General features: G+C 43.3%; 1 protein-coding gene across 3 annotated transcripts; it reads left to right on the top strand.

The window, feature by feature from the left end:
* The first annotated feature begins 29268 nt into the window (after window positions 1-29268).
* Window positions 29269-446590, top strand: PPP2R2B (protein phosphatase 2 regulatory subunit Bbeta). Of its 3 annotated transcripts, XM_060240555.1 has the most exons (10): window positions 29269-29370; window positions 29513-29590; window positions 311675-311772; window positions 326532-326697; window positions 331628-331740; window positions 401551-401728; window positions 418433-418597; window positions 441727-441896; window positions 442978-443069; window positions 445669-446590. In XM_060240555.1, exons 1-10 carry the CDS (start codon window positions 29361-29363, stop codon window positions 445946-445948), a joined length of 1350 nt encoding a protein of 449 aa, XP_060096538.1. In that variant the 5' UTR covers window positions 29269-29360; the 3' UTR covers window positions 445949-446590. The 3 variants fall into 3 exon arrangements, with proteins under 3 accessions (XP_060096538.1, XP_060096539.1, XP_060096540.1); XM_060240556.1 differs by lacking the exons at window positions 29269-29370; window positions 29513-29590 and adding an exon at window positions 41108-41352; XM_060240557.1 differs by lacking the exons at window positions 29269-29370; window positions 29513-29590 and adding an exon at window positions 173434-173574.
* The last annotated feature ends 46144 nt before the right edge of the window (window positions 446591-492734 follow it).

Raw genomic sequence — 492734 nt, 5'->3', positions numbered from 1 at the left:
CGGACTTCACACAACTTATAAAAGAAAAAAGAGCAAGGGGATTTTTTTTTTTTTGAGAAGGGGGCATACAAAATCTGCAAAAACCTTGCACAAACACGCCATCTCAAGATGAGCCAGCAAACAATTCTGAGATGTTCAGTAACGCATAGTTAAGTGTCCTATACGGGATCTACAACATAACAAAAACAGATAGCAAAACAGTTCTTTTTAATTACATACCTATCCATGTTTATTTCAGCTGCTAACACAGGCACCTCTGTTTATTTAAATATTAGGGTCACGCTCCCACCAAAGGGAAAATTAAGAACATACATACTTTTGAAATTAACATGATCTAGAAGTACTTATATTGTAATAGATATACATAAAATACACTTTCATCTTCTTAGATCTGCTTTCTGCTTCTAAATTTGTTAATACTTTATGGATTTACTATTTGGCATCACACAGTTCATCTATATAAGAGTCATCAGGGATATGATATTTGACTGTGGAAGCAATGCATGGTTCCCTGTACAATCTTGCATGGTAGGTACAATTCAAATCACGAGGCACCATTCATGCATCCAACCAGCCAGCCATCTCTTCCTAAACATCCTGGCCTGCAAGTTACTTGAGTAATGGGTGAATCACAGTTCTGCAAAGGAGAGCAAAGGTTGCACGTGTGCAGAATGTGGCTATGGGCTTCACACTATATGCAAAGATCAGCACATGGCAGTGAACATGTTAAAGATCCAGTCAGGGAGGAAAAGGGAGAAAAGCTGAACTGGCAGAGACTGACAAAGAAAGAGATCTTGGGGTCGTGGTAGATAACTCACTGAAAATGTCAAGACAGTGTGCGATTGCAATAAAAAAGGCCAACACAATGCTGGGAATTATTAGGAAGGGAATTGAAAACAAATCAGCCAGTATCATAATGCCCCTGAATAAATCAATGGTACAGTCTCATTTGGAGAACTGTGTACAATTCTGGTCACCGCACCTCAAAAAAGATATTATAGCATTGGAAAAAGTGCAGAAGAGAGCAACTAGAATGATTCAAGGGTTGGAACACTTCCCCTATGAAGAAAGGTTAAAACGCTTGGGGCTCTTTAGCTTGGAGAAACGTCGACTGCGGGATGACATGATAGAGGTTTACAAGATTATGCATGGGATAGAGAAGATGGAGAAAGAAGTCCTTTTCTCCCTTTCTCACAATACAAGAACTCGTGGGCATTCAATGAAATTGCTGAGCAGTCGGGTTAGAACGGATAAAAGGAAGTACTTCTTCACCCAAAGGGTGATTAACATGTGGAATTCACTGCCAGAGGAGGTAGTGGTGGCTACAAGCATAGACAGCTTCAAGAGGGGAAAGAATAAGCACATGGAGTAGAGGTCCATCAGTGGCTATTAGCCACAGAGTGTTGTTGCAACTCTCTGTCTGGGACAAATGATGCTCTGTATTCTTGGTGCTTGAGGGGGGGGAGGGCACAGTGGAAGGGCTTCTAGCCTCACTTGTGGACCTCCTGACGGCACTTTTTTTTTTTTTTTTTGTGGCCACTGTGTGACACAGAGTGTTGGACTGGATGGGCCATTGGCCTGATCCAACATGGCTTCTCTTAGGTTCTTATGATGAGGGCTCCACACATCGGTTTTGCAAGTAGTTAAGAACCATACTCAAAAGTTTTATACAATTATATCTTTATACATTAGATACCTTACAATATTAAAAATATGCAAAAATGGAATATTTGAGGAACTTCTTAACAGTATTTCAGCAAACAAAATCATCCTCAGAGCAAATAAAATAAAATGCACGGATGCAGGTAAAAAAGCATGAAAACATGGAGGTGCACTTTTCTTATATCATGCAAAGTGACCAACTAGTTACTGATCCTAAAGTACCTTGATACACTTTCAGGTCATCTAAAAGCTTACAGTGTAAGTAACAGTGGAAAAGGAAGGCTCTTTCCCGAGCACCCATGAATATCAGAACAAAACTCATGGATTATCCAATTAAAATTCTAAACAATTTTTGGAAACAGGCCAGATTAAGAGAGAATGGCAGCCTCAAGATCACTCTGAGAGGAGTGTGTCCCTCTTAACTGTGGACACGAGCAGCCACTCATTAGCACTTATTAGCCACTCATGAGAGCCAGTTTGGTGTAGTGGTTAAGTGCGTGGACTCTTATCCGGGAGAACCGGGTTTGATTCCCCACTCCTCCACTTGCACCTGCTGGCATGGCCTTGGGTCAGCCATAGCTCTGGCAGAGGTTGTCCTTGAAAGGGCAGCTGCTGTGAGAGCTCTCTCAGCCCCACCCACCTCACAGGGTGTCTGTTGTGGGGGAGGAAGGGAAAGGAGATTGTGAGCCGCTCTGAGTCTCTGATTCAGAGAGAAGGGCGGGGTATAAATCTGCAATTCTTCTTCTTCATTCGCCCAGACGCATTCTTGTACTGCCCACTGGCCACGTTAAGATTACAGCAGCTATATTCTGCTCATGCTGAGAATGTGAAGCGCTCCACTGCGGGGTGGCGGGGAGAGCATTAGAGGGAACATTGCCTCTACAGATAAGCAGGGATCTGAGCCAAAGTCTGTGTTCAGTCCTCAACCTACATTAGGTATTATGCTATCCTATAGAAGCACAATATTCACTTCTGGTTGGTTTCATATATTTGGAAACAGCGGCAAGGTCAAAGCAGAATCGAAAACAAGAGTGACTTTAATCGCTGCTCCGTCTCCTAACCTGACCAATTGTCAAAATCCTCTTCTCTTCAGTTTTACCGTATTTATTCAGCGAGCCAGGGACGGAGTAAGTCATATTTTTTTTGTAGACTCCGGGAGAGGGCTGCTTTTAAGAAGTAACTCCCGGCTTCTTCTCAAAAAAGAAGTCGAAGAGACACTTAAACAAGCCAATCAAGCCTTCTAAAGGATTACCTGCTTTAAAAAAAAAAGGCATAACGACACTCCAGGTGACTCACGAGCCTCACAGTCTTCCATCTTCTCCCTGCTTGTCAGAGCTTCGCCCGGGTCCCCAGTCGCAATCCCCAATCACCGTCACCTGTTTATTTCTAACCCGCGTACCTTCGTCTCTTGCATCCCCAACCGGCATTTGCAAGCAGAGAAACGCCACGAAAAGGAACTGCAGCAGCGCCATTCCGAGACGATAACGCCACCTGCCGGCCAAGCCTAAGCCCTGTTTCCCGTCAACTACGAACTGAGTTTGCGCCAGAGCTCAACTGCGCTCTCTCGCTCTCGCACGCGCGCCTTCGAGGCAGGAACGGAATCTACGCGAGGTCCTTCCCGTCTGCAAGGAGAGTCGACGTTGCTTCTTACGGCTGCCTGATTGGAAGTTTCTCTCTCTCTCTCTCTTTTTTTTTTCTACTTTTGCTGGCTTTCGGAAAGTCAGCAGTTTTCTTTTTGAGGCTACAAAATTCCAAAGAGCCGTTTATGTAGCTGTGATATTTTGATGATTATGTGGAGTAAAGAACTGCCCCCCCCCCTTTAATGCTCACAAAATAGGTACCTTAAATCGAGAGTATGAGAATTTTAACTCACGGGCTTTCAAATGCTAGTCCAGAGTACTGGCCCTTCTTAGGTTCTTAGTTTTGGTTGATGTTGTCTGTGTGTTTTAAGTGCAAAAATTAAGATGCCACCAAAGTTCTTTTTTTCTGCAGTAGACTTAACACTTGAACAACCCTTACCCTTCTGGTTCATAATTTATAACCCCTCAAATTATAGTTTCTGTCTTTCTTACATTGAGACTGCTTACAATATGCAGATAAGAATGAGCACTGGTGCAACAATAAAACTACACCAGCATGTGTGTAGACCACACACGTTTTGACAAGTGTATGCTTTGGAACCCCTTATGAATCACAGCTTCCCAATCATAGCTTCCCTTACAGAACAAACACATGTTTAGTCCTTTCCTTTCATGTAATATTTTAAGTCTGTTTTATGGATATTTTGAAGGTGATACATGGTTGCTTTATGGCTCTAGCTTGTTTTTAATGGTTCATTTTGTTTTTATATTTATAATTTATGATTTTTTAAAAAATAACAAACTTGCAAACCACTTTGAGCAGGTCTCTAAAGACATTGTATATAAACTCCCTAAAGAAAAAAGCATTTACACTAGTCCGTCCCCCCCCCCCCCGCAGTGTGCATCTTTTTAGGGGAAATCGTTATGTTTGAAAGTAGCATTCAACTGATTCTTCTATAACAGATATGTATTAAAAGGCCAGTCAGGGCCGGTGCGTAGGAGTAGACCAAGTAGGTGGCCACCTCGGGAGCCACTTGGCCTAGGGAAGCCACGAGACGCCCCCTCTCCCCACACCCCGCTGCCGTCCTGACTTTGCAGAGGCTTCCCGAGGCTCCGGCAGCCTCCGCAAAGTCAAGAACGGGGGCAGCGCCAGTGCTCTAAGTGCACCTGCTGCCTTTGCAAAATCTGGCCAGGGGGAGCGCTTTGTGGAGGCTTCTCAAGACTCGGGAAGCCTTCACAAAATCTGGTGGGGGAGCACTTTGCGGAGGCTTCCCGAGACTCTGGAAGCCTTCAGAAAGTCTGGCGGGGGGGAGAAACACTTTGTGGAGGCTTCCTGAGACTTGGGAAGCCTTTGGAAAGTCTGGCTGGGGGGAGCGCTTTGAAGAGGCTTCCCGAGGCTGGAAAGCCTTCGCAAAATCTTGCGGGGGGGGAGCACTTTGTGGAGGCTTTCTGAGGCTCGGGTGGCCTCCGCAAAGTCGGAGGGGGGTCAGGATCACCAGTCTGACCAGTGACGTCCCCCCTTACCCCCTAGCTGCAAGTCTGACCAATGACGCTGTCAAGCATGCATATTTCAGTAACATAATGGTTCCTTCGATAGGGAACAGGTCATCCATCGTTTACTGCTCCCCCTTCTTTTACAACCTTTGGGCAAGTAATACATCCATATTACCTGGAAGCCCAATCAGGTAACCAGGGCCATGTCCACTCATTGGTCAGATATGGGTATCCAATCAGGTGCCCCTAATAAACTGGCCATTGGCTACTGCACAAGTCCAGCCCTTATGGTCATTGCAGAGCCTCCCCTTTCTCTGAGGTCATGTACCAGCTGACCACCTGTCATCCACCCCTGCACCTCCTACCCCCTAAGTGCTCACGGTAGTCCTTATAACTTCTGACCCAACTCTCCACACGTGTGCATCTGGCAGTACCCCATACCCCATTCTTAAGATATGCCCCCAATTCCTGATCAGTTGAGGGTCCATCCCCCATCTCTTTTTTGTTGCCATTGGAGCCTTCCTTGAAGACTATGATAGGTAATTATTACCCTGTTTGTCAATCCGTTTATGTACCCCTGTCTATTTCTATCTTATTTTCATTAAGACTGTATGTGTGCTGTATGACCTTATACTCTTGTATGTTTGTCTTTATTTCATAATAAATCTTATTATATTATATTATATTATATTATATTATATTATATTATATTATATTATATTATATTATATTATATTATATTATATTATATTATATTATATTATATTATATTATATTGTCTCGTTATTGGGCAAGTTCCAAAGCAGACACCTTCTGTATAAACAGGTTTCTCATCTCGCTAAAAGGCAGATTGCCCTCCACTCTAAATTCCCCAAATCCTATTTTTAGGGCAGTTTGCTTAACAGATTATCTCATCCAAGTCCTCTGCCTGGCGACTTCCGGGGGAGGAAAATGCCAAGCTGAGCTGCTTCTCATAACGGGAGCAGGCTGGAACTTCTGTTCGGGGTAGTGGAAGGCAAATTAATGCCTACTGCCTACTTTTCTCAGTTAGAGATTAGTTTAAGATATGCACAGAAAACTTTGAGGAGATTTACCTTGACTAAAAGGGAGTCCGGGGGTGCTCCTTTGAGGGGTCTCCGGAGAAGAGTTGCATTTTCATCATCTGCAGAAGTTCTCAGAGTCATTTATTTGACATAAGCTCGACAGAATCCTAACCTTCTTGGACACTGCTAAACATCTAAAACTACACAAGACCGGTGTGGATCTGGATAATTGGCAGAAAAGGTACAGATTACTATCTTTCATTCCGGGACTATTTACAGTTAAGCAGAATAAATTCAGAAGGTGGGAAATGGAAATCTAGAAAGCTTGGAAGAAGAAGGGAGGAAGAGGTGAAATTTGGACTCTGTAAATTTAAAGGATAGTGCTAAAAAGTGGGAAGGAATGTATTGTTTGGTCTACTTGCGGTTTTGAAAAAAGAGCACCATCATCACAGACCTGCAGCATATACAATCAACACAGGAAGTACGTCAAGTCTCTTTACTAGTGAAAACGAGATCTGGTGGCAAGGAAAGCAGGAAGTAGCAGATGAAAAGCCTAATCTAGGACTATAATACCATAGGGAAAAGCCTAATCTAGGACTATAATACCATAGGGAAACATCGGCAGCCATTGCAAGGAGGTTAAAATTAAAATATTTTTTTAAGTGTTCAGGACATTATAAATTGTTGGATGATATTGAGATGATGATAAGAAGATAAATACTATTGAACATATTGTTTATAATTGGCCTTAGAAGCCTTTAAAAGAAAAAAGAAATTTTTTTTAGAGAGAAGGAAAAAGTCGTTACCGCCATTTTGAAGGATTTAAAAACTTAAAAAATTAATATTAATAAATTAATATCTCGGTCTGGGGACTTTAATGGAACAATTAAGAATATACTAGATAGGTCTGGGGGGGGAAGCTCTGAGGACGGCAAAATTAAGCTTGTTGTAAAAAGCAAGCTCTAATCTTTTGAACTTGATAGTCAAATTTGAAATTGGTGAGATCAAAATTTTCGGTGTTTTTAAATGTCAGAACACAAGCAAACCCGTGCAAGGGCTACTTCATTGGAGAAAATGCAGGATCAATTAGAGGCAATGGAGGCCAGAATGATGAGAGGCATGAAAGAGATGATAACTGCATCTAAAAAAGAAATCATAGAAGAGATAAAAAAAAATTAAAGATCTCAGAAATGAGACAGAGGAAACATCTAAGAAAGTGCAGGAGGTAGATGGGAAAATGAAAGTACATGACTCCATCTTGTTGAAAATACAAGAAAAAGTGACAATCCATGACTGCAAATTGATGGAGACTCAGATACGTCTGAGAGGAGTACCTGAAAAGGAAGATGGTGACTTGAAAGAATATATAATAAAAATAATTGCAGAATTTTTAGAGGAAGATCCTGAAGAGACTAAAAATATGTATGATTATATGTCTAGAGTGAACTCACTCTATGCCAAAAAAATAATTTACCAAGAGATGTTGTCATAAGATATATGACAAAAGAAATGGTGGGAAAGATCATGAACAAAAACTTTGAAAAGACATTGATAGTGGAAGGCAGCAGAGTAAGAATTATGAAGGAGTTGCCAAGGCAAGTGATAAATGATAGAAGAACATATAAAAAAACTGACAGAAAAATTACGGGACAATGAAATGAGGTATAGATGGATAATACCTGAAGGTTTGAGCTTTGAACTTCAGGGGAAAAGAACCACAATTACAAACGCACAGGAACTGCGTAGATTTTATGAAGAACATAAAGAATTTGCACCATGATGGATTACAAATTATTGTCTTGGAACGTAAACAGACTAAATTCACCACAAAAAAGAAGGGCAATGTTTCATTGGATTAAAAAACAAAATTGTAATATAGTTTGTTTACAAGAAGTGCACATTAAACAAAAGGATTACAAATTTTTATGGAATAAACAATTGGGTCTAGAATTTTATTCATTGGCTGAACAGAAGAAAAGGGGAGTGATTTTTTATATTAAACAAGAATTGGAGCCGAAATTAGTGTTTAAAGATAAAGATGGAAGATTTGTAGCAGTAGAAATAATATTAAATGCAAAAAACCCGTTATTGGGACTGTATGCACCAAATGGTGCAAGGGATGCTTTTTAAAAAGACATTATACAACAATTTGATGAATTGACATGACCAAGTTTTGATAATGGGGGACTTTAATGGAACAATTAAGAATATACTGGATAGGTCTGGGGGGGGGGGGAATAATAATAAAGAAAGAAAATTGCCAAAGTCTTTTTTTGAATTGGTCAAACAAGATAATTTTGAGGATATATGGAGGAAATTTAATCCTGAAGTGCGGGACTACACCTTTTTCTTCAGCAAGACATAAAACTTTTTCCAGAATTGACATGTTGTGGGGCACTAAAGACCTAAGTCTTATAACAAAGAAAATAGAGATTTTACCTAAAATTGGGGCTGACCATAGCCCAATAATGTGGATTACAAAATTGTCTAAAAAGTTGAGAAGATGGAGATTAAATGAAGATTTACTACAGAATAAAGAAATAGTGACATCCCTAGAAAATAAAACTAAAGCTTTCTTTCAAATGAATGACAAAAAGGATATAGAATTTCAGATGGTCTGGGATGCCTACAAAGCAGTAATGAGAGGAATATTGATTACTTTGAATAATAAGATAAGAGAGCAAAAGAAAAACAGTTGTTGGACATTCAAAATGAAATAAAGAAAAAAGAAGGGGAGTTGAGAAAAAGGCCAGGGGAAAAGAAAATTATAAGGGAAATTACAATACTGCAAACACAAATGAGACATTTGTTAAATAAAGAATTGGAATAGAATCTGAAAAGATTGCAGAAGAAATCTTTTGAGGGTGCAAACAAACCTGGAAAATATTTGGCTTGGCAACTGAAGAAAAAGAGAGAAAATAAAATTATTAATAAAATTGTGTTAGATGGAAAAGAGGTGGTTAGCCAAGAGGAAATAAAGAGAATTTTTAAGTATTATGCCAAGTTGTTTAAAGGTGTTAAAATAAATAAAGAAAAGATGGATGAGTATTTACAAAAGATAAAAATAGAACCCTTAACAGAAAATATGCAAAAAGTTTTGAATGATCCAATTGAAAAAAAAGAAATTGAAGCAGCAATTAACGCAATGAAAAATGGAAAGGCACCTGGGCCAGATGGATATACAGCTAAATACTTTAAATCCTTTAAAGAGGAGTTAATACCGAAATTGCAGAAGTTGATGAACATGATAAGAATAAAAGGGAAAATACCAAATACATGGAAGGAAGCTGTTATTTCATTGTTTCCAAAGGAAGATAGAGATGTCACGAATGTAAAAAATTACAGACCAATTTCGCTATTAAATAATGACTATAAAATATATACAAGAATCTTGGCAGAATGGCTTAAACAACATTTGATAAATTTTATAAAGGAAGATCAAGCGGGGTTTCTTCCCAAAAGGCAAATAAGAGACAATATTAGAACTACTGTAAATATTGTAGAATATTATGAAAGACATCCAGAAAAGGAAGTAGCATTATTCTTTGCGGATGCAGAGAAAGCATTTGACAATTTAAACTGGGATTTTATGTTTGCAATAATGGAGAAAATGGAGTTGGGAGAAAGCTTTATAAGAATGATAAAAGCAATATATACTGAATAATGTGCAAGGCAGATCTTACAGAAGATATGATAATTAGTAAAGGTACAAGGCAAGGCTGTCCGCTTTCCCCATTGTTGTTTATAATGACTCTTGAAATATTATTGATGCAGATTCAAGAAGATAAATAGAAGGATTAAAAATAAAAGGATTTACTTACAAATACAGAGCATTTGCAGATGATATAATGTTTATAAATGAAAATCCCATACAAGTTACACCTTTGTTGTTAGCTAAAATACAAGAATATGGGGAGTTAGCGGGACTTTGTATTAACAAAGAAAAATCAAAATGTTTATGTAAAAATATGCAAACAAACAAGCAACAGGCCTTGCAGAGACTGACGGGCTGTGAAGTTACCTCCAAGGTAAAATATTTGAGTGTGGAGATAACAATGAAGAATACTGATTTGTTCAAAAATAACTATGAGAAGCTATGGCGTAAAATGGGTGAAGATATGTTAAAATGGAATAAACTTAATTTGTCATTGCTGGGTAGAATACCTGCAATTAAAATGAATATTCTACCAAGAATAATGTATTTGTTTCAAACTATTCCTATTGTGAAAGATAGTAAACAATTTGATAAATGGCGAAGAAAAATTTCAGAATTTCTGTGGGCTCAGAAGAAACCAAGGATCAAAATGAAAATTTTGACAGATGCAAAAGAGAGAGGTGGATTTCAATTACCGAATATAAAATTATATCAAGAAGCAGTTTGTTTAGTGTGGATAAAAGAATGGATAATGCTGTTAAATAAAAAACTCTTAGCGCTGGAAGGTCACGGAAATAAATTTGGCTGCCACGAGTATTTGTATTATGGAAAAAATAAGATGGACAGTTTATTCTCTCACCATTATATAAGAAATAATTTGTTAAATACATGGATGCAATATAAGAAATATGGAGATCTCTATGGATAGTGCCAGCTGACGTAATAAAAATAACGGCTGAGATAGGTGAAGAAAAGTGGTTGTCATATAATCAATTATTAAAAATACAAAGTGGCAAAACAGAATTGAAAACTGCTGAAGAGCTGAATAATAAATATGATTGGTTTCAAATGCAACAACTAAAGAGTTTGGTGGATAATGATATCAAAACTGAAGGAATAAGAAAAGAACAAACAGAAATGGGAAAAGTTCTGCTTGGAGACAATGAAAAATTAATTTCAAAAATATATAAATTACTTTTAAAATGGTCTACGGAGGATGAAGTAGTGAAATCTCAAATGATTAAATGGGCAATTAATGTAAATGAAATACAGATGGAAACTTGGGAATACTTGTGGAAGAATTCTATAAAGCTCTTGACGTGTCATAGTATTAAAGAGAATTGTTTTAAAATGATGTATAGATGGTATATGACTCCTAAAAAATTGGCAAAGATGAACAATAAGATGCCAGATAGATGTTGGAAATGCAAAAAACATGAAGGTTCTTTCTACCATATGTGGTGGACTTGTGAAAGAGCAAAAATTATTGGCAGATGATTCAACAAGAAATTTCTAAGATCTTGGGATATGAATTTAAGAAAGTTGCAGAGACTTTTCTGTTGGGATTACAAATGGGAAAATTTCCAAAAGAAGACAGAACTATAATTTGGTACTTGCTTTCAGCTGCTAGAACATTATATGCGTAGTTGTGGAAGCAAGAAAAAATACCAGAGAAATGGGATTGGATTGTAAAAGTTATGATGTGGAGTGAAATGGACAAATTAGCAAGAATTTTAAGAGACTATGATTTAGAAGTTTTTAAGATGGAGTGGAAAAAGTTCAGAAGATATGTAGAAAAAGAGTGGAAAATAAAAGGACATTGGACAATTTTTAATAATGATTAAGTCTTTAAAAAGGAGAATATTAATTTTTGTTTTTATTAGTTAAGGGTACCTTTAAATATTAGTATTTTAAGTAAATAACACCGGCGGGGGTCAAGTAACAGGGGGAGGGGTGGGTAGAAAGTAATATATGGGATAGATTAAAGAAGTTATTAATGCTGCAAGAAATATAATTTGTTACCATATGTTACCAAATAAAATTGTTTTAAATAATACCAAGTCCTCTGCCTGGCTTGGTTGTCTATAAAGACACCCACAATAATATCACTGTTTTTCTTTTATTTTTACCCAAAGACTCTCAGCTGAGCTGCCATGTTCAGATTCACATATTTCCTCACAAGTATATACCTCCTTCACATATACTGCTATGCCTCTGCCCTTTCTCATTTGCCTGTCCCTTTTAAATATATTGTACCCCTGAATCCTAATATTCCAGTTGTGAGCGTCATCCCACCAAGTTTCAGTAAGGCCTATTATGTCATAGTCTCCTTTCCATATTAGGACTTCCAGTTCCTCCTGTTTGTTTCCCATACTCTGTGCATTAGTGTAGAGACATCGGAATCCATGTTTTACACATCCCGAAGGTTTAGTTTCTGTACAAACCTGCAGGTTCACATTACCTAGCATATGCACCACTCTTTGCAAATCTTTAATGTTCATATCCCCAGTTTCTGGCATCATACAAGACTTTGAATTATTGTCTTGCTCCCCCATACAATTTTGTTTAAAGCCTTCCTTATTAGGTTAGCAAGACTGTTACCAAACACCCTTTTCCCTACCACCGTAAGGTGCAAACCATCTCCCGATAGAAGACCACCATCTCGAAAGCATAAGCCATGGTCCAGAAATCCGAATCTTTCCTGACGACACCATCGATGTAGCCAGTCGTTTGTTTGAAGTATTCTTCTTTCTCATCCTAAGCCCCGGCCTTCAACAGGAAGAACCGATGAGAACACAACCTGTGCGCCCAGCTCCTTCACCTTCTGACCCAGAGCCTTTTCTAATACCTTCGGGGCTATGACGTGCAGTATCATTCGTTCCCACGTGGATCAGCAAGAAAGGATAGTAGTCTGTGGGCTTGATAAGTCTTCCAATCCTTTCTGTCACATGCTGGATGCGTGCACCAGGTAGACAGCAGACCTCTCAGGATGACAAGTCCGGTTGACACACTTTAGGATCCACCCCTCTGAGCAAGGAGTCTCCAATCACCACCACCTTCCTCTTCCTATATTGGGGAGCAGAAGCTCCAGGCTTCTTATCCACAGGATTCTGAGAAACTTTCTTCAAGCTTCGTGGAGGCTGGGGAAATAGCACTTGTTCCAGTGGTTCAGAATTAGTTACTGTGGGGAGATCCTGGAACCTATTGCTGAGCAACAGAGGCTCAGAACATCTCCTGATTTAATTTCTCCTTCGGGTTACATTTTTCCAGGATCCCTCCTCCTTTGTTGAGTTCTCTTCTAATTACTGAGATACCACTTCCTCTCCCTCCTCTTGTCCTTTCAAGAGCGCCTCATGCGTTCTGTCAAGAAAATCTTCACTTTCCTTTATACACTGCAGTGTGGACAATCATACCTCCAGTCCCCGTATCTTCTCCTCCAGCAGGTGTAATTGCTGCTACTCTCAGGTAGAAATACAAACATCCCACAGTCATTACACGTCACTGCCTCTGCTCCCTCACCAGCCATGCTGCTGCAATCCATTTCAAAACTTTCTGTATCTTGACTTCTCTTTAAATTCCACTATCAGCTACCACTTGAAACTACTTCTGAGTAAGTACCCACCTTTCTACAGAACCCCCAGGCTAATAGCTACAGGCCAAGAGCCCTTTGGCAAGGAGGAGCCTTGCAAATTAAAGGCTCAAGCCCCCATCCACCTCTGACTCAACAGCCAGAGCAACAGCAGAGGGTGGGTCCAGCAATTACCCCCAGGCAAACAAGCTCTCCTCACTCAGCAACACCTTACCAGCAGCTTTGTTCTAGCTCTAGAAAGCACCTTCTTCTACTGCAGCTGAGCCACTTCTGCCTCTGGCAAGGAAGAGCCTTGCAAATTAAAGGCTTAAGCCCCCACCCATCTCTGATTCAACAGCCAGAGCAACAGCAGAAGGTGAGTCCAGCAATTATCCCCAGGCAAACAAGCTCTCCTCACTTAACAACACCTACACAAAAGACCTCACTTAACAACACCTACATCAAAGCAATCAGAAACCCTTCTCCAGCAGGCACCAAGCACTCACACAGTTCCCTCCCGCAGCAACCCTAGGTAATGCTCCCCAGCAGTTTTAGAAAAACAAATCACACTCACTCACCTTACCAGCAGCTCTGTTCTAGCTCTAGAAAGCTCTAGAAATACATGTACTGGATATGGAAAAGCCAATTCTGATGATGTAGTTGGGACTGGGAGTGGAGCAGCAGAAGGATTTTCACAAGATTCCCGTGCTCCAAGTTCACTTGATAAACAATGTTTCCATTAGTTCAGTCCTTAAGGTAGCTTCGTAGAACATGTATACCAGGGATGTCAAACATGCAGCCTGGGGGCCAAGTCAGGCCCCCGGAGGGCTCCTATCAGGCCCCCAAGCAACTGGCTCTTGTCTGCTTCCTTCTTCCTCTCTCTTGCTTCCTTCTGCATCTCAGCTTGCTTTGCAAGGCTTGCTCAGTTGCACAGGAGCTAAAGAGCAAAACCTCAATTTTCTGCATTGGTTGAGGCTCCTAGAACATAAGAGAAGCCATGTTGGATCAGGCAAATGGCCCATCCAGTCCAACATCCAGGCCAAAAAAATTATATATATATATACATTATATAGATCTTAGATCAATTCTGCAGGGCCTGCAAGACCATCCTCTTTAGGCAGGCCTTCTTAGAATGCTGACAGAGGATGACTGAACGGAGGATCCAATAAAGTGATTCTTTAATGATTCTTGCCACCACTTAAATATGTAATAGCGCCCGGAACACCTCTGCTGCTAAGCTATAGATTATATATGTTATAGATTATATATGTTGGATTAGTTCTTAAAATGTATTAACTATGTATATTATTAACTATGTATAATTTTAATGTTGTTTTATAATTTTAATGTGTTTTAATCACTGTATTTATATTATGTCTTATTGAATGTTGTTAGCCGCCCTGAGCCTGCCCAGGCGGGGAGGGCGGGATACAAATAAAATTTAATAATATATATATATATATACACACACACACACACACACACACACACTGTGGCTAATAGCCACTGATGGACCTCTGCTCCATATTTTTATCTAACCCCCTCTTGAAGCTGGCTATGCTTGTAGCCGCCATCACCTCCTGTGGCAGTAAATTCCACATGTTAATCAACCTTTGGGTGAAGAAGTACTTCCTTTTATCCGTTTTAACCCGACTGCTCAGCAATTTCATCGAATGCCCACGAGTTCTTGTATTGTGAGAAAGGGAGAAAAGTACTTCTTTCTTTACTTTCTCCATCACATGCATAATCTTGTAAACCTCTATGTCACCCCACAGTCGACGTTTCTCCAAGCTAAAGAGCCCCAAGCGTTTAAAACTTTCTTCATAGGGAAAGTGTTCCAAACCTTTAATCGTTTTAGTTGCCCTTTTCTGCACTTTTTCCAATGTTATAATATCCTTTTTGAGGTGCGGTAACCAGAATTGTACACAGTATTCCAAATGAGACCGCACCATTGATTTATACAGGGGCATTATTGATACTGGCTGATTTGTTTTCAATTCCCTTCCTAATAATTCCCAGCATGGCGTTGGCCTTTTTTATTGCAATTGCACACTGTCTTGACATTTTCAGTGAGTTATCTACCACAACCCCAAGATCTCTCTCTTGGTCAGTCTCTGCCAGTTCACACCCCATCAACTTGTATTTGTAGCTGGGATTTTTGGCCCCAATGTGCATTACTTTGCATTTGACCACATTGAACCTCATCTGCCATATTGACGCCCACTCACCCAGCCTCAACAGATCCCTTTGGAGTGCCTCACAATCCTCTCTGGTTCTCACCACCCTGAACAATTTAGTGTCATCTGCAAACTTGGCCACTTCACTGCTTACTCCCAACTCCAAATCATTTATGAACAAGTTAAAGAGCATGGGACCCAGTACTGAGCCCTGCGGCACCCCACTGCTTACCGTCCTCCACTGTGAAGACTGCCCATTTATACTCACTCTCTGCTTCCTATTAATTAGCCAGTTTTTGATCCACAAGAGGACCTGTCCTCCCCCCTCGTGGTCCCCTGGGGAAGGAGGGAAAGAGCCAGAGCTTCTTTTGCCCAGTTCCCTGGATCCCATGGGAGGTATACAAAGAAAGAACCTATAAGACCAGCAAGTGCTAATGTTTTAAGAATGCTTTATATTAAGTTTTTTTTAAAAAAAAAATTAGTCATGTTTGTTTGTGTTAAAAAGTTTATATCTTTGCTACCTAATCTTAAATAGGTACACACATGGCCTGGCCTGGTCCGACATGGCCAGCTCAATAAGGTCTCTTTTATGTCAACCCCTGACCTATACCATTTAACTACTTTGTCAATCACCATCAGAGTGTTAAGAATCCATGACAGATTAAAGTTTAGGATAATACAGCAGACAGTCTGGATCCCACTTAGGCCATTCTGAAACCATTTAGGACTCCAAAGTATGAAGGGTGCAAATTAAACCCTCAGTTTATTTGATTCACTGGATGCAGGAGCTTCTTCATTCTAGACAGAAATAAGCTCTAGAATTAAGCACCCTGCCTGATGGTGCCACCCTAAATCAAATTACACCTTTTAAAGTCTATTAATTTAATAATAGGAATGTATTAACAGAATATTTACTGACTATCTGGAAAATGACACCATGGTAGACAAAATTAATCCTACCTTCACACAGTACTGACAAGTGAGAAAGGTGGACTATAAATAATGTAAATAAAAGTAAACTATTATTGCATCAATGGCAAGACAAGGCTAGATTCCCCCACCTTGGAATTTTTCATTACTATGTTCCCCCCCCCTCACTTCTTTTATACCCTACTTTTTTCTCCCCAGTGAAGACCCAAAGCAGTGGTGATAGTTCTCCTGTCCTCCATTTTATCTTCATAACAAAATGATGAGGTAGGTTAGACCAAGAGTTCATGACTGGCCGAAGGTACTCCAGCAAGCTTCCATGACAGAGTTGGGATTCATATTTGGGTTTCCCAGATCCTAATTCAACACTCTAACCACTATACAGCACTTGCACATTCATAAATTTGCTTTGTACTACAGAATATTAAAAACAGATATCTAACTTACCCCCTGGATTTTATATACAACCTTCAGTCAAAAGAAAAGGTGTATAAATATTTTAATAAATATATTATTGAAAATAAATAAAATACTCAGGTACTATTTGCATAGTAGGCTTAACTGGGTACTCACTCAAAGCTGAATCCCTTTAACACAAAGTGATTGAATATATAGCAGTTATTGGGGTTCATTTTGTAGGAAAATAGGTGGTGGACCTCATCCAGGGATTGTTATGCAGCTGCACCTACTATTCAGTGGACAAGGTGGGAAGGAGGAGGTGAAACTATCAGGTTCAGGAGCTGTGCTCCTGTGAGCTCCCGCTGAATCCAAGGCGTGGCAGTTACAATAGTGCCTCTGACCTAACGAAGTAAGAGAGACCTGCCTTATAATTTGAAGGCCTGAGATACAGAGTCTATCATAAATCCCCATTCATATTTCAAATGAAGCACTCTTGTCTACAGTAGGATTTCCCTATCTGAGAACTACATGTATCGTCACTCATAACTCCCATGGGTAGCCTCTTATACAGCATTATCCTCAGGAACTGTGTCAGAAATAAAGTAATGCTCCTTATTATAAGGGATAGATTACCAGAATTTGAGATGTGAATTAATAATTAGCTGAGCAATATAATACTTTGGTTTGAATTTCTGGCCCATTCAGCATTCTGTGTATAAGTTGGTCAGTTAATTTGAAGTATAATGACTCCGTTAAATGACATTGGAATGAAATTTAGTATGCATGTTCGAGATCCATATCTGTGTTTCAAGTCCAAATACTAAGTTGAATCATGCACCCCTTTGAGAGATGGTGGTGTAGTGGTGTAGTGGTTAAGAGTGGCAGACTGTAATCTGGAGAACCAGGTTTGATTCCTCACTCCTCCATGCGAAGCCAGCTGAGTGAGTTTGGGCCCGCCACAGTTCTCAAGAAACTCTCTCCACCCCACCTATATCACAGGGTGTCTTCTGTGGAGAGGGGATGCGAAGGCAACTGTAAGCTGCTCCGAGACTTCTGGTAGTGAAGAGAAGAAGAAGATATTGGATTTATATCCCGCCCTCCACTCCGAAGAGTCTCAGAGCGGCTCACAATCTCCTTTACCTTCCTCCCCCACAACAGACACCCTGTGAGGTGGGTGGGGCTGGAGAGGGCTCTCCCAGCAGCTGCCCTTTCAAGGACAACCTCTGCCAGAGCTATGGCTGACCCAAGGCCATGCCAGCAGGTGCAAGTGGAGGAGTGGGGAATCAAACCCGGTTCTCCCAGATAAGAGTCCGCACACTTAACCACTACACCAAACTGGCATGTTATAAAACCATCTCTTCTACTTCTCTTCTTCTTTCAAAGGGGAGAGGAAAATGTGATGCACTTGAATACTGTACCATTAGAATGAAAGATTATAAGATGACGTTACATTTTAGGAAAGAACTATGTTTGACTCCCCATATTTGTCTTAAAGAGGGACAGGAGTGAACAACCCTTTTCAAATATTGTGCTTCACTAGTATTTTTCTGTAGACATTCTGGAAGATTTGGTCAATGTGATCCTCAGATCATTTAATTGTACTTAACACTGATTAGATCTATTGGTGACAAAAAGAAATAGGTCAGTTTTTATGCTAATATGCCAACTGGAAAGGCTTGAGCATAGCAGCCAGTTTTTATAATTTATGTAAGAAATCTTCAAAATAACAGGAGGATGATTTCATCCCTTACTGTGAGTCAGCCAACTGTGTGCTGAAAGGCAGAGTCTGTTCAATAGTAAACATCAGCTCTAAATAACATTTGTATCAAGTTCTTGTTCAGCTCTTCACATTTACATGTCCAATTCTTTTCAAATAAGTAGGTGGCATGAGTAACATAAAAGAGAACTGATCAAAATTTTAATTAATAACAAATGTCGCTATTATGGTGCTAATTATCAAGTTCAGTAGATTAATCAGCTAAGGCTTTAATTGATTAATAGATGGGGATCAGTTTTAATCATATAGATCAAACTTGAACTTTTTGATAGGGACCTGAATGAAGCAAAAGTTCTGATATTTTTGAGACTGAACTCCAAAATGATAAAGCACTGCTCCCTGCAAATTATTCCAGATTAAAATCATGGCCAGATTATACATCTGCCCCTTATCTGTCGAATATAATTTATGCGAGACATAGATGGGCCTTCTCAAGGGCCCGTCTTGATGTTTTTCCATCTGCAGTATTAGATGGTAGGTTCTCCCATCTACTGATGCAGAAACAATGTTGTATTTGTTCAGAAAAAGTTGCTGAAACGGTCTCACATATCCTTCTCCACAAGAGGAAAGATTGTGTCTAATTACCCCACTTTTATCTAAATTCAAACCCTTGGAGTTAATATAAATTTTAGAATTGAGGTATTTCAGAAATTTTTATTGGAAAATACACAGAGCTCAATAACTCAGGCAGTAGCAAAATTTTGCCACATTGTAATTTGTAAGAGGAAATATCTCGAAGAGCCTTGATTTCATGGACTGTACTCTTATGAGTTGTCTTGTTCTGGTCTTTGACTGAAATAAATATTGATTAATTGATTGATTGATTGATTGAATGCTTCAACTGTGAGAAAAGTGTGCATTATTTTGTTTTTAGGTTGTTTTGCATTATGCATGACAGCTAGGGGATCAAAATAATAGAAATAGCCTCTCTTTCATATAAAGGGGGTTTGCACTTCATATTATTTTAAACTTCATTCATTAGCTCAAGAGATACTGAAGTTTGCTAATATGTGGGGAGGCTACAATGATGTATACTGCCCTAAACTCCTTTGGAGGAGAAAGACATGGGGGTTTGTGCTGTGTATTTGCATTTATTAGTTATAAAAAGGGGTTGTGACATAAGGTAGTGTCAATATTTTCTATGCGGAAGATTCCAGGTTCACTTCCCGACATTTTATTTATTTCTCAATATTCAAATTCCACCTTTCCTCATGTTTCAAGGTGATTTATCCATCACAACTAAAGTATTATTATTTTAAAACAATAGATTGAAATACTGTCTTTCTCACAAAGGATGGCTGCACTTTATTCCACATTAGAAATCATGGCAAATAAAATGGCTATCAATTGGCTCCTGAAGATTTCTAATGATGGTGTTCTATCAGGCTCTGGATGACACCAAGTGAAAGAACAGCCAGTAAGTGGCAGCCTGAAGACTGTAGTACAGGGGTGTTGAACTCATTTGTTATGAATGCTGGAACTGACATAAATGTCACTTTGTTGGACCAGGTCATGCGTGACATAAAATGTAACATAAGGCACCAGAGATATAAACTTTATAAAGGTGATTTCAGATGCCAAATGGCAATAGCAGGTAAATGACAATAACAGGTTTGATTGGATTAGGTATAGTATGCAGAGGGGTAATAGGAGTGGAGATACCAGCACTGGTAATGAGACAGGAAACCTAGGTCTCAACTTGGTCCAGGAGGATTCAATCCAGGAGGATGCAAAGGATAAATGGGTATAAGTCTGTCTCTGTTTCAAGTACCTAAATATTTCCTTATTGTAAAGAGATTAAGGATGCTTTGTTGTCAGGGCTTTTTTTGTAGCAGGAACTCCTTTGCATATTAGGCTACACATCCCTGATGTAGCCAATCTTCCTGGAGCTTACAGTAGGCCCTGTACTAAGAGCCCTGTAAACTCTTGGAGGATTGGCTACATCAGGGATGTGTGGCCTAATATGCAAATGAGTTCCTGCTACAAAAAGCCCTGTTTGTCGTTATGTATGGCTATTGTAATTATTGTGATTGCTTTATTTTTAATATATGTTGTTATTTTTTGTTATAGTTGGAAAATAAAAAAAATTAAGTATTTAAAAAATAATAATAATGGGGAAACATTTAATCTCCCAGGACATTCAATTGCTGATGTGAGAGTAGTTGTTTTCTTACAAAGGAATTTCAAGGGGAGATTAGAAATAGAGAGACTGCTGAATTGCAATTGACAATGCATCCTCGAGGACTAAATTGAGACCTAGGTTTCCTGTCTCATTACGCCTGCTATTGTCATTTTGGCATCTGAAATCATTCCACTCTTCAAGGACCAATGGGCTCACATTCTAGCTTTATCTGAAGAATTGATCAGTGAATCACAAAAGCTCAAGCCCTGCCACAAATTTTGTTAGATACTACTGGACTCTTGCTCCTTTCCACTAATGATTGCAAGCTCTGCTACTGGTTTCTCCCCTCCCCACTTTCTTAATCTGTTTTAAACTGGAGGGGGGCATCTCTCCAAGTGAAATAATGTGTTGGTTTCTGCCTGGGCAAAATCAGTGCTAGTGCATCAGTGCTAGAAAGGCAGCCAGGGAGGGAGATGTGTTGAAATGGAACATATGGAACCATAAATGTAGTTTTAAATACTTACCATCTACTTACAGTCATTAAACTATGGAATCCAATCCAAGTGTTCTAATTCCTAATCAGGGTCTTTTTGAAAGAAAATTAAATCCCAGATAGGCACTGAGAAATCTAATCTTTTTAAAACACCCTTTTTTGGAATAAGCCAAAATAATTTTACCCCAATGTGCCCCTTCCCTCTGACCAGGGCGCTCAAAGCCATGGCTGGTTGGTTACAACTAAACCGGCTGAAGCTCAGTCTAGCTAAGATGGAGGTCCTGTACCTGAGTCGAGGGGGGCCACGACTGGACATTCGACTCCCCACCCTGGATGGGGCACCTCTTGTGCCAGTCCAGAAGGTGAGGAGTCTGGGTGTGATGTTGGACCCCATTCTTTTCTATGGAGGCCCAGATCACCGCAGTTGCGCGATCTGCCTTTTACCATCTTTGGCAGGCCAAACAGCTAGCACTCTATCTGCCCCCCCCCCCAGGACTTAGCTACAGTGATCCATGCAACGGTCACTTCTAGGCTGGACTACTGTAACTTGCTCTACACAGGCTTGCCCCTGGGACTGATCCAGAAACTTCAGCTGGTGCAGAATGCGGCAGCATGATTGTTGACTGAACTGCCTGTATGGGCAGGCAGTCGACAAATGCTGTACAATTTGCACTGGCTACCAATTGAAGAAGAAGAAGAAGATATTGGATTTATATCCCGCCCTCCACTCCGAAGAGTCTCAGAGCGGCTCACAATCTCCTTTACCTTCCTCCCCCACAACAGACACCCTGTGAGGTGGGTGGGGCTGGAGAGGGCTCTCACAGCAGCTGCCCTTTCAAGGACAACCTCTGCCAGAGCTATGGCTGACCCAAGGCCATGCCAGCAGGTGCAAGTGGAGGAGTGGGGAATCAAACCCGGTTCTCCCAGATAAGAGTCCGCACACTTAACCACTACACCAAACTGGCTCTCCGGATTCATTTCAAGGTACTAGTATTGACATTTAAAGCCTCATGCAGCCTGGGACCAACGTACCTGCAGGACTGCCTCTCCCCATATGAGCCCCGGAGATAGTTACGATCAGCAAATCAATATCTCCTGACCATCCCTGGCCCAAAGGAAGTCCGGCTTGCCTCGGCCAGGGCTTTTTCGGCCCTGGCCCTGACCTGGTGGAATCAGCTCCCTATGGAGATTCGGGCCCTATTGGATCTGCTGCCATTCCGTAGGGCCTGCAAAACGGAGCTGTTCCGCTGGGCCTTTGGCTGAGGCAGGCAGGCATCCTTATCTTACTGCTGACATCAACTAGCAGACCTCCCTACTTGGACTGCTAGATATCAGGCCAACAGCTGCAGCATCCATGACACCTAGCATATCTGTACTGTAACCTATAATATGCACTGTACCATTCATGTTGTATCATCTGATTGTTCACTGTTTTATGGTTTTATGATTTTACTGTTGGATTTTACTGTTTTATTGTGCTTGTGATCTGCCCTGAGCCCATTATGGGGAAAGGTGGACTATAAATCAACTAACTAAATAACAACAACAAGAACAACACACCTAAATATGTGTGTGTGAGAGAGAGAAAGAGAGAGAGACTCAAAGAAAACAGCAGAGCACACCGATCTTAACATAAATTGTGCTTGGCAGAAGAATCCATCCATCCATCCCTCCCTCGGAAGAAGAATGAAAGCTTATACCTGAAATGAAACGTTCTGTTCTTAAAGGACCCATGGGAGGAGTCGGGCTTTGCTCTTGTTCTAGCACTGGCTTTTGCTTTCCCTCCCCCTCCCTTCTTCCCAAAGGAGGAGAGCTCAGCCAATGAAGGGAAAGAAGGCATGACTTGGTTCTCTCCTGCATGATGCAGGAACCAGGAAGAGGAAGACGGAGCTGGGCAAAAGCCAGCTGAGATGTAATTGCAGCAGGCAGCCCCAGAGAAGTAAGAAAGAAGGAGCCAGTTGCCTCAGGGGCCAGATAGAAACCCAGCAGGGGATGAATACATCCCGTGGGCTGCATGTTTGACACGACTGCTAGGAACAAGGGGATGTATGTGAGGATGGCCCTTTAGATATGTGGGTCCTTGGCCATGAAGTCATGACTTTAAAAGTCATGACCAACCTTTTGAATTGGACCCAGAAAGAAGACGAGTAGATTTTTATGTCCCACCTCTCTCTGCAGGATTATCTACTTTGATTGGCAGTTGCTTCTCAGGATCTAACTTAGAAAAAATACTTCCTAACACCTGCTACATGCTATTCTCTCATCTGTGTTCTTCAATATGTGTATGAGGCTGCTGAATGAGATTGTCTAAAGCAGGGGTATCGAACTCTTTAGTTATGAAGGCCGAATCTGACATAAATGAGACCTTGTCAGGCTGAGCCATGTCAGGTTGGGCTGGGCCATGTGTGTACCTGTTTATGACTTGGTAGCAAAAATATAAGACCTTTTTTTTAGCAAATATATAAACAGATTGAATTTATTAATATACAAAATTCTGCATTCTACAATTTACATTCAAATAGCATAAAATAGCCAAGCAACAATCTTATTACAGATAAATAAACAAAAGGCTAAAAGATATGGCACTGGAAGATGAGTCCCTCAGGTTGGAAGGTGCCCAATATGCTACTGGAGAAGAGCGGAGGGCAAGTACAAGTAACCACAGAAAGAGTGAAGTGGCTGGGCCAAAACCGAAAGGATGCTCAGCTTTGGATGTGTCTGATGGTGAAAGAACAGTCTGATGCTGCAAAGAACAAGAAGAAGATGAAGAAGATATTGGATTTATATCCCACCCTCCACTACGAAGAGTCTCAGAGCGGCTCACAATCTCCTCTACCTTCCTCCCCCACAACAAACACCCTGTGAGGTGGGTGGGGCTGGAGAGGGCTCTCACAGCAGCTGCCCTTTCAAGGACAACCTCTGCCAGAGCAATGGCTGACCCAAGGCCATTCCAGCAGGTGCAAGTGGAGGAGTGGGGAATCAAACCCGGTTCTCCCAGATAAGAGTCTGCCCACTTAACCACTACACCAAACTGGCTTTTGAGCTGTGGTGCTGGAGAAGAATCTTGAGAGTCCCTTGGACTGCAAGAAGATCAAATCAGTCAGTCCTAAGGGAAATCAACCCTGACTGTTCCCTGGTAGGTCAGATGCTGAAGCTGAAGCTCAAATACTTTGGCCACCAAATGAGAAGGGAGCACTCACTGGAGAAGATCCTGATGCTGGGAAAGACAGAAGGCAAAAGAAGAAGGGGACGGCAAAAGATGAGATGGCTGTACAGCGTTACTGATGTAACTAACACGAATTTGAGCAGACTTCAGAGAATGGTAGAAGACAAGAGGGCCTGGCGTGACTTGGTCCATGGGGTTGCAAAGAGTCGGACTCTACTGTGGAACTGAACAAACCACTAATATTTCAGATAAAATGATATATTTTAAAAGGTTCATGACTGCAAATTTATATAAACTTTATAAAAGACACAGAAAAACACAAAGATTTTTTTTAAAATCTTAAAACATTAGCATTCAATCTTAAAGCTGTTTTCTTTGTTTTTCTTGCATGGGATCCATGGAACTGGGCAAAGAAAGCTCTGGCTCTTTCCTTCCTTCTCCAGGGAACCAGGAAGGGGAGGAGCCTCAGCCAATACAAGGAAGAGAGGCTTGGCTCAGTAGCTCTGCTGTGCGATTGAGAGAGCCTGGCAAAGCAAGCTCTCCCTCCCCCCCTTCTTCCCCAATGGAGGAGCCTCAGTCAATGGAGAAAGTGGAGGTTTTGCTCTGTAGCTCTTGTGCGATTGAGCAAGCCTGACAAAGTGAGCTGTGATGCAGAGGAAAGTAAGAGAGAGGGAGAAGGAAGCAGATGACAGCCAGTTGCTCGGGGGTTTGAAAGGAGCCCTCGGGGGGGGGGGTCTGATTTGGCCCCTGGGCCGCATGTTTGACACCCCTGGTCTAAAGCTTTGGAGTTGGGTATTGTCAATATGAAGATAACACTCCGCTCTATATTTCATTATCCAAGTCTACAGATGTCCCCATTTTAGCTCTGAACCAGAGCTCTGAAGCTATGGTCAGCTGGCTAAATCAGAACAAGATGAAGTTGTCTCTAGAGGGAAAAAAGGGGCTCTCTCTGAACCTATATAGCTTCATATGATCAGATAATTTCTGTATTCCTTGAATGTATATATAAACTGCTAAGTATCAAAGTCCTGTAGACTCACAGAAGGACTGAACACTACAGACTACACTGGCATCATTTTTTTCTGTTGTCATGGCAAGCATTCTAATGACACTTAATTGCAGGCATGTATTGGCACTGGGCTTAATAGTGAATTTTACTATGGTAAGAGGCAGTCGAAAGACCTTGTTGTGAACAGACATGGTCAGTTTTTCAATCGATTGGTTGATAAGTTGGGTCTTTCGATAGTAAACGGTAACTCTGAAGGTGATAAATTTGGCGAATTTACTTATTTTAGTTGTATGGGGGCCAGTGTGATTGACTATTTATTAATTTCTCCATCTCTTTGGAATAAATTGGTTCACTTCGAAGTTGGATCGCTCCCGGAGAGTGACCACCAACCTCTCCTATTTTTCTTTTTGTCTCGAGACCCAATATGTCCCCCCAGGGTAGTCTCCTGAAATTGAGATTATGACCACTATACGCTTGAGGTGGTCAGAGGTACTCCAAAACGAATTACAGCAAATGCTTGATAGCGACCCACTTCTGGAAATCAAAAGGAAAATTTTGGCTGAAGAAGATGGGAAGGCTATCTTGTCACTTAACTGAGTTTTTAAAACCTTACCTGGTAAAGAAAGGCAAACCATTAATTGGAAGTCAGCATATTAATAACAAATGGTGTGATAGAGAGTGTACTGATATGAAAAAACAGCTTAGGCATGCCATCAGAACCTATAAACAAAAGGAGGTAATTTTTTTACCTAAATCTTTTTTCGAGCTTCGTAGTAGTTATAAGTCTCTAATTAGGAAGAAAAAAACAAAGTCAATAAGAGAATCTTGGCAAGAACTTGCCCTGGCTCTGAACCAGAGAGACACGTCAAAGTTTTGGAGAATTCTAGCAGCTTTAGAAGGGAGGGCTCGGTGCGACTCAGATTCTTATATTTCCAAGCAACAATGGGAGCATTACTTTGTAAATCTGTTTAATGACCAGCTCGAGGATAACACAATAACAAATTGTGTATCCCCCTCCCTGACAACTGGTTTGCCTAAGTGGCCACCTGTAACTTTGTGTGAAATTAAATATCTCCTCTATGAGGAGTAATAAAGCCCCAGGTGAAAATTTCATCTCGCCAGACATGTTTAGGGTTTTTCAATCTTGGTGGGTGCCCGTACTAGCCACTCTCTTTACTACTATTGACAAGACTGGAAGATTTCCTAGGGAATGGTCCTCCTCTACTGTGGTCCCAATCTATAAGAAGGATGATTGTTCCAACCCTGCAAATTATAGGCTAATAAGCTTGTTAGATGTTGCTGGAAAATTGTATGCTAGACATCTTTTATCCAAATTGGAATCATGGGTCTTTGACAAAGATTTGTTAGCGCCATATCAAGCAGGATTCAGACAGGGTCATTCCACCCTGGACCATTGTATATTACTACAACACCTGGTTAACAAATACACAACTCGCCCTTTTAAAAAATTGTTTGTGGCATTTGTTGACCTTAAAGCGGCGTTTGATTCGATCTCGAGAACCTGCCTATGGGCAAAGCTAAGCAAATTGCGCATTGACCCAAGGCTCCTTGCAAGGATAATAGGCCTGTATTCCAATACAAGCCTGAGGATCTGATTTTGCCCGTACGGCCAATTGTCCAGCCCAATTAAAACAACAAAAGGTGTTCGCCAAGGGTGTATTTTGGCTCCCCTTCTTTTTAATTTATATTTGAATGACATAGTAGATTTCTTGGCAGGTCCCCACTTTTTTCCAGTTAAAGTTGGTGAGAAATTCATTTCTACTCTGCTATATGCAGATAACACCCTCTTAATTTCTCATACCCAAATTGGTCTAAGGAGATTATTGGGTCGCTTTAGCCAGTATTGCAAGGATATCCTATTACACGTAAATTATGATAAAACCAAGATTATGGTCTTTGCTCAAAGACCTAAATACTATAATTGGAAGATGGATGGGATACCATTTGAACAGGTTCCCTCTTTTAAATACCTAGGTGTCCTGTTCGACCACTCAGACTCTTTGGCCCCTCATATTGATTCTGCTAGCCATAATATTGAAAAGGCGATGATGGGACTACTGAGATTTTATAGAAGAAGAGGTGGATGCCTGGTTCGCCCAACTGTTGAGATATATCAAAGGAAATTATTACTGCAGCTGCTATATGGAGCGCCAGTGTGGGCCCCTGGTAATCTCCACCCTCTTGAAGTTTCCCAGAATAAATTTACGCGCAGGCTTCTTGCGGTTCCCCCTTCAACACCTTTGCCAATGCCTAGACTGGAGCTATCTCTACCTCAGATAACTATTTTAGTTTATAAAATAACTATCAACTTTTGGCTGAAGATTATTTTTCATATGGCATCGGAACTGTTAACCTTGGCATATGGGGAAATGAAGGATAGGTCTTGGCGCAGCTTTGTTCTGAATATAGTGGCCAAGCTTGGGTTTTCAGTTGATTTTTTGGGTTCTCCTGGGTTTGACACGGCTAAATCCTTGGTCAAACAAAGATTGGTAGATCAATCTATTCAAGCTGACATGGGAACTATAGGTGAATTGAAAACAACTGTGATTTATAATCACTTATCTTTATCGTATCCGATATTTTCTTCATATTTTGTTACTTTAGCGAATCCCAAGCTTCGAAAGCATTTACGAGGGCTCGCTTTGATTTATTACCTTTATTGGCCTATGAAGGTCGCTTTAGGCAGATTCCTTACCGGAAAAGAGTTTGTATTTGTGACCAAACTTTTATTGAGGACCTTCCTCATGCCATGTTTTATTGCCCTGATTTTAATTCTGAACGGAATAGGTTTCTGGGTCCTATTCTGTTGTCTCTTCTTGGGAAGTCAAATCAGGAAAACTAGTTTTTTTTACTATCTGATAGAGATAAATACACTACTTTTCAAGTTGCAAGGTTTGCGGCTGTCGTTATGGAAAAGAAAATGAAGATTACGCCTCATTGATTGCTCTCTATTATCACTCTCAGTTCCTTTCTAGTGTAGTCCTGGTTAAATTTTGTTGATGTTTTAAAATTTTAAATTTAGATTGTAAAGATTCTAAAAGTTTAGAATGTATAGATTTTTAGGCTTTAAAATTTTATTGATATTTTATTCTAGATATTTTTAGGATTGTATGACTTCTTATCGTAGTATGGAATAGGGTACTGGATGTTGCTTTGTGTTTTCTCTTTGTTCCCTTTTATTTTATTGTTGTATTTAGTTGGTTGCTGTGGCAATATTTTGCTAATGAAATAAAGATATTGTGTATTAATTGCAGGCATACTCATATATTTGACATTTCCCTTGACCAGGACTTGAATTCATCAGGAGCTCACAGGAGTGCAGCTCCTGAACCTTTCTGAGGGTTCCCCCCCTCCTCCCTCCCTCTTTTGTCCATTGAATAGTAGCTGCAGCTACATAACAATCCGTGGATTAAGAGAGCAGGCAGTCAACTAGCCACCAGGAGCTTTGCCATGCCCCCAGCAGCCTCATTAACCCCTGAAGAAGCCCACAACATCCTTTCTCCGCTTATGTGATTTTGGGCAGCAGGCAGCTTGCTGACCGTTTGACTGTGGGGGGGAGCAGCCAAAGAGAGCCCCAGGGGAGCGAGGCCTGCTTGGACTGGCTGGATCTCTAGCCAGCCCAAGCAGGCCTCGCTCACCTGGGGCTCTCCTTTCTTGTGTTGGGTTACTTTTGGCTGGTGGGGGGCAGCATACGCTAATAAGTTATGCTAATGAGCTCCGTCACCTATTTTTCTACAAAGCAACCCCTGCCCTTGACCATCTCTTTAGTGAAAAAAATACATAGGTACTTGAAAAACGTTATAAAATAGGGGCGGGAGCTATGCTTATAATCTACATTTTGATAGGAAGTGAAACAAAGGAAGGAGGAAAGGGAGTAGTAAAAACCACTAATGCTAGATTTAGATTGGTCCTCTAAAACTGTCATTTGGTTTAATTTTACAAAGACAGTGCAGCTGTTAATTGAGCACAGAAGAATGTAATATTTGTTGCACTTTTTTTTTACAAACTCTGATAAAGATGGGACAGAAATGATGTGTGTGTGTTGTTAGTATTCCGATGAAGAGAAGCTGTGATAAAGAATCTGACTGCAGGCCTTCTGATTCTGTGATGCTGCTGCTGCCAATGATGTATTGGGAGCTGACTCCAATTGCACCACTTTCAAAATAGCCTCAGATGGCACACAGAGAACAGACAGAGAAGCAATTCACAATGAAGGCATAATGTTTCCTCTTTCCCAGGAGGTTAGGATATCACTTTGCATTGCAGAATGTTTCCAGGTGAGTACACGTTTTTTTCCATTGAAATTAGAAACAGTGATTGTACATGCAAATACACATTTGTTAGTTTTGTAAAAATGACAAATCCTGAACATTCTGTTCATTTTATTCTTTCATTCTTTTGAAACATGCATTTCCACAGGATTTGGGAACCTCATACAAGATGTATTATGGTGCTTCAGTCAAGTAAAAGGAGCTATTGACACAGGGATCACAGAAGGTGAGGTTACTGTTCCTTTTGCCCTTGAAATCAAAGAGAACTAGTCCTGTAGCAGTTGCCTAGCCAATGATGGCTTTGTTCCTTTCTTCACATGTTGTTAAGTTATGCTGCAAATAAGTTGTCAGGGCTGAGTTTCCTCTTTCACGTGTATCTTAAGGAGGCCACTCAATTGGCTTACTTCTAAAATCTGAGCACTGTGAACCTTTCTGCATTCACAGCTTTTGCACACAATGATGGCTCAAGATATCAGTCGTTTGGAAGAAATCTTCACCTGTTTTTATTGGAAATAATTGTCTTGTTTCTCCATGACAACCAGCTCAATGTATTTGTTATACTGCATACATGATATTGCATTTCTTGTCAAAAAGTCTGAAAGGAGAGCCACAAGAAATTATTCAAGTGTCTGGCATAGCAGAATTCAATAATAAATATTTGTTTCTAATGGATCTGGGGCCTTTCTGCAGGTTACACGATGTTTTATTTATCTAAGTGATATTTCTGATTATTGCAGCTGAATATTGATGACTGTAGATAGCACCTGCTTTTACTGAATCATCTCTACCTTGTAATCTACTTTCCATACTGTTTCTAGTATAGCTTTTCTTAGATAGTTAATTGTTCATATTGTTTACATTCTCAAATTCCATAATAGTTCTACTGCGTTGTTCAATGGCTGTTTGCACTATTTATATCCTGTAATCTGCCCTAAATCTCAGTGAGAAAAGTGGACCATAAAGTAAATAAATACATTTGTCATCTGCTCAGGACTAGATACAACAGGGTTTTCTTCATCCCTAACTGATGTCAGACCACAGGCAAATAGAAACAAACAGAAAGCTATGGTTATTTATTGGCACTCATGTGATCCTAGTAATTAAGGGAAGCTAGAACTGAAACTTGTCATATTAGCTCTAGGAAACTGGCAAATACAAAGTCAGTTATTAGCAGGCCTCATTTTGGGAAGGAGCTCACAGGAGCAGAGCTCCAGAACCACTATTGAACTCTTTCTTTCTCCCCCCCCCCCAAAAAAGAAAAATACTTGCTTCTGGGCTCCACTGTTCAAACCCCCTATGAATTTTTTTTTCTGAATTCCAAGATTTGACAAACTTTCTGATATTTTTCCCCACCAAAAAAATGAACCCCCCCCCCAAAAAAAATATAAAGCAAACAGATGGAAATCGTTATCATGCCACTGTGGCCACATAGGAGAAAGTAATTGAAAAAGTATGATGGGAATAAGGTTTTATGATGACAATTCTCATTCAAAAAGCATTTTAAGGTAGATGTTGAGCTGATATAATTTAGTACATTTTCTGGCGATGTCTGGGGTGTGTGGCACATGCAAATAAGTTATGTAAATGAGTTGTGCTAATGAGCATCAGGACCTCTTTTTCTACAAAATGACCCCTGGTTATTAGTGATATGATACCAGTGTGTAGGAAGTCTAGGAAGCCAGTCCTGATGGATCACTGTGCTTCTTATCTCATGTAGCTTCAGAAAAGTAGTGCTCATCCCGCTCGACCTCTTGAAACTGACAAAGATAAGTGATGCTTCCTTTTATTTTTTGCAACTGAAAACAAGCTGTACAAATGAACTTCTACCCTCCTGAGCTGGTAGTGGCTGTAAAGATTAATCACCTAATCTTCTGAACACCCGGTCAGTAAGAACAGTAGAGAAGTGTCCATGCAGAGTTTTATTCTTTCAGAACTTCCTGAAGGACTTTCCAGTGGGACTCTGCTTTCCACCACGGGAAGCAGGACTGCAATTGTATGTAGTAGGGCCATAACTGGCTTCAATCTTCCTGAAGTATATGGAAGGGATACCTCCTTTCATCTTTTGGAGGACCAAAAAGAGTTATGAACTTCAGATCAGAGCTGTGAGTGAGAAAAGAGAGCAAAAACTCGAGTACTGCTAGGTTGCTAAAGTTTGAGGGAAACCAACTCTAATGGAACAATAGGTTCTCCTGGCAAACTACTAATATTAATGTTTAATTTTTTTGTTGTATTTTTATCCCACCCATCCCCCAGAATGGGGCTCGGTATGGCTAAAATTTACGGCAAATGGATATTGGCTTTATGACATAGTTGTTCAATTGGACAAAAAAATATGTTTAATTACTATGAAGAGTGTGAGGTATTACATTTTAGTGTATTGGGAAACCTGGGCTGAGGTCCATAGCCCTATTACACTCTTCTCTAGTGTTGTTTTAAGTGTCACACTGTTCCATTCTGGTTCATTCTTTGTTATCAGGGGTTCCAGGAGAGAGCAACTTCCACACTGAAATGACTATAAGTTGCAGGTCTCATTTGAGTCAATTCTACAGTCATTCTGCTGGCAGCAGTTCTCTGTCAACCTCTCACTAATCCAGAGATCACATCTTGAGCTGGGAAGCCTTCTCATTGAGCAAGCCATTGCATTTCTGATGTTAATTATTATCCCTCACTTCCAGGGCTAGCTCCAAGGTCAGCGGACATCTGTCAGTAGGTAATGCATCCCTATTGAATAGTCTGGAATTTGTCTGCAGAGTTATTGGAATATTGTATTAGAAAGCTAATAATAGAAGGCAGTGTTGGAAGACTACTTCTACAAAACCTAAAATGTATTAAACACATAATTAAAGCCTTTGAGACCTACAATCTAGAATTTTAATTATTTTAAAGTATCATCAAGATAAGAATTTCCCCATCTAATTGCATGTAATGCCATGGGAGAGAGTTTTGTTCTCCATGTATTATTCCTTTTAAGATCACAATGGGGTTCAGAGATATAGTTCAATCTATTACCACAAGTACTCAGTAGTTATTACACATTAAAATGGTATTGACAGCTTGTTTAATTACATTCTTCGTGTAAAATAGTTTTCAAAAAAATGAGGAACAATAAATATGACAAACTGGCAATGTTCATGTTGTAATGACTTCTCTATAGCATGAGCACATTGAATGTATGATGCAAACATCTGTAATTGTGTAACATATAACTGACGGCTGGGAATCTAGTCTTTCAAATCTTGGATAGCTATCTAAGGATCATTGGATTTGGCTGAGAGCCCAATTTTATTGGCTTCTTTTTTATTGCAGTCGCTAATTGCTTTCACAGCTTGCATCCTGCAGCCTGCATAGAAAGCGAAGTGCTATTACTTAATGCAAACTAACATTCAACCTAAATATTTAAAGGAGCAAACTACAATGAGATTGCAAGCATTATTGTGAGTATGGTTTAAAGGAATAATTGGTTTACACCCAAGGAAAACTGATCTATGCATTATCTTTAACAGAAGAAGAGAATCTTGCGGGTTTATATAGATTTATTAGATTTTTAAGCAATGCATAGGGGAGCCAATTTAATCAATGAACAAAATTCAGCATGAAACAAAGTCCCCTACATATTTCAGTTCTCAGACATAATTTCTAGATTTCTTCTATCCCACAGTATGCCACCAAATCAGTCTTTACCACATAAAACCTATTTCAGCAAATATCCTGAGGGCTAATAATAATGTGTTATGGTATACTCACAACAAAATTCCTTTTGTCTGTTCCACTTTTATGCACAACCATTGGACCTTCTTCATCTTCGTCTCTCCATCCTGCATTGTCCCATTTTAAGCACTTTCCAAAGCTTCTTTCAGGACCTCTACTGCTGCCATGAGTCATGCCACTTTAGACCAAGGGTGTCAAACTCATTTGTTTTGAGGGCCAGAACTGACATAAGTGAGACCTTGTTGGGCTGGACTATATGTGTCATAAAATGTAATGCCCTTTGGACCATCAGTTGCTAGGCTTCACATTCATTATCCCTTTCTTCTCAGGACTAGAGGTATTCTCACAGGACAGATTGTGGTTGGTTTGTGCCCAAATCTGATCCACCATACAGACATATTGGTTTTGGAAATCCTCTCTGTTTTTATTACTTGCAATGGAATGCCAGAAATAACATCTTGATTAAAATACACAAACACTCTTTTATTTAAATCTGAGTTTATTCCAAGTAACTATTTTTAGGACTGCACCAGATGGTTGTGGATTCCAGGTCAAACCTGGTCACACTACCCCAACCTATCCTACAGATTTATACTAAGTTAATAGTCATTCTCCCTAGGATCATCATCATCATCACATTTTATTTATATCCCGCCCTCCCCCGCCGAGGCAGGCTCAGGGCGGCTAACAACAGGAATTCAATACATACATTGTGTTATAACTAACAGCATAAACCTACAATTAATTAAAAACTATTAAAATTCTAAAAACAATAAAATTAACATTAATATATTAGTGCTATTATACAGATGGTGAGTTTACTTAGCAGTTTTAGTTAGTGAAGGATCCCCTAGGAGCTGTACTTTTGTTGATGGTAGGGCTTTTTTAAAATAAAAAAAAAAGCAGGAACGCACAGGAACACAGTTTTGGATGGCTTGGTGTCAGGGGGTGTGGCCTAATATGCAAATGAGTTCCTGCTGGGCTTTTCCAATAAAATAGCCCTGTGTGAAACAATGGTGACATCAGGGAGTGTTGCCTAATATGCAAATGAGTTCCTGCTGGGCTTTTTCTACCAAAGAAAAGCCCTGGAGACTAGTAATACAATGCTAATAGAATTCTCAGCATCCTCATCAAACTATAATTCCTCTGGATTGTTTGGGTAAATTTAGCCATAGTAGTTAAACTGATGAAGCCAATATAAATTTGAAATGTTAGATATGGCCCTGAGATTGTCTGAGTAGAAACTGTTCTTATCTTAGAATTTTTGCCTTTCTTTTAGCACTGAAGAAGGGTCAGACAAAAACCAAATGAGGGCAGTGGTAATTGAAAACAACCTTTGGGTGGAGTTGCATACAGAAGGTCCAAATTTCAAGTAGGTGATGTGCAATACCTCAGCATAGTAGGTGATCTGCAATACCTCAGTATAGACCTTGAAGACTTGCTGCCAGTCAGAGTAGACTCAATATCAGTCACAGCAGACACAGTAACAGCTGTGTGTGATCATTTACTGGGACGCTGCAGCTTTAAAAACAAGCTGTTACAAGTAATTTGAGTGCTTCAAACACTCACATTTTTGTTTATTTTTTCTGTCACTATTTCCACTCCCACACTTTTTTTCAAAGCTATATTTCAAAGCAATTTTCTCCCAACAATGGCATAAATAATGTCTTACAGAGGCCATTTTAGTCTTTTCTGTTGATCAAAAATCATAGGTAATTTCAAAGCTGACAATGCTAAACAAATGAGATTCAAGCAGTGAAAATTTCTCTGAACTCATACCACACATTTAGTTGTGAGGAAGGCTGGAGGCAATATTGTGAGTAGTTTCACCGCACAGTGAGTTAAAAGAAATTGAATGCCATCATTCTGTATAATTTCTTATCCAGGTTTATATAAAACATTTCAGACACTCTGTGTGAAGCACCATTCAAGGAACATTAATACTTGTTTTACTGTAGTGTGGTTCTTTTAATCACTTTTGTGCATGTACCTGCTAACCATAATGTGTAGTTACAGGCCTGCGACCATTTCTGATTGTATTTATTTTATTTTATTTATTTATTTATTTGTAATTTATATCCCGCCCTTCCCACCAAGTGGCTCAGGGCAGCTTACAACATATAAAATCTAACATAAGAGTATAAAATTAAGCATAAAAATTTAAGCAATTCACAATTTACATAGTTAAAAACTAAACATTTCGCACAGTTATATACTTAAAACATTAGAAACATACAGCGATCTTACAAACTACACTCAGTTTCAGGTTTCAGTGCCGGTTAGTTGTGAGCCAGCCAGAAGAGGGCTGTCTTACAGGCCCTGTGGAATTGAGCAAGGTCCCGCAGGGCCCTTACCTCTTCCGGCAGCTGGTTCCACCAGGAAGGGGCCATTACAGAAAAGACCCTATCCCTTGTAGATTTCAAACGGGCTTCCTTTGGCCCGGGGACAACAAGGAGATTTTGAGTTCCCGATCTCAGTACTCTCTGAGTTGTACTCATAGTTGTATGAGGACAACTAAAAAAAAATTAAACAACCTCCTGAATAATTAACTATGAATAATTATTATTTTTAAAAAAAGTTTTTCCTGAAGTACACATTGTTACAGAATATCATAGGAGAATCAGTGTTCTCTAAATATCCAGTCTCTTAAACAGAGAGGGGATTAGTTCTAAAATCAAACTCTATATTGTGTGAATCAAAGTAATTACATATAAAATTACCAAAAAAACATTACTTCATCTGACTCAGAATCCAAACAAAAGGATGCCTATGCTAGAGAACAAGTTATACTTTTTTAAGAGTGTCGTTCTCATCCATTTCATTTGCATATGGCTTATTCCTCCAGATTTGGAGTACATTGTGGATTTTGTTATAGTGGATCACACATTTTGCTATGTTCAACTGATACCTGCAATGAGGGCTTTTTTGGTAGAAAAAGCCCAGCAGGAACTCACTCAGGCCACACCCCCTGATATCACCATCGTTTCACACAGGGCTTTTTGTAGAAAAAGCCCAGCAGGAACTCATCTGCATATTAGGCCACAGCGCCTGACACGAAGCCAGCTGGAACTATGTTCCTGTGTGATCCTGCTTAAAAAAAAAAGAAGGCCCTGCCTGCAATCTATATTTAAGGTTATGTACCATTGACTTCTCAAGGAATGAAATTCACAAATTATTTACTTGAAACACAACAGGAAGCACACTATTCATAACAATAAGGCTACAATCTTAAAAATACTTGGGAGGTAAATTCCATTTTGAGGCTTTGATAAAATAACATGGTTAGGATTAGAATTTAGAGCATCACTGCTCTGCTTTATGGCAAAAATTAGTGTAATACCTGTTCTTTCAATACACTCTATTGTTTTTTTCCCCAGGAAGATGGTACAGAAGCTTGGTTCACCCCCCCCCCCCATACTCTAGTGTCCTGAGGTGACATGTGTTATGCTGTTTCCTTGCCATTCTTATCATTTCCTACTTATTTTCACTGCCACCAAAGGCTCTTGCCTGAGAATTCTTAGTTGGAACAAAAGCACATGATGGATTAGTTATATTTGGTAGACTAAAAGAAACATCAGTGTGTGTGTGGAGGGGTGGCTTTGAGGTAAATGGAAACCTCTAAATAAAACAGATTTTATTTAGAAGTAAAATAGCATAACAGATTCTGTGCAGTTTATAAGTATAATGATTTTAGATAGGTACATAATTGTAATGGTTTCTGATAAGAACAACTTTCCTTCTTTTGAGTCCCTTAAATAAATACAGTTAACAAAGGCTTATTTTTATCATGTGGCACAAAGGCTAATAACTTCCACATGGACTTCTTTTCTTCACTTAGGCGTATAACTGTCAACCGGTTTTTGGAGGAAAGCCTCCTTCTTCCAGATTCCAATGACTAGGCAGAGACGTTGTTCAGAGAAACAGTTTTAATTTTCACTTTTGCAAAAGTGGAGAGGGAGATCAAGTTGGATGGCTGTCTCCCTCTGGCTAATTCATGGTCAAACCTGAGCATATATAGATCACCGACGTAATAGGCCCTCCCTTCCCCTGTGGCAAACAGCCAATCAGAGGGTACAGTCTAGCTCCTCCCGTCCGCTGGCTCAGGTTATGACCATATCAAATACAAACATCCTACAACCATATAAGGTAAACATCCTACAGCATCATCTTCCCTTTGTTTTATTTCATTAAATTCAAAGTTCTAAACCTAATATAACTCTGCAACTAATACCTGCCCTAATGGCCTATTTGTTAAAATCATACTGATTTGGCTTACTAAGATTCTAAAAATGCTTTTTGCTCAATATTTCTTAAACCTAAGCCATAAAGAATAGAAAGCAATTAGAACAGATCTTTAGCTTTCATTTCTACGTTGCTATGAAACTTTAAGAGGAAACGCCTTGCCGCAAGCCACACTGACAAAAACCGGAAATTGCCAGCAGAGAGATAGGTACACAGTTTTAATAGGTCAGAGGAGTGATACTTGGCGTCTCTGCTAGTTATTCATTTATCCTTTTGCTTCTGCTAAATATTGATCTTGCCTTTGTTATCTAGCAAGCCTTAAAGCAAACGAGAAGCATTTATATTTACCTTAGATTATATAGGGCTAAGATCTATAAAGGAGCAGCAAGCAACATATGTTAGCAAGCTATTAATAAATTTGCAAGAGGAAACGCTTGCCCACAAGTCACAGGAAACTAGCCTAGGCCAGATGCTCTGTGTTTGCGGTCTTGTTTTATAGGCTAGGCGTTATGCTTGTGGTTTTGTTTTATATTCAATCTTCAAATGTCAGGAAAAAGGTGGGGGCTTCTCTCACACTCCAATCCACAGCACACTAAATCTCTTCATTCAGTCCACTTACTGTGTCCTTCCCTCACGCACACTAAACAAACGCTCTCTCCAAACTAGTCAAATCTACCTGTTAAGGCACAGCTACCTACCATCCAATCATAATAAACTTCAATCATCCATTCAGGTTCCCTCTTTCTTACTCTACAAGCCTACATTTTAACCCACAGCAACATACATATGGAACCTCACATTAGAACAAAGAAATAAAACACAAGTTATTTACATAGCAAAAAGACTGCAACTTATTCCTTAGAATGGAGGCAGGGGATAACAAGTTCTGTTTCTCAGCTTTGGGGTCCTATCTACATTATATACTGGAGTTTTTTTGAACAGGAAAGCACAGGAATGCAGTTGCAGCTGCTTTGGTGTCAGGGGGTGTGGCCTAATAAGCAAAAGAGTTCCTGCTGGGCTTTTTTGACAAAAAAAACCCTGTGCAAAACAATGGTGATATCAGGGGTGTGCCACAACCTGCTGGACTTTTTCTATTTAAAAAGCCCTGAGAAATAAAAATACTGTCCTTACAAGGCTATATTAGAGGTTACTGTAATACAGTATATGAAGCATGCTGAGCAGTACAGAGGGGCTATATAAACGCTAAATATTATTTCTACTCTTATAGTGCAAATACTACTAATGTACATTAGCGCTGGCCCAACAGTGTGTGGTGCTCCATCACACCCCCCCTGGTGATGCACAGCAAGGCAAGGCAGGGCAGCCCCCCCTTCCCTTCCCCACATGTTCACAGCACACTGTGTCAGGGCCCTGCAGGCCCAACGTGGTGTGCATCTTATCTTTAGAAGGATGGCGCTGAAGTGAAAGCTTCTCCCCCCTCATTTCTGGAGCTGGAAGGAAGGGGGAGCCAAGCCTTCCTCAGCATTGTTCTTCTAAAGATAAGATGCACATGGCATCGGGGCTGGCAGGGCCCTGGTGCGGCGCACTGTGATCGCGGCGGTGAAGGGAAGGGAGGGGTGGAGCGGCAAAGGGAAAGGACAGGCAAGGAAAGGTGGTGGTGGTGGCCGGCAGAGGAGGCAGGCAAACTAGGTGCTTGCCTGGGGCATCAGGAGGGGGAGAGCCCAATTTGGCACCCCCACCCTCCCAGCACCCTAGGCAACCACCTAGTTTGCCTAGTGGGCGAGCCAGCCCTGTGTACAATATGACCCTAAGACTACTTGTCTAGGAATAAGCCCTTTTGAAAAGGCCTGGGTAGGATTCTAAGTAAACTTGCTTGGAAAGGAACTCTTACTCTGATAAGCATGGTTTCATCATTGTAAGTCCATTGAAGTGTGTATGTCTGCTTAGGATGGCTCTGTAGAAGTGATTCAGTGACTACTTCTCATTACGTGGCAGGGAAGATTTAACCCAGAGGTCTTCAAACAGAGGCTGTGCCCCAACTTTTGTGTTCTGGTTGCCAACCTCCAGCTTAGGCTGGGTGTAGAATGACCCTACGGCAGTGTTTGCAAGTCTGTGGGTCAGGATGCAAAAGTGAGTTGCAAAGGCTCTGAAAGATCCTCGCACGCCGGTCATCCCTAACACTGGCTCCTGCCCTTTCCATCCTTCTCTTTCTTTCTGCCTCACCAGCGTCTTAGGTTCTCATGTCTTTGTGAAGAGGGGAAAACACCTTCAGACAATTAATAACATCATGGTAGTAGCTAAAAGGTAAGGAGCCCCATGGCGCGAAGTGGTAAAGCTGCAGTACTGCAGTCTGAGCTCTCTGCTCCTGACCTGAGTTCAATCCCAGTAGAAGCTGGGTTCAGGTAGCCAGCTCAAGGTTGACTCAGCCTTCCATCCTTCCAAGGTTGGTGAAATGAGTACCCAGCTTGCTGGGGTGAAAGCGTAGATGACTGGGGAAGGCAATGGCAAACCACCCCTTTAAAAGTCTGCCATGAAAACGTTGTGATGCGACGTCACACCAGAGTCGGAAATGACTGGTGCTTGCACAGGGGACTACCTTTACCTTTTTTTAGTAACTAAAGGGGGGGGAGCTGGAGGGTATGTAGGAGAAGATCAGCATGCCATGGAAAAAACAGGGGACAGAAAGAGACATTGCATTGCAGGGTGCTCTTTTGCCACTGCTCCTTCAGCAGCCCAACCTCTTGGCCAGCCCCTCACTGTACCTTACCTGATGTGTGAGGTGTAATTCATCACTAATCTCTTCATTGCCGTCTTCAGCTGCAATCACACAAATTGTATAGTGCACTTTCAGTCCGCTTTCCAACTGGAATTTACTCTGTGAATTGGCAAATATCCAGCTGGGAAGTGCATTGAAAGTGAATGGAAAGTGCATTATTTAGTGTGTGTGATTGCAGCCATGGTATATCTTCAACCTCCCCCCACCCCCACTTGCCTCCTCAAACCGCTCTAAGTCCCAGCTCTGATTCATAGCGAGGGCAGTTGCAACCTTTGTGTGATGCTTCTTGGTTTCTTACAAACATCTGATTTGGACATTGTAGGAAACGGTCTAGATTGGTGCCAAGGTCATCATTTGTCAAAAAAAAACCCCCAGCCAGCACTGGATTAAATTTGGACATGTGGGTCACCATCCTAAAAGCGAAGCACTGTCCTATGGGTATGACATCCTTAATTAGCGCCTTTCTCCACACTCTGCCTTTCCTCCCTTCCAATCCCTAGGAGGTTCTCATTCTGAGCGGGCAGCCCTATGGCAAGAGGGGGACGTTCTATTGCCAGCAAACTAAAGCGATTAAAAACCAATGCTAGAGTACTTTTGAAATTTCAGCGTTGGTGCGTATGTCTATATCTTTATAGGTAAAAAAAAAACCTGCACAAAGAAAAGGTAACCGAAAACAACCTGCTCGCCACCTTCCAAAGCTAACGCGTTTGCAGAGTTTTCCCGTTTCTGTCCCAGTGACGCGAAGGGAAAACGCCCTTTGCCTTTGCATTCCTCGGGTCTTTTGCCTCCTTTGGGACGCAGCTCCGCGATCCCGCATAGTTCGACCGTTGTACCCAAAGAGGACGCAACGGCGAGGTGACCGCACAGGTTCCCTGCCGCCTGGCTCCCTATGTGTGTGTTTCTTCTGTGTGTTTACAGGCGGGAGGGACTTAGTCAGCAAATCCTGTTCTGATGAGCTTCAGCCAATGAGGAGCCTCGCCCTGCTTGCTCGGGGGCTTCAGAGTTGGGAGCTGGATGCATGCAGAAATGTGAGGCGGTTCTCGCTGGCGCCGATGGCAAAAAATGGGGTCCGGCGACAGAGGTGACTTAGTGCTCCCAGCTCTGCAGCTCCTGGAGGGATTCTGGGATGCATCCACCATGTAGCCTGCTTTGCAAGCCCGGGGGGGCTCCTCATGGCTAGACGAGACTGTTTATCCTTTATTTGTTAATTTTGGGTTGGAAGATGAAATGCTTTTCTCGCTACCTGCCTTACCTCTTCAGACCTCCGAACACCATCCTGTCTTCCAGCTGCCACACCGAAGGTACAGATCAAAGAGGAGAGGGGCAGGAGGATGGGTGGTACACAAGGTACAGTCCAGAGCAGAGAGGAGGGGAAAGTGGGAGGAGAACGTGGCTAACCCCCCGCCCCGCTTTCCCCTCCCAGTCTCTGCTGACGTTGCCATTTGCCGCCAGTGCATGACCGTGGTGGTGGCAAAACCTTGTCTCGTGACTTCGGAAATCAGTGTGGCCTTGTGGAGAGTCAGTCATTTATCAAGATGAATGCTGCAAAAATCTGATAGGAGCAGAAAGGTCTTGGGAATACTTCAAGGAGCTAGGCTGTTTCTATAAAGTCGTGCAATTCTATTACTTTTTTAAAAAAATCAGCATGTGGGGGGTGGGTGAAGTGACTAGAACTAATGTAAAGATATGCCCCACAGCCAGCGCACTTCATTTCATTCATATATAGGCATGGATACATTACATTTTTTTTAAAGTAAGCTCCTGATTGTTTTCACTGTTTCAGTTATTTATATGGGTCATTTATACATCAGATCCTAGAATACTGAGCTGGCAGAATGCAATGCACTACATAAATTTGGAGGATGGATGCTGCCTGCCAGTTTGGTGTAGTGAGAGCCAGTTTGGTGTAGTGGTTAAGTGTGTGGACTCTTATCTGGGAGAACCGGGTTTGATTCCCCACTCCTCCACTTGCACCTGCTGGAATGGCCTTGGGTCAGCCATAGCCCTGGCAGAGGTTGTCCTTGAAAGGGCAGCTGCTGTAAGAGCTCTCTTAGCCCCACCCACCTCACAGGGTGTCTGTTGTGGGGGAGGAAGGTAAAGGAGATTGTGAGCCGCTCTGAGACTCTTCGGAGTGGAGGGCGGGATATAAATCCAATATCTTCTTCTATCTTCATCTTCTTCTGCCTCTGATATTTCTTCACACAAAACTCCCTGCAAATAGAAAAGCAGCATAGCAAGGGAAACACTTTTTTACACCTTTCTCTTTGTTTGAGGTGCTCATTTTCTATTTTCACAAAGCTCTTAACAGAGAGAAACATCCCAAAATGTGAGCCTTAGTGATCCTACAGTCCTGCCATGCACACAGTCCACTCTTATCACTTCAGTAGGCTGCCACCTAACTTCCACCTGCATATATAAACCAGGCCTCAGGGGGGGGGGGGTGTCACAAATCTGGGAGGAGGGGGATGCTGCATATCCAGTACTATATGCACTATATTTTAGTAAGTTTAGTAAGTTTAGTAACTTGATGGGAGGTAGGACATGCAAAACTATGTGATCAAGATTTTAGGGACTTTTTTCTTTCTTGGGGAAACTTTTCTACCTGTAATTTTTGTAGTGTGATGCATTGTATAAGAGAAATGTCAGGTGTTTTTTTTTTTATAAATTACACAGGGATTACATTCAGGAAATAGTATTCCTCTTGTGTGCAATAAAGATGGGCAGGTCATCCACCCCAAATATGTTTTTGACATCATTGTTGAAGATGCTTGTAAGAAAAATCAAAGGGCCAAACCCTGACAATTATGGTGTGTGCATTTATACCAGTATGTTGCTCTAATGCCTAAGTTTTGTTTATTCTGTGTAACGTGCTGGAATTCATCCCTATGGAAACTTCAAACAAGTGCTTAAGCATTTCTGTGATTCATGCTGTCAAAACCTATTTGCATCTTTAATGTAAGGCAAAAGCGAAGCACATTGTCTAATGTGTCTTTCATGCTAGTTGAATGTTAAAGCAGTTGTAGGAATACTAGAAGCACAGTTTGAGGTTAGGTTGTCTTGATCTGCATCTTTCAAACTTGCAACCACTTTTGAGCAATTTATGATTAGAAAAAGGGAGTAAGTGGTAAGCAGTGAAATTCCTTTGTCTCCTTATCACTCCCTCTCCATACTAAAGCTAGGTTACTGGGCCTGCTGGTATTGTTCTTATCCCGTGATCCCTGATGCGATGCGTGCCAATTTGTTGCATGGCACCAACTTGCTGCCCTGTTTCCTGATCGTTTCCACACTCTTTTCAAGTTCCCTTCTCTTTTGTTTACCCCCTTCACATTCCCTCCTTCCAGTCTTTTTTCATCTTTTACATTCTTCCCTTCCCTTTCTCTGTTTTCTTTCTGTCTTGAGTATCACTGTCCTTTGCCTTTACCCATGCACCTCCACTGAATGGTGTAAAGCGAAGTTTAGATAAAAACAAGCAATGACTGGATGCACATTCATTTTTGTGTAATACAGCTAAACATTCAGATGAAAAATAAATAAATAAATAACCTTTGGGTTAGATTCTGCTAGCTTTTCTGCTCAGTGTTGGCCAATTCCTCTGCTTACCGGAGAGCCGGTTTGGTGTAGTGGTTAAGTGTGCGGACTCTTATCTGGGAGAACTGGGTTTGATTCCCCACTCCTCCACTTGCACCTGCTAGCATGGCCTTGGGTCAGCCATAGCTCTGGCAGAGGTTGTCCTTGAAAGGGCAGCTGCTGTGAGAGCCCTCCCCAGCCCCACCCACCTCACAGGGTGTCTGTTGTGGGGGAGGAAGGTAAAGGAGATTGTGAGCCACTCTGAGACTCTTCGGAGTGGAGGGCGGGATATAAATCCAATATCTTCATCTTCTTCTTCTGCTTATTACAGCCCCCATTCTACATGGCTTTTGTCTGTGCAGATCCCATGGTCCCAGACATAGCCCTTTTGGTGGTCATAGGGGATGTTTTCCTCCCTTATTCAGCAGTGGGAAAACAGGCTGGATCCAAGCCCTCATACGTCCACTGAGACTTGCTGAGGGGCACTACAATAAAATCATTGCTGAAAGTACTAGGTGCACAATAAAAATTTTAAGTGTCATAGAATTTGTATATATATCCGGGCTCAACAAATCCTATGAACAAAGTTGCTATGACACTTAAAGTTTTTATTGTGCACCTAGTACTTTCAGCAATGATTTTATTGTAGTGTCTCTCAGCAAGTCTCAGTATACACACCAGTTTGGTGTAATGGTTAAGTGAGCAGACTCTTATCTGGGAGAACCGGGTTTGATTCCCCACTCCTCCACTTGCACCCGCTAGCATGGCCTTGGGTCAGCCATAGCCCTGGCAGAGGTTGTCCTTGAAAGGGCAGCTGATGTGAGAGCCCTCTCCAGCCCCACCCACCTCACAGGGTGTCTGTTGTGGGGGAGGAAGGTAAAGGAGATTGTGAGCCGTCTGAGATTCGAGGGCGGGATATAAATCCAATATCTTCTTATTCTTCTACACACACACACACAGCTATTCCAAATGTGGGTCTAGGGCACTGAGTGTTATTGAGCTTATTTGTCGTGAACTTTTTGGAAGCAAATGGCTCCTTAGTAAATCAAAAACACAGAGGAAATTTTCTCCATAGAGGAATGGGAGTCCTTGGATGTTAAGGTGATTGCTGTAGCTCAAGCACATAAGGATTCTTTGTTGATTTGTTGGATCCTTAACAATGTTAGAGGAAGAAAAATCCAGAAATGCACACATTCTATAGAGAAAGATTTCAAGCCTATGTATTAGGTAATGTGAACCATAAGAACCTAGGGGAATTTGGGAAAAAGAACTTAGCCATCAGAAGGTTTTGGTAATAAGAAAAAGAATTCTTTATCTAATGATTTAATCTGAGCCACTCAGTCTGTATTAATGCACTTAGTTACTATAAGCAAAGTGATACTAGACTAAATAATGAAGTGATATGTTTGGCTTTGATGGAAATAGTCAGCAATCAATCCCTGTAGGCCTAATTAAAGGCACATAATAATGATTCTCTTCTCCTAACCATGGCATGAGTCAACCAGCTGAAAAATGTTATACTTCAGAAAGTGATTCCACTCAGACTTTCGTTCGTCTCACATTCATGCAGATAGGAAAACATGGTATTCTATTTACAGTATTTATCTTAATTCCATATCAATGATCCCTGGTTGAATGGCCATTACTGTCTTTCTTGGTGCCCGTTTCCTCCCCAGAGCAAAGAGCCAACCCCGACTTTTCACCACCTTACTGAAGTTCCCAGGATAAGACATTTAGATTTGTAAGGAGCACTCATTTGGAAACAGCTGCTTCCATCATGGAAGGATGTTTTGCTTGATATTTCCCAACATGTTGTGATAGCCCCGCCTCATGGCAGCCATTTTGTGGCAGCACTCACTAGTCTTTTGGGGCTCCTTGTTCTTTTTTTGTGTAGCCATAGTACGCACTTCTCTGTCCTTCAGAGTATTTTATCTACACAGAATCTGTAGTCTGTTACAAACATCTCAAAAAACAAAACCACATTACTTCATTTACACTTGTATTTTATTCCATTCTCTATTTTGAAATTATTTCTAGGGGCATAGTCCACTGAGAATCTTTGTATAAAAATTATGCATACTCTTGAATAAAGTCTATTCATTTCTGTGGCATTTGTACTGGATATGAGTATCCCATATGTCCACATTTCCAATTTCAAGAATTCATCAAATAGAAAGAGAATACCTAGCATTTATTTACAGCTTCCAGAGAGAATGTGCCCACATCTGTCATAGGTATTATCTTCTGTCCATCTTAGCCAATAATCATGTGTGTGGGGGGGAAATCCCATTATTTATTTATATTCTTGTACTACACATTTCCTAAAAATTACTGGGTGACTTACAATAAAAACCTCAAACACCTCAGTGTATAAGCGCACAGCTTACAACCATGCATATCCCATAATGCATCCCTTTTTAAAAAACTGAAGACAATTCAAAGGTGCAAGGGTAAAAAGAAACCAAAATGGTTCACAGGAGTTAATGCTTTCCCTAAAGTAAACCTACTGAACACAGTAGGACTTATTTATGAGTAAACAACATTGGGATCGACAGGGCTTTTTTTTGTAGAAAAAGCCCATCAGGAACTTATTTGCATATTAGGCCACACACCCTGACACCAAGCAAGCTGGAACTGTCCTCCTGTGTGTTCCTGCTCAAAAAAAGCCTTGGGGATTGAGTTGTCAGATGTTTTGCTATACTCCCCGATGATCATGACTGTGTTATGGCCAAAAGCTACCTATGTGGCACAAAAAGCCTTGTGGGCCAGTATAAGGATGGGTACAGCATTTCCTACCTTGTGTCCCTCTGCCTTCTTGGATGTCCATGCTGTCCTTGACCATACTTCTCTCCAGAGGTAATTGTAGAAGAACTCAACTATCTTAAGGAGGTGCTGCCCTGTCCTTAACAGTCATGATGAAGCAGAGCTTTCTGAAGAGAGCTGATTATGACTGGGAAGGGGAGGAAGAGGGGACAAGAACAGCTGCAGTAAGTAGCCAGGCTCTGAGACGAAGACTTCCTATTACAAACCAAACCAAACCTCAGCCCCTTTGGTTGGCTATTCCTGCCAGATTCTCTTTAAGCAAATAAAGAGTTAACAGCAGCATTCAGTAAGAATGATGAACAGGCAGAGTTAAGCATATTCAGATCCCATGTGTTTAATTCTCCCATTGAAGTTCATACAGTTTTAAAAGTGCTTATCTTTGCTGGATCATGCCCATTAATGATATCAAATTGCATTTTACATGCAGGATTTTTTTAAAAAAAATCAATAGCAGTAATTTTATTTTGTTTTTCTATAGGCTGTCTTGACAAAACAGCAAATATCAATCAGTTTTGTTTAGGAGTTAGAAAAATGTTCTGTTTACTTCTATCGAATAAAAGTAATACACGGCTGATCTCACCAGGGTTAAGAAGCTCATTTGCCCAGAATAGGACCAAAATCCTAGCTAAGCACCTTTAACTACACTGCTATGTTCATTCACCTGATAGTAAGTCCCACTGATATCAATGGAAACTATTTCTCAATCAATTGTATCTATTTTTATGTATTAACTTTACTTATAGCCAGCCTTTACAGTCAAGAATGAAACAGAACTAGGATCACAAAAAATAGAAACAATGTCAAAAAAGTATCAGATGTGATATGTCACAAACAATGAAAAAATGGAATTACAAAGCAGTGCTTCAAGAACAAGATAATAAATGCAGTAGACTACAGTCCAGGGGCTTTATAAAGCACCTTCCATTCCATTATTCTACAGCCTTATTCCTTTAATATAAATGCCCTCCTGAACTATTCTATTTTACAGTTTGCAGAATGACAAGTGTAAGAATTCGTGAGTTTGGCTTTACACATTATTTCACTGGGGAAGCTCAGGAGATCAACATGTGATCAACTCATATTTTAAATCAGTGGCAGGTTTGGTCCCCAAATCTGGGCAATTAGACATATCACAATTACTAGCATTTGTTATAATTGTTGAGAGCCAATGCATCCAATTTGAACTTTGAAAGCATAGTAATAGCACAATAGTGCTGATTTTAGCATCAAGAAATAGTTGAAAGAAACAGGGCCAAAAACTTATGAAGTTTACCTTTGTGATAGATCAGGTTGCCCATTTGTGTCTTTAAGAATTGTATATTTGTAGAATCTTGGCATGTGTGTTCTGAGGTTGGATAATCAGCTGAAATTCTCCTCTTCCAACACAAATAGTAAAACTACAAGAGTCCTGTTCTGTATTGGTTCTAGAAACTATGATGATAGATGACCCTTTGCTTCTATTTGAGTTAAATTGTTTTTTCTCCAGTTAAATGTACAATTCTTATCATATTCTGTTTTGGCTTTCCCCTACCCATTCCCAGTAGGCCACCAATTTTGGTTTTAAAAGGTTATGTTTTCCACTTCACAGAATCCTGCTTCCCCACCTCCTATTCCATCAACTTTGGGACAAAACATATAGCCTCCAGAAAGATGTTAATTGGGAGTGGGAGCCTAGTAAAAATAATAGTGCAGTCCCAAGCACAGTTATACCCTTCTAAGCCCAATGACTTTAATTGATTTAAAAGGTTGTAACTCTGTTTAGGATTGGACTTTAAGCCACTTTTCTTCACTCAGACATGTGTATAGCTGTCTGGCTTGAAGTAAATTGGTTCAGCCATCCATTAGAATGTAGAAGATCATAAGGGGAATTTTGGTATGTTGCCAAGGTTTGTATACTATTCTGTGCTATACTTGAGCATCATGCAAGCTTAATGATATAGATACAGCAATCCCTCTGCCCTTCCTTCAGACTGATTACAGAATACATTGAAGGCTGATAATTCCAAAGTTTATTATAAATAGATGTTTCATATTGTATATCTGTTTTTAATATAGCAATGTGCTTCTTTCAGCTGTCAGCCTTTCCTATACATTATCTGGCACTGAAATCTTTTTCCTCCTAGTACATTGGCTTTGAACATCTATGTTTGGACTAATGTGCTGTATGAGGGACTGCCATTGAAGATGACCAGAAGCTTCAATAGATACAAAATGTAGCAGTCTGGTTAGTGTTTGATATTGGCTGCTTGGAATATAATACCCATACTTCAGTATCTGTATTCGTAACTTTTTGGTTCTGGGCACATTTCAAGCATTTTCCAGCTTAGGAACATCTTATCTAATGGACTGTCTCCCATTACATCCCCATGTTCCAGCTCCATTCCTTGGATGATTGCCGCCTTACTATATCCTTTACCTGGCATTCTGTGTCAGCTCATGCAAGAACATTCTCAGTAATAAGTGTAGTACTTTGAAATGGCACACCTGTACAGCTGTGGAGGGCATCACAATTGGGTATTTTTCATAGGGCATACAAGACATTTATTTTAAAGAGCATTGTTGGAAGTCAAATGAAAAGTTGATTTTGTTGGCAGAGGGTGTAGAAGATAGTATATAATAATGGCTGCTTGGTAACTGTAGAATGAAATGTTATTTTGTTATTTTTTGTTATTTTTTGAGTGTGCGGGAAATTTGGTCTGCTAGAATCATGGATGGAAATGTTTCCTAATGATGATGTATATTCTTTTTACTCTGCCGTGCATGGAACTTACTCAAGATTAGATGGAATCTTAGTCTCTCAAGAAATGAGGAATTGGGTAAAAGATATGGAGATCGGGATGATTAAGATTACTGATCATGCCCCTGTTTCAGCCTTTTTGCAAATAGGTCATTGTAATAGATCGTATAATTGGAAGTTTAATCCATGGTTAGTGGCAGATGAAGAAAGTAAGTGTAACATTAAAAATGCAATGGAAAAATATTTTGAAGAGAATAGGAAATCAGATACTTCATTAACAATAGTATGGGAAGCAATGAAAGCCACTATTAGAGGTGTGTGTATACAGAATTTGGTGAGATTGAAGAAGGGTAAAGATAGGAAAATTAAAGAAGTAGAAGAAGAAGTTAGAGTATTGGAGGAGAAATTTAGGAAATCTAAGAAGAAGGAGGATAAAGAACAAGTAATTAGGAAAAGGGAAGAGTTGAATGTATTGGATGTTAATAGGACTACGTTAAAATTATGGTATAACAGACAGAAGTATTATGAGTTTGAAGGGAAAGGAGGAAGAATTTTAGCAAATAAAATTAAGAATTTTCAGGTTAGGAAAAATATTAAGGCAATCAGGAACGATATAGGGTTTTTGGAAACTGAACCTAAAATGATACTAGAGAATTTTATAGAATTCTATAACAAATTGTATGCAAACAAAGGGATTAAAAAGGAAGATATAGAAAAATTCTGTGAGGGGTTGGAATTTTTAGAATTAAGTGAAGATAGTAGGAAAGAATTAGATAAGGATATAACGGAGGAAGAAGTTAAGATGGCTATAGATTCTATGAATATGCAATCTGCACCCGGACTGGATGGTTTTAATGCGGTATTTTATAAGCATTTTAAGGATGTATTGGTGCCTCATGTGACTGAATTGTTTCAAGGAATTTTGGATGGATCTCCTACACCGCCTACATGGTTGGAGTCGAGATTGGTGTTAATTCCGAAACCTGGGAAAGATCAGACTTTAAGGGATTCATATAGGCCAATTTCAATCACCAATATGGATTATCGAATATTTGCAAAGGTTATGGCAATGAGACTCAAAAAATGTATTGCACAATTGATAGGGAAAGAGCAATTTGGGTTTATGCCTCAAAAATATTTAGTAGAGGCAGTTAGGAAGGTGATGGGTATGGTTTATTTAGCTAAAAATAAGGATTTGCCGCTTACGCTTTTGGCGTTGGATATTTATAAGGCCTTTGATTCTGTGGATTGGACATACATGAAGACTATATTTCAAAAGTATAGGTTTGGGGAGAAATTTCAAAATATGATTGAGGCAATATATTCTAAATCTAAGGCGTTGATAGGAGTTGGTGGTTCAGTAGAGGGATATGTTCAGGTATTGAGTGGTACGAAGCAGGGATGCCCTTTATCCCCTATGTTATTTATTTTAGCATTGGAACCGTTAGTGAATAAATTAAAAAAGGATAAAAGAATTATAGGCTTTGAAGTTCCAGGGAAAGGGAAAATAGATGGGAATCTCTTAACAATGTATGCAGATGACATGATGGTGACAATTAAGGATGTGGAGCCCGCAGTGGCACCTTTAAAAAAGATACTACAGGAATTTGAGGAAGTGTCAGGGTTAAAAGTGAATTTTTCAAAATCTTCAATGATGTGTGTTAATGTAAAACCAGGGTTACAATTAGCAGCTTCAAAAATTTTGGGTATTCCCATAGCAAATAAAATGGTGAAATATTTAGGGGTTAATATTCCTAGGAATATTAAAAAAATATTTGAGTATAATTATAAAAAAATCTGGAGTGGAATTCAAGTTAAAATGAGAGACTGGAGGAAGAGGAAGGAGTCAATTAGTACAAGGAATGCCATGGTTAAAATGTTTCTAGTTCCTAGGTTGACTTATTTATTTTATGTATTGCCTTGGCATATACCAGAATACGTACTGAAGAGATGGCAAGGAGATATAGATAGATTTGTTTTTGCATCAAAGAAACCAAGGACAGCCAATAGGTATAGATATTATGGTATTAAAGATGGGGGATGGGGGATTCCCAATATAATTTACTATTATGATGCATATCAATTAAGGCACTTAATGATTTGGTTGGAGGGAGAGTTAGGAGAAGAGCTGAACGGGATAGAAAAGGAAAATTTAGAGGTAGTAGGAGGAAAGGAAAGTTTATTTGATAGAACGAAAAGGAGGAAGAAGATAGGTGATAAATTATCAACCTTTATAGGGCCCAGTAGGGTATGGGAGAAGTGGAAGAAAGAACTCGCTCCGGAGATATCATCTATTATTAAAATGTGGTACTATGATAAATTTGCTCCATTAAGGGGATCACTGTCAAAGGAAGTAGGAGATAAACTGAAGAGGATTACGATTCAAGAATTGAAAGAGGTTTGGGGTACTGATGGGGTGAAGAAAGAGGAGTATAATATTTTGAATAATATTAATTGGTTGTTAAAAAGTCAAATCTCCTCATTGCTGAAGGAGGAAGAACTTAAAAATATTGGTAAAAGAATTAATACTCCCTTTGAAAAATTGGTGAAAGAGTATAGAGAAGATAAGTCAAAAATAGTTTCAAAATTGTATAAGATTTTATTAGGTACAGGGAAATCTCCGAGAGAATTTTTGAAGGAACATTGGGAAACAGATATTGGAGATAAAATTTTAGATGAAGATTGGGAGAGGATGTTTAGATTACCTCCCTTTGTTACAACATCTAGGTTAGTGCAGGAGCAGGGATTGAAGATGATACAGAAATGGTATTATACACCCATTAAGATGTATTATATTTCTAAATCAGGGAGTAAAAATTGTTGGAGGAAATGTGGAGAAATTGGAACTTTCAGTCACATGTGGTGGGATTGTCCCTTAGTGAAAAAATTCTGGATGCAGGTTGGCATAGAGATGACAAAGATTATGGGATGGAAAATAAGTATATCCAAAGCAATGGCAATTATTAATTTGGATGGTGTGGGATTAAGATCAAAAGAGGATAGTAAATGGATTAATTTGATGTTAGTAGCAGCAAGACAAGTGATAGCAAGGAATTGGAAAGAAGCTGAGGAATTGACAATTAATCACTGGAGGGATAGAATGAATAATATAATTATTTTGGAGTATTTAACGATGAAGATACGAAGAATGAACGGATTAAAGGTTAGGGAACAGGAGGAGGGGTGGTTTAGGAAGATGGTGAGATATTTGGAAAAGTTTAAACAATTTAAGACGATTGGTTGGTTAATAAGATAATGAATGGATAAGATGTTTAAATAGAGTGACGGAGTTGTATTTGGACGAAATGTTAATAGTTATAAATTTATGGAATATTATAATGTATCTATGGCCTGGGACTCTCACAGAAGTGGATTGGTGGTGGAATACATAACAATAAAAATTTTTATAAAAAAAAGAAAAAAAAAAGAATGAAATGTTATTTTAATTTTGCAACCTGATATTGCTATTTAATAATGGGATTCCAAGAAGACTAAGAAGGGTATAAATGAAGTTAACGGGCTTAAAGGGGTGTGACTCTGCTTAAGACTGAATTACAAGGTATCCTGTGTGTTTGGAGAAAGGCAGGTGCAAATATAAAAATAAATATATAGACAAAGAACAGAGTTTCTATCGGAGGCCTGTCAGAAAAGTGATATATAAATATCTTCCAAGGGTAATTTATTGAATGGGTGAGACATTGTGAGTTGGTAAGTGGGTTGGACTTGGAAAGAAAGATGCCAATGTTCAAATAATTGCTCATTATGAAGCTCATTGGATGACTTAGGGCTTATCATTGTCTTTTAGTCTAACTTGCATGGAACAATAAGGGTAAAATAATATTTCTGTCAGTACCTTGAAGCAAGGGCCAGATATAGATCTAATAAGCAACTGGTTGCTAGCTAACTAGAAGAACAATCCAGCCACAGTTAAGCCATTTAAATTCTGTTGATTTCAGTAAGAAAGTTAAACATGTGCTTATGCCTTCCACTGTAACCAGTACTGCTTAGAAATGTTTAACTGTGACTAGATTGTGCCCTATTCTGACTAATATTTTGCTCTTCAGTTTCAATCTTATTTTTACCTAGGGCTAGCCCAAGGGGTTTCAGCATCCTAAGCCAACTAGTAGCTAGGTGACCCACTCCATCTCCATGGCTTGGGATGAGCTGACCTTGGGTTCTTTGTGTTCCAAATCACTGCACTGAAGGTGCCATGGTCCCAGCCTACCCAGGCACACACTAACTTGAGTGGCTGCATCACTATAGTGACCATGGTTCAAGCTAGGTGGATACATACAGATTTGAGTGTGCCCCAAGCCATCATGCTGAAGTTGCTGCTACAGCAGCCTCAACCAGGTGGGTGTGCCTAGACTTGGGTTTGCCTCAGGCCCCAGCAGCAAAACAGCTGCACCCCAAGCTAGGCTCACTAAGATGCTGAGCTAATGCACCACAGCCAGGTGAAAGAGAAGGAGCCACCGATTGCCTGCAAGTTAAGCTGGTGGGAAGCCCAGCAATGGCAGAGCTTGAGGCTGCTTGCTCTCCCTCTCTTGTATATGAAGGTGGGGGGAAGTGCTGGAACTGGGGGTGCTGCTCAGGGTTGCATCTTGCCACCCCTGACAGTCACCTAGTTATGCTGACTGGGTGTGCTAGCCCTGATCTTACCACTTTGTTTTGGTTATCTGCATTACTTGTTCTTGCCACTGATGGATAGAGCAAATCTTTATATAAAAAAGAAGAGAAGGACTAGGAAATAATTAATATCCTTCCTATATATATATATAATAAAAGTCCTGCGGTATCGGCACTTTCCGGTTGTCCCGTTGGCTGTGGGGTGCACTCCATCAACCACTGGCTTATCAAACATCAGTCAAGCGCACTTGAGTTGTATTGGCTGACTCCACTCTCCCCCACCCACTGCCAGCCTGGCAATGTTCAAACAAACTGCCAAAATGTCTGTCTCATCTCACAAAAGCCAAAATTCTTCTCTCACCTCATGAAAATGAAGACATCTGCTCCACTTCTTCATGTCATGTCCATAGAAGTTCCAGCACTTCCCCCACCTTCATATACAAGAGAGGGAGAGCAAGCAGCCTCAAGCTCTGCCATTGCTGGGCTTCCCACCAGCTTGACTTGCAGGCAGTTGGTGGCTCCTTCTCTTTCACGTCTGCTGGAGGGCGCTCTCCTGACACTTCCTGCAATGTCTGGCAGGGTCTGGGAGTCACCACCACTGCTCTCCCCAGCCTCCCAAGGCTGAAGAAAGACCCTGGGAGGCTGCGGAAGAGCGCCAGATGTACCAGCAGCAGCTCCTGGGCCCTTGCAAGGGTCTGTGGAGGCCATGGCAAGGACACAGCGGTGACTCCACAGTAGGTAACAGTGGGCAGGAAGTGGTGGAGGCTGGGCAGTGGATGTCAGGCAAGCAAAGATCAGAGGTTCATGCCACGGGAGGATGGGAGGAATGCTGGGTTGGGGGGAACACCTACCATGGGGTGGGTGGAAAGACAGCAAGGTGGGGGGAAATGGCAAGGGTAGGGGGTTGACAGATTGTCAAGGCTGGGATGGGGTTGGAGAACAGATAGGGCTGGGGGAATACTGGATAGGGGTGGAGGGTTACTGGACAGGGCAAGAATACAGCGCTGGCCACATGACTCGGGCAAGGCTTGCACATTCCTCGACCTTGGCGTCTTTCTAGAGTCCTTTGTATTTATTATCATAACAGACCTGATTCCTAGTTTACAATTAATTGTACATCTGTCCATACATAAGAATGATTACTTTATGCCAGTACTTATATATTCATATCAACAGCCTATCTCAAGACATCTGTATGAACAAAATTTAGCTATATGAATATTCAATCTTAAAATAGGTTGTGGATATACTCATGCCAAACAGCTGCTCAGCTAAATTGATTAGTTTGTTCTGTGATGTTCCACCAGTACTAAATGCCATAATAAACCTCATGATATACATTTTATTGTTTCAGTCTATAAGGCACTGGATTCTTTCCATCACTTCGGTATGTCCAGTGAAACATTCAGAATATTGCAATATACCTCTAAAATCCTTCTGTCACTAAATGTGTCCAAATAAAGAGCTGTGGAGAATCCTGAGGCCTAGGATGAGAGACAGCAAAGAAGTATGAACAGTATTATAGGATAGTTACAAAACTATATGTAGTATCAAATCATTGTTCAAAGTGCCTGGATGAAATGGTATAGCATGAAATCAATGAGCCCAGCAAAAGAAAGTTAAAAACAAAACAAACAGAAGCCCAGCAGAGTAGAAGCTCTGTCAAATAGTATAAAACTAGGGAGAAAAGAAGATGGAAAGACAAGCTGGCATCCACTGAAGCAGGAAGAGATTCCTGTGGTGTCTTCTTATATCTCCCAGATCAATCAGGTTGGAAGCAAAGATCATAATCTAGTCAGGAGCCAAGAAAAGAAGAGATGGCTTTGTGCTTTGGGGCAGGAGAGAAGCAACTGGGAATCGCTGCTAGGCTACTTGTCGTTGGAATCCTCCTATAAAAGATATTAGTTGTACAGACTTACATCAAGGTGGATAACTGTGTAATACTATAAGGCCCTTAGGACAGTGTTTCTTTCCTCAAGCAGTATCTTAATCCAATACCACTGAGTATTTTCCAGCACAAACTACTTTTAAGTACCACTGACTTTCCAAGAGAAAGATTTAAACACTTGCCTGTCTGATCGAAATAACTGGGCCATAAAACAGCTTAACTTTAGATATTGTGCCCAGTGGTATTATTAATCTGAGGCAGTGCTATCTTGTTCTTGGGAAATAAATGGCAAAAATAATTCAGAATTATTGCATGTTTTGGTTTGGTTATTCTTGTAACTGTTAGCCTCTAGGGTCTGTTTCAATTTTCATTAAACTATCCTTGAAGTAAAGCTTCCAAGAACAATTGTCTAAAGTTTCTTGGCATTATTATTAATAAAATAAAGCTCTCAGGATTGTTAAAATAAGGCTCTCAGGTTTGTAGCTCAAATCTTTTTAATGATTAAGGCAGAAAATCATATAGAAAACTGCTGAATTGGGTTTGTGTGTGTGTGTGTGTGTGTGTGTGTTCGTGTGTGAGCGTTCTTCTCAATAGAGTGGTCTTCTTAATCAGATCCTTGATATCTGAGGAAGATATAAAACGTATGTAAAGAAAAAAAGATGTGTTGTAAATGGAAGAGCAAAATGGACATCCAATATAAAGCACAGATTTGTGGTGCTGTTAAGTGGAGTCCAAATGAATACAACATAAGAGGAAGGAGAGGACAAAGGGGAGAGCCTGCTAGCTGGTTAGCAGCAGCTGAATAATAATAACTAGCCGATTTTGTTCTCATGTTGTAAGAGGCTTGGGTGTGCCCAGAGGCAACAGCCAAAGAGCTCCTGTTTATTGGGTCTTAGCCTAATGGTCACAGCCTCACACTGGTAGGAGTCATGATAGAAAGAAACAATGATCCTGGATTATCTGGGATTGCATTTGGAGCCACAGAACCATGAGCAGGAAAAGGCAGGGGCTTTCCATTCTGGCTCTGTGGCAAGGCAAGGGAGCTGCAGAGGTTGGAACCTACCTGCAGCCCAGCCATGCCATTTGGAGCCCAGGTTGACTGGGAAGTGGGTCAAGGCTTTAGGTGCACCTGGAAACCTGATGCTTCACTCGGTTCTCCCCCCCCCCAATAAAAGCAGCTGCAACCAGGGCTGCCTTTGCCAGTTGGATCTGGCTTCCCCACCCATCACCCTCTGTTAGCTTTATGCTTTGGGTGTGTGTGTTGTTTTGTTCTTTTTTATTGTTGCATCACTTGTCACAACTTCTGTAGGTGGTTGGGCATCAGGCTGGACCCATTTTGGGGGGGAGGTCAAGCCTGTGTGTCTGCTAAGTTTGTCTAAGAGACAACATTAAGGGGTGGGGCTGGTGAGTGATATGCCCAGCTTCGGAGTTGTCACCTGACTGTAACCCTCAGATGGCAAAGGGATCTCATGTGGGATCCTAGAGGTTGCCATTTCATGGTGCTTTCCTCATGGGGGGGACTGGTTGGTGGCATTGGCCAGCAGCTGGGTTGACCGAAACTGGATCTGTGCCAAAACTTTTTTGATTGTTGTTTTCTCCAGTTGAGGTGTCTGTGTCATTATCCCCCCTTTGTCCTTGCTCCCTCCTCATCCCCAGAACTACAAAAAGAATTGTTCTGTATGCAGAAGCCTCCCTTTCCTCTCCTCTCCTCCCCTTCTTTTTTTGGGGGGGGCGGGAGGTATTGTGAGCTGCTTTGGGTCCCTCTGGGGAGAAAAGAAGGATGCAAATGAATAAATAAGAACAGAATAGGCCTTTGTGAGAAGAGGGGAAGGGCTGCAACACGAGAATCTTCCTCCGCTCCTCTGACCTCTGTTCTCCAGTGCTCCTAGCAGATCAGCTACAACATCCTTGAACTGCATCTGCTTCTTTAAATAACCAGTGGGATGCCATGCCCCTATGGGCATTTCCACCCCACCCATGTACTTTTGAAGTATTGGGGATTGGAGGAAAACCCTCATTGGCCGAGAACCTGCCCCCATCCACATGGCATTATGCCAGATGTGTTTCCCTGCACCTGCCTCTTACTTCAGAGGGACGGTGGCTCAGTGGTAGAGCATCTGCTTGGGAAGCAGAAGGTCCCAGGTTCAATCCCTGGCATCTCCCAAAAAAGGGTCCAGGCAAATAGGTGTGAAAAACCTCAGCTTGAGACCCTGGAGAGCCACTGCCAGTCTGAGAAGACAATACTGACTTTGATGGACCAAAGGTCTGATTCAGTATAAGGCAGCTTCATATATATGTTCTTCATATGTTCTTACAGCCCTGCCCCCACCAGAGGCACTGGAGTAGCTGGTTGCACAGTCAACTAGCAGTGTAGTGACTCCAAACAACAATGAAGGGATTTTTGTTCTGTCGCACAGTCGCACACTCTTTGTGACCCCATGAACTATGTCACGCCAGGCCCTGATTTCTTACACCATCCTCCAAAATCTGCTCAAATTTGTGTTAGTTACATCAGTAACGCTGTCCAGCCATCTCATCTTTTGCCATCCTCTTCTTTTTCTTTCTGTCTTCCCCCGCATCAGGATCTTCTCCAGTGAGTTCTCCCTTCTCATTTGGTGGCCAAAGTATTTGAGCTTTGGCTTCAGCATCTGACCTTCCAGGGAACAGTCACGGTTAATTTCCCTTAGGACTGACTGATTTGATCTTCTTGCAGTCCAAGGGACTCTCGAGATTCTTCTCCAGCACCACATCTCAAAAGCATCTATTCTTCTGCGCTTGGCCTTCCTTATAGTCCGACTATCACAACCATACATTACTACTGGGAATACCATCACTTTGACTATACGGACTTTTGTTGGCAGGATGATATCTCTACTTTTTATTATACTGCCTAGCTTCACCATAGCTGTCCTCCCAAGGAGCAAACGTCTTTTAATTTCATGGCTACAGTCACCATCTGCAGTGATCTTGGATCCCAGAAATGTGAAGTCTGTCACTACTTCCATGTCTTCCCCTTCTATTTGCCAAGGAGTGATGGGGCCGGATGCTATGATCTTAGTTTGTTTGATATTGAGTTTCAAGCCTACTTTTGTACTCTCCTCTTTCACCCTCATCAAGAGGTTCTTTAGGTCCTCTTCAGTTTCTGCCATTAGAGTGGTGTCATCTGCATATTTGAGGTTGTTGATGTTTTCCCCGGCAATCTTAATTCCAGTTTGTGCTTCATCCAGGCCAGTATTCCGCATGATGTACTTTGCATATAAATTAAATAAGCAGGGTGACAATATAAATCCTTCTTGAACTCCTTTTCCTATTCTAAACCAATCAGTTGTTCCATATCCCGTTCTGACAGTTGCTTCTTGACCCTTATACAGGTTCTCAGGAGACATCTGCGGTGGGCTGGTACTCCGATCTCGACTTGCCACAGTTTGTTGTGATCCACACAATCAAAGGCTTCAGCATAGTCAATGAAGCAGAAATAGACGTCTTCTCATGCTTTCTCCATAATCCAGTGAATGTTGGCAATCTGATGACGATGATGATATTGGATTTATATCCCACCCTCCACTTCGAATCTCAGAGTGGCTCACAATCTCCTTTATCTTTCTCCCCCACAAGAGACACCCTGCGAGGTGGGTGGGGCTGAGAGGACATTCACAGCAGCTGCCCTTTCAAGGACAGCTTCTGCCAGAGCTATGGCTGACCTAAGGCCATTCCAGCAGGTGCTCTTGTTCCTCTACCTCTCTAAATCTATAGTTCCCCTACCTCTCCGAAACCCAGCTTGAACTTCTGGTAATTTCCGATCTACATATTGCTAAAGCCTAGCTTGTAGGATCTTTAACATGAACTTGCTGGCATATGAAATGCATGCAATGGTGCGATAGTTTGAACATTCCTTGGCATTACCCTTCTTTGGGATTGGAATATAAACTGACCTTTTTCAATCCTGCGGACACTATTGTGTTTTCCGAATTTGCTGACATAATTTGTGCATCACTTTAACAGCATTGTCCTTTAGGACTTTGAACAGCTTAACTGGGATACCATTATCTCTGTTCTCTTTGTTGTTAGTAATGCTTTCTAACGCCCATTTGACTTTAGGATGTTTGGTTCAAGGTCAGTGATTTCACTGTCATAATTGTCAAGGACATTGAGATCCTTTTTGTATAATTTTTCTGTGTATTCTTGCCACCTCTTCCTAATCTCATCTGCTTCTGTTAGGTCCCTACCGTCTTTGCATGAAATATTCCCTTGATTTCTCCAATTTTTTGAAGAGATCTCTTGTCCTTCCCATTCTATTATTTTCCTCTATTGCTTTGCATTGTTCCTTCAGGAAGGCCTCCTTGACTCTCCTTGCTGTTCTGTGGAAATCTGCATTCAGTTGGGTGAATCTTTCCTTTTCACCTTGGCCTTTTGCTTTCCTTCTTTCCTCAGCTATTTGTAAAGCCTCATCAGACAGCTACTTTGCTTTCTTGCATTTCCTTTTCTTTGGGATGGTGCTGATTGCTGCCTTCTGTACAATGTCATGAACCTCCGTCCATAGTTCTTCAGGCACTCCATCAACTCTAGTTCCTTAAACCTATTCTTCACCTCCACTGTATATTCATAAGGGATGTGATCATGGTCAAGCCTGAATGGCCTAATGGCTTTTCTTCAGTTTAAGCCTGAATTTTGCAATGAGTAGCTCATGATCTGAGCTGCAGTCAGCTCCAGGTCTTGTTTTTGCTGACTGTAAGGAGCTTCTCCATCTTTGACTGCAGAGTATATAACCAATCTGATTTCTGTGTAGCCCATCAGGTGATGTCCATGTGTAGAATTGTAGGTTGCTGGAAGAGGGTGTTTGCTATGACCAGCTTGTTCTCTTGACAGAATTCTATTAGCCTGCATTTTGTTTCCAAGGCCAAACTTGTCAATTGTTCCGGTTACCTTTTGACTTCCTACTTTGGCATTCCAGTCCCCTATGATGAGGAGGACATCTTTTTTTTGGTGTTAATTCTTGAAGGTGTTGTATATCTTCATAGAACTGGTCCACTTCAGCTTCTTCTGCATCAGTAGTTGGGGCATAGTCTTGGATTACTGTGATATTGAATGGTTTGCCTTGAATACGGACCATGATCATTCTGTCATTTTTGAGGTTGTATCCATTACTGCCTTCCTCACTCTCTTGTTAGCTATAAAGGCCACACCATTTCTTCTACGGGACTCTTGCCCACAGTAATTGATGTAGTGATCCTCTGAGTTAAATTCGCCCATTCCTGTCCATTTTAGTTCACTGATTCCCAAGATGTCGATGTTCAGTCTTGCCATCTCTTGTTTGACCACATCCAGCTTACCTTGATTTATAGATCTTACATTCCACATTCCAATGCAGTATTGTTCTTTGCAGCATCTGACTTTTCTTTCACCATCAGACACATTCACAGCTGAGCATCCTTTCGGCTTTGACCCAGCTGCTTCACTCTTTCTGTGGTTACTTGTACTTGCCCTCCGCTCTTCCCCAGTAGTATACTGGGCACCTTCCGACATTAGGGGTTCATCTTCCAATGCCATATCTTTTAGCCTTTTGTTACTGTCCATGGGCTTTTCTTGGCAAGAATACTGGAGTGGGTTGCTAGTCATAAAAAAGTTTAAGGAGATAATTAAGTAGGCTTGCCAGCCCCCAGATCCCAGTGGGGGATTCCCTGGTTTTGCATCTGTGCAGTCACACACGCCCACCCAGCCTTCCCCGCTGCTGGCCTCTTGTACTTGTTGCTTAACCTTGTATAGTGTCACTGCCGGCGGCGGCTGGAAGAAACTGAGTGGAATGGGCGCTCTCCCCCCGCTCCAGGCATGCGCGGTCGCTGCCTGCTCCCCAGAGCGGGAGGAAAGCGCGCCAAAAGACGTTATAGACGAGCTATTGGAGCTCCGAGGTATGGATCCGTTGCCTGCGGCAAGACCCATGTGTGTGACTGCACAGATGACCACTCGAAGATCATCAGTTACAGGTAAGCAACCTGTTTTTTTGCAGACTCCTTCAGCTGGTGGAAACCCTGTCCCAATAGCCACCATGTGCCCTTAAATCTGTGTAGGCTTAAAAGAGGCCTGCAAATGGCCTGTGTTTTGGACTCTATGTGTGACATTAAATCTGAGCAAGAGGAAAGCTGAATTGGTGGGGCAAGTAGGCGGAGCCACATGTGTCTTTTAGGTGAATGTGTGAAGCACCGAAAGAAAGAGAAGCGAGCAGAGTCCCTCTGTTTGTTTGGAAGAAAACTCCACCCCCTAGGTTGCTCTTAGGGTTGCCAAGTCTAACTCAGAAAATATCTGGGGACTTTGGGGATGGGGCCAAGAGACTTTCACATTGCCATAAATAAGTAAAAATACAGTAGTGCAGTTCCCCTGATTAGTCTTTATTTCCTCATCCCCAAGCAGCTGCACATCCCCTGTACTCTCTCTCTCTCTCAGAGAGAGATGCCAAAATGAACAGTTTGTAATCCCATACTTGTGTGGTCTCACTGGGGCAATTTACTCACAAGATTCTGAAGTTCCAAGTTCTTCAGACTAACACAGGAAACCAAAGGTTCTAGTTTACCCTTTATTATGCAAACAACCTCTGAAAAGACTGAAACAAACAGAGGGTCTGAGCTGCTTTCACAGATACTGGGAGCAGCCATGTTTTTCTTCTGGCTAACCCCGCCCCCATTCAGCCTGGCTCCTACATATTTAAAGGCACATCCAAAAAGTAAGCCTTTCCAAGCATCTTAAGTCTTTCGAAGTGGAAAGGCACATGGTGGCTATGAGGGTGGGGCTTTCCCCCATCAGCCAGCTAACTGGGGGCAGGAAGGAGCCTGCAAAACTGGGAGATTCCCCACTGGGACCAGGGGACTGGGAAGCCTAGTTGCTCTGCTTTTGTTTTCCTGTTAGTCTGATGAAGTTGGTTGAAAAACAGCAGATGGTTACATTCAGCAACTCCCATGAGTTAATTGCCCCAGTGAGATCACAAAAGTGTGTGTGTGCTGTGTTTATTTTGGCTACTTTGTGAGAGTGTGTGTTCACTTTCATTTAGTGGAAGTGCAGGTGCTGGGGATGAGGAAATGAAGACTGTGTGCAGGGGAACTGCAGTGCTGTATTTTTATTTATTTATTTTAGGGAATGGGAAAGTCTCCTGGCTCCACCCTAAAGTCTCTTGGCTCCACCCCCAAAATATTTTCTGAGTTGGACCTGGCAACCCTAGAATTAAGAGAGACTAATGGAGACTTGAAAAGCAAAACAAACAAACAAGAAATGCCACACTAACAGACCTGGGGACTGGCAAGCCTACTAAAAACATTTAAGACAAACAATAAGCATTTCTTCAAATATATATGTAGTACAGAAACCATCCAGAGATGCAGGTTGGCCTTTGGATGGTTGGTAAAGTCACTGTCCCATACTTTAATGAAATGATTTCATAAAATTTGCGGTAAATAATAATGCATTCATCCAGTGTATACCAGAAGTGTCTAGGCCCCTGAGGCGAACCTATGGCACACATGCCGGAGGTGGCACTCAGAGCCCTATCTCTGGGCACATGCGCCGTTGCCTGTTTTTGCCTCTCCAGCTATCCATGCCGCCTGTTTTCGCTTCCCCTGCTCCCCCGTCGCCCGTTTTCGCCTCTCTCACTTTTCCTGCCACCCGTTTTCACCTCTCTCACTCTCCTTGCCATCCGTTTTTGCTTCCCTTGCTCCCCTGCTACCCGTTTTCACCTCTCGCTCTCCCTGCCACCCGTTTTTGCCTTTCTCACTCTCCCTGCCACCCGTTTTCGCTTCCCCTGCTCCCCTACCACTCATTTTCGCCTCTTTTGCTCTCCCCACCACCCATTTTCACCGCTCTCGCTTTCCCTGCCACCCATTTTTGCCTCTCTCGCTTTCCCTGTCACCCGTTTTTGCCTCTCTCATTCTCCCTGCCACCTGTTTTCACCTCTCTCGCTCTCCCTGCCATCTGTTTTCGCCTCTTTTGCTCTTCCTGCCACCCGTTTTAGCCTCTCTCGCTTTCCCTGCCACTCGTTTTCACCTCTCTCACTCTCCCTGCCACCCATTTTCGTCTCTCTCACTCTCCCTGCCACTCGTTTTTGCCTCTCTTGCTTTCCCTGCCATCCGTTTTTGCCTCACCCGCTCTCCCGCCACCCCTTTTCGCTTCTCCTGCTCTCCCACCACCCCTTTTCGCCTCCCCTGCTTTCACCGCCACCTGTTTTCGCCTCTCCCCTTTTTCTAAACTAAAACCTCAGTATTCAGGTTAAATTGCCGTGTTGGCACTTTGCAATAAATAAGTGGGTTTTGGGTTGCAGTTTGGGCACTCGGTCTCTAAAAGGTTCACCGTCACTGTTCTAGGCCATTCAGTAAGTCTTTCAAAAGAAAGAATGGAAACCATGTGCCAATTGGATACTGGGAGAAAACAGACATGAGGAGAGAGTGGCAGGGGTTATATGGTCTCAGAAGTCACACTTCCAGTACTTAATTCCTTGCTGGCATGGATGATGTCTGCATCTGTCCCAAGGGCAGAAGCTACCCACCTCCTTGGTGTGGTGAGGGGGGGGGGGGCAACTTCCTTGAAACTTCTAAGCTTTGGTTAAGAATCGTGTGATTTATTTCCTACTAACATTTCACTTTTTTTTTGCCTCCCTAAAGCTTCATATTAATGCTCTGTAGTAAACCTTTCTAACTTTTTTCTGAAAAAAATTAATTTTGTATATGCAGAATTCTGAAATTAGCATTCATTTTAATATCTAGTTGGAAGCTCTGTTCCAGTTATAACCGCTACCTATGAAGGATGCCTTTGGGCCTTGTGTCTGTTGTCCTTGTCTTCTCTGTCCTTTCTCCTTCAGATTCACTCAGATTTAATTTTTTTACTTTTATTTTGAGCTTCTGTGCTTCTTGTATTTTCAAACAACCTTCTTGGATCTCTTTGTAATCAGCTATACATCTCATTTCAAACTTCAGTTGAAAACTTCTTGTTCCTTTTCTGTCTTATAACCGCTTTTCCTCCCTGCCTCCCCCCCTGTACTATTGATTAGCAATTATCCAGGAAGTAGTTTTAGAGTGGTTTGATATCACATGAGAGATGAAGTGCAAAACTGCACCATATTATTATTTTCTGGTCAGGCTTTTCTATAGTATTGATATACTTTAAAAGAGCTGTGGCAGACATCAGGAAGCGTGCTCAGAATACAAAAGACTATATAAAACCAACAAATGGTCTAGCAGAACCTTGAGATCTAGCAGATTTATTGCTATGTATGCTTTTGTGTAATACAATCCAGTTCATCAGATACATAAAAGAATTAATCTTAGCTGGCAGATATAATAGATGGCGTTGGGTACAGAAGAAAAAAAGAGCTGTAAGTATGCTTCTGATGCACCTGTAATTACAGATATTATTACCTTTAATTTATATCCCGCCCTCTTCGCAAGCGGACTCAGGGTGGCTAACAATCAGTTCAAACTTCAAACAGTAAATACAATTAAACAGTCCAAAACTTCAAAGTAAATACAATTAAAACATTTTATGGTGCTGTTAAGCAACAACCTAGGCGGGATTGTCTTTTACTAACAGTGAGCCCATAGTGATTCCAATTTCTCAGTAGTGTAGGGTGGCAGACCTCTCCTGGTTTAGGTGCCAAAGGCCTGTCAAAATAACTCAGTTTTGCAGGTCCTGCGGAATTGAGAGAGGTCTCTCAGTGCCCTTATGGCCTCCAGGAGTGCATTCCACATTTCAGGTACTGCCACTGAGAAGGCCCTGGACCATGTAGAGCACAGCCTAGCCTCCCTTGGTCTGGGAACGGACAAGAGATTTGCGTCCCTGAACGCAGTGCTCTCTGGGGAACATGTGAAGAAAGGTAGTCCCGAAGATAGACAGGCCCCCGATCATATAGGGCAGGGGTGGCCAACGGTAGTTCTCCAGATGTTTCTTGCCTACAACTCCCATCAGCCCCAGCCAGCATGGCCAATGGCTGGGGCTGATGGGAGTTGTAGGCAAAAAACATCTGAAGAGCTACCATTGGCCACCCCTGATATAGAGCTTTAAAGGTCAATACCAACACCTTGAAATGGGCTCAGAACACAATAGGTAGCCAATGCAGTTCTTTCAGCACTGACTGAATGTGCTCCCATCGAGAGAGCCCCATTAACAGCCGCACTGCTGCATTCTGCACTAGCTGCAGATTCTGAGTCAGGGTCAAGGGTAGCCCCATGTAGAGAGCATCTATTCTTGAGGTGAGCGTGGTATGGATCACCATTGATAGGTTGTCGTGTTCCAGAAAAGGGGCCTACTGCTGAGCCTGCCGGAGATGGAAAAAGGCAGATTTGGCAGTGACTGCAACTTGAGCCTCCGTTGTCAAAGAGGACTCAAGAAGCACTCTCAAACTCTTGACCTTAGGAGCCGGTTTCAGTGGCACCCCATCAGGAACTGGTAAATGGATTTCCCTTCCTGGGCCACCTCAACCCAGATAGAGAACCTTCGTCTTCATTGGACTCAGCCTGAGCCAAGAGGCTTGGAGAGCCAGGTCTAGATTATCCAGGATACAGTCAGACTGGTCACCCATCATTAGATAGAGCTGGGTGTCATCTGCATATTGGTGACATCCCAGCCCATACCTCCTGACAATCTGGGCAAGGGGGCGCATATAGATGTTAAATAACATCGGGGATAGAACCGCACCCTGTGGGACACCACATATAAGTGGGTGCCTTTGGGATGATTCTTTCCCTATGACCACCCTTTGTCCCTGACTTGGAAAAGAGGCCATTCATTGCAAGGCTGATCCCTGGATCCCTGCGTTGGCGAGGCGGCTAGACAGTAGCTGATGATACAGTAACTGTATCAAATGTGGATGACGGATCTAATAGCAACAGCACCGCTGAGCCGCCCTGATCCAGATGTCGCCCTCTATTGGACCCTCTATCAGTAAGAGCAGTTGTGACAAAGGGGCAAGTGGTAAGCCAGGGGCAGATGAAGCCTACAGCTTTCCATCTCTAGATCTGTCCCGTGGTTTTGATCAGGGGAACAACAGTACACTCTCACTTTCAAGGAACCCTTAGAACCTAGTGTCTTTGCCTATGGCAAGTCCATGGAGAAATTTATTCTCCTAGTGTTTTCTAATTTATTTGACTCTGTGCCTTCTTTGATATGGAAAACAATGCCAATCCCCCCCCCCCCCGCCCAACATGTCCCTTGCTGTCCTGTATATCCAGGAATAACAGGGTCTTTTTGCTTTTCTCCATTCCACTGGATTTCTGAAACCTTCCTTCCTTTAATTTTCAGACATCCTATGATCACATGCCCTTTTTTTCATATTTATTTATTTATTTTACACTATATTAAGACATACAACATATAACACCCAGTGTCACTTTTCTCCACACCTCGTGCATTTCGCCATTCGTAGACCTTTAGTTGTCCTTCTCATATCCTAAATGCTATTAACAAAAACTGACCACACTCGCTCGAATTTCGCCCCCTGTCCTTGTCGTACACAAAATACTTTTTCATGACATGCCAGTTGTAACATTTCATCTTTCCATTGTAACAGAGAGCCAGAAAAAGGACCTTTCCATTGTCTTAAAATGATTCTTTTAGCTGTTATCATTGCCCGACATAACAACATTTTCTGTTCCCTTGTTAACCCCCACAGTGCCGGAACATAATTTAAAATATATAATGTCAAAGGAAACCGACACTGTAGGTTCAACACACGTTTAACATATCGAGTAATCTGATACCAAAATTCTGATAATACTGGGCATTCATATAACATGTGTTTTATGTCTGCCTCTAAGTTATTACAGCGCCAGCATCTCGAATTCGGTTTCATACCACGTTTATAAAGCCGCATCGGCGTCCAATAAGTTCTAAAAATAATCTTTTGATGTATTAATATTAATCTTAGTTCAAATGCCGTTTTCTTTACATTTTGACAAATCGCTTTCCATTGCTGTGGCAATAAGGCGCTATTCAGCTCCACATTCCATTTATGTCTTAATTCAACCAGCTCATGTACATTTTTTATTAACAGCCTATTATAAATCTTTTTCCGACCATCCTGTTCATGTATTTTATCAATTACTGCCTGTAGTATCTCTGGACACTCTGGAGCAGCCAGTGCATCTGGTCCATATTGCATGATCACATGACCTTGAGCTATGACTAAAAGAATAATACATTATTTACTACAGGAAAATACATTAGAAATTTGGCAACCAAGTAGATTATGTTTGGCTCACTGTCTAACATCAGATAGGGCCGGGGGGTCAAACTTATGGCCCATGGGCCAGAAGTGGCTCATCCAAGGCTGTAATCCATCCCACAGCAATTTTCTCCCCCACCTGGCCTCACCCTTTGAATCTCTGAGGCTGCAGAAGTTCCCAGCTCCCTCACTTTGTCTTTGCCTCTTGCTTCAGCAGGAAGCTCATCTGGCTTGTGTGACAGACAGCAAGCAGAGGCGTGCTTATAAACAGTGCTGTTTGGAAGAGAGTGAGTTGGCTGACCTGATTGACAGCTCATGGAACTTGGTCTGATTGAAGAACTGCAGCTAACTGTAGAGAGGGGTGTGACAGTTGGGCAGCTGAGTGGAATTGAAGAATTCTCCAAGAGTAGAATTGGAGAAGAGAGTGGTGGCTTGTGAGACTCTCTAGTATGAGAAGAGTCTAAAAAATGGAGTCTGTTTCAGAGCCAGTGTGGTGTGGCTTTGGAAAAAAGTGAGGCTCTGGAGGAGATTGCTTCAATAGTTTAAACAGTGTCTCTGTGTAAAACCAAGACACACAACTTGAGAAGGGGATTGCTTCTCCAGTTAGAAGCTTAATATCCAGTGTGAAGAGACTATCTGGATTTGGCAAATGGTTTGAAAGGCCCCAAACATGCCTAAAGCCCAGGTTATTTATCTTAAAGAGACGATAATAACTATCTTGCCGGAGAAAAGGGTCTAGTAGTAAAACACTAAAACAAAAAGGGATAAAGTTGAGTAAATTGTCAGGTCTGTGTGACAAACAAATAATGGGAAAGTTAAGGAAACAAAGAACCAGTAATTTCTAAGAAAAAGCATTGTAACATCTGTAATACCTTCAGTGAAAGCAAAACAGTCTGAAAATGTCTCTTGTGCCTTCAGCATCGTAAGATGCACTTCTGTAATTATCTTTATCTTTCTGTTTATCAATTCCAACTCCCAAACACTATGTACATATTGATTCCCTTTCCCTACCAGTTTGTTCAAATAAATCAAAATGCTGTTTAAGTGTGCCTAGAATGCTATTTAGTCAGTCCTAAGGGAAAGCAAAGTGGCTGTCTGATGAGGCTTTACAAATAGTTGAGGAAAGACGGAAAGCAAAAGGCAAAGGTGAAAAGGAAAAATTCACCCAACTGAATGCAGATTTTCAGAAAACAGCAAGGAGAGATGAGGAGGCCTTTCTGAAGAAACAATGCAAAGCAATAGAGGAAGATGATAGAATGGGGAGGACAAGAGATCTCTTCAAGAAAATTGGAGAAATCAAGGGAACGTTTCGTGCAAAGATGGCCATGATAAAGGACAAAAATGGGAGGGACCTAACAGAAGCAGAACAGATCAGGAAGAGGTGGCAAGAATACACAGAAGAATTATACAAGAAGGATCTCAATGTCCTTGACAACCATCACGGTGAAATCGCTGACCTTGACCCAGACATCCTGGAGTGTGAAGACAAATGGGCCTTAGAAAGCATTACTAACAACAAAGCAAGCGAAGATGATGGTATCCCAGTTGAACTATTCAAAGTCCTAAAAGATGATGCTGTTAAAGTGATGCACACATTATGTCAACAAATTTGGAAAATGCAACAGTGACAACAGGATTTGAAAAGGTCAGTTTGTACTCCAATCCAAAAGAAGGGTAATGCCAAAGAATGTTCAAACTATCACACCATTGCACTCATTTCACATGTCAGCAAGTTCATGTTAAAGATCCTACAAGCTAGGCTTCAGCAGTATGTAGATCGGGAACTACCAGAAGTTCAAGCTGGGTATCGGGGAGGTAGAAGAACTAGAGATCAAATTGCCAACATTTGCTGGATTATGAAGAAAGCACAGGAGTATCAGAAAAACGTCTATTTCTGTTTCATTGACTACTCTAAAGCCTTTGATTGTGTGGATCACAACAAACTATGGCAAGTCTTTAAAGAGATGGGAGTACCAGACCACTTCACATGTCTCCTGAGAAACCTGTATAAGGGTCAAGAAGCAACTGTCAGAACGGGATATGGTACAACTGATTGGTTTAGAATAGGAAAGGGAGTTCTGCTTTCTGGCATTACATTTTATGACCTGCATGGCTTAGCCCCACAAAGTCCCATTTATGTCAGACCCAGCCCTTGTAACAAATGAGTTTGACACTGCTTAATTAGGAAATATTATCCACTTGGAGTTTATTAAATGGTGATTGTGTTAAAAGCTGTGAGATCCAGCAGTTCCTAAAAGCAGTAAGAAAACCATGACTTTCCAATATATTGTGAGACAGTTTTGCCACGATCACAAGGATAAAGAAGATTTGAATATGAAATACAGTGAATTTTCACCTGTAATACTTCAGATGGGATGGCATTAAGGTGAGCTAAAGCAAATGCCTTAACATGGTGGGGGTTGTTAGGTGTCTCATGTATAATAGCAGAGTCCATTAGGTAAGATACCAAAGAACTGACTCGAGTCGACTCTGCAAGAGTGAATCACTGTACTGTTGTAATCCAGCTCTGTAAGATAATGCTGGACAAGTAAAAGGGCCTTAGCCTTACTTAGCAAAAAGATGTCTGCAGTTTAAGCCCCAGCTACCATAATCAAGCATCTACTGTTGCCTCAAAATCCCTTTTCCAAAGCCTGATCTGCCAGCCTTTCAGTCTTGTTCCCACTTTGGATGCTAGGCTCCGTAAAGGGACTGTTTCCCCTCTCAAGATGTGCTTATTTGATTGACAAATACAGAGACTGGTCTTCACTTCTGACAGCAGTCTCTCACCAGAGTCTCTAAGATTTAAAACCCCACTTCATGGGCTTTGCATTAGACTCTGACTTGTGAAGCAGTCCACCAATGAAATTCTATCAGTTGTCACTCAATGGGCCTGAGCATGTACGTATTGTTGCTGTTTGTCACACAAGGCAATAAGTCAAAACTACCAAGGCAATAAGCCAAAACTCTGAATTCCACACCAACAAGGGAAGAGATAGTAGGGGTTCTGTTGAGCCTGGATTGCCACCTGGAAGCAACACAAGGGAAATGTCTGTTCTTGACCCACATAGAGTTGTCTTGAATGTTTATATTGGATATTTATCCTTTGTCTTGAATATTTATCCATTTAAAGGCCGCATCATAAACTGTATGAATAAACAGCAGATTAAAAAACATCTAGCTGCTGTATTAAATCAAAGGATTGAAAACACAGATCTAAAATATTATGAAAAACTGACAGTACAAGGTCCTCAAAAGGAGCCAAATGCCCAGGTTACTAGTTTGAACTGGCAGATAGTAATGATTGTGCCACCAAAAGAAGGTCTATTGCAGAGACCTTGGTCTGTTACCCATTGGGACAAAGCATAGGGCACTCAAGTTTGCGTGAAGCTGCGAGTTTGCGTTCCCCCAGTTTGCGTTCCCCAGCGAGCACTGAGATCGGGAACTCAAAACCTCCCGGTTGTCCCCGGGCCAAAGGAAGCCCGTTTGAAAGCTACAAGGGACAGGGCCTTCTCCGTAATGGCTCCATCTTGGTGGAACCAGCTGCCGGAAGAGGTAAGGGCCCTGCGGGACCTTACCCAATTCCGCAGGGCCTGTAAGACAGCCCTCTTCCGGCTGGCCCACAGCTAACCGGCATCGAACATCGAACACTGAACACCGAAATACTGAATCTGAAATCGAACTTGAGTCGAGTGTAGCTTTAAGACCGCTGTATGATTTTAATGTTTATGTATATAATAATTGTTTAGATTTTTAACTATAAATTATGAAATGTTAATTTTAATGCTTAATTTTATATTTTATGTTAGTTTTACATGTTGTAAGCCGCCCTGAGCCACCTGGTGGGAAGGGCGGGATATAAATCTCAGATAAATAAATAAATAAATAAAGTGGAAACGTTAACTAGAAATATAGTCCAGTCATCAAAAGTTAAACCAGAAAGATACTTGAAAGTTTTAGGGAAAGTGAAGCAACTTTCAGGGAAACACTGTATCATCATGGCAGCTCAGTTGAGAGGGTCTCTGGGTAAAAATAAAAGGAGTAAGAAATAACAGTGAAATTATTGTGGGGGTCTGCTGTAGACCACCAAGTCAGTCAGAGGACTTGGATGAGATACTCCTACAACAGATTGCAAAGTTTTCCAAGAGAAGGGATACAGTGATCATGGGAGATTTCAATTACCCAGACATCTGTTGGAAGTCCAACTCTGCTAAAAATGAAAAGTCAAATAGATTCCTGACTTTTCTTGCTGACAGCTTCCTTTTCCAGAAAGTGAAGAAGGAAACAAGGGGATCTGCTATCTTGGATGTGATTCTCACCAACAAGGAAGAATTGATTGAAGAAGTGGAAATAGTGGGCACCCTGGGCAGTAGTGACCATGTGATTTTGGAATTTACAGTCTTAGGGAAGGGGAAAGCTATACGCAGTCAGACTTATAGGTTGGGCTTCAGAAAGGGAAACTTCGATAAACTTAGAACTATGCTGGGCAAAATCCCATGGTCAGATATACTTAGGAAGAAGGGGGTTCAGGAGGGGTGGGAGTTTCTTAAAAGTGAAATACTGAAAGCACAATCACAGCTGATTCCTATGAGAAGAAAAAATGGAAAAAGCCTAAAGAAGCCGAGTTGGCTCTATAAACAGCTCTCTAAAGACTTGAGAAATAAAAAAGACTCCTTTAGGAATTGGAAAGATGGCCTTATAACCAAGGATGAATATAAACAAATCACTAGTGCTTGTAGAGAAGAAGTTAGGAAAGCTAAAGCTAAGTATGAGCTTAGGCTGGCCAAAGATGCTAAAAACAACAAAAAAAGGGTTCTTTTCTTATGTTCAGAGTAAGAAAAAGAGCAAGGACAATGTAGGCCCATTGCGAGGGCAAGAAAGTGAAATTGTAACAGGTAATGAAGAGAGGGCAGAACTGCTCAATTCCTACTTTTCCTCAGTCTTCTCTTCTGAGGGGAGTGGTGCTCAACATGGCAAAAACAGAACGTATAAGGAGGGTATGACGTTCCAACCTAGGATCAGCATAGGAGTAGTACATAAACACCTAGTTTCTTTAAATGAAACTAAGTCCTCAGGGCCAGATGAACTGCATCCAAGGGTTCTAAAAGAGCTTGCGGATATAATTTCTGAGCCTCTGCCTATTATTTTTGAGAATTCTTGGAGAACAGGAGAAGTGCCGGAAGATTGGAGGTGGGCGAATGTTGTCCCCATCTTCAAGAAGGGGGGAAAAGACAATCTGGGTAACTACCGACCCATCAGCTTGACGTCTATACCTGGAAAAGTTTTAGAACAGATCATCAAACAGTCGGTCCTGGAACATTTAGAAAGAATGGATGTGATTACTAAGAGTCAGCATGGGTTTCTCAAGAACAAGTCATGTCAAACTAACCTGATCTCTTTTTTTGAGAAAGTGACTACCTTGCTGGATCAGGGGAATGCTGTAGACATCATTTATCTTGATTTCAGTAAGGCTTTTGATACGGTTCCACATACTATCCTTGTTGACAAGTTGGTAAAATGTGGTTTTGAACTTGTTACCATTAGGTGGATCTGTAACTGGGTGTAACAGATCACACCCAAAGAGTGCTTCTGAATGGTTCCTCATCCTCTTGGAGAGGAGTGACAAATGGATCTCAAGGATCTGTCCTTGGACCTGTTTTGTTCAACATCTTTATAAACGATTTGGATGAAGGAATAGTAGGAATTCTTATTAAATTTGCTGATACTGAATTGGGAGGGGTTGCAAATACAGTAGAAGACAAAAACAGGATACAGGATGACCTTGACAGGCTGGAAAACTGGACTAAAGCCAATAAAATGAACTTTAACAGGGATAAATGGAAAGTTCTGCATTTAGGTAAGAAAAATCCAATGCATGGTTTATAGGATGAGGGAGACTTGCCTTAGCAGTAGTATGTGCGAAAAGGATCTCAGGGTCTTAGTGGATCATACGCTGAACATGAGTCAACAGTGTGATGCGGTGGCTAAAAAGGCAAATTCAATTTTGGGCTGTATCAACAGAAGCATAGTGTCCAGATCACGTGATGTGATGGCATTGCTTTACTCTGCTCTGGTAAGACCTCACCTGGAGTATTGTGTTCAGTTTTGGGCATCACATTTTAAGAAGGATGTAGACAAGCTGGAACAGGTCCAGAGGAAGGCGACGAAGATGGTGAGGGGTCCAGAAACCAAGTCCTATGAGGAAAGATTGAAAGAGCTGGGGATGTTTAGCCTGGAGAGAAGGCGGCTGAGAGGTGATATGATCACCATCTTCAAGTACTTGAAGGGCTGTCATATAGAGGATGGTGTGGAATTGTTTTCTGTGGCCCCAGAATGTAGGACCAGAACCAATGGGTTGAAATTAAATCAAAAGAGTTTCTGGCTCAACATTAGAAAGAACTTCCTGACAGTTAGAACAATTCCTCAGTGGAACAGGCTTCCTTGGGAGGTGGTGGGCTCTCCTTCCTTGGAGGTTTTTAAACAGAGGCTAGATGGCCATCTGACAGCAATGAAGATCCTGTGAATTTAGGGGGAGGTGTTTGTGAGTTTCCTGCATTGTGCAGGGGGTTGGACTAGATGACCCTGGAGGTCCCTTCCAACTCTATGATTCTATGGTTCTATCTGTAGCCAGTCACCACAAAGTATTTTGTGTGCAGTTTTAAATGTAAAGTCCCATTGATTCCTACTCTTCTCTTCCTGTCATTTAATCCATGAGAGAACCCATCCTCTTATCTCATGACTGCTAAGATGACTCAGGAGTCTTTGGTGAAGTACCATGTCAAAAACCTTTTGAAAATCCAGATATATAATGTCTACCAGGTCACCATTGTCTATATGCTTGTTCACTTTCTTAAAGAACTTCCAAAGGTTGGTGAGGCAGGACTTCCTGTTGCAGAAGCTATGCTGATTTCCCTCCAACAGGTTTTGTCCCTCTAGGTGTCTAACAATTCTGTCTTTAATTACAATATCTCACTTTATCTCACCTTCTCCTGTATGGGCTTGGTCAGGTACTGAAATAATAGCAGAAACATTTTCTCTATAGGCCTGACTCACCTAATGTATAACCAGCGATCATGAGAGCTAGGAATTTTTTAGCATCAGCGCTGCAGTTATGGTATTACCTCTTTGGGGAAGGTGGTAGCACCTTCTCTTGTGGATTTTTTGTAATCTGCTGGCGATGATCCTATTTCTGAGATTCTTTAGAAGATAAATAATTTTGGATACCACTGGTATTGGAACTGTGAACATGTTGCTTTGGAACACTGCATATAAAGCTGCTTAAGGCTGTCTGAGGGTGGGACTAAATTATTTTCTGAACAGAAAGTTTTGTTGCTAGGCTGCCGTAACTTTATTGTGGTTTTATACTTTAAAAATATTCAACTGAGGATCCATTCTAAAATGGCCATAAATGTTTTTAGATAAGCATATAATAAGATTAGCCAAGGGCAGTTTTCCTGTCTTCATATGCAATTTCCTATGATTGGCATCAAGGAGTCAGCAGCTTGGGCAAAGCTGAGGTCCAGAAAGTGCCCACCAAGTCAAGCATGCTGCTGCTGTTAGATGGCATGTGGTGTCTGGGATGGTCTGAGGAAAGTGAGAGAGGTGATAGTTCCTATCTGTCTGGGTGCCTAGCATGAATTAAATGTTTGCAGTCCTCCGGAGTGCTCCCTTGTGGGAACACAAGGAGAGAGAGCCAGATGAATTTCTGAGATGAACTTGAGATGAACTCCATCACTTCACATGTCCTACTCTCCTTTTTCTCTTACTAGTATGGGTGGTGGCGATACTTTTGCCCAAGGTCCTATCTAATCCTGGAACTAGTCTCAAAGTTTCCTCACAAATATTAAAGATATATCTCCGTGTTGATAAAAATTGAGATTCTTTGTCCAATGCTGCCAAGAGAAACTGTGGATGCAGTGGGTACCTGACCCGTTCTGTGCATGCAGAATAGAGCACGATTTTGCGGGAAGTTTTACTACTTCTTCAGCCAATAGTCTTGCCCTCAGTTGCTTTTCATTTTTCTTTTTAAACTATTGCTCTTGTAAATTGGTTTCATCTCAAAACAGCAGTTATTAAAATATTTATGGCTGTTTCATTCCTGTACTAAGCAGAAAACACTAGAGGGCAGATTAATAAATGGACTGAAGTCAACTGAATGTATATCTGTGTTAGAGAAACATAAAGCATTCTTTTAAGGGGTTTTAACACTCAGAGGCATTGGCACCTCACACTCATTTCTCTTATACTGAACTATAGATTTCATGTGAAAACAGGCAATTGACTGTTATCCAAAGTGCATTTGAGGGCTGCTTTGTCCAGAACATAGTGTACAGCTTTGAATTCTTCTGAGGCCTTGTACAATTGAGACAGAAAACACAGTGCAGTTCTAAATTTAGCTATACACTTCTAAACCTATTGACTTAGGTGAATTTAGAAGAATGTAGTTCTGTTTAGAATTGCATTGTTAATCTCATTTACTAAATGAGGGAGGCATTGGACAGAGAGGACTAAGCATGACTTTTAGTACATCAACAAAACCTATAGATGTAAACAAATATGTACTTAGGATTGCCAGGTCCAACTCGGGAAATATCTGGGGACTTTGGGGGTGAAGCCAGGAGTAGGATTGTGATGGGCACGATTGAACTCCAAAGGGAGTTCTTGCGATCACATTTAAATGAACTGCAAAACAAACCACCATTTTCCCATTCCCCAATATCCCATGGAAGGCTGCTGGATGGCACTCCCTCAGCAAAGCCTATCTCATAGGGTTGCTGTGAAAATAAAATGGGCAGAAAAACAATGCAGATTTTGGTCCCCAATTGGGAGAAAGACCGGGTATGAGATTTGTTATAAATCTAATGTTGCCTATAGTTCAGACCAATGTTCCCTCTAAACTGTGGAATATTGTGAGCAAAACAATTCTACTTCATGAGCTACAGGCATAAAAGTTGTGAGCAAGTGATTTAGCTACCTGATAAATTAGTTTGCTCTAGGGCCATTTTTCCTGAGCTGGGACAAAAATGTGTGAGTCAGAGGCTAAAACACTGTGAGCTAGTTCATACTAACTCAACTTAGAGGGAACACTGGTTCACACACACACACACACACACACACACACACAAAGGGATGACAGACAGCTATTGTTGTTGCTTCATCAACTATTGCTGCAACCCTTTTGGCAGTTGTAAGAACTGATAATTCAGTATTCAAACTGCTGTTAAATATTGTGAGCACAGTGGTCAGGGCCAATCGCCTTGTGTCTATAGAAGCCATTATAATTGTGTAAAAGAAGCAAGAGCAGTTTTCTTCCCTCTTTCCAGACAAGCTGAGCCTGCCAAAAATGACCTCCACATCTGCTCCGTTTGCAGAGCCTGAGCCTCTCAATATTACTCTCTAAAGCCATGTGTCTAACTTTGTAATTTTATATTTGCACACACCTATATATGTCTACCAATGTAGGGCACACTTCTTACATCTAACAAAGTGGGCTCACCAAAACTTCATGCCACAGTAATTATTAAGTGAATATATCAGTAAGAAATCTATTTCAGTTTGAATGAGATGTACTGGGACCATGGGATGGATTTTGCTGACATTAATAAGATTGTGTAATTTGTCAAATAGTAGCTTTAACAAAGCTACTTTCACTGCCATCATGTTTGGTTTTCCTTTCTAAAAGAAATGGAGGTAATACACTTTTATTGGCCCCTTGAGACTTTTGAAATATTCTGCTTAATATTCTGCTGCCTGCCCTTTCCTGCTCTCTCCCGCCTATGATCCCTGCTTTCTTGCCCAGATCTACTCCATGTTCAACAATTCACAGACCTTCTTGAAATGTTACGCTTTTAGAGAATGACTGGCAGGGACCAGTAAGGAACTTGCAGGGAAGAAGCATTGCTTCCCCCCACACCCTTTCTTCCTCCCCTCTCCATCATCTCTTCTCTAATCCCCCCTCTTCCTTTCTCCCACCACCTCTTCTTTCACACTCATCTTCCTTCCTTCCTTCCTTCCTTCCTTCCTTCCTTCCTTCCTTCCTTCCTTCCTTCCTTCCTTCCTTCCTTCCTTCCTTCCTTCCTTCCTCTCAATGGAGCTCAGGCATCCCGATGGTGCTGCTGTTGCACTGTTTTGGTACTTTGTTATAGTGCTATAACGCTCTTAGCCCATTGTTCAAAAAAAAAGTGGAGATTGTGCGCCAGCAGGCAAAAAATGCGCAGAAACGGCTAGTGCTCCCATAAGCAAGATAAAAGCGGAACAGTGTGAAATGGCTCACTTCAGACACAGAACCCTACCGGAAAGAAAATCATATGTTTGAAACTCCCATCCCTGTCCTGAATTACTCCCGGGTAGCACAATACCAATTCCCTTCCGGTTTCCTTTGGTAAGTATGAAAAGCCGCACAATCAACAGGGAATGGTCCAACAAATGACTAAGGCCTATAGAGGAGGATATGAAGGTAAAAGGTAAAGGTAGTCCCCTGTGCAAGCACCAGTCGTTTTCGACTTTGAGGTGACATTGCTTTCACAACGTTTTCACAGCAGACTTTTTACAGGGTGGTTTGCCATTGCCTTCCCCAATCATCTACACTTTCTCCCCAGCAAGCTGGGTACTTGTTTTACTGACCTCGGAAGAATGGACGGCTGAGTCAACCTGGAGCCAGCTACCTGAACCAGCTTCCGCTGGGATCGAACTCAGGTCGTGAGCAGAGGGCTCCGACTGCAGCTTTACTGCTCTGCGCCACAGGGCTCTATATAGAGGAGGATATAGTTCTATTTATTAAAGAGTCTGAGAAAAGTATATAATCCAACCTGCTATAAGAGTTGTTCTTGGGGGGAAAGTAAGTAAAAAAAAAATTCTGAGTCACGAAGATGCCTCCATATATCACAAAAGTGTTGAAAATACCTAGAACTGCGTAGCTATTGGAAGACCAGTGGGTATTAAAGTATGTGTGTTTGGAGTTGGAGTGATTAGCTAGTAAGTCAGCTACAAAATTAAAATAGTCTCCTAGCACGATTGGCCCTTCCCTAAAGTTTTGGAGTTTGATAAAAGTTGCTTTTAAAAAGGCAATTTGGCCTGTGTTAGGAGAGTAGATAGAAGCTAGGGTAACCAAGGCACCATTAAGAAAGCCTTTAAAAAAAGATGTAGCAGCCATCTGAGTATATAATTGTACCATTTTAGAGACCAATATAGCTACTTCTTGGGACTTTGATGAACCTGGGGCTTTGGGCTGCCAGCTTCCAGGTGGGGCCTGGAGATCTCCTGCTTTTACAACTGATCTCCAGTGGCAGAGATCAGCTCCCCTGGAGAAAATGGCTGCTTTGAAGGGAGGTCTCTACATAACTATACCTTGCTGAGCCCCACCCCCCTCCCCAAACGCCACCCCTCTCCCAGATCCACCCCAAAGTCTTCAGGTATTTTCCAACACAGACCTGGCAACCCTATTTGGGCTGTATATTGGAGTGGAAAGCAACTGGAAGGAAAAAATGGTTTGGCCCTTTTTTTGATGTGTTTTCTGAAGAAATATTATGTCGGTGTTTTAAGAACAGTGATATTTGTTTAGCCTTTTGTTGTGATCTGAGGCTAAGTGCGGCCTAGGGGGCAGGGAGAAATCTGCCTAGGAGTAGATACAGGGGCCTACATCTCCTAGGATCCCTGCTGTCTGTCTAATTGGGTGAAGAAGTTTCAGAGGGAAAACTAGCCCAAGAGGGGTGGGACCTGGGAGTAGGGTTGCCAAGTCCAATTCAAGAAATATCTGGGGACTTTGGGGGTGGAGCCTGGAGACATTAGGGGTGGAGCCAAGATCAAGGCTGTGAAAAGCATAATTGAACTCCAAAGGGAGTTCTGGCCATCACATTTAAAGGGACTGCACGCCTTTTCAATGCCTTCCTTCCATAGGAAATCATGAAGGATAGGGGCACCTTCTTTTGGGGCTCATAGAATTGGACCTCCTGGTCCAATCTTTTTGAAATTTGGATTGTATTTTGGGGAGAGGCACTAGATGCTATACTGAAAATTAGGTGCCTCTACCCCTAAAAACAGCCCCCCCAGAGCCCCAGATACCCACGGATCAATTCTCCATGATTTTCTATGGGAATAAATCTCCATAGGGAATAACAGAATTCCCAGCAGACATTTCCCTTCCCTCCCCTCGCTTTCTGACGACCCTGAAGCGGGGGGAGGGCCTCCAAACCGGGGGATCCCCTGCCCCCACCTGGGGATTGGCAACCCTACCTGGGAGGAAAGTATAAAAGGCCAAGACACAGGGTGGGTCCTCTTTGCAAAAGGCTTCAGGGAGAAAGCAAGGTTGGGGGGGGGGGTGGAAAAAGGGAGGGTGGGGCAATGGCCAGGAAAAGGAACTGCAGGCAGTTTTACTATGAACCAACTGCAGAAATGTTTGTATAATTTTTCATGCAGTCCCCCCCCCCTCCTGGAAAGGAAGTAGAATGGTGTACTTTAAAAGATACTATGCCATCTTTGCCACTTCTGTGAGCAAATATCAGTGTTATGCAAAAAACCACACAAAAAACGCTGCCAGTCTGGATACCCCCTTAGGGCCGATTTAGCCTGATTAAGAATTCCAAGAGAGAACACAACTCTTTTGTGAAATCATTAAAGCCCTGGCATTTTATGAAGTCTTCTCATTTGACTGCAGCACAGGGGGACTTACTTTGGTGGATATTATTGTCTATAAATTAAGGGACATTGACAGACGAATAAAAATTGCTGGAACAGAGCCAGATTTGAAATTTGAGTTTAAGCTATTTGGAGCATTCTCTTTTAGAACAAGAATGCAAGAGCTTCAGTGTGGGAATGTGTCAAACAGATCGAGGGGGTTTGGGCTATGCCCCCTCAGATCTAGGAGGGGAGGGGAGGGGAGGAAAAATAACAGAAAATAGCTTATAATTTGCAAACTTTTGCCTTAAGGGTTGTTATGGTCTGGTGGGCTTTAAATGGTTACCAGTCTGAAAAACACTAAATAAAATTGTACAAAAATATAAATGGCTTTATTTACAAAAGGGTAAGGGAGGCTTCAGCAGTATGTAGATCAGGAACTACCAGAAGTTCAAGCTGGGTTTCGAAGAGGTAGAGGTACTAGAGATCAAATTGCCAACATTCACTGGATTATGGAGAAAGCACGGGAGTATCAGAAAAACATCTATTTCTGTTTCATTGACTACGCTAAAGCCTTTGATTGTGTGGATCACAACAAACTGTGGCAAGTCCTTAAAGAGATGAGAGTACCAGCTCAACTCACATGTCTCCTGAGAAACCTGTATAAGGGTCAAGAAGCAACTGTCAGAACAGGATATGGAACAACTGATTGGTTTAGAATAGGAAAAGGAGTTCAACAAGGATGTACATTGTCACCCTGCTTATTTAATTTATATGCAGAGTACATCATGCGGAATGCCTGCCTGGATGAAGCACAAGCCGGAATTATTATTGCCGGGGGGAAACATCAACAACCTGAGATATGCAGATGACATCACTCTAATGGCAGAAAGTGAGAAGGACCTAAAAAACCTCTTGTTGAGGGTGAAAGAGGAGAGCACAAAAGTAGGCTTGAAACTCAACATCAAAAAAACCTAAGATCATGGCATCTGGCCCCATCACACCTTGGCAAATAGAAGACATGGAAGTAGTGACAGACCTCACATTTCTGGGATCCAAGATCACTGCAGATGGTGACAGTAGCCATGAAATTAAAAGACGTTTGCTCCTTGGGAGGACAGCTATGGAGAACCTGGACAGTATAATAAAAAGTAGAGACATCATTCTGCCAACCAAAGTCCGTATAGTCAAAGCAATGGTATTCCCAGTAGTAATGTAAGGAAGGCCGAGTGCAGAAGAATAGATGCTTTTGAGCTGTGGTGCTGTAGAAGAAACTTGAGAGTCCCTTGGACTGCAAGAAGATCAAATCAGTCAGTCCTAAGGGAAATCAACACAGACTGTTCCTTGGAAGGTCAGATGCTGATGCTGAAGCTCAAATACTTTGGTCACCAAATGAGAAGGGAGCACTCACTGGAGAAGATCCTGATGCTGGGAAAGACAGAATGCAAAAGAAGAAGGGGACGGCAAAAGATGAGATGGCTGGACAGCGTTACTGATGTAACAAACACAAATTTGCGCAGACTTCAGAGGATGCTGGAAGACAGGAGGGCCTGGCGTGACTTTGTCCATGGGGTCGGGTTGCAAAGAGTCAGACTCGACTGTGCGACTGAACAACAACAACAACAACAAGGGAAAACAGAAAAGGACATAAAATGAATATAGGATATAACAGTGTACACAGAAGAAAAACACTCAAAACAAAAGACTACAGGCAGCTAGCCAACTAGCTCCTATAGTTAACTGTGCAGTATCTTCTGGCTGCTTACCTTGAGTCTTTACTCACTTGACGCTCCTTGGTTAGGCACCGCAACACAGTCAGACATAGCTCTCTCTTGGTGTGGCTTCTGACAAGATTATATTCTAGTTGTTCTCATTAACAGGCTTAATTCGTTGGCCCATCCCAAACAGGATCTAATTAGAGCTGTCAGATGACTCACATCTAGATGACTTGCTGTCAAAATTAAGATCTAGGTGATCTACTGTCAGTTCAATACTATACAGGTGAGATTAATCAACCTTGTATCTAATTGGTTTAATTGCCGTCTGGCACAGCACACTTAAAGGTACAAATCTTTATACTACTTAGACATAATGATCCTAATGGATACAAACACTTATGCATTGTGCATGGGAAGTTCATTTCTTGACAGAATGTAATAACTGAAAGCAGATAACCGGACTGAAAAAGTCTTGCGAGTTTCTTTGTAAATGTGATTTCCTTGGTGAACCTGGAGAACAAGTACCAGCTTCAGTTGATGAAGTTGCTCTGCAGAATAGTGGTTTGACTCCCACCTTCTCTGGTTACCCTATAATGTTGCGGATTAGAAGTGACGTGGACAGCCCTCAAATACAAGCCTCTATTTATTCACTCCATATTAAATAAAGGCTTGGCAACAAATTATTTTCAGCTGCACTTCCAATACCATATAAAGTTAAACCACATAATATGATCTGTTTCATACACTGTTCTTTTAAAAGCATATGCACAATACTTTACAGATTAATATTTGCAGTACAGATTTTGGCATTTCGGCATACTCTTATACTCAGGTATGACTTCAACATCAGTCATATGTTGTCATCATTATATCCAATAGTTTCATGCCAAATGTCAATCAAGAAAACAGCATAGCCAGGCAGCCAGTAGACAAGATATCTAGTATCTCTGCACATGCAGTTGAGCTCCTTAGATGTGCATGAAAATGTGACTGTAAAGATAGATAGATAGATGAATTTATTGTCATTGTTCTCAACAAAAAGAGAGCAACGAAATGAGGTGCTCTTCCACAAACATACCAACACATCAAACACACATATTCATAAACCATTTAAATACATCTAAAACCATTAAACCATTTAAACCATTAAAACCATTTAAATACATCTAAAACGGATAAACATTCATAAAACCATTTAAACCATTTAAACCATTAAATACATCTAAAACAGATAATCCTTCATAACCCTGCATTTAACCTAAGCACAGCACTTGGATAGAAACTGTCCTTAAATCTGTTTGTCCTAGCCTTCAACACTCTATATCGTCTACCTGACGGTAAGATCTCAAAAAGCAAATGGCCCAGATGTGTATGGTCCCTTAGGATCATTTGTATCTTCCTTTTACATGCCATATTATACAGATCCACCAATGAGGGGAGAGAACATCCACAAATCTTCTGTGCTCTTACCATCACTCTTTGGAGCACCCTTCTCTCTGCTTCCGTGCAGCTCCCAAACCACACGCAGAGGCAATAAGATAAAATGCTCTCAATGGAACTACGATAAAAGGCAACCAGCAGACTCCCTGACAGTTGTAGTGATCTTAAGAGTCTTAAGTAGTATAGTCGTTGCTGGGCCTTTTTCTCTAGAGCTAAAGTATTTGCCCCCCATGTTAGATCCTGTTAAATTAACCAAAAGAGGGGGGGAGGACAAAAAAACAGCTCAAGGATTATTAAATACGCTTACGGGATAGGTGGATTGACCTGCTCAAGCTTGAGAGTTTATGGAATCCTGGATGGAGAGATTTATGTGTAAAATTTCCAAATAATTTAACCCCCCCCACACACCAAGGTTACATGTTTTAGGCCCAAAGTGTAACCTTGTAATATCATGTAACTGAGTGCAGCAAAGACAAAGCTGAAGTTTCTAGATATTCATGGCATCCCCTAAATATGCAGAAAAATATTAGTTTTATCATTTTAAAAAAAAGCCTTCCAAAAGTTTGACAAGGACCAGGCGTGTTTATTGTCCTCAGAACATTTTGAGTGTGTATGTCTGGTATCTAGGAATTTTCTCTTATTAGTAACGAAGGGGGAGTTAAGATACACAAAGAACTAGCTAGCTATGAGATCATAAGTGAATCTAGAGTTCCATCTTTCTCTAAAACTCTGGTGATACTGTCTGCAATCATAAGGACGCTTTCCTGGAAATAAACCCCATTGAACAACATAGGACTCTGGAAAACACCTGCTTCCTAAATGAAAAAAAGCAGTTATTACATGATCTGGAGAAAAATGTGTTGTACTGAGACTTACAACACAATCCTAAGGTCACTTTCCTGGGAGTAAGCCCTAATGAATAGATAGGGTTGCCAGGTCTAACTCTGGGGATTTTGGGGGTGGAGCCGGGAGACTTTCCCATTACCTATAAATAAATAAATAAATAAAATACAGCAGTGCAGTTCCCCTGAATACAGTTTTCATTTCCTCCTCTATTTTGCATTCAAATGGTTCCACAGCAGCTGCACTTCCACTAAAATGAAAGTGAACTTGCACACACTCACAAAGCAGCCAAAATAAACAGTTTGTATGCCCGCACTTTTGTGATCCCCCTGGGGCAAGGGTATAGATAGCTTTACTCACCAGATTTGTTGAATGTAACAGTATTCTGTATTTCAACTAATTTATGGAGAGAGAGGTCTAGGGCAGGGGTGTCAAACTCATTTGTTATGAGGGCTGGATCTGACATAAATGAGACTTTGTCGGGCCAGGCCATGTTGGACTGGGCCATATGTGTACCTGTTTAAGATTAGGTAGCAGAGATATAAACTTTATAAAGGACACAGACAAACACAGTTTGGTGTAGTGGTTGAGTGCGCAGACTCTTATCTGGGAGAACTGGATTTGATTCCCCACTTCTCCGCTTGCAGCTGCTGGAATGGCCTTGGGTTAGCCATAGCTATCGCAGGAGTTGTCCTTGAAAGGGAAGCTGCTGTGAGAGCCCTCTCAGCCCCACCCACCTCACAGGGTGTCTGTTGTGGGGGGAGAAGATATAGGCGATTGTAAGCCGCTCTGAGTCTCTGATTCAGAGAGAAGGGCGGGGTATAAATCTGCAGTTTTCTTCTTCAATTATAGATTTTTTTTTAAAGCAAACTTAAATAAAATATGCTTAAAACATTAGCATTGTTGGTCTTAAAGGTTCTTTCTTTTATTTCTCCCATAGGTTCCAGGGAACTGGGCAAAGGAGCTCTGGCTCTTCCTTCCCCAAGGGACCAGGAGAGGGAGGAGCCTCAGCCAATAGAAGGAAGAGAGGCTTGGCTCAGTAGCTTGGCTGTGCAATTGAGAGAGCCTGGCAAAGCAAGCTCTGCCTCCCCCCTTCCTCCCCAAGAGCAAGAGCCTCAGCCAATGGAGAAAATAGAGGTTTTGTTCTGTAGCTCCTGTGCGCTTGAGCAAGCCTTGCAAAGCAAGCTGTGATGCAGAAAGAAGCAAGAGAGAGGGAGAAGGAAGCAGATGACAGCCAATTGCTCAGGGGCCTGATAGGAGCTCTCTAGGGGCCTGGTTCGGCCCCAGGGCTGCATGTTTGACACCCCTGGTAGGGGATGGAGTTTTCTTCTATCCCATAGTCAGACTCTAGTTAACTCTTTACTATCCCTTTTACTACACAGCTCCTGAAAAGAATGCAAAATGAACAGAGGGACTGGGCTCTCTAACTTTCTCTCTCTCACACACGCACATGGCTCTTCCTGCTCGCCCCCCCCCCCCCCCGGCAGCTTCAGTCTTGCTGAGATTTAAAGGCACACACATATACCTTCCAAAACAGAAGCAGTTGCAAACTTCTGAACCTGCCTGAGATCTAAAGACACATTGTGGCTATTGGAGTGGGGCTTCTCCCCACCAGCCAGCTGGTTGGCAGTGAGGAGGAGCTTACAAAACTGGGGGTTCCCCTGCCTAGACCTGGGGACTGGCAAGCCTATGAATAGACCATAGTAGAATCCAGAGTAGACCTGCTAAGATTGCTCTCTGCAAATGTGTAGCTGAAGCGTTTCATGGCATGGGACTAAATAACATCACCTAACAAATAAAATCCCATCAGTCCTCTATTAAATGGACAGGACATTCTTTTTCTCCAAGCACTTGGTAACCATAGTTGCCTGGTGTCCTTAGATACTTACTTGCATAATGTAGCAGCTACTGATGATCAGATCAAGAACCTTCTGGAAGCAAAGAGGGATTCTTTTCATTCCTTCTCTGGATATCTTCTTGAGAAACTTGAGTACGTTAGAGCACTTCCTCTTATTCCACCTTTACAAAGTACCCCTTTCAGTACAACTGCATAGACACCATTTTTCCGCAGTGTAGCCCCATGCCAAGAGAGCCATGTTGGCAAAGCCAATTACATTGGTCTTTCACCAACTTTAGAATAAGATTATTTTTTTTTGAAAGCACGTAAGGTCTTTAAATTATTGCTGACCTTTGTGTATTCAGCTTTGGAGGGGAAAAAAATCAAAATGGAGACTGGTGTCATAAAAATGCTTCATGTTTTTAGCATGGCGTTCCATAGAGGAAGTATTATTTGATCACATTTGTTCGGAAGTATTTTCTAAGTCCATCCACAAGGTGGTAGTGTTCATTAACATTCAAGAATCATTCTAGCCAGTCCTGGCCATGGTACATGTGCCTCGATGGTTCTTTGTTAGCAACATTCTGCCAAAAGGGGAGAATTCTACATATTTTTATAGCAAAAATCAGCTAGTACCTTTCATTTTCCTATTTAATGCAGAATAGCAACTTTCAACCAAGAGAGATTTTTTTTTTAAAGAAAATCTATTGTTCCTGAAGTGAATTAACCAATTTGTAAACATGACGCTTCCTGCATCTTCATCTTTAAAACATTAGCCCGTGGGGCAAATGATTAGCATTCTCCCTTGACATTGGCACCAATACCTTTGCTGATTTGGCTCAGCCAGTAAATGCCTTGGCTGCTGCAAGAAGTTCATTTTCATAGCTGCACACTGCTAGAAAGGACTGGCACCACTGAGGGAAGCCAGGAGTACAGAGAGAACATTAGTGTGCATATAACACATTGGCAGCTCATGGAATAAGACAAACAAACCGGGCTACCGTAAGCATGAGAATTGGTCTAGAGAAGCTGCTGCAGCAAGCCATGTATGTCCCCCTGCTGTGAAAATGTTTTCAGAAAAGTGCTCTGAACAGAAACATTACGATGGCTTGTCAATATTGCTCTTTCAGGGAAAATAACAGCATTCATGCATTTTGTATAAGGGAGGCAGATCAAACTGACGATCAAAGTCATTTTATTATGTATAAGCTCTCCTCCTGTGTTGTTTTTAATGTCAGAAGCTTAGGCATTTCAGAATGAAATCATTTGCCCACAGTTATGATCTATGCTTATGCCGCCAAAGAAATGATCAAGCCTTTTAAGGGCGTATACTGTCCATTTCTAGCCCATCCACCTGAATTAAGTGTGGACTTTTTTAGTGACTTAAGCCAAGGGCCTTAAAACAAGATTCTGTGGGAAAGTTGTGAAAATAAAGAGTCACCTTAGTTCTTATTTGCAGAAGAAGAGGAGGAGGAGGAGACTGGATTTATACCCCGCCCTTTACTACCCAAAGGAGTCTCCATGCAATTTACAATCTCCTTTACCTTCCCCCGTTTGGTGTAGTGGTTAAGTGTGCGGACTCTTATCTGGGAGAACCGGATTTGATTCCCCACTCCTCCACTTGCACCTGCTGGAATGGCCTTGGGTCAGCCATAGCTCTGGCAGAGGTTGTCCTTGAAAGGGCAGCTGCTGTGAGAGCCCTCTCCAGCCCCACCCACCTCACAGGGTGTCTGTTGTGGGGGAGGGGGGTAAAGGAGATTGTGAGCCCCTCTGAGACTCTTTGGAGTGGAGGGCGGGATATAAATCCAATATCTTCATCTACCTCACAGGGTGTCTGTTGTGGGGGAGGGGGGTAAAGGAGATTGTGAACTGCTCTGAGACTCTTCAGAGTGGAGGGCAGGATATAAATCCAACATCTTCATCTACCTCACAGGGTGTCTGTTGTGGGGGAGGGAGATAAAGGAGATTGTGAGCCGCTCTGAGACTCTTCGGAGTGGAGGGCGGGATATAAATCCAATGTCTTCTTCTTCTTCCCTCTCCACAACAGACACCCTGTGAGGTAGATGGATTTGAAAGAGGTCTCACAGAAACTGCTCTTGAGAAGGACAGCTCTGCAAGAACTTGTGACTGACTCAAGGTCTAGTCAGCAGGTGCATGTGGAGGAGGGGGAATCAAACCCGGTTTTCCCAGATAAGACTCCACACATTTAACCAATGCACCACACTGGCTACACCTGTTGACATTCCATAGTTGTCACATGACATCTTAATCATCTCTCCATTTCAGATAAGGTTGACAGCCTCCGGTGGTAGCTGGAGACCTTCTGAGATTACAGCTGATCTCCTGGAGTCAGAGACCCTCCCCTCTTCAAACCCCTCCCTCCCCAGGCTCCACCCCCCAAACTGCCAGGTATTTCCCAACCCCAAACTGGCAACCTTGGTTTCAGAGGGTAGCCATGTTGATCTAGAGTAGAAGAGCTAGATGTGAGTGGCACCTTAGAGACCAACAAGATTTATGGAGGATAAGCTTTCAAGAGTTAACGCTCCATTCATGACACACACAGAGAGCTTTGACTCTTGAAAGCTCAAACCCCGGAAGCCTTGTTGGCCTCTAAAGTGATACTGGACTCAATTCTAGATCATCTCTCTATGTATGTTGAAAATAATTTCTATGTTTGTTAAAAGGATGTAATCTGAATTGTTCCTGACAGTTCTGTATTGGCACTCTAGGTTCATTCACTTTAAAGAGTCATCATGTATGTGATAAATTCCCCAATTTAGTGGCAGTCTACAAAATGATGATGCACTGAAGGCTGGAGTAGTCCCAGTACGCACTGCTGAGTGTTCTCAGCAATACACAGCCAGTCATTTGCAGTGGAAACATATGCCTCGTCAGCATTCCATTTGGCCTATTGCAAGAGCTTAGCTAAACATAAAAAGATTCCTTCCTAAAGCTCAGCAACATAATGCTTTTTTAAAAAAAGATGCTAGGTCTTTTTATATATGACTTTCCTTGGGTGTAGATCATGGTGAAGCTCTTACTTATGGCTAAAAGAGATGCGGGAGGCACATGTTTGAAAGATCCCTGTCATGTGCACAGTTACCAGCATGTCTAGCATCTGTCCACCGCTCCTATAGTCCTTGGCAGCAGGAGCATTGGTTTGCAGCTGCTCCATACGCTGGGAGAGTAAATATCTTGTTGTCCCTGCTTGCAGTGTCACAATGCATAAGGACTTTTCTGGAGCTCAAATGCAGGGCAAGTAAAGGCTAAATCCACCCCTAATCTCAATTTGATTTTTGTGCTTTGGACTGATGGCTTGCCACCCAAGATAGATGTCTGTGCTTCTGTGAGGTTTGCATGCTAAAAGAAAGAATTTCTGGCACAGCTGGAAGACAATCCACTGGATTCCTCCATGTGTTTCTAGACTGAAAACTTCTGCCAAAGACTTAAGTAGCTGCAGTTCAACAGCACAAAGACGCATCACTAGGCCATAAAATTTCAAAGCTCTCTCGAAATGGGGTTGTTCCTTTTTCATTCTTTTCCTTTGTACTCTTTCCTTGTACTGTGTCCTACTATGAGTGCAACAACAGGGTATCTTTATCTCAGCATCTGTTTATCCTGTGTGTACAACACTGTTGCCCACCAATTATGACACCCCTCCAATAAGGAAAATGGCTAAAGTCTGATCACAATATTTTGTGGGAATTATTGTAAGATTTCTTTGCTAGGCCTGGCTCATGGTGGTTGGAATAAATTTGTACTATGTATAGAAAAGGGGCTTGAAATATTAAATTTACTATGTTTTTCCATCTTAGGTGATCTATTTTAAGTTATTTCCATGTTGCGTGTCTTAGAAGAATGTTCTCACCCGCTTTGAGGTTTAGGAAAAGAGTGGAATTGAAAGCCAAATAAACAAACGATAAAATTAAACACAGTTTTTTGCGATTATCAGCGAAAGTGCAATGATGTAAGCTGTGTAATGCGGCACAAGCACTGCAATGAGCTGGACAGAAAAAGGTACCTATGAATGTCATCACAAATGTGTCATTGGAGTCTGAAATCAAACCCTATAGTTGGCAGTGTTCCCTGCCCTTTGGGATGAAAATCATTCTGCATTGGATGTAGAGTTGTGCACTTTAGCTTCTATCCAGCAGAGGGCTGGAGATCCATTGTACTGCTAGCAAACAGTTAAAGTGCTTATTATTTTCTATTTTCATGGAATCGTTAATTTGTGCACCGCTGGGTACGTAGAACAATGCATAAATATGATTAATCAAACAAATTTGGTCATTTTCCCAATGCTACTTGGTTTGCCACCGGCCACCGAAATAGAGGGGCACCAAAGAAGAGGTACAAGGACTCCTTGAAGAAATCCCTTGGCACCTGTCACATCAACCATCACCAGTGGTCTGACCTAGCCTCAGATCGCAAAGCATGGAGGCATACCATCCACCAGGCTGTCTCTTCCTTTGAGAACGCACGCATAGCTGGTCTTGAGGACAAAAGGAGATTGAGGAAGAATCGCATTGCTACAGCACCAACCCCAAATCAGACTTTTCCCTGCAGCCACTGTGGCCGGATCTGCCTGTCCCGCATTGGTCTTGTCAGCCACCAGCGAGCCTGCAGCAGACGTGGACTACTGCACCCTTCTTAAATCTTCGTTCGCGAAGTCAAGCCGAGAGAGAGAGAGAGAGACTTGGTTTGCCTAAGTCTACCTCTGGAGGAAGAAAGCTTCATGTCTCTGTTAAAAAGGTAGTCCTCTGTGCAAGCACCAGTCATTTCCGACTCTGGGGTGACATCACATCACGACATTTTCAAGGCAGACTGTTTACGGGGTGGTTAGCCATTGCCTTCCCCCCAGCAAGCTGGGTACTCATTTTACTGACCTTGGAAGGATGGAAGGCTGAGTCAACCTTGAGCCAGCTACCTGAACCCAGCTTCCACCAGGATTGAACTGAGGTTGTGAGCAGAGAGTTTGGACTGCAGTACTGCAGCTTTACCACTGTGCACCACAGGGCTCCTTCATGTCTCTGTTACCAGGCCCTTGAGTTACAATAGGGATATAATAGGTCGTAATAGGTGATTGTGTCGTAATAGGTGATTTTAACTACCTGCAGATTGATTGGGCCAATATGTGTTCAGGTCGAGAGAAAGAGACTGAGTTTCTAGATGCTCTCCATGACTGTGCTATGGAGCAGATGGTCACAGTACCTACCAGGGGTGGGGCGATCCTGGATTTGGTCCTAAGTAATGACCAAGACTTGGTGAGACATGTAAAAGCGATCGCATCACTTGGGAGCAGTGACCATAATGTTATTGATTTCACCATTTGTATAAATAGGGAATTGCCCCAAAAGACCAGCACAACCACGTTTAACTTTAAAAGGGGTAAATTCTCTGAGATGAGGAGGCATGTGAAGAGGAAAGTAAAAGGAAAGGTAAATACAGTCAAAACCCTTGGGGAAGCTTGGAGGCTATTTAAAACTACAATCCTAGAAGCTCAGATAAAATATATACCACAAGTTAGGAAAGGCATAAACAGGTATAAGAAAAGGCCTGCATGATTAACAAACAAAGTAATGGAAGCTGTAAAAGGTAAGAAGGACTTCTTTAAGCGGTGGAAAGCTAGTCCAAGTGAGATTTATAAAAGGAAACACAGGCTGTGGCAAATCAAATGCAAGACTGTGATCAGGCAGGCAAAAAAGGACTATGGGGAGCATATTGCAAAAAACATAAAGACCAACAATAAAAACTTCTTCAAATATATTAGAAGCAGGAAATCAGCCAGGGAGGCAGTGGGGCCCTTGGATGACCAAGGGGTAAAAAGATTACTGAAGGAGGATAGGGAAATGCCTGAGAAGCTGAATGCATTTTTTGCCTCAGTCTTCACTGTGGAAGATGAGAAGTGTTTGCCCGCTCCAGAACCACTAATTTTGGAAGGGGTGTTGAAAGACCTGAGTCAAATTGAGGTGACAAGAGAGGAGGTCCTACAACTGATTGACGAATTAAAAACTAATAAGTCACCAGGTCCGGATGGCATACATCCAAGAGTTCTGAAAGAACTCAAAGTTGAACTTGTGGATCTCCTGACAAAAACATGTAATCTTTCATTGAAATCTGCCTCCATTCCTGAGGACTGGAAGGTAGCAAATGTCACCCCCATCTTTAAAAAGAGTTCCAGAGGAGATCTGGGAAATTACAGACCAGTCAGTCTGACTTTAATACCGGGAAAGTTGGTAGAAAGCATTATCAAGGACAGAATGAGTAGGCACATAGATGAACACAAGTTATTGAGGAATACTCAGCATGGGTTCTGTAAGGGAAGATCTTGCCTCACTAACCTGTTACAGTTCTTTGAGGAGGTGAACAAACATGTGGCCAAAGGGGACGCAATAGATGTTGTTTTCCTTGACTTCCAGAAAGCTTTTGATAAAGTTCCTCATCAAAGGCTCCTTAGTAAGCTCGAGAGTCATGGAGTAAAAGGACAGGTCCTCTTGTGGATCAAAAACTGGCTAATTAATAGGAAGCAGAGAGTGAGTATAAATGGACAGTCTTCACAGTGGAGGATGGTAAGCAGTGGGGTGCCGCAGGGCTCAGTACTGGGTCCCATGCTCTTTAACTTGTTCATAAACGATTTAGAGTTGGGAGTGAGCAGTGAAGTTGCCAAGTTTGCAGATGACACTAAATTGTTCAGGGTGGTGAGAACCAGAGAGGATTGTGAGACACTCCAAAGGGATCTGTTGAGGCTGGGTGAGAGGGTGTCAATGTGGCAGATGAGGTTCAATGTGACCAAGTGCAAAGTAATGCACATTGGGGCCAAGAATCCCAGCTACAAATACAAGTTGATGGGTTGTGAACTGGCAGAGACTGATCAAGAGAGAGATCCTGGGGTCGTGGTGGATAACTCACTGAAAATGTCAAGACAGTGTGCGATTGCAATAAAAAAGGCCAACACCATGCTGGGAATTGTTAGGAAGGGAATTGAAAACAAATCAGCCAGTATTATAATGCCCCTATATAAGTCGATGGTGCAGTCTCATTTGGAATACTGTGTACAATTCTGATCACCACACCTCAAAAAGAATATTATAGCATTGGAAAAAGTCCAGAAAAGGGCAACTAGAATGATTAAAGGTTTGGAACACTTTCCCTATGAAGAAAGTTTAAAAAGCTTGGGGCTCTTTAGCTTGGAGAAACGTCGACTGCGGAGCGACATGATAGAGGTTTACAAGATTATGCATGGGATGGAGAAAGTAGAAAAAGAAGTACTTTTCTCCCTTTCTCACAATACAAGAACTCATGGGCATTCAATGAAATTGCTGAGCAATCAGGTTAAAATGGATAAAAGGAAGTACTTCTTCACCCAAAGGGTGATTAACATGTGGAATTCACTGCCACAGGAGGTGGTGGCGGCTACAAGCATAGCCAGCTTTAAGAGGGGATTGGATAAAAATATGGAGCAGAGGTCCATCGGTGGCTATTAGCCACAGTATATGTATATATATATATATATATATATATATATATATATATATATATATATATATATATATATATATATATATATATATATATATATGTGTGTGTGTGTGTGTGTGTGTGTGTGTGTGTGTGTGTGTGTGTATGTATGCATGTATGTATGTGTGTGTGTGTGTGTGTGTGTGTATGTATGTGTGTGTGTGTATATATATATATATATATATATATATATATATATATATATATATATATATATATACACACACACACACACACACACACACACATATTGGCCACTGTGTGACACAGAGTGTTGGACTGGATGGGCCATTGGCCTGATCCAACATGGCTTCTCTTATGTCAGGATTTTAAAACTTTGTATTATCCCTAAACATCCCAGAAATTATTATTTGAACATACTGGTATAACTAGAGTTTTCAGATTTTTCTCAACTGGCACCTAGGATATCTGGAAAAGCTAATGACATCAGCTTGACAAAAAAAAATCTCTCAATTCAGACAGCTCAAGACAGTTCATGTAGAAAAAAAGTAAGGAAAACGTTTAGAGAGTCTAAGGCAATAGCTTTTGACCTGCTCAGAGCTGGAGCCCATACCTCATGGGAGGACCCACAAAACTGCAAGCATGCAACAGGAAGTCAAGTCCCATGTAATCCAGAGCCACATGATAGGTAGACAGAAACCAGAATTATGACTGCACCAATGCCAAGCCCCAAAGTGGTGGGCAGCAGGATTGTGAGCAGTGAAAATGGAGCACTAGGAGGTATATAGGAAGAAGTCAGCAGTCAGAGCCATGAAGAAATCTGCATCACTGTGTTACTTTGCCTTGCTTGTCTTGCTGTTCCTCTCAGCTTTTGAGAAAAGAGGGGCAGGTGGCATAGTGCTCTTGTTCTGTGTGCTCACACACTTTGGCTTTCCAGAAATCAGTAAAATAAAATGTGGTGGCTCTGTTGGAGCTTGTGCCACAGCCGGTGAGACTTTGTGTTCCACCAGATTAAAAAGTCTTTCCAAGCTTTTGATAAACAGTTTATAAGTGCATATGAGTGTATATATATGTATTTAGATAGAGCTACATATCAAATCTCATTTGGAAAGCATTGTTTTCTGACTCCATTGTATATCATTCTTTAGAGAGTAGTATGGGAGTATAGTATGAAAAAACATGGGGGGGATGAGGGAAGCAAGGACCATAAGGGGACATTTTACTCTTCATTTCATTATGAATACAAATTCTGAGACCAACCATTCCCTAATAAACTGAGAAAAGTTTATTTCTTCTGGTCTGAAAGGCTTGCTAAGAATTTGAAATGTTGAGCATTCTCCCTTCCTCTTGTCCCTTGTGAAAGTGCCCTTAAAGCGCAGTCCTGTACAGAGAGTTGTTCCAGATAGGGTTGCCAATCCCCAGGTGGGGGCAGGGGATCCCCCGATTTGGAGGGTCCCCCCCGCTTCAGGGTCGTCAGAAAGCGGGGGGAGGGGAGGGAAATGTCTGCTGGGAACTCTGTTATTCCCTATGGAGATTTATTCCCATAGAAAATCATGGAGAATTGATCCGCGGGTACCTGGAGGTCTGGGGAGGCTGTTTTTTGGGGTAGAGGCACCAAATTTTCAGTATAGCATCTAATGCCTCTCCCCAAAATATCCCCCAAGTTTCAGAACGATTGGACTGGGGGGTCCAATTCTATGAGCCCCAAAAGAAGGTGCCCCTATCCTTCATTATTTCCTATGGAAGGAAGGAATTGAAAAGGTGTGCCGTCCCTTTAAATGTGATGGCCAGAACTCCCTTTGGAGTTCAATTATGCTTGTCACAGCCTTGATCTTGGCTCCACCCCAATGTCTCCTGGCTCCACCCCCAACATCTCCTGGCTCCACCCCCAAAGTCCTCAGATATTTCTTAAATTGGACTTGGCAACCCTGGTTCCAGACTAGGCCTACTGAAACTCTGCAGATACCACAGAAATCTTTAGTAAAAGGCAAAACGTTTATGTGATCTGAAGAGAAACTCTGCATAGGAGTTGCACAATTAATTTTTTTTTCATCCTTCCCCTCCATTATCTCTATTTTTTAGGTTCATTCCCCCCCTGCATAGAACATGAAAAAAGGATACATGTGACAATGGAAGAGGTGCTTATAGACCAGGCCCTGCACCATCCAATTGTTTATGCACAAAAGCATGAGCTCTCTTTAAAGTTTCCAGCTGTAACATTGACTATTTGATATGCGTCTAACACATGGCTCTCTCCCCTGCATTTTAAATGATTTTCTAATTTGGATTAGAAAAAAAGAAACAGATTGCCATAGGCTAATCTAGCTAGATTTGGGGAGCAAATGTATTATCAGCTTTATAAAATCCATGGCAGATTTATTCATAATGAGCAATTCTATTCAAATGCAAGTTCATGTCCTGGAAATAAATTTTTCAGTTTACGGACTCAGCATGTTTTTTTCTCCCCAACAAGGCTCTTCAAAAGATTTTTTTTTAAAATACTGACCAATGTTTGCATAGTACATAGTCTGAAAAATTACTTATCATTTACATTAGCGGCTCCCTAGTGACCGCTGCCCGTATTGCCTGTAATTTCGGTGCCGCATAGATTTCTCACTGTGGTTGTTTACCTCCTCCACATGTTTCCAGAGTTTACTGCTCAGTTACATCCAGAGCTGATATTGATTTCTCCTCTAATCTGTGAAATGGGAAGTCTGTGCTGCTGAAGATAGCTGTGTCCCCTTCCTAGCATTGCCCTGGTTCTTGTGTTTATAGCAGTGATATTTGGTTTATTTACTACATTTTAAAAAGGAAAAGGAAGACTAATTACATTGATATATATGAGTTAATATTTGTTCTGGTATGTGCTTCCCTGATTTAGAAAGTTTAATCTGAGATCAAAGTGATAGAGAGAACATCAGGACATAACCAAATTGACATGGAATCTTCCCAATCATCATAGTCATAGAAGAAAATTTTTCTAATAGATGATCAAAATTAGTTCTACTGTTGATTATTAGTAGGTTGGAAAGGGCTTTCTTAATTCTGTATAAGGAATGGGAAGGAGGAAACTGGGTTTGAAGGACAGGACAGTCACCTGACTCCAGCATGAAGAAACTGCCTTCCTTTGCTAGGACCACCAAGAGTCGCAGCTCCTGGAACATAAAAGAGGAAAAAGAGAAGGGAAGAGGGAACGAAAGGTAGTTTCCTTTGATAAGCAAGGAAGGAAGGAGCTACATACAGATTAAGGTGAGCAAGCAGAAAAGTAAGACAGTGAACCAGATGCCTGCTGTATTGTAAGGTTTTCTGGGTGGGCTGGTGTTCATTATAGGTATATGTCTACATAAATATTTTATATTTATAAATATGAAAAATAAGTTCTTGCATTTTATGTTGGAGGGACATTCCTTTATGTTTGGGCCTGGAAATATGAAATACATTTAGAAGTGGCTTCCAAAAAGGTTGAGAGCTGCCAAGATTAACAGAAGGTAGGTTGAGTGTGGTTTGCCATTGAAAGAGTTGTTGGCTCCCATCAACTCATGAGCTCCCAGTTTTCCAGAATATTTTACATTGAGCAGTGGAATGAATAAAATGACTAGACAGAAAAGTGGATGGGGCTCCAGAACTTTTAGGACTCTGTAGAAGAGGTAATGTAAGAAGATGCAATTGCTAGGGAGTGGATCTAGGAGAGGGTGGGGTTTGGGGAGGGGAGGGACCTCAGCATAGTTCTATGGATAGAGTTCACCCTTCAAAGCAGCTATTTGCTCCAGGGGAGCTGATCTCTGCCAGGCTTCACCTGGATGCTAGTAACCCCAGAGCTCCACAGAATGGTATGAAACAACAATAGTGCTACCATAGAAAATAATGAAATCTATTTATAATGTAATAAATTACTAACAGTAATTTCCTATACTGGTAAACATCAAATTACATTCAGAGGTTAAATATCATTCACAATATTAAAGTGCGAATTCATACACAATCGTTTCAAGAAGGTACAAGCTAAAAAAATTCAGCCATTCTTATCACAGTTCATACTTCGTCTCCATGAAAGATTTCCAGAAGTTCCAATTCATCAAAAACTACCCCGATCCTGCGGGCTGTCTTAAAATGCTAGTGTAGGTCTTGTTGAGAAATTTGAGATTATGCTGCTGGGGGTACAAAATAATTCCCTTCTCACGCTATCAATAAACACCAAGTACAGCTTTTTAAAAGTCCATGACAAATAGCTTCTGTAGTCCTGTGCTATGCTGAAACAAAATGTCTCTTTAAACGGAAAAGTTTTTTAGATGATGCCATGCGCGTAATAAGGGGAAATCCTTTGCAAATTTAATTCTATATATTTTCTCAAACATTGTTTTCAACTTCTAAAGTCTTCAGCCATTCTATTGCAGACTGAAGTGTGGATCAGTGCTATGCCTCTGACAGAAATGCCAGCCTGTGATACCATTTCTTACAAGCCCTTTATCAAAGAGGCATTCCACACATATCGCCATTCAACGGACCATCCCATACAAGCACCATCCATGGAGAATCTCTGCACATATTGGGTGCATCGCAAGGAATTGCACTTTCCTGCTATATGTGACCGTCAGGCTCCTGGTTCATGTCAGTGAAATGGAATTCTGTAGAAGGCTTTTGTCACGCAGGAGTGGGAAATGTTGCACCTGCTGAAATCCCCTCTTCTACACCGCTATTAAACATACAGGAACCCTGTCCTTTTTTTTTGGACAATAAGAAACTGAAGCTTGGGTTCACTATGGAGGAATCATAGATCTGCTTAACCGGGGATGGCCAAACTTGCTTCACATAAGAACCACAAAGAATAAACATCAGATGTTTGAGAGCTGCAAGACATGAATGTCAGATGTTTGAGAACCTCAAGAGGGAAGGAAGGTGGAAAGAAAGCAAATAGATGGGAGGGGGGAGAGGTGGAAAGAAGGCAACTTTAAATGCATTCTCCAAGCTGCCAGTCAATGGGGTGGTGGGGGTTCCGAGAGCCACAGAATATGTGTGGAAAAGCCACGTGTGGCTCCCGAGCCACAGTTTGGCCACCCCTGTGCTTAACTGTGTGCTTATATATGTCATTGATCTGCAAGCCTGTCAGTTCAGTGCCACCTTCAATAGATATTTTAAACCATGCTGGATAGATATTTGCCAGTACAGGAGTCCAGAAATGCAACATTCCAATTACAGAAAGAATCCTAAATATGTAATTTTTTACACACGCCACATGCAGGACCATAAACAGTTAATAAAATAAACAACCCCACTCTCTGCTCTGAAAAAGCTGCCTGTGATGGAAGTTCACAGGGTGCCTTACAAACAGGGGCTGATCAATATATCTGAGATGGAGCTAATCCAAGGAAGAATTGTAAGCAACCTTTGTTGCTATTTTTAGCCTGGAAGGTGAAGAGTTCTTTTTCCATGACAAAATGCATGTGGAATGAATAGGAAGTTTGAATGTCATTTATCCAATGAATTATTTTCAAAGTTGCTGATCAAAACAACAAAGGTATACTTTAAGACACTTTTTTTAAAAAAAAAAATCAGCCCATGAACTCATTGCATATATGATTTCATCCCCCCCACAGGATGGCAAACAGATTTTCCCACATGGCAGTTACCTCCCTGTTAAAGGCTACATGCTAAGGAGTCTACTCTTGAATGCCTACTTCTCCCTCTGACGTCATTAGAAGCTCATTATCTTTCAGTGTTTGATCTGAAATTCCTCCAGGGCATCCTGCAGCAAACCTATGAGTTTCCTACTAAGGAATAATGGGGAGAGTATATGAAATAATGCCTTAGAAAGTGCAAACCGAGAACAGTAGGGCAAAACATTGACTAATTTAGCACGTGTGAGTACCTCACAATGGTTTGATGATTTGATGCAATATCCTTCGTTTTCTGAAAATTTTAGAGCCTGGTATGCGAAATATTATGCTTGAATGCCTGTCCTAATGACAGCAGCTGCGCCCTAAGCCTAATGCAAGGGACTACCCTACAACTTGGCTACTAAGTTCTATAGGCATCAAATGGGTAACATCTAAACCTTGCAGTGGAATTGGGGCAGTGCAAGAGCTCTTTGAAGTATATCTTCGGCAAGAGAATCTTGTAGGAGAAAAGCAAAGGGTGGTATGGGGCAACCTGCTGAGCGGCACACTTTATTGCTCCTCTGAGCAACCTGCGTACCCCACCATCTGCTCTCTTAGTGCTGGCAGCAGCGCAGGCAACATATGTGCCAGCAGGAGGAGGTGGAAAGGGAATAGGAGGGAACTAAATATGGCAAAGACCCTGTTCCCTTGGGGGACACAGTGAGTGAGTCAGTGTATTAACCAGACATGTCTCCTAGCACTCTCCAGGGTGCGATGGAAACAGAGCCTTTCTGTCAACTGTAATGCAAGGCATCCCTTTGCATACAGAGATTTGTAATATCCTAAGTTCCACCCCCCCCCTTCCCCAGATCTACACTCTGTCTTGTAAGTGAGAACATCCTATGGTTATTTATGTTAAATAGTTGTTGGAGATTGTCCATCAGATAGCTGATGCAGAACAAGTTTACTGTCATATTGCTACAATAGGTTCATGCTTGATTTGTGTTAGTTTGAACTCAGCTCTAAGACGGAAGTTAATTTAATTTATACCACTTTTCCAACCCGTGGAGACGGCATTCGAAACGACAGTATAAATTATATTGTTGCTTATCAAGATGGGTTCAGATGGCCAGTTGTTCTGCTAGGCAGTGGTTTGTTTTTGTAATCACCTAAGATCCTTATGGAACTGGAAGAAGATGATGTTGATATTGGACTTATATCCTGCCCTCCACTCCAAATCTCAGAGTGGCTCACAATCTCCTTTATCTTTCTCTCCCACAACAGACACCCTGTGAGGTGGGTGGGGCTGAGAGGACTCTCACAGCAGCTGCCCTTTCAAGGACAACCTCTGCCAGAGCTATGGCTGACCCAAGGCCATTCCAGTAGGTGTAAGTGGAGGAGTGTGGAATCAAACCCAGTTTTCCCAAATAAGAGTCCACACACTTAACCACTACACCAAACTGGACCATCAGAGGGGTTCTGCAGATATTTACATTGAGGGTTGTGATGCTTTCTAGAGGTTGAAACACCTTTGTCACACAACTATAAGACCTTTGAACAGAAACATTCAGGTATCAGAGTAGGTAGCTATCTTTGGGTGCGATCACACTGGAGATTAGGTGCATCATTATCCCAGCTCTGAAATAGCCAGTTCTCTTTTATCCATTCAGACAGCTGGGAAATGCACCCTACGTACGATTTAGACGTTTGTTACCTGGAAGTTCCCAGGAGCTATTTAATCTGGTCCCAGCCCATCTTGAGACAAGGTAGATATAGGTGGGACTCAAGAGGCAGATGTGCTTGTGTGATTGAGCACATTGAATCCGGATGCAAGGCGTAGCTAGGTTGGGCCAAATCTCTTGTGTGATTGCACCCTTTCTGTTCCCTATGTAGCTTGCCATTTGCTCTGAAAACCTCCTGAAGGGTTTGGGTAGCCTTGAGACAAAAGTACTAGTACTAGTACATTATACATAATATATTAGTACAGACTATTGCAGCAATGAGCAGGAGTCTGGTGAAATTGCTTTCTTTCCCCTTTTGTACCAGTGACTCATGGAAATGGAAGGAGAAAGAAACAGTATTACCTGAATTTCTCTTGTTGTTTTCTTCCTTTAGTAGTTTGCATCCACACTTTTTGTCACTGTAGTCCCCTGTCCATGCAAATGGGCCTTATCATATACTAGTCTGATTACTTTGGCCCTAGTGTTCTATCTAGTTATATTGTCACCTGCTTCATATCTTTCAGCTCTCTTGAAGCTCAAGGGGTTGGATAGCTATAGGACAAAGGAAGAGTACCCCATGGAGTGACTTTGTCTAGGTTCTAGCTCAGCTTGTTGTTCTTGGACTTAACCAAAACTTTCACAGATTGAGGATCCACAAAAACTCCCAGAGTATTTTGAAAACCGATTGAATCTGTAAGTCTGTAATAGCAGACCTTTTGAAATAATTCACTAGCCCCTATAGAAGTGAAGGGCCACAGTCAGCCATTCCTTCCATGGATAATGATCTATCTATGGCAAGGCTCTCAGTTCTACTCCTTAGCAAAATCACCGGAGAACTTCTCAGTGTAGAAAACTGAATCTAGTGTTTGCCCTTTCTAAGGTGAGGGGTGAGGTGAGGGCCCTGCGGGACCTTGTTCAGTTCCGCAGGGCCTGTAAGATGACCCTCTTCTGGCTAGCTTACACCTAGCTAAGATGAGAACTCAATGTAGCTTGCCAGACTTCTGTTTTATATATATTTGGATTGTTTATTAGTTTTTAAGGTTTTATCTGTTTTAAATGTTTAACTGTTTACATATTTAAATATTGTTCAATTTTTATGTTCGACTAATTGTTGGAAGCCGCCCTGAGCCACTTGTGGGAAGGGCGGGATATAAATCCTAAATAAATAAATAAATGTGTTGGAGCTGATATAAACCAGGATAATCTGATGGTTGCCATGGTGGTCATGATGTCCTGAGCACAGCCTAACAAGGCAACTTCCATCTTTTGTGAAATTATAAGTAAGTGATATATGGATAATGGAAAAAGGGAATATATACAGACTTAATGAATGATAAGTGATGAGGAAAAGAACTTCCAAGGGTAGTAAAATTCCAGAATGATTAATGACCTCAGTCTGTGACATATTTTAAAATATGGTATATTAGTAGACACAGTGTAAGTTATATCATAGGCGATCACAATGAGCTGGATCCTGAAATACAGATGGATCTGGGATCATTATTTCTGCCCCCCCCTGTTGGAGCAAGAATCTACATAAACCCAGTCTGACAGCTACAGTATGACAGCTGGTGATCTAGCTGCCAGGCTAGGTCACAGTGACCTGATCAGCAGACCGGCTTGAGCCGGCAGAAGCCAAGTGATGCAATCTGCTGAGTCAGCACGGCCAGGATTGGCTGCTTGGACTATATATGATCTGTGTGTGCATCACACAGGTCTCTCCCTGTGAGATGGTGGTTAGGCGAAGCACTTTGTCCGTGGAGGTGATATTGTATAGACTGCACAAGAGAGCACTTGTCGTGTATATATGTTAATACACCTTTTGGCACTAGTTGCACGTGTCTGCCTGATTTTCTTTCCTGAAGCCCTGTGTCGGCTAAGTCATCTCCCTCACTCTGCTACTCCCGCTCCGACAGGGTTATGGGCCCAGGGCGGTTCCGCTGCGCGGAGGAGAGAGTTGAGAGTTGAGCTGACTGTGAGTTTGGAAAGAGCCGGAGGCGAGGAACGCCGGTGAAGGACACAGAAGCACCACCGTTCTCTGTTTGAGAGCCAGAGGGACGTCGGCAGCCAGCTGTGAGGAGGAGTCGGCACGATGGCTCAGCAACAGCTTGGAGTAGCCGTTGAGAAGCTCACCTCAGCCAACTACGCGGTGTGGAGCCTGAGAATGCAACACTACCTCAAGCGTGAAGGGCAATGGCTGTTCGTGAGTAACCCCCCTGCTGACCTATCTCCTGCCGAGACTGTGTTATCGGATAAGGCACTGGCCAACATAGTGCTATCTATAGGAGATGACCAGCTGGTTTATGTGCGAGGGAAGGACACTCCCAAGGCTGCCTGGGACGCGTTGAGTGCGGTGCATGTTAGCACCACTGCTGGTTCCCTCATGGCCTTGACAAGGAGGATGTTCCGCACCGTTATGCCGGCTGGAGGGTGTGTGAAAGATCACATCAAACGGCTAACGGACTGTTTCGTTGAGCTGGAGGCAAGAGGCAAGACTGTAGCTCCAGACGACAGAGTGTACATTTTGCTGTCGTCGTTGCCACCTGAGTACACTCCCCTGATAACTTCTCTGGAGACGGTGGACGTAGCGACCCTGACCATGGAATACGTCTGTGCCCACCTGCTTGACTTCCAAGAGAGAATTGCGGCCGTGAGCTGTCCGGGGGTGTCGGCCGGGCAGCGTGCTGTTATCGGTGTGTCCGGGAAGACAGCCAAGAATGAGCCAGCTTTTGCTGCTGGCAGGCGTCCGAAGGTGGAGGAAGTGGAGCCGACTGCGTTTGCAGTCCGTCGCTGCTATGGATGCGGGTCGTCGCAGCACCTGCTCCGAGCTTGCCCTGAGAGGGAGAAGAGGCGGGGGCGTGTGCGGCGAGAGCGGAGGACCGCCAGCCCGTGTGAGGAAGCAACCCGGCTGGTCACGTCTGCAGTAGAGAGCACAGGGTCTGCTTGGATTTTAGACTCCGGGGCAACGAGCCATCTCTGCTGCGAGAAGGAGTTGTTGAAAAACATTGACAGTCCTGAGCATAAGTATGTGAGATTGGCTGATGGGACCACTGCCAATTCTGTTTGCTCAGGCAATGTGGAATTTCCTGCACTGAAATGTATGTTGCAAAATGTGTTGTATGTACCCTCACTGCAGTCTAACCTGTTGAGTGTTAGCACACTGTTTGACCAGGGATACCAGGTGAGATTTGAGAAAACCTGCTGCAAAATCCTGGGAGGTGGGGGAAAGTTGCTTGTGACAGGAAAGAGGGAAGGTAAACTGTATGTGGTCCAGAGTGATTGTGCCCAGGTGGCTCAGGTGTCGAATGAGCCTGTGCACAATAATTGTATACATTTGCTCCATAGGAGACTTGGGCACTGCGGATTTAGGGCGTTAAAGAAAACCCTGGAGCTTGTGCCTAGTTTGAAAGTAAATCCTTGCAAATGTTACTTGGATTGCCAGGTCTGCAAGAAGACCAAAAGCAAGGCGTGTGCTGTTGCTAAAGAAAGCTCAAGGGAAAGCACACAAGCCCTGGAACTAGTCCATTTAGACGTTATTGGCCCATTGCCAAAGAGTCTGTCGGGGAGGAGATACTGCTTGGTGGCCACCGACGACCACACGAGGTACGCGTGGGTTTTCACCATGGTGCATAAGTCTGAGGTGTATAAGACATTCACCAAGTGGGTCAAAGCAGTGGAGAGACAATTAGGGGTTAATCTCCTGGCTGTACAAACCGACAGAGGGGGGGAATTCTTATCTAACCAGATGAAACGTTGGCTGGAGAACAAGGGCATCGCCCACCGTCTGACGAACCCGGCAACGCCCCGAGAAAATGGGCATGGGGCTGTATTGCAGAATGTGATGTATTGCATGTTAGAGGATGCACAACTGCCAATGACCTATTGGGCAGAAACCATACATGCAGCTGTTTTTTTGCAAAATAGGGTTTGGTGTAATACTGTGAAAAATGTGCCTTACAGGTTACTGTTGAACAAGACCCCAGATTTGAGTTCTTTAAAAGTCTTTGGGTCACGGGCTCGGGTTGGCATCCACTCCACGAGTAGCGGGGAGGGGGATGTCCGGGCAGAGAGCCTAATTTTTCTGGGCTACAAGCCAAGGGCCAGGTGTTATCGTTTCTGCAATAGCAAAAGCAAGATAACACTTAGTAAGAGTGCCCAGTTCAATGAAGAAAGCAGCTGGCCAAGGTTGCACTCCTTGCAGAAACAATTTGTCCTGCTGCCAAGTAGCGATAACGATGTTGGAGCGCAGCCCAGAACTCCAGCCCAGGAGGTGGCACCCAGTGGGGCTGGAGAAGGTGAGCCGAATGCTGGCACAGAGCCTGACGAGCAGAGTCAGGAGGCAGAGCCTCAAATGCAGGAACTGGAGGTAAAGTGTGAGAGTCAGGAGGTTCAACACCCAATTACAGGGGCAGAGCAACCAGCCCAGGAGGTGGGAACAGAGCAACCCGAAGAAGACAAAGCTGGTCCAAGCACAGGGCCACGGGTGTCTGCCAGGTCCACCAAAGGCCAACGTCCCGCTAGGTACAAGTGTCCCTATGTCACTCTGACTGTCAATCCAGACCCACCCGGATTTGAGGAAATGTTAAAAGAAAAGGCTAAGAAATGGAAAGCCTGGGTGGCAGAGTGCGAGGCAAGGGAGAAGGAGGCTGAAGCCAAGCGTCTGAAAGAGCTGGCTGAACAGGAACACGATGATGTGTTTTACAATCATGATGAGTTCCTGAACGAATTCCGGAAAGGGTTCCGAGCTACGTAAATATGAACTGTAATGTTGCTGGTGGACATGTATGTAAACTGTGTAAAGTGTTTTGGTGTACTGGGTTTAAATAGATTAGGAGGTGTGTTGGAGCAAGAATCTACATAAACCCAGTCTGACAGCTACAGTATGACAGCTGGTGATCTAGCTGCCAGGCTAGGTCACAGTGACCTGATCAGCAGACCGGCTTGAGCCGGCAGAAGCCAAGTGATGCAATCTGCTGAGTCAGCACGGCCAGGATTGGCTGCTTGGACTATATATGATCTGTGTGTGCATCACACAGGTCTCTCCCTGTGAGATGGTGGTTAGGCGAAGCACTTTGTCCGTGGAGGTGATATTGTATAGACTGCACAAGAGAGCACTTGTCGTGTATATATGTTAATACACCTTTTGGCACTAGTTGCACGTGTCTGCCTGATTTTCTTTCCTGAAGCCCTGTGTCGGCTAAGTCATCTCCCTCACTCTGCTACTCCCGCTCCGACACCCCCCCCCCTAAACAATTCCTTCCAGTCTCACAAAATTAATTCCTGGGGTTGCAGCATCCTCATGGACTAATAGCCACACAGCTCAGAATGTTTCATTGAGGGTGGGGAATTGGGCAAAAATCACCCTTCTCTCTTTTGCAAGCATCAGCTCTGCTGATGTAAGAGGAAGGAGGACAATTTCATCACCTTCCCTCTCTACAGTGCGGCCTCTCAGGGTGTCTGTTGTGGGGGAGGGAGATAAAGGAAGAAGAAGATATTGGATTTATATCCCGCCCTCCACTCCGAAGAGTCTCAGAGCGGCTCACAATCTCCTTTCCCTTCCTCCCCCACAACAGACACCCTGTGAGGTAGATGAAGATATTGGATTTATATCCCACCCTCCACTCCAAAGAGTCTCAGAGCGGCTCACAATCTCCTTTACCTTCCTCCCCCACAACAGACACCCTGTGAGGTGGGTGGGGCTGGAGAGGGCTCTCACAGCAGCTGCCCTTTCAAGGACAACCTCTGCCAGAGCTATGCCTGACCCAAGGCCATGCTAGCAGGTGCAAGTGGAGGAGTGGGGAATCAAACCCGGTTCTCCCAGATAAGAGTCCGCACACTTAACCACCACACCAAACTGATGTGAGGGGGAGATTGTGAACCGCTCTGAGACTCTTGAGTGGAGGGCGGAATATAAATACAATGTCTTCTTCTTCTTCTTGGTAATCCTCACAACAGCCCTGCATTATTTCCCCATATTAGAGATCAGAGGCTGGTTGAAAGTGTGGCTCGCCTAATGCTGCCTACCCAGTGTGGGGCTGAGATGTAATTTGAATTAACTGGCCACCTTCTAACTTACAGCTCATTCTTTTAGCTGCTGTACTACTCCTGTTGCTTGAGGGGTCATTATTTAGGACCCAAGTTACTACTAAAACATTTCTACCTAAATCCAAATACACCCATATCCTTGTTAGTTATTATAACTTGTCTGTCTTTTTTACTTGCTTGTTTTCTAATGCAGGTATTCAGGACATAAATTCAAAGAGGAAATGTGCAGTTTCAATCAACTGAAACAAAAGAAGCGAGGTATCATAATCTTGCTTGTCAGCCCTTAGAGGAAAAGGCATAAAAGAATGCTTATTACTATCACATGTTTTATTGAGAATCTGATTAATTCAAATGGCACAACACAATCTTAATAGTATTTTCTAATTTATATACTTTTTTTGTTGTTTACTTTTGACCATCAGCTAGGAAGTTCCCACTTGATTCCCTCCTCCCTTTAAAAATTGAACTCTTTTCTTTTCTCTACCTCCTCCCCCCAGCCTAGGGACATCATCACCATGGTTACCTGGGTACCTGTCTGGAAGAGGATGTGCAATAGCAATTTAGCTATTGAAACATCTTGTCATTTTGTCTTTAAGTAGAAATTTGTCAATACTACCATGGGTTTAAAAGAATGGCTGTCTAAGCAATGTTTATACTACACTGCAATATACTCTTATCAAGAGTTGTAAAAACTGGAATGAGTTTGAATTATTGGTGGTCATCGATTAACTGGCAGAGAGATGTGAAAATGCAGTTAAGAGAAAGTGGATTTGAGATTAAGTTAACATTATGACTAATGCCATAGACCAGAGGTGGCCAACGGTAGCTCTCCAGATGTTTTTTGCCTACAACTCCCATCAGCCCCAGCCATTGGCCATGCTGGCTGGGGCTGATGGGAGTTGTAGGCAAAAAAAACATCTGGAGAGCTATTGTTGGCCACCCCTGCCATAGACAATATATAAGGAACCAAAGTGGTCATTTAATAGCCTTTTGTTATTTTTTTTGCCCTTTTTAAGAGTTCAACTTTCTTTTTTTAAGTCCTTCTTTTAAACATTATGCTATCTTTCAGGAAAGGGAAACAAAAGATTTTAATGTGCCCTAAGGAGAAACAATTTGTATTTTCTTATATAATCAAAAAAATTGCAGGCAAATGTTGGAAATTTTGTGTGTGCAAAATCTTCCACATTTTCTTTATAACATATGTTTTATTTTGCTGTTTTTACTAAAAGGTTTAAGAAATCTGTCATCGTAACCCATAACTCATTTTTTGATATAGACAGATATCTAATTTGTCTTGTGTGCTAGGCTGTAGATGTTCCAGAGTAATGGGAAATGAAAATAACATAAAAAGGTAGCAAAATGATGTGAGGGGGAAAATTAATATCTAGTATATTCTAAAAGAACTTGCATAAACGCCTGCTAGTATTAACCATTGAAAGAGATGAGAATGTGGTTTGAAGGCACAGTGCAGCCATAACTAAGGATTTATATATCTTAGAGATATATAAGAGTTGGAGAATTAAACATACATCCCACTGAGATCAATGAGATGAATGTGTTTAAATCCTTGGCCCTGGCTATGGCAAAGAGATGACATTGGTTATTCTGGTGGGCATGAATTGGAAAACCCTGCCTGGCCAGATTACAGCCAGGAGTTCATGCATCAGCCTGGCAGCCATTCTCCAACTATTAGGAATGGGCAGGCCTGACAGGACTCCAGAGTAAGGGGGGAAGGGTGCTGATGAAAGCAGTGTGGCCTGGGAAGGCCAGGAAGCCATACCTTCTTTCCTTTTTTCTTTAAAAAAATTAAGGGATGTGGGGGTTGTAGGAGCCCGCTCCCTGAAACCCTCAAAGAACCCCAAATTCTGGGAGATAAATTTTCATTACTCCTGAAATTCTGGCAGTGTTTGTTTTTATTCAAATATATCCTAGCCAAGCTGAAATTGCTGATTTGAGGTATATTTTCATCTTGAATATGTCTGGATGTTGCTGCTGGGCTGGCTAGCAATCACCATGATTGCTTAACTCACAAAGTACTTCTGCACATATGATATGCATTAGAGGATGGCTGTCACAACCCGCCTGAGCAAAACTGATTTTTCTGAAATAACCTCCAAAGCGTGCCACACAATTGGCTTTGGTTTGGGCTGAAACAACTGTTAACCATATCCCATTTCACTTAAGATTATTCAGTGACCCTTTGTAGAAATGTCCATAGCTTTAGAATATTTAACTATGCTGACTACCACACACATTACACATGTATAGAACAAATTACTTCTCACCTTTGCAGTCCTCCCTTCTCTTTTCTTTTGAATCTCAGGCATCACAAAGTATTCAGGGAAGTCGCTTTGTTTGAAAAATTCTAGCATTATGTGTTGCTGAAGTCTCTTATTAAATATAACTCTAACAGCAGTTGAAAGAAAAATTAAGTTCCCTCCACAAAAAGATCAGAGTTATACCAATGAGGCTAAAGGTAGTGTGTGATCAAACATAGCTTTGTTCATTTTCACCATTCCTTTCTGAGGCAAAAGGGTGTCAATCTTTATTTTCCCTTGAGAATACCACTTTGCACTCCTTATGAAGTCAGTAAATTATTCTCACAAATGCTAGCTTGTATGTATCATATTCATAGATAGGCATACGCACAAAGCTTTTGTCAGTTTTTTGTATTACTTTTCTTCTCACATCTTTTGGAAATGTTATGTGCCAAGAAGCATACCATTATGGTTCTGTTTTCAGTTCATTTAGACAAATATTTCACTTGCAAACTGCAGCTGGCATATCTTGTATGTAATGAAAATTTGTAAGGTCCCTTCCCCCAACATTTCAGGGAGATTAGAGGAAACTACACATGGAACACACCATTTTCACCAGTAACATCATGACTGGTGTGAGAGCTGTTTCCCACCTTCAGACTAGATACCTGTGTTGTGTGGAAAGGGAATAGTCAACCTTCCCCCATTCTAAACTATATATGGAAAGGAGAGGAACTAAACATGGAGCAGAAATTGAATCCTCCACACAAACAGCACTACATAAAACATAGAACAATTACGGGTTGAAATTGAATTTCTGGGTCACATACGTCTTGAGCATTTGGGGTGCCTGCATACTTTACTTTGGCATGGGATATGGTATTATTACTTGATTTGAAATCTTGTCCAGGGTGGGGATAGTTCCACCCCCATATCTACCAGAGGTGACAGGCAGAAGGCCTGCTGAAGCAACCCACCCAGCAGCAGCCTGTGGACATTAGAATTCAGTATCATCCCTGCCATCCAATGTGGCAGGACACTCCAGTCTGTCCTAGACCTGAACAAGAGGCCAGCTGGGTCTGATCAAGAGATCAGAAACATGCCCAACCCAGCAGGGCCAGGTGAAGGACAGCCATCACTTGGGATGGCCTTGTGCCTTAATGTAATAGCTTTCGTTGGCTGTGTGGAGGGCAGGGCAGCAGTTTAAGATGGGGGAGCTTAGCTCTAGTCATACCAGATTGGCAACAGTTCCCATCCATCAACCCTGAATGGTAGGGCAACCCTCAGGGAGGCGGGGCAGAGAGAAGGAATATGCATACCTCAGGGAGGTATCATGAGGCCCAAGGACTCAGGACTGGGAGGATATACATCCTAGATCTCCTGTAGCTAACTGGCTACAGGAAGGCAACTGGAACAAAAGAAGGAAGACATAACCCTTTCCCCTTCCACAAAAAGGCCTGTCAAGGCCCACACGAGGAGGTTGTGGTGTATGTGTTGGCCCCACATAACCCCAGCAAAATGGCAGACTCTTGTAGTTATCATGATCTTAAACAGTGCAGGGAAAGAAACAAGAACAGCATGAGGGAAGCGAATGAAGAAGACCAGAAAGCTAGAGACGTCAAGGAAAATTATTTCACTGTTGTTGCTTTTAACCATGGAGCTTACTTGAACTGCAGCATCATCCATCACTAACCTCAGTTCCTCCCATTTTCTCTGACCACAGTGGCAGACAATAATTATCTCACTTCCTCTATATGGAGTTAGCCGGTATTCATGTCCATTTCAGATCTGAGCACTTGGGCACATGTGAGAATATCCACGGCATAATGATTCAGCACAAGAGCTGTTTGTGAGAACTGGTTTGTCCATTTGAGCCTGTTAACAAGGCTGCTGCCAGTTGTGAAATTGTAAGGGGAAAAAACACCGTGATATATTAACGAAAACACTAATCACAATTTATATCAATTTAATCAAATTTAAATAGAGTGATAATCAACACATATATCACAAAACTTAATTTACATAGGGTAAGACGTACTTGTAACAATAAATCCAATACAACAGAGCACACATGAAATCTTGAATGAAAATTACTTCCAATGAAGTGCAAAGTGCAAAAAAGTGCTTGTATATTGAAACAATTTTGTAGATGGATATCAAAAGTTCATTGTATAATTCTTTCTCACAGAAGACTCCACCAAAACCGCCTCTGATGGAGCCCAGTGCTGGCTGATGGTTTGCCACGCCATTTCAAAATGTCTTTGTCAAAGAGGGGGTGTCTGAAATTCTTCTAAAACTTTCAACATGGAAATATACAGAAGCTTATACAAGCACCAACCGAAACCTTCACATGGCGTATTACCATATTGTGAAATTGTGGCTGCCACAACCATGCAAAGGTTATGGTTGTACATTTTCTCAGGACAAAGCTAAGCACAGTGGAAGGAACCATGTGCATACACATGTCCTTGTAATTACAGCTAAAGTAGGTGTGTGTGAGCAAAGGAAGCTGAATAATGCTCCTCATTTTTTAAAAATTTACTCTATATTTAGCAGTTCTTTCTCACTGAGACTCAGGGTGGATTGCACAATATAAAACAATTGCACTCAGATAGCATAAGACATTCAGCAAACAATGAAGTAGGGCTAGAATTATGAAACAGAAACCAATGCAAAAAAAATCCCCTTTATAAGGCATAAGATGCAGACATACCAATGCAGAAATGAAATCACAAAAGCAAAAGATAAAGCAATAAGGGAGGGCTGTCAAACTCATTTGTTAGGAGGGCCAGACCTGACACAAATGGGACGTTGTGGGGCCGGGCCATGTGTGTCATAAAATGTAATAGGAGGCAGCAGAGATATAAACTTTATAAATGATACAGACAAACACAATTAAAGATATTATGTTTTAACTTAAAGTACAAACATGGTTAAAACTCTTGCAATATTTTGTTTAAAATGGAAAGGAGGGGAATAGTGGGATTTGGCAATGCAATTTCTAAAATAAAACATCAAGAAAAAGCACAAGGATCACAGTAGAAACTAAAAATATGAAATGCTCTGAGTCAAGGAAAAAATGGTATTGCAAGCCCCATTAGTTTATCTATAGTGGGCAAATTGTATGCCAAACATTTAGAACTCCAATTAACTGAGGGGGTTTACTCAGGTTGGCAATGGCTCTCCAGTGTAATATCCTTCTTTAGCTGTGGGTTCCTGGGTTATTGTACTCTCCCAGGTTATTGTACCCTTTGTTTGCAAAGAAGTATGAACTTCAGCTGGCTATAGGAACGCTGAAAAGTGAAACTGATTTCCACTCCATTGAAACACATTGCAGCACCGACAAAGTTGCAAGGAAAACATGAAATGGATTTTCCATTAAGGTCTCTGGGTCCTATCTATCTGGGCACAGAGACCTTAATGGAAAACCCATTCCATGTTTTCCTTGCAACTTTGCTTCCTGCTGCAGCCAGCAAAGACAAGGCAGAAAGAGCAGGGAACTTTGGCAGCCTTGGAGCTTCAAAGAGTGAAGACAACTTGTTTGCTTCAGAAAAAGTAATAAAAATATAAATGGGGGGGGAGACATTTAGATGTGCAGAAAGCATCAGCAAAGGCCCTGGTGTGCAGGCAGTCTGCACAGTCTGCTCTTTTGAAACATAGTCTGCTCTCAAAGATTTCAGGTTTTCACGGCTGGTAACATCATTAGGGTTTGTAGAATCTTTCGGTACTGGAGAAAGTTTTCCTTCCAGACGTTTCGTTCTCAGCTGCGGAGAACGAAACGTCTGGAAGGAAAACTTTCTCCATTAGAACACGGCACTTGAGCCCGAAAGATTCTACAAACCCTAATAGTCTGCTCTTTTAATTGGGAAATCTTTATTTGCTACAAGTTATTAAACTAGAACACAAGATAAGATAACAACTGTGTCTATCAGCTATGTAGATCTAAGGAAAACTATAACAACAAACTTAACCATACAGTAGTTACGACCACAACATGCCACGGATGTTCATGGAGCAAATACAAAGCAGTCCCCCCCCCCCTTCTCCATGTAGGGGAATCCATTTCCTAGCATTTGGCCAAAGAATAAATTTAAATGACATATATCGAAGTTAGTGGGAGTTTCAAAAAATGAACACGGGACTGAACCATCGTCTCTTCAGTTCATATCTATCAGACTGATTTAATATCTAGAACAGGTATTCTTCTAGACACACGTGTACTCTAAACCCACCCGAGACAGTTTGTGTAGTTTTGAACTGTATCATTATATATCAAAATGATTGCTTAAAACAGCAATAATGTGTATTTTACAAAAAGAATAAGAAGAATACAGAAAGAAAAACAGAGAATAAGAGATAATTATATAAAAACTTTACATTTTAACAAGCAGATTCTCACCATTATTATAAGATACAATTGTTTCAAGCAGACTGCCTGCACATCGGGGCCTTCGCTCATGCTTTCTGCACATCGAAAATTTCTCCCCCCCCCCATTTATATTTTTATTACTTTTTTGAAGCAAACAAGTTAATATCAATATTGATGTGTGTATACAATGAATTAAATTTATGATAACAAGTTAAGAAACAAGCACCAGCACTGACATACATATCATAGAAATCTTGGATGGGTTTTAAGCTATATAGTTGTGACCGGACACTCTGATCATTTTCATTTCAAGGAGAGAAGTCAACATGAACACAAAATTAAAAATTGAGGCAATAATACCTGTTATAATATACGGTTTGTCAAAATAACCTGCGACGTTATAAACAAATATGACTAAGGTAATGATATGCATGTCTAACTGCTTAATATGGACTATACATACTATAAAAATAGAATTTCTTCATTAGGTGATTTATATTGTGGCTGGCACCCTTAGCTCTATGCCTATCAGACCATTGCTGTTAGATTTTTCTTTTGAAAAATTATGCATTTAAAATTAGAGGCTTTGGCAGTCAAATGAAATGAAAATTTTAAAAAAATGTTCTTTGCAATGAAATGTGGGGGATGGTAAACCATGGATCTAGGATTCAGACAAACTCTATGGTTTTACGGAGTCCCAGAGAGTTGTATCAACATGCAATCTGTTGCTAAAAGGACATATCACTGGTACAAGGTTAGCTGTGTGAGCTCTGTTCAGTTTAAATCCATCATTTTATCCATTGGGAATGTCTCCTCTCCAAGCTATGTCTGCTTAGAATAGCTGCTTCTCCACAATTCCCTAAATAACGGCTGTATGCAAAGCAGGCTTTCCCCAAACAATCTGAAGCAGGGCTACCCCAAAAGCATTGGCAGTCCCCTCTTTTTCCCCCATAGGAAACATCTGACATTCGTTGTTGGGGTGGATCAGGAGGTCAGTTGCCCCCATAGGAATCATCTAGTATTCATTTGTGGGTGTGGGGTGTGTAAAACATTACATTTGTTACATTTACATTTGTCTGCTGATGTAGTTAACCCCTGTTTTTAATAAGACCTTGTCTACACATCTGTCCATTGACCTCTGGGACCTGACCTTTTAGGACAGTTTGCAGGTCAAAATAGTATTTGTTTCACAGCAATAATGTAAACTGAAAAGCTCTACCATTTTTTTTTAAAAGCTGTGTTCCAAAGCCCTTGGAAGAAATCACTTTCCCAGACATGGGTCTATGAGAACTCCTTTTGCATGGAGGTGAGGTGGTTTAGGCTTTTGGCAGCCAAAAGAAATGAAAATTTTTAAAAACGTTCTTTGCAGTGAAATGTGAGGGGAAACTAGTTATTTAAAAAACATGAAGCAAACAGACACATCTCTGCACACCTGAAATGCTGTTAGGTGATTCATATTGTGCCTCAGTGGAAGAACTAGTCCTTTTTCTCAGTAGGGTGGGCAAAATAGTGGACCTTCCATCTGTGAAGGACAAAAAAAAAATTGAAAGTTAGACTCTCCAGTCTGGAGACTGGCAACCTCCCTGAGTGCAGGCAGAGAACAAGAGGCTGTCTTCTTAATCATCTGAGAACAGGGCACTGAAGATGCTAGAAAAATAGGATTTAATGTGGGAAAAGGGTGAATAAGAAATTGTAGGTACTTGCAATTAATAATTCATGGGGCAGTGTTATTAGAATGGGTGGCAGAACTAGTCTTGCACGATGATGAACATCACTTTCCCCTGTGAAACATAGTTTCTTCCCCAAAGCACCAGGCCTCAGATTCAGCGGGAGCTCACAGGAGCGCAGCTCCTGAACCTTTCTGAGAGTTCCACCTCCTCCTTCCCACCTTGTCCATTGCATAGTAGGTGCAGCTGCATAACAATCCTGGATGAGCTCCACCACCTATTTTTCTACAAAATGACCCTGCAAAGCACCACTTTTGCAGATGCACAAGACATTAGGGATGCCAACCTTCAGGTGGGGGGGATCTCCTAGAATTACATCATGTCTGTTTTTGAAAAACTCTCCCATTGCAAACACAAACCAGTGCAAAATAGCAACCATTTTACACACACAACAGTCTCTCTCAACAAATAACTGTGGGAATGGCAAACCAAGGATCTAGGATTCAGGCAAAACTCTACGGCTTTACGGAGCCCCAGAGAGTTGTATCAACATGCAACCTGTTGTTAAAGGGACATGTTACTGGTATAAGGTTAGCTGTGTGAGCACTGTTCCGTTTAAGTCCATCATTTTATCTGTCAGGTATGTTTCCTCTCCAAAGTATGTCTGCTTAGAATAGTTTCTTCTCCTCAATTCTCTAAATAATGACTGTGTTGCAAAGCAGGCTTTCCCCAAACAATCTGAAGCTGGGCTACCCCAAAAGCATTGGCTGCCCCCCCCTTTCCCATAATAAACATCTGGCATTCATTGGTGGGGTGGATCAGGAGGTCAGTTGCCACATCAGGGCAATTGCCTCAGTTCTCATAGGAAACATCTGGTATTCATTTGTGTGTGTGTGTGAGCGTGGCAGCTGTCGCTTTGGTATGCGGCTTGATGATTATAAGGTACCCCTTGATGCTGCTGATGTTCTGTGACAAAACAACATTGATGTTCCTCAATAGGCAATGATAGGAGATAATTTCCCTGACAATTATGTTTAAGGTCTTGAGAACTCACCATAGTTGGAGGCCTTGCAGTCTACTTTAGTGTGTGTGTGTGTGTGTGTGTGTGAGAGAGAGAGAGAGAGAGCAATTTGAGTTGGAAATACAGAAAGAGGCAGAACCAAAAAGCTAGGTGTTGGCTTAAGCACCTGGGGTGAGGGTATCACCAGCTTGGTGCAGTGGTTAAGTGTGCAGACTCTTATCTGGGAGAACCGGGTTTGATTCCCCACTCCTCCACTTGCACCTGCTGGAATGGCCTTGGGTCAGCCATAGCTCTGGCAGAGGTTGTCCTTGAAAGGGCAGCTGCTGTGAGAATCCTCTCAGCCCCACCCACCTCACGGGGTGTTTGTTGTGGGGGAGGAAGGTAAAGGAGATTGTAAGCCACTCTGTGATTCGGGGTGGAAGGCGGAATATAAATCCAATATCTTCTTCTTCTTTAGGAACTGACAAGCAGAGGTCGCTCATTTCCCCCTTCTGCCCTAGTTTCTCTTTCCCTTCCCTGAAAGCACCATAGCTTCAACTTTTCACTGCTTCTTTCTCTTCTTCCCACCTAACAGCCAGCCTACCTTTATCTGTTCACTCCATCTTCAGTTTTCTCTGCCCCAACAGCCTCTACCTTGGAAAATTGTAGTCCTATTATGTGGTGTTGACTGCTGGTCAGGCCCACTTGAATGGTAGGAAATCCACAAAAATTGGCAGGGGACACCTCACGAACCCCTGTATCCTCTTCCTCATACTATTTCCTCTTTCTCTCCTCCTGGCAACCCCCATATCCTCTCCTCTTTCCCTACCTCATTCTCTCCTTCTCAGTCATTCACCAACCTTTTTTTCCCATCTTCAGCTATATTTATTATTTATTTACTTCATTTATACCCCACCTTTCTCTACAATGGGGGCCAAAGAGGCTTATATAATTTCTCCTTTTTATCTTCACAACAAACCTGTGAGGTAGATTATGCTGAAAGTATGTGACTGGTCCAAGGTCACCTAGTGAGCGTCCATGGAAGACTGGTGATCTGAACCTGGGTCTTCCAGACTCTAATCTGAAGCTCTAACCACTACACCACACTAGCTTTCACAGGGTAGCTTCTGTTGGACAGTAGCAAACAGCCAGCCCTAGTTCTGTCATGCAGTTTTAGGGTTGCCAGTCGCCAGTTGGGGACAGGGGATCCCCTGGTTTTGAGGTTCCCCTGGTTTTGAGGGATCCCCTGGTTTTGAGGTTCCTGCTTCAGGGTTATCAGAAAGTGGAGGGGGGATTGAATGTCCACTGGGCACTTCATTATACCACATGGATACTGGTCCTCATAAGGTATGATGGAGAATCAATCTGTGAGTATCTGGGGCTCTTGAGGGGGCTGGTTTTTTTTAGGTAGAGGCACCCAATTTTCAGCATAGCATCTGGTGCTTCTCCTAAAAAAAAACCCTCCCAAGTTCAAAAGGCTTGGACCAGGGGGTCCAATTCTATGAACTCCATAAGAAAGTGCCCCCATCCTCCATTTTTTCCAATTAAGGTAAGGCATTTAAAAGGTGTGCTGTCCCTTTAAATGTGATGGTCAGAACTCCCTTTGGAGTTCAATCATGCTTGACACAATCATGTTCCCGGTTTATTTATTTATTTATCTGGGATTTATATCCCGCCCTTCCCACCGAGTGGCTCAGGGCGGCTTACAACATATATAAAACTAACATAAAAGTATAAAATTACACTTTAAATTAACATTTCACAATATATAATTAAAATCAAACATTTGTTATAACTATACATCCACCCCAAAGTCTCCTGGCTACACCCCCAAAGTTACCAGATGTTTCTTAAGTCAGACCTGACAATCCTATGCAGTTTCGTAGTAAGTTGCCTGGTGGTTTTGCCAGGCTTGGCTCCAATGAATCATCTTTCAGTGGCTAAAAGAGACATGGAAAGTGCCCTGCCCCCTGCCTTTTACAGACAGAAACCAAGGCTGGAATGCTGGCAAAACTGTTGTGATTGCCTAGCAACAGCCACTGAGGACATCCATTTCTGAAAGCTACATGTGCTCCTTTTATCATTTTGGTGGGGGTTTTTTCAACCTCCCCCCCCAAAAAAAAAACAGGGGCATTTTTCAAGTTTGCAAAAAGATCTGTCTTGTCAATTCATGGCTCCAGTCTTTATATTTGAATATTGCCAGAACTGGTTGAGAATTAGATATATTGATATGGGGCAGCAATCTCTGCTGCCTGTAGAAATGCCTCTGCTTCCATCTGTGCTCTGCTGTGTACTTGTAAATGAAACATATATTACAAAGACACCATACATCTCAAATGCTGTTTCATTCAGAGGAAAAGAAATCTAGGAACATTGCCTCTGTAACTTTCTACTGCTCAGGGAAGTGGGGAATAGGCAACGGTGTCACATTTTAGCCACTGAACTTTATCTCATAATTTTACTTTTTTAACAATTGTGATGTAGTATAGTATTTATTATTTTGCTCTTTTTAAAATGTTTTATTTCTGTGACTGTAACAACGTTACAAACCAGTTTGCCTATCTTACCTCTCACAGCTGGCAACACCAGCTTCATTTATAGCTTGGTGATATATTTTTGGCTTCAAACTTCTAACTTTATCTCCATGCTTTATTGTTTGTTTGTTTAAAATATTTATACCTTTCTTCAGTGCTTTGGCATCCATAAACATGTTAGCCAAAGTGATACTTGGCAATGTAAACCCCTCCCCATTTCCAAGCAATAACAATTATCAAAGAAACTCAAACAGAATGGAAAGCCCCTGAAAGCAGATCAGCCTTATATCTTCTGAATTGAACTCAGAAACAAACAGGCAACTGGTGTAACTCTTTTAAAACAGGTCTCTCACAAAGTGTGCATCACAAGGAACAGAATAGCCTCTTTATTCAGTCATTTTGACATCCTTCTACAGAGAGTGAGTACTCTATATCTGTTGCATATTGTAACTCTGTATGCAAGAGGATCTGAGAGGCAAAGGGTTAAGAGGATTTTCTCATTCAGCTACATTTGGCAGTTGCCCCCCCCCCAAATACCCAGTTAGATGTTGAGCCTCTTTGGCCCTTGATTGCCTTAGTTTCATCATATATATATATATGATGAAACTATATATATATATATATATATATATATATATATATATATATATATATATATATATATAGGAACTCTTTTTTTTTTCTCTCTTACCTGGGTTTAAAGCTTTAGCAAGTTAACTTTCTGTTCACAAAACGTTAAATGTGCCTATGTGAAGATGTATTTTTGTAATTAAAATTTCTTACTCTTCTTACCACTGGAATCAGATCACTTTTGTAATCTTTTTGAGCAGCAGTTCCCCTTAACCAGGAAACATGGAGAGTGGGGATACTGCATAAAGCTTCTGTTCTTCCAAGGCAAATATGTGTGTGTGTGTGTCTTTTTCAAAGCAGGAATGCACAGGAACGCAGTTCCGGTGGGCTTGGTATCAGGGGGTGTGTCGTAATATGCAAATGAGTTCCTGCTGGGCTTTTTCTACAAAAAAAGCCCTGTATACACACACACACACAAATTTAAACAAATAATATTACCTCCTCTGCTCTACCAACAAACTGTGCTTCTAATATACCCTCTATATTACAGACACATTCATATTGCCTAGTCTACAGGAGGCCGCCAACCATTTTGAGCCTGCAGGCACAACTGGAATTATGACACGACCTAGTAAGCACAGCAATAGAATTGCTACCACAAAATGGCAGTCACAGGAACATCTCTGTTGCTGCCTCTGAATGCTGCTTACTCTGAGGCTTTGCAATTGAAATTGAAAGGAAGAACGGACATCAGGGGAGGGGCGGTGGCTCAGTGGTAGAGCATCTGCTTGGGAAGCAGAAGGTCCCAGGTTCAATTCCTGGCATCTCCAAAAAAGGGTCCAGGCAAATAGGTGTGAAAAACCTCAGCTTGAGACCCTGGAGAGCCGCTGCCAGTCTGAGAAGACAATACTGACTTTGATGGACCCAGGGTCTGATTCAGTATAAGGCAGCTTCATATGTCCAACACCCCCTCCACCCCTACTTCCCCACATTGCAATTCTTCTCCCCCCCTCCCAGCTGGGTAAGCAAAGATGAAGATCTGGCCAGTGTAAGTTAAGGCAACAGGCAAGAGAAGGGAGCCAGTAGCCTTTGTAGATGGGCCTGTAGTTGGACAGCCCACCCACCCCAGCGCTGCCCCACAGACTAACTTGGCAGACCAGCACCAGCAGCCGGGTCACATGGCTGGTCTGGTGCAGGCTCAGTGAGGTCACCACTACCCAGCTGAGCCAGCCAAGTCAGCCCATGGGGCAGCCGATTGCTGGCTGTGGGCTCACTGCTGGGCAGACTCACTGCCCCACCAGTGAATCATAGGTAGGATTTCTGTGTGCTGCTGTTGGAGGCATGGTGGAAGCAAGGTCAGTAAAATTATGCCAGCCCTTTCATGGGTAGTATGCAGCGTGGCACAGCACAAATTAAATGAAAAAACCCTCAGAAAATAATAAAAATACCAGGCACAGAACATGTTGGGTGTGGCATGCTCCACTGCAGCTATGGGCCCGCAGTGAGAGGATCTACACAGTGTTACTGAACTTAAGCACTGGCAATCATTTGCTGAATATAACATCAGTTGTCCCTGTGGCGGACCGGTCCTGTGTCTGCTAGCTGGCCCCGGCCCTGCCCAGCCCAGCCCTTCCTGGTATACTGACCTGAAAGGGCTGTTCCACTCTGCTGCCTCAGGGTATTCGCTGCCACCACTGTCCCTGTCCGGGACTAGTTGGGCGGGACAGCCTCCCAACCTCCCTCTGGACTCACTAGGAACCCTGCTCAGAGCTTCCCATGGAACTTTGGGGCTCCCCTGGGGAGCTGGAAACCAGCTGTTTTGCCACTTCTCTCCACCCTAGGGATTCTCCAACCCACTCCTAGCGTTCCAAGCAGTTGGGGGAACTATGTGGCACAGAGGGACTCAAGATTATAACAAAATATTTATTTACATTATATAACTATTTACAGGTGAAAAGTGAACAGAAGAAACGAATCATAGTAGGAAAAAAACGCTCCTTCTCTCCCTGTTCTAATACTTGCCCTGACTGGATGTCATGCAGGCCAGGCACCTCACTTAGATTGTTGCAAGCCTGACCATACCTTCCTGAGTCTGTCTGAACTCCCAAGACTGAACTCGACTGATTGACTGCCAACTTTAACTGTCTGCTTCCAGCCCAAAATCTCCTATATAAAATGCAGTTCCCACCCAGGAACTGGTCTACCTCTTGCAGCATTCTGGGTGACAGGCCTCCTCGAGGACTTCCTGTCTCTCAGAGGCTCTCCCCAGAATTGCTGGTTCCAAAAAGGAGGGGAGGGGAGAGGAGAGGGGGAAGAGACTAGGCCGAAGCCTGGCTCCAGTTTGACAGACTCCTCCAGCCAACTCGCAGACAAACACGGGCCCAAAATGGTGTTTCTCCACAGTCCCAATCCTTAGTCACACAGTAGCAGGCTGGACATTCAGAGCAGCCATTCCATGCATGTAGTTGTGCAGGACAGTCGATTTTGGGGCAGGAGTACCATGAATGTCTATGCATGGTAAAGCCATCTGTCATCTACAAAAATAAAAACAAATCTACAGAATATAGATTCAACCATTATATGGCCAATGCAGTCCCTGTCACCTGCTAAACCAAAGCTTTTTCTGCATTTAGAAGCAGGCAGGCAAGACTTAGGATTGCCAATCCCCAGGTGGAAGCAGGGGATCCCCCGGTTTGGAGGCCCTCCCCCCACTTTAGGGTCATCAGAAAGCGGGGGAGGGAAATGTCTGCTGGACACTCCATTTTGCCCTATGGAGACTTATTCCCATAGAAAATAATGGAGAATTGATCTGTGGATATCTGGGGCTCTGTGGGGGTGCTGTCTTTTGAGGTAGAGGCACCAAATTTTCAGTATAGCATCCAGTGCCTCTCCCCAAAATATCCTCCAGGTTTCAAAAAGATTGGACCAGGGGTCCAATTCTATGAGCCCCCCAAAAAGGTGCCCCTATCCTTCATTATTTCCTATAGAAGGAAGGCATTTAAAAGGTGTGCGGTTTCTTTAAATGTGATAGCCAGAACTCCCTTTGGAGTTCAGTGATGTTTGTCACACCCTTGGTCCTGGCTCCACCACCCAAAGTCTCCTTACTCCACCCCCAAAGTCTCCTGGCCCCACCCCCTAAGTCCCCAGATATTTCTTGAATTGGACTTGGCAACCCTAGCAAGACTGCATGGCTGATTGGGCCAGAAACAGAGGCTCAGGCTTCCCCTTCCAACACACAGGTTGCCACTGCCAGCTTTACACAATGGGGGAGGGGAAGAAGCAGAGTCTAGCTATGCTACAATTCCCCCCCCCCACCCTCCCACCCCAAAAACAGGCTTAGCAGTGGACATTGCTAAAGGTAAATACCAGTTCCTCACATAGTGTGGTTCAATGTATGGTAACACAAATCCCTTGGAGCAACTCATTCTCTTACCATCAGTTCACCAACTTTGCAGTGGGAGTAACTGAGAATAAATAAAATGTTATAAGTCATCATGCAATCATCCACAGACATCAACCAGAGCAAAATTAATGACTCTCCGTAACAAGCATGCAATAATATTTTACAACATTCTTAAATAGTTACCATAAAAACATCCAAAAATGCATTACTGCTAAACTATAGGGAATAATATATTCACAGAGATACTGTAAGGACTAAATAGATATCACAGGAGTGCATTATAAATGAGAATACCAAACTACTGTAATTCAGAAAAGCAGCCTATTTTCCCCTTCCACCACATCATATGCTCTTCCTCCAAGCTCAGGATAGTATGTATGGATTGCTCTATGTTATCATTACGATGGTGGCAAAAGAGTAACTTGACCAAGGACAGCCAGTGAACATCCTAGCCAACCAGGGATCTCAATTCACTGCATCAACAACCACATAAAGATGTCCCAATAGGATAGATTGACAATATGCAAAGAGCTTTTGGACTTCAACAAACTATGCAGAGGAAAGTATGCTGTTAGATACAACAGTGCTGTAAAAAATATTGACTCAATTAATGCTTAAGATGTTTATGTAGAGGATGCTGGTTTTCTGCTTGTTAGAGCTGCTTGGTGCACTACAGAAAGCATATAATCCTTGCTAATCAAGAGAACAAAACATGGAATATTTCCAGTGGATCAAACAACGCTTTTATGTCTTCTAGAGGGGAGAGTGCAGACCCATGTCACAAATACCCTTGCATCAGAGTTGTAATTAGCTTAACTACTTATATAGTAAATAGGATTTACTATTTGCAAAGCGCAGAGCCATATGCTGTTGTGCTGATGTATCTGAATGACTGGGACATAGTTTCCTTAACAGCTTATCTTTTGCTTTCAAATTGCCCTTTCTAAGCACTTCCACAAATGAGGCTTTTTTGCTTTCTCCATTTATTTGCCAGCCTCCTTGATAGCATGAAATGAGGGAAACAGAATAAATTGCTTTATGCTTTCTTTTACCTTAGATCTGGAATGTTTCCCTGCTATTTTACCATCACATCCCCAACCCAGTTTCTTTTAGAATAATGGTGTTTAATAAGTGCATTGTGAGACAAATGTGGTGCGGTTTACATTATACAAATTCTGGCTTCTTTGTCTTAAGTGCATACAATCTAATGTGATATAGAACTGTGATACCTCAGCCAAAAGGATGGAAGGTACTGAGGTGTCCTTGAGGCACAACAGGAGAATACTGCTGAGATGTAAAATTAACTGGGCACAAAATAGAAAGCATCTTTTAAAGATTTTCTTAGATTTTTAAGGTATATTTTTAACCCGCGAAGAAAAAAGTCCACTGTTTTTCAAGAATCAGTTTACTTATCTTGGCGTTTACTAACTGATTTCGCTGCAAGTTTCATTTGGATCAATGAAAAGCAATTTCTTCGGTAGGGATGTGTGCTCGTTTTAAAAAGAATGGGGGAAAGGAACCAGAAAGTGCTATTTGTTACATTCAATGTAGTAGCAAAACTGAATGGACATACCAGTGAGGTATTCCTTCCCCTGGTGACTGGCTGTTTGGAGAGATCAGTATAACACAGACAGTAGTCATCAAAGTCAAACAGACTTGCAATAGAAGCCAATTGTGCTAATAGGTCTTTCTTTTCGTGGTGTTTCCAGTCAAGGATGACTCAATGGCTTGGGGTAGGAGGAACCTTGCTGCCTCTCTTTTGGGGGCTCTCAAATGCTAGTCTCCACTCAATCCATTCTGTTACTGTCTGCCTTTATGCTAAATGCTAAGCCTCTTCACCCTTCGCCCTCCTGCCTCTCTTTCCAGTGTACCAGATTCTTGCACCAGATGCTGCATAGCTTTGGTGACTTTCTGAAGATGGCTAAATCCTTACCTCTGCACCCCATGTTGCCTTTTTTGGGCAACACTGTCCTGCAATGTTGTTTCCCTTTTGGCTTTGTCCTGTCTGACTTTTCCCACTCTGCCTATGAAACTGAGACTTTTCATTCTGTCTCTCTGAAACGGGGCAAATGCTGAAGGCTTAATACAAACAAAGAGGAAATTATTATGGTTTCCAAGCTTTGGGGCCCTGGAGTGGGGGCTGTGCTCTTGATGGAACAGGATTGTCCATGCCAGACTTGGTTAAGAGGCTGGGTGTGATTTTAGACCAAGCTCTTTGACTGGAGGAACAGGTCGAAGGATTAGCAAAAAAGAGCATTCTGACAGTTACATCCAGTTCAGAGACTGACCCTCTTCTTGAACCCAGACAATCTGGCCTTGTTGAGCAATGCAACAGTAACCTTAAGACGGACTACTGTAATATAAACTAATGAAGACAATTCAGTAAAAACAACTAGTGCGAAATGCAGCTGACCATCCATGTAATGGTTGGAGCTGTTCATTTGGTGCCTTTTCGAAAACTTTGCACTGATGTATTTCCAGTTCAATTCAAGACGCTGGCCATTACCTGTAAATACATTTATGCAAGACCACTTCTCCTAGGGTTGCCAGGTCCCCCCCCCAAAAAAAAACTGGTGAGGGGCAGGGGGTAGGGTTGCCAGATTCAGGTTGGGAAACCCCTGGAGATTTGAGGGTGAAGGAAGGAGGGACAGGGACTTCAGTGGGGTACTACTTCATAGAGCCTATCTTCCAAAGCGTCCATTTTCCCCAGAGGAACTGATCTCTGTAGTCTGGAGAGGATCTGTAATTCTAGCAGATATTCAGGTCCCACCTGGAAGGTGGCACCCCTACAACAGCAACTCATGCATGTAGCAATTATATTTCTCAGTTCAATACCTTTTTGGTCATTCTCTCCCACAGGGTTGTTAGATGGCCACTGCTATATCAAAAACATTTTCAGTAGTCATTCTTACTTTGTGGGACCCAAATAAATAAAATAAAATTCGAAATTGTTGAGATTCCACTAACTGTGTAAAACAATGATTCAGGAGGGCCTTTGGTAATGTCATCTACACGTTACTAAAATCCTATGAAGTTTACATATTTGTTAGCATTTTAATTGAAGTTTTATTAGATGCTTTATAGTATTTTATTGTTATGGCAACTCATCTTGACATCTGTTTCAAATGGGAGGGAAGGAAGGAAGGAAGGAAGGAAGGAAGAAAGAAAGAAAGAAAGAAAGAAAGAAAGAAAGAAAGAAAGAAAGAAAGAAAGAAAGAAAGAAAGAAAGAAAGAAAGAGAGTGCTAGGTAGGTGTCCAAAAAGTTCAAAAACACATAGGCTAGTAACAGCAGGAACTATGTAGTATTAGGCAGGGAAGAAGACACACAAGGGAAGGTTAAGGGTTATGAAGGGAAAAGGGAGTGTAGAATTTTTAGGTAGAGAATCCAGCCCTTGACAAGACTACTGTACTTTTACAAAATGATAAAAGAGGAATTCCATGACTAATGACTTCTTCATAGGATTGCCAAATCTGAGTTGGGAAATTCTTGGAGATTCGGTGGTGCAGCCTGGTGAGGGTGAGGTTTGGGGGCTGAGGGGGCCTCATGGATTATAATGCCATAGAGTTCACCCTCCAATGCACCCACTTTCTACAGGGGGAATGGCCTCTGTTGTCTGGAGACCAATTGTAATTCTGGTAAATCTCCAAGCCAAACCTAGAGGTTGGCAACCCTATGTCTGCAGCCATTTCAATATTGTGACCCAGGAAACTGAAAGTGACAGCAAAGGCTGGGTGTGTGGGAAAGAGCTGAATTTCATATATTGATCTGAAATGAAGTAAATTCATTGGCTGCAGGCTTATAGTCTTGATGTGAGGGGAAATTCAGTTACAACATGAGAGGCAGATGCCTAAGGCTATTTTTTTTTCTTTCCACTATATTTTCCTTCTTGTTTCTTCCTTCACTCGCTTTGTTTTGCCACAAATCCATACACATTAAACAATAGAATCATAATTCTCTGTGACGGGCCAGCCATATTTCTAAGACAGTTAAACACTTCAGCTGAAATTAGAGTGCCAGATTTTCATCCTTTAAAAAAGAAAATCTGAAGCAAAATATGACATTTGGGGGTTCTATTTTATTTGTTATACTTTGTTACTTTACACCCATTCAAATGCAGTGTTGTTGTTTTTGTAAATATTGCTACTTGCTAGCTATGTCATCTAACCAATCAGTTATCATACAGCCAGACTGATAGTATCCCAGTGTCACGCAGCTAACTAGGTCTGAGTCAATAATAATATCATAAGCCCATTCAGAATGAGTACAGGAAAGAACATGTGTCCTTTAAGGACACAACTGGGTGACTCTTTCTGTGCTGTGGTAATTTTGTTGGCCATCATCACAACTGAGCATGGCAAGAGTGGAAGCATTACCCCATTGCTTTGGCACCATGGGCATGTATTTCATTTCTTGTCAAGGTGAGCTGTAACATTAGACCATTAAACAACACCCTGCCCTTTCACAGTAAGTGAACACTTCAAACCCATTTCTGAATTGTCCCAAATACTGGCAATATAGGGGCTGCTTTTCATTGGAGGGGAAAGCTTTAATGTGTACACACACACAAACCCATACACTGGTTTGGCTCAGCTCAAGTCTAACCATACAATCTTATGCAGAATTTTTTCCCATCCAAGCCCACAGAAATCAGTGGGCTTAGAATGGAGTAGGTCTGCACAGCTGTGCATTGTAAATATAATCGGAAATGCGGAAAGGGGACAGAATTTATTCCAACAAACTGTTTTTCTTCCCCCAAAAAAATGTCATAGAAACATTTGGGTTGCCAACTCTAGGTTGCAAAATTCCTAGAGATGTGGAGAGTGGAGCCTGGAGAAGGCAAAGTTTTAAGAGAGAAGGGACCTCAGCAGAGCATAATGCTATCGAGTTCATCCTGTGAAGCTCCCATTTTCTCCAGGGGGACTAATCTCTGAAGTCTTGAGCAGTTGTGATTCTGGAAGATCTCCAGGCCAAACCTAGAGGTTGTAGGGTTGCCAATCCCCAGGTGGGGGCAGGGGATCCCCCGGTTTGGAGGTCCTCCCCCCGCTTCAGGGTCGTCAGAAAGGAAGGGGGAGGGGAGGGAAATGTCTGCTGGGAACTCTGTTATTCTCTATGGAGATTTATTCCCATAGAAAATCATGGAGAATTGATCTGCGGGTATCTGGGGCTCTGGGGGGGGGGCTGTTTTTTGGGGTAGAGGCACCAAATTTTCAGTATAGCATCTAGTGCCTCTCCCCAAAATACCCACCAAGTTTCAAAAAGATTGTACCAGGGGGTCCAATTCTGTGAGCCCCCAAAGAAGGTGCCCCTATCCTTCATTATTTCCTATGGAAGGAAGGAATTGAAAAGGTGTGCCGTCCCTTTAAATGTGATGGCCAGAACTCCCTTTGGAGTTCAATTATGCTTCTCACAGCCTTGATCTTGGTTCCACCCTTAATGTCTCCTGGCTCCACCCCCAAAGTCCCCAGATATTTCTTGAATTGGACTTGGCAACCCTAAGAGGTTGGCAATCCTAATACATGCTTCAACCGACAGTTCACCTCAGGCCTTCTTTTCCCTGGCTTCTGCAAAGATCCTTTGTCCTGTTGGAATCCATTGTCATCAGTATAATGACACCTAACAAGCTCTCTCTCTCTCTGGAGATGCAGTAGAGGTCTTGAGCCATTACCTGACTATTGTGGTTAAGTAGCTAACAGCAAACAAATGAAAAGTGAATCCTGGCAAGACATTAGTAATGCTGGCTGAGACCTTGAGGGACATTGTACTTCCCATTTTTGATGGAGTTCAGCTGACCCTTGCCAACTTGGTTAAGAGCCCAGAGGTTATATTACACTCAGCACTGCTGCTGTAGAAGCAAATTAATACAGCTGCAAAAAGCAACTTCCTCCAACTCTGTCAAGTCTGGAAGATGGCCCCCTGCTTTGACTCAGTTGATCTAGCTACCTGGATCCATGCCAAGGTAACTTTTGAGACTAGACTACTGTAATGCACTCTACATGGGTCTGCCCCTTGAAGTCATCTTGAAGACTCCAGTTGGTACAGAATTCCATGGCTCTGAAGCTAGGCAGAGCATTAGGATGGTAGTCTGGGGTGGGGGTAGGGAAATTGTGGGGAGCCATCAGTGCAACAATATAGGCTAACAATGACAAGAGAGACAGGGAGAATTTACATCAGGCTTCTGTGTGCACCCAGACATGGGTTGACCAAATCCTTATTCAAGCTGACTGCACACTAATTATCACATGTCATTCTTCTGGGATGCTGTCAATACCTAATAAGGCTGCAAATTTGAACACAGCTCATCATGTACTGGCAAGTGACAGCAGTCAACCATCATGGGTGGCTAAAGTAAGGATGTTCTCAATCTACAATCCAACACAATTCCTTTCGATGAAACAAAGACCTCTGGTGAATTCAGATAACTAGCAGTTTCTAATACTGGATGCTGCATTACATTTAAATATAACATTCTGGATTCCCCCTCCCCCTCAAGCGTTTACAGGACTTTTCTAAAATCTAATGCACAAACCTAATATTTGTATGTCAACCATATCTGTGTTCAGTCATATCATTTGGAAAAAAACAAATGTTGAAAAGTGTTAATTAATAAAAGATATCACGTCTTATTAATGTTCATATCGTAATTACTAAAATCACAAATCCATCTGTTATGTAGTCAGCAAACAAGACAAATGACTATGTTCTGTTAAACCGATTATCCAATGCCTCGGGGAAGAAAATCTAATAGCCCCAGCTAAATCAAGAATCAAGCAACAACCCTTTTTACTACACGAGCTCTATGCCCAGATACACACAGAGACATAGATCCACATATAGATCCTGACACTCACACGCTACCATTGTCTATTAATTTGACATGTAAACATCAAGGCCAAGGAAGCTAAATTTAAATGCAAATTACCTTTTTCGACACTATTCTGGCCAACATATTTTTTTCTTCCCTTCAAAAGCACTATAACATTACAAAACACATACTCAGATAACTGCTGTACTGTTAAACTTCATTAAATTCCATTTCCTTTGTCCGGATGGCAATCTGGTGTGTTTAATCCAATTTGAGAAACGACATTAGCATCAACTTGGTAATGATCTGAGCAGCTTCCCCATTTTCCAAGAATACACATTCTCACATTTGAAATGTTCGATTTCTGAAGGTGCTTGCAGTGCATAGTTGACACAAAATCAAATTGTAATGTCACTTGCTGCAACATGTATGCCCATAGAATACACAACTGCCATAATTGTTAATTTGATCCAGATTACTGTGCATGCTGATTCAATTAAAAATGTATTTATACTGTAGCCTCTTATACACTTATTTTTAAGGGAAATTAAAACTAGCATAGAGACTGACATGAAAGATGAAATTGTATTTTTCAGTAATATGGCAAACTGTGGAATACTCTGTGTTATATACAGTGTGGGGTGGTGTAGAGTAGTGGTTAGTGTGTCACCCTAGGATCTGGGAGAACCAGGTTCAAATTTCCACTGTGCCTTGGAAGCTCATTGGGTGACGTTGGGCCATCATACTCTCAGTCTAAACTACGTCAATGTTGCTGTTGTAAGGATAAAATGGAGGAGATAACAATGTTGTAATCTGTTTTGGATTATCACTGGAGAGAAAAGAAGGGTGTACATTTTTTGAAAATGCACAAATGATCCATGAGAACATTTACAAGTATGCTTAAAAGGAGAGGGTTGGTGGCTTGGAACCCCATTATTTCTAGAGATTCTGAAGGGAAGGAAAGAAAACAATAGGTTTTGTCTTCCTGAGAGAATAAACATATATTCAAGAATATGACAGAAATAAAAGCTGAAATTGGGTAACATAAAAGATTATTCTGCTTACCTCCCTGCCACAGAAGGGTAAGATTTAGATTTAGGTAGAGAGGGTTTATTACTTTTATTATTCTTCATTTTGTTCTGTAGCTGCTGAGACATTTACTTGCTCAAATTTATGTATTTTGTAGCCTATTACCTTAATGATATGCAAAATTGGTGTCATTGTGGTCATTCTGCACTCATATCAATAGACTAACTTGACCCAAGCATATCAAGGAATGGGTCCAGGAATAGCCTGGCATTGTTGAGTAGAATCTTTAAAGAGATTAAAAGAGATCATTTAGTTTCCATAGGAGCTAGACCTGAATCTCTCTACATGCCTCTCAAGTGACAAGTGATAACATTAAATCTTATTTGGGTTGAGGGAGTGGTGGAATAAAATTTAAGAGGAGAATCTAACATTGAGGTCTAATAACTCAGAACCCATGCCAACTCAGTTAATTTCCCCTTGGTAGAATAGAGGTACCTGTAATGGCCGTTTTGCCACACCATGTCATTTGAAAGACTGTATTTAAAAAGTTGAGTCAAAAAAGGTATGGTCAATAGTTTAATGGGCTTGGATCCTCATCACTCAGTGCAATCCTAAAGTTACACCCTTCTATGTCCATTGAAATCATTTGCATGGTTCAGTTTATCCGACATGAGAAAAGGAATGATAATGTTTCTATGTTATAGTAGATATTTTCTCCTCTAATAGGCCTTAATAGCTTGGGAGACAAGGGCATGAGCGTGTGTGTGTATGTGTGCATGTGTTTTAGGGCTGCTAGCTCTGGGTTGGAAAGTACCAGGAGATTTTGGGAATGGAGCCTGGAATGAATGGAGTTTGGGGAAGGGAGGGACCTCAGAAGGGTATAATGCCATAGAGTCTATCCTCTAAAACAGTAATTTTCTCCAGGGGAACTGATCTTTGTCATCTGCAGATCAGTTGTAACAGTGGGAGATCTCCAGGTACCCAGGGCTGGCGCATGAGAGTCGGCGAACTAGGCAATGTGGATAGGTAGAAGATGGGAAACTGTTCCGCACAGAACGGGTAGAAGATGGAAAACTGCCACCCTGTTATTACCTGTGACCTGAGCCTCCAACAAAAGGGAGGCATCAGTGATTACACACAGACTCTTGATGGAAGGGAAAGGTACTAGTTGTACTCTGTCAAGAGTTGCAAGCTGAATCCCCCAACTTGGACCCCTCTCACTGCCTAGCCACAGGACCTCCATCTTTGATGGATTCACCTTTAAGCAACTCTGCTTTAACTATCCCACTACAGCCTCCAGACAACTGGCCAGATCTTCTGGGATAGTATCCGGCTGACCATTGATGACACACTAGCTCAAATCTCCTGACTAACTGAACAAGAGGGTGCATGTAGATATTAAACAACATTGGGAAGAGGATCACCCCCTGAGGGACTACACTCCAATGAGTGCCGCAGTGAGACCCTCTCCCCTAGCGCCAGCCTCTGTCCCTGCCCTTGGAGAAATGAACACAGACTGTTCCACGTCATCCAGTGGTGGTGGGTCAACAGATCATGCTGCTGAGAGATCTAACAACAACAGCAGCACAGACCTGCCTCATCTGTAAGGACAACCAGCGGTGTCTCTGTCCCATGATCAAGATGGAAGCCGAACTGGAATGGGTCCAAGGCCGATGTGTCTTCCAGGAAATCTTGCAGTTGTTCTGCCACCACCCACTCAACAACTTTACCCAGAAACAGAATGTTTGAAACTGGGCAGTAGTTAGCTACATCAAAAGGACCTAGCAATGGTTTTTAACAGCCGCCTCGCCACTGCCTCCTTCAGCATTTTGGATAAAGGTAGAAATTTAAATGCAGGCAACACAGAAACTTACACGAGACTTTGCTGACCTGCGTTGCCTGCCTTCTCACAGATGATGACTCTGCAAGCACAAAAAAGAGCTATACAGAGGTGTCAAAGTCAAATATCACTGTCGGGCTACGCCATGTGTGCCATAAAATGTAACGCCTGGTATGGGAGATATAAACTTTATAAAGGACACAGGCAAACTCAATTAATTATATTATTTTTACTCAAAATACAAACATGCTTAAAACGTTAACATTCTCACAGTATTTCCTTAAAGTAGCTCCGTTATGCCCACCCTCCCACCCTCATTAGCACTGGGACAGTATAAAGGGACGTCATGCACAGTTTCTGTCATCTGGCAAGTTGTTATTATCCAGGGATGGATAATAACCGTGGATGCGACAGTTCCAGCCCATGGGCTGTATGTTTAACACTTCTGACTATCCGTTTTCTTCTCCCACGTTCTAGCCTGATTAAGTATAAAATCCTCTACCTTCTCTAGGGAGTCAATCTTGTATCTTACACCACCATATGTAAACAACACCCCTTCCGGGATCATCCATCTGTAAATTATCCCTCGGTCTTGCAGCATACCCACTAAATTAGTATAGTTTCTCCTCTTATGCCTTATTATCCACGGGATCTCTCTCATAGCTCTAATTTTTGTACCTTTAATCGTGAGAGATTGATCTCTTAACTCACGCCACACACGTTCTTTCATACACCTACGAACAAACTTTATGTGAACCTCTCTTGGTAAATCGTTCTTTTTCGCGTATTGGGTACCAACTCTATGTATAAAATCAATCTCTTTTATTATATCCTCCTTCTCTATTTTTATGACTTCAGTCAATGCCTCAGCTACTATATCCAAAAGATTCTCCAATTTCTCCTCTGGGATATTTAGTAACCTAATAATATAGTCCGCTTGGACCATCTCTAACTTAGCTAGCTTAATCTCATGTTCTTCCTGTTTTATCTCTAGTTCTTCTATTCTGTCCTCTGTTTTACTAAACTTCTCTTCTATTGACTTTGTAATATTTTTTATCTCATTAATGTCTTCCTTAGTATCTCTATAATTCGCCTCTAAAATCTCAAATTTTTTTGTTAGAGCTTCTGTCTGCTTGCTTAGTTCTATTTGAACTTGTTTCAAGGCCTCTAAGAAAGTCTGTTGGGTCTCTTTAATCTGTTGGATCTCTTTAAGAGAGTCTTGAGCTATGGAATCTGCCACCGTTTTGGGTTGACCCGGGGAACCTTTAAACTTAGCCTGTTGCGACATTTTATCTCAGCCAACCTCTGTTCTCCCACTAATAACCAGTAACTAACTAACAGTGGTGTACAGCTTAGAAAATTACCAATTAACAGATATCTTAAAGGTAATCAATAATTAGCACACAAGCAAAGTGATTCAAACAAAAGTCCACCTTTCTTCTTTTCTCCACCACTTCCAATTACACAGTCTTGGTCTCCTTTGACCTCCTTAAATCACCTCTTAAATAAAGTCCAGCCAAAGTTTCCTACAGCCGCTGATTAGCAGGGCGTCACCCTCCACTTTTTCTTCTCCGTGATTTATCTTGTCAGCCTTGTTAGTCCCGACCGCCAGGCACGATAGTAAATCACCATCAACACTGTCACTAGAGCGCTTATCCGTCCGTGAAGAGAAGAATATACAAAGTTTTGTTAAGCCTCTTTGTTCTATCCGTCCTACCGCTCCTGGGAGTGGTCGGTCCTGCGTTCTCACCTCCAAAGGGAACAGAAACAAACGTATCCGCCTTCCTTTTTTTTTTTCCCTTTCCAAGTCTGAGGAACCGCAAATAAACAGCAACTTCTCCACTATCCTGGTTTGAAAGTATACAGCTGAGCCTTCAGCATTTCATTGTGCAGCAAATCGCCTTGCCGCGGCTTCTCCTCCTCTTTCCGGAGGTCGGAGCTAAGTCGCCATTAGGCGCGCTTGGCTTCAAGACAGGGAGGAGAGAAACGTCTTCGAGACAAAACTCCTCCAGACGCTTCCCCTAGCCCCCTCAGTGTACTGGCCCCCCCAACAGGGGTCTGTACGGACAGAACGTCCCTCTGCGAAGCCAAGTTCGGCTCGTCTCTTCGGAGCTCCTCCGAGACGCGACCGCCTCGCTCTGCCAAACCCGGAAGCAACGGATAGAAGGATCTCTAAAGGAAATTGGAGTCCAGGAAGGCAATCAGACCCAGTTGAGGTTCCAGATTATCGTTCACAAGAAGAAAAGACTGAAACTGAAACTGATCAAGCGCAAGAGCGAGGACAGAGAGAGACAAGAGCTCAAAAGAAAAAGAAGAATTTTTAAGGAAGATTAAGATATTGTTTAGATTCCTAAATGATGAATAGTTTAAAGATTTTGTCTCAGAATGTAAATGGTCTGAACTCGCCTCAAAAAAGGAAACGTGTTTTTCAGCAATTAAAGAAATTAAATTTGGATATTATATGCTTGCAGGAGACTCACTTAAGAAAACGGGATGAGGCATATCTTTTTAATAAGAAGCTAGGTAATATGTTTGTGACCTCAGAATTGGAGAAAAAAAAAAGGGGTTTGGTGACCTATGTTAATGAGCGACTGCAAGCCAAATTGATTTTTCAAACAGAGGATGCAAGGATGCAAGGTATAGAGATAATTATGGAAAAAGTAAAATTTTTGTTAGTTAATATTTACGCACCTAATGTTAAACAGACCCAATTTTATAGAGATTTATATACAAAGATCAGTGCATACAACTATGATGAGATTTGTCTATTTGGAGACTTTAATGCGGTCACTTGTCCCATGCAAGATAGAAATTCTATAAATCATAAAAAAGGTAGGAAAAAACTAGGTAGTAATACACTACCAGATAATTTTTTCAGGATGGTAGATGAGTTTACCCTGGTAGACCCCTGGCGAGTCATGTATCCAAACAAAAGTGATTTTACATTTTTTTCAGGCAGACATAATTCCTGGTCGCGTATCGATATGATCTGGGTGACAGCTGGAATAATTAAGATACTGGAAGATGCAGAAATACTACCATGCACAATAGCGGACCATAATCCGATTATGATATCTATAAAAGATGTTAAGAAAAGACCAGGATGGAGGTTTAATATAAAGCTTTTAGATGACAAACAGTTTGTGAAATTTATTAAGGAGGAGATGAAGGTTTTTTTTCAGATTAATTCGCAGAGAGAGACTTCCCACAGATTACTGTGGGAGACTAGTAAAGCGTATATGAGAGGGTTAGCAATAAGCTTTAACACTTTTAAAAAACGAGAAGAGAATAAAACTTTAACAAACTTAACTGAATTGCTTAGGCAGAAAGAGAGTTGCCTAAAAGAGAAACCTTCGGTTCAACAAATTAAAGCTGAAATGAAGTTAGTGCAACATAAGATACATTTAATATTCTTGGATGAGATGAAAAAGAAGATTCAATATACCAGATCTCAATTTTTTGAAAATGCAAATAAGCCAGGTAAATGGCTGTCATACAAGATAAGAAAAGAAAAAGAAAAGAAAATAATAAGGGTCTTGAAAGATAAAGATGGTAGTCAGAAAGCAGCAGCAGAAGATAAGAAAAAAATAATATGGGATTTCTATTCTCAATTATATAGTAAAGAGGAGGTAAATTCCGACAAGATAGAAGCTTATTTCAAAGAGAAAAAAATGATACAGAAATTAACGGAAGAACAAAGGACTAGCTTAGCTAGTCCAATTACAATTGGTGAAATTGAAGAAGTATGGGCTAGATTAAAAAAGAACAAGGCAGCGGAACCGGACGGGCTGCCAGCCGAATATTACATATGTTTTAAAGAAGATATTATAATCCAATACAAAAATCTGATTGAGGAGATTTGGGAAACCCAGCTAATTCCGGAGTCTTGGAAAAGGGCAAATGTATCACTCATTCCCAAAACATCAAAAGATCTAGAGGATATTAAGAACTACCGCCCGATCTCTCTATTAAACATAGACTACAAGATTTATACGTCTATTTTAGCGAACAGACTTAAAAAAATTCTGGCAAATATAATTCATTCTGATCAGGCCGGATTCCTCCCGAAAAGATATATGCGAACAAACATCAGGATTATATCTAATATATTAGAATATTACGACTTACATAGAGAAAAACAAATGATTCTTTTGTTTATCGATGCCGAGAAGGCTTTCGATAATGTTAATTGGGATTTTATGATCAGAGCATTAGGGGAGATGAGTTTTGGTGAGATTTTTATTAAGAGCATACAAGCCTTGTATACAGAACAAGTTGCTAGATTTATCATTAATGGAGACTTAACAGAAGAGGTAAAGATACATAAAGGTACAAGACAAGGATGCCCACTCTCTCCGCTGCTCTTTATTTTACTATTGGAAATCTTAAATAACTTAATCAGGGCTAACAGCAAAATTAAAGGACTGGAAATTAAGAAAGAGTCGTATAAGATCTTAGCATATGCCGATGACTTGGTATTGATATCACAAAATAACAGAGAGTCCGTGGTTGAGATTTTAAAAGAATTAGAAGACTATGGTCAAGTCGCGGGTCTAAGAATAAATAAACAAAAATCTAAGATGCTTAACAAAAATATCTCTCCTCAAGAGGTGAGAGAGCTTGAAAGATTAACCGGATTCAGTAATGAAACAAAAATAAAATATTTGGGGATAACTTTCTCCAATAAGTGTAGCAATTTATACGATAACAATTATGTACCGCTGTTAAAGGAAATTGATTTTTCTTTAAAAAAATGGGCGAACATGAAATTATCTTTTATGGGAAGGATAGCGCTAATTAAGATGATGGTTCTTCCTAAAGTCATGTTTCTGTTTCAGATGATTAGTTTTGGGATAAGGAAACCCTTCTTTACTAAAATAGACCAATTAGTAAGAGCCTTTATTTGGCAAGGTAACCGACCTAGGATAAAATGGAAAATTTTAAAAGACAAAAAAGATATGGGCGGATTGGGACTCCCAGATTGGGAAACATACTATGTTGCGTGCGTCACACTCTGGCTAAAAGAATGGATTCGGTTGGAGAATACGCGCATACTAGCCTTAGAAGGCTCAGATTTACAAGCGGGATGGCATGCTAACCTATGGTATGTGCAAAAAGGGCAGAAATATTTTAAAAATCATTTGATTCGCAAAACCATTTATGAAGTTTGGTTAAAAATTAGAAGATTGATCTATGCTAAGACACCAAGATGGATATCCCCTGAAGAGGCGTCAATTCTGCCTCAACTGTATAACTTCAAAAAGATAATTAGGTATCAGGATATTTTGGATGATAAAGATAATTTAAGAGAAAAAGAAGACCTAGATTCCAGGGGGATAAGCATGGATTGGTGGACCAGAAATCAAGTAATAACTAAATATAATTCAGACAAGGCGAAAGGATTTACAAAAGCAAATTTTGATTTTGACAAACTGTTATTAAGAGAAGAGGAGAAAATAATTAAGAAAGTTTATAATTATATTCTGCAAATCAAATTAGAAGACGAAGTGGTTAAAAACTCTATGGTGAAATGGGCGCAAAATTTACAACGTAATATTAGTCTAGAACAATGGTCCAATTTTTGGAAAAAGAACTATAAAGTGATAAAGCCAATTAATTATAGGGAAAATTTTTTTAAACTATTTCACAGATGGTACCTCACCCCGGTACAGATAGCTAAATTTAATAATGCAATGTCACCTGTATGTTGGAAGTGCAAAGTAGATATTGGTTCATTTTATCATATGTGGTGGAACTGCAAAGTGGCTAAAACTTTCTGGAAAAAGATACACTGTATGATAAAGGAAATTTTAACTAGAGATTTTGTTTTTGAACCAGAAGTGATGTTATTATCATTTATTAAGAATACAGTTCCACAAGAAGATGAACATATGGTGATCTATATTATAACTGCGGCAAGGATAGTGTATGCTAAATATTGGCGTCAGGAGAGGGGTCCGAACCTGAGTGAAGTTATCGAAAAAGTCTTGGATGCCGCCGAGATGGATGTACTTTCAAATATGCTAAAAGGAGAGTCTAAAGATGACGCTGTCAGAAACTGGGGCAAGTTTTATGAATGGTATCAGAAAAAAGAAAGTATTTCTATCACTGGCAAAACTGAAAAAACTGAAAAAATTTAAAAATAATGATTATTTAAAAATTATCTAAAAATGATTTGTTGTACCTATAATTTGTTTTCAATTTTAGAGAGCAGATAAAAAGTTATGTATTTGTAATGTTTTGTAATGACTCAAAGTTAAATATTTTTTGTTAAGATAGAAGCCGTTGACTTCCTCCTCAAGGAAGCTTAATCAACTTTACTTATGTTAGCAACGTGTATATATTATGTGACTGTAAGTTGAGGAAGTGGGTGTATTATCGATATTGATACAAAGAAAATAAAAAACTATTATGCCAAAAAAAAAAACACTTCTGACTATAATAGCTTGACTATAATGGGCTATTAAGTAAGTAAGATATAAATATATACATTCAGGGTTATTTGGTGAACTCATAAGCATGATTAAACACAAAATAGAACTGTAAATTCTAGAAATAAATATATATGAAGAAAGCTTACAGAACACAACCAGAAGCTGTCTTTGGATTTGCATGGATCTTGCCCAAGGCGGAGCCCTTAGAAAGATTCTTTTCCCTAACTAACACTGTGTCAAAAAGAGGCTAAGGACTTGTGTTTATTTAGAGTTGATCTTTGCCCTCATTTTTAAAAGCCTAGTATTTGCTTTTATTGCTTTGAATAGAAATAAAGTATTTCTTCCTCCGTGCCTCATCCTTTCCTTCCAGCTGTGCCCGGGATCTGCTGTGAACAAATCAAACATAAAGATCATATCCATCTCACAAGTTCCCACTGTGTTCCCATGACCTTCATGGATGTTTTACAGAAACATTCCCCCTAAGCATTGCTAAGCAAACAGAGAACTATATGAAATTCATGTACTTCCAGTGAGGGGAATTTGTACATACGGACAGTCAAGGGACCGAAACCTGGAGCACAAGGATGGACAGGGGACAGTACTGACAAAGGCTAATCCAACTCTAAAGGAACAAATTGTATCAGTTAATAATAAAAGCCCAACTACAGTGGCAATTCTGAGGATTTTCATTCGTTGGATGTAGCCTGCACAGGATTGGCTAACACTGTCTCTGCTGTACCAATGGCTGATTCTGCTCTCCCCCACCCACCACTGGCCACATCAGACAAGAACCCCAGCAGAAGGCCACTGACCTTCAAGGGAGACAGTTGTCTGCTGACAGGGAGCTTACTGATCAGTCCTGCTTCTCCTCAGGGCCTGTTGTAGGAAGTCCGGGGGGGGGGGGGGAGTGAATGCCTTCACTTGGGTGGGTGGGATGACAGCAAGGTGGGGGGCACTCACCCAGAGGACTTTAGTTATATCTTTCCAGGTTGGTCGGAAGTTCCAAAGGTATAACTACTCCCTCAGAGGCCTTTCCTCCTGGGGAACCACTGTTGCCAATCTCCAGGTGAAGGCTGTAGAAGCTGACTCAGTGATTTCAAACCAGCCTAACTTGCCTCATGGGGTTGTTGTTGTTTAGATCAAAGGGGGGAGAGGAGAGGAGAATGCTGTAAGCTGATGTAATGGCTGACAACTCCTCCCTATTTAACAGTCTGTCAGAAAGGTCTCACTATGGGCCTTTGAGGCAGAACTCAATGGGGCCACTCTGACTACGGCTGCCAGTTCCAAGTTGGTGAGAAATTCCTGGAGATTCTGTGGTGGAGTTTGAGGAAGGCATAGGAGTTAGGGCTTCAGAGTGGGGTCTGCCAGACCCTGTGGAACCTGACTGAGTTATTTTAGACCAGTCATAGACTTCCAGCCTAACCCACCTCACAGGGTTGTGAGAGGAGAATGATGCAAGTTGCTTTGTTTCCATCCCCCACTGTGGAGAAAGACAGCTTATGTAGAGGCTGCAGGGAGGGGGAAGGAGATGGAAAGCTGAAGTCAGAGGGACAGATAAAGGGAAGAAGATAGGGTTGCCAACTCCAGGTTAGAAAATTCATGAATATTTAAGGGGTGGGGCCTATAGAGGATGGGGCTATGGAGGGGTGGGACTTCAGACAGGTAAAATGCAATTTCCTCCTAGGGAACCACTGGAGATCACTCCGATTTGCAAATGCTCTCTAGATAGCAGAGGTGGAGGAAAGTTAATGTCTTCACTTGGGTGGGTAGGAAGATAGCAAGGGTGGCAGGCACTCGCCTAAAGCCTCCTTCTAGAGCCCATTGTATTTTTTCTTCACAACAGGCCTTACTCATAGTATACTCTAACTGCCCATCAACTGCAACGCCTGGAACAAAGCACATGAAACATCAATGGATCTATGCAGTGATCTGTGAACAAATTAAATTTCCTCTTGTAATACTGTAAGCTAGGCTCTACTATTGCCCTTTAAAAAAAATCACATATATTTTGTGCCTGTCAAATACTTTAACAGTGCAATACTGAGAGGGAGACCAAAAGTGCTAAGGGAGCCAACTAGCCATTATGCCACTGTATCCCTGAGATACACTGGTGTAACCTCAAGATTACAATACATTCAATTAAACAAAACACACACACACTTTTTGTGACTATCATATTCTTTATCTCTCACACTTGAAGGGCAATGGTATGTCTTCTATTTTAAGAGATAAGAAATAATTTTTAAAAATAGTAAAGGGAACATTCCTATTTCTTAATCAGTGGAATTGTTTATCCATCATTCCACTGCTTTAGCACATGATTAAAATATTATATCCTGGAGAAGTACCTAAACTGTTAATTACCTAAAACAGTCACATCAATTAATCTGTTTCCCATGGAGCAAACCAATTTTGATTATTAGGCAAGTGGTAAAATGCACCTTGATCAATTTTTCATCAGGGTTACTGCTTTCAGATTTCTCTTACACTGTAGCAGAATTCAGACACAAATTGAATTCAACTGCAAACAACCTAAATTCAACCTTCCTTTTTGCATGTATTCATAGCCACTTTGTTTTGATCTACAACATCCTCTTCAGGCATGTTAAGAAACCAGATCAAAGAGAAATAAAGATAGTACATGGGATGTGCTCAGTGTGTGCGCACACACACAAGCATGCACAGATCAGAAATGCAGTCTAGATTAACTGTTTCAGATTTCCATAGAATTCCAAGCATTTTCCTTAGTTCAGTGTTACTTGGCATGTGTGTGTGCACACCATAAGCATGCACACCCATACACAATCTGAGCCATTGCATTGTTTAAAGCTTTGTCATTTAGTATGGATGACTGCTGCTTACATATTAGAAAAAAACTTTAATTTTTAACATGATTAACAGTGCAGTTCTAAGAGTTATACTCTTTTAAATCCATTGAAGTCACTAGACTTAGATGAGTTTAACTGCTTAGGACTGGTTTGCAAAATAAGTATGAAATGAATTGTGTGTGAACTGCAGTAATTAAATTTTAAACATAGGTAGAGAGGGTTAATAAACTAATCCTGTATTAATTGATTAAAAGCTTGTGCTAACAGGGAAATAATGTCTTCCATTTGCATTTGAGTGAATGTATGTGTGGAGTTGGGTATAACATTAGTTGACTGATTTTTTTTTTTAGCAAAGGATAACCATAAAACAGTGTGGGCCTACACAACAAGTGAATTTATTTGTATTTGTATTATACTAGGGATAAGGCCCATTGTGAAGAAAAATACAATGGGATCCTGAAAGGAGTTCTGGGTGAGTGCTGTCTTCCCACTCACCCAAGTGAAGGCATTCACTCCCCCCCCCCACACACACACACACCTCAAGGGAACTGATCTCTGCCATCTGGAGAGCAGTTGTAATTCTGAGTGATCTCCAGCCCTCACCTGGAGATTGGCAACACTGGTTCTCCAGGAGGAAATGGTTTGTTTGAACAGTGCAGTGCATGGCATTGTACCTACCTGAGGTCCCACCCCACCTCAAACCCCTCCCAAAGCTCCAACCCTTAAATTTCCAGGAATTTCCTAACCTGGAGTTGGCAAACCTATCTCTTTCCCTTTATCTGCGTCTCTGACTTCAGCTTTCCATCACATCCCCCTTTCCTGAAGCCTCTACATAGGAAAAGGATGGTCTTTCTCCAAAGTGGGGGGGGGGGGACCAAGCAGCTTACATCATTCTCTTCTCCCCCTCTTTGATCTGCACAACAACCCTGTGAGGTAGGTTAAGCTAAAGTCTGTGAGTGGTAAAAAAAAATCACCCAGTCAGCTTCCACAGCAAGAACCTAGGTCTGGCAGACCCTGCTTTAAAGCCCTAACTCTTATGTCCTTTGCAAACTCCACCACAGAATCTCCAGGGATTTCTCACCAAACTGGAACTGGCAGCCCTAGTCAGGAGTGACCCCAATGAGTTCTCCCTCAGAGACCTTTAGTGATACCTTTCAGAACAATGCACTCTCTCTGACAACATTGGCATCGATCTCTCTTTGTGTCCCGCTTTCCCTCCCTATACATCTCTCTCTGTATCTGGTCTACTGTGTGAGTCCCCTGTCCCTTGGTATTTCCTTCCCAGAGGAGGATAGGAAGGAGTCCTCAGCCAATCAAGGGATTTCTCAGCCAATTGAGAGAAAGCCTTCCCTCCTCCTCCCTCAGCCAATTGTGGGAAGGTTTTCTCTATGGTTCTTTTCCTCTTTCTCTGACAGCTTAGCCAATGGAAGAGTAGGGAGAGGCAGCAACTGCCAGAATCAAGGTTGGTTGCCTTTTACTGACAGAATCAGCTTGGCTAGCTAGCAACAGTCACTTGGGTGGGAGAGAGGAGCAGAGTCAACCAATGAGTTCTCCCTTAAAGGCCAAAATAGGACTTGAAAGGATCTCCCCTCATCAGCTTCTACTGAGAGAACCAAGCTCGGTTGCTTTTTACTGAGAGAAGCAAGGTTAGTTGCTTAACAGCAGCCACTGCCTAGCAGTTTCCCCAGAGGGCCAATCCTCATCAGTCCTGGGATCATGCAACCAAAAGCAGTTGATTGATGGTTTGACAGGCCACAGTCCCAACCAGTCCCAACCAATTAGAGAGTTCTGATTTGCCAAGACAAAAGGGGAATTATATATAAAAGATACACACCCAGCCATTCCTGTCTAAAGTAGTGGACTGAGCTCTTTTTTAAAACAAAAATATAGTTCATATTAAAAGAAAGTTAAATATTGCCCAATAGACCACCATATTCTGGGGTTCAGGATACTAGATTACTATGGGGACTAGAATTTAGCAGATTGTCTAGCAGAATTTGTAATGTGGTAAGGAAGCATTGGCACATTGTAAGTGATATTGGAGGTTGTGAAATGCCACCACAAATAGGATTGCGTCGCACTTATTCCATTAGGGATAAATTGGTAAGATCTAGAGAACACCAATTGGTCAATCATACTCTTAAAGGGCACTTTTCTTGTAGAAGGTGTGCAATTTGTCATTTATCTATGAACGTCATAGATAAATCATTACTCTACATGTGCTACCCGCTGTGTTGTGTATTTGATCATCTGTGGGTGTGGCCTAAGGTATGTTGGCGGCACTACTCGAGCCCTTAGAGTACGTATTCTGGAACACAGGAGCAGACTTAGGAACCATGTGATTGAAGCTCCTATGGTCAGCCATTTTATGCAAAAGAATCATGACTGTGATGATTTTTGTTTTTTCACCTTATACAAATATGAACAAACAGATAGAAATGAAGACATGCACAAGATCCTGCTGCAAAAAAGAGGCATACTGGATACACCAGTTGAATTTCATTTCTCCATATGGACTGAATATGACCAATGATTTGACATGCTTTTTATGAATGGTCTTCTTTATAATATTATGAGTGCTGTGCATAATTTGCCTGTGTGATAACATATTTTTGTATAAATTATGGGATTTGACATTCTTTGTAGGGAATATTTTGTATGTTGTATCTGCTGTGATATAGTTTGTGGTGTTTGTGTCTTTTAGCATGTTGCATTAGAAATATGTTAATTTACCTTTAAGAGGTTTGTGTAATGGCAGCTGTAAATGAGATGTTTGCCTTTTTAAACATGATAGTTGCACCATTAGGGTGCGCAAGAAGCCACATACTGAGCTGTAGCCGATGTGAAATTGCTGCTGGAGACACTCTGTGTCCCTCTTTTTTGAAAATTGTGTAAAGAATCTATATAATTGAATCAATATGTAAGTATGATATATTTTTTCACTGGAAGAGGGCTGGTGGTGTCTGAATGTCCTTCTGATATTTTTGTATAATATTTTCTTTTGTTAGTGGTCCCAGGTCTGATGAAGACTATAAAGAAACAAGTTCTTAATCGATTGGCTTGTCACCACACTACTTTGGGACTTGAATATACATATTTTGGACATTTGGACTGATTTCTATATACTTCTTAGTAAATTGGTCACTAGCTTGCATTTTTTGTTGTGTTATCCATTATAGTCACCTCTCTCGAATTGTATTCTTAAACTCCAGGTGGTAGCTGGAGATCTGGTATTACATCTGATCTGCAGGCTACAAAGATCAGTTCCCACAGAGAAAATGGCTGCTTTGGAGGTTGGACTTTATTACATCATACTTTGCTCCCCAAACCCTGCCTTCCAAGGCTCCCCACATACACAAAAAAAAATCTCCAGAAATTTCTCAATTCAGAGGTATAAGCAAGAGCACTCCAGAAATCTCCAGAAATTTCTCAATTCAGAGGTATAAGCAACAGCATTCTGTGGAATACAGCACTTTCTGCCAGCCAGGACAGACGTTTCAGAGCAGGACTGGAAGAAAAATGCAGTAAGAACTGGAACTCAGGAGGATAAAGCAACAGATACTCTGTTCTACTGTTTATTGTATGCATTATTTAGCCATTACTGCAGGGGTGTCAAATGTCTGACCCATGGGCCAGAACCAGCCCACCACTCTTTTTCCCATAGGAAACATCTGGCATTCATTGGTGGGGTGGATCAGGAGGTCAGTTGCCCCATCAGGGCAATTGCCTCAGTCCTCATAGGAAGCATCTGGTATTCATTTGCGTGTGTGTGTGTGTGTGGGCGTGGCAGCTGTCACTTTGGTATGCGGCTTGATGATTATAAGGTACCCCTTGATGCTGCTAACATTGCTCCTACTGGGTAAATTTTGGCCAAGCTTAGACCTGGAAATAAAAATTGAATGAACTTTGACAGATCAAAAACAATATCTACTGAATATTTATTTTAACACCCTTTATAGTGCATCAATAGTTGCAGCAAATGCAAAGCATGGTTGATGGCTAAGGATAACGATGGCCGTAGAAGAAGCCATTTGCTGCCACACATACATATAGAAATAGATGAGTACAGATTAAGAGCAGCACAAACACAATGGCCACAGAACCAAGATCAGTCTAACAGAAGTCTGAAATAAGCTCTCAGAGACTATGAATCCACTGAGTAGTGGGTAGTAGTGAGTCCATAAAGGTGTTCATTAACTGGGTACTGTTTATCATAAGCAACTTGTGGCTGTGTGACTGTGAAGTTGTTCTATTTATCATACGACCTTTGGGAGGTAGAAAATCTGTACCTACTTTACATTCAATGAACTGATTCTTTTCTTGTGCTGTTTGAAGGTCCTGACCCTCATTCTTCTTCTCATCCATGAAGGAGGGGTGTTGCAGTTCTCTGCTTTTGTGTGACTTGACTCCCTAATTTTGCTAACCTCGTGCCTGACATTATGAGATGCTGAATAATTCTTGAGCACTTGCTGAAGATCAGTAGTCATGCTATTGGCTCCTGTTACCAGGGGATTTCAGCTCTCCAAGTTTCCTCTCTTTTGTTCATTGGACTCTGTAAAACCAGAGGTGAATCAAAAACCACATTCCTAGTGTGCTTTCTCAGAAACAGAAATGAAAGAGGTCTGAAAAGAACTGTGAAAAGCTCATAACTTCTGTTATTAAATAAATGGATTTGTATGTACTAGTCTTTAGCAATACTTAGAATGTTCAGATAATCTTAGAATAACAGTCATGATACATAGATATTAAAATTAGACACACATTTGACTCCTATATTACCTTTCCCTTTAATAATAATAATAATAAACTTTTATTTATACCCCGCCCTCCCTGCCTAGGCAGGCTCAGGGCAGCTAACAAGACATGGTAAAACCATTATACAGATAAACAATAGATAATATAATTAATAATTTAAACAATAAAACCAATAAAACAGTATGACATTAAAATACAATCGAATGGCATATAAGATGGCTTCGTATTACTGATCTTATCAGGAGTTCTGTCTTAAAAAGCTAGCTGGAAGAGGGCAGTTTTGCAGGCCCTACGGAACTGGTTAAGATCCCGCAGGGCCCGCACCTCTTCTGGCAATTGATTCCACCATTGGGGGGCCTTTGTAGAGAACGCCTGTTCTCTGGTAGCTTTTAATTTAGTTTCTTTTGGCCCAGGGATTTCAAGAAGATTTTTTGAGCTTGATTGCAGTGCTCTCTGGGGAACATATGGAGAGAGGCGGTCCCTAAGGTAGGCAGGTCCTCGACCATATAGGGCTTTAAAGGTAATGACCAGCACCTTGTAACGAACCCAGTAAACAATTGGCACCAGTGCAATTCCCGCAGCCCAGACTGCACATGTTCCCACCGAGGCAGTCCCAGTAGCAGCCTGGCTGCTGCATTTCGCACTAGCTGCAGTTTCCGGGTTCGGTACAGGGGCAGCCCCATGTAGAGGGCATTACAGTAGTCCAACCTCGAGGTGACTGTTGCGTGGATCACTGTTGCCAGGTCGCCGCGCTCCAGGAAGGGGGCCAGCTGCCTCGCCCGTCTAAGATGAAAAAAGGCAGACTTGGCAGTAGCTGCTATCTGGGCCTCCATTGTCAAGGGAGGCTCCAGTAGAACTCCCAAGCTCTTAACTCTGCGCACTGCTACCAGTTGCGCCCCGTCAAAAACTGGGAGAGAGACCCCATTCCGTAAACCACCGCGACCCAGGCAAAGGACCTCTGTCTTCGCTGGATTCTGTCAGAACTTGTAACTTTACTGCTGCTTTGTTATTATGTAGCCAGTGTAATTGATGTAATGTGATATACTCTCGCTATGAAGGTAGGGAGTCTGGGACTGAACCAGACCGACTCCATATTGTAACCTCGTTGTAACCTTAAGTGCCTGGATAGTAGTTAACCTTGCCCCACTGGTATCCAAAATATTTGGGGCTGTAGGTTGAGTTATGTTGTATCTCTGTGCATTCTCACACTGACACCCTTTGAAGCCGAACCGTGTGGCCTTCAGAGTAAGGAGGCAACATCTTTGCTGATAGCAAGGGTGGGAAGACAGCTGTGTCTGTAATGGTGTGAATTAGGGCTTTGTGACTTGTTTGCTTTAGTGTATAAAACTGTGCCAGTGCTGGCTTTCGCCATCACTGTTATCTTGTACCTTTCAGTGCTTAGTTCTCTTCAATAAAATCCTAGCTTTGAAACCAAGTATGGGATCTCATTGATGTTCTGAAGTTCTGACATTATAACAGTGATGGCGAAAGCTTTTTCAGCAGATGGACGGGGGTCCCATGAGGGGGGAGCCATGCACTCTTGAGACGCAGGCGGTTCCCGTAGGGACCGAGGAGCACTGGGGGATTGAAACCTTTGTAATTGCCCCCTCTTGCTCTTTTGATGTGGTGGTGGGCTCGGCCTGGCTCGCCCGCCACCAACCGGACATAAGGTGGGAGGAACAGATCGTCCGATTCCCCGACTGGAGGTGCGAACACCACCACTGGCGCCCCGAATGGGGGCCGCACCCTCCTCCCCGGAACGAGCGAGCTTGCCTCACACTCGAGGAAGTCGCTTCGATCCCTAAGGAATACCGGGACTTAAAACTAGCGTTTAGTGAAAAGGAGGCGGATGAGCTACCGCCCCACCGCCCCACGGACTGTGCGATCGAACTGATCCCAGGGCAACAGCTACCCAAAGCAAAACTGTATTCCATGGGTTGGGCGGAAAAAGCTGAACTCCGAAAGTTTTTGGACAAAAACCTAAAGCGTGGGTTCATACGACCGGCTACGGCCCCCCACGCTGCCCCCGTCCTCTTCAGAAAGAAGAAGGACGGGTCGCTTAGACTTTGCACAGATTTTCGTGCGATAAACGGGATTTCTATGTCCAACGCCTACCCGATCCCGTTGATAAAGGACCTATTGAACACCGTAGCCAAAGGAAAAATATTCACAAAACTCGACCTCCGAGACGCGTACTTCCGCGTCCGCATCAAGGAGGGAGACGAGTGGAAGACCGCTTTCAACACCCCTTTAGGACAATTCGAGTACTTGGTTATGCCCTTCGGACTGCAAGGGGCCCCCGGGGTATTCATGAACTTTATCAACGAGGTGTTGCGGGAATTCCTATTCAAGGGGGTGGTGGTGTACCTTGATGACATCATTATCTATTCGCAAGATCTAAAGTCCCATGTACCTCTGGTCAGAAAAGTGTTGAGCACCCTCTGTAAACACAAGTTGTATGCCAAATTGTCTAAATGTGAATTTCATAAGACCGAACTTGACTATCTGGGTTTCCGGGTGTCCGGGGAGGGACTGGCAATGGACCCCGCAAAAGTTCAAGCGGTACTGGACTGGGAACCCCCTCGAACCCGCAAACAACTTCAAAGTTTTATCGGGTTCGCAAATTTTTACCGCGACTTCATCAAAGGGTTCGCCACAATCATGCTACCCCTCACCGAACTCCTAAAAACCAAAGGGAAGGGTGCAGACGCAAAAAAGCCGGGCGCACGCCTAACGTGGACGCCCGACTGCCAAAAGGCTTTCACGGAGTTAAAACGCCTCTTCACCTCAGAACCCGTGTTAGCACACCCCGATGAATTAAAACCCTTCGTGGTTCAATGCGACGCCTCCGACGCCGCTGTTGGAGCCATATTAATGCAAAAAGGGGAAAACGGGGTGCTACGGCCATGTGCCTACATTTCGAGGAAGTTTTCAAACGAGCAAAGAAACTGGTCGGTTTGGGACAAGGAAGCTTTTGCAGTCATGTTTGCCCTTAAGACTTGGCGTTCTTGGCTGGAGGGAGCTAGGGTCCCTTTTGAAATCTGGACTGACCACAAAAACCTCGAAGCGCTGACCGGGCGCCGCAAAATGACTGCCAAACAAATCCGCTGGGCTGGCTTTTTCGCCAAATTTGACTTCGTGCTTAAGCACATCCCTGGTACAAAGAATTTCTTAGCGGACGCTCTCTCCCGCTTGCCACAGCACGAAAGTCTCCGGGAGGAGGTGGTAGACTCGCTCATTTCACCCTCCGCCATTGCCGGGGGGGTCACCACCCGCTCCGGGAAAAAGACCAGCCCCCCGGACGCAGACCTTCTGTCCCGATTGCTTGCTGAATCCGCTCAGGAAGCGGACCGCCCACCTAACCTCCGTAAAAGCGAGGACGGTCTCTGGTTGCACAATGAAAAAATCTATGTGCCCGGTCCCCTCCGCAAAGAGGTCTTAGAACGTTGCCACTCAAGTCGCCTGGCGGGCCACTTCGGCTACATCAAAACACTCAATCTGCTCACCCGCCAGTTTTGGTGGCCAAAGATTAAGAAAGACGTCTCAGAGTTCGTCTCTTCATGCCCCACCTGCCTCATGGCAAAACGAAGGGGGGGCAAACCTCCCGGCCACCTAGTACCCCTACCAACAGCCAACCGGCCTTGGTCGGTAGTGTCCATGGATTTCATAGTAGAACTCCCGCCCTCGCAAGGCAAAACAGTCATTTTGGTTGTAGTCGACACTTTTTCGAAACAGGCCCACTTCATCCCCTGTAAGCAACTCCCTACTGCTAAGAAACTTGCCCAACTCTTCTTTACCCACATTGTACGGCTACACTCGTTCCCGGACAAGGTCATTAGCGACCGCGGAACGCAGTTCGTTGCCAACTTCTGGCGGGAGTTCTGCAAACTCGCTGGCATCGAGCAAGGGCTCAGCTCAGCATACCATCCCCAGTCGGACGGACAGACGGAGAGGATTAATGGCCTTCTGGAACAATACCTCCGCTGTTTTATTAACTTCCAACAGTCCAACTGGGTGGACCTCCTCCCCTTCGCTGAGTATGGCTACAACAACAGCCTCCACAGCTCTACCAAAACCTCCCCTTTCCAAATCATAAATGGCTACGAGGGCAAGCCGTTTCCCACTCTCCCCCTCCCTGCCACCCCCTCAGAACCAACTTCATGCCAACAATGGTGGGAGGGCCTTCGGGAGGGCTGGAAGGGGATTCAGGAAAATCTGGAGGAAGCGAAGAAGGCTTACAAAAAACAGTTCGACAAAAAACACGCCCCCGAGTGGGAACTGAGGGTGGGGGACACCGTTTTCTTGTCAACAAAAAACCTTCCCCTTCCTCAACCCTGCCGCAAGCTAGCATTGAAGTTCCTCGGGCCCTTTAAGATCAAACGAGTCATAAACAAAGTGACTGCCGAACTCGAGCTGCCCAAATCTCTAAGCAAAATCCATCCTGTTTTTCATTGCAGCCTTCTCCGGAAAGACCCTGGTGCTACGTCCTTCCATCCCAGGGCCCCACCGCCCCCTCCGACGACAGTGAGGGGTCAGAGTCACCATGAAGTCCAAGAAATCCTGGACTCCAAAGTCAAAAGGGGGAAGCTGTATTACTTAATCAGATGGAAACACTTCCCCCCGAGCTGTGACGAGTGGGTCGACTCTCAGAATGTAGCTGCTCCGCAATTGCTGAAAAAATTTCACCTGCTGTACCCACACAAGCCCAAGGCAGCTCCCCGGGGGAGGGGCGCTTAGGGGGGGCAGTATGTCAGAACTTGTAACTTTACTGCTGCTTTGTTATTATGTAGCCAGTGTAATTGATGTAATGTGATATACTCTCGCTATGAAGGTAGGGAGTCTGGGACTGAACCAGACCGACTCCATATTGTAACCTCGTTGTAACCTTAAGTGCCTGGATAGTAGTTAACCTTGCCCCACTGGTATCCAAAATATTTGGGGCTGTAGGTTGAGTTATGTTGTATCTCTGTGCATTCTCACACTGACACCCTTTGAAGCCGAACCGTGTGGCCTTCAGAGTAAGGAGGCAACATCTTTGCTGATAGCAAGGGTGGGAAGACAGCTGTGTCTGTAATGGTGTGAATTAGGGCTTTGTGACTTGTTTGCTTTAGTGTATAAAACTGTGCCAGTGCTGGCTTTCGCCATCACTGTTATCTTGTACCTTTCAGTGCTTAGTTCTCTTCAATAAAATCCTAGCTTTGAAACCAAGTATGGGATCTCATTGATGTTCTGAAGTTCTGACAGATTCAGTTTCAGCCCACTCAGCTTAATCCAAATATCGATTTGAACCAGCCATTTGGTTTAATAGAACTTGCAATGGGAAAATCCTTTTATGTCTGGATTAAGGCTAGGATTCCCAGTATCTGTTCCCATCTTCCTACCTATCATATCTGGAAGTGTCAAGACTACTTCATGCATGAAATGAGTGGTGTGAGAGCCACAGAAATGTAGCTGTATCCTATACCATTTCAGTATAATATATGAAGAAAATCAATCATATAGACTTGCTGACTGACATGGAAATTTCTTCAGCCAGTATTACAGGTTCCCAGGGTGGGATGATGCTGTAATTGTGTCATTTGGACAACCCACTTGGTGACTTTTCTTCAAATATTTGTAGAGATGTTGCTGCAGTTCTTCCAGAACATTCAAATAACATGAATCTGCCACCTTTAATCTTTGCCCTGTTACCACCTTATCCATTTGTCAAACAAAGGTAGCATTTCTCTACTATTTTTCAAGGATTTGTGAGATAGGCCACAATCTTAATACATAATATAGACATAAATTACATTTGAATATATTCCCAATTAAATAGCTGTCTTTATGCTACTCTGGCTTCTAGTCCATATTGTGCAAAACATATTGTATTATAATCTCCCCCAAGGCTTGTAAAACATTAAAAGAAAGCACTCTGGCTTGTTCCATTTCCATTGTCATCCTTCAGAAAAAAAAAATCAGACACAGAAGTTCTAAAGTTTATGTAGTGGTAGAGCCTGCAAAAAAAATTAATAGGTAGTGTGAAAATGTGGGCATTCAAGCAAACATGCTTAAATATTTTAATAAAAATGACAAGGACTTGTATCTAGTAAAAGGTTTCTGAGCATGAAAATATTTCCACCCGTATTCTCCCCTCCCCTCCCACTGCCACCTGAAATGCTCCCTGAAATGTTGCTGCTAGGGACAGGGCACCCTCCAGAAACAGTCTTTCAGGGGCATTTTGGACTACAGTAGCAGGAGGAGCCAAGGAAGTCACATCCTGTAGGCAGAAGTCCTTCTGTCGTTGTCAATTTAGAAGAGCTAATAGCTATAATACTGTCAACTGCTGGTTTTATAAAAACCCACAGAAGCCCTTCAGTGTGTGTGCATGTGGAGGCAAATAGCACCTGTTAAGGAGAGGGCAAGGAAAATGGTGCAAATTGGGGCAGGACCTGCGAAAAGATGCACCTTCAAATCCATGTATTTTAAACGCACGCCTTGGCTGTCATCTTTTCAAAAAGGCTGTACCAAACCAGATTTGGGAAAGATCACAGCAAATCAGGGAAGAACACAGAAAATGGATGACTAAGAGATGACATTGTGTGGAAGCTCCAAAAGGAACCCACTCTGTTTTCAATGCCAAACCATAGCAAAATTTCTATGTGGAAGCAGCACCTGACATTGTAATACCGATAAGATTTAAGGGTGGAGATAAAATCACTGGATGAGATTGTTGCACATTTAATAGCAAGCAGAGCATTGTATTTAATCCCACTATACCTAGCAACCATCAAAAATAGAACTACAGTAATCTTAGGAAATAGTCTTTATGTGACTGGGAAGTACATGAGAAGAATAATATTCAAAGATACCCATGCTCAGTCAGTGCTCTCCACTAATGAACGTTCTAACATGATGTTTATCCATCTTAACCAAGCAGCCTTAGTAGCCAATCCAGTTAACCAGTTGCATAATCCACATGTCATGCTACCATTTACATTCCTGCAGTGCATGTGATGCTCTTGTGACTCTTGATTTATACAAAGATTGGGAATATAAACTAGGGTGATTAACAGGTGCACTTTATGATTCAGTTGAAAATATTCTAGCTCTTCTTGAGTAGAGGTCTTTCCCATCCTCAACCACATCTTTGGAGCTACAGTTTCATTTGAAAAATAAAAGTCAATATTGGTTTAAAATGATTGCATTGCTTTATGAAATAATAATTGGTGCAATGAATGTCAGAAATTCTAATTAATTTACATATGTATTAGAGTCCAATGGCATGAAAGAATTTACTTTGATTTTTTACACATTCAAATATTTATTTCTGTTGTGATTTCATATATCCATGGTTAATATCTTTCCTTTGATACCACCTGCTCACCACCAAATGTCATAAGTCTTAAAAGTTATGTGAAGCCTAATGGCATTCAAACTAACATTTGGAATTCTGGAATGAGAATAGACAATTAGGTGAAATTACTCTGATCTGCAGGATATATCTTACATGATATTAGATTGAAGTATAAAAAAACTGACTGAAGCCCCAGGATATGATTATCTACAAGCCACTTCAGCTGGTATATTTGCACTTAACTTGATTTATGGTTCATGCTCCCATGAACTGCTGCACTGAGATAGCTGAGCAGATCGTTGGCATTAGAGATCTAACTCCCATGATAGAACACAGCTTGGCTCTGTTGGGAATGGGATCAGATGTTAGCTGTTGTGTTACACTCACATTACAACTGGTTGTATTTCTGTGGCCAAAGCTTACTGATTGAATTTGAGCTTCACATTTTATGGATGTTACTGGTGTTAATATGGTTTAAGTGGTTAGCATATTGTCAGTGTTCAGCAATGTTCATTTCTATAATACAGTAAATTCCTTTTTTGTATTTTTTTTTTTTTGTGTGTGTGTCTGCACCTTGAAGTCATGGCAACCTCTGGTGACTGATCCCTACTGGGGGCCCGGAGGATATTCAGAGAGGTGGCTGAACGAAGCCTGCCCCTATCCTCCTGACTGCTGATATTTCAAGGATGACTAAGTACTTGCCAGAGTACCTGTTATGTCTTGAAACGAAGCTAATGTACCGCATGGCGATTGCTACAGAGGCGACCAGGGAAAACCCACTGGTCCCTGGATGTAGCTCGCTAGATGCCCCGCCCATCAACATCTGTGGTGGGAAGTTTAACTGGCCAGGATTGGACTGGTCAGGCTGGGGGCAGTTCCGGGGAATGTATATAAGTGGGACCCAGCCCGCGTATTCTCTCTCTTGTAATGTACCACCGAATAAAGCAGGTTGCTTTCAAACCGTCTTGACACTCAGTACATTACAGTACCCATTCAAGTACTTGCCAGAGTTGACCCTGCTTAGCTTCTGAGACCTGACATGATCAGGCTTGGCTGCGCTATCCAGGTCAGGGCTACAGTCAATGCATTATAAAAGCAAATATAATGGCTCCCTTTTTCCAGCTTGGACCCAATAATTCCCTTCCTACTAACAGCTTACTGGGAGTGCTCATTTTTGTACCCTTTAAAAATCAGGCACATGGAAACCCAATTCTGATTGGGACCAAAGTATGAGAGGAGGGTTTTGTTTAAGCCTGTCCTGAAATGCCCTGGGAGCTCTCTACCTGCCCCATTGGGGCAACATACAGGTACTGATGTAAGTCTTATTCTGCTGGAGGACATCTTTTTCCAGTAGGCAAAGACTTAGCAGAAAGCAATCATTGGATCCAGCCTGACAGAAAGAAGTCATTGGATTCAACCCTGTAGTAGTATATAGTAATTCATTAATATCCAAGAACTTCATATTGTTCAGATTGCAATTCATAAGTGCAGCTGATGGGCAAGTTTACTGGTGGTGGGTAACACAGAAATACTGCAAATGACCTATTTAGGGGGAAGTTAATTCAAAGTGTGTGAATATCCAAATGAGCCATGCTGTGTGCTCCGCTCGGCCCCCTCTGGACCTGGAGGGGGCTGGGTGTGGCATGTGGCTATTTGCTCAGCTCAGAGGTGTTTGGAGCAGTTCTAAATGCCTCTGAACTGAGCAAATGCACTGCGCAGCCAACCCAGCCCCTTCTGGGTCCAGAGGGGGCTGACTGGGGTACACAGCATGACTTGTTGGCTTGGTTCGGAGGCATTCAGACGCCTATGAGCCGAATAAATGTGCCACATTCCCTGCACAACCCCCTCCAGATCTGGAGGCTGAGTGGGGCACATGGCACAGCTTCCCCGCCCAGCCCTCCTGGGCTGAGCAGGGGCGGTGCATGCCCCTTGCCTGGGGCACCAGAAACCCCAGCAATGGTGCTGGTGCCAGCTCTTCATTCTGATCTCCCCTTCCCCAGAACTTACTCTTGTGAAGGAGAGGACTATTGGCTTGCAACCACAGCAGAAGTGGTCATTGTTAGAGACTGGCTATTCCATCTGGTTGATTGATTTCATGGTTAAAGGTATTCATTAGCATTAGGAATTGGAGAAATTGAGCCCCTAGTGGTTTCCAGATCAAAACTTACACTTGAGGAGGAGTGCAGCTTGTCAACAGGAAAGACTTAGACTGGTGTTTCCCAATGGCTGGGTCGAGACCCGGCACCGGGCCATGCAAGCCTCAATATCGGATCGCAGGGCCTCCCATCCCCTGGCTGTCCCCCCCCGCATCACCCCCTTGCATCTCCATCCCGCAGCGTTGCACCCCCCGTGCCTCCTTCTCCCTCCCTTCCCCACCTCAGGTCAATTTCAGGCTGTGTAAAGCCCCCCCCCGACCACCTGATCAGAGGGGAAAATGACACTGAGTGCTAATTCAGCATAGGGGCAGGCCAGCGGCAACTCGAACAGACCGCCTCTGGAAAGGGCACATGGTTGCTCCCTCCCCTGCACTTCCTTCCCATCAGGTGATCGGCGGGGGGGGGTGCTTTACACAGCCTGAAATTGACCAGCGGTGGGGAAAGGAGGGAGGAGGAGGCGCTTGAACGGCAAGAGTCAGCAGTTTTAAAGGTGAATTGCTCCCATCCCCTTTCTTTCCATTTCTTTCTTTCTTTCTTTCTCTTTCTTTCTTCCTTTTGTCCCTCCTTTCTTTCACTCCTTCCCTCTCTTTTCCTTCCCGTCCTGTCCCTCACCCAGCCCTCTCCCCCGCTTCAGAGAGAGAGAAGGGAAAAAAGACCAGCCACTGCCCACAGCCCAGCCAGCTCCCTCTGAACCTTAATTGTTGCTTGGGAGCCTCTGGAGCAGTGGGCAGCAGAGAAGGGGCTGAGTGGGGTTCCCCCTGCCAACACAGCTGTGAGTGGAGTCTCACCGGCCCACTGCAGTCCCAGCAGGATGGCTGATGGAGGCTTCTTCTCCCTGCAAACAATCCCGCCCCCTCTTCTCCACACTTTGCTTTGCTTCCCCTCCCCCCTGGCCAAATAGTGAAGCAGAGAGGGGCCAGGAATCACAGCACTGTGCTTTCGCACCGGCTCTTTGCTCCTCAGGGCTTGCTGCCTTCTCTTCCTCCTCACCTCATTTGCTGGGATGAGGAAAGGAATTTGTAACGCCCTCCCTCCCTTCCTTGCCATTGCTAATCTGAGTAGATCAGGTGGTGTGGGGGGAGAAGCTTAAAATGCCCTGGCATTTCATGTTTTCCCAGGATGCCATTTCGCGTTTTCCTTTCTTTCTTTCTTTCTCACTTTCTTTCTCTCTGTCAGTCCGTCTTTCCCCCCGTCTTCCTATCTCTCTCTCTCTCTCTTTTTTTTTTTCTGTCAGTCTTTCCCCCTGTCTTCTTTCTTCCTTCCTTGCCAATCTGAGTAGACCGGGGTGGGGAAGGGGGGGGGGGGAGAGAAGCTTGAAATGCCCTGTCATTTCATGTTTTCCCAGCACTGCCATTTCATTTCATTTCATTTCATTTCTTCTTTCTTTCTTTCTTTCTTTCTTTCTTTCTTTCTTTCTTTCTTTCTTTCTTTCTTTCTTTCTTTCTTTCTTTCTTTCTTTCTTTCTTTCTTTCTTTCTTTCTTTTCTCCTGACTCCTTCCTTTCTTCCCATTGCTAATCTGAATAGACCTGGGCGGGGGGGAGCTTGAAATGCCCTGCCATTTTATGTTTTCCCAGGCTGAGAGCATTTTATATTTTTAGTTTTCTGCGGTGTGATCCTTTTGCTTTTTCTTGATGTTCTATTTTTAAAATTACATTGCAAAATCCTACTATTCTACTTTTCCTAAACAAAATATTGCAAGAGTTTTAGGCTTGTTTGTACATAATTTCCCGGCTCCACCCACAAAGTCTCCTGGTTCTACCCCCAAATTTTAATGGGCCATGAAGGAGAAGTGTAAAAATAACGGGGCCACTGGGGAAAAAAGTTTGTGAAACCCTGACTTAGACAATGAAGAGCATCCATTGCTTGATGAATACTCCTGACAGCATGAGTGTTCAAGTTGAAAAGGATCACTGTGAGCCAACAAACTACAAATTTTAGCACAACCGCTATATTATTGTGGTTATTGTTTTTTTTTTATTCCTTTCTTTTTCTGTACAACATATATGTTTCTTCTTGATCTCATATTATCCTTATAACATGCGCTTACAGGGATTTCCTTTCTTAAATATGGCCTTTGTCAAGTAGAGTTTCCATTCTGTCCTATGGAAATGGAAGCAGAACTGGTTTTGGGTCTCAGATCTGCTGTGGGTTTGGCAGGTTAAAACACACTGGGCAACAGATGCCATCTCAGCAACTGGCAGAGACGGTGGCTCAGTGATAGAGCATCTGCTTGGGAAGCAGAAGGTCCCAGGTTCAATCCCCGGCATCTCCAAAAAAGGGTCCAGGCAAATAGGTGTGAAGAACCTCAGCTTGAGACCCTGGAGAGCCGCTGCCAGTCTGAGAAGACAATACTGACTTTGATGGACCAAGGGTCTGATTCAGTATAAGGCAGCTTCATATGTCATATGTCATATGTCATATGGCACGTGTTTTCTCAAGTGGTTAACTCCAAGATGAAGTCATTGTTTTGTTTAAAGGGGGGAGGTAAAGTGAAAGTTTCTCCTTGGCTCCCATGCTGTTTTAGCCTAATGAGGAGAGAAAATTAGAAGCATTTCCCCCTCAATTTTAGCTGCTGAGATCTGTTCCAGCCTTGCAATTCCGTATCATTCAAGGTTGATTTTTCTAGTAGAAGATTATTTTATGAACCTTACTGCACAATCCTGTGTAGAGTTACTCTTGTCTAAGGTCACTAAAATCAGTAAGCTTATACTGTAACAACACTGCATATCACTGCAATGATGGACTAGAAATATGCCCTCTCAAACTTAAGCTTGTATTTGGATATTAAGAGAATATTATTTAACTGCCTGTGGTAACTCCTGCAGGTTGAAAGAGGCCTTCACAATGCAGGCAATGGAAACGTTGTTGCATGGAGTAAATTAACAGCCTGAAATGAAAGAGAAGTTGTGTATGAAATGGATAAGCTGATAGAGGTAATGAAAGGCAAAAGTGAATTAGTGTACTTCATCCTCTGTGTTTTGCTGGAAAAGGATAAAGCTGGAAGGGGAGGATTTGCAAGTACTGAACTGAAGTATAATAATAATTTTTATTGCACTCTTTTACTTGCTCTCAAGGAAATGTGAAGGGTGATTAAAGCTATTCTAATGGAAGCAAAAACCACTGGAGTGAAAAGTGCCTCCACTTGTCAAGAGATGCCAAAGAATGAGACATGGTGGACACCTGGAGGGGTTGGAGAACAATGGCAGGCTGCATGCTGACCTTTAGTGAATTTTAATCTGTAAATTCATTTGTGCTTAGGTCTACTAATGCTTTTAGTTATTGCAAAGGCTTGTTTCTTGATTTTAGAGTGCTGAGAATAAATGAACTTTACGAATCAGCACTATGCATGTTGCATAATAAACAGGGTGTTTATGGCTACATCCAAATAATGTAACTTAACACAAAGCCTGTTGTATTCAATAGAAGTTATTTCTTTTGAACTAAAATATCAGCAGATATTTTGTTCTGGAAAACAGGGAAGTAATATGAAATTTATAGATATCCAAATATATATAACACTAACCTACAACAGCAGTTTTTCTAGGCAAAGGTGTAAAACCTTTTCCTAGATAAACTGCTCTGCTAAACTAGTATTATATATATTTGGGTAGCTAAAAATTCTGTATTGCTTCCAATTTTGCAAAAATCCCTTAATCTATGCAGTTATTTGAAGACTCAGAGACAGTTATTTGAGGACACAGAAACCTGAAAACCAAAATATACTGGTTCTTGTAATACACGGGGTAGTTCTTCTGACAGAGTGCAAAATCAAATGTTATTAAGTTAACCTGTAATACATGGGGTAGTTCTTCTGACAGAGTGCAAAATCAAATGTTATTAAGTTAACCTGGCACAATTAACTTCAGTACAATTATGAAACAGAATAGTTTCTTAAATTGGATGATATCCAATATGAAAGCTGCTTCATATATTTGGCTGGTTTTCAGTAGAGGTCTAACATGAATTTGTGGCATGTGAAATTTCTGTCTCAGGGTTTATGAGGTGGAACACCTCCAGAAGGATACTTATGACTTGTCATGCCAGTAATGTTCGTATTATAAAATCTCTGATTGTGAGATGACATGATAACCTAATAAATCCCTCAAACATATCTGCATTATTAAGCTGAGGTGAATTGGATACAATTTTACACAACAGTGTGCTCATCCACAGTTAAAGGAAAGAAATGAAATTTTTCCCATAAGTAGTATATGACAGGTTGCATATTTTGATTGGTAATTAATTGGTATTTAATACTATTTCAAATAAATCTATAGTGGCATAAGTAGAAGGCATAAATGTATGCTCAAAAAGAATAATTTATTCTGAACAAGGTATTAATTCAAGATTCGTGAAAGTTTTATAGAATCTGTTTCACTTTTCTTGTTAGATGACAGGGTAATTCCATGGAGTTCACTGTCTAAAACAACTGTTTTCTCCAGAGGAAATGATCTATGTCACCTGAAGATTAGTTGTAATTCCAGATGATCACCAGGCCACATCTGGATGTTGACAGCCCTACGAATATGAAATGTTTGAAATTATATTATAGCTGTAAAAGATTAGGAACTTGTTTATAGTAGTGGAAAACATGGCATGTAGATTTAGGCTACAACTTTTAAAATTCACTTTCCTTTCCCCCTACACTCACCTTCCCTTGTGTTTTTAGTTGCTAAACTTGAAACAAGGGGGTCTGAGTCCCTTGATCAATGTGAGCCAATTTAGGAGATAATTGTGTAATATAAATACAGCAAATATTAATATATCCTCAAAGCTCTATCCGTGACAATCAGAATCTGATGAGAGTTCTCCAAGTTCAGGCTTGACTATTCATCTTTTAAGATATTACTGTTGTGAATCCTTTCATGATCAGGGCTAAGGAAAATGGAAAGGAGCATAAAACTAATTCCAGACATTCCTGGAGGTCTTTACTTATTTTCCTATTCTGGCTTAATGGGAACAAGAGTAATCTATATTTTTAAAGCATGTGGTTATACATCTGGTTTTTAGTACCTGGAATAAATGCTTATAAACTAGTTGGAATATCTAATTCTCAATATGGTCCTATTGTAAATGCTAAAATCTGGAGACTGGGCCCATGGACAGACGAGATATATGTTTCTACAAAACTTTTTAAAAGCCCTGGGTTTGCAGAAACATCTGAAATCTTTTTTTAAAAATGAAGCTCTTGTGGATTTCCCACCACACAGCTGGGCACTGCACAACTTAACTGGAAAGCTAAAGATGGGGACAGATAAAGGTAGATTGCCTGGTGTTTGGGGAGGAGAAAAGGAGGCAGGGAAAGATGAGGATATGGGGGCTACTAGGAGAAGGAAAGAGGAAATCGCATGGAGAAAGTAATACAAAGGGAATTGAAGTGCTTCTTATGAATCATTGCTCCCCACAATGCAACTGGCAGCTGGCACAGTGCAGGGACAGGATGCTAAGGGAAGAGAAGGTGGGAAATCTGAAGGGGTGGGAGATAAATGTAGGTACGGCTGGGGGGGTAGGAAGGAAAGAAGGAGGCAGGAAAAATGAAGATGCTTGGTGGGATTCAGAGAAGGAAAAGAGGAAATAGTGATGGAGGAAAAATGAGATTCCCCCCACAAGTTCTTACAGATCCCTCACTTATAAAGTCCTAATTTGTGAGTTTCAAGTCTCTAGCTAATTCCAAGAATGGTTTAAGGTATTATTTTAGTTCCTTGATTGAAAGGGAGAAGGCATTCATATGAAATAAACTTAACTAGCTTAGGCCAGAAAACACAACTTTACTTCATTGAGCAGGGTTTGTAAAACGTATTTTGAACATAGAAAGAAATACATCAGTCAAAGAAATTAAAAATACATAATTGTTTTTTGGCTTTTCCTAGATGAAATAATAGATAAGGAATTTTTTTTAAAAAAAAAATTCTTTGCAGCCAGCCCACAACAATAAGAAATTAGTGATACTTTATTTCCATGAAGTTTTCCACTTTCTCTCTGCACACTCACAGATATCCACAGAATTGTTGGCCAGATTGCTCTTGAATGAGGTATGGGGGAATTTATAAGGTGGGCAAAGATGGCAAATGTGTGGGGTCAGTAACCTACAGGAGGCAGTCTACCCAGGAACCCTTCTAAATAATGAGATTGATGGTAAACTGAAAGGGTTTTATTAGAAAAATAGTTCAGGCATATAAGAATAACAACTCAGCAATCATACGGTCCTAGGAAAATCTGCAGGAAAATTGGATAGGGAAATAAATATGGGAATAATGCAGACAAGGGAAATACTGTACCGATCTCAAAGAATCCAGAAGCACAGGCCAATAGCGATGATGATGATGGAAGGGGGAGCAAGAAACAACCAGCATATCTTGCAAATAGGCCCAATACTGATCAGGTATTTGGGGGTGACTCAAGCAGCAAAGGTGGGGGTACCGCAAGAGACACACTGGACTGCCAAAAACCAGCCCTCTTATAGCCAAATTCATGTCCTAAAGCGCTTACAGGTGACATCTGACATCACCTCAGACCTGCTCCCAAGGAAATTGACAAAAGGATTAATGGGCATTGATGGTTTTACCTACTGCAAACCATCTCTAAAACAAAGAAATATGAGTGGTGAATTTAGCACCAAATTGCTAACTATTGTGACATCAGACCTAACACAAGGGGGAAGGTCTATGTGGCTGGATTAAGTCCTTGACAGTAATAATCTTTCTGGGTGTTTTCATTGTGTCAGATGCTTGCCTAGATGGTCGGCAGAAACAGTCTTTTATTAGGTGTTAAGACATGACAGCAAGCCTATTGTTGACCATTGGCTTCTTCATTTACATCTCCATAGTATGACTGGAGTAGGTGAGGCTCTCATCTTGCCTTTATGGCATTTGGCAGGATCAAGAGTTGTTTTAGGACAGCACAGGAACATGGCTTCTATGAGTGCTGCTTTTTGACGCTATCTTCAGGTGACAGGAATGCAGTCGCAGTCTGCAGGGCTAGGCAGCTCTTTAGGGAAGCACTATCTGAAGTCCTTCTTGGCAGAAGAAGCTCAAACAGTCACAACAATATTAGGAGCAGGCAAGGAACTGCCTGGAGCCTGGCTCGAAAGCACTGCTGCATGGTTCACACAAGATAAATGTCCATACTGGGCCGGCATGAGTACCCAATACTTAAAGTCCAACAAGACTGAATGTCCAATAAGGCAGGATGCATATGAGCTTAATGATAAAAGTCCATAATGGCTAAGAATCTCTGTGGGTCTGATACCAGGGCCAGGGTAAACATAGTCCATTAATGGTGGGAGAGGGGGGTCCAGGGCTAACAGAATGTCCATAGCATATATTGGATATGAAGAATAGGTTTTTATACCCTACTTTTTTCTATCTTATAGACTCAGTCTCAAAGTGGTTTACAATCATCTTCCTTTCCTCTCCTCACAACAGGCGCTTTGTGAGATAGGTGGGGCTGAGAGAGTTCGGAGAGAACAGTGACTGGCCCAAGGTCACCCAGCAGGCTTCATGTGAGGGAGTGGGGAATCATACCCGGTTCTTCAGATTAGAAGCCATTGCTCTTAACTGCAACGTCATGTCTGTTTTTCTGGACAACTTATATACGTGAATGGCTCTTTGGGTTTCACGTTCTCATGAAAAAAGAGTTGCGCATGTTGATATGCATTATACAAACACACTCATAGCAAAAGTTTGGCTGTATTCTAACAGGAACCTTAATTGGGCAATTAGGTTTCGGTCACAGTGTATTCTAGGAAGATAACTAATAGACTGGACAAGTACAGGCTTGTAGTAGCAAGTAAAATAACAGAGTTGTTTTGAGTGAAGTTATTACGCAGTAAGAAACAGCTCAACCTGCATTAGAGTTATTATAGTTGAGCTGTCTCTTACTGCCTAATAACTTAACCCTGCAAATTATAATTTTTAGGTGCAACCGCTGATGTTTATAAAAGCTGTCCCAGAAGCCCCAGTGTTGGGCCAAATCAGGACGGATATTCATTTCCTTATGTTATTGTGGACACATGTCAGAGTTTTTGCCCCCCAAAGTTGGAATGAAGAGTCAGACACAATAAATTGGATGAAATTTAGGGCCACTGTATTGAATTTTACTCAAAAATTGGCAAGGGCTAAACAGCACAAGTGGCCTAGTCAGGGCCAGGGGTCTCAACAGACATCTCCCCTACCATTTAACGGGTAAGCGACCAATCCCCTGGCCAGAGCTGCACACCACAGCTCCAACCAGGCCAGCTCAGCAAGCAGGTAAAACCTGGAAAGTCCCCCCATGAGCCGGGCAAGTCAATGAGACGACCTTCCAGGTAAGCCCCAAAGGATGGTCTGCATTCTCCCACCCCGGGCTGGCAAGCCCAAAGGTTGATCCTGACAGAACCCTAACCCCACAAAGGGGGGATGCTTTTTGCCCCTCCCCAGCTGCATAAGTTCATTAACCACAAAACCTGCCATAGCAAAGTGACCAACCTATTTAACAGCACCTCCCTATAGCCAAATCCCCAATCCACTGACCAGTTATGTAGGGTAGGCAAAAAAAACACCCCAACGTTTCAGCCAATCAGCTGGGGATCAAAAAATTCCTACCAGGCCCCTCAGCAAAGGAGGCAACCAGCAAATGCCTACATACCAATCAGGGTGGGAGGGAGGGCCGATCGTGCAATGAAGACTGGCACAGGCAAGGAGACCACGCTGCTGTCGCAGCCAGCTCCACCCCCAAGCCTGCGCCCAGTGGGCTGTCAATCTTCCTCCTTCTTCACCAATGGGTGGCAAATGTGTCCCTCCGACCTCACAGCGAGGCTGCAGGCCGGTTGGGACAAAATCTTCAGACTGAGAGAAGAAAAAGCTTCCTCCCAAAGGTTTAAGATTACCAAAAGTTCGTATTTGGTAAATTGCCATTTTCCAGTCCATGTACTCATGGCAAAGTAAATATTTTTGTCACACTTACTAAATGATGGTATGACTTTTTTTGTCCTATGCTGAAACTTCCTGTAAATAAAAAGACTATATGAAGCAGTCCAGTATATTATAGCTCATTCAACTTAGCCATATGCATTCAGGATAGATGTCAATAAGGTAAGGTGAGTGGAGACAAAATAATATAGTGATAATTGTTAGAAAACAATTATCACTATATTATTTTGTCTCCACTCTCCTTACTTTATTGACCTCTGCTGAAATATGCTCAATTCAGAATTTACGCAAATGATTATATTAGGGGTTTAGATACATACAAAGTCTTTGGGGTTTGTTTTGGCTGGCAATAATAGTCCAGATGCCCAACCATAGATGTTACTTTTCCAGCATGGGCATCTGGTTTCTTGGCACACACAAACACACTTGGCATGCTTAGAAGCAGGGACACTTAGTAGACTGGCTATCCACTTAGTAACCATTAAAAGGAAATGAATACTGCATTATGTTGGCCTTATGCCTCTTATTTACTATGAGTACATTCTGTATAAAGGACTGAGATATGCATGAGGTCACAGGGAATAAATAACCTTCAGTGATTTAGCAAGAATGCCTCTAAAGATGGCATACAATTTTTAAAAAATCCTTTTGACCAGGGGTCTTCAATGTGGGTATGGTACCTGCTGATACCTTTCCTGGTGTTTGTAGAAAGTGGGAATCTTACCCACCAGTCTTCTGATTGGCCAATGAAGAGAGGATTGGCTGTGCAGATTTTTAAAAATGTTGCTTTGGCAGCAGCTGCCACCGTAGCACAAGGATCTTCAACTTGTGACTGGAGGTAAGCTGCAGCGGCCATTTTGTTACAATCATTCTGTGGCTGCACCCACCGTATGGTGTAATAATTCCAAATGTGCCCAGAGGCTCAAAAAGGTTGGAGAGCCCTGCTTTAGGTGATAAACCATTCACACTGATGAGTCCTATCCAGTTTCACAGGCAGGTGCAGTAAGTGGAATATTATAGGGACTTGCCTTTAACTTCCATCATTTTTTTAAAAAAAAATTCTGGCACACTGAACATATGAAGCTGCCTTATACTGAATCAGACCCTGGGTCCATCAAAGTCAGTATTGTCTACTCAGACTGGCAGCGGCTCTCCAAGGTCTCAAGCTGAGGTTTTTCATGCCTATTTGCCTGGACCCTTTTTTGGAGATGCCAGGGATTGATCCTGGGACCTTCTGCTTCCCAAGTGGCCTAGTCAGGGCCAGGGGTCTCAACAGACATCTCCCCTACCATTTAACGGGTAAGCGACCAATCCCCTGGCCAGAGCTGCACACCACAGCTCCAACCAGGCCAGCTCAGCAAGCAGGTAAAACCTGGAAAGTCCCCCCATGAGCCGGGCAACTCAATGAGACGACCTACCACTGAGCCACCGTCCCTCTGTACATTATAGTCCCACTGGGAATATAAGGACTTGAACTGATGGTCTAATGTGGTTGTACACAGAAGGAAATCATGGTGACATACTCCTCTCGTTTTCCAGTGAAACGTTCGTTTAACAGCTGGTCAAAAATTTGGATGTCAACATACCCCCCCATCGAAAGACACCTATTGTGGAAATAGGCTGGCCCAATGTGGTTCTGCTGATTTTCATCACCACGAACCTCATATTTTGGCAGTTTGCAGCATTATGGCGAAAATATCTAGGAAACAGAGGGGGAAGCTGATTCAAAAGGAATGACGATGAAGCCTCAAGGATGCAGTTCAAGCAAATGCCACACCACTGTTTCTATGTGTGAACTGGATCTATATATAAGTCCTTTGTGTCTTCAACCATTAACTTCAGCTCAGGAATTAAGAGAGCTGCAACTCTAGAGCTCTTAATTTTATATTATCCTGGGTAATCCTTAAGTATGGAGCGCAGCAAGGGTATCTTTACTCACACAGGTTTCAGCACCATCAGTCATAGGGTATCTAGGGACAGCTCCCTGTTATTAAATGCTGTTGGCAAGACTTACACATTTTTTAATGGGGGAAGATGCTTCTTGTGTCCCTGGGTGCGGCCACACCTCACATTAAAAGCGGGTGTGTAGTGCTCAAATTTGAACCGCTGAATATTGATTCGATGCAGGGCTGTTCAGACGAGCATCCAAGAATGCGACTCATTCTGTTGTTGAGCGATCACACATCCAAAACTATCACGCTCTTTTCTTGGAGCATGTGTGATCAGATGTTGATTTCTGGGAGGGGGGGGGTCCATTGAACATGCGCCCAACTGTTTGGAGGTGGGAAATCAAACATTGCTTCAGAGGCGGGGGGGAGGGGGAAAATTTCCAGAATTAACATTGCGGATTCAAACTAGGAAACTGCCAGGAATTAATTTCCTAGAAATTGGAAGTGACAATGATATCTGGAAATCCTCCACATTGAAAAAAAAGATTTTTTTTTCCTGTTCTGAAGAGTGGGATAACGTTTCCTCCCCCGCCCCTCCGATCCTGTGTTGATCAGAGAAGCAGAAGCGTCACCTCAGATTCTCAGATGATCTGGCAATGAGCATGTCTGCTGGGGCTGTTTTTTTTTTTTAAAGGTGGGAGGGACGGTAAACATTCCAAGGGATAGTATCGTGCATGAGCTGTCCAAACGGGAAAAAGCCAATCTTGTGCCGCTGTTTTGAAAAAGGGCCGGACTTTCTGCGCTGTCAAATTAATGCAGCACTGATCCGCAGCAAGTTGGAATGACCCTGGATGACGCTCAATTGCCGGATGTGGATGTCTGAACGAACACATTTAATCCATCAGCGAGACGGAGCTGTGTCGCCACTAATGGTACTTCTGGCTGCACCCCTTGACTCCCAAGTGAGCATTCCCTTTGATATTGAATGCTGTTCTATCTCACCATAACTTCTGTACTTCTAGAGGTAGACCCTCAGTTTCCTGCTGAATCTTCACATTGCTGTCAGCTTCTCTGTGTTCTGTTTCTTGCTCCTAGATGCTTGTTTGGCACCTGCTGATGATTCTCCAGAAATAATGGAGGTGGGTGACAGGCAACTCCTATCACATTTCGTTTCAAAGAGCATCTGTTGCAGAACACGTACATAAGCTAAGGACTGCAGAGATTAGCTTGTTTGTGGAAATCTTTCAGCAAAAGTCTAACAAAACAACAATTATCCTTCATCGTGGGAAACTGCATTGTGTCGAGGCAAACCATTAGTCCATCTAGCTTAGTACTATCTGCTCCAACTAGTAGCAGATTTGCAAGGAGTCAGGTAGAGGTCCTCCCCAATCCTGCCATTTCATACCCTTATAAGTGGAGATGTCAGAGACTGGGGTTGGGACTATGTGCGTGCCAAGCAGATGGTCTACATACAGGGGTGTCGAACTAATTTGTTATGAGGGCCAGATCTGACATAAATGAGATCTTGTTGGGTTCGGCCATGTGTGTCATAATTGTAATGCCAGTTAGCGGGTATATAAACTTTATAAAGGACGCAGACAGACACAATTAAAGATTTCTTTTTAAAATCTTAAAATAGAACATGCTTAAAACAGTAGCACTCGTTGGTCTTAAAGGTGCTTTCTTTGTATCTTGATCCAGGGAACTGGGTAAAGGAAGCTCTGGCTCTTTCCTTCCTTCCGCAGGGGACCAGGAGGGGCAGGAATCTCAGCCAATAGAAAGGCTTGGCTCACTAGCTCAGCAGTGCAATTGAGAGATCCTGGCAAAGCAAGCTATTCCTCCCCCCTTTCTCTCCAAGGGAGAAGCCTCAGCCAATTGAGAAGATAGAGGTTTTGCTCTGTAGTTCCTGGGCGATCGAGCAAAGCAGGCTGTGATGCAGAAGGAAGCCAGAGAGATGGAGAGCAGGCAACAGCCAGTTGCTCAGGGGCCTGATAGGAGCTCTCTGCATGTTTGACATCCCTGGTCTACAACATGTACCTTAATAAAAACCATATGGAATGCCTCTCCATCTTATGCAAAGGCCATGCTAATCTTTGAAGTTTGTATATGTGCATGTGAAAAAGCATAAGCTTCAGAAAAGTGTAACATTTTGTGAAATAATCAACTTCATTTTTCTTTTAAATTTAAATTTACATTAGGTTTCTGTCTGATTTCAGAAAACTCAGAAGTGTAAGTCCCATTAAGACAGCAATCTTAACATTTGGTGACAGCAACTCTGAGGTGAGCCTCATAGCATGGGAAGTGTGCCTCTCTTCCTCCCCACATTATGCCTTTTAAATTAAATCCTACCATTTGAATGCAACCTGAGCTCCACTTCAAATCCTTAAGGATGTCAACTACACTCCAACTGCAGTCTTAGACCCTCAGGCTGCAATGCTGCAGGTGAGCACTACTGCTCTAAGTAGAAGTGACAAAATGTTCATAGTTTGGGGAGGGAGGGTGGCTCAGTGGTAGAGCATCTGCTTGGGAAGCAGAAGGTCCCAGGTTCAATCCTCGGCATCTCCAACTAAAAAGAGTCCAGGCAAATAGGTGTGAAAAACCTCAGCTTGAGACCCTGGAGAGCCGCTGCCAGTCTGAGAAGACAATACTGACTTTGATGGACCAAAGGTCTGATTCAGTATAACGCAGCTTCATATGTTCATATGTTCCTGTTTTTGTTTTTTTTTAAAAAAAGCAATATAAATATTGAGTACTATAGAACCAATAACCCTTCTTTTTCAGTCCATTATTCTTCTACAGTGTGAGCCGCAAATGTAGACGTTCGGACTCGGCCTTATACATACAATGTCTTGAAAGGATCTTTGTAAGGATATGATAGACAGTGCATACTCTGATGGTAAAAAGGAAATCACCCCAGTCATTTCTGACTCTGGGGTGACGTTGCTTTTACAACATTTTCATGGCAGACTTATTTATGGGGTGGTTTGCCATTGCCTTCCCCAGTCACCTACACTTTTCCCCCAGCAAGCTGGGTACTCATTTTACTGACCTCAGAAGGATGGAAGGCTGAGTCAACCCTGAGCCGGCTACCTGAACCCAGCTTCCACCAGGATTGAACTCAGGTCGTGAGCAGAGCTTAGGACTGCAGTACTGCATCTTTACCACTCTGTGCCATGGGGCTCTTATACTCTGATGACTGATACACGATTATTATTGTAATCTAAAGGTAGAATAGCTTTAATACAGATATTCAGAAAAGAAAGGACAATACAGAAAGGGCAACGGATGCCAGCTTTCCAACTACTAACAGAAAAATCCACAAAGAATAATATATATATAAACAACTATTTTTGAGCAGCAAGGCATCCTGGGCAGCTCCTCCTTGTGAGGTGAGAATATTGGAGATCAGTGGTATTTTGTAATATGTTTCATTTACAAACACATTGATAATTCAGGTTGGAAGCAAAAAGGCACACATACAACAATGTTGCTCCTAAAGCGACATCACTCAGCATACTCCAGCCACCTTTCCCACTCAGATCCAGAATGGAACTCAAGTTTCCCACCCATTTCTCTTACTTAGTGAAGTGCTGAATTTGGGGAAACACTTTCTTTGCAGCTTGGCCTCAGATTTTTAGCTAAATGCTGGTTTGATGAACCCTTAAGGAGACAATGAGGAACATTATTCATTATTGTATTATATAAGAATAGGGGAAGGAAAGAACACCCTTACTGGGTGTAATGGAGTAGTTCCATCCATAAGGGGCCTTCCAATCCACCATAGCAGGTTAGATAACTTTGGACAGACGATTTCACAGCAGCCCCCCTTTTTCTGCTTTTAATCATTTTAAAATGAGGTCTAAATTGGGATCTTGAGTCTCATTTTGATTTTAGTTGTGAAAATAACTACCACCAGCAATATCTCGCACATAGGTTGGTAACGTTGTACATTCATTGTACAATGAATGGTGGGGAAGATTCCTGGGTGACAGAATGGGGTGCACCCTGGAAGAAAAGGTGCTGGAACTCTCATGACGAAAATGAAGGAGAAACGGGTGCCTTTCATGAACTTGTAAACATTTTTTGAGAACTGTGTTTCCACAAAGAGGTTCCAGAACTCCATTCCACTGTGCTCCCCCAGGAAAAAAAAAAAGGCCTGGCTATGCTACTTCAAATGACATCCCTTCTCTCTGTTGTACTAGTTTTCCGTCTGCCTTTTAAAAAAATCTGAAGAGACACTCAGTACTAGAATTCCCTATCTACAATCCATTTGGCCACTTTGGAGTTTTGCCACCCGGTTACTACCTCACGTACAATCCACGCACAGTGTACACTTGATTCTTCTTAATACAGACATTGTGTGATATTCATGTCACATTCAGCACATATACAGCTGAACATGTGATTACAACTACACCTTTATCCAAGTGTCTGGCCCCCAGTTTCATTTGTAAAGTGGGCATGCATTGACTGTCTTACAGATACATCCATGTATAGACAGGATGCATGTGTGTTCGTTATAACATGAGAGCAGAGCATTTGTGAACCAGGATTCCGTGTGGTTATTTTCACAGCCGAGGAAGTTTCCAAGCAAGCCAGTGCAGTGTAATGGTTGTGAGTGTCTGACAGGAGTGTCTAGAGATCCAGGTTTGTATCCCCACTAGTACCATGGAAGCTTTTGAGAAGGCCTTGGGCCAGGCACACTCTCTCAGCCTAACCTACCCGACAGGGTTTGTTGTGAGGAGAAACTGCTTTGGACACCATCGGGGAGGAAGGCAGGGTACCACATTTTAAATGAATAAATACTAAATGTTGAAAATGTGGCATCGGGAACCTTTCAAAAACCTTGCTTTCTGAAGCTTTCGCATAACTAACTGGCGCATGTAACGGTTATCAGTCACACCTCTAAAGACACAGAATTATAATAGTCCTCTCGCCAGGAAAGAGAACAAAGATGTCGTAAGGGGGAAAAAACAATTTGACAGGAATATATGAAGCTGCCTTCTACTGAATCAGACCCTCGGTCCATCAAAGTCAGTATTGTCTTCTCAGACTGGCAGCAGCTCTCCAGGGTCTCAGGCTGAGGTTTTTCACACCTATTTGCCTGGACCCTTTTTTGGAGATGCCGGGGATTGAACCTGGGACCTTCTGCTTCCCAAGCAGATGCTCTACTACTGAGCCACCGTCCCTACCCCGGCTACAACCTAGCACGCAGGCTGTCGAAATCCCATTGCCTGCAAAAGAGGATGGAAGGAAAAAAGGAAGCCCGAACCGTCGCTGCATTCAAATTCATTTCGATGACCAGAGAACCGCCCTTTTGCCTCCAGGTCTCGGGATCGTCCCGCAGCCCCCTCGGATGCCGCTTGTTATTCAACTAGGGGGCGAAGGCAAATGCCCTCCGACGCCAAGCGCTTGGCTCCGCTTCGACGGCGACGCTTCGACGAGAGGCCAGGAGAGCGACCTGCCGGGCCCAACTCGCGCCCGCAGGCCTGACTCGCGGCTCCGTGGAGTTCGTCCCACCGCGGGCGGTCCTCGGAAGCTCCACTGCAGCAGAAAAGCTGCTCCCGCTGCCGGGAAACGGGTCCCCGGGCCGCCGCCGCGGTTGGCCAAAGCCGAACTGTATGGGAGGAGCCTGGGCTTTTAATGCACCATAAGGTTCCAGCAAGCAGCAGCAGCAGCAAGTCCTGGCGCTACAAGCCTCAGCAGCCTCCGACAGCAGCAGCAGCAGCAGCAGCAAGGCGCGCTCTCCGCCAAGCCTGTGCCTCGCAGCGGCGCTTTGCAGCAGAGCCGGCCCAAGCCCGCGGCGCCCGCCTAGCCTAGCCTAGCCTTGACGCAGCGGCCCCCCCCCCCCTCCCCGAGAGACCCACGCAGGGCCGGGACTGCACGCAGCAGCCCGCCCCTTTCGCTTTGCACCCCGCCGCGTGTGTCTTTTTCCCTTTGGAAAGGCAGAGAGACGCCGGAGCTGCAGTCGCGGGCACCATTTTGCGGCTGGAGGCTTTGCTGGCTTGGGCAGCCGCCGGGGAAGTGCTGCATGCGGAGGAGAGCTCGCCAGGCGCCAGGGGAACCTGTTGGGCGTCGCGTGCAGGAAATCGGCCAGCTGCGGCGCTTCGCCTTAGAACTGGGGGTTGCGGCAGCGTCCCTGGGAATCGGCTCGTGCGCGGCGGCGGCAGCCTTGGGAGGAGGGCGTTTGGAGCGCGTGCGGCAGCCCCCGCAGCAGCAGCAGCAGCAGCAGGCGGCGAAGGGGACTTGGACCTTGCGCATCGCCAGCCCTGGGTGGAGGCGAAGGGGATTTGCACCTTTGCAGCAGCGTCGGCAAGAGAAGGGGATTTGGACCTTTGCAACAGCGGCGTCCCTGGCTGGAGGAGGAGGAGGTGAAAGCTTGCTTGCTTGCCTTTTCTTTTCTTTCTGTTCCTTTTTTCCTTGCAGGGGCTGGAGCACGCTGGGCTCGCTGCAGCTCCCCTTCCCGCCTCTCCGCCGATGCCAGCCGCGGCGGGGCGATGATGGATACTTGCCCGCTTGTTCTCACTTCCCGCAAAAGTAAGCCCGCTGTCAATGGAGGAGGACATTGATACCCGCAAGATAAACAACAGTTTCCTGCGCGATCACAGCTATGCAACAGAAGGTAATGGACGGGCCCAGCGGGTTAGGAGGAAAAAATCAAAGAAAAGCTGTCCCCGGCCCGCTGCGGGGAGACGCCTTTTTTTTGCAAAGCTCAACTTAGCTCAGAGGCAGGGATCTGGCGACAGAATGGCGTTGGGGCTTGTTTCTATGGGGGGGGGGGGGTGGGACTCGGGAACGGACCGGCAGTTCTAGGAAGACGCGCCATAGCGTAGCTGGGAAGCTTGTGCCCGAGCAGCAGCAGGTGGATGGGAAGGTCCCTGGGGCTGCATGGATGCTGCGGGCGGTGTGACAGCCCCCAGGGACCTTCCAAATCATTTGGGTCTCGGTGTCTCGGTCACGCTTCGATGCATCGGCTGCGCCCTGGCCTGTGGCGGGCTGGAGAGGTCGGCAGCCTCCCTGGAAAGCAGCATTTGCCCTTTTTTTTTTGTCCCCGTGTTTGCGGAAGGAAATGGACCTTCATGAATGGGTGCATAGGGGGCCAGGCCTGTGCTGGTGCGCTGCTTACCCAGGCCGTACATCAAGGCCTCCCCCCCCCCTCCAAAAAAAGAAAAAAAAAGGCTTGGGATGGATCATGATGACAGACTAAAGCTGTGTCCAATGAAATGGCAAGCGAGCCCTAAGGCAGGTGGCGACACGCTTCTGGGAAGGAATGCAACGGTAATGCTGCAGCACTCCTTTCTGCTGAATCAACTGGCAGCGGAAATGCAGGGGGGTGCAAGTGAGCACGTTGCTGAGAGGTGGCATGAAAGGAAGGCTAGCCCGTGTGTGTGAGGATGAATAATGGGGGTACTGGGTGAACGAAATAGCTTCACCGGGTCTCCCCCCCCCCTTTCAGGGTTGAAATGCTGTTCTTGTCTTGGGTAGTGAATCAGAACCTTGGGTGAGAAAGGGATGAAGGATTTTGGCCTTGACTTCGAAGATAAAACCCAGGGTTTTGGGGGGGAGGGAATAAAACCGTTTCCCTGAAATATGTAGGTTGAGGAGAGGGACCTAATGGTTTGATGGGAAATGCCTGCAGTTTGTCTCGTCTGCAGATGGGAACTAGAATGACAGAGAGGCTGGGAAAGTCACAAAGGTGGCCGCTTGTGTTCTGACTATCCTATTGCCTTGCTTCAGTAGACTTAGGCATTAATGTGCCTCAGGTGTGTATTTCACTCTACCATTGGGTCATAACGCTGGGGGAGTGAGGCTCAAAAAAGAGAACAGGACCCTGCAACTAACCCCCCCCCCCAATTTACTTGAAATCTGTAGGATTTAGCTGAAATCTTTAGGCAGATGCTGAACCACTTTACTAGGGCTAGTGCTATCATATGAGCGTGTAACCTTTTCTTCTTGTGTGTGAGACCATGTTGGCCTGAAGGAAGACCGGGGTTGACTCTAACAGGCACTGGGTGGCCTCAGACAAGCTGTTTGCTCTCAGTGCCTCCATTTGCCACCTGTAAAATGGGGATAGCGTGCTTGGACCATGAAATAAAAGCACTGTATTTTGTTTTTGAAAGGCTGTATGATATCTGATGTGTTAGATTTCCAAATGGTGGGTTTAGTATGTTTGCTTCCTATTTTGATCCCTGGGGACACTGGATTATAATGTGACCATGAAGCGGATTGTGCTTTGAATGTGGCAGGTAGTCTTTGATGTAGTGAGACCAAAGGAAATCTGGGTGAAGTATGGTAAGGGGTCTGAATAACACAGCTGTCAAGCAGAAAACCATGGGCAAGAGTTACATTTTTCTGATTGCAGTAAATACGTATACCCAGGGGCTAGAGAAATCCCGAGTACCAATATACCCAAACATTTAGGTTGGCACCTGACAGTGTAGAAATTTTTCCAGCCTGCTCAGGGCTATTTCCTACACATTTCATAGTGACCTAATAGGAATGGAATATAGTGAGAATCTGAAAACGAACTGCCTTGAGACATCCATTAGGTTTCCATATGAAGGGATGATCTCAGTCATGAACTTTGTAAGCAGTGTATGCTGCTCACTAGCTTAGTGTTCTGTTGAGACAAGTGTCCTTTCCATAATGGTTTCTTAACCATTTGCCAAGCCCATAGAGGCTGCTGAATGTGATTTTTGTTGGCCTAGCCGTGTTGCTCTGATGATTACATGGGTTAAAAATGGCCAACGGATAAGAACGGATAACTTCATTTGAGAACAAATGCATTCCTTTCCCCAGATATATGGGCTTTGCATACTGCTTACATGTTCTTGTATGTGTTTTGAGAACATATAACTAATATGTTGTGTATTGCCTGAGCACAGTGTGTTTCTTATAAGAACAATTTCCCTTTGAGTTTCAGAGAGATGCTCAAATCTGCAGAGCTTAATCTGAGCCTTGCCTTGGCCCTGAAACTCATGCCATGGGTCAGACTTGGAACATGATGTGGTAATCATAAAACACATTTGAAGGTGTAGGAAGAAGGAATCTTTCTCACAGCTGAGTAACTATAGTCTGTCCTCTCTTCGCCTCTCTAGTTGGGGGCATGACTTCAAGGTCAGAGGCTGAAGGATCATGTTTGAGTTCTTACAGTAGTTCTTCTAGAAATTAACTATTGCGTACTCAGAAGACTGAAGCGTTATGCAAACAGAAAGCTAATGTGAACTGTTGTAGTGAGTGTCCAATAAAAGGAATATATGAGAGACAGTGCAGAATAGTTCTTACCCTTGTCCAGTGAAAAGCAGTAGAAATTCAGCTGTTTAATTAAATGTGTCAATACTTTCCCTTAATGTGGTCATCTGAGGGCCCTCAAACATTTTTGTCTGCTTGCAATAAATCTTTTCTGTTCTTCGTTCAGTTATTATTATTGTACACCACCTTTAAATCAATAGGTTTTTTTTTTGGTCCATTCCAAAGACTCTAGCTAATGGAAGGCAAAGTTGAAATGTGAGGACTCAATAGACAATATAGATTGTACTGTAGGCCAGGGAATGCAGAAGGCTACTGCAGCAGAATGTTCTCACTAGAAATCAGGTTATGTGACTACAGGAGGGGAGGTGGCTTCTCAGTCCCTTGGGAGCAGTTTATGCTGGTGAATTAAAAGGTTCCATTTTATTCTCGATGGCAATTAGGCGCTGTGCAGATGTGTGACATTCAAGTGGTCTTGTGATTTAGTTTTGGAGACCAAGAATGATGTAATTTGAACTGGATATCTTTTCAAACACTTCCTCCAGCCAGTACTTGGCAGATTCTGTCAAGGAATGTCCTTGGGAGAGCTGTAAAATAATGCTTTAGAAAATTGGAAGTGCATTTCTTTGCTAGGAATTAATTTCTGCTAGTCCATTTCTGCAATAATTTTAAATAAGAACTTTGAGCAAAGGTGTATATATAAAGCAATAAAATATCTGGATAACAATTTAGTATATGCATACTTTGAGAAACCTTTGCCTCATATAAATATAGAACAATTCAGTACTTCCTGGGGTGTGGTGGGAAAAGAAAAAAAAATGCAAGGAATCTGATTTTTCCTCTCATTGCATAGGGATCTGGCTGAGAATTCTCCTACTGATAGCCTTGTGGTGCTCATGCTGTATGGGAAGAGGTGGTTTCCAAATGATGGTGCCCACATAGTAACAACAAATAGAAAGGAGGCTACTGTAATTTCTTTGCTGTTGCTGTTAGTTGAGTAATTTTATCAATATAAAGTCATGTCTTGAATGATATACTTCTGTGTAGTATGAAGAATTCATTTGTTGTTCTTTCCCTAGCATTATTGTTCTTCCAGTGAATCTTGTCTTCTCATAATGTGACCGAAGTATGATAACCTCAGTTTCGTCCTTCTGGCTTCAGGGAGAGTTTGGACTTGATTTGATCTAGAACCTACTTACATGTCTTTTTGACGTTCCCAGTAGCCATAAAACTCTCTGCCAATGCCACATTTGGTGTAGTGGTTAAGTGCGTGGACTCTTATCTGGGAGAACCGGGTTTGATTCCCCACTCCTCCACTTGCACCTGCTGGAATGGCCTTGGGTTAGCCATAGCCCTGGCAGAGGTTGTCCTTGAAAGGGCAGCTGCTGTGAGAGCCCTCTCCAGCCCCACCCACCTCACAGGGTGTCTGTTGTGGGGGAGGAAGGTAAAGGAGATTGTGAACCGCTCTGAGACTCTTTGGAGTGGAGGGCGGGATATAAATCCAATATCTTCATCTTCTTCTTCACATTTCAAATGAATCTACCTTCTTCTTGTCAGCTTTCTTCACTGTTCAACTTTCGCATCCATACATAATAATTATCTTGGTCACCCACAACACATTCTCAGCCTTAAGGATGGCTGCCTTTCCCAGTCTCAATCTCCTTTTGATTCTTTAGCACTTAGTCCTTAGTTAATGGCTACAGATACAGCGATTGGTGTAGATCCATTTATTTCAGTGCAATCCTTGCCCACATTGTGTGATGATTCCATAGGATGGGTGAGGTTTTTGTTGCTGGGTGGGGTGATCAATTTTTTTAATCATATGTATATAAGCAATATCACCTTAGTTTCTTGGAGATTATTTCATGTTCCCTTATGTGGTTTTCTTGAGGTAATGTTTATCAAAGAGATACTACCAGCTTTCTGGAAAACACATTTGTCACCCATGAGCTGAATCTGTGATCTGTTTGCCTAACAGCTTTGCAGATCCACACCAGGTTTGTGGTTGTTGGGTTTCATTTCCATGCTTTGTAGGGGCTTTTACATCTGTGCAGTAGGTGAGATGATTCAACGTAGGGTCATGGATGTTCTAGTCAGGTGAGTGGAATGGATGAGGTGGGAATTACACTTTCTGCAAGACTATGAAGGAAGGAGCCCCATGGCACAGAGTGGTGAGCTGCAGTACTGCAGTCCAAGCTCCGCTCACAACCTGAGTTCAATCCCAGCGGAAGCTGGGTTCAGGTAGCTGGCTTGAGGTTGACTCAGCCTTCCATCCTTCCGAGGTCAGTAAAATGAGTACCCAGCTTGCTGGGGTAAAGTATAGATGACTTGGGAAGGCAATGGCAAACCACCCCATAAAAAAGTCTGCCATGAAAATGTTGTGATGCGATGTCACCCCAGAGTTGGAATGACTGCTGCTTGCACAGGGGACTACCTTTACCTTTTTAAGACTATGGAAAAAACGTGCATATGCAAAATAATGTTGATAATATGGACTTAAACACCCAACGCTATGATACTGTGTAAATACTTTATAATTGCTGCCTGATTCATTTTCTGTTTGCATGCTTGGCTGCTGAGCAGTGTGCAGGAACAGCACTTTTTCAATGTGGGGAAGGGAGAAGATAGGATTCCTATTGGACAGTGTGAGAACATACGTGCATGAAGCACTGTGCTGTACTGTTTGAATACATGCAAGGAAACTGTACAAGCTGGTTTAAACTGTTTGCAAACAGCCAAGCCTATCCATGGAATACTGGTTTCCTGTTTGTAATCAGTGTCCATACCGTGAATCAGTCTACTAGTGGGCGTTCAGCAGCCACTAAGGGCTATCGCATGTAATACAGTCACCATGTAAACATATTTAACTTGTTCTCTGTGTATCCATAAGATTCAGGATCTTTTAAATATTACCTTCCAAAATATAATAGTGTCATTTTGTGAGCAGTGGCAAGAAAGGGGGACAATGCATACTGCCCTTTCTAGTAGTATGTATTGCCACCCCAAGGGTTTGCGATGAAGTCCAATGTGAATTGATCAGACACTGTTGTAGAGAAATTCTTGACAGAAAACTACTGCTTCTTGAGCAGTCTCAGGGCCTGACTATTCCCTTTGTTATTGTGAAGTAGCTCAATAAGGTGATCCAGGGTTACAGAGCAGATCTTTGTGTTTTTCTTGCTGACTACTGCCTCTTCTCTTCACCCTCTAATTTTGGCATTAAAAAAATGGAAGTGCTATTAACTCCCTTAAGACAATACATGATTTGCCGTGGGGAATTTTTGAGCATCTTGATCTTTTTTAATAAATTGTCAAAACTGTCCTCCAGAACCAAGCACTTTTTTTCCAGTATCTGCTGCTCATGAAATAATCTCCATAGCCTGTGACATTCAGTGCCCAATCCGTTTAGGCCAGAAGAAGGCAACTCCTGGCCCCTTAGGCTGTCAGTGGCATACCAGACCACTTTGCTTGGCACTCAGGGCCGGACCTCTGCATAAGCAGTGGTGGCACTGGCAGAACTGCTGGGAGCAGCAGTGTGGGAGAATGTGGCAGGCATTATACATGCCTGTCATTACTTCCCAAACCACCACAGCCACCAAGTGAATCCCTGATATGATGGCAGTGCCACTGAGGACTCTCTGTAAGAGACTCCCTATGAGCTAAAGGAGCAAAACCTAGTATTAAGCAGAAACTCAAAGTGGACCAAATGGCTGACAAGCAGTTTTTTTAAAATAAGAAAGTGGTGAAATGTCCTTGAAATACAGCTTTCATCTCAAAATTACAATCTAGTATGCATTGGATAAGAGAGCTGAAGAAATATAAAGCTACTCCTCTCCTGCCACAGTTTGAGGTCCACTTTTGAGCCTCAAATGACCTAATTTGAAATTAATCTTTAATACCATAAGGTAAGCAAAATGCTTGGGAGTAGGCTTCTAGGGTTGTAGACAGATAGGAAGCAAATACTCAGCATGTAGTCCTGGAAGGCTTTGAGGTTAACAGCACCTGCATGTTTTGCAATCTGTCAGAAATCATGTTCCTACCTGCATGTGAATGCCAAGAAATCATATCTGAAACAATAAACGTTTCTCTTTGTGTTAAAAGTCCCAAGCAGCTGCCTAGATTAAGTATCTCAAATTAACCCATGAAGTCGTTTTGGCAAGGGTTTGCAGAATAAGTAGCATGCCAAGTCACTTGGTGAATTAGCAGCAAAATGAGGAGTGTGGATTCCATGGAAGCCATTCTACATATGGTTGATGTCTTGGGGGAAAGAGTTGTTATGAGTCCAGACAGGGAACTGAATTTTATGGAAGCAGCCACTAGATGTCTCTCCTAAAGGAATCCAGTTTCTCTGCTGGTAATTTAGGGTTTACACCATGTAATCCAAATGTAGAATTGCAGATGTTCTGTTGGAACATATTTGAGTAGCCATTCTTGTTGCTGCTGCTATTCCAGTCTTTAAAAAACAAATTATTTGTCCTCCTGTATCACAGGAAGCATTTGTTTTTGCTGCAGGAGGAGTGCTTTAGGATGTCTGATACATAGACACATGTAGAAAATGTTACATGGGGCAGACTGAAAAATTCATTTGGACTTTTCAGAAAACATATGTCAACAGAAATATATGCCCCACCACAAAAGTGTTTTGAAATCTTCCATGGGAACAAGCTCACAGCATGAGAACAAGCTCACAGTCATATGGTGTAAATCACCACCCACCACTGCTTTGGATTCTGGTCACTGTTTTGCCCCATACTGTAACCTATATACAGTATTTGCTGACGTATAAGACTACTTTTTTGCCCTGAAAAACATGCCTCCAAGTGGGGGGGTCGTCTTATACGCCGGGTGCACTTCAGTTGGGATAGACATAGCTGCCCATAGTGGCCTTCCGAGGCTCGCCCAGTGCCCATAGTGGCCTCCCGATGCCCGCCCACCTCATTCTACATACCGTCCAGTATCGCGCGGTATCCAGCGTGGCCGCGGCGGGTCATCAGCGTGGCTGCGGCGAGCATCAGCAGTGAGACAGGGGTGCCAGCCTTTTTGGTGCTCCGGCCCGCCCCTTGTCTACGCAGAGCTTGCACATGCGCACTCGTGCACTAGTGCCGGTCACAGGGAGATGCAGGGGCGGGCCGGAGGCGCTGCGGTCACACTGCGGCCGTACAATGGTGACAATGACAGGTACTGTAATGGCACTAATGTGTGGAAGGTGTGCGGAAGAGGGGGTAGTCTTATACGGCGAATATATAACAAACTCTGTATTTTGAGTGGAAATGTTGGGGGGTCGTCTTATACGCCCAGTCATCTTATACGCCGGCAAATACGGTAAATATGGAACAGCTCATTTTGATATCTGTTGTACTGATCAGAGAAGAGGATTGGACTTTCTGTATCAGCAAATTCTTGACCAACTCAAAGTATACCATAGGGTCTTTTACTTTCTTTCATGAGTGAACTTTATGTACTTTGCCTAGGGGACACACTTTTTTTGGGGGGGGGGACTTGACCCATGCATGTGAAAAACTTCTGAGTATTGAAGAATATGTCAGGAAGAGAAGGGTAGAGAATCACCATATCCACTAAAGATTGATATAAAACCATCCGTTTAAGATACAGGAAATTGCAAAACAGTAGTGATGAACATCCTGGCTCTTAACAGCAACTCATCAAATAGAAGAGTTGTAGAAGGAGTTCTAAGAAAGAAAGAAAAGAAAGAAAGGAAAGAAAAGAAAGAAAGAAAGAAAGAAAGAAAGAAAGAAAGAAAGAAAGAAAGAAAGAAAGCTAGCTAGCTCTTTCTGGACAGGTATTGGCCATGGACACTTGAGATACAAGATGATCTGCTTTAGGGAAAGGAATATATACTGCTTTTTCCTATTATTTTTAAGGGCAGGACTGTTTCCTCAGTTTTTCATTCTGCAACTGAATGAATTTTTGACATTTTTATCTCTTTCTAAAAATGTGTTGCAAAGCCTGATCTTTCCTTTCTTATGTTTAATTCTTCCTTTAGTCTCTCATTTCCTCATCCTAATGCTTTGCCATTCCTGACCTGTATCACAGAAAAGCAGAGCTTTCATAACATGAATTCCCTCTCCTGCCATTGAGGTGCCTGGGGCAGCCTTTAAAACATATACTTAGAAGTTGTCTTGCATTGATGGTGGCTCAAGGGCTCCTCTGTCTGTCAGAAGCACAATCATTCCCTCACGTATTGCAAAAGTCTGCTTCAAATATTTGATTCTAGGAAGAGAATGACATGATCTACAAGTACTTTGTGCACTTGGAGGGCTGACACTTGTGGATAGTGGGCTCTGAGATCACTGCTTTTGTGCTTCATGTGCCCTTCTAAATTGGTCATTGATTCAGTTGTTTTTCATTGGATCTAATCTGCTGATGGACATTCCAGGAAGTTCTGCAGAGCAAAGTAATATATTAATATAATTCTTCCATTAGATAAAATGGAATGGGGTTAGATAAAAATATGGAGCAGAGGTCCATCAGTGGCTATTAGTCACTGGGCAGTTATATATATATAATTTTTTGGGCCACTGTGTGACACAGAGTGTTGGACTGGATGGGCCATTGGCCTGATCCAACATGGCTTCTCTTATGTTCCATTAGAAGAGCTTTAGATAAATCAATTTGCTTAGCAAACTTGGATTGTGCTATGCTGCAAACTTGAAAAGGTTTTTTTTTTTTTTTAAAAAAAAACCTTCTGGAGTTGACTTGATAAGGACTTTTGCTAGTTATGGGAAAGGGCAGAATATAAGCCTACTAAATAAATTGTGACTTAACTTTTAAAATATATAAATAATTAGTAAAAATACAATACCTACCTGTAAGGTAACTACATAGAATAAAACATAAAATAAAACAGAAGTCTAGCTTATTCCAGCATGAACTTTTGTTAGCCAGAGCTTACTTCTTCAGATACATAATGTAATGTATTTCATGTATTGAAAAATATATTTATGTATTGAACATAATCATGTGACTACAGTTCACAAATAATCACAAAAGCAAGGAGGCCATTTTAATTTCAGTGTTGCCTTTCTTCTGGAAGATTGTTTGTAAAATGTAAAGCTTGCAAAGTCTCAAACAGCAGGAAAGTGCACCTTTTTTTACTTGCTTGTCTATGCACTGCTTCTGCATAAGCGAAGGGCCATGTGTATCCCATAATAAAGGAATTCAGTACTGCCAGGATCTCATCGGCTTAAAAAGTTTCTAGCCTTTGTAGTTGCAACCTCTGCAAAAAAAATGTGTGGTGGGACAACAGAGAAGGGTTAAGATGCTATCGAGGGCCAGAGATAAATATTTTAAATAAATGTTGTGTGCTGGATACAAATATTGTATGTTGTATGTGGGGCTTCAGTGCCTTGTACAGCTTCTATCCCTACCCTCTGGTTAGCATAACAACATAAAATGCACAGAATGTGCAGATAACAATTTCATTTTTTTAAAGTATAGAATTTGGAGTATTCTGGCATGGATTTTAAAAAAAAAATGATTAACTACAGCATATCCATGGATCTGTTCTGCTAGTAGGGGTGCTTTGGCTAGTGGAAGAGCCTTTTTATGCCAGAAAAAAAGTGCTACTCTTAGTGGAATGCATCTGTGCACTCCAGCTCACTGTCTTTTCTGACCCGTAAAGAAATTAGTAAGAATTGTATGAGGCATTGGGAGCCACTTCTGAATCTGACTTGGCTGTTAGATGCCCATGTTTTCACTGTTACCATAAGTGCTTTTATCGGTTACTTATTCTTTGCCTCTCTTGCTAAGCCGAGCACAGCCTCCAGGCTCTCTGGAAGCCTCTGCTGGGCCCAGTGTGAAGCCCTGGGCTGTCTTTCAGCTGCCACCAGTCCTAGTGTGCTCTCCCTATACTCTGCCACTGCCACTGGGCCCAGCACAGAGCCCCAGGATGCACTGCTGTTGCCACTAGGCCCAACACAGCAGAGTACTGTTGCCTTTTCTGCTACCATCACTGAACAGTCTTGCTACAATTACGTCTGCATGTAATCATCTGGCTAAACTGTTTTGTGTGGTCCAAAGGCTTTTACATCATAGACCCTGAGAACCACGTGACAATCTGCTGTGATTGATTTACTTCTTACTTTGCAGACACAATCACCTAGCTTCGCTCTGGGTTAGATGCTGGCATGGATGCATGTTCAGACGATGTATCTTTGGCATCTGCTCATCTGATTTATCTAGATATCTTTGAATGTGTGGAGCCTGAAGGTATGGACAAGATCCTTGGAGAAATGAGACCTACCACCTGTGTTCTTAATCCCTGCTCCTCTGGGCTGATAAAAACTGCCAGAGGGGGACTGGCTGGGTGGGTAAGAGGAATGGTAAATGCTTCCTTGTGGGTGGCATTTGTACCATCCATGCTCAGAGAATAAATGATTAGACCTGTTTTTTGGGCAGGGAGGTGGAACACTCTCTAAGCCCTACTATGTTGGAAAGCTTCCAGTCAACCTCCAATCTTCCATTCTTGGGCAAGGTGCTTGAGTGGGTGGTTGCTTTTCAGCTCCAGGGGCTCTTGGAAGAGGCTGATTTGCTGGACCCCTTTTGATCTGACTTCAGGCCAGAGTTTGTAACTCCTTTGATCACCTTGGTTGGTGACCTATACCAAGAACAAGACAGAGGTAAGTGACCCTGCTAGTTCTTCTGGATCTCTCAGCAGTACTACTGACCCTGGTATCGTACTGAGCTGTCTCTCAGCACTTGGGACTAGGGAGCACCATGTTATGGTGGTTGAAGTCTTTTTTTTTGGGGGGGGGGCAGTTTCAGATGGTGGTGCCGATGGATGCCAGCCTCCCCTTACCCGTGTCAACATGGGCATTTCAGTGAAGCATTCTAAGAGAGCACACGATGCAATGAGGCGTTGTGCGCTCTCTTAAGAGAATGCTTTGCTGAGATGCCTGCTTCAAAGTGTCTGGGTAAGGGGGAGGCTGGCATTGCTCCTCTGAGCATGCCAGGGGCGGGCAGAAGGTGGCCTGCCTGGTGCCCCCACCCCCCAGAGCACTCAGAAGAGCAACACCAGCCTCCCACATACCCGTCCGCTTCGAATCTGGCATCTTAGTAAAGCGTTCTCTTAAGAGAACACTTTATGAAAATGCCTGAGTCATAGTAAAGGGGAGGCTGGCATCGCTCCTCTGAGTGTGTGAGGTGGGGGGTGGGGGATGGAGTGCGGTGCCACAATGCAGTGCTGCGAGTATAACAAGAAGGGAGGGAGGAGGCATGGCATGGCAGCTCTGCCTGGGGTGCCATGCACCCTAGGGCCAGCCCTGACAAGCCTGTTCTGGCACGCTCACTAAGAAGTTCTTGGGGTTTGCAGAGAGGCAGACCAGATCTCTTTTGTGATAGATGGGTATGAGCGGAGAATAACTCTGGTTAAGGGAGAGGAAAATCAGCTCCTTCCCAGTTTTGAGGCCTATCAGGGCTAATTTAGTTGACACAAGATAGTGGATGATGACAGATCATGGTCTGAGGGGCAGGAGTATCACAGTGGGGTTATGCTTCCCTTGAAGAGCCAGGTTTGCAGTTGGGAATGCCACTGGAGACAGTAGTCACCTTAGAAAACCAGTTTGTAGTCACCTTACAAACTGCAGTGGTTTGTATGCTTTTTTCCAGCTTTGGTTCATGTGTCAACGATGTCTGTTCCTGAGTCATTCATATTTAGCCACAGCGATTCATGCCTTGGTTACATCTGGACTATCCATGCCTTAGTTACATCTGGACTATTGCAACATAATCTATTTAAGACTACCCTTGAAAAATGATCAAAGGCTGCAGCTAGTGCAAAACACTGTGGCTAGACTGATGGTCAGGGCCAGCTATCGGGAGCATGTGACCCTCATATTTCAGTAATTACACTGGCTCCCAACCCCAATTCAAAGTGCTGTTTTTGACCTTTCATGCCCTTTATGGTTTGGGACCAGCGTATCTGAAAGACTGTTTTCTCACATGTTCCTGCTCAGGAATTAAGACCACAGGGAGAGGCCCTCCTGACATCAATCAAAGAAGCTCATTTGGTGGGCACATAAGAGAGGGCCTTTTCAGTGGCAGCCCCACAATTATGGAACAAACTCCCCAAGAATATGTACCTGTCTTCCTCCCTTTTGATCTGTAAGAAGCATTTGAAGATGGTTTTATTTGGGACTGCATTTGGTTATGTTTACTAGCAGTCCTGAGTAATGATTTTAAATTTTGCTTTTTTATTTTAATGTGTTTTGTGTGTGTTTTATCTACATTTGTAAGCTAGTGTGAGCCCCCTAAGGAAGAAAGGTGGCTAATAAATGTTTTAAATAAATAAATAACTGGTGTTAGGATTATTGGCTAATGTATTTGAAGTGTTTTGATCATATAATAAAAATATGGGTTAAATGCTAAGTATTATTATAAGATGTGAACAGACACTTTAGGAGTTGCAGGTGCAGTTACTAATATTGCCAGAATTCATAATTACATAGCCAGGCATACAGATTTGTCGAGCTTGTAATGCTTGGATCAAGCTGAGAGTTAGCCATTGCGACTTGCAGGGGTGGGACTGTAAGCTGTAAAATTAATCCTGTACTTAGCTACTTCCAGAAGGGTTCCAGCTAACAGGCAAAAAAGGCAGTACTAAAAAAAAAGAAATCACACATCAATATTATAAACCTCAGTTTTTATGGCAGGGCTATGGAGAATGGAGAGGTTCAGGTGGTTAGTGTTGTAGCTGTGGAGATGATTCTGTTCTCCACACTGAGGTAGCTCTGCTGTTCATTGGTCTCTTTTGACATCAGCTATTTGGCATCAGGCCAAATGGATGTTTGTATCAAGCAACTGGGCTATGCAGTCCATGACACGGTTACTTTGCTTAGCCTGCATCCATGGGTGAATGAAGGGAGAATGCTGTAACCCAGCACGTTGTATCAAAGCTAGCAGCATTGTTGGTGGTGGTGGTGGTTGGAGGAAGTTTCTGCGGCTGTTTCACATATCTTTCACTGTCAGAGGTTATGTAGTAGTTAGATAAAAACAGAATTTGCAGAAATGAAAGAACTGATTAGTATAGATGGACCATCTAAGGAAAGGAAAAATAATTAGATAAAATAAAAAGAAGCATACGTGAGTAAACATGCTTTTTTAAAAAAATAATGATGTTAAATAGTATTTCTATTGACACTATAATTCCATTCATGAATTGGCTTTATTTAATTAATGCTTTAAATATCTTAACAGCAACAAATGCACCCTTTAATCAATTAAACGTATTTATATGCCTGCATTTCTCCCAGACAAGTAGGATCCAATGCATAAAAACAATCCACAATGAAATAGCTGTCATCAAAGTAACCAGCAAAATAAGTTAATAGTGGCCAGTTAGCAGGGCTAAACTAATGCCTCCTGTCCAGACTGCGCTTCTCCCAAAGAACTCTGCTTTGTTTTTTTCTATTTGCTCACTTCATGTATAGTCTGTCTCTCCGGCAGTCCCTGCAAAATCTCATCAATGTATATTTATTTGGGTACTTTTAACTGGCTTTTCTCCACTCAGTTGTAGACCCAAAGTGGCTTACAGTATTATTTCCCACCCAGATACAACCGAAACCCAGAGCATTTAAACCCAAATTAACAACAAAGCATCAAGAAACTAATGCATAGGGAGGAGAGAGGCAGAGCAGGGGGTGGCAATTCTGACCTTGATGGCAACTATCTCACTATCCAGGCAGGCACGCTAGGGCCTCCTCTACTGAAAGAGACAGAGACAAAGAAAGCGTCCTTCAAGTATGCCGCCCCAGGCTCTGAAGGGCTTAGGCGAGGACCAGCGTCTTGAATTAGACCCTGAAATAAATTGGCAATCGGTGAAAGGATTATAAAATAGGAGCTATATGCTTCTACAGCTAGCCCCTCATTAAAGCCCCCCACATAAAAACAGGCTGCCGCGTTCTGCACCAATTGTAGTTTTGGAGTCATCTTTGAGGTCAGCCTTCATAGAACACATAGCAGTAGCTGAGCCTTGAGGTGACTGGAGAATGGATCAGTGTGGTCATATCAGTAATATTCCAATAGCTTTAGGCCTAGATGCAGCTGGAAGAATGCATTTTTAGCAACCATCGTTACATGCTTCTGTAATAAGGGTGGGGTCTAACAAAACTCTTGGCTTCTTATCAGAATCTTTGTTGAATCTTGCCTAGAGTAGGAAACACAGTCCCTCATTCACTTGATCTCATCCACTTTATGCGCCTCAGCCATTTGACCATAGCAGTTAAGCTGTGGCCCAACACAGGGATAGCATGCCTCTTTTCCCATGTAGTACCTGAATATTAACAGACATACTCTGAAGGAACAAATTCCACCAGCTTAAAATTGCTTAGCACCATACTACAAGAGCCAAAATAATCAAGGCCAGAATGATGTGTCAGGGATGACGTGCATGGGTATTGTCCAAAGTCTCTACATCTGCATTACCGTCATGGTATTGCAAACCTAATCAAGAAGTCACCTGTTTCCACCTAAGCATGGGCCACCAGTCTCTCCAGACATTTGGGAAACATTGCCAGCAGCCTGAAGCAATCAAGAAAATTCACAGTGGAATCCTAACCAAAGTTACTCCATTCTAAGCATCTTGAAATCAGTTGCCTGGAGTAACTCTGCATAGGATTGCACTGTCAGTCACCTGGTTTCTGGCTAAGCATTAGAAAATGTATTTATAAGTTACTGGATACTCTTCCCTTATTGAGAGGTACTTAGCACCAGAAGCTGGTATAGAACTGGAGAACAGCCACACTAGCCATTGTGGGTGGAAAATGGCATGGAAAATGGCATGGAGAAAACTGAGGGGAACAGGGGTAAAGAAGAACTTGCCCACATATTAGTAAATCTGTAGCGGACCCAGAGTTCTAGCTTAGAGATCCCAGGTACAAGCATGTCCAGCTTTCTGTACTCAAAACTACCATGTTCTTAAGGACAAGCAAATAATTCTAAAGTGTGTGGGGGGGGGAAATCAATCACATGCACCACCAGCTATAGTGACTAAAATTAAGTTTGCGGGGTGAATTTTATTCCTGAGAGGTGACCAGTGAACCATACTAGTGCCAGTGTGACCTAAACAGAGATAAGGCTCAGCAAATTTGTTAGGAAGCAGATTTGTTCACTAAAATAGATTAATCTGCATTCCCTTTTTTAATAGCATTGCTGCTGAAGGTGTAGAGGAAATAATTGGTCAATATAAAAGCAACGCAGGAATCTTTAGCTAGGCTAAAGTATAGGTTTATAGTATCAGGATGGCAATTTGTAGCTATCTGCTTGAACAGAGCATTCAGTGCACCTCTGGGGAAGTTAATGGATGTGTACAGTAAACACAAGATCCTGTACCAAATTTCATACATTTCTTATGACTCCAATTTCAATCTTTGGGTGATATTGCATAATTTTGAAATTCCAGAAGGCCTTCCAAAACGCTCATTTCAAATTCATGGTTTCATTGTTTCCATGCCTCAAGAGGTTGCACCAAAAATGGGGCATACCACCATTCAGCCAATCACATTAAACACATGGGGCACAGTGTCATAGCATCCTGGGGCACAGTGTCATAGCATCCTGGCTTGAAGGTTGCTTCACTGCATTCAATACTTGCAAAATCTGGCAAAGCAATTTAAGAATATCTGGTGTGAGACAAACTACACCTGCCAAGCTACTTCTTGGTATGCAGTGATTACTATAATTGTTATGATTTTAAGCATTTCTGTTATGTGTTCTGGGAGAGAACACACTGTGTGATACTCTTGATATGCACAGCTGCACCACTTTGCGTGAGCTGGTCAATACACCCGTTTTCCTGCTTTGGTATGTGCTATAGAATACCTAGATTTTGTTGTGGGCATATGCTTATGCATACTGAGACTTGAAATATGGACATTACCCTAATCACTCAAAATGGTGACTGCATCTATTAACAGGATTGCATGCAGCATGCTCTGCCAGTATAAGAGGCCGGTGTTCCAAAATCATGTTCACTGAAAGGGGCTAAAGAAATGGGTAGTTCATCTCTACACCATCTCATATATTTTTATAAGAATGTTGTAGAAATCCTGAAAGTGAAAGACCTAACTATACTCTTGCAGGCTGCTGGCAGAGCCAGTGTGGTATAGTGGTTAAAAGCAGTGGCCTCTAATCTGGAGAGCCCAGTTTAATTCTCCAGTCCTCCACATGAAGCCTTCTGGGTGATCTTGAGTCAGTCACAGTTCTCTCAGAGCCCTCTCAGCCCCACTTTCCTCACAAGGTGCCTGTTGTAAAGAAAGGAAGGGAAGGGTAGGATACTGTAAGCTGTTTTGGATTCCTTAAGGTAGAAAAAAGTGGAGTATAAAAACCTACTCTTCTTCTTCTCTTCTGATACAGATTTGTAGCAAAGATTCCCAAATATCCTGCCAGGAGACTCAGGGGTAGTAATGATGCCAGCTGAAAGGTGCCCAGGACAAATATGTACTTTGGGATGGTCCATTCTTCATGTATGCCCAAACTCTACTGCTCAAAGTCCACCTCACTTGCTAAAAGCACGTAGGAATTCATCTGTGCTTAAGTCAATGTTTTCTTCTCTGATACAGACATAATAGAGCCATTAGATTAGTATCCCCACCTGAGCAGTTACTCTGTTGGGTTTCTGTTCTTTACATTGTGAGCTTGATTTCTGGAGGGGAAATACTTTAAAGCTGTGTTCATTCACATGATGGAGAGGTTTTGTCTTCCTCATTGCGGCTGCAGGCTTGCCACTCCACAAGGAAAGGGAAAGGTCAGTGCAGATGTGCAATGAATAACATCCCGTTGCCTTGGTTTTACATTGAATTAAGAATGTTGACATAAAACGCTTAGTGACTCTACAGCCATTCAAATAAATAGAGGTTGAGGGCAGATGAAATGGGTGACATGCCATTGGTTATTCTTTAGCTTCAAGATTAAATGTGTATGGGAGGAAGGAGAGCTGCAAACCCTTTAATAGCTCTCTAAAGGGCTCAGCATATATTGCCTTCCATCAGTGTCCTCAAAACCCTGCTATTATTAGAAAAAGCTTGCTTATTTTTCCAGCCAAAGTGTGAGTGGAAAATGGTTATGATACTTAGCCATAGCTCTTCAGAATTATTAGTATAAAAACCCTAGAAAGGAGTTTTGTATCTCAAGAAGCATCTCATATCTTAGAAAGACCCATGAAGGATTCTCTGTCTGAACTGAAAGGAGTGTATAACATCTGCCAGCGCTTTGATTCCCCTCCCCCATCCCAGTTCTCACTAAAGACCACAAATACAATTTTGTTAACTTTGACTGGCTGCTGGTAGCGGCTACATATATTTGTGTGTGAGGGTGTGTATGCATGGATGTAATTTGTTTTAAACATCCTTCAGTGGACAGCAACCTGTAGTACTCGTTTGTTGCCATAGCAACACCCGGAAGGTTTTCCAAGCCAAATGCTAGAGCCATGGTTATCCTCCATGTAAAGCCCAAAAACGAAGAAAGAACATTAGAGAAGAGGCTTCATAAAAAACAATACTAACAGTGTAGCTGCTCACAGACTCCTAGACAAGATCAAACTGGAGGGACAAGACAGGTCAATTGCTTACATGATATGTGTATACATGTTCTTTCTTTCTTTGCAGTTACAAGAAGCAAACAGAGAGAATGTGTATAGCTGTGGCTGCATAATGTAAAATAGTCCACTCTGATATTCAAAGGGGGGGGGGAGAAAAAGTATGCATTACTTGTGAATGGGCGATGCACATGTGATAAAATAACTGTCAGTTGAGTTCTGATTTTTTTTCATCTTCTTGTATAAGTACAAGCTAATTTCAAAGCTGTGCTTTAGTGGGGAAGACCATATGAACCATGCCTGAAAACACAGGGAGGGAGGGCAAGAATTCTAGATGGTTAAGTTGTCAGTATGGCTGTCTTCCCCTCATTCCATTCTTTCCATTCCTGCTTGTTATCTCATTCCTTCAGGCTCTTACTTGCGCCCTGTGGAAGGGTCAGATTCCATTAATTTCAAAGGGTTTGTGCAGAATAACTTTCTGGGGGATCATTTCCATAGTTAACAAGACTGTAGACACGTGCCATTTTGGATATTCAGGAAGTTAGTCCTTGTTTTAGAATGCCTTGTCTATCTGAATTCATTGGCATTGAGGGAATTATAGAAATTTACCAGTTGCTGCAAATTAAGAAGTAAAACCATATTTGATTTTCTTACCAGTATTTGGAAGTTTAAAAATGAGTATAGATGATATTCCAGTTTCACATCAGTAGCAAGCCTTCCATTGAGTCTCTTGGGTCTGAGCGTTCTCTGAACAGTCTCAAAGATTTTAATGAGACCACAAGAAATTTGGCCCCGTTGATTTTTAAAGGCTTAGGACATATTGTGCATCTTTTTGCTTAACAGCTGTTTAATTCCTGACCCTGCATTTATATTTCACTTTTTAATTTAAAAAACACAATATTTGGTTCCAGATACCTTAGTGACACATATGGTGTATAAAGCTGAGGGGCATAATGAAGTCAGCTATGCAAATAGTGCCTAATAGCTTTATGTACCTGTGTATTATTTTTATGAGCCCTCAAGCTGTTCTCTTAGTAAGACAGCCAAGAGATGATGCTTGTTTTGGATTTTACCCTTAGTGCTTTGCTCCGCTGCAGAAGGGCTCATTGGCATATTTGTGTCTGTAGTCATTTTGCTTTTCTTGTTGGGATAACAAAAGTGGTTCTTTAGCTAACAAGCCATGGGAACGACTTTGCCATCTTCTTGTAAAGCTAACCAAAGGATTGTTTTGCCCTTAATGTCAGCAAACTTCTATGTTTGATCTGTGCTTTACCGCATTTGGGTTGGTCCCCTGTGCAGTCATAAAACACAGCTATTAACTGAGCTTCTGAATATCTGAACAAATTACTGCGACTTTCCTACGCTTGGTTCAGTCCCTGTCTGTAGTCTCTGAATAACAATAAAATGTTAATGGAGATAAATACAGTTCTCTCCCTGATGTCTAGTTTGTCACTGGAATAATAGTTTCAAATATTGGAAGTGCATGAATTTATATTTGCTTGGACAGCTCAACAAAAATATAAATCTGGTGTACTGAATATAGTAACATCTTGCATCACACACATGGTTAGGTACAAAATATAAAGGGAGGGTTGAGACTACTTTTCAGGGTCTAAACCGATTGCCAGCTTAGAAGGATAGGAGGAATAATTTCCCCACTTCACATTTCTTTTGTCCTTTCTTTTCCAGACAGAATACTTTCAACTGAAATTTGCTAGTGTGGAATTGAAGCGTCTTATGAGCTGCTGACAGTAAATAAACTCAGTGGGCATTTTGGCAAAGACATAAGAGGGATGTTCAGTACAAGAATGTTAAAGTGGAAAATGTTGATAATATCATTGGCAGTGCTAGTATTGCTGATCAAAAATGGGGAATCAAAAGGCCAAAAGCAAGGGTATCCTTACACATTGTCCTACATAAATCAATAATGAATATGATTCAAGATACACTCATTATTAACTTGCAAAGTGTTCATCTGTGTAATGGCCATCTGCAGAAGGAAGCCTCCCTCATTGTGCCTTGGCCTTTTGCTCCACTATGGAAGTAGACAGGGAGGCTACAAAGAGATTTTCAAGTGCCTTTTTCAGAGACTTTCAGCAAATGACATGTGATGGAGGAGGCACCACCCTTCACTTGCACTGTGGTGGCAGCCACACTGTTGTTGTTGAAGAGAACACTGCAAGAAACTCTAAGGAGTATGCAGATGTATCAGGGTGTTGTCCCTAGATCACACTCACTCATCCAGTATACATGGTCTCCCTAGGACAGGAAAACACACCTTAGGAAGCAAGTGTGATCAAGAAATAGAAGCCCAAAGTGAGTTTCAATATAAAACTTCGGGGTGACATTGCTTTCACAACGTTTTCACGGCAAACTTTTTACGGGGTGGTTTGCCATTGCCCCAGTCATCTACACTCCCCCCCCCCCAGCAAGCTGGGTACTCATTTTACCAACCTCAGAAGGATGGAAGGCTGAGGCAACCTGGAGCCGGCTACCTGAACCCATCTTCCACTGGGATCAAACTCAGGTCATGAGCAGGGAGCTCAGACTGCGGTACTGCAGCTTTACCACTCTGTGCCATGGGGCTCTTAAGTTTCAATACATATGCCTGTGAACTGCTACAATAGTTTAACTGTCAGCGCTAGGCATGGGCATGACCCCGAAACACAGATCACAATTTGTGCACAAATCGGGCCGATTTTGTACAACAGACCTATGGGCATTGGGGAAATGATGGTTGAGTGCAAGATGACTAAAGCATGAAGTGCTCTGTATGACTCTAAACATGACTTACCAGAGGCAGTAGTCTGGCAGAATCTTAATTACAGAGCAGTGCTTCTTTATGTCCCATTCCCTATTGGAAATTTCTGGCTAGCAAAGAAGAAGGAGGGGGGGTGGCAGATGTCTGCTTGTGATTATCGTTGGTCCTGAAGAGCAATTTGAAGGCTGTCCTCCCTGTTGGAGAATGTAAATAATACACACACCAAGGGTGTTTTGGGTTGCTGGCTGCCAAAAGCCCATAGTGTGGTTCTAGCTAAATAATCGTTGACCATCTCTTTAAGTTAGGCTTTGCTGGGGGGGGGGGGGGGGATCATCTATACTTCTGGACCAAGCAAGAACAGGCAGTCTTATAAATAATGAAGTACTGCTGAATTAGCTTTTGTTTCAGGCAAGGAGTCTTTGATTTGCTGCACTGATGCTTATCAACAGCATGAGTTATATTCAGTTTACTACAGTCAGAGAGCTTTGTGTGGCTAGCTGAACAGAAACTAGGCCATGGCTATAATTGCAGCGTCCCTTATCTGGAAGAAAGTCCCGCTGAATTCAACTGCATTACCCTCTGTGTAAGCATACATAGAATCGAGCTGGTATTGACCACTGTGTGTTTAGGAGATAGGGAAACTAACACTTGTACCCTGGAAAAAAATTAATTGCAGTGACTTACCATCTTCGGAGGCCTCTGGTTAGGATGTAAGCCTAATCATTTGCCTTTCCTGCTCCAGGCAATCCCATTGGCACTGACTTGGAGACTGGTGGGCTGGAGTAAAATTGTACTCTGCAAGTTACCTCTATTTTAAAGTTGGGGTGGGGGGAGAGGACTCGTTCATATTGTATCATTCTGCCTATTTTCCAGGGCCTAGCACCATCCAGATGATGAGCCAGCAGTGGCATCTTAATGGACTGGCTGGTAGAGCCTGACACAGTCCAGCTTAGTGGAGAGTCTTCAGCCTTGTTTGTAGGAATTTGTGTGGCCTGGCTAGTGGGGCTGCCAGAGGCCAAAATACTGAGCATGGCATGGCCTGAACATCAGAACTGGGCATGATTTGTGCCAATACCACTTTGGAGAATGCTGGGTGGCTGGACTTTGGGCCTAGTGGACTGCAATAACAATGTCTGTTTGGCTGATAACAGACAGCCGAATAAACCCAGTCGGAAATAGAGCTCCCGGATGGTGCTCGAAAAAGGGACGGACCTTGGGCACCCGGGGAGCGTCTGGAATGCTCATGCGTCCCGTCGGCGGCTCCCCAGGCACTCTTCAGGTGCTCCCCAGCTTTCCAGACGGCCTTGGAGACACTCCAGTGAAAAGGCACCACTTTTGCCATGGTGCCTTTTTCAGGCAGGAGGAGCGGCCTCAAGAATGGGGTGAGTGTGCAATCGGGTCGGCCACCAGATGTTGCCATCTGGAAGGTTTTTTTGGGGTCGACTTCAGAGGCATCTCTGAGTCAACCCAAAGTCCCAGTCTGTACTCAGCCTTTATCTGTCCTTTTTGCTCTGCCTCATTTATTTCCCTCTGTACTGAGCCTTTCATTCTTTGATTCCTCCACACTACATCACCTCTTTTGGCCTACCTACACAGTGACTCCAAGGCTGTGATATTTGTGTATTGTTTGTTTCCTGCTGGATTAAACAGCTGCTGTTTTCCCGAAACTTCTCTGAGCGTCAGGAGGAATGCGCCTGATAGCATTCTGAACACTGTGGGTGTGTTTGGGCAGTTATGTGTGAGAAGAAGAATGTTGCTGTTGTATTTTTTTGTTTCTAAACTTGCTCATGACCTCGTGCCGTGTAAAATTGACCTTTAACAGACCCCATCTCCCTATGCTGGCTCCCGATGGGAATTCCACCCACAGAATGACAGCAGAGTCAGGCCATTAACTGAAAAAGCAAATAGATGGAGAGGTAAAGAATTGCTGCAAGTTGCCTTCCATACTGATTTCCCAAACGGGGAAAGCTGCTAGCCATCAAAATGCATCATGCATTTTTAATGACTCAAGCATTTCATTGTTTCAACTTTGTCTTGTCATTTTGTTTGGACAGACCAGTTCTGCCGCTAATATCAGTTAGCATCAGGCTTCCACATGTATGGAACACCACTGATTTTTATTTTATTTTGCTCCTACAGAGTTGTTCAGATTTAAAATAAGCGAGAGCTCAGTTATCGGCCGTTGCAAGTTTTACTGGATATTCAGGGCTGAGTAGAGTGTGGAACCTTTCTCTCTTCCCACAATGCTTTGCAGCTGCTCTGCAACAGACCTAGTTCCTTGAAGTCTGTTACCATACGTCTAGTTTGCCCCCTGTATAATTATCAGGAATGGTGCACGTGTTCAACATTTCCAACTCGGAGCAGACAAAGGCTCTGTATTAGGATCTCAGTTTATTTTAAAAATCAAACTTTTAAATTAATGAGTGGCAGATTCATTGTCTTTTTGGTGTGTTGGTGTGTTTATATCATATTGCAGTTGTGTTATTTTAGTTTTGGGCCACAGCAGTGGGAGGTACAAGACTCTGCAAACGGGAGAGAGATGCTTTTGTTGTTACTGGTATATTTCTGAAACATTCTGTACTTCCAGCTTTTATAATAAATTCACAGGAGTAATTAAGAACACAGTTATTCACCTGGTTTTGTGTGTACAGTTGTTGCAGCTGCTCTAGGAATCATCCTTGTTTACAAGGAGCAGATGTTGTATTTGCAGCAGAGACATAGCCAGAAGAGGAGGTGTAAGGACAAAGCAGCACATTCAGTCTGGGTACAATACAGTGCCATAAATTTATTGCTACAGCTGCAGGGAAGAAATAGTGCGTTAAGTATTTAACAGGGACTACTGATGTAAGAAGAAGATGAAAACCTCCTCACCTGGTATGCCTAACTACCTGCCTGCCTGGAATCCTGGTGGAGGCATGAAGGTTCTGGGACCGCCATCCCTGAGCACCTAAAGGGGACCTGGCATAGGAAATAAGCAAGGCTTTTTTTGTAGCAGGAGCTCATTTGCATATTAGGCCATACTCCCTGATGTAGCCAATCCTCCAAGAGCTTACAGGACGCCCTGTAATAAGAGCCCTGTAAGCTCTTGGGGGATTGGTTACATAAGAAGGGTGTGACCTTATATGCAAAGGAGTTCCTGCTACAAAAAAAGCCCTGGAGATAAGCAAGACACCCACTCCTGCTTATCCTTTGGCAGCAGTTACTGCCCAAACCCCAAGTGATTACTCCGCTGCAACATGGAGACCTGATTGATCATGTTACTAGGTACACAGGGTAACATTCAAGCTGAGTGTTCTCTTCAAGGTGAGGGAAAAACTATTTCTTATGAAGAGAACTGTGGATACCCCCAGGGCCAGTGCATGGGAGTAGGCGAGGTAGGCGACTGCCTAGAGTGCCAGCTCGCTACGTGTGTGGGGGATGCCCCCTCCTTTTCCTCGCTTGAACTGTCCTTGATACTGTGTATGTTCTTTCTTTGCTCCAATTGCTCGGAGCGAAGAAAGAATGCTGCATCCCCTGCGCAGCAGTCCTCTCTTGCTTATGAGGGAGATGAGCTGGGGCTGTGGGGGGCATTGTTTCTTTGCTCCGAATCTCCTGCAGCCCCTGCTCATCTCCCTCCAAAGCGGGACAGGGCTGCTGGGCAGGGGGTGTCACCGCAATGATGTCACTTCCGGGTGACATCATTGCACCGCACACACTTTGTGCGTGCAATTGTAGGCCACCGGGGGTGGCAGTGCAGGGTTCTACCTTGGGCAACAGAAACCCTAGCACTGATTTATTCATTTATTTATTACGTTCGACTTATATCCCGCCCTCTCCGCAAGCAGACTCACGGCGGCTCACAACATCATGTCGATACAATTAAACCAATAAAACTTATAAAACCATAATTTACATATTTCAATTTTTAAAAACCATTCTGTGGTGCTGCATCAGTACAATATAGGCGGCATTGAATTTTCGAACAGCGATCACCAGCATTCTATGTGATGTCCGGTGGAAGCCCTCTTTTAGTTAAGCATTGAAGGCCTGCTTAAACAATTTGGTCTTACAGGCCCTGCGGAACGCAGACGGATCCCGCAGGGCCCTTATGGCTTCCGGAAGGGTGTTCCAAAGTTCTGGTGCTGCCACCGAAAAAGCCCTAGATCTTGTCACACATAACCTGGCTTCTTTTGGTCTGGGGGCGGACAGTAAGTTTTTTGCCCCTGAACGCAGTGCTCTCTGGGGAATATATGGAGAAAGGCAGTCCCGTAGATAGGCAGGTCCCTGACCACCCTGCAGGCAGGGCCGGATCTACATATTTTTTGAGGTTCCCCCACTCTAAAAATGAAGAAGAAGAAGAAGAAGAAGAAGAAGAAGAAGAAGAAGAAGAAGATGATATTGGATTTATATCCCGCCCTCCACTCCGAAGAGTCTCAGAGCGGCTCACAATCTCCTTTACCTTCCTCCCCCACAACAAACACCCTGTGAGGTAGATGAAGATATTGGATTTATATCCCGCCCTCCACTCCGAAGAGTCTCAGAGTGGCTCACAATCTCCTTTCCCTTCCTCCCCCACAACAGACACCCTGTGAGGTAGATGAAGATATTGGATTTATATCCCGCCCTCCACTCCGAAGAGTCTCAGAGTGGCTCACAATCTCCTTTACCTTCCTCCCCCACAACAAACACCCTGTGAGGTAGATGAAGATATTGGATTTATATCCCGCCCTCCACTCCGAAGAGTCTCAGAACGGCTCACAATCTCCTCTACCTTCCTCCCCCACAACAGACACCCTGTGAGGTGGGTGGGGCTGGAGAGGGCTCTCACAGCAGCTGCCCTTTCAAGAGCTATGGCTGTCCCAAGGCCATGCCAGCAGGTGCAAGTGGAAGAGTGGGGAATCAAACCCGGTTCTCCCAGATAAGAGTCCGCACACTTAGCCACTACACCAAACTACACCAAAGGGACCCGTGGGCAATTTGACACACACACACTCCATTTAAACACCCCATCGGGTGTTTGTATGGGGAGGGGAAGCCTCAGCAGGGCTGGCCTTAGAGTGTTTTGAGCCCTAGCCAAAACTAACTTTGTGCGCCCCTCTGCAGCGCCACACCAGAGAAGGGGTTTAGAGTTTAAATTCCCTTCTCTAGAGTTGTTCGGCAGTGGCGATAGGATAGGAACCTAGAATCATAGAATCCTAGAGTTGGAAGGGACCTCCAGGGTCATCTAGTCCAACTCCCTGCACAGTGCAGGAAGCTCACAAATATCTCCCCCTAAATTCACAGGATCTTTACCTGAACAGTAAGAGAAAAACCCAGGTTGGTTTTCCCTTCTCAATATGGCATGCATTTCCAGGGATCTGATGGCTGTTTGCATTTCTTTAAGTGCATAAACTGTTTGGGATCTGCGGCAAAGAAGGCCACAGTCCCAAGCGTACATACTTGATACTAAATGCTGAGCTATGTGGCTTCTGAGTAAAGGTTCAGGACTCTCAGCTGCAATTTTAGGTCCCCTCTCTTCTAGTCTCATTAAATTCAGTGGAACTTTCTTACAAGCCAGTATAAAATTTAGAGAGCTGAAAAAGGAGAACTGGTAATAATATTCATAGTTTTGTTCCTGTGGAATAGAGAAAGCGACTCTTCTTTTTATTCTCTGTTTCGGTAGCAGCAAATGGTCAGCCTGGATTTTTTTCTCACCTGCTTTACTTTGATGAGCTGCAGGAATTAACTGCAATTGTCAAACTGCTGGCAAACAACTTTTTCATGCAGAGCAGAGGCTAGTTTTTTTTTTTGGGGGGGGGAGATGAAAGCACTTCTGAAGGGGTGGAGGAGATAGCCCGCGAGATTCTTCCCTCAATCCCTCCCACCCCAACACACACAACCAGTTACGCTGTCGGAGAGGTGTGTAGGACCAGGTGTCAATGGGAAGGGGCTGGGGTGGTGAAGGGTGGAGGGAGAGAAGAAAAGCAGCCGGGAGGGAGTGATTATTGCATTCCTGTATCGCTGCAGGTGAGGCAAGGGAAGGGATTCCAGCAGGCCAGGTGGGGGTGCAAAAGAAGCCGATCTTTCTCCCCCCTTCCTGGGGGGGGAGGCACCCAATTTGGCATCCCCCCTCTGGCAGCGCTGGAGGCAAAACACCCCCTCTGCCCCCCCTAGATCCGGCCCTGCCTGCAGGAGGAGGTGACGGAACATGTTTGTTACAGTCCTGAGCACCTTAGTCCTGGGGAAGAAGAGGCAAGTAGGAATACATCCTGTAGGAGGTTGCAGTGCAGTGGGTAGTAGGAGTTCGGCCTCCCAAGATCTTCTGATAGTCCCCGGCCCAAAAGATGCCCGTCTTGCCTCTACCAGGGCCAGAGCTTTCTTGGTCCTGGCCCCAACCTGGTGGAATCAGCTCGCTATGGAGATCCGGGCCCTACCTGGCTTGCTGGCCTTTCATAGGACCTGCAAAATGGAGCTGTTCCGTCAGGTCTTTGGATGAGGCAGCGGGCATCTATTTATCGAACAGCTGGCCTCCCCCCTACTGCTCTGCTGCTCTACTGCACTACTGTACTGTGATGCTGTATTGCAGTACTATTTTGTGCTATACCACCTTGCTGTCATGTCACCTTGCTGAATTATCTTGCTGCACTTGGATGAATGTTGTAATTGGTTTTATCATGATTTCATTGTGATTTTATTTCTATTTGCTATGCTCTGCTTTGAGCCCCCAATGGGGGAATGAGCAAAATATAAATAAACAAATAATAATAATAATAATAATAATAATAATAATAATTAATAATAATAATAATAGGAAGGGCAAGGGTTGTCTTCAAGGGTAACCAAGTGAAAAGAAGGAATGATAAGCCTGTACTAGCTCCATACAGAGTAAATATCTCTCCTGCTATAGAAGTTATCTTGGGAGGAAAGGCATCCTTCAGAATAGGAAGTGTCCAAGAGAAGGGGGATGAAAGCCCCCCCCCCCAAAGAAACCCCAGAAAACAGCTGACTGGAAAGAGAGCATCCCATAAGGCCCTAGGGTCTCTATAGTCTAGAAAACCCAAAGCCTCCCTGGAGCAATATCAGGAATACAGCAGATTTCATCTTCCCAAGACACTGGCAATCTAGCTGTCTCATGGCTTAACCCTAGTGAAGGACCCATGCTAGCAAGTAGATCTGGAGCCTGGACTGACACTGGTGGGTATGGTGAATGGCAAATTGACCAGGCTGAAGGGTGATTATTAATCTCATGAATTGGCTGTTATAAATTATCTGAGTCATTGAAGTCAAATCACTGCAATTCCTGGGGATTGGTTTGTCCTTGACAATGCTGGTAGAAGATGGTAGTACCCAAGAGGGTAAGTGGAACTTGGCCTCTGGGGCTTGCAAGAGCAACCGCTCCTGCTCACTAAAGTCTAGTTAGAGGCAGGGTAAAGTTCTTTCTTAGACCCATTAAGGTGGAAGTGCACAGTGAAAGGGGTGTGGATTAAAGAAGAAAGGTTACAACTGGTTTCCTAAGTGCTTCTGAGAAAATCTTCCAGGTGCATATTGAGAGAGGCGGTCCTGAAGATATGTGGGTCCCTGACCACTAAGGATCTTGAAGGTCAGGGTCAGAACCTTGAACTGGTGCTTCACTGGTAGCCAGTGCAGCTCATGTAGCATAGGTTGTATGTGCAACATTTGGGGGATCCCTGTTAAGACCTGTGTGGTCACATTCTTGACTAGTTGGAGCTTCTGGGTCAGGAGCAAGGGTCAGGAGCAAGGGAAGGCCTATGTAGAGCAAATTACAGTACTCTATCCTGGAAGTGACTGTTGTGTGGATTACCATGGCTAGGTCAGGGGGAGACAGGTAGGGAGCCAGTTGCCTGACCTGGTGCAGTTGGAGAAATGCCAGCTTGATAAGTTTTGCAACCTCCATAGACAAGGTGGCATCCAGAGTCACGTCCAAGCTCTTGATGGCCAGAGCCGGTGATAAGGGCACCCCATCAAGGGCTGGGAGATGACAACCCAACCTCACACCCCCACCTCCGCCAAAGAAACTCCATCTTACCTAAATTCATTTTCAGCCAGCTTTGCTTCTACCACCCAACCATGGCCTCAAAATCCTCAGCTAAATTCACAGAAGTGACATCTGGCCAGGTGCCCATCAACAGGAATAGCTGGGTGTCATCAGCATACTGATGACACCCGAGCCCCAAACTCCACACTAGGTGGATGAGGGGGCACATTTAGACATTAAATAACACCAGGGAGAGGTGCCCCCTGAGGGACTTCCTATTCTAGCAGGCACTCAGGGCCACTGTCTCTCGCAGTGCCACCCTCTGTCTCTGACCATGAAAGAACAAGGTGAACCATTGTACGGCTATCCCATGAATCCCAACATCAGTGAGGTGGAGAGTCTAGGTGGTAATCGACTGTGTTGAATGCTGCTGTAAGGTCAAGCAATATCAGCAGTGCCAACAGTCCTCAATCTGACTGCCTGCGGAGATCATCTGTGAGGGCAACCAACATTGTCTGTGGCTGGGGCAGAAGCCAGATTGGAATGAATCCAACACTGATGTGCCATCCAGAAATTTCTGGGGCTGTTCCACCATTGCTCTCTCAATTGCCTCACCCAGAAATGGAAGATTAGAAACTGGGTGGTAATTGGTCAGATCCATAGGGTCTGAGTTTGGTCTTTTCAAGAACAGGGTAACCACTGCCTCCTTCAGCCCTACTGGAAATCCTGAGTACCTTATTCAGCCCTACTGGAGCCCATGATATCTTCCAGAGGACCTCATAACTCTTCACTGCTGGCTCTCACCAGCCATGAGGGGCACAGATCAGGGAGGCAGGTGGTCAGCCAAATAGCACCCAGAATCCTGTCAACATTGGCTCAGGAGAGCCAGCTGAAGGTGTCGAGAATTGAATCCAAAGATGGCCAAGGGGACTGCAGTTTGTGTACTGTATCAACATTGCCTGGGAGAATGTGTTTGTTTACATATTTTAGTCTTATCAGGAAATATATCAAACAATATTGTAATGCTGATATAATGAAAACAAAAACTTACGAATGGTGTTATGCAGTATTGTAATGTGGATACAACAAGTGAAATAAAGTTTATTTGTTTGGGGGGAAAACCATTGGCTGGGAGGTTGCGGCAGAACTACAAGACTTAATCTGCATTTACTATTGAATAGATCCCTTGGCTCAAGGCAGACGTAAATTTCTGATATCAGTGTTGAGAGGCAGCATCAGTGGAAGGTCTTGGCCTGTATGCACTGTGTGCTGACCCTCCAGGGCAGCTGGTTGGCCATTGTGTAAAACAGGATGCTGGACTGATTAGACCAGTAGTCTGACTCACGTTCTTTTCTTTCATGGGCCAAGCAAGGCTATAAGATCCTCATTCTTTCATCCTTATACCACATTCACATCACAGACAACAGCTTTCTTTTTACCAAGGGTGTATGATATTCCTTAAGTTTCACTTGATACTTTTTCTTTCTTTTGGCAATGATCATTTCTGGCCTTCTCCCAGTTGCTCTGCCAGAAAGTCAGGAAAACAGGTAATGACACATTATTATTTTGTATGTGGAAGGCATTAAGGAAACCTGATTCATTCCACCATCACCACCCTATCGGCAAGAAGCTATGTTTTGACCAGACTGTTCCTGTAGTATAATCTTAACTAATTTGTACATGTTGGATGTTCCTTGAAAGGAAATGAGTCTGAATTAATATATAGTCCTAAAGGAATGCCAGGCTGCCAGAGCAGATGGAACACCATGACGTTTAATAGCGGTCAGTCATAACTGATTCATGGACTGACTCAGATATTCAGCTGAGTGATAAAGTCCTAGATTCATAGAGAACCTGGGCTCCAGGTACAGGTATACCTGATTCTGCTCAAATAATCTTTCATGTAAAGTGTGTGTTTATGTACAAATGAACATAAGTTCATCTGGTATCCATGTTCCTTCCACTCCTTTGGGAAAAGAGAAAAGATAATGGTATCTGGTAAATATCTTGGCATGATGGGACGCTCATTTCATCTCATTTGCATGGACATGAGTATCACCGTACCGGAGACCCATGCATGTACCCCATCATTTGTAGGCCCTAACCACAATAAAGTGGTGATGAAGCTCAGCTGGTTGTTGTTGTTTTAAATCCCTGTTGTGTTACAGCAGGTGTGAATTTTCTTCTACCGTTGTCTTCTTTGACACAGATTCTCTTTCATAGGGTTGCTTGGCAACTTGATGTAATGATTTCATTAAAAGTACACATGGCCTTGATGAAGTGACTTTGGTCAATAGCTTTCTATTCTGTCTTGCTTAAAAGTGCAAATTAATGCAGAAACATCTCCTTATTCATTAAGTGGAATAAATAAAGTCTAAGAGGTAGAGTTTAGAGTAGCAAACTTTATTTAAATTTGCCTAAGGTTCTAAATTAAGAGTAGCTTGGAAGCTTTCATATTCTCACCAATTAGTTTTGCCCTGCTAAATACTTTTCCTTGCCTGTTTTGACTCCTTTCATTCAATAATGTTTGCTAAAGTAATATTCTAATAGGAAGATTTTTGTTTCAAGCAGATAAATATATTTCCAGCATTTTCAGCAATGGTAAGGAGTTAGTAGGTTGTGGAATGGTATAATATAGTCTGATTTTGTCAGATCTCAGAAGCTAAGGAGGGCTGGTACTTGAATGGGTGGCCACCAAGGAAGACTTTGCAAAGGAAGGTAATGTGAAACCACCTCATTTGCCTTATTTAACCCTATAAGGCTGCACCTTGATGGCACTTTATATATACACATAAGCACACACACACACACACACACACAAAACCATACACACAGAGAATTGGCAATTTACACGATGAGATTCTATCTGGACGGTTCACAGCATTTGAACTAAAGGCTAAGCTAGCTCTTCAGACCCTTCTCAAAAGCATATTACATTTGAGACTTTTGTTTGGCTAAAATGTTCTGAATTTATGATAACTTTTGTATGCTTTTCATAATATATTTAATTTGTACAAACTATTTAAGAGTGTGATTTGCACAATATTTTTTGGCATATTTGTATTTTGTATATTGTGCTGCCGTTGTCTTTTTCATCTTTCTCAAAAGCAGCTGCTTGATAACTAGAAGGGATGGCCGATTCTGGAGTGCAGTTTTTTCAGATTAATACATGGTATTTTTCGTTTCCTGTTTTATGATGGCCTAGAGATGCATCCTCTTATTGGCAACAAATCACCCTTTGCATTATTTCCATCCATCTGCTTGTCTGCTCCATGCTTATGCCCCTCATTTGGATGTAAGAAGTATGTACCAGCAGCTATTATTAGCTAAATCCTGCTACAATCTGCTAGCACAGATGGTATTCTGAGCTTTTGCAGTCCAAAAGCAGAGAAAGTCTTTACAAATAAAGAGATACTATAAGTGTGATCCTTTCCCATGCAAGTGCAAGAAAAGCACATGTAGAGGTCTTCATAGACCTCAACAGAGCCCTGTTTGTCCCTCCTGAAGGCCACATCTGTGGAAAAGTATAAGGGAAAAGGAGGCATGTGTGTAGTGTACCTCCCTTGGTCCCATTTCGCCTTTCCTTTCAGACACTACATAATGAATTGCTTTTGTGGGGGGGATTGTTGGGAGCCATTTATGTTTCTCAGAAAGGCTTAACAATGCAGTCCTCAGCAGAGTTACATTCTTCAAAACTGCTTGGCTTCAGTGAACTTCAAAAGGTATAACTCTGTTTAAGATTGCACTGTAAATCACTATAGGGCAACAAGAATCTGCTTTTCTGGCTCATAGTAGATGTTTTCCACTGAGACAGAGGAAATGGGGAAAGAATTGTCAACAGGAAGTTGATAACCATATACAGTAATTTTTCAAGATGGGAAAACTTAATTGTCTCATAAGAAATAGAATGGCAGCTGACCTCATGTATGTCAGAATCCACCAGTCACAATTTCTTCAGATGGGCTTTCAATGCCTAATTACTATCTCATATATTGGGCTTGATAGATAAATTGCTCCCTCTTGGTGTAAAGCCGCACATGGGAAATAAGTGTTTCAATTAAGTCAGTTGTATTTTATAGAATTCTTTATGAACTTAGGAAACCCAGTGGATTTCTCTCCTTAGAGATTCATTTTATAATAGGAAGACATGGAAGCTTTTTTTAAAATGCATTTTCCAACTGTGATGTGATGAAATTGCATATCTGGATCCATTCCCACATACAAACTAGCCACTTCATTTCTCCATTTGGTCTCCCTTTATACAAGGGATTTCAAGGTAAAATATCACTGTGAACCAGGTTGTACACTGACACAACTAGCTACAGCCATTTCCCCATTGCGGTTGGAGAAAGGGCTGCCAAATACTGTGAATAACTGCTGCCACTTCAGACTGTATTCATACATAAGCCAGTTCACAGTGTGGTTTCTCCATATAATCCTGTACACAGGTGGAGTTAAGTGGAGAAACTCATGTGGTTGGCCTGCAGGCATGAAGATGTAAGGTTATTTTAGTTTATAGTTTTATTTGGGAAGCAAAGACTAGTTAGAAATATACTGAACAATTAGGTAGCTATTTGATTTCACATGACAAACTTTGAATTGATTCTGTCACAGAAATGTAGCAATTCAAACATGTAATGGAGCCTTCTATAATGTGTGCAACAAGATGTATGCAGGCATATACTTGATTTCCATGGCCCTTCCATCAACTGAAAAATGTAGAAGCAAATCAAGCATATTCACCTTTGCAGTACTCGCAATGCATCTTAATATGTCATGTGTATGGTTATGTACATAGGCTTGAACCACATCACATTGGTCAGGAGTCTTTGGTGAGAGACAAATCTGGTCCTGTGAACCAGCCATCTATTGGCTGTCTTGGATCTGGAAGATTAGAAATCCATGTTACAGATTTCATATTGTGTTAAATTGTGATGCTAACGGAGTAGCCCTTACACCTTCCTTTATGAAAGTGAAGTTAATAGATTTCAGGTTGGTTTTATGTTTTGAAATAGAACCTTTTGGTAGCTGATGTTTCAGCACCATGGATAGCTCAGTGGCTGCTACTGTGATTTGTGACAGGGGAATGTAGGGCTAGGCAGGCTTTAGGAATGGGAAATCCCTGAGAATTGAAGTAACGAATACAGCTGTGATAGAAAAGAGATCAAAATTCTGCAGGGATAAAACTTCCGGGAAGAACTGTTCTGCTCCCGCAGGTCATGTGCCAAATAAATGTTTCTTAGCTTATGAAGATTTTCTTGTGCGAAGCTCTTGGACCAAGATTGCTGGACGCGTACAGTGCTGAAATCATGCTCTTCTAAGCTGTCTTTGATTCCCTAGAGTTCTGTGTTAGATCTGGGCAGTAGGTTATCTGTTCCAAAACTATGGTGCAGTCAGATGATAAGCTTAGCGTGGTTTGACTGTGCCTCTAATTTGATCCGTATTTTTTGTGCTGGAGAATTTTGTCTAAACATCCATCCTTAACCCGCTGCTCCATGCGCTCACCCCATAGCTGACTGTTCAGATTATTGCTGTGCGGTAAACATGGAGCGGGTGGACAGCATCCTTTTTTTTGGTCTTTCACACATGTGCATAAGCTCATATCTGAAGCATCAGCTCCTTTTTGACAGCTCTGCTATCTCTCCACCAAGTACTGTGATCACTGGTTACTGTGCAGCTGTATTTCTCTGCCTAAAATACTTCCTTTCCCATCTGAGCTTACTCCCTTTCCCACTCATTTCACAGGGAAGTTTTCCTTTTTTATCTCCCCATAGAGCTTTCCTGCCAGAGCAATATCATGAAGTGGCTTGGAGTAAAGTTCTGGGGGCAGAATTCTGGCTGCCAATTTAAAAGCCTAAATAGACACTATTTCCAGAACTGTCCCACCCCAAGACATGGCAGAAAGGGTAATTTTTCTTGAATTTGTCACTCTAAAACACCCCCTGGGGCTCCCAATCTTGACAATACTTGGGTGCAGAAATGTGCAAGCAGTGATATGTGACCTGGGTGCAAATATGCGGTTATGTGCACATTGCCTATTGACTAAAATAAAAGGCGCAAAAACAGAAGAGAAGGTTCAGACTTCACAAACAGCTTGATTTTGCCACAGAGAGTTCAGACATTCAGAAATGCACAGTGAAACCAGAAAAATCCATAGCCCTGGACTTTCACGGGTTTCAAAAAGCCCTGAATCAGAGAGGGGTGAGAATGGAGGGCCAATGACCGCGGGATGGGATAGGGATGATGCTGTTTGATTGTGCATTTTAGATCCAGAGGGGGAAAGCAACAACATTAGATCAAATAGCATGTTCCAAATGCCAGTGGATTTACTGAGGGAGGGAAGGGGGAAGAATGTGGGGCTTCCTGAGTTGAGAAAACTCTTACATTTTACAGTGTAGAAAATCCCCCTCTTTTGTTTTTATTTCTTTCTTTTGGTTTGTTCCCTATTAAAGGTAGAGGTACCATCTGATAGCTGGGATTGATAGTCTATTGTTTCATGAAATTTTCCTGCAGAGCAATTCAGGCTTTTGCTTTGGGCTTCTGTGGATTGAGTCAAGACATATGACCCTGTAACTATCACGATGATGGAGGTTAAAGGTAACTTTCTTTGCAGGGCTCCTGGGGGTTTCCTCTGAAAAGAGGAGAACTTCATAGGAAGCTTTTTATCCTTTCTGGGGATTTTAAAAAAACCCAAATTGATTAGTTTCCATGTACTGTGCTAGGACTCTCTACCTCTTTAAAAGCTGAAGGCAGAAAATTACTGAACTAGTTCATGTTCTTGTACTTTCTAAGAGTAATTATAAACATCAGTTAGTAATTGTCTTCTACAGAATACTGATAACATATCTGTATAACCTACATGTTCACTTGGAAGCAAAGAATTTGTCTAAGGTAAAGGGTTAATAATACTGTGTTGACTAGTATGCATTTTGATCTTTAGTAATTGGGCTTCCTTGTAGAAGAGGCCTTCCTTTTAATGATATATACTACTGCCCTCTAATCAGAGATTTAGAATTTCTTAAATTTTTGAAGCCAGGAAAAAAGACAGGGGTGGAGGAGAAAATGTAGCTTTGAAAGGAAACTGGAGGGTTTTTTGGGGGGAAGGGGAAATAAAAAGCAATATTTGCTTTATCAAGTCTAAAATTATTTTACTCTTAACAAAATAAAATGTATCTTGTATAACTTGTATATAAAAGTGTACCAGTTGACATAATATTGAAATGGTTGTATATGTTGACTGTCTACACGCCAGTTACTTTATAATGCTGCAGTTTGTCTTTATGCTATACACCCTCACTGAATAAAACCTTGTCTGTTACTCTTCCAAAAGATAAAATATTTCTTAGGGCTTTCTCTCCAATTTTGTCAATTTTCCCTCATTGAAAATAAGTCCTTGTGGGAGAGAAATGGGAACAATATTTTCTCTCCATATTTGCCCCCCCCCCTCTAAACCCTCATATTTCTGTCTTTCTGGAATAAGAGTTTCAAAAATAAACCAAGCTATTTGTTTTAAAGTGATTGGCATGAGAGAATTTTGATCAAGCAGTGCTCAAACTTTATTTTCTCTGCTTTTATCTGTGGGTATAAGAAAGCAATTTGCATAATCCATTGCTAGCATGAAAAAAATGAAATGAACTACTGTTGACAGAATCATGGGAAGATAACACAGTCTAAATCCTTTTTGTTTTCACTGTATTTGAAAGCTAATAGAGCATTGCCCAAGTTTTCTAGCCTTCCCTTTCATCTCTTCATTTGGTAGGTAAAAGGAAGAGTTATAAAATAGGGAGGGCTTTCCCTATTACCAAAATGATTTAGGTAAAATATTTCTCTGAGAAATATCTTACAGAGTTGTCCTGGGTTGCAAGCATCCAGAAATGGTTGTAACAAATATTATTCATGAGGTCACACAAGCATAGTTTACTTAGTCCTGTTGTTGTTGGTCAGTTATGAAGCTTTCCAGAACATCCAGGGAAAATGGATGTACACAGAAAAGTTGCCATCACATAATTATATCAGGACATCATTCTGTTAGCATATGAAAATGAAAAAATTTCATCAGATTGGATTTCCACTATAATTTTTTCTAAGTATGTGCCCACTTCCAAAATAGGACAGTTGAGCCTACCCAAGTTATAATAAATAGTAGTAGGGTTAGGAATTTTTGGATAGCACAAATACTGCTGAGTTTTGAACACAGAATAAACATATGTAAAGATAAACACATGTAAAATATGGAATATATATGTGTGTGTATAAAAACATTCCCATTTTTCTGAAAAAAAAATCACAGCTGGAATATATATTGGAAGAAGCAGACTAAACTATTTCCAATGTCTTTTAATGAAGCCCATTATTGGTATATACCAGGGGTGGCCAACGGTAGCTCTCCAGATGTTTTTTTGCCTACAACTCCCATCAGCCCCAGCCATTGGCCAAGCTGGTTGGGGCTGATGGGAGTTGTAGGCCAAAAAAACATCTTGAGAGCAACCGTTGGCCACCCCTGGTATATACCATTAGCAGTGCAGTCCTATGCCCATTTACCTGGGAGTAAGCCCCATTCAGAATCTACTTCTGAATAGACCTGTATATGACTGTATTGTGAAAGCTGTAAGACAAATTGTAACCTGCAGAAGAAAGTTGTGGTCTCTTCTATTAGCACTATTCACAATACTGAGGACTGTGTGGTTTGTGCTTTTGTTGTTGCTTTTGTTGTTAACAAGGAAGTATACTCAAGCATGCTGTATGTGAACAATTATAGCTGTCCTTTTTGTTAGTTACCAAGTTCAACATTTTTATCTACAATTGTAGATATAAAAATCTCATCATATTGGTTGGAACTATTACTCGCAGAACATTGTGAAATGAACAGAATATCCATGTAATAGCAGACCTGAGCTACTGATTGTACTATTCATATTCACACTTTAATTTGATACAGGCTACCCTTATTAAATCTAAATGGGACTGCTGTACAATATCCAGCCTTCTGCAGTGGATCATACTGTTACTAAAGGGCTGACATGTAATTCGGGTCTAAATATGCAGCGGGCTTTGATATGTGGCATTGATTAGAATTGTTCCTAATTTCAGTGCCCTTGGCGATTTAATTGCTTATCAGGATAAAATTGTGCTGCTATACCGTGAGAGAAGAAGGAAATGTGCGATTATTAAGAAGCATGCCATTATTCTGCACAATTGCAAATCATGGATGCAGAACAGTTAAACTTTATTTCCCTTGGCGTTTGGAGTTTGTCTTACATTTTTGTACATGCTAGATAGAATCTAGGGTAGATCTTAGAGTCTATCTTAATCCTAGGGTCAGTAGCTGTTAGACATTGAATTGTTTTTATACAGTTTATACCAACTTGGAGTAACATTCGTTGAATGCATTCTCTAGCACTTCCCCTTCTTCTTGGCCTAGATTTCAAAAGATTAACCTATCAGGGATTAAGGCCAAAAATAGATCAGCGCACTATGTTAGGGAAAAAGGTATTTACGGGCAGAGAAAGGGAGCTAATAAGGTATGGGTAGAAGATTAATCCAAAGACCTAGTTAGTTCAAAACTCCGGAGGTTTGATAATTTGCAGCTCTGCGTAGTACTGAGGGAAAGTGAGAGGGGTGTTGATGAGCGACTCATGTATGCCAAGAGTGAACAAGCTGGGAGAACAACAGACAGCTGCTAAAACCATGTGGTCAGATGAGAGGAAGTGTGATCACACTATAAATAGTAGCAAAAAACCACAAAAGTGAAATTACCAGAGAACTGACATGTGTATGGGTACCTGGGAATATCCTCAGCAAAACAGAAAAAAAACTTTAATTTTTTTTCTTAAAGGAAGAAAAACAAAAAAGAAATATCTTCTTATATAGCAGCTGTTGGCCCAGTGAAACAGAAGTACGTATCTGGCACCTACGTGTGTTTTTTTAAAAATTCTCTCTGGTTAGCCTGTGTCTCAAGTTATAGGCTGTAAGAGCCCCGTGGTGCAGAGTGTTAAAGCTGCAGTACTGCAGTCCTAAGCTCTGCTCATGACCTGTGTTCGATCCCTGGTGGAAGCTGAGTTTTCAGGTAGCCAGCTCGAGGTTGACTCAGCCTTCCATCCTTCCGAGGTTGGTAAAATGAGTACCCAGCTTGCTGGGCGGAAAGCATAGATGACTGGGGAAGGCAATGGCAAACCACCCCGTAAAAAGTCTGCTGTGAAAATGTTGTGAAAGCAACGTCACCCCAGAGTCAGAAACGACTGGCGCTTGCACAGGGGACCTTTCCTTTCCTAAGTTATAGCATCCATAAGGTAGTATTAGCAACCCGTGTTATGCCACATAGGTGCAAGTCTACAATGCGTCATGCACATGGCAAACTCAGAACATTTGGTGCGGAAGAGGAATAATGTTCAAATTTGACTAAAAGTGTAATAATATAATTAAAAATTGTGCTAACGATTTCAGCTAGTAATATTTAGCTGATGTATTTTAAGAGCTTCCTGTATGTGGTCTATTTATTTCAAAAGAGCAGGTTAAGAGCTTAGTGGTGTTCAAGGACCCAGACTAGTTTGAAAAGAACGTTGGGCCAAGAGTGCTTTTAAGAACATAAGAGAAGCCATGTTAGATCAGGCCAATGGCCCATCCAGTCCAACATTCTGTGTCACACAGCGGCCAAATATATATATATTGATCGTGGTCCTTATGTGGCTTCAGCAACCAGGATAGACAAGGATCCATAGCACAAGGGGTGACCTTCACAGATAACAAGGAAACAGTAATGTTCACTCACCCTGTGTACAGATTCTATAGAAAGGCTGGGCTAGTATGTAGTTGTATATTTACTCTAACCTGTTGCCATGTGGGAAAAAGTTGTTTATATTTATCCCCTGCTTGTGTAAGACCCAGAAAAATCAAACTTTATTTTTTTCTGATAATATACTGATGTCCTAGGTTTGTGGACTGTAATTTATACAAGAAAGGTAGAACAGGATGCTTCCTCCTGTCAAGACATTTAAATGCTGCCCTTTCTGTTTTAATCTCTTTCACATAATATGGCAGTATCCTTCCACTACACCAAGAACATCAAATACAGGAAGATTATTGCTAACCTCATCTGAGACCTACATTCTTACTTGCTTAACTCCTGCAATTGCTGGTACTTAGCCTCGAGTGTTACAGTTCTAATGGACAAATGTTTGCTTCTATTTAGACATAAATATGGATTCTTAGCATTATCATGAGGTGTTGTTCATGTGAACCATCCCTTTGAATACCTTTGTGCTGTGTCTTGGCCATTTGACAGCTAGAAGGGTTTACAGGCATTCTTCTCTGATCATGCAGGACTCTGACCTGGTTGTTATTGGAAGAAGATATTCAGCAGCCTTCTCTGAGTCGGTATTTTTATTTGTTTGGGCAAATTTAGGGACTAGTTTATGTTTGTGAATGTGTTAGTTTAATGGGCTTGTACCCAGACTTTGCTGAGTCAGAATCCAATCCAGCCCATTAGCAACTTTGCCTCTGGGCTCTCATCTTTTAGTTCCTATTAATGTTATTGATTTAACTTGCAATAATTCTCCAGGTGTCTCTTAATCCTCTTTGGGTTAATTAATAGGGACAGCACATCAAATGGCTGTTGCGCAGACAGTCATTTCTCTCCATCTGTTTCGTATCTATTTCATTTGAAAATGTAGTTATCAACCTGCACTGAAGAGGGTAAGGGTCAAATTGTGTTATAAAGTGGAGATATACACAACAGTCTCCTGATAATGTTTTAAAAAATAAAAAAGCATCTGCTGAAAACTACAGTTAAGAGGAAACCACAACGATATTCTCCTGGACACGGATGGAAAAACAGCTTTGGGGCAGTTTTAAGCAGTTAGAAGCCCCTCTTTCTGTTCATAACTGCTGCTTCCTACAGCTGCTTTTCTTTTTTAAAAGAACCTGGGAGCTAGCCACATTGTTCTGCCACTTGATGTCTAGTTTGACCTTGAAGCGTAGTGAAAATGGACAAAAATGGATACATGTTTAATGGAGATCATGATCTGTGTTTTTGCATTGTGATTAGTAGGACAGTCCCCCTCAGTCAGTCTGCAGGAGCAGCAAGAAAGGCCCATTGTTTTCTTGATTCCCTGATTGCACTCTGGATACCTGATCAACAGTAATGCTAAAGCTACCTTAGTCAGAGTGGTTACACTGTCATTTCATGTTTACCTTCTACCTGAACTATGTCCATAGGGGGAGAGGTTCTTTTTTTTTTACTCTTATTTCAATCTTGTTCATTGTGTTGATTGTTCAGTAGTCGCCCATGAGGAAACTCTGGGTAGAACACGACATGACAGGAGCTGATTGGCTGCCACTGAAAACAGCCCCTGCATTGTTGTCTTCTCTGTTGCTAGCAAGATAAATAACGAGACATCATTGTGCTTAGAGTTTACCTTCCCCTCTTCCAGTTCATTAGCTGAACTTGGAGCGGGCCTAGTATCACATATGCTGTTTTATTGTAACCCTGTTTACAAGTCACAATGGCTGTATGGTCAGTGAAACTCATTCACTGTTCTCCTAATGTCACATTTTAGTTTTGTTGCTAGGGACGGTCAGTATGGAAAGCAGAAATGGCATACATATTCCACTTTTAAGACCGAGGACTCGGCAGTTGCTTTTTCTGTGATGTAGTTCTCTACATTTGCAAGGCAATAAAGCTAGGCTTTGTGACTTGCAAGCAGTCGCTTCATTCACTAACTCTGGCCTCAAATGCAGAGCTGGCTTGGTTCTCAAGTACTTAAAGGAAATTAAAAGCCAAATGGCAACTGCCTTGTTATATCTGTTTGTTTGGGTTTTCTGCATTCAATTGTTCTATGCTTTCAAACTGTGTGTTTGCTGAAAATGTTTCACTTTACCCCTCATCATTGGATGCAGTGGATGAAAAATTCTGCCGCAGCTAAAAGTGGATTCTTTGAAAATAAGTGAACATTATTTTGTGTTTGAGCGCCTACAGCAACTATGTTCTATGGAGAAAACAACGAAGACTGCTGTGCAGTCCTGTGCACATTCAATTTAGACTAAACTCCTTTTGATCCCCATGGGTTTTACTTTTGTGTGAACATGAATGGAATCAGGGTGCATGTAGACAACTTCCTTGCCTTTAGGCAGATATTATGCACGTGGAAAAGCAGGGATACAAGTAAGGGGAAAATAAATTAAAGCAAGAATTTATTGTCATGCCAAAACCATTCAGAAAAAGCATGGTAGAAAAGGTCATTTGTAAGCTGTGTTTAAAAGTGTGAGACGAAATGGCAGACGTTAAGGGGAGAAAGAAGGAATTAAAGTAATAAGGTACAACATTGGATGGATGGATGCGGGTAAGAACTTGTTAAAAAATATAGAACCATTAAAAATAAATGGTTGGGAAGCATTTTTTTAAAATTACAATTGCTTGGAAGCTGCTTTTCTATTAATGGTTTCTGTGGATTAACTGGACCACAGTTAACCCACAGAAACCCTTCATAGGTCTGGGAGAGAGGTTCTGATTCTGTTAGAAAGACACATAGCTCATGCTTTCCACCTGGTTGGGTCATTTAAGCATTACTGCCAGCCCTGTCGAAGCCAGTTGTTGAAAAAAACAGATCATGGGAGAGTAACATTTAATCGTCCCTATGAAATAAAGTAAGTAGAAAGGGACAAAAGATTGGAGAGGTTTAGAAGTTTAATATTAGAACTGGACATAGGGTGCCACCCTAATGACACATTCAGTTGTTCTCATTCCTCTTTCTCCTCCCCCTAACATCCCTTTGTAAACTAACTTGAGTGAAGATTTCAGGTTTTCACGGCTGGTAACATCATTAGGGTTTGTAGAATCTTTCGGGCTCAAGTGCCGTGTTCTACTGGAGAGAAACTTTCTCCAGTAGAACACGGCAATTGAGCCCGAAAGATTCTACAAACCCTAATAACTTGAGTGAGCTTGGCCTATAATTATTTTAAGTAAAGAAAGAAGCATCTAGTAGTGTGATGTCATTGTGCTTATGGGTATTACTTGCCCCAGTCCTTTTTAGAGTCACCTGCTATTCTATTTCTCTATTCTGCTGTTCTGTTACTGTACATTATGAGCTGAAGGGTTTTTATTTTCTGCAGATCCCCTAAGAATGGGAAATCCATAGAAGAGAGACAGAAAGAGAACATTTGGAACTTGAATCTAACCTTCTTTATTGTTTTATTTGTTTGTTTATTATTTCAATTTATATTCCACCTTCCTCACAAGCTGGCTCAGGGCGAATTACAGCAGAAGCTTATGCACAGGTCATCAACATGTCGTTTGTTAAGAATTTCTGCAACAACAGTTATTTGAAAATGGAGTTCCATGCAGTCTGCTTATTTAAACTTATCCCACTGTTAATTTAGAATGGGCTTTCAATATCCGGTCAATTTACCAGATTTCCTTTTTGTTCTTTACTTCAGTCAGCAGGATGTCAACAGTTTATGGGAGCGAAAGTTGTCCATGGCTAATTTATATTTGGGTGTGGTTGATACCAAATATCTTCTAATAGAAATCTCATTCTTTCCCTGTCTTTTGGCTTGTTGTGACACAAGAAAATGCTACAGCTGCATACTGAGTTCAGTTTGTTCTGTGCTTGCATTGATCAGGAGCACTTGGCTAATCACTTCCTGTAATTAAATTCTTCCCTAACGCTAAAGTTAATCTTCTTAGTGTCTGCAGAAGCTGACCCACAGATTGAGCTGGAAGAATTGTAGTTGTTTATAGGTGTGGGCTTTCAGGCCACATGATTTTATTTCTAAACCAAAAGCCATTCATATAATCAAATTCTCCTTCCTCTGCCATGGATTTATTAACATAAGAATTTTCAATTGATGAAGCAGATTTTAAGTAGACTTACCTTTGAGGTAAATGGTCTTTAAATTGGTCTTGTAAATTGATGAGAAGTGAGGGCAAATATGATGATAAAAGCTAAGCCACAAGCCAAGATGAAATCTGGAGACAGGCTTTGCTTATAATGGGTGGAGAATTTCTGGACTTGTAGAATTCATTCTGAGCTTTCCTCAAACCCTCATTTCTGAAACTCTTCTCTTCAAATGGATAGAACCACATATATATATGGTTCTAGAACAATCCCACAGTCTAGAACAATTTTGGTATTTCTCTGCATCTGTATAATTTAAAGGATGATAAGTAGTGGTGGGAAGCTGTCTCCAAGTGAAGCTTGACAACATTAAAGCTAATCTAATCATTGGAGATACCCAGGATTCCCCAAATGATTGTAGGTTCTCAAAATGTATACTTCATCTGTCCAGAGTCATATTTGAGGAGGCTCAAAAATATAATAAAAAACAACATAAATGAAAAGAGTAATAAAATAGTATAGATATGATAACAAACATAAAACCCAGCCACAGCATGAAAATGTCCTAACCGATCTTTATAAAATAGTTTTCAGGTTTGAAACAAACAGTCAAATAGTTTAAAAAGACGGGTGCTCTCAGTTAAAATCTTGGGTAACTGCTGTTATACTAAGTAGTTGTACAAAAGCATGCCAATTTTGAGCCTTGAAAGATTGCACTTCCAACAAAGTTGATTATATCAAAAATTAAACAAGATTGTGGATTGGAGAACAGTAGAGAGTATGGGCAGATTTTCATGTTTCTGTCTGGCTGTGCTTCCTTTTTTATTGTACCTAGGAAGTGAAAGATGTGACTGGCAAAGCTATCTTGACTCTGGGCCAAGTTGATCTGATCTGGAGCCTTGTTCAACAGTCAGATTTGTCAGTATTCTGCTTTTCCTTTGGTTGAGCCTGTTGCCATTTGTAGGTATGGAAACACCTTTTAATTTAAAATTTAAAATTCTTTATCATTACTGACAGATATTGTAGCACTTACTTGAATAATCTTACAGTCTGTAATCAGCCCCTCTCCTATTTTGTGGATCCTTTTAGCAGTTCCAAAATGAGCTGCCTGGTACTAAATCAGACCTTTTCCCTATCAGTGTCAGTGTTGACCACTCTGACTGGCAGCAGCTCTCTAGGTTTAACTAGAAGTCTTACACATTACCTACTACCCAATCCTTTTACCTGGAGATGCCAGGGATTGAACCTGGGACCTTCTGCATATAGGGCTGCCAAGTCCAATTCAAGAAATATCTGGGGATTTTGGGGGTGGAGCCAGGAGACTTTGGGGTCGGAGCCAGAAACAAGGGTATGACAAGCATAATTGAACTCCAAGGGAGTTCTGGCCATCACATTTAAAGGGACAGCACACCTTTTTAAATGTCTTTCTTCCATAGGAAATAATGAAGTATAGAGGCACCTTCTTTTGGGGCTCATAGAATTGGACCCCCTGGTCCAGTCGTTTTGAAACTTGGTGGGTACTTTGGGGGGAGGCACTAGATACTATACTGAAAATTTGGTGCCTCTACCTCAAAAAACAGCTCCCCCAGAGTCCCCGAAACCTCCAGATCAGTTCCCCATTATACCCTATGAGAATTGATCTCCACATAGGGAATAATGAAGTGCTCAGCAGACGTTTCCCTCCCCCCCACCCCGTTTATGGCGACTCTGACGCGAGGGATTGGCCTCTCTACTCATGAGTTGCTGCCAACTTCTTCAAAGTAACATAGACACACTATCCCAAGAGGAAGCCTTTCAATTGGAGACTGAAGCCTCCGGAGGTCGAAAGGCACATGGTCCTCTGGGGGCGGGGTTTCCCCCCATTGGCCAGCTGACGAGGGGCAGGAAGGAGCCTGGGAAAGCGGAAGAACCCCCGCTGGGACCTGGGGATTGGCAAGCCTGTCTGCATATCAACTAAATGCTGTGCCACTAAGGTGTAGCCCTATTGGCATTGGGCTGTAGGATGCCCCATCCAGGAAAGCTCTCTGCTCACAGTGGGTGAAATGTGGCCGAGCTCCTAGCGAACCACAGCCAAGGATATGTGTGAACACAATCTGTCCCTCCTGCTGGCATTTAGACCTAGCCTTTTTTGGGAACAGAGGCTTGGAACAGAATAGGGCAGGAGGTAGACAGGACAGGAGATTTGGCAGTGGACCATTGTAATAGATCAAAAATGTCATCCGCACAATTCACTGACTAAACATTCCAGCCTGAGTTTTCTGTAGTAATGGCCATTTTAGAACTTCCTTTTCAATGGCAAGTGGGCCAAAGCTTTGCAAGCCCCCACCCTGTGCCATTTGTGTCATGTATAATGCTTCTTCAGTTGCAACAGCACAGGCTTCTGTTTAGCATCAATGGTCAAGGAGAACAGGGATGCAGTTCTGGCAGTGAGTGCATTTCCGATGTGATTTGAGTGCTGAGCCATGTGAAGGCATTTGCAGTAAAAGCTGCTGAATAATTCATCAGTGCTAATATGTGCTATAAATTTCCCTCTACATACTTCCTCGAATGTATTCATTATTTACCAAATTACTTTTATATACTCCTCTTTGTTTATATCTCATTTGGAAACAAATTGCTGAAACTGTGTACACTTAAAACCTCAACTGTTTCAGCAGGAGGTATGTGTTTCATGGAACATTTCTTAAGAAAGAATACAATTTGTTTGTTGTATTTGCTCATAAATCCTTCTCTGTTTTTTGAAGTAAGCATCAGGTTATTTATTATTGTTTTGCTTTTTAATTTTTCATAGATTTTCAGACTCTGGGTTCTTTTCTGCAGGATATTGTGCTCAAGCTTTCCTGTTCATAACCCAAGATTCCGTTTCTTAATTGCTAAGCCCTGATTTTTTTTTAGACAATTTAATGCTATAATAGCCTGTCTTTCATCATACTTACTCACTGCAATTGCTAACAAATGTTAGATAGCAAAGAAAAGCGCACAAGGCAGAATGGTTGAAAATGTCAAGCAATATTGAAGTATTTCCACCCCCTAAAGTAGTTGTTGCATGGAGACAAATGGCATGTACGTTGAATGTGATATCTTTCACTCATATACTTGTATAAATCTGGATTACCTCACAAGATTTTAATATTTATACTTTGCATTTACTCTCAGGACAGAAGTGCTTACTTTCCATCTTACCACCTGTGTTAAAAAGTTCATGGGAAAGCTAAAATTGCAATATCAAAATGAGGGGAAATGCTTTTGAAAAAAAGTAAAGAATGCTTTTCCCCCCATAAACTTGCTCAGATGCCATTGTTTCAGAAGCAGTTGCCACTGCCTCATTTCCCTGCCTGTTGTGCCTTTTGAGAAATTATAGGGAATCTCTTGCCACTTCCTTCATGTTTATGTAAACCTACTCATAAACTTGCCGATCAAATCTTTGCTGGGCTTTGGAATTAAGCTTCCTCCAGATAACTAATCTCAACCATATGTTTTGGTCCCATGGTTTCAGGAAAGGTTCAGAAGCGCCTGTTTGCATCACCTGAGGCTAATGAAATTCTGAGTGCAAATGATTTGTGCATAATTTATTGCTCTTCCTGTGGTTTTCCTTGTGCTATAATTTCCTTTAGATATACTTTTTCCTAACGATGATTTTGTGTGCATAGCAAACTATAATAAGAATGTCTCCTTCCTCTGGGAAGTCTGAAAGAGAAAACTGGTGTTTTTCACAGTCATTGTCTTACTGTAAGATTTAAAGAAAATTTAACTATTGATATATTGAAATTGCAAGACTAGGTAACGTTCTCATCTAAATTATTCCCTAGTCTTGAATACAGCATATGTCGCTGTTGACACTTTCAGGGGGCATCATCATCTTATATTCTAACAGTCAAGTGTAGACTGATCTATGGATACCTCAATCTGAGGATTGGGCTCACACTGACAGGAATCCGGTAGCTACACAGGTTTGCAGAAAAAATTAAAAACTTGAAAAAATACAGTCAACTTACCTTTGTTCTGGAGAGCTGGCAGCAGTGCGGTCCAAGAGTTGCTTTGGGTGCGGAGGCAGCAGTGGAATCCAAGAACTGCCATGAACAAACAAAACATAGCTTTCTACAAACCACAGAAAGCCCCAGGTTTGCAGAAAGATCTGGAGGGGGGAATTATATTTGGAGGTTAACCTCCCCATAACAGATGTAGTGCCTGTAGCTCTAAGGAAGACAGTGGCTGTTGTGGCCATTGCTAGGCAACCATAACAATCTTGGTTTCAGCCAGTTAAAGGCAGGTGTAGAGAAAAGGGCTGGGTTACTCAGCACCCCCTGAGTAACTTGCTACCACAAGACTTAGGAGGGGGGGCACAGTGGGAGGGCTTCTAGCCCCACTGGTGGAGCTCCTGATGGCACTTGGGGTTTTTTTGGCCACTGTGTGACACAGAGTGTTGGACTGGATAGGCCATTGGCCTGATCCAACATGGCTTCTCTTATGTTCTTATGTTGTTAAGACTTGCATGACTCACCCAGGCTCAGCTGTTTGCTATTCCCAATGGAAGCCACTGTAGTGTGATGGTTAAAGTTTCAGATCTGGTCTGGGAGATTCTGGTTGGCATGCCCACTCTGCTGTGAAAGCTTGCTGGGTGACGTTGGGCCACTTACATATTCCCAGCCTAACCTAACTCACAGGGTTGTTGTTTGAAAAAATGAAGAAGATAATTATGTGAGCTGATTTTGTGGGGGTGGGGGGGGACATAGAGTATAAATGAAGTAATTAGTACACGAAAAGGAGAACTATAATACGGTATTTACTCAAAAGCAAGACTACTATTTTTTCCAAGTATGTCATCAAAAAAAGATGGGATCATCCTAACATACACATACAAGTTACTGTTATATCCAGGATTATTTTGAGGCAGGGGGGGTTGTAACATTTTTTAGGGCAATTGCCTTACACCTGGAATCATCATCTTTTTGAGTAAATACAGTATATGTCTGTTGTTATGTTATCATATTTTAATCTTCTTCGTGGTCTCTGTGCATCACACCGATGGGAGAAGGCGCCTGCGCCGATCACGATCGGTAAACTTCAAAGCTGCGGATTTCCACGCCCCGCCCCAGTGCGCATGCCCGGGAGCCCCACCACGCATGCCCACTGGGACAGGAGCGGACATCCCGCCAGTTCTCTTCTGACCGCCGCGCTGATCAGTCGATCTTTGGCTACGGTCGGTAACCTGTTCTATTTCTTTAGTTAGGTAGCTGGTAGTTAGTTTTCAGTTAGTCTAGCGATAGTTAGAATAGAATTTGCTGCGCGGGAAAGCCGGGTGAGTTTTTTCCGCCCTCGGGCGGCCTCCCCGTCCACCTTCCCGCAATCCCTTTCCCGCCGTTTCTTTCCCTCGCATGGAAAGGCGGTGGGGTTTCTTCAGACGGTGCGCCGACTGTGGGAGCAAGATCGCACCGCCTGACGGACATTCGTTGTGTCTGTTGTGCCTTGGGGAGCGCCACAAACCGGACTCGTGTGTGCATTGCTCCAAATTTTCTAAACAGACTCGCAAAAATCGGGCGGCGAGGCTGGCGGCGGCACTAATGGAAAAGGCGCTTTCCCCCAGCAAGATGGCCGATGTTCAGGAATCCGCCACCGAACAGGTATCGGCGCCGAAGCAGGTCGATACCGAGCAGACCCCCTCCGATGCCGACCGCCCACAAAAACGTTCGGGCTCGGCGGAAAAGTCGGATTCCTCAGTGCCTGTTAAGCGGCACAAGGAGGACCGAGGGGAGCATAGCAAGAAGGCCAAAAAGGCTGAGAAGCCTAAGCCCCGTAAACCAACTCCGCCAATCTCACCGGAGTCGGAGGGCCCTTCGGACTCGGCGCGGACCGTCCCTCCTTTGAAGCTGTTTGCGTCGCCTCGTCGGCAAACCCCTTTGGCGTCCATGTCGACCCAGCTGATTATTTCGGACTCGGACTCTGAAATCGAACCGGCCCAACGCTCCGGTGTCGACAGGGCCCCTCTTCCTCGACTGGGGACCCCCCGTTCCCGAAGCCCTCGGGACCGATGGGATCCTCCCCGAGATCTTCGATCAGAGGCTCACTCACCGCACATCGAAGGTGTCCGCTCTCCGCATCGGCCAGCGACCCAAGTCCCGTGGGACCAACGTCAATGGCAGTACTTATATGGCGCATATCCAATGCAACCGCCTTTCCCGTGGCTCCAGCCACGACAGACTGACTGGGATCAACGATCGGAGTTGTCGTATCGATCCCGGACGTCCTATCGTACTCCGAAGCACTCCGCATCGGCATCGATCTCGAAGCCCCCCCGACCCCGAACCTCGTCGGGAACCGGTAAAGACCCCGGTGGTCGAACCGAAAGCCCCGGTCGACCCCGAGTCACCACCACCTCGCGACCCATCGGACCCCTCGCACTCCCCAGGGGATTCTACCAGGTCGGCGCGGGACTCTTCTCCAGAGGATCCGGAAGACTCTTCCCCGGCGGAACCCTCCCCCTCGGGGAAAACGTCGGAGGAAAAACCCATCTCCCCGTCGGAAGACTTGAAGTCCTACGGAGACCTGATTAAGCGGATGGCACTGGTCCTGTCGTTACCGACGGAGCAGCCACTGCCGGAGATCACGGACACCGTGTTCGACATCGTCCAGCGCGATACCTCGACAGCGGTGGCGCTTCCTCTTACGAATGTGATGCTCCAGACGGCGAAGTCCTCATGGGACAAACCCGCTTCGACACCGGTGTCTTCCCGCCGTCTTGATCACATGTATCGAATCCAGGAGAATATGGCAGATTTTTTATACAACCACCCGAAGCCCAACTCGGTGGTTGTGTCAGCGTCCTCAAAGGCTAAAAAGACACACTCCACGCCCCCGGACAAGGAGGGCAGGAAGCTGGACTCTATCGGTCGCAGGCTTTACTCAGCGGGCTCTCTGGGTGTGAAGATAGCCAACTATTCCGCATGCATGGGCAGATACCAGTATGCGTTATGGGATCAGGTTACTGACATTTTGCTCACCTTGCCGGAACAAAGTAGGTCCGCCCTCAGGAAGTTGCAGAGAGAGGGGATGTTGCTGGCCAAACAGCAGCTGAATGCCTCCAAGCACTCTGGAGACACCTGCTCGAAGGCGTTGACTACAGCAGTATCGCTACGGCGTCATTCGTGGCTTAGATCTACTGCCCTCCAGCCGGACACCCAAGCTTACATCGAGGACCTCCCCTTCGATGGTTCGGGCCTTTTCAGCTCCAATACAGACTCTGTCCTTCAGGAGCTGGATAAGAGTATGAAGACGTCGAGAAACCTGGGGGTGTCAACGTCCCGCCCTACAACGAAGCGCCAGTGGACTAAGTCATGGCAGAGAAAACCCTACTCAAAGTCCCCAGAGCGTTTCTGGCGCTCGAAGCCGGCAGCTCCATTCCAGCGTCAGCAGTATTCTGCTAAGCCCAAGTACTCTCCACCTGCTACCCAGCAGGGCAGGCAGAAGGGCTCTAAGCAGCAGAAGCAGGGCCTTTGACTTCTCCCGGGCAGTCTGCCCACCCATGGCTGTGGACTCGATTCGCCTTTCCCCCTTCCTTTCGGCCTGGGGCCGCATTACATCGGACCGCTGGGTCCTGGCCATCATCCGGCGGGGATACAGAATAGAATTCCTCCAACCCCCTACGACACCCAAGTTCGTCTACACGTCGCCCTCTCCGACCCTCCGAGAGGAGGTGCAATCTCTGCTTCAAAAGAGGGCCATCGAGGTCGTGCCAGCAAATCAGCGGGCCCAAGGCTTCTACTCCCGCTACTTTACGGTCCCAAAGCGGGATGGCGGCCTTCGGCCTATCATGGATCTCGTGCGCTGAATGTCTTCGTCCGCTGCGACAAGTTTCGTATGACCTCCCTGAAGTGTATTCTTCCCCTCCTCAGACCGGACACTTGGATGGCCACCCTAGACCTGAAGGATGCGTATTTTCATGTATCCATCCATCCTTCCCACCGACAGTTCCTTCGTTTCGCCATTGGGGACTCCCATTTCCAGTATCGGGCCCTTCCCTTTGGCCTCTGTACTGCCCCGCGGGTCTTTACCAAGACCATGGTAGTCGTCGCTGCCCACCTGCGTCTGCAAGGGGTGACGGTGTTCCCGTATATCGACGACTGGTTGATAGTGGCGACTTCACGGGGCTCACTGCTGCGACACATCGGCGTCACTCTTGCCCTCCTAGCAGACCTGGGCCTCCAAATCAATTGGAGCAAGTCTCATCTACAGCCCTCCCGACGGGTGCAATTTATCGGTGCAGTCCTGGACTCGGTGGCCTGCAGGGCTTTCCTTCCTCTGGACCGCGCACAGGTCATCATCAGGACGGTTTCCATCCTCCGCCAGAACCCCACGGTGCGAGCTCGTCAGATTCAATGGCTTCTGGGGCTAATGGCAGCTACGACCGGGGTCCTGGGTACAGCGAAGCTTCGCATGCGCCCGTTACAACTCTGGTTTCTTCGGGTCTTCAATTGCAACAGCGACCCATTGTCTCGGCTGCTGACGGTCCCTCCAGAGGTTTTGGACTCCCTGACTTGGTGGGGGACAGAATGCAACCTAGTGGAGGGGGTTCCCTTCCAGAGGCCCCCGCCCTCTATCACAGTGACGACGGACGCGTCCCTGTGGGGGTGGGGGGCCCACGCTTCGGGACTGTGCGTGGGAGCCCCATGGCCCAACCGGCTCCGAGGTCAGCACATCAACTTCTTGGAGCTGATGGCAGTGTTTCACGCTCTGCACTCTTTCCAGACCCTGGTTCGGGGCAGGTCGGTGGCCATTATGACCGACAACACCACCGCCATGGCCTACCTGAACCGGCAAGGGGGCACGGTGTCCCGCAGTTTGTGCAGACTAGCAATGAGCATCTGGGAGATGTGTGGGTCCCTGGGGATGTCCCTGGTGGCCACTCACCTTCCGGGGGAGCAGAACGTTCGAGCGGACTTCCTCAGCCGAGGAGGGGCGCTCCTCCACGAGTGGGAGCTGAACTGGGACTATCTGGCACCGATCTTCCAGCGTTGGGGCACACCGGACCTCGACGCCTTTGCGACGAGGGGCAACAAGAAATGCAGGCTGTTCTGCAGCAGAGGGGGGGTAGACCCCATGTCTCTGGGAGACGGCCTCCTCGTCCCATGGCGCTGGCACAAGGTGTACCTGTTTCCCCCCGTTCCACTCATAACGAGGGTGCTGCAGAAGGTTCTGCAGGACCGGCCGGTGGGCATCCTCGTAACACCGTGGTGGCCACGCCAACAGTGGTTTCCGCTTCTTCTCGAGCTGGCCAAGGGAGAGTTTCACCACTTCCCGCAGGTGCAGGATCTCCTACTTTCACATCAAGGTCGGGTACTCCACCACGACGTCCCGCACCTGAGGCTCACAGCATGGCGTCTGAGCCGCGACAGTTATCAGAGAGAGTGCGGTTCGTCTTATTGAACAGCAGGAAGCTGTCCACGCGTAAGTCATACTCCTATAAGTGGGGTAGGTTCGCACAGTTTGCGGAGGCGGCGGGGGCCCACCCGTGTGAGACGGGCCTGCCACTCATCTTTGACTTCCTACTTTCGTTGCTGGACACGAACTTGGCAGTATCGTCAGTACGTGTCTACCTGGCTGCCATCTCGGCAGGTCATCCGCGGGTGGATGGACACTCTGTTCTTACCCACCCGGACACTAAGAGGTTCCTGAAGGGCCTTGCCCGGCTTTATCCAGCAGTGCGGGTGCCCCCGCCAGCTTGGGACTTGGTCTTGGTGCTCAAGGCTTTGACTGGGAGACCATTTGAACCAATGGCTACCTGTGCTCCACATCTTCTGGCCTGGAAGGCGGCCTTCCTGGTCGCAGTGACGTCGGCCAGACGTGTAGGTGAACTGGCGGCTCTCCGATGTGATACCCCCTATTTAACCTTCACTCCTGAAGGGGTGGTGCTCCGTCCGGACATTACCTTCCTTCCGAAGGTCCTGTCATCCTTTCATCTCAATGCTGACATCTCGTTGCCAGCGTACTACCCCAATCCGGCTTCGGAGGCTGAGCGCCGGTTGCACGCTCTTGACGTAAAAAGGGCTTTATCCTTCTACGTGCACCGTACGAAGGACTCTCGGAAGGACCCTCGTTTGTTCGTGTCCTACGCGGCTGCGACGAAGGGTCAGAGGATATCGTCCCAGCGATTATCCAAATGGATTGTTGAAACAATCAGGCTGTGTTACCTGCTCTGCAAGACGCCGCTCCCGGGGCCGGTGCGGGCCCATTCCACCAGGGCGAAGGCTACCTCGGCGGCATTCATGAAGGGCGTACCTCTTCAGGACATCTGCAAGGCTGCTACGTGGGCGTCGCCACACACCTTCGTGTCGCATTATGCCCTGGACTTGAGCCGACGTAGGGAGTCCCTAGTGGGCCGGGCAGTCCTGCAATCCGTTTCCTGCTGACGTACCGGGCACCCTCCTCCAGGTATGCTGTAGCTTGCTAATCTCCCATCGGTGTGATGCACAGAGACCACGAAGAAGATAAACAGGTTTCCTACCTGTAACTGATGATCTTCGAGTGGTCATCTGTGCAGTCACACTACCCGCCCTCCTTCCCCGCTGCGGTCGGTCCGTCAGTGGGCTGACACGGTGGTCAGAAGGAACTGGCGGGATGTCCGCTCCTGTCCCAGTGGGCATGCGTGGTGGGGCTCCCGGGCATGCGCACTGGGACGGGGCGCGGAAATCCGCAGCTTTGAAGTTTACCGATCGTGATCGGCGCAGGCGCCTTCTCCCATTGGTGTGACTGCACAGATGACCACTCGAAGATCATCAGTTACAGGTAGGAAACCTGTTTTTCTCCAGTCTGTTACTTTAGGTACTTTATAGTAGGTTCAGCCGTTGGTTCCATTATCTATCAACAGTGATCCTATCTCCTCTCTACAATAAAGGTTATCACTTTTAAAGCCCTATATGGTCGAGGACCTGCCTACCTTAGGGACCGCCTCTCCCCATATGTTCCCCAGAGAGCACTGAGATCTAGCTCCCAAAATCTGTTAAAAATCCCGGGACCAAGAGAAGCTAGATTGAAAACAACGAGAGAGCAAGCCTTCTCAACAATGGCCCCCCGTTGGTGGAACCAACTCCCAGAGGAGGTGCGAGCCCTGCGGGATCTGAATCAGTTTCGCAGGGCTTGCAAAACCGCCCTCTTTCAGCTCGTTTTTGAGATAGAACCCGGCTAAACTGGCTAAACTGACTTCTAGCCATCCTATACATGCTCCTGAGTTGTAGCACCTTAATTAACAATCTATAACAACTAACTGTTTTATCTAATTTTTAACCTAATCTATAAATGTAACTTAACGGTATTTTAATCTGTTTTATTGTAATGATTGTATTTATTGGAATCATGGCTGTGCCATGTCTTGTGAGCCGCCCTGAGCCTGCCTTTGGCGGGGGAGGGCGGGATATAAAAATAAAATTATTATTATTATTATTATTATAGTGACCATCCTATAATATTTATTTATATTATTTGATCCACATTCCCCTTCCCCCTTTTTATCAGGAGCTCAGTTTTCATAGAGTCATGGAATCTTAGAGTTGGAAGGGGCCATATAGGCTATCTAGTCTAACTCCCTGCTCAATGCAGGATCAGCCTAGAACATCCGTGACATGTGTTTGTCCAGCCACTGTTTAAAGACTGCCCATGAGGGGGAGCTCACCACCTCCCTAGGCAGCTGATTCCACTGTTGAACAACTCTTACTGTAAAAAAGTTTTTCTTAATATCCAGCCAATACCTTCCCACCCTTAATTTAAACCCATTGTTACAAGTTCTCTCCTCTGCTGCCGGCAGGAACAGCTCCCTGCCCTCCTATAAGTGACAGTCCTTCAAATACTTAAAGAGAGCAATCATTTTCTCCCTCAGCCTTTTCTTCTCCAGACTGAACATTACCAAGTCCCTCACCCTTTCCTTATAGGGCTCGGTCTCCACGCCCCTGAACATCCTTGTCACTCTCCTCTGTACCCACTCCATTCTGTCCACAACCTTTTTGAAGTGAGGCCTCGAGAACTGTACGCAATACTCCAGGCGTGGCCTGACTAAATGCAGTGCACCTTGGGACCAGGACATTTTGGAATATGGATGCTATGCCTCTGTGGATACACCCCAGGATCACATTTGCCTTTTTTGCCACTGCATCAGACTGGCTGCTCATATTTAATTTATGGTCCACCCATACCCCAAGATCTTGTTCACACATACTGCTATCCAGAAGTGTATCCCTCATCCAGTATGTTTGTTGCTCATTTTTGTTACACAGATGTAGAACTCTGCACTTATCCTTGTTAAATCGCATATTGTCCATTTTTGCCCACTTTTTCAGCATGTTCAGATCTCATTAAATTCTAATTCTATCTTCTGGAGTGTTTTCTGCTCCTCCTAATTTGGTGTCATCTGCAAATTTAAGGCAGCTAATCCAGATCATTGATAAAAAACATTGAAAAGTACTGGGCCTAAAACTGAGCCCTGTGGCACCCCACTGGACACCTCCCTCCATTCAGATGAAATGCCATTGACAACCAGTTCTCTATCCGCAGTCCTCTAGTTTACCCATAAAAACATCATGGGGAACTCTGTCAGAAGCTTTACTGAAATCCAGGTAAACAACATCAACAGCATTCCCTCAATCCAGTAAACTCACTTGATCAAAGAAGGAAGAAAGGTTGGTCTGGCAGGACCTGTTAGGGAGAAATCCGCGAAGACTTCCCCAGATCATCAAGTTGTCCTTTAGGTGCTCGCAAATTGATCCCCTTAAAATATGTTCCAGTATCCTCCCTAAGACAGATGTCAAACTGACTGGTCTGTAGTTTCCTGGGTCATCCCTCCTCCCTTTTTTGGAAACCGGGATAACATCTGCCTTCCTTCAGTCTTGTGGCACATCTCCTGTTCTCCAAGAAGACTGGAAGATGATGGACAGAGGCTCTGCAAGCTCTCTAGAAAGTTCTGTGAGCACTCTTGGGTGCATACTATCTGGCCTAGAGGATTTGTACTCATTCAATGCAGCCAGGTGCTTCACAGCTACATTTCTGTCCACATCAACCAGGACATGGTTACATGCCTACTACCATAATGGAGTTCTCTGTTCATCCACATTGACTTCTTGAATTGAATTCTCTACCATGTTTTCTTCTGGTTGGCAGGACCGAATCTACATGGGTTTTTTTGGGGGGGGGGGGAATAAAAAATGACACCCCCTTATGGGCCCATTCTATCTTATGGGCTCATAAAATAGAATGGACTCCATACCCATGCCCCCCTCCAGTGGTGCCCGAGGCAAGTGCCCCCTCTGCTCCTCTCTAGATCCAGCCCTGCTGGTTGGAATAGTGATGACTTGAGCTTGTAAGAGCTCTTGTTTTAGGAGCACTAACTCTTCACTTGCTTTCCTTTCCTTTCCAGCAGTCTTGCCCATGGAATGATTCTTATCATGTCTTTGAGTTTATTAAAGTCTGCCCTACTGAAATCTAACATACATGTGTGGCTATGGACTTCCCAATCCCCCACAGCAAAAGGATTCTAGAAGGACATGGTCATTTCTCCCAAAGGTCCCCACCACCTTCACCCCATCTACCATCTCTTGTCTGTTGGTCAATATTAAATTACGCCAGTAATTTCCCATCTCCTACCAATAGGTCCTTTCCTATGTAGTGCACTACCATGCAGAGGTGTGATATGCAAAGGGATAGTAGGCGTGGAGATACCAGCATTGGTAATGAGACAGGAAACCTAAGTCTCAGTTCCAGGAGGATTCAGTACAGGAGGATGCAAAGAATAAATGGATAAAACAAGTCTGACATTCAGTTGCTGGCCTAAGAGTAGTAGTGCTCTTACAAAGGAATTTCAAAGGGATATTAGAGAGAGAGACTGCTGAATTGCAATGGATAACAAGGCTCAAGACAATGCATCCTCCCAGACCGAATTGAAAATTTCTGTCTCATTACCAATGTGTGTTATCACTTGCCATCTGAAATCATTCCTGTCTACAAGATATAAGGACCAATCCAAGTGTTCTAATTCCAATCAGCGTCTTTTTGAAAGAAAATAAATCAATTCTTTTTTTTTTTGTAGGAACAGCTTTTCAGAATCACCCCAAATAATTTCCTCAATGCACATTGTGCTTATCAGAAGAATCTACCCACTCAACCTCCCTCCAAAGAAGTTTACTTGCACACCAAAGCTTATACCAATGTTGTTGGTCTTAAAGCTGCCATGGTAGCAGGAAGCAGGGGGTGGAGCCACTGAGGGAGCTGGTTGGGGGGGGAAGTGATGGTGTGACTGCAGCAGCAGCCCTGGAAGAGGACGCAGGAGAAGGAAGTTTCTCAGGGGCCGGATTCGAGACCTGCATGGGATGGACCCGGTCTGCATGCCCCCTTCCTAAACCCACTTGTAGTTTCACAAACTCAACAGCTATTAAAATGTGAAGAAATTAACAGTTGCATATTACTGTTACAAATGTAGATTCAGGTGGGAAGTCTTGCGTTGGTCTGAAGCCATAGAACAAAGTTTGAGTCCAACAGCACCTTTAAGAATTAAACTTTGTTTGTCTCAAGGGCTCCACTGGGCTCAAACTTTGTTCTATTACAAATGCAGATCTTGTAGATTGATGAAGTGTATTATTAGTGTTTCATTTCAAAGTAGCCTTTTTCCCTCCAGTTGGTATTTTGTTTTTCCTCCTCTGAAAACGAGTTTAGGCTCTTTGGTTAGTCAATGACATCTCCTAATCTCCCGTATTTGAATGCAGTTAAGTGCCCTGATCTTGGGACTACAGAAATATGGTATCAGTAGGACAATGAGAAATAAACAGCTCCTGTTTACTCTTATCTATTTAACTCAGTAGCCTGAGGCAAGATTTCTTTATTGACCTTGGATACTAATGCACCACAAAATGGGCTTTGCGAACTAGCCAAGTTGAAATTGTATGTTTTGTTGATGTTCATGTAGCCTTCAGATACAATTAACCTTCCTGTTTAACATCTTATGGGAGTTCATTCTATTGATACGTGACCCTTTGCTGGTTTGATTCCCCCTCTCTTACTTTTTTTAATCTAAGTGGAATGATCTTGGGCACAAGGGAACTCGCTTTGTTGTCTCTTCTCTTCGGGTCCCCCAAATTCATGTTCAAGACCTACTGCTATTTCCAAACAAGCATTTAAAGGTTACCTGCGCAGGCAGTGAAATTTATTAACTACATCATTTATCTGCTTAAAAGTGGTCTGTGTAACTTTCCAGAACAAATGTCTCTTGAAAAGACATCTGCATGGCTGTGGCATGGATGCTGTGCTATTCTCTGTGATATATGTATTACACAGGTGATAGATTCAGCCATCCGTCTACAAATCTGCTCTTCTTTCCCCCAACAGCCATTTCCAGGACAGGAAAGCTGATTCCTGGCATTTTTTCCTCTGTCAAGTCGCACCTGTGGTTTTAAGGCAAGGGATGTTCAGCGATGAACATATGAACATATGAAGCTGCCTTATACTGAATCAGACACTTGGTCCATCAAAGTCAGTATTGTCTTCTCAGACTGGCAGCGGCTCTCCAGGGTCAAGCTGAGGTTTTTCACGCCTATTTGCCTGGACCCTTTTTTGGAGATGCCGGGGATTGAACCTGGGACCTTCTGCTTCCCAAGCAGATGCTCTACCACTGAGCCACCGTCCCTCCTACATATGAAGCTGCCTTATACTGAATCAGACCCTGGGTCCATCAAAGTCAGTATTGTCTTCTCAGACTGGCAGCGGCTCTCCAGGGTCTCAAGCTGAGGTTTTTCACACCTATTTGCCTGGACCCTTTTTTGGAGATGCCAGGGATTGAACCTGGGACCTTCTTCCCAAGCAGATGCTCTACCACTGAGCCACCATCCCTCCCTGATGGTTTGCAATTTCCTGCCTCTGCCTCATGTCCCTAGTATTCCTTGGAGGTCTCCCATCCAAATCCTAGCCAGGCCAATCTTGCTTAGCTTCCAAGATCTGATGAGATTGGGCTAGCCTGGACTAGCACATGGAGCAATAGCCACAAGGATCATGACGCTGAAATAGAGAAGGAAGAAGAGGGATGAAATAACCCGTTAACAACTTCTACAGTTCTTGCATGGTCTAAGCCCTCATGGGGGAATGGGCGAAATATAAATAAACTAATAATAATAGTAATAATAATTTGTGCTGGATACAATCCATTATTTCTGATATAGATGGATTCAATTAGGATATGTTCTCAAGAACCAGAAGAGGAAGATTGAGTCAATGGATATAGAGTGCTCTCCTACTTAAAACACACACACACAAAATCCTCCCCACAAGTACAACAGAAATCATGCTGGGCTAGAATTGTTCTCCCAGCGCTAATTTCCGGAGGGGTGGGGAGAGGAGAGAGAGAGAGAAAATTTAGAATTGGTATCCTCCACCTACAGCCTGAAGACATGCACTCTTGTCATGTTATCTTGCTGAATGTTTAGAGGAGGCCATAGAGGCAAGATACAGAGAAAGCAGTATTCTGAGATGAGGTTGAGAAAGGCCTTTGGCAATATCTCATCCTGTAACATTGTATTGGTTATTCCATGGGTTGTGAGAATGAATGCATGAATGAATTTGTTTGTTTGTTTGTTTCTATCCCATCTTCCCCCACAAGCAGGCTCAGGGTGGGTTACAATAATTAAGCCACCTGGTGGGAAGGGCGGGATATAAATCTTAGATAAATAAAATAAATAAAATTAACCAAGGTGGCAAGGTAGAGTCAACAAATGTGCATGTATGGGACTGCCAGTTGCCAGGTTTTCAATTACCAAAACTAATACTAAGCACTCTCTGAAAAAACTATGTTGAGTAGTGTATACTCTAGGACCATTTCCATTCTGGTATAAAATGCCTTTTCTCACTGACTATCCCTGTGGATTCCACAAATGCCATGGAAGTCCTGGTTATAAAAACGGAAGATTCTTCAGTCTTTACACAACTTGGTAATGAGAGGTGTGATTTTTCACCCTTTGGACAAAATTGCTTCCCCCCCCCCCCATCCGTGAAAGGGGTACTAAAATTCCCAGAGTCACTGGAGGGGATACAACCCATCTATGGAAAATGAGAAAAGAAAACAAGGCCAAGCTAATCAGTGGTGCCCTGAGGCCTTTTTGGTTCCTGTGACAAATTAAAAGAGGTGAGGGGTGAGTTGAGGAGGGGGCCAGAGGGTGTTGTAGGAGAGGCAGCAGAGTGTAAAAAGTTTGGGCAAATTAGGCTGCTTGAAAGATCCAATTTGCATGTTGAAGAGGCAGGAAGGGATCAGAGGGGGAAAGCCAATTAACAGATCAAAGGTAGAGGAAACAAGCACCCTAGGATGGTAGTTGACAAAATGGGAAGTTATATGAAGGACAAAGATATGATGGGCTAGATTACTCACAGTAGAAATGTGGGTTTCTGAATTATATCTGTTTATTAAAATATTTTTAATTGCCTTTCAACCCTTTAAACAAAGAACCTCTGCCTTTCCTCCTAATCTTGCCTCATTGTATGTGTCTAAACGTGATGCACTGAACATAAGGAAACATCCTATTAAATCGTTTGAAAATCTAGGAGAGGGAAATTTTCTATACACTGCAGCTATTGGAAAATTTTTGTTCCTAATGGTTCTCACATAGTAAAACTCCAATGGATGTGGGAGTTGAAATGCCCTGCAGTTAAAGGGGGATTAGAAATTGAGTAAATGAACCATGTGGAAAGTGTATGAGAGTATTAAGGACCTTATTATAACTGCAAAAATCAATATACTGCTAAAATCTACACAAACCTCCATAGGTTGGTGAGGGAAAACTGCTGGTATCTCAAAGAAGGAAGAAAATATTGGTAAGAACATGTTTCTGAGCAGAAACCTACAAAGGTAACTGGCTTGAGAGAGAGGATTTGGAGGATAGTATAAATGAGATATTAGAGGATTCTGAAATGTGCATAGGGTTTAGTGAAAGGAACCAGAGAATGGGGAAAGGTAGATAATGAGAGGGGATCAGGGACAAAGGATCTGGTGCAAGGGGGAGAGAGTTATGCGACTAACTGCTGGAATAAACTGAGAATGACAGGACAAGAAAACAAGAGCAACTGTTAAAGTGGATTAAATGATTGAAGATTTCTTGGGAATAGAGCTTTTTAAGTGGTGGAGAAATGGCCCTGTTCTAAGCTCACCATTTCCACAGAGTTGGAGTCCATTAGCAACTTTAAAACCAATGAAGTTTTATTGAGAATGTAAGCTTTCGTTTGCTAAAAGCACACTTCATTAGACAATAGTATGGAATGGAATTAGCAGTTCTATGTATATAGAGTGGGCAGTGAATTAGTATGCAAAATAGTGAAAATATTTTAGCAGGTTTAAAAAATAACAAGTTGGAATCTAGTAGTGTCAGTTTGGGTTGACTGGACAGAAAAAAATAGCAAAGGAAATGTCAGAATTGGAGATTGATGTCTATGCCATGTTTATTAATTGTGAAGAGTAATAAATTAGAGTCTGTTGTAATTTTCCATTGGTCTCTCTAAAGCATGGGTTAAAATAACATTTTTCTGTAGAATGAAGCTGCAAATACTCATACAAATATACATTTGAATACAGTGGATGTATACTTCTCAAGTAAAAGTAGTAATGTCAGAGAGATTTCTACTCTGTTATATTTCATAGTATCACAGACATTCTGATATACTACTCTAAAAGAGAAATATAGTGGGATATATAGCTCTACTTGGTGGATATATTGCTCTACTTGGTGATAATGGCTTAGCATGTGTAATGAGATAAGAAACCAATATCCCTGTTCAGTCCTGGGGAGGTGTTTGTTCCAAGTTTCATAATAACTAGTAATTCAGCAATTTCCCTTTCCATTCTGTTCTTGAAGCTCCTTTACAGTAAAACAGCTACTCTGAGGTCGCCCATTGAATGACCTGAGAGGCTGAAGTGTTCTCTTACAGGTTTCTCAGTTTTATAATTCCTGATGTCAGATTTGTATCCATTTATCCTTTGGGATAGAGTTTGTCCTGTTTGTCCTATGTAGAGAACTGAGGGGCATTGTTGGCATTTAATGCAATATATAATGTTGGAAGATGAGCAAGTGAATAAAACTGAGATGGTGTAGTTAATGCTGTTAGGTCCAGTGATTGTGTTGTCTGGGTATATGTGGCAGCAAAGTTGGCATTTGGGTTTATTGCAAGCTCTGATACCAGTGTCCATGCTCAAATGAGATGCTGTATTATTGTGGTGAGGAGTTGTTTGAGATTGGGAGTTTTCTGGGTGCAAGAAAAAGTTTGCCCTCCAGTACTTGTGAAAGAGAGCTGTCACTATCCAGTAGAGGTTATAAATCATTGATGCTGTGCTGAACTGTTTTGAGTTGAGAGTTGTGTGTCACCACTAGTAGTGTTCTGTTATACATCCACTGTATATGCCAGTTTGGTGTAGTGGTTAAGTGTGCTGACTCTTATCTAGGAGAACCGTGTTTGATTCCCTACTCCTCCACTTGCACCTGCTGGAATGGCCTTGGGTCAGCCCTAGCTCTGACAGAGGTTGTCCTTGAAAGGGCAGCTGCTGTGAGAGCCCTCTCAGCCCTACCTACCTCACAGGGTGTCTGTTGTGGGGGAGGAAGATAAAGGAGATTGTGAGCTGCTCTGAGACTCTGAAATTCAGAGTGGAGGGCGGGATATAAATCCAATATCTTCTTCTTCATCTTTTAATACAGTGTTTCCCATTTGCAGGGTCGTGACCCAGTACCGGGCCATGGACATCCCACTACCGGGTCACAAGAAAAGCCAAAGCTAGCCCCGCCCCCAGCAAAGCTAGCCCCGCCCCATCTCTGTGTTGTGCAGAGAGGAGCTGGGCTGCCTCTCCTTCCTTCTCCCTCGCTCCCAGTGTTTGAGAGAAAAGCTAGCATCCACCGGCACTTTAGACCCATGAAGTGTTCTTCAAGGTATGAGCTTTCATGTGCTTTGCAGTATGTTCTTTTGGGGAGATTTTCCCAGGAGGCCTGGGCGGCAAAGAAGGGTGTTTTTTTTTTCAGCCGGGAGGGGCGGGGAGTGGGCATTTCAGTAGCTATTTTTTTACCAAACGACCCCTGGGCAGAACTTTTGCCTTCTGATAAGAAGGCCTCTTTCTTTCTTTCTTTCTTTCTTTCTTTCTTTCTTTCTTTCTTTCTTTCTTTCTTTCTTTCTTTCTTTCTTTCTTTCTTTCTTTCTTTCTTTCCTCCTTTCCTCCTTTCCTCCTTTCCTCCTTTCCTCCTTTCCTCCTTTCCTCCTTTCCTCCCTCCTTCCTTCCTTCCTTCCTTCCTTCCTTCCTTCCTTCCTTCCTTCCTTCCTTCCTTCCTTCCTTCCTTCCTTCCTTCCTTCCTTCCTTCCTTCCTTCCTTCCTTCCTTCCTTCCTTCCTTCCTTCCGATGCTCTGTCTGTATTCTTGGTGCTGGGTGGGGGGAAGCAACAGTGGGAGGGCTTCTAGTGCCCTGGCCCCACTGGTAGACATTCTGGTGCTTTTTGGGCATTGTATGAGGGAATTTTGGACTGGATAGTCCACTGGCCTGATCCAGCATGGCTGCTCTTATGTTTATGTTCTTTCTTTCCATGTCTTTCTTTTCCTTTCCTTTCCTCCCATTTCATTCTTTCCCTTTCTCTTTCTTTCTTTCCTTCCATTTTTACTGGATGAAACTTTTCTGTTCATCATACTGTTGTTACAGACATAGGAGTTCTGCCAATGAAAAGTTGGCACCCCCAGTTGTAGCCAGGTGGCCTTCTATGAGATTTCTGTGTGAGTGAATGAGAGTAAGAGGTGTGGGGCAGAAAGAGATTATTGGAGATTACTTGGCACCATTTTACTGGTCCTGCTTTTAACAGCTGTTTGACAACAAAACTCCTTCTGTAGATACTAAAAAGGATGAAAGTAGTTCACTGGTTAAGTATCTGCACAACAGGTTGCTTTTAAAGGCATGGGAAACACAGCCAGAAAAACTGCAAGTCCCTCATAAATATTCTTTTTGGGATAACTGCAGAAAAGCTTGTATGAACTTCATATAACTTGAAATTAATTCATTGATTGCAATACAATTCTTTGCTACGTTTCACAGCAATTTCCCCGTGTTTCAACCAAAGAAAAGTATGAAAAATAGCTGTCAAAAGATTTTCTTGAAACCAACCAAGCTTGAGGCATGGTTCCAGTAGTAGCAGCTGAAGGAAGGGCCTACTAAATGTGTCAGCATATTTTGAGGTAGAGCAGCTGCCAGGGCCTAGTGTGGTTGGTACATAGCGCTGGCATTCCTGATGGCAATGGCAACAGCACTTCCAACTGTAAGCCTAAATGCCCCCCAACGAGGTTGGGGAATTAGTTAGGTGCAGGCAATTGAACATGGGCATTAGGAGTGCTTGCAAGCTGGAGAAGAATACACAAACAGATAGGTGCATGCAGGTGTGGGAGTGAAAAGAGAGGACTGCCCACTTTCTACCCCCATTTTGGCTCAGCATGAGTTTCAGAGAGATTTTTCTGAAAATGAATTTACTTCTGAAGAAGAGGCAGATTTGGGGGAGTGCCCTGGAAGTGACATCACAGGAAAAGGTGGAGTTTTGGTTCAGTGTGCCCTAGAAGAGACATCACTTGGTCCTTGACACCACAGGAAATGACATAATTCCTGTCTCCCGGCTCCACCCACAAAGTCTCCTGGCTCCACCCACAAATTTTAGTGGGCCACGAAGGAGAAGTGTAAAAATAACAGGGCCACAGGAAAGAAAAGTTTGGAAAAAACCTGTTCTAATGTATTTTTGTATTAGTATTTGAACAGAGTAGATTCCCAATCTGGAAAGAAAATTGGGCTTGAGCCAGTAGTTAACTAGAGAATAACACTATAATAATGCTGGCTGAAGCCCTTTTCTCTGCATTGTTGCAGCTATGACAAAAAACAACAACTGTGTGTCACCTTTACTCCTGGCACATATCCTGGTTGTAGTACAAAGCATGAGAGCAGTTCTTGACATTTGCAATTTTGTTTTCATTTAATTCAAAAGAGAACACTTTATAGCAGGATTGTCAAACTCATTTGTTATAAAGGCCGGATCTGAAATAAATGAGGCCTTGTCAGGCCAGGCAATGTGTGTCATAAAACGTAATGCTAGGTAGCAGAGATAAAAACTTTACAAAAGACACAAACACAATTAAATATACTATTTTTACCTAAAATACAAACATCCTGAAAACATTAACACTCTTGCCATATTTTGTTACTGATGTCCCCATGCTGCCTGGAGTGGAGAGTCTACAAAACTATAGCCTTCCCCAGAAAAATAACTGCAACTCCTACGAGGCAGTGCAACAGTAGAGAGACTGGATCCCAACAACTCCAAACCAGGACTTGGTCAGAGCCTCCCAGACTCCACTGACAGCCTTCCCCCCCCACAGCAGGGCACCCCTGAGGTCCTCACCCAGCCTATAGCTACCCAAAGGTTGCCTGACACACCTGGATGGAGGGTGGACCAAAGGAGAGCCTGCAGAGCCCTCCAGTACCCAGCAGGGTGGGGGAGAAGTGCCACACCTATATGGCCCTGGAGGCAGCAACAGCTGAGAGAACTGATCCAGTTTGTGGGCCTGCTGCAATTTCCAGGCTGTGGGGCAGGTGCCTGAAGCTACAGAGAGGCCCTCCAGAGTCCAGCCTGACCCTCTGGCTGCAGAAGTGCCCAACTCTGCAACCCACACTAGACTTGCCTCCCTGTGGTGGCGTCAGCAGACCGGGACCATGTTGGTAAACAATACTGGAGAAAAACGACACACTCACTCCGTGTAGAAAACAATTCTCAGTGTAATCCACAATCTACAACTTCTGCGTGCTAATAAACAATTCAGTAATACAGATAACAAACCATCCTATGCACGACACAACTATATCCAAAGAACCACGCAACTGTAGTCCAACGAATGATAAAAGAAACGGTCCAATTTCGTTTCGGAAGTATCCTTCTTCAAGGGACTGTCTTTTGTACTCATGGGTTCAGTAGAGTTGAAGTGCCATAATTGATTTCCTGGCTTTCTAAATTACTATTTTGTTTGATTTTTTTTCTGGAATGCCACTGCCAGTCATGATCCTTCAGCATTTGATAGTGTTTGATAGCCTCTCCCACCACTCTGCTTTTCTCAGCTTCCCCGGTTGCAGACCTGGAAGTTGAAAGCCATAGAACTGCACCCCAGTTTGTGCTCTCCTCCAAGCCCGGCTTCCTAGCTGGGCTTGGAGGAGAGCGGCCCCGCCACCCTTTTTCCCGCCCAGCAGCCAAGCCAAGGAAGGAGGAGGCATGGCGTCACTCTGAAGCTGCCTCCCCTGCAAGGGTGGACAGCCTCAGAGTGAGCCACGGCATCCCTGCAGCCCTTTCTCCAACCCGGCAGCCGGGTGGAGGAAGGAGGAGGCATGGCGTCACTCTGAAGTTGCCTCCCTTGCAAGGGGAGACAGTCTCAGAGCGAGGCACAGCGGCCCCATGGCCCCTTTCCCCCGCCTAGCAGCCAGGTGGATGAAAGTGGCTGTGCAGCCTTGCTTAGGCCCCCCTGGGGGGGAGCGCAACCGTGTAGGTGGCCTGGGGCAGCAGAAACCCCAGCACCGCCCCTGTGTATATGCAAATCTAAAAAAAGATTGAGGGGAGCTGGTTCCCATTTTTAAGTTCTGGTCTTACCAAGTTTACATAATATGTCATCGCATTCTGAGTTCAGGCAAGATTTTGCAAAGCAACCCAGGATAAGATGGTGTTATATGAGCAGTTTTTCTTGTTTCCTGGAGTTAGGCAGCCCAGCAGTATTTGCATAATCCATCCTTCTAGCCAATAAAGGTATTGGTGGTATTTTATTAGATAACTAATTATATTATGCCTTTTTTTGTACTCTGTTGAGTGGGAATCCCTATATATTGTTTGGGGTGTTTCCTTTTCCCATTATTAAAGTGCTCTGGAAATTTTTTATTTATAGAATTTGCTATATGCTGCTAATGTTTCAAAGAAATCCATCAAAGCCCTTCCAGTGGTATCAGGAGTTTTATCTTTTCACATCAGAATCACATTGGGCCTTTTTCACCAGAAGAAATCCCCTTCCCCCCCCCCCTCTCTCTGCCATTGTATAATTGATCTCCTTACTTTTCCGGCATGATTAAAATCTCTAAGTGTGGCCAGCTCAATTTACAGTTCACATTTCAAGAAGGGGGCTCTTATGTCTTGCCAATCCTTGGCATGTTCACTCGTTAAATTATACATATGCTAATGAAGTGTGAAAATCAGCCAAATAACAACTCTCTGTAATCGCTTAATGTCCCCAGAGCTCTGTGGCTTTTTTATTATTATCTTATGATTTGCCACCTATTCTGAGTCACGTTTCTTTTAGGATGTTATTCCAATAGCGGAGGTTAATTAGCATTTTCACTTTTACCTCTTCTAGGCAAGTCACCCACAGAACACATTTTGAATTTCTCATTTTGAATTAAGTGATCCCCTTGTTTCTCTTGCAGCATGGAATGACTTTCCATTGTAATGGCTAGAATTTGCTTACTTAAACTTGGGAGGAAGAAGGGGATTAAAATGTTTGGCATTTTCAAGTTTGTTCTGAAATTTACCTCCCTTCTCCATTTCTAAAATTTAAGCATATAACATCAGTCCCAGAAATAGTGTGGTGGTGATAGTACATTGAAATACAGCAGACAGCTGGTGCGGTGTGGTGGTTAGAATGTCACACTAGGACCTGGAACAGCCTAGGGCCAAACTAGATATGACAGCATGCGCAGAGCCAACTTTTGGCCACTGATGCCATTTTGGGGGGAAATTTAGCCATTTAGAAATTGTCACCCATGGCTCAACAGCAACAGGTGATTTTTTTTTAAGTACCAGAACAGCTGTAGGGGGCTATTTTGGCATTTTAAAGGCACAGGGGTGGGAAATATGATCATCTGTCACTGCTGCACCACAGGCACCAACAGGCTCTTGTAGGAATTTTGAAATGGATAAGTTACCCTCTAAAATGGCATCAGTGGTTATCGGTTGGTCCCATTGCCACTATCATGTGTAGTTTAGCACTGGCTTTGAATTTGTGCTCTGCCATGGAAGCTCAGTGGGTGACTCTTAGGGTTGCCAATCCCCAGCTGGGGGCAGGGGATCCTCTGAGTTGGAGGCCCTCCCTCCGCTTCAGGGTCATCATAAAGTGGGGGGGGGGGCAGGGAAATGTCTGCTGAGCACCCCATTAATCCCTATGGAGACCGATTCTCATAGGGTGTAATGGAGAATTGATCTGCCGGTATCTGGGGCTTTGGGGGCTGTTTTTTGAGATAGGAAAAGGAAAGGTCCCCTGTGCAAGCACCGGTCGTTTCCGACTCTGGGGTGACATTGCTTTCACAACATTTTCACGGCAGACTTTTTATGGGGTGGTTTGCCATTGCCTTCCCCAGTCTTTTACACTCCCCCCCCCCCCCCGGCAAGCTGGGTACTCATTTTATCAACCTCGGAAGAATGGAAGGCTGAATCAACCTTGGGCCGGCTACCTGAATCCAGCTTCCGCCGGAATCGAACTCAGGTCGTGAGCAGAGTTCAGACCACAGTACTGCAGTACTGCTGCTTTACCACTCTGTGCCACGGGGCTGCTTTTTTTGAGATAGAGGCACCACATATTCAGCATAGCATCCGGTGCCTCTCCCCAAAACACCAAGTTTCAAAAAGATTGGACCAGGGGATCCAATCCTATGAGCCCCCAAAGAAGGTGCCCCTATCCTTCATTATTTCCAGTGGAGGGAAGGCATTTACAAGGTATGGTTTTACCTTCAAATGTGATGGCCAGAATCCCTTTGGAGTTCAATTATGCTTGTCACAACCTTGCTCCTGGCTCCACCCCTAATGTCTCCTGGCTCCACCCTCAAAATTCCCAGATATTTCTTGAATTGGACCTAGCAACCCTAGTGACTCTGGGCTAGCCTGTCACAGTCTCTCAGCTTAACCACAGGGTGGTCGTTGTGAGGAGAAAATGGAGGAGGGGAGAATGATATGAAAAGTTACTTTGGGTCAACATAAGGGGGAAAAGTAGGACATGAATAAATAAAAATAATAAATCCTTTATAGTCGGTAATATTTTTTATTTGAATTGTACTGTTCTGCTGTGGTGTCCTAAGAAGGACTGATAAGTATACTTTGATTCTGATTCCCATCTTTTTCGGAGTCCATAATTTGTTAATGATTTCAACCCAATTATTTAAATGTTGACAAAAGATACTGCTGGAGCTTATTTGTTCTGCGTCGGAAGTGGCTGCTTACAAGTGCAGTGACATAGGGTGATATTTGTTGATGACTGCATAAAACATTGTTCTGCAGTGGCTGGTGGAACTTTGTTGTCTCTGCACAATGGTTGGCGTAGGCCTCCTCATCTGATAGTAGCCCTGTGTTCTACCGCAATTTTAATTTTCATTAGAGGCAAAACTAGCCATCTCCCAGCTTGTGCTTCCCTTAGTCCATTAGTTAATGCATTGTTCCTTGATTGAAGAATTGGTTTTTGCTTCCTGTGTTTAGGGCTAGATCTATCAGAGATCCATATCTCAGTAACACCTCTGTGAAGTTCAGCTGCAGCCATTATATTGCTTTTCAGTCCGTGAGAAAAATTGGTATACTTGAAAATGGAGAGCTCTAGATAGCACCCTCTGCATGGAGCGTCGTCAGATGGCTTACTGGCCAGAGTAATTCCTGGGCTGTGAGCCATTTAAACAGCTGCCAAGCCACTGCCTCAGGCTGCAGTCCTTGGGATCTGTCTCATCTCAGGGCAGGCTGACTAGCAAAGGCATTGCTCGGGGCCTTGTAAGTTATTTACATTCTCTCTGTGTGAGCTTGATTTCTTTCTGTGTACACACATCCATTCATTCCTCCCTTGGGTAAATTTTCTCAATGCCCCCGTGGATGTGACTGTGGAAAGAAGCCCAGTTTTGCTTTTGCCTCTGCCACACAAATGCTGCAGTTACTCTGTTGATGAAGTACGTTTAGCTGTTTTGTTTCCCCTCCCCCGTTCGATGGAATATGAAAGGCATTGTGTTTGTGATAGCAGTGATGTATCTTGAGACACAAGCTTAGGAGGCATCTTCAGCATTCTATGCGGTTGCCTCAGGCGGAAGAGGCATGGGAGGGCATGGGAGGGGTTTGTCGGCTAGCTAACTGGAAATGACCATTATCTGTTCTGTTCCTCATTTGCCATCCAAACCAGAAAAAGGAATCGAATTAAAAAACGGATCCTCTGCCACCTTAGTACATCTGGTGTCTAACGGATTACTGATTAGCGTAGCAGGGTTTTTAAGGCAGAAGGAACGGCAGACACTAAAGACTAACATCACTGGCTTTGTGTAATGAGCTTGTTTTATCTTAAATTTCAAAAGAGAAGTTGATGACATTCCATATATTTGCATTTTCCTTCTATAACATGGGAATAACATGGGAATGTATAGCTCCTGTATCATAGCATTTGGTGGCTGGAAGGATGGAAGATTGAAAGTTTGCAATATGTGTATATTCAGTCATAACACACCATCCTGCATGGTGACAAGATGTGAAGAACTGGGATGGGGGAATGGTCTCCTACCTCCTGACGACTTAGGTTTAAGTAGTGTAGAATAGTTCTTCAATTTGATGTTGTGGAAATCCTCTGTAGCTTTCCTGCCCAACATGATACATTCCTAACTCCCAGGCTCTACTATGTAAGGTAGCAGTATGCTAACTGACAAATCTTTGGGCAGCTAAGAAGCCTGCTCATTCTGATCATCACAGTAAGTTCTGTGTCATTACAATTCATAGCAACCTCTTGTTATTTCAGCCTTCCAACAGGGATCACAGAGTGTAACAGGCAGTCTTTTGCCTGGTTACATGTGGTCCAGATGTCTCACATCCTTTTTAGCTTGCCTTTTACTCATGTGAAAGTAAGAACAGAGGAAATTGCCTTCTGGCGCAGTGTATAAAATCTGGTTGTGTCTCCCATTCCCCAATATAATTTTTTTAAGGGCACAAAAAACCAGAGTTGCTAACTAAAAAAAGAAAGTCTGAAATTTCTGGGAAGAACTTGTATTGCTGTAATTTCCAGAAAATGGAGCTTTAGCCACATTTTAAATTGGATCTTTGTGATTTTGATTGAATTGACTCTCTAATCCCTGTCATCAGGGGTATTTCCGGCTAAGCTTAAAGAGGCAGTGGTTCGCCCGCTTCTGAAGAAGCCATCTCTGGACCCACTGGTCCTAGCCAATTATCTCCCAGTCTTGAATTTATCATTTCTGGGCAAGATAATTGAGAAAGTGGTGGCGGAGCAATTTCAAGCTTTCCTGGAAGATATATCTGTCCTTGATCCTTTCCAGTCTGGCTTCCATCCTGGTCATGGGGCAGAGACTGCTCTGGTCGCCCTCACAGATGACCTTAGAAGGCATCTGGATCAAGGCGGGTCAGCGCTGCTATTACTTTTATATCTTTCAGCAGCATTTGACACGGTCGACTATGATCTAATGACCCACTGCCTTGCCGACATTGGAGCCCAGGGGTCTGCTTTACAGTGGTTTTCCTCCTTCCTCTGTGACCGGGGATGAAGGGTGGTGATCGGTGAGCAGACCTCCCTGCATCACCCAGTAGAGTGGTGTACCACAGGGAGCCATTCTCTCACCGATGATGTTTAATATCTATATGCGCCCCTTTGCCCAGATTGCCAGGCTGGGTTGTCACCAGTATGCAGATGACACCCAGCTCTATCTGTTGATGGACAGCCACCCAGATTCTGTCCCAGACCATCTAACCAGGGCGCTGGAAGCAGTGGCCAGTTGGCTGAAACTGAGCCAGCTGAAGCTTAATCCAACTAAGACGGAGGTCCTGTACATGGGTTGTGGGAGGCTAAGATTGGGCATCCGGCTCCCCACTCTGGATGGCACATCTCTTGTGCCAGCTCAGAAGGTGAGAAGCTTGGGTGTGATGCTGGATGCCACCCTCTCTATGGAGGCCCAGGTCACAACTGTTGCACGATCTGCCTTTTACCGTCTTTGGCAGGCCAAACAACTAGCGCCCTATCTGCTCCCCTGGGACTTAGCTACAGTGATCCATGCAACTGTAACTCACTCTACGCAGGCTTGCCCTTGAGGCTGATCCGGAAGCTCCAGCTGGTGCAGAATGCGGCAGCACAATTGTTGTCTGAATTGCCTGTACGGGCGAGCAGTCGGCCGATGCTGTGCAGTTTACACTGGCTACCAATCAAGTACTGGATCTACTTCAAGATTTTAGTACTGACATTTAAAGCCTTGCGCGGCCTGGGACCAGCATACCTAACATAAGAACATAAGAGAGGCCATGTTGAATCAGGCCAATGGCCCATCCAGTCCAACACTCTGTGTCACACAGTGGCCAATATATGTGTGTGTGTATATATATAAACCCACACACACACACACACATACCTGTGGAACCGTCTCTCTCCATATGAGCCCCAGAGGTCATTATGATCGGCCAATCAACATCTTTTGACCATCCCTGGCCCAAGGAACATCCGACTTGCCTCGACCAGGGCCAGGGCTTTTTTGGCCCTTGCCCTGACCTGGTGGAACCAGCTCCCTGTGGAGGTTTGGGCCCTCCCAGATTTGTTGCCATTCTGGAAGGCCTGTAAGACAGAGTTCCGCCGGGTCTATGTCTGAGGTAGATGGACGTCCTTATCATCCAAACCAGCACCCCCTGCACTGATTGCTTAAAACCGATATAGCTGAGATTTTTGAACATCTAGGTTGGGACAAGTATGCCTAATCGATCTGTCCACACTATCCATGCTGCCTTAATTAATGTGAGCTGTGGCTTAATTGTTTTAATTTTAAACTGTTTGAACCGTTTTAATTGTTTTAAACTGTTTGGATTGTTTTATTATGTTGGAAGCTGCCCTGAGCCCACTATGGGAAAGGGCGGCCTATAAATCTATGGAAATAAATAAATAATGTAGCCCCCATTGTTCCCAAGCAGCTATTCCAGAGGGTCAAGACGCCCTTTGGAAAGGTGTGGGGTGCAGTGTAGGCGTCTGCAATGGAAACAGAGGGTTCAGCCAGAACTGTTCTCTCTTATGCAAACTCTTGGTCTCTTAATGCAAGAGCCTATGTAAGACAATTATCAATTTCTGCTAATTCTCCCCAGTCCTTGGTAGAGCTTTTCAGAGGTACAGGGGTGAATTGGCAAAGAACCTTTCCTTAAATTATGCTTCGCTAGAGTCTCTGGATCCAACGCATTGCGCACGTGAAGGTATTTATTCTCATACCTACGAGCCACATTTATTCAACCTTTATTGGTGAAATTTATAGGTCTTCCCGACTCTGAATTGTGGGATATATTTTTGGCATATTCTAACCCTCAAGTTACATCTCGCTTGTTCCAGATTTTTGGCTGCAGCCTCTAGAATCTACAAAGATTACACAAAGAAGTGATATAAATGTCTCCTAGGCTTTGTATTCTCTTTTTCTCTCTCAAGAACGTTATAAGTTCCCTTCTTCCTTTAAATACCTCCTTCTTAAGTCTTTGTACATTCTACAATATTTCCATACAAATGGTTGCACACTTTCTGTATTTTATGTAAATTAGTTTGTTTTGACCTATGCTGGCCATAGGCCATAATAATAATAAACTGAAACGGAAACTTTCATTTCAATTCTTCATCAGCTTTTTTTAAAAAAACCCATTATTATTTGGTAAGTAGTGTTTTGGTTGGGGGATCCTTTTGGATGTATCTTGGTAAACTGACAAGATGTTATATAAATGCTGCATCTTGTTTATTATGAGAATGTATGACTGTAAATCTTTTAATGTTGATAAAGTCAATGACATTCAAAAAGCACGTTACTTGGAAATAAATCCTGCGTACTTCCATAGATGTGTTCTTGGGATTGCAGCATAAACCTTTGGTTTATCCAAGAGTCCAACACTATGTAAGGGAGCTTTCTCATTGTGTTCTCACCACAGTTGTTATGTTTGCAGATTGTATCCTTCCCTTAGCTCAAGGCCAGGAGTAATTAGATGATAAGCTTTATGATGTTCTACATGCTGTAGATTCCTGTCATTAGTTGTCACTGTCCAGTGCTTTATTGGAACAAATTATAATCTTGGGAAATACAGAGGAAATACATGTCTACCTTTTTTTCTGTGACATGGCCTTACCCCTTGGGAAATTACATTTTATATTCTGTGCAGGGCATACAGCAGAAAAAGGGTATCTCTTTATGCAAAGCATGTGATACTTCCAGTGGGAGCCCTGAAAATCTTCCATTTAGGTCATCCTAATTATGACCTGCAACCTGTGCCATAAATTAAAACTCAGGATGAGTTTATGGTCAAGGTCTGTAATGCTTACAAGCTATAAGGTCATTGTAGAAAACAGCAAGGAACAGCCGTTTAATAGGTTGTTGGCCTAGCTGTCAAAATTATTAATTAAATTTTATCTCCTCTCCTAGAGCCAGTTTGGTGTAGTGGTTAAGTGTGCGGACTCTTATCTGGGAGAACCGGATTTGATTCCCCACTCCTCCACTTGCACCTGCTGGAATGGCCTTGGGTCAGCCATAGCTCTGGCAGAGGTTGTCCTTGAAAGGGCAGCTGCTGGGAGAGCCCTCTCCAGCCCCACCCACCTCACAGGGTGTCTGTTGTGGGGGGGGAAGGTAAAGGAGATTGTGAGCCGCTCTGAGACTCTTCGGAGTGGAGGGCGGGATATAAATCCAATATCTTCTTCTTCTTCTTCTACATGCTTGAGGGCCACCAGTACGAATCTTCAGACCTGAAGAAACCATGCACAGCAATCACCGGGTGCTTATCACAGGCCAAGAAGACTTTCAATATGGCCCTTGGTTTGACAGATATAATGCACGAATGGAAGATGTCAAGGTTTCTGCAATGACCAACAGAATACCTCTCCATGCATCAAATCCTCAGGTTTTGTATGTTAGGATAAAGAATGCGGCTAAGAATCAATAGAATGTGGTCTAATACATTTAGCCATAATTAACTTCAGGGGGAAAACTCCCAGGGAGAGAATCAGAGGCATATCATACAAAATATATGCTATGCAAAAAGAGCCCAAGCCACTTTTGTGTAGAATTAGTATACCAGAAGGAATTGCTGTTTCTTTGGCAAAGGGATCTGATGGAGTTTTTTTTTTTAAGTCTTCTTCACTTCAAGAAGAAGAAGAAGAAGATATTGGATTTATATCCCGCCCTCCACTCCGAAGAGTCTCAGAGCGGCTCACAATCTCCTTTCCCTTCCTCCCCCACAACAGACAACCTGTGAGATGGGTGGAGCTGGAGAGGGCTCTCACAGAAGCTGCCCTTTCAAGGACAACCTCTGCGATGGCTAACCCAAGGCCATTCCAGCAGCTGCAAGTGGAGGAGTGGGGAATCAAACCCAGTTCTCCCAGATAAGAGTCCGTGCACTTAACCACTACACAAGACTGGCTCTCCACACCAAACTGGCTCTCCTCAGATTTTGGAAGCTAAGCAGGGTCAACCCTGGTTAGAATTTGGATGGGAGACAACAAAGAAATATCAGGATTGCTATGCAGAGGCAGACAATAGCAAGCTGCTTCTGACTGTCTCGCCTTGAAAACCTTGTTAAGGGTCTCCATAAGAGGGCTGTGAATTGATGATACTTTTCATCACTACTTGCTTAAAGTCAAGTCACTATAAGTGTTTGCAACTTATTGGTCAATATATGTGTGTAGGTGCATGTGCATGTGCATATATAGATACCGCTGGTGTTGAGAGCCACAGTTGTCGATATGTACTGTAAGTAAATATCTCATTGGCGTCCAATCCCTCAGCAAGAACCTTAAAATTTGAAACATTTTTTTTTTTTTGTAAGGCATCATGTTTGCTTCTTTGGCTTTCAAATCAAACTCGGATCCAGTTTATATGCTAATAAACTACAGAGACCACTTGTCAAGCTAATAGAAATACTAAGTGTGTGTTTTGTTAGTCCACAGTAACAGCAGCAAGCCCTTGCTTATCATAGAGCTTGTATCCTTGAGTTACAGAGTGTCAGTTCCCCATGCACTAAATAAGTAGGTCCTGCTTCAAATAGGCATTGTGAATAACAGGTATAGGCATATAAAGCATTTGCACATTAAAATGTAGAGGAATAAAGCACCAAGAGGGCTGGCCATTCCTTTCAAATCAGACACTGTAAGTAATAAGATGAGAACTGCACACCCTTGAAATGGTGAGGCTTTCCTTAGCTCCTTTATAATTCATGTCCAAATTCTGTCCCTAGGAGTGGGTACATGGATGGGAACTGGAAGAAACATGTTATTTTTTAGGTCACGTAGGAAACTGGTACAAATGCAGCTGATGCACTCTGGCATTTGCAAACTCTTTTCAAAATTCTAGATGAGCAGATACGTTGCATGAGTGAGTACTTGGAAGGATGAGCATGAGATCTGTGTCTAGTCAAGCAGACGCGCCAAAGGCCTGTTTATGAGGTTCTGACCCACTGAACCAGTTTATTTAATGTAGTCATTGTTTTTTGTCATTTTTTTAAAAAAGAGAGGAACGCTTCAGAAAAGAGAATAAAACAGTGTATCCCAGGGCTTTTTAAAAAGAAAAAGTCCAGCAGGAACTTATTTGCATATTAAGCCACACCCCTTGATGTCAAGGCAGCCGGAACTGTGTTCCTGTGCATTCTTGCTCAAAAAAAAGCCCTGGTGTATCCTATTAGTATTAATCTTACAAGGTGTGCCTGGAGTGGGGCCAGCCCATGGGAGGGGCAATATAGGCATGCCTCGCAGGGGAGAATAAGACCACAACATTATAGATTACAGGTTTCTCAGAACTTGGTGCAGCTGATAGCCTGGCTTCTGATAATGAACACCTTCCCAACCCATCTGTTGGGGTAACAAAGGAAAGAGGGCTAGTATTAGGGCTGGAAGCAGTGGCAGTGGCTGCTACTGCCCATCATCTGGGGGCACAGTTAACTGGGGGCACGGTTAACATGTCAGCCCTGAAGATGGCTGCCATGCACTCAGAGCCTCTTGGGGACCCCCCTCCCCCATTTAGAGTCACGTAGGGAGCCTACCCTGCACATCCTGTTCTGTGTTCCCCAGCCAGCAGACAGTCATGACATTTATTCCCTTTCAACGATAAGATCAAGCATATGTAGCATATATTCTTTGCTGCAGGGAAGGCGAAACCCCCAAGCCATATCAGACCCATGGAAGAAATTCCATTCCAGCCCTGTTAACTAGTGCCTTCCTGTAGGGCTGGGTACAGATGGGCAGCTTTGGGCACACTGGAGGCACCCCAAACTGTGCTGCCCCAAATTGGAGTGGACAAAGAGCAATCAGACGCTCCTGTGCAAGGTGCCTGTGTCTCACATGAGGGCGAATTCAGCGCAGTCAGACGGTTGTTGTGCAGCATCCCCTTCGTGCGTTTTGAGTTTCTTTTGTTCCTTACATTTTTTTAGTGGCCATACACCTATGTGTCTAGGGCAGTTTAAAAAAATAATACTGATGAGCACCTAGAGTGGATTGATGGGTTCACACCCCCAATCCACCTCACTTGCGCTCTCCAGCAATCAGAAGCCCAGAAAGACGGTTGGCGTGCAGCAAAAGAATTTGCTGCCACTTCGTAAGTGGTAGCTTTTTGAGCCACCTCAGAGCCGCCAGAGGACGGGGTGAGTACGGGAGCTGGACGGGAGGCAGATGTGCACGTGTGGACTTGATTTTTTAAACCATCTGCAAGCCATCCCTGTGTCGGCTTCAACTGCCAATCTGGACCCAGCCTAGATGTAGCAAAATAGCATAATCAAAAATAAAATAGAAAAACACGGGGTGGGAGGGCGGGTTTCCATGGTGGTGACTTTTGAATGCTCAGAGCACCTGCAGCCCTTAAAAGTATGAACTATGGACCAAATTCGAGCCTACAGCCCTCAGCTCTTCTGCCCCTCGCTCCCCCAGCCGTAGAACCAGAGATGGAAACAGCTGTTCTAGAGCTGTCTGGCTGAGACCTGATGCTGGGTACATTTGCCCAGAGTCATCCTGTTCCCCTCCTCCACTCTACCTGGGCACAAACAGTGCTCCAGTTTAAAGATGAGAGCGAAATATATGTGTGTGAGAGTGTGTGTGTTTGTGACTGCATATTCCACCAAATATAAAGTGCGACTAAAGAAACCACAGGGTGCATAAATGGGTGCGATCAGATGGCCTTTTTGTCCCACCATAGCCACCCCACCTCTGGATTTAATTGGCATGATCACATGCACACATTTGGCCCCTATGCTGCACTCACCTTTACCTCGTGTCCAGACACCTGCCACATTAAAGAGACACCAGGAACTTCCTGGTGGCAAAGTCAATGCAATGCTTCCATGACGCGTTCCTGACCATCTGATCAGCCCAGGCATGCCATGTACACGCAAGAGTGGTGTGAACACTGCACTGTGTGTGTATGTCCCATGACTACGCCACTGGGCAGGCAGGCACTGTCTGATTGCCATGGCACGACTCTAACTGGAGCAGCTTTTTAAAAGCCAAGAGACCGCTGCAGTTAACTCCCACTCCGATTGCACTCATAGTGTTTGTTATGATGCTACATTTGGTTCAGGAAGTTTGTGAGGTTTGCTAATTTGTCACACTGTTTTGGAGGCTTCCTGCCAGTATGATCTATAGCAAATGGCTGCAATGATTTTCCGTGGCCCTTTTGAGCATTTCAATGGTGGTGACACTAGGACAGTATTTTCTTTAGGTTTCTATCCTTTTGAATTCTGTAAGCCAGATATAAAGTCTTTGTCACAGATGCTTTCCATTCCATTCTGCAGAAGGGAGCCGTGGTGTGTGCACTAATTGAATACGCTATCTTCTGTATCACTGATCTTGTTACTGTCCCACCTCAATAACTATTGGATCAGTAAATCCACATACTAATTTGCAACACATCTGTCGCTCTCCTCTTTTAATGGGTTGGCAGCTGATGCAGCAGAAACAATGCATAGGCCTTCTGGATTTCAAGGTGTCCTGCTACAAGGGGTGTTGAAAGCTTGGTCTGATTTCACTAGCCCCTTGGGACTCTGAATCACACTGTTGTCAGTAGAGCTGTCATGGTGACCATGTAGCAGGCCTTCGGAGAGCCTTTGCTGATTAATATCTGCGCAACCAGACCTGTGCCACAGCACTCTGGAATAAACGTATACTGAGCCCAGCCTTTCTTTAGCTGAAGAGAGGCTGTTGCTGACATCTCACAAATCCTCCTGGCTTGGTTATGGTATACTTGCTGTTTTAATAATGCATCATTGAAGGAATAACACATAGGCTTTTCTCAATGAGCACATGTATTTAAACAAATCATAGGGATTAAGGGTGGAACATAATATTACAAGTGGTATGGAATGCCATCAATGCCCGGTCCTGTTATCCTTTGCTTACTGCAGTCCATTCATAGTACTCCTATTGAAGTCATGAGCAGCTGATGTGGGCACTTGAGAGTTAAGCACTGTTCCTAGAATACAAACAACAGTGCAAATAATGGTCATTACCCACAATCCACTGTGTTTTTCCAAGTCACTATCATCAGCTCAGTAATACTGTTTAATCCCTTACAACTGATTTAAAATTCCATCAGAGGGAAGTAATGTGTTTCTGTACTGGGGTTTACGCTAGTAAAAACATTACTGGATTAACTTTATCTTTGCTATTGCAGCGGCCTTTTAGGAGTTGGTACAGTCAGTTTTTTAAAGTGAATAAAATAAAAGGTAAACTAAATTGGCAATATCTGGAATTGTATTGTTATGGCAATCAATTTCAAATGTTTGCATAGATCCTGTTCATAGTCCAGGTTTTTTTTTATCGATTAGCAATATCCTTCAAGAAAATCAAAATATTCCATTTATTATTAGCCTGTGTAGTATATGGTAGTTATAATAATAGAATACATTGATTTAAAACTGAATAAAACATTTATACAACTCAGAAGGCACGGCAAGTATTTCTTAAATATTTATATTAACATTTTTATTTTAAGAAAACTTTATATAATTAATTGATCATTTTTAGATAGTGGTGGTCACTTAACCATAAAAAGGGCATTTTTCTGCCTTGAGCTATGATTAATTTGTGCAGACAGATCCTAGTTGCTTAGCTTAAAACAGGAGCAGAAGGTCACCCAGATGGATCAGTGGATAACATCAAGATGGCTTACTTGTCCAGGCCCCTAGTGTGTGTGTATAAAATGCCATGAAGCTGTGGCTGACTTACAGGAGCCCCGGTTTTCAAAACAAGAGATAGTTCAGAGGTGGTTTGCCATTGCTTTCTTCTGCATTGCGACCCCTGGAATTCTTTGGCAGTTTCCCATTCAAATACTAACCAGAGGCATCCTGACCTGGATTGTCCAGGCAAGCCTGATCTCATCAGATTTCAGAAGTTAAGCAGGGTCGACTCTGGCAAGTACTTGGATGGCAGACCTCCTTGGAATACCAGCAGTCAGGAGGTGAGGGCAGGTTTTATTCAGCCACCTCCCTGAATATCCTCCAGCCAGGCCCCCAGTATAGGTCAATCACTAGAGGTCACCATGACTTCCAAGGGCATACACACACACATATGCATGTATTTTTTAAAAACCCCTCCCCTCCAAAGATAGAAACGAAAACTAACCAGGGCTGACCCTGCTTACCTTCTGAGATCTGACAAGATCAGGCTAGCTTGGGACATCAGGTAGGACCCCTGCTATCAAGTCATAATATAAACAGAAGGATTGTGTTATATGATGTTTGAGAAAGTTGTTTTCCATTTATTCACATATCTTGTTCATAAAGAAAAGTAGCCTTTCCTAAAAACAGTTTAAATTGGTATTTTCATTAAATTCAGGTTTTAACCTAAATGGTTTTTGTTTTTAAAAAAAATATTATAGCTGACACTTAAAATATTAATTAAAATGGATAATTTTTATTCATCTTCATATCTCAACCCAAACCTAGATTACATTAGTATTGTATAGCATCAAAGCCCACAACTGCTTTTGTTCTTGAGAGGTAGCAAAAAGAAGTTAACTTCCTCATGTTCAGGTTATTTTAGTGGGCTCAGGTTAGAAAGTGGGTCACATTCACACAGCAGTGGATGTAGGTATGTGTGTTTTACAAACTACAGTTGTGACAAAACTGAGTCTGTCCTCCTAAGGGAGGAACTACAGGCCACTCTTACTGAGTATATACCTCTGTCTGAAGTGAATGTCAAATGCAGTAACATGTTGCCTCAATGGAGAACAAAGTTGGCCCAGGAATCTAGTTTGATATTGCCAACAACAAACAAGGTGGCAAATGTGACAGTGAAGCACTCAGCAATATATTGGTAATCAGCTGCAAGATGGTGTGAGAGGATGGTATGCCCTCAGTTTTATGCTCAAGTGGGAGAAATGCTTGACTGAAATGTTGGATCCAGTTTGAGGAGCTGACAGAATTCTGCCTAAGCTGGAGCCCCAGCAGAAACCCTGATTAAGAAGAAGATGAAGATAGAAGATATTGGATTTCTATCCCGCCCTTCACTCTGAAGAGTCTCAGAGCTGCTCACAATCTCCTTTACCTTCCTCCCCCACAACAGACACCCTGTGAGGTGGGTGGGGCTTAAAGGGCTCTCACAGCAGCTGCCCTTTCAAGGACAACCTCTGCCAGAGCTATGGCTGACCCAAGGCCATGCCAGCAGGTGCAAGTGGAGAAGTGGGGAATCAAACCCGGTTCTCCCAGATAAGAGTCCGCACACTTAACCATTACACCAAACTGGCTCTGGCACAGAGCTGTGGCACATGGCCCACATTGTGGAATCCATTCTAATGTATACAATCCAAGTAAACAGAATGTGTGAGAAGCTGAAGTTGGGATATTCAGGACATTTTCTGCACAGGAAGCTTTGTTGATACCATCCCTTGTCTTAGACCAGACACCGGAAGTTTCTTTTCTGTTCTTTTTTGCTTTGAGATACAGATTTAAAGTACATTTTGACATCTCCTCCTGAGCAAACAAGCTTTACACAAAATCAGTAATATGCAGTTAGTGCAAGATATATTGCACTGTAGCTTTAGGTACATTTTCCCTTCTCTTTGAAAATGCTTTATTTTTGGCAGCCTTTTAAATAAGAAAATTGTTCTCTCAGTATTTTAAATTGAATTCGTTTTGATGGACAAGGCCCTTTGTTGGGAACTAACTCTGTTCCTAAAGCATGCTGGTGATAATTCAGATGATTACATTGATTTTTGTCCTTCAGAAATCTTGAATAAGACCAAGGCTTTTTTGTTAGTTTTGGATTATTTAAAGATCTGGGGTGAGAAAAGTTGAAAGAAAATTGCTGTTTAGATCTTTTCCCTGCTAGATTATAATCAGAAGACACCGTTTGATGCACAACTTCCATCAGCAGCACCGAGAAGCAGAAGATGTATTGCTGATGCTTAGTTTTTTAACCTGATCACTGATATCTGAGTCATGCACCTTCAATAGGTTAAGATGCCAAAATGCAACTGACATTAAGTGAAGCTAGGAATAAACTGCCTGCTCTAAGAAACTTACCTCCACCTTTCAAGAAGGATGCTTTGTGCTTCTGGTAGCAGAGGAAAATATCTTATCATCAGCTTCCAGGTTGTCAAGGCATTTAATCATAACCTTTGAGATGTACCCACTTGCACTATGCTGGCGCAAAGAACCGTGAATGAGTATCAAACAAGTATTTAACCTGTTAGTTTCAATCTTAAAAAAAAAAAAAATGATGAAGCCCAGCCTATTGTATTGAGCCTTCTTCCAGCACTATTAGCAAGGGAAGTTTTAAAGGGTGGGATGTAAGAATAACCTTTTAGCCACTGAAAATCACATTGCCAGATGATGTTATCTATGGGCTAACTGCTATGCGTCTATTTTATTTAAACCAGGGGTGTCAAACTCATTTGTTACAAGGGCCAGATCTGACATAAAAGGGACTTTCTGGGGTCAGGCCATGTGTATCATAAAATGCAATGCCAGGTGGTAGAGATATAAACTTTATAAAGGATACAGAGAAACACAATTGAATATATTATTTTTTTCTTGAAATACAAACAGGCTTGAAACTTAAAATGCTGAGAAAAAGAAGATTGTGAGGGAAGTAACACTGGAGTAGTCCACTGCTGTTTGAAATTACTCTTTGCTGCATTTGTGTGACACTCAGGTGAGATGAGTTTTGGACAAGTTTCAGGCATTTGCTTTTCTTGGAAGCAGGGTAGAATGTTAATTCTCAAGGTGTCAACAGGAAATACAGATCCTTTGGAAATCTTCCACAATAGCAACCAACTGAATTAATCATCTTGACAGATTAGAGACCAGCAATGACCCCTCCAAGGGGGACAGTCCAAGTCTTCCTGAAAAATTTCCACTAAATTTAATTGACATTATGCCATCTCCTTGGGAAACCTGGAAAATAAAAATGGATGCACTGTATAGCCTTTTGCAACAAAAATCTGGCAAACTTACTACATTAAATATTTGTATTGGATTACTGGTCTCCCAGGAAATGAGTCTGTGTAGGTGAGATGGCAAACCTCCAAGCAGTGCTATGCTTCCAGGTCTAGAGCCCCTCCATCTATCCATGTCTCCACTCTAGTCAGTTCAGCTCCCCGCCTCCCCCCCCCCACCCCACACACACACTTTCAACTTTCTCTGCTTGAATGCAGCATGCTTATTTTGGACTCTCTATAGATGATCACACTTTTCACTGAGAATGTCTTCTGTAAGAGCGAAGAATATAGCTGCCCAAAGGAGGGGTGCCGGAGTGGTCAGTACTCACCATGCCTGGAGGCAAACATGAGTTTCTATGTTGAGCTTATCAACAAGCGTCTGTCTTGCTTTGGCTAAGCATAATTGTGCAGGCCTGAATGAAAACAATCTTCAAAACAAATTTTCAGTTGTACATTTCATTCAGAGTATGGAACACATCTTTAACTGCATGCCTGCTGCTAATTTTAAAGCAGCTGCTTATAATCTAGCTCCCAAAATCTCTTAAAAATCCCTGGACCAAGGGAGGCCAAACTGAAAACAACTCGAGAGCAGGCCTTCTCAGTAACGGCTCCCCATTGGTGGAATCAATTACCAGCGGAGGTTCGAGCCCTGCGGGACTATAATCAGTTCCACAGGGCATGCAAAACTATCCTTTTTCAAATGGCCTACAAGATTGAAACCTGAAATGACATCCAGCCATCTGATATACACTGTCTTGTATTATAGCACCTTATCTGTTGTGGTTTTAACTAATTAATTTATTTATTTAATGTATGTTATTGTATTTTATCGTATAATGTATTTACTGTAATTCATGGCACTTTCCATGTCTGTGAGCCGCCCTGAGCCTGCCTCAGTCGGGAAGGCGGGATATAAATAAAAATTATTATTATTAGTATTATGGGTGCATATTTATTTATTTATTTATTTATTTAAGATTTATATCCCGCCCTTCCCACAAGTGGCTCAGGGCGGCTTCCAATAGTAGATCCATCAAAATTACACATATAAAGGGATCCATATTTAAAACAGATAAAACAGATAAAACAGATAAAACCCTAGTTATTAATACACATAAATATTTCAGCTATATATAAAAGGAATCCAGCAAGTTACAGTAAAATTCTCAAGCTAAGTATAGGCTAGCCGGAAGAGGGTCGTCTTACAGGCCCTGCGGAACTGAACAAGGTCCCGCAGGGCCCTCACCTCTTCCGGCAGCTGATTCCACCATGTAGGGGCCATAACAGAGAAAGCCCTTTCTCTGGTGGACTTCAACCGGGCTTCCTTCGGCCCAGGGATAGTAAGGAGATTTTGTGTTCCCGACCTCAGTACTCTCTGGGGAACGTGCGGGGAAAGACGGTCCTTCAGGTAGACAGGTCCCAAGCCATATGGGAACTATAGTTGCTCAGTTGATCTGTTTTATTTTCAATACCCCCCCCCCCCCGCTCCTGCTTGCAGTTATGAAATGTAAGAATATATATATTTTTTCCAGTAGATTCTAATTTTTATATCATTTATACACTAATAATAAGTTTCAGCAGAGGCTGTCAGAATTTAAGGCTGTAAGTGGGTTTCTGTTGTGTGATCTGTAAATAAGGGTAGGCTGGATTTTGTCTAACAGTTTTGCCCCAATGTGAATAGTGACTGAAGATATGCTTCCCTCTTTACCAGCAGAGAAGCTTCCAGCAAAGCTCTTTAATTCCGTCTCAGGATGAATTTAAATAAATCCTCTGAGTCCCCCCTCCAAAAAAAGGTGGTCTATTGAATAGGTGACTCTAGATTTGTAAATTCATTTGTTCTATATTTTATTGCCTATGCTTTGCTCTGTGAAGGTAAATAATCCCCCCCCCTTTTTCTTTAAAGACAAATAACCATCCACAAACCATCCTATTTGGCATGTGCGGGTGAGAGACACATGTGTAATCCACAGCACAGATTAGCTAAAAATGGAATGCAAATGAACAGTTTGGATTTGAAGGATTGACAGTTTAAGCTCAGGGTTTTAAAGGTACAGCATATGTTAACAAGGAACAAGGCTTTTACCCTGGTCATACAGAATGTAGGTCACCATGCAGCTGGTTTAGTGAGAAAGATTAGAGAGTTCTGCCCTCAGCATTGATTTAAGGAGCAAGAAATTAATATATACTCAAAGAGCTTTTATGCACACCAAATTTTAGAAAGTATGGCAGTACATGCTTGTTTTTGAAGACAGGTGACCATATAACATGACAAGTGAAATAGTCCCATCTACAAGCAGTCTTATTGACACTAGTTTTTCTTCTTTCTAGGTGTTCAGAGCTGTTTATAAAGTTGTAACCATTAAGGGGAAGTGGTGCCTTAAGTCTTCTTGCTCTTCATCTGCTTCTGAGACTTGTTCAAAGGGGAGGATTCACATTTAGTCCCTGTAAGAAAAGTTAGCAGAGTAGAAATATGCAGACCCAGTAAAATTTGCAAAACATCCTTTCTCCCCAAGACTTTTATTCACTTTTTCCATTTTAAAAAGGCTTTATTAAATGTTTTTTAAGATGAGTGGCTTTCTAAAACAATATTTTATTTGCTCAAATGTGTAGTATAAAGATTTTCTTACATAAAAATCTACATCATTAGAGAATAAGAGTTCCTGGGTACACTTTAGACTGGGGTCTCTAATATGACGTCCAATGGTGCCATTTCTTGGCACCCACTAAGTATTTTTAGAAATTGGGTGGGGTCAGGTGGACTTTTGCCCAGCAGGGCTCCTGATTTGCCACTGAAGATCTGGGCACAGATGCAGATTAAAATGATGGCAACTGCCACCAGTGTCTGTTTGTTTTATTTTTTTCTCACACCTTCTTCCCAGTGTATTTTTAATTACTACTCCTCTCCCCTGCACTTGGGCTTCCTTTGTGTGTGACTCCACCTCCTGTGACAGCCATTTTATGGTTGCACCCACCACCCTGTGTCAGCATTCAAAAGGTGCCCACATCTCAAAAAAGGCTAGAGATCTCTGCTGTCAATGCAGACAGTTTTTTTAGGGATGTCTATTGCTTAATTGTTGCATTGTGCCTGATGATGATACACTGTTGAAATTAATTATCATATGGCAGTGTGTGTACTATAGCTAGGAGATCCTAGGATTGTCTGGCAGCCATAAGATCTAGGTCAGGGGTGTCAAACGTGTGGTCCGGGGGCCAGATCAGGCCCCAGGGGGCTCCTATCAGGGCCTTAAGCAACTCACTTGTCTACTCCCTTCTCCCTCTCTTACTTCCTTCTGTGTCACAGCTTGTTTTGCCAAGCTTGATCAATTAAGCAACAGAGCAAAGCTTCTATTTTCTCCATTGGCTGACCAGCACATGAAGCAACTTATGTACAAAAGCTTGCAATGCCCAGCCATTTCATGTTTTCCTCTGGGTTTTAGGCTCAAAGTATTGACCATGAGATTTCTGTAATGAATATCACTAAATCAAAAGTAGGTTTGCAACTTACAGACAAAGCACTTGAACAACACCTGGACAGTATACTCAAGATTGCTACAGCACAGACATTGTCTCCAGATGTTGATGCAATAATTCAGAGCAAGAGGTGTCAATTATCAGCGAATGTTAAATAAACAAAACATTGCAAGCATGCTAATCTTTTAAGCATGTTTTAAGTTTAAAAAAAAATCTTTAATTGTGTTTGTCTGTGTCCTTTATAAAGTTTATATCTCCACTATGTGGCATTACATTTTATGACACAGGTGGCCCAGCCCAACAAGATCTCATTCATGTCAGGTCCATCCCTCATAACAAATGAGTTTGATACCTCTGCTCTAGGTCTTTGTGGTGAGCTAGGCTTATGGTAGAATGAGAGAGCTCTGATAGAACAATGACTGACCCAAGGTCACCCAGCTGGCTTCAAGTGGAGGAGTGGGGAACTGAACCCAGTTCTCCAGATTAGAGTCCATCACTCTTAACCACTACACCAAACTGGCTCTTTACACTGTTGAAGAGTTAATTGTTTTCAATGTTACGAAGTTTTAACTTGGGGCTGATTTTATGACTGGGTTTCTGTCGAATATACTTGATTTTGTTCATGACAACACTTTTGTTTTCTATTTTCATCTTCTGTTTTTCCCTGCCTTTCAGAAGCCAAAAACTAAGAGATCTGCATGAATGTGACATAGGGTGCAGTAGTTTGAAGCTCATTCCCTCTAATAATGGGCAGAGCTGTGATTTTGCTTGTAGGAAATTAGGTCCATGGTTCTTAAACTTCAACAACCTGTGAACCTCCATTTGGACTTAAATTTTAACATTTGGCTCTGAAACATTTTCAGAGAGCCCAATCTGCTTCTGTTCCTTCACTAGAGTCTTCCACACATCACATCTTGCTCCCTTTCAAAGTTTGTATCAAGCTGGGCATCCCTCCATGGAGGCCTTCATCCTCTTACAACCTAAAAACATATCACTGAGAAACACATCAGCTATACTTTAAAAGCAAGTTTAAGTAAAATGTTTGTGTTGTCTGCCTGTTAAGTTTCAGAGGGTAGCTGATTCTACAGGACAACAGCAACTGGCCCAAGCTCTAATCACTTTGACTTCTTGACCAGATGGGATTTTGCACTGGATGCAGCAAAAAACTTCTTTATTGGTTAACAGCATCTAGCTAGATGACAGCTAAACATGAGAAGAATGGAGCCTTTCAGGGCTGTTCATACAAATAATAAAGAAGACCAGTATCACACACAAGCCGAGTTTCTATCTTGCAGACTTTTGCAGTATCGCAGGTTACTGCCTCTGGGACTGTGTTTGGCTAGAAAGTGGAGCAGAAATAAATAATAGTCTTGTATCAGCATTGCAGACTCGCAAATGATACTGGCTCACAATATTTACTTGCCTGCCTGCTCAAATGTACCAAGTAACAAACAACTATATTCCACTAAAAAGCTTTTCTGTCTGGTTGTCTCTATGGTGACAGGACAGTCACCCTTCCCTAATATCCCCCTTTCCTCCATATCTAAGATGACAGTTCTTTGCAGGCCCAAAATGGAAGTCCAGTGTTGCTTCAAAGAGGCTGGCAATGGCAATTAGATTAAGTAGATAGATCTGTTTCTTAGCTGGAGCTAGCTCAGAGGACCACTGTCCAAGGTCCTGAGTGATTAGGAAGAGATGGAATCATAGAAATATTTTTCTATATATGTAGGGAAAAAATCCGAATGCTGTGGCTAGTGGTACATTTTTTGAGAGTTCCCAGCACCTTTCATCCCTACACCTCAAGCGAGCTAACTGTAGGTGGCCTCTACCTGGAGATTACTTTTTCTGGCAACTGGAAGAGTGGCTGTTTATAACAGAGTGGGAAGAAGTTGGATTGTGATCTGTCAGTAGGTTCTGGACTGGATCATGGTAGATATGCTGTGGCTCTTGACTCAGGAACAACAAGAAACCTCATTATCTAATGCCCCTTGGCTTCAGTTTAGCTCTCAGAACAAGCCTAGTCTCCTCCATCCAGAATTCCAGAAAATGTCAGCCATTGTGAGGGCTTGCCCATTCTATTGTAGCATCTAGTCTAGTTGCTCACAATTCAGTCTAGCCTCTCTAGTAAAGCCTTAAATAAGGATAAGGAAATTTGTACTGATACTGGCAGATACTTCAGCCAAGTTGCAGCTGATTCCAGCTGGTGGATCCAGGGGCTCTAGCAGGAAAAACAAGTAGATCCCTCATGTCTAAAGTTTACTTGTAGATATCACAGAGAGGGCCACATAGAAGGTACATTACTAACAGGTAACTTTACTGTAATCACAAAGGATCAATAGGAGTAAACCTTGAACTGAACTGGCTGCTAGCACAGGTCAAACTGATTCTAAGAAGCTGAATCCCAGCATTTTGTAACATGACAAATCAGGAGAGCCAGTATAGTACACTTCCCATCCTTGGTATGAAAGCCCGTGCTATATCCTCACACATAACTTTCTGATAACTGTAATAATAAAGGTCTCCTGCAGCAAATTGAAGGCATCGTCTTCATTATTGAATCTTTCCACCTCTTGGGATTCACAATATTGTGAAGTAAATCACATTTATAGTGCATGCCATTACCTGTGCATGTATTAGGGTCCCCTGATCGTTAAAGATAGATTCCTGTTATCGTAGTCTGCAGATCCTAACAAGAGAGCATGACTCATGACCTTTCCATTTTAATCAAGATTAAGTAGTGATTTATGTGATTTCTCTCTGGATAGACGCTGAAGCCATAGAAGAGTGCTGCATTAGATTTTTACTCTAAATCATCAACAATAGTAATGCATAGTCTCATAATCAGTGACTCACAAAAGCCCATTCCCTACTACAAATTTTGTTAGTCTTTAAGGTGGTACTGGACTCTTACACTTTTGTACAGAACAACTAACATGGCTACCCATCTCGATCTGTCTCATCCTATTGTTTTTGAATCAGTTTGACATGACCTTGTTACTGAGAATCTGAAAACAAATAGTAATACGGATTGTTTTGTTTGCTTGGAATACAAAGGCTGCTGGATGTGGGGGGGGGGGGAGACACCTCTGAGGTCAAAGATCTGCGGTCAGAATTTGCACTTCAGTTTGGCTCGTAGTAACAGCCACTTTGGTTCAAGATGCAGTCTTTCCTGGACGTAAGACCCAGTGAATGCACCTGATCAGAATTATGAGAAGATCAATTTAGGCTTGCTAATGTGTATCACCTACTATATTTTAATTATAGTGTAGATGATTTCTCTGTATTGGTCACATAATTCACATATATGTAAATTAAAAAGGTTTTTTTTTAACTAAGAAGATTCTTTATAGTTATACTAGGTACACCCAATCAGTGGTCTAGAAGGGTTGCCAACTGGCCTGAAGAAAGGTGTTCTGTTTCTTTAATAGAGGCTTAATGGGATGTTTCAGTGCTTATTTCCACATATTAAAGGGAAAGAATATTTTCCCCAGATCTGTTGGCAATTGTTTGGCCCTCAGAGGGTACTTGGCCTGTGCTGATTTTGCCCAGATTGTGAAACATGGCTTTGGTCCTTGACCATTGTATGTTGAGGATGAAAAACGCCTCAGCTTCCTGTTTTAATCTTTTTCTCCTACCTTCACATTCTGAATTTGCCAAAGTAAAATTTTGCCAAAGGCTGATTGATGGATGGGAAGGATATGAGAAGAAAAATTACTTTGGTAGGAAAGCTGAAAGTCAGGAAATCCATGAGGCTATGTGGCCAAAGGCAGTAGTGAGATTAGGCAGTGGCTGAAAAAATTGGAAAGCAATGTGGAAGCAGTCAGGAGCATGAAACAAATAAATGAAAATGTCTCTAATCAAAGTATAGCATTGTGTGTAGTTAGCTTTTTTGAATGCAGTATAGCTAGGGGTTTTTTTTGTGGAGGATGCAAACTGGTTTATTATTTTAAAAACAAAGAAAATGTTGCAGTCTCTTCAGTTTTAAGGCTGTGCCTGTAAAATATGATATTGTGAAGTTTGGGCAAAAAAAATGAATTTTTAAAAAATATTCTCCTACTTGAGGTAGTTCCTGAAGCTGGTACAGCAGCCTTTAGCTGATCAGATTCAAATATAGGCATCAGAAGCTGAAGGCAATCTGTCGGTAGATTGATATTTATTTACCCCAAAAATATAATGGTACAATGCAGTTTGCTACAAATATTAGCATTATTTTGGAATTAGATAATTGTTGTATTGGTTCAACTGGAATCTAAAAAAGCCATACTTTCCAGTAATTTGGTTGCACAACCACATCTTTTATTTTAGAGTCACTTTATCATCAATTCTTTGGCGTCTTTTTACCTTTGCCAGCTTGCTGTAGTGGTTAAGTGCACCGACTCTAATTTGGGAGAACCAGGTTTGATTCCCCACTCCTTCACATGCACCTGCTGAGTGACCTTGGGTCAGTCACAGTTCTTGAAAGAGCTGCTCTCTCAAGAGCAGTTCTGGAAAGAGCTCTCTCAGTCCCACTACCTCACAGGGTCTCAGTTGTGGGGAGGGAAAGGAAGGAGATTGTAAGTCGCTCTGAGACTCCAAGTGAAGGGTGGGATATAAATCTAACCTCCTCCTCCTCCTCCTTCTCCCAAATATTCAGTTCTACCAAGAACTTTAGTACTGTCTCTTTTGATATTTCTTTTTTTGAACAATCCAATACCTAATCATTAAAGTGTCCTTGTTTCTCTACAGTGAATCAAGGTGTACGTGTCTATATGTTTATAAGAAAGACCAGGGTGTGTTCACTCTTCAAATGAAACCAGGGACCAGTAACTGGATAAATGTGTGGTTTCAATCACATGTGCAGGTGAACATCTGAATGTGAAATGAAAGTTACCCATCAGATGTATAAAGAAAATCAAGGATACACTACATAGATTGTATGTGCATTCACTGAAGCATAAACAGGCCTTTTTAAATATACATTTGTTGAGTAATTCTGATATGACAGTCAGCTGAATAGGTGATATAAACCCCACATTGTGCCTACTTTCAGGGGTACACTGTACACTTGAAAATCAAGGGTACACTGTACACAGGTTGTACATGCATTCACTGAAACTTGTGAACAGGCCTTTTTAAATATATGTTTGTTGAGTAATTCTGATGTTACATTTAACACATGTAAAGCTGAATGGTTGCTATAAACCTTCCATTTTCCCAGGGAGTGGTGCCCATTTTCATTTGAAAAATGAACATGCATTGTCTGTTTTATAGAAATAGATGTACATTATATATGCAGGATGTATACATATTCACTGTAATGTTCATTGTGTTGCGTACCATACCTACTCAAAACCATACCTACTCAGTTCGTTGAAGCAATCCAAATATTTGAAATATGAGCTTTGAGTTATCTGTATTTGACTGACACATTGTTAATTTCCCCTAGAAGGATAACGCATGAGATCATGCTTATTCCAGAGCTGAATTAATGAAAAAACATTGAGCGCACAGCACATCAAGGGTTACAATCATGCCATAGAGTTAAATGCATCTTAGAATTTATCAGCCTATAGTACTCTATGATGCATGTACACAGAAGGCTGTTTCAGGTCAGCTGAAGTGATACAGTGGATAGAGTGGTGAACTAGGAAACCTGTGGAAGCTCATTTGTTGATGTTGGGCGACTCATTCTCAACCTAGCCTACTTCACAAGGTTGGTGTAAAAATACAGTACAAAGAATGGAATCATATATGCCACTCCAAACTCCATGAAGGTGGGGCATAGGACCAGATAAACTTTTTTTAAAAAAAGTGTGGGGCAGGAAGGAATTCCAGGGTTGGTTTTTTTTCCTTTTTACCTCTGTCTTTTCATCTGTACTTTGAAAGGAGGAGGTAGGTTAATGGTAGAGTAATATTTTTAGAAGGGGAAAGGAAATAGTCATGAGAAAATATTAGCAACTGGGAATAACCCACAGTGCCGCTAATAAAACTTGTTCTCCTGTGAGTCTAGGGTTTTCGTTTGATGTTGGCCATATGGTTTCTTATCTCTATTCCTTGCAAAGTCCTCAACAGCGTAGGGCCTTTCTATTGGCAAGTTTTGATGTTATGCCATCAGCAGTTCTATATGGTAGATTTCATAATATACCCTACCCGGCCAGACTATGTCCGTGTAAGTCCGGATCTATTGAAACCATTTCACATATTCTTTTGTACTGCCCTTTTTATGTAAGTATTCGCTGTCGATTTTTGGATCCTATTCTTCTAAATAAGATGGGTCTGGCTGATCCAGATAAGGTCCAGCTTTTTCTGAAGGATGTTACTCCTGACATAACTGTGAATACTGCCTCATTTCTCTACTGGTCCAAAAAGATTCGTCAAGACAAGGAACAGTCTTGTTGTTTCATTTAACTGTGATTTTATGTAACTGTGTTTTAATCCTGATGTACAGTCTCTTAACCTATTTATTGTTTCTTAACCCATTGTTTCTTAACCTGTTTTTATATGCCATTAAAGGTTGATTGATTGATTGATTGAACTGGGAATAAGCTCACAGATCTTTATTTAAATGAGCCTTTCATAATTCAGTTGTGAGCCTTTTGTGAACCAGGTAGATGGAATTATTGTAAGATACCATGAGCCTAGGACATAGAGTGGGGGAGATATATAGATAAAAATGTTGAGGAACTGTGAATATTTTTAGGTTGAAGACAAGCAAGTAGCATACTGCTTACTTTCTTTAGCCTAACTGCTAGCCCTGGTTGACTGAGAATTCAGATCAGTACACTGCTCTCAGTAGATCCCTGCACAGTGAGGAGCCTTCAGTTCCTGTTGGCTTGGGAGAGTTTCTGTCTCCAGCTGTGTCTGCCTGCTCAGTAACTATTTTACTAATATAGGGACCGATATGTTAAAGTGCAGTACTAGAGTACCATGGGAGCTGCATCTGTATGACTGGATCCTACTCCACTAACAACTTTTAAAAGGAACCACATAGGCTATTGCCAGAGGGATGTATGACACTCTTTACAACAGACACTGATAGGATTTCTCTGTGCTTTGTATACCACCCTTTGGTACTTTTCAGGTTTTACAATTCTGGGAGATACATAAATCACTTGAGTCATCTGTTAAACGGGGCACATGGAACAGAGACAATGCTTTGCTCTCTGATGAATGAGGAATGCTGGGCAGAAATCTGCCATAGTACTTCTATACTGTCTGAAAGATACAGAAAAGCTTCATTAAAGATGCAGCCAGGGAGATCTCAAAAGCCTCTCATCTCTGTGATCCCTGCCTCGTGTCTAGCAAGTTAAGATTCTTTTAGTGTATGTTCTGTCAAATTTGCTGCATCTCTTAAGGGTCATGCTTTAGAAAAGCTCCATTCACAGACTTCATCAGGGCTTCCCCTAAATAAACATCTTTCAGGTTTGCAACCATAGGGTTTCAGGTTAAATGTATTACCACATAGGGAAATACAGGATGGCAGTGACTGTACTCTGAGGAAAAAATATTATCTGAATACCTTGGGGAAGAAAAAAAAAGAAGAAGCCAAAGAATGAAAGTTGGGACAATGACAGTTTTGCCCTGAGGGGAGATGATAGTGTAATTGGCAGATCTGAAGCTACAAATTGGTTTAAACATTAGCCACTGCACCACAGTGTATCATTTGTTCTTGTGTCAAAGACATTCTGTCTGCGTACAGAACTTCAGAAACCAGATTCTGGTTCCATCTCAGACTTCAGCTAGCTCTGAGTTTGGTTAAATCCTTCCCATCCAACCCCTATTTTGAATCTGAAATATTAAACTATGGAGACTCCCATGATTGGTGTAAGGATGAATGAACCAAGGGCATGGGAGCTGATCACAGAGGGTTACAAAGTTCCATAAATAACATTTTCTTCCTCATTCAGCTATGTATTATGATCACATATGTGCACATATTTTGAATCCCTTGCAACTACTTGTGGGGTTTTATTTTTACATTGTCTCGTAGTGTTGTTTTTCTTTTTTTTGTGTTTGGTACTAGCTTGCATTTGCCCTTAATATCACATGCCATGTGCACCAAAGCGGAATGAATATGATAATGTGGAAAAGAAGATGGCATCAATGCAAAATGATAGAAATCAAATGCTAAAAACAGATGCTGGGTGTGAGAGGAAGCATGCTGCTTCCAAATTTTAACTCGCTTAGCTGACAGTTGGGTTCTACTCATTAAAATGTTTAGAAAATCAGTAGGTTTTGCCTGATAAGCTACCAGATGGCTTCACTTAGATGGCCAAGAGACAGCCTCCCTCTCAAACACCGAAGCTTGGTGCAATATATTAAAAACTCTGACAGCTATATATTGCTCTCACTGTGGTACATGTGTTTAAGTTTCTGATGCTGCAGCTTAGCAAAGTGATAGAAACCAGGAGTTATAGCTGGCCAGCTCACAATTCCCTTGCTCATAGGATCTGACCTTTAGAGATCAAATGTGTTTCTTTTAATATGGATGCAATTTTATAGAGCAAATAATTCTGCAATCAGTTCCACTGCAGGTACTGTGCAAATAACAAGAAATGAAACATCCAGATACTTTTCTCTGCTTTCCAATGAAATGAAAGCATCTATCTCTAGGTATTCACACTTTCAGTTAATTGGAAATACAGTTACTAGAAAGAGTATCTTTACTTCCACAAATTAATGGGGTGATTGAGGCCAAACTAAAAAAAAGGAATTTGAAGAGAGTAAGTGTTCTTTATATACTGTTATTTTCCCCAAGAGCCCTGAGTGCTTCATGCACATTATCTCAATAATCCTTACAACAACACTGTAAAGCAGGTCAGTATTATTATCCCTGTATTACATCTGGAAACTGAGGCAGAGATACAGAGGGCCAGTTTGGTGTAGTGGTTAAGTATGTGAACTCTTATCTGGGAGAATCAGGTTGGATTCCCCACTCCTCCACAGGCACCTGCTTATGTGACCTTGAGTCAGTCACAAGTTCTCACAGAACTGTTCCTCTCAAGAGCAGTTTCTGTGTCAGAGCTCTCTCAGCTCCACCTACTTCACAGGGTGTCTGTCACAGAGAGGGGAAGGGAAAGGAGATTGTAAACCACTCTGAGACTCCTTCAAGTAGTGAAGGGCAGGATATAAATCCAATCTCTTCTTCTCTTCATCTAAGGCCAGCCAGTGAATCTGGGGCTGAGAGGTGAAGCAGATACTTACAGCTGGTAGCTCTTGCTCTTAAATTACTGCAGTACATCTTTAATGTGCTGACTGAGGGTTCATTGCAGAAGGTACATGGCTACAATTCAAGCGCAAAATTGGATAGCATTAGCTAGAAATCTGTGGTTAGCAATGCACTAACCAGAACCTTGCCTTTTAAAGGTCAGGGGATAAAAAGCTCTTGTAATATGAGAATAGTAGATCTTTTCCACTGTAATTTCTGAATAAATTGTTTCGAGAAACTACAGAAAACTGAAAATGTATAAGCAGAATATATGGAAGATGGTGGGAGTTTTTTATTGATTTTGATGAAATAAAGATTGCAAGGAAGAGGCTAGTTTTCTAGTAGCAGAACCAAGTAGAAAGTCTTGTATTGGTCAGTTTTCTAGGCTTCCACATGAGCTAGTATATGGAAACACTTTAAATTATTGGGGGGGAGTTAACTTGGACCCCATAAATCCAATCCTCATCCAACTTGGATGGCAGGTAGTCAGTCAGAAATTCTCTGTGAGTCTGGTGTTTCTAGCACTCGGGGTGGTGATGTTGTTCTACCACCTCACAAACTTAACCAGTATGTGAGGTAGCTGAAAGTTTGTGGCAGTCTGTGGTTTGCAAATGGGGCATGTCATGAACCCCAGATCAAACATCATTTTTTTAATTTGTTCCCATCTCTGTTGGTTACCTTTGGGGGCAGAGACCACTGAAAGCATTACATTTTTGTAGAATTGGCTTTATTTACAGTTAAGCAAGCAGGGCATACTCAGAAGCATAGAGACACTTCTACAGGATTTTATATCTGGTACCCCTAATCAGATTTCCAGAAAGAGATCCTGCAGCCCAGGGTGCTTCAACCAACTCATAACACTGTCTGTATCTGCCAAAACCCAATTGTTCTTTCTTTATACACACAGACATATATCTCTTCCCTTGAGCTGAGTGAGAGAAGTTCCCACCAAGCCCTGATGGGTGCTTGGACAGAGCCATTTCCTTACACTTATTGAGAAGGTATCTACAATTATTGTCATAGTCTCTGGCTCCTTTCTAGACATGCCACTTTAGCCCAAGCCCATTGGACAGCTAGACCAGTCGTTCCTCACCTTGTAGAGGATGTGGGCAATTTTGGGATTTTGAGAACATATAGATAACACCATCACAAAATGGCTGCCATGGGAGATGAAATCAGTCATGTAATTTATTTAAATTTGTTTATTTAACAAATGTATATCCTACTTCTCCCCTCCCTCAAACAGACTCAAAGCAGCTTACATAGGTTTAAAAACATATAATACTATAATGGCTGCTGTGACAGGGGCAGATATGACTGTTCTAAAAAATGCTGAGAAGTTCAAAGCCCAAGAATTCATTCACAACAGAGGCAGCTGTTTCTAAATTTCTGAATGGCTGTTCTCTGCAGAAAGAAATGTGGTGCTTTATGAGCTCTTCTGACAAACTTCTTGCTCCAATAAGATAGAGAAAATTCACTGCTTGCTTTGGAGAAGGAAATGCTTTGGACAGGAATCAAGTTGGCACCAAAAAAACCTCTATGGCAACCTCAGGCACCACACTGGGAATCACTGGGACAGACAAATCCACAGTAACTAGATCCAGAACTCACAATAATGCTATGTATTAGTTGCTTATGTGGCATGGCAGGACTAGAATCCAGATTTTATAATTCATGGATGTTAATGTGTAGGAACAATTTCTTGCTTTTTATGTCAAGATGTGCACTGATAAAAAAACCTAGAAAGCACATGCAGAATGAATGCAGTCTTTGGCCAGTGCTTCTTTTGTCTCACAGATGGTGTGATGCAATACAAAATAATATGGAATGTAAAAGCCTTGCTTACTGTAAATTGTTCTGGGTTTCTCTTTAGAACATTATGACAAATATACAGCCACTGTTTTACAGTATATAAAAAAGAGTTTCAAGAACAATCGCAGTGTAATTAAATGTCTGGTCCGTCACCCAGAGGACAGGTTGCACTGGATAAGTTCTGTCCATATGTAATATTTGCAAATTTTACTTAGAAGTATTACTGCCGCTGCGTACCTAGCCAGGGACTTTAATAAAATGTTCAAGTTTGTTAAAATGTACAGGAACTCAAATTTAAAAACCAGTTTTGGAAAGCAAGTCGTACTGCAGTACATGTATTTGCTGGAGCATGTAATATGTAGGTGAAAAAGGAGAAGGGATCAATAAACCCTTTGTCCAGCATACAGCGCAGTGGGGCAAATAAAAACGTACTGATATATATGAGCCACTCTGGATACTTGGGAGCTAATGGGATACTTCATCACTTGCCAAACAGATTTCCTCTAATTTGTGTGGATATGCATGAGAGAGAGAAGGAGAGAGAGAGAGAGAGAGAGAGAGAGAGAAATATGTAGTATTGGAAACCACAAAAATGTGATATAGAAAATGATGGATCTTTGTAATTGTGCAATTAATCATTTGCTTCAAATTTACTGGATTACAGAGAACATATTTCCTAATTATGCTAAGTGTAGATGCAATGAGAGAATTCCTTCACAGTTAGCATTACCAAGTAACATATTCTCTTAAATTCTGTGATCAGCATATCATGTGCTTAGATAATATTCCATGGTTGCAAAGTTTTTTAAAATAAAAAAAATTGCAAAATGTGCTCTAAGTAATGCTATGCTGGAATTGTTAAGATAATAGGAAATTGTATCTAAGGCATGGTGTAAACATGCAGCAGAATGAGGCAGTAGAATTCCAAGTTAGAACGCTGAATTCACCAGCAGATGAAGAAATGTTTGGCAAATGGAAAATAAAGATCCTGTTAAACAAAAAGGTTCTGTCATAGTCTGATCCCCCAATGTAGGAAAAGTATAGTTTTTCTCCACAGTGTGGACCAAAGCAGCTTTCATAATTCTCCCCACTTTGATCTGCACAACAACTCTATGAAATAGATTAGGCTGAAAGCCTGTAACTCGTCTGAAACTTTAGTGTGAACCAAAGCAGGAGGGAAGTGACCTACAGGATATAACAACACAGAGTCTACCCTACAAAGCAGGCATTTTCTCTAGGGGAACTGATTTCTGACATCTGGAGAGCAGTTGTAATTCTGAGTGATCTCCATCCCTTAGCTGGAGATTGGCAACAATGGCTCCCCAGGAGGAAATGGCTGATTTGGAGGGTGGAGTATGTGGCATTGTACCTGTCTGAGGTCCCACCCCTCCTCAAACCCCACCCTCTCCAGGCTCTACCCCTCAAATATCTAGGAATTTCTCAACCTGTAGTTGGCAACCTTATCTCCTTCCCAGCCAACTCCAGTACTTGTCTTGAGTTTTTAACTGATTATTAAGGTCCCCAGCCAACCATCAACCTGTCTTTATCTGCCCCTCTGACTTAAGCTTTCCATCTCTTCCCCCCTCCCTGTAGCTTCTACCAAGGAAAAGGACAGTCTTTCTCCACCGTGGGGACCAATGGAATTTACATCATTCTCTTCTCACCTCTTTGATCTGCACAACAACCCTGTGAGGTGGGTTAGGCTGAAAGTCTGTGACTGGTCTGAAATCACCCAGTCAGCTGGTTCTTCTACAGCAAGAACCTGGGTCTGGAAAACCCTGCTCCGAAACACAAACTCCTATGCCACACTGACTGTCAGGAGGGCTGCTGCAAGTAGCAAGCAGCCAGGCCTAGAGTAGCCAACCTCCAGGTGGAGCCTGAAGATGATGATTGATGATGAGGATGATATTGGCTCTCCTTCCTTCTCTTGCTCCCCTGACCTGCGGAAGAAAAGGCCAAGACATCCCATTTGCCTGAAACTCTGGCTGTCCCCCCATACTCCTTGATAAGTACCTTGGAATTTGGGGGATAACCAGAGCATATTCTCATGTACTTACATCACATGTTGTGGGACATAATCTCTGACTGTTGCACTTCCCATAAAGCTCCCAGGGCTGCTGGTGGTGGCACACTCAGCGTTTTAAATAAATAACACACTCAACATTTTAAATAAAAGATCTCTTCTAGCTCTCATGGTATGTCCCCATGGGAATGTTGCTTTAATTTAAGGCAGTCCTTTCAAACCCCACTTCACCCTGTGTGCTAAGAAAAGGATATTTGGGGGTGGGGAATGACTGCAGTGTGGATCCAAGCATGATGACTCAGTATAGTAATGGTTGCAGAAGTACAGGCTTGGTATTCTATCCAGCTGACCAAAACTAAACTAGAGGAAAAGTCATACAGGAATTCTTGCATCTTCTATACCTCTTCACCCCCTGAGGAAAAAAACACAATATAAATATTGTGAGGGAGGTGGCTCAGTGGTAGAGCATCTGCTTGGGAAGCAGAAGGTACCAGGTTCAATCCCCGGCATCTCCAAAAAAGGGTCCAGGCAAATAGGTGTGAAAAACCTCAGCTTGAGACCCTGGAGAGCCGCTGCCAGTCTGAGAAGACAATACTGACTTTGATGGACCAAGGGTCTGATTCAGTATAAGGCAGCTTCATATATTGTTCTGATCCAGCAAGGCAACTGTTTTGTTGCCACAGGAGGTTGTGGTGGCTGCAAGCATAGACAGCTTCAAGAGGGGAATGGATAAGCATATGGAGCAGAGGTCCATCAGTAGCTATTAGCCACAGTGTATTGTTGGAACTCTCTGTCTTGGGGCAGTGATGCTCTGTATTCTTGGTGCTTGGGGCAGCACAGTGGGAGGACTTCTGGTGTCCTGGCCCCACTGATGGATCTCCTGATGGCACCTGTTTTTTTTGGCCACTGTGTGACAGAGTGTTGGGCTGGATGGGCCATTGGTTTCTCTTATGTTCTTATGTTGCGTTAACAACAGGTTGACTTTCAGAAATTTAACAGGTGAAGATTTTCCTTCCTTGGCAATAATGGTCAAAAGTACTTCACCTGTATGTGTTAGGCTGCATTTTAAGAACAGCAAAATAGGGCAAGTAAAAATGGTAGCAGCCCCCCTCCCATACCTTTGTGAAAGATGACTGTGCAGCTGCAGGCCGTGCCCCAAACCGACCCGACAGGGGCCAAGCCACCTGGGGGGGGGGTGCGACCTGAAGGAAGAGGAGATGGGGAGCACCAATGGGAGGGGAGGCAGGGTGATGGAAGGGACAGGGAAGGAAGGGAGAACGTACACAGAAGTGGGAACAGCTCTCTAAGGGCAATAAAAGGAGGAGGGAATGCTGACAGCCGGGGAGGAAGCAGTGGAGAAGGGAGCTGAAGCCAAGATGGTAGAGAGAGAGAGGGTGAGAAGGCCAGAGAGCACATCTCTCCACAGGAGTGGGAGCTGCATAAAGCAACACAGCTCACCCTCCCATTCTGAGGCCACAAGCGCCCCCTCCTGAGCCTCCTCCCGCCACGGCCAATGCCCTGCCGGTCAAGGACATTGACAGGGGGTGCCACGAAAAGTAATAGGCACATAAAACTGAACTGTTACATTAGTTCTCTGCCTACATACTACTGAGGATAAGAACACACTCCTCAGAGTGAATTTGTACCATTTTTCTTTTAGAAATTGCTTGTAGAGGTTTGAAAACTAGTTTTTGCTTGTAGAGGTTTGGTGCACTAGTTGCACTGAGGCAACTAGTGTACCAAATCAGCGCCTTGTGATGATTTTCCTGACTATACAAAATGATATAATACTGCTTGACTGATGTTGTGTCTTCTTGTCTTAAGAAGATATGCTTCTCCCTTGATTGTCATCTGATTCCCAGATTTCATGCAAGCAAAGATAATTTGAAGCTTTATGAGGTAGCAATTTCTTTTTTTCCTTCTCCATAAGATGCAGTCTTCATAGTGTAAGGAAGAATCACAAATTCTTTGGTTTAACACACTGTAGAATTGATGGTTGTTGTTTTTTGTTTTGTTTTTTACAATTTGACCAGTTAAAAATTAGCACTAATCCCAAAAGCTGGAATGGTCTATATTTTAGCTAGGCAAGTAAGGGTCAGTTCCCACTGCAAGATACAAATGTGAGAGTAGTGTAGGATTGTGGCAAAGTTGTTGTGTATCCAGTTTGTGATTGTTTGCCTCAGTCACTCACTCACAAGGAGTAGAAGAAAGGATGACAACAAGAACCAGGAGGTTAAATTTAAAAAAAAAAATGAATTCTGTCGTTTCAACCCTTGGCCTATTGACCTCTTGATCCCTTTAGCATTAGCTGTGTATGTTTAATTGAAGGGACATGTGTATGGCCTGGAGACACATGCTTTACATCATGATGGGGGCTGAGGAGTTTGAAATGGCTCAAAGCCTAGTGCCCGGCAGGGAAGGTATGAATATGGAACCAATTTAAGCCTGCACTGGGGATTTAGGATGTTTCATGTACCTGAGAGTACTAATCATCTGACCTAAATTGAAACTGACCTTGTCAACTATCTGGACTTAAATCTAAGCGAAGACAGATATTCACTTGTAGTATGATTTGCTTGTGACTTCCTAGCCTTGGAAAGTCAGGGAAGGAGAATAATGCTTGTTCTGTTTAACAGAAATGGCTGTCATTATCAGGTGACCTGATTGTGTAAAATCTTTTAAATCTCTTTTGCCGTTTCTCTTTTATTCACCTTGCTCTTTGTATTGGATTTGGGTCTTTAAATGATGTCATTAGGAGTATTTGCTCTATATACCACATATATTTATATTATTTGTCACGCTTAAGAATTTGAGAAGCAGAAGGAAAATGGCTGAGAAATTACCTCCATATCGATGGCAAACCAAAACAGAAGAAAGAGAGAAAACCAACCTTAAGAATGACAGTTAAAAGTTTTGATACATAAATGCACATTCCAAGAGCCATGGTCAGAAAGAACTATTAAACCTGCATTCCTTGGGTGTGTGTGCTTAAAAGTTTGTTAGCCCTCACACAACCCCATTCTTTTGCCACACAGGATAACTGGAATGCCTTATAATAAACCTTTCTTGGCACTAACAGACGTTTATATGTTATAGTGTGCATGTACATACAAAAATTTGACCAATGAGGAAGGCCTTGCAGGCTGAAAAACATTTGGTCCCATTTTAATTTAGTTCAAGGTTATCAACCTCGATATATTGTATTATTGGTCCTGCTTTATTGATTCAAGGTTTTAAACCTAGAAATATCAAAATGTGTCAGGTTGTATAGATTCAGGACTTCTTAGTTCGAATATTTACCACTTCAAGGGCAAATTGTGCCAACGTTTTTATAGTTTTCATGCATTTTGTAATAAATACATATATTTTGTTTAATTTATGTGTTGAAATATTTTTTTCTCTCACCTAACGTTTGAATATCCAACTTTTTTGCTCCACAGTGATGGTCCATGAACTTTCCCACGTCTCTGTGGTTTTTAAGTTCCTGCCACAGAGATTAGTGAATATTCATAGAGCATCATGCAAAGGCATATCTCATCTTCCCCATACTCCATAGAATATGGAGGAGTCATACAGGACCATCTAGTCCAACCCCCTGCTCAATGCAGGATCAACCTAGAGGATCCCTGACAAATGTTCGTCCAGTTGCTGTTTAAACATTTCCAGTGAAGGGGAGTTCACCACCTCCCTTGGTAGCTGATTCCACTGTCGAACAACTCTTACTGTAAAAATGTTTTCCCTAATATCCAGTCGATACCTTCCCACCCTTAATTTAAACCCATTATTACAAGTCCTCTCCTCTGCTGCCTCTCCTCTGCTCTTTGTCCTCCTCTAAGTGAATGATACTTATAGAGAACAGTCATTTCCCCCACACGCACAACCTCCTCTTCTCCAGACTGAACATTCCCAGCCTTTCCTCACAGGGCTTGTTGTACAGGCGCCAATCTTGCATATGCTGGTTTGCATGGATGAGGGCAATAAATTATGAGGGGCAGTTCAGCCCCAGCTAAGAAGAACATAGACTGTGATTACACATACTAAATAATCCACTTTCGATGCACTTTTGTATTTTGCCAGTTCACACAGTAAAATCCAGTTGGAAAGTGCATTATTTAGTGCAGGATGGGTAAACCTGCTTAACATAAGAGCCACATAAAATAAACGTCAGATGTTTGAGAGCCACAAGACAGAAGCCACACACTGGCTGAGAACAGACGGGCATTCTGGGGTGGCTTGGAGGTGTCCCGAATCCAGAGGGCTCAAAAAGAGCCATCTCGGAGCCTTTACACGCTCACCTGCATGCCGCTCGCATCCCGTCTGTGAGGCAGCTGGACACCTCCGCATGGAAAGACGACCCAGAAGCCGGATTCCGTTTTTCCCCCTTGGGGGGCAAGCGCTGATGCACACAAGCGCTCCAGCGCTCCAAATGCTTTATTGAAGAAAAAACCCAGGAACAGCTTGGGGCAGCTTGGCAGTTCCACACCGCCAAGTTGCCTCACTTGTGCCCTTCCCCATCCAGATGCTGGGGAGGTGACTGATGGCCGGCTCAAAGATTTGCTACCACTTTCAAAGTGGTAGCTTTTTGAGTCGGTCTCAGGAGCCATGAGGATGGGAGAAGGACGGACGGCAGATGTTGCCGTCTATACAGATTTTTTGGGTTGACTTCAGAGGTTTCTCTGAGTCGACCCAAAGTGCCGGTCTGTAATCAGCCAATATGTGTGATATAGTCAGGGCTTCTTTGGTAGAAAAAGCCCAGCAGGAATTCATTTGCATATTAGGCCACACCCTCTGACATCACCAATGTTTCACATGGGGCTTTTTTGTAGAAAAAGCCCAATATGAACTTATTTGCATATTAGGCCACACACCCGATACCAAGCCAGCCGGAACTGCGTTCCTGTGTTTTCCTGCTCAAAAAAGCCACATGTGGCTCCTGAGTCGCAGTTTGGCCATCCCTGATTTAATGCGTGTGATCGCGGCCTTAATTTGGCTACCTATATGCATTTTATACTGGGAAAAGACTGGATCATTCATTGTCTATATTTGTAAGTATGCCAAGATTTATAATGTACAGATTTTGTACTCAACAGTCAGCTCCCAACAGAAAATCAAACCCACGAGTGGGCCAGGCGCTTAACCAGATTCTTATTCATCATAGAGCAAAAGAACTATGTAACCATGTTATTGAAAGTAGAAGAAAACATTTGGGTAAGAATCTTTAGCACAGCTTTTAAAAATATTATTTCTGTTGTGCTCTTGCCCAATTGGCTACTTTATTTTATTTTATTTTTTTTTAAATGAGGACAGTCAGGGTTATTGATAGAGCCAGTAGACCCAGGGAGAATGAAACTGAAGTTTTACAAAATCTCATTTAAACCTGAACTTCTTTGGGCCTTGGATGCATTCAAGCCTGTAGTCCTGATTGAACCCGCTCATGTGTCATAATGAATTTTTGAGCGAGGGTTCAAACTTTCTACAACATTTACGGGCAATTACCTCACTATAAATACGTGCCCCTTACTGATATCACATACAATATACAGCTAAAAGTCTTCAAAGCTCATCCACTGAAATAAGAAGTCTAGACAGAAGTATCAAGGAATTTATAATGGAAAAATATGTGCAAGATTATGTACCCCCCCCCCCCCCCACACATCTCGGTGCTTGGGCAAAAATGGTTTGAGCCATTTTTGCTGATGAGACTGGATTCATACTGAGTTTAATGCAGTGGAATTGATTTCTGTTTGCTAGCCTATCATTCCCCTCAGCGGGGGAAAATCAATACAGATCAATCATGTGTGATTTTGCATGCCATTAGATCCTGGTTTAACCTCTGTAGCCCCCTGTCCTACTGTGGACCACACAGTTTGAAAGAAGATTGATTGCTTTAGATAATCTGGGCATGACCCTTCCATTGAAACATCAGGAGTCATCCCATCCTTTCCTAACCCCTTTCTTTTCTGTGTTTAAAAACCCGTTAATTATAAAGCACAGAGTTTTTTGAAACTCTGCCATTCTGTCTCCAACACTTAGTTGTGGACAAAAATCAGACTGGGCAAGGCAGATGTATTAAGGAACTGAAATTTACCAGATAAGTTTTCTATGTATTGGGGAGGGGGGGCGGCTAATTCTACTTGACCTGAGATGAACTACTGTAAAAAGCAACCTTCCTCACCAGATGTTGGCATAGTATAGACACTGTATGAATGAACTTGAAGAAACATGGGTCTCTTGTGCTTCTTCCTAACCCCTTCCCTTGTGCATTGCCAGGGTTTTTTGTTTCCAAGTTTGTGGCAAGTCATTTATTTTTGTTTGTTTGTTTAAAACATTCTACCTTACGTAATGCAAGGCAGCTTATAATATAAATAAAACAATAATTATAGAAACACCCCAAAGAACACAGCTTAAAATCTCCAATTAAGATTGCCAGTAAATAAAAACTCAGTTAATCACATGTGTTCCTAAATAAAACTGTCTTCAACTGCCTCCTGAAGATTGAAAATTAGGGGGCTAGGAGCCCCTCGCTAGGGAGATTGTTCCTTAATCATGGGGCTGTCAGTAAAAAGGGCCTTTCTTGCATGCTTACCAGATGAGCTTCTTTGATTGGTGGGATAATCAGGAGGGCCACTCAGTGTAATCTTAATTCCCAGGCAGAAACATACAGGAGAAGACAGTCCTTTGGACAACCTGGTTCCAAGCCATGCAGGGCTTTAAAGGACAAAAACAACACTTTACATTGGACTCAGGAGCAGATTGGTAGCCAGTATAATTGCTCTAGTATTGGGGTGACATATTTATTTATTTATTTATTTATATTAAGATTTATACCCCGCCCTTCTCACCTAAGTGTCTCAGGGCGGTTTACAACATAATAATTGAAACAACTTCAGTTTAAAACATTTAAAATACAATTAACCATAAATTAATAAAAACAAGATAGAATAAAACCGGCGGCCTATAGATACATTTTGTTCCATCCAGATATTTTACATTGTCAGTTAATGTCATAGGCCTGCCGGAAGAGGACTGTCTTACAGGCCCTGCGGAATTGCCCTAGATCCCGCAGGGCCCGCACCTCTTCCGGTATATTCCCAGTAGCTGGTCCCAGCCAGCAGCCTGTACTTGCTTGCAGGTTCTGAGTATCAGGTACCAGAAGTCAGGCAAAGCAGAGTCATTCAGTCCAAGGTCAGGGGTTCAGAAGTCAGGCAAGACAGAGTTGGTGGCTTAACATCTGCCATACACTTTGTATTCATGCCTAGCAGCCTCTTTTGGCTGGTTTTATAGCTTGACACGTAAGGGTCATTCTTGCAGCCAGTTGTAAAGAAACAATCCTGCAACTACTCATCTTTGTTATCAGCAAACAGCTGGCATCAGACCAGGAGGCATGCACTTTGCTGTTTTGTCTGTAGCTCTGTTCTCGGCCTTCATCTGTGGTGCTCTAAGAGTGTGGTGATACTGGTGGGCTGGGAATGTCCAACTGAGATTGTCCTGCAAAATCAGGTCTGGAAGGTGTCAGTGGGTATGTATCCTGACAAGCCTGCAGCTTAGTTTCCTGCTTAGTTTCTGTTAACTTAGGACTGACTACATGGGGCTGCTCTTCTCCTGAGGAGTCCTTGCTTTCTTTGAGCCCTGGCTGACTCATGATACTGCCTAGCCACAACTTTCTGAACTAGCTGCAGCTTCTGAACATTCAAGGCTATCCCCGAGTAGAGAACACTGCAGTAGTCCCACCTACATGTTACTAAAGTATGAACTGCTGTGGCTAAATCATCTGACTGAACCATAGGGTTGCCAGCTCCTGGTTGGGAAGCACCTGGAGAATTGGGGATGGAGCCTAGGGAGGACAGGAGCCTTGATGAGATACAAAGCCATAGAGTCAAGCTCCAAAGCATCCATTTTCACCAAGGCAACTGACCTTTGTCACCTGGAGATGAGCTGTGATTCTGGGGAATCCCCAGGTCCTACCTGGAGGCTGGCATTCAGGAAAACCAGGAACAGATGCAATTGACACAGCAGCTGAAGCTGGGCCAAAGCACTCTGAGCCACTGCAGCCACCTGGTTTTCGAAGGTGACTGCTGTGTCAAGCAACACTCCCACATTGCAAATGTGCCTTTTCAAGGAGAACTCCATCCAAGACAGAAGTCCTGGTCTGCCTTTCTGCTAACCCAGAGAAACCCTATCTTGTCAGGGTTAAGCTTCAGCTTGTTCACCATTATCCAGACAATTACCGACTCCAGGTACCAGTTTAGAACATTAACAGCTTCCTTGGAATTAAGTTGAAAAGAGGCAGAGATGGGTTAAAGAAGCTTCTGCCCATACCTCCTGGTGATTTCTCCCTCTGCCTTCTTTTAGATAACCATGCTTTATGCTTGTCCTGTAAACCAGGATTCCAACTAGTGAGTTAGTCTTGATTTGGAATTTTGATTTACAAGGGAAGGAGAAATCAGGGGTGGGGAGGGTTGGGTATTTATTAATCTTCTTCGTGGTCTCTGTGCTTCAAGCTGATGGGATATCGTGCGCCTGCACTGATCCCAATCGGTACTTCTAAAGTCTTGGCCACTGACTCAGATACCTCCACTCATGCCAAAAAATGCAAGCAGGGTAAAGAGCACAAATGACATAAGGACAAGAATCACAAATGGGACTCCATGAAGAGCTCCCACTCCCAAATAAGCTAACAGACCACCTCGTTTCGCACGGTCCTGCAGGACACTCTACCACCTCTCTGACTTTTAGACTCACCCATTCATCAACTGACGCTGGCAGAACTCCAAACCCAGGACATAAACATCTCGGATTTTGAGACTGACCTTACCCAGCAAACCTCGAATTCCATCTGGTTGGGAGCGAAAAGTAGTCCACAGCCAAAACCAAAGACCCCATGTCGAAATTGTAAAAAGACTCCACCACGACAGCCTGAGCAACTGCATTAACCCCCGGTACCAAAGCCAATAGAGGAACTTCCTCCTCCACCACCTCCAACACCACCCCCTGCTGCCCAGCTGGGACCAAAGACAGTGGCAATACTTTTATGGAGCGTACCCTATGCCTCCTACATTTCCATGGCTTACATGGCCACTGACGGATTGGGACACTCAGTCAGTGGCTTCCTGCCATTCTTGCCGCAAGGACCCTCACAAAACTCCAGAGCCTCTGGCACTGAAAACTCACGAGGAACCAGCTCCACCGAAACCCAAGAAGGTTCCGCCCCAGCCGGCAAAGCCAAAAACTCCACCTCGACAACTAGTGGAGCCATCAGATAGCGACTCCTCGACATCCCATTCCAGCATGGATTCTGATACCAAGCATCTGGAACTGCCGGACTCTGATGCAGAGCCATCCCCACCACAACACATCACCTAGGAGGCTCCAGTCTCCCCGTCGGAAGACCTCAGAGTGTACCGGGACTTTGTTAAGTGCATGGCTCAGGTGCTTTCTATACCCATCTCACAACCCCAACCCATGGTCACTGACACGGTGTTTGACATAGTACAGAGAGCTGTATCAACCCTGGTAGCCCTACCAATGACCTCCATACTCCTACAAGCAGCCAAAGCCCCATGGACAAAACCAGTATCCACACCAGTCTCATCCAGAAGAAAAAACCACATGTATAAAATACAGGAATCAGAGGCAGCCTTCCTGTTCAACCATCCCAAACCTAATTCAGTGGTAGTGTCCTCATCATCCAAAAGTAAGTGCACCCACTCTTCCCCCCCAGACAAAGAAGGGAAAAAGTTAGACTCCATTGGTCGCAAAATTTACTTTGCAGGAGCCTTAGACATCAAAATGACCAACTATGAAGTATGCATGGCTTGTTACCAGTATGCGCTGTGGGAAAAAATCTCAAACGTCCTACCATCACTACCGGAGGACAAGAGACAGGAGCTCAAACGCATCCAAAAAGAAGGAATGCTAGTGGCCAAGCAGGAGATGAATGCTTCAAAACATTCTTTAGATGTCTTCGCCAAGACACTCACTACAGCTGTTACCTTGTGGAGACACGCCTGGCTTAGGGTCACAGCACTCCCCCCAGACACCAGGGCATGGATAAAAGACCTACCATTTGAAGGTGATGGTCTCTTTAGCTCCACAATGGACACTGTCCTCCAGGAGCTTGATAAGAGCATCAAGACCTCAAAGAACTTAGGAGTGTCTTCCTCTTCCCGAACCAAAACTAAGTCCTGGAACAAGTCATGGATTAGGAAGTCTTACTCCAGGTTGTCGCCTGAACTGTCCTGGTCCTCCAGACCACAACAGAACCATTCTAAACCTTCATACGGCTCCAAATCAAAATTCTCTCCCTAGCAACAGCAGTTCTCCTACATGCGCAACTACACATGCGCCCACTACAGCTATGATTTATCAGAGCATTTAAACCGAGCTTGCATACACAGAGCCGGAGACTCGCACTGCCACAGGAGGTCCTGGTTTCTCTGTCATGGTGGGAAGACATTGACAACCTCATGCAAGGCACACCATTCCAGATCCCCTCGCCATCCCAGACCATAACTATGAATGCTTCCTTATGGGTGTAGGGATCACACCTGCAAGGTATCTGTGAAGGAGCCCCCTGGGAACTCCACCTCTGGACCAACCACATAAACCTTCTGGAACTCTTGGCAATCAAATATGCCCTACACTCCTTCCAAGTCCTCCTAAAAGGCTGTGTAGTCTTGATTCTCATGGACAATATGACAACGCTCCATTACCTGAACAAACAGGGTGTTACAGTGTCCTGCACGATGTGCCACCTAGCCATAGACATTTGGGAAACGCTTTCAGTGGCAGATTCACCCCATAGCAACACATCTCCCGGGCATCCGGAACGAAACAGCGGATGCCCTGAGCAGAGGGGGAGCATCGTTCCACAAATGGGATCTCAATTGGAAATACCTGCAACCTCTGTTCCGGGAGTGGGGACAACCCAACATAGATGTGTTCGCCATCAGGTATAACAGGAAGTGCTGATTCTTCTGCACCAGTGCTGGGATAGACCCTCTGTCTCTTAGAGGTGGACTCTTGATACCATGGGAGGAGAGGTTCCTCTTCCTCTTCCCCCCCTTGCCTCTGATAACCAGAGTAATACACAAACTCTCAGTACAGAGACCCAGAGGAATCCTAGTCACTCTTTGGTGGCTGAGACAACACTGGTTCCTGTTGCTCCTACAACTATCGAGGAGAACCTTTCATCAGTTCCCCCCAGAACCGGATCTACTTCTAGGTCATGGAGGCCAATTCCTCCACCACAATGTTCCACATCTGAAGCTAACAGCTTGAAAGCTACATTAGAAGCAGTCCAAAGTCAGATTGATCATGCTTTGCTCAACAACAGAAAGTTGTCCATGAGAACGTCTTATGCCTATAAGTGGAAGGCTTTCAAGACTTATACAAGCTATGTACATGGTTCACCTACTGATTCCCTGCTGTTGACTGTTTCTGGGTTCTTGCTATCCCTCATTGACAAGGTCCTTAGCTACACATCTGTCAGAGTCTACCTGGCTGCCATAGCCGCTTCCCACCCAGATGAATGGATTTTCAGTTTTCATGCATCCGTCCACGAAGTGGTTCCTGAAAGGCCTCATTCATTTGTTCTCTCCTACCCAGCATGTCCCTGGGACCTGCCACTGGTGCTGAATCACCTTACACTCTACCCGTTTGAGCCTATGGCTACATGCTCACCTCATCTTTTAGTCTGGAAGACAGCTTTTCTAGTAGCGATTACCTCCTCATGCAGAGTTGGAGAACTTCGAGTGCTCAGGTGTGACCCTCCATATATCTCATTCTCGGATGCAAGGGTGTCCCTGATGCCTGATCGGAACTTTCTACCTAAGGTCATATCAGAAGTCCATCTGTCTTCAGACATAGTACTGCCTACCTTTTATCCAAACTCCTCCTCGGGAGAGGAAAGACATCTGCACACATTGGATGTAAAGAGAGCCTTGTCATTCTACCTACATAGGACTCAGAGCAGTCGCAAGTCTTCTAACTTGTTTATCTTCTATGCGACACGATCCCTGGGGATCAGGATTTCCTCTCAATGCCTATCCAAATGGATAGTACAGACTATTAAACTGTGTTATTTGCTGGAGAAGAAACCTCTCTCTGGCCCCATTCATGCCAACTCGACTAAAGCCCTCGCTGCCTCGATGGCTTTTCTCCAGGGAGTTCCCTTGTCGGACATCTGCAGAGCCACTACATGGGCAACCCCCCACATGTTTGTGCGGCATTATGCACTAGATGTTCGATGCACTCAAGGAGCTCCGGTGGGCAGAGTGACGTTACAAGCAGCATGTATCTGAGAGCCTCTAGCACCTTCTTCCAGGTAGGTCTATGACTTGCTTGCTAATCTCCCATCAGTGTAAAGCACAGAGAACACGAAGAAGATAAACAGGTTGCTTACCTGTAACTGATGACCTTTGAGCGGTCATCTGTGCATTCACACTACCTGCCTTCCTTCCGCACTGCTGTTGTTTCCTCAGTTGGAGCTTACAGTGGTTAGAAGGAACTGGTGGGATCCTCGTGCCCATCCCAGTAAGCATGCATGGTGGAGGCGCCACACATGCCTACTGGGAAGGGCACGGAAAACCTTTTTTTAGGCTTCAGAAGTACCGATCGGGATCAGCACTATATCTCATCAGTGTGAATGCACAGATGACCCCTCAAAGATCATCAGTTACAGGTAAGCAACCTGTTTTTTCATTGTATGCAAAGTGAGAGCTAGCGGATCTGAGTTTGTTCAGATACCTGCAGACTGTGGTTTACTATCCCATCTGATCTGTGTCTTGAATCCTGAGCAGCATGAGCAGAGTTGCATTGGAGCAAGATAGTTTCTTTTCCTGCCTGTCCCACTGTAGTCCTCTGGTCCCCTGAAATTGTGCTCCTGTGAGTCAGTGGACTCCTCCCCAAGAGCAATATGGAGGGGAAACGTGAGATCTGTCATGAGAGGGATAATTAGCACAAATTAGCTTTTCCTCTGCCAACAGAAATGTGAAGGAATGGCAATATATGACCCAAGTCGATGGCACTGTTCTGATCTTTGAGATTTGCTTATTAAATGTTCATACATCAAAAGAGAAGAAAATTTTGTTCTCATTGGGTCTTCTTTTATGTCTCTAATTCCCCAAGAAACTTATTGAAGCCCAGACAAATTCAATTATGTTATAGAAGTGCTGTAAGATGTTTGTTTTGGCTGACCTGGGGTAATCTGCAAAGAGGAATTTTAATAAGAACAAGAGCTTTAAAGCAATTAATGTCTGATTGGTAAGTCTTGAAGGGCCAGCTGTGATGGCCACAGAGACACTCAGTTTCTCTTCTTATAAAGCTTTTCCCTCCAGTTTGCATCCAAAACTAACAATATTAAATGTCAGAATGGAACTTCTTTGACGCTGCTACTAGTAGCAAGAACACAAGTAACACAACATAATGGCATCCACTTGAAAAGTGTCAATCTCTCCTTAAATCTGAAGCATTCATAATACTGATATGAATTGAATTTGTTTCCTTTGAAGACAAATTTGGCTCCCAAATCTTGCAAGAAAAGGCCCTTTTATAAGTGTGGTAGCTTTAATTTATTAAATTGCTAACAATTTTATGCTGGAATGGAGCTGTTTCTTCGTTTCCAAATTCTCAAAAAGATGAAAATATTGATGTGAAAAAATCATGTTTGCCAGAGTCTGGTGCTAACATGACTGGCAAATCTTCTGATATGTATGCTAGTGCCCTTTGCAGTGAGTCATTCAAGAATGCAGAGTAAGAACATAAGAGAAGCCATGTTGGATCAGACCAATGACCCGTTTAGTCCAACACTCTGTGTCACGCAGTGGCCCCCCAAAAAACCAGGCACCATCAGGCAGTCCATCAGTGGGGCCAGGACACTAGAAGCCCTCCCACTGAAGCCCCCCGAAGCACCAAGAATACAGAGCATCACTGCCCCAGACAGAGAGTTCCAACAATACGCTGTGGCTAATAGCCACTGATGGACCTCTGCTCTATTTGTTTATCCAATCCCCTCTTGAAGCTGTCTATGCTTGTAGCTGCTGCCACCTCCTGTGACAGTGAATTCCATCCTTTGGGTGAAGAAGTACTTCCTTTTATCCGTTCTAACCCAACTGCTCAGCAATTTCATTGAATGTCCACGAGTTCTTGTATTGTGAGAAAGGGAGAAAAGTACTTCTTTCTCTACTTTCTCTAGCCTATGCATAATCTTGTAGACCTCTATCATGTCACTCCTTAGTCAACATTTCTCCAAGCTAAAGAGCTCAAAGCATTTTAACCTTTCTTCATAGGGGAAGTGTTCCAACCTTTTATTCATTCTAGTTGCCCTTTTCTTCACTTTTCCAATTCTATAATATGTTTTTTGAGGTGCAGTGACCAGAATTGTACACAGTATTCCAAATGAGGCCGCATCATCGATTTATACAGGGGCATTATGATACTGGCTGATTTGTTTTCAATTTCCTTCCTAATAATTCCCAGCATGGCATTGGTCTTTTTTATTGCAGTCACACACTGTCTCCACATTTTCAGTGAGTTCTCTACCATGACCCCAAGATCTCTCTCTTGGTCAGTCTCTGCCAGTTCACATCCCATCAACTTGTATTTATAGTTAGGATTTTTGGCCCCAGTGTGCATTACTTTGCACTTGGTCACATTGAACCTCATTTGCCATGTTGACGCCCACTCGCTCAGCCTTGACAGATCCCTTTGGAGTGCCTCACAATCCTCTCCGGTTCTCACCACCCTGAACAATTTAGTGTCATCTGCAAACTTAGCCACTTCACTGCTTACTCCCAGCTCCAATGGAAGGCAATGAACATTAGCTTCTTCAGGCTCCAGCATGATTATCCTCTTTCCCCCTGTCTCCCTCAACAATCTTCTTTTTTTATTTTACCACACCTGGTACAGCTGTAAATATTTGCAAGTTCTGGTCAGGGTCTTTGATTGGGCACCTGCTATTCTTGTTGGCTTATCATTGTCTTGCATACCTGCTTATCTTCTCTTTTGGCACTGATACTAGCTAGTGAATGGTTGTGTTTGGACTTAACTTTGTGATGCAGTCAGCTTCTGGTCAGTGGCTGCTAGTACTACCTGGCAATGCATAGTTTGTGGACCATTCTTGATTCATCAGCAGTTTATGGACACTGCACTGATTTTTAAAATAAGGTGCACACTTCCTTATCCAGCACTTCAATGTCTGGAAAACTCTGTCAATCCGCATCTGAGTTAACTGGGTGAGCTAGTGAGGTCAGGTGTGTGGAATGAGAAGACAGCAAGCTACAGTGGTGGTCAGAAAAACAAGGCCACAAGGGAAGGCACTCAGGACACAAGGGAAGCATGGTTATGTGGAGAAAAGGTGAAGCACTGGAGGACAAAGCTGTGTGGAAGGGCATTGGGACACAAAGGGGAAGCAGGGAGGAACATGGCTTGTACTCTTCGTCTGTCTCCTAGCAGATTATTCCTATGAGTCTTCTTTAAATGGCCTCTGCTCTCAGCTGTGCATAGATTCTCATATGACAAAGTGCCTGCAAAACCAGATGGGACAGAGACAGCAGGTCCTATAGCTTCTCTTCAAGCATGATCCTAAGGCAGGGGTCCCCAGTGCACCCACCAATACCATTTTTAGTACCCACCAAGTGTTTTTAGAAGTAGAAGGAGCCAGATGGGGCTTTTGCCTAGAAGAGCTTCTTATTTGCCACTGACAATCTGATCAACTATGTAGGTGAAAAATAATATTGTTTCAGTGGCTGCCACCACCATAATGTTGGTTTTATTACCACCTCTCTTTCTGAGTCACTCACCACTCTGAGTCAGTTTTTCAAAGGTTTCCAAAGGCTCAGAGAAGTTAAGGATACCTGTCCTAAGAGTTGGGACCACATAGAAGACTGATAATTGATTCCTGTAGTTCAGAGCAGGGCCTGGTCATAACAAATTTTTACAGAAGGACTTGGACCAAATCTCTGGACAGGTAAAACTCTAGAATGGTTACTTCCACAATCTCTCCACAGTTGTGCAAATATTTTCAAATGCTTTGTTCCTTATTTTGTTGGAAAAGTTAGTTGGAGAGAGTGAGTTCAAATCTTTATGCATAATAAGTTATTAAAAAACCTAACATTTTAATTAGTTTAATTAGTTTAGCACAGACCCTTATGCTTTAGTTGCTTGTCTTTTGATGACTGTTCAGAGCTGTTTAGTACTAGCATTTGACCCGCACAATATTTAAACAGAAACTTCAAGGGCTGAGTATGTCTCTTGATCTCTCTGCTCATTTGGGGATTCCATATCCACCTACAGGTTCTGAGATAACAACCAGGGAATAGAGGAGTATCCTGAAAATCTGTTAATTGTGGCCATGTGTCCATCAGCCCCCCCTGTTGTTCTTGTTCTCTTCCCTTCGATCCCTGTAATTTTCCCTATATCTCTGTGTGTTTATTGTATCCCTTGTAATTGCACAATTCAGATTTTGTACAACCTCTGGAACCATGCAGCATCCTGTTGGATGCCTTCATTAAAGACACACAGCAGGCTTGAGATGTTGGAGATTATTCTACAATAACTCAGCCTAGTCAGTATGTAGTCTCCTTGTTCCTTCTATAAATCTTTCCGTGCTTTTTTTACTGTTTGGTGAGCTTAGTGGGGGGGGGGGGGTGTGTGGCTATTTGCAGTGAGTTATTATTCCGCACTTATCAGCATTAAACTAGATTTGACAACTCGTAGCTTGGGATTTCAGTGATCTAAATCCTTCATCTTTTGGCAGCCTAGTTTGGCATAGGTTTTTAATGACATTTTCCAACTTATTATCTGCTGCACATTTGGAATCCTTGCCTATGGTGCTTAATAACAAAAAGATGGAACTTTCAGGGCTGAACACTGTCCAGTATAGTTTTTGAAAATTGTCCAACATGATCTTCAAGGAAGGTCTCAGTGGCAGAGCATCTGCTTGCCATGCAGAAGATCCCGAGTTCAACCCCCCACCATTTCCAGCTAAAAGATCTGGCAGTAAGTGATGTGAAAGATTTCAACCTGAGACTCTGTAGAGGCCCTGCCAGTCTGAGTAGACAACACTGACTTTGATGGGCAAATGCAGTATAAGGCAGCTTCATGTGTTCAAGCTTCAGCCATTGATCTTCAGATGTTATAAAATTTGGGGTGGACAGGGAGATGAAGAAAGAGGGATGACATGTGACTCACCCTTCTTATTTAACATCCAGTTCGCACATTTCTTCTCCATGATGACATGTGTAAATCCAAGAGGCAAAGGAATTTCTATTTCACCTAGGGGGAAATACACAGGCTCCTCCCTCCCTGAGACAGCATGCTAAACAACTGGACCAATAATAAACTGTTGACGCTTATTATTTTTCCTTTGTTTTCATACAATGTCAGAAGCTACCTTCAGAAATTCTGCCTAATAATCTATTTTGCAGAAGGCATAGTTACCACCCATTTGTGAGAAAGAAATTGGAAAGTGGGTATTTTTACCTTTCAACAGGTCATGTGGCCATTCAGGGTTGAGGGGTGGGGGGTTGTGTGTGCATGTGTGTGATTTGCACACATATTCTATTCGGCACCATTTTATCTCATACTTCATAAATGCAGTATACAGGGTGTCACGAGCTGGGGCCAGGCCAGGCGAAGTCCAGGGGCAGTCCAAGGTCTGTAACCGGTGAGCAAGAGTGTCCAAGGTGCCAAAGCCAAATCGTCGTCCAGGTATCGTAGGTCAGAGGTTCAGAAGCCATAGTCAGGGGGTCCAGAAGTCAAGCCAAGGTCAGGAAGTCCAAAGTCAAAAGCCGGAGTGGATGCTAGGACATCAGGTAGATGACTAGTTGCTTCCACAAAGCCTTCTCTCAAAGCCTACAGCTATATAGCCCTCTGCTGTCTGTTGCCCATTTGGGCTAATTGCTGACTCAGAGGGCAGCCAGGATCCTGCTGGGACTCAAGCACCCTCACTCCTAGAAGGGCCAGAATCCTTTCAAAACTCAGGGCTCAGGGAGCGTCTTGCTTGTGAGCGTGCCACCCTCCTCCGATCCCTGAGGTCCTGACGAAGGCGGTCACGCACACGAGCCACCCGAGAGGGCGAGGCAGGGGGGCTTGGATCTTCTCCAGCAGGAGGCAGGGGCACTGGTGCAGGTGGCAGGGGCACAGTTTCTTCTGCAGGCTCGGCTTCTTCTGCAGGGCCCCCAGCACCCATGACACAGGGCAGCACCATATCTATGAGTGAGAAAGATCAGGCAGCTCTATTTGGGCCAAAGTATGTGTAGGTGTGAGAGGTAGTACCCCAGTCCACCAGCTGTGGTTTTCCTATCAAATAGCAGGGAACTGCCCCCAGCCTTTAACTGTTCAAAGGAAAACCCCACACACACCATTGTTTAGCCTGCCCATGATATAGCCTGAATCAAACTATCCTGCTGTAAGCTAATAACCTGAGTGTGAGCCTTTTTGGATTGGACCCAGGCATAGGCTAGTCAAAGGCTTTCCCCCCTCTTTAAGTAACCTGTCTGTGGGCCTTATCCAGACTGGTTTGCAAATCTGGTCTTCTTGTTGAAGCAACAGTGGAAGACTAGTAGCTTCCCCTGAAGAATTCTGTTGGCAAAATGCACAGCAATTTTTTAGCTGAGTAATAAAATATATTCTTGTTTTATTTGCACCATTAGCCTTGACCTCGTTTTTAAAAATCTCTTTGTGACCTGTGCAGCCCTTTTATTTTCTTCTTACTCATTTACAATAAAAATATCCATAACATTTTGAGAGTGTGTTGTAGATGATAATTGTAAACATATGACCTTGATTTTTTAAAAAAATTGATCTGAGTTTCCTGATAATTAAAAAGGGCAGAATCAATGGCTGGATATCAAACTGATAGCATTAAAATAGACATTTAAATCCCTTCAAAATCTATAAGGTCTGGACATCTGTTGCCCTGCATGTGAAGGAAAGGAATAATCTTTTTGCTGATCTTTTTTTCCGTTGTAGCTGTAATCCTGCAATGCTAAATTACTTGGGAGGAAATCCCATTGCGTAAAATGGGATGCTTCTGAGTCCCACTTTTTGTAAACATGCATAGGATCATGTCTAATAAGGGTTAATTGTAATATTTCCAATTATTTGTGCAGCAAAACAGGCTCTGCAAGCACCTGTATTTGCAACAGGGAGGGTAGAATTTTTTCAGCCAGCCCAGATCTCAAGCTTCAGGATCTCTGTGAGGAGTTTCTCTCTCTAGCTTGTTCCCCTTCTGCTCACTAAAACTACAGTACTGTTCCCTGTAGAGTTATACCATATTGTCCATTGAAATGAATGGGCTTAGGAGGAAGTAGCTCTGTTTGGAATGGTACTGCAAGGATTCCATCTCATTGACAGTACCAGGTTGTGTTATAGGTGCATTTCCGGGTGACCTGGACACCAGGTGGTGATGGAAAGTGCCATCAAGTCACAACTAATTTATGCTAATTCCTATGAGGTTTTCAAGACAAAAGAGGTTTAGAGGTGGTTTGTCATTACTTGCTCTGCATCATGAATTTGAACTTCCTTCATGATCTCCCATCCAAATACTAACCAGGGTTGACCCTGCTTAGCTTCCAAGATCTGATAAGGTTGGGCTAACTTTGACTATCCAAGTCAGAACCCCAGACTTTCTGTCTATTAAGGGACTCCTTTTTCCAAATCAGGAATCTCCCTCCTACCCAAACTACCTTAGAAGTAGGAGAAAATCTGGAAATCTCACATATTAGGAGTTGCTCATCCCTAAGAAGGTATCTCCCTGTATCATGTTAAGTGTGAACCATTAGGATTTAATATGTGGGTGTATGATGGCTCTGTCCACTTACCTGCCTCAGAGGCAAGAATTTCTCTGTTGTTTTTTTTCCCTTTACTGATTGAACCACCCTAGTAATGTGTTTTCTTCTTTTCTAAAGAACTCTGGCTGTCGCACCCTGTCACACTATGATATTTTGGCTGCTGGCTCAGCCCAGGAACCTGAGGAAGGAATCAGGAGCACACTTAAACTGAAACAACTTAAATGGCACTTGAGGCACTTTGAAATTAAAAAATAACAACATATTTTATTTAACATAGAAGGGAAAAGGTCAGGTGAAATCAGGGAATGAAAATTTCTGAAGTAAAATCAGTGCATTCACAGACTTCAATTCTTATGATTCAGGCAAATGAGAGTTTCTTAAGTTATTTACAGTTGCTTAAATCTTTGTGTTGAGAGGCTTTTGTTCCAGTGTTTTTCCAAATAGTCCAGTACATTTTCTTTGAGGATTCTTTGATTCTTTTGATATTCAGAAGGCTGGTACACTTTTTCCAGTATCCAAACCTGTTCTCTTGAAACACCAGTACTTGTCTTGAGTTTTTAACTGATTCTTAAGGTTTCCAGTGGCAATTTATAACCACACTAGACCAGGGATCTCTTCACTCTTCAGAGTTAACTCCCTGTTTGACTTAGGGAAATGGGAATCTCCATCTAACTACCCATTAATCCTTGCCAACTTTCCCCAGTTCTCCTGTCTGTGTTAAACTGACCTCAGTCAGGCTGAATTCCAAAACTGTCAGTACTTGACTCTTCTTTGCTAGTGCTGAAATCAGACTGAATCTCCTCAGAATTCAATTCCAAAGTCTTTCTCCGCTCAGCTGATGCTAACAAATCAGATCTCTTGGAACAGTCTGTCACTCAAGGCTCTCTGGCTCTATGAAGACCTTCACAGTCCTTTACCTGTTTGTACAGCATGTCTAGACTTCTTAGAAGTACAGTCTGTCACAGGGTACAAGACCAAAATCCTCCAATTTAAAAAAAATAAATAATAAGTTTTCTTGAATAAGCAGCCATTGTCATTGAGTACAAAAAGCAAAAGTATACAGTTGAGCAAGTGTTAACTAGCAAAATCTGAGCAAAGAAAAATAAAAGATATGATACATGGATCCTCTAGCACTAGATCTAATCTACCAATTGTTAGATGGTGAAGCTAGAGAGAGGCAGTTGACTCATAACAATTTTTGATTTCTGTTCAGACTTCATTAATATTTGTCCTCCTCTTTGCCTTTTGGTTGAGTTCCCCCTCTCCTTTGGATCTCTCACAAACCTCTACCAAGTGATAACCACCATGTGCCTTTTTAAAACAGGATAGAGATTCTCCTATATTAATCTATGAGACCTCTCCCCTTTCCACTAGCTAGTGGAAAATTTTAGCTGTTGCTTATGTGCACTTTCTGGATGTATCTGGCCAAAATCCTTTGTACTTCCAGCTAGCTTCGTCATCGTATGAATGAACACTCTGCTATATTTGCATGCTGGAATTTGGAATAAATTTATTTTTCACAACTTTGGTTGTTCAACCTTTGGCAAGTTGGTTTTATATTAGCCTCTAAGCATTCACAGAATGCAAATCCAGCATTCTTTCAAAATGTTATCTGGGATGAAGTGTCATTTCACAACATCTTGTGTTCTTTCTCCCTTGATTCTAGGCTTTTTTGTATCATGTAACCTGTTATCATTTTTACAAAACTGTTTAGTTTCTTGTAAAGAATGGATTATAAAATGTTAACATTGAATTATCTAATAATGCTTGTTTGGTAAATGAGCCAGCTGTTTTAATACATGTAAACTATTTTAAACAAACACTTTGATCAGCAGTTTTTCTCAATGTAATTTTTTTTTGGGGGGGGGGCGTGATATCCTTGTATAGTCCCTACCTGAGAGACCGTCTCTCCCCACATGTTCCCCAGAGAGTACTGAGATCGGGAACCCAAAATCTTCTCGTTGTCCCTGGGCCAAAGGAAGCCCGCCTGAAATCTACCAGGGACAGGGCTTTCTCTGTAATGGCCCCTTCCTGGTGGAACCAGCTGCCAGAAGAGGTGAGGGCCCTGCAGGACCTTGCTCAGTTCCACAGGGCCTGCAAGACAGCCCTCTTCCGGCTGGCTTATAACTAACTGGCACTGGAATCTGAGTGTAGTCTTATTAGACTCCTGTTATGTTTTTTTTAATGTTTTAACTGTGTAAAATGTTTAAATTTATATTTTTATGTTAGATTTTATGTGCTGTGAACCGCCCTGAGCCACTTTGGTTGGAAGGGTGGAATATAAATCGTAAATAAACTAAACTAAACAAACAAACTAATTTATCTATTGCAGTTTTTAAAAAGTTTTTTTAATAACAAAATGCAGCTCACGTGTAAACTTTGGTTGCCATGGGAAAAGGATCAGATCCTGTAGTTGAATCCCTGTACTATACTGGGTCCTGATCTGGATGGCCCAGGCTAGCCTCGTCTTGTTAAAAATCTGTTACTTTTCTACCAGGCAATGCATTAGAATTGTCCACTGAGATGGTGACAAACAGTATGGACTGTCTGCCAAAGTCTCAAGGCATCAGGAGGAAGGTTGCAGGCCTAACTTGCCTGGGAAATTATGGACATTTGTATACAAATTCTAGAAGTGTCCAAGGTAAAATCAGGGAGTTGGAATGTTTAGTGTTGGTGGGAAACAGAGACATTGTGGGTATTTCAGAAACTTGGTGGAATGAGGAGAATCAGTGGGACATGGTGATTCCTGGATATAAATTCTATCGGAAGGATAGGGAGGGAAGGGTTGGAGATGGGGTGGCTCTGTATGTCAGAGAGGGTATAAAAGGTAAAGGTAGTCCCCTGTGCAAGCACCTGTTGTTTTCGACTCTGGGGTGACGTTGCTTTCACAACATTTTCACGGCAGACTTTTTACGGGGTGGTTTGCCATTGCCTTCCCCAGTCATCTACACTTCCCGCCCCCCCCCCCCCCCCCAAGCAAGCTGGGTATTCATTTTACTGACCTCGGAAGGATGGAAGGCTGAGCCAACCTGGAGCCGGCTACCTGAACCAGCTTCCGCTGAGATCGAACTCAGGTCGTGAGCAGAAGGCTCCGACTGCAGTACTGCAGCTTCTGAGTTCTGCGCCATGGGGTTCTTTCAGAGAGGGAATACAGTCCAGTAAGATTGAGAAGGTCAGAGAATTAGATTCCCTTCTAGAAATGCTTAGGGTCAAAATAGTGGGCCCAAAAGGAAATTTAACTATAGGAGTTTGTTATCGCCCACCAGATCAAAAGATAGAGGGCAATTATAATATGATGAAAGAATTAAAGATAGCATCTAAACGTAAAAACTGTGTCATAATAGGTGATTTTAACTACCCGCAGATTGATTGGTCAATAGGTGTTTACAGTCAAAACCCTTGGGGAAGCTTGGCTATTTAAAACTACAGTCCTAGAAGCTCAGATAAAATATATACCAGAAGTAGGAAAGGCACAAATACGTATAAGGAAAAGCCTGCATGGTTAACAAACAAAGTACTGGCAGCTGTAAAAGGTAAGAAGGACTCTAAGTGATGGAAAGCTAGTCCAAGTGAGGTTAATAAAAGGGAACGCAGGCTGTGGCAAATCCAATGCAAGACTGTGATCAGGCAAGCAAAAAGGGACTATGAGGAGCATATTGCAAAAAAACATAAAAACCAACAATAAAAATTTCTTCAAATATATTAGAAGCAGGAATCCAGCCAGGGAGGCAGTGGGGCCCTTGGATGACCAAGGGGTAAAAGGATTACTGAAGGAGGATAGGGAAATGGCTGAGAAACTGAATGCATTTTTTGCCTCAGTCTTCACTGTGGAAGATGAAAAGTGTTTGCTCACTCCAGAACTACTAATTTTGGAAAGGGTGTTGAAGGACCTGAGTCAGATTGAGGTGACGAGAGAGGAGGTCCTACAACTGATTGACAAATTAAAAACTAATAAGTCACCAGGTCCGGATGGCATTCATCCGAGAGTTCTGAAAGAACTCAAAGTTGAATTTGTGGATCTCCTGACAAAAATATGTAATCTTTCGTTGAAATCTGCCTCCACTCCTGAGGACTGGAAGGTAGCAAATGTCACCCCCATCTTTAAAAAGGGTTCCAGAGGAGATCCGGGAAATTACAGGCCAGTCGGTCTGACTTCAATACCAGGAAAGTTGGTAGAAAGCGTTATCAAGGACAGAATGAGTAGGCACATTGATGAACACAAGTTATTGAGGAATACTCAGCATGGGTTCTGTAAGGGAAGATCTTGCCTCACTAACCTGTTACAGTTCTTTGAGGGGGTGAACAAACATGTGGCCAAAGGGGACCCAATAGATGTTGTTTTCCTTGACTTCCAGAAAGCTTTTGATAAAGTTCCTCATCAAAGGCTCCTTAGTAAGCTCGAGAGTCATGGAGTAAAAGGACAGGACCTCTTGTGGATCAAAAACTGGCTAATTAATAGAAAGCAGAGAGTGAGTATAAATGGGTAATTTTCACAGTGGAAGATGGTAAGCAGTAGCGGGCTGCAGGGCTCAGTACTGGGTCCCATGCTCTTGTTCATTAATGATTTTGAGTCATTAATGATTTTGAGTTGGAAATAAGCAGTGAAGCGGCTAACTTTGCAGATGACATTAAATTGTTCAGGGTGGTGAAAACCAGAGAGGATTGTGAGGCACTCCAAAGGGATCTGTTGAGGCTGGGTGAGTGGGTGTCAACATGGCAGATGAGGTTCAATGTGGCCAAGTGCAAAGTAATGTACATTGGGGCAAAAAATCTTAACTATAAATACAAGTTGATGAGGTGTGAACTGGCAGAGACTGACCAAGAGAGAGATCTTGGGGTTGTTGTAGATAACTAACTGAAATGACAAGACAGTGTGTGATTGCAATAAAAAAGGCCAATGCCATGCTGGGAATTATTAGGAAGGAAATAGAAAAAAAATCAGCCAGTATCATAATGCCCCTCTATAAATTGATGGTGTGGTCTCATTTGGAATACTATGTACAATTCTGGTCACCACACCTCAAAAAAAATATTATAGCATTGGAAAAAGGGCAACTTTAGAATGATTAAAGGGTTGGAACACTTTCCCTATGAAGAAAGGTTAAAAAGCTTGGGGCTCTTTAGCTTGGAGAAATGTTGACTGGGGGGGTGACATGATAGAGGTTTACAAGATTATGCATGGGATAGAGAAGGTAGAGAAAGAAGTACTTTTCTTCCTTTCTCACAATACAAGAACTCATGGGCATTCAATGAAATTGCTGAGCAGTCAGGTTAGAACGGATAAAAGGAAGTAATTCTTCACCCAAAGGGTGATTAACATGTGGAATTCACTGCCACAGGAGGTGGCGGCGGCTACAAGCATAGACAGCTTCAAGAGGGGAATGGATAAGCATGTGGAGCAGAGGTCCATCAGTGGCTATTAGCCACAGCTTATTGTTGGAAGTCTCTGTCTAGGGCAGTGATAGTCTGTATTCTTGTGCTTGGGGGCACAGTGGAAGGACTTCTGGCCCCACTGGTAGACCTCTTTTTTGCACTTGGGGTTTTTTGGGGGTAGGGTGGCCATAATATCTGCAGGCCAGCCAGGGACACCTTGAGGGGGGAATGAATGTGTGTGCGCGCGCGCAAAGTGCGTGCTGCCAGAAACAGGAAGTGACGTCACTTCCGGTGACTGTGACATCGTTTCCCCGCGCCACCTGCCGAAAGCAGGAAGTGGCATCATTTCCCCCAAATGCCACTGCCGGAAACAGGAAGTAAAATGAGTACCCAGCTTGCTGGGGGGAAAGTGTAGATGACTGGGGAAGGCAATGACAAACCACCACCTAAAAAGGTCTGCCGTGAAAACGTGAAAGAAGCGTCACCCCAGGGTCAAAAACGACTGGTGCTTGCACAGGGGACCTTTCCTTTCCATTGGTAATAACGGCTAGGAGCACCTTCATTGGATGCTCATAGAATAAGACCCCCTGGTCCAATCTTTTTGAAACTTGAAGGGTGTTTTGAGGAGAGGCACCAGATGGTATGCTGAAAATGTGGTGCCTCTACCTAAAAAAACAGCCCCCCAGAACCCCAGACACCCGAGAATTCTCCATTATACCCTATATCAATTCTCCATTACACCCTATGGGAATCAGTCTCCATAGGGAATCATGGAGAGCCCAGCAGACATTTCCCTCTTCCCCTCTGCTTTCTGATGACCCTGAAGTGGGGGGAGGGCCACCAAACTGGGGGATCTTTTGCCCCCAACCTGGGGATTGGCAACCCTATCCCCTCAGGCTGCTTTCACGGCCAGCGGCTGGCCAATCTTGACTCTCGTCCGGCTTTCCTCCCTGCCGCGCTCCCCCCACAGGCGCTCCTCCGATCCTGGGGAAAGAGCAAAAGCAGCCCTCCCTCCCAGCAGAGAGACCTGCTTTGCAATCCATAGGGTGCTCCCAGATTTGCATTTCGGGGAGCGGGGGTGGAACACCGTTTAGGGGTGCTTCCATCCGCCTCCAGTTGCCGGACTTCTGCCAGGTCCCCGCCCCAGATAGCTTCCAAACACGCAAGCTGAAGGAAGTGGAGTCCGCAAAGATCGCCAGATGCAGTGTAATGGATAAGCTGTGTGTGTGTACTGTGCCGTCAACTGATGGCAACCCCGGCAAGGGACTTTCAAGGAAAGTGAAAAGCAGAGGTGGTTTGCCATTGTCTTCCTCAGCAGCCTTCCTGGAAGTCTCCCATCCAAAGACTTAACTAAGACTAACAAGATCTAGCTATACCATGCCACCTTCCCTTCCAACGGATGAGTCATATGTCAGTTTCATTTTTCTTCTCCCAAAGTGGAAAACAGTACACCCAGTGTCCAAAGGGGATATAAAGAATTCCTTAAAGGTCCCATATCCCAGCAGAATGTTTGTTCAACTGTGAGTGTGCATGTGTGTAAAGTGCAGTCAAGTTGCAGATGACTTATGGCGAAACCAGCAAGAACTTTCAAGGCAAGTGAGAAGCAGAGGTGGTTTGCTATTACCTTTCTCTGCACAGTTGTCCTTGGTGGTCTTCCAAATGCCAATCCTGCTTAGCCAAAACCTAAAAAGACATTTCTACCTACTGGCAGAAGAGCTCATAACCTGAAGCCTCATTTTAAGAAACAAAATTTAGAAGATTTTGATACTCAGACCACTTCAATTTAGTTAAAAGTTTATTCTATTTAAAAACAGACACATTGTCAACTATGCCATAAACTGACTGTATTTTCTCACAACGTGCTCGCTTAACTATTCTTGGAATCACACCATAGACCTTTTAAGTTAATAATTTCAAAAATGCTGCTGACATGCAATCTGATGCAAAGAAGGGCCTTGCTTGCTCTCTCAAAAAAGAAAGAAAACTGAATAAAGTTGCACAGTGGGGAGGGACGGTGGCTCAGTGGTAGAGCATCTGCTTGGGAAGCAGAAGGTCCCAGGTTCAATCCCCGGCATCTCCAAAAAGGGATCCAGGCAAATAGGTGTGAAAACCCTCAGCTTGAGACCCTGGAGAGCCGTTGCCAGTCTGAGAAGACAATACTGACTTTGATGGACCAAGGGTCTGATTCAGTATAAGGCAGCTTCATATGTTCATATGTTCACAGTCTTCTCTTGGTTAACCACAACTCTGGGAGCAAGAATTAAGATACTGCAGCACATACACTGGTTAGAATGAGCAACAGATTTCCACTGTAGGATTATTATTCACTGTAATAATAATGCACAATCCTTTAAATGTGATCACATGGTCTCTATGCATGCACGGGGCAAGTGCAGATTTATTTTACTCAATGATCATCCCTAAACTGCAATGTTATATTTTATGTCAACTACCTTTAGGCCTGATCCGTAAGCAGTAGGAAAGGGAGCACAAAGGGATTCCTCAAAACTTCGCATACGCTATTCAGATACCAAGTGTATTCGTGGGGGGGGGGTCTGTGCCTGTCTCATGGCAACCGTAAAAACAACTTCTACCACCGCTATATCGAAACAAGCCCTGCAACTTTAGGCCAAGAGCTTGAGTGTCTTTTTTTTAACTTAACCATTTGCAGTTTTAACCAGAAGTTTAAAACTCCAGCGTTTCTCAGAAAAGCTAAACACGCTTCCTTGGCAGGGAGCTGCACTGAATAAAGTGCGATTCCCTTACAAGTACCGTCTGGGGCTGGGAATACTCCCACAAAGCCAACCTCGACATGATCTCTCCCTCCCTCTCCCCCTCCCCAGCCAATGCCCCCGGTAGGGTTGCCAAGTCCAATTCAAGAACTATCTGGGGACTTTGGGGCTGGAGCCAGGAGACTTTGGGGGTGGAGCCAGGAGACACTGGAGTCGAGCTAGGAGCCAAGGGTGTGACAAGCATCACTGAACCCCAATGGCCATCGCATTTCAAGGGACCTTTTTAAATGTCTTCCTTCCCTCCACCCTCCCCTTCTCTGATTTTACCTAAGAGGTGGAGCGGGCGACGCTGCTGCGCGGCTGCCACCTCTTCTCCGCTTCACCGTAGCTGCTCCTCCGAGATGGGCTCAGGCTGAGCAAGAGGAAGTTAAAGCACTTCGGCTTCCCAACTCACCCCAGAGTGGGTTGCAACCTGCTTCCCCACCTTCTCCTTGCACACTTGCCCAATTAGTTTTCTCCCCTTCCTGACCGGCAGATTGCAAAAGCTGGCATGGCAGCAGCCCCCTTTCCTGTCTGGGGACAGCAGCCCCGTTTCACAGCCACCAAAGCGCCTCTAGATTGGAGCCTGGGGGGGGGGGGGGTTCCAGGCAAGAAGCTGAGTTGGGGAGAAACACCGGGGGGGGGGGGGGAGAGGGTTGTTGCCTATTGTTGCCAAAGGGGGCGGCGGGGTGGAGGAGAAAGGATGCATCTGATTTCAAGCCCAACCTTGCTGCAGAAAATTTGCACAGAAAAGGCAAGGGATAGAATCTGAACTCCTCCCCCCCCCCCCCGGAAATACATACACACCAACACAGAGCTACCTTTTAGGATGATTCAATGCAAAATCCCACGTTTTTTGGCCTTCTGGGTTGATTGATGTTTTTTTTACTGGCAGGGGCTTCCCCCTCCCCCCCCCAAAAAAGTAAAAAAACCCAAACCATGTTTTGCATGGAAAACGATCTCACGCCTGGCTGCTGAGTGTGGCTCTGACTGGCCTGGAGGAGTCCTTGAAAGTGTGGCTTTACAATAACAGCCACGGGACCCCTCCCTCTCTGCGCCTCCACCCGCCCGACAGATAAGAGCGAGGGCAAACAAGGCGGTGTTCTGCTTTGCATTTTCATATGGCCTTGCTCGGAGAGGCGGTATTCAACACCTGGGAAGCGGCTTCAGGAAGTTTTGGGGCTCCTGCTGTTGGCGGCAAGCAGGCCATGTCACCAGCGCCCCGCCATTGATCTCTGCTTCCTGCAGAACCTTGAGAGCAGCAGTGGAAGGGCCGGGGGCAGAGAGCCCGAGCTGGTGAACGACACCATCCTTCATCTCCAGCCCAGCAACGTCAGAGGAGGGCAGGAACCTCCCAGGGGGTTTCTCCCCCCCCCCGCTCTTACCTTGTAATCCTCACGGCCGGCTGCAAAGCGAGCCGAGAGGCAGAGGGAAAGAGGACGGCGCCTCGGCCATGGCTTGATCCTCCCGGGCAGCAGCAGCAGCAGCCCCCGATGCGGCAGCGGAGCCTGAGATCCGGGCTGCCGCCGCCGGGGGTCTGTCTCTCGACCCCTTCCTCCGCCCAGGAGCGTCGGCACCACCGGGCACCGCTCGCCCGTCGCGCCTCTAACAGGGAGTCCCGCGGCGGCGGGCATGGAGCAGCCCGGCGCCGGCCCTTTTGTAGCACCGGGAAGGCGAGCTAAAGGCTCCGGCTCGCTGCCCGCCCGCCGCACCTGCCCGACTCGGCGGCGGCTCCGCTGCAAAGAAGCCGCCCGCCCGGCGTTGCAAATGGGTGCATTGGGCAAGCCCTTGAATTGCACACACCCGCACGCTGCGCACCGAGGAGATGGTGTCTGTCTGCATGCACGCCGCAGGATGCCTGCCGCCGGATCGCTGCAAGCTGCCCGAGCTCACCGCCGCCGGAGAGGCTGCTGCAAAGCTGCGCTGACTTGACAGCCGGAGCCCTGTTTGCAAAGTCGAGCCCCGGGGGAAGGCAGGATTCCCGCCATACTTCTGGTGGGGGACTTGGTCGGCCGTGCCTGGGCGCGCCAGGTACACGGGCAGCTCTTCATCCGCTGCCTCAGGCGGCTCTCGCTCCCGGCCTTTCCTCCCGCCGCTCGAGGCCATGGCGGCCACCGGCGAGGCGGCGCTCAAGCGGCTATGGGGTTGCCGCCGGTGGCAAACGCAAGCCCGCTCCTTTCTACCGCCTGTAAGGGGAGAGGCTTCGAGCGCGCCACAGCCCCTCTCGCCCGCCGCCGCGCCTCAGCTCGAAGGCGATGAGAGAAATCCAAAGGGAAAGGCGGAGGGGAGGAGGAAGAGGAGGGGGAAAGCGGCTTCTCGGGAGAGTCGGCTCCCGCACATGCGCGAGCGGCGGACTAGGTGAGAGCGGCGGATTTTAGCGAACCCAGGATTTACTTAGTCCCAGCTAAGCCAACCCGTGAGGCGGGAATTTGGGGCCAGGGGCGGGACTTTCCCGGGTGGTCGGGACGATCTGGCCACCCTATTTGGGGGCCACTGTGTGACACTGAGTGTTGGAATAGATGGGCCATTGGCCTGATCCAACATGGCTTCTCTTACGTTCTTATGTTAAGCTGGGTCAACCCTGGTTATTACTTAAATGGGAGGTCAAAGGTCATTATGCTGAGTCAGGCAATGAAAAACTACTTCTGGACATCTCTTGCCTTGAAAGCCCCACAGGGTTGTTATAAGTTGGCTGTGGCTTGATAGCACCTTTCACCACTACCACAATACTGAAATTAAAGGAGAAGGACAATTGAAGATACCCACTCTAGTCTTTGAATATATTTTTTTTAAAAAAGTGGTAACAGTCACAGTTGCGGTGACCAGAACTGCCTCAACATTTCTCAGTAGATTTTGAAGGTGACAGCTGCAGAGGTTGGAGACTGGGGAGGATATGGCATCGCTTTTGGGTGATGTTCTCAGAATTTCCTGTAATCTCCATGATAAAGAGCATAGAGACATGGGGAAATTTCTGGAGAGTCACAATGGAGGCCATTTCCCAGCCATTTTTAAAAATCCCCCCTGCCAGTTACTTGAGGGAGGGGACTAGGGACAAATATGAAGTTTTACTCCCTGTGGGTAGGCAAATAAAGAGGCAACCAAATCACTATTTAAAAACTCCAGTTTGGTGTTGAGTGTGTATAGGGAGGACTTTTTTTAAAAAAAAACCCATCATTTTTAATACCAAAGGAAGATCAAAATGTTCTTAGTATTTCCTTTATCTCTGTCATGCTTGTTTGCAGTCTGTTCACAGCCTCAGTCTGCTAAACTTAGTGTTTTTATTTAGCACATAAAGCTTCTAATACTGCCTAAATATTTCTGGGTAAGGAAGCATGACTTTCATAATTTAAATGGGGAGAGGTTGGGGTGAATAGTGTAAATAGGTGCCACCACAATTAGCATTCCATCCCCCAATTTGTTGGCAGGGTTTCAAACATGCTTGCAAAATACTCCCTCATTCCATTTTTAGCCCTTTTTGTAGCTGAATGGGAAAGCATGAGACATTTTCAGTGCCCTGCCTTCTACAATACAACCCCAGTAGGATCTTACCACTCACCCAATTTGCTATCTAAGGACATTCCATGAAGGAATCATCTTTGATGCTTATTGGCCTGGAAAAAAAATCTTCATACTGAGTTCTACTTTTTTCTTCCTGATAAAAATGTATTTCTGCTGAGGGAGTCAAATCCAGTCTCCAATATATTTAGCATGAAAGCTATAAAGAACATTAATGCACTTCAGAAAGGACAGAATTGCTGGCTGGTATCATCTGCCACTTGGAGAAGGAAAAGATCACCATGGAAACTGTTTTCGTTGAATTCTGTGCACTCCAGGCATCGAATGTGTAGGAAAGCAAGTAGAAGGTGGGGTCAGGAGAGGATGAAAATTTCTTTCTTTGGTTGCCACAAAAGTGCTGCTGGAGTCTTGTGAAGAAGAGTCATGAATTATAGATCATGCAAATATAAATGTATATGAATTCATATTAATATTGCGCTGTGTTGGCTTTTAAATGACGGTGGGTTTGAAGTAGCAAGTGACAAGCGGGATCAAACTAGAATGCCTGAGAGTGTCCCAAGTTAACCTGCAATGGCTCAGCTGTGTGCATTTTGATTATTCACAGATACTCTTGGAGAAGAGAGAGGACATTTTTCCAAACTTAGAAACAGGGGAAGACTACTTCTGCCCTCTTAGGGACTGTCACCCCAGCATGCACATAAGTGAATGGGAAATTGATTGTGCAACCCTAAAAAGACAACACCTTTCTAAGCACGTTGACTTCAATGCACATAGAAGGGTGTAACTCTGTTTAGGATTGTATTGTTGGTATGTTGCAATTCTCCCATCCATTATTTTTCAGTGTGCTAAAAAGAGGGAACTGGAGAAGGACTAGACAGATTTTTTTTCCCCTCTTTGTCATCTATGCACTGAGATCTAAGATTCCTATCCTGATCTGGGAACCTCTAGCCAGGCCTCTACCTACTATACAGTGCTTTTTATTTGTAAAATTCTGTGGTGTCCTTCGTTCCAGCTGCTACAGCTGTCCCTAGTTCCTCCTTTCACCTTCAACCTCTGCCAGTCTCTTTTCAAATGCACAAAAAATGCTTTGAAATATTTTAGTTCTCTTGTTGTCTTGTGGGGTTCATATTGTCCTAATATCCCACATGCTTTCAGTTATCTTATATTTGGGTGGGCAAAAAGATAGGTTAATTTGACCACCAGGATTAGTTGTGTAAAAATATTGAACTGAACACGTGTATTTCATACCAGTAAAGCTGATTCCAGTGAATGTTATATGGTGCCATAAATTACACTGAAATGTGTGGTTCTTCAGTTAATCTCTTGTACCAGATTTAGTCACAGATGGTTAAAACTTTGCAGGGCTGTGTACAACCCTGATGAAATAGAAACCTACCATGTGATCAGACAAAAGATTTGACCTGTTTCCATCTCATAGGCCCTTTTTCTGTACATTACCTGTGTGTTTAGAAAGTTAGTAGAAGAAGAGATTGGATTTATACCCCACCCTTCACTACCCAAAGAAGTTTCAGAGTGGTTTACAATATCCTTTCCCTCCCCCTCACCCCACAACAGACACCCTGTGAGGTAGGTGGGGCTGAGAGAATTCTGATAGAAACTGCTCTTGAGAAGAACAGCTCTGAAAGAACTTGTGGCTGACTCAAGATCACATCCACAGCTGCATGTAAGAACATAAGAGAAGCCATGTTGGATCATCCAGTCCAACACTCTATATCACACAGTGGCCAATATATGTGTGTGTGTGTACACACACACACATATATATATTTAAACCCTTCCTCCCTACACCATCGTCTCATCCGCACCTTGAGACTTCTAATTTGTGCCTGTCTCTCCAGCCCTGCATGTGGAACAGGTAGCACTTCTGAGAAGGCTACCTTAGAGGTCCTGGCCTTAAATCTCCTGCCTAGCAGCCTAAATTTTTCCTCCAGGACCTCACGACCGCATTTCCCCACATCGTTGGTGCCAACATGCACCACGACCACTGGCTCCTCCCCAGCACTGTCTTATCAGCCTATCTACTACACACGTAATGTCCGCTACCTTTGCACCAGGCAGGCAAGTCACCATACGGTCAGTATGCGGTTTTGCCACCCAGCTGTGGGCAGATAGTCATACATTTGACACTCAGTGCAAAACACTGGAAAGCCCCCACCCCCCTGCTGGCATTCTACCTTCCTGATACCAAAGATATAGATTCTGCTGAGGAATGATCACAGATTATCAGAAATGTGGAGGTGGGTGGACCAGCCAGACTCTACTCTCAGGTTTGAAGAGATAAATTGTGTATGCTCAAGGTGGTGTTTATTAGAGATTACTTAGGAGTTACAGGCACGCTGATGGCTACAAAATACAGCAAAAGCAAAGAAAGGCTTTATGGCATTCCTTCAGCTCTCTGGAGACTCCAGTCCAAGGCAAATGTGCTGTGGAATGTGTGTGTGATAAGGCATCCCTGCTTAGATCTGATCTTAGTGGAGTCTGCAGGGCCAAGATGGGCGGTGGTGCAATGATTTTATCCAGTCAAATAGCTACACTCAGTGAACAAAATGAGCAAGGAGTCGGGCATCTGTCTGGGGGAGCTGTTTCATCAGGCACTCTGTCTATTTGCACCACTTCTTTTCTGAATTCAGCTATGCAAAGCAATACTAGGCACAGCTAGCTTGGAATTGTGTCTCGGCAGGCAGCTACCCTGCCACAGGGTGAAAGAAGGCAAACATGGCATAGGTGAAGATTTATTATTGCCTCCTTGCCATGTGCTGGTATTTTGCATGACAATTCAATATTGGGGGTGAGATTGGAAGGAAATTATACTTCTTTGCCTTTGCTGTTGTCCCAAATGGCACCCCTGTTGCTGAGTTCAAAATTAGAATATGTTCAGGACAATGCTTCAGCATTTATTCAACTTTCTTTCTGTTACTCATTAGTGCCCATATTCATTCATTCTTACTTGCTTTGTAACAGCAGCAGTGAAAGCTTATAAGGAAATCTAGAATGTGTATGTTAATCAGAGAATGAAGACATATTATAGTACCATTAAACTCAGTCTTTCACACAATGGAAATGAATGCCAAAAGCTAAAAGCTCATTTTTAAAAATAAGTTTTTAGCCGGCAATTTTGCTGTGCTGGAAGCCATATTTTTTTTTTCTCCCAAGCAATCCTTTGCATTCACTGAAAGCTGCACTCAAATGCAATTTCTGAAGACAGGGAGGAGAGTAATTGCAATGGAATTAACCTTTGACATTTTTTACTAAGAATAGCCCTGATAAATTCACTCATCAGCAGGTTACCTGCCTACCTTGATGCTGTGTAAACACATTTCACTCCAACCTTTTTTGAAGCATAGCTTTTGTAAATCGTTAACCATTCTTGCAAGAAGGATTAGTCTATTTTAGCAAATGTGAATAGTTCACTGTATGATGCTTTAGAATAATTGAATATTATTTAATTCTATCAAGCTTCCAATTACTGCAACTAAAGAGCAGATTCGAAAGATGGACAAAATAGAGCTGCAGACTTGGCACTCTAATGGTGATCTATTTTTGATATATGTTTTGTGATTCACAAGAAAAAGGAAAAATACATACAATATATATGATTTACTCTGTGTTTGGAAGGTGCTAGAAACCTGGGTCACTTGCAGCTTCCAAATACAGACTGGTGCTATGAGGGATTTTCCCCTCCGCTTCCCTACAGCATCATAGTGTTCTGTGCATCTCCCTGGCTTTCCACATCTTGTCCACAGTATTTCCTAAACATGCTTTATTGCAGTTTTTTCTTGATGCATTACCAAAAAACTTTCTCAAGTAGGAATTGAGCATTTCTCAGTGTAACGGTACAATAAAGAGAGACGTAATGGTGTGCAGAATTGGATGTGATTGGACCATTCCAGTACTTTCAAATCTGTTATAGTAAAATAGCATGATGTGAAGTAATATTGACATTTTTAACGTAACTTGAACCATGTAATCAGAAGTAGATAAGAAGGAGTGATGGAATATTTAAGGCATTCCTACACAGTGCAGGATATCAATTCACTAACAAACAGGAAGTGCTATTGCAAGAGTTTGTTGGATCTGGATTAGGTCTAAATATTTGATATGCTCACATTTACAGGTAAATTATCTAAAAGTATCACTATCAGTACTATTATTTATTTTATTACATTATTTATGTCCCACCTTAAGAATGTATGCAATACGAATGGGAGATGGAATGCAGGAAATGATGGGTTTTATTGTATTTAGTAATCATTATCATTATCATTGTTATATCACTTCTCACATTGTTATATCATTATCATCACATATATCATCACATTGTTATATCATTATCATTGTTATATCAATATACTGATTGAAGTGGTTTATCGCTAATAAAATAATTAAAATCACAAAAAATGCACAACTGGTTGCATCTCCGATAAAGTTTTCAAAAGTTATGTTTGGCAGCTGATATAATTTTAACTTTGAGGCAGTAGTCCTGTTGTTTTGCTGTATAAAGAATCTGTCTAGACAACAGATGGTACGAAACCTGATCACAGCACAAGAATTCTGGTTGCACTATTGCATATTGGGCAATGTAATAAATTCCAAAATGATTGGGATAGTAGGAGAATGTGATATATAGCGAGCATGGAAAAATTAATGGATAGTGTATGGTCGTTTTCGCACTCACCTCCAGCCGGCGCGACCCCCCTCTTCACCGCGCAGGATCTGCGCGGATTTCGCACTAAATGCCGCGGAGCAGCCTTTTGCGCCGGAAACTCCCGTCGCAAAAGCCGCTCAAACGTAAATCGCCAAAAAGCAGTTTGGCGTTTGAGCGGCTTTTGCGACGGGAGTTTCCGGCGCAAAAGGCTGCTCCGCGGCATTTACTGCGAAATCCGCGCAGATCCTGCGCGGTGAAGAGGGGGGTCGCGCCGGCTGGAGGTGAGTGCGAAAACGACCTATGAGTATGCTAGGGACCAAACTGTAAGCTTTGTTGAAAAAATTATCTATGTTTGCTTTTGGCATTAACATTGTATCTGGATCCATAAGTATTGTTCTTCTTTACATACATTTTATTAAAAGGTTGCTTGTCCATGGATATCTTGTATGGTTATGAGTGTGGCAACTTTAGTGGTCAGCATGGTTTTCAAAAGAGAAGAGTGTGGGGTGAAGGCAAGTGTTGGTGGAATGCAATGGCAGTTGAGATTGTTAATATGGGTTAAGCCTGTATTTGTGGAAAGAGGCTTCCCGGTGGTTTGAATGAGGATCAGTGAGAACTAGCACAACATCCCATCTAATTCCTTGGTTCTCAGTGTCAGAGACAAGACCTCTTAGAGAAACTCATGTATTTATTGGATATGGCCTTTCTAACATTCCATTTCTACACATAGCTTTGGAAACACTGCCTCCCCTTACTGCTAAATGGTGCTGAAGGCTATCTCTTTCATTTGTTACAGTGTCGTACTGCTCTGTGATTCTGTCCTCTTTTTTGAATGTGATATTATATCAGCGCTACCCATACTCCGGTTCCAGCACAGGCCTCCCGAGCTTTTCTTTTACAGAACTGAAGAATAGACCATCTGCTCACAGAAAACCTATCCTGACTGTCACAAGATGGACTCCCTTCCCATGAATAGTGAACTCCTAGTATTGGCCATCACTAGTAAACTGGCTGTGAAGGGCCATGGACTTTTCTCTAATACTATCCTATCAGCCTCTTGGCTGACATTAGCCCTCCAGGTACCCTTGCCAGTAATAAAAGAGGAATCACACCATCCAACTAGTGTTGCTTATGGAGTTTTAAACCCTGCCAGTTCCTTGCTTATAACGTCTCTGAATTCCCTTAATGGTATTCAAGTACAATCGAAGATGTAAGTGCTTCTTAGAAATTTTGCTGGGGAGGCAAAGCCCTGACAGTAGCTATTCTTGTAACCGTACAGGCAATGAGTCTCTTAGATGCCTGCGCAACACCAGTCTGCAGTTAACTTAAATTGCCTTTGTCTTTTTCTTTTCAGCTGACATTATCTCTACAGTAGAATTCAACCACACAGGAGAATTACTAGCGACAGGGGACAAGGGGGGTCGCGTTGTAATATTTCAGCGTGAGCAGGAGGTAAGTGCTGGTGAATGCAAAAATGCCCATTTTTATCCTTTTAAAAGTAGCTTCCTGCTGCTGCCTAATCTTTGCATGTCACTCTTCACCCTGCTTCTCTTCTAGGAAACTAAAAATTGCAAAAAAGGCCATTAACATCAATAGGGCAGTTTCTGTCTCATAAAGCATCCTGCAAATGCCGTATTTTCTGCATCCTTTTGCTTCCTTTAACAGTCATTGCAGGCTGAGAATCTAATGTAAACCGAATACTGCTGAAACATCATAAATTCAAAGAAACCCAACTGATTTATTTGCTCAGCCACATCATTGCTTGTTTGTTTGTTTGGTTTGGCTTTTTAAAAACCTTTAGTAGGGCTTTTTTGATTGGCTTTACTTTGCACTGGTTTACATATTGCAGTTTTGTGAGCCTCCCATGTGTCCTTTGACCATAGTTCCATTGTGTTTCATAAAATTCATTGGTCTCGGGACTCAGAGCACCTGGGGTGCTGCTTTGCACTGGTGGAAGATTAAAAAACAACAACAGAATCTATGCCCAGCTTTTACGTATAACAACACCATAATGAGAGAACTGGTTTTGCTTTTGGTTGTATAATTGCTCACATCTTTACCTCTTTCTTAGACTTGCTGGTATGTGAGAAAGAAAGAAAGAAAGAAAGAAAGAAAGAAAGAAAGAAAGAAAGAAAGAAAGAAAGAAAGAAAGAAAGAAAGAAAGAAAGAAAGAAAGAAAGAAAGAAAGAAAGAAAGAAAGAAAGAAAGAAAGAAATGTCATATTGGTAGCAGGGCCGGCGCATCCATTGGGCAGCCTTAGGCGGCTGTCTGAAGCACAGCCTGGGGGGGAGGGTGATGGTTTCTGCCCACCTGCCCACCCTCTTCCCTGGTGAGGGAAATATACAAGCTCTGCTGGTGGTTGTGCAGCTCCTGCTTCGCACAGCGCATGTTGTTGCCCGGCTGCCGTAGCTCTGCATCCTGTGCCACATCTATGCTTCTGGAAGCACAGACGTGACATGGGAGGTGGAGTTATTGTGGTTGAGCAGCTGTGTGCACTGTGCAAAACAGGAGCTGCACTGCTGCCAGCTGTGCTCACCCTCACCGGGGGCGGGGGGAGGAGCGGTGCAGCGGGGGGCACTGTGCCTGGGGCACCGGCCTTGTACTGGCACCCTAGCACCAGCATTGATTGATAGTTGAAGCACTTAGGACTGGCTTGTTCCTGTGGATGCACAGTTCACGTGTTCATGAGCCCTGTCACATCAGATGTAAGCTTTTAACATGAGTTAGGGCCCATGTATGCAGATGCTGCCATATAATTAATCAGTTATGGGAAAAGAAGAATGGGACTGTTGGAACATAGGCTCTGGATAAGACCCCCTAAATGTTTTAGATACAGTAGCCTGAAGTTTGCTCCTGTGATCAATTGTATATATAAACTACATGGGGGGGGGAGTGTGGGGAAAAACCCAACATGAACTCATTTGCATATTAAGCCACACCCCCTGCCATCGCCATTGTTTCATACAGGGCTTTTTTGTAGAAAAAGCCCAGCAGGAACTCAGTTGCATATTAGGCCATACCCCCTGATGCCAGGCTAGCTGGAACTGCATTCCTGTGTGTTTCTGCTAAAAAAAAAAGCCCTGCCTACACACCTAGGCTATATGTGAACTGCCCCTATAGTACTGGTACTGTTCACTTAACTAAATCACTTATTGAGTTATGTTTAATAATTGATTACTGTGGAAGAAATACCAATGAAGCACAACAATTATTTCCCTATTTGTAACTCAAGAAAAGTTCAAATGGTTCTATGTTATAGCTAACTTTCTCCCCAGAGAGATTTGTCTATCCCCTTTTGCTATCTTCCACCCAGTGGCGTCACTAGGGTGGGTTGCACCCTGGGGCCAAGTACCCTGGGGTGTAACTGATTCAAGTCACCCCCCCGCCCTGCACCCAGGGGGCACCGACTCACCCAGGTAGCGCACCCACGTGTCCCTGTACAGATCAGCAGGAGGAGGCTCCCCAACGGGAGACCCCATCGCTGGCCAGCCTTGATTGAGCCGATCGCAGCTGCCGCCACTGGGCCAGAAGCGGCACCCGCGAAGCTAAAGCAGGCCGGGCAGCCCGGGTCTCCCCCAACCCGTGCCACATGGCGCGCCGCTCTGGGAAGCGGGCAGCCAATGGAACAGGCTGAGACCGAGCCGGGCCGTCCGAGCCGCCTTCCCACTGGCCGCCTCCTTAATAGAAGGGCGGGGAGAGCCCGCAGGAGGGAGGGAGCTCTGGGGGGAGGGCCAATGGCCCCATTGGCCCCGCCCTAGTGACGCCGCTGCTTCCACCAGTGAATGAAGACTTTTTTTTCTTTTCTTCGGCTTTCCCTCAGTGATCCCTCCCTTCTGTATGTTTTAATTTGTTAACCACAAGATCAGAGATCCATGACATATTTATGGTACTCTGATCTATACTTGCTCTCTCATGGATTGCTGCCTTGACATGGCGAGAGGGCTTGTGCAGTTCAATGAGGCTTTGGGCTATGCCATGCAGGGCCACCCAAGATGGAGAGGCCGCAACTGAGAACCCAGACAAAATGCAATCCACTGGAGAAGGAAATGTCAACCCACTCCAGTATCCTTGCCAAGAAAACCCCATGGACAGTAACAAAAGGCTAAAAGATATGGCGCTGGATGATAAGTCTCTCAGGTCAGAAGGTGCCCAATATGTTACTGGGGAAGAGCAGAGGGCAAGTGCAAGTAACAACAGAAAGAGTGAAGCGGCTGGGCCAAAGCCGAAAGGACGCTCAGCTGTAGATGTGTCTGATAGTGAAAGAAAGTCAGATGTTGCAAATAACAATACTGCATTGGAACGTGGAATGTAAGATCTATAAATCAAGGTGAGCTGAATGTAGTCAAACAAGAGATGGCAAGACTGAACATCAACATCTTGGGAATCAGTGAACTAAAATGGACAGGAATGGGTGAATTTAACTCAGAGGATCACTACATCTATTATTGTGGGCAAGAAATACTGTGTAGAAGAAATGGTGTGGCCTTTATTGTTAACAAGAGAGTGAGGAAGGCAGTAATGGGATACAATCTCAAAAATGACAGAATGATCTCAGTCATATCCAAGGCAAACCATTCAATATCACAGTAATCCAAGTCTATGCCCCAGCCACTGGTGCAGAAGAGGCTGAAGTGGACCAGTTCTATGAAGATATACAACACCTTCAAGAATTAACACCAAAAAAAAGATGTCCTCATCATAGGGGACTAGAATGCCAAAGTAGGAAGTCAAACCAGAACCGGAACAATTTACGGGTTTGGCCTTGGAAACAAAATGAAGCCAGGCAAAGGCTAATAGAGTTTTGTCAAAAGAACAAGCTGGTCATAGCAAACACCCTCGTCCAACAACCTAAAAGGCAACTCTACACATGGACGTCACATGATGGGCAACATAAAAATCAGATTGATTATATACTCTGCAGTCACAGGTGGAAAAGCTCCTTACAGACAGCAAAACGAAGACCTGGAGCTGACTGCGGCTCAGATCATGAGCTACTCATTGCAAAATTCAGGCTTAAACTGAAGAAAACTGGGGAAGCCATTAGGCCATTCAGGTTTGATCTTGGTCACATCCTTTATGAATATGCAGTGGAGGTGAAGTTTAGGTTTAAGGAACTAGAGTTGATATAGTGCCTGAAGAATTATGGGCAGAGGTTCATGACATTGTACAGAAAGAAGCAATCAGCACCATCCTAAAGAAAAAGAAATGCAAGAAAGCAAAGTGGCTGTCTAATGAGGTTTTACAAATAGCTGAGGAAAGAAGGAAAGCGAAAGGCAAAGGTGAAAACGAAAGATTCATCCAACTGAATGCAAATTTCCAGAGAACAGCACGAAGTGATAAGGAGGCCTTCCTGAAGGAACAATGAAAAACAATAGAGGAAAATAATAGAATGGGAAGGACAAGAGATCTCTTCAAGAAAATTGGAGAAATCAAGGGAACGTTTTGTGCAAAGGTGGCCATGATAAAGGACAAAACGGTAGGGACCTAACAGAAGCAGATGAGATTAGGAAGAGGTGGCAAGAATACACAGAAGAATTACACAAGAAGGTATCTCAATGTCCTTGACAACCATGACAGTGATATCGCTGATCTTGAGCCAGACATCCTGGAGTGTGAAGCCAAATGGGCCTTAGAAAGCATTACTAACAACAAAGAGATGATGATATCCCAGTTAAGCTATTCAAAGTTCTAAAAGATGATGCTGTGATGCACACATTATGTCAGCAAATTTGGAAAACGCAACAGTGGCCACAGGATTGGAAAAGGTCAGCTTATATTCCAATCCCAAAGAAGGGTAATGCCAAGGAATGTTCAAACTATCGCAACACTGCGCTCATTTCACATGCCAGCAAGGTCATGTTGAAGATCCTACGAACTAGACTTCAGCAGTATGTAGATCAGGAACTACCAGAAATTCAAGCTGGGTTTGTGGCTCCAGCATCAAGGGGAGGGGCCAAGGCAGGCACCCCAGGCAAAATTCCTCCCTACTAACACATTCTAGTTTAGTTTACAGTTTCAACTGAAATGACACACAACCACACCATTTTCAGAAAAAGTGGAATCAAATTGGCCACAACTTTTATTGGTTACTGCTGTAGTAAGCCTTGGCACAGCATGGGGTAAGGATCCCACTCATCGACTGACCCGCCTGCCAGTCGATGCTCTGCTGGTGATCTTGGGATGGCAGGTTAGGGATTCCACTAGGACAGAAGCCCAGGGATGGTTTCCCCTGCCACCTGAGTGTGAGGGTAATCCCCCGGTTTCCATGCTCCTGGGCTGGGCACCTCAGTTGCCCCTCACGCCAAGATCCTTTAAGAGGATCCCCATACTCTGGAAGTGGGCACACACACCGATTTTCCAGCGAATGGATCCAGCCCCATGCTGATACCGCCACAAGATCCGAGCCTCAGCCGGCTCCCGCCAATGCTCCTACAGCTGTAGCCAAGGGCATAGGGAATCCTCAATTCTGTGTAGCCAGATATCCATATAACAAATGAACTGCCTCAGAACAAAGCAGGACTTTTAGCCATGTTGAAATGTCATGGTGCTGAATCCAGCGACCCTCCAATAGCATTCATGATCTTCTGCAACCTCTTGGTTGCCTTCCACTTTGCCAATTCCATCTTATCCACAGGGCGTGCCCCTTGCCAACTTTGGCACTGCAGCCAGTTCAACCAGAAGATCATCACCGCCAGAAGTATCTCCCCCAATGTCAATTCCATCTTATCCACAGGGCGTGCCCCTTGCCAACTTTGGCGCTGCAGCCCATTCAAACCAGAAGATCATCACCACCAGAGGTATCTCCCCCAATGTCTTCAACGTGCCTGTGTACCAGTCCTCAGCCAGAGTAGGCCTCAAGTATTTCTCACTAAGTTGCATCAACAGCATGTTGGGGAGGGGGACCATGGGTGACCAAATGAGACCACAGACTGAGGGAGAGGTCCCTCCACTTCACCTCTCACTCACCTCATCAAGTGACTCCCACTTTGTCCTTCAGGCAAGCGTCCCATCCCTAGCCAGACTTGTGTTTGCAAATTCAGACTGACTGGTGCCATTTCCCTTGAAACTAAAGGTGTTAATGGTAAAGGAGTCAATGGTAAAGAGTCAAAATAACATGACCAGAACCAGATATGACCTACTAGAAGTCAGACAATGCTGTGTCTGCCAATCTAAACTGACCGGCCTTGACCCCTTAAACTGATGGAGTCAACTGTAAAGAGCAGCAGTACACCGCAGGAACCCAATGCCACCTAAGATAAGTCTTGCAAACCTCTGAGTCAACATTAAATGGCAGAACTAGGGGCATCCCATTTCATGCCTCCCTATGTCAGTTGACTTCCAACTAAGTCTGCATAGATGCTTGACCAGTGTGCAGCACTATGCCACACAGCCTTGCCATGTTGTGCCCACAGATCCAAATGGACTCCTGCCAGCCCCCTGGAAATGAATGAATTGATGTTAGGTATCAGCTGTTCCCCTGAAATGGAATAATTCACTGTTACACATCTAAAGCCATTTGCAGATCAATGTACATCTGGTCATCTCAATGACATCTTCATGGCCCTATATTTGAAGGGCGCACGCCATCCTTCATCATGCTGAATCCTGCTTGGCACCACCTGGCTGAAATCACGCAAGCTACTTATATAAGGCAGCGTAGGCCCATTGTGTGCATAATGCAGTGCATATGAACCCATAGGTCTTTGTGTCATCGCCCATCCTTGTTGTCTCCCTGGGACTGAATAAAGCATAGTTAATAGTCCGTGGCCTGTGGAATGTGCCACCACTCTGTACGCTGCCTCCCCAGAATTGAATAGACATTGAAAATAGACTAAATTGTCAGCAGTCTATGCACAAGTGTGTGCATGCAACTCCATGCTCCTTACACTGTCTCTGTGGAATTGAATAGACATTGTAAATAGACTAAATTGCCAGCATTTTGTGCACAAGAGTGTGCCCGCAACTCCATGTTCCTTATGCTGCCTCCCTGGAACTGAATAGACATTGCAAATAGATTAAATAATCCACAATCTGTGCACAAGAGTGTGCCCGCAACTCCATGCTCCTTATGCTGCTTCTCTGGGATTGAACAGGCATTGTAAACAATCAGCCGCCCAGTGCAACCTGGCCAAAGGCCTAACTGCATCCATAGGCCACTCAGGTTCAGTTTACCATGCTCCATGCCACTCCGTGTGCTGCCATCCTAAACTGAATAGGTCCGGTGAAGAGTCTCTGGCTGTGTTAAAGATGGCTGCTGGTGCACAAGACTGTGCCTGCAACCCCACAGCACTGCCTCCCTGTTAACAAGCAGCAACCCAAGCAGCCTGGCAATGTTGCCCCCCACATCCAGATGAGGCTTTTAAGCAGGCCAGGGTGCAAAGTTGTGCCCGCCGGTGCACCCTAGTTTACGCCACATTCCTGGAACTGAAGGTCATGTTAACCACTGATGGTCACGTTAACAAATGGCAGCCATTTCACAGTGCTGCCACTCTAGTTGCCCTAAAGTCCAAACTCATGCACACCACATACTTGGCCTCGAAGAATGTAGTGTTACAGAGCTCCTCAGTAAATTGTACTGAATGCCTCCCCCCCGGGAGGTGAAATGAGGCATCTGTGACATTCATATCAATGCCCACTGTGTGACAAGTAGGAAAAAACATGAAAGTGGACATGCTTTATTTACTCACACCTCCCATTCTGCCATAACCGTGTTCTTTGCCAGAAAATATTCCAAATGCTAACAAAAATGCATATATGCGTTGAGCCAAGTAATCACATCTGTGTACGTTGCACTGTTTCTCACAGTTTGTTTTTAACACAATGCTACTCTTCTTTGTACAAACTTTGGGTTTTCAAAAATAGAGTATAAACAGTTCTCAGCATAGAAACTAACTGAAATAGAGATCTGATGTAGGTGGGAATTCAGGTTCAATACTTAGAAGAAGAAAGGAGATGAAGGGCCAACCTATACTACATGCACATACATGAATATAACACTACCCATGGACATTATTATTATTATTATTATTATTATTATTATTATTATTATTATTATTATTATTATTATTATTATTATTATTATTATTATTATTATTATATAAACATATATATATTATTACTATGGTTCTAGGAGCCAGGCATTGCTCCCTTTGGTGTTCCAGGTGCTGAAGGACCCAGGCTTCCGGCCCTGGCCACAAATCCAGTGGAGCACCCTGGGAACTTGGCAAGGTAAAAGGTTGGCCACCGTTGGCGGGCTATGTAACCTTGCCTCCTGAAGGTGAAATGCAGTATCTTTGATGCTGCTGTCAATACTTGGATGATGGCCAGCTGCCAATACCGTCCCCCATGGACCTGCTGCCACACTCCCTACTACACTCAACTATTATCTTCATGCTGTCACCCAGTCATTGTAAACCAAATAAATGTGGACCAAATAAATAAATAATAGTGGCATGTCCCAATCTAAGAGTTTCTCAATCCAAGTGATGGCTTGGCCGATGGTTGTATAAGACAGGCGTGGTAAGGAAGGTGGATGCTTGGCCATACCCTGTTTAAGTGGTGCATACCCCATATGCTCTCCACTGGGCCAGTGAAGGAAAATGAGAGCCCATGTGATGTGTTTGATTGCATGTACCTAATGCCACAGACAATGGCCCTGGTTGAAATTCCCATGAAACCAGTGTGGCTTCTTGTGGTGATAGGACCACTGGCCTGATGTGAAGAAATCCCACATTCCCTTAATGCCTCGGCCAACTGACAATGATTCGCCATGCACCAAAGTCACCTGACTTACTTTGTGTGAAGTACATTTTTTTATACCTTTGTGTATTGCTGAGGTGATCAGATGCCTCCCCTCTCCTCCTCTTGCTCCTCTCCTTCTCCCCAAGCAGTTGACCTATAGCCATTAATTTTGAGATCTCAGAGAGGCTCACAATCTCCTTTATCTCCCTCCCCCACAACAGACACCCTGTGAGGTAGGTGAGACTAAAAGAGCACTCACAGAAGCTGCCCTTTCAAGGACCACACTCTGGGAAAGCTATGGCTGCCCCAAGGCCATTCCAGCAGCTGCAAGTGGAGGAGTGGGGAATCCAGCCCAGTTCTCCCAGATAACAGTCCATGCCCTTAACCGCTACTGCCCCACTGGCTTTTGTGAGTGTGAGCTCCACCCCCCATCTAGCCACATCAGCATGCTCAGTGCTTGAACTATGCACCCCACGACTAGCAGGTGCTCTGTGGTTGAGCTGCCATTCTTTGTGGGGAGGCATTTGTCTCACCAGGGTAATTCACACTGAAAATAGACTTTCTGGTGCCTAGCCAGCCCTCCTCTCCACATCTTGTTAATGCTACTATTAACGTTATAATCATGCATCCTTTCAAAAGGCTTTGGATTTTGATTGACTCTTAAAGCAAAGGTATCAAATATTGGATTCAGGTTGCTGCCACTCCATCTTTCTGTTGCATGTAGAGAAAACCAGACATCTATGCAAGACTTGGCCTCAGTTTTGGCAGAATTTGGATAATCCAAATTAAGTGTACCATGCTGCATTCTGTCTTTTCATCCAATTGCCTTTAGAGGCACAAGATAATTAAATGAGGACTGCCTTTCACTGGACACATCCTAGATCTTACACAATTTAGATGTGAAACCAATGCTGTATGTTAACATTGGTGCAACTGAAAGGCTGACGAGGTGAATGGGGGTGGCTTGCCACTGCGTTGCCACCTTGAACTTCCCATCAAAATCCTACCCTGACCTAAGTGTACTATGCCCGCAAGGTCTGCTGAGATTGGTCAGGCCGTCTTGTCGAGGATATATATTCTGCCCCTCCATCTGCCTACCCTGTTTAAACACCTATCTATCCCAGTCTAACTAACTACCTACCTAACTACCCCCTCTTCCATCTATCTGACTAACCTCCACTATCTAGCTATTCCTAACTGTGAATCCCAAAACTGTCTTCATTAGCCGCCTGTACCCACCAGTAGTGCTGGAGCCTGTCACCCAGTGGTTAAAGGTAAAGGTAGTCCCCTCTGCAAGCACCAGTCATTTCTGACCCTGGGGTGACATTGCTTTCACAACGTTTTCACGGCAGACTTTTTTACGGGGTGGTTTGCCATTGCCTTCCCCAGTCATCTACACTTTTCCCCCAGCAAGCTGGGTACTCATTTTACCGACCTCGGAAGGATGAAAGGCGGAGTCAACCTGGAGCTGGCTACCTGAACCCAGCTTCCGCTGGGATCGAACTCCGTTTGTGAGCAGAGGGCTCCAGCTGCAGTACTGCAGCTTTACCACTCTGCGCCACGGGGCTCTTCACCCAGTGGCTAGGGGCCTATAAATGTGCATAAAACTAATTCTGAGACATCTCCAGTCAGCTCCTGGAGACTGTTTATGCCTCTCTCAGGTTTATACAAAGTTCTGGGCAATCCCCAGCCACCAACTGGAGATTGGCAAATGTGTATCTGTGCAATACCAATTCTGGAAGATCCTGAAGTGTGGGGGGGCGGGAGTATAAGAAATTCTTGCACCTGGGAGATGCCCTGGAGGGAGTTTGCAGTCCCAGCCCTGTGCCCAGCTCCGCATTCTTCCCACCTTCTTGGATACAGGTGTGTCCATGGGGGCAGAACCAACCACAGGTGCTGCCTTCCTCAAAGCTCAAGCAGGTGCAGATGTGGTGGAGGTGGCTCTTGGCCGGCATGTAGACCTTCTTAGCGGCATGTCGCTCTGAACTCAGAAAAGACAATATTTAAGTGGTCGCTCCCTCACCTGATATAGAGGACCAAGTACAAAGCCGAATTAAAGCTGAATTAGAGTTATAGAAATGCCACTAAGATGCCAAAGCTGAATGAGTTATTGAGATGCCACCTTACCAAATTGACCTGCCGTCCTATGCCTGAACCAGGAAACCCATAGAACCCATCGTTTCCCCCAGAATGGAGAGCAAGGCCACAGCATGAAGCTGCCTTATACTGAATCGGATCAAACTGCTTTGTCCAGAAAATGAACTGCCACATCCTGAATCGGATCCCTGAAGCCTAGCTGCAGCCCCAGTGATCCACCCTTGAACACTATGCAAAGGTGCTGTATACTGATTTGAACCCCACTGCGTTGTGACAAGCATAATTGAACTCCAGAGGGAGTTCTGGCCGTCACATTTAAAGGGACAGCACCCTCCTTTTGGAAACAATTAAGGATAGGGGCACCTTCTTTGGGGGCTCACAGAATTGGACCCCCTGATCCAATTGTTTTGAAACTTGGAGGGTCTTCTGAGGAGAGGTACTGGATGCTATGCTGAAAATCTGGTGCCTCTACCTCAAAAAACAGCCCTCAAGCCCCACATACCCATGGATCAATTATCCCATTATACCCTATGGGATTCGGGTTTTTCTAGGGAAAAATGGAGTGCCCGGCCAACGTTTTCCTCTCCCTCCCGCTTTTGGTGACCCTGAAGTGGAGGGAGGGCTTCCAAACAGGGGGAACCCCTGCTTCCACCTGGGGATTGGCAACCCTAGTCATATGAGCCGCAAGCCACTCAGCAGCAGCGGTGTAAGAAATCTGACTCATCGAGGCAAATTTAACTCCTGGAATGATCTCCTCCCCCACCCTTTTCCTTGCTCAGCTGGGGTTACAGATCTGGCCACGACATAAGCAGAGCTGCTAGAGGGCCCAGGAGGCTGTGGGGGGGGGGTGTTGTTTGTTACCATCCTGGAGTACCCTTGCACAGGTGAAGTAATGACCATTTCTGTAAGTTTTTTCCAGCAAGCTTGCTCCACTCGTCAGCTCTGTCCCTTCCCTCATTGCGTCCTTCTCCTGACCTCTCATCTGTGCCAGCTGTGCTCCTGAGCAACAAAGCCACATGCTTGGCCTGGGACTGGAGCAGCATGCGTGCATGTGTATCTAAGCAATTCAATGGTCAAAGAAGGCAGGAAGAGGCAGTGCTGCATCCTAAGTAGCTGGTGGCTGCCCCCTGCCCTCTGACCCTACCCCAAAGACATCCTATAGGGCCCGCATCAAGTTAGGGCGAGACCCTGCTTCCTGTGCTTGGCCTGGCCCCGCCCCTCTCCACCAGCAAAAGGCTGCCTTGCCTCTTACCCCTCCTCCGTGGTCCCACAAAAGGGGGATCAGGGTAAATCCAGACCTCTGCTTTGGAGAGGTAGAGGAACTCGAGATCAAATTGCCAACATTTGCTGGATTATGGAGAAAGCACAGGAGTACCAGAAAAACATCTATTTCTGCTTCATTGACTATGCTAAAACCTTTGGTTGGGTGGATCACACACAATCACAAACTGTGGCAAGTCCTTAAAGAGATGGGAGTACCAGCCCACCTCATATGTCTCCTGAGAAACCTGTACAAGGGTCAAGAAGCAACTGTCAGAACAGGATATGGAACAACTGATGGGTTTAGAATAGGAAAAGGAGTTTGACAAGGATGTATATTGTCATCCTGCTTATTTAATTTATATGCAGAGTACATCATGCGGAATCCTGGCCTAGATGAAGCACAAACCAGAATTAAGATTGCCGGGAAAAACATCAACAACCTCAGATATGCAGATGATACCACTCTAATGGCAGAAAGTGAAGAGGACCTAAAGAAACTCTTGTTGAGGGTGAAAGAGAAGAGCACAAAAGTAGGCTTGAAACTCAGCATCAAAAAAACTAAGATCATGGCATCCGCCTCGATCACTCCTTGGCAAATAGAAGGGGAAGACATGGAAGTAGTGACAGACTTCACTTTTCTGGGATCCAAGATCACTGCAGATGGTGACTGTAGCCATGAAATTAAAAGACGTTTGCTCCTTGGGAGGACAGCTATGGCGAACCTGGACAGTATAATAAAAAGCAGAGACATCAACCTGCCAACAAAAGTCCATATAGTCAAAGCGATGGTATTCCCAGTAGTAATGTATGGCCATGAGAGTTCGACCATAAAAAAGAAGAGATGCTTTTGAGCTGTGGTGCTGGAGAAGAATCTTGAGAGTCTGTTGGACTGCAAGAAGATGAAATCAGTCAGTCCTAAGGGAAATCAACCCTGACTGTTCCCTGGAAGGCCAGATGCTGAAACTGAAGCTCAAATACTTTGGCCACCAAATGAGAAGGGAGCAGTCACTGGAGAAGATCCTGATGCTGGGAAAGATAGAAGGCAAAAGAAGAAGGGGATGGTAAAAGATGAGATGGCTGGACAGCGTTACTGATGTAACTAACACAAATTTGAGCAGACTTCAGAGGATGGTGGAAGACAGGAGGGCCTGGTGTGACTTGGTCCATGGGGTCACAAAGAGTCAGACTCGACTGTGCGACTGAACAACAACAACAAATCTTTACTTGTATCTATGCTGTAACATAGCAGGGATGATCCCGGCAAAGTTAATCTCAACAGTTTCAATTAAAATGTTTTCAGTGTATTAACTTCTCCTAATTGAAGTCAACAGAACGTTATTTATTTATCATTTACCAAAATATATATCTCGCCTTTCTGCCCTGGTGAGGCTACCAAGGTGGTTAACAAATTAAAGCATACATAATTACAAACACATCTTAAAACAATTAAAACCCACAAACATCATTAAAGTGATTAAAACCAGAGCTAAAATACATACAAATTTCAAAAAAATTGGGCAGGAAGGAGACATCACCGAGGGGAAGCCAAAGAAAACAAAAAGTCTTCATTCAGTGGTGGAAGATAGCAAAAGGGGATCGACAAATCTCTCTGGGGAGAAAGTGCCACAATTCTTGATGCTTTGATCAAGGAGGCCTTCACTGTGGTTGTCACTTGCCTAATCTCAGAAGGTGGGGTGCCCCAAAGTATGACCTTGAAAGATAATTGTAAAAGTATCCAAATGATGGGACAGATTGGCACCCTGGCACCATCTGCCCCTGTCACTAGAGTCCAAATCTGAATGAACGTTGAGCCAAAGTGTCACAATGGGTCGCCAAGCAGTCTGCCTCCTCTTGCAGACCAGATCCCAACAGGCCTCCGACTACCCTGAACACTATACAGATACAGTGGTGGTAGAAAGGGGTTTTTTGTTTTGTTTCTTTACTGCCATCACTATCATAGAATACACTTTAACATGATCTTTTGCCCATGGCTTATTGGACTCATCCCAAGCCTTTTTCTATTGCAATTCTAGCCTTCTCCTTTATCTTTTCCTCACCCTTATAAAGCTTAATCTCACCCAGATCAAGCCCTTTGATAGTAAGTAGCTGAATAATTATGAAAGTATGATATGCAGACTGAGCTTTTTGGCTAGAATCAAATTGTAGAACGGTGGCTTCCAACCTTTTTGGCACCAGGGACTGGTTTTGTGGAAGACAATTTTTCCATGGACTGGGGGGGAGGGGTTGCTGCGGGGTTTTGCCACTTCAGGCTGCCCTCCCACCTGCACCCCATCCCTGCCCCCTATGGGGCGGAGACTGGGGCTGCTTCTGCTGCCTCTCCACTAGGTAGCTTCAGAGTGAGGCCACGCTGCCTCTTTTGTCCACCCAGGTCCCGGGTGGGCAAAAGGGGCAGTGCGGCTGCTCTGTCTCGCTCTGAGGCTGCCTCCCCTGAATCAGGATCTAACCAGAGCAGAATAAAGCAATTCCATGCCCTTTCTCCAAGGAACTCAGTGTGACATACATAGTTATCCGACTTCTCACAGCAGCCCTCTGAGTTGGGTTAGATCAACAGAGAGCGGTGGTTTCAAGGTGACTCATGGCTGAGTAGGGACTTGAATTCTTTTAGGACAAAGGCAGCTTTGAGTCTTGTGGAAGATTTTCCATCCACACATTGTTGCTTATTTCACTTATGATAAACATTTGTAAGTCTTCAGGCAAAACCTGTTCACCTTTTATTAGCCTGTGGAGAGCTAATCCAATGTGTGAGGCAAGCAAAAATGTGTCCCTCGATTTGAGGCATTATCTAGTCCTGCCAATTTGTCTTCGAAATAAACAATAGGGAGGCCTTAATTCATTCCCGAAACAAAATGGAACAAAAGTGATGTTTCTGCATCCTATCACCAGCATGCAGAGAAACTGACACATGAGGAGGATGCATTGTGCAGGAGAGATCTCTTGTGTCTGCTTTGATATCTAAACTGTTATGTGTCACCATAATCAGACACTTCCCCGTCTTTATAACAATCCTCTGAGAACAAAAGAATCAATTGAAAATTTGCTTGCTCTGGCTCTTAAAAGAATCCTTTATTGTTTCTTTCCCACTCCCACAGAGCAAAAATCAGCCCCATCGCAGGGGAGAATATAATGTTTACAGCACATTCCAGAGCCATGAACCTGAGTTCGATTACCTGAAGAGCTTAGAGATAGAGGAGAAGATCAATAAAATACGATGGCTCCCCCAGCAAAATGCAGCTTACTTCCTTCTCTCCACAAATGGTATGTTGTGATAACAACAGGTAATTCTTTGATTTCCAGCCAAATATCCTAGAATGCTATGGTGGCTGGAAGTAATTTTACAGTTGTAATCCCTTTTCAGGACAGGTAAGTGTGTTCCTGTATCATCTATACAAATGAAGAAAAAGCACATGAAGCGAGTAAGACCATGTTGTACAGATAAGGTGTGCAAAATGACAGTGACAGGAGCTGAAATAAATTTTTAAATGTCAGTAGCCCTTTATACTACATCTTCTGTGTGACTGGTTATTTCAGAGAAGAATTTAAGAGCATAAGAAACACGGGGCTGCCATGCAAAATGGCAGCCCATTTTGAGTTGTCCTTCTTTTCCTCTATAATGTGTTGTAAAATTTAATCCATACTCACGGTGTGCATCTTTTGACGCACAGATTTATATCACTGCCTACCATTTATGGAGGAAAGAAATCCAGAGAATTAAAGAATAGCATATTTGAGGGTGGGGGGAGGTACCTTGAAGGCTGAATGCTTGATGTGGGCCTGTTGTACTATGTAGAGGTAGAATTACCTAGAACAGATGGAGGCTGAAGGCAGCTCTTACATTACTTCAAGCTCCAGTGTGCTATACCAGTACTCTCCTGCCTGAAAGCTTCCAACAACTTTTATGTTACCAAAATTTTACTTTCTTTCCCCCAAATTCATCCTTCTATATGGTCACTATACCATCTTACTATAGTGTATATTTGGACTGACTGTAAGGCAGCAATCGTCCTATGAGCAGGAAAAGAACACAGTGAAGGGATATTAGTTGAGCATTTTCCTTACAATCATTAGTGTGCTCCTTTCTGTGCTTCTAACATTTGTCTAATTATAGAGGGCAGCAAATGATCCTGTGGTACTGTGAATAATATAAATATCTGAGGACATAGACAATCACAAGCAGAAATAAATGAATAACTAAACTTTGCCAAGGAGCAATTCTTACCATTTTTCTTTCTGTAAACAGTCCAGACTGTCGGGGGCGGGGACTAAAATTAAGACATCCTTTTGTATCTGTTTTTCTTTTTCTCAATCCTGTGCTTTTTTGAATCTGCACTTATTTTTATTCAAGCATGTAAGTTGAAAACAGATGTTATTGTCAGTGATGATTAGTATGCTAAAGAAGCTTCACTACAAAGACTACCACTCCATAACATTCTTGACAGTTTAAAAAATAGCATACAATTTTGCAGTAATCCCATACAATGCTTATTCATACTTTTAAAGTATTGAATTATATATCATGCCAGAAACATATTCAATTGTCTGATCTTAGAAGAGAGAAGTTTAAATTTCGAGTTTAAATTGAAAGGTTTTTAAAGTGTTCATGATACATAACGCAAATAGTACATGGCAAAATTTGTATAAGCTGCAAAGTCAGAACTGTCAGGGGTTGAAATAGACTAGATTTAAGACCAATTGTAGCAAAGGCTTTTTCATTTCCCCCCTTATTTTTCCGAAGTTATTGTGAAATTCTTGTAGAACCACTAAGATTTTTTTAAAAATCAGCATAAATATCCCCACCCAGCAAGAATTACTCTGAATTATAGTGTGTTTGCTAAGATGGAGGAACAATCCCCAAGGTTTATTCATGTAATTTCAAAGCACAATTTCGGCATTACAGTTGAACTAGGTATATTTGAACACCTGCCAATTTGGCTCACTTCCATTCACGAGTGGTAATCAGGCAGCCAATTAATCGCCAGGCTTTTTGACTGTTCACAGCCTGTTTGTGTGTATTCACAGGAACAATCTACTTGCAGCCATTAGAACCTGACTCCCAGATGAATAGGATCTCCTGTTGAGGAAATTTTGGTCTATAAACAAGAGATTTTTTTTTTTTAGGGGGGAGGAATCAGTAGCTGCCTCCTAGCTAATCAGCTGAAAATCAAGTCCTTCTGAATTCTCGTTCTTTAAAAAACAAAAAAACCCAAATAATTTTTATTTAACTGAACTCCCATTCTGAAAACTTTGCTGACTCCCAGACTTGCTGTTATGCAGAAAAAGTAGGGGCAAGGCTGCTCAGAAACCCAGCTGACTTGCCTTAACTTCTTTTCATCCTACACTGTTGGCTTCGGCTGCAGAGAAAAGAAGATAACCAAGCTTTCTCTCCTTTCCATTTTGTAAGAGGAAACCCAAAAGAATTTATTTGTCCCTGCCTAGGTTGAAGGGAAGTAGAGTTGCCAAAATCTCCAGGTATTTCCCAACCCAGAGCTGGAGAAGTGAGCTTTTTCTCCTCTCTTTTTTGCAATTTACTGTGTAGCTATGTTGCTGAGGTGGTGGTGGATCAGAACATGACTGCAGCTGATCCCCCAGTCAGCCGTAAGTAAACTTCAGACCAGCAGGCAGCTGCAAACTTGTTCAGTAGGTGTTCAAGTTGATCAGTGGAATACAAACATCACTGATTGATTCCCAGTCTGACCGTGAGCGTTGAACAAGGTAGGTTTGACTGCTGAACACATTTCTCTGAGAAATTTGCTGAATTCTTAATTTGAACTAAGAAGGGTATCATTGTTACTGTTAAGAATTGAAGATTTGCAAGGAAATGGCTTCAGGAAGTCCTGTAGCAGATGTGACCATGTCAGAAAATAGTGGAGACCAAAAGCAGAGGTACTTATAATTTACAAACAAATTTAAGAATCAAACTCAAATTTGCATGCCCCTGTTATGGAGTGTGTGAGAGTGAGAGATATGCAAATAAGCTTGCCTCCGTGATATATGAACGTATAAAGTTGCTTTAAACAGAGTCAGACAATTGGTTCATCTAGTTCAGTACTGTCTCCTCTTACTGACAGCTGATCCGTGGCCTGTTCTGGGCTGATAGCCTGGAAAAAAATTCCTCCCAGACCTAACAAAAACTGATCAACCAAGATCCTAAGCGGTGCTTTTTTGTTTGTTTGTAGAAAAAGCCTAGCAGGAGCTTATTTGCATATTAGGCCACACCACCTGGCCTAGGAGCACATGGCTGCCACATGTTGGGTTGGGCCAGCTGGAGCCCTGGCCTGCTCGAGCCTCCGGCAGAAAAAAAAAAAAAGCCCTGATCCTAAGCAGGAGGGGGGCGGGATCAACTGAATTTTTCATATTCTTTTCTTAGTAGAAAATCAACCCATTGTAGTATTATAACAATTCGATTGAAGAGGTATGTCTTTGAGTTTCAAATGTATGAAAGTTACATATCCAGTCCAAATTTGTTCTGGGTGATAGAGGGATGATAGTAGGGAACAGCACCCCTGTATTATAGGTGGCGGGTGGTGGACAGATGTCAACCTAATTTGTTTCCGTTTTCTGCTGTACTAAGCGTATGCTTTATGTTATGTTCCGATAAATATCAGGCGGATCCGGTGATGTTACTTGGATGAATGAGGCCTTAAGATGGATGTGACTTAATTACTACAGGGGAAAAAGGAGAAGTCTAATTATCTTTCATAGTCAACTTACTTTGTGTTACAGAATTTACCCTATTGATCATTGTAATAAAATTCTGAGACTTATTAAGCTCATTTAGGGGGAAGACTCATTGAAATGCAATGAAGATTAATTATGTAGTCTTATGTTCTGTTAATTGAGTTTTTAAATAGTTTTTTGATTAGCTGGAATATTATCTTTTTATTCAGGATGGTGTTTTTATATACTAGAAAAACTCTATAAAATGATAGATTCCCCCTCCCCTCCACACTGCATCTCCCAGAATGCTCTTATGTAATTCCCCGAAACAATATAATATGTTGAAGGACCCTTACATCAAAATGAGCAAATGCAAACAAGATTAACAAAAGTTGACTGGAATCCACACATAAAGTGGGGTGGGGGTGGGGGAATGAAGATGAATAAGATTGTCTTTAATGGTTGGTGAGAGCAATGACAAACTGCTGATAGAATACCTGCCAGGAGGCGGAAAAGAAAACACCATTATTCAGAATAAAAGCCACATGTTCCTCAGGCTCTTTTACCTAAAGGACTTCACGGCAAGCGATAAATGAGACGACAGCAAAATGATGAAGCCAATGGAAATATCCACCTGCCAGGCAAGCTGGCAATTGTGGAATTTAGAGTGGATTCACTGTCAATGATAAAACGTCAGCTTTTATTCCTGTCACTATGAGGAGGAGTTGAAACTGGCTTTTGAGTAAATTATGGGCATGATTGGACTTCTTTTTTGGTCACCCTTTCCCACCCCTTGCTCTTGCAATGTAATCTGTCGCAATCAAAGTTTAGCTAAAGCAGTTAGATTTCATGTAACTCTGAATGTCTCTTATGGGATATTGTGTATGTTGGTTTTCTTGTCTTAACTACTCCTTTATTCTGGACCAGAGTAATATTCATTGAGCTTGACGTATATAATATGCAGGTCGCTCAGTTTTAGAGTCCAGATTACAACCAGCAGATTTTTGTGGGCAGTTTGGTAGTTCACCATTTGAAAACATGTTAAAATATTTGGCAATACGCTAGATAGACTGAAGAATCCTGCATGTTGAGTTTTCTTTTTTGCTAAATGGTGGGTATCATTGGCATGTGGTTCTACAGAAGACTGAGATAAATTATTTTTATTTTTTCGTACTTTTACAAAGACCATTCCTCTGTGTTCTTTTTTTATTTGAATAGTGGAAAACAGATTTGTAAAAGGAAAAAGAGAAGAAAAATGGCATTGTATTTTATAAGAAAAATAAAGTTCTTCTGTTAAGACTTCCAACATCTCTGAAGAGTTTGAAATATTACAATAATTAACTTTAATGTGTCAGGACTCAAGTCTGCTTTGGACTTTAATGAGTATCTGAAGGTGTCCAGGTAGAAGTTCAGTTTATATACCACCACTAAGCTCTATCTAAGGAGAGAATTTTGGGGGGACTAGTAACAGAAACCTCCTTGCTCCAATAGCTATACATTTGTCTCAGAATCCATTTCCCTTCTCTTCCAGATAAAACTGTAAAACTATGGAAAGTTAGTGAAAGAGATAAACGACCAGAGGGCTATAACCTCAAAGACGAAGATGGACGACTCCGAGACCCCTCTACAATTACAACACTGCGGGTAGGGCAGATATGATTTTCTTGGTGGTTTCTTTTATTTCTTGCAAAAAAAATGCAGGTTTAAAACATAATTTTTGATAGAACAGGATCATCGCTTTGTAGGTCTGCACAGAATACAGGAGCCCTGCCTGAAATATAGAGTGAACACCATGTTAATTAAACATAGTTATAAAATACTGTTTGATGATATTGAGATGAGGAATATGAGGGGACATTGCTTAAGGTGTCTGTATTTGCAGTCCTCCAAAATAACCTTTCAATTCTAGTGAGTGTAGCAAGCATAATAGGGCTTACAGTTGCTGGCTATGTCTTGGATTTGGAGCTCTGGTCTTGCTTTCTAGCTGAGGGACTTATTTCTAGATGGCTAATAAGGAATAAGGGAAGTATTGCTACCACTGATGTTAGAGCCTTGCGGGACCTTGCCCAATTCCGCAAGGCTTGTAAAACAACACTTTTTCGAATGGCCTTCAACTAAAGTACAGAGCCTCTTAACATCATGGTATGGAACTTAGCACCAAAACTGTTTTTAAAATCTGTTCAATATTTAAAGTGTAACTGTTAATTTTAATTGATCTTACTGTAATTGTTTTTATTGCTTTATGGTTTTATTGTTTTATTGTGGAGATTTAATGATGTTGTTAGCCGCCCTGAGCCTGCTTCGGAGGGGAGGGTGGAATATAAATGCAAAAAATAAATAGATAAATAAACTGTGTCTGACACTAAATAAACATGTGAACCTTTATTGCTTTCCTACATGTGATGGCGGTCTGATTTCACACACTCATATTTCCCGTTATGGATATTATATCTGTGTATCAACACGTACATGTGATGTTGTGTGAAAATATGTTTTCTGCCATCCTGCTGCACAGGGAGAAAGAGACTCGCCTGAAGAACTTTCCAAGTCACACTTCAAACAAAACAGAGGGTGCTTCTTTGCTCATGCCTTTGCTAACAACTGTACAAGTTTCTGTGTCCCTAGAGGCTCTTTTTTTCAGAGTTCTTGATATACTTCGTGGTGGTTTGTTGTGTTATTCAAAATACAGCAACAGTTTACCGAACCATACTCAGGTGTGTTGTGTTTTGTTCAGTTGCAAAAAGTGGACATTGTTTTATTTAACCAACCTGGAAGGATCACTTTGGTTAAAGTGGTATCGGGACATACACACACATACATACATACTCAAAAATGCATTTTGTTTGGGCATGTTTCTTGTTATAGGCTTGGTTCCACTGGAGTTTTCCACAAATGGAAGGGGAGGGGCAGTTTTTGCTAATAACCCCTTTCCACTGAAGACCTCTGACCCCCCCCCCCCCCCAATTCTCTTCCTGTGAGCATTTTGTCTTTCAGTAGGAGAGGGACGGCGAGGTCATACTCTACTGACCAAAATCTCTTATGTTAGCAGAAATCTTCCCGTAATGGTTTTGACTCTTCATGCTCACACAGAAGTTGGTGTCTACATTGAAAAACCTCCACATTTTTTCTAATGACCACTGGTAGAACCATTTTTAAACATGAAAGTGCAATTTGGTTTTGAAACAATACATTTTTTTACACCTTTTGTGATACATGTTTCCTGTTTTGGTCCTGTTATTTCCTATTATACATAATGCCTGGTTTCATATTAGTCATCAGCCTAGAATATATTTAATATGATTGCACAGTATTAATTATGAATATTTTTATTTGCAGTGTAATGATTAATCTGGTTTACTTTTATAGTTTATGGTTTCATTGCCTACCAGGCCAGCAAGGGCATTTAATAACACCAGACAGCTAATTAATTCTCAGTGAGAAACAAATGGCTTCCATATTGCATTGTTCCTGCTTGCTGGTAGGCACATTATTCTGAGAAAACATTTTTCCTTTACTATGTATTTGCTTTCTGTCATGATACATATGGCATTTAAAACCCTGCATTTTCGCACTGTCATTCAAAGAGCCTATTAAAATAATTTCTCAGAGATCCTGAATGTCTCGACCAAAAGGCTGCTGTACTCATACAGAGCTGGGCCATCCACTATCATTATCTTTGTATTTTTCTTTTAAAAGCAATATCAAAAGGCTTTATTCAAAGATTGCATTCCTGTGTGCCTTGGCACATTAGAGAAACCTGGGTTTAGTGTGTGAAAGGCAAGGTCGTGGGTGCAAAGTGGTATCTTTATTTTGTCCGGATCTGAGTGGAGATTTCCATATGATAGAGTTGCCTGTTGGAACCAGAGCTAGACAGAAGTAACTACTCACATCCAGTCCTTCAGATGCCCCCCCCCCCCAAGTAGCAATCTGTGCTGGATTCATCCTAAATAACTTTCATAATCTGTTTAAGAGACGGTTGTTAGCTGTGAAAGAAGATGCACACTCTTTTTCACTTATATGTGCAGACCATTTGGTGACAGCTTTTCATTTGCAGTTACAGTTTTTAATTTTCCTGCTTTTAAATATTGTTGTTTTTCATTTTAAATTTTTTGTAAACCACTTTAAGAACCCATGTTAATTAAGTTAAATAAATCAAGAATTGCATTATTATTATGACAGTACAAAACAGATTGTGATTCTGATATCTTTCACTAATTTGCATAGTTGTAAATTAGAAAGTCATATGCCTATCTTAGCAGGTCCAGACCATTGTCTAGTCTTCTCGTCAGAGACAACTAGGATTGCAAACTGTTCACAGGAAAGGTGTTCTGCCCCTTTAACAGAGGCTCAATGGAATATAACTTATCAGGTGATGTCTTTTACCTCTGTGCCATGAAAAGCTTCAGGTGCCCATTTCTATACACAAGTCTTTAGTTAAGGGACAGGATATTTTACTTGGGGCCTTTTGGCAATGCTAGAGGCAGCCTGTGGTAGCAGGGGGTGTGGTGGAAGGAGTAAGGTTGCCAATCCCCAGGTGGGGGCAGGGGATCCCCCAGTTTAGAGGCCCTCCCCCCACTTCAGGGTCATCAGAAAGTGGGAGGCGGGAGGGAAATGTCTGCTGGGCACCCTGTTATTCCCTATGGAGAACCATTCCCATAGGGTATAATGGAGAATTGATCTGCAGGTATCTTGGGCTCTGAGGGGGCAGTTTATTGATATAGAGGCACCGAATTTGCAGCACAACATCCGATGCCTTTCCTCAAAATACCCTCCACATTTCAAAAAGATTGGACCAGGGGGTCCAATTCTATGAGTCCCAAAAGAAGGTGCCTATCCTTCATTATTTCCAGTGGAGGGAAGGCATTTAGAAGGTGTGCAGTCCCTTTAAATGTGATAGCCAGAACTTCCTCTGGAATTCAATTATGCTTGTTGCAACCTTGCTCCTGGCTCCACTCTCAATGTCTCCTGGCTCCACCTCCAAAGTCCCCAGATATTTCTGGAATTAGACCTGGCAACCCTAGGGAGGAGGTTCTGAGGCAACTGCCTTCTGGACTGAAGAATATCCAGTTCTCCACTCTGGCTTCTCCTGTAGATTCTTTAAATCGCAAAAGCCTACAAATAAAAATGGAGAGACAAGCTTTAAATAAAATACTGATAGTGTTTAAGCGGTGTGCTTTCTAAAGTTCTCTTATTTGGAAACCTGCTAATAGACCCAGTGTACTTATTTATGGCAAGGAGTAAGGCCTGTTGTGAAGAAAACTACAATGGATCTACATGTTTTTTGAGGAGGTGCAAAATTAAAAAATGATGCCCCCTTATGGGCCATTCTCTCTTATGGTCCCATAGTATACAATGGACTCCACACTCCCCTCCCCTCTGCCTCCCCCTAGATCCGGTCCTGCAGACTCTAGAAGGATGCTATGGGCGAGTGCCCCACCTACTTTTGCTGTCTTCCCACCCACCCAAGTGAAGGCATTACCTCAAGGAGAGAAGATCTCTGCCATCTAGAGGGCAGTTGTAATTCTGAGTGCTCTCCAGCCTTCACCCGGAGATTGGCACCAGTGGTTCCTCTCCCTCCGAGGTCATCTGGAGACCAGTTGTAATTCTGAATGACCTCCAGCCCTTACCTGGGTCTGGCAGACTCCACACTTAAGCTCTAACTTGTATGTTCTCCTCAGAGTTCACCACAGAATCTCCAGGAATTTCCCACCAACCTGGAAAGTGTCACTAAAGGCCTCTGGGGGAGTGACTTCCATCCTTGCTGTCTTCCCACCCACCCAAGTGAAGGCATTCATTCCCCCCACCACCACCTCAAGGAGAGTTGATCTCTGTCATCTGGAAAGCAGCAGTAATTCTGAATGACATCCAGCCCTGAGTGGTCTCCAGCCCTCAACAGGAGATTGGCAACAGTGGTTCCCCAGGAGGAAAGGCTTCTCCTTCACAGGCCTGAAGTGATACCTTGGAAATTTCTCAGCAACCTAGAAAGGTATCACTAAAGGCCTCTGGGTGAGTGATTCCCCCCCATCCTTGCTATGTTCCCACCCATCCAAGTGAAGGCATTCACTCCCCCACCACCACCTCAAGGGGAACTGATCTCTGCCATCTGGAAAGCAGTTGTAATTCTGAGGGATCGCCAGCCTTCACCTGAAGATTGGCAACAGTGGCTCCCCATGAGGAAATGGCTGGTTTGGAGGGTGGGCTTGTACCTGTCTGAGGCCCCACTCTTCCTCACACCCAACTCTCTCCAAATTCCACCCCTTCAATCTCCAGGCATTTCCCAACCTGGAGTTGTCAACTATATCTCCTCAGCCAATCATCCTGGGATGAGGCTGAGGAGAGGAGGGAGACAGGGAGTGACGGGAAAGGTGCGACAGCTCCCTGGCTATTTTGGTGGCCTTCGGAGGCTGCCTGTATTGGCAGGCCATCTGTGTGGGCCATTGATAGGGTGCCAGAGGTCTGTTGCTGGTGGTGGCCACAGCACCTTTTGTGAGGCTGCAATGCAGCAGCAGTCCTTTCTGAGGCAGAGAGGACACAGAGAAGAGTGGGAGATGTGACTCTTTGAGGCAAGGCTGTTTTAAGCAGTTTGTTCAACATTCTTGGGCCTGATTTTGTTCAACATTCTTAGCCTCCCCTACTGTACTATCCCACTGTGATGATATGCTGTACCGCCTGAACCATCCTGTTGTACTGAATATTGTAATTGGTTTTTGTTATGATGTTGTTGTGATTTTATTGTGATTTTATTATTTATGATGTACTCTGCTCTGAACCCCTATAGGGGAATGGGCAGAATATAAATAAACTACTACTACCACTACAACTATGACTACTACCCCCCTCCCTATGGCCTCTACATCGGAAAAGAACAGTCTTTCTTCACTGTCTGTGTGTGTGGGGGGCCAAAGTAGCTTACATCATTGTCCTCTCCCCCTTTGATCTGAACAACAACCTTGTGAGGCAGGTTAGGCTGGAAGCCCATGACTGGTCCAAAGTCACCCAGTCAGCTTCCACAGCAAGAACCTGTATCTGGCAGACCTCACTCTGAAGCACTAAATTGTATGCCTTCCTCAAACTCCACCACGGAATCTCCAGGAATTTCCCACCAACCTGGAAAGGTATCACTAAAGGCCTCTGGGTTAGTGCCTCCCCACCCTTGCTGTCTTCCCACCCACCCACCCAAGTGAAGGCATTCACTCCCCCCCTCCCACCTCAAGAGGAGCTGATCTCTTCCATCTGGAGAACAGTTGTAATTCTGAGTTATCTCCAGCCCTCACCTGGAGATTGGCAACAGTTGTTCCCCAGGAGGAAAGGCCTCCCTCAGAGGTCTGTAGTGACAACTTGGGAATTCTCCAACAACTACTAAAGGCCTCTGAGTTAATGCCCCCCAGCCTTGCTGTCTTCCCACTCACCCAAGTGAAGGCATTCACTCTGTCCCCCACCTCCAGGTCTGTCATCTGGAGAGTAATTCTGAGTGATCTCCAGCTGTCACCTGGAGATTGGGAACAGTGATTCCTGGGAGGAAATTGCTGGTAGCATCAAGGCACCCTGAGGTGCCTTGAACTACAGACAACACATCTCTCTCCCCATCCTGGAGAAAATCTCTACTTTTGAAGGGGGGACTGTATGTTATTCTATTTGCCTGAGGCTTCTCCCTTTACTGAGAAAAGTATCCTGGGTTGCCTAGCAACAGACTCTGGCTAGCACTTCCCAGGGGGCAGGGAACACTCCCAGCAGGGCCAGGCCTTGGGTAAGCTTGGGTCAGAGGGCTGTTGCTGGCAGCCATGTCAAAGTTAGGCTGCAGGAGTTGAAGGCCTCAAACTTGGGCTTCAGAGCAGCTTTGCACCTTTTATGCTGTGAAGTAGAAGGGGCCAAATTTTTGCCACAGATGGTCACAGGAAATGGTGGAGAAGCAGTGGAGATGTGTCTCCATCTGTGGCAAGTTCATTTTGGTGGCTGGGGGAGTGTTTGAAAGTCTATAGTGGGCAAGTGACACTGAGTAGAGCCAATAGGAAAGCCAAAGGTTGCAGAAGTTATTGGAGAAGCAGCAGAGATGTGTCTCTGTTTGAGGCAAGTTCATTTTTGTAGTTGGGGGAGCATCTCACAGTCTACAATGGGTGGGTGACACTGAGTAGAGCCAATAGGAAAGCCAATGTGGTGACAGAGGCTTCATTATCCAATTGCTGATGCAGTGCAGTCTCACCCAGTCCCAACAAATGAGGGAGCTGGGATTTCCCAACATGAAACCAGTTTTATATCTATAGATGATATGAATAGAGATCATGTTTCCTTAGATATTTGGCTCAAGAGACAAGATACATATGTAGATGAACAACAAAGGTTTATTTAACAGAAAATAAACTATGTAATAAACTATGTAATAAAGTAAATATGATGTGTGAATGACTTAGATATATAAAGTAAAACTAGCTCTCAAAGAGGGGGTGGGGGTGGGCTCCTTCTTGGGTATCCTGCCCCCCCAGGGAAAGTGTATGCGCAATACATAGCCTCTCCTTCCCGGTGTAGTGAACGCCGCGTGGTCACTGTCCGGCTATGCCTGGCAGATGGTCACTGCAATGGCCTCTCCTGCATTACTGCATCCGTGGCAACACCTTCCCGCTGCCCCCCCCCGTTTCTCACAGAGTTTGCCACGTCATGGTGCGACCGAATGTCCGGCGGTATAACCGGATGGGCAGGCTGGGCTCACCAACCTCGCCAGCCAAGAGAAGGAAAACTCTAACATCAAGCCCGGGCAGATAGAGCTCGTTAATGTAACACCTACCACCTGGAGGACTCGCTGCCGGCATCCCGGCTTACTGGGCCATGGCAGATGACCCCAAGGTGAAAGGGTGGAGCCAGTACTGTGCACACTGTGCTTCACCTAAAAATTCCTCTGCGCAGGCCTGAAGGGCATATCCACATCCACAACCCACAACACACCAAGTCCTGCAGCGATGGGCAAGGGGCGAAACGGCAGGTGGAAGATGCCACTGGAAGCCGCAGTCCCGATCCTGCATGTAGGCGGTTCAGGGTATTGGTCGCCTGATGCTGACCCGGAGACGAAAGCATCTTTCGGCAGCACCCTGAATGACCAAGCAGCCTTATCTAGGGACAGCACTGCTTGCTCCACACGGAGAGGGGCCTAGAAAAGGTGGCCTAAACAAAGCTCGTCTCCCCCACCCCAGTTGGCTAGCCGCGGTCAACGGGCATTCTTACTTGCAGTCAAAAAATAACAACAAGAAAAGGCATGCACCTGCCTCACAAAGCGTGCAAAGACTTAAGCTTGCGTGTTGGAACATCAGAACCATGCTTGACACAGTAGACAGTGGTCGCCCTGAATGACGCTCTGCTCTAGTTGCCCACGAACCTCTCAGGTTGAATATTGACATAGCAGCTCTCAGTGAGGTCCGTTTCCCTGAGGAAGGTAGTCTTCAAGAACATGGTGCTGGCTATACCCTCTACTGGTCGAGTAAGTCAAAGGCTGAGAGCCACCTTTCTGGCGTTGGCTTCATGGTCAGGAACTCCATTGCCTCCAAACTCAAAAACCTGCCAACAGGTCACTCAGATCGCATCATGTCCATGCGCCTCCCACTTCAAAACAAGCAGTATGCAACCGCCTGAGGTTGGTTGAGCTGGAACTGAGATCTGCTAGAGCTAATCTTTCTGCGCACATTTTCTTAGGGAAGCAAGCCGAAGTACTGTCCCCAGCCAGGTATCTTTTCAACATCACTATCCCAAAATATCAGATAGCTTTCTCAAAAGCACGACTCAACGCACTTTTCTCTTCGGTGCTTTTGGGACGTTACGCTGGGTACCCATATCTGGAAAGATTGTGCCCCTGTAATTGCAATGAGGTCGAAACAACTCTCCACATCGTTTTGCAGTGCCCTAATTACAATGACTTGAGGGCAAGATTAATCTCTCCAATTCTCGGGTCCTTGGCGGGCAGGCCGGAGGATGAGCAGATTGCCTTCCTCCTGTCTGACACTCATTCTGATGTTTCATCTAAGATTGCCCGTTTCTGTTATGTTGCTCAGTTGGAAAGGAGGGAAATTGAGAATGTAAATCTTGGTTATGAGTTTTAACAATATGTGCAATAGTTGGCGTGAGGAATTTTGTGTAAGAGGTGATGGGTTTGTTTTTATGATTTTGTTTTTGTTTGTATTAAGCTGGTCGGATGACCGTGAATAAAGTACTACTACAGTGTATGCCCCAACCCTTCAAGCAGATCCTGCAGAAAAGAACAAGTTCTATGCTGATCTACGCAACCTCGTACGGAAGACCCCTACAGAGGACAAGGTGTCTTACACACCCGAGTAATGCTCAGTGCGGAATGTTATACGGATCATCGTCTTGTACGCTGCAATCTCCGTCTTCACTTTAAACCCACACCCAGGAGAGGAGGTATCCCTCGGAGGAAGCTTCAGGTTGGCAGCCTTCAGTCAGCCGAAGTTAAAGCTGCCTTCCAGGCAAAACTCCAGTCAAGAATTGAGGACCCCAGTTGCCCCACAGACCCTTCTCCAGAAACACTCTGGGAACACCTAAAAACTACCATCCTGTTGATCTCTGAAGAAGTCCTCGGGTTCTCCACAAGGAAAAACAAGGACTGGTTTGACGAGAACAATCAAGAGATCCAAGACTTACTAGTGAAAAAGAGATCTGCCTACCAAGCACATCTTGCTCAGCCCTCCTGTCCCAGGAAAAAAGCAGTCTTTCGCGCTGCATGTAGCAACCTCCAGCGCAAGCTTCGAGACATTCAGAACGAGTGGTGGACCAAGCTTGCAGAGAGAACCCAGCTGTGTGCAGACACTGGTGATTTAAGAGGGTTCTACGAAGCCCTGAAGGCAGTATATGGCCCATCATATCAGGCTCAGAGTCCCTTGCATAGTGCAGACGGCCAAGTGCTCCTTACAGACAAGGCATCCATACTGAACCGGTGGTCGGAGTATTTTCAGGCTCTCTTCAGTGCCAACCACGTAGTTCAAGATTCAGCAATCCACCTCACCCCCCTTCAACCAGTGAAAACAGAGTTGGATGAGATCCCCACCCTAGAAGAGACTGTTAAAGCCATCAAGCAACTGAAAAGTGGCAAGGCAGCGGGAGTTGATGGGATCCCACCAGAGATCTGGAAACATGGGGGCACAGTACTACATAGCACACTTCACAAAGTACTTGTCACCTGCTGGGAACAAGGCAAACTACCACAGGACTTTCGCGATGCAATCATCATCACTCTACACAAGAACAAAGGAGAAAATCAGACTGCTCCAACTACCGGGGGATAACCCTGCTCTCCATCGCAGGCAAAATCCTTGCCAGAATACTCCTGAACAGACTGGTGCCCACCATTGCAGAATAACTCCTCCCAGAGAACCAGTGCGGCTTCAGAGCTAACAGGAGCACCACCGACATGGTATTTGTTCTCAGGCAGCTCCAAGAGAAATGCAGGGAACAGAACAAGGCTCTATATGTGACTTTTGTCGACCTTACCAAAGCTTTCGATACCGTTAGCAGGAAAGGCCTGTGGCAAATCTTGGAACGTTTAGGATGTCCCCCAAGGTTCCTCAGCATGATCATCCAGCTACATGAAGACCAGCGAGGCCAAGTCAGACACTGTAACGACCTCTCGGAGCCCTTCCCAATAGGCACAGGTGTAAAGTAAGGCTGCGTTCTCGCGCCAACTCTCTTTACGATCTTCTTTAGCATGATGCTTCAAAGAGCCGCAGTAGATCTAGATAATTACGATGGTGTCTACATCCGCTATCGCACCGATGGCAGCCTGTTCAACCTGAGGCGACTGTAGTGTATCGAGATAACGACACAACGCAATAGCACAATAACATAAAACCAGCCAGCGCGACCCTGCGCGGAGCGACCGGGCTGTCCCCGGGCTGCTCAGCGCAGGACCCGAACTCCCAGCCAATCACCAGCTGAGGCGGGAAGTTCAGCAGGCCAGGATTGGACTGGCCTGTCCGGAGGGAGGTTCCCGGAGTTGTACATAAGCGGGACCCGGCCCGCGTTTTCCCTCTCTTGTAACGTGCCTCCATTAAAGCATGTTGCCCTACCAACGTCTCCTGTCTCAGTACGTTTCAGTGGCGACGAAGGTGGGATTCTAGCCACGTCGGCTACATCGAAGACAGGGCAACCCACGGGCCACGACCACCGCCATCGCCACCATGGCAACCCAGAGCGGTACCACCGGTCACATCGAGCCGTTCAACCCCGCGAATCCCGAGGGATGGGAGTCCTACGCAGAACGGGTTGAATGCTACTTGAGGGCCAATCGAATCACAGAGGACAGCATGAAGAGGGACGTTCTCTTGAGCGTCTGCGGGGCGGCCACGTTCGAGATCGCCAAGGGTCTCTCGGCCCCCGCAAAACTCACCGAGAAGTCCTTCGCGGAGATCATCAGGCTCCTCACTGGCCATTTCCTGCCGCAACCATCTCGGGTGGCCCGCCGGTTCCTTTTCCACCGGCGAGACCAAGCAGCAGGAGAATCGGCTGCCGACTATCTGGCGGCCCTACGCCAGATTGTGGGAAACTGCGACTTTCCTCGGCTGGAAGAGACCCTGGCCGATCGGTTCACGTGGGGCCTCCGCGACGAGAGGCTCCAACAGAGGCTCTTCGCGAAGGAAGAGCTCACTATGCAGAGCGCCTTCAGCGAAGCTGTGGCGTTCGAGAGAACCGCGAGGACCTTTCCCAAGGCGAGGGCCGACGCGGTCCACCACGAGGAGCTGGTCCCCGACCGTCCGGACGAGGGAGAAGCGTTCCAGCTGCGCCGCCCAGCAGCGGCAACCAACCACGCGCCACAACGACCCCGAGCAGCCGAACGATCCCCAGCGGCGGAGAGACTGCCGGCCCCCAAGTGCGCCAGCTGCGGCGACCCCCACGACAGAAGGGACTGCCAGTACCGGACCTGGGACTGCCGGAGATGCGGAAAGACCGGCCACATTGCAAGGGCTTGCCGAGCCATGCCCAACCGCCGGAGGCCGACCACGCACCACGAGTCGGCGGAGTTCCACTCCACAGCCTCCACTAACCTACAGGTACTGAACTTGCCCCTCGCCACCCCCGATAAGATCAAAATGGCGGTCCTCATCGAAGGGAACCCCTGCCAAATGGAGGTGGACTCAGGTTCCTCCATCTCCATTATAGCAGAGGAGACCCTGAGGAAACTGTGCCCCCGCCAGCGGCTTCAATTAAGGCCGGCGGACTTCATACTCCGGGACTTTCAGAAGAACCCGGTGCAAATCGTGGGGTGGGCCCGGGTGCAAGTCGAGCGGGGGTCCTTCTACGGCCCGCTGGACATCCTGGTGGTAAAGCGCCAGCTTACCACCCTGCTAGGACTGGCGTGGTTCAAGCCCTTGGGGATCCGCTTGGAGGGGGTGGGGCAAACCCTAACACCCAGGGGGTTCGGGGAGATATGCCAAGAGTTCCCAGACGTGTTCGACGGCTCCCTGGGGAGCTACAAAGGGTCGGCCATCTCCCTACCACTAGACCCGACGGTCAGGCCGATCAGGCTCAAGGCGAGGCGGGTCCCGTTCGCCTTGAAACCAAAAAGAGGCTGAACTAGACCGCCTCACTGCCCAAGGGGTCCTGGAACCGGTAGACTACGCCACCTGGGAGACTCGCATCGTAACCCCGATCAAGCCAAACGGGGAGGTACGGATCTGCGCCGACTATAAGTGCACAATAAATAAGGCACTGCAGGATAACCCCTACCCAGTGCCGGTGGTGAGCCACGTCCTGGCTGCCCTAGCGGGGTCTAAGATCTTCGGGAAGCTGGATCTGGCACAGGCCTACCAACAGCTCCCGGTAGATACTAAAACGGCGGAGGCCCAGACTATTGTGACACACAGGGGGGCCTTCAGAGTGCGGAGGCTACAGTTCGGGGTTAGCGTGGCTCCGCGGATTTTACAAAGTATAATGGACGCTCTCCTTAAAGGGATCCCCGGAGTTCAACCGTTCTTCGATGATGTTTTAATCGCCGCCCCGGACTCCGAAGAATTCGCCAACCGCCTGAGAGAGGTGCTCCGCCAGTTCCAGGCAGCGGGGCTCAAGGTCAAGAGGGAGAAATGCTTGCTGGGGGTCACACGGGTGGAGTTCCTGGGTTTCGCTGTAGACGCAGCAGGAATCCACCCAACGGAAGAAAAGACCCAAGCCATCGTGCAAGCCCCGGCCCCCACCTGCAAAGCGGAGCTACAAAGCTTCTTTGGGGGTGCTTAATTTTTACCATTCATTCCTCCCCCACAAGGCAGCCCTAGCAGAACCCCTACACCGGTTGCTGGACAAAAAAGCCCCTCGGGTTTGGGGCAAACAACAAGCCGCCACGTTTCAGGCAGTCAAGGACGTCCTGGTGTCCAATGCGGTGCTCCACCATTTTGACGAGGGCCTCCCCGTCATCCTGGCTTGCGATGCGTCGCCTTACGGGCTGGGAGCAGTCCTGGGGCACCAACTCCCGGACGGGAGGGAGGTACCGGTAGCGTACTACTCCCGCACACTCACACCGGCCGAGCGCAATTACACGCAGATAGACAAGGAGGCTCTGGCAATCGTGGCGGGGGTCCGCAAGTTCCATGATTATCTGTATGGGCGGAGGTTCACGATAGCTACGGACCATAAGCCGCTCTTAGGTCTGTTGGCCCCAGACCGCCAAACCCCCCAAATACTCTCACAGCGCGTGTTGAGGTGGAACCAATTCCTCAACTCATACACGTACACACTGGTCCACCGGGCCGGCAAGGCTATGGGACACGCGGACGCGCTCAGCCGTTTGCCTCTACCCGTCACAGAGCCTGACCCAGCCCCCGCACACCTGGTCATGTTGGTCGAATCCCTCCCGGAACAGCCCCTCCACGCTGCGGAGGTCGCAAAGGCTACAGGGAGGAAGAAAACACTGGCAAGGGTTCTCGACTGGGTGGTGAGGGGGTGGCCAGAAGGGAACATGGGGGAAGAGTTTAAGCCCTACAAAATGAGGAGAGAGGAGCTAGCAGCCCACAAAGGGTGCATCTTATGGGGAAGCAGGGTGGTGGTTCCACCCCCCGCTGCAGAAGCGAGTCTTGGAGTCACTCCACGACACACACCCCGGCATAGTCAGGATGAAGGCTCCAGCCAGGAGCTACGTCTGGTGGCCGGGGATGGATGAGGAGATCGAGAACTGGGTGCGGAGGTGCAGCGCATGTCAGGAGTCACGCCCCGAGCCACCAAGCGCCCCAGTCACACGGTGGGAAACCACTAGGAAACCTTGGTCCAGGCTCCACTTAAACTTTGCGGGGCCCTTCTAGGGACAGATCTTTCTGATCATGGTGGACGCCTACACCAAATGGCTGGAGGTCATTCCAGTAGCGTCCACTTCATCAGCAGCCGCCATACGGGCACTGCGCCGGGCCCTTAGCACCCATGGTATTCCGGACACTATTGTCACAGACAACGGGGCGGCTTTCACCTCTGGGGACTTTCAGGCATTCTGCAGAGGTACCTGATTAGACACATAAGGTCTGCCCCGTTCCACCCGGCCACCAACGGACAGGCGGAGCGGATGGTCCGAACGACCAAGGAAGCCCTGGGCCGGATAGTGCAGGGTGACTGGGACCACAGACTAGCCGCCTTCCTGTTCGACAACCGGGTAACCCCCAACCCGGTCATGGGGGTAAGCCCGGCAGAGCTCCTCATGGGGCGCAAACTCATCACGAGGCTCGACAGGCTACACCCTGACCGAGCCTCGGACATCCGAGGGTCCCCGGAGGTCCGGGAGGCAGCCCGAGGGTTCTTCGCGGGGGACCCCGTGTTCGCACGAAACTACGCCCAGGGACCCATGTGGGTAGCGGGTTGGGTGAGGCAGGTAATTGGGACCCGTCATTATGAGGTATCCACAGAGGGGGGCCAGACTCTGCGGCGACACATCGACCAGCTGCGCCGCCGCACTCTACTGGAAGGGCCGATCGACGTGGAGGAGAAAGTACCCGGGGGAGAGCCGGCTAGGGGTATGCCAGAGGCCACAGCGCCAGCACCGACCCTGCCCGCCAGCGAACTCCCCGGACCAGCAGAGGCCGAAAGGCCCACAGAGATCGACCAGCAACCCACAGCGACCTCGGCCCCCGGAGAGTCTCCCGCGGCCGAAGCAGCGCCGACACCACAGGCTGCTCCTAGATGATCCACCCGGGAGCGCCGTCCTCCCGCCTACCTAAGAGACTATGTACAGCAACTAGGGGGGAGGGGTGTAGTGTATCGAGATAACGATACAACACAATAACATAAAACCAGCCAGCGCGACCCTGCGCGGAGCGACCGGGCTGTCCCCGGGCTGCTCAGCGCAGGACCCGAACTCCCAGCCAATCACCAGCTGTGGCGGGAAGTTCAACAGGCCAGGATTGGACTGGCCTGTCTGGAGGGAGGTTCCCGGAGTTGTACATAAGCGGGACCCGGCTCGCGTGTTCCCTCTCTTGTAACGTGCCTCCATTAAAGCATGTTGCCCTACCAACGTCTCCTGTCTCAGTACGTTACAGCGACTAAAGGCTCACTCCAAGACAATGGAAAAACTCATCTGAGAGCTACTATTTGCTGATGATGCTGCACTCGTCTCCCACTCGGTATCAGCTCTGCAGCATATGACGTCCTGCTTTGCAGAGGCTGCCAAGCTATTCGGCCTAGAAGTTAGTCTGAAGAAGACAGAAGTTCTCCACCAGCCTGCACCCCAGGAAGATTATCACCCTCCCTGCATCACTGTGGGTGAATCAGTACTAAAGACAGTCCAGCAGTTCAGCTACCTGGGGTGCATCATCTCCTCAGATGCCAAGATCGACAAGGAGATTGACAACAGGCTGGCAAAGGCAAACTGTGCATTTGGCCGATTGCACAAAAGAGTGTGGAGCAACAAGCATCTGAAAAAAGGCACAAAGATCAATGTTTACAAAGCGGTTGTGATGACAGCCCTCATCTACGGCTCCGAATCGTGGGTTTTATACCGTCATCACCTGCGACTCCTTGAGCGCTTTCATCAGCGCTGCCTTTGCACCATCCTCAACATCCACTGGAGTGACTTTGTGACCAACACTGAAGTCCTCAAGAGGGCGGAGGTTACAAGCATCGAAGCACTGCTGTTGAAGATGCAGCTGCGCTGGGCAGGGCATATTTCTAGGATGGAAAACCACCGCCTTCCCAAGATTGCTCTGTATAGCGAACTTTCCACTGGCCATCAAAATAGAGGGGCACCAAAGAAGAGGTACAAGGACTCCTTGAAGAAATCCCTTGGCACCTGTCGCATCAACCATCACCAGTGGTCTGACCTAGCCTCAGATCGCAAAGCATGGAGGCACACCATCCACCAGGCTGTCTCTTCCTTTGAGAACGCACGCATAGCTGGTCTTGAGGACAAAAGGAGATTGAGGAAGAATCGCACTGCTACAGCACCAACCCCAAATCAGACTTTTCCCTGCAGCCACTGTGGCCGGATCTGCCTGTCCCGCATTGGTCTTGTCAGCCACCAGCGAGCCTGCAGCAGACGTGGACTACTGCACCCTTCTTAAATCTTCGTTCGCGAAGTCAAGCTGAGAGAGAGCTCTCAAAGTAAACAAGCCTGGAAAGGAGATTTGATTCCCCTTTCTCTGCACAGGATACCACAAACGGTTCACACAGAGCACTTTTTTACAGAATCTACACATAGCAGTTATAACTGATAGGCCCTTAACAGGGTGCTTATTTATCACCTTAAAATAAGCTTTCTTCCCTAAGCCTACCCCCAAACCCTAACTAAAAAGCCAAATAAAGGCTTGACTAAGCTGATGCTCCTTTCCAGAGCCACAAAATCCCCATCCAAAAGAGAAAAAGTTTTTCTTCATACTTCGTAAGCTGAGGTTGGCTCACCCCCCTCCCATCCAGAGGAGTTCCATAGGCTCTGGTTGAGAATCACTTCAATTTGCATGAGGCTTGAATCAGAAGGGTTGGTGGAGGGGAGGATAATCACCACTAGGGGTGTGCATGGAAAAAAATTCTTTAAAAATCAGTTTGGGGTTGATTAAACAAACAAAAAAAGTCATTCCCTTGGAAAGCCAAATCTCATATTAGGTAAAGGGGAAAAACCTGGAAAAAATCGGTATTCCCAATTTTCTTTGACTCCATTATACTCTATGGGCCATTTTAGTCAATGGCAAAATCCTTCAGAGTACATTCCATGTGTGGCGGGGGAAGAAGGAGTTTGAGTGAGAAGCACCAAATTTGCTGGGTACCTGCTGGAGCCTCTCTCCAAAAGAACCCTCAAGTTTCAAAAAGATTGGACCAGGCGGTCCAATCCTATGGGCACCCAAAGAGGGTGCCCCTATCCCAATTGAAACCAATGGCTGGGGAAAAAAATGAATAAGGTCAAATAAGAGAATCTCTTACCTAAAAAACTGTTTTTTCAGTCAGCAGCAGAACCAATGCATGTGTCCAGCGAAGACAATGCTACTACAGCCTTGCAAAAAAACAAAACAAAACAAAACCGGACATATGAAGCTGCCTTCTACTGAATCAGACCTTTGGTCCATCAAAATCAGTATTGTCTTCTCAGACTGGCAGCGGCTCTCCAGGGTCTCAAGCTGAGGTTTTTCACACCTATTTGCCTAGGCCCTTTTTAGTTGGAGATGCCGGGGATTGAACCTGGGACCTTCTGTTTCCCAAGCAGCTGCTCTACCACTGAGCCACCGTCCCTCCCCTCAAAGGACAAAGATCAAATTGGATAGGAGGGATTTCCTGGGGAACCATTGTTGCCAATCTCCAGGTGAGGGCTGGTGTGCTCTCCAGGTGGCAGAGATCAGCTCCCCTGGAGAAAACAGCTGCTTAAATTAGGGTTGCCAGCCTCCAGGTGGGGCCTGGAGATCTCCTGCTTTTAAGATCTCATCTGGCCTACTTACAGGGGAACTGCTAAAGCTCTATGCCAACAATGTTACTCAAAGCATTTCCTGTCTCAGACCCTAATTATTTTTAAAAGCCTACTAATAGCCCTAACTCAGTTGTAAAAACTCAGAAGCACCCACTGAACAACTCTCAGACCAACCAGCTTGCCCCTGAAAAACAACCTTCTGGAAGTCAAAACTATGCCCCCCAACAAAGCAATTAAACTTTTTAAAAAATGCCTGGGTGAGGGCAGCCTTCCCTCCAACCCAAAGTAGCCCCCCCTTAACAGCCTACCCTTTAACCCACTAGGGAAATTTAAAAAGACCTAACAGGAAAATATTTTTAAGCATTGCCAGGCAAACCAGGAGATGTCTTCTTCCTGCAGCCAGGGACAGGACAGGAGTCAGGAGTATTCTTTCAGAAATGTTCAAGGAATTCAGCAGCAGGGTAATGCTCTCTGGCCATGCACAGAAGATTTTCAAAATGTGAAAAATCCCCTGTGACTGGCATGCACTTCTTTGGCCCTAATTGGCCAGATTGTCCATCTCTCCCTCCCCACCCCCCTTCCTGCTGGCTGCTAAGCCTTACAAAGGAAAGCAATTTAACTATACTGTGTAATTAAAGAAAACACAAAGGCATGATAAATTAGATAAATTACATAGTAGCCTTGTTTTTAGCTATTGGTTTATTTCAGAAGGACTGAGAAACTCATGTATGTGTGCGGGAAGCAGCAACAGTGCTTCCAGCTTCTAGCTACCACTGCTTGCCACCTGTTCTTCCTGGTGCGGTTGGTGGCTGTGGAAGGAAGGAAAAAGTCACTCTCCTGTCTTCTTGTCTACCTTTCTGCAGAGCTACCAACAAACACCACCTTTGCTCACTGCCCATCTCCTGGAGGTTCTTTGCTCATCCTGCCCCAGTAGACTTTGAAGATTGCTGAGCACTAGCATTGTTTGAGCTAGGAAAGAACTAGGCTTCCTCCAATCCCAAACAAACACTGCTAGAGCCCAGTTCCCCTGGCTACTTCCTTCTTTCTTTCCTGGCTGTCTTCCCTCATCCCTTCTAGGGCAACTAGGTAACCCCCAGGTGGCTAAGATCTATCACAAGATCTTGGTTTTCTTTAATTTTTGCACAGGATTTAAAATCCTTCCTCACCTGTTAAAAAGGTTTTCAGGTTTTTCTGCAAACTTGGAAGCTCTTCAGGGTCCCTAGCAAAATATTCCTCTATTTGAACATGCCCTCATGTTGTGGATTTATTGTGTATGTTTGACTATGTTTGGAATTACATATATTGATGTTGATCTTTGTTATAAGGAGGGATGAAGGCTTAGTGGCCTGCAGAAGGTCCCAGATTCAGTCCTTAGCATCTGGGTGGAAAGGAGTCCCTGGAGAGCCACTGCCGTTCAGTACTGGGTCCCATGCTCTTTAACTTGTTCATAAATGATTTGGAGTTGAGAGTAAGCAGTGAAGTGGCCAAGTTTGCAGATGACACTAAATTGCCACAGGGTGGTAAGAACCAGAGGATTGTGAGGAACTCCAAAGGGATCTGTTGAGGCTGGGTGAGTGGGTGTCAACGTGGCAGATGAGGTTCAGTGTGGCCAAATGCAAAGTAATGCACATTGGGGCCAAGAATCCCAGCTGTAAATACAAGTTGATGGGGTGTGAACTGGCAGAGACTGACCAAGAGAGAGATCTTGGGGTCATGGTAGATAACTCACTGAAAATGTCAAGACAGTGTGCAATTGCAATAAAAAAGGCCAACGCCATGCTGGGTATTATTAGGAAGGGAACTGAAAACAAATCAGCCAGTATCATAATGCCCCTATATAAATCGATGGTGCGGTCTCATTTGGAATACTGTGTGCAACTCTGGTCAACACACCTCAAAAAGGATATAGCATTGGAAAAAGTGCAGAAAAGGGCAACTAGAATGATTACAGGTTTGGAACACTTTCCCTATGAGGAAAGGTTAAAACGCTTGGGGCTCTTTAGCTTGAAGAAATGTCGACTGCGGGGTGACATGATAGAGGTTTACAAGATTATGCATGGAATGGAGAAGGTAGAGAAAGAAGTCCTTTTCTCCCTTTCTCACAATACAAGAACTTGTGGGCATTCAATGAAATTGCTGAGCAGTCGGGTTAGAACGGATAAAAGGAGGTACTTCTTCACCCAAAGGGTGATTAACATGTGGAATTCACTGCCACAGGAAGTGGTGGCAGCTACAAGCATAGCCAGCTTCAAGAGGGGATTAGATAAAAATATGGAGCAGAGGTCCATCAGTGGCTATTAGCCACAGTGTGTGTGTGTATATATATATAATTTTTTGGCCACTGTGTGATACAGACTGTTGGACTGGATGGGCCATTGGCCTGATCCAACATGGCTTCTCTTATTTTCTTAATACAAACTTTCATAGAACATGTCATGTGACTCAGAGCAAATCAGTTTCATGAGTTCATGCATCCTATAAAGCCCATATGTTACAGATCACCTGAGGGCAAAAACCAAAACAAAACCTGGCTATAAAATCACAGTTTAAATGTGTGTTATTTAGAGAATCATTTAAAGGATATTAAATTGGAAAACAGGGACCAATGTATCATTGGCCCATATTATTTTCTATCTTTTCAAGATTTAAAAGAACACTGTTAGAGCAGACTTTTTCAGATGTGATATATTCTGTTCCCTGTCAGTTCATAAAAGGCAAGTTTCACCTTTGAACTGCCACATGCAATTGTACATTTCCAGGAAACCAGATCAGACCGCAGAAGGAACAAAACTATAAAGTGATTCACTGCTCTTTTTGATTTTTAGGGTCATAATTGCAATTTGTCTGTATCATTGAGGGTTAATAGCCAATTATTTTGTCTGTCACTCATTTTTATTGCATTTCTTACAACAGTGAGGTAATAAAAAATAAACCCACCCAGTGAAGTCTCTTATATTTATGAGATTATAGTGTCACAGCAACAGACCTCTGTCTGAGGTTAAAACTGCTGATTAGCTCTCTTCATAGCATTTCAGATTTCTTTATATTACTTACCCAGCTTTGCTATTTGCTATGCAAATTCCAAAAGCTGCTATGACCAACTAAATAAAAAAACTAAGTTGGTCTTAAAGGTGCAATTGATTCCTATTTTGTTCTACTACTTCAGACCAACACGGCTGCCTATTTGGATGTATTGATCAACTGTGGCTGGATGAATGCAACTGGGTGATCAACGTAATGAAGGCCTCAGTGGGATGTGCCTACCATGTTGCTTTGAAAGAAATGAATAATACTTAGCTTTGCTATTGATTACTGTCATTATCTGATTTTATTTGCCTGCTGTGTTTTCAAATAGTAATTGCATTGTTTGAGGCAAGTCTAATTGTGGGTGGTTAAGGTCTTTTTAAAATTGTATTTCTCTGTGTTTTTAAATTCTGTTTTTATGGACCAGTGAGTCTGACACTAGGACACAATATGTATTATCAAGCGAGATTGTGTGACTTTAGCTAGCTCTAAATTGAACATAGGTCTGACCTCATAGTGTTTGTCCGCTTACTGTCTGCACATACACACAAGTTGATTTGAGATTTTCCAATTGTCGACTGTCTAGGAACTCCTAAATTGCCTTTCCCAGGTGACTATATGTTAAGGGAATAACTTTCAGATGTGCAGGCATATCATTCATGCTCTTCTGAGTGTTATTTCCTTAACTATTCTTAATCTTTAATCCATTCTGCTGTTGACATCTATCATTTAAGCACACAACAATTTTAAGATTATTTGCTTCTATAAAAGGTTATACTGATTACTGGAAGCCTTGATGGAATACCTTAAATTACTTTTTATTCCATGACCTTTCCCTTTCCGTAACCTTCTTTTAATAGTCATTGACGCTGCAACCTTGTGGAGAGTTATTCCCCTAAACTCACTGAAATCAATGGACTTTGACTGGAGTAACTTTGCATAGGATTGTCCAGCAATTTGTCTAGAGATTTTGGATCTCCGAAGGTCAAAGAGTTGGAACAGAAACTGAGCAATAGAGTAAAGGGATTGTTCATGCTTTTAAGCTCAGTGATTTATCATTGTCAAAAACTTCCCTTCCTTCAACCAAGGTGAACTGCTCCCAAATAACAAATGTTACATACTGGGGAAAGTATTTTTAGAGAAATCCTTATAGCAATTCCATCAGCAAAGAAAAAAAACCATGATGATGTAGGGCTTTGGCAGGTAATATTCTGCATTGGCAACAGCTGTGATTGACACGTGAGATAAAGTGGCATTGTAAAATACTGATAGAACCGGGCACAACTCTCCTCCTCATGGTTAAGTTACCTTGGATCCTGTTTGGACATACAGTATGTTTGTTAGAATATGTGATGGAATGATAACCAAGATTGGAAATAGCAGCATGTGCTCACCTCTCATGACTCACTGTAGATGTGTCAGTAGAAGCCATCTGACAACCTTTTAGTGTGCATACCTGAAAAATATGATGGCGTATCTTGAACACTGTGTGCAGTGCAATTGGTGTAGCCTCAAAGAAGAACAGCTGTTACGATTACTGATGTATTTTAGGTGGAGCAGCTGTAAAGATGAGCATTATTTATCTGAGAAAAAAAAAAATAACATGATGTAGTATTTGGTTCAGATGTGGGAAATAGGGAGCCCGGTCCTATGAATGTTTATTTAGCTGTAATCCCCATTGTTTAATTAGACCTGGTCTCACGTTTGTACACTTATGATTGCACTTCTACGTGCAAATCTTTGCAGTGTTATAAAACTCGGTGGCCCTGGGGAAGCAGAGTACAAATTTAATAAATACCAAAAGGACTTGACTACCATCATGGCCTTTGTAAGCTGAAGACTAGATAGCTAAAAGATGCAAATAATGCAGAAACCATCTCCTGACAAGAATGAGGTTTGGAAGACAGTGGCCTTGTGCTCAAGCATGTCCACTAGCATCCTGTTGCGTTTTTGATCAAATTGAAATTTTTGGAAAGTCTTATGCAGTTTGGACTAACTCAATTCCTCCTCTCCCCATTCCTGTAGTCTTGATCACCCTGTAAGGTTACCATCTGTGTGCTTTTAGGAATGCAAAAAAAATCATAAAGGTGTGCTGATTGTCTTTCAGCTGAGGAGTTCCCATTCTTTTGGAAACTCTCCAAAGCCTGACTCTAAGCATCATCAGGTACACGCAGATTATATAAACTGTGTGTTCTTGAATGAACCTTCAACATGGAACATGGCTGTACATGTGATCTGTTCATTCTGAAGCATTAACTGTACTGCAGTTATCATGCCATCCATGGCCCAGGGAGTGATTGCCTTTCATTTAGGATGCTGCCAGAAGCTGGAAATATGCATAACAATAAAGAGTATGGTAAATAGAACAGATTTTGAGTCCAGGGCACTTTTAAGTGTGTATGCACACAAAAGCTCATACCTTGAATAAACTTTTGTTGGTTTTAAAGGTGGCCCTGGACTCAATATCTGAGATCCAGTTTGGTGTAGTGTTAAATGTGTGGACTGGGTTTGATTCCCCACTCCTTAGATATATAATTGTATTGGTTTTAACTACAAAGAAAAAACCAATGCAAAGAATGCATAAAAGAGGGAAGGGGGAATTACAGAGTGGGAAAGAAAAAAACCCAGAAAACAGTACATATATATCAATTATAGTTCTAACTCCCATTAAGGAAAAATCCAACTCATTCTACCTGCAGATATTAAAATCTCCATATATTTCACCAACCTTTCTGTCATTACCAAGAGAAATCTTTTTAATAAATTGATACCAGCAATATGAATCTAAACATTTTTCTTCAACAGACATAAGTATATAAAGTTAAAAGATAAAATTTCAAAACCATCTCAACACTATTTTTGTCTAGTTTAACTTAACCCTATTAGAGGCACAAATTAGATTGTTGATTTAATAAAATCCTTATTAGAATAGACACATAAAATTCATACTTTTGTTTTTGACACATCTCAATCTAAACAATTTCTCCAAAGAAACATTTCAAAAAATAAATCTACCAGATTGCAAAACTATTATGTTGTCCACCTTTTCAACAATTAGTCCAACCCTTACATTGATATAAACATTTCCACCAGTTGAACTTACTATGAATAAATCTACTATCTGAAAAAAAAATTGTATTATCTGCACTCCTTAGCATTAATCCAAGTTAACTATATGATGAGTTAAAATTATAACAACTCCCTTCCTTCTTTAGAATCATCCTTATTTCTTTTTAAATCACATATCTATTCATTATTAATAATTACATACTTAGTTACCCACAAAGGGAAAAAGAGAGGTCAAAACTTATAAATCCTTCTTCCCAAAATTTGAAAACACTTCTAGATTGCTTCATTTTCTATGTACATATTACACTGGAGACAAATCACTTAGTATAGTCCAGACCTTACACTTTGCCTTTTAAAGTCAAATATCACTTCTTAATAAGGATTCCATGTCCAACTTTCTGCAAAAAAAGAAAATTCGAAATCCTTCTTCCTATACGCCTACCATATCATGATTAGCTGGTCAGGGTGTACCTTTTCTCTTCTCAGTGTGATCTGCCCCCCCCCCCCCAACAGTGAGATGAAGACTTCAATGCCATTTTTCCCACTCAATTTGACTTCACTGACTCTTAACTTTCGGTCATGATTTTCTACTGCGACACAGGAATCCATCTTGGTTTTCTTTTGTTTGTTTTGGAGTATATCACTTTTACATTCTGGTTCCACCGACATCAACAAAATCTCTTTAGCACTCAACTCCTGTGGATTCACAATTACGCCATCTTCCAGGCTAAAAGAACCCATTTGTTCTCTAATAGATGGCATTACTGAGACAAGATCCTGTTTCAGAGAGCTGATTAGAGATAAGATATTTTCTTTGTAAAACGATTCACTAGGCAGTGCCATTTTCTCTGACAGCAATCAATCTGTTAATCCCAGTTGAAAAGTAACTTCAGGATCCTGTTAAGTCCACATTCCACAACAGCTCCAGCTGTGATTTCAAATGTACTCCTTTAAAATGCAAAAAGGTGACAGAGACAGATCTCTCCAAAATACATCTCGTTTACATTCAGATCATATTGTAGCCTAATCACAGTCATTTTAACATATGTCCAATTATAACATATGTCCAATTACGCCATCTTCAGCTCTCTGAAACAGGATCTTGTCTCACTAATGCAATCTATTAGAGAACAAATGGGTTCTCTTAGCCTGGAAGATGGCGTAATTGGACATATGTTAAAAATCCGGGTCATTTTTATTCTTTGTATTCAGTCCAGTTTCGATGATTATCAGTATTTAAGATTGCTCAAAGACTTTACGAGGCCATCTCTCTCTTTTTGAGCCAGCCTCTCATTATTATGCAAGCATGACCCATTACCAGCAGTGTTAAAAGTCAAATACTTGTCCGGCAGAATTACCACATTAGGAGTACAAAGACGCTACTTCAAAGGTGTACTGAGAGAAGCGAAAGTAAGATAGCAGTCGGGCGTTCTTCTTTTTCTGCTGGTGATTCGCCAGCTTTCATGGCCGCAGAACCTCAAAACATGCAAGGAACAAAGTAGCAGCTGCGGCTGGATTCCTAGTCCCATTGCAAAAGTCCCATGCCGAAGAAAAACCCCAAAAGGATTTTTCTGTGGGGGGGTATCACTTCTGTGACACCCCTCCAACAGCCAGAATCAGAGGTGGTGCAGGAGAGCAATCTGTGGACACCTCTGCCGGCAAGAGGTACTCCTGTACATTACCTGCTGATGTGACCTTGAGTCAGTCGCAAGTTCTCGCAGAGCTGTTCCTCTCAAGAACAGTTTCTGTTAGAGCTCTTTCAGCTCCACCTACCTCACATGGTGTCTGTTCTGGGGAGGGGAAAGGAAAAGATTGTAAAGTGCTTTGAGACTCCTTCAGGTGGTGAAGGGCAGGATATAAATTCAATCTCCTCTTCTGCTTCAAACCAACACGGCTGTCTACCAGGAAATATGCTAAATAGTAGCCTGTGTGTCTGTCATGTGCAACTTTTTATCAAAAGCAGAGCAGAGGAACTATAATTCTGACCTTAAAAAACTAAATCTCTCCCTTTTGTAAGCTTTGGGAATGATTTGTCTATGCATTTCAATATTGAAAGGTGAATTCTAATGTTTTAATAATGCATTTATATATAGCACAACTCCATCATGATTAATGTGACATTTACAGCCTGTAATTTTTTTTTTCTTATATAAATTTTACAGTTACTATATTCTCTTGATATCTGTGGCAAGCAAACCTAAGGGAATGCGTAACACCTACTTTAAACACTGTCAGGATGCTAAACACTTTCTAAATGCCAAACATGATTGAGTTTTTTATAAAGCATAGATAATCTCATCAATCCATATGAGGAAAGATTAGCTATCTTTAAGCAACGTGTGTTTTCCTATTTTATTACTTACAAAGAAAGAAAGGTTTAAGTGCCTATCCAATTACATCACTGCTTCCTTTTCATATGGAGACACTGACATTTCAGATCAACAATGCACATTTTCGTTAACAAACATTTCACATAAGTGCAAAAAAAAATTCATACTTTTTCTTGCTGCTGGTACCCAGAGCCTTCTGTTATGTGAGGATTTCAATGCATATGATGCAGAGGGGAAGGGAAAACATCTTGAAACTTTTAAGAGGCCTTTTGGTATAAAAAGTCACTTCGTTTAGCTGATTTACACCTTTTTTCCTGCATGGAAATAATGTAATAGAAACGTGTATCCATGTGAAATACTAGTTTTGCTGAGTGGATTGGGAAAACAATGTGTGCAGTAGCTTGTGACCATGCACATAGTGGCACTAAAACTGGCAAATCAGTAAGCAGCAGCAGTGGCAGGGGCAAAGGTTGTGTATATGTGTAGTGCAGCTACAGTTGTACCATCTCAAACATAGTATTGAGCAGGCCAGAATGATCAATGAATGAGCACCTTCCATATGATACAAAGCAAAAATATTTGGGGGTTTTAGTTTGAAAAAAACCAAGATTACTAAGAAGAGCACAAGGTGGCTACTGTTGGATATAGGATGCTAGGGTAGATTGAGACTTGATGTGAACCAACAGGGCTCTTCTTACATTCGTCTTACATGGACTCTGTAATGACCTGATTTGTCTTCTGCCATTTAAATTTCCAGCTTTAATAACAGAATGACTAATATATTTTCCTCATTTCTCAGATTTTAAGGGATTTGTGTGTTCCATTGGTGGGAGCCATCTTTCTCTTTTCAGACCATTAAGGGTGCAATTTGATACCAGCACTGCCTAATCTAATCAAGCTCACAGCGCATTCTGCTCAGGTGTAGATATGAAGATCTGAGACCATGGTCTGGAACTCCTTCCTTCCTTCCTTCCTTCCTTCCTTCCTTCCTTCCTTCCTTCCTTCCTTCCTTCCTTCCTTCCTTCCTTCCTTCCTTCCTTCCTTCCTTCCTGTTAAATACTGGGTTCAGTGGAAAGAATGAGGACTTCCAGAGTAGCGATCAGCATCTTTTAGTCAAGTGATTTCAACTGTGTACAAGCATGCAAACTCCCAGACCTCAGCTTGGTCATATACAGTGAGACTCCACCCCACTGTAGACCCATAGGTGCATTCAAACTTCACCTTAGCCCTCCTATAGGTAGTCCATGGCAGCCCTGACAATTGGACTGCAGCAGTTGCAGTCCTACCTCTCCATCGTCTACAGGGTTGAAGCTCACACAATTCTCGAATAAACAAGCCCAGACATAACACTTCCTTCCTTCCTTTTTTGCATCTAGCATGATGAAGAATTCTGGAGAACCTACAAGAACTCACAGCTCACACTATTGTGTGATATTATAGTTAGTCCTTGTTTTTGTTCTTGTTGGGCCAAGATGGCTACCAGTAATTTCTTTCCATGTAGTAAAACATGGTGATGTATAGCCTTTGTTCTTAACTTGTGTAGGAGCTCAATTTAACATAGCTGGAGTTTCCAAAGTGACTCTTGAGTATGTGTCTGCATCTAAGGTAGGAGATGTTTGCATGATATAATTAGTACAAATAACGACTAGGATTTAGAACTCTTTAAAGGGGAAATGTTTTGGCTTTGATCTCACAGTCTACAAATCATAGTTCTACTGAAGCGCTGCTGGAAGTATTTCCCCCTCACTTTTAACTACCCTTCCAGAGAGGGTTTGCAAATGTCCCCCTGGAGTGCTCAGCACAGCAAGGTACCTTTGATGAACAAAAGATGGGGAGATATATGGGGCAAAATAGCTTCTAGAAGTCGTAATTTGATTTTGAAAAATAATAAAAAAGGTGTCAGGTTTCATTTCTTAGGCTTTAAAACCACTCTATTTTTGTGGCAAGTTGTCTTCCTCATGGTGACAGTTGAATTAATGTTTATGGAGGCTTTGGGGTTGCGTGTATATAAAATGCCAATATACTATAAAGGGTTAATTGCATTGAAGTTGATGGACTTTGATCATGTAACATGCGATTAAGCCCCTCCTATATATGTGATACATTTTATTTATTTATTTATGTATTTTTCAGATTTATATCCCGCCCTCCTCACTGAAGCAGGCTCAGGGCAGCTAACAACATCATTAAATATCCACAATAAAACCATAAAGCAATAAAAACAATTACAGTAAGATCAATTAAAATTAACAATTACACTTTAAATATGGAACAGATTTTAAAAACAGTTTTGGTGCTAAGTTCCATACCATGATGTTAAGCAGCTCTGTACTTTAGCCGAAGGCCATTCGAAAAAGTGTTGTTTTATGCAGGAAATGGTATCCATTCACATGTTTGTACTTGTGTGTCTGACCTAAGATTGTTTCAGCATCAAATGACAAGTAATGGGGGAAATGTGCAAAATAAGGGGCTGGGTGCCAGGACTTTCGTGCTTTCCCCTGCTTCAAGCAGTCCTTTCCAACCCCAGAAAACTTTATTCCTTTGGGTTATGAGATTCACACGGTCAAATGGTCATGAAGGTCAGAAAGTTGCAGGGGGGAGGGGATTAAATCCTTCATCCAGCCTCTTCCATCTGTGGATTTCTATTGATGGAAGAACAACAGAGCAATTCACTCTCGACCCCTTCCCCTCTGCAGCCTCCTTACCTGCATTGTTATTAGACCATGCAGATCCCATCTCCCAGGGAAATGCAAGAAAGATCTGTGATCATTGCATCCATGAATCATGGGTAAAAATTCCATTGGGGAAGAAGCTAACCCCAATTTGTTGAGATGGGCACCTGCATCTAGAAGTCGCAAATTGGAATTAATTGAACACTGTTGTCTGGTATGCCTGTATGCTGTATGGATGGAAAGGACAAAATGTGTAAAACCCAGCTTTTAAGCAGGTTCGTGCCCTCACAAATAAACTGATTTTTTGTGTGTGATGTCTGAATGGTGTATGACTGCTAACAGGGATTCTGTATTATAAATCTCTATGGCTATGTTTACAATATTTCAGCAAATTAGAGTTTCTGCCAAATATCCTGATTGCTCATAGGAGCAGCGCTATCAGCAAGACTGATCTTTTCGAAATACTGAAATAGACGACACCAGTGAAAAGTGGAGACAGGATATTAGTTGTGCATGTGCCCTTACAGTCCCATCACAGTATCAGCGGTTGTGTGTGTGTGTGTGTTTTTAAATCATAAGCTTTAATGAAAATCTTGGTTATAACAAAAGCAAAAGACATGACCTGGAACGACAAATGTGAATGAAGCTCAGAGGAAGAAAAAGCTGGTTGGAGGAGAAGCTGGGATCAAAGGCAGTCTGTTAGGGCATCATCTGCCTGAAATATATCTGCAAGGCTAATGCTGCACTGGCAGCAACAGGGCTAGAAAAGAAGTACACATTTTCTAGAAGCCAGCTCTAAAGAGGACAGAAACGTTTCAGATGCCTAAGGAGAGATACAGGAGGGCAACTTAACCTGTTTCATGCTTCTCACAGACAGCTAGACACTGGAGCCCTGTTCACATGTTACATTGAACACATGTACGACTTGCATATGCATGCATTCACCTATTTGTAAGAAAGAGCCAACGTACATTTACATTTATTTTAAAAATGACATCGTCATTTATTTGACAATCCAGTGACAAGGTGTTCTTCGACAGAATCAGTCTTGCAGATTTTTTTTTGCCCTCAAGTCGCAGCTAGGCGTGTGCGTTCGGTTCGGCCGAACCCAATACACCCCTGAAAAACAGCTGATTTGGCCATATAGAGCCGAATCAGATTCTCTGATCTGATTTGGGAGCCATATATTGCAAATAGAAGCGGGAAGACATGGAAGTCATGACAGACTTCACATTTCTGGGATCCAAGATCACTGCAGATGTGACTGTAGCCATGAAATTAAAAGATGTTTGCTCCTTGGGAGGACCGCTATGGTGAACCTAAGCAGTATAATACAAAGTAAAGACATCACCCTGCCAACAAAAGTCTGTATAGTCAAAGTGATGGTGTTCTCAGTAGTAATGTATGGCTGTGAGAGTTGGACCATAAGGAAGGCTGAGCGCAGAAGAATAGATGCTTTCAAGCTGTGGTGCTGGAGAAGAATCTTGAGAGTCCCTTGGACTGCAAGATCAAATCAGTCAGTCCTAAGGGAAATCAACCCTGAATGCTCGCTGGAAGGTCAGATACTGAAGCTAAAACTCAAATACTTTGGTCACCAAATGAGAAGGGAGCACTCACTGGAGAAGATTCTGATGCTGGCAAAGACAGAAGGCAAAAGAAGAAGGGGATGGCAAAAGATGAGATGGCTGGACAGTGTTACTGATGTAACTAACATGAATTTGAGCAGACTTCAGAGGATGGTGCAAGACAGGAGGGCCTGGCGTGACTTTGTCCATGGAGTTGCAAAGAGTCGGACTCGACTATGCGACTGAACAACAAAATACTGCAGCTGCGAATTGCCACCAAAATTCAGCAGCCATTCGGCCACATTATTTCATATGGGACATTGAAATCAATGGCAAAATAGGGTGTAATGAAGTGCAGCTGGGGGGGCAGGGGGTTTTAGGTAGAGGCTCCAAACTTTCAGGGTACCTTCAGGAGCCTCTCCCCCACAGAACTCCCAGGTTTCAAAAATATTGAACCTAGGGGTCTAGTTCTAGATGCACCCAAAGAGGGTGACCCTATCCCTCTATTCTACCATATGGGCCATTGAAATCAACGGCAAAATAGGGTATAATGAAGTGCAGCTGGGGGGGCAGGGGGTTTGAGGTAGGGACTTCAAATTTGCAGGGCCACTGCAGGGGCCTCTCCCCTACAGAACCTCCAAGGCCCAAAAAGATTGGACCAGGGGATCCAATTCTAGGGGCACCCAAATAGGGCCCTTTCCCCCTATGATGGAAAATAAGCAATCAGCCACTTTCCCCACTGAATCTAGATGCCAAAATGACAGAGTGGTAACTGCAACTAGAAGTGGATAAACATATTAAACAAGAGCAAAACCTCTCTTAGAATCTTCACCATGTTTCCAGCTATCGTCTTAGGTCGATCTCTTACTTGTTTCGAAATGTCATCTTTAGTCTTCTTTCTTGTAGGTCTCAAATGTACTTCCGAGTGGTTTGCCATTGCCTAGCTTCACTACTGTGTTACAATCTTGATATTCATTGGACGCCTCCCACCAAATACGAGCTAGGCTGACCCTGCTTAGCTTCCATGATCTGATGGGATCAGGATAGCCTGGGTTATCCAGGTCAGGACAGTCCTACCCGCTATATCCATCCTCACATAGACGCTACTGCTGCCAGAAATTCAGCCACAGACAAAGTAATATAAGGATCAGAATCAGCGAGTAGGAAAGGCATGGACATAAGGGAAACCTTAGAAATTATCACCGCCTGTACACCCTAATCTCACAAAGGAGAAGTCAGTACACAATCAAACAGTACGGGATAAAGTTTCAAGTGCCCTAGACCCACATGGTCATAATCTGAGTAGAGTAGTCTTCAAAATCTGAAACAGCAGAGAGGAAAGCATTTAGCCAAGCCAAAAGAAAAACCCTCTTGTAGTGTATCGGCAGCCATACGCACCATGCGCAAGGCGACTGGGCTGTCCCAGGTGCCTCCAGTGCGGGGCCCGAAAGCCCCCGCCAATCACCAGCTGTGGCGGGAAGTTTAACAGGTCGGGATTGGCCTGACCTGTCCAGTAGGCTGTACCGGGGATTGTACATAAGCGGGACACGGCCCGCGTGTTCGCTCTCTTGCAACGTGCTCCCAATAAAGAATGTTGCCCTACTCGAGTCTCCAGACTGAGTACGTTACACCTCTAATCTTTGGGATGGTCTGTGATGAAAATAAGATGGAAGGGTCAGAACAGATATAAATTATAACAGGGTAAATGTGGGGTTTCAATCACACATTTACCTGTATATTCGTTGAATGTAATGTGGGTATTACTCAGCAGTAAGGATGCCAGCCTCCAGATGGGACCTGGGGATCTCCCAGAATTACAGTTTCTCTCCAGACTGCAAAGATCAGTTCCCAAGGAGAAAATGGATGCTTTGGAGAGTGGATTCTATGGCATAGTACCCCACTGAGATCCCAGTCTGCCCCATTCTCCATCCCCATATCTCCAGGAGTTCCCTGCAAATTTGGACCTAGCAACACTACTCTCCTATCATTCCACCAAGGACCTGGCAACCCTACTTAACAGATCTATAAAGAACAACCGATTGTACACTGTAACTTGTGAACAGGGCATGGGAAATCTGGGTCACTGGGATACCTTGAATTTTTCATTAGTTCTCATAAATAGTAGTCAGTAAACCACCACCATCCCCCAAGATACAATCTTCCCTTCTTTTTGTGCCTAGCATGTCATGCAGTAAAACTGCATCCAGCCTTTTAATTTAATGAAATAAATGTCATCCAATCAGTTGAACAAGCATCCCCATCAGTCTCACATCACCCTGTGGCTCTTGTAGGCTCTGAGCACGTGAAGCATCAAGACATTCAGGGTTCTGAGATGAACTCTGGTGTCATTTATTGAACTGTTTGAGGGGCCTTGGGAACTGACAGCTGGCCACTGCACAAAGGAGGAGATAAGCTTCTGATTAGTTCCTGAACCTCACAGCCGCTCAAGATACAACACACGTGTCAAAAAGGCCTGGGATAAATCATTGTCAGAAAAAGAGAGACATTTCTTGGGTTGACCAGTAGTGTGTAACCTTATTAAAAAGTCTTCAGTTTCCCTTTTAAGCAGGGTTTTATCCATTATTGAGGTAGTGAGGAATAGCATTGCTGCCCTGTAGAAAGACAAAGATGAATGTCCGTAGGTTTGATTTCTGAGCCACTTGTTTCTGAGACATTTACTAACATGGTACAAATGGCTGACTAGCAACATAGCAACATACCATCACAGTATTAAACAAAAGGGTAGCTCCAAGTGACTTGTTTTAAAGGAATTCTTCCGATCCGTCATATTCCTTAGAAAGTATGTGTCAAATTCTACCATGACAAAATTCAAAAAATGTAGTCTGTTCCTCGCCCGCCCCCCCTACAATCAGGCTGCAATCTAATAACATTTTCTGGGATAGATCCAGGTGGGCAGTCATCTGAAGCAGTTGAACAAAGCAGGAGTCAAGTTTCATCTTTAAGACTAACAAAGTTTTCTCCAGAATGTAAGCTTTCATGTGCTAGGAGCACACTTCATCAGACAACAGGATGGAATGGCAAGAAAGTCTCATTGAATAAAATGGGACTTACTTATGAGTAGACCTGCTTCCCTCAGTGCTGTTTATCCCATGAGATCCACATGTTTTCACAAAGACTCCACATCTAATGTGAGGATACAATATTTTTCCAGGAATGGATATTCTGTAAGATGTACTGAAGAAAATTAGAATTATTTCTTTAAAAAAAAAAAGCTTTCTTACTTGTTGGTACAGTACCAGGGAGGCGGTCCCATCCCGTTCATGCAGCGGCCAGGCACCTCCGCACAGGGAGGCATCTCAGAAGCCACTGCTCAGTGTTTTTAAAGGGCAGAGTGCTCCTGCACCTCAATCAGCCTGCTCCCTTGGTGGTAGCGACTCTGATAGAACTCAAGGCTGAGAGATCTAAAGCATCAGCGTGCCTCATGTCTTCGCTCTGAACGTTCTTTCCGGAGTCTGCTTTGAACTCTTGCGATGGGAGGGGGAGAGCTTGGAGGAGATTGAGTGTCAGCGGCTGACACTGGTGCCCAGAATGTGGGGAGAGTGATTGATGGGCCAGCTGCTGGTTGTTTGACTGAGGAACTGGCTAGCAACTCTTCCAGGTCTGTTAACCCCTCCAGCTCCCCCTCGTCAGGGCTCATGACACGTTAGGCCAGTGTGTGGAGACCATCCTGGCTCATTATCTCCAGGTGTCTCCATGCTGCTAGGCAGCGTGCTTTGTCTTCTCTGAAGTAGTTCATGCCTTGCCTGTTGCTGCTGGCATTCCAGTAGCTTTGAGGACAGAGAAGCTGAGGCAGCCCATGGAACCTTATCTGTTCCCCAGGTCCTGAATTGGGATAGTTGGAGCATTACCTTCAACTGACTGTTCCTCCGCCACTTTGTCACTTTCTCATCTGAAGTAGTCAACTTGGGCTGATCCACAACAAAGTTGTGCTGATCTTCCCTGTGGTTTCTGGGGCAGGATAAGTCCCATGGACTATTTTTAAAGCTAAATTCTTGTCCCCACTTTGCCAGTAACTGCTCTTGTTTCAAAACAGTAGCAGAGATTTGAACTCCTGATATGTAAAAACCCGTTTTCCAACCCAATGAAATTCTGTGATGTCTCTACAAGAATATTGTTGCTTGTAACTATAACCAGAACATAACCTAAATTGAAGTAGCCTGTGTCTGTGGTTTCAGAGTAGAAATTTGGGTGAGGGGGGGGGATACAAAACAAGAAATAGGTGAAACTTGGGTGACAACTTTTCGTTGCTAAAACTGATCGGATTTTCAAGGTGACTGTTATAATGATTTTGCTATTTGAAGTAGGTACTAAACTAATTTTTTTTCTTTGGAGAGCAACACAAGAAAAGACAGTAACCTAAACCCACACTTCCTCCCACTTTGTAGTCATATTTTGCATACAATTAGTGCTTTTTAAATAGAGGCTTGCTAAACCTTATTAATCTTACAGCATGTCTTCTCACATTGCCTGATCTGAATTTTGACCTGTCTTACAAAGAGAGAGCAATTATGTTATGTGGCTGTGTTAGAGAACCTGCAGCTCTTGGAAAAGGAAGGCGTGGCTGCCTCCTTCCTTATCCTCCTTCCTTCCTTCCTTCCTTCCTTCAGTGAGAGGGCTGATGAGTTGCATCGCTTCCACATTGGCAGTGATAGTAGTAGATATGATTCACCCAGCTTTAAGCTGTCATCTTTCATTTGGACTGCTGGAGAAAGGAGAACAAGCTCACGTCCTCCACTTCTCCTTGTGCCAGGCCATGGCTCTCTAACAAATCACCATACCGATGCAGCTGTACAAAGAAGGATGCATTGAAGAAGCTTGTGCCTTTATTCTGCTTGTCATTGTGTTTGCACTCCTTGCGTTAAATTTGCCAGCAAGCTATCCTCCTGTCAGTGGAATCCTCTGGGACACAAAGAAGGAATGAAAAGTAGGTTATAGTAATGCGATGAAAATACAGCATCACGTAATCTGGAGAGACAGATCAGATGAGTGAGCAAGTAATAGATTTTCTTTACAATAGAACAGAACCATTGCCTGATCTGCTAAGTACAAGAGATGGCCAATATTCCCTTGCCAATAGGTGAGATGATTTCCAAACTCTTCCCCCCTGTTTTTCATCTGATTCTTCTCTGCTTTTGCCATCAATCTGCCCTGAGTTGGGCCAGCCACTCTGTGAATGATGACTCTTCAAAGTCCACAACCGGGTTTTTAAAATGAGCCTAACATCTACAATCCACACTTTCAGATGGCCCCAGATTTACTCAAGCTATGTCACAACTACAAGACAATAGATTTGGAGATAGTATTTATTTATTACTTTAAATTTCTATCCCACCCTCTCTGCAAGCGGACTCAGGGCGGCTAACAACATTCATTTTTACAGATTAAAACCAATAAAAGATAATTACAATTTTAAATTTTAAAAACATTTCATGGCGCTGTATCACTACAATATATTAGAAGCGGTGATCACATAGTACTCTATAATGATGTAGGGTGGCAGTTCTCTCCTGGATAGATCTCAAAAGCCTGTCGAAACAGTTCGGTCTTACAGGCCCTGCAGAAAATAGAGAGATCCCACAGGGTCCTTATGGTCTCGGGGAAAGCATTCCACAATTCTGGTGCTGCCACCGAGAAGGCCCTAGCTCGCGTCAAACGCAACCTAGCCTCCTTTGGTCCAGGGATGGACAATAGATGTTTTGTCCCTGAACACAGTGCTCTCTGGGGAACATGTGGAGAAATGCCGTCCCGCAGATAGACAGTATTGTCTGTCACTGTACACACATTTGTTGCTTGCCTCATGAGCCATCTGATTTTGCAAGCTTCCCTCCTGTTCCAAGCAGTGTGTATTGGAGCAAATGCTGCCTTCTGAATTTCTTCAAACCTTTAAATACTTTGGAAAAGCCTTTTTCCATGTGCCACCAGCTGGAAAGCTCAAGTTTGCAACTATAAAGGTGTTGAACTCCCTTCCTTTGAATGCTTAGTAATGTATGTTTGATTTATAATATGTATTGTTTTAATTGTTGAAGTTTTTATGTTGTGAGCCACCCTGAGCCTGCTTTGGCGGGGAGGGCAGGATATAAATTAAATATTATTATTATTATTGTTGTTGTTGTTGTTGTTGTTGTTGTTATCTAGGTTAGAAAGTATCCATAGCGTCAGGATGTTTTGTAATCATGCAGTGGTTTGCAGTAGATGTATTGTGTGAGTTGCTTTCTTGACATTGGCATTTGTTAGGTGCACATATGGGAAAAAATCATGTAAAACATACTATTATTGCATGGGGAAAATGGAAACCAGCTCCCAGTAGCACGATCTAGTTCTACTGCTTTAGAATTTCTATGATCCAGACCTGTAATGAAATAGTACATTTTCCTCATCCCAAGAACTATGTCAGAACACTGAATTTCAAGTTGTTATTGATATATGAAAGTATGAGTTCTCATGGTATTAATTCCCTAACTGTTTGGTATGATAGTAAAGAGCTGCACTTTCCACCTGAAAAATAAGCATAGCTCGCCACTAATGGTATCAAAAAAGAGCCACAGTTTTGGCAGCCAGACTCTCTGGAATCTCCTAGCTATTCCACACACAATACCATACAATAATTTCAGGTTTTTTTCCCTAGCTGCACATATGACTCTTTAAAGTAAATAAAAAGTACAAATTTACATCCCACTCTCGATAATGCCATACCATTCCCCACTCTCCACAATGCCATACCATTCGAGACTTTCCCTCTCCCCCACTTTCTGGAGTGAATTGATTATACCAGAAGTGGTTGACCATCGCCAGTTGCACTGCTCGGTTGATTTGAAGGGAGCTTGGGAAAGTGGCTGCAATTAGAATTAATTCACTGCGATGCCTGTCATCTTTCCTGCAGTCTGTTGGTTGGAATATCTGGCCAGCAATGCTTGATCAAGGCTTTATTAGGGCTGTATTAAAGAAGAATCATCCTCATTGCTCTTCAGAAATGATCTGTACTAGGCTTCCCAACTCCCCCGCCCTGGCTCATGGGACAGAGATCTGAACCCTGTGGGGCCAAATCCAGCCCATAGGCTGCATGTTTGACACCCCTGGTATAATGCCATACAGCTCACCTTCCAAAGCAGCCATTTTCTCCAGGAGAAGTGGAATAAATGTTTTAAATAAATAAACAATGATTAAATGAGCAATTTATATAGTCTGGAGATCACATGTAATTCTGGATCTCCAGCCCTCACCTGGAGATTGGCAACCCTATTCAATATATCATGCTGGGCAGGCTAGCTACCAATATTTTAAGTTGCCTTCATGCACAAGTACAGCTGCTGCTTTGCTGTCCTGCAAAGGAGAAACAGCCGTTACATTCTGAGCTGCAAAACTGGGAAGAACTCAGTGAAGACAAGAAGTCTGTTCCACCAGATGCCAATTTGTGTTATGGACAGCTCTATGTATACTATGTGCTTGGTGTAGCTTGGCTATCAGGGAAGGTCAGAGAGAGAGAGAGAGATTTTCCTCACCTTTTGTTCAGAGACACTTTTCACTATTGGCAGAATAATAGATGAGAAGCCCTCAGGCTGTAAAAGGAAAGGCATCTGAAGTGGCAGTCAGAGAGAGACATCTTCAGTATACCCTGCAATTAGCACTGGAAAACATTAGGACAAGCAGGTAGTCAGAATCCACATTTTGTTTTCCTTGTAGGACATTCAGATGTAAGAAGCTGAGAATATACAACTTCCAACTAGGGTGGTCCAATTTGTAAACCTGCACTTAAAACAGAGGGGGCCATTTCTAAAAGTGGAAGCTGACTAAACCAGATTTGCTAAGCTTTACCCAACTATTGGCCAATGTGGCTAATTAAATATTCCTGGGAGCAGCTGAATGGCTGTTATTATTGAAGCTGTGATTGAGAGCTGTCATTTTATCCTCCCAATCATGCAGCTATCCATCCAACAATCTCTTTCTCTTGCCATATGCTGTCTTGTCCCTTAGGCTGTTCTTTCAGCTCACAGCTCCACCTAGCACAACTTGTCCCATCCACAATTTCATGCCAAGCCTACAGATTTCACCCATTCTCACACAAATGATGCATGAGTTAAAATTGTTATGCTGAGAGTATGATGGCTTTGTTCTCTTGCAGCAGATGAAAATATTCAACATAAAGGGAATATCTCTCTCCCTCCCCCCCCCCCCCCCGATTCCTAGTAACATTATCATTTCAATGATAGATAGGGCAATTTGAAACATTTGGCTTTTTAAAAAAAAATGAAGGACCATAAAACTCATGTGGCAGAACTAATCAATTCTGAATGATCAGATCATCATCAAACCATTGCGACAGAAGTAATTAAAAAGAAAAAAAAAGGTTTCCTCCATTTGCAATAAATGGAGGAGCTACTTAAAATGGTTCTAAAAGAGTTCAGTGGGCACTGTTTGCATGCTTAGCTGATTTCATTTCAAAATTAATTCTTTGGATGGACACACAAACACACACTATGGCTTTGCCGGACTATCTCACACCGATGCTTATATCTGTGCAGTGTGATGATCTTAGCCTGCATGACATAGCAACTGGCATTTTACAGTAGCCCAAATCCATTTTGGCAGCTAGCCATGCAGTAAACACTATGAATATTTCTTTTATTATCACCTAGGCAATGGCAGGCAGGAACTGATCAAAACCTCTGTGTCTACCTATCCTTAAATGGTCTGTTGTGCTATCTGCAACTAATAAGTATAAATTTGAATTTTATATGAGACATTGCAGCACCACAAAAGTGCTTAGACTGCTAACAGGAAAGGCTGCATCTATGCTACTACGCTGCTAATAAACACCGATTTGGTCCTCTCATACAGGCAGTAGGACAGTTTGCTGGATGTCATAGTCAATTTTTTTTTTTAGGTTCATATGTTCCAGGATCCAACTTCTTAACACTATTATATCTCCATTTCAAAATGTGAAGCCTAAGAATTCTCTATTTGCCACGGCATTTTGACAACTGAATTCTCCTTCTACAGCTACAGAGCATCTGGACAGTTCTCTCTGCACTTTCTTTACCTCAGGTTTCCATGGCCACCATTTTATCAGTTGGCCACCAGAGAACTATTTGGGGGCCTTTTTTTCAAATTAGTAATTATTAGGTCAAAGACCTGTTGACATGAGTTACTCTGAATTCCCAGATTTCATTGTTAAAAGCACCTAGTCCTTTTTGTTATGGAGATATAAGAGGAAAGTTGTTTTTAAAGTGAAAGCTGGGGACCAGAGGAATCATTAGAATGTGGCAACAGGTAACTGTAATATTATACTGTTATTTATTTATTTATTATATTTGTATCCCACCCTCACCTGATCGACTCAGGGTGGCTAACAACAATTAAAACAACATAAAATTAAAGTGTTACAATAAAATCACAATAAATTATCAAAACATCTCTCAGGTGCTGAAAAGCTGTTACAAGCCAGATCCAATTTTTGAGAGTGTGTCAGCTTGGATCATCATGGTTTGTTGGCTTCTGAACTGAGGGGGTTTGTTTTGACCTTCTTCCTACAAAAAAAAAATTATATTTTTGTGACCTCTCTGGATGCACTCCTTGCCTCTATTCTCAGTTGCCTCTGTCAAGGAGCACCAAGAGGAAAGGAGAACCAGTTCATTTATGGGCTGCCATTGTTCCAATTAGATTAGTGAGAAGGTAGGGACTGGTAGTGGTGGTTCTGATGAGTTAGCAATGGGACAGGTGTGTCATTGTGCAAACTACTCTCTTCTTAGCTGTGTGGTGCTGATGAAGTGAGTAACAATAAATTTGTTAGTCCTTACAGTGCTGCTAGTCTGCAACAGGTCAACACAGCTACACCTCTGACATGTTATCAGAGGTCATACTGTGAGTCACAGAGACTGGGAATAATGCTCCTATCATTTCAGGACTGCTGCCAGGTATTTTCATCCAAGTAATCTGATTTCCATGATGCCCCAGAGCATAGTTTACACTGGATGGATATGTGTGTGGTGCTTGAGTTGTATAAATTTGAACTTTGGACATAAGAGATCCATGTAGTCCAGCATCCTGTTTTACATGGTGGCCCAACATATATCTCTGGAACACCCACATCAAGGACTCAGCCAAAGCTTGCTCTGGTTGTTGCTTCCTTGCACTGGTGTTAAGATGGGTTCTGACTCTGAATGTGAAGGTTCCATTTACAGTAATAGCTGTTGATAGACTTTTCTTCCATGAACTTGTCTAATTCCATTTTAAATCCAATTAAACTGGTAGTCTTCACTGCATATTGGACCAAGCTGGTAGAGGGAGCAACATAGGTCGGGGCCTTTTTAATGGGGAAAGGGGAGTTAACTCCCTCTTGTGGCATTTATGTGATTGAAAATTGGCCCACAGAGACTTCTTTAAGCCCAGGTAGAGAAAAAAGACACATATCTGTACTATACATGTCTCTTTTTTCCCTTACTGAGACTTAAAATAACCAGGAGGCTCATTTCCTCAGTTGAGGAAGTGGCCCAAGGGGGTTAACTTGCCCTTCTCCAATTCTCTAGCTCAAATCCAGATCAAATCCTCCCACTATGGCTATTTTAAAGGCCAAAACCCACATCTGGTGCTCCAGTCGTGAAATTCTACTGTCATGTATGGCTTGGCTTTTAAATTTAATTCTTAACTCAGCTGTGATCGTCACTGAGTGTCTAAGGGCATCTAAAGTGACTCTCCCTCTCTCTCTTGGCCTAACTTACCCCACAGATCTGTGGTAATGATATATGAAATTAATTATTGTGAACAAACAGTATCTGGTGTCATAGAAATGATTAAGATAAATGAGAGTGGGAAGTGTGTATTCTGCTTACATCTGCAGACATTTTGTGTGTGTTGTATGATAAACAGGAATTTCCTGAGTCAAACCACTGATCCAAGCAACCCCACTGCTTTCAGTTCTGGCTGGCAATATATCTTAGACCAATCTTTCCAGGGTCAGATCTGAAGTTTTCTCAGACTCTTCTTGATAGGGTGGCCAGGTCCTACCTGGCTCCCAGTGGGGGATATTTTAACAAAGAATAATGAATTAATAGGATGCCAATGCAGCTTCCATAAATAATGGAATTTTTCCTTATATAGCCACTAGGGTTCCCAGCCTCCCTCTGGGAGTGAGGTTTCCCTCAGTTTTGAGACCCCTAACCCATCAGCATGGAGCTGGCTGGGGGGGATCCCTGCCCCTGAAGAGCTTCATCAGTGCCCAATGTGCCCAGCACGATGATGTCACCCGGAAGTGGTATCATTGTGCCAGCACGTCATGTAGGGGACACTACTATTTGGATTAAAAAAGCTATGGTTCCATAGAGTTTTTACCCAAATGCTAGAGTGACCCCCATGTCACATTAGAAACCATCAGAGCTCTTTGGGGATGGAGATCCCTCTGCTGGCCAACTCTGTGCCAGTGGGTTGGGGGCCTCAAAACCGGGGGAATTTGAACCCCCAGTGGGAGACTGGGACATGTACTTCTTGGGATAGCTTAATAGGATTGAAGTTGTGGATTCCTGCATGCTAATCTTATGTGATTTTTTAAAAGTGCATTCTTTAAATCATGTTAATTATTCTGGTATTGTTTATGTCCTTGCAACTTAGTGTTGGCTGCCTTACTTTGAGGAGATGATGGAACATAAGTCCGACAGACAGACAGACAGACAGACAGACAGAGAGAGAGAGAGAGAGAGATAGATAGATAGATAGATAGATAGATAGATAGATAGATAGATAGATAGATAGATAGATAGATAGATAGATAGAGATGCATCCTTTTGTTCCCAGTTGTGACTTCCTTCTGCATATACAGTGTATTTACTGAAATTAGACACATTTGTGACAGTACGCAGTGCATGTGTAGTTTCTTTACATTTAAAAATTAAATAACCAAAAGGGAGATCTAATATTGCACAACAGATTTGAACAATTCATCAGGAAGAAGGCATGCCTTTTCTCATATCTGCACTCTTTGACAGGATGACTGATATGTTTTTAAATGTCTTTTTCAATTACAAGGGTCTGTGCTAGAGTGTTTTCAAAATCTAATGATCTTATAATATGTCTTTCAAATTAATTACTTTGTGCATTATTAAATATATTAGCAAAATGCATCTCCCAATGGAAAATTTTATCTCCTGCAGTGTGTAAGCTGATACCCTCCCTTTTTCATTTCTTTCAATAAAAGACAAGTTAAATGAGGTCCACAACTTACATTGATCCATCTTTTTCTTCCTATCAAAAAGGTTCCTGCATGTTTTACATCCTGTTTTTGAAAGCCTGCTTTTCCAGAGTTTCAGAGCAACTTACAAATGTTCAGAACATTTAAAAAAGGAAGAACAGTATCTATGAACTACAGCCTTGCCTTATAAAATTCCTAAGCAACAAATCAAATGCGAGCGGGAGGGGAGGCGGGACTCCAAATTTATGAATGTTCTAGACGAGAGGTGTCAAACTCATTTGTTATGAGAGCGGGATCTGATGTGTCACTTTGTTGGGCCGGGCCATGCGTGCCATAAAATGTAACATGAGGTACTGGAGATACAAACTTTATAAAGGTGATTTCAGATAGTGAATGGCAATAGGTGAATGACAATAGCAGGCTTGATTGGATTAAGTGTGATAGGCAGAGGGATAGTAGGTGTGGAGATACCAGCATTGGTGATGAGACAGGAAACCTAGGTCTCAATTCTGTTCAGGAGAATTCAGTCCAGGAGGATGCAAAAAATAAATGGACATACGTCTGACAATGGAAACCACACCATTCAGTTGCTGACCTAAGAGTAGCAGAGCGCTTACAAAGGAATTTCAAAGGGAGATTAGAAAAAGAGACTGCTGAATTGCAATTGGTAATGAAGCTCAAGACAATGCATCGTCCTGGACTGAACTGAGAGCTGGTTTTCCTGTCTCATTACCAATGTGTGCTATTATCATTTGACATCTAAAATCACTCCACTCTCCAAGATATAAGGACTAGTCCGAGTGTTCTGTTTCCTAATCAGAGTCATGAGGGCCAGTTTGGTGTAGTGGTTAAGTGTGCGAATTTTTATCTGGGAGAACCAGGTTTGATTCCCCACTCCTCCACTTGCTGGAATGACCTTGGAGTTGTCCTTGAAAGGGCAGCTGCTGTGAGAGCTCTCTCAGCCCCACCTACCTCACAGGGTGTCTGTTGTGGGGGGGGGGCGGAGGTAAAGGACTGCTCTGACACTCTGAGATTCAGAATATAGGGCAGGATATAAATCCAATATCATCATCTTCTTGAGAGAAAATAAATTCAGATAGGAACAGTGAAAACCAGCCTCTCTCTCTTTTTTAAGACAACTATTCAGAATAAGCCAAAATAGTTCCCTCAATTTACATTGTGATTGTCAGAAGAATCCATCCACCCACCCTCCTGCACTCTGAAGAAGTGTGCTTGAATGGAAAAGCTTATACCTGGAATAAAAGGTTGTTGGTCTTAAATATGCCATAGGATTCCGACATTGTTTTTTTAAAAATCTCTCTCTTCCTCCCCCGATTTCCTTCCCAAAAGAGGAGAAGCAGCCCCAGAGAAGGAATCAGAAGTTTTGTGTATTTTGTGTGTGTGAGAGAGAGGGGGGGGGAGGCTTGTCTTTGTATCTCTCTTGCGCGAAGCAGGAAGCAACCAGGAATTTGTTTGTTTGAGAGAGGGGGGCGGGGAAGGAGGCAAGAGGCAGGAAGCAGAAAGCAAAAAGCCACTAGTGGAGCTGGGGAGAAAGCAATCTATGGTGCAGCTGCCGCAGCCCTGGGAAGGAAGCAGAAGGAAGTTGCTCGGGGACTGGATTTGAGCCCTGCGTGGGCCACATGTTTGTCACCCCTGTTCTAAAAGGAATATCATTACATGACTTTGGGGCTGTCACTATGAAGACCCTGCTTCTAGCAAGTTTAGTTCTAATTCTCTGTGCTAATGGAATCTGAAATCAGAGCCAGGTTTGATTAATTTAGATGTCATGGGGTTTTATACACAGATAGGCAGTGTTTGAACTGCAGGGCTTTAAATATCAGAACAAACATTCTTGAATAAGGCCAAGAAGCATAGTGGAAGCCAGTACAGATGCCATCATGTTCTGAAGGATTTTATACCTCCTGAGATTCATAAGGAGTTCAGTAGCCATGTTTTGCATTAGCTTTCAGGTCACCTTCAATGTTGCCGTTTGCTGTATTCCACCTACAATTTAAATGAGGAGCTTTTTAAAAAAAATTGGCTTTAAGATGTTTTACTATTCAATAACTTGCTTAAAATAGTAATATAACACTGAGTGATGCTACTAAATCTTCCCTGAGAGTAAACATTTCTGAGTTGATTAACAGGTCAGACCCTTTAATGTCATATGAAAGTCTACTGAAATTAATTCTAAAGTTGTTGGTCAGTTTCTGGCATGCCCTTAACTTCCTAACCCCCCTTTACTTTTTAAAAATTTAATTCCTATGCTTTTAATTCTACAGTCCCTCTTTGTGATAGGGTTTCTGTAGCAGGAAATAAGCCTACTTCGTTATACTTACAACCGGTGTGGTGACAGACGAGGCTTGAGGGGAAATCGGGAAAACAGCCAAGCTTTATTTGATACACACGTGCGGACCCAGACCAAGATGGGCGTCTGGGCAACGACCACAAAGGCGCGCAGGCCTTATATACCCTTTTACACAATCCTTGAACCAATCACCTTTCTGCATATGTCCATTTTGCTAATATTTTCTTCCGTTATACAAATATTTACTTCAAATATTTTTACTTCAAATATTTTTACTTGTATCTTATCTTCCTCTTTCTGTCCCATTGGGTCGCTAGGCAACCCTGGGCAACCTTAACCGCAACTTTTCTACTTCTGCTTTTCTATTCTCCGCTTTTGCTTGCACCTGTTTCTTCTGGTTCCTCTTTTTCTATAGCAAGCTTAATAGCATCATAGCTTAATCTATCTTAAGTGAAGCAAGCTAAATCATGTTCCAACAACTCTATGGCTTATTGATCCTGGTGTTATGATGTATTCTTTCCCTTTATCAATATTCCTTATTGCTCTGCCGTCACATTCCCCTCTTTCAGGCTTAGCCTGATTCCTCAGGCTGGGCCTGACCAATCATATTAGGTTGGGCCTGATCAGTAATATACTGCTGGCGAACAGATTTCATCATGACGTAGACAGGCTCTTGGGCCTTGGGTTTCTTACCACAGCTGGCCATCATGACTGGCAGGCATCGCATACATCCACATACTATTACACATACCAAGACCAGTCCTAGGAAAGCCAGGAATCCTTTTTGTAGCCAGGCCAGGTCTGGGAGCCAGCTTGTCAGCCATGTTAACAGGCCTGACCCAGAGCTGAAGGCTGCATCGGCTCCCTGTGCTTGTACCACCAAACTCCTCAGGGTTTTGACTCCCGAGAGAATCTGGCCAGATTGATTAATATAAAAGCAACATACTTCTCCTAAGTACGCACAGGCTCCTCCTTGTTCTGATAGCAATTGATCCAAAACTCTCCTATTCTGTAGCACTACATTTGCTATGCTGTCAACTTCTTTCTGCACAGAAAATAGAGAGGAGGCTGTTTTCTCAAGTCCCTCCTGCAGGATTTTGGAAAGATTTCTTGTGTAAATCTTCCCTGAGAGTAAACATTTCTGAGTTGATTAACAGGTCAGACCCTTTAATGTCATATGAAAGTCTACTAAAATTAATTCTAAAGTTGTTGGTCAGTTTCTGGCATGCCCTTAACTTCCACCTTTACTTTTTAAAAATTTAATTCCTATGCTTTTAATTCTACAGTCCCTCTTTGTGATAGGGTTTCAGCATTTATCAGTTCTTCTGGACTTTCATGCTTGTTACTTGACAAAGCAAAAGCCATCTTTCTTTGTTGATCTGACCATCCTTATAAACTCTTTATATCAGTTGGTACTGATCTCTAAACCCCAGAAGATCTGGGATCAGGATATCTGAAGGATGGCCTTTTCCATAGAATCCTGCTGCCAGTTGAAATCATCAACTTATCCAGGTGACCCAGTGTTCAAAATTAGGTGGCTGCCTGCTGAAAACAGGGTCATTTTCTGTGATTGTATTATTTATTTTACAAAATTTATATGGCACCATATTGCCCTCATGAGGGTCACTACAACAGCTAATAAATCAAAAAACATACATAATAAAGTAACATCTTAAAAATCATCAAACCCAGCTACAAGCACATAATTAAAACCAGAGCTAAACTATATACAAAAACATAAGAACAACTAGGGTTGCCAAGTCCAATTCAAGAAATATCTGGGGACTTTGGGGGTGGAGCCAGGAGACATTGGGGCAGAGCCAGGAGCAACGGTGTGACAAGCATAATTGAACTCCAAGGGAGTTCTGGCCATCACATCTAAAGGGACAGCACACCTTTTTAAATGCCTTCCTTCCATAAAAGATAATAAAGGATAGGGGCACCTTCTTTTGTGGCTCATAGAATTGGACCCCCTGGTCCAATCGTTTTGAAACTTGGGGGGTATTTTGGGGAGAGGCAAAAGTTTGGTGCCTCTACCTGAAAAACAGCCCCTCCAGAGCCCCCAATACCTCCAGATCAATTCCCCATTATACCCTATGAGAATCAATCTCCACATAGGGAATAATGAAGTGCCCAGCAGACATTTCCCTCCCCCTGCCCCCCATTTCTGGCGGCTCTGAAGCGAGGGATTGGCATCTCTACTCACAAGTTGCTGGCAACTTCTTCAAAGTAACACAGATACACCATCACAAGAGGAAGCCTTTCCAATCGGAGACTGAAGCCTCTAGAGGTGGAAAGTCACATGGTGGCTTTGGGGGGCGGGGCTTCCCCCCACCGGCCAGCTGACTGGGGGCAGGAAGGAGCCTGGGAAAGCAGGAGAACCCCTGCTGGGACCTGGGGATTGGCAAGCCTAAAAACAACAAATAAAACATTGGGCAGGACAGTGGTATCTCTGAGGAAATATCAAAGATTACTGGCACCTGTTGGCAGAAGATGGTAACAGACAGGGACACATGAACCTCACTTTATATGTTATGGAACTTTTCTAGTGCCATCTTGATGAAACTTTGTCCTGTTTGCAGAACAGATAGGAGGAGGCCATGGCTCTGTGACTGTACATCTGCTTTAGATACAGAAGGTCCCAGATTCATTCTCTATCATCTCCATTTAAAAGGATCAGTGAGTAGGTGATGAGAAAGACCTTCACCTGAGATCCTGGAAAGCTGTTGCTGGTCAGAATAGGCCATGTTGACCTTGATGGATCAATATTCTCACTCAGTATAAGGCTGCTTCATGTGTTTATGCAGACTTGAGCCTTTGAAAATGTCCGTGGTTTTGATGATTAAGAATTTTATAGCTGTTATTTAATGCTGCTGTTTTATTATTAATGTGGTTTTGTATTGTTTTTTGCTTTTATGTGTTATAAGCTGCCTTAAATATCCCTTAGGACTGAGAAATGAATTATGCATTTTGAAAAATGTGTACCTAGGGGACTCGTTAGCTACCAACCTATTCTTTCCATTTATCTTTGATCCCTAAAATTCCAGTGTGTATGAAAGGCTGCACTTTTGCACACATTGATGCTTATACTTGGAGGCATTTAGGGTGTATACCAATGAGGGAGCCTAGGGTCCAATCAAATTTTAAATTTTATATAAACCTGCTTCCTGGGTGGGGGCATGTTCCATTTATAGGATAAGCATTTTATAGACTAGCCATAAGCTGCTTGGTATTATGTGAATTTCATATGCAGAGAAAGTTGAGGTTGTAATTTAATATGTTTTTAACAAGAAGAAAAAGGGGATGGTTTTGAAAAAAAAAATAATTAGATGAAGCTTTAGTAAACACACAGCATGTGAAAAATTTTATGAAATGATCAGAATATTCCATTGTTCCTGGTCTATAATCACTAAAGTTTGACCAAGTGAGAGAAAAGTACTCATAAATTAAATGAAAAAATTAAGCTATTTGGGTGTTGGACTAAAATTAGTAGGTGATACTAAGTTACAGGCTGGAGATTCAAGAATCTGAAGTATTTAGTAACTGGCCATTTTACAGGGTTTTGTAAAAAAAAGATATCAAACAGATTAAGCAATTATAGAATAAGTTTGGCCATTATTAACCACAATTGATGCTATAATTGAGTTTGGGATCCTGACAGCAGCTCCAGTACCACAGGGATGAAATTTGGAAAAAGAAATTAATGAATTGGAGTGACTGAATATAATGTTAGACTCAGTGTCAAACTCCCTCTGAGCCCTGGTACAAAAACAGTGAATTGAAAACACAGCTTGTAAAAATATTCCAGAAGGATAGAACATTAATAAATGTTAATGCAAAGAAGGGGGATAATCAGCCTCCAGATAGGATTCCTTATGGGATAATAGAACTAGGAAGAGTTGAGTGGGACACAACGGCTGCAATTTGGGCTGACCCAGAGATGCCTCAGGAGGTGACCCAAAAAACTCCTCCACACACAAACATCTGGCGGGCGTCCCAATCCCGTACTCACCCCGTCCTTGAGGCCACTCCACCCGCCTCAAAAAGGCACCATGGCAAAAGTGGTGCCTTTTAACTGGGGTGCCTCTGAGGCGGCTTCCGGCCGTCTGGAAGGCTTGGAAGCACCTGGGGAGCTGCGAACAGGACGCATGAGTGTTCCAGACACTCCCCGGGTGCCCACAGCCTGCCCCTTTCTGCCCCTTTCCGGAGGCTCTGGGGCGCTCTATTTCCGGCCAGCTGTATTCGGGGTGGTTTCAAGCCACCCCAAAGCGGCCGTCTGTTATCAGCCAACTAGTCTTCCAACAGGCAAAGCAGACCAGATATTGGAATGATCTGATAGTCCTCAAAGAGGTGAAATTTTAAAGAAATTCTTCATAAGGCAGAGGATAGAGTTTTCCAGGGAAATGACTAGGAAAAGAATCACCATTCATGATACTCAGAAAAACTGCAAGGCCTTGTTTTCCGATATTTTGTCCTTTAACCAGTGGTTGAAATAAAAGGAAGAAATATTTCAGATTTAATGTAGGTTTAGTGGGATCTTATATTTTAGCACCTCCCTAGAACTAAGTGATGGGGGGTAGTCAGGGGCCATTTCGTGGAAAAAGAGGTGCCAGAGCTCATTATCACACCTAATTTGCATAACCCATTTGCATATGCCACATACCCCTGAAGGTGGACTAAATTATATTAGCTCAGCATCTACCTTAAAATGCTTCTTGAATTATAATTGTCATAAGAAAACCTTACTCCCATCATACTTTTAAAAATTACTTTCTCCTATCTGGCCACAGTGGCATGATGAAGATTTCCATCTGTCTGCTGTGAGGAATCGGTCAGGGTCAGCTTGGGAGGGTGACCACTATAAATTTTTCCCCAGTCACCTTCCCTCAGGCACACACAGAAATCCTGTCAAAACTAAAGTAAACTAGGCACCAGATAGTTTTTGCCATCCTAGGCAAATGCCTAAGTCCAGGGCTTTTTTTGTAGGAAAAGCCCAGCAGGAACTGATTAGCATACTAGACCACGTCCCCTAATATTAGCATATTAGGTCACACACTCATTAGCATATTAGGCCACACCATCTGGAATAATCAAGTGCAAATTGAACTGGTGGTAGCTGGCTCCCACCCCCCGCCCCTGCCATCCCTTCATGTGGAAACTGCAGCTGCTCCCAAAGACCTTTAAAGGCACCCATATGCCCCAGCAGCAGTCCTTCAAAATGCGCACCACTCAGACTCCACAGAGAGGAAGAGAGAGAGAAAGAGAGGGAGGAAGGAAGGAAGGAAGGAATGGAATGGAATGGAATGGAATGGAATAAAGAAATGTAGGGAAGAAAGGGAAATGAAATGGAGGGAAGAAATGGTAATAAAGGAAAATAATGGGGGGAAGAAAAGGAAAAGAAATGGAGAGAAAAAAAGGGTAATAAAGGAAAATAATGGGGTGAAGAAAGGGAAACAAATGGAAATAAAGAAATGGGGAGAAGACAAACTGGTCATGTGTCTAATCCTGTTTTAAAATCACCTACACTAGTAATTAGTACTTCACTGGCAAAACATTTCAAAACATTCACTGGCAAAACTTAATTACTCACTGAGTAAAGAAGTAGTTCATTTTGTCTATCCTGATTCTGACCCTATTGCCCAGCAACTTTATGAATCTCCCTCCCCCAAGTTGTAGTATAATGGGAGAGGATGAAAAAGTTCTATCCATATGGATCTCCCCTATAATAGAATTCTCCAGACAGACTGGTCACGGGTTCACCTAATCTCCCATTGGCTGAGCTGCCTATCGCTCAATATCAATGGAGAGTAACCCTCCAGTCCCAGAACAGATAAAGACTGTTCTGTGCTTTGTAGAGGAGAGAAAGAAACCCTTCCTTCGATTGGCTGAGGAAGGGAGGAGGAGGGAAAGAGACAGAGAAAACCTTCTCTTGATTGGCTGAGGGCTCCTCCCTCTCCTTCTCTCAAAGGAAACAGTCAGAGACAGGGGGAAAATGGCATCTTGTAGCAGCAAACCAGAGAGAGAGAGGGAGGGAAGGAAAGCAAGACAGAGAGAGATTGAAGTTCTTTGCTTAAGACCAACAGTGTTATCACAGAGAGAATGTTGGTCTGAAAAGTATCACTAAAGACCTCTGAAAGAAAATTCACTAGGGCCAGTCCTAACTAGGGCTGCCAGTTCCAGGTTGGTGGAGAATTCCTGGAGATTTTGTGATGAAGTTTGAGGAGGGCATGGGAGTTTGAGCTTCAGAGTGGGGTCTATCAGACCCAGGTTCTTACTGTGGAAGCTGACTGGGTGATTTTGGAGCAGTCACAAACTTTTAGCCTATCCTACCTCAAAGTGTTGTTGTGCAGATTAAAGGGGGAGGGAAAGGAGAAATATGTATGCTGCTTCGATTCCCCACCACCACTGTGGCGAAAGACTGTCCTTTTCCTAGGTAGCCACTGCAGGGAGGGAAAGGCAATGAAAAACTGAAGTCAGAGGGGCAGAAAAAGGGAAGGAGATAGGGTTGCCCACTCCAGGACATTCCTGGAGATTTAAGGGGTGGAGCCTGGAGAGGGTGGGGTTTGAGGAGGGGGGTGGGACCTCAGACAGGTACAATGCCATACACACCACCCTCCAAACCAGCCATTTCCTCTTGGGGAACCACTGTTGCCAATTTCCAGGAGAGGGCTGTAGATCATTCAGAATTACAACTGCTCTCCAGATGGCAGAGGTCAGCTCCGCTTGAGGTGGGGGAGGAGTGGATGCCTTCACTTGGGTGGGTGGGAGAGAAGACAGCATGGGGGCACTTGCCCAGAACCTTCTCTTTAGAGGCTGTTGTATTTTTTTTCACAACAGGCCTTATTCTTAGCTGTTTTATAAAGCTCTATCATGTCCGCTCATTAATATTTTTTTCTCTGAAAGCCCCATATTCTTCAGCCTGTCCTTATAGTAAAGGTGGGGTTTTTTAATAGTATACTTGGAGGGAAAAGGATGATCACTGATAGGAAATCATGTTGTGTAAAGTGGCCTTTGGCAGTGAAAAAATTGGGGGGGGGGGGTGATTGGCAGTTTAGTTCTAGTAACACCCTTCTCAGTTTGTTGAAATCAGTGGGCTTCAAAGGGTGTAACTCTGTTTAGGATTGTATTATGGGTGCATTCCATTATATTAAAAAGTGGTATTGAAATGCAATCCTCAGGTATGTGATACATAGAAGTTGCTTGTTGAAAATGTCTCAACAGCTCACCTGAGAACAAAGATCTAATATTTTGAAAGGCTAATTTTGCCATATGGTTTGTAATAATTTTATATTCACTGTGGCTGTGTTTTCAGGCTATTCATCACAATTATGAGAGTGAGAAAAGAGCCAATGAGGTTATAACACTCTCACCCATTCCAGCCCCCCCCCCCCCACCACCACCACCCCAAATCCATGGTTTTGCAACTGGGACTCCAAGACTGACTCTTTTCAGATGCACAATTTTACATGGTGATAATATTTCCCTTACAGCTGTGTTCAGTCTTCTTGTAAAATAATGAAGCATATTATACCAGTATGAATAAGAGCTATGAGTGTGAAATTCTTATTTCAGAAAAAAGAAGAGAGAAAAGGAGGCTTTTATTGCCTCTTTGCATTTTTTGTATTTGTTCTTGCCCTGGTCACAAGCTGGATCTTTTCTATGCCACAAGCTCATTATTCATCCATTTAATATTAGTAAATTCACCTTGGCGCTTCTAGGACCAGAACTGGCCTCCTGGAATTTTTCTCCTATTCATCTGATTTTCCACAGCAATTACACTGCCGGTATCTATGTCTAGGCTTACTGTAAAAACAATGTGCCCAACAGAATTATCAAGTGGAATTAGATTGCTATGACTTTGCATTTGATAACACAATTGTGCTTTTGCATAATTCTCCCTGATTAGTGAAACGAGAGGAAACTATCAATTTGGCAGATGAGCTTCCGTCTGCTGGCTTTTTTTGGATAGGAGAAATATGAATAAGATCGCTTGAAAGAAGCACGTCTTTTAGTGGACTGAATTGCTAAACTGGACTGCTTATCTGTAGCTGTTGGGGGGGGGGATTGCTCCAATTATAACATACTGCTGACTTTTAGAATGAGAGAAAAGATTTAGTAAACATTCCTCATAACTGTCCTGATAGGAGAAACAGGAGGCTTTTTCAGAGGGTCAGATGAGATCATTCAGTCATTACAGTCTTCTCCATCTGCGTGTGCTGCAGCTATCAGCTCTTTTCTTCTGTAAGCCACCTGTCCAGTTTGCCAAAGGCTACGATTTATTTTCTATGATGAAATTAGCTTGTTTCTCTTTTTTGGTACATCTTTTGGTTTAAATATTTTGCCTTAGGATTCAAGGGAGATACTCTGAAGGGAAGGTTGTATAGTCTGGATTACATGTTAAGGGGCTTCAGGGTCACCTTTGAAGTCAGGCTGGCTATAGAAATCTGGGCTGGAAACTTGAGTTGTCAGAATTTATAACAGAGGGCCAGGAATATCAAACTCAAGAAAAAGGATCTTTTCGAAACTCGTGACAGTGAAGGGGTTTTTAATGAAAACTTGTCTTCAAAAAAGGTGTATGTGCTCAATTTTTCCCGGTCTTCAGAATCATTGGAATATTGCAGCACTGAAGCTGAGTTAAATTATTGTGGCAAAACAACAGAAAAGCACACAGCAGTTAAAGACCAACAAGTATATTTTGGCATGCTCTTTTGTATGCCTTTATCAGCCGGCAGCTGGGACCTTGGTGCCAGTAGTCTGGGAGTGTAGATGCCCAGGGAAATGAAGACAGACTTATTGTCTGGATGCTTACAAGACTTCTCCCTGTATAAAATGTTTTTTCCCTCAGGCCTTGTTCCAAGCAATGCCACGATCACTACTGTTACTGAAAATATAACTCTGAGGCAGGAAGTGAGGAGGGCTATGGGAAGGGGAGATAGCTGTACTTGGTGGTATAAAAGTGCCTGATCTGCAGTCCGGTTTTGGAGTTTCCAAGGCAGTGCATAGGAGCTGGCAGTAGAACAGAAAAACCTGTAGGGAGCCAATGACAACCCAGGCAGAGGCAAGTACGGTATACAAGAGGGGAAACTTGTCCTGCTTTTGAATCTGTGGTTCTTTTACAAAGAACCAATGTGTATGGTAGGGTTGCCAATCCCCAGGTGGGGGTAGGGGATCCCCCGGTTTGGAGGCCCTCCCCCCGCTTCAGGGTCATCAGAAAGCGGGGGGAGGGGATGGAAATATCTGCTGGGAACTTTATTATTCCCTATGAAGATGTATTCCCATAGGAAATAATGGAGAATGGATCCACGGGTATCTGGGGCTCTGGGGGGGCTGTTCTTTGAGGTAGAGGCCCCAAATTTGCAGCTTAGCATCTGGTGCCTCTCCCCCAAAATACCCTCCAAGTTTCAAAAAGATTGGACAAGGGGGTCCAATTCTCTGTGCCCCAAAAGAAGATACCCCTATCCTTCATTATTTCCTATGGAAGGAAGGCATTTAAAAAGTGTTCAGTCCCTTGAAATGTGATGGCCAGAACTCCCTTTGGAGTTCAATTATGCTTGTCACACCCTTGTTCCTGGCTCCGCCTCCAGTGTCTCCTGGCTCCACCCCCAAAGTCCCCAGATATTTCTTGAATTGGACTTGGCAACCCTAGAGTATGGCAGGTGTGAAGAATGGTTGTGGATCGTTTACATGCTGAAGCATTAGAAGGACTGCCCATCTTACCATACCATCACAAAGCTGTCAAAAATGGCTGGAGAAGTACAGTGGACATATAGGTTGAGCTGTAAGCTGTCTGTACAAGACAGGACTGTGTTAATACCCTTTCAGCTCAGAATGTGATTGTGGGAATGGGTCCCAAGTCAGCAGAGATTAATGTGAGTGCAGGGGGGTGCATAATGTGCTGCTTGGTCCCATTCATTGTATGCCAAGTAGTATCTCTTATAAGCACAGGATCATGGCCACATTCCTGTGATCCTGTGTTTATAAGAGATAATGGGGTAGGCCTGCAAAATGCAGATGCCATAATATAATATCAGGGGCATGCCCAGCAGGACACAGCGTGGACCAGTAAATATTCTCCTCAGAGATCACATTGCAGCATCTGCACTATGTCTATAGCCTTCTCTCCATCCCTCCCCCCGCCCCTTCTGCAATCCCTTTGTATCTGCACCAACCCCCTACTGAATTCAGGCAGTCTGTCTACACACACACTCCGACTCACACATGGTCATTACTCTCTCAAATTCCATTGTATGAAGTAGCTTGTCTACCAAATGTTGTGCCACAAAAACCCTATTAATCTCCAAGATGCTTTTTGATCTTCTTTTATAGTTATAGTAAAGCAGTTCATTGCCGCGATTATTTCAGCTTTCATTTAATTAAGATGAAACTAATAGTCACATACAATAGCTCTTCACATTTCCTGGCTGGCGGCACCATTGTATTCTGCTTTCTTTACCCCTGCTTTGCTAGTTGGTCTGTACAGCAGGACTTGTAGATTAGCCTACGTTACTGAACATCATCTGTGAGGGAAGGCTTCAGGGATGTCAAAAGAGAAAGGGAACACAGGCTAAGAAGATCAAACCAAAGGGGGAAAGGGCCCTTTTGAAAATTCATAACAGTGAAGAGGGTTGTGAGGGGTTTTGTAGTGAAAGAAGCTTCTCTTCCAGAAATGTGAGAACTTCAGTTGATGTTTGAGAGGCTCTAAAACACTGCAGGGGGTCAAAGAAAAGAAGTACAATGCCTGAGCTGTAATTGCTTGCAGTGTTTGGTCTGTGGAAGAAGGAATTGGAATACAACATTCTCTTTAATATGGAGGAGCTCATATTCTGCCTTCCTTGAAGAGGAATGTGGGTTGGCACTAGGCTTGCAGCTGTATGGGCATATGAATTGGGGCGGCGGGGGGGGGGGGGGGGGACAGTGTTCCACAAATAATATACAAAGTTATTGTGACTCTCCTGTTTCTCTTGACACATTTGAGAAAAGTCAGTGAACCTGCCCCCTTCCGTCCTCCTCTAGAGTAACCCAGTATGAACATAGTCTGAAAGTACAAACTGAGCCCTTAAAAACGGATACAGAGCAAGTGAGATCTGTGCCATTCTTCCTGCTTTGAACCCTGTCTGAGTACATCGGTTTAGACTGTGTGTTGTAGGAGGCCACTTTATGGCAAAACAATGAAATGCTGATTCCCCCCTCCCCCCTCGCAGCCAGTTTTTATTTCATTAACTGTGGGTGTGCTCTGAATACCTGCATGTGCTCTGGTGCTGGAGCAGTTCAGTGCGCCAGAAGCATGCACTGTAGTGAAATGGTAATTGAAAAGCTCAACAGGACTCCTGCTGGTAGGTCTGTCAAGAACTGCTAAGCACATTCATTAAAGCAAACAACACTCTGTCTTCTGCTCAGCTTTGCTATTCTTATTGTGTGCTCTGCAACCGTGCCGAAGTCTGAAAATGGCATATCAGAAGACTCCATTTATTAGCCAAGCTGAGGTGGCTGTTTTCCCATAAATACAAGCTAGAAGCCTTTCTCACCCTTTGTAAGCACACACATGCCCTGTTCTGGTTTTAACTGCATCTTACCCTGTGACCACAAAAAGTTGGAATGCTCTCTAAAGAGAAAAATCAAAAATATTGTTTTATAGATCCATGAGGTAATTTTGGCCTTACTAATGAACATAAAGTTACATCATAGACAAATTCATATTCTATTTGGAGAAAGATGGCAAGATTGAATTCAAGCTACGAATTACCACAACGATTTTAGGCATTTTAGAATGTGGATTAAATTCAGGCTATACACATAGACCGTGGGGTCGCAAAGAGTCAGACTCGGCTGTGTGACCGAATAACAAAATACACATAGAGTGGGCGTGCAAGTGCTCCACCATGTTGAGGAAAGTTGTGACATTTTGCTTGGTTCAAGATAGATGATGTGCTTTGGGATACATTATGATCACTTAAGTATCTAGTTTGCTGTAGGCCATGTAATACCTTTTATTAAGGCTAGCCAAAATAAAACAAAAAGAGTGTATAAGCTTTGGGATTCTATGGAGCTGTTTATCAAGCTGGATGGTTAAAGGGAAAAGTAGAAGGGGAGGGAGAAAGATGTTTCATGCTATCTTATGGGTCCCTGATCTGTATGCAGGGTAGAGTTGCTGGCAGTAATATTTGAAATCTACAAATTCTTCCTGATCAGGTGATAGTCAAAGTCAAGATAGCCTAAACTAGCCTCTCGCAGATTTTCTGTACCCAGTGACACATAATAACATTTCTGTGGAGCCCTTCTATGGGAAAATTGCAAATTAACCGATAACAGATGAAATAGCATTAAAGTGAATGATATGTGAGAAAGGAGAATGTCTGAGGAAACCAGGGACTGGTAATTAGTTTGTAATATTACCTTTATTCAAGGAAAGTGTTTTCTCTTGCTTTATAGGAATAGCCCAATACAGCAAAGGGACAGAGAATGTGAAATTTTAAACCTACCATGAATAATAGTCTTCGATGAATATTCTTTCTGTAAAATTTTAATCAGCAGGCAGCACTGGCCAGTTATTTCTGTTGTTGACAGCCTAGGACAGGGAGCCACATGTGGCTCTTCCACATGTATTGTGTGGCTCTTGAACCCCCCACTGCCCCATTGACCAGCTTGGAGAAGGCATTTGTCTTTTAAATAGCTTCTCCAAGCCAGCAGGCAGCTTGGAGAATGCAGTTAAAGTTGCTTTCTTTCCACTTCTCCCTCCCCTATTTGCTTTTCTTCCTGTCTTGTGGCTCTCTAACATCTGACATTCATGTCTTGCGGCTCTCAAACATCTGATGTTTATTCTATGTGGCTCTTACATTAAGAAAGTTTGGCCACCCCTGGTCTAGGATATGCTTTCTGGAAAGAGAAGTTAGAACTGGAGAGAAAGAAAATAAGGATAAGCACCTAGAACTTCATCAGTACTTCACAGTGTCCCCCCTCTTGAAATAAGGTTCTCTTATTTCAAGGGGGGTGGTCTGGAAAACTCTTGGAGATTTGGAGGTGGATCCTGAGAAGGTCAAGGTTCAGGAACGGGATGGACATCAACAGGGGACAATTCCATACAGTTCAGTCTCATTTCCTGTAGGGTAACTGGCAGATGACATTTTCCAGATGGTACAAGAGTGTAATAGGAGACAGTATTTGTGATTGTTAAGCATCATGGACCATTTTCTGACCTTATAAGCCTGCTAAATAGTGGAGTTATAGGTGTGCTGGAATGAATTGGGCTTGTGTCGGAGGTGACTGTTCTTCTGAGCACTCCCCTGGAATGATCACCCTGTCATTGCTTCAGGTGTCAAAAATTACCTTTCAGAAAATGGCATAATAGGCACAGGAGTAGCAATTTCAAACACATTTTGGTTTATTTAAACAGACTGGAAGGGAAGGGAAGAGAAGGGATGGGATATTTACATAGGTTTGGGGGATTTAAAAGATGTAGGCAGACAGTTAAAAATGAACACAGAACTATGTTTGAGGTTACTGACTTCACAAGATACAGTGTTACCCTTAACAGGGTTTAACTTTCACTAAAGATATTCTTGACGTTACAAGTTTATCTTTTTATAACTGTTCTAGGTTTTAGGATAACTTTCCCACTTTCTAATCACACAATCTTGAATGTACCCTTTGTCCCTTGGATTATAAGACTAAGGTCTCTCCACTAGACCTCTTTCTCTGGCATGATCATTACTGTCTTCCCTTTAAGATAAATAACCTACACCTTTGGCACCATTTGATGACCTTTCACTGCCACCTCAAATCCTTTTGCCAAAGCCTGATCTACCAGATTTCCAGTCTTTTTCCCCTTTGGTCACTAAGGTTAATACAGGAAACTATTTTCCTTACAAATATAGAGACCATTCTTAACATCTGGGAATAGCCTTCCACCATAGTTTCTGCTATTCAAAGCCACCCCACACGGGCTCTAAATCAGACTCTGCATTGTGTTTCTTGTCACACAGTAGAGAGCAACACAAAGACCAGCACTCTCTTTTCCAGTCACTCTCCAACTCCTTCAACTCTATTAACTGCTTTCTCCAGCAGTTTTAACTGCCACCCTTTTTTGACAGTTAGAAGCAGTTCACCAATCAGAATGAGTGCCACTAGCTGTCACTCACTGAGAGTTCCATTAGATGTCACTCATATGCACTGCCTCTGTTCATGCATATGCCTGCTGTCCGTCACAGCTTGCTTGTCTAATATTAACAGAGGAGAAATGGCATCAAATGGCACACAGTCAAATGGTTGTGTGTAATAACACATTTATAGAGGCACTTCATTTCTGAATCTAAAATACAGTAGACATAAGTTGAGAGCAACCTTCTGTGGAACTTAAGAGAGAGGACTTATGGACAATTAGATTCTAGAAGCAATTTTGAAGTTCACTGGCCTCTCCAGGCTAGCTGTATTTGTTGCCATTCATAGATCGCATTTGCATCCCTCAATAACTGAAGCTTCCAGTATGGTGGTTCAGCAAATAACAAAACAATTCTTCTCTTACTGCACGACAAAGAGATATCTGTGTATCAAATGGAAAACTTGGTTAAGTGACTTGACCATTGTCACACAGGGAATCTTGCGAGTAGATTAGAGAATGCATATCAAGTGTCAGGCTGATCACCTTGCTGATATTTTTTTCCTACTAAGTGAGCATGTTATTGTGCAGTAGTTAGAAAAGACTGTGTTTGAGTGCCAAGAGCAAATCTGTACTCATAAAGACAAAACATATCTGACTAATCTTTTATTCAGTTTCAGCAATATACCCCCCGAGGAACCTGATAAAAGACCAGAAGTAATAAAACAACAGCGGTTATGCTGCTGATCAGATTAACTGAGTCTTTGTTTCTTCTTGAATCCTTTCAATTTAGGGCTGGCTGCTGAATAATTCTGTTGGATGATGCAATTCTCATAGGTGCAAAAAGACCCAGAGAGACCATCTCCCTTGCTTTTTGAACCAAGTGTATCACTGAGCCATAGGGGAAAGAATTAATGCTTCATTAACTTTGGAAAGAGGGAAATCTTCAGTAGATGACAAAAATAAAAACCCTGAAAGCTGCTTAGGTATTAGTGTTGTGAGATCATCTAGATGGAAGTATTCTTTTTAAACTTCATATCAAGTTTTGTAACTTTTAAAAATGAAACTATATATTTAAAAATGACAAATGATTGGCATTTTCTGCTCCTCCTGAAAACACAAAATAATGTAATTTGTTAGTTGGCTTAATTTTATTTGACAGCCTTTGTAGGTTCTTGATTTGGTTTGTTACACTGAATTACCCTTTAATAATGGATATATAAAATGCCTAATAGCATCCCCAGGTTACTGCTGTAATTGAATAAGGAATATATTTAAAGAGATGTCTGTACTGGTTAATATTGTCATGACCATCCTAGTAGGAGATAAGTGGCTTAGGTAGAAACTTAATGATAGAAGAAGTGGGTGCTAAGTAAGCTTTAATTGTTATCCAATAAACAACCATTTTACTTATGACTGTCATTGGGTAGATGCAAAATAACATGAGTCTGCGCATAATTTCACATACACAGAACGGGTAAGACATAATGCATGAGTGGAGTCAGAAATGTCTTACTGCGTTGAGCACGCAAAGCAGAAAACTGCTGTATGTGCGGTCTTTTTGATGCACATAAAGCAAAAACGATATTGTTATTGCCATAAGACATTAGTTTTTGTGTGTTTTTCTGCACACTGGAAATGTGAGAAAGATCTCTGACAGCCAAAGCAGACATGCAGGGAGGAGTCTTTTTTTTTTTATGTGTACCCTGTTTACAACATCAAAATGGGGAGGGAGTGGTCTATTTTTTTTGTAAAGAAAATAGCCTGCAGGTAAAGTAACCATTCTATCCCTACCTACTACAGCTCCATGCTCCACTCATTCTTCTTTCATCTAGGATCAGGTACTGGAAGAGAGGAGCCAGGCTGGGAGAACTGTACCTGGAAATATAGAGAATAGTAAGGTTAGGCTGGGGATGGGACACTCCTGTTCCGCCCTTAGATGTAGATGGGGCCAGCCTATAAATAAGCAAACATGGTTGCATTCATCACTCAGTTTTACACATAGTCCTTTGCTTGCCAACTGGGCTATAGGAACCTGGGAGCTATACGCTTTATTGCTACACCTAACAGCTTTATTTCAAATGCTACCTTTTGATTTTATATTGGGGAAGTTAGCGAAAAGGCGAAGCTAGTAAGAGATGGGGTATATACGGGATCTGCTACCTATGTAAAAAGAAATGAGTTTTATTAGAGAAAAATAATGGAATTTAAATATACATACAGATTGGAGAGCACACACATATGACCTATTCCCCCCTCCCCATTCTATTTTACCTGCTGCTCCTCTATAATAAGGGAGTAGCAGGTAAAATAGAATGGGGAGGGAGGAATAGGTGATATGTTACTGATCTTGGAGAGTGGATAAGCCTGAGGTTCGGGAGACAGAAGTACATGGAAACAGTCAGTGTTTACACATATAAAGGCCTACTATGGATTAGGGGTGCTGCTTTGCCTAGTTGCCCAAGTAAGTCACACAGGGCAGGTGACTAACCAGGTATATTTATATCTAAAAATGTATCCTGAGGGTATGATAAAATGGGTGAGCTAATATGACAATAGTGATGGGATTTGAGGTGCTGGACAAAAGAGGCATCTGGCATTTGCAAGTACCCAGACAAAAAGGTGGGATATTTCTTAAAGGTTGTGAGGATGAGACTAGATGGAATTTATTCATTAAAACTGGAAAGTTAGGGCGTTTTTGCACAGAGCTTACCCCGGAGCGACGTCCCTCTTCACCGCGCAGCGTCTGCGCGGATTTCGCACCAACTGCTCCGCAGAACCAGGAAGAGCCGCGAAGAGCCACGGCTTTTGCGTCGCTAATGTTAACTGGTTTTTAGTGGTTTACATTTGCGACGCAAAAGGCTCGGCACTTCGCGGCTCTTCCTGGTTCTCTGGAGCAGTTGGTGCGAAATCCGCGCAGACGCTGCGCGGTGAAGAGGGACGTCGCTCCGGAGTAAGCTCTGTGTGAAAACGCCCTTCGTGCTTTTCCCTTGATAGCCTGGAGTAAAAGGGAAGAGATGCAGATGTAAAACAGACACCTGAAAGAGATGTGTTCAGTAATGAAGTGATTAGCCAGGAAGGGGACATTCCATTGATACAATAGTATGACAGGAGTTGGGCAGCATATCAGATAATAACAAACATAATACATTCATACTGGAGATGAGGGCTAAGGCATGACCCCTTATCTGCATTTAAAGGCAGGCAATAGGCAGCATATTTGCCATGGCTGTTGAGACCCTCGGGCATTGGACAGAGATTGCCCAGGGGCTGTTCCACAGCGAAGGAGAGAGTAGGGGGAGGACTGTTTGGAGGAACCCGGCAATAGTGTCAAGCCCTCTACTGAGCCTATGTGTATCTCTTGCGGACTCAATGCGGTCTCTTTTATGCCAAGACTTGCTTTTCTGAGGTGCAGTGCCTTAGGAGGTTCAGAGGTTTCCCAAGATATTGAGGTGTCTCTGCTCACATGGAAAGACCATCCCCATTGCAGGGCTGTTGGTTGCCATAGTTACATTATTGGGGCACTGCAAGTAAAAGCCAAAAGCAAGTAACTCATATGATGTGGAAAGTAGCCCTTGTCTAATTTCCAGTCACACTAATTACTGGCAAAGAAGTCTAAGGACAGCTTCTGAAGATTTATTTAAGGTGGAATGCTGGTGTTTCTTCAGAACAACCTAGTATGTTGTAGTACATTTTGTTGATAGAGGTGAGACGTTATTCTTCTTTTAGCTTTTTCTTACTACCAGTTATTTATAGTCACATAACTCTGCAGAACTTCATATCTAGAGTGGCTGTTCCTTACAATATGTGATGTTTGAAATATCACAAATAATGATGACAATATGTATTTAGCAATTTTTGTTTTTGGATTTTTCTGTAGACCAGCATGTCTACCTCTGTTTCTTACTTGTAATCCAAAAGACACCTGAGGGCTTTGATTGTTCCAAAACATGGTTTATCGTTATAATTTCGTTAACAGATATATTTTATTAAAATTTTAAAATGTTTTACGACATTGGCCATCAAAGGAGTAAATGTGCCTTGCTTTCAACAGTTTCCCTCATTTCAAAATATTATAGTTCTGGAAAACATGTTTATTTTTGTTTTAGTTTCAGTCATTTCAGCTCAATAGAATTGCATGAGTAGGGTTGCCAAGTCCAGTTCAAGAAATATCTGGGGACTTTGGGGGTGGAGCCAGGAGAAATTAGGGGTGGAGCCAATATCAAGGCTGTGACAAGCATAATTGAACTCTAAGGGAGTTCTGGCCATCACATTTAAAAGGACGGCACACCTTTTCAATGCCTTCCTTCCATAGGAAATCATGAAGGATAGGGGCACCTTCTTTTGAGGCTCATAGAATTGGACCCCCAGGTCCAATCTTTATGAAACTTGGTGGGTATTTTAGGGAGAGGCAGGGGGAGGACTGTTTGGAGGAACCCAGAGAGATGCTATGCTGAAAATTTGGTGCCTCTACCCCAAAAAACAGCCCCCCCCAGAGCCCCAGATACCCGCAGATCAATTCTCCATGATTTTCTATGGGAATAAATCTCCACAGGGAATAATAGAGTTATTTCCCTCCCCTCCCCCTGTTTTCTGACGACCCTGAAGTGGGGGGAGGGCCTCCAAACCGGGGGATCCCCTGCCCCCACCTGGGGATTGGCAACCCTATGCATGAGTCAAACATAGTTGCAGTTTATGAAATAGCCATTGTTTTTTACTAGAGAAATGCCTGCCATCCGGGCTTGAATTCAGCAGGAGCACATCTCCTGAACCTCCAGCCAAGGTCTGCATGCAGTGGGGAGTTCTCACACAGATCCCGGGGCATATGCAAATGAGATATGCTACTGAGCTCCTGCACCTTTTTTCCTACCTACAAAATGATCCCTGCCTGTCATTATTCTTTTTTTTTATTTATGATTTATATCCTGCCCTTTCCACCAAGGTGGCTCAGGGCGGCTCACAGCACATAAAATCTAACATAAAAATATTAAATTTAGCATTTTACACAGTTAAAATTAAGCATTTTACACAGTTAAAAACATTAAAACATAGCAGAAATCTCATAGGACTACATTCAATTTCCTATGCCGGTTAGTTATAGGCCAGCCGGAAGAGGGTTGTCTTACAGGCCCTGCGGAACTGAGCAAGGTCCCGCGGGGCCCTCACCTCTTCCAGCAGCTGGTTCCACCAGGAAGGGGCCATTACAGAGAAAGCCCTGTCCCTGGTAGATTTCAGGCGGGCTTCCTTTGGCCCGGGGACGAGAAGATTTTGGGTTCCCGATCTCAGTACTCTCTGGGGAACGTGGGGAGAGACGGTCCCTCAGGTAGGCAGGTCCTAGGCCATTCTGAACCTAGAAGAAAAGCTTGCATAGTACCCATATCTTGAAGGAGCTCTTGGTGAACTGTACACACAGACTTTACACTACTGGAACAGGAAAGCAAGTTTTGCATCCATCATGAAACTACCTTCAATGTAGTCATTTATCACAGCAATGAATCATATCCATTCACTTATATTTGTTTATTTATTATAACTATAACCCACCTTTCTCCCCAATGGGTTCTGAAAGTGGTTTACATCATTCTCCTTACCTCCATTTTATCCTTACAATAGCCCTAAGGTAGGTTAGGCTGCAAGCGTGTCACTGGTCCGAAGTTGCTCAGCAAACTTTCATGGCAGAGGAGCAATGTGAACCTGGGTCTTTCAGGTCCTAATCAATGTTCCATCTTAGCTGCAGAGTCTTGTGAGCAAAAATTCTACTTTGTGAGCTACTGGCATTAAAGTAGTGAGCTACTGGTATTAAACTTGTGAGGTACTGCATAAATTAGTGTGTTCTGGAGCCATTTATCCTGTGAGACAAAAATGTGTGAGCAGGAGGGTAAAAATCCGTGAGCTAGCTCATGCTAACTCAGTTTAGAGGGAACACTAGTCCTAATCCAACACTCTAATCACTATACCACATTGGCGTTCTTAATGGGATAAAGAAGGGCACTTAGAAACAGCATTTCGGTATGGGAGGAATCAACCTGTCTCCTATCCCTGGTAATTGGTATCTGCTGTGAAGGCCAGGTTTTGTTTCCTGTCAGCTGTGCCCAGATTGGAGCCTGATTGCTTTGTCCCAAAAAAGATGGGGAAACCACTAAGTACTGAGCTAAGCTCCTATATGCATTGTTCCACCTCTCCATCTACCCTTTCTTATCCTTGGGCATAATTTCCTGTTAGATTATATTAGATTTTATTAGGGTTTGTAGAATCTTTCGGGCTCAAGTGCCGTGTTCTACTGGAGAAAGTTTTCCTTCCAGACCTTTCGTTCTCAGCTGCGTTCTTCAGTCACTCAATGCACAGCAGCCAAGAAGGTCAGAGCGCCTGCTTCGGCTGCAATGCCACTGAGGATGTTCTCCGCAGCTGAGAACGAAATGTCTGGAAGGAAAACTTTCTCCAGTAGAACACGGCACTTGAGCCCGAAAGATTCTACAAACCCTAATGATGTTACCAGCCGTGAAAACCTGAAATCTTTGATATATTAGATTTATGACAAAGCCTTGGAAACTGCTTTTATAAATACTACAAATTTTTCAGGCCGGCAACTCTAGCTGGCATAATGTACCCTCTAACAAATGAAAATTTCCCATTGCCAGATAATCAGATGAGGCTTTTGGACATGTTAGCCCTTGACATTTGCTACATGGCTTTTTGCTTCAAATAATGTCTTGCCCATATACTCTGTGACAATCTCCACCTCCTGTACTTGGCCAAAAATGCCCGCTTCCTCATTTATGTTACCAATATTGGGCAAATTTGCAAGATCAACGCTCTTGGATTTTCTGTTCAGAGAATTTAGCCTTCCGTTTGAAATTCTGAGTTTGTTTGCGTAGTCAGCATGAAATACAGTACATAGTGATGCTTTTGATTTCCCCAAAATATAAAACATATCTATGGACTGACTTACTTGGCATTGTATATATTATTCTTAAACCAATTTCCCCACCCAACATATTGACTGCTTTCGCTAATCATCATAAAATGTGGTTTTGGATGAACAGGTGGCTAGAGCAGGTGGGAAACCAGTAAAGACGTAGCTTTCTCTACATAGCTGTACATGGCAGAGTAAAGTCTTATGCCAAAACTTTTAATTTTGTTTGTTCGTTCCTAGGGAAATCTGGTGTGACCATTGAATCCTTTACCTTTTGAAAACCGTCATGTTTCTGACAGTCTGAATGACTGCCTGTTTCCCACAGTCCCTGGGCATACTGCTAGGCCATGTCCCCAGATGGCTGCGCCAAGTCCTTCAACAGCAAACGATGCATCATTGAATATGTCAGGGCAAATTAGGAAGCAGGCTCATCACATTAATCTCAGACTCTGAGCTGGCAGTTCCTATGTTCTTCTGTCACTTGATCCTGGCTGTTATACTCCCATCTCCACCTCCACAGCCATGGGAAATTTCCCTGGACAACATACAGATCATAACACACTGTAATGAAAAGCTGGAGGGAATGCTTTCTTGGCATTGGCCACCATTGGCTGACACCTTTCTGTTACATTAAATTGCTTTACGGTGTTATAAAGAGGAAGGTATTGCTTTCACTGCTTTGTGTGTGTGCTGGTTTTAGCACGTCTTCTCACTGGATTATGGATAGTTTATTGGATTATACTTAATCAGAAAAAAGAGAGGAAAAAGTATGTATATTGATATTGTGTTGTGTGTCATTCTCCCTCAGTCTGCTCTGTATTCTTTTTAACCTTGCCATCTCAGTTCTTTTACTCCATGAGATGGAAGGTGAAGGTTGCGAGAGAAGACAAAGGGTGCAATCACATGAGCAGTTTGGCCTGATATAGCCACCTCTCCCCTCTGGATCTAATGGGCATGATCAAACATGCTCAATTGGCTCTCCACTTGTGTCCCACTCATCCCTACCATACACTAAAACAACTCCCATGCAGATTAAATAGCCACTGGCAAATTCTGGTAGCTACCTTGGTGAAGCACTTCCATGGCAGGTTTCCGGACATCTGATCGCCCAGGCACACCATGGAAATGCATAAGCAGTATGATCATTCCACTTTGTTTCTGGCACATCCTTTCCCCCCCCCCCCAACCCCACTCCAATGCATGCTTCAGCACTTGTGCACTTTTCTGCTTCTGTGCATGCACAGAGGAAATTTGGGGGAAATCCACCCAACCCAGCCATGGGTCCATGGTTGCTGTGCATTAGCAATGTGGACAACCAACCATGAGCCTGCAGTGCTATGATGCTGACTTAGTGGCCACTGTCTGACCAACACGAAGCGAGTCAAAATCAAGATCCTGCTGCAGCAATCTGCAATCTGATTGCACCCATAATCTATACTGACTATAATATAGATCTTTCAGAAACCATCCTTGTAATATCAGATGTTGAAGGATTATCTGATCTAATTATATTTATACTTCAACTGCTGATAGAAAAACTTTATCTTTCAGAAGAATTGTGTTTCGCTCATGTTTAGAATCAATTTAAATTAGACCACCATTAATAATCCATGCAGAATAGAACCAAGATTCATACATCTGCAGCACTTTGGATGTCTGTGATGTGAAAAAGAAAAACTGATTTCCTTCAAAATTTGGAGATGGCTGTGGTAAAGCCAGAAATGAGCATTGTGGTGTTCCTGAGTTTTAGGAGTAATGTCTAAGCCTGAAATTTGCAGGTTAGGGGTCTCAGGCAGCAGAACTGAGAAAGATATGTCAGGCCAAAGACCTTAGAGAGATTCTGCCACTTGGAGTAGACAACACTGGACCTGATGGGCCGGTGGTCTGATTTACATAAACTAATAAGTCACCAGGTCCAGATGGCCTACATCCAAGAGTTCTGAAAGAACTCAAAGTTGAACTTGTGGATCTTCTGACAAAAATATGTAATCTTTCATTGAAATCTACCTCTGTTCCTGAGGACTGGAAGGTAGCAAATGTCACCCCCATCTTTAAAAAGGGTTCCAGAGGAGATCCGGGAAATTACAGGCCAGTCAGTCTGACTTCAATACTGGGAAAGTTGGTAGAAACCATTATCAAGGACAGAATGAGTAGGCACATTGATGAACACGAGTTATTAAGGCAGACTCAGCATGGGTTCTGTAATGGAAGATCTTACCTCACTAACCTGTTACATTTCTTTGAGGGGGTGAACAAACATGTGGACAAAGGAGACATGATAGATATTGTTTACCTTGACTTCCAGAAAGCTTTTGATAAAGTTCCTCATCAAAGGCTCTTTAGTAAGCTCGAGAGTCATGGAGTAAAAGGACAGGACCTCTTGTGGATCAAAAACTGGCTAATTAATAGGAAGCAGAGAGTGAGTATAAATGGGTAGTCTTCGCAGTGGAGGACGGTAAGCAGTGGGGTGCCGCAGGGCTCAGTACTGGGTCCCATGCTCTTTAACTTGTTCATAAATGATTTGGAGTTGAGAGTAAGCAGTAAAGTGGCCAAATTTGCGGATGCCACTAAATTGTTCAGGGTGGTGAGAACCAGAGAGGATTGTGAGGAACTCCAAAGGGATCTGTTGACGCTGGGTGAGTGGGTGTCAACATGGCAGATGAGGTTCAATGTGGCCAAGTGCAAAGTAATGCACATTAGGGCCAAGAATCCCCAATGGGGTGTGAACTGGCAGATACTGACCGAGAGAGATCTCGGGGTCGTGGTAGATAACTCACTGAAAATGTCAAGACAGTGTGCGATTGCAATAAAAAAGGCCAACACCATGCTGGGAATTATTAGGAAGGGAATTGAAAACAAATCAGCCAGTATCATAATGCCCCTGTATAAATCGATGGTGCGGTCTCATTTGGAATACTGAGTGCAATTCTGGTCACCGCACCTCAAAAAGGATATTATAGCATTGGAAAAAGTGCAGAAAAGGGCAACTGGAATGATTAAAGGGTTGGAACACTTTCCCTATGAAGAAAGGTTAAAATGCTTGGGGCTCTTTAGCTTGGAGAAATGTTGACTGCGGGGTGACATGATAGAGGTTTAGAAGATTATGCATGGGATGGAGACAGTAGAGAAAGAAGTACTTTTCTCCCTTTCTCACAATACAAGAACTTGTGGGCATTCGATGAAATTGCTAAGCAGTCGGGTTAGAACGGATAAAAGGAAGTACTTCTTCACCCACTTTTTGGCCACTGTGTGACACAGAGTTTTGGACTGGATGGGCCATTGGCCTGATCCAACATGGCTTCTCTTATGTTCTTATGAGATTATGTATAAATTACTGCTACCATTCTAAAAGCTATGTTCCAGTTTTCCTGCCATTCCACTTTTATTTCATCTCCATAATATAAAACCCTTCTAGTTCTGCCATATGTCCTGTGCTACTGTATGTATTAATCTATTTAAAAACATGTATCACATGTACCACTACTATTAAAATTGCTGGCAATAACACATTTTAAAATGAAGCACAAATTTTATATGTGTATATTGCTGTATGCACTGTAGTCTCTTCACTTCATGAAATCTCTTCACTGTGGACTATTGATCATCTAACATCACATTCTGTGTAAATGGATGTTCAGCACATTATGTGTAAATGGATGTTCTTTCTTTAAAAAAAAAGATATAGTTTTAAGAGGAGGCAATTTTGAGTAGAAAAGTGGGGGGATGCTTAACTCGTTTCCTATTTGCCATTTCATTCTGGAGAAACAGCCTTTGCTCTATGAGCTTCAAAACACAGGTAAACACACAATTTGAATCCTGATATGGGGTGCAGAGTCTTCTGATGTGAACAATTTAGAATGGAGAATGGTAGTAAGAGTTAATTACCTCCTCTCCTATCTCTCTGTGAAATCACCTTCTTCCCAAATGATTATTTTTATTTTTTTAAAGAATGGCTTTAGACTGCCTGGGTGTGACTTTGACATGAAGAAAATAGTTCAGCTGAACATGTTAGTCCCAAAATGTGTAGTATCCATGGGCAAAGGCACTTGGTTGTATATTAATTGGATTCTCTCTCTCTCTCTTTTCAATATTGGTTGTATTCAGGACAGATGCACTATTTTAAATGGAAGACCTGAGCCAGTCAGGTGATTAAGAACAGGTTTATAACTCAGCAAAAACTACTGTAAGATGCCTCAGGCAGGACTCTGATAAAGGGGCATAAACATCTCCTATGTAAATAGTAAGGTCCTGTAATAATCACTGAATCTGGACCTCATAGTATCCCCTTGGCTGTGAGCAACAGCAGTCTGAGAAGGATGTTTGTAAGCTTAGTGGTTAATAGTCAAGCAACAGTACAGAATACAATACTAACTTTGATAATAGAATAAGTTCTCTTCTGACTAGTTTTTGTTGTTTCTTATCTTCCCAGGTACCTGTGCTAAGGCCAATGGATTTAATGGTGGAAGCGACTCCCAGACGGGTTTTTGCAAATGCACACACGTATCACATCAACTCCATATCCGTTAACAGTGACTATGAAACCTACATGTCAGCAGATGATTTGAGGATAAACTTATGGAACTTTGAAATAATCAATCAAAGTTTTAGTATCCTTTGCTTCATGAACCTGGCTGGTGCTCTCATCTAATCAGAAGAGGTTCTTCTGAAGTTTCATCTGAGAAGAAACGGCATGTTTGAATTTCAGGTCCTGCATCCCTTGAACGGTTGGTGTGTTGTTCCTTAAAGTACATTTTTGTTTTTGTGCCTATTCACCACTCCTTTCCTTTGGCCTATAGACAAATTTTGCTTAATACAGCAATGATGCAGCACTTATACAAATTCCATATGAGGCTGTGACTTTGCTTATTGTTTTAGCTCCTGTCATGATTTTCAGCAAGCAGTATATGATACCAAATAGTCATCTGCTATCCACATGCGCAAGGATATTTCTTCTGTTAGAGGTTATCCCATGAAATGACCTAGGAATATGGGAAATTTTATAGGTGATTCTCTAGATAATTTGTATTTAGGAAACTGCTAGTTTTTTTGCTCCACAATGCAGCCCTTCCAGTAACATACAAGGGGGGAAAAGTATAGAGGTGGAGAGCTGCGTAGAATATCCATCAAGATGACAGGCAAATATATGTAATTACTCTGCAAACATCTGGATCATCCATTCATCATACCACTGATAACTTGGCAAGTTTATGCAAGTGGCATATCTTTTCAGAACATTAGTAAAAAGAGAGAAAGAACTAACAAAATTAACTGCATGAAATTGTGTTTGGATTGTTAATAAGTTCACAGCTCATTTGAACTTTATGGAAACATAGTTTGTCCATCCACCAGTACAAGTTTCTTCCAAGAACTGGCCCAAACCAGTTAACGATCAAAGTTGGAATAATGATAGTAGGTGATGGGGTTCCTATGTGATAGCATTAGCATAGGTCTCTATTTACACTGTTAGTGGTGTGGGATCTGTTCACCAATGGGATTTGGTCACACTGTTTTGGACACAAACTAACCGGACCCCAGCCTCTATACAGGACCCATGTAACCAGGCCCACTCCTGTGCTTCTTTCCTATCCGCAGTTGGCCCTATTTCTGTATTCTAGTGCGGCCAACCCATAAGAATTGTCATTTAGGTGTTAAAATCTGGGAGTCTCCATACTGAGCACAAAATCTTTTGTAGTCTCGTATGCAAAAGTATGAGAATCCAGGTTTGTTCAATACGGCAGTAATTTTAGTGCCAGATTGGTGGAAGTAGGGAAAGCATGGAAACTATTACTTGTGAAACTGGCAAGCATCCAGTGTCTATGTGCAGTGACAACACATGTAGCAACATCAGTGGAGCATGAAAGAAAGCATTTGCTTTACTTTCAGTTTGCCTTGGTCAGTTGTAAGCGGCTTTTATCTCACTGTGCTACTAAGGATATGGAGTAGGAAAAAATACATTTTTTGGAAGGTAGCTGAGAAAATAGAATCCTATATTACTTTAAACTATGTTCATTTGGAGGGACATCGGATATCCTTTAAATCACTGCTGTCAATATAGCAGGAACGTGGCACTTGTGATCCCCCAAGATACTTTATGTGAGTTGGTTTATGATGCTACATGGAGAGAAAAATAAGGGTACAATAGCAGAGTCAGCATAAAGTTGTCTACCCATAGAGAGCTCTGTTTAAAACCCAAATATGTGATATTCTGGAACAAAGTTTCCAAATTTACAATCCAACAGTGCCGCTGTATGCAAAAAATGCCAGAGAATTGTGGGAGGGATCTTATCTCTCATTCAGCTAGAACTATTTGAACAGGGCCTTGGCAGCTACCTGCTCTAGAGGGTGAAGCCTTGGTTCATTTGAGCACCTTATTCTGTGCCAGGTACATTGTTAGTATTTTTAATCATAAAATACTATAATTTAAATTATTTGCCATGCTCCTGTACTTTAATTCTGAAGACGCCTGTGATTCCATTGATACTTCCAAGTAATGCATTAAGTCTCTGTGCCAGGCCATAATCTTATATGATAGCACATTCCTTTGAAATCAGTGGGACTTACTTTCAAGAAAATCCTACATTGTACTGTACTTTTAGTTGTAAAGCCTTGTCACCAACACTGTATAAATCAGACGCCCCCTGCATGGTGCCCATCAGCATTGTGGTGCCTACCAACACTTTTCCTGGCACTCACTAAATGTTTTTAGAAAGTGGGTAGGGCCAGGTAAGGTTTTTGCCCAGTAGGGCTTCCAACTGGCTAGTAGAGAACCAAGTTGCTGTATTTTTAAAAGTTGCTCAATCGACAGCTGCCGCCATGGCACCAGAATATTCAGTTTTACTGTGTGTGTATGCAAGACATATTTAAACAATATATTTAAACAATATATCCATCCTGTTAAACAGAGCTTCAGCCTGAAATGTTTGAAGGTTTATGATTAACCTCACTCCCTGACATTTTGTGGTTGGGTGCAGTTACTGTGGCAACCATTTTGTGGTTAGCTTTGCCTCTCATGGCAGCCATTTTGTGGCTGCACTGGCACATCCTGTGTCAGAATTCTAAAAGTGCCCACAGGATTGAAAAGGTTGGGGATCCCTGGTATATGTCATATTGGAGTAGCAAGGTAGGGCTGCCAATCCCCAGCTGGGGACAGGGGATTCTCTGGTTTGGAGGCCCTCCCCCTGCTTCAGGGTTATTAGAAAGCAGGGGAATGTCTGCTGGGAACTCCATTATACCCTATAAGGAGACTCAATCTGTGGGTATCTGGGACTTGGAGGGAGAGGTTGTTTGAGGTAGAGGCACCAAATTTTCTGCATAGCATCTTGTGCCTCTCCTCAAATTCCAAAAAGATTGGACCAAGAGGTCCAGTTCTATGAGCCCCAAAAGAAGGTGCCACATCATTATTTCCAATAAAGAGAAGGCATTTAACAGTTCAGCCCCTTTAAATGTGATGGCCAGAACTCCCTTTGGAGTTCAGTCATGCTTGTCACAGCCTTGCTCCTGGCTTCAACCTCAAATCCTCAGATATTTTCTGAGTTGGACCTGACAACCCAAAGTGTGAGAGAGAAGTAATTGAAGTTTATATTCTTCAAGGGATCTCATATAGGTGGGAGAAGGAAATAGCAAGTTTGAGGGTTAGGATTTGGGGGTGGGAAGTGGGATCTGGGAGAGAAAGAAGGGGAAGTGTTGAAGGCTTTGAGTTAATGGAAGAGAAAGACATGGAATGAAGGTGTTTGTTCTCCATGGCCCATTGATGGGGAAGGGGAGGAATAGATATTTCTCAGCCAAAACCTTGGCTGCAGGCTTCTAATATATTTAGCCATGTGTCAGAATTAACTGAGCAGTGACTGCTAGAGCCTTTATTTTGTTTTTATTAAAGTTACCCTGCATTTTAAAAAAATGTGGTTAAATTCCTGGTATACTTTCTACTGACCCCATAGCAAAGTGCCCACTTCTAGTAGCCCAAAGTTTAAATACCACTCAGCTGTTCAGTATTACAAAAGTACTGTTTTTCAGCTTGTTTGGTAAGTTGTTGGATTTTACTTATAGGATCTGTATGTGGGGAAGGAACTCTAAGGTGTAATTTAGAAGGCAGCTGCCTCAGGGGGAGCTGCATGTTTACGTAGATTTCCTTCTCGGTGATGCTTCACTAATTCATATAATATGATCCCTCATTTTCTAATTAGAAGATGGGGTATGGCTGAGCTTGATAGACATGAAGTTCTGGAAAGGACTGGACGCAGGGAAAATGGGCATTAACAAGAAGTGACTTAAAAGTCATCCAGTGAATAACAGGTTCATAAAGTTCAATATATGTGACATTGAAGACATCTTGAACTGAAGGCAGAAAAGGTATTGTTCTGCAATAAAGCAATGGTGTGATTTTGTCAGAACATACAAACATTTTTCCTTGCAACCTCAAAGGTCAGAGGATTTAGTTCATTTTTGTTAGAAGTGGGTAGTTGAAGCCTTTGGTGATGGTGTTGCCACAACATAACAATAGGATAAAAATGCAATTAACCTTGTGACAAATGATAAATTTTTATTTCTTAGAACCACATACTCTTCTCTTCTGTGCTGGATTCTGTTTTTGTTTGTTTGTTTTTTAATGTATGGTGGGGCGTTTGGCGGTCAGAGGCAAAGAGGCCAAGCAGGGGTTTATGGTTTGTAAGGATGGTGAAAGACCAGCCATAGAGGTAATCATGGAACTTTTAAAACCCCACCACTATGGCCAGACCCTCCTTATCTATCTGCGCATAATTGCACTTTGGTTTCTGTAAGAATACTAAGCCACCGGCACCTCACAGCCATCCAGCAGCACATGAGCTAGGACCACACCCACCCCATATGGAGACAGAAGGCAAAACTCCTTTTCCGTTGCAGCAGCGATCAGCACATCGTCGAAGAATGGCTGGATCCTGGGGATACCTTTTAAAAGAGAGTCCATTAAGTTCTGGAAAATCCCTGTGGCCACGCTGACCCTGAACTGGAGACGCTTGACTCGGAAAGTGCCTCGGTGAGTCACTATCATTTGGGCCTCAGCCATGGCAACATCTACTGGGAGCTGTTGGTACGCTTGGAGCAGGTCCAACCTGCCAAAAATTTTAGCCCCCGCCAGTGATGCTAGAACATGGCTGACCAGGACCGGGCAGGCGTTATTCTGCAGCTTCCTATTTCTGGTGGATTTGTAGTCCACACAGATGCGGACGCTGCCGTTGGGCTTCACTGGGGTGACAATGGGGATCTCTCGACAAGACCCTTATGCCACGAGGCAGTCTAGCTCCTCCTCAGTCTTAGGCTTTAGGGCAACCATATAGGCTGCATGTTGGGGCTCAGCTGCAATGCTACTGGGGGCCCTGTATAAGTTCCTAGGGTTCCGTCGAACATGGATGGGACCTCCACACAAATTCACTGAAAGTCCATGCTTGCGGGGGTCTAGTGAATTCCCGTCACCCTGATCCCCAAGGGATCAAACCAAGCCCGGCCTAGTAAGCCACAAAGGGCCCCTTCTACAACTATCAGGGGCAGAGTTCCTGAGAAATGTCCATATTTCACCCTGAAAAACCCTACCCCTTTTATGGAAGTCCCAAATGATGACTGGGGAAGGGTGCAGTCAGGGTTCCCCCCATGGGCACAGCTCCCTGAGGGTCTGGGCCAAGATGACTGTATAGGTGGCCCCCAAGTCAATCTCCATTTTGCATGGAGCTCCCTCTATGAGGAAAGTGGTTTTAAGTTTTTCTGGGGAAGGCATAGAAAGTTGACATACCTAGCCAGCTGATGCCATGAGGGAGTGCAGCTCCTCGACGAGGGCAACCTCATGACATCAGCCATTTTGCCGTCAGGTTGCTCCCCCCATTTGCTGGCGGGTCAATTTGGAATGGCAAACTCACACCAGATGGCCCATCTTCCCGCACTGGTGGCAGACAGCATCCCGGAATTTGCAGGAGCGGCACTTGTGGGGCTCTTCGCAGCTGGCACTCTCTAGGGCAGGCAGTGTTTCGGTAGCACATGGCAGCAGGCGCTTGGGGGCCGCATGGTGAAGCTTGAGGGCATCGTTGCCATCGGAGTCCTTGGATGCAGATGCGGCAGCAGCCTGATGCACCCCGGTTGTGGGTCACTCTTTTCAGGATCTCTTGTAAGCTGAGGACTCGCTGAGAGCCTTCGTTAGTATGAGGTCCTTGTGGATTGCCAACTTACATTGCATCTTTTCATCTCGGAGGCCGGTCATGAAGCGATCAAACAGGGCTTCCTCGAGGTTCAAGAATGCACAATATAGGGCCAACCAACGGAGCTCAGCTACAAAGTCAGCTGCGTTCTCCCCTGCTCTCTGATTCCGCTTGTGGAAGTTGAGTCGGTAGGTCATGCAAGTCGGCTTGGGTGAGAAGTGGTTGGATAGCTTCTCCACCAGCGTTTTGTACGTTGCCTCCTCAAGCATGACAGATGATATGAGGCCCTCCGCCAACTGCAAAGTGGCCAAGCCGCAGACGCTGAGCAGGAGAAACTTCTGCTGGTCCTCATCGGTGATCTTATGGTACTGGATGAAGTAGTTCCGCCGCTTCTCAAGAGGGAAATGAAGGAGAAATTCATGAGTGCCCCTCATAAATGTTAAACATTTTTTTAAATTTTGGTTCCCAAAGAGGTTCCAGAACTCTGTCCCACTGCGTTCCCCCGAGAAAAAAAGCCCTGGTTAGCCCAGTCACTAGTCCTGTTGGAGTGGTGCATTTAAACAGAGCATATTCTATCAGAGACAAACAAACTCATGTTTATCCTATGGAACAGAAATCTGGATAAGCTGATATTAGATTGCTATGTTTTAAAGAATACCTTAAAATACCCTTCAGTAGTCCAGTACTATGATTTCATGATTACACTTCCATTCCATGGAGGGAAAACAGTCCTTTAATATCAAAGATTTCAGGTTTTCACGGCTGGTAACATCATTAGGGTTTGTAGAATCTTTCGGGATCAAGTGCCGTGTTCTACTGGAGAAAGTTTTCCTTCCAGACATTTAGTTCTCAGCTGCGGAGAACATCCTCAGTGGCGTTGCAGCCGGAGCAGGCGCTCAGACCTTCTTGGCTGCTGTGCATTTATTAAAGCCCTTTAATAAATGGGCTGTTGTGGTTGTGCTCTTTCTTCCCATTAGACAAGCAGCAGTGATGTGCATAATTTATACAATCAAGTTATTTATTACATATCTTTAATGCACAACTGTTCTGTAGAGCTGTCCTTCCTTTTTGTCACAACTGATGTGTCTGGTCTGCAGCATCAGCCACGGACTGCTGTATTCATTCCAAGGCAGGGCTTTAGAAAAAGGAGAATCCAGGAGCAGGGGCTTCTTATAGTTCTGCAGCATTTTGTGCTTGCTGTGGATTGTAACAGCCCGTCTTCTATCAACATGGCATATTCTGAATGAAGGAAGCCTTCTGGGTCTATCCGTGTCAAAGATGGGGCATGGCAGCGTGTGACAAATCCTATCCCATCCCTAAAGTAGATTCCAGTTGGAGTCTATAGATGCCTAGTTGAATTCCAGAGACTGAAAGAATAGCTGTCAATTGTAAGTTGCATCTATTTTTCCTAGCTGAAGGATAAATCTGTAGTAAATATTTGGTATAACCCAGCCAAAACTATGTATTAATAATAATAGATTATAATAAAAGAAACAGCAGAAAACCTAGAGTTTAGAGAAAAGCGCAGTTACATTTTTTTAAAAAATTATGCACAATCCTAGGAGATTATTAGGATTGTAGCTCCTTGTGAATGCAGCACTTAAGTATTTGAGTTTAACAGCTCCACTTATGTGTGTTTATGTAAGTACTGTCAAGTCACAGCTGATTTACGGAGGCCCCCCGGAGGGTTTTCAAGGCAAGAGATGTCCAGAGGTGTTTTCCATTGCCTTCCTCTGCATAGTGACCCTGGACTTCCTTGGTGGTCTCCCATCCAAGTACTAAGCAGGGCCAACCCTGCTTAGCTTCCAAGATCTGACAAGATAGGGCTAGAACCCCTCTTAGTCAATTTTAATATACTAGACAGTTAAGAGAGGGAAAAACGCTTTGACTCGCATTGTCTTATATTAGGGAGGTGGCATGATTTGCCCTCTCTCTCTCTCTTCTTCAAAGAAAACACATAAACACATCTAGAAGTTAAACGGCACATTTCTGTTAGCAAGGTCAGTATCCAGACATAACAATGCTACTGTGTCTTTTTTTTCATAACCAGTGAAAGATTATTATGATTGTTGACATGTGTGTTCTTTTGAACTTCTGGTATACTGTTCATACTCTACAAGCCAGTCCAGTTTCCTGATTGTTCCATATACATTTTGAAGAGGACACTCATCTCCAACCATGCAGTTGACTTACCTCACGGGAGTGTCATTGAACATTTCAGAGCATGCTTTTCTCCTTCATTATTGAGACTGGGCCCACCCTATCCATCACCCTCTAAGCTAAGAAGAACCCAGCAATCATGCATTGTGCTCTGTCAGATGTTTGACGATCTCTTTGTTTTTACACTCTGAATGGCAGCACAAAAGCATGACGTCGGTAGTTGCATTGGACTGTGTGGGTCACAAGCTGTACAAGCCTGCCTTCAGCGCCAGCGCTGGAGTGCAAGCACAAGGCTGGTGCCCCAGGCAAGGTGCCGCTCCCACGCACCCACCCAAACCTCTTCTCCCTGGGGGCGCAGTGCTGCTCCTGTGTCTCAGAGCTTGTGCAAGGGCTGCCGCCACTCTGCCTCCCGGCTTCTGGAAGCTGAGAGACAGAGCGATGATGGCTGAACAATGGCAGTTGGTGGAGCACTCTAGTCTGAACCACACCGTGCTACCTAATGGATGTATCAGCCCTGCCTGGCTTATATTAACCACAGAAGACATGCTACTTTTGCACAACCTTTTTTGAAAGCTCCTTTCAAACCAGGTTTTTGTTGTTTACTTTCAAACCAAGCTTTTTAAATGATGATGATCCATGTTAATGTTGTGACCCTGGCAGCTGACAACATAGTAAAACTACAATAAAACCAATAAAATCCAACAATTTAAAGAATTTAAAGTAAGATGGCGCTAAAATACTAATAACCCAAATCTCCTTCAGTATTTTACAGGTGATGGTAAGTAGTCTGAATAGGCTTGCCAATCCCCAGGTCCCAGCAGGGGTTCTTCCACTTTCCCAGGCTCCCTCCTGCTCCCAGTCAGCTGACAGGCGGAGGGAAGCACCGCCCCCAGAGGACCATGTGCCTTTTCACCTCCGGAGGCTTCAGTCTCTGATTGAAAGGCTTCCTCTTGGGATTATGTGTCTGTATTACTTTGAAGAAGTTGGCAGCAACTCGTGAGTAGAGAGGCCAATCCCTCACTTCAGAGTCACCAGAAGGGGGGGGGGGAAACGTCTGCTGAGCGCTTCATTATTCCCTATGTAGAGATCGATTCTCATAGGGTATAATGGGAAATTGATCTGGAGGTTTTGGGAGCTCTGGGGGAGCTGTTTTTTGAGGTAGAGGCACCAAATTTTCAGTATAATATCTAGTGTTTCTCCCCAAAGTACCCCCAAGTTTCAAGACGATTGAGCCAGGGGGTCCAATTCTATGAGCCCCAAAAGAAGGTGCCCCTATCCTTCATTATTTCCTATGGAAGGAAGACATTTTTAAAGGTGTGCTGTCCCTTTAAATGTGATGGCCAGAACTCCCTTGGAGTTCAATTATGCTTGTCACACCCTTGTTCCTGTCTCCGCCCCCAATGTCTCCTGGCTACACCCCCAAAGTCCCCAGATATTTCTTGAATTGGACTTGGCAACCCTAAGCCTGAACCATAATTTTTTGTCACATAGTGATGGTACTCTGTTGTACATTAGTGCCCTATAAGTAGTAAGCAGCATTTGAGCAATGGACAGGTGCCATAAAACCGCCCTGAGCCTGCCTAGGTGGGGAGGGCGGGATACAAATAAAATTTATTATTATTATTATTAAAACAGGGGAGGATAAGATGGTTCAACACACACGGCCTCACCCCAAGGCCTGGTGGAACAGCTCCATCTTACACGCCCAACAGAACTGTAATAGCCCTCACAGGGCCTTGATCTCAAGTGGGAGCATGTTCTACCAGGCCAGGGACAGGGCTGGGGATTACCTGGAGATGTTGGTCTACATAGCACAGGGCTCTCTGGGGCACATATGGGGAGAGGCTGTCCCACAGATATGTTTGTCCCAGGCCTTAAGACCTGGATTTCAAACAACAACTCTGCTATCACCATATATAGTTTGAACCTGAGACAATCTTCTTGTCAGGTATAAATACCCCAAGGAGCAAAAACATGCAGTAGACTAATCAACCTATGTTTTTTTTTTCTATAAAGACCTAAGATGAAAACTGGTGCTGTGCACTAAAATCTATAGCTCACAAAAACTTCTTCTGTGATAGTAATCCTGTAGAAGTGAGACTTCTATAGGTTGCATGGGATGAGAAGTGAAACTTGAGTGTCTGTACAGATAGCATTCTGAGAGTGCAATCGTAGTGGGAGTTACATCCTTCTAAGTTCATTGACTCTAGTGGACTTAGAAAGGTGTAACTCTGGTTGGGATTGCATTGCAATTCAGGAGTTTGATCATTCTTCCTCATTTAATTCTGAGTTCTGCCAGTTTTTCATGGCAGCATGCAAACTTGCCTCCTTCTTCATTTTGGTTTCACTTCTATCCATTAGAAATATTTGTTAGCTAAAAGCTAGATAAATTTTTAAAAAATCATTTCATGAAAATATTGTTTCTACATCAATGCAAATAATATAACCAAGTTAATTATCTAGGTTAACCACTTGGAAGGGCCCCTATAGACCCAATCCCCTTGCTCAGTGCAAGAAATCCAAGCTAGAGAATGTCTGGCAAATTTAAGACTGCCAGTGAGGGAGAAGCCCCTAGTCCAGGTAAACTAGTTCCACTCAGATCCCATTTCTAGCTTTGTGATTTAATCAGCAGCAGTGGGAGGGTCCTGAAGTGTGTTGACAAACTTGGGTTACCTGCTTAGAATTTGCTTTTAATTGTACATACTATTAAGTGGTCTATGTATTACATCTTTCCAGGGCTTTTTTTGTTGCAGGAACACCTTTGCATATTAGCCCACACACCCCTGATATAGCCAATCCTCCAAGAGCTTACAGGGCTCTTAGTAGAGGACCTACTGTAAACTCCAGGAGGATTGGCTCAGGGGTGTGTGGCCTAATAGGCAAAGGAGTTCCTACTACAAAAAAAGCCCTGTATCTTTCCAACAGAAGCAACTTCAAATGCAGCCCTCACTAGTATTGCACAGAATGTCTCCACACAACTCTTAAAATAGTGTTGAAGGAAGTTCCAGTGAAGGCAGTGATCTACATGGGAAGTCACTTTGTGCATTCTGGCATCTGTTTGAAATAGCGCGTGCAGATGCTCTTTCAAGTAGCTTCTGTTTAGTCATCATTACATTCTTATTGTAATTTGTGAGTATTCAGCATGCTTCACATACACAGCCATCACCAAATGTTAAACAAATCATCATGAAGACTTCTATTCTCATTTTTCCTTTGGAGGAAAATAAAATGGTTTTCTTAAAGCCTTCTAATGAGTTCATGGTTGAGTTAAGATTTTAGCCTATGACTGTACTGCAGCAGCTCATAACAATATTAGCTATTAGTATGTCCAAGTTCTCAGAATGCCTTCCATTTGTAATCTGAGCAATGCTTGCAACAATCCTGTAAAATGGACCAGTGTTGCTTCAATAAAAGTTGGGATTTTATGTATTTATTTATAGTCTGCCTTTCTCACTGAGACAAAAGGCAGATTACGTGGTGCAAAACAATGTAATCAGATGACACAAGAGTTCTAATAAGCAGTGCAATAGGACTAGGATCACAAAAATTAGAAGCAGTGCAAAAAGATAGCAGGCATGATATGTTATGCAGTGCAGAAAATGGAATTACAGAAGTGGAATATAATGCAGCTAAACAGGAACATAATGTAACAAATAGATAATATATTGCCAGTACAGTGGCATAGGCTGCAGTCAGATGGGCAGTTTGACCTGATATAATTGCTTTCCCCAATGGATTAAATCGGCTGGTTCACACAGCCACACCTGGCAGCTGTTCCCCTGTGGTACTCACGCCATTGGAAGATGAGTTGGAAATGGAGTAAATAGACAGTGCTAACAGATCCCTGCACATTTATCTCATGTTGCTGGATGTCTGAACTCCCCTGGTGTGCACTCAAACTGGTTCAGAAGTATGAACCTTTAGTTCTGGTTTCACCATTCTGGTGCTTTGTTTTTTTTAAAATGGTGGAACATATGCACATGGGCACACATGCGCATCCAAGGAATATATTCCAAAAAAGTGAAAGTTTTGTTTTAAAGAAAAACAAAAAATGAGACCAGACTGCATGCTCCATGGTTGATGTGCAACATTAATTTAAATGGTCAATCATGGAAAAAGTGAGTGGTACAGCTGGATCAGGGTGGAAGCCTAATCACAGATCTCTGTCTCAAAATGCAACAGAGTAATTAGGGGCATATCCAAACCAACCTGCCAATCTGATCACAGCCATAGACTGTGTCCTCTTTTCTTTATAAAAATGCCCTCTTGGCGGTAGCCTTCCTCCAGCTCTTAGGCAGATCATTCCACAGAGAATGCGTAGGGTACAGGCAGCTGTCTATCTAACCCACTTGCAGGGTGGCACCTTCAGAAGGCTTTGCTCAAATAAGCAAAGCTGTTCTGATGGAGGAAAGCAGGGAAAACAGTTTCAGTTGGTATGATGGTCCATGAAAGTTATATGATATATATGTGAGAGTCAATACCTTGAATTGAGTCTGGTAACTGATTGGCAGCCAATTAAGTTACCACAGAATGGTTACAATATGAATACTCCTCCTAGCTCCCAACAGTACCTAAAACTGCCCAGTGAATTCACGGCTGAGGTGTGTTTTGGATTGGGCACTTCTGTGTTCATATCTCATTCATTTTATTGAGCTGTTTCGGAAGTTCAAAATGCATCTGAATCCTGTGAAAGATCAACTAGGTCAGAGGTGGTCAGAGGTAGCTCTCCAGATGTTTTTTGTCTACAACTTCCATCAGCCCCAGCCATTGGCCATTCTGGCTGGGACTGATGGGAGTTGTAGGCAAAAAACATCTGGAGAGCTACCGTTGGCCACCCCTGAACTAGGTTATTGGGCACAGTCCTTTTTGTATAATTCCTGCAGTAGCCCAACTGTGATATCATCCGGAGCAAATGCACTTGTTTATTTCAGTGGGCCCTTTGTCAGGAACATGACTAGTGAATAGTGCCCCTTATCTCCCACAAACAGGATATTATTTCATGAGAAGGTGAGATAGGAGTCATACTTAACTATTAAATATCTCCCATTAAGATACTATATTATATAAAGTATTTTTCACACAACCACATTTCCCCAATAATCCTTATAAGAGTGGGACGTTTCCACCTCCCCTTCACTCCTCTTCACAGCAGGACCTTAATTTGTTTTCCTGACAGGGCAAAGACAGCCTAAGTGCTTTTCTTGTCTCTCCCCACCCCTTCCTCGATCCTAAATCCTCACAAAGCCAGTAGAAATTGCTCCATGCTGGGTTTTTCGTAGTGTGAAATCTAAAACCGCTTGACACCAGTAGCCACTGTCTCAGAGGCATGACTGAGGGAACAATCATCAAAAGATCATCTGCTGTAATAGGAGCTTTTGACCTGACTGATAAGGCCAGTAGAAAAGCACCAATAAACACACCCTGAATCTTAGAATGATTGCCACTTGTGATCATCTTAAAGCAGATTCTGAAAAGGAATTCTTTAAATTTAAAATTCTTTATAGTATGATAACCTGACTGTTTAATTATTTCAGTTTATCCCATGGGGGGGATCACACCTCTGCCTCCTTGTACAGAAAGTGGTACAAGGACTATTTAGTTGACTTCTGGAAGTGAGTAGATAAAATAAGGAAATGTGGGATTTCCTCTTAGTGTGTGCACGCTATTGTTTGACTGTCAGCTTTCCATGTTCTAAAACTAATAAGCATAACCTGAAATGTAAGCAGTGTTCCTGTGACGCATTCTTAAAAATCCCACCCCAATTTCTTGGTGTAATTATTTTGCTTTAAAATAGTGGGACTTTCTCACAGCATATACTCAGCAGCAATCTCAATGTTACCTCTTAGAGATAGTCTCTTTTTAAAAGATACTCTTCAGATGGATTGTTGATGAGGACAGAGTCACTATAAGGGCCCCTTCTTCTACTACTGTTTAGCTATAACAAGCCACAACAATGAACATATGAAGCTGCCTTATACTGAATCAGACCCTTGGTCCATCAAAGTCAGTATTGTCTACTCAGACTGGCAACGGCTCTCCAGGGTCTCAAGCCGAGGTTTTTCATGCCTATTTGCCTGAACCCTTTTTAGTTGGAGATGCTGGGGATTGAACCTGGGACCTTCTGCTTACCAAGCAGATGCTCTACCACTGAGCCTCCTCTCCCAGTCTTAGCTGTCACTGTCTCCAGTCTGTCCATCCTGCTTTTTATATATTTGTTGTACATATTTTCTCCAGCATCCCAGGATTGTACATTATTTTTTAAAATAAGACATAGTTTTGATGTGGAACGAAAAACAGGGATTCAGTGGAAGTACTGATGGGTGAGAGCCTTGAGATGTCTTTGTGGAACTGTGAAGTTAGCAATATTGTACAGGGTTACAAAATATCCTTCTTTCCTACCAAGGAAAAATTAACAAAAAAATTAAGTTTTTATTAAAAATGGGTAGACTTGAAATGAGGGGAAATGCTCACGTTATGAATGGTATGACAGTGACCTGAGGAATGTATAGGACATTTCACTGTCCAAACTAAACAGGAACCATTTTTAGCTAACTATTATCTATTCAGTGATGTTCTAACATTTGTTCAAAGAAATTTAGACAGGTAATAAAATGTAGACCTCTGGTATTTCCAGATTTTAATTATATAAAAGTTGACTGATATGGAGTATGATAATTAAGTATAAGAAATGGAATAGAGCAGACTCATACAATCAAAGTCTTTATTGGCATGTCTTCTTGCTCAGATTATTGACTTCCCCACTTTGTTCTTTTGTCTGTGGGACTCTCTGTACCTGCGTTGCACACCGTTCCTGAAAGCACATATAAATACAAATTAATACCTGTTGGATATTTAGAAAAACTAAAATATTCATCAGAGGACTGTTATTTTGTTTTCAATCAGATATCCACCCATCCACTTCTGATATAACTACATTTATGGGAGGAAGCCTGAGCAGGTCTACTCATAAGTATGTCCCATTTTGTTTAATGGGTGGAATTTACTTCTGGGAAAGGATTCTTAAGATTGCAGCCTATGCATCATAGACAGAGATACACTTCTCACCCAGTGTTGAGTGATTAGCCCTACCTCTGATACAGTTGATGTAAATTAAATGTTACCATATAAGCACCAATCTTGGATTCATATATAGAACAATAAAACAGAGCAGGAAATGATGCACTAACTTTTGTTATATCACTCAGCCTTTAGTAAAAACAACAAAAACAAACCTTATTCTGTGGATCCTGCATGGCTAACACTTTGAGGAAAGGTGAAGTTCACATGTCAAATAAAGATATGTGATCAGAGAAGAAGACAAAGGCAACTTCTTAGTGACGGACAGCAGAAAGACTATTTGGGCAATGTATATTATTGAATGATTAAAATCATGACAGCATGGGAAAGACCAAATGCCAGGAAAGGGAGGGAGGCAGATGAAGACACCAGCTGCATTTAGATGTCTCAGTAAATTGCAATTGAACTCTAATAGTGTGTAAAACCGGCTTGTTGCTGCTGTGTTCACTCATGCACTCTACAGAACCTGATGCAAAATAACTTGGTTCAGTCAAATTCTAATTCACGATGGATCCAAGCCCTTTTCTGTTGGTACATTTTACCATGAGTATGGGGAGAATGTGCTATGTGTGATCAGGGCTTTTTTTTGAGCAGGAATGCCGTTCTAGCTGGCTTGGTGTCGAGGGGGTGTGGCCTAATATGCAAATGAGTTCCTCCTGGGCTTTTTCTACCCCAAAAGCCCTATGTGTGATCATGCATGGTCATGATCTATGGATCAGCTTCAGTACATGTAAACCAGAATCATTTCAGACAAAATATATTGGGAGAAATGTATGTAGCACATTTTTTTACTATGCATGGTGAAGCATAAAGCTTGAAAAGGGCTTCCCTGTGTGAATTTGGGAGCCTCAGTGTACCGGAGTTTTAAACCTTTTGAATCACATGCCTACTACTGAACCAGCTTACAGGTGTCCTTTCATTATCTCCCTAGTCCCATGTTCAAAGGAACTAAATATTCTTGATGTGAGGGAGGTGTTATTTGTTAGCTATAGTTTCTGGTGTGTTAAGTATTTTTTTCAGTATTTTAAATTTGTTTTTCAATCTGTTCTTCTCTCTCCCCACCCACATTTCTTCTCACAGGTCTATTTATTTTACAGTTTTAATTTTTAACAAAATGGTGCCTCAATTTTTTTAGGGTCAAGCGGTTCTTAAGACTTTGTAGTGCTAAGTCAGTGTTGGCAGTGTGGTTTTCATGGATGCCATAGAGCCCATCAATGTATTTCTTGGAAGTCACTTGCTTCTTTCCCCAAACAAGCCAATCCTGGCTTTTTCCAACTTCATTAGAGTAGGAGGTGCTTCAGAAGACTCCAAGAGGAGTCGTGTTTGGGTCTGCAGGCAGTTCCTTCCATCAAAGGAGGGTGCTTTGGTAGGAATTTTACATTTACCCTCCCCTCAGCAAATTTTGTGATCGGTCTGCCATTTGGTGATGGTGGCCACTTCCCTGTCTTAAAATCCCAATAAAATCTGCAGATTACAATTTTTTGAGGGGGGGGGGCGTTGTATGGAATTTTATCCAGCTCTTGATGGAAGGAAACGTATGTTAGACTGCTCCCATCTTAAATGTGCAGACATATAACATATGAAGAGGAGACCATTCGAAGTATTATGATGGAGTTCAGACCTCTCTACATCCTTTTTTTCTTATACTGTACACCTGAAATACTCATTTTATAACCTCTTTGATGAGGAATCTCAAATTGATTTCCATACATCTCCAAAGACATGAATGGTGACTCACAAAAGCTTACATTGAAATAAATGTTATTAGCCTTTAAGGTACCACTGGACCTGTTTTATTTTGGAGATTTCAATCCATATTTCTGTAGTCTGTGTCTGGCCACCCACTCTGAAAATCAAGTGTTGAGGACTCTAGACTGTGCTGTTTGTTTTGCCTTGATTCACTTGTGCCAGATATTGTAGATATAAAACCAGCAAACATGGAGGAGCTGACAGAAGTGATTACAGCTGCAGAGTTTCATCCACACCACTGCAACACCTTTGTCTACAGCAGCAGCAAAGGGACAATAAGATTATGTGACATGCGAGCATCTGCCCTGTGCGACAAGCACTCCAAATGTGAGTATCTCCTGATACAACCATATGTGCGTGGGAGGGGGGGGATTTTGTCTTATGGAATTTCTTCCAATGACAGGTCTGTGTGGAAGAATGAAAGACTTTAATGATCATTCAAAAAGGGAAGAGTAAGATACACAAGCAGGACATTAACAAAAAGGTACTTACGATATAGCATTTTTCTAAACAAGCATATGAGACAACTCCAACCTGGCCCAGGATTTCACTATATAGCCTGAACTTTGTGCTGTACTAAGTGACATCTGAGCAGCCTTTAGCTTCTAACTCAATGGAATCTTAGATGTCTCCAAGGAATTGTTTAATGTCAGGCTGAAAGTTCAAAGTAAATAGGAAATCCCTGCATTCTGGATGGAGGAGCAATGACAGAAAGCACTTGATGGACAGCTACTGCAATGTACAGGTAATGTGATTACACCATTACATTTTACAGTGACAAAAGAGAAATATGCAAGGAATATATGCAATCAGCACAATGTCCATTTCCTTCCATCAAGAGCTAGATATCATGTACAAAAGTATCAATGGATTGTAAAAGAAAAAGTAAAGTAAAAATTAGATTTTCATCTGAAAAAGTCAAGTCTAAGTGTAATTTTCATTTCTCTTCAATTTTCTTGGTTCTAAATTCCATCTTTTCTCCTTCCTCCCCTGGCAATCAAAGTGCAATTGAAGGTTTCTGGATTTTGGAAGCCATCAGTCAAACTCAAGTTTGCTATTGCATCTAAATGGAGATTTTGTTCCAAGATCTACATTTAGATGTAATAGCAAACTTGAGTTTGGTCTTTTTCTCCACAAGCAAGGAGACTAAACCACAGTTTAATGTGGGTTTTAGAATCCCAATTTGTGAGGTAGGGGGATCTTTGAGGCTTTTGGATGTTAGAGCAAGTAGGAATTTAATTGACGGTTTTGAAAATTACCAAGACTTCCATTGTGCTCTATATATGAGGGAGGAAAGATTTAGGAGGATGGCAACAAGTCAGGCTTGTGCCTGTTATGAACAAACATCTGTTTGTTCCTGAAGTATCTTTAAGTATCAAATTGCTGGTCATGTACTGCTTTTCATGACAACAAACAGGAATCATCATAGCTACCTATAAACTTGTTCACATGTGCCAGCTAATGTGCTGAAAAATGTATTCTCTGTACTGAATATTAATTTGTTGGTCAATGCTTATGTAGTTTTCATATCTTTGTGTAGTTTTTTGTCCTAAAACAAACAAAAAGAACCCCGCACGAGCTGGCCATATTCAAGCTGAATTTGGCATGTGATGTTACAATTCTGTGATCGCTTGGCAACTCAATTAGTTCACAACCTGCCACTCATTCATCCCACACAGGGCTGGCTCGCCCACTAGGCAAATTAGGCATTTGCCTAGGGCACCGGGGGGCGCTGAATTGGGCTCTCCCGCCTTCCACGTACCCAAGACAGCCTAATTCCACCATCATCATCACCACCATGCCGCTGTCCCACCTCCCTCCCCTTCCGTTCTGCAGTGCCATGCTCAGCTGCGCCCCTCGGCACACTCAGAGGAGTTCCGCTAGAATCGGTCCTACCTGCTTTGATGCAGCCCGGGCATCTCAGCATTCTCTCTTAAGAGAGCTCTCAACAAGGCTTCACTCCCCCCTCACTACTGGTTCCGGAAAGGAAGGAGAGTGAAGCCTCCTCCAGTGCTATTTTAAGAGAGAACACTGAGATGCCTAGGGTGCATGGAAGTGAGTAGGGGGCTGATTCTAGCGGTGGTCCTCTTGAGTGCACCAGGGAGGTGAGCAGCAGAGTGCAGCACCATGGAAGGGAGGAAGGGGGGCAGCGACGGCATGGCCTGGGGTGTGCATGCACGTGCACACATGCACCTAGGGCCTCCAAGGGCACAGGGCAGCAGACAGTGAGTCTGCCTGGGGCACCACACACCCTAGGGCCGGCCCTTATCCCACATTCTCAGCACACCAGTTTGGTTATGTGAATTGCTGTAAGATTAGTGGGGGGGGGGGATTATATAGCAGATAAAACCGAATGTTGAAAGAGTTAATTGACTTTTGGGCATATCATCATGCCTCAGGGAAATTTTTAAAATGATACTTGCCTTTATTTCCAGTACTTAAAAATGAATACTGATCAATTCTTGTGTACAGTTTAGTTCATTCACTTCCTTTTATCTTGAGTAAGTGAAATTGATGCTTGAATCCAGATTAAATTCTTATGCAAAAGAATTCGTTCAAAGATGGAGTAATGGAGTAGTTTAATTTCTCAGGATTAATCAACCAGACTAAATCATTCCTAAATTTGAATGAATAATCCAGGAAGGATTTAATCCGAGTGAACCAACCCAGTCTGCTTTGATCAAAACAGCTGCTTTTTGTAAACAAAACACATTTTAGAGGCTTCACTGTGGTTTTGCAGTGAGGGAATTGTTTATTGCAAGAGTGTATTTTTGGGTTTCATTAGGTATTAGGGTTCTATTCAGGATTATCTGGAATACGTATCTGGGTCAGTATCTGGTCATTCAGGAATATTTGGGAATATCCAGGTCTGGCTTTATAAGGATCCTAGGCCTGGGATGTTTTTGTTTTGTTTTACAGGTTTCCCAGGCAACTGGAGGGAGGAGGGAGGGAGGCAGCTCTCCCAGGATCACATATTAGGGGAGCACTAGAATTTGCTCCCCAATCACAATGATTTGTGTCATAGCCCTCTACTCTGACCATAGGCAAAGAGGATAAATAGCAGGCCCAGCTGCGGCTTGACTTCATTCCAGGGTGAGATTTTTTGAGAGTAGTGTGCTATTGTTGTTGCTGTGGTCTGTCTGTGCCTTGGATTAATTCAGCTGCTTACTGCTGCCTCCTTGAGAAGACCTTTTTCTTGTTCTGTGCCAGGAATGGTTTGCCCTTTAGTTAAAAATATTATTTCAAGTTTTCCTGCATTTTTTTTTTGTTTTTCTTGCAGGGCTGTAGTTGGAGGGGAGCCATTGTTTCCTTTCTGGTTCTTTCAAAAAAACAGTTTCACTTGAATTTGTTTTGTACTTTTTGTAAAGAGGTTTAAAAGTCTTGTGCTGTTTTTTTGGGGTTGTCTTCTGTTGCCTGGTTCTAGAATTTTTTAACTGCTTTGCATTTTAATTGTTAAAGGGTTTGTGCTTAGAAGGGAAATTTCCCAAGTTGTATTCTCTCTATGTTGGGTTTGATATTGGTTCTGTTGGACTTGTTAGTTGCTCTTGTGTTCTTGGCTATTGGCTTCTTTGCCCTGGAGAAAGCATTAAATCCCCCCCCCCCCGCCATTGAAAAAAGTAGAAGAGCTGGGGGCATCTTATTCTGGGGTCCATAGAATTAGATCCTTGACCCAATTTGCTTAAAAGTTGGGAGGGCTAAGAGACAGGCAGGACTAGGTTCTCTCCAATTTGGGGTGGAAAACAGCTACTCAAGTGCCTTCCCCTCAGAGACTAATGGACCTAGGTTTTTTGGAACCCATTAAAAACTGAATCAGAATCCTGAAACAGTGCTGGGTGACCTGAATTTTCTGGAATACCAATATGGAACCTGTTCTCAAAATCCAATGTGTGATCGTGCCAATTTTTATTTCAAGTGCACACTCCTAAATGATACCCTTGGTAAAAAAAATAAAAGAATCTTGTTTCTCTTGTACCTAAGTATTGTATCCACTAGAGCACAACTCAAATTCATAACCCAAGCATTAAGTTGGAAGCCATATTCACTTTTCAGCACAAGAGATCTAGGCTTGACTTATCTCTTTGTTCTGCTGCTACAGTTTCCTTAAGCACATGTATAAGCTAACTGTGAAAACAAGTTCAATTTGACCCTCCCTTGAGGGCTAATATTGATTTTCCTCTGTCCTTCTGAAGCATTGGCGCTCAGTCGATTGTGGTTCAGCAGACGTGAAAGTTGGAACTGAGGCAGTTCATCAGGGTTCAAAATGAAAAGCAACTCTAGTTGATAAAAATGAGGTCTTGCAAAAGAAATATTTAATAACTGTTAGCATTGAATCAAAATGCAGATCAGTACTTCTGAATCATGCCAATTTGATATGGGTGCAATATCCTGCCCTGTGTTGGCTTTAGAAAATATATCCTTAGGCTGGAAATACAGTATTTTTGTGTATACATTTTATCTGTAGTAGATCAAAGAAAGAGGGTTATTTACCTTAGTCACAGTGCAATCATAAGAATACCGTCCCGGGAATAAGCTCTACTGAATAGAACTGAGTAGAATTCTAAATAAACCTGCTAAGATGGCGCTGCCAGCCATCCTGATGATCTACATTTTAGAATCTAAAGGGCATGGCGCTGTAGCTTCCCAATATCACAGTAGAGTTGGTAGGCATCTTGACAGTATAAAAGAGCTAGCAAAATAAATGCCCATGGAGTTGAACTCCATTGCTCAGCCTTCTTTGTAGCATGCTGTTCTAATGCAACCTCCTAGAGAGAAGTCCCTCTTTGCAAAACGATTTCATTCTTGGCAGGTGGCCATTGTAGAGAGAGTGATGACGTACAGAGTATAGCCAGGTTTCCCTTCACTCTGCAATTCATGCAAGTATCAAGGTCACATCTCTGGGTAGGCATAGAAGAGGAATAAGATTCCGAAAAAGGTTCCAAGTGTTAAAAGAGGATGGGATTTATAGTCCTAGTGCTGAGCTCTTTTCCTTGTGCCTTGGACAGCCAGAATCCCACTGCCAGTCAAACCTATATTCACAGTAGCTGCCTATATTCACAATAGCATTTTTTTGTTATCACAACCATTGAACTATAAAAGGGTTCCAACATTCGCCTGATCTTTGTTACCTGTGAAATGTGAGCAATTAGACAGACACTATTCCAGGATGAGTTGCAGGGGTCTCGTGACCTTTGGGGGGCTGCAGTTATCATGCAAATGTCAATAGCTATGTATAATACTCCCACATGGAAGTACTAGTCCTCAGAGCACAGCAGCTCCCTATGAGCACTGCTTGGTTGTGCCTCTAGAAGCAGTCCGTAGTACTCCCAAAAGAACTATTGCAAGGGTAAACTAGCCCAAAGAATATGTAGGCAGTGCCAAATGGTTTCTGGAATGATACAAGATGCTTGCTGGCTTGCTTATTTATTTGCTGGTTTATTGCTGAAGCCCTAGTATGTAATGTTTTTCATACACACAACCACCAGGATCTAATACAATAGTCTGGTTTCTCTTTTTACTTTATCACTTCTTGGTCTGTGTTTAGCACAAAATATTGACACTAGTTCCACAGTTTCAGTGTAGAAGATGTGGGGAACTGTAGGTGGGTCTGCGTTCCATGGAAGACTTTGTTAGATGTAGATCAGCTGGCAACAAGCAGCTAATGTAGTCTGTCTTTGTGGTCAAAATGTCCTGCTTGTTGTCAATTCCTATCTGGTACTGGCCTTGTCTTCTGGTGACATGGACGTGGAGCCTGCTGGCTGCCAAAGTTTTCTCCAATGTTTATCTCACCACAGGCCTTACTGTTAAGGCTATGTATTGGAGTGCACTGGACACCTCTCTCTCTTTATGGAGGGCCTGATACCATCCTCCTCTTCTGAGAGGCTTCCATGTTCTTGCCATATAAGTGGAGAGTTCAGCCCCTCAAGGTGCATCCAGTCTGCTGCAGTCCCTGACACCATTTGAAGTCACTTCCAATCCACACTGATACATTTCCAGTCGGGATTGGCAAGTCTTTCACAGCCACTGATCCAGCCGCTCCTCCTCCCTTGTAAAGGATTGGGGGTGTTCTCCCTATAGCAACCTGTTGTGCCTATCTCTTTGCATTAGGAGCTTAGCCTAATGTGTGAGGGGTGGGGGGTCTGCTGCCTTTTAAAGAAGTGTTCTCTCTTATGGGGAAATAGAAAGCCAGACCTCCATATAAGGAGTGAAGGTCTTTCTACAAGGTCTTTCTACAGATGTCTTCCTAGACAAGATATTACTTCCTGTGAGATATACTTCATAAGAAAAGACATTGTGCCCTTATCATAAGGCCATGTCAACAAAAGCAAGGGAGTCTACCTAGAAAATAAATAGATACAAGTAGCATAGCTGCTCAAGGATATGGGGTAATGTATTTAAAGACAACCTAGCTTTCTACAAGATATCTTTAATAAGGTTCTAAGCAAATATATTGTCGGAGAGCATTTAACTTCATGGTCAAAATCTTACTACTACTGGAGGAAAGGCCAGAATCTTCTTCAGACAGGAAACGTAGGGGCAGTTTCCTTCCTTCCTTGTTGTAACTGCAGGTGCTTGTCTCAAAGGAGGAAGGTTTCTCTGTGGCAGGACAGCAGTTCCTGGATGACACAGGGTCTGCTAAACATGTAGCAGAATTGCAAGGACATCATGGGTAAGACCAAACATAATGGCCAAAGTGTATCTAAACCTCTAGGGCATGACAAGATCCTTGATGCTTCACACAGAAATGATGCTTTTACTTAACAGGCATTTAAGCTTACAAAATAGCCCTAATGAGTATGATCTCTACAAAAAAAATGGAATGATTATCCATATTCATCCATTACCGTTCCATTAGTCTTTTTTAATTGGGACCAATCCCTTGTTGAGTCGGTTAGGAACCAGTATGTGCATAGTCTGGCAATCTCCTGTGCCTAAAGATATCTATCTCATTTGGAATAGGACCAATACTTGGTCATTAGGTGATGACAGAACTGCAAATGAAGCACCAGTTGCCATAGTACCATTAAGACACGGACTGTAAGAGTTTATTGAGTGAAGAAGCACATATGGTCTTTGATAACTAGATAGTTCACAGATTTCTGTACTTCCAATTTTCACTTTACATTTGGTAGTAATTGCAAATGATGAAGATGAGAAATGTGGGAAGCAAAATCATTTATGTCTGCCTTTTGATGAATAAACCACAAAGCAAGCATTGTTGTTTTTTTTAAAATGGTCTTGAGGAAAAAATAGAGGGAAATGTTGGGGATGTAGACTTAATTCAGAACGGATCTTTTGCTTTCTCATAAATAAAGATGCAAGAATTCAGGATTGCTAATTTCAATAGCACAGTAGCAAGTCCTAGTGTGTACCTGGCAGGTCTCAAGCAACAGGAAGGGCGTTTTCGCACAGAGCTTACCCCGGAGCGACGTCCCTCTTCACCGTGCAGCATCTGCGAGGATTTAGCACCAACTGCTCCGCAGAGCCGCAAAGTTTTTGGCGGTTTACATTTGCGACGCAAAAGCCGTGGCTCTTCCTGGTTCTGCAGAGCAGTTGGTGTGAAATCCGCGCAGATGCTGCGCGGTGAAGAGGGACGTCGCTCCGGGGTAAGCCCTGTGCGAAAACGCCCAAAGTGTGGGAAAGTGCCCTGGATGTCTGGAAAGGATGTGGCTTTTTTAAAATCCAGTGCAGTTATTGCCCCAGTTGAGATAGGAGTGTGGCTGTGTCCACTTCTCCTCTGCAGTGACAAGAGCAGCAAAATGTCAGAGAGAGGTTTTCTTTCCCAGGAGGTCTCCAGCCACCACCTGGAAGTTAGCATCCCTGGGTATGAGAGATGGTGGGAGGAGAGAGCTATGGGATGAGCTCCAAGCAAAACTCAGGAATTGTGAGGCTCGGTCAGAAGAATTTCAAATCTGGCAAGAATGCTCCATTTTTCCATTACAGTGATGGTGACAGTTGTCTAGAACAAAGGCCCTGAAGTTGCAGATAGTATTTCTCTCTTCTGCTCCAGATCCCTAAATCTACATTACCCAGGGCTTTAACCTTTCCCCCTTCTGAGGAAAAGCAGGCTGAGAACAGTGCCAATGACTGACAAGACAGAGGCGTTCCTTCTTTTCTCCCTTTCCTCGTTCCGGTCTCATGTTGACTGTAAGCAGAGGCTGGATGACAGCTAGGTTACCAGCTTCAAGGTGGAGTCTAGAGTTCTTACAGAATTACAACTGATCTTTGGAATACAGATATCCCTTCCACTGGAGGAAAGGGTGGAGTGTATTTATTTATTTATTTATTTATGATTTATATCCCGCCCTTCCCACGAAAGTGGCTCAGGGCAGCTCACAACAGAAAGTCAAACAAATTAAACTAGCATTTAAATATATAAGCATTTAAAATGTTTAAAACATTTAAAACCTTAGAAACATTAAACAATACAACAGTATATATAACAGGAGTCTGGTAAAGCTACATTTAGTTTCTCATATCAGTTAGGTGTAGGCTAGCCGGAAGAGGGTTGTCTTACAGGCCCTGCGGAACTGAACAAGGTCCCGCAGGGCCCTCACCTCCTCCGGCAGCTGATTCCACCATGTAGGGGCCATAACAGAGAAGGCCCTGTCCCTAGTAGATTTTAGGCGGGCTTCTTTTGGCCCAGGGATAGCGAGAAGGTTTTGGGTTCCCGATCTCAGTACTCTCAGGGGAACATGTGGGGAGAGACGGTCCTTCAGGTAGGCAGGTCCCAGGCCATATAGGGCTTTAAAGGTAATGACCAGCACCTTGTACTGAACTCGGTACATTACTGGAAGCCAGTGCAGAGTCCGAAGACCCGGCCGAATGTGCCCCCATCTTGGGAGGCCCAATAACAGCTGGGCCGCGGCATTCTGCACCAGCATGCTATTTCCAAGTTCGGCACAGGGGCAGCCCCATGTAGAGGGCATTGCAGTAGTCCAACCTCGAGGTGACCGTAGCATGGATCACTGTTGTTAGGTCGTCGCGATCCAGGAAGGGAGCGAACTGCCTTGCCCGCCTAAGATGAAAAAACGCGGACTTGGCAGTGGCTGCTATCTGAGCCTCCATCTTTAAGGAAGGCTCCAATAGTACCCCCAGGTTCTTGACCCTGTCCGCCGCCATCAGCGGCACACCATCAAAAACTGGCAGGGGGATTTCCCCCTCTGGTCCCCGACGACCCAAGCAAAGGACCTCTGTCTTCATAGGATTTAGCCTTAGTCCACTCAGTCTGAGCCACTCAGCCACGGACTGTAATGCCCGATCCAGATTTTCTGGGACGCAGACCAGTCGGTCATCCATAAGCAGATAGAGCTGGGTGTCATCAGCATACTGGTGACATCCCAGCCCATACCTTCGGGCGATCTGGGCAAGGGGTCGCATATAGATGTTGAATAACATCGGGGAGAGAACCGCCCCTTGGGGCACACCACAGTCGAGTGTGCGCCTCTGGGATAGCTCCCCCCCAATCGCGACCCTTTGTCCCCGACCTTCAAGGAAAGAGGAAAGCCACTGTAAGGCCACCCCTGAATCCCCGCATCGGCAAGGCGGCAAGTCAGTAACCAATGGTCAACCGTATCGAACGCAGCCGATAGGTCCAACAACATCAGCACTGCCGAGGCACCCCGATCCAGATGTCATCACATCCCCTCTCAGCTGCTTCCTCAAACTTTCCTCTCCTCAGGCACCACCCCCAAATCTGTAGGAATTTCCCCAGCAGATCTTAGCAACCCAGATGGCAGCCATGTCATCTGCTCTCCTAAATAAAGCAGTGTAAAGTGAGGGGAGGAGGACACAACCATCACATCTCTGTGATGTGATTGTCAGTTGGGCAAATGGATTTGGGATTAAAGTTTCTGCTGAGCATTCAGGATCTGTTTTTGCTTTCCTTGGATTTGTGCATCTTCAGGGACGAGGCTTCTGTCTTCCTCTGTATTCCGCTGCATCTGCTCTACCTATTTTTTGGAATTCCACCATGTCCTTTTTCATTTGACTGTACTGTAAGCTTTTCACTTGCTCTGGATTTTGATACTTTGGTGATGGCTGCAAATTTTCCCTTGTACTTCTGTCATCACTTTACATAACACTGCCAAACTTGACTCAAACATACAGATAGGCAGAGTTAGTCGAAATGATGCAGCTGTTAAGAATGCCTTCTAAATCCCGCCCTCTGGTGTGCCTGAGCCCATAATTATTATAGCAGTGACAGGCCCTCGTGGTACTGAGATGCTCTGCACAAACCAGACAGATCTTGGTTTTTCTATTGTTGATGTTTTTGTTTTGTTTTTTTAAAAACGATGTGTCATCAGATTTCCTGCTGGCAGCTCATGGACCTCAAGCTGGAGCTGCTGCGGGTGATGCCATTTCAGATTTGTAGAAGGATCATTTATCTTGGAACATCAGAGTCCCCCTCCCATCATCATGCTCCCCAGATTCCAAAATTCAGAAGTTCACAGCTCAGCACTGAGTTAGAGGGTAAATAAGACTGAACAAATGTTTGTGCTGAGTGGGGAAGTTCTGCTTTGGTAGTATTTTTTTCCAGTTTATCAAGCAGCTGGTCTGACTGCCAGTCTCAAACTTTTTTAAAAAATCGTGTTTTTTTTTTAAAGTTTGAGAGTATATTGTTCTTCGAAGGCCAAGGATGGGAGCATTACAGTGTTTTCACTACAAATTCAGCCCTTCTATGCATCTCAAAAGAAATTAATCTCTCTCCTAAATGTCCCTTTTCTACGATGCATCTTGTTTTATTTACACACAAGCAGGAACCCACAAGGTCTTACAGGAGGGATCTTATTGCCCTCATTGCCCTCTCCCCCACTATTTTCTCTTTCCCTTTCCTGAAGGCCACTGTAGCCTCTCTTCTTTTCCTGCTTCCTTCTCTCCTTCCTGCCCAACAGCCAACCTACATTTATCTGCCCCTCTGACTTCCGCTTTCCCTCTCTCTCCCACTTCAGCCTCTATTTAGGAAAATTATGGCCCAGTTGCATGTTGCCAGCCAGAGCCAGGCTGACTTGCACATTGGGGAACCCTCAAGGACTTTGGGGTTGCACCTGGCTCTCCCCTGTATCCCCACACTATTTCCTCTTTTCCTCCTCCTAGAAGCATCCATATAATCTCCCCTCTCCCTGCCTCCTTCTCTCCTTCTCAGCCATTCACCAACCTACTTTTTATCTGCTTCCCACCATCAGCTACATTTATTATTTACTTTATTTATACCCCACCTTTCTTCACAGTGGGTGTCAGCTTGTGTTCAATCGCTTCCTATCGATACTAACCATATTGCCTATACTGTTTATTTGTTTAAGACTAACCTTTTTGCCCTGTAGTAGAATGCAAGGTATGTCAGAGGGAGGGAGGCCTTGGGCGCCAGGGGTAGTAAACGGCTGGCAGAACACAGAGAGACACCGCGCCGTTTCCCAGGCCAGGCAAGGCCGCCAAGTGAAAGGGGGAGTGTGGGTAGACTCAGGAAAGACAGATAGCAAGCGTGTGAATCAAACACCTCTGAGGGAGAAAGCAACTTTTGTTTTAAGAAGTGATTTAAAGGGCCCTGCCTTTGATGTACCCCCAATATATGATAGTACCCATCCAATGTATGTTATCACTTTCAATGGTCTTCTCCAGTAGAAACATTGTGTATCCAATAAAGAAACTTATTTCTGAAGAAAGAGTTCTTTTGTTTTGGAATCTCAATGAACACTACGCTGACATTTTGAAAGTGATCCCTAACAAGGGGCTTATCGGCGAAAGTTACTTCTAGCGAATGGCTACAGAGGCACCGGACGACCGAGAGCCCTGCATACCAGAGCTGCCAGGGTCCCCGGCTTGGTACGTTACCGAGAAACGCAAGCCACGGAAGGTGAGCAGCCAAGTGCTCTTCATCACCCCGCAGAAGTGGAAGCACCGCACCTCCACTACCCTGATGGAAGAGGCCGTGCAACGCCACGCCAACCTCCTCCGCAACCCCGGGGACCTGGAGGCACCACCCGGCTCGCCCGAGCCAGCGGACGGAGCCCGAGGAAGGCCCAGGACCACGCCGGAGGAGAGACAGCTGCGACTCCCGAGATGGTGAAGATGAGGAATCGCGAGCCTCCTCCCCGAAAGCCGCCACCATGGACGAACTCCGACGGGAGGTCGAGATCCTGGGCTGCGACCTCCGCCGGGAGATGAACCTCACCATGACTCTGATACTAAAAGAGGTGCAGAAGCAAGTGGACTGTGCCATCGCGGGCGCCGGCGGGGCGGCAGCCCCGATCCCGCAGCAGCCCACCGCGCCAGTCATCCCAGCGGCACCGGTGGCTCCGGCTGCACTGGCAGCGCCCACGGCGCCGGGCGCCCCCCAAGCCCCAGGTAAAGGCTCGGGAGCTGCTCGTCACATTCGACGGCAGCCCAGACAAGGTAGAGTACTTCATCATCCAGGCCAACAGCTACATGCACTACTGGGGGGCGTCCTTCCACGACGAACGCAGCCGCGTGGCCTACCTGGGGTCGAAGTTGGAGGGGGAAGCCCAACTTTGGTACGTGATCCTCTTCGAGGCGAACGGGCCGGAAGTGGCCACCGTGGCGGGGTTCCTGCAAGCCCTCCTGTCCCAATTCGAAGACCCCCTAAGGGAGACCGTGGCCATAGCAGCCCTCGAGGGGCTGCGCCAAGGGGGGAAGTCGATCCGAGAGTACTCCCTAGAGTTCCGGAACCATAGCCGCAAAATAAGGGGCTGGAGCGAGGCCATGAAGATCCGGGCGTACAAGAAAGGGCTCAACCCGGGCATCCTGGACCGGGCGCTGGGGCAGGTCCGCCCTGACACCTTGGTGGGCTGGATCCAGCTGGCGGGGGAGATCGAAAACAACATGAAGGAAGTGGCGATCCAACGCCAGGGGCTCCAACCGCGCTCCAGCCGAGACAGGCGGCCGGCGGCGAAAGTGGAGCCCAAGAAAGCAGGAGGGGGGGCGAGCCCCAAGATCACTCCGGGGCCCCGCAAGTGCTACCAGTGCGGGGACCCGAACCACCTGGCCGCCAACTGCCCGGACCGGGCGAGACCCAGCACCCCCGCCACGAAAGGGCCGAGCGGCGGCGCCAAGAAGCCCAGCAAGCCGAAGGAGTCGAGCCGCAGCAGCACCGCTCTGTCGATGGTGCTTGACGAGGATTCTATAATGCTGGAAGAGCTTGGGGATGACACCTGGGAGGCCGAGCCGTCGGGAAACGAGGACGACCTGCACTAGAAGGTGCCCAGCGGCAGGTCCCGGAGAAAGCGGCACCACTACGGGTGAGAATCTCGGGGGAACTGATGTTCATCCCACTGACTTTATTAAATGTGGAATTAAAGCGCTTTGTACATGCCCGAGCGCTCATAGACTCTGGGTGCACGCGGGAGCTAATCACCCCGCGGTTTGTGGACATGTTAGGAATTGGGCGCGAGCGCCTACCCCGGCCCCTCGAATTCGAGCAGATGGACGGGACACGAATGAAGGGGGAACCCTGCATCGACAGAACGCAGGAGATACTCATGGGGGTAGAGGACCATTGGGACCCAGAAGTATTTGTGATTGCGCCTTCCTGCTCATTTGACATTGTGCTAGGAGTGGGGTGGCTAGCAAGGCACCAGCCGGACATTCAGTGGGGGGAGCACACTATTGACTTCCTGGATCGGCGGTGCACCTCCCACCTATGGCGAGAGTCCTGGGGACCCCAGCCTCCCCCCAAAAATGAAAAAATATGTGTGACCATAGAGGAAGTGAGAACGATCCCGAGGGAGTATCGAGACCTAAAAGGGGCTTTTAGTGAAATCGAAGCGGATGAGCTACCACCCCATCGGTCCTCTGACTGCGCCATAGAGCTCATCCCAGGGCAGCCGCTTCCAAAAGCCAAGTTGTATTCAATGGGCTGGGCGGAAAAGGAGGAATTGCAAAAGTTCCTCGACAAAAACCTCCGTCGGGGGTTCATCCGCCCAGCAACGGCCCCCCATGCGGCCCCCGTCCTATTCCGCAAGAAAAAGGATGGAAGTCTTAGGCTTTGCACAGATTTTCGCGGGATAAATGGGATTTCGATGTCCAATGCCTACCCCATCCCCCTCATCAAAGACTTGTTGAGCGGCGTCTCGGAGGGATCCATTTTCACCAAGTTAGACTTACGGGACGCCTACTTTAGAGTCAGGATCAAGGAGGGGGACGAATGGAAGACGGCGTTCAACACGCTGATGGGACAGTTTGAGTATCTAGTAATGCCGTTTGGGCTGCAAGGGGCCCCCGGGGTCTTTATGAACTTTATCAATGAGGTCCTCCGGAAGTACCTGTACAAGGGGATGGTGGTGTACCTGGATGACATCATTATTTACTCGAAAGACATGCCCTCCCATGTCAAATTGGTCCGGGAGGTACTAACCACCCTTTATGAAAACAAACTGTACGCCAAATTGTCCAAATGTGAGTTCCACAAGGAAGAATTAGACTACCTAGGCTTCCGCGTGTCCGGGAAGGGCTTAGCCATGGATCCGGCTAAAATCCAAGCAGTGTTAGAGTGGGAACCCCCGAGAACACGTAGACAGCTCCAATCATTTCTCGGGTTTGCAAATTTCTACAGAACGTTCATTCAGGGGTTCGCCAAGGTGGCCCTGCCCCTCACCAACCTATTGCAGACCAAGGGGAGGGGGCCCGAAGCGAAAAAACCCGGGGCGAAGCTCCACTGGACTAGCCAGTGCCAAGAAGCGTTTGAGACCTTAAAGCGGCTCTTCACGAGCGAACCCGTGCTAGTGCACCCCAATGAGCTCAAGCCCTTCGTGGTCCAATGCGACGCCTCCGACACGGCCGTAGGAGCCATACTGATGCAGAAGGACGAGGGGGGCTGCCTAAGACCCTGCGAGTACATTTCCAAAAAGTTCTCAGGCGAGCAAAGGAACTGGTCGGTGTGGGACAAGGAAGCCTACGCCGTCACCTTCGCCCTGAAAACATGGCAATCGTGATTGGAGGGGGCTAGGGTTCCCTTCGAGATCTGGACTGACCACAAAAACCTAGAAGCGCTCACAGGGCGCCGGAAACTGACCGGCAAGCAAATACGGTGGGCCGGGTTCTTCGCCAAATTTGACTTCACCGTCACATACCAGGGTCGAAGAATTTTCTAGCCGACGCGCTCTCTCGGCTCCCGCAGCACGAGAGTGAACGCGAGGAAGTCATAGACTCTCTCATCCCCCCCGAGGCAGTGGCAGGCGCAGTCCAAACCCGTTCACAGGCGGCGAAGCCCCCGAGCACCCCGTGGGGGGGGAGCAAGTTGATCGCGGAGGCGGAAGGGAATGACTGCCCGGAGGGGTTAGCAAAAGGGGACGGGGGGTTCTGGTTCCATGATGGGAAACTTTACGTCCTGAAATCACTCCTGGTGGAAGTGGTACAACACTGCCACACCAGCAAACTGGCCGGCCACTATGGGTATGTGAAAACCCTGCACATGGTGCACAGGCAGTTCTGGTGGCCCCACATGAAAAAAGACATTTCTGAATTTGTGCAAACGTGTCCAACTTGCTTAATGGCCAAACGGAGGGGAGGGAAGGTGCCCGGGCTGCTCCAACCGCTTCCCTCGGCAGAGCGACCCTGGTCGGTGATTTCCATGGATTTTATCGTGGAGCTACCACCCTCAAAAGGGCGGACAGTGATTCTCGTAGTGGACACATTCTCGAAACAAGCCCATTTCATCCCGTGCAAAAAACTCCCCACCGCCAAAGAATTAGCCCATCTGTTCTTCGTGCACGTGGCCCGGATCCACTCGTTCCCCGATAAGGTCATTAGTGACCGCGGGCCACAGTTCGTTGCCAACTTCTGGCGGGAGTTCTGCAAATTACTGGGAATGGAACAGGGACTAAGCTCTGCCTACCACCCGCAGATGGACGGGCAGAGTGAGCGGGTGAACGGGCTTCTGGAGCAGTACCTCCGGTGCTATGTGAACTTTCAGCAAAACAACTGGGTAGAGCTGTTACCCTTTGCCGAATACAGCTACAACAACAGCCTGCATGGTTCAATAAAAGTCTCCCCGTTCCAGGCTGTGCACGGGTACGAGGGGAAGCCTTTCCCAACGCTCCCGGGCGGAAGCACCCCCCCTATCTCGCCAGAATGCCAGCAATGGTGGAAATCATTAGAGAGCTCCTGGAAAGTCATCCAGGAGAACCTGGAAGAGGCCAAAAGAGACTATAAAGCCCAATTCGACAAAAAGCACGGCCCGGGGTGGGATTTCAAGGTCGGAGAGACTGTGTTTTTGTCAACCAAGAACCTTCCGCTTCCCCAGACATCTCGGAAGCTAGCCTACCGGTTCCTCGGCCCCTTCAAGATCAAACGGGTGATCAATAAAGTGACTGTTGAATTGGACTTGCCCAAACTGTTTAGTAAAATACACCCTGTTTTCCATTGCAGTCTTATCCGTCGAGATCCGGGTGGGTCGAAGTGGCACCCTCGGGGCCCCGAACCGGAACCCACGATGGTCCGGGGCCAGAAGCACCACGAAGTGAAAGAGATTCTCGATTCTAGAATGCACCGGGGGGTCCTACAGTATTTAGTACGCTGGCGCTACTTTCCGCCCAGCTGCGATGAGTGGGTCAAAGCTCCAGATCTCAATGCTCCTAAACTGCTTAAGCAATTTTACCTACTGCACCCAGACAAGCCCCGAGCAAGAGCTTAGGGGGGGGCAGTATGTCAGCTTGTGTTCAATCGCTTCCTATCGATACTAACCATATTGCCTATACTGTTTATTTGTTTAAGACTAACCTTTTTGCCCTGTAGTAGAAGGCAAGGTATGTCAGAGGGAGGGAGGCCTTGGGCGCCAGGGGTAGTAAACGGCTGGCAGAACACAGAGAGACACCGCGCCGTTTCCCAGGCCAGGCAAGGCCGCCAAGTGAAAGGGGGAGTGTGGGTAGACTCAGGAAAGACAGATAGCAAGCGTGTGAATCAAACACCTCTGAGGGAGAAAGCAACTTTTGTTTTAAGAAGTGATTTAAAGGGCCCTGCCTTTGATGTACCCCCAATATATGATAGTACCCATCCAATGTATGTTATCACTTTCAATGGTCTTCTCCAGTAGAAACATTGTGTATCCAATAAAGAAACTTATTTCTGAAGAAAGAGTTCTTTTGTTTTGGAATCTCAATGAACACTACGCTGACAGTGGGGACCAAAGCTGCTATGTTAGCATCAGCAAGGCTGATCCTGTGAACTTAGGCAGATCATGAGAGGAAGGGCAGGAAGGGTTGCATCATTGCTTCGTTCTCATGGCTCCTTCTTACATCCCCAGATAAACTGCTGGTCGCTACTTTGGTGTCAGGAAACAATGTTCTCCAGGCCAGTTTGTCCTGGAGAGTTTTGCCATCCTCTGAGCATGGAGCAGGGGTCACTGGGGTGTGTGGGGAGGGGGTATTTGTGAATTTCCTGCATTGTTCAGGGGGGTTGGACTAGATGACCCTGGAGTACATAACAACTCTATGATTCTATTCTCCTGTTTTTTTATCCTCACAACAACCCTATGGGATAGGTTAGGCTGAAAGTATATGATTGGCTCAAAATTATCCCATGAGCTTCCAGAGCAAGATAGGATTCAAACCTGGCTCTCCCAAACCATGTTCTGAAGCTCTAACTGATACAACACTCTGGCTTTCATGGGTTCGCTGCTGTGAGCAACAAGCAGCCAAAGCTAGATGCATCATGTAAGTGGTATCAAGCCACCCAGTGGTTGCTGCCAGGGCTAAGGTTGCCAACCTCCTGGTGAGACCTGGAAATACCCCAGAATTACAGTTGCTCTCCAGATGACAACGATCTGTCCCACGGAGAAAACAGCTGCTTTAGAGGGTGAAATTATGTCTGGCTGAGGCCTCTCCCACAAACTTTTCCCTCTCTAGATTCCACTCCAAAACCTCCAGGATTTTCCCAACCTGGAACTGGCCCAAACCAAGCCTGGAATGCTGTGGTTGCATAGCAACAGCCACTGAGAGGCTCCGTTTCTTAAAACTGCGTGCACTCCTTTTATCATTTTGGATTTTTTTAAACACTTCTCTGACCCCAGGGGGGAGCAGTGGTGATGGTTGGGGAACAGGGACCCGTGCTGGACCCAGGGGAGAGTCGAAGTGATGTGGGGTGGCAGTTGCAGCTTATTCATACATGGACCCAGGATTTTAAGACTGCTTGAACTACCTTCACACATAAATGCACGCTGACAGTGATCTTCTTTCTGTCAAGCATGTGGGTTCAATGACGAGTCAAAGTTGATACAAAGACTACGTTTATTGATAGACCGATACTTTCTGTATAACAGGTTCTTGCGAGCAATGCTGCCAATACATTGATACAATACTTTTAAGGCTTACTTCAAAAGGATTCCAAGGGATGGGGATACGGGGTAGCTCTCACACATAAACTATCATAAATGTCTAAATTCCTATAGTGTTATCCGGACTCTGTCCTTGCTTTCCCCAGATGTACTGTACTCCCTCCTAGGAATGTATAGGAAGGTGCTGATTACTTCTTCTCATGTTAGTTTCAGTTTTCACTATTTCTACTTTTAAGCCATAAAGCAAGACGGGGGAAGGGAAAGAATAACAAAGCTAACAAAGTTGGATCCTCCATGATACTTCACAGACCAGGTCTAGGCAGGACCCTATAACGATCAATTATCAATGGAATTTCACCATGCTTGACACTTTCTAACTGGCATGCTGTTTGTTTTATAAAAATGGACCCACCCCATTACATTCATGAATGCTTGAAAAATATACATGGTTGCCCTCTTCACTGTTCCCTGGAACCTGAACATTTCCTGGAAGTGACGTAAGGAGGTGTTGTTTCCATTTACAATCCATAAGCTGTTCTTAATGCTTATGCTACATCCTGCTTTGACTGGCGGAATATGCTTACTCTCTGTCATCCAGACAGAGCCCATTTTAATTTAGAAAATTAATATTTTATGGTCCATATGTTTATGGCACTGGAGATCACTGGGAGGTGCCTTATGCAGAAATATTGAAATGCAAATAACTGTTGAAACTGCAAATGAACTGAAAGGTAGATGAGGCATAATTGATCTCCCAGGCAGTTATCCCTTAGAATTAGAAAACAAGAACTTGTGGCTTCAGAGTCATCATTGGGTTTTATTCCTCTAGTCATCATGCTGGAGAAAGTGGCCAGACTGTAGGATGTAGGAACAGGACCCGATTCTCAGACTTGCCAGTTTTTGCCCTACATCTAGCCATTTTATGATAACTTGCACAATGTTATATAGTTCATTAAAATTTTTAAAAAATGATTTTTGAATTATTCTCCTTTATCCAAGGCATTGGGAATTGGCACTGCCCGAGCGTGCTCACAAGCTGCAGTTTTAAAGGAGGGTTTTTATCTTTCCCTCTCCCTGTTGTAATGACGACATTATTCATTTCTGATAAGAACTAAGATATCTTTTCTACTTCTTGCCATGTCAACCAATGGTAGGAGTGGCCTGGATTTAAATTGTCACCTTTGTGTAGCTTACTCCATAAAGGCCAGTCAAAACAATTACAGCAGTGTTTGTGATAAAATGAGAAGAGAGAAATTGGATGGAGATTCTCATGCCCTTTGATCATTAGGAGGGCTGATGGCTTATTACTCAAGTGAGTAGTAACTTTTGAGAGACATACCACAGAACTTTTAAGCAGCTCTGGTGCAGTTATCTATTTACTAGCAAGACAGATGTAATGTTTAGATACCTGAGATACCTCAGTCTAATCTAAAGATAACACTATTCCTATAGTTAATGAGGCTTATGCAAGTGACTGTTACAAATGAGAGGCAGATGGCAAAGATATGCCGTTACAGTTATGGCATCCCTGAGATGAGCAGAGTATGAGAAAGGTGCACTTCTCTGGATAGGGTTGTTTATAAACTAAAGGGAAAACACTAGTTCTTTGATGGGTTAACACCTCTTGATTGGAGGTGTGAGAAAAAGACCCCTAATTTCAGAACATCGTAGTCACCTGTTTGGTTACCAGAGTGCCTGGAGACTCAACTCACACACATCTGCCAGGAAAACGCGGGTTTTGTCTACCAGACTGTAAGGGACTTATTTGAGTACTAACAGCCACAACATTGCAGCAGCACTCCGTGTCTCTGGAAGAGTGCTAACCAGGAGAACAGATGGGTTTCCAGTCGCTCCATGCGATCACCATCTCAGCCGTTGCAGCGGAAGAAGTTGCGCCGCCAGGAACTGTCCGGGCAAGCGGTTTCCAGCCTTGATCATAGAATCCATATTGGAAGGCTAACATCACCAGCAGCTATCTTCCTGCAGTGCCAGACTCCATTACAGCGAAGCGGGAGGCTCACGTACTCAACAGATGTCACCTATTCATGGCAATCAAGTTTATCTTAGGCGTGGATCCTGTCAGACTGCCTAAGCCTTTGTCCAACGGAACCCAAGACAAAGGATGGTGCCAGTAGAGAAATGAAGAAGAGGAAGAACATCTTCACCCAGAGCCAAGTTTCTTTGTATAGATCGGATGTTACCTTAGGTAGCAATTTGGCCATCTATTGTCACCTTTTAGATAAGTTTTGATAGCTTTAATCACCTCCACCCCAATAATTTCACCCATTCTTTCCCTTAAGGGTCATCCTGGAGCCTCCCCCTTTGGCCCATTGTTACCTGGAAGTCCAATCAGGTAACCAGGGCCAAGTCTGCTCATTGGCCAGGTATGGGCATCCAATCAGGTGCCCCCAATAAACTGGCTATTAGCTAGCGCACAAGTCCAACCTTTATGGTCATTGCGGAGCCTCCCCTTTTTCTGAGGTCATGTACCAGCTGACTACCTGTCATCTGCCCCTGTACCTCCCATCCCCTAAGGGCTTAAGGTAGTCCTTATAACCTGTGACCCAGCTCCCCACAGGTGTGCATCTAGCAGTACCCCATTCCTGCTGTTTAGATACATCTCCGATTCGTGATCATTTGAGGGTCCCTTCCCCCTAGTCCTCATTTGTCACCATTGGAGCCTTCCTTGAAGACTACGATCGGTAATTATCACCCTGTTTGTCCATCCTTATGTTACCTCTATGCATTTCTCTCTATTTTTATTAAGACTTTATGTGTGTTGAATGTATTCATTACCTTGTATGTGTGTTCTATATTTTTCTGTAATAAATTCATGATTGTTTTACTCAGTTAGTGTCCTTGGTAAATTTAGCAATAATTTCTGGAAGTGGAATCCTGTATACATAGATTCTAGAACCTTTTTAAGCCAAAGGTGCTTATCTGTCAATTCCCCAACCTCTTTTGAGGGCTTTTTGGCTTACAGAGGGTCCATGTTCTGGTAGTCTAGATGGGCTAGAAATCCATGTAGGAAGAGACCTGAGAAGGGAAGCTGTTCCTTTGTTTGGAGGCATGTTTTTGGTTGTTTTGAAGAGTGCTCACTCATAGTAGTGTTGCAATGAGGTATGATAGAAGGGATACCAGAGGATGCTTGCAGGTATGCCTGGGGTGGAGACACAATGCAACCAACATGCTCCATGATTGTAAGTAGCCAGTAACTTTTCTTTATTTTTAGTCATACCTATAAAATGTCTTGTACCTACCTTGAGTTTGCACTTTGTAATAATTAAATTGTTTAATTGAAGAGCCTGCACACTTCCATACTCACTGCCTTGCACTCAGCTATATAAACGAAACACATGCCTTTAGTATGAACCTCAGGCGACACTAATGGGGTGAGATTTTACCCCAAGATGGTGGCAAGCTGTCAGAGAAGGGTAATTAGTGACTTTTTGCACCAGCTACCTAAATGGGCTATGAGCTGGCAGGGGAAGTTTAGGGAGATAGTATCCTTGCATTTACAAGGCACTAAGACCATTCTAAAAGAGCCCCATGGCACAAAGTGGTAAGCTGCAGTATTGCAGTCCAAGTTCTGCTCATGACCTGAGTTCGATTCTGGTGGAAGCTGCGTTCAGGTAGCCTGCTCAAGGTTGACTCAGCCTTCCATCCTTCTGAGGTCGGTAAAATGAGTACCCAGCTTGCTGGGGGGAAAGTGTAGATGACTAGGGAAGGCAATGGCAAACCACAGCAGACCCGTAAAAAGTCTGCTGTGAAAACATGATGAGACGTCACCTCAGGGTCAGAATCGACTCATGCTTGCACAGGGGACTACCTTTACCTTACCTTTAAGGCCATTCTGCCTTAGTGACAAGGTAACAAAACCAGAATACCTATCAACAAGGTTGGGGTTTCAGTGTGTTTGGCTGACTCCTCAAGAACACAGAAAAATATGACTTGGTAAATTAACCACACACACAAAAATAATCCCACAGTGACCTGAGGAAGACTGAGCATGCATGAAATGTTGAACACAGACAGAGAAAAACACAGACAGAGGGAGAGAAATTGGCTTGACCAAGTACCTGAGACTTTATAAAATCCTAGTGGGATAGAACTGATACATGTTAGGTGGAATTTCTCATTTTTACCCCCCCCCCCCCCGCATTCCTTTTATCACCCCTCATTCACTCTAATACCAAATTACAGGGCTGAGTACCAGTCATGAATACAGCAAAAGGGGCCTTTGCAGGCATGCAGTAAAACATAACCTTGTAAAGATCTTCTTTAATGGCCTGATAAAGAGTGATGAAGAATGAATGTGTGCTAACCGAATGAGGGAGGGGGCACAGAACTGACAGGTAATTGCCCTTCTGAGGTACCTATAGCAGTGGTTCTCAAACTTTTTTGAAGTAGGACCCACTTCTAAATTTATAGTAGTTTCGGAAACCCACTTGCAAATTAATAGTACACGGCTTTCTGCTTCCCCAGTTTACAACACAGAAATCTTTCATCACTTAATACTGAACAAGTACGGTATGTATTCTATTGTCCATGTATTCTATTATCCATGAGCAACCAGCTCTATTCCATTACCATGTTGCTTGTTATATTGAAGCAGCATGAAATTTGCCTTTGAATGTCCCAGAACATCCTGCTGCAACTCACCCTATTCCTCTTCTCCCCTCCTGGACTTGTCACCCACCAAAGACCCACTGTCCTGTAGTATTCCAGAAGAGCATTCCGTGTGTGTGTGTGTGTGTGTACACATACATACTGTACAATAATATACTATAGGCTCCTAGCTGTCTCAGTCAATACCCAAATGTAGTATGCAGAAAATATAATGCATGGCTGCTGTCATAAAACTGCTGTAGGTTAGGTCATCGTGTATTCCCATTCAAACCAGTGGGGTTTCTTTAAATTTGTACTTGAATTCTACAGATTTCAGTGGGACAATTGCTCCTCTAACAGAATTCTCCATGTGATGTTTATGGTCCATTCCTTTCTGTAAAATGACAACTATTATTATATCCAAATGTTATGCTAAACGTTAACAGTTTGCTGTGAGATGCGTCCATGCTACAGGAATATCTTAGTATTTTTCATATTGACCCTTAAGCCTTACTGACTTCTTTTTAAAGCATATTTTATGCTGATTTTTTTTTTCCGTGTACAGTTTTTGAAGAGCCTGAAGACCCCAGTAACAGGTCATTTTTTTCTGAGATCATCTCTTCAATTTCTGATGTTAAGTTCAGCCACAGTGGGAGGTACATCATGACCAGGGACTATCTCACTGTCAAGGTGTGGGATCTGAACATGGAGAACAGGCCTATTGAGACATACCAGGTATTTCACTCTCTGTGTTTTTGGAATACTGTGAATTAATGGGATGAGTACCAACAAGATAATGTATGAACTGCTTTGTACAGTCCTGGGTATACTATTACAATTGTTTAGTAGATGTTTTGAAGTTACGTGGTGAGACTCCTCCTTTCCAGTTGGAATCAAATGAATATGTGCACTCTAAATTTACAAAATGAGTGAAAATACAAAATGACTGAAAAAGACTTCAGCTCATTTTTTTTCGGTCATTAAGAATGAGATGTTATCTGGTTAATGGAGTTCTTTGAGAAAGTGAATGGTTCCTTCTAAGGGGCAAAACTCAAATCAAATACCCAGTGCTAGACGACAGCAGCTTGCCATGGCCCCCAGCAGTACCGGTTACCTGAAATCCTTAAATTGGAGATGCCAGAGATTGAACCCGAAATCTTCTGTGTGCAATGCATATACTTTATCACTGAACTATAGCCCTACCCAAATAACATTCACCCATGGCATGGTCATTTGTTTTAATCTGTGGGATTCAAAGATGATGATGTAACATCCTTTCGAGTTAGTTTTAGGCTTTATGGGAAACAGAGCTGTGTCTTCCACCGACTGCATAGATAACTTACTGGATAATGGCACCACATTCATCTCCAGCTGCTTGGTAGTGATGATGGGAACTTGTAGAATGGTGTATGAAATGATTTTTGGACAACTTCTCCCAGTGAATCCTTGCTACCTGTAGAATATATTTCAGTGATTTTCCTTTCCTCTCATCTATTGCCTTAGTGATATATTCTTTTTGAAGTTGCCATTTCCCACCCTTTTCTGTGTTTACCTAACTGGCAGTTCCCACTCCCAGTGTTGCTCTTGTCTTCTTAAGTATTTCAGGTAGCAGCAGCATTTATGTCCCAGGCTGGACTCTCCTGTGACTAATATTTCAGAGAGAATAATAAATGCATGTGTCTACTGTAAAACAAGTCCTTCAGTTTGTAAGATACTGAGTTGCAGAGAACTATATTTGAAAATCAAGCTTTAGCATGTAATTCCTACTTAATGCTTTTTTGGTTTCCATTCTTTGTTTCTGTGTCTCTGTAATTAGGTTCACGATTACCTCCGCAGCAAACTGTGTTCCCTTTATGAGAATGACTGCATTTTTGATAAATTTGAATGTGTGTGGAACGGGTCTGACAGGTGAGGAACATCATCATTGGTTATATGAAAGGTTTTTGTTTTCCTCTTTTAATTTTCCAGTTGGAAAAGGAAAACTTTTTCGTTTTTCTATACTGTTTATTATTTCTCTCACTTCGTTATGTGGGGTTTGTCACTGAATGATAAGCATAATGTCTGATCAGATTTAGAATTATATATTTATATATTTAGAATTATATATGTAGAATTATTTTTAGAATATATTTAGAATTATATATCAGATAAAAAATACCAGTTCTTAATCTTAGTGCTATTTCAGATGCCAGAAAGTACTCAGGATCAGGGGACCAATACAGGAAGTGCAACAGGAAGTATTTGAGAGAGAAAATACTTCCCAGTACAAAGACTGGGCTATGAAGGTTGGTCAGGCACTATTGTTACTAACAGAGCAGTCCTAAGCATAGGGTTGCCAAGTCCAATTCAAGAAATATCTGGGGACTTTGGGGGTGGAGCCAGGAGACTTTGGGGGTGGGGCCAGGATACATTAGGGGTGGAGCCAAGATCAAGGCTGTGACAAGCATAACTGAACTCCAAAGGGAGTTTTGGCCATCACATTTAAAGGGACGGCACACCTTTTCAATTCCTTCCTTCCATAGGAAATAATGAAGGATAGGGGCAGCTGCTTTTGGGGCTCATAGAATCAGACCCCATGGTCCAATCTTTTTGAAACTTGGGGGGTATTTTGGGGAGAGGCTCTAGATGCTATACTGAACATTTGGTGCCTCTACCCCAAAAAACAGCCCCCTCAGAGCCCCACATACCCGCAGATCAATTCTCCATGATTTTCTATGGAAATAAATCTCCACAGAGAATCATGAGTTCCCATCAGACATTTCCCTCCCCTCCCCCCGCTTTCTGAGGATGCTGAAGTGGGGGGAGGGCTTCCAAACTGGGGGATCCCCTGCCCCCACCGGGGGATTGGCAACCCTACCTAAGCAGAATGGCAGCTTTCCAAGCCCATTGTATTTGAAGCATGTCACTCTGCTTAAGATTGCACAGTAAGCCACATCTTCATCCTCCTAGTCTATTCAGAATAGTAGCACTTGGTCTGCAGATTGTTCCCAGAAGTGGTTTTAAAAGAATGGAAAGGCGGTGTATATTTAGTTACAATGAGATAGCGGTGATTGGGAAACTGCTAGATTACTCACATGATGCATTTTTAGTTTCTATGCTGACAAGTTAATGGGTACCTTTTTTGTGAACACCAAACTCTCATTGTTTAAAATATTGTGAATTTGAAAATTAAAATTTGGGGTAGTAATTTAGATTACTTTCAAATCTGTCTCATTATCTATAATGTACAGTTTAGAAGTAAAGTGTTTTTTTGGGCCAATCACAATTTATGCAATCAGTTTATGCCCCTCTCAACCAGAAGCTTTCCAAGATAACAAAAGATAACAAATTGATAACAAACTAAAGTTTAAAAACATCAGAATGAAAGTTAAACATTAAAGAATGTAATGTATGAGGTAAAATGGAAGTCATCGGAAATCCTGGGAGAACAGGAATGTTTTTATTTGGCATCATACAAATGAATGTGGGAGAAACTACAAAGAAGACCAGCCCCAATTTCCCACTAGCTTTATGCCACTCTCACTCTCCTCTTCTCTTCGGGGCTTTCGTTGGATTTCACATTATCTGCCCCGGGGCTGCAACTCACTCCGCCTCTTTCACCTAGCAAACGAGATCCTCTAAAAACCAGTTTCTGTTTGCCACGCAAAAAAGGCAAAGCTAGTTGCAGCCCTGGGGTAGATAGTGTGAAATCTGACGGAAGCCCTGCCAAGAAGGGGAGCGTTAGAGCAGCATAAGGTTAGTGAGAAATCAGTCCAGGTTTTTCACCTTGTGCTGGATTCTCTAGTCATGAGGAAATGCCCTAATCTTATGAAGGATGATGTGCAAACAGGTCTTCCCCCATTGCCTGTTCAGGGTACTTGGGACAGGGTTAATCCCCCACCCCCATATCTAACAGTCACTTAAGTTTGCAGAAGCTGTGTTTACTCTAATCCAGGTATCTTTCAATACAGCAAACAGTGGCATGTTGGTGTTCCTTTTATGATAGGTGTTCCTTTTATGATAGGTGGAAATTTCCCCACTGAAATATGCTTTCATGCTGCTTTCAGACTCAACTGGGCCAGGGGGGGAAGGTTAAAAGCCTGAGCAGGCAATTTTCAAATGGGGATATGGTGCAGAGACATAGAGTTAAACTCTCCACCACTGTGGCTGATTTTTCAGGCTAAAAAACATAGCAGAATTTCCAGTCACAGAACTCTGACATTGTGTTTAACCTCATTCAACAAACATGGAGAATAGTGGATGTCATCCTCCACTCTCCAGTATTCCCCAATCCATGCAGCAAGGTGCCTCCTCACGCCTCTTGGTCTCAGAAGAGAGGCCTGTTGGGGTCTGTAGAGGCTGATACTATGTAGCAAAAAGTTGTGTCAGCAGGTGATTGGGAGAGCAGTATAGGAAGAAGGTTGGCTGAACAAGGCTGGGGAAGAAAGAGGAAACTAGAAAGGCTGTTAATATCTTCTGACATGCCGTATGGTCCGGTTCTCCTCTATTCTCTCTGTTTGATTCTCAGTGTCATCATGACTGGCTCCTACAACAATTTCTTTAGAATGTTTGACCGCAACACAAAGCGTGATGTGACCCTGGAGGCCTCAAGGGAAAACAGCAAACCCCGCGCCATACTGAAGCCCCGCAAAGTCTGTGTCGGGGGCAAAAGGAGAAAAGACGAAATTAGTGTGGACAGTCTGGACTTTAGCAAAAAGATCTTGCATACAGCTTGGCACCCGTCAGAAAATATCATAGCAGTGGCAGCAACAAATAACCTGTATATATTTCAGGACAAGGTTAATTAGGAGGGAAAAAAAGATAATTCCTTAGGAATCTTATGTACTGAATACTAGCAAACATAAGGTTTTAAATGTTTCTTCTGTTTTCTTCTTCTCCACTTTCTTTGTTTCATTGCTCCTCTGCAGATATTAATTATGTAGAGGTAAGTACTCAGATTCCAGACTCATTGCTTTCCCCCTAAACATTAAGAAATTAGGTTGACAAAACCTATTAGGAACATTTTACTTCTGATTGTTAAGAGTCACCAAGTTACACTATTAATACCAAACTTAAATGAACTTACACTTTTTTTCCTTTTTCTCAGTCCTTTCAAGAGGTTTTAGTTTATTTTAAAAATGATGTTCTGGACATCTGCCAATGAAAATCAAGATTACATAAATATATTTACAAAAAAAAATCTAGTAGGGCCATAAAGCAAGGATTTTATACATTAAGATGAAACTGTCCTGTTATGATTTTGGAGATCCTTGTTTTCTTTTATATGCTCTCTTACCAAACAGGAATTCAGGTTCTGTTGCCAGTTCATTCCTTGTAATTGTCCATTTTCCCATTTCAACTGGCATATTTGTTTTATCAACTCAGGGCCTTTCCAGCTTAACATTTGTTGTGCATGTTAATGGCACAATAAATGTGTTGGTGTAACTCAATTATTGTGAGAAATGCAAATCTTTTTTTTTTTTTGTCCTAGGTAGTTCATCTACTGCCAAGACACAGTATTTTTTTTCTGGGAAAATGGTATTCTCCCCTCGCCCCTCCTAAGCTAGAGGATCCATTGCATTTTGAAGTGCCATATTATACAATGATTATGGACATCTATTGGCTAGTATCCATGATCTCGCTGATGGGAATACATACTCTTCTACTTTCAACTTACTTTTGGGAGGGTGCAATTCAGCTACACTTCATGCCCCACTGATTCCAATGGCAGAGGTTTAAGTACTTGTTTAAATTTAATTGAAATAAAACCTAGAATATATTTGGCTCTATCATGCCCTGAATCTCCTCTTCGGTGTTACTTTAGCCATTGTACTTAGCCATTGTATTTGCGCAGCCTTTGAAAAGCCCTACCAAACATCAAGAGTTCCGATCTATTCTTCTGCCTCCCTCTCCTCCCACTCAGCAGTGTCACAAATCCAACTGGGATTCTCGTGTTCTTTTTTCCTTTAAAAGTAGTTCTTGAATAGGTTCTTTTCTGCTCCCTTGCTAAATTTTAATTTTACTTTTTTTAAAAAAAGAAAATTTAGATTTTTTAAAAAAGAAAAACACTGCATTAAATATTTTTCTCCTGCCTAGCACACCTCTGTTCCCTAGCAACAAGGCCACCTTACTTCATTACATTTGGATAAAATAGTGAGCTCTTGGTAATGGGATCCACACAGGTTACACTTTAGCATGAAGTGGTGGGGAGAGAATCCCATTTTTGGAATCCATTTTGTGTGTCTGGAAAGGTTCTTATAAAGAAAAAACAAAGCTAAGACAGAAGGAAAAGGTACACAGTAGGAACATTTAGACCCACCATTTGCTGTTTTAAAGGTTGTTCCTTTCCTTCATCTTATCCCACAAACAGCCTCTTATGGATTTGGCTGTGTTGACCCTGTGGTGCCTTCTGCTGGTATATAAAATACCTTCGAGAAACAATGCTTCCAAATTTGCAGTTCTTGCAAAACAAAATGAATCTGAGCTTTCTTCTGCAATTCCTGTGTTGTCATTTTTAATTTTTTCCCCCCCTGCCCTTCAGTCAAGGGAACTTGATCACTCTTTGTTAATTTCTCCGTGTGTCATCAGTATGTTTGCAACTTTTTCTCCCTCTCCTTTTTAGTTTTGTGTTTCCAAAGGATTTATTTATTTATTTATTTTGGACTACATTTTCCTCCCCTTCTCTTTTGGAAGATGAACTCTTAAGTAATGTTATGCCATTTGAAACAGACAAAACGAACAAAGAAACCAAACCAACATGTATTACTATTAATCGCCTGGCTGCTTTCTAAGAGAGGTTGTCCATAGTTCTGCAGTATGAAGACAGCTACACTAGCTCTTCGTCTTTGCATGGTAAACTGCCCTGTTCTACTACAAGGATAATCCAGGTCCCATCTTTATTTGATCAATTTGGTGAAAACGAAAATAATTTTTTTTTATCGGAATTGCAATCAGAGAAAAGAACCTACAAGAAATAAAAATCAATACATCCTTTGAAAAGGCGGATATTTGAAGATCGATGTGCTGTGCTTTTTTTTCTGATTGTGGAAAGTGAGGCAGTCGCTCCACACTTTGTGATTGTTGCCATGAAGCGTACAAGAATTTCCAAGCATACTCTCCAGTAAAGGAGGATTGGAAGCCCACCCTTTTCTGTACCGGCCTATCACCTCTTGAACCTCACCAAAGAGACTATGGCTGCAGTTTTCTCAAGAGATGCCTCAGGACCACACAGAACCTGAGGGATATGGATTTCATCATGGGCGGGGGGGGGGGGGGGGAGGAAATCTTCAAATATTTGGAACGAAGCTTTTATTTGCTATTAAACTACTTTATAACCTGTCTGCTCCTTGTGGGACACCTGAGGACAGGGACAAATTAGTTTTGCCTTGTTTAAAGGAATGATTACAGGAAAAAAAAAAAGTATGCTGGCTTATAAATTTATTACAAGCAATGGCTTTCAGGAGTAACCTCTTTTTTAAAAAAAAGAAATGATAAAAAATAGCAGAAGTAAATGAGTCATTTTTTTCTAAATAAAAAAAGTCTTTTTTTTTCTGCCTGTAAAGAAAGCCTGCACTCTGGTATCGAAAGTAAAATTGTCTCCAAGATGCTTTGGTGTGGAGTTGCTAATTTCTAGATGCTGAGAAATCTAATTTAAGATCACCCACTGGAAGACTTAAAGGGCTTGTTCTTACAGAGGACATCACCTAGATTCAATGATCTCCTACTTCACTTGAGCCTCGCAAAGGTTCCTAAGAGCAGAGGATAAAGTTGACAGGTTTTAAGAGAGAGATTATCTTGCTGAGTCAAACCAAGGTTCATCTAGTCTAGTATTCAGCTGCCAACCAGATGGCATTGAGAAGCTCTCAGAGAGGATGTCATGTCCCCAGTTATTTGGCCCCAACACCTAATAATGGAAGTGCAAACTCTGTATGTTGTAGAATGAGATGTCTGTAATAGTGGTCCAGAGAGTCCATTTAGGTTCATGAGAAGGCTCTGAATGGATGCAACAGGGTTTCAGATTTTCCTCTCCCTCCCCCAATACGAAGTTCCTCTCAACTTCCTCTCACTGCATAATAAGCCACTTTTGAACTCTCAGAAGACTTTCAGTGGTGGCATGTCCAGCAGAGTGGAGGGCTGCTGCCAGAATAACAATAAACCCGCTGCATGCACAAGAGCTTACAGCACAGTATTATGGATCACACCCTGCAAGTGTATCCTTGGTTGTACCAGTTTCTCTGATGCATTCAACAGGGTGTCCTGTCATGCCAGATTATCTCCTTTCACCCCTGTCCTAAGGATTTCCCAGTGAGCATAGCATACATATGTGCTCAGGAACTATGTACTTAAGGCTCAAGAAAGATATATGATTATGTGAGCTGAGCCCCAAATGAGTGCAAACACTGAGATTCCCAAGGACTATGAAGCTCCTTCACACTCTTAGCATTATCTCATGACAGTGTGCATGCAGCCTAATGCCTTTCTTTGCACCAGTTTATAGCAGATTAGTTTCTACATTATTAAAAAAGGGCAGTAGTAATGGCATCCTCATAGGCAACTTGCAACCTGAGACATTTATTGTTCCATAGGTAAAAGGTGTCTGAGTTCACCGCCAGCCCATCACTGTCCTCCACAATGTTTACTGTCTTTTGTAGCTATCTCTGTTGCATCATCTCCACATTATGCTAAAAGTCTCCCTTTGGCCAAAAGTGAAGCTCCACAACATTGGGTTTTATAGCAGTGATGGTCAAAGTAAGCCCTTGAAGAGAATCAAGAAACTCAAGGGTTAGGGAAGCACTGTAGTCAAACAAAAAAATCCAAAGCATGCCTTGGAGGGAAAAGCCAAAAGGGCTCTCGTTGCACATCAGAAGAAGTCTGAAGGAGTAACTAGAAAGAGAGTCTCTGGACTCCATGTATGGGAGAAAGCTAAGACAAGTACATGATACCAAAAACCATGTCTGTGGCTCTTAAAGCTGCCAGACCTATACTTGGAAAATAGGTTATTGCTGTATGCCAAATTATTTTAAGAATTACTTCACAGTTTCAAATACCATGTGACTTGACCCATTGTTACTGATTGGGCCAGTTGATACATTGTGTTAAGTGAACCACATAGCTGTCACTAATGGTTTTTACAACTGTTGGGACTGATTTGACAATTATCATTTACAGTTTTTTGTTCTTGCAGTAAGGCTTTATGGCACTATAGCTTGGAGATGACTTGTTTGAAGAGGCTGGTGGGTAAGCTAATGATGTGCAGGAGTAAGGCAGTTTCATAGCCCACTCACAGCATTTGAAATATTTGCTAATTCCTTCCCTAGCAACAAAGATTCTGACTCATTGCCACAGGACAGTTCTCTGAAGCTTTTGGTCAAGGTCTTCCAAAGAATCCAACAATCAATTAAAACGGTTGCGCAGTCTAAGTTTGTCCAAGTCTGCTGGCTCATTTCTTGAATGGGTGCCTTATTTCAGAGACTCTCCAAATAATGATGAAGGGAAGACACTTATTGCTGCTATGGTCCATGTAATTAATGCAGTGGGTGAGAAAGACATGGCATAAGTCATTGTCAGAGGCAGCCTAATGGAGTACCCTAAAGTGTGCCCAAGCCATGACAGCTTATAATCGATACTGTGTTCACTGATGCAGGAAGCCATATTATCACTTCCTAGATAGTGCGCCTGCAGCGCAGCCCCAGCACTAAATATCTCCAATAACAAGGCTATGTGAAGTGACAAGGGCTTATTATTTCTAACCTGCAGCCTAAACCTCTCTGAAAAGCCAAGCTGCCAAAAAAATCTTCCATTTGAGTTTATGAGGGGCAGCTTCCACTATCCCCTTTTGTAATCCCACTTAAGGAAGTCAAATATTTGCCTAACCCAGCTGAGGTGGGCAGTTCCGTTGAGCTGGGTTGTCATGGGAACACGTTGGTTTGATAAGAAAGGTGAAGTGTGGGGTTTCTTTTATGGTATTTGTAATCATCTTCTAAAAGATGGGATTTTGATTTCATTGTATCAGGGAAAATGTACTCTAATAAATTAAACCTTCTTCTCCCAGCGTGGGTTTATTATTTTGGTGTTAGCGTCTGCGCCATGAACAGAAGCTGTATTTCACAGATGCCATACATAACCATTTAAAAAAATCCACACAGACACCTGAACATGACATAAACCCCTGTTTATCCTGATTTATAGGGTCTTCTATACCTTGGGGGCAACTTGGTGATGATATTTACATTTAATAGGATTTCTGAACCGGAGTGTACAGTATGCCTAGAATGTTAGCTCTAGGAAGCAGGATTAACATCAAGAGCTGGACATAAACTGTGTAACTGGTTTTCACAAAATGCAGGCACACAAAAGGATCATTATGGGATCAGCTGATGTCTTCAGGCACATAGCACCAGTTAACTGGCTTAGATCCTATTAACACAAGTGGAGTGGTGCATATGGAAATGAAATTTCCTATACTCGCCTTTTCTCTTGTCCCCTTGCATTGTGTCCCTGAGGTCAGTGGAGCTCTAGCAACCATGTGGGATGAAATGGAGCCTGCAGTGAGAATGGGAAATTGGTGAACGTTGCCTCTCTTTTCAAATAACAGAAGTGCCTTCCACCATTGAAAGCCTGGTTAGGATTTAAGTCACAATGCATGTGCACACATATATCCAGGGCACTGGTTTTCAGGACTCCCAACCAGAAATCGGGGTGGGGGGGGCGTTATTTTGTTCTTTTACCTACTGTAAAATTCTCACAGGATAACAAGGACCTGATACAACAATGCTTTCATCTGTTCAGTTAAGCCTAAACTCAAATAAGTTTATTAATTGTTGGATATATCTGGCCCAGTGTTATCAATACTGACTGCCAGTGGTTCGTTCAGACACAGAGCTTTCCCAGCCCTACCACCTGAAATCTGTTTTATCCTGGAGATGGCAGGGATTCGATTTGAACTTCTGCTTACAGTCTTCTGCTTAAATGAGCATCTGAAGGTCACCTCTACCACTAACATGTGCTCTACCACTAACCATGGATGCTGTCAAGCATCGGTATTTCGAATAAACAAGCAATTGTTGGATACAAAGACTCGTTTTATTGATAATCCGTTGTTGGCTCAAGGTAGGATACCTTGAGAGTGATACAGAGTTTCACACAGCATAGTGTTTTAAGGGATACTTCAAAGGCAATAGAAAAGATAGCTTCAAGTCATAACATACATGTGTGAATTGCTACAGATATTCAAAACTACTACCAACTGCTATCATGCGGTTACAACTTTCCTGGTTCCCATACATTCCTGCCTTTCTTGATAAGCGGCCTAAATGGGAACGATTTGGGGGAGGCGCCTCCTTTCTTTCTATCATCAAAGTTACTTGCATACCTACATTTTCTACCCAGAGGTGCTTAGGGGAAAGAAAGGTGAGAAAAAGTGAGGGGGGAGTTGCTTTGAAATGCAACTCTGGGAAAGAGGAAATTTTAGAACAGAGAGAGAGGAATTGGATTCCAATAATGGCATTGATCTAATACACAGAAATAGCATGCTTGACAGATGCCCCCTCACATAGCAACCATGAGCTATTTTTTTTCCTTCTAAATTAGGGCACCAGTCCAGCTAAAGTCAGTCATAACTAGCTTGCTGCACTGATTTCAATGAGATGTAGTGCAGTCCTAAACAAAGTTACAGCCTTCTGAATCCACTGAAGTCAATGGGCATGGGAGGTTATAACTGTGCTTAGTAATGCACTGTTAGTCACTATTTGGCTGGACTGGAGCCAATGTCTCTACACAGGAGTTTCTATTATTATTATTATTATTATTATTATTATTATTATTATTATTATTATTTCAACTTTCTGGATCGCTCCATCCTGGCTAGTGTCAGGCTCTAAGTGATGTACAACTATAAATAAAATACAGTCATTGAACCAATAAAATCATTTCAGCTAAAAAGAAAATATGAATCCCGATAGCATCTTTTTCAAGTACTGCAAGTCCATATTTTAGATGCTGGATTGGGGGTGAGGGACCCTTGGAAGAGGTACAGCGGGGAGGTGCCAGCTTAGCAACCATCTCTGTTCTCAAGCAAAAGCCTGGTGGAAACATCTCTGCCTTACAGGCCCTGTGAAACTGTAAAAGGTCTCACAGGGCCCTGGTATCTTCTGGCAGAGCATTCCACCAGGTCAGGACCAGGACTGAAAAAGTCCTAGCCCTTGTGATGCATGGTAAACTGTCAGAGAAGGTGACATTCAGATGCTCATTTATCTTGCCCTTGTCAGAGTGACCTTAATTTAACAAAAACAGGTAACTAAAGAAGTTCACCTATGGACACAAAGTGCTTCTGTGGGCACATAGGAAGATAACTCTTGTTTTCAGTGGAAGTTCCTATGCATGTGCAGGCCAATACTTGGGGTCCAGATCATGTCAGCTGCCCTTGAACAGAACCAGAGTATTTTCAGCCCTTGCTCCTACCTGGTGGAATTCTCTGCCAAATAACATCCATGCCTTGTGGGACCTTGGGCAATTCTGCAGAATGTGCAAGGCAGAGATGTTCTGTCAGGCTTTTGGTTGAGGACATCAGTGTGTATCATCTTACCTAGCACTTCCTTCCCCTCCCCCATCCTGCTTTTTCACACTTATGCAATACAGTAATGCAAAGTTTGATTCGGCATCATCTGATGTTGTTTTAGCTATTTTAACTTTTTTGTATAGATCAATTTCCCACTCATGTTATGCTGCTCTCACATTCCTCTTCTCAGCGGGGCTTCCTTCCGATTTCCCACTATCTGCTCTGGGGCTGCAGCTAGCGTCGGCTTTTTCATGCAGCAAACAGAAACTGGTTTTAGAGGTTTCTGTTTGCTGCGCAAAAAAACCAATGCTAGCTGCAGCCCCGGGATAGATAGTGTGAAATCGAAAGGAAATCCCGCTGAGAAGAGGAACGTGAGAGCGGCGTAGCGTGAGTGGGAAATCGGTCATAGTTATGTTTTGGAAATGCTGTATTCTGAAATTGTTGAAATTACCAAAATATTTTTTGCATGATGAGTGCTAGCCTATAAGCAGCTGCTCAAAGAAGATGACTCAGGACGTTGGCCGAGTAATGCACATTTGAGTATTTTAAAACTTCTTATATTTTTCTTAACATTTATTTAATGCTTCTGTAGGCTTTATTATATGACTTTTCTTGTATTATTTATAGAGAATTTTAATGTAAGCTCCAAACTACATGTCAAGGGGGGCCATGAGCAGGGTTGGCTATCATGGGAGAGAGCTAAGGGGAAGGAAGAGGAATGGCTAGCCTTGATCCACTCAAATTGAGAGGATTTCACCTATGGCAGGGCTGAATGGGAAGGATTAGAAGATTCTTGGTGTGAGGGGCAGGGGAATAGGCTTGGGATGGAGAAAGTACTGTGTTTAAATTTACCTTTGCATTGTTTTTTCATAAGCAAGATTTGTGGTCTTAACACAGACAAAAACAAGCCATGTATTTATGAAAGAACACAAAACTTTCCACAAAAATTGTTCATAAATGTACATGTTCACACACAGCTTACACAGGACTTATTTGGGAGTAAGAACATACAAGACTGCAACTATATTGCTTCTGATGCAAAAGTCTTGAATGTTATTCTAACGTGTATATTACAGATGTTGGCTTTCATATTGAAACCCACTCTCAAGCCTTCAGAGTAGATGGACACATGTTGTATGATCTGCTTCTGATCTCTTTTATGGATTTGGGGGAGAGGATGCCCAATGACTATTTTGTGCTACTTTTATGCCCCTGACCCATTTTAATGGCTTATTTTACTGATGATATTTTCATTATTTCATAGCATTGCTTTTACTTGTGAGCCACCTTGAGGCAACTCATCAATCACCTATATAATCAGATGAGCAATAGCTTTTTCTTAGAACAACAAACAGTAATTAACAACAGTACTTACCCCAAGTCAGCAAGACAGATCTACATGTGCAGCAGATGCTGATGCACATCCGTAGCCTCTTGGAGCCTTGATAAACTGCCTGGGCCTGCCTTTTCCTGTAAATGGGGATGGGCGGCTGTGGGTACAGATTTTGACCATGACAACAGTAGAATCAGGACAGATGTTACATAGATCCAATGCATTCCTGCAGGAGCTTCTACACATTCCCTAGGATTGCTGAGGCTTCTCCTCCTACCCCCATCCCCCCTGTTAGTAGGAGGAGTTAAATGGCAAAGGAACCAAGCATGTGGAAGCTACAGCGGCAAACATATTCTCACAGAGGTGCAATCAGGATTGGAGACAAGTACATTCAAATGAAGTGCATACACTGTGTGAAAGTTCCTGTTTCATGCTTTATATAGCAGTGGGACTGGCTTTTTCTCTCCATTGGTACACTTGCTCTTTCCTATAGGAAAAAAAAACACAATTAAAGTTAAAGCCCAGCTGGCACAGCTGGTACCAGTTCCTTCTCCCTATGCAGACTGCAGCGTTTAAAGGAGAGTGCAAAATTTTACACCTGACTTTTAAGTCTAATGAGCTCAAAGGTCCCAGCTCTGACATGAGACTCCCTGTGGGACTTTCCCAGTATTTGTTTTGATACACTTCCAACAACAACAAAAAGATGCTTAAAATGATTCGGGGGAGAAATGGCACTTCTCATGAAACAGTCATTACAACTATTAAAGTATATGCTTTACAGAGGGAAAAAAAATAAATTTCAACTCTCGTGTCTTTGGTTTAGAAACTGGTGAACTTCTGGCAGCATTTTCTGTTTCTTGAAATGATATGATACTTCATCTCTTTTGACACTTCGCAATATTTCATTTTTGTACCTGCCCCAAACCATTAATTTTTCAAACTTTCTCATGCCATCTACTATAAGTTTCTTTGAATCAAGCAAAGAGGAATTTCCTCTAGAATGTTGATATCTGACACAACGGGACACAGATTATCTTACAAACATGGAACCAGAATTTGACACTCTAATCTAAAGATGAATAACAGTGCATATGGAGTTGATGGCAAACATCTGAAAAATTGTAATTTTTAACCAATAGCATTCAGACATCTACTCCCCCCCCCCCTCTCTTCAATACATACACATCCTGCAATGAAAGGAAACTTACTATACTTACTAAGATATGTTTGGGAGGGGGGGGGGACCCAATCGAATGTTATGCTACCTTTGCAAAGTGTTCATACCACCTTTCCTCCAAGGATACATGGTTCTCCCCCCTCCATTTTAGCCTCACAGTATGTTAAGCGGGGCTGAAAAAGCCTGGGCCAAGATCACCCACTTTTAAACATTTTTTGAGAATTTTGTTTCCACAAAGAGGTTCCAGAACTCCCATTTCATTGCATTCCCCCAGGGGAAAAAAACCCTGCCTTCCTTCACCATTTCATTGGATGCACATCCAACCTCCGTTTGGTGTGCTGTATAGGTACACATAGGTTCAGCATTGTGCGATAAACACAACAACAGTTTCCATTGCACATGGGTTTAATGCTCTAAGATATTTCCTTTTCCATATAAACTCCCATATAATTCAAACACATAGGCTACTGCTGACTGCATTCATTCCATGGCAGCTTTTGTAAGCATGCCTTGTAAAAAATCCAACAGGATGGTGCAATGCTAATTTTGCTGTACGCTAGACACTATTTATTTACCAGGAGTAAGGCCCATTGTGAAGAAAAATACAATGGACTCTAGAAGAAAGCTCCAGGTGAATGCCTCACCCACCCTTGCTGTCTTCCCACCCACCCAAGTGAAGGCATTCACCCCCCACACACATCTGGAGAGCAGCTATAATGCTGGGTGCTCTCCAGCTGTCACCTGGAGATTGGCAACAGTGGTTCCCCTGGAGGAAAGGTCTCTCCCTCAGATGCCATCTGGAGAGCAGTTGTAATTCTGAGTGGTCTCCAGCCCTCACTAGGAGATTGGCAACAGTGATTCCCCAGAAAGAAATGGCATTGTATCTGTCTGAGGTTCCATCCCTCCTCAAAACTCACCCTCTCCAGGCCCCACCTCTTAAATCCTAACCTGAAGTTGGCAGCCCTATCTATTTTCCTTTATCTGCCCCTCTGACTTCAGCTTTCCATCATCTTCCCCCTCCCTGCAGCTTTTATATAAGAAAAGGACAGTCTTTCTCACCTGAGGGGGGGGGGGGGGAGAACCAAGGCAGCTTACATCAGTTTCCTCTCTCCTCCACCCTGTGAGACAGGTTAGGCTGGGATTCTGTGACTGGTCCAAAATCACCCAGTCAGCTTCCACAGCAAGAACCTGGGTCTGGCAGATCACACCCTGAAGCTCTAATGTGTATGCTCTCCTCTAAGTCTACCACCAAATCTTCAAGAACTTCCCACCAACCTGGAAAGGTATCACTAAAGACCTATGGGCGAGTGCCCTCCCCCCAGTCTTGCTGTCTTCCCACTCACTCAAATGAAGGCATTCACTCCCCCCACCACCTCAAGGGGAGCTGATCTCCGCCATTCTGAGTGATCTCCAGCCCTCACCTGGTGATTGGCAACAATGGTTCCTCAGGAGGAAATGTCTGGTTTGGAGATGGCCTTGTCTGAGGCCCCACCCTTTCTCATACCGAATCCTCTCCAGGCTCCACACTTCAGGAATTTCCCAACCTGGAGTTGGCAACCTTATCTTCTTCTCAGCCAACCATCCTGGGATGAGGCTGAGGGGAGAAGGGAGACAAGGAGTGAGGAAAGAGGCAGGAAATTAAGGAAATATGTTCCCTAGCTTATTTTGATGGCCTTTGAAGGCTGCCTGTATTGACAGGCTGTCTGTGTAGGCCGTTGATAGGGTGCCAGAGGTCTGCTGCTGGTGGTGGCCACAGCACCTTTGTGAGGCTGCAGTACAGCACCAGTCCTTTCTGAGGCAGAGAGGACACAGAGAAGAGGGGGATATGTGTCTCTCTCTGAGGTGAGACTGCTTTTGGCAGTTTGTTCAACATTCTTGGGCCTTAGGCAGGGGAATCCACCAGTGGGAGGCGAAAGATTCTGACTGATCAGGCAATGGTTTCTGGAATGCCTTGCTGTCTTCCCATCCACCAAGTGAAAGCATTAATTCCCCACACACACATACTTCAAGGGGAGATGACCTGGAGTTGGCGATGTGGGAAAATGACAATCTTTCTTCACGGGGCGGTGTGGGGGGAGCCAAGCACCTGGAGGTTGGCAACCGTGGTTCCCTGGGAGGAAATGGCTGACACTGTGAGGAAAGCCATTGCGAGCCTCCCTTTCGCTCTCTCTGAAGTGGCCCCTCCTTGCTGTGAACGAACGTTCCTTCTCAGTTGAAGAGATGTTAACTGCTACTGTTTGTGTGGATTAAAGGGACGAAGGCAGACAGACAGAATGAAAGACAGAGAAACAGAGAAGAATGAGAGAACAGAAGGGGGAGGTAGAAAAAGAGGAGGAGAAAGGAGTGAGAGAAAGGGCGTTTTCGCACAGAGCTTACCCTGGAGCGACGTCCCTTTTCACCGCGCAGCGTCTGCGCAGATTTCGCACCAACTGCTCCGCAGAACCAGGAAGAGCCGCAAAGAGCCGCGGCTTTTGCGTTGCTAATGTAAAATGGGTTTTAGCGGTTTACATTTGCGACGCAAAAGGCTTGGCACTTCGTGGCTCTTCCTGGTTCTGTGGAGCAGTTGGTGCGAAATCCGCGCAGGCGCTGCGCAGTGAAGAGGGACGTTGTTCCGGGGGTAAGCTCTATGCGAAAACGCCCAAAGAAAAATGAGAAGAAGGAAGAGACAGGGCCCTGAGGAGAGGCAGTTGTAATCAGTAAGCTCCCAGCAGATAACTGTCTGCGTCGGAGGTCAGTGGCCATCTGAAGGTGTTTTTGCCCGACAGGGCCGGTGGCGGGCAGGGGGACAGGACAGTGAGCCAATGTGAGGCCAGAGGGGTTGATGGACACATGATGGGCCAGTGGCTCATGGAGTGCAGGCTTAGCCAATGAGGAGCCTGGATTTGGCTTCACCAGAGGACTTTCAGGCTCTTATTATAAAGGATTATTGTAGATTTCTATCCCACCCTCATCGCAAGCAGGTTTAGGGTAGGTAACAACACAATCAAGACATTTTAAAACCAGCTAGAATAAATTCTAAAAACAATCATACAATTTTTAAAAAAAAACTAAAGATAGTGGAATGTACGTAGCAGTTGTAACAAAAGCCCATGAGCTGAACAAAATGAAATGGAGTCAAACAGAATCAGACAAAGTTGCTGCGTATTTGTAAATGTTGCTGATAAGTCAAGTGTATTGTGATCACTAAAATCTAGCACATATCCCAACATGTAACAAAGTTTAAACATTTTAGCAATTATGAAAAAATCACACACTCTGGGAAAGAAAGGCAAAGCTGTAACATCCAGGGATCATTTTTAGAGTGCTACCCTTCTTGCATAGGAAACATTTTGTTACAAATTATTCAACAATGTGAATGGAAAAGCTAAGAGCTAACAGCACAGAATATAAAGTCATCAATTCAGTGTGCTGCAGAACCATGCTGCTGTAATGTCCTTGAATAGGAAATCTCTAGAGGAAAGAGGTGATTTCCAAAAACATTGTGCTTTGTAATGTAGGAAAAGCAATGAGGAATGGTACTGCCAAGTTAATGTCCATTTGCTATTACATAAGAATAATAGAAGTTGAATGCATTGCTATGAATTTCCTGGGTGTGCTAGAAGAAAGCTATTTACATATTAAACACTCTTGACGGAACCCAAGGCTAACCTGTTTTTTTAGGTCATCTGATTCAGAATCAAATGAAACAGAGACAGGTAATGATTGAGCAATGACTCATTAAAAGGATGAAACATACGGATTGCATTGACTTAAACAGCAATTAAGTTTGTCAGCTAACATCAAGTGTAGATTTGTGGTAGGGAAGCATTCTCAGGGGGCATACCAGAGCCATTTGTGTGCATGCGGGTGCATGTGTGCAACAGTTATTAGCCAATTAATCACAGTGGGTTGGATCCAACCAGTCTTTCTGCTGGTAAAAAAAAAAAGAAGAAGGAACCACCAAGAAGACTATGTTGGAGATCATGGGGCCTGCACGAACAAAACCCATGTGGTATGGGGGCTGTTTTAAGGTGGGAACAGAAAGAAAGAAAGCTGGTTGTATCCATCCTGGTTATTTGCCTTACTGTTGTTTTTTCTTGCTCATTCCAAGACTTTTGCTGCCAAGACAGCAAGATTAAATAGTATCTATTCTATGCTCTATGGTGTTTCCTCATAGAGTATTTTCAATGGCACAAATATAAATTCTCTTCTAGTATCTCACAATTGTCATCCATCATCTTTTGGGTTAATTTCAACTTACTAGTCCTTAACATATGAACATATGAAGCTGCCTTATACTGAATCAGACCTTTGGTCCATCAAAGTCAGTATTGTCTTCTCAGACTGGCAGCGGCTCTCCAGGGTCTCAAGCTGAGGTTTTTCACACCTATTTGCCTGGACCCTTTTTTGGAGATGCCAGGGATTGAACCTGGGACCTTCTGCTTCCCAAGCAGATGCTCAACCACTGAGCCACCGTCCCTCCCCGAAGTTAACTTTCAATGTCAACTCCACTCATTCCACTGCTTGTTTTCCATTGTAGGCCTTCCTTTGGTCCCATAGCAGAGCTCCAAACTGGCCTTAGGAGCACGCAGGTCCTTGATTGTGTGTCCCAGATCATAGCTTCTGATGCTGTTTTGGAATCTGTTTTCCAGAAGCAGCTTATATGTCACATAGCAGAGGGAACTGAATTAAGAAAGGAAGCTTTGAAGACCTGTGCAGTGCTTACAAAAGAGTCTACACTCCCCTTTGACCTGACCTGTTCATATTCACCTCCTTTTGTGTCCCTTGTCCATTTTTGTCAAGCCTTTGTGTGCAGCTGAGAAAAAATGATGCAAACAATCTGTGACTGAGTAGCACCTACTCAGTCTCAGCCAAGAAAGATTATGCCCAGATCCCTAGGATTTTGCTTAGCTGACAGTTGGGAGACATCTGGGAAGGGCCTAGGACAATGTTTTCCAGCCTATGAGTTGAGATGTAAAAGCAGGTCACAAAGCCTCTGAAACTGGGTTGCTGGCCAGTCTTCCCTAATGTCCTCCCTGCCCTTTCCAGGGCTCTCTTTTGTATTTTGGAAACCAAGATCTGACCCTGAAAACACTATTGTGCATGTCACACATTAGTCGGCATTTTTTTCTCACACAGTGCACATTTTGATCAATTAAAACCTGTTTTAGCATTGCCCTGAACTTCTTACCCCAGTGTGTCCCATGGACAACTTTCACTTGAAAATCTGGGTAACACCAACAATATCAATCTGCTCATATGGTACTTTTAGTGCAGTGTAGTAGACAACCTGGCTTTGAATCCCCATGAAGCTTGCTGGGTGACCTTCGACCTGTCACTAACTCTCCAACAAACTCTTCACCTGGTGTACCTCTCAAGGTGGTGGCTGTTGTGAGAAAATGGAGGGGGGGGAATGATGTTCTAAGTCTTTGTGGGGACAAAAGTGCAGTATGTAGTACCCACCCACCCCCCAAAAAATGTACTAGGAAGAACTTATCTCCTTGCCATTGGTCCATCAACTGCCACTCAAGTTCCACTGCATTCATGGCAGGCCAAAAAAATCAGATCATGCCACAAGCACACAGTGACGCTAAATGCTGCAAGGCTGAATATAACAGGAAAAGGCGGCAATGATGCACTGCAAACAAAAGGAATGCTGAGCTTGAGCATCTGTGTGACTGTTATCATGCCCCCCCCCCACTGCACCCCCATAATTATTCTTCCTTATCTCCATTCTGGGCCTCTTTCAGGGCTTTGAGCCACCACAAACATGGGGACACACACATGCACACATGCGGGGGGAGAAGTCAGCCTCTGTTTCAGCTGCAGTGGGGGGTGAGTGAATGTCAAGGGTTGGGGGGAGGGTGAGAAGGCAGCAAAGAAGACTTCAAGGGTGGAAGACTTCAGCATGGGGGGGGGGAGAAGTGTAGTGCCAAGGGTGTGGGGATAGTTGAGAGGAAGAGATGGTTGAGGGGTGGTAGTTCGGAGGTGGGAAGACACCAAGGGTGGGGGGAGTGAATGCCTTCACTTGGGTGAGTGTGTGGGAAGACAGCAAGGTTCGGGGGCACTTGCCCAAAGCCTCTTTCTGGAGACGGTTGTATTTTCCCCTTACAATGGGCCATATTTCTAGTAAATTAATACATTCAAATGCATCTTCTCATCAATTCCTGTACTCTTCCATGAGGAATCATCATGAATCAACCATGTGCACTGAAATGCTTTCACTGGGCTACAGGATCACCCCTACTGTTGGAATGCTTATTTGGAACCTTTTAAGTGCAATTACTGCAATTAAGAGGTCGGTCACAGATCCACATCACAGTTCCTTGCAGTGTGCCCCATGGACAACTTTCCCTTGAAAATCTGGGTAGCTATGTACTCAATCACTTGTCACAGTTTTGATGACTGCAGCAGTGAGAACACACAATCACAGTGCTACCACCTAGTGCTCCAAAGACATGGCTGTAGTAAGCGAAAGAGAATCCTTACATTCGTTATGAGGGAAAACAACTTGACTGTGTGCAGGTAAATGAGGCAGCCACATGCAGACAGCACCATGTGCAGAAACATTTATTTCCTAAGGTGCTACCTCATATATCAGGAAACACACCTGATATTCTAACTGCTGTGTGCCTGGAGAATTCAGAATCTGTAGAATCTGTCTTCTTCCCTTGTTTGAATCCATTTGTAATGATGAGAAATATTTGAGCAAGGAAATTGCATTTTGATCATCCTGATGAATGGCTTCTCATCACAGATTCATATCTTGCTTTGTTTCCATCTCTGCAACAAAATTCTCTGTTCTCGCATGCCAAATTGTATATCTGGTGAATAGTTCACCTGGAAAATAGTGATTAACTCTGAGTACCATCAAGGCAGATGGACTCCAAGAAAAAAAAAATATTTGCTCCATATCATGGATGAGCTTCCTGATTTCAGACACAGTATATTCTCCGTGGCATTTTCATAAGTACAACAAATATCACAATTCTTATCTTATTTGCCCTCACTGCTTCCTGAGATACTCTAGATGAAGAGATAGTGGTTTCTCCGAGGCCAGCCAGTGACCAGTACAGCTGAGGTTTCTTCACCTGAACAAAACACAGTATTCACTGCATCAATTGCCCTGGTGATGGTTTATTGGAAACCTGCTTCAGTGCAGGATTCCATAACCCCGATGAAACAGGTATTGAGAACCAAGTGCAAGACTATACCATAAGGCCATAGCTTGACACACTGAAGCCACATTGCACTGAGCATACATGTCATGTACCCTTTACATAGCAGCATGCTATTATATCCACAAAGGTCATCAGATGAGGAGTGGGAGAAGCCAGTCAAAAGTGAAATGGTCAGATTGGTAGGACAGAAACTGATTTCATAGAGCATCTCAAACCTGACCAGTAGCAAAGAACAACATAATGTTGATTCCATAAGTTACTGATTGCAACATATGCTTATGTATATAGAATTTAGCTTACTACAATATTTAAACTATGAATGTAGGTTTGGATCCAATGCAGTTGTTTCCATGGATAGAATTGTTTCTGTCCACGGAGCAATACTTTCTCATTCCCCCCCCTCCACTGCAGCCCAAATTCCCCCTTGAAATTCTCTTCCTGGAGTCGCCAGTGCCCCTGGAACAGTATTTCAGGGGCATCCTGCCTGCAGGAGAATGAGGAAAACAGATAATAATGAATAGATATATTTATACATTGCGTCAATAACTTAGGTTGATGTATTTTGCAAAACAGTTCTTCTGGCTCCCAATGAAAAAGGACAGTCTGGAATTGTAACGTAATTTAAAATCTTCTTTCCAAGCAGTGTCTTGTCTGGCTTGAAAAATAACAGTTCAGGAACAAGCACTCATAACTGAGTGAAAGTGGATGTTTGCTTTCTGCAGGAAAAAAATGGCTACTAATCATAACAATATTTTCTGAGAAATGGACCTGTAGTGTGGATTCTTTTTAAAGGAGGGGGGGAGCAGAGATGAATTCTGCATGCTTCTAGAAATTCAGTTTATGCTGCATGATAAAACCTTATTTGCCTGAAAGGATCGTAGGTTTATATAGAAGTTAAATGTGTATAGAAGTATCAGTTATAATAATATTTTGTGCATAACCTTTCAAAGAGGAGATGGTCTCACATTCAGAGTCACCTTTCTTTTGGGTAACTACATGTACACAGAAAAAAATATTCTCATTGGGTAAATCTAATTTGTTAGCCTTGATGGAGAAATTTTATAGACATGGTCTAATATTCGTATGAAACATTGACAAGTAACATTAGATATACAGATATTTCAAAAGCCCAAACATTCTTACCATTATATATCTCATCCTATTGTTTACACTGACTTGACTGTGCGCATTTCTGATCATTGTATCTGAAAACGAACATTGCAGAGCTGGAAAAATTACAGACGAGGGCAACCAAGATGATTTAAATGTTAGAGCACCGTTTGTATGAGGAAAGGTGGAAGGATATGAGAAAGAGATGACTAAGGGGGATATGATGGGATTATAAATTTATGGATGGGGTGGAGAGAGTAGACAGAGAGAACTTTTTCTCCCTCTCCAAAAATACTGGAACTCGAGGGCATCCAATGTAGCTGATGGGCAGTAGATTCATATGGACAAAATGGAATACTTGATGCAACAAGTGAATGAAATGTGGAATTTGCTGCCAAAAGATGCAGTGATGGCCACAGACACAGATGGCATTAAAATGGGATTAGACAGATTCATGGATTTTAGATCTATCCATGTCTACTATCCATAGTTATTAAAGGGAACCTCAAAATGCAGAGCTGATAAACATTCGATTCCCTTAGCCAGGAGGCAACATCTGGGGAAGACCTTGGCCTCTGTGCTCTGTTGTTGGCCCTCCACAGTAGCTGGTTGTCCACTGTATGAGACTGTATGCTGGGCTAGATGGACTACTAGCTGACCCAGCAAGATTCCTCTTATGTCCTCATATTCTTATGACTTACACTGTGCAAACTCAAGAATCTCAATGAGAAAGATGGACTATAAATAACAAATAAACCAATAAATTTTGCCAGCTGTAGCTTGATGATCACACTTGCAGATCCTGGCGCTACTATGATTGTCTTTTGGAATAGATTCAGCCTCCCTAGATGTTACCTGCCTTCCCCTTTTCTCTAAACCTTCCACAGTATATCTGAGCTATGTGCCATCTTGGAGGGAATACTTGGGCAATGCTCGCAACAGCTGTTAATCTATGAGAATGAGGCAGTGGTTGGTTCCCAGCACCAAAACAAAACTATTTCAGTTCTAACACTCCAATCCATACTCCAGAACCTATGTCCACCAGAGAGCGGGCCTTCTCGATTGCTGCCCCCTATTGGTGGAATCAACTGCCAGAAGAAGCTAGGGCCTTGAGGGATCTCACCCAGTTCCACAAGGCCTGTAAGACACCTCTATTCCGGCAGGCCTTTACTTTGACATCGGACTGATATGCGGTGACTGAGATACATCGAATATAGGCTGAACGTCATCTGAAGCAAGAAAACATCAGATACAATTAGCACCAGACTGTTTTAATTGTTCTTAACCATTTTAATTGTTTGATTTGTTTTATTGTTTAATTGTTAAATTGTTCTTACTTTGCTGGTTGTGAGCCACCCTGAGTCTACTTCGGCGGGGAGGGCAGGATATGAATCCAATAAACCTTAAACCTTAGCCTTATGTGCCATCACTTTAAGTGCAGCAGATTGCAGGATCAGGCTCTAGGATGAGAAACCCCGATTTTGAGATAATTCTTCAGAATCAAATATGGCTCTTTAAAAAAAAAAGAAAATGAAATCTATAAATCAAGGAACATTGGGTAGGTAGATGGCTGCAATAACCAGCAGGTTAAAGAACAGCAAGGGCTTCTCAGAGATGCTTTACAGAAAGGGAAGTGAGATAGATGAACTGTAATCTGAGTGTGAATCATGCACTGATTTATTATGCCAGTGCCCTAAAACATTCATACAGGGGGCTCCTGTGTATATTTGTTACTTATCATGAGGCCAAGCATGCGCCACTTCCCAATAAAAGACTCAGAACAACCGGTGCTTGGGCTGTGGAATCTTTATGGACTATTAAACAGTTTATCAATGATTAGTGATGTTAAATTGTATATTATCAGTTAACCAAATGCACTTTCTTATACTAGCTCTTTGTTGATCTCTTGGTCTAAATGGTGATCTAGTTAAGCTCTAATTATGAAAGGCTGCTGTTTATGAACTGGCACTGCATTGTTACTCCTGTGAGTGCATACAGCTAGGCACATTTATATTCATTAAATGTCCTGTATGTTCAGGCCAAAATGTAGACCATGCATAAGATGATACAATTAACCGCACTTGGATCAAGTAGCACCAGATTCACTTCAAACATAGCTGTGTTAATTCAAGTATCATTGCACTCCATTGACTTCTGGTGGACTCACTGATTCTGAGTGTGTGTTGAGCACATATAGAGCCTATTACTAATAGATGAGAAACTAAGTATTTTGGAAAGAGGCCAGGCCAGACATAATACTCCTTCTTCATGACAGTGTATTCTGAGGAGCCAACTTTCTACCCTTGGTCTATATTGCACTGATACAGCTGCCAGCCTTGACACACAGCAGCACTGGCATGGGGAGGAGCCACATAGCCTTGCCAATCCCCAAGTCCCAGTTTTCCCTGCTTTTGCAGGCTCCTTCCCATCCCCAACCAGCTGGCCAGTGGGGGGAACCCCCCCCCAACAGCCCCCATGTGCCTTCAAACCTCAAAGGCTTAAGAAGACCCTGGAAAGGTCTTTCCTAGAAAGGTGCTCTGTGCCTTTAAATCTTAGACCAGGCTGTGGATGGGGCAAGCCTGCAGAACAATGTGCCTGGTGGAAGGGAAGGAGTCCAGAAACTGTGTTGGTTTTTTCATTGTCTCAGAGGCTGTTTGCACAGGAAAGGGTAAACTAGAACCTTTTGTTTCCTTGTGTTATTCTTTAGAATTTGGAACTTCAGCAACTCGTGAGTAAATTGCCCAAGTGAGACCACACGAGTGTGGGATTGCAAACTGGCTTCTTCTCCCCCCCCCCTCTGTTTGTGTGTGTGTGTGTGTGAGAGAGAGAGAGAGAGAGAGAATACAGAGAAGGTGCAGCTGGTTGGGGTGAGGAAATGAACACTGTATTCTGGGGAACTGCACTGCTGGTTTTTATTACCTATTTATTTTAGGGAATGTGAAAGTCTCCTGGCTCCACCCCCAATGTCCCCACATATTTTCTGAGACAGACTTAGCAACCCTGCCAGAACTCCCTTTCATTCATTTACGGAGTTCGTTTATGGTTGTCACAACCTTGCTATTGGCTCCACTCCCAAAGTCTCCTGGCTCCACCCCCAAAGTCCCCAGATATTTCTTGAATTGCATTTGGCAACCCTAGAGCCATGTAACACATCCCTCCTTATATGGCTTCATACATTTGTTGCCAAACAAGCATGGAGAGTGACAACACCAAAGACCTACAGATGGCTGTGAGTTGGGCTTGCCATTACCTTGAAATATTTTTAATCACAGCAAAGGTGCCGGTACACCAAGCTGCTCCTAGCATCTCAGTGATCTCTCCTGTTCCTTTCATGTGATTAGATATGCATATAAACGCTAACGTTATCCCCCCAACAGCCCTGGATTAAACCTTATGTAAAATAAGCACGTGCTTAGGGCACCAAGGGATTGGGGGCACCTTGAAGATGAAATATTTTTCTCAGTCATTCCTTCTGTTATGGCTATGCATGATAAATGATAGGCAATGGAATCATTAGCACCAAGAAGGTGGGGGCATCAGGGGCAACTATATGACAAGACAGGCTGGATCCCCTGTCTCTGCTGAGTATAGAAGCAGATTTGTTATGCCAGATAGTTTCGAGGACTTGATCAAAGACCTTGCAATTTTAAAAAGTAGGAGAAAACTTATGCATAAAGTTATAAGCAGAGAATAATAAGCATTATTTTGCATCTTTTGATCCATGTATATAGAAATGCTATATATCTTCAAGGTCAGAAGGCAATGGAATAAAAGAAGTTTTGTTTCGTACAAATGATATTTCTCCATTAGAATGTCTTTTTAAAAAATTGTCCACCAACACTGATTTCTGTAGAAAAGGGATTCTCAAAAGTGAAAAGTATACTTTCGAGATCATATAATTTCAGTAGAGAGTATCAGTTCATATTTTGCCTTGTAGTATTTTGCAGGGTGATTTATTTCCAATAAATGTTTGTATTTGCATTTTCCCCTTATAATTTAATTTCAAAGTGTTGAAAATTTGTAATTTTTTGTTGGTCTAGTAATAAGTAAATAATTTGCTTATATCATTCACTGACATTTAGTGTTAAATATTTTTAAAAAGTTTATATTCAATATAATTGTGGGGACTGGCCTGGGGATTGCCTGGAAGTAAACTGAATTTTTAATGTCTCATTTCACATCCTGCATTTATTGAGTCTTAATGTCTTGTCAGTGAAGCAATGGCAGGGCTGAGGGGAAATGGGAGCTGGAGATTGGCAGTCCTATGGAAACATGGAGTCAAATAGTCAGGAAGCTTATGGAATGACCCATCACTCTCTCGCCCTCTCCTCAAAGGCTTATTGTGGGAAGAAAGGGAATGCCTATATAAATGTAGAAGGAGCAGGATAAAGCCAGGATTACACATGAAAGGCTAATAATGGTAGAGCCGGAGAGTTCGCCCAAAAGAGAGGTGCATTTGAGAGAGAATTACAGTGGTTGGAGAGGAAAGACTTTTGTAGGTGCAGGGGGAATTTGCTGGCATTGTGGAGAATAAAGATCTCAAGTAGGAAAACAAACTGCACACCCTACCTATGGTGGCAGAACTAATATGATCTTCACTTGACATAATCTGTTCAGACTTACTCCTCCTGGAGAGCACCTCTCAGATTCTGCATTTGCTTGTGACAATGCTGTTTCCTTTGCATGGATGCAGCCCACATCTCCACGACTAATCTAATGTGAAAGCAAGCTGCCTGTGTTGCACTTGACACCCTCGCCTAAAGCTGAGGTGGTCCATCACCCATCAGTGACAGGAAAGCAGTAAGCACCACTGGTTTGTTTTTAATTTGCGGGCTTTTTCTGCATTCTCACCCCTCCCTTAATGCAATTTGTCATGGGAGTAAGATTGCTGCGCCAGGAATAAGTGACATAACAAATAACAAGTATTAAGCTCTCTATCATCAGAGCTGCTGAGCTATCAATTCAATGCCCGCTTCTCCTATCCGCCTCCACCCTTAAGGCCCAACTGCTGTCCACAGAAAAGAAAGAGATGGATCTGGGAACAGGCAATATCTCTCTGGCCTGGAATGGAAGTGAAGGACAGCCGTGGGCTGGCAGGAGGATCTTATCATCATGCAACATTATCAGTCAGATTTCCAATGGATTTTAGGCTACGTGGCACCTTGTAAAGACCCCCCCCAGGGAATCCCATGTCAGACTGCACAGCCACATTGGGTGATATATATGCATTCTCTCCCATTATGCCTTGCTCTTCTTCCTACCCTAACAGAAAAACATGGCAGATTGATGGTCTTTGCTTGCCATTACTCAGCTTAGAAAGGGATAGTTTGGTTTCACTGGCAGGCATCTTTAGTGTCCTTTTCATTTTAATAATATTTTCTGAAGTCATTCACACTTGCAAGGGTAAATGAAGGAATGAGTTTACCCAGAAACCGTATTTTTCTCCCCACACTTTAAACATGGTTCATTTGTTGTTCCTTCGAGATAGTCTGTAGCTAGAATGCCCCATTTTTACAACACAGGGAACTATAGTATATTATCAATGAAAATGCGACCATTTCCATCCACTGATGCATATTTGGCGACTGCATGCACCGTGGCCTCCTATTAGGTAGTTCCTCTGGCATCCTGCAATAGTGAACAATAACGGTCATTATCCTTGTGATGTTGTTTTGTGACCTTTGGGTTCCCCCCCCCCATTTGCTATCATCACAATTGTTACTTGTATAGCATCATCAGTACACCTAACACTTTTTTCTTGGCCTTCAAGTTATAGCAGATTTATGGTGACCGCATAGGGTATTCAAGGCAAGAGACACTGAGGGTGCGGTCACACTTACATTAAATCCATCTTTAACGCGTCTTTAACGCGTCTCTCTTATAATCCGTTGCATCAATTCCCCGATCAGACAGCGTTGGGGTTCCCATGCTATCCCATGTTGATCCCGTTGCTGGTCGATCACAGCACTCTACCGGACCTCTTTTTAATAGGCGGCAATCCGCATTAGCGCAGGCGCAGTGAGGCGCAGCGCGTTATCGCTGTTTGGTTTCGATAAGAGGGAGTTGATTCAGCATTGCAGCGCATGCGCGTTTGCACTGGCGCGTTTTCCAACTACTTACCAATGATGGCACGTTCAAACGCAGAAAATCCACTCAGGAACCATTGTAAGCATTCTGAGCCGGATTTAAAGCAGCATCAAAGTAATCCGCGACCAAGACGCATCAGCACGGGACTTGCACGAGCTAAACACCGTTTGCAGATGCTGACGTATGGATGGCCAGTGAAAATCCGACATGATTCCGGACTCCAATAATGCCGGTAGCGGGATATAATGAACGTCTGACCTCACCCTGAGAGGTGGTTTGCCATGTACTGTCTCTGAATAGCAGCCTTGGACTTTGTTGATGGTCTCCCACTAAAGTACTAACAAGGGCTGACCCTGAAGGTTATGGAGATCTGATAAAATCAGGCTATCCTGGACCCAGCATTTATGAAGTATTAAAATGCTTCACAAATTTACTTGGATTAAATAATTAGAGAGTAGTCTATACTGTTTGAACACATTGTAGCTACTTATTATGAGATTTTTGTACAGCTTAATGTGTTAATACTTACATTATGCTTCAGTTCTTTCCGTTGGTTTTTCCATATTTCCAAAATCCTAACGTACTGGTTATTGAATGTCCAATTCTGTTGATTGTACTGACTCATGATGACCGTTTTCGCACACAGCTCACCTCGCAGTCACAATCCTGTTCCCTCCGCAGCGTCCGGTCGGATTTCCCACCACCTGCGCCGGAGTTACAGGAAGTGCCGCAGCTTTTGCGTAGCAAACATAAACCGCTAAAACCCAGTTTACGTTTGCTACGCAAAAGCCGCAGCACTTCCTGTAACTCCCGCGCAGATGGTGGGGAATCCGACAGACGCTGCGGAGGGAGCTGTGTGCGAAAAAGGTTGATGTGTCTGGAGTCCCCGTCAGAAAGGCAGACTATAAATAATATAAATAAATAAATAAAAAATAAAATAAAATAAAATAAAGCATTTCTTTTCCATTTCTGTGTATGTATCTTGGAGGCAGAATGCCATCTGATGTATCTCTCCAGGAGATGATCACTTCTCTCCTGTGTCCAGGTCTCACCGCCTAGTCAACCTCTTGCTACAAATCTTTATTATGTTCTTGTGACCCTCCTTCTTCGATACTGCCTTTATTCTTAAAAGGGCAGAATAACTCCCCCACACGCATCTGCAAGCTCTGTCAATGCTTCCACCACAACCAATGTTCAAGGTCTGGATAGAGTACCCTTTGCATTTGAATTTCATAGATCTAAATGTAGTTGCTTTCGAGCAGGAATGCCACTGACTTTTGCAAATCATCGTTTTGTTCTGAAAGCCTTGTTTGATTTGGCTTCTGCCATGTGCAAACTGAACCCACAGTGTTCCCTGATGCCGAATTTTCCCTGTTAAATTTACTCATTTTTAAATATTATTTTTTGTATCAATTGTCTAAAAATGTCCTAAAACAAAAGAAATGAACCAGGAAATGAGTAACAAAGAGGCTTACAATGACAGCATACAAAAATGAAAAAGGACATATTGATCCATACACTCTTTTGGTGTGCTTTGATTTTCTGATTAAGCCCTCAGAAAGGACAGCACATGCACTAAAAGGTATTCATTTTTCTTTCTTTAAATCGTTCCACAATATACTAGTTTGGATGACTTTCTGTCCTACTTTCTGCTGTGTACAACTCAAGGTGATGTGCCTTTTCGCTGCAATCCGAATGGTTGTACTGCAATCCGCTGGTTGTACTGCAATCCAGAAAATCCTGAGGGTTTTTTTTTTTTAAGTCTCAACTAAAACCTTAGATAGAGGGATGGGGGTAGTAGTTGCAGAGCTGAGGCAAGGAAAAGGGTACTGATGTGGGAGGGATCTGCAAAAAATGCACCTGTCCGCGACGTGGACTCCGTGTGGCATTTAAAGGTGGTATACCTGTGATATTTCCAAAATGGTAAGTATAAGCAATGCTGCAGCAAAGCAGCAGAAAACACAAAGGTGGGATAAGCCAAGGACAATGGCATTTGGATGCCCCCCCAAAAAAACAAATGGTGCTGCAAGGAAGCCAAAGTGAAGCAAAACAGTCAGGTGGATACAGCCCAGGAGAGACAGCCCATCTAAATCAAAACTTACAAGCCGTATTAATAGTAAAAAGCCTTTCCCTGTTTCTTGTAAATGTACCTCCTTATTGAATCTGTAATAAAAATAGCATTCCTCAACCTATCAACCAGAGACAAGCAGCTGATATTATTCTCTCTGCTGAAGACAATTAGTGTGGGCATATTTTCAAGGCAGACGTGCCATCAGCAGGAAAGCAGATTAAGCCCATCAAACTCCAACCTGAATCAACTTCCATTATTGTCTCTCCAATGACGGGTGTTGTTGAATCAAGTTATTTCGTTCGCACAGGTAGCGGTAGAGCTTGACAGCCACCTCCCTCCCTCCTGGCACGCCACAAAAAAACCTCATCAAATTACAGCTTTCTGTGGTGTTTTTGTACAAAATGATTACTAATCATGGGAGCAATTGTTCCATTCCCTTACACTTCACTGATGCGAGCTCTTGGAGTCGCTTTGCAGAATGGGGTAAAGAGAAGACTGCTGAGCTTTGTGTCACATATATTGAGCCATAAAAACATTTTCTGTTCCATGGGTTGGACTTAATATATATTTCATTTAGCATTCAAGTTTGCTACTGCTGTAAGCCAGGCACTTACAGTAGATGCAGCTACAACTGTTGTGGTGTTTGGCTCCTCTGTGGAGGTGAGTAAATAGTCTACCCTGGGGCCAGAGAGATGCAGCAGGCAGGATGTCTTCAAAACCTTCTCTAATGTGCAGAACAGCAAGGCAGGGAACAACTTAGACTTAATAATGGCTGGCTTAGAGACAGGTTCCATATACTACTCCCTGGGGCCGTTCAGACGCGCAGTATAATCAGTTGTCGCATACTGTTTCATACATCTACCTCCTGGTATTAACTCATAGTAGCCCCTGCAAATCCTTCTCAGAACCGGAGTATTTTGTTACCTGCTCCTTTGCGGTGTTTTTTGAGTTCTCCAGTTTCACCTTGTAGTTTCCCCATCTGGATAATTCTCGACCAACTTCCAGATGTCTGAAGGCTGTCCTGGAGCAAAAGGAGCCTCAGACATCTGGTTTACGGTCACCATTTTTTTTACTACTTAGTGTTATGCACATAACTGCATAACCACATAATGTTTTAACCTATGCGCATGTGCACATATGCGCACAATGCATGCATGCACATAATGCACATAAAAGTGCAGAAAAAAAGAACTGCATGGTGCCATGGTGTGGACGGCAGAAGACAGTTTCACCGCAGAGTGATTCAAATTGCAGTATGGCAGTCTGATCCGAACAAAGATATTCGGAACAGAACCAGGTCAGTTTACGAACTCAACACACTGTGTGAACAGGGCCCCTGTGTGACTGTCTCCAACCCCTACTCTTTAGAGCTATATTGCTGCTGAGCATGGAAGGTCTAGTCAGTTAATACAAATTGGTCACCTCATCAGGTGATTTTGCAGAATCCTAGAGGATGTTAGAGCCTTGCGGGATTTTGCCCAATTCCGCAAGGCTTGTAAAACGACACTGCTTCGAATGGCCTTCAACTGAAGTACAGAGTTGCTTAACATCATGGTATGGAACTTAGCACCAAAACGGTTTTAAAATTGTTTAATATTTAAAGTGCAATTGTTAATTTTAACTGATCTTATTGTAATTATTCTTATTGTTATGGTTTTATCGTTTTATTGGATATTTAATGTTGTTAGCCGCCCTGAGCCTGCTTCGGCGGGGAGGGCGGGATATAAATGTGGAAAATAAATAAATATAACATGAACAGAATTTCCTGTTAAAAGAAGGAACGAGAGAATTAGCATAGTTGCAACATAGTTTTGGTGGGTGGATAAATAGCTGTGTCATGATGGCAAGGCAAATGGCTAAAAAATTCTACCCAGTACATACAAATCAAAGAGAAAATCTGTTTTTTTTCTTTGCTATATGTAATAAAGTTTTAAGGTAATAACAGTGTAGCTAGCAGCAGTAGCAGCTTACTCATACTGGTGGGAAGAAAAAGACAAAGCAGCTCTGCATTTCAGACAGATTTTTTTAACGTATTCTTGCCTGGTAGGTACTTCCCTGGGCATATTCATTTATTCAGGCTGTCGCCAACACTCAGTTCTGATCATTTTTACTGCCTACTAGCATTTTTTTCCTAACATTTACTGTCACTATGCATATTTTCTTGAGGTTCCATGAACTAGTTCCCCTGTAATAGTATTGTATCCCTGCCATACATGCAGATCTCCTCTTCTACTTCTTTTTTATTTGTTTACTTGGACTATTTGTAGTTTGTCTTTCTCTAATTAAGGACCCCAGGCAGCTTGCGAAAATGTTCGGAAATAAGAAGCACTTTAGCAACTGCTATCAGTACCCAGAACTACATCAAGGTAAGGTAAGATAAGGTAAATTTATTTTTATATCCCGCCCTCCCCCGCCAAAGGCAGGCTCAGGGCGGCTCACAGACATGGGACAACCATGATTTCAATAAAATACAATCGAGACAAAGCAGATTAAAATACAATTAAGTTACCGTTATAGATTAAATTAAAATAGATAAAACAGCTGTTATAAGTTAAAAGTTAATAGTTAAGGTGCTACAGTTCACGGTCATGTATAAGATGGCTAGGTGGCTACAAGTCAATTTAGCCGGGTTCTATCTTAAAAGCAATCCAGTAGTAATAAGCCCTTTTAAACAGTTCTAAGTTGTGCAGACCTAATTAGCTGTGGCTTGACAGCACTTTCCACCACCACCAATTCACACAGGTTATGAGAGATTATTGGAGTCAGCACCTTTCTGAAATTATGAAAAGTCATTCCACAGTCTGGGTACCACTACTTTAAAAAAATGGAGATTGAGAGCAATGGCTTGTAAAGTTATGTAAACATCAATGCTTCTAAAAGGTGTGTATAGGTAGAATAAAAAATGGTCACAGACTTTGGATCATAGTAATTCCTGTACTAGATGTATATGAAATGCTTGTTCCAGGGGCTTCACAAAATTACCGTACCCTATTGTAATACAGTGTAATTTCAGCACTGCCTGGGATGTTTTCCGACATACGTTTTCTAACACAAGCATCAAAATGTGTCCTTGTAATGATGTGGTTCTACTACAAAAGGTATACAGGCCTGGGCCTGTAAATTGTCTGGCTGGGAGGCTTTCTGAGAAACACAGTGAGCTGCATTCGATTCCTTGGATGAAAAATAGATTAAAAGTACAACACATAAGATAATAGCCCAGGTTTGTTAATGTTATCGTGGGAATGCGGAAAAGTCCATTGCTGCCACTCATCAGGCTTTCTATACCCGTGGTAAATTGTGATATCACACTCCTGATATCATTAAAACTTGAATGTGTGATCAAAACTGGGCTTTACCATCTTCTTCCCTCTCACAAGTTGCTAACCAGCCATTGTCCAATCCACTTCTTTGCTTGCCTGCCAGAACCTCTTTGCATACAGGAGCGGCTTCCTCTGCTGATAAATGTTCCTCATTTGTTCTCCGAATGTCAGCATTTCACTGCTGCTTCCTGGCCCAGTGCTTGGAAAGATGAACTTTTATGCTGTTTGTTTTTTTTAATTAGGGCTCTATATTTGGAGAAACAAATAACTTGTATTTAATTAAAAATCACTCATGCGTCTCCATCAGCTGAAACTTGCTGAAAACGAGACTCCCAGATGGACCTGGGGCAGATTGATAACCAGAAGGAGAAGAAGATATCAGAGTCTTGTTAAAGAGAAATAATTAAGAGATTAAGACTGAAAGTTGCTGCAGTGATGGGAATGGAAAGAATACATCATTCATCCCAAAGCATCAAGGGCAGGGCCATTACAATACTGCCACCCACTGTATTATTAAAGCTAATCGCTGCTAATGAGCAGATGCTTTGCAATGCTTGGTTCTTAACTAGGGAGGAAAGTAATGGATTGTTGCCATTTTATAAGGTGAAACAGCAGGTGAGAGAGGACCTGTTAAGGCTACCTAGTGAGGAGATAGAGAAGGAGGATTTGAACCCAAGTCTTACACGTTCTACCATCTGAATTGTTGAATCATACTGGAAAGCTAATCCCTGTGCCCTCATGTATTAGTTTATTGCATGGATAGGACCATGTGGCTTTAATCTTCCATTTCAACTCATTTGTGGTTTACCAGAGGTAGCAGAGCCTGGGATGCATAACTGTAGCTAATAGTAGCTAAAGCAGAGGATTCTATTCCTGTGACTGTTATACTATTCCACAAGCAGCCAATGTTATCTGTCTGTGGCTGCTGCTCCATCAATTTGCACTCACAAGGTATCTTCACATCTTATAGTGTGTTGGGAATATGTTTAACAAAAGTTGCTCATTGCCCATAAAATACAGTCCATAGTTTCCATTAGCATTCTACTGTCTAGTCTTAGGTTACCTGCCATTTAGTGACGACAGATCATCACAGTGACTTATTTGCCTGCCAAACACGCAATGACAGCAAGAAATCATATACTTATAACTATCAGATTTAAAATCATTTTACAGTACGATCATCAACGAAACTGTCTACATTTTAGAGCCTGTTAATTAGCTATGAAGAGCTTCTGAATGCCCCGAGTTTTGCTGATAACTGCATTGTATGATATCTATCATACCATACCAAACCTTTAATGGCATAATAGAGTCAGATAAAAATACACAGAATATAAAAATTTAAACATTGGAGATAAAATCAAAATAAAACTGAGCTTATAGATGCATTCAAACATGGTCAGAATTAAATTTAAGGATGTCAGCCAGAAATTTTGCCACAGCCTCACTAACCACCCCCTCAGTATCACTCAATAAATAATAACAGGGTGGCAGAATAGACAAATCTGGAGAAAAAGAAAGCTTGCCAAATAAATCTTTACGGAGGTTATGGTATAAAGAACAATCAAGCAATATATGCTGGATTGAGTCAGGGGTATTTGCTCCATATCTATCTATCTATCTATCTATCTATCTATCTATCTATCTATCTATCTATCTATCTATCTATCTATCTATCTATCTATCTATCTATCTATCTATCTATCCATCTATCATCTATCATCTTCTGTCTGTTTGTCTGTCTTCATCATCATCTATCTTAGGGTTGCCAGATTCATCCAAGTCCTCAACAGGGGACTTTGGGGGGCTGTCCGGGAGGGGGTGGAGCAGCCCAACATTATGACATCAAACAGAAGAGATGCCATTGCATTGGGGATGGGGGTCATGTGTGTTTGCACTCCAAGCCACAATCTCAGCTAGGATTGCAGGCACATGCCACCCCCCCCACTCCCCCATGCTCCCCCAAAGCATTGAAAGAATATCTTTAAATGCTTTGGGGGAGAAGTGGGAGGGGGCTTGTGTGCGATCCAAGCCACGAAATCATGACTTTGAGTGCAAATGTGTATGCACACCCCTTTTCTCCCCCAAAGCATTTTAAAAATACCTTTAGATGCTTTGGGGAAGAAGAGGGGATTGCACACATTTATACTCCAAGCTGCAAAACAAGGCTTGGAATGTAAACGTGCATGGAAGCCCCCTTTCCCCCCCAAAGCATTTAAAAGATACCTTTAAATGCTTTGGGAATAAGGGAGGATCACACACATTTGCGCTCCAGGCTGCAATCATGGCTTGGAGTGCAAACACACATGACCCTCATTGCCCACTTCTTCCCCAAAGCATTTAACAGTATAAATGCTTCAAGGAAGAAGCAGAGGGCACTGGTGGTTGGACTTGGGGCGAGGTTTTCCCCCACCAGCCAGCTGGCTGCTGCCAACTTGGAGCCACTTTCAATTTGCCCGTATCTTACTTTAGTGAGAGGACTTTTAAAAGTGCAGTGTCTTTTTACTTTTCTTGATTTGGGTGGCTTGGATTTCTTGGGGTTAGGGTGAAGGTTTTTTTGGGGGGAGGGGTTGGTAAAGTTCCTGTATTGTTAAAAGTTAAGTTTTTTACTGTTTTAAAAGGCTTCTGTGTTTGATTTGTTGCTGCTGTCTATGTTTTGTTGCTGTTGTTTCCTTTCTCTTCTGGTTCTGGTTCTTGTGGGGGGGGGCTGTTTGGCCTCATTTTCATTGTTTAAAAGGCCACTTTTTTACAGTTGAGTTTGTTGGCCTTCTGTTTGGATCTATTGTTGCAGGTTTTGCATCCTCCTGTTCTGGTTTTGGGGGGGGGGGGAGTGTTGTTGACTGATTTGGCCTGAGGTTTCTTATCGGTGAAAAGGCCACTTTTTTAACAGTTGAGTTTCTTGGCCTTCTCCTGTTGTCCCTTTTCCTGGTTCTGGGTTTGGGGGAGGGTGTTGTTGACTGATTTGATCTGAGGTTTCTTATTGGTGAAAAGGCGGGGGGGGGGGGTTCAAAGTTAAGTTTCTTTCTGTCACATTTTGGTTTTTTTAAGTTACCTCTGGTTGGTGTGAGAGGGTTGGTGTGTGGGCTGTGTGGGGTGGGTTTTTTATAGAGTTGTTTTTGGAGTCTGAGGCTGCTTTCGGTTTGCGTAGGGCCACTAAATAGGCTGCCCCACTAATAAGGGTGTTTTTAGTGATTGTGTTTTTTGAAATTTAAAAAAAAAATAATCCAGTTTAGGGCTTTATCTTCTTTCAAAATTCAACTAGGCCAGATAGGGGTGATTTAAAAAGATTTTAGGTTTCTCATAAAAGGCAGCATGACTACTAGGCCACATCAGGCTCCCTTTTAAAGAGACTAGGGTTGCAATGCATCTTGCTTTCAGCCACTGAAAGCTGGTGCAGCCTTAGATTTCCATAGGGTAAACCACAGCTTCTCTCAAGTTAGGGAACACCTGATTTCTAGTTTGCAAGGAAATTCGGTTTGTCCCAGAATCTAGTTAGGAGAAATTTCACTAGGAGGATATAACAAGGATTGCCTTCATCTCAAGGTAGCCTTTTAAAAACTGTAGCCAGGTAGAGGCAGGATCACCTAGTCTCCTAAACTTTACCAGATCACTACTACCCCAACCCAAAAAAGGACAGGTTAAGGACCAAAGAAAAAAACAAACAAGTTTTGGTGGGAGGGTTTTTAAAAAGAAGTCAGGGCACCAGTGCAGTGAGTTAGGTTTGTAAAAAAAAAACCCACTCTCAGTTCAGGTTGTGTGAGACTGGCCAAGGGTGACATGAGTGACAGGCAGCAGAAGGGGGGCCCTGGGGGCAAGGCCAAGGAGAAGACTAGAGGGGTGGAGGGGAGGGGGAGGACCCAGGTCTCCCCCCCCACCAGTGCGTAGGGCAACTCCACAGCCACCTTCCAGCACTCTGACCTCTGGCCAGAGTGTGATGAAGAAGAAGGCCTGCCTTGGGCCCTTCATCGAGGATGCTGCTGGGGCGCCCCCAGCAGAGGTGCTATTAGGTGCTGGCACTGAGCAGGAGTCTGCTGCTCGGGCAGTCTCTCCTCCAGCTGATGTTGCTCGGCCTCAGCAGCTGGAGGAGGGGCAGCAAGACAGCCCTCCTTGGTGATGAGCTTTGGGGACAGTTTTCTGTCTAAAACGATCACCCCAAGGAGGGTGCAGAGTGTCGTGCAGGAGCTGGAGGAGAAGCTGGTTGAGGAGGACCAGCCCCCTTTTTCAGTTCCTTCGGGCACCAGCAGTCCTTCAGAGGATGGCCAGGAGGGGAGGCCGCATGGGGTGGAGGGGGAAGAGATGGAGACACACAAGGTGCCTCCATCTTCGCCCACTTCCCCCCGGCGGCCAGCCCCTCCTGCCACCCTGAGACACGATGTGTCTGCCCCGAGCACCTCACAGGAGGTGGCTCCAGATACCAAAGCTGCCGGTCAGCTTGGGCATCCGTGCACCTCCGAAGTCTGGAAGTATTTCAAACTTATGGAAGATCCATGCTATGTGCAGTGCCAGCTGTGCAGGGCCCGGATCAGTGGTGGGCGGGACCCTGCCCACCTGACTCCGGGGGGGATGCGGAACCACCTGTGGAAGCACCACCCAGCGATGTATCTTAAGGGGGAGAAGCAGTCTGGTGCTCGGGTGCCCTAGCAGCCAACATCACCCAGCCAGGAAGTCAGTCTCATCACGATTACCTCCAGAGCTCTCCAGGAGCGTTCCATGGGAATACAGGAATGCCAGCCATCTCTGCCTGAGATGTTTGGTAGGGGTGGCACCTGTGTGCCAAGAGGGGGGATCAGGTACGGCAGGAGGGTGATCTCCTGGAACCTTGCCAGGTCAGTCGCCGATGGGCTTCTATTTTCAGTGGTCGAGAATCCTGGGGTGCTAGGGTTGCTCGAATACCTGGTGCCCTGGTACAAAGTTCCTGCTAGAACCACCCTTAGGAGGACCATTGTGCCAGCTGTTTTCAGGGCGACCAAATCTGTGGTGAAAAAGCATTTGTCCTCTGCTGCCAGGGGGACTGTTCATTTCACCTCAGATATCTGGAGCTCCCAACATGCGTCCGAGGGGTATCTCTCCCTGACTGCACATTGGTGGCAACCCAGTGAGGTGCAGGGTGGGGGTGGCAGTAGCGACAGGCAGGGTCAGGGCTGCCAGGCCGGCTATTGCTGGGCCTTGCTGCACGCCAAAGAAGTCGATGCGCCGCACATGGCGGACACTCTCAGAGCCATCCTCTCACGGCAGTTAGAGGGCTGGGTAGGCAGTGGGGACATCGCCAAGGGCTTTGTGGTTACTGATGGTGGCTCCAACGCGACCCTGACGCAGCTGTCCAGCATCAGGGCCTAAAATGCCTTCCTTGCGTGGCCCACCTTCTCCACCTCGTGGTTAAGGATGCATTGGGCCAGACGAAAAGCCAGGATCATCGGTATCTAGCCGCGACGCATGGGTACCGACTTCTGCTCCAAAAGTGTCGGCACATCACGGGTCACTTCTCACGCAACAATACGGACTCGTATCTGCTGCATGAGAAACAGACACTGAGAGGCGTGCCAGGGCACTGCCTGATCGGTGACGTCAGCACACGCTGGAACTCCACCTGTGCCATGCTGGAGCGCATGGTGGAGCAGAGAGCAGCCTTGGATGCTTTTGTCTCTGAGACGAGGGTCTTTTGGGATGAGAACCGTCTCAGCCAAGAGGATTGGGTGGTCATTTCTCAGACTGTGGAGGTTCTTGGGCCCTTCAAGACCCACACAGAAATGCTCTCGTCTGACACGGCGAGCATCACACTGGTCATCCCCATGGTCCATATGGCCTGTGAGGACCTGGCCTCATTTCTAGTGCCAGCTCAAGGCTGTGCAGATGTTCTTCCAGTGGTGCGTGCCCTGGTTGTTAGGCTGCAGGAAGGGCTTGAGGCCCGCTTTCAGACTTTCACCCAGGATAAGGTCGACATGATGGCAACCATGTTAGACCCGCGCCTTAAGGGCACAGTCGCTGAGCGCGCCAATGAGCTCGATCGCTGGTGAGACGAGCTCTCCCAGAAGTTCGAGCATTGCAGAGTCAGGGTGAGCCCAGTGCCAGTAACTGAGGAGGAGGGGGGTGGAAGCAGTTCATCTGCCACTTCCACTGCTGTTCATCCCCAACCTCCCTGGCTAGGCAGTGTTTCCTGCCAGACTCACGCCACGAAGAGTCCTGAGATTACACTCATCAGGCGGCTCATTGGCCCCTCTAGGAGCGGCAGTAGGCCCCCAAGAGTGGAGACGGATGCTGCGATGGTGAGGGACTATCTTTCGGAGCCCATCGAGTCACAGGAAATGTCTCCTTTGGACTACTGGGTCATGAAGGAGGGGGTCTGGCCGGCCCTCTCCTCCGTGGCCAAGGCGTTCCTCTCATGCCCACTTATTTCTCCACACCTACTACCCCTCTGCATATGACAGCTATTCCAATTATACCTGCTATTATTACTCAGCATCTGAAATCACTCTACTCTCCAATAGATGGACAGATGGACTCTCATTCCAGCTGTATCTGAAGAAGTGAGCAGCGACTCACAAAAGCTCATGTCCTGCCACATAGTTCTGTGGGGCAGGTGGTTCAACCCCGCCTGCTGGGAGTTTGGCAGAAGAAAAAATTGCCAGTTCAAACATGAATGCCCTATATGTGGCGGCTCTCACTCCTTTAGTAACTGCCCCAAAGTCCAGCCACGTAAGAACCAAAAGAAACAAGGTGGGGGTGGAAGTTGTTACCAGGCTGGAAAAGAGGCCCAGTCCGATAAAGATGGGACCTCTTGAGCACTGGCTGTCTAGATATCCGCGAAGGGTTGATAGTGTTTACTTGTTAAAAGGTTTCAAGTTCGGTTTTAGGATTCCTTTTCAGGGTCCCCGGGTTGCATTTTGGTCCAGGAATCTTGGTTCTGTTAAAGGTTTAGAGCATGTAGTTAAGGATAAGATTGCCAAGGAGTTGGCAGAGGGCAGGATTTTGGACCCATTTTCTATTCCCCCTGTGCCTAACCTTAGGGTTTCACCCTTAGGCATGGTGCCAAAAAGGGCACCTGGTGAATTTCGTTTGATTCACCATCTCTCCTTCCCCAAAGAGAAGTCAGTTAATGATGGGATTCCTGAGCATTTATGCTCAGTTAGGTATACCAGCTTTGATCAGGCCTTGGGCATGGTACGACGCTGCGGTAAGGGGGCAGAGTTGGCTAAATGCGATATTAAATCTGCGTTTCACCTTCTACCTGTCCATCCAGCTGATTTTGAGCTGTTAGGATTTTCCTTTGAAAGGCAATTTTACATGGACAGAGCTTTGCCAATGGGCTGCTCTGTTTCATGTGCGGCTTTTGAGTGTTTCAGCATGTTCTTAGAATGGGCTGTTCGCAAAAAAGTTGGTTTGCAGGATGTTGTTCATTATTTAGATGACTACCTCTTTGTGGGTCCTGTAGGGACTGGGCATTGCGCACAGCTGTTGTCTGGCTTCATCGAGCTGGCTGCGGAACTGGAGGTTCCGTTGGCGCAGGAAAAGATGGAAGGTCCGGCCCCAAAACTTACCTTTTTAGGGATTGAGCTGGATACCCTGGCGCAATTGTCCAGAATTCCTATGCAAAAAGTGGCAGATTTGAAGAGTAGGATTAATTCCTTCCTTTGTAAGCAAAAGGTCACATTGCTGGAGCTCCAGCAGCTGGTTCGGCATCTTAACTTTGCTTGCAAAGTGGTTGCTCCTGGACGAGCTTTTCTTCGAAGGCTGTGTGATGCTATGGCAGGCCCACGTCTGCCTCAACATAGAACACGGCTTACCACCGGTATGAGGGAGAATTTAAGCGTATGGCAAGAATTTTTGGAGTCCTTTAATGGGATTTCTTTTTGGTGAGACGATATGAGGCTTGAGGCAGAGCTTCAGGTCATGTCTGATGCTGCTGGGTCATTAGGTTTTGGGGTTTATTTCCGTGGACAATGGTGCGCGGATACGTGGCCAGATTCATGGGTTCAGGCAGGTGTGAACCAAGATCTTACGTTTCTCTAGTTCTTCCCCATTCTTGTTGCAGTTTGACTGTGGGGGAATTATATGGACAATCGCACAATTCGTTTTTCGTGCGATAACATGGCAGTGGTCCATGTCATTAATTCCCTTTCATCTAAATCCCAACGGGTTATGAGATTGGTGAGGGCCTTCACTCTGCGCTGTCTGCAGCTTAACATACTGTTTTTAGCCAAGCATGTTCCTGGGGTTAATAATGGAGTGGCTGCTGATTTGGCAGTACGGGGGTCCAATGAGGGGATTTTGTTTTGCTACCTTAACGGCAGCCCGCTGACAAAGCATCAGTTTTGGGCTGTGACTTCCTGGGTTTTAGCTAAGCTGGGGTTGTCCAGGGTGCAGTTTGGTACCCACTCCTTTAGAATTGGGGCTGCCTCTACAGCCGCGGCCCTGGGATATCCTTCCTCCTCCATTCAGCGCCTGGGCCGTTGGCACTCATCAGCCTACAAATCTTACGTTCACCCTCTGCTCAGTTCCTAGCTTCCTCTGTTTGTAGTTGAATTGTTATGGTTCTTGTTTCTAGTTTGACTGTTTTTTTTCTTTTTAGATGCTGTTGTTCCTGGCCAGAGGAGCAGAGTTCTCATCTGTGGACACAGCTATGTGTTTTGGGCCTCACATCAGGCTTGGAGAACTTCGGTGGCTCTCAGCTGGGACTCAGCCAATATGTTTCTATTGAATGACATGGGCGCCGAGGTCTGCAGTGGCCTGGCCTGCTGCCATTGTTAATCCATGGGAATGCGGGCCCTCCTCCTCAGGTTTTAATCATTCATCTGGGAGGGAATGATCTCGGGCTAGTAAAAGGGAAGGCTTTAGTCTTGCAGGCCCAAGAGGATTTTTGGTGTGTTAGGGAGAGATGGTCTAGGACCACTATAATTTGGTCAGCCATGATTCCCCACCTTGTTTGGCGTAGTGCTTGGGACCTTGCAGGCATAGAGAGGGCCCATTATAAAGCTAACAAAGAAATTAGGAAGGCATTGGAAGGCGGGTTGGGCCACTATCTGCCCCACCCGGATATTTCTATGAAATTTCCTGACCTCTACAGAGGGGATGAGGTGCATCTCTCTGAAACAGGTAAGAGATCTCCAGCAAGGGCTGCTGGTGGACTTGGACCTCCCGGTGGGTGCTAAGGCCTAAGTAGAGACTTGGCCTTAGTAGTGGCAGGTTTTGACTGGGTTTATAGTTCTATGCAGCTAGGGGAGGACCAGAAAGCATCCCCCATTTGGGGAGTTAGAGGTCTGGCAGGATCAAGTTTTGGGTTTGATGACCCGGGGTGTGAGAATGCAGACCATCCTGGAGGCTCGACTAGAGGGTGCCTTCCATTGAGATGTGCGTCTGGTGGTTGGACACTCTGGGGCTTGCTTCCTTGCTGGGCTGGCCTGGTGGAAGCTGTGCCACACAGCTCCGGCTGGGGACTGGGTCTCTTGCCCGCTAATGGCAGGGGAACGGTTCTGACCAGGCCGCAGTTCTGGTTACCCTTGCCGTTTATTATTATACTTAAAAAGTGGCCCTTAGTTATACCAAAACCTTGTGTCTGACTCTTCATTCCTACTTGGGGGGCAAAATGACCCAATTTGACTTCAGTCTGATACTAGAAAACCTTCTTTCAGTTACCACTTGGTTTTGGGTGTAGCACTCTCTTTTCTAGAGAGTGCTTTATCACTGAGCACCCTGCATTGCCTAGCTTCTCTCTTAGCTAGGACAGATTCTACTGGTACCAGCTGTGGTTAAATAGCTCCATAATACATCCTTGGATACAAGGGTGCTCTAATACAACCATGCTGGTGACATCCCAAGAGCATCTACTGACTCTTACTTACAAATATAATTTGGAATACTGCAATAGGGAAAGCAGTTGAGGAGAAGCAGAAAAGCTGAAGATTCTCTGCAGTTTAGAACAGAGAAATGGAGGGTGGGGATGGATTGACCCCTCTCAAATTCCAGAGTGAGGTGTATTTACAGACGTAAAGCATGAACAAAGAGATTTTTTTGCACATTAAAAATTAATAGATTTTTATGGGTGTTGAGCTTTTGGGGACTAGAGCTCATCCCTTCCCCAAATACTTTCCCAATGCGTCTGTGTGTGTTGAGGTTCTTTTGTACACATTTACATGAAATATGTAGCTAAGACTTGTCCCACCGAGCTCAATGAAGTCAAAGTGTTTTAAACTGCACAGTGCCAGCAAATCTGTGTCCAAGTTCACCCTGAGGTTAATGTGCTGTTTGGAACTCTCTAATTAAAACTAATTCATTTATGCATTTGTTGGCCAGCCAAAGTAATGTTGAAGCTAAATATTAGCCAAATGTATCAGAGCATAAAATGCTGACTCTATATTACTTATCAGACTTTCCACTCTATATTACTTATCAGGAAATAATGTGGACATTAATGAGCATTCATTTCTTAACAGGATACTGGGGCAATATTTATGAACTGGAAATTAACTTGGTGCTCACTCTTTCATCTCACTGGTGTTGTTTATTTCTCTGTTTTGGCCAAAGGATTGTGCCTGAAGTGCTTTGCTTAAGCAGTTCTCCTCTTCTGGATGATATGGAGGTCCCTGTTATCCTCTGGTTATGAACAACCTTTTGCTCTTAATCCTCAGGAGTAGGGTTCAGTCACTGTAAACACAGAGAAATGCCCATCATGTTGTCTTGCTAAATTTTGTATTGAAAGGGCATCCTTTCAAAGGGACAAAAAGGAACATAGAGAAGAATATATCAATGATGTGTGTGACACCTAAGCTGTTTTATCTCTAAGCCTATGAGAGTGCAGCTCCAGCATCAAATCACCCTTAGAAGGGACTGAGTTCAGGTCAGCCTCAGGGAGAGTGTAAGGATACTTTGGGTCTCAGCAAAAGGACAGACAGTTTGAAGAGCAGCTCTGCCTGGTAACATGGCAGAGTAGTTTAACTCTACCTTGAGTGAGGACAGATTATCCACTTGTGAGACCTGTCTCTGGTGACTTTTGGGGAAAAGCAGGCTGATATGAGTGGAATCCTGTGTATGTGTGTAAGGATCCAAATTAGTGGCTAGTCAGTGAGAGCCTGTTTGTACCTACAAGCATTAAAGAGAATTCCAACCACACTCTGAAACCATTACTAGCTTAAATTTATGCGCCTCAGGCAGGCTTCCCAAATCATGGAAGTCGGTGTACAGTTTCTCCATATACAATTAAAAGATCTTGAAGGCGATTAGACAGATTGATGGAGGTGGAAAGGTCCATGAATAGCCATTCATGATGATCACCAAATACAGCCTCCGTGTTCAGGGGCAGTATACTCTTGAATGCCAGTTGGCGAGCAACTTTTTGGGATGTCTGTTGCCTTTATTCCCTGCTGATATTCCCAGAAGCATCTTGCTGGGTAAAATAGGAAACAGGACACTGGACTTGCGAAACTTCTATTCTGTGATCCAGCAAGTCTCTAATTTTATTCTTATAGGAGATTCAGGGCATGCAGCTATCCTATCCTACTTTTTACAGAGGGATTTAAAATGTTATTCCACGATTCCAATACTTCCTCAGCGTCTTTAAATATGCTACTGAATTATTAAAGTATGTGGAAAGAAAGGAGGCTGCAGGGATTTTTTAGTCTTGAGGAAAAGGCATTCTGTGCATGCCCAGAAGTATTTCTCTTTCAGAACTCATCTCATGCTGAACACAAACTCTTAGGCTAAGGCCTAGTGAGATCTCTGCACAAACTGAATAACTAGAAAAGACAAATTCTAGAGCAGGGCAGTCATGTTAGTCTGTCGAGTCAAAATCAAAATCGAATATTGTGCCGCTATAAGAAAACAACATGTACTGTAGATTCAGCTTTTATAGTTAGAATCTGTTTCATCAGATGCATAAAGTGAATTCTGAGTCCACAGATATTGCTACATGTACTGGAAAAAATGTTTGTTAGAAAGAAAAAAAAACTGTTGTAATTACATTAAAATACATGCTATGGAGCCATAATACCTTGTAATGTTCAGTTTTTAAAAGCTCACATGCAACCAAAAACTGAAAATAGGGAGTAAGCTCCACTGAATAATATGGAACTTCTAATGATACCTGTTTAGAATCACTCTCTAAAAAGCCACTCTTTGATTCAAATCTCTACCCTTTGAACTACTAAGGATCTGTACCTTCAGCCTACTCAGGGCCACTCTGGAAATTATTTCCAGGGTAATTTCAGTTGCCCAGTCTGCCCCTACTCTCCTGCTTTCCTTTTTCCTCTTTAAGACAGGAACAGCCACAGAGGAGGTAAGGGGGTGGAATGGGAAGAGAGACCTGGAAGTAGTTGAATTTTATCATCTAGGGACTAGAATCACTTTCTAAAGTTAGTGTAGGTGCAGGAAAACAGCACCACCGGTGGACAACACCATCTGGGGACTTGGCTCATCTGCCCCCTCTTTCTGGATAATGAAACTGACTTCTCACATTAAGAATCCTATGAGTCTGCCCCTCCCACCATTAGTAGAAATATTTTAAAGTATTTTTGCAGTTTAGCACTGTTTGAGAGAGACGGCCTCATTTAATTTAATTGGGCTTATTCCCAGATAATTATTACCATTCTGTTAACAGTATCAGAATGCTAACTGAGGGGTGGGGGGTAGGGACCCAGATGGACTTTTTGTCCAGAGCCCCCTGCATGTGTCCCCTCAGTTGATAGAAGGGACCTGTTACAATGTGAGATGCTCTAAAAGTTGCGAGATCATTTTTGTTGCAACAGCATTGTCCACTGGGAAAAAGCTGCCCCTCAAGGAAACAAAGTGCCTAACCTAATTCATGGAAAACAAGCCAGGCATGGAAAGGTTTGATTGACTGCATTACAGTAGCCATATTGGCTAGGATCTTATACATTGCTTCGGTTTGCACTCCTCTTCATCTGTTTTGGAGGCAGATATCCTGTACAGTACTTTCCTCTGATGCTAGTTGCTTTTCAGCTCAGTCAAAGACACTAGCTTTGCTTGTAGTGCTAGAAGAAACTATCCACAGTGTCCCTACAACAGCAAACAATAATGTGCAAGCAGAATCTAGATAAAAACCCCAAGCTATAAAGTATCTACAGTTACAGGACAAGCCCAGTGTATCTACATATTCAAGACTTTTTCACAAAATCAGTATATGCTTCTATTCTTGCATCGTCTTAGATCCATCTTGATTCCAAAGATCCATCACTCCAAAGAGTGACGAGAAGAGCACAAAAGATTTGTGGATGTTCTCTCCCCTCATTGGTGGATCTGTATAATATGGCATGTAAAAGGAAGATACAAATGATCCTAAGGGACCATACACATCTGGGCCATTTGCTTTTTGAGATCTTACCGTCAGGTAGACGATATAGAGTGTTGAAGGCTAGGACAAACAGATTTAAGGACAGTTTCTATCCAAGTGCTGTGGTTAGGTTAAATGCAGGGTTATGAAGGATTATCTGTTTTAGATGTATTTAATGGTTTAAATGGTTTAAATGGTTTTATGAATGTTTAATGGTTGTATGAATGTTTATTTAATGGTTTAAATGGTTTTAATGGTTTTATGAATGTTTATCCGTTTTAGATGTATTTAAATGGTTTTAATGGTTTAAATGGTTTAATGGTTTTAGATGTATTTAAATGGTTTATGAATATGTGTGTTTGATGTGTTGGTATGTTTGTGGAAGAGCACCTCATTTCGTTGCTCTCTTTTTGTTGAGAACAATGACAATAAATTCATCTATCTATCTATCTATCTATCTATCTATCTATCTATCTATCTATCTATCTATCTATCTATCTATCTATCTATCTATCTATCTATCTATCTATCTTTCTATCTATCTATCTATTCAACATGGATGTATGTACGCATGAGATCCAATGAAAGATCAGTGGCTTCAACATGGATTTAATTTGGAAAGTCAACTTTTTGATCATTCAATCTCATGGGTTTTTTGTTCACAAAGTTAAAAATACAAATCCTCACATTGTATTATAGCAGTCGTAGAAGGAAGTGATGAATCCAGATAGTATGGATATCCTATCACTGAAAGCAAATCTGGGGGTGCAATCAGACAGGCAGGTTGCCACAGCAGCATCTTGGCTTTAAACAAGCCACTTGAGTTTGAGGCAGTTTCTGTTGGTCAGACAGTGCCCTCTAAATTGGCATCATAGCATCACAGGCCCATGATTAGTCGTTCACATAGCTAATGTGCTGCAACCATATACTTGTGGCTGGACTGGGTTCCCCCCCACCCCCCACCCCCCCCGAGTCCTGCTGAGTCCACGCAGCAGCAGACAAGTGCACACAAGCTCCTGGCTGCATTCTATGGGGGCACTGAAGCATATGTTGAAGTGGGGTTGAGGAGAAAAAAGGATGCACCGGAAATGGAGGGGATGATCACCTCTCATGCATTTTCATGGCATGCCCAGGTGATCAGATACCCAAAAACCTGCCATGGAAGTGCTTCACTGAGTTAGCCACAGGAATTTGCCAGTGGCTACTTAATCCATGTGTGAGTCATTGTAGCATGAGGTGGGGATGAGTGAGGCATGGGAGCCAGATATGTGCATTTGATCATGTCCACTTGATCCAGAGGGGAGGGGTGGCTATGTTGGGCCAAACTGCTCATGTGATCACACTCTTAGGGCTGCTTGGGAACAACTTGAAGAACTCCAGTGCACTTCAGATCCCCTGCTGCAGTAAGAAATTACATCAGGGATATGCAGCCCCTGACACAGATGCTGAAGAGAACATTTTAGGTCCTTGTTGGTTCCCTTCCTCGAGCACTGCGACCTAGCAACTGTGATCCATGCAACAGTCACCTCAAGACTGAACTACTGTAATGCCCTCTACATGGGGCTGCCCCTGTCTTGAACCTGGAAACTACAGCTAGTGTTGAATGCGGTGGCTATGCTGTTGTTGGGGTTCCCCAAGTGGGAACACATACAGCCGGGGCTGGAGGAGATGCACTGGCTGCCAATAGTATGCCGGATTTGCTACAAGGTGCTGGTTATCACCTTTAAAGCGCTATGTGGTCGAGTACATGTTTACCTTAGGGACCGTCTTTTCCCACATGTTCCCCAGAGGGTACTTAGATCTGGGACACAAAATCTATTAGTGATCCCTGGGGCCAAAGGAGGCAAGATTAAAGTCTACGAGAGAGAGCCTTCTTGACTGCTGCCCCCTATTGGTGGAATCAGTTGCCGGAAGAAGTTAGAGCCTTGCAGGACCTCGCCCAGTTCCGCAGGGCCTGCAAGACGACACTATTCCGGCTGGTCTTTAGTCTGGAATGACGGATATGGGAGTAGGGAATGATATCTTATATACTGAATGCCATCTGAAATGTAATATTGTTAACAGATATTAGCACCAGACTGTTTTAACTGTTTTAATTGTTTATTTTAATGTATAATGCAATGTATGTGAACTGTTCTGATTTTACTGGTTGTGAGCCACCCTGAGCCTGCTCCGGCAGGGAGGGCAGGATATAAATCTAATAAACTTAAACTTGTGCTTAGCATTGCAGCTCTATTGGTATACTCAGAACTGGAGGTGTAATCAAGCTGGGACAGACTCAAGATATGACATTCTGGAGGATCCTGAGTGGGAAGAACTCCTTTAGAGCAGCAGTTGTTTAAAATTAGGGTTTGGGGTATGGTAGGTTCCAATTGCCCTGACCTAGATATCCCAGGCAATCCCAGTCTCATCAGATCTCAGAAGCTAAGCCAGTCAGTATGTGGATGGGAAACTTCCAAGGAACACCAGGGTCACAAGGTGGAGGCAGACAATGGCAAATCACCGCTGCACCTCTCTTGAAAACCCCATGAGGTCTCTATAAGTCAACTGTGACTTGATGGCAAAAACCCAGTTCCAATAGTGACAGTTGGTTAGTAAATTCTCCCAATGGTGCGCTTGTGTCCTACTAAAGTAGATGTTGCATTTAGTTCAGCACTCAAGTCAAAAAGTGCCTACATCTGCATTAGAAAGCTGCAGCTCTCTTTCCCTCATCCCCATTCTTTCCTCAGTATTGCCCTTCTCACCCTTCTTTATTTCTAATCAAAAGTCACTATATCATCTTCCACTGCGTCAAGGAGATTTAAAACCACATTGCAAATGTCTGGGTGGCTACTGTTTTCAACCCATCATATCAGTATTCATCCCACTTTGGTCTCCTTGTAAACCACATGATAGACCAAAAGAATCATAGGGTGCAAGTGAGTGAGCTCATCAAATGAGAAGAGATATAAATTGCTGTGCAGTGCATTACCCTTTAAAAATGACAGTGGTTCTTGAATCTTTTGGCCATCAACCCGAGCATTGAATTGTGAAATTTGGAATAGATCACCAAGTATTTAAATGTAGATTTGCCATTTGGCCCTTTTCTCAAGTCCCCACAATCTGGCACAGTTGAGGACTCAGATGTCAGTGATTCTTACTAAACTGAATTGCTCTGCAACCTGGACCCACGGGATTGGTTAGTTACAGTTTTACATTATAGCAAAGTGATTCAAGTCTCTTGCAATGTCCTCCATTTTTACAATGCTTCTAATCTAATATGATTTCTGCTTCCCCCCTGCATTATTTTCCTCCTTTGGCCTCCTGCTCTTCACAGCAGTCAAGAACCTGGACACACAGAGGAGCCTGGAGCATACAAATAGCAAAATGGTGACATTCACATGCTGCTCTTCGAAGGAGATCAGTCAGTTGCAGTGTGTGGGGGAAAGGGATGAGGAAAGTATGCAAAATAACATAAGAGGACAGATGCTATATTTGCCGACAGTATTTTAACTTTAAATA

This window comes from Heteronotia binoei, chromosome 5 (genome assembly GCF_032191835.1).
Source record: "Heteronotia binoei isolate CCM8104 ecotype False Entrance Well chromosome 5, APGP_CSIRO_Hbin_v1, whole genome shotgun sequence".
Classification (NCBI taxonomy): domain Eukaryota; kingdom Metazoa; phylum Chordata; class Lepidosauria; order Squamata; family Gekkonidae; genus Heteronotia; species Heteronotia binoei.
Note: the sequence above shows the minus strand (reverse complement) of the source record. Positions and strands in the feature narration are given on the sequence as shown.

Coding starts and splice junctions, on each gene's coding strand:
- PPP2R2B (XM_060240555.1), top strand. Junction 441,897..442,977: donor GGCCTATTGAGACATACCAG/GTATTTCACTCT, acceptor CTCTGTAATTAG/GTTCACGATTACCTCCGCAG. Junction 443,070..445,668: donor GTGTGGAACGGGTCTGACAG/GTGAGGAACATC, acceptor TTTGATTCTCAG/TGTCATCATGACTGGCTCCT.